This window comes from Eschrichtius robustus, chromosome 19 (genome assembly GCF_028021215.1).
Source record: "Eschrichtius robustus isolate mEscRob2 chromosome 19, mEscRob2.pri, whole genome shotgun sequence".
Classification (NCBI taxonomy): domain Eukaryota; kingdom Metazoa; phylum Chordata; class Mammalia; order Artiodactyla; family Eschrichtiidae; genus Eschrichtius; species Eschrichtius robustus.
The window spans coordinates 54,856,826-55,337,091 of NC_090842.1; the positions used below are offsets into that span (position 1 = coordinate 54,856,826).

General features: G+C 38.0%; 6 protein-coding genes, 2 long non-coding RNA genes, 2 other non-coding genes and 9 pseudogenes across 31 annotated transcripts; 12 read left to right on the forward strand and 7 right to left on the reverse strand.

Annotated features, from left to right (window-relative positions):
* Positions 1-15,003: 15,003 nt before the first annotated feature.
* On the forward strand, positions 15,004-28,558 carry ZNF527 (zinc finger protein 527). 6 transcript variants are annotated; one of them, XM_068528536.1, is made up of 7 exons: positions 15,105-15,134; positions 16,603-16,727; positions 16,805-16,926; positions 17,946-18,020; positions 19,364-19,490; positions 20,123-20,218; positions 26,359-28,558. In XM_068528536.1, the coding sequence occupies exons 4-7, from the start codon at positions 17,988-17,990 to the stop codon at positions 27,930-27,932; spliced, it is 1,830 nt and encodes a 609-aa protein (XP_068384637.1). In that variant the 5' UTR covers positions 15,105-15,134; positions 16,603-16,727; positions 16,805-16,926; positions 17,946-17,987; the 3' UTR covers positions 27,933-28,558. The 6 variants fall into 6 exon arrangements, with proteins under 6 accessions (XP_068384638.1, XP_068384641.1, XP_068384637.1 ...); XM_068528535.1 differs by lacking the exon at positions 15,105-15,134 and adding an exon at positions 15,983-16,042; XM_068528537.1 differs by lacking the exon at positions 16,603-16,727 and having other exon boundaries at positions 15,004-15,134.
* Positions 28,559-38,698: 10,140 nt separating this feature from the next.
* Positions 38,699-62,101, forward strand: LOC137753447 (uncharacterized). The gene is made up of 3 exons (XR_011071481.1): positions 38,699-38,765; positions 58,570-58,680; positions 59,810-62,101. It is a non-coding gene; the product is annotated as an uncharacterized lncRNA (long non-coding RNA).
* A 10,661-nt stretch (positions 62,102-72,762) lies between these two features.
* ZNF569 (zinc finger protein 569) lies at positions 72,763-134,704 on the reverse strand. The gene is made up of 7 exons (XM_068528483.1): positions 134,024-134,704; positions 132,620-132,782; positions 104,182-104,239; positions 102,353-102,373; positions 83,369-83,495; positions 82,962-83,057; positions 72,763-75,849 (listed from the first exon to the last, which is right to left on the reverse strand). Exons 2-7 carry the CDS (start codon positions 132,622-132,624, stop codon positions 74,027-74,029), a joined length of 2,130 nt encoding a protein of 709 aa, XP_068384584.1. The 5' UTR covers positions 132,625-132,782; positions 134,024-134,704; the 3' UTR covers positions 72,763-74,026.
* LOC137753534 (NADH-ubiquinone oxidoreductase chain 5-like) lies at positions 108,455-111,916 on the forward strand (annotated as a pseudogene).
* TRNAE-CUC (transfer RNA glutamic acid (anticodon CUC)) lies at positions 113,624-113,696 on the reverse strand. The gene has a single exon. It is a non-coding gene; the product is annotated as a tRNA-Glu (tRNA).
* LOC137754018 (U6 spliceosomal RNA) lies at positions 127,216-127,322 on the forward strand. Its single transcript, XR_011071698.1, has one exon. It is a non-coding gene; the product is annotated as a U6 spliceosomal RNA (small nuclear RNA).
* A 3,289-nt stretch (positions 134,705-137,993) lies between the features above and the next one.
* Positions 137,994-138,304, forward strand: LOC137753432 (small ubiquitin-related modifier 2 pseudogene; annotated as a pseudogene).
* Positions 138,305-146,148: 7,844 nt separating this feature from the next.
* LOC137753392 (zinc finger protein 570) lies at positions 146,149-167,799 on the forward strand. The gene is made up of 5 exons (XM_068528605.1): positions 146,149-146,267; positions 147,465-147,539; positions 151,286-151,412; positions 151,742-151,837; positions 164,117-167,799. The coding sequence occupies exons 2-5, from the start codon at positions 147,507-147,509 to the stop codon at positions 165,469-165,471; spliced, it is 1,611 nt and encodes a 536-aa protein (XP_068384706.1). The 5' UTR covers positions 146,149-146,267; positions 147,465-147,506; the 3' UTR covers positions 165,472-167,799.
* Positions 167,800-179,848: 12,049 nt separating this feature from the next.
* LOC137753349 (zinc finger protein 420) lies at positions 179,849-249,237 on the reverse strand. Of its 11 annotated transcripts, none has more exons than XM_068528488.1 (8): positions 249,084-249,237; positions 248,841-248,955; positions 248,198-248,252; positions 243,554-244,211; positions 241,750-241,819; positions 240,231-240,357; positions 239,852-239,950; positions 233,352-236,563 (listed from the first exon to the last, which is right to left on the reverse strand). In XM_068528488.1, the coding sequence occupies exons 5-8, from the start codon at positions 241,756-241,758 to the stop codon at positions 234,816-234,818; spliced, it is 1,983 nt and encodes a 660-aa protein (XP_068384589.1). In that variant the 5' UTR covers positions 241,759-241,819; positions 243,554-244,211; positions 248,198-248,252; positions 248,841-248,955; positions 249,084-249,237; the 3' UTR covers positions 233,352-234,815. The 11 variants fall into 11 exon arrangements, with proteins under 11 accessions (XP_068384594.1, XP_068384585.1, XP_068384586.1 ...); XM_068528487.1 differs by having other exon boundaries at positions 242,915-244,211; XM_068528489.1 differs by lacking the exon at positions 243,554-244,211.
* Positions 249,238-249,265: 28 nt separating this feature from the next.
* On the forward strand, positions 249,266-326,943 carry LOC137753363 (zinc finger protein 790). 5 transcript variants are annotated; one of them, XM_068528530.1, is made up of 7 exons: positions 249,266-249,520; positions 272,692-272,846; positions 294,441-294,784; positions 312,463-312,542; positions 313,859-313,982; positions 314,240-314,335; positions 324,799-326,940. In XM_068528530.1, exons 4-7 carry the CDS (start codon positions 312,534-312,536, stop codon positions 326,475-326,477), a joined length of 1,908 nt encoding a protein of 635 aa, XP_068384631.1. In that variant the 5' UTR covers positions 249,266-249,520; positions 272,692-272,846; positions 294,441-294,784; positions 312,463-312,533; the 3' UTR covers positions 326,478-326,940. The 5 variants fall into 5 exon arrangements, with proteins under 5 accessions (XP_068384631.1, XP_068384628.1, XP_068384629.1 ...); XM_068528527.1 differs by having other exon boundaries at positions 249,267-249,520; positions 313,856-313,982; XM_068528528.1 differs by lacking the exons at positions 249,266-249,520; positions 272,692-272,846; positions 294,441-294,784 and adding an exon at positions 304,198-304,525 and having other exon boundaries at positions 313,856-313,982; positions 324,799-326,943.
* Positions 261,637-263,277, reverse strand: LOC137752409 (zinc finger protein 345-like; annotated as a pseudogene).
* On the reverse strand, positions 282,720-469,622 carry LOC137753340 (zinc finger protein 345). Of its 3 annotated transcripts, XM_068528463.1 has the most exons (10): positions 469,477-469,622; positions 468,970-469,040; positions 467,209-467,369; positions 465,177-465,264; positions 462,020-462,146; positions 460,920-461,018; positions 453,626-454,983; positions 348,294-349,053; positions 347,822-348,128; positions 282,720-284,192 (listed from the first exon to the last, which is right to left on the reverse strand). In XM_068528463.1, exons 4-10 carry the CDS (start codon positions 465,183-465,185, stop codon positions 282,968-282,970), a joined length of 3,885 nt encoding a protein of 1,294 aa, XP_068384564.1. In that variant the 5' UTR covers positions 465,186-465,264; positions 467,209-467,369; positions 468,970-469,040; positions 469,477-469,622; the 3' UTR covers positions 282,720-282,967. The 3 variants fall into 3 exon arrangements, with proteins under 3 accessions (XP_068384564.1, XP_068384566.1, XP_068384565.1); XM_068528464.1 differs by lacking the exons at positions 282,720-284,192; positions 465,177-465,264; positions 467,209-467,369; positions 468,970-469,040; positions 469,477-469,622 and having other exon boundaries at positions 347,697-347,971; positions 348,045-349,053; positions 453,626-454,230; ... (2 more) ...; positions 460,920-461,015; positions 462,020-462,164; XM_068528465.1 differs by lacking the exons at positions 347,822-348,128; positions 348,294-349,053; positions 453,626-454,983; ... (4 more) ...; positions 468,970-469,040; positions 469,477-469,622 and adding exons at positions 296,705-296,777; positions 297,622-297,730 and having other exon boundaries at positions 282,720-284,497.
* On the forward strand, positions 337,253-338,030 carry LOC137753410 (small ribosomal subunit protein eS4, X isoform-like; annotated as a pseudogene).
* LOC137753428 (large ribosomal subunit protein eL33 pseudogene) lies at positions 374,569-374,910 on the reverse strand (annotated as a pseudogene).
* On the forward strand, positions 380,434-411,375 carry LOC137753448 (uncharacterized). Its single transcript, XR_011071482.1, has 4 exons — positions 380,434-380,631; positions 382,169-382,222; positions 410,105-410,183; positions 411,268-411,375. It is a non-coding gene; the product is annotated as an uncharacterized lncRNA (long non-coding RNA).
* On the forward strand, positions 384,697-385,211 carry LOC137753423 (glycine cleavage system H protein, mitochondrial pseudogene; annotated as a pseudogene).
* On the forward strand, positions 411,886-415,053 carry LOC137753537 (zinc finger protein 540-like; annotated as a pseudogene).
* Positions 440,230-440,576, reverse strand: LOC137753442 (large ribosomal subunit protein P1 pseudogene; annotated as a pseudogene).
* On the forward strand, positions 444,435-448,219 carry LOC137753538 (eukaryotic translation initiation factor 1 pseudogene; annotated as a pseudogene).
* Positions 469,623-480,266: the final 10,644 nt, after the last annotated feature.

Sequence of the window (480,266 nt, forward strand, 5' to 3'; positions counted from 1 at the left end):
AAATAACTAAGAATAAATTTAATGAAAGATGTGGAAAGACTTCTACACTGAAAACTATAAAATTTAAAAGAAAAATACCTATAAAACTATATAATTTGAGAAGACCTCAATAAATGTAAACATATGCCATGTCCATGGATTGGAAGACTTACAATTGGTAAGATGTCAGTACTACCCAAAGAGATCTACATATTCACTTCAATTCCTATCAAAATTCTGATGGCCTTTTTGACTAAAATAGAAAAGCTAGTCCCCATATTTATGGAATTGAAAGGGGCCTTAAGTAGCCAAAACAGTACTGGAAAAGAAAAGCAAAGTTGTAGGACTCCCGCTTCCTGATATCAAAACTAATTACAAAGGTACAGTAATCAAGAGTGTGGTACTGGCATAAACATAAACATATAGGCAAACAGAATAGGATTGAGAGCCCCATTAATAAACCTAAACTTCCATGGCCAATAGAATTTTGATAAATGTGCCAAGACCATTTAATGGGGAAGGAACAGTCTGTTACACACATGATGGGACAAATGGATAACCTAATGCAAAAAAAATGAAGTTGAACCCCTACCTTAGTCTACATACAAAAATTAATTCAAAATGGATCAACAACTTAAATATAAGAGCTAAGTTGTAAAATTATTAGAAGACAACATGAATAAATCTTCTTGATCTTCTATTTGGCAGTAGATTCTTGGATTTGACACCAAAACATATGAGCAAAAAAAAAAAAAAAAAAAGATAAATTGGACTTCATAAAAATTAAAAACTTTGTGCATCAGAGGATATTAAGAAAGTGAAAGGACAACCTACAGAATGGTAGAAAATATCTGCAAGTATATACCTGATAAGGATTTAGTATCCAGAGTATACAAAGAATTCTTACAGCTCAGAACAACAACAACAACAAAAAAACCCACAATTTTAAAATGGGCAAAGGTCTTGGGAAGACACTTCTCCAAAGAATATATACCAATGGCCAAAAAGCATTTAAAAAACATTCATAATCATTGGTCATTAAGGAAAGGCAAATCAAAACCACAGTAAGATACAGCTTCACACTTATTAGGATAGCTGTAATAAACAAATAAAAGATGAGAATAACAAGTGTTGGCAAGGATGTGGAAAATTGGGAACCTTCATACATTGTTGGTGGCACAATGTAAAATGATGTGGCTACTATGGAAAACAGTTTGGCAATTCCTCAAAAATGAAACGTATAACCATATTAGCCAGCAAATCCACTCCTAGGTACATACCCAAAAGAATGAAAACAAGTACTCAAAAAATACTTGTTCATGAATATTCATAGGAGCACTATACACAGTAGCCAAAAGGTGGAAAGAGCCCAGATGTCCATCAACAGATGAATGGATAAACAAGTTATAGTAGATACATACAATGGAATATTATTCAGCCACAAAATGGAGTGAAGTACTGATACGTGCTACAACTTAAATGAATTTCAAAAACATTTTGCTAAGTGAAAGAAACCAAAAGAAAAGGTCACATATTGTATGATTCCTTTTATATGAAATATCCAAAATAAGCAAATCCATAGAAAGCAGATTCGTGTCTACCTGGGAATGGGAGAGGGGGAATGGATAGTGATTACTTAGTGGGTATGGGGTACTCTTCTGAGGTGATGAAAAATTGAAACTAAGATGGTTTAATAACATTGTGAATGCATTAAATGCCACCAAATTGTACTTTTTAAAATGGCTAATTTTATGATAATTGTGAATTTCACCTCAAAACAAAAAGTAAATGGATGGAAAAAGATATACCAGAATAAAGTAGACTTCAGAGCAAAGAGATTTACCAGAGACAGAGAGATACACTACATACTGATAAAAGAAAAACCAGAAAGACGATACCAAACCTAAATATGTATGCACCAAATAATAGAGCTTCAAAATACATGAAGTAAAACCTAACAACTGAAATGAGAAGTAGACAAATCCAAATTTATAGTTGGGGGCTTTAATCCCCCTCTTTGAGTACTTGAAATAATGACTAGACAGAAAATTATCAAAGATTTAGAATAAATAGCAGTCAACAGGATCCAATTGACATAGAACACTCCACTCAACCACAGCAGAATACATGTACTTTTCAAGTACCAACAGAATCTATAACAAAATCAACCATATCCTCGGCTATATGATAAACCTCAAAATTTTTTTAAATACTTGAAATCATACAGAGCTTCTTCTCCAACCACAGTGGAATCAAACTAGAAATTAGTAACAAATATAAGAAAATTCTTAAACCACTTGGAAATGAGAAAGGGGACCTTGCAAACATTAAAAGGATATGTAAATACTATGAACCACTCTCCACCCATAAATTCAATAACTTACATAAAATGGGCCAATTCTTCAAAAAAAACAAAAACAAAAACCCTCTTACCAAAACTCATGAGATGAAGCATAATATGAATATTCCTATAAGTATTAAAGAAATTGAATCTAGGCAGTGACACCAACAAGGGCCAAATAAGATGTCCCTCACTTATATGCCCCCTTCAGCAATAATTTGGCATCCACCCATGAACAAAAGTGACTTTGTGGGGTCTTTGTGATCCAGTGAAACCCCAGTGGAGTCCAAGACTGAGGAGCCATTTTGATAAGGTTTGTTCATACACTGGCAACTGACCCACCAATGATGGTCCTGGCTACAGACCAAGAAACGGCTCTGTACCCCAAGAACTCAGCTACAGTCCCATTTGACTTTGGTTCTGTCACCAGTACTACACACTAAGGAACCTGGAAGGATGAACGTGCACCTATGCATTGGGTAATAGACCTCAGTCCCAGCTGTAGACCCTGAATTGGTGTGTGAACAAGTTCTATTCCTTTTCAGCTAGGGTTCAGGAGTCCCTGGAGGTAAGCCCGCCAAAGCAATCTGAGCTCAGTCAGATTGTAGATTCTGAAAGACTCTTATAACTGGGCTCCAGCCCATCACAGCCACAGTCCATGAAGTCTTGTTGGCACAGGGACTTTGCAGGAGACATTCCCATCTCTGACCCTGTAGATCCTGAAAGGGCCCTCAGCAGCTACAGTCTGCCAACAGTCCTGAGGGTCCAGGTTCCCAGTAGGAGACACTTCATTTCCATCCCCAGAGATCCTGAAAAGGCCCTATACTTGGCTCCAGCTCCTTCCAGCCACAGTCCATGAGCAGCCCTGCTGGCACAGGGACCCAATGGGAGACACATTTGCATCTCAGGAGATCCTGAAATGGCTCTATACTTGGCTCCAGCCTCTCTAGCCACAGTCAGGGAGCAGTCCAGCTAATCCAGGGACCTGGCAGGAGAAACACCCATCTGTACCTCCACAGCCAGGTTTGTAGACCTCAATTTTAGCTGTGGAAACTGAAACAGCCCCTCTCAGCCACAGTTCAGAGCCCGTCCTTACCACCCAGGGGCCCATCCAGTGGCTAAGTAACAGCACTTCCAGGGACCTGATGGGAGCCACACCCATCCAAATGGTATAGCCACTTTGAAAGACAGTTTGGCAGTTTCTTATAAAATTAATACTCTTACCATATGATCTAGCAATCATGCTTCTTCATATTTACCCAAAGGAGTTGAAAACTTAGGTCCACACAAAAACCTGCATAAGTATGTTTATAGTAACTTTATTCAAAATTGCCAAAATTTGGAAGCAACCAAGATGTCCTTCAGTAGATGAATGGATAGATAAACTCTAGTACATCCAGACAGTGGAGTATTTTACAACATTAAAAATAAATGAGTTACCAAGTCACAAAAAGGCATGAAGAAATTTAAATGCATATTACTAAATGAAAATCTGAAAAGGCCATGTACTTCCAACCACATGACATTTCAGAAAAGGCAAAACTATGGAGACAGCAAAAAGATGAGTGGTTGCTAGGGGTTAGAGAGGAGGGCTGAATAGACAGGACGCAGAGGATTTTTAGGGTAGTCAAACCATTGTGCATGATACTACAATGGTGGATACATGCCATTATATATTTGTCAAAACCCATAGACTGTACAACACTAAAAGTGAATTGGAATGTAAATTACGGACTTTGGGTGATAATGATGTGTCAATGTAGGTTCACCAATTGTAACAAACGTACCACTGAGATTTGGAATGTGGTAGTGGGGGAGGTTGTACACGTTTGGGAACAGGGAGTATATGGGAACTGCCTTGTACTTGGCGCTCAGTTTTGCTGTGAACCTAAAACTGTTCCAAAAATTAGTCTTTTTTTTTTTTTTTTTACAGCCTTTGGCAAATGCACTAATGGGTTCGCCAGGCTACAGAAATACGGCCCTTGCTTGTGAGTGGGTATGTTTTTTTTTTTTTTAAACAATGGTTTCATGAGCAGTGATGGGGGGGGCCTCTGTGTTTTGTTTTGTTTTTTTAATTTATTTATTTTTATTTATTTATGGCTGTGTTGGGTCTTCGTTTCTGTGCGAGGGCTTTCTCTAGTTGTGGCAAGCGGGGGCCACTCTTCATTGCGGTGCGCGGGCCTCTCACTATCGTGGCCTCTCTTGTTGCGGAGCACAGGCTCCAGACGCGCAGGCTCAGTAGTTGTGGCTCACGGGCCCAGTTGCTCCGCGGCATGTGGGATCTTCCCAGACCAGGGCTCGAACCCGTGTCCCCTGCACTGGCAGGCAGATTCTCAACCACTGCACCACCAGGGAAGCCCTAGTCTGTTGTTTTAAATCATGAAAATTTCTGTCTTTAAAGCATTAGAAATTTAAAATTATACTGGTAATTTTTTTCCTTGAAAATTTGAAACGAGTTCACCGGTGAACTCTCTGAACCTGGTAGCTTCTGGGAGTTAAGCATTTTGATACTTCTTTGATTTCTTCCATAGTTATTAGCCTTTTAGTTTGTTCATACATTTAGAGTCAACTTTTATAATACAAGCATAACATCTATTTCTAGCAGATATTCATATTTATTTTTATACACTTATACAGATTTTTATATGAGTAATAACTCTTGTAACACCTTTTGTATTTCTGGTTATTTCCCCTTCTTTTTTTTAAAATTTTTGTGTTTGTGCTTCTTCTGTTCTTTTTGATAATATTAGTAGGTGATTTATCTATTTTATTTTATTTTCTAACTCCAGATTTTGGATTGATATATTTATGCTACAGTTTTAAATTTCATTTATTTCTCTTCTTTTATACTTTTTCAGTAGTTTCATTATGATGTTCTCCTTCTTATATGATCTGAACGCAAATCAAAACAGTAGCGTAATATTTTTCCCTTCAGATTTTTACAAATGTAAAATATTGAGTATCAGTAAGATGTCAGGAAAAAGAAGGGTTGCCAGATTTAGCAAATAAAAATGCAGGATGCTCAGTTTAATTTGAATTTGTGATAAACAGTGACTAATTTGTCAGTATATCCCAAGTATTGAAACTCAGAGTATATGGCAATCCTAAGCAAGGGGCATTGTCAAGCTTTGTTGGTGCAATTAAGTTAGTATAGTCTTTTTTTTTTTAAATTAATTAATTTATTTATTTATTTATGGCTGTGTTAGGTCTTCGTTTCTGTGTGAGGGCTTTCTCTAGTTGTGGCAAGCGGGGGCCACTCTTCATTGCGGTGCGCGGGCCTCTCACTATCGTGGCCTCTCTTGTTGCGGAGCACAGGCTCCAGACGCGCAGGCTCAGTAACTGTGGCTCACGGGCCTAGTTCTCCGTGGCATGTGGGATCTTCCCAGACCAGGGCTCGAACTCGTGTCCCCTGCATTGGCGGGCAGATTCTCAACCACTGCTCCACCAGGGAAGCCCAGTACAGTCTTTTTGAAGGGCAATTTGGCAAGATCTAAAGTATTTTAAATGTATTCAGAGAATCTCTTTCCTTATCTCTCATAAGGAAACTCTTGCTCATATGTACAAGTATAATATGTGTGACTGTTGTTTGGAGCATTGTCTATAATAGAGAATTCCTGGAAATATCCTCATACTCAAGTATCAGGGAATTGTTTTAAAAGATATGATACTCCCAAATAAAGTATACCCACACTTATAGTTCAGCTCTGTGTGTGGAATATTACCGAGAGTAAATTAAGAAAGTGAACCTTAGAGCATTGCTCATGTTTCCCACTTATGGAAATAAACTATCTTTGCAAATATGTGTGCGTGTGTGTGTGTACAAATGCACAGAATTGAAGATGCTCACAAAATAGTTAATAGAGGTTACCCTTGGGGAAGAGATTGACTTGGTAAAGAGTACTGAGTGAAATCTGACTTTTGACTTTATACTCTTTTGCATCCTCTGGATTCTGCCCAGCCATAAAATATTAATTATAGTAAATAAAATTAGACAGCCTGCCCATACCAAGAGTTAGCAAGGATCTGGAGGATTTGGAACTCACACACTGCTGGTGAGAATGTAAAATGGTACAACTACTTTGGGGAATTGTTTGGCAGTTTCTTTTTTTTTTTTTTTTTAACATCTTTATTGGAGTATAATTGCTTTACAATGGTGTGTTAGTTTCTGCTTTATAACCAAGTGAATCAGTTATACATATATATATGTTCCCATATCTCTTCCCTCTTGCGTCTCCCTCCCTCCCACCCTCCCTATCCCAGCCCTCTAGGTGGTCACAAACCACTGAGCTGATCTCCCTGTGCTATGCGGCTGCTTCCCACTAGCTATCTATTTTACGTTTGGTAGTGTATATATGTCCATGCCACTCTCTCACTTTGTCACAGCTTACCCTTCCCCCTCCCCTTATCCTCAAGTCCATTCTCTAGTAAGTCTGTGTCTTTATTCCCGTCTTACCCCTAGGTTCTTCATGACCTTTTTTTTCCCCTTAGATTCCATATATATGTGTTAGCATACTGTATTTGTTTTTCTCTTTCTGACTTACTTCACTCTCTGTGACAGACTCTAGGTCCATCCACCTCACTACAAATAACTCAATTTTGTTTCTTTTTATGGCTGAGTAATATTCCATTGTATGTATGTGCCACATCTTCTTTATCCATTCATCTGTCGATGGACACTTAGGTTGCTTCCATGTCCTGGCTATTGTAAATAGAGCTGCAATGAACACTTTGGTACATGACTCTTTTTGAATTCTAGTTTTCTCAGGGTATATGCCCAGTAGTGGGATTGCTGGGTCATATGGTAGTTCTATTTTTAGTTTTTTAAGGAACTTCCATACTGTTCTCCATAGTGGCTGTATCAATTTACATTCCCACCAACAGTACAGGAGGGTTCCCATTTCTCCACACCCTCTCCAGCATTTATTGTTTGTAGATGTTTTGATGATGGCCATTCTGACTGGTGTGAGATGATACCTCATTGTACTTTTGATTTGCATTTCTCTAATGATTAATGATGTTGAGCATCCTTTCATGTGTTTGTTGGCAATCTGTATATCTTCTTTGGAGAAATGTCTATTTAGGTCTTCTGCTCATTTTTGGATTGGGTTGTTTGTTTTTTTGATATTGAGCTGCATGAGCTTCATTGCTGGCTTTGAAGAAACAAACTGCCATGAATTCTATAGCCACAACAAGTGATTTCTGCTAACTACCTGAAAGAGCTTGGAATCTAATCCTTTTCTAATGAAGCCTCCAGATGAGAATGCAGACCAGCTGACACCTTGATTTTAGCCTTGTAAGACCCTGAGCAGAGGACCCAGGCAAACTATAGCCAGATTCCTGACCCACGGAAACTATGAGATAGATAAATGGATTTGTGGTAATTTGTGACATAACAATAGAAAAATAATACACTGTTAATTTTATCTATCTGTTTTTTCACTATATGTGAAACACTAACATATTTCTAAAAGTCAAAACTACACAAAACAGTTCACCAAGAGAGTAGAATTCCCTCAATCACTTCTATTCCCTTCCTTCCCCATATGCTCTTCCTCTTCTGGATTTGAACTCAAGGCATAAGAATGATGTTTAGCTGTGGGCTGATGTGCCAAAGCCAGCAGTAAATAGATACTGCAACAATTAGATTTTTTCAACTAACATGGAGAAGCAGCAATGAAAATTAGATCAAACAAAAGCTGGATGGCTCTCAGAAGAAATTCACATAAGTTCCTTGTAATATATAAAAATATAGGTAAATGGATATGCATTTAGATATTTTAGGATAAAATTTAAATGTTTTAGTGTGTATCATTTTACATGATTTCCCACTAAAACCAAGCTTCTGTAATTAATCAACTGATTGCACTTGATAAAAGGTATCCACTATGAAAATAAATGATATAAAATGCATTTGATATAACTGTTCAGCTGATAAGCCACATGAACTTCTTGCTAAGTGGAGAAACAAATGCCTTCATTGTAAAAGCCACTTCCTGTTGGGCATTATATAACTTCCATCTTAATTGAAATTCCTAAATTATTATTCTTGTACCATCCTTTCCACTGAGCTGTACACACATATATCTAAATGCCTACTTGATATCACCTCTTTGATACCCAACAAGCATCTCAAAGTTAACATGACCCCCACCCCCATCCTAGACACCTGCTACATACTTGTTGTTTTCTGTCTTGGCAAATGATACTACCATTCATCCAGATGTTCAGGACAAAACTTTAGGCATTATATCTAACTTATTCTTTCCTTCATATTCACATCCAAGCATCAGCCATTCCTGTTAGTTCTACACTTAAATTGCATCCCAATTTGACCATTTTTCATTGACTTTACCATTTACTACCCTAATTCAAACCACCATCATATCTTAAGACCAGTGGTCTCCAAAATAAATCATATAGAAGCAAAACTGCCCACTGACAATTAGAGACCTGAGTCAACAGGACAAGTGGAAGTCCCCAGCCAGGCCCTTCTCTTCTCACCCCCCATCCTTGTTCCATGCCATAAGGGGCCTTAGGTTTAGACACTCCATCTTGCATGTCTAAGCTCTGTCTAATCTCACCAAATAGCTTCCACTTGGCCACCATGTACACATAGGCAACACATTCACCTTTCGGAGGACAGATCAAGGGATGGAGCTTTGGACACAGAAGAGGTGTACAGGCTCTGGAAGCAAGCTTGAGGCTACTTGAGTGAGGAATTCTCAGATACCCAAAGCATGGTCTGAAGGGGGTTGTGAGCTCTGGACATGCATGTCTCTTTGCATATGGACTTCTTCTCATCAGGAAGGAAAGGTCTTGGCCAAAGGAAGGCCAAATTGTGGCTCTTTGTTTTTTTTGTTTGTTTGTTTTTGTTTTTAAAGTAAGCTGCTTTTTTTTTTAAATTTATTGATTGATTGATTGACTGATTGATTGCTATGTTGGGTCTTTGTTTCTGTGCTAGGGCTTTCTCTAGTTGCGGCAAGCGGGGGCCACTCTTCATTGCGGTGCGCGGGCCTCTCACTATCGTGGCCTCTCTTGTTGCAGAGCACAGGCTCCAGACGCGCAGGCTCAGTAGTTGTGGCTCACGGGCCTAGCTGTTCCGCGGCACGTGGGATCTTCCCAGACCAGGGCTCGAACCTGTGTCTCCTGCATTAGCAGGCAGATTCTCAACCACTGCGCCACCAGGGAAGCCCTCTTTGTTTTTTTTGTAAGATATTTATTTATTTATTTATTTGGCTGTGCCGAGTCTTAGTTGCAGCACGCAGGACTTTCGTTGCTGAGTGCGAGATTTTTGTTGCCATGTGGGATCTTTTTTTTTTTAAATTAATTAATTAATTAATTTTTGGCTGCGTTAGGTCTCCGTTGCTGCGTGTGGGCTTTCTCTAGTTGCGGCAAGTGGGGGCTACTCTCCATTGCGGTGCGCGGGCCTCCCATTGCAGTGGCTTCTCTTGTTGTGGAGCAAGGGCTCTAGGTGCCCGGACTTCAGTAGTTATGGCACGCGGACTCAGTAGTTGTGGTGCACGGGCTTAGCTGCTCCGCGGCATGTGGGACCTTCCCAGACCAGGGATCAAACCCATGTCCCCGGCATTGGCAGGCGGATTCTTAACCACTGCACCACCAGGGAAGTCCCATGTGGGATCTTTTTAGTTGCGGCATGCAGGATTTTTTTTTTTTTTTTAGTTGTGGCATGCGGGCTCTTAGCTGCGGCGTGTGGGATCTAATTCCCTGACCAGGGATCGAACCTGGGCCCCCTGCTTTGGGAGCATGGGGTCTTAACCACTGGACCACTAGGGAAGTCCCGGTGTGGCTCTTTGTATGTTAATAATTATTAAAATGTTAGAGGTATTTGTTATTTTAATCAACTGGGTACTAATAATTATAATAACTAAATCTTTAAGAAAATTTTGACACAGAGCATTTTGGTCACAGGATAAGAATTAAAATTTCATTTTTGTTGCAGAGAAGTAAAACAAGATTTAATAAAAGATTTTTGAGGATAAGCAATTGTTACATTAAGATAAAATTCAGTGATGAAAGTGGAGTGGAAATGATTTCAAGTAAAAGGTACCATGCAAAATTTCTAAATGTTAAAAAAGAGCTTGCTTATGTGTGTTTAATGAATGATGAAGATATCTAGCATATTGAAAACATGCTAGAAATTATATCTTTGCATTATTTAAACTTATGAAAACATTGTAGGTGTCAACTTAAAAATGTAAAAGGGAGTACATTATTTTTAAAAATTGTTTCAAGGGGAATGTAGCAAAACATATGAAAGACCACTGCTCTGATAAAGGAAGATCAAGCTTAGCAAATGATGTGTCAAGGTATAGCATCACAGACATGTATGCTATTGAGAAGTAAATAAGGTTGACCCCTGTACCACACCAGCTATCTGAACTTTCATAAGTTGTCACACCTCTGAGTCCAAATTCTCCCAACTGTAAAATTGGATAAGAATATGTATTTGTAGTATTGTGAGGAACAAATCAGATAACATTTACAAAGGAGATTACACAGTTCTTGGCTCTTATAAGTTACCCATTAAATTTAAATTCTCTTCCCTAGAAATTAGCAGTGGGTTTTATATGTATCTGGATTTGACAATCACAAATTGTGGTGTGGGAGGTTCTTCACTAGCGTTAATGTTAGGGTATGAATGCTTTCCAAACATCTCAATAAGCCGTGTCAAGTAAGCCCTGGTAAAATCGTGCTTTATTCTTCCCTCCACAGGGTTATACAAAAACATTCTAGGGCAAAGAATACGGATGGTCAATTAAAATAACTAAGACAAGAAGTCGTTCTTGGTTTCTTCATTCTCAATTTTACTTCATTCTCAATTCAAAGAAGAACTACTGCCTTCAAATAAGAAATAACTGAAAAAACAGAGCTTATAAATACAGAGTACAGTTTGGTGGTTGCCAGGGGCAGGGTGCGGGGGTTGGGCAAAATGGGTGAAGGGGATCCGTTATAAAATAAATCATGGGGATGTAATGTACAGCATGGTAACTATAGTTAATAATACTGTATTGCATATTTGAAAATTGCTAACAGAGTAGATCTTAAAATTTCTTACCATAAGAAAAAAAAATTTTTTGTGACTATGGTGATGGATGTTAACTAGACTTACTGAAGTGATCACTTTGCAATACATACAAATATCAAATCATTACATTGTGTACCTGAAACAAATGTAAAAGTCAATTATACATCAATAACTAATATACATAATAGTCTACAAAACAAATCACATACCATGATTCTCACACTTGTTAGGATATTGAGGACTGTGACATCATGAGGGCAATTAGTGGTTCACCATGAAATATTTATATTCGATAATAAATAAAGTTGGGAAAAGGTATATTCATTATAAAAATTACAACAAAATAGGTAAAAACATGAGTGCATCGAAATAACTACATATTAAACTAGACGTAAGCTATTTCAGAATTCGTATTGCTTTGTTATTAAGACACCATTACTAAATATGAGCCAGTTTTTGTCACCTACTAGGATTCCTTTATAAGGAAGTAGAAACATTGTTAAGAAAAGTTCCTGGGAAGAAAAATAACTTGGAAAGCTATATTAATTTATTTTCCAGCAAATTTTAAAATGCTCATGTGCTGATTACTTCCCTGTTGTTGTTTCAGCTCCAAGCATGTCTTTCTCTTATTCTGTGATGCTAGGGCTGGGACTCTGACAAAGACATTTCCCATTCTCCCTTGCTAGCTGGCTTCCTGTTATAGCTTGCCAATGGAGGCATTAAAGGGATTTTGGGAGACAGAAAGGGAGAAGGAACCCGCTTCGTATTTTCCAGTTCTTTTAGTATATCTCTAGCAGAATCTCTCTAGCTTGCCTGTAGAATCTTTCTGCTTTCCCAGCACCAGTACCAAACCTAGTTAACAGCCAGGCTGACACCCCTCTTCAGAGCTTTTAGGTTCTAGTAAATCCATCTCTTCCCCTTTGTTCCCCAAGCTCTAGGGTTTAGCTGCTTCCTGAAGTTACAAATCTCTCCCCTTTTTGCTCTTTGAGGCCTTCCTTCAAAATTGTATAATCAATTTCCTGTAATTAAATCTTCCGTTTGAAATTCCCAGTATAGTTCTGCTTTCTTGATTAGACCCTGATAAACAGAGTCCTACGACAATTTCTTTGAGCAGTACAAACACTTAGTTGACATACTTTGAGGACCACTGCCGTACTCTACTGGAGATGACTGGGCTCAAACCAGTGTTGGACTTGGTGGTATGAGACAAGAAAAATAAAGGACAAAAAGTCTTCTTATGATCAATTACTGACATATGAAGAGATAGTCATATATACAGTTTCTCTGAAGGTACACCTTACCAGTCAGGAAGTATCTTAAATTTCTAGCACTTTAGAATGAAACATCCAAGAAGATCTCTAACCTGCGTGATAGTTAAGTCCAGGGAAGAGCTGTGTGATGTATTTGTCAAGCACCAAACCACAATTATCATCCAAAGAATTATTATTATTATTATTATTTTTTTTTTTGGCTGCGTCGGGTCTTCGTTGTGGCATGTGGGATCTTCGTTGAGGCATGTGGGATCTTTCATTGCAGTGCGGGCTCTTGTGATGCGAGGGCTTCTCTCTAGTTGTGGCATGCAGATTTTCTCTCTCTAGTTGTGGCGCATGGGTTCTAGGGCACATGGGCTCTGTAGTTGTGGTGCTCGGGCTCCAGAGCATGTGGACTCTGTAGTTTGAGGCACGTGGGATCTCTCGTTGAGGCACCCCAGCTCAGTAGTTGTGGTGGGCAGGCTTAGTTGCCCCGCAGCATGTGGGGTCTTAGTTCCCCGACCAGGGTTCAAACCTGCATCCCCTGAATTGGAAGGCGGATTCTTTACCACTGGACCGCCAGGGAAGTCCTATCATCCAAAGAATTCCTAACTGGTAAATTTCCCATTAAAGCAACCCAACTATTAAATGTTTGTAGAGCCTTAAAAAATAATTGCTTGCTTTCTTCTGAATGTAACAATGCAATGTAACAACAGTTTCACAGAGTAAACTGCAAATCACTTTAGTCCTAGTAGCCAGACTCCCTTTGTCCAAGACTCTGGGGCTTTAGCTATTAGAGGGCTCTTTCTGGGGAGGGGATTAGAGGGAATCTCCAAGGATGTGTTCTTATTTCAAGAACCTCCCTTTGCTTCCACACACCCCTGCTTACCGAGATCTTGACTTGGGTGCACCTTCCCGATCTTCCAAGGTCTGGGGAAGAATGTTGATTTGTTTGGAACCTTCACTGACAAAAGACTCTCTCCTTGACCAAACTTTTAGTCAGACTCCTCTGAACCCTCTTCTTAACTAGGCTTCAACCTTTGGGCTTCAGTGTTTGTCTTTGCAACACCCACTTTTAGCAAGAATTCTGTCATGTCAGTTTAGCTTGAGTTCTTGATATCTGATCACTCTCAATATCTAATTAAATTCCTCATCCACCCAGGTGGTATCTGATCACTCTGGCCAGCCCTCAGCAAGAATCCTGTTGGTCAGTATAGTGAGAATTCCCCCCTACCCTTTATGTCTCCTCTTTGTAATTTTCCATGAACTGACCACCCCCCAACCCCAACTTGCTCCTTGCCTATAAATCCCCACTTGTTCTTGCTATATTTGGAATTGAGCCCAGTTCTATACTGAAGTCTCTTTCCCCCTATTGCAATAGTTCCTGAATTTAAAAAACAAAAAACAAAAAACAACCCCCTCAACTACTGTTCAGCTCTGGTTTTCTTTAACATCACTCAGGGGTTCACATTCTTGTCCTCCTGACTGTGGACAGTTTTTCTTAAAGCTGGGCCCTAATTAAAGTTGTAAAGTGAAAAGGAGAAACAGCAATAAACCCCAGAGCTGTTGGCTACAACATTATAAATGGCTTTGGTGCAAATGAGCATCTTCCTACAACTGGAATATAATTACCCTCTGTGCCTGGCATCACATATGGGGCAATCAGAGAAGGGATAATAAAAGTGAGGATAACACTGACCCCGCCCATGGCCGGAGGTGAAGGGTTGGGTGGGGGTGGGAGAACAGTTAGACCTGGAGACAGGCTCACACACAGACACACAAACACTCTTCTCCCACGTACTCAACCCTAAAGACAAGCCCAGAAACACCGCCCATTATGGGTAAACTCCTGCGATCTCTGGGATAAGAACACAGTTACAGAAACGTCATGCCCAAAGTCAGCCACAGTTCCTCACACACCCACAATCACTCTCCCATTCTTGGAGTGACAGACCCACAATCTGTCACACAACGACCCACACTCACGGGGCGTGACTGAAAATACAGAAGCTCATTACACCGACAGAACCCGTCGCCCCGTGGTGAGCAAGTACAAAAGTGTGCAGCGACAGTCACACACACAAACCGCCCCACCTGAGCATTCAATAACAGTCACGGACGTGCGCAGCTTCACCATTCCCTCACACACAGTAGCCCAGAGTCATTTGAGCGCCCAAGATCGCCCAGAGTCGCACACAGCGCTCCGGGTACCCGCACCTGCAGCTGCGGTCACCTGTAGCGCAGGCGCGATGTCTAGGCGTGCCTCGGGGCCCTCTGGGAAATGTTGTTCTTTCCGCAAAGAGGCCGAGGCGCAAAGCGTTCTGGGGCTCGTGGTCCGCGGGGTCGGAAGGAAAAGCTGAGTCGCTAGTCCAGGTTCCTGCAGCTGGAGTTTACCCAGCCGAGCTCGGGGTCCCGCGCGCCTCATTCCCGGCCTGCTCCGCCCCGCAGGGGATTCTGGGAGGCGACGTCACTGGTCTCGGGTCGTTGGGCGTGTTTCCAGAGCCAGCGGCGCCGGGAGGTGAGTAGGGCCTGGCTACGCGCGAGAGCCAGAGGGCAGGGCCGGGCTTGGGGTGGACCGGCAGGGAGCGGGATGGAGACCAGGAGGGCGCCGCCGAGGAGACTGTGTGACAGGCTGCGGGTGTGACAGGGTGTGATCTTCTGTGTTACCGTGTATGTGATTGTGCGCGACTGTGACCGTCTGCCTCCGGTATAAAACTCCGAGTCTGTGTGTGTTTGTGCGTGACTGTCTCCGCAGGTGTAACTGTGTTATTGTATATGGGTTTGTGAGAGATTGCGGGTGTGACATTGTGTGTGTGTGTGTCGCTGTGTGGGTGTGTGTGTGACTGTGTTTGACCCCTTGTCCCTGTGGATGTAACTGAGTTTGAATGTGTGTGACAGAAGGTGTGATTACGTGCCCATGACCATCTATCTCTGCAGGTATAATTTTGTGTGAGTAATTGTGGCAGGATGTGTGACTTTGTGTGGTATGTCACTATGCATGAGATTGTGTGTGACTGTCTCTCTGTTGGAGTAACTGTGTATCATCATCTCTATCTTTGTGTTAATACCACTGTGTATGTATGTGACATTACAGTCGCAATTATGTGACCACATATATGTGTGTGATTGGGTGAGAATTTGTATGTGTATGTCAGACCTAGTGTGTGATTGTGAGACACAGAAAGATTAAAATTACTCACCCACATTCACACAGTTACTAAGTGACAGAATCAGGACTTAAGCCCAGGCTATTTGGCTCCAGAATCCTTGCTGTTAATTGCTAAACTCTCTTGATCTTTCCCACGCTGTGAGGGTGAAAAATGGGGGCCCTGAGTTCTGAGGGTGTTGGAGAGGATTGTCTGTGGTCTTGGACTGGGACCCTTCTGGACATGGAACTTAACCTGGGTCTCTTCGTTTGGTCCCATTGTGAGTAACAGAACCCAATCTAAAGGCACTGTAGTGAAACCATCCTCATATTGGCTGCCTTTGGGGGAGGAAAGCCCAACCTGAAAACCCAGTCTTCCTCTCCTTAGGCCATGGAGTTTGAGATTTTAGGTTTGTCCTTGTCAAAACTCTTCCATGTTTGGTGCTGAGAGAGGCTGATCCATGGCTCTTTTTCTCACATACCAAGTGAACTAACTGTTTGGTTCTGACTTTACGTAACAAAGAAAAATGCTCTCATTTCCTTTTCAACTGTGTGTGTAAAATCTAAGTGGCAATAAGGGTGGCACTCCTCTATGCCAGGAGTTGGCTCAAGCAATCTTGACAGTGAGGAAAGGTTCTGACAGTTGGGTTGATTTGCCCAAGGTCACGTAGCCAATGAGGAAAGGAGTGGAGAGTCAGTGTGTGTCTGGGGGTCTATATAAAGCGAAAGTCTTTCCCAACACCTTTCAGAGACTGATGGTTCATCTCAAACTTGAAAAATATTATTCAGATGATACACAGCGATTTGAAACAGCAATTTAAAAGCTATTTCTTTTCTGCAGGTGCTACTTAGAGCTCCCAGGTGCTGAGAAGACTTCACTGATTCTCCTCTTGGGTTGCAAAGGCTTTTATGGACAAATTCAAGCTGCATTGCACTAAGGAAATAATTTTCTTACAGATTGAGTTGGTTAGTGCAGAGTAGCCCAGAATTAGGGGGTTGTATATCTTAAATTCTAAGTCAAACACAACTGTCTTTGTTTTCAGAGTGAAGAAATGTTGGCTCTGAGAAGACAAGGAACTTGTTTCAGGCTGTGCAGTTTCTTGTTGGTTTGGTATTGAAATTTGTCAGTGTTTGCCTCAGGCTGAATTTCTGTGGAGTAATAAAGGTAACACCTGCTGCCTCTGAATATGCTTCTCTAAAAAACATATAGCATTGATTTCTCAGGTTATGTTGAATATTTCCCATACAAACATTGTGGTCTCTTGAAAGAGGACCAGTCTTTGAGCCACACTGCAGTTTGACTCTTATGACTTTGAGTTAGCTGTTTAAGCTTTTTGAACCTCAATTTCACTTGGTGGTAAAATGGGGATAATAATACCTACCTTTGCAGTTTTGTGAAGATTAAATAAGATAATGACATACACAACATGTGTAACATTGCTATTTATATTACAGGAGCCACAGTAAGATTTATTTATTTGTTTATCAAATATGTTTTTAGCACTTACAGTGGTTCTGGCATTATTCTAGCGCTAGAGATATACCAGTGAACCCAACAAATCCTGGCTGTCTTAAATCTTATACTATTGTTTGGGAAGACAACAGTTAACAGAAAAAAAAAAAGTAACATGTCCAATGATGTTAAATGCTAAGAAGCAAAATAAATCAAGATAAGGAAAAATAATAACTGGGACGGAGATTCTCTTTAGGTAGAATAGGGAGGTCCCTCCAATGTTGTAACAATTGAGCACAGATAAGAATGAAGAGAGGGAATGTGCCGTGTCCAGGCAGAAGGAAAACCCAAGGCCACAGCCTTGAAAAAGGAATGTGGACAGTGTTTGAGGAACTATAAGGAAATCTGTATGCCTGGAGTGGGGCGAATAAGGGGGAGAAGAGTGGGAAATGAGGTCTAAGGGGCAGCCAGGGCTAGATCATAAATTGTCTTATTGGCGATAGGATGGACTTTAGATTTTGTTGAGTTCAGGCTGTGTGTCCTTAATATTAGTCAGGACTTCAGGGGTTAAGTTCAACTTTGGCCTTTTTTCTCAGATCTTGGAACGGGGTAGGGCTGGTCCATGTAAAGAAACTAGGGACCATAAAGGGGCAAAAAACTCTGTGAGTCTCAGATCAGCAACATAGGGCTGCTCTGCCATTTTTTTTTCTTGTTTAACTCTCCCTTCTCAGGACTTTGTTCTCCAAAAGAGAAAACTGAAGAAGGAAGGAAGAATGGCTGTTGGACTGTGTAAAGCCATGTCCCAGGTAAGTTGATGTTTTCACTTTGTTTCCAGAAATTCCACATCATTTTTTAGGACTTTGGGACCTCAGAGAGAGTCACAAGTAGCCCAGTGAGCACTCTCTTCACTTCTCTCTCTCCACTATTTGTTCATATAATCCTTCTACAAAACATTTAGTTGCTTTTTTTACTCAGTGTTGTGCTTAAATGTATGATGGAACAGAATTTTTCCTCTTTAGATGGATCACGATTTGTTGTGTTGGAGATGAATGCAAGTGAAATAAAGGATGGAGTGTGATTATCAAATAGGGAGGTCAAGGACGGCTTTTCTGAGAAAGTGACAGTTGAGCAAAGGAAAACCTGAGTGAAAGTAGGGAGTAAGTTTTGTGGAGATCTGGGGAAGAGCTTTAAAAATGTAGAAGGAATAGTAAGTACAAAGTTACTGTGGTGGGAACATGTTTGATATGTTCCAGGGATAGCAATAAGCCAGTATCCTCAGAGGGAAATGTGCACTGTGAGATCAGACCAGTAGCTGGGGACCAAATTATGCAGGCCCTTAAAAGTCATGACCAGAACTTTGATTTTTGTTCTAAAGGTGAAGGAGAACCATTGGGGTGTTTGTGATGTGATTTGATTTATGTTTTAAAAGGAAAATAAATAGCAGAGAAGTAAGAGTGGAAGCAGGGAGGCCAGTCAGGAGACTGCTGCAGTAATCCAGGTGGGAGGTGATAGCTGCCTGGACCATGGTGGTGGCATTGGAGCTGGTGAGATTCTGGGTGTATATTGGAGATAGAAAATATGGGATTTGATCAGGGATTGGTTGTGGAGTATGAGAGGAAGAAAGAAATCATGAATGACTACAAAGATTTTTGACCTGGGCAATTGTGTAAATGGTCATGCCATTTACTGAGATAGGAAGACAGGGTGGGATGAGATAAGAATCAAGAATTGAGTTCTAGATATATTAAATTTGAGAGACCTGTTGGATATCCAAGTAAAGTATTGATTATATATCTAGAGTTCAAGACTGGAGATGTGAATTTGAGAGTCATTAGTGTATTTAAAGCCATGGGACAGGATGAGATTATCTTGAGGGTAGGGTTGTGGCGAATGTAGATAGGAAAGAGGTCCAAGGACTGAGATTAAGGCATTCAATATAAGAGGCTGACAAGAAGAGGAGGAACCAGCAAAAGAGACTAAGAAGGACTGATGTAGAAGGAAAACCAGGAGAGTGTGGGTCCCGGGAGTCAATAGTAGAAAGCATTTCAAGGAGATGATCAACTGAGTTAAATTCTTCTGAGAGAGACTGAGGAAGATGCTAGGACCATATGGGAGTACTTGGCAAACAACATTTTAAAAAAAATTTCAGGGTTTGGTGACCTTCAGGGACGTGGCTCTAAATTTTTCCCAAGAGGAGTGGGAATGGCTGGACTCATCTCAGAAGGATTTGTACAGAGATGTCATGTTGGAGAACTACAGGAACTTGGTATGGCTTGGTAAGGATATGTATCCCCCATAATTCAAATCTTCCCTATGAGGTGTTTTTGCTTCCTCCATTGGGAATATCTAGGGCATCTTAAATGCTCAGCTGGATTTCTACCTCGTGTTCCCAGGAAATTATTCAAAGTAGTTTCATAGAGTTATAAATGAGTATAGTTCCCTTTGCTCTAGAATGATGGTTTGGGATAGCAGCATTAGTATGGCGTGGGAATTTTTTTAATTGCAAATTATGGGGTCCCACTATAGACCTACAGAATCTGGGAATAGGCCTAATAGTCTGGGTTTTAATGAGCCCTCCAAGTGGTTCTGATGCCCATTAAATTTTGAGAACCACTGTGGCTTCTGATTCAGTAGGTTTGGGTTGGGGCAGCCTGAGAATTTGCGTTTCTAATAAGTTCCTAGGTGATGGTTCTTCTGCTCTAGTACTTTGAGCACTGCTGCTATGAAAGAAGCTTTGTCTTTCTCATTCTCCATTCAAGCATCTTTCCATTCTCTGGCCCTTCCTCTAATGTCCTTTCTTGCCTGATGACCAAGAGATTGAGTCTGGGTCTGGAACAGCAATAGCAAGTTGATTTGTTTATCTATCTGTCTGTCTTGCTGGCTCTCATTTTTCTTCTCCTGTAAACAGGACTTTCCATTTCTAAGCCCAACATGATCTCCTTATTGGAGCAAGGGAAGGATCCTTGCATGGTGGAGAGAGAGATGTCAGATGGTCAATATGCAGGTGAGTGACGGGGAACAGGGAGGGCTGTTGTAAGGTGACAGCCCAAGTGGTCATAAGAAGACTGCCCTGCATTTGAGGAAGCTGTCCTGGGCTTCAGGAGGTCATTTCCTCTCTATTTCTATCAAGTTATATTCTCAATAATATTTCTACCTATACCCTGAATCTTGTTCCTTTTAAGTTCTTCTTTCCCCTTTATGGACAGAGTTATATACATTTCTAGATTTCTTTTTAGAGTTTTTATTTTTATCAAAGTTATGCATGCACATTGGTTGAAGAGACAAGTCTTTTATAAGGCTTATTCCTTTAAAAAAGGAGGTCTCTTGCCCTGCTTCCCAGTTTCCCTGTCCCTAGAGGGATCCACTTTCTTTACTTTTGCAGCTTCTTTTGGTGTTTCCTTCATGTCTCTAATAAATATGTTTATGTTGCTATTTCTTGATTGTTTTTTTCAGATTTAGTCCTTATCCAATATCTTCACTAAGAAAATAAGAATTTAGTACTTTCTTATCCTGAATCCAACATGTGTGTGAGCATGCACACGCACACACACAATTTCTGTCTTCCTATCTCACCGATATCATAATTTTTAAAGTTTTATTTATTTTTTTAATTGGGGTGTAGTTGATTTACCACGTTGTGCCAATCTCTGCTGTACAGCAAAGTGACTCAGATATACACATATGGACATTCTTTTTTTTTATATTCTTTTCCATTATGGTTTATCACAGGATATTGAATATAATTCCCTGTGCTATAAGTAGGACCTTGTTGTTTATCCATTCTTTATAATAGTTTACATCTGCTAATCCCACACTCCCAGTTCTTCCCTCCCCCACCCCCTCCCTCTTGGCAACCACAAGTCTATTCTCTATGTCTATGAGTCTGTTTCTGTTTTGTAGATAGGTTCATTTGTGCCTTATTTTAGATTCCACATTTAAGTGATATCATATGGTATTTGTCTTTCTCTTTATGACTTATTATGGTAATCTCTTAGTTGCATCCATGTTGCTGCAAATAGCATTATTTCGTTCTCTTTTATGGTTGTGTAGTATTCCATTGTGTGTGTGTGTGTGTGTGTGTGTGTGTGTGTGTCTACCACATCTTCTTTATCCTTTCATCTGTAGATGGACATTTAGGTTGTTTCCATGCCTTGGCTATTGTGAATAGTGCTGCTATGAACATATGGGTGCATGTATCTTTTTGAATTATAGTTTTGTCCAGGTATATGCCCAGGAATGGGATTGCTGGATCATATGGTAATTCTATTTTTAGTTTTCTGAGGAACCTCCATACTGTTTTCCATAGTGGCTGCACCAACTTACATTCCCACCAACAGTGTAGGAGGGTTCCCTTTTCTCCACACCTTCTCCAGCATTTGTTATTTGTAGACTTTTTAATGATGGCCATTATGACCGTTGTGAGGTGGTACCTCATTGTAGTTTTGATTTGCATTTCTCTAATAATTAGTGATGTTGAGCATCTTTTCATGGGCCTGCTTGCCATCTGTATGTCTTCTTTGGAGAAATGTCTATTAAGGTTTTCTGCCCATTTTTCGATTGAGTTGTTTGTTTTTTTGTTGTTGAGTTGCATGAGCTGTTTGTATATTTTGGAGATTAAGCCCTTGTCGCATCATTTGCAAACATTTTCTCCCATTCCATAGGTTGCCTTTTTGGGTTTCTTTATGGTTTCCTTTGCTGTGCAAAAGCTTGTAAGTTTGATTAGGTCCCATACCAATATCTTAATTTTTATTGAATCACTGTTCAGTGTTTACATTATTATGGCTATTAAGTGCTAGTCGTAGCTGTGCTGTGCATATACCAAGATTACTTTTTCTGTACTTTTTATTTTTCTTGGCATTAATAATTATCTGGGGTTTTGTCTATTTTTTTCCTTAGTTTTCTATATACATATTCCTAACTCAATTCTTAACTCCCGATCAATTGTTTAAATCTCTTAAGACACTCAGACACATTAGGTTATCTATTGATTTTATCTTCTTGGAGAAATCTCTCCAGAGTCTTCAGATATACTTCACTCTAGACAAATGGCTCATTACATTTGCTTGCATTCTGTTTGGGTTTATCTAACGTTTTCTCATGATTAGATTGAGGTAGTGCATTTTTGAAAAGAGTGCCACAGAAATAATGTTGTATCCTTCTCAGTGAGTGCATCATACCAAAGGATTGATAATATTGATATATCTTATTATCAATGATGTTAATTTTCATCACTTGGTGAAGGTGGTATCTGCCTGGTTTCTCCATTGTAAAGTTACTATTTTTCTATTTATAATTAATAAATATTTGGGGAAGATACTTGATACTATGCAGTTTCTTCTGAAACTTTTGCCCACTAATTTTAGCATCCACGGCCCTGTTGGATCTTGTTTGCAACAATTACCACTGTTGTGGTATTGACCTAATGTTGACATTTTTATTTCCTTCTTTTCTTTACACATATTAACTAGGATTATTCTGTCTGGAAGAGCTGTTTCATCTCTCCCATTTGATTATATATTAAAATATTTCTTCATATTTATGGAATGATGTTTTTTTTTTTTCCTGTGAGTTAAAACTACTGTATCATTATTTTGTTGCTCAAAGTGTTCCAGCTTTGACCATTGGGATCTTCTTCAAGTTGGTTCCTATGACCTTTTAACATGCCCCACTTCGTGGTTCCAGGTATTCCAGGTTCATCTTGTTTTCCTTTCCCCAGCCTTGAATCAACCACTTCTCCAAGGAGCCCTGGTTCCTTTTATTGGGAAATGATGTTTAGAAACCAAGGTCTGGGTACTAGGTGTACTTATTGCTACTGGAAGTGATCTCTTCTAGGCCCTCACAGCAGATTGAGCTGGAAAATATATGTATGTATACCAACACACACTTCTAGACAGACACACACTTCTATATTTATTTCTGCCTCTATTTTTTTTTTAATATATTAAATTATTCGTTTATATTGATACCTTGATTTTAGTCCTACCCTCCACAGGGTTTATCATAGCCTTTCTCCTTTACTTACTTGTAATTTCTTCTTCTGACAATGAGAAGCAATGTATTTAATTATTTGCTCAATTTAAGTATACACACAAAGTAGTTTCAGAATTTCTAACCTATTCCTCTGTGAGAAATAAATTTACTAAGTAGATTACATTATTTGTATTTAGGTACATATGTACTTTTTTAGTCTTAAGTATTCAGTCAAAAACTATTTTCCAGAGTTACTTAGGTTAGTTCTTCTAGGTTCATTTGTTTCTGTTGATTCCTATTACATCCTGATTGATTTCAATTTTTTTTTTTGTATCTGAAACATTACTATGCTCCTAAGAATCAGACCTTTACAAGAATGTATCCTCAGTAAAATGTTGCTCCCTCCTCATCCTTACTGTCTTGTTTCTGTTCCCTACTTCTTCCTGCCCCTTTCTTACCCACCCCTTGTAGATCACCAGTCTGTATTTTCAGGTTTGTCCTTTTTATGTTTCTTTTGCACAAGTGAGCAGATATACCTGTAGATTTGCATTTGTTCTTTTCACTTAGCTATAATGACATGGTTTGAACTGCAAGGGTCCACTTATATGTGAATTTTTTCAATAAATACTTACTACATGATCCGAGGTAGGTTGAATCCATGGATGCTGAACTGCAGATTCGGAGGGCTGACTGTAAAGTTATACCCATAGCCCCTGCATTGTTCGGGGGTCAGCTGTACAGGAAATCACTCCATATGAGTTCATGGAGAGCTTCCTCATTTTTCTAACAGCTGCAGAATACTCCATTCTGTGGATGTTATGGTAATTTATTCAATACTCTATAATGTGTGAACTTTTAGGATGTTTGCAGTAGTTTACAATTACAGACAATGCTGCAATAAATAACCTTGTAAATATGTATGTTCCTGTTGTTGAGGCTTTATTTTCAGGGTTGTTTCGTAGATGTAGGATTGCTAAGTAAGTGCATATGTAGTTTAGGAATTGCCAAATTTCTCCCCAAAATGTTGTACCTGTCTGCTTTTTGTATTAGTTTCTTATGGCTGCTGTAACAAATTACCACAAATTTAGTGGCTGAAAACAACACAAATTTATTATCATATAGCTCTGGATCCAGGTCAGAAGTTGAAAATGGGTCTTACAGGGCTAAAATCAAGATGTTAGCAGCCTGCCTTCCCTCTGAAGGCCCTTAGGGAGAATCTGTTTCTTGCCTTTTTATGCTTTCTTTAGGGCCTTTATCATCTTTTTATTTTCAACTTTGTAAAATCACCTTGTTTTAAACGTGAGCTTTATATGCAGTATAGAATTGAGTTTTGCTTTGTGAACCAATCTGGATATCATTTCAATTTAATAGGTGAAAGTCCAACCACGTTTTTGATATGTTTGGGCTTAATTCTGTACATTGTTTTGTGTTATATTTTCTGATTTTTACAGTTTTTAAAAAAGACTTTAACTTGTCTGTTTTCCTAGGCTTTTTTTTGGTCGTGTAATACTACAGTTTTTATAATAATTAGGAAGATTCTTCTTTTGTTCTAGTGCCTTCACGGTTATAGTGCTCTGTTTCTTTAGACAGTATTTATTCCTTCTATTACTTGATTGGTCAGCTTTAAAAACTAGCCTTTGATTTTTTTACCTGTTACAGATGAGTCACTAAATAGCCTTGTTATACTCCCCACCTTCTCTTCCCAAATTTTGTTACTTGTATGCTTTTTACATTGTCCAGGCATATTATATTTACATGCCCTTGTGTCACATTTATCCCAACCTTTCCTTTTGTCTTAATTCTGTAGTTAAATATATTTAGTGTTTTCCACTAGGTCATTTTGCTGAAATTTCTCTGGACATCTCTGGATTGGCTGAAATCTGCTCTCTAGCAGTTTCCTCAAAAAGAGTTCATGCAAACAATGTCCCTCTAAGCTCTACCTTGTTCATAATTGGCCATTCTTTCCTTAAGTTGCTTATAATATAGTATTGGTGTTGAATGTTGTTACAAAGAAGTCTGATGCCAGCTTGATATTTTCCCTTTATGTATAAGTGCCTTTATATTTTGTTCTGACCTCCTAGATGGTTCTTTCTTTCATTTTAAAGTCATTTTATCAGGACATGTTTTAGTCTTGACCATTTTGGGTCACTTTTTCCTGGTAGATAAGTTCTCTCTCAGGATGGAAAGTCAAGTTTTTATTTCTGGAAATATTTTTTTCTTTTTTTACTGATGAAGTTAAAAATATAGGAACGTATAGAGAATAACATAATAATATAGTAAAGGATTTCCTATTGATGAACAATTTTTGTATTTCTGAATTGCATACTTCATCATGTGTATTATTTATTTAATATACTGCTTGATTCAATTTTTAATATTTAAGAATTTTGCCTGTTATCCATGAGATTGGTCTTATACAAGAACGGTGAAATAGATCAGTGGAACAGTGAAGAATGTACAAAAATACACCCATGTATATATGAAAACTTAGTATTAGATAAAGGTAGTTTTTCAAATTAGTGATGCAAAAAGATTTTCTTAAAAGTTATGGATAATATTTGTATAATATTGGGTTTTGGAAAGTCTTTCTTAAAATGACATAAAGGCCAGGCTCTATAATGGAAAAATTGGAAGATTTGAGTTCATACAAATTTTTTAAAAATTTTATCAGAAGCATTATAAATGAAGATATGTGACAATAAAATTATAAATGAAGATGACATGTGATTTGAGGGAGAAAAATGCTCATAAAACCTTAATGTCTTAAATTTATAGTGACTTCTATAAACTACTTAAAAGAAATGCCAGTGTAATTAAAATATATGCAAAGTACGTGAATAAGGAATTCACCAAAGAAGAAACCACAAAATATATAAAAGGTACATAAATGTATATGCAAATGCTCAATTTTATAATCAGAGAATTGCAAATTAAAAGAATAATGAGGTACTCTTTACTTGTAAGGGCAAAGATTTTTAGAATGATGTTAGCCAGTGTGAATGAGTTCGAAGACATATTTCATGTGGCTGACAGGAATGTAAATTGATAAAAAAAGTCAGAACCATGACTTTCTCCCCTCTTTCCCCCAAGTAAATTCTTTAATTTCTTCTATAACAGTTTTCTTTCTCCTTGCAAAGGTAAAAAGGAGACATTTGCTTTCTTGATATTTTTCAGAAGGGGACTCTTTGTATGAAATCAAGGCATTATCTCCAAAACGGTACATTGATGAAGAGGAAATATCCCAGGGGATGATAATGGAAAGACTTACAAGTTATGGCCTTGAATCCTCCAGTTTCAGAGAAGCCTGGAAATATGAGGGTGAATTTGAGCAGCATCAGGGAAATCAGGAGAGGCATTTCAGGCAAGTGACAACTCTTAAGGAAATCTCTGCCATGAAAAGAGACAATGAATATAATAATTCTGAGAGAAATGTTCTCTTGAACTCAGTACTTTTAACACAACGGAGAGTTCCCACAGTAGAGCAAGTACATAAATTTGATATTTATGATAAAATGTTCCCCCCAAATTCAGTTCTAACTGAACATAAAAGACTACATGCTGAGAAGGAATCTTTGATAGGTAATGAATGTGAAGAATTCAACCAGAGTACATACCTTAGTAAAGATGCAGAAATTCCTCCTGGGGAGAAACGTTACGAAAGTAATGATTTTTCAGATCTCTTAAGTTTCCACTCATTACTTACTCAACATCACACAACTCATCTTGGAAAATTATCCCATGGATACGTTGAATGTGGTGCTGCCTTTAGCTGTTACTCGTTCTTTACTCAACCTCAGAGAATTCACAGTAGAGAGAAACCATACGCATGCAATGACTGTGGAAAAGCCTTTAGCCATGACTTCTTTCTCAGTGAGCATCAGAGAGCTCATACTGGGGAGAAACCATATGAATGTAAGGAATGTAACAAAGCTTTCAGACAGAGTGCACACCTTGCTCAACATCAGAGAATCCACACTGGAGAGAAACCCTTTGCATGCAATGAATGTGGGAAGGCCTTTAGCCGTTATGCCTTCCTTGTGGAACATCAGAGAATTCACACAGGAGAGAAACCATATGAATGTAAGGAATGTAACAAAGCCTTCAGACAGAGTGCACACCTTAATCAACATCAGAGAATTCACACTGGAGAGAAACCCTATGAATGTAATCAATGTGGAAAAGCCTTCAGCAGACGCATAGCCCTTACTCTGCATCAAAGAATTCACACAGGAGAGAAACCCTTTAAATGTAATGAATGTGGAAAGACCTTTGGCTATCGCTCACACCTTAATCAACATCAGAGAATTCACACCGGTGAAAAGCCCTATGAGTGCATCAAATGTGGGAAGTTTTTTAGGACTGACTCACAACTTAATCGACATCATAGAATTCATACTGGAGAGAGACCTTTTGAATGCAGTAAATGTGGGAAAGCCTTCAGTGATGCTTTAGTTCTAATTCATCATAAAAGAAGTCATGCAGGAGAGAAACCCTATGAATGTAACAAATGTGGGAAGGCCTTCAGTTGTGGCTCATACCTTAATCAACATCAGAGAATTCATACTGGAGAGAAACCTTATGAATGTAATGAATGTGGGAAGGCTTTCCATCAGATCTTGTCCCTTAGGCTACACCAGAGAATTCATGCTGGAGAAAAACCCTGTAACTGTAATGAATGTGGGAACAATTTTAGCTGTGCTTCAGCTCTTAGACGACATCAGAAAATTCATAATAGAGAAACTCTCTGATTATGTATAACAAGTATAAGAAAGAAAACATTTAGTCACCATTCAGTCCTTATTAAATAAATATCAGTGAGTTCTTCAGTTAGTAATTCTATGAATGTAGTACCTATGGAGAAGCCTTCAGTTCATGAGCATCCCTTATTTGAAATAGCCTGAGTAGTAGACATCTATTACTTCTGGATCTGTTCTGTACCCCATTTGAGACTTACCTCACCCTCAATGCATATCATTCTGATGAAATTGTTTAATCAGGGAGAGCAGTAGATTGCTCATAGGCAGGCCAGTTATTTTCTTCAACCTTATGATAGATAAGGGATTTACAAATGTCCCTGTCTAGACCAGTAGAGTCCTAGGGGGTTATTGTTATGGGTAGTAAGAAAAGATTTTTTTTTCCCCACCCCAGAATTGCAAGTTTCAAGGATTTAGTAAGGTTAAAAACTCACCAGTAGCCTTTTTGCCACCACATGAAGAAAGCCTTCCCAGGATAAATCCAACACAAAGGAAAACTGAGGTCAGAGACAGAAATCTGAGGGTGCTGTTTGATCTTCTGGATCCAGTCATGTCTGAAGTCTACACCATTTTTTACTTTTTCATTTTTGTGATCCAATAAATTTTCTTATTTCTGCTTATGTTAATTTGATTTGGGTTTTTGCCTCTTGGAATCAGAGTCCTGACTCATACACGCCATGTTTGCTACACATGTGAGAAAGCCTTAATCTTTTATATGGCATAATTGTTTATCCTGAGTATAAACCTCATAAGTATATGAAAGTTAAATACACAGCCTTCATAAAGCTGAGAGAATTGTTACATTTTATTTGTTGATAAAAACTAATTTAGTATTCATTAGTCTGTTTCACAATAAGGAAGAATTTTTTAAAATTCACTAGTAAAACTTATTACCAGGCTTTCTCATAGGGAATTAAAATCATTTGTGGCAGTGACTCACTATAGACCTTTAAAGAAAGACTGGCCAGCTAAGAGAATAATGGATCCATCAGTTTAATGAATGGCTCTTCATCTTAAAGGAATTATTTGATTTTCTACTTTCAGTGTAGGTTTAAACATATCGTGTGATAGAATAAGATAGAATTGTAAATGAGGTCTTCTTTTGTGGGTGGGTTGTAAACTTGGTTTAAGAAGTTTATGGATAACTTCTTTGGAACTGGACATATTAGACATTTCTGGCAGACAAAAAGAATGAGCCATTTTCAACTAATGGTTAAAGTAAAGCAGTTGGAGCCTAAAATTTTTAGAGTATAAATCATTACTATTCAGAGTAATGAGGAACAGGAGGGTGTGGGGCAGTATATTCCTCTTTTATCTGAGTGGATTTAATATGGAGACGTTGCCACTTTGAACAGTTAGAACCAGTTATAATCTTGGGCATTGTCTGGAGAGCATCGATAAAAACAGATCAGGACAAATGAATTATGAAAAAGTGAAGGATTTACATGTGTATATATGTGCGTGGAGCAAAACAATGACTACGAATATAATAATGTCTTTAATAGTCAATTTATACTTATATCTAAAAACAATCTGAAAATTATTTTTCTTAAATATTAAGACAAATTCCCTTTGAACAACTTAAATTACAGATCTAGTATAATTGAATACTTCAAACCTTGAACAGAAACAAATATAATGGTTTTAAAACACTGCCAAACTTGCATTATATCTAAAATATATTAATAATCGTAAGCTTAAATTCATGTAATCATTCCTTTATTCTCTCATATTTCCTGGGGGTATAGGAACACTTATTTTAATATGTTCTAAGAGTTTAGTTTTAACTTACATCAGAAAGCTCCTCAGGGTTACTCTAAACTTACTAAGCTTAAAGGAAAAAAAATAATAACTCAGACCAGTGATGAGTCTGAGTTGTTCACTAATTGATTCTTGATCTAAGTATGGCACCTGATTTCTTCCTCCAAGGTGATATAAACCCAAGCCACTGATTCTGTTTTTACAGTTAAACTTCACTTGTAATGTTGATAAAATCTGTTACACCCATGCCTTTAGCACAGGTGTTTGTATTTTACAATCTGATGTTTCTCCTCACAATGAGGTACCTAAATTTTGTTTATCTGCAACTATACAATCCATTGTCTTATTGTGATATATTGACTTGATCTTTTAGCATCATTAAAAACTCATGCTTTATTAGTACCTTATAGATATTAGGACCAGCTAGAGATTTCCTATCCTAAGAGATAAGAGTTTGAGTCTGTTTAGTTAATTATCTTTAGGACATGAACTAATCCATTTAGAACACACTGGTTAAACCTCCACTTGGTTGAGTGTGATCAATGACAATGACTTTTTGGATTTCTTTTTTAATCTGGTTATTGTGCTGAACATATCTTTCTGCCTCGTTACAGTTTATGCAGTTTTTGCTTGTCATATAGAAGAGTTTTCTTTATTTACTCTTGCTTAAGTAGAAGGTTTGTATTTGTGTGTTTATAGGATGTGTTTTATTTAAAATTTTTGTATTGAGCACCTACTCTGTGCCAGGCTTTGTTCTAATCCAGGCTTTGGAGGTAACAGTTGTGAGTTAAATAGACAAAAATCCTTGCCTTCATAGAGCTAATTTCTAGTGAAGAAGATAGACAATAAAAAATATATATAAGTAAAACATATACTATGTAAGAGAGTAACTTCTAAGGAGAAAAAGATGAAGGAAGAGCTGGGTGACCAGGTTGATATTTTAGATTGTGTGGCCAGTGTAGGCCTCTTTTGAAGTTAACTTTTGATTGAAGACCTGGGAGAGATGAGAGATCTGTCTATTCATGCTACATATACACATACACACATATACACATGTATAGGCCTTATCTACCTAATGGAAAGGAAATGCATATATGTATATGTATGTGTGTGTATATATATGTTTTATACTTTGTTCTTACTAAATTCGCATTTTATTATGCCTCTGTATTTGTGTATTGCATTTTAACATTTTTCTTTTTAGTCTCATGAACTCATGGCCTTCTACAGTCTTAACACATTTTAATTATAATGTATATATATTTTTTGATGCTCAAATTATCAGAATTTAGCCATTGGGGCCACTTTAAGCTAACTCCTTGCTCCCTTCAGCACTGCCCTGACATTTCTGCAAGCAACTTTACTTTCTGGCAATAATAGGATATTCCAGACCCATCCTAAATGTTTTCTGTCCAAAGTTAGCTACCTTCCAAGGAATTTAGGGAGGGAGAAAACAAGCATATACTTTTGAAATGAGACAAGCTGGGACCTGGAATCTGGCACCCTTTGCTACAGTGCATGCACCTGGACAAATGTCTCTTGGAGCAACAGAATACAAAAAAAAACTATATAGGACTAAAAATAACTGCATGCATATGCAGTTGGGGCAAATTATGAACAACAAGATACAAAAAGACCAAAAACCCAACTGCCACTTCTGAGGTGTCGAGGGCAAAATCAGGGTACTGCACATAATCCCTGCACACAGCACCACCAAGGAGGTGGGCCGACCACCTAAGCCACCCTTCCAGGCTGACCCTCACCCCATTTAGGGATCAGCTCACACCCCCATGCACACACCAAGAGCGAGCAAGGGCATCTGTTACTTGTTTTCGTTCCCTTGTGCTGCAGCATGAGTCCCAATAAAGCCTTGCCTGAATTTCTCATCTGGCCTCTTAGCAATTTCTATTGATTAAGGAGTCCAAGAACCTTGGTCAGGAACAGAGAGAGGTTATGAAATCAGAAATAGAAATTTTCCAATAATTTTTCTCAGCAAAAGGTCTTGCTAGATGGATTTGGGGGCCTGAGAAAGAGTCTAAAGTAAGATTGCATTTTCCTTATATACTATATTTTCTATTTTCTATCGTTCCTCTTGCCCAAGAAGAAAAAGATGGCCCACAGTAGAGCTCATTTTAATAAGAAATATATATTAATTACTCTATAAAACTTGAAGTTGTTTTAGGATTTGTGAACATTGTTTCAATAACATTGTTAAAAAACAACCATTTGAAAATTGATAATTTAAAATTGCCTCAATTGATGTAAATGAGTCAAAAGGAAATGTGGCTAAGCTTCTTCAGGTGTGTTAAAATTCCACTTGCTCTCTTCCTCCTAATAGAAGGTTTTCTTTCTTTTTAAAAGTATTTCAGACATCTCTTCCTGAGCAAGTGCAAAGGTTTATGTGATGTATTGATAGAAGTAAATTTTCCATGGAGTCCTGTACCCTTTTAGCAGTTACTGTATTTGGATGCTAGGACTGCACATGAATTGGGGGCAAAATTGCTGCTCTTATGATTGGGTCCCTTTTAGAGACAGCTGGAAAAAATGTTTCCTTTTTAGAGCATCATTTCACATTGATTCTAGTTCTTAAAATATTTGCTGTACCCTACTTTATTCACAGAGCTCGGGACAGGGAGACAAATTGTATGACAGAGAAAAGCAGATTGCTTGAAGCCATGAGTTGAGGCTACTTTAGTGACAGAAGAATGAGTCACTTTCCTGGTCAGCTTTCTTAAGGCATTTGAGTGGGGGAATTTCTCACATGTTCTTCCAGAAAGAGTAGTGGAAGTATCCACTCTTTTGATTATTGGCACATGTATAGATGTTGGCGTTAGACCTTCACATGGATGTCAGGTCTTTGAGTTGGGAGAACCTGAAAAGGTGATTATACTTCTTTCAGACTCAGTTTGGTTATCTGTAAAACTAAAATAATTACAGCCTTCCACGTTTTTGTGAGGATTACTTGACTGTAATATATGTAAAAAGTTAACATGGCAATTATTAATGATGAAATTAAGTAGGAAGTTGAATTGCATGCCTGAGAGCCAGCTGCTTATATGAGACAGAATTGCAAATTCAGCCCCTGTGTCCTGTTTCCCAGTGTATGGAGTCTCAAACAGCAGTGCTCCTAGCCCTTCTCTCTGATCCTGGAGAGGGAACTGCAGTTCCAGATTCTCTTCAGAGCTCCCTGCTGGGATATATGGGGCTGTTAGGACTCTGCCTTCTATTAAAATAGAGGCCAGGAAGGGTATGGCTCTCGGTTTTTAAATTTTGCATTTATATTTTTGGACCTCAATTCCTAGTATATTACCAAAATTGTTTAGTCTAACACTCATTTCTTGGTTCTTCCCCCCCCCCCCCACCCCGTCGCTCCCAATTCCTAATCTCCCCCATGGGCACATACACAGCTATGTTTGGTATGCATCCTTAAATGTGTATATATCCCCTATCAAATAAGTCATGTTGTGTGTTTGAAATTTATATTATTGGTATTATGCTATAAAAGTGTCACTTTTTTCTACTCAGTACCATATTTTGGATTGATCATGTTCTTCTGTGCACAGTGCTGTTATGCTATTCAGTGCTTCTAACATTTGCATAGTAATTCATAGTAAATGTTTGCTACTTTTAATTTATTCATTTCTGCATACAACTCGTGGCTGGCACAAAGAACATCCTGGTATGTGTCCCCTTGTGGACCTGAACTAGATTAGACTACTTGCTGTAGAATATTGTGCAAAGGATTTATTTTGCACAATGTTATGAGGTACAACCAGATTACTTTCTAAAATGGCTGCAACTATTTACATTCTCCCCAAGAGCACCTCTGTGTCCTTGTAAACACTTGATAAGATTTATCTTCCTTGAATGTTTTAGTTTGCATTATTGTTATTGACTACTGGTGAGTTGAGGTTATATCTCTATACTTCCTCATCATTTGGACCTTCTATCAAGTGGGTCTTTATTTTTTTAACCATGTTTAACTCTTATCAAATAGGTCATCAAATCTATTTACAAAAGTTTAGTTAAAATGTACTTGTAAGTCCATCTGGGCTTTAGGCTTTTTCTTCTTTTGAGGGGATGTTTCTATACTATCTCAGTGTATCAGATTTATTCAAATTTTGTTTCTTGTGCCAACTTTGGTATTTTATATTTTCTAGAAATGTATTCATTTTGTTTAGGTTGTCAAATTCGTTTGCAAATAGTCATTCATAAGATTCTTTTATAATTATTCTAACTTCATTTGGATTCTTACTCATTTTCTCATTTACATCTTTGCTCTTTTATTTTTATCAGCTTTGACAGAGGTTTACATAACTTACTGATCATTGATCTTCAAAAAAACCTATCTCTTGGTTTTGTTATCCTTTTCTCTTATTTTTCCTAATTCTTTATTGATTTCTTCTGCCCTTTATGTTTGTCATTTAATTCTTTTTTGAGTGTGCTCTGTCCTCTTAACTTACATTTTTTTTAACATCTTTATTGGAGTATAATTGCTTTACAATGGTGTGTTAGTTTCTGCTTTATAACAAAGTGAATCAGCTATACATATACATATATCCCCATATCTCCTCCCTCTTGCGTCTCCCTCCCACCCTCCCTATCCCAACCCTCTAGGTGGTCACAAAGCACCAAGCTGATCTCCCTGTGCTATGCGGCTGCTTCCCACTATCGTTTATACATTTGGTAGTGTATATATGTCCATGCCACTCTCTCACTTCGTCCCAGCTTACCCTTCCCACTCCCCGTGTCCTCAAGTCCATTCTCTATGTCTATGTCTTTATTCCTGTCCTGCCCCTAGCTTCTTCAGAAGCTTTTTTTTTTTTTTTTTTTTTTAGATTCCATATATATGTGTTAGCATACGATATTTGTTTTTCTCTTTCTGACTTACTTCACTCTGTATGACAGACTCTGGGTCCACCCACCTCACTACAAATAACTCAATTTCGTTTCTTTTTATGGCTGAGTAATACTCCATTGTATGTTCCAAATCTGCATTTTTGAATTGAGAATTTAGTTTTTTGTTTTCCCTGAAAATGTACTTAAGTTGTATGTTTCCCTCTACTACATAAGTTGTGTCCTACAGTTTTGGCATTTAGCGTTTTCATTGTTGTATTCTGTCCTATGCTGTTGCATTATGCATTTCCACATGTTTTGTAATTTATTTTAGGGGTTCCTCTTTAACTCACAATTCTTGGCTATCTTTTTGTTATTTGTTTCTAATGCTATTACATTAGAGGTTTATATTAATTCTTTGGAATTGAATGAGTCTTCCTTTATAGCCTCATATGTAATCAATTTTTATAACTGTTACGTGTATATTCAAAAAGTATATGTATTTTGAGCTTTTGAGTGTAAATTTCTCATCTGTTAGGGTATACCATTAAACTACTGGATATTTATCAATCTGATAAGTGGGAAATTATATCCCAGTGTAGTTTTTATTTTCTTTTTTCTTTTTTTTTTTTTTTTTTTTAAATTTTATTTATTTATTTATTTATGGCTGTGTTGGGTCTTCGTTTCTGTGCGAGGGCTTTCTCCAGTTGCGGCAAGCGGGGGCCACCCCTCATCGCAGTGCACGGGCCTCTCACCATCGCAGCCTCTCCCGTTGCAGAGCACAGGCTCCAGACGCGCAGGCTCAGCAATTGTGGCTCACGGGCCCAGCTGCTCCGCGGCACGCGGGACCCTCCGGGACCAGGGCTCGAACCCGTGTCCCCCGCATCGGCAGGCGGACTCCCAACCACTGCGCCACCAGGGAAGCCCCTGCTTTTTTCTTATTATGAATGGGTTTGAGCTTCTTTTCTGTGAATTGTCTATATTTCTTGCCCAATATTCAATTGGAAAGTGACCTTTTACTTATATAGTAGGGAAGTTAGCTCCTTATGATGTGATTTGCAAATTTTTTTCCAGTGTATTATTTGTTTTTTGAATTTGCTTACAGTCCTCTTTTGCCATGCAAAATTGATTTTTATGTTATCTAATTTACCAATATTTTCTTTTAAGGCTCTTAAGTTTTGATTCATATTTAAAAGGCCTACATCTTGAGACAATTTAATATGTTTCACATGATTTCTCCTTCTGTGCTTTCATTTTTTTTACATTTTAAGTTTTTTTGTAAGAATCTCATTCTACCCCCCTATGACTACCCCATTTCTCAGCATCATTTACAAATAATCCACCTTTCCCACTTATTGTAAATGTCAACTCAAGCATATACTAAATAAACAGATGTAGTTTGGTACATTTATGTATTTCCTATTCTTTTAATACCTATTATATTAAGTCTACTATCTCTTGTCAATTGTTTTCAGAGAGGGGGTTTTGCCATCTCTGGCTATAATTGTGAATTTGTCTGTTTTTCTTTTTTGGTTCTATAAGCTTTTGCTTTATGTGTTTTGAAGTTCTTGTATTAAATGCCTAAACCTTTGGGATTATTATGTACTCTTAACTAATATATCCCTGTATCATTACAAAATGACCTTCTTAGTCCCTGGCAATATTCTTTGCTCCTAAACCTACTTTATCTGATATTAATATACACACTCTAGCTTTCTTTTAATTAGTCTTAGCATAGCATATCTTTTCCTATCCTTTTACTTTTAACCTATTTGTGTCTTTATATTTAAAATGCGTTTCTCATGAAGAGCATACAATTGGGTATTGTTTTTAAAACTCAGTCTGCAAATGTCTGCTGTTTAATTGCAGTGTTTACACCATTCACATTTAAAAAATTGTTGAAGTAAAATTTACATAATATGAAAATAGCCATTTTTAAGTGAACAATTTAGTAGTATTTAGTACATTCACAATGTTGTTCAACCACCACCTGTCTAGTTCCAAAACATTTTCATCATTCCAAAGTAAAACCCCTTACCCATTAAGCAGTTTCTCCTCATTCTCCCCTCAGCCCCACTAAGGCAACCAGTAATCTGCATTCTGTCTCTATGGATTTATTTGTTTTGGATATTTCATATAAATGGAATCATACAATATGTGACATTTTGTATATGGCTTCCTTAGCATAATGTTTTGCAGGTTCATCCATGTAAGCATTATTTGTACTTCAGTTTTTTTATGGTTGACTAGTATTCCACTGTATGTATGTACCACATTTTGTTTATCTGTTCATTGTTGGATGTTTGGGATATTTACACCTTTTGGCTATTGTGAATAGTGCTGCTGTGAACATGTGTGTACTTGTACTTGTTTTCAGTTCTTTGGGTATATACCTAGGGGTGGAATTGTTGAATCATATGGTAATTCTGTGCTTAACTTTTTGAGGAACTGCCAAATTGCTGTCTACAGTAGCTGAAGCATTTTACATTCCCACCAGCAGTATACAAGGTTTCCAGTTTTTCCACATCCTAACACTTATTTTCCTTTTTTAAGAATTATAGCCATCCTAGTGGATGTGAAGTGGCACTTCGTGTGGTTTTGATTTGCATTTCCCTAATGACTAATGATGTTAAGCATCGTTTTGTGTGCTTGTTGGCCATTTGTGTATCTTCTTTGGAGAAATGTCTATTCAAGTCCTTTGCCCAAATTTTAATTGGGTTGTCTTTTTGTTGTTGAGTCATAAAAAGTTATTTATATATATTGGATACTAGACCCTCATCCTATACATAATTTGCAAATATTCTCCCTTTCTGTCGGTTATCTTTTCACTTTCTTGATAATGTCTTTTGATGCACAAAAGTTAATTTTTATTTTTACGAAGTCCATCTTACCCAACCAATGAGATGTGAGCAAAAGGGATGATTATCATTTCTGTGCCTGCTTTATCTGCCCTTCCTCTACCCTATTTGCTGGGAGATATTGAGAATTTTAATACTCACCTTTGCCCCAAAGATGGAAACTACTTGTTCAGGAAGGCAGAGCTATCCCACCAGTCCTGGACTGCTCACCCTTAGACTCTTACATGAGGGAGAAATGTATGATATTTAGGTCACAGTATTTTGGGGTCTTTATTATATCAGCATAATCTACACCCTAACTTATACAACTCCAGTGTGCCATACAAATATTACCATTTTCTCTTCGTGCCATGATAAAGGTTGGGAAGCACCATGATCTGCACCATTTCTTCTTGGTCCCTTTTGCTAGCCCCTCCTCCTCAGTGTCATAAAGGGGGAAATCCTTTCTCTCCTATCCATCCAGGTATTTAGCTTATTCTGGCCCCAAGATATACATTGAATACCCCTAATTCTTGTTGAAAAGTTGAGCATATAATGGGTGTTGGCCAAAGGAAGCTATTGCCTTGCCTTGGGGGGCACCTGGGGTAAATAAAGGTTGGTGGGCCCTGGTGCTGGAAGCCCCCAGGATGCCCCCCTCCACCAACCCCCCAGGAGCCCAGCACCCATGAAAGACTACCTGCATTATGGGTTGCCCTGGCATAGTGTTTCCTCAAGGGTTTCCTTCCTATTTGGGAGACAAGTCTTTTTCTCCTGCTCTGCTTGGCCTGAGACAAACAACGATACCAGGAAAAACGAGCCTCTCAAAGTTTATCTTTCAACTCTGAGCTCGGTTATAATTCAATGAGCTACCAAAATTAACGTGAGCTGCTAGCTCCTTGGCTTGTTGGTCCCCCTGGACAAGCATCACCTGAGCGCTCCTCTCCTAGGAAGATCCTCCCACCTCTGGGGCTTGACCCTTTCCTTCCGGCCTCACCCCTACTCCCCCTCCCCGCACCTCCTCCACTCCGCCGAACGGAGCTTATTCCTTTCCACTTCTGACTTCGGTGCCTTCCTTCCCACCCCTCCCTGCAATGCCCCGTGTCTGTGCAAGGGCACCACTTGGGACCCCAGCCCTAGTTCTTCCAGCGGATCAGTGGACGGGTCGGGGCTTTCTTTGGCTCTGGGGCGTATCCGGGGCCGCCCCTCGCGCGCGTTACAGCTCTCCGAGCACCGGCGTCTCCCTCCTAAACTACAAGCCCCAGAGCCCTTCGCACCTGAGCGTTTCCAGCCGTCTCCCTCCCCCCCGCCCCAACTACATTTCCCAGGGGCCACTGCCCGATTCAGTCTGGTGACGTAGCGGCGTCGGTGGCTAGTGTTTCTCAGCGTGAGGCAGGTAAGTGCGTTTCCGTCCGGTTCTGGGGCGCTAAGCGGTGCGACCTGAAGCTCCAGAGGGGTCAGACTGTGCGGGCCGAGGAGGTGCTGTCTCTCGGTCTTTGTCCGGGCGAGAACGTGTACGTCCGGTTTGTCGGCGTGCGTTCGTCGGTGTGTCTACCAGGCTGCTCCTTCGAGTGTGTGTGTCAGTGTGTGTCTTTTTGTCTTGTGTTGCTACGAGGGTTGCATGTGTGAGGCCACAATAGCGTGTTTGTGGGGCCTACGCATGATCTGGTGTAGTGCGTTACCATGGGTCTGTGAGTAAGGGGAGATTGTTGCAGCCTGCGTGACTCTGACGCTGTGTCACCACGTTGGTGAGACTGTGTGACCCTGTGTGGCTGTGCCAGTGTGAGCGTGCGACAGCTTTTGTGTGGCTGCCGCCGGGGGTAATCCTTAGTGACCCAGTGATTCCTTGGTGTTCGTGAAGTTCGTGAAGCGTTTCCTTTCTCTCTGCCTCAGATATGGCTGCCTCTACCAAAGTAGATAGGGTGAGTGCCTGAGAATCTGGCTTCCTTGGAGGAAAGGCCTGAGCCTTGCCTTTCTGCATTCCTCTTCCCTGTAGTGCCTCGCCTAAAAGTGGGCTCAAGCGGAGATATCAGTACCAATTTGTGGAGCACGGTCATGGCTCTCCCGGGCCGTCATTGTCTAGGGTCTCTGATGCCTACAGCTGTGAATCCCTCTTGCTTCTTCCTCCTTTTCCCCAATAGCCTTAGAGAATCCCTGGGAAAATGACCTCTAGGAGGGAAGACGGGAATTTGAGTTTCAGTTTGAAGCCTCCAAGCACAGAGATTCTCCTGAGTTGCAGACTCGGTCTTGTAATGTGAATTCACAGATGTGGCCCCATATAGCCAAGAGAAGACGGCTGGAGTTAATGCTCCTCAAGGCCGCACTGTCTCTTACCTAAAGAGGGCTAGTTTTGGAGTCAGAGAAACCTATATTCTACTCTGGGCTCCATCACGTCCAAACCATGTCATTTTGGATGAGTTATGTTAACCTGGTTTCCATCATCTGTAAAATGGGGGGAAATACTTAACATTGCACTTTTGTTTTATGTTTTTTATTTTTTCCTTTTTTGAGAATCAAATGAGATAATATATACAAGTTCTTACCTAGTTGCTAGTATTATTGATATCATTATTGCTATTAGAATTATTAAGGTAATTTAAACACATCGTTTGAACATCTCAGGTGTGTACTTGCCCTGTTCAGGAGAGAAAGTTGTGAATTCCATCCCATTGAAACTAAGGCAAGTTCTGTGGCAGAATGCAGCCATTTTGTCAAGGATGCAGGCTGTACCTTGGTGTCTAAGGGACTCAACTCCAGCTTTGGAGGGTTTTTATGGGTTGAAGAATCTTCATGTGTTATCAAGGGCCAGAGAAGGAAGTGCGGTGAGTTTCAAGTTGTGTGTTTGGAAGCTGCAAGACAGGCCTGCAGCCTTCTATCTCCTTTTTCCTCCTCCAGACCTACAGGACTCTGTACTCCCCACCAGAAGAGCCTGAACGGAGAAGTTTGTACCAATTAAGCCTTAAAGCCATGGCCCAGATGAGTTGGTATCTTCCCTCTTTCTTCTAACACCATCTTGTTTATCATGACTTATGCACGACATTTTGTCTAAAGTTTGCTATCCTAACAGGTTTCTCTGAGCAATTGGTCCTCAGTTCCTTGCATCCCTAGAGATGAGAGGGCTGAAGATATGTTCTCAATTTACCCAATTCTTACTCTTATCATCCCTGCTCCCCCGACCCTCTCTTCATGTATTTATTCAGGAAACTAATTCCACCCATCCAGGGAACTTTGTGCTCCCCACAACCCTGATGATGCAGAAATACACATCTTGGAGAGAATTGAAAACCTTTGTAACTTATGTTGTCATGTGGAATATTTACCGGCCCATGAGGCACAGGCACTGCCAGAAAGACATAGGCCAGGGATGGAGCAAGACGTTAGAAGGACCCTTTTCAATCTGAAATGAACCCTTTCATTTCAAGATTGGGGGAAACTGGGGAAGGGCGGGTGTCCCAGGTTTTGAATAGGTCATTTTGGAAGGTGGTTGGTGCAGCAGCTGTTTACCAACAGATGAATCTGTAAAACTCTAAGACTGATACATTCTCTTTGCATTTTAACATTTCTGAATTGGGGATGCCTTTTTTACAACCAATGGCGTCTTCAGTTCGGTGAAATACAGTAACATTACCCACCTCATAAATAGTAGTTTTTAAGGCCAAAGAGGAGATAGTCCTGAGAGACCTGACAGGGACCACCTTCTTTAGGAGGACTTGAAAAGAAGGTTTGTGATTGAGGCCTTTAACACAGAGATGTGGGTCAACGGGGTAGGGGTTTGGGCAGGGAAATGATAAGAGATGAAGCACAGGGTTCATTGTTGTTCCTGAAGGGTCCAGTTTAAAGTTGATGCAGTTTGAGTAATGACCATGTATGTGGAACTCTGAGTCAGCTTTACCAGCTCTCTGTCATCAGGGTGTAGTGTGGCCCAATGGACTGTTACAAGTCACAAGTAAGGAGCTGATCTCCTTGACCTGAAATTTGGGGATTCCTTGGACGGGTTCCCAGAGGTCCTTGAACTCTAAGAAGTTGTATGTATGGAGTTGCATATTGGGGCCTAGGTGTATTTTTCTAGGGATCAGATTTTAAAAATTTGACTTAATTCCCAGAGGAATAACCCGTGTCCTAGCTCAGGCTGGTATAATAAAATACCATAAACTGGGTGGCTTACAAAAACATTTCTCAGTTCTGGAGGTTGGAAGTAACATCAGGGTGCTAGCTAGCATGGTTGAGTTCTGGTGAGAACCATCTTCCAGGTTACAGACTGGCAGCTTCTCCTTGTATTCTCATGTGGCCCAAAGAGGGCGCTCTGTTCCCTTCATCGCCTTCATCCCATTTATGAGGTCTCTATCCTGATGACCTAATAATCTCCCAAAGGTCCCACCTCCAAATACCATCATATTGAGGGTTAGATTTCAACATAAGAATTTTGGGAAGACATAAACATTCAGTCCATAACAACTCCCAAAGTGTCAAGAACCCCTGGACTAGAAGCCCAAGACTATAAGAACTGGCAAGGGTGTTTGCAATAATCTTGCCCTAAATCAGTGCCCTACAATGAATGCATTGCTGAGTAATTTATGGTTTGTGCATATCACAGAACTTTGTATAACCATAAATCATATTTAATTATTCAACAGTTAGTTACACTTGAATATAGACTGGGTATTAGACGATGTTAAGGACTTACTGTTAATTTTTTTAGGTGTGGTGCCATTATATTAGGTGTCATTCTTTAGAGATGTAACCTGAACTATTTAGAGCTGAAATGTCATCATATCTAATTTAAAGTAGTTAGCAAAATATACATAAATCAAGTATGGCACTCTGTAAACAATCATTAAGCATAGGTGATGAGTATATGCTTGTTTATTGCTCTCCTTTGTATATTTGAAAAATTTCATAATAAAAATGTTTTTAAAAAGCATAGGTAGATTTTTTTTTAAAAAGACTATTTTAGAGAAATTTGAGGTTCATAGGAAAATTAAGAGGAAGGTACAGAGGTTTGCCATATATGTCTTGCCCCGACACATGCATTGCCTCCCCCATTATAAACATCACCCACCAGGGTGGTACATTTGTTAGTTGATAAACCTACACTGACAATTATAATCACCCAAAGTCTATAGTTGACCTTAGGGTTCACTCTGTGTTGTACAGTACATTTATCCATCATTATAGTATCATACAGAGTATTTTCGCTACCCTAAAAATCCTCTATGATCCACCTATTCATCCCTTCCTCAACCCTTATCCCTGGAAACCACTGATCTTTTTACTGTCTCCATAGTTTTGCCTTTTCCAGAATATCATATAGTTGGAAGCATACAGATGTGGCTTTTTTTAGATTGGCTTCCTTCACTTCTGTGCATTTAAATTTTCCTCCATGTCTTTTCATGGCATGATAGCTCATTTCTTTTTAGCACTGAATAGTATTCCATTGTCTGAATGTACCACAGTTTATCTATTCACCTACTGAAGGACATCTTGGTTGCTTCCAAATTTTGGCAATTGTGAATAAAGTTGCTGTAAACATCCACTGAATGTACCACATTGTCTGGTACATTGTCTGAATGTACCACAGTTTATCTATTCACCTACTGAAGGACATTGTCTGAATGTACCACAGTTTATCTATTCACCTACGGAAGGACATCTTGGTTGCTTCCAGATTTTGGCAATTGTGAATAAAGTTGCTGTAAACATCCACGTGCACATTTTTTGTGTGGACATACATTTTCAACTCATTTGGGTAAATATCAAGGAGTGATTGCTGGGTCAGCGGTAAGAGCATGTGTAGTTTTGTAAGAGACTGCCAAACTGTCTTCCAAAGTGGCTGTTCCATTTTGCATTCCCACCAGCAATGTATGAGAGCTCCTGTTGTTCTTCATCCTTGCCAGCGTTTGGTATTGTCAGTGTTCTAGATTTTTAGCTATCCTCATAGGTGTGTAGTGGTTTCTCGTTGTTTTAATTTGCATTTCCCTGATGACATATGATATAGAGCATCTTTTCATATGCTTATTTACTATCTGTATATTTTTTGGTGAAGTGTCTGTTCAGATCTTTTGCCTATTTTTAAAATCAGGTTGTTTTCTTATTGTTGAGTTTGAAGAGTTCTTTGTATATTTTGGATAACTCCTTTATCAGATACATTTTTTGCAAATATTTTCTCCTAGTGTGCAGCTTGTCTTCTCATTCTTTTGACATAAATATTTTTCCTGTTTTTTGAAATAATCACTTATAGAAAATAAATAAATAGTATCATTAGGGAGAATATTAGATAATAGACACAGTGATGAACCAGAATACTCCAGAAATTAAATTTTATTTAAATAGTATTTATGGAGAAAAATATAAATATTTTTAAAGATCTTATAAAATAAATATATGTACTGTATTTATTTATTTTAATTTTTGTCTGTGTGGTCTTTCTCTAGTTGCAGCAGGCGGGGGCTACTCTTTGTTGCAGCGCGCGGGCTTCTCATTGTGGTGGCTTCTCTTGTTGCGGAGCACGGGCTCTAGGCACGCGGGCTTCAGTAGTTGCATTGCATGGGCTCAGTAGCTGTGGCTCACGGGCTCCAGAGCACAGGCTCAGTAGTTGTGGCACATGGGCTTAGTTGCCCCATGGCATGTGATATCTTCCCAGACCAGGGTTTGAACCCGTGTCCCCTGCACTGGCAGGCGGATTCCCAACCACTGCGCCACCAGGGAAGTCCCCTATAGGTCCTGTAAAACAGTGTTGCCCACCATCCAGTTCTACCAGGATTAAGTCATTGGCTAATGACTGGAAGGAATTCAGGACAAAAGACAGGATAAGGTTCCAGCCCTGCAGTCTTTGGGGAATCTTCTCTGGTCCCCAGACAGGCCATCAAAATGTTGACCTAAAACAGACTGCCAGATGTTTCTCCAGATGGGTTTATTTGGGATCAGCAGAGAATTGCAGTTTGGGTCTGCAACCATGTTGAGCCTTGTGCAAGACTGCCCCCCATGGCTAGGGAAGGAGAACACTTTTATAGAGGGGAAAAGGAAGTTGGGAGGGCTACAGTAGACAAAGCTAGGCAAGAAGAGTCTTTCTTCCTGTTGGGCTCTATCATTGCAGGGTGTGAGCGCTCCCCCTTCTGGTCTCCTGACTCGATTTAATTGAGGTTTCTGTCATTAATTTTTGACATGTTGAACCCATGAACACAAGCCCCACTGGCCACCAGAGCCAGGCTATCAAGGGATGTATTCTCTGGGCGACAGCCACAAAAGCTGGGGCACCTGATGTGTGCACCAGTTTTTTGTCGGAGATACCTGCGATCTGGGGTGGGGCAGGGGAAGAGCATGAAGATGGCAGCCACCAGCCTTGATATTAGCTGCAAGCCTCCCTGGTCTCTGGAAAGGATTGTATTTGGCCCCAGATGTGTGTTTAATTAGAAGCCTAGCCCTGAGGCCACAGCTATGAAGATAAGCTAATAGGCCTCTTTCACAGAAAGACTGGGCATTTCAGTCAGCTACCTCTCCATTGTGCCCCAGGTTGGGAGGAGCAGGGTGTAGCTTGTTATGAACATTTTCTCTGTTTGCTACAGTCCTATACAACCTGTGAATATAAGCCCTGCTGGCCACCAGAGCCAGGTAATCAAGGGGCATCCCCTGGGCAGCAGCCACAAAATCTGGGACTCCAGATGTGTGCACAAGCTCCTTTCTGGGAGATACCAGCAACATGGAGTGAGGCAGAGGGATAGTGCAAAGTTGGTACCTGCCAGCCTTTCTGATCTTTGGAGAGTATTTCAGTAGACCTCTAGTTGTGTGTTAAGTTAGAAGCCTGCCCCTCAGGCTGAAGCTTTAAGATAAGCAAATAGGCCTCTTTCACAGAAAGCCTGGGGGTGTGTTTCATGCTGCTACCTCTGTGCTGTTTCTTGTAAGAGCAGCCAGGTAAGAACTGTTTCTGTTACCGAACCAATCTTGGGTCTGCTTGCCTGCGTTCAGTGAAGCCAATCTGCTGACACTGGGTTGTGCTGAAGGAAAGTGCAGCATTTATTGCAGGGCGCCAAGCAAGGAGTCCAGGGCAGCTAGTGCTTAAAAGACCTGAACTCCCTGAGGGCTTTCAGGGAAAGGTTTATAAAGACAGGGTGAGGTTTCTTTAATATTGAGCTGAATGAGCTGTTTATATATTTTGGAGATTAATCCTTTGTCCGTTGATTCGTTTGCAAATATTTTCTCCCATTCTGAGGGTTGTCTTTTCGTCTTGTTTATGGTTTCCTTTGCTGTGCAAAAGCTTTGAAGTTTCATTAGGTCCCATTTGTTTATTTTTGTTTTTATTTCCATTACTCTAGGAGGTGGATCAAAAAAGATCTTGCTGTGATTTATGTCAAAGTGTGTTCTTCCTATGTTTTCCTCTAAGAGTTTTATAGTGTCCAGTCTTATATTTAGGTCTCTAATCCATTTTGAGTTTATTTTTGTGTATGGTGTTAGGGAGTATTCTAATTTCGTGCTTTTACATGTAGCTGTCCAGTTTTCCCAGCACCACTTATTGAAGAGACTGTCTTTTCTCCATTGTATATCTTTGCCTCCTTTGTCATAGATTAGTTGACCATAGGTGCGTGGGTTTATCTCTGGGCTTTCTATCTTGTTCCATTGATCTATGTTTCTGTTTTTGTGCCAGTACCATATTGTCTTGATTACTGTAGCTTTGTAGTATAGTCTGAAGTCAGGGAGTCTGATTCCTCCAGCTCCGTTTTTTTCCCTCAAGACTGCTTTGGCTATTCGGGGTCTTTTGTGTCTCCATACAAATTTTAAGATGATTTGTTCTAGTTCCGTAAAAAATGCCATTGGTAATTTGATAGGGATTGCACTGAATCTGTAGATTGCTTTGGGTAGTATAGTCATTTTCACAATGTTGATTCTTCCAATCCAAGAACATGGTATATCTCTCCATCTGTTGGTATCATCTTTAATGTCTTTCATCAGGGAGAAAGGGAGAAGCTCAGAGTTGTGAGTTTCCTCCCAATTGTAGGTTGCTGTGCCAAGGGTGGGGTTTATGGTGAGATTGCCTCTCAGCCTCTCCCTACCTGTTTGGTTTTTTAAATTTTATTTATTTATTTATGTATTTAACATCTTTAGTGGAGTATAATTGCTTTACAATGGTGTGTTAGTTTCTGCTTTATAACAAAGTGAATCAGCTATACATATACACATATCCCCATATCTCTTCCCTCTTGTGTCTCCCTCCCTCCCACCCTCCCTATCCCACCCCTCTATCTCCTACCTGTTTTGATGGGGGTTTTTTCCTTGTTTACCCAATACATGGGAGTTCCTCAACTAATTTTTGGATTTCTTTCAGAGGGAATTGTTCTGTATGTTGCTGTAGATTCATTGTGTCTGTGGGAGGAGGTGATGAGTTCAGGATTCTTCTATGTTGCCATCTCAAACTAGATCCTCATTCCGCCCTTTTCTTGAGGAATAATTTATGTCCAAATTCAGATAGCTCTATTGACCCATCTGTCCTGTGAAATCTTAGAAGTAAAACAGACTTCATTCTATCCTATTTTCTCTGTTCCCCTTTAGTCCCAGCTGGCACTTTTTCTGCTGCTATAATCCCATCTCTCTTCCTGGCTCCAGCTGAGATGGCTGATTAAACGCATTGGTAATCTCTTTATGGAGTGACTGTCCAGCCACACTCTTGGTGTTCTCTCCAGAGCACATTTTCTCATTTTTTGCAACGTGGATAGGCTGAGAATTTTCCAAATCTTCAAGATCTGGTTCGTTTTTGCTTAAAAGTTCCTTCAATTTATCTTCCTCTCCTCCCTCATTTTATAATAAACATTAAGAAGAAACCAGGCTGCACCTTCAACACTTTGCTTAGAAATCTCCTTAGCTAAATCCAAAGTTGTCACTAATTTCCACAAAACACTAGAACACAGTTCTGCCAAGTTCTTTGTCACTTTCTAACAAGGATCACTTTTCTTCCAGTTTCCAAGAGCATGTTCATAATTTCCATCTGTGAGCTCACCAGAATCACCTTTAACATCTGTATTTCTACGAACAGTCTCATTAATGCAATCTAGGCTTTTTTCTTTTCTAAATTTATTTATTTATTTATTTATTTTTGGCTGCTTTGGGTCTTCATTGCTGTGCGTGGGCTTTCTCTAGTTGTGGCGAGCAAGGGCTACCCTTCGTTGCCGTGCGCGGGCTTCTCATTGTCGTGGCTTCTCTTTGTTGCGGAGCATGGGCCCTAGGTGCGCGGGCTTCAGTAGTTGTGGCACATGGGCTCAGTTGTGGCTTGCGGGCTATAGAGCGCAGGCTCAGTAGTTGTGGTGCACGGGCTTAGTTGCTCCTCAGCATGTGGGATCTTCACACACCAGGGCTCAAACCCATGTCGCCTGCATTGGCAGGCGGATTCTTAACCTCTGCGCCATCAGGGAAGTCTGTAGGCTTTTTCATACATACACCTCAGAACTCTTTCAGCCTCTACCCATCACCTAGTTCCAAAGCCATAACCACTTTTTTTTTTTTTGGCATTTGTTACAGCAGCATTCCTACCTCATGGTGCCAAAATCTATCCACAACAGTCACTTTCCAGCTTAAATCTATTATTGTTTCCCTTTATCCAGTGGAAAATACCTGATTTCTGCATGAAATGCTTCATCATCTGGCCTCTGATTACCTAAAGTAATCTCTCTGGACTCCATATGATTTTCTTGCAGTCTGCATAATCCCCACTCATTCTGCCACTTCTGTGATACTACACATGAGGTTTCCTTTACCTAAAATTAAAATATCTGTTACTGTATTCCCAGTTTTTATGGGGTTTATTTAATCTGTCTATATTTATTCAGGGAAGGCTTCATGCCCTCCCCAGGGCTATGTCATGTACTTTCTTCTGCTCTCCCAAAGCCTTCTGTTGTCTTTAAAACATTTACCAGAGTGACTTTTTCCATTTAAAATAACTTCTTTGAAATTATACATGCTGTTTGTAACATATTAAAAAAAATACACAGATGTAACTTTTATTACAATTATTTTAATGTAATTTTTACATAACTCTCTTTTATCCCTATCTGTAATCTGTTCAAACTCACCGTGTCCTTAAGTTTGTCTCCTTGTGAAAAAATGAAAGACAAATGTTATTGGTTTTTGTTGCTTTTTTAAAATTTTTAATATTTTATTTATTTTTGGCTGTGTTGGGTCTAGTTGCAGTGAGCGGGGGCTACTCTTCGTTGTGGTGCACGGGCTTCTCATTGTGGTGGCTTCTCTTGTTGCACAGCATGGGCCGTAGGGTGCATGGGCTTCAGTAGTTGTGGCTCACGGGCTCTAGAGCGCAGGCTCAGTAGTTGTGGTGCAGGGGCTTAGTTGCTCCACGGCATGTGGGATCTTCCCGGACCAGGGATCAAACATGTGTCCCCTGCATCTGCAGGCGGATTCTTAACCACTGTGCCACCAGGGAAGTCCCATTTTTTGTTGCTTTTATTTTTAATTTACATAAGCAATATGGTGCAATAAACTTTTTAAAACTTTTTTCACTCAGCAAAACCATGTCTAGTTCTTTTGTTTGTACTGCTCCATAATATTCCACCTGATTTTATTTGGCCATTCCCTGAGTGAGCGATACTAGATTGCCTCTAATTCCTCCAACAAACTCCACCCTTCCAACATCATAACAAACAAGACTATGATTAAAATTCTTATACATATCTTACAGAAATGTGAAATTTTCTCTGGGATATATACCCCAGAGAATGAGATTGGTGTATCATAGGGTTCACTTATACTTAATTTGACCAAGAACTGCCAGGTCACTCTCCACTATGACTATATATTCCTGGTAGTATTGTATAAGAGTTCCTCTTTCACCACACCACTACCAACACTTGGCATTATCCAGCTTTCTAATTTTCACAGTCAGCTATGTATAAATTGGTATCTTGTCTAAATTTTGTTTACCTGACTATTGAAAAGTTTGAACATTGTTTCTTTGACTTGTTAAATATTTGGTTTTCCCAGTCTGTAAAATGACTTCATATCTTTTTCTTGGAGGTATCTACTTTTTTCTTTTTGATTTGTATAGTTTAGTAGCATATTCTAGTTGATAGTCTAGATGATAGTTACATGTTAGTGCTAGGTGTTGCAAATATCTTCTTTCAGCCTATCATTTTTTTTGTGGTAACTTTGGGGTCCTTTGCTTAATAAACATTAATTTTGGTATAGTGTAAGGCATCTTTGAAATTCTTTTTTACCTATAATTTGTGCTTCCTTGGATTTTGTTTTAAGGTCTCCCCAACTGAAGTCACAAATATATTCTACAGGATTTTTCTCCCATTTATCTTTCACAATTAGGTTTTTATTCCACCTAGAATCCTTATTTGTATAGGACTTACGGTCAGAACCCACTTATATTTTTCTCATGTAATAAGCTACTTTCCTAATATAATTTTCTAATAGTTTATCATTTCTTTACTACTAAAGAGTGTATATATATGTGTGTATTTCTCTATTTACTTCCATTGGTCTATGGGAAAGTTAACAACTAGAGGGAAGCGTCCACACAAAATTGCTCTCACTTCTGACACCAATTCCAAGTCTGAGGGGTTCCCAAAACTACCTTAAGTTGTCTTTTTTTTTTAATTCATTTTATTTTTAATTTCTTTAGTTTTGGCTGCATTGGGTCTTTGTTGCTGCATGCGGGCTTCCTCTGGTTGCAGTGAGTGGGGGCTACTCTTCATTGCGGTGCACATGCTTCTCATTGTGGTGGCTTCTCTTGTTGCGGAGCATGGGCTCTAGGTGCATGGGCTCAGTAGTTGTGACTCGCGGGCTCTAGAGCACAGGCTCAGTAGTTGTGGCGCACGGGCTCTGTGGCATGTGTGATCTTCCCACACCAGTGTTTGAAAACGTGTCCCCTGCATTGGCAGGCAGATTCTTAACCACTGCACCACCAGGGAAGTCCTTAAGTAGATTTTAGAATAAGATTATAAGGTAGCTCAAAAAATCCCACTGGGATTTTATTTGGAATCTCATTGAATTTATATATAAATTTGGAGAAATTTGATATTTTTGATATTTTTATTTTGCTAAGTCATCTGATCCAAGAACATGGAATATCTTTACATTTATTCAAAACTTCCCCTTTAAGAGTTTAAAGGTTTTTCCATAGTGGTCTTGTGTGTTCTGTGTTAATTCTTAAATATTCATTGCTAGTGTGGAGAAATTTTATTGTTTCTAATAAAATGATCTTGAATCTAGCAGACTAGCCAAACTCTCATAGTTGTCCAATAGTTTATATGTTCACTTGGTTGGATTTTCTAAGTAAATGAATCTTAACGTCCTCAAATATTGAGTTTTATTCCTTCCTTTTCAGTCCTCACACATCTTATTTTTGTCATCTTAGATCATTGTTTAGGAATTCCAGTAATATGTTAAACAATGCAAGTGGTACCAGTCATTCTTTTCCTGTAACCTATGTTTAAAAGGATTGACTAGTTTCTTCATTATGAACTACATTTTGCCATGGGATTTTGCTGTGTATGTTACATATAATTAAGAAAGGTCCCATTTAGTCCTACTTTATTGGAGGTTTTTTTCACCCCAATGACTAGTCCTTGAATTCAATCAAATTACGTTTCTGTACCATTCGCATTCCAAGGAACATCACTGAGGGAGCACCTTTTTCTCTTATCCTGAGGAGGCAGGGTCTTTATTCCTTTTCACTTCTGAGTTCCTTGTATCTCTGTCTTTAATGCAGGGCTTTTCCTCCTACTGATACAAGTGGGATACTCCCAAATCCCTGCCCTTCCCTTGCAGGAGATGGGAGACCTATCCTTGACAGCTCTTCTCTGTCATTTGCTTGTTCTGGAAACTTGACTCTTTTGTAATCAATGGGATATTTATGGTGGATTAAAAATGGGCCACAAATCGTTCAACGTTTTCGCATTGTGGGGAGATACCTGATTCCTCACTTCTTGAATCTAGGATGATCTTAGTGGTTAGCTTGACCAATTGAATATGGCAGAAGTAATGCCTGTGGCTTCTAAGGCTAGGTCATAAGAAGCTGGTGCTTCTGCCTAGTTATCTTGGAATACTCACTCTTGGGATGCTCCATATTGGAACCCAGCCACCATACTGTGAGAAGTTGAAGCCACACAGAGGCCGTATATAGATGTTCCTGGCAACTGCCTCAGGTGAGCTCCTAGTCAACAGCCAGTGAGCCAAAGTGGATGTCCCAAATTAGATGAAAGACATGAAACTACACCTCCAAGAAGCTTAATGGACTCCAAGCAAGGTAAACTCAGATCCCCACTGAGATGCAGTATACTAAAATTCTCAAAAAACAAAGAGAAAAGTCTTGAAAGCAGCCAAGATAGAGACTTGTCACAAACAAGGGATCCTTAGTAAGATTAGCAGCTGATTTCTCATCAGAAACCATGGGGGTCAGAAGGCAGTGGGATGAAACATTTAAAATGCTGGGGTGGGTGGAACAAAAAACAACCAACACTGTCAACCAGGGATTCTATATTGGCAAACCACTCCTTCAAAAATGAAGGAAAAATTAACATATTTCCAGATAAACAAATGCTAAGAGAGCTCATGTCTACTAGACCTGCACTGCAAGAAATGCTAAAGGGAGTTCTTAAGGCTGAAACAAAATGACATGAGACAGTAACTCAAAGCAATACAAAGAAATAATGATCATTGACAAAGGTAATATATAGATGTATACATTAAAGCTATCACCATTGTTTTTCAGGTTTGTAACTCTCTTTTTGTTTCCTATATGACTAAAAAGACAAATGCATACAACAATAATTATAAGTCTATGTCAGTGGGCACATGATGTATAAAGATGTAATTTGTGAAATTACAACATAAAAGTTTGGGATGGAGCTGGATAGCAGCAGAGTTAATGTGTCGTTAAACTAAGTTGGTATTAATTCACACTAGATTGGTATAAATTTAGGGCATTAACTATTAATTCCCAAATTGCAACCAATAAATTACCTTAAAAACATACTGAAAAAGAAAGGGGGAATAAGAATTACATTGGAAAAGGCATTATTAGAAGAACTGAACAAAAATCATATAAGACATGTAGAAAACACATAGCAAAACAGAAGAACTATGTTATCAGTAATCACTTTAAATATAGATAAACTTACAAATTAAAAAACAAAGGAAGCAGTATGGATTTTTTGATAACTTGATGCAACTGTATGCTGCTCACAAGTGATTCATTTTATACCCAAGTCACAAATAGGCTCAAAGATAAATGATGGGAAAAGATATTCTAAGCAAATGAATAGCAACCAAAAGAGATCTGGAAGGAGGGTCAAGATGGCAAAGTAGTAGGATGTGGAGCTCACTTCCTCCCACAAACACATCAAGAATACATCTACGTGTGGAACAGTTGTCACAGAAAACTAACTGGAAACAGGCAAAAGATATCCTATACAACCAAAGCGGCAAGAAAGATCAACATGTAACTGGGTAGGATGGGGAAAAAAAGGCATCAGGTCAGGACTGGCACCCTGGGAGGGATTTGTAAGGAAGAGAAGAAGGTCCACACGGGTAGACCCTTGCCCTGGAAAGGGAGCATATTATATTGACTTGCAATCTGGGCATCCCAGTCCTAGGGTCCTGAACAGAGGAGACAAGTCACCTTGCCTACTGGGAAATCTACTGAGACAGACAGGAGGATTGAAGAAGGAGTGTGTGTGTTCTGGCTCACTAACAATCCATGCAGAGAGAGACTTGCAGTAGTGGGTGCTGCCTTGCCACGCTTCCCAATCTGAAGGGGCGAATACCTTGGACCTGCTCACTCCTCACCACGGCCTGGCATGAGGTCAGGGCAAAGATTCAGTCTAACTATGCAGAGATAGATCAGGGTGCCTAGGACGTGATCCAGGCAGAACTATGGAGACCATTGTCATTGCATGCACAGGGGAGCAGCAGGGCTAGCTGGGCAGACATTGCAATGTGCAGACCAGGTGGTGCCACAGGAGTGGCTAAGCACTGAATCCTGGGCAGAAAGGCCCTGGGTGAGGACTCAATCTAGCTATAAAGAAGCAGCCAGAAGGGCCTGGGGCGTGATCCAGGGGGAGCTACGGAACCCATTATCGGTGTGTAGAAGGAAGTGGCAGCTCTAGTGGCAGAGCCTATTGTAAGCATGCACATGGCGGCAGCAGGTCCAACTGCATCAGACACTGTCAGCACACTCACTGGGCATTGCCACAAGAATGCACAGCAGCTAAGTGCTGAAACTGAGGCAGACTGGCCCTGGGCGAGAGTACCCAGCAATTCATTTCCCAGTGAGGGTGCCCCGGCTCTGCTGACTACACACTGCACCTAGTGCCAGATCTGGGGCAGACAGATCCTGGGAGAAGTCTGCTGCAGAGTCAGACCAGATCCCAGGCAGCAACACAGCCACCTCAATTCCTGCAGCCACAACACCCTGACACCCAGCCCCAGTTTACTGCACGCCACAGCCTTGCACTACATCTGGGATGAACAAAACAGGAAGAGACACGACCATGGGCTGCTTGTGAGCAGATGCCTACTCAGGCAGTGCATGCATAGGTTCTCTGTGACCACACAGGCCTCACCTGGTTTAGCAATCACTTCCTTTGGGGCAGGACATGAGCTCAAGGGCAATGGAACCTGATTGAACTTGACCTCGGGGCTTCTACCGTAACAACTGGAGAGCAGACCCAGCCCTGGAGAGGGTGATGACAGCCACAGGGTAAAGAGGAAGCCCCTCCTCACATCCAGAACAGGCTCTAGGCACCACAATGCAAATCACACCCCCTATCAAGGGGATAATGGCCACCACACTCTGAGGAAACACATGGCTGGCATCCATGCCAAAAACAGCCCTCACACCAAAAATATTGGACACACAGCCTACACAGGGATGCTCTCACATAAAAACAGCTCTTCAAGAGCACAGTGGATAACTGTTTCTTCTAAATTCATAGAACAGAGAAAGTTAAGTGAAGTGAAAGAGCAGAGGGATTAATCCTAGTTAAAAGAATAAGAGAAATCCCCTGAAAAAACAAATAATGGAACAGACCTTAACAGTCTGCTAGACCCTGAGTTCAAAATGGAGGTAATAAAAATGCTAAAGGAATTAAGAAAGATTACCAATAAAAATTCAAATCACTGTAATAAGGAACTAAAAACTATAAAGATGAATCAATCAAAAATAGACATTCAATTGCTGAGATAAAAAACAATCTAGAAGCAATGAATAGCAGACTAAATGACACAGAAGAACGAATAAGTGATCTGGAAGATAGAATAATGGAAATCACCCAATCCAGAACAGCAGACAGAAAAATACATTTTAAAAAATTAAAGTAACATACAGGATTTATGGGATAATATAAAACCTGCCAACCTATGCATAATAGGGGTTCCAGAAAGAGAAGGGAGAGAAAAGGGAATTGAAAATGTATTTGAAGAAATTATGGCTAAAAACTTCCCAAACCTAAAGAAGGAAACAGATATCCAGGTACAGGAAGCACAGAGGGTCCCAAACAAGATAACCCAAACAGACCAACACCAAGACATACAATTAAAATTCCAAAAGTTAAAGAGAGGATTCTAAAGGCAGCAAGAGAAAAACAGTTACAAGGGAACCCCCATAGGCAATCAGCTGATTTCTCTGTAGAAATTTTGCAGGTCAGAAAGGCCTTCCATGATATATTCAAAGTTCTGAAAGAAAAAACCCCACAATCTAGGATACTCTACCCAGCAAGATTATCATTTAGAATAGAAGGAGAGAGAAAGAATTTCTTAGACAAGCAAAAACTAAAAGAATTCAGCAATACTAAACCTACCCTGTAAGACATATTGAAGGGTCTTCTCTAAATAGACTAAAAGCAAGAATATATAGGAAAGGGAAAATCACAATAAGAAAGGCAAATATATAAAAGGATTGAAGACCACTTAAATGAGCCAGTAGATTTTAAAAGTCAGAAAATTTTGTAAAAGCAATTATAACTACAAGTAACAGCAAAAGGATAAACATAAATATGTAAAATAGGACATTAAAATCACAAAATGTGGGGGAGGGGAGTTTAAAATGTAGATATTTTAGAACGTGAACTTGTATGACTATCAATTTAACACAAGTAGATATAGCTATGGGCCAACATACTTGAGCGCCACAGTTACCACAAATCAAAAACATACAGTAGGGACTTCCCTGGTGGCACAGTGGTTAAGAATCTGCCTGCCAGTGAAGGGGACACAGGTCGATCCCTGATCCGGGAGTATCCCACATGCCATGGAGCAACTAAGCCCATACGCCACAACTACTGAGCCTGCACTCTAGAGCCCACAAACCACAACTACTGAGCCCACGTGCCTAGAGCCTGTACGCCACAAAAAGATAAGCCACCGCAATGAGAAGCCTGTGCACCACAATGAAGAGTAGCCCCTGCTCACCACAACTAGAGAAAGCCCGTGTGCAGCAATGAAGACCCAACGCAGCCATATATTAATTAATTAATTAATTTTAAAAGTTCATTATTATTGTCTATCATCCATCCATCTATTCACTCACTCACCATCCCTCTATCCATCCATGTATCCATCCATCCTCCCTCCCTCCCTTAAAAAAAAATCAATAAGGCAACAGAGGTCCTAAATGATATAATAGACCAGTTGGACTTAACAGATATCTGTAGGACATTCCATCCAAAAACAGCAGAATACATGTTCTTTTCAAGTGCACTTGGAACATTCTCTAGGATAGACCACATACTAGGTCACAAAATAAGCCTCAACAAATTTAAGAGGATAGAAATTATTTCAAGCACCTTTTCTGACCACAACAGTATGAAACTAGAAATCAACCACAGAAAGAAAAACAGGAAAATAATGAACTGATGGAGACTAAACAACATGCTACTAAAAAAACTAATGGGTCAACAACGAAATCAAAATACCTTCAGAGAAATGAAAATGAAAATACAACCTTACACAATTTATGGGATATAGCAAAAGCAGTTATAAGAAGGAAGTTCATAGAGATACAGGCCTTCCTCAAGAAACAAAAAAGTCTCAAACAACCTACCTACCACTAAAAGAATTAGAAGAGTCAACAAAACCCAAAGTCAGTAGAAGGAAGGAAATAATAAAAATTAGAGAGGAAATAAATAAAATGGAGATCAACAAAAATAGAAAAGATCAATAAAACCAGGAGCTGTTTTTTTTTTTAAAGATAAAATTAACAAACCTCTAGGCAGGCTCACCAAGAACAAAATAGAGAGGACATCAATAAACAAAATAGGAAATGAAAGAGGAGAAATAAATGATATCATAGGAATACAAAAAACCATAAGAGAATACTATGAACAGTCATATGCCAACAAATTGGGCATGATAGAAGAAATGGACAAGTTTCTAGAAACATAGAGCCTGCCAAAACCGAGTCAAGAAGAAACAGATAATTTGAATAGACTGATGACTAGAAGTGAAATAATATCTAGAATTTAAAAAAAAAAACCCAAAAACAAAACAAAACCAACCTCCCTCTAAACAAAGGTCCAGGGCCAGATGGCTTCACTGAGGAATTCTACCAAACATACAAAGAAGAACTTATACCTATCCTTCTCAAACTCTTCCAAAAGACTGAAGAGGAGGGAACACTCCCAAATTCATTTTATGAAGCCACCATCACCCTGATACTAAAACCAGACAAAGACACTACAAAAAAGAAAATTACAGGCCAATATCTTTAATACAGATGCAGAAATACTCAACAAAACATTAGCAAACCAAATCTAACAATACATAAGAAGGATCATACACCATGATCAAGTTGGATCATTCTAGGATGGTTCAACATACGCAAATCAATCAATGTTATACACCACATTAACAAAAGGAAAGACATAAACCACATGATCATCTTAATAGATGCAGAAAATGCATTTGACAAAATTCAATGTACATTCATGATAAAAATAATATCTCTCACCAACGTGGGTATAGAGTGAAAATACTTCAACATGATGAAAAACCATTTATGACAAACCCACAAGCAACATAATACTCAACAGTAAAAAGTGAAAGCCTTCCTGCTAAATTCAGGAACAAGACAAAGATGCCCACTCTCCCCACTTCTATTCAACATAGTATTCGAACTCATAGCCACAGCAATCAGACAAGAAAAAGAAATAAAAGATATGCAAATTGGAAGAGAAGAGGTAAAATTGTCACTATTTGCAGATGACATGATACTCTGTATACAGAACCCTAAAGACTCCACACCAAAACTATTATAACTAATAAATGAATTTAGCAAGGTAGCAGGATACAAGATTAATATACAGAAATTTGTTGCATTTCTTTACACTAACAGTGAAATATCAGAGTATGTAAAAAAAAAAATCCCGTTTAAAATGGCATCAAAAAGAAATACCTAGGAATAAACAACCAAGCAGGTTAGAGACCTATATGCTGAAAACTATAAAACTAAAGGAAAACTGAAAATGATTCAAAGAAATGGAAAGATACCCCATGCTCTTGGATTGGAAGCATTAATATTGTTAAAATGGTCATACTGGGCCTTCCCTGGTGGCACAGTGGTTAAGAATCCACCTGCCAATGCAGGGGACACGGGTTCGAGCCCTGGTTCGGGAAGATCCCACATGCCACGGAGCAACTAAGCCTGTGTGCCACAACTACTGAGCCTGCACACCTAGAGCCCGTGCTCCGCAACAAGAGAAGCCACCGCGTTGAGAAGCCCGTGCACCGCAATGAAGAGTAGCCCTCACTCTCCGCAACTAGAGAAAGCCCGTGCCCAGTAACAAAGACCCAACTCAGCCAAAAATTGTTGGGAACCAGCTGCAAGCTGACACAGTTCTTGCAGCTTAAAGCATGGCAAAGTCCTGCTTAATCCTTGACAGGACCTGAAAGAGTTATTAGAGAAGATATGAGTCTTGGCCCGTGAGGTTGCTTGCAGTTTCTATAAGTATAGTTTGTCCTTGGCATGCTTCGATAGTCACAGTCTGTTCTCACGCATGTTTATATCCTGGTTCACAGAATGTTTTGTACTATAACTTCAACACTAAGGAAATACTGTCTGATGATTCAGTTTGGTGATTTTAACAAAAACATGTATTGTCTACTGCAATATATAAAAAGAGGTTTGACGAGAAATGAAGTGTGTGTGTTTATACACCACCCTCCTGACCCTGTCTCTTCTTAATCCCCTCACCTGCTCTCAGGACTTGTTCCTCAGTCTTACAGCGACTGACAAGTGGCACCCGAACAGGGACCTGAGTACGTGGGCTGTTGAGAGGGACCCCGGAAATATTTCACGCACAGACATATACAGGGTAAGTTGGATTGTACTGGGGGATATTTTAGATGTAGCCTTTCTTTCTGTTTTGTTCTCATCAGGAGTAAAAATGGGGCAAACTGGATCTAAGGAAGGACAACTTTTCGTTCAGCTACTATATGTTATCCACTCGGGGCGTTAAGGTTACGCATAAACAGCTTGATCATTTTCTTCATTTGGTGCAGGAAATTTGTCCATGGTTCCCAGAGGGAGGAACTGTTAATATTCAAACATGGGAAAAAATAGGTCAACAATTGAAAACTTTCTATTCCCTTCATGGACCTTCTAAGGTTCCTGTGGATACTTTTTCATTTTGGAATTTGATAAGAGATTGTCTTGATCCAACTCATGAGATTCAGAAATTATTCAAAGCAGCGTCTTTACGCCGCTTCCCTTCTGCTCCTCAGTTACAAAATTTGCCTGAGGAACCTGTTTCTCCTACTGCGCCTCCCTTGTTGGCGACCATGCCATCTTCAGAGTTCCTGGAGGATGATGATGAACTATCCCCAGAGGATGAGACTGAATTGGAGGAAGAGGCTGCACGATATCACAATCCTGATTTTGATGATGGCATTTTTGCAGCTCTTAAGAATGTGCCTGCTGAATCTGAAAACTTTCCTGTATTAGATAAAACTTCATTTACTGCTTTAGCCCAAGCTTTAACTTGGGTAAAATATTTTCATGATGTTACTCAAGATGCTTCCCTAGCCCCTATTGCGCATTCTTCTGGCTCTTCCTTGCCAGCGAAAGCTCCTGATGAGTCCCCTTCAGTAAATCAGGGGTCTATTTCTGTTTCTTCTACTTCCTCTCTGCCTGTGAGTCTTTCTTCTCCACTCCAAACTGCTTTATTTCAAGCTTCTAAGCAGGGGGAAGATATATCTTCTTTGGGGTTTGAAAACAAAGAAGGGGGAATATACCACAACCCTGCACAATTTATTGCGACGTTCTTTATATACTTTAAATTTTTTGAACGTAGATAAGCAAGGACAGACAGCTGCAGAAAGATTTTGGCATCCTCGTGCCTTGCCTTTTGCTGAAGTCCGTTGGCGGGATCCTCTGACTAATCAATGGAATGGTCCAGATCCTGTACTAATATGGGGACGAGGGCATGTTTGTGTGTTTCCTAGGGACCCTAAGGATCCTCGTTGGATACCTGAGCGCCTCGTGAGAGTCTATGGATCCGGACCAGATGGTGAATTCCCTCCCCTGCAATATGGATCCGGACCGGATGGTGAACTGTCTCCCCCACCATATGAAGAGAACGCGGCTCAACGACACTCCCAATCCTCCCGAGAAACCAGCTCTCCAAGCCCGTCAGTGTCGTCTCTCCTGCGCCACGTGGATGGCCAACCCTCCAACATGGGGCCAATTGAAATGACTGACCCAGAAGGTGGAGGAGATGTTGATGCAGCAGCAAGTGACTAAGTCCCCACAAACGTTGTTTGTGGCTATGTTGGCTATTATCTCTTGTTAGGTAGTTTTGGGTAATACTGATGCTTATTGGGCATATGTCCCTGATCCTCCATTACTTCGCCCTGTAGAATGAAATGATCCCTCAATTCCTGTTTATGTTAACGATACTTCCCTTTTTGGCTATCCAAGCAGTGATTTTATTACCCCTCTCACTGTAACTCGTTTTTCATATACTGCCTTTTCTTTGCGTGCCCCTATCTGTTTTTCCATTCCTGCGTTTTGGTATAACCAACACGAACGATACCGGCATGGATGTCTTTCGGTAGGACCCAGGCCTTCTTATACATATCAGTTCCAGTATCGGGATGAAACGTGGTCTCGCAGGAATGGATTTTGAATATTATGAGGCTCTCCACTCCTTATTTTAAGGCTACAGAGAATCCTCCTAAGGACTTGCCTCCCTGCACTCAACAATATTGTCCCCTTTTTCTAACCCCTCAGAACCTTTATGGTCATATCCTCCGTGGCATCGATGCCAATATTCTACACCAGTGTGGCATTGAATTAATTCCTCATACTACTGAAGCTGTTTTGGACTGGTCTTTTCCTCAACCTTTTGCTGAACTTCTTATTAATAAGATTGAATCTCCAGGGGGATGGGTGGAGGGTGTCCTCTCCACCAATTTAGGAAATGTACAAAATAATATTTGGAAGTTGATGGCTGCTGTGGGGCCTGTTGTCCTTTCACATCAACAACATCCTGTTAGGAACTTAACCGCTTTTGTTATGGCTTGTGTTCCATCACCCTATGCTATTCTTACTGGTTCTGTCTACGTTTTTCAAAAAGAAGGGTTTTATGGCATACGTTGTGATAATTGTAATTTGACAAATTGTATAACCACGGGGGAATCAAATCGGGGATTTCTTCTTGTTCATCAGCCTCCCTTTGTTATGCTCCCTGTAAATGTTACAGGTCCTTGGTATTCTAATTCAGGTTTGCAGGTCATGCATGAACTTTCCCTTCTTTTACAACAGCCTAAGCGATTTTTGGGGCTACTTATAGTTGGAATTACAGTGATCGTTGCAGTCATTGCTTCTGTAGCTGCTTCCGCTACTGTGCTGACTCAAAGTATTCACACTGCCACATTTGTGAATAATTTAGCTGCTAATGTCTCTAATGCTTTGGGAACTCAAGAAACTATTGATAGAAAATTAGAAAGTCATGTTAATGCATTGGAAGTTGTTCTTATTCTTGGAGACCAATTAGCTGCTCTAAAAACTGCCTTTTCTATGCATTGTCATGCAGAATTTTCTGCAGTCTGTGTAACCTCTAAGCCATGTAACGATTCGCAGTGGCCTTGGCCTCAGATTAAGAATCATTTATTGGGAATTTGATCTCATTCCAATCTATCCCTTGATATTACTCGCTTACATGAGGATATCACAAATATCCAGCATGCAGCTCCCCTAGATGTAAATCCAGTGGAAATTGCTCGAGACATATTTACCCAGATTACACGTACTTTTGCCCTGAGTTCTCTTATTAACCTCCTTTATCCTATAATTAATTGTTATTAGTATTTTAATATTATTGTGTATTTGTTGTTTTCCAGTCCTCCTGCGAACTGGCTTACGAGCAATTGCAGAACTCCGAGCTGGACTCTACCACCTCACATTAAAAAATAAGGAAAGGGGACATGTCGGACACCAGCTGCAAGCTGACACAGCTCTTGCAGCTTAAAGCATGGCAAAGTCCTGCTTAATCCTTGACAGGACCTGAAAGAGTTATTAGAGAAGATGAGTCTTGGCCCATGAGGTTGCTTGCGGTTTCTATAAGTATAGTTTGTCCTTGGCATGCTTCGGTAGTCACAGTCTGTTCTCAAGCATGTTTATATCCTGGTTCGCAGAATGTTTTGTGCTATAATTTCAACACTAAGGAAATACTGTCTGATGATTCAGTTTGGCGATTTTAACAATAACATGTATTGTCTACTGCAATATATAAAAAGAGGTTTGACGAGAAATGAAGTGTGTGTGTTTATACACCACCCTCCTGACCCTGTCTCTTCTTAATCCCCTCACCTGCTCTCAGGACTTGTTCCTCAGTCTTACAGCGACTGGCAAAAAATAAATGAAGGGAGGGAGGGAGGGAGGGAGGAAGGAATTTATAAAAAAAAAAAAAAAATGGCCATACTACCCAAAGCAATCTACAGATTTAGTGTGATTCCTATCAAAACACCCATGATGTTTTTCACAGAACTAGAACAAATAATCCTAAAATTTATATGGAGTCACAAAAGACCCAGAATTGCCAAAGCCATCCTGAGGAAAAAGATCAAAGGTGGTGGCATAACCTGTCCAGACCTCAGACAGAACTACAAAGCTACAGTAATCAAAACAGCATGTTATTGACATAAAAACACATATAGATCAATGTAAAAGAACAGAGAACCCGGAGTAAACCCAGACACCTACAGTCAATGAATCTACAAGAAAGGAGGCAAGAATACACAATGAAAAGACAATCTCTTCAATAAGTGGTGTTGGGATAGTTGGACAGCTACATGCAAATCAATGAAATTAAAACACCATATATAAAAGTTAACTAAAAATTGTTTAAAGACCTAAATTTAAGACATGACACCATAAAACTCCCAGAAGAGAACACAGTCAAAGAGCATTCTTGGACATAAACCACAGCAATTTTTTCTTAGATCAGTTTCCCAAGGCAAAACAAATAAAAGCAAAAATAAACAAATGGGACCTAATCAAACTTTAAAACTCTTGCACAGCAGAGGAAACTATCAACAAAACATAAAGACAACCTACTGAATGGGAGAAAGTATTTGCAAACAATGCAACCAACAAGGGATTAATACTCAAAATATACAAACAGCTGATACAACTCAATATTAAAAAACAACATAATTTAAAAATGAGCAGAAGACCTAAATAGACATTACTCTAAAGCAGACATACAGATGGCCAACAGGCACATGAAAACATGCTTACCATTGCTAATTATTAGAGAAATGCAAATCAAAACCACAATGAGGTATCACCTCACATCATTCAGAATGGCCATCACCAAAACTATAAATAATAAATGCCAGAGAGTGTGTGGAGAAAAGGGAACCCTCCTACACTGTTGGTGGGAATGTAAATTGGTGCAGCCACTATGCAAAACAGTATGGAGTTTCCTTAAAAAACAAAAAATAGAGCTACCATGTAATCTGGCAACCCCACTTCTTGGTAAATATTTGGAGAAGATGAAAACTCTAATTCCAAAAGATACATGTGTCTCAGTGTTCATGTAGCAGCACTATTTACAACAGTCAAGACAGGGAAACAACCCAAATGCCTGACTGGCTTAAGAAGACATGATATGTGTGTGTGTGTGTGTGTAATGGAATATTAGTCATAAAAAAGAATGAAATATTGCCATTTGCAGCAACATGGATGGACCTAAGGAATATTATACTTAGTGAAGCAAGTCAGACAAATATTATATGATATCACTTATATGTGAAATCTAAAAAATAATACAAATGAATATACAAAAGAGAAATGGATTCACAGGCACAGAAAACAAATTTATGGTTACCAAAGGAAAAAGGGAGGGGGGGAAGGGATAAATTAGGAGTATGGGAGTAACAGATACAAACTACTATACATAAAATAGATAAGCAATAAGGATTTACTGTATAGCACAGGAGATTGTATTCAATATCTTATAATAACATATAATTGAAAATAATCTGAAAAAATACATATATATGTAACAATCACTTTTCTGTACACCTGAAACAAACACAATATTGTAAATCAACTATATTTCAATTTTTAAAGGTTTAAAAGTTAGTTGTAATCTTTAAAGATATAAAAGTATCCACTAGAGGAACTAAAAAAGTGATCTTGTGTAGATAGATTAAAACACAAAATGGGTTTTAGGTCTAAATTGTTATAAGACAAAGGAAATTATCTATTGATAAAGGTGTCAATGCATTTAGAAGATAAACATACTTGCACTAAACAGCAGAGCCTCAAAATATATGTAGTAAACATGGACAGAATTGTTGGGAGAAATAGTTCTACAATAGTTGGGGACTTAAGTACCTTATTTTCAATAATGAAAAGTATATCTAGATAGAAGATCAATAAGTAAGTGGAATTGGACAACACAAAAACCAACTAGCCCTAACAGACATATTTGGAACATTCCACCCAACAACAGCAGATACACATTTTTCTGAAGTGCACATGGAACATTCTCCAGGATCATAAAGTAATTCTCATTTTAAACAACTGAAAGCATACCAAGTATCTAACTAATATGAAACAAGGTTAGAAGTCAATATTAGAAGGAAAATTGAAAATTTTGCAAATATGTGGGAATTAAACAACATACTCTTTAAATGACCAATTGGTCAAAGAAGAAATCACTGGTTAAATTAGAAAATACTTTGAGATGAAGGAAAATAAAAACACAACATACCAAAACTTATGAGATTCAATGAAAGCAGTTCCCAGAGGGAAATGTACAGCTATAAATACCTATATTAAAAAGGAAGAAAATTTTAACCTAACTTTACATCTTAAGGAACTAGAAAAGAGGAGCAAACTAAACCCAAAACCAGCAGAAGGAAGAAAATACAGACAAAAGCAGATACAAAGAATAAATGAAATTTAAAAATAGAATCAGTGAAACCAGAAGCTGGTTATTTGAAAAGATTGAAATTGACAAAACTTTAGATAAAGTGTTTAAGAAAAAAAAGAAGATGCAAATAACTAAAGTTAGAAATAAAAGTGGGGACATTACAAACTTTACAGAAATTTAAAGAATTATAAAAGAATACTACAAATAATTGTACACCAACAAATTAAATAATGTAGATTAAATGCACAAATCTCTAGGCAAAAATTACTGAAATTGACTCAATAAGAAATAGAGAATTGCAACAGACCTGTAACAAGTAAAGAGGTTGAATCAGTAGTTCAAGACCTTCAAGAAAGAAAAGTCCAGGTCCAGATGGCTTCACCAGTGAATTTAAACTTTTAAAGAAGGATTAACACCAATCCTATTCAAACTCTTCTGAAAAATAGGAGAGAATTATCCCTAACACATTCTATGAAGCCAGCATTATCCTGATATAAAGCCAGACAAAAGTACCACTAGAAATGAAAACTACATATAAATACCTCTCATAGATATAGGTACAAAAATCTTCAACAAAATATTAGCAAACCAAATCCAACAGTACATTAAAAGGATTGCACAGCTTGACTAAGTGGGATTTATTCCAGGAATACAAAGGTGCTTCAACATAAGAAAATAAATGAAGTTAATACACTTCATTAATAAAGCAAAGGCGAAAAAAACCCAACATGATCATCTCAATTGATGCAGAAAGGCACTTGAAAAAATTAAACAGCCTTTCAGGTTAAAAATGCTCAGCAAACTAGGAATAGAAGGGAATTTCCTTAACATGATAAAGGGCATTTATGAAAAACCCACAGCTAACATCATCCCCAACGGTGAACATCTGAAATCTTTTTCCTTAACACCAGGAACAAGACAAGAATATCTGATTTCACCATTGGTATTCAACATTGTACTGGAAGTCCTAGCCAGAGAAATTAGTCAAGAAAAATAAAAGGCATCCAAATTCTAAAGGAAGAACTAAAACTATCTCTGTTTGCAGATGACATGACTCTATACATAGAAAATCCCAAAATGTCCACAGGAAAAAACTGGAGCTAATAAATTTTAGTAAAATTATAGGGTACAGGATCAGCACAAAAAAATTGTTTTTCTATACACTAGCAATCAACAATACAAAAAGGAACTAAGAAAATTCTATTTATAATAGCATCAAAAAGAATAAAATATGTAGGAATAAATTTAACCACAGGAGTGAAAGACTTGTACACTGAAAACTATAAAACACTGCTGAACAAAATTAAAGACATTATTAAATGGAAGGACATTCCATTTTCATCAATTGGAAAATGTAATAGTGTTGTATTACTCTACTAGGTCTGCCATAACAATGTACCACAGACTGGATGGCTTAAACAACAGAAATTTATTTCTCACAGTTCTGGAGGCTGGATATTCAAGATCAAGCTGTTTGCAGATTTGACGTCTCCTGAGGCCTCTCTCCTTGACCTGCAGATGGCCTTTTCTCTGTACATGCACATTTCTGGTATTTTTTCCTCTTCTTAAAGAACAAAATTCGTATTGGATTAGGGTCCCACTCTTATGGCATCATTTAACCTTAATTGGCTCCTTAAAGGCCCTATCTCCAAATATAGTCCCATTGTGGGTTAGGGCTTCAACTTAGGAATTGGGGGACACAATTCAGTCCATAACAACTAGTAAGATGGCAGTAATCCTCAAAGCAATTTACAGATTCAGTGCAATCCCTATCAAAATTCTAATACTTTTTTTTTCAGATTGGAAAAGCTGATCCTCCAATTTATATGAAATTTCAAGGGTCCCCAAATAGTCAAAACAACACTGAAAAAGAAAAACAAAATTGGAAGACTCACACTTTCCCATTTCAAAAACTACTTCAAAGCTAGAGTAATCAAAACAATGCGGTACTTACATAAGGGCAGACATATGGATCAATGGGATAGAGCTGAGTCTAGAAATAAACCCAAATATCCATACCCGATTGATTTTTGGCAAGGGTGCCAAGAAAATTCAATGGGGTACAAATAGTTTAAGAAATCTGCTGGGACTACTGGTTAACTACATGCACAAGAATCAAGGTGAACTCCTGCCTCACTCCATTTACAAAAGTTAACTTGAAATTGAACAATGACCTAAATTTAAGAGTTCAATTATCAGATTCTTAGAAGAAATATAGGGGTAGATCTTCCTGATCTTGAATTTGTCAACTGATTTTTAGATTTGACATAAAAAACACAAGAAGCAAAAGAAAAGATAAATTGAAATTCACAAAAACGATAAACTTTTTCTACAAAAAGACCTTATCAAGAAAGTGAAAAGACAACATATAGAAGAAAATGTTTGTAAATCATGTACCTGTTGGCCATTTGTATCTTCTCTTGAAGAGACAGAAATCCTAACACAACTCTGCTTGCTTGTGGTCTATTTTAATTAAATGTGTGTGTGTGCACGCACACACACTACCACTCTATTATACTGTCAGATTTTTCTTGGAATTCCATATGTTCTTTTCATACTGTAGATTAGACCTAAAACTGATTCCTACCTTATCCCCGACTGCCTCGATTCCTGTTTCTCTGCATACTCAATGGGTTAGACCAGCAAAAATCACAAGGCTGACTTCAGTGGTCAGTTTGGATATGTGCCTTAGTATCCCTAATAATGGTGAGACCTTCATGAGCAAGGGACACCTTCGATGGTGTACATGGTTCATGAGAAAATAGCTAGAACTGATAGGGATCTTCATTACTTGGTCTCACCCTGCTCAATAGTTTTTCAACTGTGGTTCCAGGAAGGAAGCTCTAGTTAGATCCCACAGTATTTATCAAGATTCTTCCTGCTGGTAGGAGCAAAGCTCCATCTAAATTACCTTCTCAATTAGGTTATTTGAAACTCAAGTCACTTCAAGGAAAAGAATAGTGGAATTTTCTCTGTAAAGGTGACAATTACTCTAGTAATAGGCCAGTCTCTTGTCTCTTAAATATTAGCTCTGCATCTTTTTTTGTTGCCTTTTTTATTTTGGCCTTTGTTGGTCACTTAACTTTTTCCAGTATTCAGCTTTAAAATCCCATTCCAGAAGTTAACTGGCCATTTATCCCAGAGAAAAATGGAAAACATCCTATGATTAGGAAAAAGGCAAGGATGTCTTCTCTCACCAGCGTATCTGGAAGCCCCAGCCAGTGAAATAAGACCAGAAAAGTAAATAGAAGGCATACAGATTGGAAAGAACAGCAGCAACAACAACAAAATTGTCTCTATTTGCAGATGACATTGTTTTCTATATAAAGAATGAAAAGGAATCTACAAAACAAAAATATCCCTCTCTTGCCAATGAAACAGTTAAGTTTATATCTAACAATATATGTACAGGAGCTGAAAACCAGAAGACACTGATGAAAAAACTCAAAGATCTAAATAAGTGAAGAGACATATTGTGCTTATGGATTGGAAGTCTCAACACAGTAAAAATTTCAATTTTCTCCCATGTAATATAAAGGTGTACTGCAATTCTTATCAAAATCTAAGCAGCATTTTTGAAAAAAAAAAGGTGGATCTAAAGTTATAAGGAAAAGCAAAGGAATTAGGATAAAGCAGTTTTGAAAAAGAAGGATAAAGGGAGAAGAATCACTATTTAGCTACAGTAATCAAGACAGTGTGGTGTTGGTAGGGTGACAGATACATAAATCAATGGAACAGAAAAGAGTTCAGAAATAGACTCACATAAGTCAGCCACCTGATCTTTTACAAAAGTGCAAAACAATTGAATAGAAAAAGGATAATTTTTTTCAACAAATAGTGTTGGAACAATTAGACATCATAGGCAAAAAAAATGAACCTTGACCTAAATCCTATACCTTATACAAATTAACTTAAAATATATCATAGACTAGGTAATATCCACATTAAACTTTAAAATTTTTGTGCATCCAAAAAACCAGTATTTTAATAATGCAAGTATTTGACAAATGGTTTGTATACAGAATATAACACTAAAAATTAATTACCCATTAGGGCCACACCCAGTGGCAGTGAGGTAAGTTTGCCTCTGCTTCACCAACAGGGTAGTATCAAGCAGGATGAACTTCCATGGTGGCCCAAAAGCACTGAGGTTGAACTAGGTAGTTCCAAGCAGTGCTGCTCAATAATCAGCTTCTCACCCTCCTCAGTGTTATCAGGGCCCAATGGGGAGCTGAACTTTCATCCCCACTTAACAAACTCTACCAACAAAGGTGGTGCTAGCCAACACCCTTTCCCCACTTTCATCTTCCCCATCTGTTCTAGCTGGGCTGAATGGAGAGCTTAACTTCCACCCCCATCCACTGAAAATGAGGCGGGTGGCCGTGTTCGACTTTTGCTGGGGTGGAGTCTGTGGGGCCTAGCAGGGTGCTGAACATCCACCCCAACCTGGACTTCTAAGCTACACCTAAATAGAGTAACTGCCTGCATAAAGGAAGGATCTAGAATCTAACAACACAACCCCCAAAATGTCCAGAATAGAACTGAACATCATTAATTGTATCAAAAAACAGGAAAATCTCAAACTGAATGAAAAAAAAGACAATCAAGAGACATCAACACCAAGATAAATTAATCTGACAAGAAATTTAAAACAGCAATCATAGAAATGCTTCAATGAACAAATTATGTACACACTTGAAACAAATAAAAAAATGGAAAATCTTCGCAAAGGAAGGGAGAATATAAAGAACAAAATGGAATTTTTTTGGGGGGGGCTCTGTTGGGTCTTTGTTGCTGCGCGCGGGCTTTCTCCAGTTGCGGCGAGCAAGGGCTACTCTTCATTGTGGTGCATAAGCTTCTCATTGTGGTGGCTTGCTGTGGTGCATGGGCTCTAGGGCGCACGGGCTTCAGTAGTTGTGGTGCACATGGGCTCAGTAGTTGTGGCTTGTGGGCTCCAGAGCGCAGGCTCAGTAGTTGTGGTGCACAGGCTTAGTTGCTCTGTGGCATGTGGGATCTTTCCAGACCAGGGATCGAACCTGTGTCCCCTGCATTGGCAGGTGGATTCTTAACCACTGCGCCACCAGGGAAGTCCCCAAAATGGAATATTTTTAACAGAAAAATACCGTAGCCAAAGTAAAAGACTCAATGGATGTGCTCAAGAACAGAATGGAGGGGAGAGAGGAAAGCATCAGTGAACTTAAAGATAGAACAAGAGAAATTACCCAATATGAACAACAAAGAGGGAAAATATGCTGAATCCTGGAAGGAAAGGGGAAAGTCAGGCTGAAAAGGCATTCAAAGAAATAATGGCAGAAAATTCCTCAATTTTGGCAATAAACATAAGCCTACAGATTCAAGAAACTGAGCAAACCCCAAACAGGATAAACCCAAAGAAATCCATGCCAAGACACATCATAATCAAAATTCAGAAAACTAAAAACGAGAAAAAAAATGAAAGCAGCATGAGTAATGATACATTACCTGCAGAGGAACAATGATTTAAATGACAGATTTCTGATCAGAAAACATGACGGCCAGAAGGAAGTAGCACATTTTTCAAGTGCTGAAAGAACTGTCAATCCAGAACTCTATACCAGCAAAAAATATTCTTCATGAATGAAGGTGAAATGAAGACATGCTCAGATGAAGGAAAACTAAGAATCTGTCAGGAGATCTAGTCTAAGGAAGTTCTTCAAGCAGAAGAGAAATGAAGGAAATGTGGAATATCAGGAGTGAGGAAAGAACATAAAGTAAAAATATGGGTACATTTAATAGATTATCTTTCTCCCGTTGACTTTCCAAAATTATGTTAGATGGCTGAATCAAAAATGGCTACATTATCTCATGTAGTTCTTAAGGTATATAGAGGAAATATTTAAGATAACTATGCAATAAAGTGGGGTAAATTAAAGGAGCTCAGTTGAGATAAGGTTTTGAACTGGTTCAATGTTAACAAAGATAGACTGTGATGAGTTACATATGTATAATGTAATACCTAGGGCAACTACTAAAAAATTATACAAAGAAATGTACTTAAGAACTCTATAGATAAGTCAAAGTAGAATTCTAAAAAAATGCTCAAATAACCCACAGCAAGACATGAAAAGTGAAACAGAGGAACAAAAAAACAGAACAAAACAACAAATAAAGTGGCAGAGAATGTTCATAGCAGATTTGTAATAACCCCAAACTGGAAACAACTCAAATGTCTTTCAACAGCTGAATGTTTAGAGAAACCATGGTATACCGATACCATAAAAAACTACTCAGAAATTACCCAAAAAAGAACAAATTATTGTACCTGCAACAAGTGGAATTGATCTCAGGAGAATTATGTTGAGTGAAAAAAGCCAATCTTAAAAGGTTATATAGTGATTACATTTATAGAGCGCTCCTATATGAAGAAATTATGGAGAATAGATTAGTGGTTGGCAGGGATTAGAAGTGGGGAACAGGGGGAGGAAAGAAGGATGGTTGTGACTACAAAGGGATAGAACAAGGGATCTTTGTGGTGTTTCAAGTTCTATATCTTGATTGTGGTGGTAGTTACACAAATTTACACTAGATAAAACTGTATAGAACTAGAGATACACATACAGAAGTGCATGTAAAATCAGTGAAATCTGATACGGCCTGTGAATCACACTAGTGTCAAATGTGATACATAACTATAATTACATAAAATATTACCATTAGGGGAAAGCGGATATAGGGTACACAGAGTACTCTAGGTTATTATTTCTTCAATTTCTATAAATCTGTAATTATTTCTAAATAAAAACATTTTTTGAAAGTCCCAGTAGAAAAAAATAGACAAAATACATGAATGGGCTATTCACAGAAAAGGAAATTTGAGTTCTATAAATATTTGAAAGGCCTGAATATAAAACAGCTGTGGTATAGGAAGAAGTGAACTTTCACAGCCACTGAGCTCTTACCTGACACATAAAAATCACGAGCATTTGAATTCCCATTTAAGGATCTAGAAACCAAAGAAAGATTTGTTGAAATACACTGAAACTGCTTCTGCTCTGATACGGCTTGATATTTTACATTAACATTTTACAGTATGCATGAATGGTCTTTCTCCCTCAATTTGAACCAACCCAAATGCAGGTGATTTTGTTTTCCAAATGGAGAGTCAGTTACCCCAACAACTGAATATTTGTTTCTTCACTGCTTTCAAATAGGGAAGAACTTGTGTTTAAAATAGAAATGAAAAATTTAAAAATTGGTCTCAAAGGTTACGGTATGCTTCTGATGTGTGTATCCTAATTAACATTATGAGGAGAGGGTAAGCAAAACATTATCTTAATTCAGGTTTGGTTTGTGTATTATTAAAGATATTTTTCTATAAATGTTAGTATCTGATCAAAAATAAGAATCCATTTTAAAATTGTTTCTATAGGTCCAGGTTTTCTCTATCCATTTGATTTTTTAAAAAATAAATGTATTTATTTTTTTGCCTGTGTTGGGTCTTCGTTGCTGCATGCGGGCTTTCTCTAGTTGTGGTGAGCAGGGGCTACTTTTTGTTGCGGTGCGTGGGCTTCTCACTGAGGTGGCTTCTCTTGTTGCGGAGCACAGGCTCTAGGTACATGGGCTTCAGTAGTTGTGGTGCACAGGCTTAGTTGCTCCATGGCATGTGGGATCTTCCCAGATCAGGGATCGAACCCGTGTCCCCTGCATTGGCAGGCAGATTCTTAGCCACTGCACCACCAGGGAAGTCCCTATCCATTTGATTATTTTAGAGAAACAAGAAAATAAAGACAGGCAAGAGAGAATAAAAAAACAAAACCCACAATATAATTTTGACAACCAGATTTGTTACTACTGTCATATCTGCTTTCATTCTTTTATTAAAGAAATATTACAGATAAATATAACAAGTGCCTTCACTTCCTAAAAGGCAACCAATGTCATATATGTATCCATGATCAATACACAGTACTGTTCTTTGCATTGTTTTATTAAATTTATAGAAATGTTATATGTTTCATTGTACATTTTGCTTTTTTCTGTCAATATTATGTAATCTATCCATGTAATGATATATCAAATTTGTATCTTTAAATATTGTGTTCTATCATACAAATAATCACATTGTATCAATCTATTCCTCTACTAATGGAAATGTATGTTCTTTTCAATTTAGAGTAATACAAACCATGATGCAGTGAACATAAAGAGATGCATGAACACATGCATCTCTGTGCATATATGTGGGTGCCTCTGAAGCCAATACACCAAAGTAGAATTGAATGTTCCATATTTATGTGTTTTTAAAGAAATTCTGTTACTCTAAAGTAATAAATATAGTCTATTTTTTCATTATATAGAATTTTTCTTTTTATATTCTAGTCTTCAATCTGGGTTTTATTTTTGTATATGGTATAAAGTACTAACATTTTTTGTTCATATGAATCTTCCATTTATTGAATAGGCCATCCTTTTTCCAATGATTTCAATAGCACTATAACACACAAAATTCCCACGTCTTTACTCCAGTCTTCAATTTGTTTCCACTGATTTACTCATAAAGAACACACTGTTTAAATGCTACGAGCTTTGAATAAATATGCAATGATATCTAGTAGTCTATCTTCTCTTTTGTTTTTCACGTTTGTTTCAGCTATTTGTGGCCCTTTACATTCCTATATAAAATATTGAATCAGTCTGTGAAATTCTTAAAATATAAGTAACTGGTAAAAACTTTGAGTGGAAGTACTTTAAACTTAGTGATTTGTGAGAAAATTTATATTTTTTTACCATGTCAAGTCTTTTCAGAAAATGTTATTTTTCTCAAAATTTCAAGTGACCTTCAAAATGTTTTATAACTTTATATATATGTCTTGTAATTCATTATTGTTTATTCTCAGATATTTTATATCAAGATATTTTCTAATTAACTATTCTAGTATGAGAGGTTATTTTAAGAGTTTTTTTTTTCTCCAATCTTCTTTTTCTTGGTTAAGAGATTGGCTAGGAGCTCAAGTATCATGCTGACATGCTGATGCAAATATCTTACTTCAGGTTTTAAAGAGAATGCTGGATAAATATTATCATTAGATAAGATGTCTGCTGAAGATTTCTGACGATCAGCTTTCTCATTATACAATTTGTCTCCTTGGTGAGAACTGTGTCACAAATGTGACTTCTTCAAACGGCTTTCCCACATTCAGTTTTCTGCTCTAGATCCGATAATGTAATGTGCAAGGAGGTGCTAATTCCTTCGGAAGGCTTTTCCATATTCACAAGATTCATAGAGTTTCTATTTCTAATGAGTATGAATTCTCTGGTGTCTAACAAGGTGTGACTTTTGGCTGAAAGCCTTACCACACTCATTACAATGATAAGGCTTCTCACCTGTATGTTTTCTCATATGAAGTGTAAGAGATGAGATTTGAGAAAAGGCTTTTCCACATTTACTACAGTCGAAGGGTTTCTCACCTGTATGACCTCGTATATGTATAGTAAGGGAGGAACTTTGGGAGAAGGCTTTTCCACATTTATTACATTCATAAGGTTTCTCACCTGTATGACCTCTCATATGTACAATAAGGGAAGTTCTTTGAGAGAAAGCTTTTCCACATTCATTACATACATAGGGTTTCTCACCTGTATGACTTCTCATGTGTAAATTAAGCAATGAGCACTGAGAGAAAGCTTTCCCACATTTATCACATTCATAAGGTTTTTCCCCTGTGTGACTTCTCAGATGAAGAGTAAGGGAAGCAATTTGAGAGAAGGCTTTACCACATTCATTACAATCATAAGGTTTCTCTCCAGTGTGAACTTTCTGATGTGTAATAAAGTTTTGCTTTTGGCTGAAGGCTTTACCACATTCATTACATTCATAGGGTTTCTCTCCAGAATGAATTTTTTCATGAGCAATGAGATTTGATTTCTGGCTAAAGGCTTTGCCACATTCCTTACATATATAGGGTTTTTCTCCAGTGTGAATTCTCTGGTGCCTAACAAGATTTGACATCTGAATGAAAGCTTTCCCACATTCATTACATTCATAAGGTTTCTCTCTAGTATGAATCTTCTGGTGTGTAATGAAGTTCTTTTTGTGGCTGAAGGCTTTTCTACATTCCTTACATTCATAAGGTTTCTCACCAGTATGACTTCTCAAATGTACAGTAAGGGCTGAGCTTTGAGAGAAGGATTTTCCACATTCATTACATTCATAAGGTTTCTCACCTGTATGAATTCTCACATGTATAATAAGCATGGAAAACTGAGAGAAGGCTTTTCCACATTTATCACATTTATAAGGTTTCTCTCCTGTATGACTTCTCATATGAAGAGCAAGAGATGCTATTCGAGGGAAGGCTTTACCACATTCATTACATGCATAAGGTTTCTCCCCAGTATGAACTTTCTGATGTGCAATGAGGCTTTGCTTCTGGCTGAATGCTTTTCCACACTCATTACATTCATAAGGTTTCTCTCCAGTATGAATTTTTTCATGATCAATGAGATTTGATTTCTGGCTGAAGGATTTCCCACACTCCTTACATGCATAGGGTTTCTCTCCAGTATGGATTCTTTGATGTCTAATGAGATTTGACATTTTAATGAAAGCTTTCCCACATTCATTACATTCATAAGACTGCTCCCTACTGTGGATTTTATGATGTTTAATGAGTTTTTCCTTTTGGCTGAAGGCTTTTCTACATTTTTTACATTCATAGGGTTTCTCTCCAGTATGAATTCTCAGGTGTCTGATGAGGTCCAAAGTTTGATCAAAACCTTTTCCACAATGATTACACTTAAAGGGGGTTACTACAAGATGGGATAAGCTATTGCCAAATGATTTCATAGGTTCGTTATATTCACAATGTTCTTTTCTTATAAGGATTCTCTCATTATAACAGTTGAAATTATTATGTTCTAAACACTTTCCAAATAAGTCGTATTTATAGAGATTGTGACTGGAAGGAAAAAAGTCTGAGTTTGGAGAAAATGCATTTGCTAATTTCTTATGACAGTCATTCACTTTTTCTTCAGTCAGTGTTTTTGTGAATTTATCTTCAAGTTGTGTCAAAAGTCTGTCCTGGATTTTCTGATGCTCATCCATCCCCCATATTTCTCCTAAAACAAATTACAAATAAATATCACTTGTAAATTTTTCCAATATTATATCAAAAAAAATTTTTTTTAATATACTAGTATGGGATTAATTATTAGCTTATGGCCTAGTGTCCTATTAAGCAAATTCCAGGTACATATATCTCCTATTTCCTAAGCTTTAGGAAATTCCAGGAAAGGAAATATGAGTAGAGACAGATACTTATGAATACAAATAGCTTTGGCTGCTTTTAAATGGGATCTGAAAGAAAAAAGGTAAACTGTTGGATAAATAAGAGGGAGAATTCAGAATGTACAAATAAAGTAAGAAGAAATAGTGATAGAGAAAAAGACAAAAACAGGAAGCTAAAAAATCATAAAAGTATTTTACAGGACTCCATTTAAATAAACTTTTATAAACTGTTTGACATAATTTTCTGGAAAATATAAATTACCAAAACTGACTCTATAAGATGTAGAAAACAAATACCAATTTCCACAAAATAAACAGAAAAATATGAAAAGAAATACCCCAAAACAAAACAAATAGAAAAGGCCCAGAGATATTATCATGGGAATTTAAACAAACATCTAAGGGACAGCTGTCATGCTGTACAAAATATTATGAAAGAAAAAAGAATTCCCATTTTTTGTGTGTGTGAGACAAACATAATATTAACACCAACACCTGATAAAGATGACAACCAAAAAAGCAAACTATACACCAATTTCATTTTTGAATATCAATGCAAAAACTCTACATAACAAAATGACCCAGAAGAAAAAAAAAGTGACCCAAAAGCACATTAAATATAAGACATACATATGTTGTTTTTTTCCTGGAATATAAGTATGTTTCAATATTAGAAAATCTATTACTAAAAGTAAATACATTATAGGTCAAAAGTGAAAAATCAAGTAATCATTTCCAAAGATATTAAAAAGATGATAAAATTCAACACCTATTTTCCATAAAAATAACTTTATAAAATGGGAACAGACAGACACTTATTTAACTTGAGAAAAAGCACAGTACAACTTAAACCCTGGCACTGTTCTTAATGGGAAAAATCCCAAAGCATTCACATTAAAGTCAGGAATAAGAAAAAGATAAGTACTATCACAACTATTATTACAGTACAGGGTAGTGTATTAAATAAGAGAAAGAAATGAGGTATAAAAACTTGGAAAGGAAAGGTAAAGTTAACATTATTTGTCAATACTAAAACTGTTAACTTGTAAAATCGATTCACCTGAAAAATTATAAAAAGTAAAAAATTAAATTCACTATATATAGTAAATTAATATTCAGTTTCAGTAACCTTCATATAAATGAAGAACTATTTAGAAAATATAACAAAAGACTACACTTACAATGACAACAAAAATATGAAAAATCTGGGAATAAATTTAATAAGAAATGTCTAAAAATTATAAGAAAACTTTAATATGCACACACAGATTTGAACAAATGAAAGTGTTATAGGTTGAATTGTGTGTTCCCCCTTTAAACTATATGTTTAAGCCCTAACCCCCAGTACCTCAGAACGTGAAGTTATTTTGAAAATAAAGTCATTGCAGATGTAGTTAGTTAAGATGAGGTCATACTGGAGTAAGGTAAGACCCTAATCTAATATGACTGGTGTTCTTATAAAAAGAGTGCCACATGAAGAGACAGAACACAGGGAGAACACTATGTGAAGATAAAGACACAGATTGGAGTTATGCTGCCACAAGCCAAGGAATGTCTGGGGATACCAGAAGCTGAAAGACACAAGGAATCTTCTCCTGTAGGCTTCAGAAGGAACATTGCCCTACTTACACCTTGATTTTGTATTTCTAGCCTCTACTTCGTTATGGCAGCTCTAGGAAACTAAGACAAAAGGTGTATCACATTCCTGGAAAAGAATATTTGACAGCAAAAATGGTAATTATTTGCAAGTTAACCTATCAACTTAAAGTGGTTTCAATAAAAATGTTTGAAAATGCAAGTAAATAATAGCTCAAGGGAAAATGATACTAGGGGTTGCCATCAGAGAGGAAGACATGGGTAAGAGAAGAAAAATTACTCTTCAATATATATCCTATTGTACTTAAAAAAATTTGTACTACAAGTATGTATTATATATTTTTAAAAGTAAATAAATAAAATTGTTCTGAACAATACAGTAATTAATAAAATGAGAACAAACAATAGGAAGGTAAAAATTGGATAAAAGAATCAGAATAGGGACTTCCCTGGTGGTCCAATGGGTAAGACTCCGCTCTCCCAATGCTGGGGGCCTGGGTTCAATCCCTGGTTGGGGAACCAAATCCTGCATGCATGTCGCAACTAAGAGTCTGCATTTCACAACTAAGAAGTCCATATGCTGCAACTAAGAGTCCACGTGCTGCAACGAAGATCCTGCATGCCACAACTAAGACCCAGCGCAGCCAAAGTAAATAAATAAATAAATATTTAAAAAAAAGAAGAATCGGAATATAAAACTGGAAGAGCCTGCATAGCATGATTGAAAGGGAAAACAAAGAATGGGAAATTATGCTTAAATATGGCCTCATAAATACATGAATTTATCTCTGATCCTACACAAAACCACACTAAAATGAGATAAGGAAAGAAAAAGATATAAACTAATAACAAAGACAAAGACCACTCTTCCACCCTAGAGAAGATGGGAGATTACTCTCTTGAGAAATATAAGCAGAAAGGCTCTAGAGGCAAGGACACCAGGCAGAGAAATTCGGAGATAAGGAACTGGCTCAAACGTAGAATAAATGAAAGTCTACATACCCAAGGGTAAGACATTCAGTCCCCAGTGGCTGCTTAGCTCTAAAATAGGAAAATGGAGATTTTTCTCCCTCTCTGCCAGACTGAGAATAAAGTAAAGGAAAAATGCTTGTGAAGCTATAATGCAGGTGAAGTTAGAGACGTGGTTGCAGATTATAAATGTAGAAAAGAAGGCAGAATACTAAGCTTAAGCTATTGAGTCCCTGCAGTTCAGGGAAACAGAAAAGCTCAATTAAGCAAAAGGTGTTGAGGGAGAAGGTAAGATCAGGTCTTTAAGGTACTATCCAAGCAGAAGTGAAAAAGAGTTCCAAGGGCAAGATCAAAATATCAAATGTGACAGAAAAAACTCCATGTTTTAAGATGGTGGAATGAAAAACTATCTGATCTCTTTTCCTCTATACAAACAGGAATGAAAAGTCATTGATTCTTCAATGATCCTAGGTGGTGGCTGTAACCCCAATTATAATAAATGAGTTAGTGTTGACAAATACAGTGAAGGGTGGAATAGGGAAAAAAGGATTCTAAGAGAAGACAGCTGTTCATGCTGATCTTGGGCAGAGCAAGCAGCTGACATTGTCAAAATGGATATCACACCTTGAAGGGCAGAATTAATTAACACATGATTACAACATGGAAATTTGGGAGTGCAGACTGATTACAGGAGACTTGACATCCCAAGGTATGTCAAGGAAGCCAGGACTGAACAAGGAAACACTGTGAAATACTGTCTTTTTAGGAAGAAGTCTGTTGGGGTGAGAGTGTAATATTCAGAGTTATGAGAAGACTTGCAGCTGCAGTTCCTTTTTGGATGAGAAGAAATAAAACCTAAACATATATTCACACAACCATGTAGAATAAAAGGCTTTAGTATGAAGAACAGATGCATTCCTATACATCAAGAGTCAGCAAACTTTTTCTTAAAGGTCAGATAGTATTTTAGGCTTCATGGGTCATATAGTCTTTGACACAACTATTCAACTTTGCCTCTGCAATGTGAAAGTATTAATAGTCAAGATGTAAATGATTCAATGTGGCTATATTCCAGTAAAACTTTATTTACAAAAACAAGTGGCTGGCCTACAGGCCATAGTTTGCAGATTCCTGCTCTAGATCAGAGAACTTTCTTTCCTTCCCTAACAATACCCTTCTTTAAAAATCAGGTCAAGGAGGAACTATCCTCACTCATAAATGAGAAGGTACTGGAATCAGATCTCTAAAAAAGTATAAGAGAAAAAAGAAAAGAAACATGAGATAAAGAAAGCAGACAAAAAATTCAAGCTAAAACAATTGACACATAGTAAATGAAAATCTTGATTAAATGTATTGCCATGAATGAAAAAACTTAATGAAAATACCAACTATAAAAAGAGCTCAAAATAGAAATATAAATGCATGAGGAAGAAACAATGAGAAAACAAAAAGGGCTAAAAAAAAATTAACTAGCAGAACCAAGAAAGAAAGAAAAGAGAAAAATAAAACCATCCAAAATAATGAACACCATGCAAGTGGGGGGAAAAAAGAGAGAGACAGATAGGCTACATAAAGACTTTTAGGGACTCCCCTGGTGGTCTAGTGGTTAAGACTTTGCCTTCCAGTGCAGGGGGTGTGGGTTCGATCCCTGGTCAGGGAGCTAAGATCCCTCATGCCTCGGAGCCAAAAAACCAAAAAACATAAAACAGAAGCAATACTGTAACAAATTCAATAAAGACTTTAAAAATGGTCATCAAAAAAAAACTTAAAAAAATATTTAACAACTTTAAGTATTGAAATTACAGTAGGGTAACCTCATATTGCAAAACAAGATAGTGGATAAAGCAGAAATTCTGAAGCATCATTGGGCTTATAGGAAGTAGCATAAATCTCCAAGAACACTGCAGTCCTCTCCAACAACCATGCCTGAACACCATACACACAAAAAATGAACAAAATAAAAACAGGTATTAGCCAAAACCAGGTCTGAGAGAGAGCAGACCTGAAAGCAACCTGCAAGACGTATCTGTCTTGAGTACCTATGCAAAGCCTTGTTAACTAAAGTATAAGGCTCTTGGGCCATCAATTAAGAAGAGAAGCTCAACTAAGATTCCTACAAAAAGCCAGGACCTTCAAAGAATGTTCAACTGATCCTCACTTGGTAACGCCTCTTGGCACCCACCAGAAGCACATGCAAATCATCTTCAGAGGAAAGCAACCCCAATTTAGGACAATAGAATTAGCACAAATTAAGATTTTAAAAATTTAGATTTAGAATCAGCAATCATCAAGTATGTGAAGAACCAAAATACACTGAGTCCTCAAAAACAAGATATTTAAACCTGAGAACTTAAAATACTGGAACTGTCAGATACAGAATACAAAAGAGCTATGTACAGTATTTTTAAAGAAGCAAAAGATAAAAACACAAAGCTGAAGAAGCCACAGAAATTACTAGGAAGAATCAGAAAGATGAATAAACACGGTTGAAGAGAGAATTAGCAAACTGGAAGATATATCTGAAGTAATTACTGAGAAGGCAACACAGAGATACAGAGGAAGAAAATAGCAAAGGAAATTTAAAAATATGGAGGAAAAAAAAGGTCTAGCATCTATCTAATATGAGTCTCAGTAGTAGAGTGTTAAGGCAATGAATGAGAGCCAATATTTGATGATGCTAGCTGAGAATGTTGCAGTATTTACGGAAGACATAAATAAGAAGACAACACTATGAATAATTTTATAAAAACAGATTTGAAAATACAGATGAAACAAATTGTTAAATATAACAGATGGCCCGGGAACATCAATATATGGTAACCTTCTTAAAATACAGAGGAAATTTAAATATTTATGGCAATTACTTTGTTCAACTCTGTGAAAATTAATTTGAAAACCGGGATTAAAATGGATATCTTTCTGGAAAATTACAGCCTATTATCAAAAACTATTGCCAAGAGAGACAAAAACATCTATATAGAACAGTTATAAAAGGAACAATGGAGAAAAGCTGTCAAAGAAACTTCCCTCAAAAATCTGCAAGGTCCAAATAGTTCAACAGGTAAGATAAATAAAAATTTTACTGGAGTTTTATGCCAATGCCAATGCTATATAAATGTTCTAGAACGTGAAGAAAAGCTTCTAAATTTTATTTATGAAACCAGTGTAACATTGACTTCAAAGCTTGACAGAGTTAGGATATTTAAATTCATAGCGAAAATGTAAGTATGATTCATTATTATGTAAATAATATTCACCCATATACACAAAAGGAAAAAGAATCATATGATAAATCTCCTGTAAGAAAAGATTGTTATTTTAACTATGTGAACTTTAACGGCGGCAAAAAGTACTTTAAAGAACAATGAGTGACCAGAAAAAAATACTAGAAAAACAAGAGAAAGGGCTAATCACCATAATGTTAAGAATTCATATAAATTAAGAACTCAACAGAAAAAATGGGGCATAAAACACAAACTGTTCACAAAAAAGAAATATAGATTTTAAACATATGAAAAGACGCTTGCCTTCATTTATAATAAAGGAAATGCAAATTCAGACTATAGTAAGTTATTTTTCACTTATCAAACTGGCAAAGATTTAAGGAATGCTAATAGACTAAGTTGCAGAAATTGTTAGAAGTATAAATTGTTATCTCCTTGAAGAGCAAAAAAAGACATCACAATATCTTTCAAGTTAAAAATATATGTATGTATATGTATGCATGTATATGTATATATGTGTATGCATTATACATATGTATACACATGTATCACAAACACACAAGCACATGCATATATACGTGACAAATGTAGCAGAAAATGGGAGATAACAGAAAAGTAGCACTGACTTTAAAACTTTTATTGAAGTAAAAGGATTGTAGCCATTACTGAAGTATGAGAGCAAAAGCTAAATTACAGTGGGAAGTGTGACTATGGGTACAAAATATGATGCTAAAGCATTTACAATGGAAGGAAAAAGAGAAAATAGTAAAGGACTCTAAATGTCAACAAGTGTATTTAAACAACTTCAATTCTGTAAATATCTGAACGTAAAAGGAAAGGAGCCTATGTAAAAAGGTGGGCAGAAAGACTAGAATGATTATCAAAGCAAAGCTGGGAATGAATTAGGAAATGTTGATATCTAGCACACAGGTAAGAAAGCTAACTGGTCTTTTAGGTTCTGAGGAAAGAAGTTAAACATGTTATCTAGAAATGAGATCTTACATATATAAAAAATTCACACCAATTGTCACTACAAAGTTCTATGGCCTTAAAATAATTAACTTTGAAGAACATTTCAGAGTGATCAAAAACTTACAGATTAACAATTAAAGGGCCCTGGCCCCTCCTCACCTGTATGGTTCCTTCCCACTAACCTGGACAATGTCTCTTTGACACTTCTTCCTCCACCACCCATGGTTCTTCTTCTTGCTCCAACTTGAAAATCACATCAGGTTTGGTGAATGGACATCCTGTCAAAGGGAAGTGACATAAGATTTGGGCATAAATACTAGGAACAATCATTCAAGAACTGAGGCTGGCCCAGGGAAACCAGGCTTTCTGAAGGACAAGAAAACTATCTTTTCTAGGGATACTGCCCCTCGAAACATAACCAAGGATGACATTTTGCTTTGAAAGCTGCAGCATGCACATGAATGTGAGCAAAGGTACCTAAAGGCCAAACTCAGTCTAACATTCAAAGGTTCCACACATTTCAGAATCACTGGGGGAAAAAAAGGTAATTTACTCCCAGAGTTTGAGTTATATAGGAAACTACCCTTACCCACAGTGATTAAGTTGTTATAGTTTTCTAGCATCACATTCCGGTACAGGTTCCTTTGAGCAGGATCCAACTGCTGCCACTCTTCCTCAGTGAAGTCAATAGCCACATCTTTGAATGTCACTGTTTCCTGTAACAACATATTCCCACTCAATCTGGAGTCATCCATCTTAGATGTAGTGGACAAAACATATTGAAACTTGTTCTGATAGTACACAAAGGTAAGAGATTATAAAATAAATTTTACCTGTTTTTGTTATTGTCTGAAAGAAAAATATCATTTTAGCAACATCCTGTTAGTTTATGTTCATTTATTGATTTAGCAAGCACACATCTTTAATAACTACTGTGAGTTAAAGAGATCTTGGGTACTAATTTATACTGAGTGTAAAAACTGGGGGAATACAAAACTTTACTCAAGTTAATTGGTCTGGGAACTCACTAGATCCCTGTGATTCATTGGTACATGAAAAAATGAAAATAGGATTTGGATGGAAGCAGAAATGGGGAGAGAATGACGTTGAAGTATAGTAGGAACATCCAAACAGAGATATTCATTGATTTAGCAATTGCACATATTGTTCATTAGATCAGAAGAAATCTAAATTGAAAATGAGGATTTATTGTTCATAAGCCTATAACAGGTGTCTGCAGCCACTAAAACTGGATATATTTTTGTTCAGAGTTCACATATACTGAAAAAAGAGTGCCACAAATAGAATCCTACAAATACCAACAGATATAGAAAAAAGATTAGTTAATGAAGTTTTTTTTAAATGGTCTGAACTTGAATTACAACCAGAACTGTGAGAAAACAGCACCAAGAAAGATTAAAGTGTCAGAAATGAGAGACTGGTAACAAATTTCTTCAAAGAAGTGTGATTTGAACATAGAAATCAAATGCACTTTTCCTAGTTAAAAACCAAAATGCCCCAAAAATATAAACATAAGAAAAAATCTTCAACAGCACTGGAACAAAGGTAGCTGTCCATATTTCCTATACTTTGAGAAATTTCTATGAGAGATGGGGTAAGATAAAAGGAAATCACCAGGAGCTAACTCATAAAAAATGTTTCTGATAATTTATTTCTAGGTCCTAAAAGGACCCTATGACCATGAACATCCACTAAGGTTGAGAGTATGCTGTGGGAATAATGGAAACTCCTCTTTTGGAGCCCTTTTCTGCTAAAGATCAAGGACTTGTAAACAATCAGGCTTAAGAAACCAAAAGCAATCATGGCAAAATGAGACATCCCTCTGCAGTGGCCCCACTGCAAAAACAGTAACTTGGCATCCATCCATGGACAAAAGTGCCTTTGTGGGAACTGTGGGGTCCAGCACCATATGCTAAGGGACTCAGAAGGAGTCTTGCCTACCCACACATTGAGTTATAAGCATACAGACCTCAGTCCTGGCTATAGACCCTGAGAGGCATGTGAACTGACTCTAGCCTCTCTTGGTCATGGTCCAGGAGCCCCCAGAAAATGACTGTCTTAGACAAGCACCCAATAGAAGACAGAGCTTTTGTGAAAGTACACGTCTCCAGCCAAGAAGTTCCAGTACATCAGTGGAGCAAAAAATACAAGTTTGGACTCATCAGAGAGGGTAAGAGGAACAGTTTGACTTTACCTACTTCACTCCTCCACCAAGGCAACACAGTTTAGGGCCAAGAGAAATCTTGGCCCATGATTTCATTCATGAAGGAAAATAAGAATGTGTGAATACCCTGCTTTCCCAGCTATGTGGGATGGTGCCAAAGAGTGTCATTTTTCTCTCATCACATCCAAAGTACTGAATTGTGAGCTGCGTCACTGAAAAGTCTGAGAGAGCAGCAGATAACATTCTCAGAGGACATTACAGAGAAGCGGATCTTACTAACTGTGCTAAGGACACCATCAAGAAGAAAAAAAGAGAGGAGTCAAATAAATAAAATAAAAAATGAAAGAGGAGACATTATGACTGATATCACAGATACAATGACCATGAGAGACTGCTATGAACAATTATATGGTAACAAAGTGGATAACCTAGAAGAAACATAGAAACATTCAACCTACCAAGACTGAATCATGAAGAAATAAAAAATTAGAACAGACCAATATTGAATAAGGAGTTGAATCAGTAATCAAAATCTTTCAATAGAGAAAACCCTCCCCTCCCACCAAAAAAAGAAAAGCCGAGGACTAGATGGCTTCCCTGGTGAATTCTACCAATCATTTAAAGATGAACAGATGCCAGTCTTTCTCATACTTTCAAAAAAATGGAACTGGAGGGAACACTCCCAAACTCATTTTACAAGGCCAACATTACCCTGATACCAAAGGCAGATAAGGACACTACAAGAAAAACTATAGGCAAATATCTCTAATGAATATAGATGCAGAATTTTTCAACAAAATATAGGCATACTAAATTCAACAGCATGTTAAAAGGATCATACACCACAATCAAGAAGGATTCATTCCTGGGATGCAAGGACAGTTCAACATATGCAAATCAATACATGTGATACATCACTTCAATAGAATGAAAGACAAAAATTATATGATCATTTCAATAGATGCAGAAAAAGCACTTGACAAAATACAACATCCTTTTGTGATAAAAACTCTCAACAAACTGAGTATAGAAGGAACATACCTCAGCATAAACAAGGACATATATGATAAGCCAACAACAATATCATATCCAATTGTAAAAGGTTGAAAGCTTTTCCTTTAAGATCAGAACAAGACAAAGGTACCCACTCTCACCAGACCTATTCAATATAGTATGGGTAATCCTAACCAGAGCAATCAGGCAAGGAAAAAAAATACATTCAAATAGGAAAGAAAGAAGAAAACTGTCTTCCGTTTTTGTTTTTTGTTTTTTTTTTTTGCATATGATATGATCTTATATATAGAAAATCCTAAAATCACCACCAAAAATACTGTAAGAACTAATCAACGAACTCAGTAAAGCTGCAGGACACAAAACCAACAGACAGAAATCAGCTGTATTTGTATACACTAACAACAAAATATCTGAAAAAGAAATAAAACAATCCCATTCACAATAGCATCAAAAACAACAAAAATACTTAGCAATAAATTTAACCAAGGAGGAGAAAGATCTAGACACTGAAAAATATAAGATTTTGATGAAGGAAACTGAAGAGGACACAAATAAATGGAAAGATATCCCATGTTCATGGATCGCAAGAATTAATATTGTTAAAATGTCCATACTACCCAAAGCCATCAATAGACTCAATGCAATCACTATCAAAACTGCCAAAGACTTTTTTCGCAGAAACAGGAAAAAGTGATCTTTTTATGGAAAAACCCGAATGAACTTTTTGGCCAACCCAATACAATTTGTATGGAGCCACAAAAGACCCCAAATGGCCAAAGCAATCTTGTGAAAGAACAAAGCTGGAAGCATCACATTTCCTGATTTCAAACTATATGACAAAGCCATAGTAATCAAAACAGTGTGGTATCTGCATAAAAATAGACACATGGACCCATGTATAAGAAATGAGAGTCTAGAAATAACCCCCTTGTATCAGTCAACTAATATTTGACAAGGGAGTCAAGAATATTCAATATGGGGAAAGGATAGTCTCTTCAATAAATGGTGTTGGGAAAACTGGATAATCACATGCAGAATAATAAAACTGGACACATCTTACACCACTAAAATTAACTCAAAATGGTTAAAGATTTTAAATTAGACCTGAAACAGTAAAACTCCTAGAAGAAATCATAAGGATAAAGCTCTTGACATTGGTCTTGGCAATAATTTTTTACATATGACATGAAAAGCATGAGCAATAAAAGCAAAAATCAATAAGTGAGGCTACATCAAACTAAAAAGCTTCTGCACAGAAAAAGGAACAATCAACAAAATAAAAAGGTGATCTATGGAATAGAAGAAAATATTTGCAAATCATATATTTGATAAGGGGTTAACATCCAAAACAAAGAACTCATACAACTCAGTAGCAAAAAAACCCAACTTGAGTAAAATTGGGCAGAGGAACTGAATAGACATTTTTCCAAAGAAGACATACAATTGGCCAACAGGTACCTGAAAAAATGCTTGACATCACTAATCACCACGGAAATTCAAATCAACACCACAATGAGGTGTCACCTCACACCTGTTATAATGGCTATCATCAAAAAGACAAGAGATAAAATATGTTGGAAAGGATGTGGAGAAAAGGGAACCCTTGTTCACTGTTGATGGGAATGTAAATTGATACAGCCACTATGGAAAACAGCACAGTACAGAAGTTCCTTAAAAAACTTAAAAATAGAATTACCATATAATCCAATAATCCCATTTCCAGGTATATGTCCAAAGGAAATGAGAACAGGAGTTTGAAGACATATATGCACTCCCATGTTCACTGCAACATTATTAACAGTAACCAAAATATGGAAACAATCTAAGTGTCTGTCTACAGATGAATGTATACAGAGATGTGATATATACGTATACAATGGAATATTATTCTGCCATGAGAAAGATGGAATCCTGCAATTTGCAACTCCATGGATAGACCTTTAGGGCATTATGCTAAGTGAAGTAAGTCAGACGAAGAAAGACAATTACTCTATGATATCCCTTATATGTAGAATCTTGAAAAGTCAAAATTATAGAAGTAGAGAACAGAATGGTGCTTGCCCAGGGCTAGGAGGTGGGGGTGATGGGAAGATGCTGGTCAACAGGTATAAACTTCCATTTATAAGATGAATAATTTCTGGGGATCTAATGTACAGCATGGGGACTATGGTTAACAATACAGTATTATATACTGGAAACTTGCTAGAGAGTAGATCTTAAATGTTCTCGCCCTAAAAAAGAAATAATTATGTGAGGTGATGGAGTTTTTAACCAACTACTGTGATAATAATTTTGCAGTATATAAGTGTATCAATTCAACACGTTGTACACCTTAAACACAATGTTACATGTCAATTATATCTCAATAAAGGTAGAAAAGAAAATTTTTAAAGAAATGAAAAAAGAAAAAAAAAAAAGAAACCAAAGGCAAAGTGTCAGGGTAAAAAAACACTGAAAGGACTTCCCTGGTGGGACAGTGGTTAAGAATCTGCTTGCCAATGCAGGGGACATGGGTTTGAGCCCTGGTCCGGGAAGATTCCATATGCCACGGAGCAACTAAGCCTGTGTGCCACAACTACTGAGCCTGCACTCTAGAGCCCGCGAGCCACAACTACTGAGCCCATGTGCTGCAATTACTGAAGCCTGCGCACCTAGAGCCCGTGCTCCGCAACAAGAGAGGCCACAGCAATGAGAAGCCTGCACACCACAACGAAGAGTAGCCCCCACTCGCCATAACTAGAGAAAGCACAGCGACGAAGACCCAATGCAGCCAAAAATAAATATATAAATAAATTTATTTTTTAAAAAAACACTGAAATGCACGGGATAGTTGGGACTTCCCCTTAAGTGGGATAAAGACCAAAATAAGCTCAGAAAAAGTACCTGGTGAGGAATTACGGCTGAGGAGAAAGCATAATGCAGAAAGCTAGTCCTACTATAATGGTTTCATTAATCACATGAAAGGATAAGAGCACATAAGATGAATTCTTGCTGACAGTGCCTCAGCCTCAGATTTCTCCTCAGGGAGTTGTATTGTCCTCAGTAAGTTGGATCAATAAACTAATAAATAAATTACAAAACCAACACCACAGATTTTGCAAGAAAATTGTAATTGCACCCTGCTCAAGAGTGACAGAATCCAAAAAGAAATCATTAAAATAAACTTGATGAAAATACTTTTTTTTAAATTTAGTAAATATGAAGCATAATCTTAATATGAGAAATCTAGAACTTATATACATAAATCCCCATAATTAAAAATTGATATTTTAAGCATAAACACTGAATTAGGCAAATAAGTTTAATGAAGAAAAATAAATTTAAAAAATAAACATACAAAATTAGGAATAAATACTGAAACAAACTAAACTTCAATGAAATTAATAATTTAAAAAGAAATATGAAACCAAGACTGATCTCAAAATGAAAAACAAAAAGAAAAAAGAAAAGAAATCCAGAACAGTTGATACTGTAGCACAGACTTTTACTCTTCTATCCCAATATTTATTTCCCCCATTTCCAAATTTTTGGCTGGGCATATGGCCTCCTGTGCCATTATCATTCTTATTATCATTCTTCATCTCCTTTGAAGCTAGGTATTTTTATATAAGGTTCTGGACAATAAGATGAAAGGAGTATTATGTGCAACTACTGGTAAGTGAGCTTAAAGGGAAGAGGTATACATTTTCTCCCCAGCTTCCTCCTTCCTATAGACTGTTAAGTAACTATGATGACTAGGGCAAATATAGGCATTTGGGATAATGAGGTAGAAGCCAAGTATTAGAGGATAATGAGGTAGACAAATGAAATACAGGAATCCTGGGTCTCTCTGCCTTAGAGATACAGGACCAGCCCTGATTTGTTGGTACCTGAATTCCTACAGAGACTAATAAAATTCTGTCCTGTTTAAGCAACTGTTATGTAAGATTTCTGTCACAGTCAATAATACTAGGTAAATCTATTAAGACAGATAAATGCTTATGCTAGAAAGAGAACATTTCAAAATGCTATCTTTGTGGCAGCCATAGAAATATGCTCCCAGATCCCCTTCAAGAGAACAAGCTGTGAGACGCATAATTGGTGAACAGCCTCCAGCTGCTCTATCTTTAGTTCTACTACTGTGTTCATGCTGAGACCATGGTATGCTCAAGCCACCACTGGCTATTTTTCCAGCCAAAGGCTAAGCACAGTGAGGGTATTAGGGACTGGACCATTTTACCTGACATGGGACTCCTCTAATGGGAAAATTTTGGTCAGCAACTCCCCACTGACCTGGATGAGACTTTCTCACAGCTGCATGAAGGTCTGAGATGGCAGAATAAAGAATCAGCAAGCTTAAAGATCGAGAGATCAATAGAAACTACACAATCTGAAGATGAGGGGAAAAAAAAAAGAGTGAAGAAAAATGAACACAGACTAGGAGAAATGTGAGACAGAAATAAGTACATCCACATACACATAATGAGTACCAGAAGGAGAGGAAAGACAGAAGACTACTCAAAGAAATACTGGCTGAAAACTTCCTAAATTTGATTTTTAAAAAACACTAATATACATATCCAAGACACTCAATGAACCCTAAGCAGGATAAACACAAAGAGATACAAACCTAAACACATCATACTCAAAATGCTGAAAGTAACAGTACAGAGAAAACCTTAAAAGCTGCAAGAGGAAAACAATCCTTTATCTACAAGTCAGCCACAATAAAATTAACACCTGACTTCTCATTAGAAACAATGAAGGTCAAGGCAATGGGACAGCAATATTTCAAGTGCTGAAAGAAAAAACACTATCAACGAATAATCCTGTAACTAGCAAAGTTACCTTCAAAAATGATTATACTAAGTGAAAGAAGCCAGACACAAAAGTCACATATTTTAGCATTCTATTTATATAAAATATCTGGAATAGATAAATACAGAGACTGAAGGCAGATTGGTGGTTGCCAGGGGCTGGGGGAGAGGGGAAGGGGGGAGTAAATGCTTAATGGGTATGAGGTTTTATTTTGGGGTCATGAAAATGTTTTGTAACTAGATAGAGGGGTGGCTGCACCACATTGTGAAGGTACTAAATATCACCGGATTGTTTGCTTCAAAATTATTAATTTTATGCAAATTTCACCTAAAAAAAAAAGATGAAATATATTCCCAGAGAATTCATTGCTAGCAGACTGGCCTAACAAGAAATAATAAAGGAAAAAAAAAAAAAGAAATAATAAAGGAAGTTCCTGAGGCTGAAGGGAAGTGACACCAATCATTAATTCAAATCCTCATGAAAAAATGAAGAGTTCAAGTAAAGCACTAAGCAGAATACAGAACACACAGCAGCCTTGTCAATTTAATTTTATTGTCCTAGGCACTCTGTTCTATGTTTCTGGAGATGTGAACATTTGCAGATGAAACTTAATATGGCAACAAAGAACAAAATGATGTGATATTCTTGCGCTAGGGTTAATTTTTTGCTTCTGGATGGATGTGCTTTGTCATCAGTAATATCTTCAGACCTTCCATGGCCTTATTTATACTGCCTTGGGCCTCTCACTGGCACTCATAGATTCCAAACGTGTAACCAGTATACTAGTTTTGAAACGCTTTTTAATGTATGTTTCCTTATTCTTCATAACCTTTCTCCATTTTAGTTTTACTGTAAAAAGAAAGACAGAGGGGAAGATGACTGGGGGAAACCCTTTCTTCCCCCTTGGAGGCCTGGGATAGAGAAGAAAGGCCATGGAGGTAGGGACATAGGCAGTTAAATGTGTGCTCAGAACTTCCCACACTCCAGGGCATTAAGGTGAAGTAAGAAAGGTAGTGAATTAAGAGGGCAAAGTGTCATGGTCAAATTGGGGGAACTTTAAGTAGCCTTTGTGTCCCATGTAGCATATATCCTGAGTAGGGAGTGATAGGACCCTTGCAGAAGGCAAGATGACACCACAGACTATTGCACATGGAAGCCAGGGATTCTTTGGAGGTTATGACAGAGACTCAGAGTCTATGGAGACAACAAGATCCAAGGGAGGAAAGTTGAAAGGAGGGGGCCCTTGGATCATGACTGAGCTGAAAAACATACCACAAATTATCAGCTACAGAATGCCCAGAAAAAGAAGCCAGCTAAACTAGATTCAGTGGATACCAGTCAGCACACATCCATGGAGAATCACAGAGGACCCTCTTCCTCCCAAAGCTATGAAGATTTTCTTCTATATCTCAGATACCACCTTAAGAGAGGACAGGGGTTTAGAGGGGAATCTGAATAACTGAATAATTATTCAAAGAAACAGTTTACTGATAGGACTAAGTTTTGAATCAGACTGCATCAAAACTAGCTTTTCTTTTCATGCTACTGATCAGAACTCATAAGAGATAGGCGAACAAATTTTTAAAATAAAGAAACTATATTTTTAACATACATATCAGTGTAGTATGAGTAATTCTGTGACTCATACATATGAAGTCATTGAATAAAGTTAAGGGACAAAGAAATATGGACTATATGTATGATGTGAGGAGGTAAATGGCTTTCAGACAAGGTTCAAATTCTCTAAAGAATTTACAATCACAAAATTTACTTTAATAGAACAGTATTGGCCTTGGGCAAAATTCATCTTCATAGTTTAAGACATCTTGTCCAAAACAGCATTCACTGAGGATGTGTGATAGGTACAAAACTCCTGCTAAATAAAACAGGCTTGCAAGGAACTTATATCTTGGCTTCACCTTACCTTCTAACACCAGAATCAAGAAAATCTGCTTTCAGTAAAGTTCTGGTATCAGTTATGTATACCTTAGTATAAATTAAATTAATGTATTAAATATCCAGGAAAAAAATATTCAAGTGGTTCCCCCAACCAGGTTACAGGATTAGTTTAACATTCAAAAATTGATGACTTTAAAGGAGGAGGATCAAGATGGTGGAGTAGGAGGACATGGAGCTCACCTCCCGCCATAAACACATCAAAAATATATCTACACATGGAACAATTCTCACAGAAAACCAACAGGAAGCTGACAGAAGGACTCCTATACCTAACCAAAGCTGCAAGAAAGATCTCCACAAAACTGGGTAGGATGGGGGAAAAAAAGGCATCAGGTTGGGACCTGCACCCCTGGGAGGGATCTGTAAGGAAGAGAAGGTCCACACAGGCAGACCCTCGCCCTGGGGAATGATCAGGTTGACTCACAATCTGGGCATCCCAGTTCTGGGGTCTTACATGGAGGAGACAAGCCCCCTTGCCTAATGGGATCTGCTGAGACAGAAAGAAGGGCTAGAGAAACCTAGATCCTACTCATGAGGTATGCTAGAGAAGCCTAGACCCTACTCATGAGGTGTGTGCATATGCTGGCTTGCTAACAATCAGGATGGAGAAAAGCTTGCACCGGCAGCTGCCACCTCACCGCACTTCCTAATCCTAAACAGTAAATGCCCCAGCCCTGCTCCCTCCACACCACAGCCTGGTGCGAGATCAGGGGAAAGATTTGTTTAGCTCCACAGAGACAGACAGGGGGCTCCAGGGGTGTAATCTGGATGGAGCCATGGAGCCATTGTCAGCGTGCACACGGGAGGGTGGGTCTAGCCAGGGGAGACACTGTCAGCACGCACATCAGGCAGCAGGTCTAGCTGGGCAGACATTGTCAGAACATCGTGTAGTGCCACAAGAATGCATAGTGGCTAAGCGCTGAATCTCGGGCAGGTAGGTCCTGGGAGAGGGCTGATCTAGCTATGCAGAGACAGCCCAGATGGCCTGGGGTGTGATCTGGAGGGAGCCACAGAGCTTCACTGTCAGCTTGCGCACAGTGGTGGTGGCAACTCTAGCAGTGGAGACTTTTGTCAATGAGTGCACAGCAGCAGCAGAACCAGCTACAGCAGACAATGTCAGTGTGTGCACTGGGCAGTGCCACAAGAATGCATAATGGCTAAGTGCTGAATATTGGGCAGACAGGCCCTGGGCAGGAGTGCACAGCAGTTTCCCAGCGAGAGTGCTCCAGCCCCACCCACTCAACACAGGAGCTTAGCACCAGACCTGGGGCAGACAGATCCTGGGAGAAGTCTGCCACAGAGGCAGCCCAGATCTCAATTCCTGCCCACCTCAATTCCTGCAGCAACAACACCCCGACACCCAGCTCCAGTGTACTCCACACCACAGCCTTGCACTAGATCTGGGAGGAACAAAACAGAGAAAAGGATGCACCTTGGGCTGCTTCTGAGCAGAACCCTGGACACCTACACACGTGGCACATAGGTTTGCTATGAGCGCATGGGCCTCACTTGCTTCAGCATTCACCTTCTTTGGGGTAGGGCACGCACTGAAGGGCAATGGAGCCTGAGAAACCTGATCTCAGGACTTCTACCCCAACATTTGGGAAGCAGACCCTGCCCCTGACAGGGTGGTGACAGCCATGGAACAAAGAAGAGACCCCACCTCCCATCTAGCACAGGCTCTGGACACCACAAGACCAACTATCAAGGGAATAACAGCCAGCACACTCTGAAGAAAAACGTGGCTGGCATCCATACCAAAACCAGCCCTCGCACCAAAAATGTTGGACACACACAGTCTACAAAGGGACACTCCCACGTAAAAACACCCCTTCAAGAACACAGTAGATAACTGTTTCTCCTAAATTCACAGAAGCAGAGAAAGTTAAGTAAAATGAAAGAGCAGAGGGATTACTCCTAAAAAAAGAACAAGAGAAATCCTCTGAAAGAACAAATAATGAAACAGACCTCACCAGTCTACTGGACCCCAAATCCCCAAAAAAAGGGTAATAAAAATGCTAAAGGAATTAAGAAAGATTATCAATAAAAATGAAGATCACTGTAACAAGGAGCTAGAAACTATGAAGGTGAACCAATCAAAATTAGACAATTCAATTACCAGGATAAAAACCAATCTAGAGGCAATGAATAGCAGACTAAATGATACAGAAGAGCGAATAAGTGATCTGGAAGATAGAATAATGGAAATCACCCAATCAGAAAAGCAGACAGAAAGACAAATTAAAAAAAAAAAAAGAAAGAAACATTCAAGATCTATGGGATAATATAAAATGTGCCAAGCTATGCATAATAGGGGTTCCAGAGGAGAGGAGAGAGAAAAGGGGATCAAAAATGTATTTGAAGAAATCATGGCTGAAAAATTCTCAAACCGAAAGATAGAAACAGATATCCAGGTACAGGAAGCCCAGAGAGTCCCAAACAAGATGAACCCAATCAGACTCATGCCAAAATATATCACAACTAAAATCAGAAAAGTTAAAGAGAGGATTCTAAACGCAGCAAGACAGAAATAGTCAGTTAGAGGGAACCCCCATAGGCTATCAGCTGATTTCTCTATAGAAACTTTTCAGACCAGAAGGGAGTGACATGACATATTCAAAGTCCTGAAAGGAAAATACCTGCAACCTAGGATACTCTACAGCAAGATTATCATTTAGAATAGGAGGAGAGATAAAGAATTTCTCAGACAAGCAGGGCTTCCCTAGTGGCACAGTGGTTAAGAATCCATCTGCCAATGCAGGGAACACGGGTTCAAGTCCTAGTCCGGGAAGATCCCACATGCCACGGAGCAACTAAGGCTATGCGCCACAACTATTGAGCCTGCGCTCTAGAGCATGAGAGCCACAACTACCGAGCCCACGTGCTGCAACTACTGAAGCCTGTGCACCTAGAGCCTGTGCTCCGCAGCAAGAGAAGCCACTGCAATGAGAAGCCTGCACACCACACGAAGAGTAGCCCCCGCTCACTGCAACTAGAGAAAGCCCACGCACAGCAATGAAGGCCCAACACAGCCAAAAATAAAATAAATTAATTTTTTTTAAAATTTTATTTATTTATTTATTTATTTATGGCTGTGTTGGGTCTTTGTTTCTGTGCGAGGGCTTTCTCTAGTTGCGGCAAGTGGGGGCCACTCTTCATCACGGAGCGCGGGCCTCTCACCATCGCGGCCTCTCTTGTTGCGGAGCACAGGCTCCAGACGCGCAGGCTCAGTAATTGTGGCTCACGGGCCCAGTTGCTCCGCGGCATGTGGGATCTTCCCAGACCAGGGCTTGAACCCGTGTCCCCTGCATTGGCAGGCAGATTCTCAACCACTGTGCCACCAGGGAAGCCCAAATAAATTTTTTAAAAAAAGAATTTCTCAGACAAGCAAAAATTATAGAATTCAGCAATACTAAACCTACCCTAAAAGAAATATTGAAGGCTCTTCTCTAAATAAACAAGAATCTATAGGAAAGGGAAAATCACAATAAGAAAGGTAAATATATAACAAGATTGAAGACCACTTAAGCCAGTACATAGATTAAAAACAATCAAAAAAATTTTTAAAGCAACATAACTACAATTAATAACAAAAGGGTAAAACATAAATATGTAAAATAGGACATCAAAATCACAAAATGTGGGGGAGGTGTAAACTTGTATGACTATCAGTTTAACACAAGTAGAGATAGTTATGGGCCAACAAACTTGAACTCCACAGTCACCACAAATCAAAAACATATAACAGATTCACAAAAAACAAAGATAGGAACTCAAGCATAAAACAAAAGAAAACCATGAAACCACAACGGAAAAAAAACAGAAAGAAGAAATGAACAAAGAACTGGAAAAACAACTGGAAAACAAGGTTTAAAATGGCAATAAGTATATACCTATAAGTAATTACTTTTAATGTCAATAGACTAAATGCTCCAGTCAAAAGACACAGGGTGGCAGACTGGATAAAAAAGAAAGAGCTACCATATGATCCAGCAATCCCACTCTTGGTTATATATCCAGGAAAAATGAAAACTCTAATTTGAAAAGATACATGCACCCCAATGTTCATGGCAGCACTATTTACAATAGCCAAGACATGGAAATAACCCAAGTGCCCATCAAGAGACGAGTGGCTTAAGAAGATGTGGTATATATACACAATGGAATGTTAGTAGCCATAAAATGAATGAAATATTGCCATTTGCAGCAACATGGATGGACCTAGAGAATATTATACTTAGTGAAGTAAGTCAAAGACAAATATTATGATATCACTTATATATGGACTCTAAAAAATAATATAAATGAATCTATATACAAAATAGAAACAGACTCACAGACATAGAAAACAAACTTATGGTTACCAAAGGGGAGGGGGAGGGACAAATTGGGAGTATGAGATTAACTGATACAAAGTACTATACAAAAAACAGACAGGCAATGAAGACTTACTCTATGGCACAGGATATTATATTCAATATCTTGTATTTATATTTCAACACCTATAATTGAAAATAATCTGAATATATATATTTATAACTGAATCTCTTTGGCTGTACACCTGAAACTAACACAATACTGTAAATCAACTATACTTCGATTTTAAAAATTGATCACTTTAATTGACCAAATTAACAGAAAAAAAGGAGAAACATTATTTGATCAAGATCACATATATGGGCTTCCCTGGTGGCGCAGTGGTTAGGAATCTGCCTGCCAATGCAGGGGACACGGGTTCGAGCCCTGGTCCAGGAAGATCCCACATGCCGCGGGGCAACCAACCCCATGGGCCACAGCTGCTGTGCCTGTGCTCTAGAGCTCGCGAGCCACAACTACTGAAGCCCGCGCGCCTACAGCCCGTGCTCCGTAACGAGAAGCCACTGCAATGAGAAGCCAGTGCACCACAACAAAGAGCAAAAGCAGCCAAAATAAATAGATATAATAAATTTATTTTTTTAAAAAATCACATATACAAGAAAATTGTATGACAAAGGTCAATACCGATTCATGATAGAACCCCTTAGCAGGCTAGGAATAAAAGGAAATTTTGTAAGAGTATTTACAAAAAAACTTCCATGGAATATCATACTTACTGGGGAATCATTGAAAGTATACCCTTAAGACTGAGAAGGAAACGAAGATGACTGCCACCACATCTATTCAGCATTATACGGAACATTTAGCAATTGAAATAAGGCAAGAAAAAAGGGAGGGCATGAGAATTCAAAATGATGAAAAGTGTCTATTTGCAGATGATATATTTGTAAACATAATTCAGTTCAATTTGAAATAAAAACCTAAGCAGCTTTAATTGTGGAAATGGACTAATTCTAAAATTTCTAAGGAAATATAAATCACTACAAATAGCTACAGCAATGTTAAAGAAAAACAAAGATGGAGGATTTGTTTTCATTATCAGATACCAAGATTTATAATAAAAAAGACATGGTAATTAAGATAGAATGCTATTGACATAAGGAAAAATAAAACAATGGAAGAGGATGTAAAGTCAGAAATACATATATTAACATGAATATGTCTTGAAAACAATGTGGGGTGAAAAAAGTGAGTTGAAGAACTGTCAGTCCATTATGTCCCTTATTATTTAAAAATCTAAAACAGAGAGCAACATTATATAATATTCATATATACAAATCAGTGTGGTAAAAACATAAAACCATGGACTCTTGATATACATAAAATTCATGAAAGTGACTGACTCTGGGGACAGAGTATCTGTAATATTCTAATTATTTTACTGAAAAAAATCTCAAAGCAAAAATGACAAAATATTCAATGTGCTAATTCCAGGTATTGGGTATATGGCTGTTTATTCTATTTCTCCCTCTCTCTTCCTAGATTTTAAAATAATAATTTTTAAAAAAGATGAGAGAAGACGGAGAGAGATGGAAGCAAAAGCAGCTCTGTATTAGTTCAATTTTCTGTGTTCTCACTGACTTCAAGTTTATTCTCATCAATTCCTTCTTCTATTTTCTCACATTGTTTCTAATTTCTAGAACTATATTTTGTTCATTTTGTTTATATTTATTAACATATCATTATTATTCAGCCTGCAGGTTTTCTTCTGTACATTATTTTCTAGATGTTCTGTAACATAAATTTTTATGTCTTTCTTGATCTAAGTTGCTTATGCTAGTTTTAAAATTTCCATGTGGAAATGTTTTCTTTTTGAATTTTTATTATTAACTTCCTATGTAACTGCATTCTGGAACATGTACAGTTTGTACTTTTGAAATTTATTGAGTTTTATTTAGGCCAATATACGGTCAGTTTTTAGTTTTTCCATATCTAAAAAAAGGATATTAATTGATTCCAGGCTATAAGCTATGATAATCAATTAGCTCTATCAAATTATTATTGGTAGTTATGTTCATTTTGTTGTCTGCTTTATGTGTCTATCATGAGCTAAGACAGATCAATAAAAGTTTCCTATTGATATGTTTCTTCTTATTTTCACAGTATTCCTTATAGTAAATTTTCTGCAGTTTATTTGGTACAGAAGTAGTCCTAACCATTTATCTTTATTACCTAACGCACTTATCAGCATTTTAAAGCACCGTTCTTTTTGTTTTTTTAAAGCTTACAGTCTTGGATGAATGGATAAAGAAGATGTGGTACATATATACAATGGAATACTACTCAGCCATAAAAAAGAATGAAATAATGCCATTTGCAGCAACATGGATGCAACTAGAGATTATCATACTAAGTGAAGTCAGCAAGAGAAAGACAAATACCATATGATTTCACTTATATGTGGAATCTAAAATATGGCACAAATGAACTTATCTACAAAACAGAAACAGACTCACAGACACAGAGAACAGACTTGTGGTTGCCAAGGGGGAGGAGGGGAGGGAGAGGGATGGGCTGGGAGTTTGGGGTTAGTAGATGCAAACTATTATGCTTAGAATGGATAAACAACAAGGTCTACTATATAGCACAGGGAACTATATCCAATCTCCTGGGATAAACCATAATGAAAAAGAATATTAAAAAAAGAATGTATATATGTGTATAACTGAATCACTTTGCTATACAGCAGAGATCAGCACAACATTGTAAATCAACTAAACTTCGATAAAAAAATAAAGCTTACTGTCTTGAATTTTATAGTACCTAATATTAACAAATAGCCGTTTTTCTTTCTTTTAAACTGCATTGATATGGCTTTACTTAAACAATGTTTAAATTTTCTCTGGGTCAAAAGCTTCCCATCTATAAAATGAAAATGTTGGAATAAATATTCTCTTAAATTCTCTTTGAAGAGTTAATCATTCTCAATAGAAAAGGGGACAGCTAGGAAAATGATGAGATTCTTTCATGAATCCTGGATTTTTTGACAGAGTGTAAAAATATAGTCTTTTCTAACAGGAAATTTTGCTTTTCTAATTATCATATGTTTATTTACTACCTAGAATCCAGTTAGTAGTTTGCCATTGGTAGTTCACTATTTCAGGTAACATTACCTATTCCATATTAGGTTTGTGAGGAGATATAATATTCAGCAATTTTTGCTATTAACTTTCTTATCTTGATTAATGGCAACACTAACACCTTTTTTGAAAAATGGAACTGTAGCATAAGTTTTGATTCCTACCTCTTCTTCAACACCTAGGTACAATGTGTCAACAAGTTCATTTGACTCAGTCTCACCAATACCTCCTAAATCTCAACTCTTCTATTTCCCCTATATGTTAAAGTAGTGGAACAGAAGAATTAAACAATTGAAACTTTTTTTTCTGATAGCTCAGAGACTATTTGAGGGTCACATAGTAGTTGAGGTTTTCATTATGAATACTAACTGCCACTGAAGAGAATGAGAAAATAATTCTTATTTGAGCCCTGGAGTTACGGTTTTTTATTCAATAAGTTACCGACTTACTAGATGTGCCCAGCACTGGTTTAGAGCCTAAGGATATAGCTGTAAGACAGACATAAATTCTGGTCCTCCTGGAATGTGCATACTAGTTGAGGGAAACAAATTAAAACATAAACATGTAAATAGGTAAGATAGAATAAGATAGTGTAATGGTTGATCTTATGTGTCAACCTGACTGGGTTGTAGGTTGCCCAGACATTTGGCTGAACATTACTCTGGGTGTGTCTGTGAGGGTATTTCTACATGAGATTAACATTTGAGTCAGTAAAGTGAGTAAAGCAAATCGTCCTCCCTAATATGGGTAGGCCTCAGCCAATCAATCAAAGACCTGAATAGAACTGAGTAAGAGGGAGCTGTTTGAGTTGGGACTTTAGTCTTTTCTGGTAGCTTTACTAGCATGTTCAAAGTTCCCCAGGGATAAAGTTTGTCTGTTCCAAGTGTGGAAAAAGCTAGTATCACTGAAAGACAGTGAATAAGGGAGGGTATAGCAAAAGATAATGGTAAAGAAATAGGAAGAAGGCATATCATGAAGGGTTTTGTAAAGGACAATAAGAAATCTGGATTTTATTCCAAGTGTAAAGGGAAGCCATTAGTTGATTTTAAGCAGAGAAGTTAACACCTCAGGTTTTTAAATTATCACTTCGGTTGTTCTCTGGAGAATGGACTACAGATGGTTAAGAATGTATGCAGGGAGATGAACAGGCAGTTACTGAAGTACTTCCAGGTAAGAGATGATACGGCCTGGGTTACAAGAGCCATGGAAATGTTGACAAGTGATCAGATTTGAGATATGATGAAAAACTGGACTAACCTGATGATTATTTTAGAAAATCATTTTATTTGCATTTCATTAATCATGAGTGAGGCTGAGGTCATACAGGACTGTGGTTAAGTTTACAGGCTTCACAGTTACACCACCTGGGACTAAATCCTGATTCTACTACATCCTTTACCTATGACCTTGAGGAAATTTCTTAATCTTTCTATGCTTGTTTCTTAACTCCTGAAAAAAAAATGAAGATTCTTTATGAAGTCTATGTGAGGTAATTGATGTAAAACTTTAATTAACATAGAGATTAGTTTTTATTATTATTTACAATTTTTATCGGGCATTTGTTCTTACTTTTTCAATTTTGGATTTCTTTTTCATGTCCTATATGCAGTTTTCTATTGGATTTTAATTTGGTTTGTAAATAGTATTTAAATACCAGATTGGGTCTGCCATATGTATTATTAAGATTGTTGTCAAGTTTTGTCAATTTACTTTATGGTGATTGTATCAATAGGAGAATATAATTTTTACGTACTCAAATTTAGTTGACCTTCTTTTTTACTGCCTATGAGTTTGATATTATGCCAAAAAACCAGCTAGTGACTGTAGAAAATATACTCAAGATGGTTGTCTTGCAGTAGTCAGAACTCTCATACACTGTTAAGAGTACAATTTTGGACAATCACTTTGGAAAACTGTTTGGCAGTATCAATTAAAGGTAATCTTAAACATAACTTATGGCTCAGAAATTCTACTTTGGTAGAAAGAAATATGTACATATGTGCAACAAAAACCTACAAGAAAATTCATAGGAACAATATTTTAATTGTTCCCAAATAAAAACTACCTAAATGCCTATCAGTAATCGAATGGATACATAAAATTATGGTTTATTCACATTAATTAAATAATATACAGTAGTAAGGTTAAGTAAACTACTTACATGCAATGATTCAACATGAATCTGGCAAACAAAATATTAAGCAAAAGAAGTCAGACACAAAGTATATAGGTTACATAAAGTTTAAAAATAGGCATAAATAATCTATAGTGATATAATCTGAACAGTGGTTACCCCTGGGGTGAGGGTAATAACTGGGAAAGGTGCAGGAGTCTAATGGGTGTTAGTGTAATATTCCATTTCTTGATCCAGTGCTTATGCTGGTTAAACACATGTATTCACTTTGAAAATTAACTGAGGAAAAAAACTAGAGATACAGAGAAGCTGCTAGATAGGGGCACCTGGTCAAAGAAAGGTATATCTCAGTATGGCAAAGCTCTGCGCTAAGGGTGAAAAGGCAGTGAAGTGAGATTTGTTCAATAGCTAAGAGTGCAGGATAAATCTGAAAGAGAAAGATTCCAAAGGAAGTCTGAAGAAAAAGGATGAAGTTCTGAGGAAAAGGAAATGTCCTTGAAAAGGAGACAGACATTACTTATTCTAAGAGTAAAATGAAGAAGAAATAAGGAACCACGGATTCAATTCATTAAACCCACAAACATTCACAAAAACCACATATACCAGGCATTGTTCTAGGGGCTGGAGATACAGCAGTAAACCAAATAAAGCATACTCTTTGTTCACATTCTAGTGGACTAAAATTATAAGAATTTACCATAAATGATTACTTCAGACTGTGGCTGAATCTCAGCAAACACACATGGAAAAAGATAATTATACAGGGTCATTTGAAAGACACATCCCATCTATTTCTTCAGATAGTCTAGCTTTTTTTAAAAATAAGGTATGAAAGCATAGAATAATGTGGTAAAATGCATTAATCTTAAGTGTACAAACTGAGACATTTTTATACATTTATGTATTTGTGTACCTACCACTCAGGTCAAAATACAGAGCATTTTCAGCATACTAGAAGATTCCCTCATGTCCCTTCCCAGTAAATACCCCTTCAGGGGTAACCACTATTTTCTATCACTGAGATTAGTTTTCTAACTTCATATATATGGAATCACATAGAATGTACTCTTATTTCTGACTTCTCTTATGACACATGTTTGTGAGATTATCTATGTTGTTATAAGTAGCAGTAATCTGCTTTGGGGAGTGTGTGTGTGTGTGTGTGTGTGTGTGTGTGTGTGTGTGTGTTTATGTGTATAGTGTCCAACTGCATGAAATACTATAATTTATTCCATTTTCTGTTGATGTTGATTTGCGTTCTTTCCAATGCTGGGCTATTTTGACATATATTCTTTGCCTTATCCTCGATCAAAACAGACCATCAGTGGGGAGTTCCCTGGTAGTCTAGTGGTTAGGATTCGGCACTTTCACTGCCGTGGCGCGGATTTAACCCCTGGTTGGGGAACTGAGATTCTGCAAGCCGTGTGGCATGGCCAAGACTTTAAAAATTATTAAAAAAAAAAAAAAAAAGACCACTAGAAAAGCTGGGTTTACCAACTACGGGAAGTCTCACTACAATGTATTCATTGACCTAGGTGCCAATGAAAAACTTACTTCTGCTAATAAATGTTCAATTTTATCCTTATGGACAATGCAAATTATGTAATGAATTTCTGCCCTTGTTTACCTATTATAATGAAATTCAAAATTGAAGCCCAAGTTTAATCTCTCTGAATGAAAGCATTTCTGCATAATCATATTTTAACTCTTTCCTGGTCTTAACCTTCCAACTCTGTTTCCTCTGAAAATATGTTTTATCTGTACAGGATTTTCCAATTCAGTGTATGGATTACTGCAATTCCCTTAAACTGCACTGTAAAATAAGGCAGGGAACAAATATACTACTTAAAATTTACCTGCAACTCAGTCATTTCCTTTTCTTTCTGGGAGTGGACTGGGCCTGAGAAGGCAGAGCTGGAGAAGAGAATAAAAGCCATTAAACAAGGTTTGTTTTGCAGTTTAAGAAATCTGCACCCACAAGGTAGATTAAAGGTCACTCTATAGCAAAATGATACTTGGAGCCATCAGAAAGGCCAAGAATATACATTCCCCAGGTATAAAGATGACTACTACATCATGTGGAGCTTACGCATATGGTGAACAGGAATAGGAGTACATATGTAGGAGATGCGCCATGAATTTATCAATAGCTCTGTATCAGAGAATAAACAGTTCACGTGGAGCAGAAAGATATATAGCTTCATGAAAGCACATCACCAAGAAAATTATGAAACTGACAACATACCTAAGGTATTTTAATGTACTGAGACTTTTAAAAAGAAATATTTTAAGTATAAACTAAATGGGAATTTAACTAAAATGGTGATGATTTTATATTTTGAGAAAAGAGTCAGGAGAAGTTTATGTGTGTGAGTGATGTGTATCAGAGTTACTGGTGGTGGTAAGAATGTTTAATTCTTATTTTCCATAGTATAAAAAATCTAAATCTGAAAAGTGTCAAATAATAGCAGGATAAACATATGATTTGGAAAAACGGAGTAAACAAAAGAAGGCACAGTTAAGAGTTCAAAGTGATTCTTTCTGGGGACAGGAATTAGAGATGGGGAGAAAAAAGGAACAGGGTATAGTTTTTCTTATTCTTATTACAAGTCTAGTAGCACTATTTGATTTTTTTAAAAAACAATTAACATATTATTTCGCCCAAATACAAACTGAATCATAAAACAATGTACTATGTACAATTAATAATATTATGTATTATGTAATATTCATAATATAATGTACATGCTTATACGCATGGGGTAAATAATGCATGATTATACGTATAATGTAGTATGTACTATCAACAGGTTAATGCAGGGGTCCCCAGTCCCCCGGCGGTCCGCGGCCTGTCAGGAACCGGGCCGCACAGCAGGAGGTGAGTAGCGCGACAGCATGGCACTCCCCATCGCTGGCATTACCACCTGAACCATTGCTCGCTGGCATTACGGCCTGAATCATGCCCCCCGCCCCAGTGGAAAACCTGTCTTCCAGGAAACTGGTCCCTGGTGCCAAAAAGGTTGGGGACCTCTGGGTTAACATACACGCTTATAAGCATGGGGTAATTAATTTTAATGCACGGTTATACATATAATGTATTATGTGTGGCAGCGGTCCCCAACCTTTCTGGCACCAGGCACCGGTTCTGTGGAAGAAAATTTTTCCACGGATGGTGGCGGGGGGGATGGTTCAGGCGGTAATGCGAGCAATGGGGAGTGGCAGATGAAGCTTTGCTTGCTTGCCCGCCGCTCACCTCCTGCTGTGTGGCCCGGTTCCTAACAGGCCACAGACCAGTACCGGTCCGCAGCCCGGAGGTTGGGGACCCCTGATGTATGATATAATATATATGCAATTCCAGGACACCTAAATCAATCAACTCTCATATCAACACAACGAGGTCTATATTATGGACAATGCTCAGAAATTTGTGGATCAAATCATAGTTTTATACCCATTTTAGTACCACTAAAATACTTTGAAAAATGATCCACATCAATATTATAAATTCACTAAGAAGCTAAACAGCATTAACCTGTTAAGTTAAAGACTGGAAGTTAGGGGAACTTCCCTGGTGGCACAGTGGTTAAGAATCTACCTGCCAATGAAGGGGACATGGGTTCGATCCCTGGTCCGGGAAGATCCCACATGCTGCAGAGCAACTAAGCCCCTGCGCCACAACTACGGAAGCCCGTGCACCTAGAGCCCGTGCTCCTCAACAAGAGAAGCCACCGCAATGAGAAGCCCGTGCACCACAACAAGAAGTAGCCCCCGCTTGCCTCAACTAGAGAAAGCCTCGAGCAACAACAAAGATCCAATGCAGCCAATAAATAAATAAATAAATAAATAAAAATACCTTAAGAAAAAAAAAAAAAGACTGGGAGTTAAAACTCCCCTTAATGATATGCTACAACTGGATATATCAACATGATTTATTACTAGTCTATCAATAATTCTACTCCTATTTATTATATTCCAACTAAAAATTTCAAAATATATTATTCAAACCCAGAGTTGATGTCTACCAAAATACAAAAACAACCTACCCCTTGAGAAACAAAATGAACGAAAATCTATTTGCCTCTTTCATTATCCCAACAATAATAGGACTTCCTATCATTATCTTAATTATCATATTCCCAAGCATTTTACTCCCAACACCTAATCAACTAATCAATAACCATATAATTTCTATTCAACAATGACTAGTTCAGCTAACACTGAAACAAATAATAGTTATTCACAATCACAAAGGACAAACCTGAGCACTAATACTAATATCACTCATCTTATTTATTGGATCAACAAATCTATTAGGACTATTACCACATTCATTTACACCTACTACACAACTCAATAAATCTAGGAATAGCAATTCCCCTACGGGCAGGAACTGTAATTACAGGCTTTTGCCATAAAACAAGAGCATCCTTAGCTCATTTTCTACCACAAGGAGCACCGGTTCCTCTTATTCCTATACTAGTAATCATCGAAACTATTAGCTTATTCATTCTCAACCAATAGCTTTAGCCGTACAATTAACAGTTAACATCACAGCAGCACATCTATTATTCCTTTAATTGGAGGAGTGACTCTAGCATTGCTGAATATTAGCACCACCACAGCCCTCATTACATTTATTATCCTCGTATTACTTACTACCCTCGAAATCGCCATTGCCATAATTCAAGCTTATGCATTTACCTTACTAGTAAGTCTTTATCTACATGACAATACACAATGACCCACCAAACCTATGCATATCACATAGTAAATCCCAGTCCCTGACCCCTTATAGGAGCTCTCTCAGCCCTTCTAATAATAACATCAGGCCTAATTACATGATTTCACTTCACTTCAACATTATTACCACTAGGCCTTAACAACGTATTAATGATGATGAGACATCATCCGAGAAAGCATTTCCCAAGGCCATTATACATCAGTTGTTCAAAAAGGACTTCGATATGGAATAATCTTATTATTTCAGAAGTCCTCTTTTTTACTGGCTTTTTTTGAGCCTTCTATCACTCAAGCCTTACCCCTACACCTGAACTAGGTGGATGCTGACCACCAACAGGCAGCCGTCCCCTAAATCCATTAGAAGTAACACTTCTTAATACCTCTGTATTAAGGGTATCCATTACCTGAGCCCACCACAGCCTCATAGAAGGAAACTGCAAACACATACTCTAAGCTCTTATTACAATTGCCCTAGGCTTTCATTTTACAAGTCTACAGGCCTTAGAATACTACGAAACATCCTTTACAATTTCAGATGGGTCAACTTTCGTCATAGCTACAGGATTCCACAGACTACATGTAATTATGGCTCTACTTTCCTTATCATTTGCTTCTTACGTCAATTAAAATATCACTTCTCATCTAACCATCATTTTGGCTTCGAAGCTGCTGCCTGATATTGACATTTTGTAGATGTAGTATGACTATTCCTTTACATATCCATTTATTGATGAGGATCTTATTCTTTCAGTATTAAACAGTACAGTTGACTTCCAATCAATTAGTTTCAGTATAATCCAAAAAAGAATAATAAATCTAATACCGACATTAATTACAAACATAGCACTAGCCTCACTAATTGTATTAATTGCATTCTGACTTCCCCAATTAAATATTTACACAGAAAAAAATAAGTTCTTATGAATGTGGGTTTGACCCTATAGGATCAACACATGTACCATTTTCCATAAAATTTTTCCTAGTAGCCATTACATTCCTCCTTTTCGACTTAGAAATTGCTCTCCTTTTACCCTTACCCTGAGCATCTCAGACAAATAATCTAAAAACAACATTCATTATAGCTTTATTCCTAATTTTATTACAAGCAACAGCCTAGCCTAACCAAAAAGGACTAGAATGAACTGAATATGGTAGTTAGTTGAAACTAAAATAAATTATTTTGACTTGTTAGATTATGATTAAGTTCATTACCAAGTGCCTTTAGTATATATAAATATTATTATAGCATTCACAGTATCTCTTATAGGATTATTAATATATCGATCTCACCTAATATCTTCACTATTATGCCTAGAAGGCATAATACTATCACTATTCATTATAGCAACCCTGATCATTCTAAATACACATTCTACCCTAGCCAGCATAATGCCAATTGTTCTGCTAGTATTCACAGCTTTCAAAGCCGCACTCAGACTGTCCTTACTAGTAATAGTATCAAACATATACGGCACTGATTATGTACAAAATCTTAATCTCCTCCAATGTTAAAAATTATTATTCCTACAATTATACTAACACCACTAACATGACTATCAAAGAACAGCATAATCTGAATTGAATACCACAGTCCACAGCTTATTAATCAGTCTTATGAGCCTTTTCTTCTTAATCAATTTAATGACAATAGCCTCAACTTTTCACTAATTTTTTTTCTGACTCCTTATCAACACCATTATTAATTTTAACATGATTCTTCCCATTAATACTAATAGCCAGCCAACTTCACCTATTCAAACAATCATTAACTCAAAAAATTATACATTACCATGCTAATTATATTACAAATATTCCTAATTATAACACTCACTGCCATAGAATTAATCTTATTTTATATTTTATTTGAAGCAACACTAGTCCCGACACTTATTATCATTACCCTATGGGGTAATCAAACTGAACGACTTAATGCAGGAGTTTATTTCTTATTTTATACACTAGTAGGATCGCTTCCACTCTTAGTAGCACTAGTACATATTCAAAATATCACAGGCTCACTAAATTTTCTAATACTTTAATATTGAACACAAGCAATATCCATCTCCTTATCCAACATTTTCATATGACTAGCCTGTATAATAGGCTTTATAGTAAAATACCCCTTATAGCCTTCACCTTTGATTACCTAAAGCATATGTAGAAGCCCCCATTGCAGGATCCATAGTCCTTGCAGCCGTACTACTAAAACTCGGAGGCTATGGTATATTATGAATTACAACAATACTAAACCCATTAACAGATTTCATAGCATACCCTTTTCTCATACTCTCCTTATGAGGAATAATCATAACGAGTTCAATTTGTTTACGCCAAACAGACTTAAAGTCACTTATCACATATTATTCTGTCGGTCACATAGCACTTGTTTTCGTAGCCATTCTTATCCAAACACCTTGAAGTTATATAGGAGCCACCGCTCTAATAATTGCCCACGGCCTCACATCATTCATATCATTCTGCCTCACAAATTCAAATTACTAACAAATTCACAGCCGAATGATAATTTTAGCCAGAGGTCTACAAATATTCCTCCCATTAATAGCAACATGATGACTACTAGCAAGCCTAACAAACCTAGCTCTACCCCCAACTATTAAGCTAATTGGAGAACTATTTGTAGTAGTATCATCCTTCTCATGATCAAATGTCACCATTATCCTAACAGGAATTACTATAGTAATTACTGCCTTATACTCTCTATATAAGTTAATCATAGCACAACAAGGCAAATATACAAACCCTATCAATAATATTAAGCCATCATCCATACGAGAAAATGCTCTCATAACTCTTCACATTTTACCTCTCTTATTCCTATCGTTAAGTCCCAAAATCATTTTATGGCCCTTGTACTGTAAATATAGTTTTAAAAAACACTAGACTGTGAATCTAGTAACGGAAGACTAAACCTTCTTGTTTACCAAAAAAGTATGCAAGAACTGTTAATTCATGCCTCCATATCTAACAGTATGACTTTTTCAAGCTTTTAAAGGATAGTATTGATCCATTGGTCTTAGGAACCAAAAAATTGGTGCAACTCAAAACAGAAGTAATAAACTTATTTACCTCTTTCACACCAGTTACACTATTTATACTAACAATACAAATCATAATAACAAACACCAACATCTACAAAAGTAACATATATCGATCCTATGTAAAAACCATTATCTCATATGCTTTTATCACCAGCTTAATTCCAACAATAATATTCATTCACACAGGACAAGAAAGAATTATCTCAAGCTGACACTGAATTACTATCCAAACCCTTATATTATCACTTAGCTTCAAACAGACTCTTTCTCAATAATATCTGTGCCAGTGGCATTATCTGTCACATGATCTATTATAGAATTTTCAATCTGATATATGCACTCAGATCCTAACATCAATCGATTGTTTAAAAACTCCTTTTTCTTATCACAATACTAATTCTTGTCACTGCTAACAATCTTTTCCAGCTTTTCATTGGATCAGAAGGAGTTGGAATTATATCTTTTCTACTTATCGGGTGACAACATGGATGAGCAGATGCAAATACAGCTGCTCTCCAACCAGTTTTATATAATCACATTGGAGATATTGGATTTATTATTATCAGTAGCATGATTCCTATTTAAACGCATGAGACCTACAATAAATATTTATACTTAACCTAAATCACCCAAACCTGCCTCTAACAGGACTTGTATTGGCCACAACTGAAAAATCCGCCCAATTTGGCATCACAAATGACTTCCCCCAGCAATAGAAGGCCCTACCTCCATCTCAGCCCTACTCCACTCAAGAATAGTTGTAGCAGGTACTTTTCTACTTATCCGCTTTTACCCTTTAACAGAGAATAATAAATTTATCCAAACAACAATATTATGTATCGGAGCAAGTACCACATTATTTACAGCAGTATGCGCTCTTACCCAAAATGACATTTAAAAATTCTTGCCATCTCTACTTCAAGCCAATTAGGCCTTATAATAGTAACAATCGGTATTAACCAGCCTTACCTAGCATTTCTCCATATTTGCACACATGCCTTGTTCAAGGCCATACTATTTACATGCGCTAGATCCATTATTCATAGCCTAAATGATGAGCATTCAGAAGACAGGTTTATTTAAAGCAGTACCTTTTACCACAACAGCCCTCATTATCGAAGTCTCACACTGACAGGAATACACTTCCTCACAGGATTCTACTCTAAAGACCTAATCATCAAAATCGCTAACATGTCATATACCAACACCTGAGCCCTACTAATAACTCTCGTCGCCACATCCCTTACAATTGTCTATATCACTCACATTATTTTCTTTGCACTATTAGGACAAACTTTTCCACTTTAATTCTAATTAATGAAAACAACCCACTCCTAATCAATTCTATTAAATGTTTACTAACTGGAAGTATTTTCGCTGGATTTCTTATCTCCAACAATATTCCCCCAACAACAATTCCACAAATAACTATACCTTATTATTTGAAACTAACTGCCCTTGCTGTAACCATCTGGCACTGAAATCAACCTCACCACACAAAACTTAAAATTTAAGTACCCTTCAAATTTCTTCAAATTTTCCAACCTCCTAGGGTATTTCTCCATTATTATACACAACTTCCCACCATACTTAAATTTATCAGCAAGCCAAAAATCACACCAGCCTTCCTAGATTTAATCTGACTAGAAAGTATCTACCAAAAACCACTTCCCTTATTCAAATAAAAATTTCTATGCTAGTATCAGACCAAAAAGGCCTAATCAAACTATATTTTCTTTCATTCCTCATTACCCTCACCCTAAGCATAATTCTGTTTAATTACCACGAGTAACCTCTATAATAACCACAACACCAATAAGCAATGATCAACGGGTAACAATTACTAGTCAAGTACCAGAGCTATACAATGTCGCAATTCCTATAGCCTCTTCACTAAAAAAACCCAGAATCTCCCATATCATAAATTACCCAATCCCCCAGTCCATTAAACTTAAATACAATCTCCACTTCTTCATCCTTTAAAACAGGGGTCCCCAACCCCCGGGCCACAGACTGGTACCGGTCCACGGCCTGTTAGGGACCGGGCAGCACGGCAGGAGGTGAGTGGTAGGCAAGCGAGGGAAACTTCATCTGCTCCTCCCCATCGCTCACATTACCACCTGAACTATGCCCCCCATCGCTCGCATTGCCACCTGAACCATCCCCCACCCCGCTACCCGCCGACCGTAGAAAAATTGTCTTCTACGAAACTGGTACCTGGTGCCAAAAAGGTTGGGGACCACTGCTTTAAAACGTAGAATACTATTGAAAATTCTATCAACCCTGAAAGAAATATACCTAGAACGGTCTTATTAGAAACTCAAACTTCAGGATACTGCTCAGTAGCCACAGCTGTCGTATAACCAAATACTACCAACATTCCCCCTAAATAAATCAAAAATGCTATTAGACCCAAAAACGAACCACCAAAATTCAACACAATCCCACAACCAAAACCACCACCTATAATCAACCCAAGTCCACCATAAATAGTTTTTTTTTAAATTAATTTATTTTATTTTATTTATTTTTGGCTGTTTCGGGTCTTTGTTGCTGTGCACGGGCTTTCTCTAGCTGTGGCGAGCAGAGGCTACTCTCCGTTGTGGTGTGCAGGCTTCCCATTGTGGTGCCTTCTCTCATTGCGGAGCACGGGCTCTAGGCACGCAGGCTTCAGTAGTTGTGGCTCACAGGCTCTAGAGTGCAGGCTCAGTAGTTGTGGTGCACAGGCTTAGTTGATCCACGGCATGTGGGATCTTCCCAGACCAGGGCTCAAACCCACATCCCCTGAATTGGCAGGAGGATTCTTAACCACTGCGCCACCAAGGAAGCCCTAGGTGAAGGTTTTGAAGAAAAACCCACCAGACTAATTACAAAAATAGTACTTAAAATAAATACAATGTATGTTATCATTATTCTTACATGGAATCTAACCATGGCCAATGACATGAAAAATCATTGTATTTCAACCCTAAGAACACTTAATGACCAACATCTGAAAATCATCCATTAACAAAAATTAACAATGCATTTGTCGATCTCCCAGCTCCATCAAACATTTCATCATGACGAAATTTTGGTTCCCTACTGGGCATTTGTTTTTGCTTTTTTCTGGGGTTTTTTTGGCCCTGCCACAAAAAGATCCCCGCCCTGGGGCTTCCCTGGTGGCGCAGTGGTTGAGAATCTGCCTGCCAATGCAGGGGACACGGGTTCAAGCCCTGGTCTGGGAAGATCCCACATGCCGCGGAGCAACTGGGCCCGTGAGCCACAACTGCTGAGCCTGCGCGTCTGGAGCCTGTGCTCCGCAACAAGAGAGGCCACGATAGTGAGAGGCCCGCGCACAGCGATGAAGAGTGGCCCCCGCTTGCCACAACTAGAGAAAGCCCTCGCACAGAAATGAAGACCCAATGCAACCAAAAATAAATAATAAATAAATAAATAAGTATATATATTAAAAAAAAAAAAAAAAAAAGATCCCCGCCCTGGCTTGCAGGGATCTTAGTTCCCTAACCAGGGATTGAACCTGGGCCCTCAGCAATGAGAGCACAGAGTCCTAACCACTGGACCACCAGGGAATTCCCTAGTTCTACAAATCTTGACAGGCTTATTCTAGCAATACATTATACATCAGATACAATAACCACTTTTTAATCAGTAACACATATCCGAGACGTAAACTATGGATGAATTATCTGATATCTACATGCAAAGGGAGGCTCCATCTTTTTTATTTGCCTATTTATTCATGTAGGACAAGGATTATACTATGGATCCTACACCTTTTAAAAATATTTACTTATTTTATTTATTTTCTTCTTTTTAAATTTTTTTGGCTGCATTGGGTCTTAGTTGCGGCACGTGGGATCTTCGTTGAGGCATGCAGGATCTTTTGTTACGGCACATGGGCTCTTCGTTGTAGTGCTTAGGCTTCTCTCTAGTGGTGGTGTGTGGGTTTTCTCTCTCTAGTTGGGGCGTGTGGGCTCCAGGGCGCATGGGCTCGGTAGTTGTGGCCCTCGGGTGAGCACGTGGGCTCTGTAGTTTGTGGCACGTGGGCTCTCTCATTGAGGCACGTGAGCTCAGTAGTTGTGGCAAATGGGCTTAGTTGCCCCATGGCATGTGGGATCTTAGTTCCCTGACAAGGGATCGAACCCATGTCCCCTGCATTGGAAGGTGGATTCTTTACCACTGGACCACCAGGGGAGTCCCAGACCCTACACCTTTTCAGAAACATGCAACACTGGAATCATCTTATTATTTACAGTCATAGCTACAGCATTCATGGGCTATGTCTTACGTTGAGAACAAATATTCTGAGGAGCAACAGTTAATACTGTTCTCCTTTCAGCAATCCTATGTATCCGCACAAGCCTCGTCGAATGAATCTGAGGTGGCTTTTCAGTAGATAAAGCAACTCTTACATGATTCTTCGCCTTCCATTTTATTCTCCCATTTATAATTGCAGCACTAGCAGCTGTCTACTTACTATTCCTCCACAAGACAGGCTCCAATAATCCCACAGGAATCTCATCTGATATAGTCAAAATTACATTTCACCCCTACTGTACAATCAAAGACATCCTACGTGCCTTGTTACTAATTTTAATACTAATAATATTAGTGCTATTTTCACCCAAACTACTAGGAGACCCAGACAACTACACCCCAGCAAACCCTCTCAACACACCACCTCATATCAAGCCAGGGTGATATTTTCTATTTGCACATGTTAATTCTATGATAAATTCCTAATAAACTAGAAGAAGTATTAGCCCTAATCTTTTCAATCTTAATTCTAGCATTTATCCCAATTCTTCACACATCCAAACAACGAAGCATAACATTTCCACCTCTCAGCCAGTGCCTATTTTGAGTACTAGTAGCAGACCTATTAACACTAACATGAAGTGGAGGACAACCCGCAGAACACCCCTTCATTATGGTATTTGTCTGTTTCTGACTTAGTTCACTTCACATGCTAATCTCTAAGTCCACCCATGTTGCTGCATTTCCATTTATTTTTAATTTATTTTCTTTCATCATGTTTTTTTTTTCATTTTCAGCATACAGTGCCTGTACATACTTTGTGAGATTTATTAAGTGTTGTATTTTGGGGGTGCTAATAAAATGGCATTTAAAATTTTACTTCAGCAGCAACATGGATACAACTAGAGGTTATCATATTAAGTGAAGTCAGAAAGAGAAAGACAAATACCATATGATATCACTTATATGTGGAATCTAAAATATGATACAAGTGAACCTATCTATGAAACAGAAACAGCCTCACAGACATAGATAGCAGACTTGTGGTAGCCAAGCAGGAGGGGAAGGGGGAGAGAGGGAGTGGGAGGTTGGGGTTAGCAGATGTAATCTATTATATACAGAATGGATAAACAACAACGTCCTACTATATATATAACACAGGGAACTATATTCAATATCCTATGATAAACCATAGTGGAAAAGAATATTAAAAATGTACATATATGTATAAATGAATCACTTTACTGTACAGCAAAAATTAACACAACATTGTAAGTCAACTATACTTCCATAAAAAATAAGAAATAAAAAAATTCTATTTCAAATTCCAATTGTTCATTGCTGGTATATAAAAATAACAGACTTTGTATACTCATTACGTATCCTACAACCATGCTAAAGTCACTTGGTAGTTCTAGGAGTTTTTTTAAATATAAATTTATTTATTTTTTATTTATTTTTGGCTGCGTTGGGTCTTTGTTGCTGTGCGCGGGCTTTCTCTAGTTGTGGTGAGCGAGGGCTACTCTTCATTGCAGTGCATGGGTTTCTCATTGCGGTGTCTTCTCTTGTTGTGGAGCATGGGCTCTAGGTGTGCAGGCTTCAGTAGTTGTGGCACACGAGCTCAGTAGTTGTGGCTTGCAGGCTCTAGAGTGCAGGCTCAGTCAGTAGTTGTGGCACATGGGCTTAGTTGCTCCGTGGCATGTGGGATCTTCCCAGACCAGGCCTCGAACCCGTGTCCCCTGCATTGGCAGGCGGATTCTTAACCACTGTGCCACCAGGGAAGCCCTATTCCAGGAGTTTTTTATAGTTCTTTGGTATCTTCTATTTAGAGAATCATGTTGTCTACAAATAGGAAGTTGTATTTCTGTTTTCCAATTTGTATGCCTTTATGTCTTTATCTTGCTTTGTTCACTGGCTAGGATTTCCAGTAGGATGGTGAATAGTGGTGGTGACAGAGGATATCCTGGCCTTGTTCCCAATCTTAGGGGTAAAGCATTCAGTATCTCATCATTAACTATAATGTTAGCTCTAGTTGGTTTCTGTCTCTGTTGTTGGTTTTTTTCAGAATGTAAAGAATGTTCCCTTCTATTCCTAGTTTGCTGAGATTTTTTTCATGAGTAAATGCTGAATTTTCTCAAGTACTTTTTCTGCATCTATTGAGATAATCATATGATTCTTCTTCAGTCTCATATTATGGTGCACTACAATAACTGATTTTCAAATAATGAACTTGAAGTTCATCTTGCCTTCCTAAGATGAATCCATTTGGTCACGATACATTATCTTTTTATATACTGCTAAATTCAATTTTTCAATTCAATTTTGAGGATTTTTGTTTCTAAGTCTGTGAAAAATATTGGTTTGTAGTTTTCTTTTCCTGTAATGTCTGTCTGGTTTTGGTATCAGGGTAAACCTGTTTCATAAAATAAGTTGGAAAGTGTTCCTCCTCCTCTATTTTCTGGAAGAGTTTATATAGAATTGTTATAATTTCTTCCTTAGATGTTTGCTATTTCACCTGTGAAATTACCTGGGCATAGAGTTTCCTTTTTAGAAAGTGTTTTTTTTAAAAATTGAGGTATAATTGACATACAATATTATATTAGTTTCAGGTATACAGCACAATGATTTGATATTTGTATACATTGCAAAATGATTACAATAAGTCTAGCTAATACTCATCACCTTACATAGTTACAAAATTTTTTTCTTGTGATGAGAACTTTTAAGATCTACTCTCAGCAACTTTCAAATACACAATACAGATTATTTTTAACTATAGTTGTCATGCTGTGCATTATATGCCCATGATTTATTTTATTACTGGAAGTTTGTACATTTTGACCCTCTTCACTCATTTCACCCCCCTTCCCTCTCCACCTCCCCCCTCCCCTCCCCTCTGTCAACAACCAATCTGTTCCCTATAACTATAAGCTTGGATTTTTGTGTGTGGGGGGTGGGTTTGTTTGTGTTTTTAGATACCACATAAGTGAGATCACATGGTATTTGTCTTTCTCTGACTTATTCCACTCAGCATAATGCCCTCAAGGTACATCCATGTTGTCACAAATAGTAAGATTTCCTCTTTTTTATGGCTGGATAATATTCCATTGTGTTTACATACAACAATTTCTTTATCCATTCATCCATCGATGGACACATAGGTTGCTTCCGTGTACCAGCTATTGTAAATAATGTTGCAATGACTGTGGGAATGCATAAATCTTTTCACCTTAGTGTTTTCGCTTCCTTTGGATAAATAACCCAGAAGTGGAATTGCTGGGTCATATGGTAGTTCTAATTTTTATTTTCTGAGAAACCTCCATACTGTTTTCCATAGTGGCTATACCAGTTTCCATTCCCACCAACAGTGCACAACACAACACATCCAAACCAACACTTATTTCTTATCATTTTTTTTAAATTGGTTCCCCCACTCTTTTTTTTTAATTTATTTATTATTTTTTACTGCATCGGGTCTTAGTTGTGGCACACAGGCTCTTTCGTTGCGGTGTACGGGCTCTTCATTGTGGCACGGGCTTCTCTCTAGTTCTCTCTAGATCTCTCTAGATCTTTTACTTTGTTTAATGGCTAAACTATTATTGTTTCAAATTGCTTGACTGTTTTCCTTTGTTTCTGCATTTTCTCACTTCTCTGATTAAATTTGCTCTTTGGAACACACCCCCAAAAAGTCTGCATCTACCTTCAAATAATATGACACTGCTTCACTTGTAGTATAAAAACCACAACAACATATTCCAAATTCCTCCCATCCTTTGTGTTATATTCGTCATATATTTCACTTTTACCTATGCCATAAACATACAATATTTACTTTAGATGACCATGTATCTTTTAGAGCAATTACGTATAAGAAATGAAATGAATTTTATTTGAATTTCATTGATTCCAGTTCCAATGCTCTTCATTTCTTTGTGCAAATCCAAGTTTGATTGATATCATATTCCTTCTGCATCTCCTGTAGAGAAGGTCTACTGGCAATCAGTTTTTCTTTAATACATATATTTATTTATTTATTTATTTATTTTTGGCTGTGTTGGGTCTCGTTGCTGTGCGCGGGCTTTCTCTAGTTGCAGTGAGCAGGGGTTACTCTTCATTGCAGTGTTCGGACTTCTCATTGCAGTGTCTTCCCTTGTTGTGGAGCACAGGCTCTAGGCACACGGGCTTCAGTAGTTGTGGCACGTGGGCTCAGTAGTTGTGGCTCACGGGCTCTAGAGTGCAGGCTCAGTAGTTGTGGCGCACAGGTTTAGTTGCTCCGCAGCATGTGGGATCTTCCCGGACCAGGGCTTGAACCCGTGTCCGCTGCATTGGCAGGTGGATCTTAACCACTGCATCACCAGGGAAGCCTGCAATGAGTTTTTGATTGTCTGATAAAGTATTTCATTTATTTATTTTTTTATTTTTGGCTGCATTGGGTCTTCATTGCTGCATGTGGGCTTTCTCTCGTTGCGGTGCGCAGGCTTCTCATTGCGGTGGCTTCTCTTGTTGAGGAGCAGAGCCTCTAGGCGTGCGGGCTTCAGTAGTTGTGGCTCGCAGGCTCTAGAGCACAGGCTCAGTAGTTGTGGCGCATGGGCTTAGTTACCCTGCACAGGCTTCGTTGCTCTGCAGCATGTGGGATCTTCCCGGACCAGGGATTGAACCCATGGCCCTTGCATTGGCAGGTGGATTCTTAACCACTGCGCCACCAGGGAAGTCCCTGAAAAAGTATTTATTTTTCATTTTTGAAGCATATTTTTGCGTGGTATAGAATCCTGTATTGATAGCTTTTTTCTTTTAGTACTTTAAAAATTTGTCTCCATTATCTTCTTGCTTGCATGATATCTGATGAGAAGTCTGCTGTATGTGATTCTTATCCTTGTCCCTCAGTACGTAAAGTTTCTATTTTCTTGAAGTTGCCTTCAAGATTTTCTTCCTTATCTTTCTTTTTCAGCAGTTTAAATATGATAATGCCCAGGGACATTCTTGGTGGTCCAGTGGTTAAGACTCTGTGCTCCCAATGCAGGGGGCCCAGGTTCAATCCCTGGTCAGGGAACTAGACCCCACCTGCCACAACTAACAGCCTGCATGCCACAACTAAAAGATCCTGCATGCTGCAACTAATGATCCTGCATGCTGCAATGAAGATCCCGCATGTGGCAATGAAGATCCCACATACCACAACTAAGACCTGGAGCAGCCAAATAAATAAATAAATAAGTATATTTTTAAAAAATATGATATGCCCAAAAGTGTTTTTCGTTTTTGTTTTATTTGTATTTATCCTGCTTGGTGGTCTCTGAGTTTACCAGTTTGGTGTCATTAACTTTGAAAAAGTTTCAGCGATTATTTCTTCAAATATTTTTTCTTCATTCTCTCTCTTAACTGGGATACCAATTAAGCATATATTAGACTTTTTATACTGTCCCATACCTCTTCGATGCTCTATTCTGGCTTTTTTCACCCACTCTTTTCTCACTGTGTTTCAGTATAGGTAATTTCTATTACTCTAAATTGAAGTTCATAGATTCTTTCTCCAGCTGTGTCCAATCTACTAATGAGTCTATCATAAACATTATTCACCTCTGCTGTGATTCTGATTTCTAGCATTTCTATTCAACTTTTTCTTATAGTTTCCATCTCTCTGCTGAAATTACCCATGTGATCCATTACATATTAGTCATAGTTATTCTAAATTCCTATTGGGTTGTTCCAATATCTATGTCATATCTGAGTCTGGTTCTGATGATTGCTTTAGCTCTTTGAAGTGTGTTATTTCTTGCCTTTTCACATACCTTATAATTTTTTGGAAAGCTGGACATCTTGGGTAGTACAGCAAATATAAAGTTCTTATGCTTACAGATTAGCATGCCTTTCCTTCTGCTAGGTTTTTAACACGGGGGTTTGAGTCAGCAGATGGGTGGGGTTTAGGTTTTTCATTGCTGTGGTTACCTTCATTGTATCACAGGCTTCAAATTCTTCTAAAGATACCTGTGTTTAAGGTATGGGTTGGTTTACCAGGCATGTTTACTCAATATATGTTTCTCCCTTGGCGATGAGTATTCCATCTGTGCTGTTCCCCACAGAGAATCTCTCTTGCAGGTCTCCCAGCTATGTTCCACTATTATTTTTATTTGATGCTTGTTATCCTCATGGGCGGATTGGGCAGTAGGGGTTGGTAGAGGAAAGCAGTCTCTTATATTCTCACTAAGCCTAAGTCTCAGGCAGGCCCCATGTCCCTGGGTCTTGGTTATGTATGTGGCTTTCATGAATGCTCTTGCCTCTCCTCCAGCTGTGTGCTAGGTCTAGCACATATTCCTTCCCCACTCCCAGAGGTAGTGCTTTTTTTTCAGTTCACTTTCTTAAACTGCTATAAGTTTCCACCTGTGCCCTAAGGTAACAGTTTTTGTTGCTTTTTATTATACAAACTAAAGTTTTTTATTCTGCAGCAAAAATGGGTCTGTGCTGTTGTTCCCTTTCCCAAAGCAGCACCACAAGGAAAGATATCACAGGGTTCTCCTCCATCTTCACAATGAGCGTCTGATGGGATTCCTGGAAGAAAAGCCTAACAGAGATTGAAAACTCCCAAATTTGCAACTCCCTCAGTGGCTTTATACTCTTGCTGGCTCACATTCAACCTCTGACAAGTTGTTTAAAAAATTTAACTGTATCTTCTTACTGGCTTATATGGTGTCTGGCAGTATCCACCCCATGTGAGTGAAGGCTCAAGTCCTGTTTCTCCCAGAAGGCATCTGTTTTTCCTCAGATTTCAGGTTACTTGGTTGCCCTGTGACCTCAGTTCTCTGATGAGTTCAAAAAAAGTTGTTAATCTGCAGTTCATCCAGTTTTTTCCTTGTTTTAAGGGTGGAGGCAGAGCTCTTTCCATCTATGTCCCTGAGCAGAAACCCAAAGTCCCTCCATTACAATAAACTTTTAAGAACTGCTTCACTTGGAAGGCACACAGCAAAAGTCCCTCAGCTTATTTTGGCATGGGGCCCCAAAGTACCTCCCACATGAAGTTAGGATTAAGATGGTATCTTAATGTTAAGTAAATTAGCTATGTTGGAGTTGCTGCGGGGAAGTGTTACAGGCAAAGCGGTAGCGATTGGCAAGGTGTCAGGGAAAAAAGAATAAATTTGGAGGAATTCAAAGTGGACTGACTGGAGAAATACTTTAAAAACAAATTCTCATATTAGATGTTCTATTCATACCAAATGTTATTTTTCTTGTCTTTTTGTAAAGAACTTACCTGAGGTATATCCATTTTTTCAGTTTCTGAACTACTATGCATACTTCCCTCCTGAAATGAGCTCAGTTACAGTTAAAAAACAGTAACAGCTTGGGCATCTGTATCATCATCGTCGTCATTATCATCATCTCTGCCTGCTTGAATCCAAATTTTGCCAAAAACTCCAAAATCATTGAGAGCCCCACCCCGGCTGCATTTCCCAAAGCAATTCTCTAGATAGTTTGAGCTAACTTACATACTGGGGAAATGGCTCTATCGTGGATGAGTATCGTCTTTCCACCACCAAAAATCACATGGGAGGGGGGCACAAGTTATGGCTATGTGCTTTTTAAAAAAAACACAGTGCACTCACTCCCTTAAAAGCCACTGCATATCATTTACCCCTACATAGAAACCATTCCCTGATTGCTGATCAGCTGCATCTTTCACTTGACCAATGCTTTCTTGTCCTTAAGTCAAATTAAGAACTACTTTATCCAGGGAATTCCCTGGCGGTCCAGTGGTTAGGACTTGGCACCCTCACTGCTGTGGGCCCAGGTTCGATCCCTGGTTGAGGAACTAAGATCCTGCAAGCCACGCAGCATGGCAAAAAACAAAAAACAAACAAACAAACAAAAAAACTACTTTATCCCTTGATCAGGATACCCCTCTATTGGATCTATCTTACTCCTACATCCCATGAGCTTGCCCAACATGTGGCATTTATCATTCTGCCATAGCATTTGCTGATTCGTCTCTCTCCCTAGGACTGTGAATCACTTATGGCAGGGACTACTTATATGACTTCTTTATGGCCTAGCACAATAATTTACATTTCAAAGGGTACAGTAAAAGTTTGTCCAGTGCATTTAAAGTAACTATGACTAATATGTTCAGGGCTCTAATGAACAAATTAGGAAAATAGATAATGTAAGGAGAGAAATAGACACTATTTCTATAGACACTATAGAAATAGACACTATAAGAAAGAATCAAAAGGAATGCTAGCAATCAGAAATATATTAACAGAGGTGACCTAAACGGGAAGGAAATCCAAAAAAGAGGGATTATATGTATACATATAGCTGATTCACTCTGCTGTACAGCAGAAACTAACACAACATTGTAAAGCAACTATACTCCAATAAAAATTAATTTAAAAAAATACACTAACAGAAATGAAGGCATTCAGGAAGAGGTAGAATTGCCATTATATGTAGATGACATGATACTGTATATAGAAAACCCTAAAGACTCCACACAAAAAACTATTAGAACTTATAAATGAATTCAGCAAGGTAGCAAGATACAAGATTAATATACAGAAATGTGTTGCATTTCTTTACACTAACAAAGAAATATCAGAAAGAGAAAGTTAAAAAAAAAATCCCATTTAAAATCACACCCAAAAAAAACCCACCTAGGAATAAACCTAACCAAGGAGGTAAAAGATTTATATGCTGAGAACTATAAAACATTGATAAAGGAAACTGAAGACGATTCAAGGAAATGGAAAGATATCCCATGTTCTTGGATTGGAAGAATTAACATGGTTTAAATGGCCATAGTACCCACAGCAATCTACAGAGTTAATGTGATCCCTATCAAATTACCCATGACATTTTTCACAGAACTAGAACAAATAATCCTAAAATTTACATGGAACCACAAAAGACCCAGAATTGCCAAAGCAATCCTGAGGAAAAAGAACAAAGCAGGAGGTATAACCCTCTCAGACTTCAGACAATATTACAAAGCTACAGTAATCAAAACAGCATGGTACTGGCACAAAAACAGACATATAAATCAATGGAACAGAATAAAGAGCCCAGAAATAAACCCACACACCTACAGTCAATTAATCTTTGACAAAGGAGGCAAGAATATACAATGAAGACAAGACAGTCTCTTCAGCAAGTGGTGCTGGGAAAGGCGGACAGCCACATGTAAATCAATGAAGCTAGAACACTCCCTCACACCATGTACAAAAATAAACTCAAAATGGCTTAAAGACTTAAATGTGACATGACACCATAAAACTCCTAGAAGAGAACATAGGCAAAACATTCTCTGACATAAATCACAGCAATGTTTTCTTATGTCAGTCTCCCAAGGCAATAGAAATAAAAGCAAAAATAAACAAGTGGGACCTAATCAAACTTATAAGCTTTTGCATAGCAAAGGAAACTATCAACAAAATAAAAAGCCCACAGACTGGGAGAACATATTTGCAAATGAAGCAACTGACAAGGGGTTAATCTCCAAAATATACAAACATCTCATGCAGCTCTTTGTCAAAAAAACAAACAACCTAATCAAAAAATGGGCAGAAGATCTAAATAGACATTTCTCCAGAGAAGACATACAGATGGCCAAAAATCACATGAAAAGATGCTCAACATCACTAATTATTAGAGAAATGCAAATCAAAACTACAATGAGGCATCACCTCACATCAGTCAGAATGGCTATCATCAAAAAATCTACAAACAATAAATGCTGGAGAGGGTGTGGAGAAAAGGGAACCTTCTTGCACTGTCGGTGGGAATGTAAATTGATACAGCCACTATGGAGAACAGTATGGAGGTTCCTTAAAAAACTAAAAATAGAACTACCATACGACCCAGCAATCCCACTACTGGGCATATACCCTGAAAAACCATAATTCAAAAAGAGACACATACCACAATGTTCACTGCAGCACTATTTACAATTGCCAGGACATGGAAGCAACCTAAGTGTCCATCGACAGATGAATGGATAGAGAAGATGTGGCACATATACACAATGGAAAATTACTCAGCCATAAAAAGAAAGGAAATTGAGTTATTTGTAGTGAGGTGGATGGGCCTAGAGTCTGTCATACAGAGTGAAGTAAGTCAGAAAGAGAAAAACAAATACTGTATACTAACACATATATATGGAATCTAAAAAAAAAAAAAGGTTCTGGATAACCTAGGGGCAGTACAGGAATAAAGATGCAGACGTAGAGAATGGACTTGGGGATGTGGGGAGGGGGAAGGGTAAGCTGGGATGAAGTGAGAGAGTGGCATGGACATATATACACTACCAAATGTAAAATAGCTAGCTAGTGGGAAGCAGCCACATAGCACAGGGAGATCAGCTCGGTGCTTTGTGACCACCTAGAGGGGTGGGATAGGGAGGGTGGGAGGGAGACGCAAGAGGGAGGAGATATGGGGATATATGTATATGTATAGCTGATTCACTTTGTTACAAAGCAGAAACTAACACATCATTGTAAAGCAATTATACTCCAATAAAGATGTTAAAAAAAAGAACTCAACCATGTTAAAAAAAAAAAAAAACTAAAAGTAGAGTTACCATATTATCCAGCAATCCCACTTTTGGGCATATATCCTGAAAAGACAAAAACTCTAATTCAAAAAGATATATGCACCCCATTGTTCACAGTGGCACACTATTTACAATACCCAAGACATGGAAGCAACCTAAATGTCCATCAGCAGATGAATGGATAAAGAAGATGTGGTGGACATATATATAAAATATATATAATATATATATATATACAATGGAATATTATTCAGTCATAAAAAAAGAATGAAATAATTTGCAAATTTGCCATTTGCAAAAACATGGATGGACCTGGAGATTATCATACTAAGTGAAGTCAGACAAAGACAAATATTATATATCACTTACATGTGGAATCTAAAAAGTAGTACAAATGAATCTATATACAAAACAGAAAACAGACTCACAGACATAGAAAACAAACTTATGGTTACTAAAGGGGAGAGGAAGCAAGGGAGGAATAAATTGAGAGTATGGGATTAACAGATGCATATAAAATAAACAACAAGGATTTACTGCATAGCACAGGGGACTATATTCAATATCTTGTAATAAACTATAATGTAAAGTATCAAAAAAAGAATATATATATGTATAACCAAATCACTCTGCTGATAACCAAATCACTCTGCTGTACACTTGAAACTAACATAATATGGTAAATCAACTATACCTCAACAACAATAAATAAATAAAAGTCCAGAATTTTCCAAAAAATATTTATATGGGAAAAAAGAAGAGGAACCAAGACTGTCTGAAGAAATATCTGATTTTAGGGCTGGAGTGGGAAAACTATAAGATGAACCTAGAACATCCTGTGCCAGAAATTAAGGAAGTGCTCAAAAACTGATAGGGCCATGTTAAAAAGATAAAGCAACAGGCTCAGAGAGGCTCCCACTGGCCAAATTAGGGGCAATTTGAGCATGAAAATAAATATTTACAGTAATAAATTATAACCTACTGAATAAAATAAGAATCCATGAGCTCAACGGGATATAAACCAGTAGGGAGAAAGAAAAGCTCTTCCTTTGCACTATAACGCCAACCAATAAATGTAAAAGGAATAATATAAACATAAAACCACTTACCAACTGGATAGTGGTTCAGACTGAAGCTGTCAATGGAGGCTAAGAATGGGTAAAGTTTCAATGAGGAACAGGATTTTAGCACCATACTGGAACATTTTCCAACAGTTAAAAAGAAAAATAGAACTTTACAGTGAAGACATCAACATGACTAGATGATCAAGGTTAACATCACCAGTGATGGGACAGAATGACATAATGAGAAAATCAAAGTTTGTCAGGAATACATGCCTGAGTCTAGGCATGAAGAAACATCCAATGGAATCAAGTTGAGTGCCAGCCTACAGAATATAAGGCCTGTATTCTTTTAAACTCTCAAGGACATGATAGACAGAATGACTGAGGAACTGTTCCAGGTTGGAGGAGGCCAAAGAGACATGACAACCAAATGCAATGTATGAAGGAATCCTGTACCTGAAAACTAAAAAAGACATTTTGGGGGGACTTCCCTGGTGGTGCAGTGGTTAAGACCCCATGCTCCCAATGCAGGGGGCCCAGGTTCAATCCCTGGTGAGGGAACTAGATCCCACATGCATGCCACAACTAAGAGTTTGCATGCCACAACTAAGGAGCCCACGTGCCGCAACTAAGGAGACAGCGAGCCACAACTAAGGAGCCTGCCAGCTGCAACTAAAGAGCCCACCAGCCACAACAAGACCCGGCACAACCAAATAAAAATAAATAAATATATATATATTTTTAAAGTATGAAGAAGAAGACATTTTTGGGACAACTGGCAAAATTAAAATTTGAACAGTTTCTCTAAATGGCAATGTTGTATCAATGTTGATTTCCTGACTTATTGGGAGGTCCTTGTTTAGGGAAATACACACTGGAGTATTTAGGGGATGAAGGATCAGGTCTGAAGCTTGTGGTCAAATGGTTGAGAAAAAGACTCATTTTGTGTGTGTGTGTGTGTGTGTGTGTGTGAAAGAAAGACAGAGAGAGATATCACAAGTTGGTGAATCTGGGTGAAGGCAATAAGAGAGTTTTTCTGTACTGTACTTGCAAATTTTCTGTGAGTTTGAAATTAGTCTGAGATCATTTTTTTTTTAATTAAAATTGCTTAGTGCTGATGGAACTCTAAAAAGAAAAAGAAAAGAATGTCTTCAATGGACTCATCAGTAGACTCAACATGACTGAGGAAAAAATCAGTGAACTTGAAGACAGGTCAACAGAAACTCCCCAGTGCTCACTTCAGCAGCATATATACAAAAATTGGAATGATATAGAGATGAATAGCATGGCCTCTGCACAAGGATGACACGCAAATTTGTGAAGCATTTGATATTTTTTAAAATGATGGGGGGGCAGGGATAGAAATGTGGAGCTTTAGAATGCATTCAAACTTTGATTATTATCAACTTAAATTAGACCCTTATAAATATAAGTGGGTTTATGTCAGTCTCATGGTAACCATTAACCAAAAATTTGCAGTAGATAACAAAAGATAGTGAGAAATGAATCTAAGCATACCAATAAAGAAAGCCATCAAACCACAAAGAAAGAGAGCAAAAGGAGAAGAAAGGAACAGAGGAACTACAAAACAGCCAAAAACCAATTAACAAAATGGCAATAAATACAAACCTATCAATAATTACTTTAAATGTAAATGGATTAAATTCTCTGATCAAAAGACACAGAATGGATGAATGGATAAAAAAAACAAGACCCATCAATATGCTACCTATAAGAGATTCACGTCAGTTGTAAGAACACACACAGACTGAAGGGTCCATCTTTTTCCATGATGATATTCCATGCAAATGGAAACCAAAAGAAAGTTGGGATAGCTATACTTATATCAGACAAAACAGACTTTAAAACAAAGACTGCCATAAGAGACAAAGAAGGGCATTACATAATGATAAAGGGGTCAATCCAACAAGAGGATAAACATTTGTAAATATATATGCACACAACATAAGAGCACCTAAATATATGAAGCAAATATTAACAGATCTAAAGGGAGAAATAGGCAGCAATACAATAAGACAATGGATAAATCGTTCTGACAGAAAATCAGTAAGGAAACCTTGGCCTTAAGCAACACATTAGACCAGATAGACTTAACACATATATACAGAAATTCCATCCAAAAGCACCTGAATACACCTTCTTCTCAGGTGCACATGGGACATTCTCTAGGATATGACAGGCCACAAAACAAGTCTTAACAAATTTAAGAAGACTGAAATAATATCCAGCATCTTTCCCAACCACATGGTATGAAACGAAGTCAATTACCAGAAGAAAACTGGAAAATTCAGAAATATGTAGAGACTAAACAACATGCTACTGAATAACCAATGGGAACAGAGAAATCAAAAGCAAAATCAAAAATGTCTTGAGACAAATAAAAATGGAAGTACAATACACCAGAACTTAAGGAATGCAACAAAAACAGTTCTAAGAAGGAAGTCATAGCAACAAATGCCTATTTCAAAAACCAAGAAAAATGTCAAATAAACAATCTAACTTTAAACCTCGAGGAACTAGAAAAGAAGAATAAAAGAAGCCCAAACTTAGTTGAAGGAAGGAAATAACAAGAATTAGGGCAGAAAAAAATGAAATAGAGACTAAAAAGACAAGAGAAAAGATCAATGAAACCAAGAACTGATTCTGTGACAAGATAAACAAAATGGACAAACCTTTAGCTAGACTCACCAAGTAAAAAGAGAGAGGACTCAAACAAAATCAGAAACAAAAGAGGAGATGTTACAACTGATACCACAGAAATACAATACAAAAGATAAGTGACTATTACAAACAATCATACGCCAAAAAATTGGACAACCTAGAAGAAATGGATAAATTCCTAGAAACATACAACCATCCAAGACTGAATTATGAAGAAACAAAAAATCTGAACAGACCAATTACTAATAAGGAGGTTGAATCAGTAATTTAAAACCTCCCAGCAAACAAAAATCCAGAACCAGATGGCTGTACTGGTGAATTCTACCAAACATGCAAAGAAAAATTAATACCAATCCTTCTAAAACTCTCCCAAAAATTAGAAGAGGAGAAAACACTTCCAAACTCATTTCACAAGTCCAGCATTACCCTGATACCAAAACCAGACAAGTATACCACAAGAAAAGACAATCACAGGCCAGTATTCCTGATGAACACAGATGAAAAATCCTCAACAAAATATTAGCAAACATGAACTCAACATACATTAAGAATCAAACACCTCAGGGCTTCCCTGGTGGCGCAGTGGTTAAGAATCCGCCTGCCAGTGCAGGGGACACGGGTTCAATCCCTGGTCCAGGAAGATCCCACATGCCGCGGAGCAACTAAACCCATGCACCACAACTACTGAGCCTGCGCTCTAGAGCCCACAAGCCACAACTACTGAAGCCCGCGCGCCTAGAGCCCGCACTCCGCAACAGGAGAAGCCACTGCAATGAGAAGCCTGCGCACCACAATGAAGAGTAGCTTCCACTCGCCACAACTAGAGAAAGCCCATGTGCAACCACGAAGACCCAACGCAGCCAAAAATAAAACGAATTTATTTTTTAAAAATTTTTAAAAAAAGAATCAAACACCTCAATAAAGTGGGATATATTCTAGGGATGCAAGTATGGTTCAATAACCACAAATCAACAAATGTGATACACCACATTAGCAAAATGAATGATAAAAATCCATATGATCATCTCAATAGATGAAGGAGAAGTATTTGACAAGATTCAACATCCATTTTTGACAAAAACTCTCAACAAAGTGGGTATAGGGGAAACGTACCTCACATAATAAATGATATATATGACAAGCTCAGAGCTAACACCATAGTTAATGGTGTGAAGCTAAGAGCTTTTCCTCTAAGACCAGGAACAAGACAGGATGCCCATTCTCGCTATTTTTGTTCAACATAGTACTGGAAGTCCTAGCCAGAGCAATTAGGCAAGAAAAAGAAATAAAAGGCATCCAAATGGAAAGGAAGAAGTGAAACTTTCATTATTTGCAGATGACATGATATTATACATAGAAAACCCTAAAGACTGCCAAATAACTGTTAGAACTTATAAATGAATTCAGTAATGTTGCAGGATACAAAATTAATATACAGAAATTGCTGCATTTCTATGCACTAATAATGAACTATCAGAAAGAAAAATTAAGAAAACAATTCCATTCACAATTGCATCAAAAAGAATAAAATACCTAGGAATAAGCTCAACCAAGCAGGTGAAAGACTACACAATGAAAACGATAAGACACTGATGAAAGAAATTGAAAAAGACACAAATAAATGGAAAGAAATTCCGTGTTCATGGATTGGAAGAATTGATACTGCTAAAATGTTCATACTACCCAAAGCAATGTATAGATTCAATGCAATTTCTATCAAAATTCCAATGGAATTTTTCACAGAAATAGAACAAACAATCCTAAAATTTGTATGGACCCACAAATGACCCCAAATTGCCACAGCAATCTTGAGAAGGAATAACAAAGCTGGAGGCATCATGCTCCCTGTTTGCAAACAATACAAGACTTCTCTTTGTTTTGTGTGTTTGTTTTGTATATACTTTAAAATACTTTGTTTTGTATATTTGACTTTCCAACCATGTAAATGTCTTACATGATTATAAAACAAAATTAAAACAAATGTTAAAACAAAAGCTAAAATAATTAATTAAATTAAATTAAATTAAAACAACAACAACCAAAAAAACCCATAAGCTATACCTAAAAATCAAAAGCAGAATGAAACAAATGAACCTACTCATATGTTACATTTGTGGCTTAACCACACACAGAGAAATTAGTTCTAGTTACTTTAAAGCACAATAATTGGGTTATACGTCCCTAGAGAGACAACCCCAAAGCAAATAGATCTATAAAGAAACATTAAATTATTTGCAGTAGGAATATTTTAAGTACTAATAATATTGCTCTGAACTATCTTATTTATATATACATATACACATCTACAGATGGATGGATTAATAAATAAAAGACACAAAAATGAAACCAAAGTAGAAACTCTATAATTCTAAATTTTTTTGATTGCAAATAGCAGTACGAACTCATGGGGTCTACTCTGTTAAGAGTATATTTCCAGCTACAACATTAATAAACATTGAAAACATATCACGTGAAAGAAGCCAGTCACAAAAGACCACATACTGTACAATTTCATTTATATGAAATGTCTGAATAGACAAATTCATCGAGGCACAAATCAGATTAGTGGTTCATTAGACTGGGAGGAAGGAGGAGAATATGAGATTGACTGCTAATGGGTACGATAATTCTTTCAGGGAGGACAAAAATGATGTAAAATTACACGATGGTGATGGGTGCACAACCCTGTGGATTTTTTTCAAAAACATTCCGTTGTACACTTTAAAGGGTAAAATGTATGGTATGTGAATCAAGCTACTAAAAAAAAACTACAAGAATATATTTCCTAGCTCTGCCCACCAAAACAAAAAGCCTAGAAACAATGACCATGTCAGTAGCAATAAGCACCATAACTGGGGTTTTCTCCCAACCATTCTAGCTAGTCCCTTTCAGTCTTTTTTGCTGGTTCCTCCTCATTTTCCAGACTTTCTCATGTTGAAGTGACCCAGAGGTAAGTCCTTTACCTCTATCATTTTCCATCTACCCTACCCTCTAAGTGATCTCTTTAAATATCACCTATATGCTGATAATCCCCAAATGTATGTCTCCAACCTAGGTCTCAGATCTTTCTTTTGAACTTCAGACTTGTATATCCCACTGCCAACGTAATATTTCCACCTGAATGTCCAATGGGCATCTCATACTTCAGATACAATATTCCAAACTGAAATCTCACTATCTCTCTATGCCCCAGGTTCTTCCTACCTTCTTTCCCTTCTCAGTTAATGATAACTCCATTCTTCAAGTTGCTCAGATTAAAAACTATTGTGTCATCTTGTCACACTTACACTCCACATCAGTTCTATCAGCAAATTATGTCAGCTTTACCTTTAAATTATATCCAGTACACGACTACTTCTCACCAGTTTTACTACTCTGGTCCAGGTCACCAACATCTTTTCCCTAGATTAATGCACTAGTTTCCTAATTGGTCTCTCTGCTTCTGCCCTTGTCCCTGCCCTCTTCCCCTATTCTTCTTCTCATAATTCTCTCATCAGAGTAACCAAGGCAATCCTCTTAAATCGTAAGGAGATAATATCACTTGCATGTTCAAAACTCTCCAATAGCTTCCCATCTCATTCACAGTAAAAAGCCAAGATCCTTAACATGGCCCATAAGGCCCAATCTGATCTGCCCTCCTTCCCTCCAATTACCTTTCTTCTCTCATCTCTCACTACTCTCCCTCTCATTTGCTCTATTTCAGCCACACCAGCCTCTTTGTAACAGGCATATTCCCACCTCAGGGCTTTTCTAACTGTTGTTCCCTCTTCCCTTAATTATGTGCATAACTAGCACCTTTATTTCCTTCATATCTTTATTATTACATTTTCAGGATGCATTCTTAACTACCCCATCTAAAACTCCAAGTCTCATCCCTGATTCTATATATCCTCCTGCTTTACTTCTTCTCTTAGAATGTTTCACTATTTAATGTATGTTATATTTAACTTACCTCATTTATTATCTGGCCCACAACAATGTAAGTACCATGATAGCAGAGAGTTTGTCTCCTTTGTTCAATGCTATATCCCAAGTATCTATAATTACTCCTGTCACATGCAGCATTCAATAAATGGTGAGTGGATGAATGAATGAATCCTCAGTACCTGAAGAACCTGGAAAAGAAATTTGAAAATAGAACACTGCTTTAGAAAAACACCTTGGAAAACACATAATTCACACAAAAAAAGATTTTTAAATGGTTGACTTCAGTAGTAATCAAATAACTGCAAATTAAAGAAATTATTTTACATCATGAGGTTAACAAAGATTACTAATACTAACGATAACCATTGTTATCAAGGGTGTATGAATATAGGCAATCTTATACTATGCCAATAATACTGTAGATTATTGGAACCTTACAAGAGAATAACTGGATAGAATTAGGGAGTCTTTAATAAGCACATATATCTCAACCTATCAGTTCCACTTCTAAGAGCCTGCCCCCCACCAAAAAAAAATTAGGAAAGTGCATCATAACATGCCAAATAGTTGCTGATAAACCCATTCTTTATAATGGCAAGAAGTTGAAAAGAACCAAATTACCCATCAACAGGAGTAAATGCATTAAAATGTATACCATAAAGAAACTTTTAAATGATGACATAGATGTGTAATTGTTTAAATGGAAAAATATTAACTGCACATTGTTAAATGGCATACGTAGATTACAGAACTGTATGTATAGCGTGATTCCAATTTTATAATATACGAATGCTTATGTATGTATTCACAGAGGGAGGGGTGAAAAGATGGGAAATAAATTTTGATAGTGGCTGGTAGAAGTATGAATGCTTTTTGCTTTCTTGGAGCTTTTCTTTATTTTGTGATTTGGGGGAGGGAGCGAGGGGCAAGGCGCATTGTTACTAAGCACACAAAACAACGTGGCCAATACACAGAAATAAAATTTTAAATAAATACTGAAACAACGTGTTGGGGCTATTGATATCTCGTAAGAAAACATATTTACGATTACCATCTCCAAAGAAATGAAGCACTGGTACAAACAGTCTCACAAATCTACACACACAACCGAACTCTGCCTTTTATCGTGGTTTGCAGGCACGTTCATAGTGAAACAGAAAAGGAAAAGCACATCCACAAACTCCGCCTGCACACACGACTCCACGGCCACATCAGTCACAGACAAATGTCTGGCAAATAAAGTCCTATCAAGCCACACGCTCACAGTCCTTCACACGTCACTCCCACGGCCTCAGGGAACCACCCGCACGGGCAAAGCCCTGTCCGGCGTCCTCCTCCAACAACACAGGCACCGGGTGGTCCGCAGGCCCCTACTCCACCCAGCACAAAGAGTCCCGGACTCTGAGCTCGCGGCTTCCCGAGCACTCACCACCGAGCCCGCAGACACAGGCCCCAATTCCGCACCTCAGCGCCGCCCAAGTGGCACAGCCAGTGCAGCCCGAGTTAGGTAATCCATTAAGGTCAGTGCCGGCTGTGGCCGAAGGCAGCACAAGCCTCGGTCCGTTAGACGCAGGATAACTCTTCCCAGAGCCCCTCGCGGCTCGCCGGGGCGGGACTGGCCCTCCAGTTGACGAGTAGCGGGAATAACCAACCGCTGCGTTGAGGGGCTCTCAGATCTGCCGAGGGGCCTCAGCTGAGAGTTTTGCGGCAGCTGCCTCCAGTGAGTCCGGCCCTCGGAGCCTGGGAGTGCCACTTGGTGCTGAGAAGAATCTGAAAAGGTCCGCAGTTTTCCTGCCCCGGACTACATTTCCCAGAGGCCTTCTCGGCCCAAATCTATTTTCTGCGAAAAGTCGCCTCCTCCTTACAGTTGTCTGGATCTTCGGGTTCTAGGCGTTACGGTACCTGGCCCGTGAAGGAAGCACCGCTGAGTCGGTTTCGTTCCGTCTGGTCCCGGCTCCACCTGGGACTGGACTTCAGTGGGGTGAAAGTGGGGCAAGGTCTGGGCACCGTGAAGAGACGAGATGGGCCAGCCTGAGCCTCAAGCTCCTGGAGGCAGTCAGAAAAGGGAGGAGTACCGTTGCGTGATCGGGTGTGGGAGATTTCAGCGGTGGAATTTGTGGTAGGGAGTCTATGGGCTCGAGAGACTCTGAGGTCCAGTGACTTTAGGGTCGTGCGAGTTTGCGACCATTCGTGTGACCATGGTCGCGTCGTCTGTTCTAGTGACCTCTTGATTCTGACTCTGCAGTTTTTCAGAGACAATGTGCTGTGTTCGTTCTTTGTGTTTCTGCTTTTCTGACGGGCACCTGTTACAATATTGAAATTTACATGGTTAAGTCAATACACGAGTCACCAAAATATTAAATGGAAAAAAACTATAGAGATTCGTGATTGTGTATTACTGGAAACACCCACGCTTTTTTTTTTTTTATTTACACTGTGTTACTCCACATTCCGTGTGTGTTATATGGACAGAAGTGATACAGGTAATCTAGAAAGATGTTGTTGAAGAAGGCAAAGACACTGAGCCATCAAATGAAAGGGCATGTCAATAATTCAAAGTAGCCTCGACATCAGGAGTGAAAAGTGTAAGTTGAAAAGTAGGCAAGTAACCAAGTGCAAAAACCTAAGAATCCAGCAACCCGGGCTATATGTCACTCTTGCCCTAAAGACCTGATTTCTTTTTTCAACATTTCATATGAGTTCCGCTCTGATTTAAGAATTTAAAAACAATTTACAATGAAAGTTGAAGACCCACTGCAATAATTTTGCAGTAGAGACCAAAATGGAGAAAATATCCAAGAAAACACTACTGTATGCTTTTGTGCAATAGTATGTTGGCAAAGAGAACAGAATACAGTAGACTACAGCATGCTAAATATCAGGAACTTGTAGTCGTTGAAGGTATCAAAGAGGCTTCTGGCTCATAAACTTACAGTGAAGCTACACAAAGCCTAAAGAACTATGTTATCTCTAGGAAGCAGAATAAGATAGTCTTCCTTTCACAGCCTTCCTTTCACTAGATGATAATAGGCACTGTTTCCGAAAAGTGTGAATTTCTTTCTGGGAAGGGAAAAGAGGCTCCCAAACACTGCATAGAGAGAACATGTCCTCTAAATAAGTTTTGCTTATTTGTCTCATGTGTCTTTACCAACAGTATACTTTTTCTGTCAACTGTAAGAATTATTTTTTGCTAATTATTTTGTTAAAAGATGAGAAGAGAACAGAGTTGGTTCTATGTCCATTCAGCTTCCTGATTTCATTTTTTATACTTGTAGATTTGTCTATTTCTCCTTTTATTTCTGTTAAGCTTTGCTTTATATATTTTAAAGCTCTCCTGTTGGATTGATCCAATAGGAAATTATGGAATCTACCCTTTATAATATCACTTTTTGTCTTAGTCAGTTTTGATATTACTGTAGCTTCACCATCCTTCTTTTGGCTAGTGCATTATCTTTTTCTACCCTTTTGCTTTTAACCGTTCCGTTTTATTTTTAAAGTATGTCTCATTAAACAATATTATTTTAAAAATAAATAATGACAATCTTACTCTTTGACATATTTAGTGAATTTACATTTAATGTAGTTGGGTTTTGGTCTACTACCTTAGAATTTGTTTTCTTTTCGGCCTAGCTTTTTAAAAAATTTTAACTTTTTATTTTGAAGTAATTCTTGATTCTCATGCAGTTGTAAGAAATAATTCAGGGAAATCCCATATACCCATTATCCAGTTTCCCCCAGTGGTAACATCTTGCAATACTATACACCATATCACAACCTTGACATTGATACTCTCAAGATATTTCCATCATCACAAGAATACTTCATGTTGTCCTTTTACAGCCATACCCACTTCCCTCCTTCTCTTAACCCCCTCCTTAAGACCTGGCAACCCTAATCTGTTCTCCATTTCTATAATTTTACCCCTTCAAGAATGTTATGTAAATGGAATTATAAAGTATGTAATTGGACTATTGACTTTTTCACTCAGCATAATTTCCTGGAGATTCATACGTGCTTTTACATATGTAAGTAATTCATTCCTTTTTAATGCTGAGTAGAAGTCCATGTGGATATGCCACAGTTTGTTTAGCCATTCATTCATTGAAGGACATATGGGTTGTTTCCAACTTTTGGCTGTTATAACTAAAGCTGCTATATACATTCATATACAATTTTTTCGTGTGTATGAAAACAAATTTTCATTTCAAACACCAAGGAGAGTTTTAGAAGGAATTTGTCCATTTATTTATTTTTTTAATCTATCTGGAATTTTCACTGAGATTGTATTGAATATATAGATCAATTGGGGAGAATTGACATCTTTAAAATGGTGACTCTCATAACCATAAGACACAATATGAGCACAATATATATCTTCTTTAATTCTGCTAAGCAATATTTTATATTTTTTAATGTACAGATAATGAAATATTTTGTCAGATTTACCCCTAGGTATTACAGCGTTTTTTTTTTTTTAATTTATTTATCTATTTATTTATTTATTTATGGCTGTGTTGGGTCTTCGTTTCTGTGCGAGGGCCTTCTCCAGTTGCGGCAAGTTGGGGCCATTCTTCATCGCGGTGCGCGGGCCTCTCACTATCGCGGCCTCTCTTGTTGCAGAGCTCAGGCTCCAGACGCGCAGGCTCAGTAATTGTGGCTCACGGGCCTAGTTGCTCCGCAGCATGTGGGATCTTCCCAGACCAGGGCTCGAACCCGTGTCTCCTGCATTGGCAGGCAGATTCTCAACCACTGCACCACCAGGGAAGCCCCTACAGCGTTTTTTGATGCATTGTAAATGGTGTTTTTTAAAAATTCAATTTCCAGTTGTTCATTGCTGGTATATAAGAAATACAATTGATTTTTGTATCTTGTAGCCTGATACCTTGCTTAAGTCACTTAGTATTTCTACTAGAGTTTGGAGGTTCCACTGGATTTTCTACATAGATGATCGTGTCATCTGTGAAAAAAGACAGTGATATCTATTCCTATTGCAATCGGCAGATATAGTATGGACCCACCCACCCACCCAAAATATGGTTGGGATGTTGAGACTGATGACGCCACACACACACCAAGAGGGTATGAAAAGTTTTATTACTCACACAATGAAGCTTTCTAGGAAAAGCAAGGCAGGTGTCCCAAGAAAGTCTGCAAATTGTTTGCAAAAGCAAGGAAAGGAAATTGGCGTGGAGCGTTTATGGCAGAGGCTTGTGTGGTTTAAATCTCCCGCTAGTGTCAAAAAAGAGAGCTCCTGAGCTTGCCCAGGTTGGGGGCACAAGAGAAATAAGGAGTGAAGCTCAAAGCTGTAAGCAGCTTCTTCTGCTGCTCCTGGTGCTGCTTGTGTGCGTGTTTGGTGTGGACCTGGCAAAACAGCAGCTGAGGAGACTCCGGAGATCACCATGGCTGACAAAAAGACCAAGGAAGGACTGAGAACAATGATCATATTAATTTGAAGGTGGCAGGGCAGGATGGTTCTGTGGTGCACTTTAAGATTAAGAGGCATACACCACTTAGTAAACTAATGAAAGTCTATTGTGAATGACACGGTTTGTCAATGAGGCAGATCAGATTCCGATTTGACGGGCAGCCAATCAATGAAACAGACTCACCTACACAGTTGGAAATGGAGGATGAAGATACAATTGATGTGTTCCAGCAACAGACAGGAGGTGTCTACTAAAAAAGGAACCTGCTACTTTACTCCAGAACTCTGTTCTACAGACCAAAAGGACACTCTCGATTAGAAAAATGCAATTTGGTTCCACCACATCCTAACTACTACAGTACAGTTTTCTCTAGTCTTTCATTTTCCTCTTCCCCATTCCTTTATTGTACGTAAAGTAACTGGTGTATGCAGAAGCATATTGCTTTATTTTTTATTTATTTATTTTTAAATTTATTTTTGGCTGCGTTGGGTCTTCGCTTCTGTGCGAGGGCTTTTCTCCAGTTGCGGCGAGCGGGGGCCACTTTTCATTGCGGTGCGCGGGCCTCTCACTGTCGCGGCCTCTTCCAGTTGCGGAGCACGGGCTCCAGACGCGCAGGCTCAGTAGCTGTGGCTCACGGGTTTAGTGCTCCGCAGCATGCGGGATCCTCTCAGACCAGGGCTCGAACCCGTGTCCCCTGCATTGGCAGGCAGACTCTCAACCACTGCGCCACCAGGGAAGCCCCCATATTGCTTTCTTAAAAACTAAATTATGGCCAATGGTATGTTTTGATTGACATCAAATGAAAATGGGATGGGGGGAAACACTAGTGCTGTGAAAATGTCCCCTTTCCATTAGTGGTATGCTTGGTCACCTCTTATATTTATATGCCAGTAAGTTATTTTGCTCTCGCTGTTTAACAAAATAAAGGAATATAAAAAATCCTTGCATACCTTGTTCAGCTGGAGAATTTTAATGTTTTTCATTTATCATTGTTAAACCAAGGACAATTTTATGACTTTTTTCTATGTAGATGTCACAAGTAAGGTAGTCTCTTTAAGTAGGGATAAATTACTCTAAAAGAACTAAATCCTAAAATAGTACAAATAAACTTATTTCCAAAACAGAAATAGAGTCACAGATGTAGAAAACAAACTTATGATCACCAAGGGGGAAGGGGGAGGTAGGATAAATTGGGGGATTGGGATTGGCACGTATGCACTACTATATATAAAATAGATAACTAATGAGGAGCTACTGTATAGCATAAGGAACTCTACTCAATACTCTGTAATGACCTATATGGGGAAAGAGTCTAAAAAAGAGTGGATATATGTATAACTGATTCACTTTGCTGTACAGCAGAAACTAATACAACATCGTAACTCAACTATACTCCAATTAAAAATTAATTTTAAAAAAAGAAAGAAATCCTAGATAGTTTTCCCTTCAAGACAAGCACTTGTTGTTTAAATAAACTTCTTGGTTCGGTTTTCTTTTTTAAAGGTATGAGCAGGTAGGGCTTCCCTGGTGGCGCAGTGGTTGAGAGTCTGCCTGCCAATGCAGAGGACATGGGTTTGAGCCCTGGTCTGGGAGGATCCCACATGCCACGGAGCAACTAGGCCCGTGAGCCACAATTGCTGAGCCTGCGCGTCTGGAGCCTGTGCTCCGCGGCAGGAGAGGCCGTGATAGTGAGAGGCCCGTGCACCGCGATGAAGAGGTGGCCCCCGCTTGCCGCAACTCGAGAAAGCCCTAGCACAGAAACGAAGACCCAACACAGCCATAAATAAATAAATAAAAATTTTTAAAAAAAGCTATGAGCAGGCAAACATCAAAAAATGAAATTAGGCTCTTCATCACACTATCAAATCTGTATGCTGTTTATTTCTTTTTCTTTCCTGGTTTCTCTGGCTAAAACCTTCTATACAAGATTGAACAGAAGTGGAGACAGTGAATATCTTTGCCAAGATCTTACTTGGAGGGAAAGTATTGGTTTTTTTGGTTTTTGTTTTTTCTTAATTTTATTTATTTATTTATTTATTTATGGCTGTGTTGGGTCTTCGTTTCTGTGCAGGCTTTCTCTAGTTGCGGCAAGCGGGGGCGACTCCTCATCGCGATGTGCGGGCCTCTCACTATCGCGGCCTCTCCTGTTGCGGAGCACAGGCTCCAGACGCGCAGGCTCAGTAACTGTGGCTCACGGGCCCAGCTGCTCTGCAGCATGTGGGATCTTCCCAGACCAGGGCTCGAACCCGTGTTCCCTGCATTGGCAGGCAGACTCTCAACCACTGCGCCACCAGGGAAGCCCCAAGTATTCAGTTTTGTACTATTAAGTGAAATGGTAGCTGGAGATTTTTCATAGATGGCCTTCACTGAGTTGAAGATTTTTTCTTTTTCTGATAAGTGTATTTATCAAGAATGGATGTTGAATTTTGTCAAATGCTCTTTCTGCATCTGAGATGGCAATACGTATTTTCTTTCTCTTTTAGTTTGTTAATATGTTGAATTACACTGGACTTCAAATCTTAAACCAATATTATATTCTTAGGATAAACACCACTTGGCCATTGTTGCATTATCACTTTTTTATATTGTTGGATTCAATTTGCTAAACTTTTATTAAGAACTTTTTGCAAATAGGTTCATGAGGGATATTAATCTGTAGGTTTTGTGGGGGCGGGGCAGGTGGGGTAATTTTGTCTAGTTAACTCATAGAATGAATTGGGAAGAATTTCCTTCTATTCAATATTCTGGAAGAGTTTGTATAAAATTGTTATTATTTATTCTTTAAATGCTTAAGAGAATTTTAAATGTTTAATAAAAATTAAAATTAAATAGAAATGTTTCATAGAATTTACCAGTGAAGCCATCTGGACTTGGCTTTTTTTGTAGGAAGGGTTTTTTTGGTTTATTTTTTAAGATTTATTTATTATTTATTTGTTTATTTTATTTATTTATGGCTGGACTGGGTCTCAGTTGCAGCACGCGGGCTCTTCGTTGTGATGCACGGGCTTCTCTCTAGTTGTGGCGTGGGGGTTTTCTCTTTAGTTGTGGCGTGCAGGTTCCAGGGTGCGTGGGCTCTGTAGTTTGCGGCCTGTGGGCTCCAGTTGAGGCGCGCAAGCTCGGTAGTTGTGGCACACGGGCTTAGTTGCCCTGCGGCATGTGGGATCTTAGTTCCCTGACCAGGGATCGAACCCACATCCCCTGCATTGTAAGGCAGCTTCTTTACCACCGGACCACCAGGGAAGTCCCTGTAGGAAGGTTTTTAATTCCAAATTCAATTTATTTTATAAATATAGGGCTATTCAGGTTAATTATTTATTCTTTAGTAAGGTTTGATAGTTTGTGTCTGTCAAGAAATCTTTCTATTTCACCTAAGTTGTTTAATATATTGGATTAAAGTTTCTATGCTGTACTTTGTCATCCTTTTAACGTTTGTAGAATCTGTAGTGATGTCACTTCTCTCATTCCTGATATATCTCCATTTCTTCCCTGACCAGTCTTGCTACAGTTTTATCATTTTTATTAATCTCAAGTAACTAACTTTTGGTTCCATTGATTTTTCTTTATTTTTCTGTTTTCTATTTCATTGATTTCTGCTCTATTTATTATTTCCTTTGTTTTGCTTACATTGTGTTTAATTTGCTCTTCTTTTTCTGGTTTCTTAAAGTGGAAGATGAAGTCATTGATTTGAGACCTTTGTTTTTTGTTAATATAGACATCTAGTTTCTAGAAATTTCCCCTTGAACACAGTTTCAGTGGCATCTCATAATTGCTATGTAATATGTTTTCATTTTCTTTCAGTTCAACATACTTTCTAACTTCCTTTTTGATTTCTTTTTTAATCCATGTGTTATTTAGACATGTGTACGTTTCCAAGTACAATATTCAATAATTATCCAGATATCTTTCAGTTACTGATTTCTAATTTAATTCCATTGTGGAAAGAGGCTTGTTTTGTGGCCCAGAATATGTTTTATTTTTGGAAATGTTCCATGTGCCTTGAAAAAAATTAGTATTTTTTGCTGTTGTTGGTTGTAGTGCTCTGCAAATATCAATTAGTTCAAATGACAGTGTTTTTCAAATCTTCTGTTGTAACTGATTTTCTGTCTACTTGTTCTAGCGATTACTGAGAGTATTACTGGAATCTCTGACTTGTAATAGTGGATTTATCTCTTTCTCCTTCCAGTTTTATCAGTTTTTGTTTCATGTATTTTGATGCTATTATTAGGTGCATGAACATTTACAATTGTTATTTTCTATTGATGAACTGACCACTTTATTATTATGAAATGATCTTCTTTATCTCTGTAATATTTTTTGCTCTGAAACCTACTTTGTAGATATTTATATCCACTCCAGCTTTCTTTTTTTTAACAGTTTTATTGAGATGTAATTTACATACCATATAATTCACCCATTTAAAGTGTATTTAATTCAATGATTTTTGGTATACTACATTATTACATTTTTGTATTATTGTAAAATACATAACATAAAATTTGCCATTTTAACAATTTTTAAGTGTACAATTCAGTGGCATTAAGTACGTTCAAAATGTTGTGCAATCATCGCCACTATCTATTTCCAAAACTTTTCATCAACCCAAACAGAAACTTTGTAACCACTAAGCAATAATTCCCAATTCCTCCCTCCCCGCAGTAACCCCTAATCTATTTTCTTTCTCTATGAATTTGCCTAATCCAAATATTTCATATAAGCAGAATTATACAATATTTGTCCTTTTGCATATGAGTTATTTCACTTTGCATAAATTTTTCAAGCTTCATTCATGTTGTATGTGTCAGAACTTTATTCCTTTTTATGGCTGAATAATATTCCGTTGTATGTGTATAGTACACTTTGTTTATCCATTCATGTTTTTTCCACCTTTTGGCTATTTTGAATAATACTTCAATAAACATTGGAATACAAGTATCTGTTCAAGTCCCTGCTTTCAGTTCCTTTGGATATATACCTAGGAGCATAATTGCTGGGTCACATGGTAATTCTATGCTAAACTTTTTGAGGAATTGCCAAGCTATACCATTTTATATTTTCACCATAACTGTACAAGGGTTACAAGTTCTGCACATCCTCACTAACGCGTGTTATTTTCAGTTATTTTGAAAATACCCATCCTAGTAGGTATAAAGTGGTATCTCATAGCTTTATTTGCATTTCCCTAATTACTAATGATGTTTAGTCTTTTTATGTGTTTATTGGCCATTTATATATCTTCTTTGCAGAAATATATATTCAAGTCTTTGCTCACTTTTTGAATTGGGTTGTCCTTTTGTTGTTGAGCTTTAGGAGTTCTTTATATATTCTGGGTATTAAACCCTTATCGGATATATGATTTACAAGTATTTTCACCATTCTGTGGGATGTCTTTTCACCTTCTTGATGATGTCATTTGATGCGCGAAAGTTTTTAATTTTGATGAAGTCCAATTTATCTATTTTTTCTTCGGCTGCTTGTGCTCTAGGTGTCATATCTAAGAACCCACTGCCAAATCCAAGGTCATTCCAGCTTTCTTTACACAGCATTAGCATGGTATATCTTTTTCCATCCTTGTACTTTTAACCTATTGGTATAGTTATATTTAAAGTGAATTTCTCATAGGCAGCATATAGTTGAGTTGTGCTTTTTTATCCGATCTGATACTCAGTCCCTCTTAATTGGGATGTTCAGATCATTTATATTTAATCTGATTATTGATATAAACCTTCTATCTTTCAATTTGTTTCCCACCTGTAATTTGTTCCCTTCTCCTCTTTCTGACTTCTTTTGGATTAACTGAGTAATTTTTATGACTCCATTTTATCTCCCTTGTTGGATAATAGCAATAACTCTTTGTTTTGTTAGTTAAGTGGTTGCTTTAGGGCTTAGCGTGTACATCTTTCACTTAACACAGTGTCCATTCAAGTGATATTATATTACTTCCCATAGAATATTGGAACCTTTACATTAGTTTATTTCCACGCACTTCTCTTCTCCTGGCATTTGTACTATTGTCGTCATACAATTTGCTTCTATATTTGTTAACATATATATTAATAATATAGATACCCTTAACTACATTGTTTTCATTCTTGCTTAAACAGTAATTTGTATTTTGGCAATAATTATATAATAAGAAAATAGTATTATGTGTTAACCCTGTAATTACCATCTCTGGTGCTCTTCACTCATTTGTGTAGATCCAGATATCTATTTGTTATCCAAATACACATGTAATAGGTCTCTTGAATTTCCCCTTCCACTCACTAATATTTTATTCACCATTTTTTAAAATGATTTATTTATTTATTTTTGGCTGTGTTGGGTCTTCATTTCTGTGTGAGGGCTTTCTCCAGTTGTGGCAAGCGGGGGCCACTCTTCATCGTGGTGCACGGGCCTCTCACTATCGTGGCCTCTCCTGTTGCGGAGCACAGGCTCCAGACGCGCAGGCTCAGTAGTTGTGGCTCACGGGCCTAGTTGCTCGGCGGCATGTGGGATCCTCCCAGACCAGGGCTCGAACCCGTGTCCCCTGCATCGGCAGGCAGACTCTCAACCACTGTGCCACCAGGGAAGCCCTATTCACCATTTTTTTTTAACAACTTTTTTTAAAATTAATTAATTAATTTATTTATTTTTGGCTGTGTTGGGTCTTCGTTTCTGTGCGAGGGCCTTCCCTAGTTGTGGCGAGCGGGGGCCACTCTTCATCGCGGTGCGCGGGCCTCTCACTGTCGCGGCCTCTCCTGTTGCGGAGCACAGGCTCCAGACGCGTAGGCTCAGCAGTTGTGGCTCACGGGCCCAGTCGCTCTGCGGCATGTGGGATCTTCCCAGCCCAGGGCTCGAACCCGTGTCCCCTGCATTGGCAGGCAGACTCCCAACCACTGCGCCACCAGGGAAGCCCCACCATTTTTTAAAGCTTATTTTCTCTGTGTCTATCCCAGCACCTCAAATAGCATCTGGCACACAGTAGGTGCTTTCTAATCGGATACCACAGGGCAGAATTCTTCACACCTACATCCATTAGTATAATCCTCACGGTCTGCCATACACACTATCATACCACAGTCCTACTCCACTCTCCACCAGTCAGTCACTTTCTATCATAGCACATTCTCACAGTTAACATCACAAATGTCACACACAATAACACAATAACACACATGGTCACAGAAATGCACCATGCTCACTCCAACACACAGAGTTTTGCATAGTTACTCTCACAGAAATACACACACAATGACAGAATCAAAGGGTGGTGCACTAACTCACAAAATCAGTCAGGTGACAGAAACTTAAACAAATAAAAACTTAAAATATAATCACTGTTGTTCTAAGGGGGTATAGAGTCAGGTTAAGGAGCCGTGGAGTGTCGGGGGAGAAGTGTAATCAGGGAAGTCCTCTTGGAGATGAGCCATTTGTATCTGAACTTAGGGAACTTTGAAGATACCCGACATAGGAGCCATTTTAGGAAGAGGGGACACAGTCACATCCACCATCACTAAATCACAAACACAGGAACCATATGTAAAGGATGACACTCTCTACCCTGACCCCTCCCCTCCTGCCTTCAAGGTAAACCATTCCCTAGGAACGCCCTAGGGAAGGCGGGACTGGGTGGAAGCATAATGCACCTGCGCACTCCGCTCCCAACTGCCCACCACACACCACACACTTTTTTCAGGTTCCCCAGCTCAAAGAGAGGAACTCACTCTTCACGCACTTTGTGTAGACGCGAGCGCACTAGCGCGCGCCCACACACCACCCGGCCCCCTGCGACTAGCCCAAGGCTTGTAATTCTCTGCTGCGTTGCTTAGAGAGGTGAACCGAAACCCTGTGCCTGCGCACTTCAATCCCAGACCGTCTAGTGTGACGCTCGGCCAGTCTCTGTGGCAGACCCAGGCTCGGAGCTGAGAGGAATCATCGGGTCTTCCAGGCTCCTTCTGCAAGGCCAGGGAGAGGTCGGCGTGGCAAGAGCCGGGGCAGAGGGGGCGGTGTTACGAACCCCCAGAGGAGCTAAGCTGTGGCAGTTTAACTCCCGGGTGCCGAGCCTTTTTCTGGTCAGGACTACATTTCCCAGTGGCCCCCGCGAGCACTGGGCCCGCTGCTCCTTTGTGTCCTCCGGAGGCCAGGTCGCTTCTTTCCGGGCCCGCGAAGGCTGGGTTCCCTCAGATTCAGGGCAGGAGGTGGGCCCGAGAGGAGGTTACCCGAGTTTTCCGGGCTTGGACCTGGTCTTCCGGTACTTCAGTTCTGCAGGTAGGAAGTGGGTTGAGGAGCGGCCTGTGGGTCACCCTGACGTCGGTCCCCGGGCCTTCTGTGTGACTCTTCGTGTGAGACGGGGTTGAGACCTTACGGTGCGTGAGCCTGTCACCCGATGTGCCTGTACACATCGTATCTGTGTGACTGTGGGTGCGAGTGAGTCGATGGTTGGTGCCACAGAGGGCGAGACTGTGAGCGGGGGCGGGAGGGTACTCTCTGTCTCCCGTTGTTCCTGTATCCTCGGCCTCTTTGTGACTGGAGTGTGAGATCACCGGTTGTGATACCCTAGTATTTGAGGCTGGGGGCTATGGGAGAGGGTGACGGTGTGAAACTGCCCGTACCCGTGGCCGCTGTGATCTGTGTAAGATGGTGGTTGGCGCTGTAGTTTTTAAGAATCTGTGGGTGTGTGTATGTTGTGTTTTTGTTTTTTTTTTGCCGGGGGGGGGGCGCTGAGTGAGACTCTGTGCCACCAGTATCTATTAAAGCTAACCAGGTGATGCCAGTGTGCCACCAAGTTTCAGAACCACTGATCTACTGGAGAGGAGAAGGAAAGTGGAGTCAGGAAGACCTTTATTTGATCTCGGTGCTGTTATTTATTAGCTGTGTGTCTTTATGCAAATGATTACATTACTTGGAGTTTTTATTTGTAAAATCTAGAAAATCTCTTGTTAAAATAATAAATTAGGGGGCTTCCCTGGTGGCGCAGTGGTTGAGAATCTGCCTGCTAATGCAGGGGACACGGGTTCGCGCCCTGGGCTGGGAAGATCCTACATGCCGCGGAGCAACTAGACCCGTGAGCCACAACTACTGAGCCTGCGCGTCTGGAGCCTGTGCTCCGCAACAAGAAAGGCCACGATAGTGAGAGGCCCGCGCACCGCGATGAAGAGTGGCCCCCGCTTGCCCCAACTAGAGAAAGCCCTAGCACAGAAACGAAGACCCGACATAGCAATCAAGCAATCAATCAATCAATCAATTAAAACTTTAAAAATAAATAAATAAATAAATTAGGAAGTGATTTAGGCACAGGTTAAATTGTATGCAAGCAAATTTCTAGGTCTCCATTCTGCCTTCTCTCTATTGGAGGGAAGGGTGCAACAGAGGAAAGAGAAGCAAAAAAATTCTAGGCTAGTGATTCTGGATGCTGCAAGGAAAGCCTAGCTTCTCATGTTCTCTTCCCCATCTCACTCATCTAAGGACACTGCCATTTCCCAAGAGAAGAGTCAAGGGGAGGAAAGAATGGCTGTTGGACTTCTTAAAGCCATGTACCAGGTGAGCTGGTGTTTTCTCTTTCCTGAAATATTTTCCTGCTTTTCAAAACAAGCAGACATTAATTTTCCTTCTGCTGAAACTTTTCTGGGTGACCAATCATGTCACTTCTTAAAACCCTCCAATGGATTCCCACCTGCTTCTGGATAAATGTTGAAGTCCTTGCCTTGGCTTGCAAGGCCCTACATAAACTGGTCCCTGGCTAACCCTCTGACCTCATCTAATTTTTCCCACTCTGTATTTCACTCACTCGGTTCCAGCCACACTAGCTTCCTCGTAGTGATTTGAGTACATTCTTAACTCATGGCCTTGCACTTACTGTTCCCTCTGCCTAGAATGCTGTTCCCCCAGATACAGACCAACTTCTTCATTCTGGTCTCTGTCCAAATGTTCATTCATTCAACAAATTTTTGCTAAGCACCTATTAACTAAGGAGGCTTAATCCTAGTCTTCTTTTCTGCTCTATCTACATTCACTCCTTTGTTGATCTCACCCTGTTTCACAGCTTTATATACCATCTATATGCCAACAACTACCAAATTGTATACAGCCCAGAAATCCAGACTCATATATCCAACTACCTACTCAGCATCTTCATTTGGTTGTGGAATGGATACCTCAAATTTAGATGTCTCAAACTGAGTGAAATGAGCCATTGGAAGTTTGGGAGCATAGGAGTGGCATGATCTGATTCCCATTTAATAGGATCACTCTGGCTGCTATTGAAAATAAACTGAATGGGACAAGGATAGAAACAGGAAAATCAATTAGAAAACTCTTACATACTTCCCCATCTAAGATGTTCAAGCTAAAAGTCTTCCATTAGGAAATTCTGTTTGTCCTGCCTTCAAAATACATCCAAAATCTGACCACTTATTACTACCACCAGTTTCCATTCTGGTATAAACCAACATCTCTCACCTGGATTATTGCTATGCCCTTCTAACTTGTCCCTCTACTTACACCCTTACTGTCTTTAGTCTGTCCCCAACAGAGCAGCCAAAGTGATCCTGTTACGTATGTCATATTATGTCATTCCTCTTCACATCAGGGAGAGAAACAATGGAAAGTATAGACAACTCTTTAAAATAGTTTAGCTGTAGGGGAAGAAGAGAAATGAGTGGTAACTGAAGGAGAAACTGTAGTCAACAAGGTTTTTTAAAGATGGGTATATGTCTGTGGGCTGATGTTAAAGATTCAATAGAAAGGGAAATTGAAGATGAAGAGGAGAGAGGAGGGAATTGCTGGAACACTGTGCTTGCGTAGCTGAGAGCAGCTGAGGTCTGGGATACAAGTGGAGGGGTTTGGCCTTTGCTAGGAAAGTGGGCTGTTCATTTATAGTAATAGGATCAAGTTAGAGTTTATGGGCCAGATGCAAGTAGATGTGTAGATGTTGTGGGAATTTGTGGAAATTCTCTTAAAATGGCTTTTGTTTTTTCACTGAGACAAAGCAAGATCCTTAGCTGAGAGTAAGGATGGGGGAGGAGGTGTTGAAGATTGAAGAGAGAGAAGAAAGTATCAAATGGTCATTTAGGAGGGTGGGGGAAATGAATGGACTAGAGAAATGTATCATGTAGGTAGGTAGAAATATATCATTTTGGCCCCCTGGAAGTTAGTGATCATGAATTTAAAGTGAGACCAATTAGCATGGTTTCTCTAGCAAAGTTCAGCTGTGCAGGGTACAGAAACAGAGTATGCTGAGTGATGGCTGTGGTTTAACCAGGTGAGTATAGTTAAGTGAGAGGGGGCCGGGCAGTTGAGGGTATATGCATGGGGGTGATTATAACAAATGGTTGTTCTAGGAAGTGAGGGTATGTGGGGGTGAAGAACAGTGAAAACGTGGTGAGATCAATGATTTGTAGGTTCTAATGGGGTCGAAGAATTATCCTAATTGGGGTACCAGAGGGAAAAAACTGGAATATAGGAGGTGGAAGTGAGAGTGGGAGAGTTGAGCTTATGGAGGGTTTTGTACTTATTGGTAACGACAAGGTCTAGGGCATGATCATGAAGTGAGCGACTGACGAAGTGTGGAAGACAGGCTTATTGGAGAAGATGGGGTCAGAGAACTGAGAGGCCAGGCTGTTGGGAGGGTTATTTATATGGATATTGAAATGACCAAAGCTTATGTTTGATGGGAGTAGCATTGGAGAGAGTAACAGTGAGCCAGATGCTAAAGTGCTCAAGTAATGCCAGAGAATTTGTATCTACCAGGAATTGGTAGATAATGGAAACAAGAAGTGATAGTGACATAGCCTGATTTCATGAGGTTGAAAACTAGGTATATTTTAGGGAAGAGGGTGGGGCAATGGTATGGAAACAAGTGTAAGGAGCAAAGAGGTCACCTACCTCACCTCCACGTGCTGTAGTACAAGGGATGTGAGAAATGAGACAGTCACCACATGACAGGGCTTCAGGGAAAGTTGTCTTCTCCGCTGGGAATCATGTTTCTGTAAGGCAAAAAGGTTAAGGGAACTGTTGACTTTCTTTAGACTGGTTTGATTATAATTATGAATGGATTTTGAAACCAAGTATTTGGTTAGAGTTCAAATATTTTAAGAGGTTCTTTGTTAGAGGTCAAATATTTTAAGGTTAGAGTTTAAGCTCCTTATGTTGACATTGTAATTATTTTCATTGACTGTATAAATTAACTTAAAGAATCAGTGAAAAAATGTGTATGTTGTATATAAAAAATTTATACATTTATTATACATATTTATGTAAGCTAAGGAAAACATTTTTGGAAGCATGTATACCACATGAACCAAACTTTTAACAGGAGCGTTTCTGCAGTATATGAAGGATGTTATTGCTAGGGCAGAGAGGGAGAAATTCACAAACTACTTAATATAATTAAATAAGAAAAAAAGTTACTGTGTGTTGAAAAAACACTTTAAGAATTTTTATTTTGTAGAGACAGTTTTTTTAACTATGACAAAATTGTATCAAATGCCCAATTAAAAATCTTGCTTTGACAGATTCACCTCTTCTAATTTTGTAAAAAAAGAAAAAAATTTATGAGTGTGTATGTGTGTGTGTGTATCCATCCCCACAACACATAATGTATGTTAGTTTTCATCAGGTGGTCACATTATAGAAACCTGGAATCCAGCTGAATCATAGCATAGCTCCAAGTTTTTAAGAACTTTGCTCAGCCCCTATAAGCAAAAACAGTATTATGAGTGGAACACTCATTTCTTTACACAAATTTTAAGTACTCTCTATAAAAGTATTTGAATTTTAATGGAATTGATCATTTGTTTTGCTTGTTCTAGAACAATTTTCAGAGATACAGCAAGCACTTTATGGTCTCATTTTTGATCCTCTTATAGCTTCTTGAACTTTGCAAACCATTCATTCATTAATTCAGTTTATTCAGCAAATGTCTGAATGCCTCATGTGTGCCAGATACTGTTCTATAACTGGGATATAGCAGTGACCAAAACAAAAACATACTCTGCCCTCATGGACTTTACATTTTAATGGAGGTGAGGAGCAGACAATAAATAACAAAATAATTAAGTATCATGGAGAAAAATAAGGAGGGTTAGGGGAATAGGGAACTGGGGTAAGAGCATTGCTTTTTTTATATACAGAACGATCTGAGAAGTACAAAAGCCCTGAGGGGGAACATTCTTGACATATTTGAGGATGTAATGTATGGGAGAGCCCTGTGCGCCTGGGGCAGAATGAATGAGGCGAGTATGGGAAGAGATGAGGTTGTTTCACTTCATTTATTTATTTCATTTCAGGAGTTGGTGACCTTCAGAGATGTGGCTGTAGACTTCTCCCGAGAGGAGTGGGATTGTCTGAATTCTTCTCAGAGGCATCTGTACAGTAATGTGATGTTGGAGAACTACAGGATCTTGGTATCACTGGGTAAGAATATCTTCTTGTAAAATTGAGCTTATACTCATAAGGGGCACTTTGCTACCACCATTGTTGTGAATTTTTAGATAGCATCTGTAGTGCTTGGCTGAAAGTCTGCTGCCTGTGCCAAAGTAACGGGTTAATATTTGTGGAGTTGGCAGTGAACAGGTCTATTATTAATCTGTGTTGGAAGCTTCAGCTTCCCTGTCCTTTGAATACATGTCCTTATCACAGTTTTCTCTGGCTTACTGCAAGCTCCCTCTTCCCTGATGATCAAAGAATTGGATGTGAGTTCTGGGATATCTACAGCATGACCAAATTCTGTTTCTTATATGCAGGTCTTTGCTTTTCTAAACCAAGTGTGATATTATTGTTGGAACAAGGGAAGGAGCCCTGGATGGTAAAGAGAGAGCTGACAAAAGACTTGTGCTCAGGTGAGTGAAGAGGAATAGGCAGGCAAAAACCTTTGCAGGTGACAGCCCAGCTTGACTCAAAGGTATCACACCTCTTCACTCTTCTTTGTTGTTGGCATGTTCCTCTCAAATGTCCTAGGTCTTAGTAGAAACTTGAGTCCTTTTAGTGTGTTCTCCCAAAGTTGATATTCTAAACTGTCTCTCCTTCCACATTTTGCCCCCTCTTATTTATTCTCTGAGTCCCCTTCCTTCCCAGTCTCATAAACCTCTTCCAGTCTTTAAAAAAATCTTTTCCTAATCTGATGAACTTTTGAACTTTTGATGAACTACAAACAGCTGTAACTGAAGTAACAAGTTCAAATCCTGACACTTACATGCATTGGAACTTTGGGCAAGTTACTTAACCTCTCTGTGCCTTTGTTTTGTCATCTGTAAAATGGGATAATATTTTTAAGGTGCTTTCAACAGTTCCTATCTCATATTATGAGCTCAAAAGCTGTTAGCTGCTAGTATTATAATAGTAGTAGTTTATCTCTAAATGCCTCATTTTTCTCTTAATGGTCAGTTCATTCATTCCTTTAATCAACATTTATTGAATTTGTACTTTAAACAGAGTACTTGCAAGATGCTAGGGTATTATACATTTATGTAAATAATCAAATAGTTGATAGGCTTGTAGCAGAGATAAAATATGACTGAAAATGGCACACATGAAAAGAAAGCTGACATGAAGGAAGCTCAGAGAGAGGTGAGAGAGGAGTCTGCTTAGTTGGGAAGATGGTCTTTAACAAAAACACAGGTCAGGGACTTCCCTGATGGTCCAGTGGTTAAGACTCCTCGCTTCCACTGCAGGGGGCGTGGGTTCGATCCCTGGTCAGGGAACTAAGATCCTGCATGCGGTGTGGTGAGGCCAAAAAAAAAAGGTCAGAAGCTAGAAAACATTTGAGGGGTTAGCTTTGTGGTGTAGGAAGGATTTTCAGATAGGCATAGGAAGCATTAAGGTAAAATGAAGGACTTAAAGTTCAGAAGAAAATTAGGGTCATTGTAAACATCTCTGTCAACACTACTCCCCAACTCATTCCCACCCCTTCCACTACCTCTCCCCAATCTTTTATGTTCATGTTCAGTTTTCTAAGGAAAAATTTTGATATGGAACTGTAGTATCAAAGAATACGTGGCTAAATTTTATTTATTAATTATTATTATTAAATAAATCATACACACATAAATATATTAGACTAAATATGTACTTTAGGTAATAATATGACAAAAAATGTACCTGCTTCTTAACTTAGGATATAAAAGATTGTCAATGCCATTTTAGGTCCTCAAGGGCCCCTGCCTAGTGATATATCACTCTCTACTCTTGGACCATCTCTACCACTCACTAGGGTAACCATTATCCTACAATTTTGCTTATCATTTCTTGACTTTTCTTTATTGTTGGTGCCATATAGCCCTAAACAAAATACTTATATTTGCATATTTTCAATTTTTTATACATGGAAATATATTGGAAATATAGTGTACTGATAATTCTGACTTTTTTCAACTCAAAATTATATATTATATATATTATATATATTATATATTATATTCCATGTTGATTTTAGTAACTATTTTTCATTGAATTTTTTTTTTTTCGTGTTGAAATGTAATGTATTCCACTGTGAAAAATCACAATTTATCCATTGAAGGGCATTTGAGTTGTTTCAGTTTTATGTTATTATAAATGTTACTGCTATGAACCTTATTATATATGACTGATGGTGTACATATGCTGGAGTTCATGTAGAGAATATAGCCAGGAATTTACTGCATAATGCTATTTTACTTTCCAGATTACTTGTACTAATTTACATTTCTAACAGCTGTGTGTAAGAGTATTCATTGCTCTACATTCAGAATTGACAAATTTTTAAATTTTTTGCAAATTTGACGGGTATGAAATATTATCTCCTTATACTTGTCATCTGAATTTCCTTGATTACTAAAAAAATTTGGCATCTTTTTATATATATAAATGGCCATTTTGATTTCCTCTTCTGTGAAGTGCCTGCTCAAGTCCTTTGTTCAGTTTTGGGAATATATATATTTTTTATGAAGTATAGTTGATTTACAATATCATATTAGTTTCAGGTGTACAACATAGTGATTTGATATTTTTATAGACTATACTCTATTTAAAGTTATTATAAAATATTGGCTATATTCCCTGTGCTATACAATATATCCTTGTTGCTTATTTATTTATTTATTTTTTGCTGTGCCATGCGGCTTGTGGGATCTTAGTTCCCTGACCAGGGATTGAACCCAGGCCCACTGCAGTGAAAGCACCAAGTCTTAGCCACTGGGCCACCAGGGAATTCCCACTTATTTATTTTATACATAGTAGTTTGTACCTCTTAACCCCCTACCATTATCCTGCCCCTCCCCCATACCTTCTTTGTACTGGTAACCACTAGTTCATTCTCTGTATCTGTGAGTCTGTTTCTGTTTTGTTATGTTCATTTGTTTGTTTTATTTTTTAGATTCCACATATACGTGATAACATACAGTATTTGTCTTTCTCTGTCTAACTTATCACTATGCCTAATACCCTCCAGGTCCATCCATGTTGTTGCAAATGGCAAAATTTCATTCTTTTTTTGTGACTGAGTAGTATTCCATTATATATATTCACATACATACATATATATATAGGTATATATGTCACATCTTTATCCATTCGTCTGTTAATGGACACTTAGATTGCTTCCATATTTTTGCTATTGTAAATAATGCTGCTATGAACATTGGGGTGCATGTATCTTTTTGAATTAGTGTCTTTGTTTTCTTCAGATATGTACCCAGGAGTGGAATTGCTGGATCATATGGTAGTTCTAGTTTTAGTTTTCTGAGGAACCTCTGTACTGTTTTCCATAGTGGCTGCACCAATTTACATTCCCACCAACAGTGCAAGAGGGTTCCCTTTTCTTCACATTTGTTATTTGTGGTCTTTTTAATGATAGCCATTGTGAAATGTATGAGATGATATCTCGTGGTTTTGATTTGTGTAGCTTATGTTTTTGATTTTGATATTTTGTTTTAAGAAACCTTTCTATATTCTGAAGTCATATGGGTGTTCTCAAATTGTCTTCTAAAGATTTTCCTTTTACATTTAGGGCCATAATCCAATTGAAATTGATTTTTGAGATTGAAGTAAGTATTTAATTTCTAAAACCAAACGTCCCAGACATTTACTGAAGAAATGAGCTCTCTTTGCTTATTGTTCTGAATGTTACCTCTTAATATATCAGGTTATAGTATATTTATGGGTCTGATTTTGAGCTCTGTTCCATTCCATTGATCTCTGTTTTCTTACAAATTTTCTTAAAATTTCTTCAAATTTTATTCTATATATCAATTTTGGAATTTTTTAAAATTTGTGAACATAGTTTATCTCTCCATTTACTTAGGTCTTTAAATTTCCTTCAAATGTGTTTTATAATTTTCTCCATAAAGGCCATGCACATCTTCTATTAGATTAATTCCTAGACATTTTAATTTTGTTCCTGTGTTAAATGTTGTCTGTGTTTTCAATTTGTTGCTCATACATAGAAATAAAGTTAACTTTTGTACTTTGACCTTATATCCAGCAACATTGCCAAGCTCTCCCATTAATACTAGTAATTTTTAGATTTCCTTGGCTTCTTCTGTGGGCGGGCATGTCTGTGAATAATGGCAGTTCCTTCATTTTAAATTCTTATACCCTTAATTTCTTTTTTCTGTTACCCTGTCTTAGATCACCAATATGGTATGAACCAAAGTAGTGATAGCAGGCATTTTTATCAACTTCTGGTCTCAATGAAAGTGCTTTCATATTTTGTAATTAATAACTCTGATGTTTAAATGTTTCTGGTAGATACCCTTTCATTACTGTTTGCTAGAGTTTTGATTGTATAAAGCTTTTGAGTTTTAATGTCTTTCTGTAACTGTAGATGATTAGATGATTTTTACTTTTTCATCTGTTTATGTAGTGAATTACATATGACATTTTTAATGTTGAACCAATCTTGTATTCCTGAGACAAACCCATCTTGATCTTTTCCATTCATTGCTAGCTGCTATTTGCCAATATTTTATTTAGTTTTTTTGCATCTACGTTTGTCAGTGAGGTTGGCCTTCAGTTTTTCCCTTCATGTACTCTTCTTGTCAGATTTTGGAATCAGGGTTGTCCAAGTTTCCTAAACTCTGTTGGTGAGTATTCCTCTTTTTCTTCCTTAGAAGAATTTGGGTAAAATTTTAAAAATTTGTCTTTTGAATGTTTGGTAGAACTTTGTTCATCTTGGCCTGGGATTTTTTGTGTGAAAAGAACTTAAACTAATAATTCAATTTCTATTATAAGATTTTGTGTTTTTTATTCCTCCTATAGTCATGGAGTTATGGTATTTTTTCTAAAAATTTATAATTCTCATGTAAGTTTTCGAATTTATTAGATAAAGTTATTCATTATTTTCTCTTATCTGAAGTTGGTAGTATATGTAATTATGACCTCTTTTTCCTTCTAAAAAGGGAGAAACAAATCTTTCAACTTATTAATGTTTTCAGACATTTTTTACTTCACTGATCCTCTCTAATTTATCTTTAAAATGTTTTCATGTATTTCTCCTCTACTATTTTATTTCTCCTAAATTTTTTATGCTATTTTCTCTCTCTCTCTTTTTTGCTGGCTTTTAAACTTAGATAATTCAGTGTTTTTGAGGCTTTCTCTTTTCTATTATAAGCATTTAAGACTATATTAGGAATATAGTTCACATGTTTTGATATGTAGTATTTTTGTTATCATTGTATATCTTAGCATTTTCTAATTCCCATTGATTTTTTTCTTGACTGTGAATTATTTGGAAACTTTAAGTTGCAAACTGAAGTTTTTTGTTTGGTTTAACTACATTGTGATTGGAGGATATGGTCTAGTTAACATGCATTCTTTGAAATACTTTGAAACCTCTTTTACATCTTAGGGGTTAATTTTGGTAAATATACTGTGTGTTCTAGAGAATGTCTGTTTGCTGCTTGTGGAGTACAACATTTGATATATGTTCATTGGATTAAGCTCATTAATTGTGCTGGTCAATTCTTCTGTGTATTGATTTTTTTTAAAAATCTCTTTGAGCATTATTTTGAAAGTATTTTATAAGGTGATATGTTTGGGGGATTATCTTTCTGGTAATCCCAGAATGATTATCTTTCTGGTGAATTCTTATATTATTGTTACTCTTTAAATCTAGTGATGATTCTTCCCTTAACTATTTAGCTTAATATTAATATAACTATATTAGCCTTCTTTTGTTAATATTTCCTTAGTTTAGTTTGTCCCACCCCTTTACTCTCTTACTTTCTATGTGTTTTTTTTTGTGAACAGTATATAGCTAAACATTTTTTTGTCCAGTCTGATAATCTAATTGTGTTCTCGTTGAGTTTTAGGAGTTCTTTATGTACTCTGGATATTAACCCCTTTTCAGATACATGATTTGTAAATATTTTCTCCCATTCCTACCGTGGGTTGCCTTTTCACTCTGTTGATTATGTCCTTTGATGCACAGAAGTCTTTAATTTTCATGAACTCCAATTTGTCTACTTTTTTCTTGCCTGTGCTTTTGGTATCATAACCAAGAAATCATGGCCGAATATAATGTCATGACGATTTTTCCCTATGTTTCCTTCTAAGATTATTTTAGTTTTAAGTTTTAGGTTTAAGTCTTTGATCCATTTGGGGTTAATTTTTGTATATGGTATAACAACTTCTTTGTTTTGCATGTGGATATTTAATTTTTCCAGCACCATTTATTGAAAAGCCTGTCCTTTCTCCATGGAATGGTCTTGGCATGCTTGTGAAAAATCATTTGACCATGTATGTGAGGGTTTATTTCTGAGCTCTCTGTTTTCTATTCCATAGGTATATATATCTATCTTTATGTCACACCACACTGTTTTGAGTACTGTATCTTTGTAATAAGTTTTTTTATAAATTTATTTATTTATTTTTGGCTGTGTTGGGTCTTTGTTTCTGTGTGAGGGCTTTCTCCAATTGCAGCGAGCGGGGGCCACTCTTCATCGCGGTGCACGGGCCTCTCACTGTCGCGGCCTCTCCCGTTGCGGAGCACAGGCTCCAGACGCGCAGGCTCAGTAGTTGTGGCTCACGGGCCTAGTTGCTCGGCGGCATGTGGGATCTTCCCAGACCAGGGCTCGAACCCGTGTCCCCTGCATTGGCAGGCAGATTCTCAACCACTGCACCACCAGGGAAGCCCTGTAATAAGTTTTGAAACCAGGAAGTGTGAGACCTCCAACTTTCTTCTTCCTTTTCAAGATTCTTTTGACTATTCAGGGTCCATTGAGATTACATATGAATTTTTGGATCAATTTTTCTATTTCTGGAAAAAGCATTGGGATTTTGATAGGTATTGCATTGAATCTCTAGATAGTTTTGCGTAGTTTGGACATCTTAACAGTATTAACTTCTAATCCATGAACACAGGATGTCTCCATTTATTTATATCTTTAATTTCTTTCAGTAATGTTTTGTAATTTTCATTGTAGAAGTCTTTCACATTCTTGATTAATTCCTAAATATTTTATTCTTTTTTGATGCTATTGTAAATGGAGTTGTTTTCTTAATTTTCTTTTCAGATGTTCATTGTTAGTGTATAGAAATGCAACTGATTTGTGTGTGTTGACTTTGTATTCTGCTACTGTGTGGAATTTGTTTATTAGTTATAACAGATGTTTGTTTTTCTTTTGTGGAGTGTTTAGGATTTCTACATGTAAGATCATGTTGTCTACAAACAAACAATTTTATTTCTTCCTTTCTAATTTGGAGGTTTTTTTATTTGTTTTTCTTGCCTAATTGCTCTGGCTAGAGTCATTTCTGACTTTAGTTGAATTGCTCTTTTTTCTTAGTCAGTCTTATTAAAGGTTCATCAGTTTTGTTGATCTTATTGAAAAAACAACTCTTGGTTTAGTTGATTCTTTCTATTGCTTTCTTAATTCTCTATCTGGTTTATCTCTGCTTGAATCTTTATTGTCTTCTTCTTTCTTCTAGATTTGGCTTAGTTTGCTCTTTTTCTAGTTTGTTAATATTGTTGATTTGAGATCTTTCTTCTTTTGTGATGTAAACTTTCACAGCTATAAATTTCCCTCTTAGCACTGCTTCTGATGCACCCCATAAATTTTGGTATGTCATATTTTTATTTTCATTTGTCTTAAGATATTTTTAAACTCTTCTGTGATTTCTTCTTTGACCCATTGGTTGTTTAAGTGTGTGTTGTTTAATTTCCACATATGTGTGGATTTTCCAATTTTTATTTTGCTATTGATTTCTAGTTTCATTCCATTATGATTAAAAAAGATAGTTAATTTGATTTCAGTCTTTTGAAATTTATTAAGACTTGTTTTACGGCTAACATATAGTCTATCCTGGATTCATGTTTATTTTCTTGATGAATGTTAGGATTTAAAAAAAAGTTTTTTTTTTATTCATGGTGTTTTTGTTTTTGTTTTTTTGGCCATGCCACACAGCTTGTGGGACCTTAGTTCCCCAACCAGGGATTGAACCCGGTCCCAATGCAGTGAAAGTGCCGAGTCCTAACCACTGGACTGCCAGGGAATTCTCTAAAAAAAAAAAAAAAAAAATTCTTGCAGTGAGTTTGCCAAACTGCAAAATCCGAGAGGACAGCATTCCACAAGATTGTACTTATTTCAAACACCAGCTGCAAGTTAGGGGATCCTCAGGGCCACCCTCATTTCTGACCCACTGGCTACATGTTTGGGAGTGCCTACAGTCACCCTCAGGTTTAATGATTCACTAGAATGACTCACAGAACTCAGGGCAAGAGCTATATTATGATTACAGCTTTACTGTAACAAAGACTACAAATCAGAACTAGCCAAAATGAGAGACACCAAAGGTGAGGGCGGGGAGAGTTGCAAATGTGAAGTTTCTGTTGTCCTAAGGGCCCACCAGGCATCTCAATATTCAAAAGAATATTACCAACCAGGGAAGCTCTCACAAGCTTCAGTGTCCAGAGTTTGTTTTGTTTTGTTTCATTATGTAGGCATGATTGAGTGAATCATTACCCAGCATGACTCAATCTCCAGCCTTCCTTCCTTTCCCAAAAGTCAGACTGATATCATGGTGGCTCAGAGCTCCAACCCTTTAATCATATGGTTCATCTTTCCAGCATGGTTAGCCTCCAACCTGAGTCATCTATCTCGTTAGCAAAAACTATCTAGGGGCTCATCATGAGTCACCTTATTAGTATTAACTATCAGGTGTAGTCCAAGGGGCTCACCATGAATAACAAAGACACTCCTTCCAGGAGTTTAGATGGCTTAGAGGTTACCTCCTGGGAAATAGGGACAAAGGCCTGCCGAATTCTTTATTGCACAGTTCTTTCAAGAAATCACAATAGGCTCTGACTGTAATTGAATGGACATAATAGGTAAATTTAGTCAGACTTTGTGGCTTTACATTGTTGGTTCCTCATATACAAAAGCAAAGTGTGCATCTTCTCCCTTTATTCAAATTTTTTGGGGTGGTCCATCATTAGAATTGTAAAGCTTTTGTTCTTTTCTTATAAAGTTTATTTCTAGGGTTTTTTCCCTCTTCATTGTTGTTGTTGTTATCAATGTTAAAGATATCTTCTGAGATTAATTATTTTCTTTATGCTTTCTTCTATTGCTTTTTAAAATTGATTCTAAAATTGCAAAATAATATTCTTATTTGAAAAAAAGAAGTATAAATAGTACAGTAATTTCCCACATAGCTTTTATATTCTATTCTATATTCTATTCTTTTATTTATCTAATTATTCATATGTGGTGTTTTGCAAGCCCCAATGTATACTTTGTATATAAAGAAAGATAATTTTTATTAATGGTTACTATTACTAGCTGTCTTTTTTTGGGGGGGGCCACACCACACGGCTTGGGGGATCTTAGTTCCCTGACCAGGGATTGAACCTGTGCCCTTGGCAGTTAAAGCATGGAGTCTTTAACCACTGGACTGCCAGGGAATCCCCTTTGTGACATTTCTTAATAATATATTCCAAACTGTGTATATTATTGTGAAAGTATATTTTATACTTTTTCAGTATAAAGCATTGAACAAGTTGATTTTTATTATAACCTTTAATATCATGTGGTATTAATGTTCTCAGCCCTGATTTTTTCTTGCTTACATTTGTCCTTCTTAATCTCTTTGGGTTTCTTCTCTTTTCCTGAATATCTTAACGTTGGAGTGCTCCAGGGTTCACTCCTCGCTCCTTTCTCTTCTATCTACACTCATTCTCTTAGTAATTTAGTCTCTTTAAATACCATCTATATGCTGGCAACTCCCAATTTAAAAATCTCTAGTCCAGACTTCTTTTTTTTTTTTTCTGAATTATAGTTGATTTACAGTATTATATTAGTTTCAGGTGTACAGCATAGTGATTAAAAAATTTTATAGAGGAGGTTCCCTGGTGGCGCAGTGGTTAATAATCCTCCTGCCAATGCAGGGAACATGGGTTTGAGCCCTGGTCCGGGAAGGTCCCACATGCTACAGAGCAACTAAACCCGTGCACCACTACTACTGAGCCTGCGCTCTAGAGCCCGTAAGCCACAACTCCTGAGCCCGCGTGCCACAACTACTGAAGCCCACGCGCCTAGAGCCCGTGTTCCGCAACAAGAGAAGCCACCACAACGAGAAGCCCACATGCTGCAACGAAGAGTAGCCCCCACTCACCACAACTAGAGAAAGCCCGCGTGCAGCAACAAAGACCCAATGCAGCCAAAACTAAATAAATAAATACATAAAAATTTTTTTATAATTTTATAGATTATACTCCATTTATATAATTATAAAATATTGGCTCTATTCCCTGTGCTGTACAATATATCCTTGTAGCTTATTTATTTTATACATAGTAGTTTGTACCTCTAAATCCTCTACACCTATCTTGCCTCTCCCTGCTTCCCTCTCCTCACTGGTAACTACTAGTTTGTTCTCTGTATCTGTGAGTCTGTTTCTGTTTTGTTATATTCATTTGTTTGTTTTATTTTTTAGATTCCTCATATAAGTGATAACATACAGTATTTGTCTTTCTCTGTCTGACTTATCACTAAGCATAATACCCTCCAGGTCCATCCATGTTGTTGCAAATGGCAAAATTTCATTCTTTTTTATGACTGAGTAGTATTCTGTTGTATCAGTATATATATACCACATCTTTATCCGTTCATCTGTTGATGGATACTTGGGTTGCTTCCATATCTTGGCTACTGTAAATAATGCTGCTCTGAATATTGGGGTGCATATATCTTTTTTATTAGTGTTTTCATTTTCTTTGGATACATACCCAGGAGTGGTATTGCTGGATCATATGGTAGTTCTGGTTTTAGTTTTCTGAGGAACCTCTGTACTGTTTTCCACAGTGGCTGCACCAATTTACATTCCCACCAGCGGTGTAGGAGGGTTCACTTTTTTCCACATCCTCACCAACGTTTTTTATTTGTGGTCTTTTTGATGACAGCCATTCTGACAGGTGTGAGGTGATATCTCACTGTGGTTTTGATTTGCATTTCTCTGATGGTTAGTGATGTTGAACATCTTTTCATGTGCCTGTTGGCCATCTGTATGTCTTCTTTGGAAAAGAAGTTCTTCTGCACATTTTTTAATCGAGTTGTTTTTTTGACATTGAGTTGTATGAGCTATTTATATATTTTGGATATCAACCCCTTATCATAGACCTCTACCTTAAACTTAGTCTCATGTGTCCATCTGCCTTCTCAACATTTCCATTTCAAAGTCTAAAAGACATATTAAGTTTATGATGTTTAAATCTGAACTCTGGATCTTCTATACCTCACTACCTAAGCTTGCTGTACCCATAGCCTTTCCCATCAATGTTGATGGCTATTCCATCCTTCCATTGTTCAGACCATGAACTTTGAAGACATGCTTGTCTCATCTCTTTCTGTTACATTCTTTATCCAATCTGTCAGTATATCCTCCTGGCTTTTCCTATAAAATATACCTAGAATCTGACCACCTCTATATACCTCCACTGATATCTCTCTGGTCTGAATCATTATCATTTCTCACACTGATTGCTACAATAGTAGGTCCCCTTCCTTCTCCCCTTGCTCTCCACCTTCCAGTATTTTCATTAAATCATAACTAGATATCACTTCTGTACTCATACCACTTCAGTGGCTCTCTATCTCACTCAGAGTAAAACCAAATTTCTTAGGTGGCCTATAAAGCTTTAATAATCTGATTATCCTTTACCCCCTGACTTCATCTCCTACTACTCAGTCCTCTCCAGCCACACTGGCCTTCTTGCTATTCCTCAAACAAACCAAACATGCTTCTACTTTTAGGCTGTTTCTTCTGCCCAGAATGTTCTTTCTTTAAATATCTAAGTAACTAACTTTTTCACTTCCTTCAAATCTTTGCTTTAATTTTTTGTTTGTTTGTTTGTTTTGGGCTGAGTTGGGTCTTCATTGCTGCATGCAGGCTTTCTCTAGTTGTGACCAGTTGGGGCTACTCTTTGTTGCAGTGCATGGGATACTCATTGTGGTGGCTTCTCTTGTTGTGGAGCACGGGCTCTAGGCACACAGGCTTCAGTAGTTGTGGAATGTGGGCTCAGTAGTTGTGACGCACGGGCTTAGTTGCTCCATGGCATGTGGGATCTTCCTGGACCAGGGATCAAACCCGTGTCCCCTGCATTGGCAGGCGGATTCTTAACCACTGTGCCACCAGGGAAGTCCTGCTTTAATGTTAACTTATTAATGATTCCTACCTTTGACTTCACCAACACTCCTGAGCTCTCTTACCCTGCTTTTCTTTTTCTATAGCACTTAGTACCTTCTAACATACAATAAAATTTACTTATTTAGCATTTATTTTCTGTCTCCCCCAAGAACATAAGATCCATGAAGGTAAGGATCTTCGTTTACTCCAATATGAAAGCATATAGAACAGGACCTGGTACAAGGTTCAATGAATGTTCTTGAAAGAAGTAACTATAAAAATGGAGATTATTTCAGTTCCTGTATTATTCATACATGCATAAAATTATAACTGAGTCCAATCACCTACATAAATCCTTCTTGACCTGAGATTTACCTTATTGATTTTCTTATAATTCTAATCATTCCTCCTAAAGTTTCTCTATGACCTATTTTCAGTTTCTGTTCTTACACACTTCAGAACTACTTTCATAAATGTACCTTCTGGTACATAATAGAGTAGACATTTTTTTTCTTATTATTTTTCAGACTGGGAATCTGTGTGTGAGACTGAAGAGTTAACCCCAAAGCAGGACATTTATGAAATGCGATCATCTCAGAAAGTAATAGAAACACTTACAAGCTGTGGCCTTGAGTACTCCAGTTTGAAAGAAGAATGGAAATGTGAGGGCCACTTTGAGAGGCAACCAGTGAATCAGAAGGCATGTTTCAAGGAAAAGACAATCACTCATGAAGAAGCCCCTGTTGATGAAAGAGGACAAGAATATAACAAAACTTGGGGAAGTTTCCATCCCAGCACACTACTTCATACACAACAGATAATCCCCAAAGAGGAGAAAGTACATAAACATAATACACATAAAAGCTTTAAAAAAAAATTAATGGCTATTAAGCCCAAGAGTATCTATACAGAGAAGAAACTTTTGAAATGTAATGACTGTGGGAAAGTCTTCAGTCAGAGCTCATCCCTTACTCTTCATCAAAGAATTCATACCGGAGAGAAACCCTATAAATGTATAGAATGTGGGAAAGCCTTCAGCCAGAGATCAAATCTTGTTCAACATCAGAGGATTCATACTGGAGAGAAACCCTATGAATGTAAGGAATGTAGGAAAGCCTTCAGTCAGAATGCACACCTAGTTCAACATCTGAGAGTTCATACTGGAGAAAAACCTTATGAATGCAAAGTGTGTAGGAAAGCCTTCAGCCAGTTTGCTTATCTTGCTCAACATCAGAGAGTTCATACTGGAGAGAAACCCTATGAATGTATTGAATGTGGGAAAGCATTTAGCAATAGATCATCTATTGCTCAACACCAGAGAGTTCATACTGGTGAGAAACCTTATGAATGTAATGTCTGTGGGAAAGCATTTAGCCTTCGTGCATACCTTACTGTACATCAGCGAATACATACTGGAGAGAGACCCTATGAATGTAAGGAATGTGGGAAGGCTTTCAGCCAGAATTCACACCTTGCTCAACATCAGAGAATTCATACTGGAGAAAAACCTTATAAGTGTCAGCAATGTAGGAAAGCATTTAGCCAGATTGCCTACCTTGCTCAACATCAGAGAGTTCATACTGGAGAGAAACCCTATGAATGTATTAAATGTGGGAAGGCTTTTAGCAATGATTCATCCCTTACTCAACATCAGAGAGTTCATACTGGAGAGAAGCCTTACGAATGTAATGTTTGTGGAAAGGCTTTTAGTTACTGTGGATCCCTTGCCCAACATCAGAGAATCCATACTGGAGAGAGACCCTATGAATGTAAGGAATGCAAGAAAACCTTCAGGCAGCATGCACACCTTGCTCATCATCAGAGAATCCATCTTGGGGAGTCACTGTCACCACCCAATCCAGTCAATCACCAAGTCCTGTAGACTATCTCAAAAATACTTCTGGAATTTATACTCTTTTCTCCATCTCTAATGTTGTCATCCTAGTCTAAGATTCATCTCACCTGGATCACTCTATAGCTTTCTAACAGGTTATCCTGTATCAACTTTTGGTCCCCTTAAATTCATTTCCCACCATGCACCCAAACTGATCTTTTTCAAGTGTAAGAATACACACATCACTGCCTCCAGTTAAGTTTTTTTGGCTTGCTGTTGTTCTTAAGCTAGCATTCACAGTCTTTAAAACTGTCTATGAGGAGCTTCATTATCTGGTTCTTAGATACCTTTCAGCCTTATTTTATTCCAGTCTCTCTGGGCAGTAAGCACTTCCCAGGACTAAGAGCTTAGATTCTGGAAAATCATAGCTCTACCACTACTGTAGCATTGTGTGATTTTGAGTAACTTGCTTGACTTATCTAAGCCTCAGGGTTTTCTTTAATTCTTAAAATAGGGATAATAAAGGATACTGTATTGTAGAAATGTGAGTATTAAATGAAATAGTGTCTATTGTAGATTGGTGCATATTAAGTAAGAAATTTGCATGCAAAGTACTTAACATAGTGCATCAAATATAGCAGATATTCAATTTAATAATAATAGCTAACATGCATTGAGTGCCTACTATGCACCAGGCACTGTTCTACATACTCAACATATATTAACTCATTTAATCCTTACAGCTAAAACAAGATTCCTTAGTGGACAAAGCAGAACATCCATGGGAAGCAGCAGGTCAGAACTGGGGAAACCTAAAAACTTTAGAATATATGTGGGAGTGTTTGTACTCTAGGTGAGTAATTGATACAGACAAAAGTAGTAGAACTATAACACAACCAGTTTTAGGAGGTTTCTAAAGAAACAATTGGATAAACTAATTAAAGAAAATGAAGATTCACTGAGAAAAATACAGAACTTATATTTAGATCAAGAAAAGAACAGAGAGTATTGCAATTAACTCCAAAAACCCAATAAACAGAAATTTATACTGTAGAATAAAAAGACATCAGTCCCAGGTAATTGTATGGGTGAATCTAGGTGATTTCAAAAGCATTTAAACTGTTTCATACCATAGAAAAAGTATAAAGTTTATAAATTTTTATCAAGTGATTATAAAATTGAAACCAAAAGGGGACTGAGGGAAGAAAACTACAGTCAAATGTAGTTTGACGACATTTATATATATACACACATGCATATATATACTTTCATTCATTCAGTGAATTTTGAGTAACTACTGTTTGCCACACACTGATTTAGACATGAGGAGATAAGATGATCAATACAAAGACCATGTCCTCATGGAATTAAAACAATAGATTTTCTAGGCCCAGAAAACTGAAGAACAGTAAAATAAATTGAAGGGTATTATATAGCCTAGGCTGAAGAGACTCAAAATAACAAAGTTATCAGTTACTCCTAATTTACAACTTCACTGCAGTTCCAACCAAAATTCCTCAATGGGCCTTTTTGCCCTTTCATGTCACAGCTTTGTTTTGAAATTCATCTATGAAGTGTGAATTCTAAAGAAACAAAATTATCGAATCTAATCTATTTGTAGAAATTTTGCATATGATAAAGATGGTTTATACCAGTAGAGGAAGGATGGATTTGGGAGTAGTAAAATAATTGACAATGTACATCACAGCAGTAAGGGAAAAAAATAAAACCACAATGAACTATTTCAAAATCATCACATTAACAAAAGCATCACAGTACCTATTACTGGGAAGACGTGGAGCAATAGGCATATTCATACAGTGCAGTTGAAAATAGTTTTTTAAAAATAATTTATCAATATCTAGTAAAGTTGAAGATGTGGATACTCTTTGACCCAACAATTCCACACTTAAACCTCTACAGAGCCTCTCCTTATGTGTTCAGGGAGATGTACATGAAGACCCACTTCAATGTTGTTTGTGAAAATGAAAAGTTTAGGGTAAGCAAAACAATCATTAGCGTTTAAGTAAGTTAGAATTGAAATTAATGAACTAGAGGTACTTTTATCAATATGGATACATCTCAGAAACAATATTGAAATCGAACTAGAGGGTATTTTGTATGATATGGTTCCACTTATTTATATAAAGTTGGAAAACATGCAAATCAACACTATATTTTTCATGGCTAAATACCATATGGAAATAGTGTAATAACATTTATGGAAATAATCATCAAATTGTGATGACCTCTGGGGAGGGAGAAAAATGAGATTGAGGAAAGGATGCAAAGGGAGGTATCTTTTAATCATTAATTTCTTTAAAAAAATAACTGGCCAGTTATTCTAAATTGATAAAGCTGGTTGTGGGTTTTTATTCTCTGTATCTTTCTATATGTTTAAACTATTTCATAATTAAAAAAACATTTAAGTAATGTTTGCTTTTGTCAGTTATTCCTTCACTATACCTCAGGCATGCCATATTCACCATTCATATCCAATCCATAGTCACCATTTTCTTCAGAAAGAAGCTCGTATACAATTGCCTTCCAGATGCAATCACTGTTAACAATTTGGTGACTATCCTTCCAGGCATCAGAGTTTTGAGAATGACTATATTTTTACGCTGAGAGTTTTATAGCCTACTTACTGCATTTTTCTTTCCCCATCATTCCTTTTTTCCCCCAGCTTTATTGAGGTAGGATTGACAAAATTATATATATTTAAGGTGTACAACATATTGTTTTCGTATATTTATACACTGTGAAATGATTACCACAATCAAGCTAATTAACATATCCATCACCTCACAGAGTTACCATTCATGTGTACTACATTTTATCATCAATATGATTAACAATCACTCGCTATTTCCCCCCAACCACTCCAGGCCCTGGCAACCGCTAATCTACTTTCTGCTTCTATGAATTTGACTATCCTGGACATAAGTGGAATTATACAATATGTTGTGTTTTATGACTGACTTCTTTCCATTAGCATAATGTTTTCAAAATCCATGTTGTATCATGTATCAGTACTTCATTCTCCTTTTAAAAAAATAGACTTTATGTTTTAGAGAAGTTTTAGGTTCACATCAAAATTGAGTGAAAGGTACAGAGATTTTTTCATATGACCCCCAACCCCACACATGCTTAGCTTCCCCCATTATTAACATTCCCCACTAGAGTGGTACATTTGTTACAGGTGATGAACCTACACTGGCATATTATCACCCAAAGTCCAGAGTTTACATTAGAGTTTACTCTTGGTATTGTTTATTGTATGTGTTTGGATAACGTTATGATGACACAAATCCACCATTATAATATACAGAGTAGTTTCACTGCCCCGAAATTCCCTGTGTTCCATTTACTTATCCCTGCCCACTAACCACTGGCAACAATAAATTTTTTGTTGTGTCCTTCATTTTGCCTTTTCCAGAATGTTATGTAGTTGATATCATACTGTATGTAGCCTTTTCAGACTGACTGCTTTCACTTAGTAATATGAATTTAAATTTCTTTCATGTCTTTGCATAACTTGATAACTAATTTCTTCTTAGCACTGAATAATATTCCATTGGCAGGATGTACCACAGTTTGTTTATTCATTCACCCGCCAAAAGACATCTTTGTTGCTTCCAAGTTTTGGCAGTTATGAATAAAGCTGCTCTAAACATCTATGTGCAGGTTTTTGTGTGTACATAAGTTTTCAAATCCTTTGGGTAAATACCAAGGAACCCAATTACTGAATCATATGGTAAGAACTTCATTCCCTTTTATTGCCCCAAATATTCCACTTTATGGTTATGCCACATTTTATTTATCCATTCATCAGTGTGTGGACGTTTGGATTGTTTCCACATTTTGACTATTATGAATATTGCTGCTCTGAACATTGTGTACAAGTTTTGTGTGGACATATATTTTTATTTCTTTTGGATATATAACTAGGAGTGGAATTCCTAGATCATATGGTAATTCTTTTTTTAAAATTAATTAATTTATTTATTTATTCATTTTTGGCCATGCCAAGTGGCATGCAGGATCTTAGTTCCTCGACCAGGGATCAAACCAGTGCCCCCTGCAGTGGAAGCATGGAGTCTTAACCACTGGACCGCCAGGGAAGTCCCATAGATCATATGGTAATTCTACATCTGACTTTTTGAGGAACTACCAAAATGTTTTCCAGTTACCACATCATTCTCAATGCCAATGTATGAGGGTTCCAATTTCCCCACATCTAAACCAACACTTATTATTGTTCATCATTTAGATTATAATCATCCTGGTGGGTGTGAAGTGGTACTTATTACCTATGGTTTTGATTTGCCTTTCCTTAATGATGTTGAGCATCCTTTCATGTTTATTTGCCATTTGTATATCTTTGGAGAAATGTCTATTCAAATCCTTTTCAAATTTTTAAATTGGTGTCTTAGTTCAGGATGCTGTAACAGAATACCATAAATTGGGTGACTTAAACAACAAACATTTATTTCTCATAGCTCTGGAAGCTAGAAGTCAAAGATTAAGGCACTGGCAGATCTGATGTCTGGTATGGACAGTCTTCCTGGTTTGCAGATGGCCACCTTCTCATTATATCTTCACATAGCCAAGAGAAAACTCATCTCTTTGTTTCTTTTTTTTGACAGCACTAATGCCATTCATGAGAACTACACCCTCATGACCTAATTACCTCCCAAAGGCTGCACCTTCCAGTTGTGGGTTAGGATTTCAACATATGCATCTGGTGGGGTGGGGAACACACTCAGTCCATAACAGTGGGGTTCTTTTTATTGTTGAACTGTAAGAGTGCTTCATATATTCTAAATACAAATTCTGCTATGGTCTGAATGTTGGTGTGTCCCCCACCCAACCAAAATTCACATGTCAAACCCTAATGACAAATGTAATGGTATTTGGAGGTGGGGCCTTTGGAAGATGATTATGTCATGAGGGCAGAGCCCTCACAAATGGGATTAGTGCCCTTATAAAAGAGCCCAGAGAGCTCACTTGCCCCTTCTGCTATGTGAGGACACAGTGAAAAGACATCCATCTAAGAACCAGAAAGTGGACCCTCATCAGGCATGGAATCTGCCAGCACCTTGATATTGTACTTTCCAGCCTCAAGAACTGTGAGAAATACATTTCTGTTGTGTAAAAGCCACTCAGCTATGGAATTCCTTATAGCAAAAGGACTCAGACAAGTTACTTATCAGATATGTTATTTATAAACATATTCTCCCATTTTGTAGGTGTCTTTTTACTTTTTTGGTGGCACCCTTTGAAGCAAAACAGTTTTTAATTTTGAAGAATTCCTATTTGTCTATTTTTTCTACTATTGCTATACTTTTGGTATCATATCAAAGAAACCATTAATCTAAGGTCACAAAGATTTACACCTATGTTTTGTTCTAAGAGAGTTATAGTTTTAACTCAGACATATTTCTGCATCAATTGATATGATCATTCAGATTTTCCTCTTCATTCTATTAATGTAGCACGTTACATTGGTTTTCATATATTGAAACACCCTCACAGGACTGGGATAAATTCCACTTGGCCACGGTGTATAACTAGCATATTATTGCTAGTATTGTGTTGAGGATATTTGCATCTATAGTCATAAGGGATACTGGCTTTTAGGAGTTTTTTTCGGTTTTATTTTTTGTTTTTGGCTTTGATATCAAGCTATTGCTGGCCTCATAGGATGAGTTTGGAAGTTTTCCCTTAAATTCAATTTTCAATTTTTGGGAAGACTTTAAGAAGTGTTGGTGTTCATTATTCTAGAATTCGCTAGTGAATCCACCTGGTCCTGAGCTTATCTTTGTTGGGAGGTTTGTGATTATTGATTTAATTTCCTTTTTTGTGATAAGTCTGTTAAGATCTTCTATTTCTTCTTGAGTTGCTTTTTGTATTTGTGTATTTCTAGGAGTTTGCCCATTTCATCAAGGTTATTTTATCACTTTGGTTGGCCAACAACTGTTTGTATTATTCTCTTATAATCCATTTTATTTATGTAAAATAGATAGTAACATCCCTACTTTCACTTCTGAAAGTGATTTAGTGATCTAATTCTTCTGTCTCTCTCTTTATAATCATAGACAAAGGTTTATCAATTTTGCTGTTATTTTCAAAGAACCAACTTCTGGGTTTGTTGATTATTTTTACATAGAATTCTCTATTTAGTTTATCTCTGCTCTAATACTTAGTATTTGTATTCTTCTGATAGCTTTGGGTTTAGCTTGTTCTTTTTCTAGTTTCATATGGTGTAAAGTTAGGTTATTATTTTATTTATTTATTTATTTTTGGCTGCAGTTGGGTCTTTGTTGCTGCACACAGGCTCTCTGCAGCGAGCGGGGGCTACTCTGTTGCAGTGCACGGGCTTCTTATTGTGGTGGCCTCTCATTGCAGTGGCTTCTCTTGTTGTGGAGCACAGGCTCTCAGCACGTGGGTTTCAGTGGTTGTGGCACATGGACTCAGTAGTTGTGGCTTGCGGGCTCTAGAGCACAGGCTCAGTAGTTGTGGCGCATGGGCTTAGTTGCTCCGCAGCATGTGGGACTTCCCAGACCAGGGCTCGAACCCGTGTCCCCTGCATTGGCAAGCAGATTCCTAACTACTGTGTCACCATAGAAGTCCCTAAAGTTAGGTTATTGATTTGAGTTTTTCTTCTTTTTTTAATGTAAATATTTATAGCTATAACTTCCCCTCTGATTTGGATGTATCCCATAAGTTTTTGTATCTTGTGTTTTTATTTCAATTCGTCTCAATATATTTTCTGATTTCCCTTGTGATTTCTTCTCTGATACGTTGGTTAAGAGTGTGTTTAATTTCCACATTTTTTGTGGATTTCCCACTTGCCTACTGCTACTGTTATTTCTAGTTTCATTCCATTGTGATTGGTAAATATACCTGGTACATTTTCAGTCTTTTAAATTTTACTAAGACTTGTTTTGTGGCTTACTATATATCTATCCTGGAGAATGTTCCATATGCACTTGAGAAAAAATGAGTTTTCTGCTGTTATTGGGTATGTACTGTATATGTCTGTTGGTATAAAGTGTTGTTCAAGTTCTCTATTTCCTTACTGATCTTCTGTCTCATTGTTTTGTTCATTACTGAAAATGGAGTATTGAAGTCTCCAACTACTATTGTGTAAAAATTTCTACCTTCAATCATGTCATTTTTTGCTTCATATAATTTGCAGCTCTGTTTGTAGGAGCATATTATGAACAGAATGTTTGTGTAACCCCTAAATTCATATGTTGAAGTCCTAACCTCTAATGTGGTAGTATTTGGAGATGGGGCCTTTGGGAGGTAATTAGGGTCACATGAGGTCATGATGCTGGATACCTCATGATGGAATTAGTGCTTTTATAAGAAGAGACACCAGAGAGGTTGGTCACTCTATTTCTCTGTGCTTGGACAAAGAAGTGACCATACTGACACCCTGATCTCCGAATTTCTGCCCCCAGAACTATAAGAAAATTAATTTCTATTTCTTAAGTCACCCAACTTATGGAATTTTGTTATGGCACCCCAGGCTGACTAAGACAGTGCATATATGTTTATAATTGTTATATTTACTTGATAGATTGAATCTTTAATCAATATCTCTGTCTGACCTCAGAGATAATGGGACAGAAACTTTAGCGACCATACACAACATGGAATACACACTTTCCAAAAAGGGTTTGGAGAAGTCACTAAACAAATGGATGGCTGCAGTCCTCAACAAAAAATTCAGCAATCCCTGCAGAGGAGAAGAATCTGATTTCCACAGTTACAACGTTATTTTATTCAAAATGTCCACATCTCAACAAAAAATTACAAGGCATACAAAGACAATGGAAAAGTATGTCCCATTCATATGTTAAAAAAGAATTTAACAGGAACTATCACTGAGGAAACCCAGACATTGGATTTACTAGTCAAATACATTAAGCCAACTATCTCAAATATACTCAATGAGCTAAAGAAAACCATGGACAAAAAAAACTAAAGGAAATTTTTAAAATATATGAACAAAAATGAATGTCAGTCAAAAGATAGAAATTATAAAAAGGAACTAAAAAGAAATTCTGGAACTGAAAAGTACAATAACTGAAATGAAAAATTCACTAGAGGAGTTCAATGGCAGATCTGAGGGAGGCAGGAAACTTAGTGAACTTGAAGGTAAGGCAATTAAAATGATCTAGTCTGAAGAGCACAAAGAAAAAAGAGTGAAGAAAAATGAAGAAAGCCTGCAAGACCTGTGTGACGACATCAAGCATACCAATATGTGTGTAATAGGAGCCCAGAAGGAGAGAGAAAAGAACAGGAAAAATATTTGAAGAAATGACTGCCAAAATCTCCCCAAACATGATGAAGAAATGAAATATATACATCCAAGACTCAATAAGCTGCAAGCAGGATAAGCTCAAAGGGGTCCACACTGAGACATGTAATATTTAAATTATTGAAAAGCAAAGAAAAGACAGAACATTGAAAGCAGCAAGAAGTAATCAATTTGTCACATACCAGGGAGCTTCAATAAGATTAACGGCTCATTTCTTATCAGAAACCGTGAAAGACAGTGAGATGGTATAGTTAACATCCTGAAAGAGAAAAACAAAAACAAAATGTTGACAGTTGTTCTATAGCTAGCAAAATTATCTTTCAAGAATGAAGAAGAGGGGACTTCCCTGGTAGTCCAGTGGCTAAGACTCTGTGCTCCCAATGCAGGGGGCCCGGGTTTGATCTCTGGTCAAGGAACTACATACCGCATGCTGCAACTAAGAGCCACATGCTGCAACGATGACGCTGTGTGCCGCAGCTAAGACCCAGAGCAGCGAAATAAATAAATATTTTTTAAAAGAATGAAGAAGAAATTAAGATATTCCCAGATAAAAACTGAAGGAGTTTACTAGTAGACCTTCTGTTGTGACTTCGTTAATTTAACATTTGGGCTACTTAAGAGCCCCAGGGTGTTGGATGGTGAACTGCAGTTGAAAAAAAGGTCACAAAGGAATTGAAATAGAGAAGTTTATTACTCACAGGTCCTGGAGGAGGTACACAGCACGCCTCAAGGGGCCATGCAGGGAGGTCAAGGGTGCAGGCAGAGAGCACAGCAAGATGTAGGGCACATGCCTTTATTAGGGTCTGTGGGTAGAGTGTTTTGGGGTTCCCATGCTAAGGCAAGATTGGTTGATTCAAACCAAAAAGAATGGGGTTTCAGTAAGCTTTGTGGAGGTCTTATCAAAGGGGAAGGCCCTAGGAGGCAGGGGAGTCTGTTTATTACAAAGGCCGTTGGGGGGGTCCTATCAGGAACTTACATTTACTTGTGACTCTGTGGGTAGTTACTTATGGCATGTGCTTGGTGGGGGAGCTAGTGTTAATTCAAGGCCCTTGCAGGTCACTTGACTACACAAAATGGATGCCAAGGCAGCAATGTTATGAAATAGTTTAGCTAAACTCTCAAGACCTTCCTTATAAGAAATGCTTTAGTCTAAAATGAAAGGACAGTAGATAGTAACTTGAAGCCATAAATACATAGGAAAATATAAAAACCAGTATTATTGTACTTGGTTGGAACTCCTCTTTTTTCTCTATGACTTAAAAGCAAAGCATAAAAAAGAATAAATTTATGTTAATGGATACACAATGTATAAATGTATGACCTGTGACAATAATATGAAGAGGGGGAAAAGAGATGTACAGGAGCAGACTGTATACTAGTGAGGCTAAGTTGGTATTATTCAAACTATGTTATAAAATTTAAGATGTTAATTGTAATCCCCAAGGCCAACAATAAGAAAGTAACTAAAAATATACAGAAAAGGAAAAAAGAGAATCAGTCATATACTACTAAAAATTTAACTAAATACAAAAAAATCAACTGTGTACAAAAGAAATGGAGGAATTCAGGAACAAAAAAATACATAAGATACAGAAAACAAATAGGTAAATAGCAGAAGTCCTTCCTTATTATTAATTACTTTAAATGCAAATGAATTAAACTCTCCAATTAAATGGCAGAGATTCATGGAATGGATCCACCAATTTATATGCTGTCTATAATGGACTCACTTTAGATACAAAGACATAAAGAGACAGAAAGTAAAAGGATGGATAAAGATTCTCCATGAAAATAGTAACCAAAAGAGAGCTGGGATGGCTACATTATTGTCAGACAAAATAGACTTTAAATAAAAAATGATTACAAAACACAAAGAGGACAGTATATTGATTAAATGATTCAATATGTCATTGAAAATTCAATTAACAATCAAGTTAAGAAAAAGAAAGAGAATTTTATTTGAGCCAAACTGAGGATTATAACCTGGGAGACAGACTCTCAGAAAGCTCTGAGAACTGTTCTGCCTGTTAGAATTCAAAGGCACACTCATATACGTTTCCGAGACAAAAGATCATACATCAAAACGACATAGTGATATTTTACATAAAGTTCACCAAGGATACATAGTCCAGGTAAGCACATACAGAGTGAGCAGCAAGTCACTATGACCCCCTACAGAGTTGGGAAAGAATGCTATTCCTTTAAGAAGTTACATTGCTAGCATCAGAAGTAAGGGGGAAAAAATTATCTTTACAGTTGAGCAAGGATTCCCATTTTTGAGGAGGTCTGGTTAAAGTGTAAAGCAGATGCACACCGCACATTACAGAGGGGGGAAGGCAGCCCAAATGGACAGAGAGAGAGAGAATTTTTTGTTTAAAATTTCTTCTCCTGCCTTAACATAGAAATTTTATTTCATCAAATACATTCTTTTTTTTTCTTTTTCTTTTGGCTGTGCCGCGTGGCTGGTGGGATCTTAGTTCCCCGACCAGGGATCGAACCCAGACCCACGTCAGTGAAAGCACTGAGTCCTAACCACTGGACTGCCAGGGAGTTCCCATCAAATACATTCTTAAATACGTTTTTACTATAAATTCTTATTTACCAATGGAAATTGCATTTTTATTTCTTTAATTCTAGAGATACATATATTTTAAAATTTCAAAGAATTAGCAAAGTTTTAAGAAATATCTCTCCACACACCATTAACATGTCATTTTTTTTTTTAATGGGAGATCTTTTTTTTAAAAATATTTATTTATTTATTTTGGCTGTGCCGGGTCTTAGTTGCAGCACGCAGGGTTGCAGATTTATTAGTTGTAGCTGGCATGTGGAATCTAGTTCCCTGACCAGGGATCAAACCCAGGTCCCCTGAACTGGGAGTGCAGAGTCTTGCCCACTGGACCACCAGGGAAGTCCCAACTTGTATTTTTTTAAAAACGTATTTACTTGGATTGAGTAAAACAATATTGGCTACATTTTTTTTTTCTTGGTACCAGATATTATGACCAGCAGTATGGAAAGAGAGATAAAAGATATGAATTAGTTCTAAAGCATATCATAGTTTAATTGGTGAGGCCAGAAGAGTGTAAAATGTAAAAATATAAAATAGTGAAACTAGGCAATTCCCTGGCTGTCCAGTGGTTAGGACTCCATGCTTCCACTGCAGGAGGCCTGGGTTCAATCCCTGGTCGGGGAACTAAGATCCTGCATGCCTCGCAGTGAGACCAAAAATAAATAGATACATAAAATAAAATAGTGAAACTAGTTAGAAATGTAGGGCAAATATTCTCAAAATTCTAGCATAATCATAGGTTTTTATTAGTTTCTCCATTTGGGAGGAGAGGGTAGTGACATTACACTTCTTGAAAACTAAAAAGAAATGCAAAGATGGGACAGCATTTTTAAAAAACTCAAGAGGTAGTGTGGACCAAGGATTTTGTATCCAGCCAAGTTTTCCTTCCAGTACAAGGCCATAGAAAAATAGTTTTCAATATGTATGCATTCCCATAGTCCTTCTGGAGGAATCTATTAGACGGCAAGCTTCATCCAATCAGGAGTTTACTGGGAGGGCTTCCCTGGTGGCGCAGTGGTTAAGCATCCGCCTGCCAATGCAGAGGACATGGGTTGGAGCCCTCGTTGGGGAAGATACCACATGCCGTGGAGCAACTAAGCCAGTGCACCACAACTACTGAGCCTGCGCTCTAGAGCACACGAGCCACAACTACTGAAGCCCCTGCGCCTAGAGCCCAAGCTCCACAACAAGAGAAGCCACTGCAATGAGATGCCTGTGCACCGCAACAAAGAGCTCCCGCTCACCACAACTAGAGAAAGCCCGCGCAGCAACAAAGACCCAATGCAGCCAAAAATAAATAATAAATAAATAAATTTATATAAAAAAAGTTTACTGGGAAAACTTCAGTAAAATGACTGAAAGTCAGCATTTAATATACTTATTATATATTATTACATATTATACATATCCAATGGTTTACCCAATTTTCCTCAAAATAACATCTTGCAAAATTATAAGGCAATATCACAACCAGGATATTGACATTGATATAATCTGATGATCTTATTTAGATTTTCCCAGTTTTACTTGTACTCATTTGTGTGTGTATCTACATGTCTCTGTGTGTTTAGTTCTATACAATTTTATCACATGTAGGTTTGTGTATCCACCAACTTTGTCAAAATATAGAACAGTTCATCACAAGAATCCATTGCATTGTCCTTTTATAACCACCCACATCCCTCCTGTTCTTTCATTCCCCTATCCTTAATCCCTGGCACCCACTAATCTTTTCTACATCATATAATTTCAGCATTTCAAGTATGTTATATAAATGGAATCATATATTATGTTACCTATTGAGATTTTTTCTTTCCAATCAGCATAATTCCCTGGAGGTTCATCCAAGTTGCTGTGTGTGTCAATAGTTCATTCTTTGTTTTAAAGTTTTAATTGCTGATTATTATTCCATGGTGCGGATGTACCATGTTTTTTTTAACCAGTCACTTGCTAAAGGACATCTGAATTGTTTTCAGTTTTTGGCTATTTCAAACAAAGCTGATATGAATATTTGTGGACTTTCAATTTTACGGTTCAATACATTTTTTATTTCCCTTGAAACTTCTTCTTTGACCCATGAATTATTTAAGTGTGTGGATTAATTTCCAAGTGTTTGATGTTTTCTTATTGTTTTCTGTTTTTATTGATTCTAGTTTGATTCCATTATGGTCAGAGAATATATCTATATGATTTCAATTCTTTTAAATCTGCTGATGTTTGTTTTATGACCCAGCATACAATCTATCTTGGTGAATGCTCTATGAGTCCTTAAAAGAATGTATATTCTGCTGTTAGTGGGTGGAATGTTCTATAAACATTTAATTATATAGTTCTAAGACTGAAATAAAAGTAAAATGAACAATGTCACTAGGACCATATTTGTATTTACATTCTGGTATATCTGTGTTAAGTTTTCTATAGGGGATATATCTATTCTATATCTCTATGCTTAATATGTCTATATATTAAGTCATTGGGCATATGCATCTTTAAAGCTAATAGGTATTGCCTATGTTTCCAAAGTAGTTATGATTTTCACTTTCACCAGGAGATGAAATTACCATTTCTCCAAATCCTCACCAACTCTTGATACTTGCCAACTTTATTTTTGCCAATAGACATTTGTGAGCAGGTGTCTGTGTAGTTCTGGTTCACATCCCTGATTACTAATGAGGAGGAACAATTTTTCTTATGTTTATTGATAATTTAGGTTTTCTTTTCTGTAAAATGCATATGGATTTCTACACTTTTCAACTCACTTATTTGAGTTTTTCTGACTGAAAGGAGTTTGCATTTTGAAGATATTCATCCACCCTTGTGCCAGTTATCAATTTATTGCCTCACAGCTCCAAATTTAACTTTCAGTACCTGCTGTACTATAATGGACTGGCTTCTAAGCATTTTCTCCTTTAGAGTGAGCATGACGTTGAGCTTTTCAATAGGCTTCTCTTACTGGACCTGGTGTGCAGTGTTTTGCTTTTTCTTGCTCCTTTATGATTGTTTAGTAGTGCGGGTATGTGAGAACATTCAGTGCTGTTCTGCCCCAGCCATGTACCTAGAGAGTATATAGTCTCTTGGAACTCTGCAGCCCAGCCAAGGCCAGCAGACTAACTTCCTGATGCAGATAATGTGAACTGTAGTCCTTGGGCCACAGCAGCTTCTGACTCTCCCTAGGTGCCCACACACAAGTTGTGGGTCACTTATGCCCTGGCAGTTTCCCATGGCCCTTTCAATGCAGACACCGTGTTCTCCAAACCTTGTACCAGCACCTCAACTATACCAGTTGCAATTCAGTTGTGTCCCAAAGGTTTGCTTCCTGTTTGTTCGATGACTATAGATCAGCTCTGGCCCTGGAAACCCACCAAAATTCTCCACCATCCAGTGGGCTGAAACCACACCTTCTGTGAAACTTGAACTGAACCCCAGAGTTAGAGATGGGGCCCACCTTCAAAATTTATCTTTTCTTTGATATTCTCGCTCAGCCTTTGGGTACTCTTCAGAGTTCTTTTACATCTTGCAGTTACTCTTCTACCACAGTCTGATATTTCTTTATACTCCATCTTGATCTAGAACTGGAAGTAAAATATATCCTTTAATAGCCACATTAAATATTTACCTTAACTGGAATTAATGATGCATTAGGATTTATTTCTACGCTCTTATAGAAATTAATCTTTGAGCAAATGAGACGGAAATTGCATATCACTTCTGATAATGTTTCACTGAGTCACAGGACCATAACTGGTAGGGAGAATGGGAAATTTGTTATCGAGCTTGGTAGCCAGGTGCCCAGGAGGAAAATGAGAATTTTGGAATTCTGTCAGAATTATGGTACATCAACAAAAGAATAATATATAGCTATAAGAATAATATGCCACCATAAGAACAAAGGAACTCTTCATATCTGAGAAGCTCTCAGGGACAAAATATATTTTCCGAGAATGCCTAATGAAATATATCCCATCTTATATGCTTTCTTAAAACGTGACACTCTCCCATCAAGATAGACCTGCCTAGTATGATCCTTGACATTGATCTTAGTAATATTTTTTCTGATCTGTCTCTCCATGCAAGGGAACAAAAGCCAAAATAAAACAAATGGGACCACATCAAATTAAAAAGCTTTTGCACAGTGAAGGAAACTATCAACAAAACAAAAGGGCAGCCTACTGAATGTGAGAAAATATTTGCAAATAATATATCCAATAAGGGGTAAATACCCAAAATATACAAAGAACACATACAACTCAACATCAAAAAAACAAACGACCTAATTAAAAAATGGGCAGAGGACCTGAATAGACATTTTTCCAAAGAAGACATACAGATGGCCAATAGACATATGACAAGATGCTCAACATCACTAATCATCAGGGAAATGCAAATCAAAACTGCAATGAGATACCACCCCACACCTGTCAGAATAGCTATCATCAAAAAGACAACAAATAGCAAATGTTGGCAAGAATGTGGAGAAAAGGGGACCCTTGTGCATTGTTGGTGGGACTGTAAATTGATGCAGCTACTATGGAAAACAGTATGGAAGGTCCTCCAAAAGTTAAAAATAGAACTGCCATATGATCCAGCAATTTCACTTCTGGGTATTTACCCAAAGAAAACAAAACCACTAATTCAAAAAGATATATGCTCCCAATTGTTCATTGCAACATTATTTACAAGCTAAGATATGGAAGCAACCTAAGTGTCCATCGATAGATGAATGGATAAAGAATATGTGGTATATATATTCTATGGAATATTAGTCATAAAAAATGAAATCTTGCCATTTTTGATAACATGAATGGATCTAAAGGGTATTATGCTCAGTGAAATAAGTCGAAGACAAATACCATATGATCTTACCTATATGTAGAGTCTAAAAAACAAACAAAATGAAAACACTCGTAGATACAGAGAACAAATGGGTGGTTGCCAGAGGGGAGAATGGGTGTTTGGGGCAGGGGGATAGGTGAAGGGGATAAAGAGGTACAAATCTCCAGTTATAAAATAAATAAGCCATGGAGATGCAATACACAACATAAAGAATATGGTCAATAATATTGTAATAACTTTGTATGGGGATGGATGTTACTAGATTTATCATGGTGATCATTTCATAATGTATGCAAATGCCAAATCACTATGTAGTACACCTGAAACAACATATTTATTGTATGTCAACTATATTTCAATAATAAAAAATAAGTGCTTCAGAAATTTTTAAAAAGGTGTAGCTGCTTAAAGCAATAGAGAATGGCAGAAGTGAAATTATGTGACTTCCAAGGCTAGGTATGGAAGCATCTTTTTATTTATTTATTTGGCTGCGCTGGGTCTTAGTTGGCAGGTGGGCTCCTTAGTTGTGGCTTGTGGGCTCCTTAGCTGTGGCTCGCCTGCTCCTTAGCTGCAGCTGGTGGGCTCCTTAGTTGTGGCAGGTGGGCTCCTTAGTTGCGGCTTGCCAGCTCCTTAGTTGTGGCATGAGAACTCTTGGTTGCGGCATGCATGTTGCATCTAGTTCCCTGACCAGGGATCGAATCCAGGCCCCCTGCATTGGGAGCTTGGAGTCTTAACCACTGCGCCACCAGGAAGTCCCCTGGAAACATCTTTATGGCATGTTGTATTTTCCAAATAATGGCCACAACATATCCTATTCTACTAGCTCTTCTTATTTTGTGACACTTCTTTCATTGAGTTGTAACTGCCTCATCCAAAGGAGTATGACACAATGATGTTATGTGATTTCTGAGGCTAGATCATAAAAATTTCATGCACTTCTATCTTCTTCTTTGGGACACACTCTTGGAGCCCGTCATCATGTTAAGCAGCCACATAGAGATATCACGTGTAGGTATTGTGGCTGACCATCCTGCAGTCCAGTTGACAGTCAGAATCAACTGCCAGGCATGTGAGCAAGTGAGTCTTTTGATGATTCTAGCCTTCAGCCATCAAGTGACTCGCAGCTTTCAAGCCACCCCATTTGAGATGAACTGTTGCTGCCAAGCCCTGTGTAAATTTTTGTAGATGTGTGAGCTAAATAAATGATTGTTGTATTTTAAGCCAAGTTTGGGGCAGTCATTACACAACAATAGAAACTTGAACGATTGCCAAAACGTGTTAAATGAAAAAGCAAGGCACATTAAAAATAAACATAGTTTATATATTTTTAAAAAACAAATGGAAAAAGACTACGAGTTATATATATATATATATATATATTTTTTTTTTTTCCATAACATACGTAGTTTCATATGGACAATTTACATAAATGGGTCATTTCCTGATGGATTTGTACCATAGCCTGGGGACTGTTTGGGGGATTTGAGTCATAGGCTTTTGCAGGCTAGGATAGGGTTTCATTAACAGAACATTTCCCTCAAAGCTTTCCCTCAGGAAGCGTTCAAACTACTTGCTATTGTTTAATTACAATGCCAAAGATCGTTGGGTAAATACAGTTTTAAGCCTGATGATTTCTTTTGCTTACTGGCCCCCTTGCTCTTTCAGTTTTCTAGCCTTTTAAAGTTCCCAGGCAATTAATTATACTGTACATTAAATATCTCATTTTAGTGACTATTTCCTCTCTCTTTTCTTTTAAACCCCAAACTTCTCATCTCCCATACTTCCAGCTAACCTTGCTTACCACTTCATGAAAGCACTGAAGGAATCAGAACACTTCCCAAGACTTCTTCTATGTCATTTACTCACTTCCCAGCATCTGCACCCCATATCCGGCCATTTTATTGCTGGGAATAAGCCTCCCATGGTATCACCTAAAAACCTAATCCTTCCATCCACTAATCTTATCCCCTCTACCTATATAAGGTCATTGCTCCAGTAATTCTCACTTCTTTGTCCTGAATCATCCACTCGCTGCCGCGCCCCCCCCCCCTTACTGGATTATTCCAATCAGCATACAGAGTTGCTATTACTTCTCCCATCCTGAAAACAAACAAAAACACTCCTATTCCTACTGCTACACTAATTATTAACATATTTCTTTGCTTTCTTTTGCAGCAAAACATCTCCAAACAGTGTATCCAATTTCTATTCTCTTAACAGGCTTTCACTTCAATCACTCTAAAACAAAGACACCAAAAATAACTCTGCTCTTTTCAAGGTCAACAGTAACATCAATATTGCTACATCCAGTAGCCAATTCTCAAGCCTTGCACAATTATGTAACCTGACAACGGTATCTGATACCATTGATCATCCTTCCTTTGACTCACTTTCATTTGGCTTCTGTAATGTCACCCTCTCGGTTTTCCTTCCATCTCATGGTCTTCCTTAGCGTCTCTTGCTGGTCTGTCCTTTTATCCTTGAACTCTTAATGTTGGAACACACTGTGGATCAGTCTTTGCTATTCTTCTTCTCTCATTTACATGTAGGTCCTTAAAAATCTTAGTCTGCCTCCTTATTTTAAATAAGTATAGGCAATAACAACCAAATTAATATAATCTCTACCATAGTACAAGCTAGACCAACCAAGTGCCCACTCAACATTGTCATTTTGTGTCTAAAAGACATTTCAAACACGTTCAAAACTGAACTCCCAGTCTTCTCCCACAAAACTGATGGAACTGTAGCTTTCCATATCTCAGCTGATGGGAACACATCTTTCCAGTTGCTTGGAACCAAAACCTTTGAGTTAATGTCACCCTGGACTTCAGATGCTTGGAACCAAAACCTTTGAGTTAATGTCACCCTGGACTTTTATCTTCCTCTCAACAACTGACATCTAGTCCCAAAACAAATCTTGCCTGCTCCATCACATTTACCATATATCTGTAATCTAACCACTTCTCACCACTGTTACCATCCTGTTCTGAGCCACCATCATCTTTCATCTGAATTAATGCCATAGCCTCCTACCCACTTAGTTTTTTTGTTTAACACAATAGCAGCATGTCAGACCATGTCCTCTGCTCAAAACTCTCCAAGGGCTGCCCATTTCCCTCTGAATAAAATCCAAAATGCTCACAATGACTTACAAGGCCTTACAAGATATGGCCCTGTTATCTGACCTCCTCTATCAATCGTCTCCTTGCACAGACCTCTACAATAGCTTCCCTGATATTCCTCAAATACACCAGCATAGTCCCATTGTGAAGCCTTTGCTCTAGCTTTTTCCTCTGTCTGGTACGCTCTTCCCTTAGATAACCGCAGACTTACCCCTTCATACCTTCAAATCTTGACTCAAATCTTTCCTTCTCCATGGTCTACTCTGATCATTTTATTTCATACAGCAACAAAAATTATCATATTCCTCTCAACTCCTTTTGAATGACCTTTCCCCCCCATACCATTTATGTTCTAACATATTCTACAATTTATTATTATTCCATCTCCTCCTGCTAGAATTGCTCATTAATACAGTATATACTAAACACCTATGATAGTGGCTGGAATATAGTAAATACTTAATAAATATAACTAATTTTAAATGACAGGCTTGGGTGGGGAAAGCATTTTAAAGTCATCTTTGCTAGGAGGCTCACTGCCTTTGCATGGTTGGGGCAATGGTCTCATTTTTTGTTCAGACTGCTACTTTAAATCACTATAAGTGGCTTCAGGTGGGGGCAGAGAATCAGTTTGGTGTTTTGTATCCCACAAGTTTCAAAATTGTGAATTTACCATCAACCTGGATTGAGCACCTGCAGGCCTTACATAACATCTCTTAACACAGCAATGTCACTTTCAATCTCTGCTAGCAGCCTCTCTGTATCTAACTCTACACTAAATTCATCTCTTTCACAGGACATTACTGAAAGCAGCAAGAAACATCCAACACACACATTCTGAATCACTCCTTCCATTTCCCCTAACATTACAGCCTTAATTGGTACAAGATCTTCCTTGTAAGATGGTAAGGAGTCTGCTCATTTCAGTTTCCTAGCCTGAAACGAGCAGATCCTCATTCTCCATCGCCCTAAGTTAATGCCGTATTTGAGATTTCTTTTACCCACAGCACTCCACTTCTAGGTGCAAAATTTTATATCCATAATAATTATTAATGTCAATAACAAAATGACAACAGCATCAACAAATAAGAAGTTTAATTTTATATAAAGAAATACAGAAGGCAGGCAGACCCGAATTTGTATGGCTGTTTCATAAAATCAGCATAGGTGTAGACATGTTCTGTATTTCTGCTCCAACATCCTTAATACCCAGATACCATTCTCAAAGTCCCCATAAAATTGCCAGAGGTGCAGATTAAATATCCACATTGTAGGCAGGGAAACAAAAAAGTGCAGAGAGGAAATAAGGATTTCTTAAATGTCCTATTCATACAAACACCACTTACATCTTGTGGATCTGCAAGGGAGGCTGAGATAGCTTTTCAGCCAAGAATTCTATTACTGAAGAAGGGAAAATGAATATTGGGTAGGGAAATAGCAGTCTCTGACACAGATTCTTATCAGTTTTCATTGCAAAATAGTCTATAATGTCAGTTTTTTAGTTTAATTCAAAAGCTGTGCATTCAAGTTTTTAAAAATTTCCTAGTATAAAGATTTATTTTGGCTATCCAATTTTTTTCATTTCTAAGTAACATTCTTGAACTGTGGTCAGAGACGGTAGAAAATATGAGCTTTTGGACTTTGTTACAATTCACTTCACACCTCTTCAACAATCCACTGATTAAATGTACAGGGTTCTTTTTTTTACACTATGAATTTCCTCGTACACCATGTGGGATGAGATGTGAATGAAAGTTTTCTCATATTCATTACAGCATACAGTGCCCCCCACTCAGAAAATCAGGGTTAAATGTTAATGAAAGATTCTCAACATTCATTATACTAATAAATGTCCTCCTCTCATGCAAATTCTCTAAAATAACATGAGTCATAATGATAGCTTATATCTGTGATATGCTATGTTGAAGGCACTGTCCTAAAAACTTTATTATGTAATAACTTACATAATACTTCCAAGAATCTTATAAGGAATTAGTCTTAGGTCTATCTGATAATTGATTAAACCAAAGCAGTGGTTAGTTATCATGTTAAATGTCACAAAGGAAATCAACTGAGTCAAGATAATGTTGAAAAAGACATATGCTATGGCTAAAAGTCTTCCTATATTTATATTAACAGAATTATTCTCTATTATAATTTGCTAAAGTTTAGTAGGTTTTTCTATATGGATTACATTATCATTATCTTTCCCCCATACAAATTCACTGATGCTGAACTTTATGAAGCAAATGTGTTTGAATATTCACATTTTAAGAATTCTTTGATGATAATGAATTAATGACCAGAGAAGGCTCTCTATATTAGTCACAAGCATCAGATAATTCATATATAAACTTGTGAGCCATGACTGAAGTCTATTTCACATTCCTTATATTCAAAAGATTTCTCACTGATATGAACCCTTTGATGTTGAGTTAGTTGTGAACCACGAGTAAAGGCCTTCCCACATTCCTTACACTGATATGGTTTCTCACCAGTATGAACTCTCTGATGTCGAGAAAGATGTGAGCTCTGAGTAAAGGCTTTTCTACACTCTTTGCATTCATAGGGTTTCTCACCAGTATGGATTCTCTGATGTAGAGTAAGTTGAGAACCGTGACTAAAGGCCTTCCCACATTCCTTGCATTCATAGGGTTTTTCTCCAGTGTGAATTCGCTGATGTTGAGTAAGTTGTGAACCACGAATAAAGGCCTTCCCACATTCCTTACACTGATATGGTTTCTCACCTGTATGAATTCTCTGATGCTGTATAAGTAGTAAGCCACGAGCAAAGGCCTTCCCACATTCATTACATATGTAGGGTTTCTCACCAGTATGAAGTCTCTGATGTTGAGAAAGATGTGAACTCTGCGTAAAGGCCATTCTGCATTCTTTACATTCATAGGGTTTCTCACCAGTATGAATTCTCTGATGTTGAGTAAGCTGTGAGCCACGAATAAAAGACTTCCCACATTCCTTACACTCATAGGGTTTCTCACCAGTGTGAATTCTCTCATGTTGAGTAAGTTCTGAGCCACGACTAAAGGTCTTTCCACATTCTTTACACTCATAGGGTTTTTCACCAGTATGAATCCTTTGATGTCGAGTAAGGAGGGAGCCACGATTAAAGGCCTTTCCACATTCCTTACACTGATAGGGTTTCTCACCAGTATGAATTCTCTGATGTTGAGTAAGTTGTGAGCCATGACTAAAGGTCTTTCCACATTCCTTACATTCATAGGGCTTCTCATTGGTATGAATTCTCTGGTGTTGAGTAAGTTGTGAGCCACGGATAAAGGCCTTCCCACATTCTTCACATTTATAGGGTTTTTCACCAGTATGAATCCTCTGATGTTGCATAAGTAATGAGCCGCGAATAAAAGCCTTTCCACATTCCTGACATTCGTATGGCTTTTCCCCATTATGAATTTTCTGATGTTGAGAAAGCTGTGAGCCACAAATAAAAGCTTTGCCACATTCCTTACATTCATAGGGTTTTTCACCGGTATGAATTCTCTTATGAAGAATAAGTTGTGAGAGCTGCGTAAAGACCTTTCTACATTCTTTACATTCATAGAGTTTCTCACCAGTATGAAGTCTCTGGTGCAGAGTAAGTTGTGAGTTCTGAGTAAAGGCCTTCCCACATTCTTTACATTCATAAGGTTTCTCCCCAGTATGGACTTTTTGATGTCGGGTGAGTTGTGAGCTTCGAATAAAGGCTTTCCCACATTCTTCACATTTATATGGTTTTTCACCAGTATGAATCCTATGATGTAAAATAAGTTGTGAGCTCTGAGTAAAGGCTTTCCCACATTCCTTGCATGCATAGGGTTTCTCACCAGTATGAAGTCTCTGATGAAGACTGAGTTGTGAATCACGACTAAAGGCCTTCCCACATTGCTTACATTCATAGGGTTTTTCACCAGTATGAATACTCTGATGTTGAGTTAGGTGTGAGGCTCGTCTAAAAGCCTTCCCACATTCCTTACATTTATAGGGTTTCTCAGTAGAATGACACCTGGGAAGTTGAGATAAATAAGTATGCTGATTGAAAATAGACATTTTTTCATATATGATCATCCCTTGACTGAAATATTCCTCCTGATTTTCTTGTTGCTTTTCCAATGTGCCTTTGACTTCCAAATAATCTCTGGAATTGGACTCCTCAAGATCACAGTTTTCAAGCCTGGCACTCATTTCCCATTGGGATAATTCTGTTTCATAAGTGTCCTCTTTTGGAGTTAAGTCCTTGTTTGCACCCCTTGAAGGCAAGTCTGAAAAATAAGAGATCAAAAATTTCTTTTGTCATTTCAAAAGACCTTCCACAGTAGAAAAGACTATATGTGAAAAAATATATATGGAAATAATATCCATAGGAAATAACTGGCTTACCTCAGAGTTTTTCAAATATTGTGTACTACTTACCTTTCACATCAGAACCTGATACATGCAAAGTTTCATAAAACAATACCTATTCTGTTTTCTATTCTATTCTACACTACACTATTCTAGTCATCTTTTTCTCTTCACCCCACCTTCTCTCTCTCACACAAAAAGTCAAAAACCACTAAACTGATTTCATGCTGCAGTAATGTGTTGCTACCCAGAGTTTGAAAAAACATTAGCTTAGAATGATTTCATATATTAATATGTATAAAGGGCACACGAGTGATCAGAGAATAATGAAAACTATACTTAGAAGATAAGGGAAGGGACTTCCCTGGTGGCGCAGTGGTTAAGAATCCACCTGCCAATGCAGGGGACACAGGTTCGATCCCTGGTCTGGGAAGATCCCACATGCTGCGGAGCAACTAAGCCCATGCACAACTACCCAGCCTGCGCTCTAGAGCCTGCAAGCCAAAACTACTGAAGCCCGCGTGCCTAGAGCCCATGCTCCACAACAAGAGAAGCCACTGTAATGAGAAGCCTACACACCGCAACGAAGAGTAGCCCCCACTCACTGCAACTAGAGAAAGCCCTCGCGCAGCAACAAAGACCCAACACAGCCAAAAACAAATAAACAAATAAATTAATTAATTTTTAAAAAAGAAGATAAGGGAAGAGATTAAGAAAACCTTTTAGGTCAGTAGTTCTCAAATTTTGGTGGGGATCAAAATCACCTAGGGACCTTAAAGATTCCCAGATAACCACACAAGACTAACTGAATCTGCATCTAGTGAATCAGAAAAGAGAGCTTGGAAATCTCTAGTTTTAATGCTTCCCCCTAACAGATTCTGATTCAAATTCAGATTATGATTTGCTATCTTTGCCTAAAATTTCTAAATAGCTTCCAAATTAAACTTCTAAAATAAAATCCAAATGCCTTCCATGACTTTGAGGAAGCTCTCCATGGTTCCTACCTAAATATCTGATTCCCCATGAGCCTTCTCAGCTTTGCTCACTATTTGCCAAACATATTAGATTCCTTTTAGCTCTGAAAATCACAAAGCCTATTTCAACTTACAACTACCTAGAGCCTGTCCTATGTCTCTGGACTGCTCTGAATGAGATACTCTATATAAGCCAATTCTCATCCTAAGGTCTCAATTTAAATACCAGTTCCTGAATCTTAAACATTTATTTCTGGTAACAGAAGACTAGATAATTTAAATGAACCTTTCTAATGACGAGAGCAATTATACAAATTGGACAAAATATAAATGGCACCTGAATAAAGGCATTAGAGAATTCATGTAAGAATAAAGAGTTGGTGGGCTAAAAGTTGAAAGATATGAAAACTCAGAGAAATAAGCCCAACATTTGGGGCTACTTTTCCATTTGGGGAGGTCTTACAATTCTAGAAAAGGCAAGTGAGATGTGGAGAAACTAAACAGTGTTTTGGACCATTTCATGGGTCTTGGGTGACAATAATTGGAGAACAAGGCTCAACATAAATTCTCCATACTTTGGGTTGGGAGCCCAGAGGGCTACAATGAGGAATAGGGAGAAACAGTAGACCAGTCTGGGCAGCGTCTGAAGTCTGAATCATATCTGAATCATCTCAAACTCAGATATCTGGACTGAGGTAATTCAAGATCGCTTGCCATAAGCAAACCTAAATCTTCACTGAAGATGAAGGCTTAAAATTGCTTTTATAATTTCTCTTTACAGTGTCTAGCACTCAATAAAAATTGACCAGGTGAATGAGGATACAAGACAATTTAACTAAAAATCAGGAAAAAAAGACAAAAGAAACAGACCTATGAGGGCTCTAGTTATGTATCCACCACCACAGTAATGATAAACAACAACAGTTCTATTATTCCTAGATACTCTTGTGCCATCCCTTTGCAGTAGATCTCTCTTCACCCTAGGGGCAGATGCCTGGAAACCACTGATCTGCGTCTTCCTCAATACCTCCCTACAGATGCAAACAAAAGTACATCCATACTAAATCTACGATAAAAATGCAAAAAGTGATCATATGCCTCTTCAATTGCCTAGTCTCTTGCATACTACTTCCTAGGTACTAACCATGGTTATCTTCTTTAGTTCTCCCTATCTTTACCAATTAAAATACCAAGTTGCTTTTGTTTACTTATTTTTACTTCACCCTGTTTTGTTTCTTTATGCCCTCTCATGTCTTTTCTTATTTACTCTTCTATCCAAGGCAATTCTATCTGTTCATCCCAGAAGAATATCTTTTATCATTTCTCAGGCACTGCTACAGGTCAAAGACATAACGAAAGGCCTCTGTAATCTTACAGAATGTTGGGGATGTTGGAGAGAAAAAAAAGCAATTATTCAATATAAGGGAAAGAGTCTGGAGTGATAAAGTTCCTGGTATTCTATTTTAAAAAGAGTAGGTTGGATGGACATATAGATCAAGAAAAAGAACACACACAAAATTCTAATACACTACATAATGGAAATGCAAAACAGTACACCATGATGAAAAAGAGTTTGGTTGTTTCTTATAAACATATATGCAGCATATGATCCAGCAGTCATAGGTATTTACACTTACATCCAGATAAACATCTGTACACCAAAAATTATAGTAGCTTTATTCATAATCGCCAAAAAAATGGAAACCCAGATGTCCCTCAAAAGGTGAGTGAATCAACAAACTTTGGTATTTCCATACAATGGAACAATACTCAGCAATAAACAGAAACAAACTATTGATTTATGCAATAATATAGATAAATCTTAAATATATTTTACTAAGTGAAAAAAGCCAGACCCCAAAGGCTATAAATTTCAATTCTCATTTGTATAATATTCTGGAAAAGGTAAAACTGTAGGACTGAAAATAGGTCAGTTTTCATAGGTTGGAGGGAGGAAGGATTTGACAACAAAGAGATAGCATGAGGGATTTTAAGGGTGTAATGCAACTGTTGTATATTATGACTGTGACAGTGGATACACTTGATATGTAATGGTGCATCAGATTTCCTGAAGAACACACAAAAAAATGTTGGATAAAACATGACAAACCACTTTCTAAAAGTAAGCCAAGTAAAAAAGAAAGTAAAGAGGATCCACAGGGGACACAATGAAATAAAAAACAGAAACTAGAGAGGTAAACATGTTTTGAAGCCACACCTATCTTCAGGACATTTGCTGTCTTCAATGGCCTACATTTGAATCATAATGATTAAAAAAGAAAATCCAAGAGACAAGGCCTTGGACCAATAATAGGTCAGGGATTAGAAATAAACCTCTTCACAAAATTCGAACCATCCAAAGCCTACAGTTCAGAGGGAGGAAAAAAATCCTCTGGAGTCAAAGGAAAAAGACAAGAAAATCTTAGTCTTAGCAATTTTAAGAAATCTGACTTACTCTGAGATGCGGAGTCATTGGAAGGTTGTGAGAAGCAGCATGACAAAATCTGACTTTGCTTAAAAATGATCCTTCTGGTTGTTTTGTTTAAATTTTACAAAAAAACAAAAAAAACCCCAGATAGTCAGTGGGAAAATACAGAAGCTAGGTGGATAGAAGTTAGGAGGCTATAGCAATAACCCACATGGCTCAGCCTAGAGTGTGGAGGAAGGGGTGGAGAAAGTGAGATGTCACTGGATTCTGGATATATTTTGAAGGTATAATGAAGAGGATTTCATGATGGATTGGACATGCAATATAAAAGAGAAAAGTCAAAGAAAACTCTAAGTATTTTGCCTGAGCATCCAGAACAATAAATGTGCTGTTTACTGAGAACTTCTCATTATAGTAGAAGGTTTGGGAGAGAATATCAAGAGCTTGGTTTTGGACTTTACATGGTAAAGATGTTGAGTAGACAGGCATATATGGGGTTCTGGGGACATACATGGATTAGATTTATAAATTTGGGAATCGTCAACAAATAGATGACACTTAAAACTATGGGATTTGATGAAATCATCCAGGGAGCCTTTGGATACAGAAGAGATGGGAAGAGAAGGGAAGAAAAGATAAGGGAAGTCTGAGGATTGAGCCCTCGGGCACTTCAACATTTAGAGGTCAGGTGGATGAGAAGAAACTAGCAAAGGAGATTAAGAAGGAGCAGCCAAAAAAAAAAAAAAAAATGAAGGAGCAGCCAATGACAAGGAAGATGGAGAAAAATTAGGAGAGTGTGGAGTCCCAGAAGCCAAGTGAAGAAAGTGTTTTAAGGAAGAATGATCAATTTTTTCACATGCTGAAAGATGAGGTAAATGGTGACTTCTAATTTAACAAAGTCTTTAGTGATATGGAGGATACTAGTGATCTTCACAAGATAGTTTTGGTGGAGAAATGGGGATAAATTTTGATTGAAGCAGATTTAAGACAGCATGGGAAAAGAGCTGGAGGTAGGGAGCGTGGAAAATTCTTTTGAGAAGTTTTGTTGTAGAAAGTAGCAGAGAAATGGGGCTGTAGCAAGAGGAAAATGTGTTTAGAGATTTGTGTCTGTTCTGTTTTTCCTTTTAAGATGAGCGAAGTTACATGTTTGTGTGCTTGTAAGTAGCTCTCTGCAGGAAACAACTCTTTGCAGGAACCAGCACTTTGCAGAAGGCCTTTTGCCTTGTCACTTCAGCAAAGCTATATTTTAACTAACTTTTACACCAGATGCCCCCATGCTTAACTAACCTCCAGTCCAATCACACCTTTGAAATCTACTGATCACACAATGCCCTGCCTAATCTGTTGATTCTTTCCTTAAAGAAGGAGAAATGAAGAATAAGTAATTACCGGATGACTGGATCCTTTCCCCAGCCTTCCCTTCAGTAATCCCACGAGCAAACTACATGAACAAGATAGCATCTAAAGGAAGATCACAACAGTCAGTAAGTCTGCATGTAATGGAAAATGACGAGGAATCTGACCCCCTACCTTAATGATTAACTGAGATCGTTTCCCCTTTTGTCCCTTTAAAAACTTTCATGGCCAAGCAGAATCTTCGGAGTTGGTTCTGGGACACAAGTCCTCCTTCTCTCCAGGTTGCAAGCCTCCTGAATAAAGCAACCTTTTCTTTGCCAACCAACACTTGTCTTTCAAGTATTAGCTTTCGAGTGGTGAATAGCCGAACCTGAGTTTGGTAACATGCTGATAAAAACGATTATAACAGATATAGACAAGCTGATGTTTCAGGAGACTAAGAGAGCAATCACTTCAACAATGTCCTCAAACAGATGAGTAGGACTGGCATTTAGTATATAAGTGGAGGTACTGGCCTTAGATAAAAGCACAGAAAGTCATCTATGATAATAGGAAAAGAGGCAGAATGAGTACGGGTGCAGGGAGGTAGATTGATGAAGCTTAAGTTTGTAGAAGTTCTTTATCAGTTTCCAGTGAAATCAGCTCAGGGCAATCATCTTATAGTCAGGCAAGAGGAATCAGAACAGTCATGGCCTTAGGCAACTAACAACTTAGCTCTGAAGTAAATAAGCAAAAATTGATAGCCGTACAAAGAGAAACTGGTAAATCCACAGTCAAAGTAGAGGACTATAATATTGTGATATAAGAAGAAGCAGTATATTTGGACTTTGTCCCTGTTTTCTGGGAGAAAGCTCCTTAAACTCTCAGAATTTCCTGAGTGATAAAGGTAAAAAGAATGTTTTTAGTTATTCGTAACATGTCCCTTTCAACCACATGAGTTTATGTTAATGAGGTGAGTTTTGGAAAGCCCCCAAGGACAGGAGCTGGTTGCCAGGGGAACCAACCATGTAATTAAAGCATTGGAACTTTCAGCCACTCCCCCACCTCTGGAAAAGGGAGAGAGGTTGGAATTTGAATTAATTGCTAATGGCCACTGAGTTAATCAATCATGCCTACATAATGAAGCCTCCATGAAAAACCCTAACAGAAGGGGTTCAGAGAGCTTCTGGGTCAGTGAACACAATGAAGTGCTAGAAGGGTGGTGCACCTGGAGAGGGCACAGAAGTTCTGCAACTCTTCTCCATGCCTTCCTATAGTGTAAGCCTTACATTTGGTTTTTTTTTTTCTTTTTTGTAATGCAAGAGTATGACTTAAGCTTTGACTGTCAAGGCATTCACTTCAACCATGTTTGTCTGGATCCAATAAACACATTGCCAGGCACATGATTAGATAAAGAGGCAGGCTGAATCAGGCTGTCTCCCCACACTGAGGCTCCTTTGTTTTAGAGATCTTGATTGATTTCAATAACTGACCATTTGGGCCACTTGTTTTTTATCTTCCCATGCTTTAAATTCCCACTCCTACATTTTAAATTTGCTAATAAGGAGTGGGCTCATGAAATTCTAGGCCCCCACCCTCAATCCCAATAAAAACAGAACCCGAGGCCCACATGTGCACGTGGGCACTGGCTCTCTCCCTTCCTCTCTCCCTCATTCTCTCTCCCCTGACAACCTCGCTGTGTGGACTCAGATGTGCTGTGTAACTTCCAAGTCCTGTAAGTAATAAACCTTTATTTTTTCAAAGTTTCCTGAAGGGTATTGCTGAAGGGTGTCTTGCGGTCATAATAAGAACCACAAGGGCTGGTCTGGCCATAATACTGATTATCAGTAGGCTGATTCCAGCACAAAACACTTATCCTGTACATTTCTTCCATTTAGTTGCTCCTGAGTTGTATCCTTTATAATAAACTGGTAAGTGTAAATGTTTCTCTAAGTTCTGTGAACCACTGTAGCAAATTATTGAACCTGAGATTTATAGCCCGTGAGAAACCCTGATTTATATAGCCAGTCAGTCAGAAGTACAGGTGACAACTGGGGACTTGCAATTGGCATCTGAAGTGGGGGGGGGGCAGTCTTGCTGCACTGAGCCCTTAACCTGTGGGGTCTGCACTAACTCTGGGCAGTTAGTGTCAGAACTGAGTTAAATTGTAGAATACCCAGGTGGTGTCCACCAAGAACTGGAGAACTGCTTGGTGTGGGAAAATCCACACATCTAGCGTCAGAAGTGGTGTGTGAGTTGAAGGAAACAGTAATTTTTTTCCCCTTTTAGGACATAATATAAACAGACAAGAAATAAAAACAGAGAAGACTGGAACATAATAAGATAGGTAGATGGATAAAACATAACATGTTAACACGTTATAATAAAATTAGAAATTACAAAAACATACAAAAATAATATGTAATCCTAGAATTAAGTAACTCAGATACTTCTATATAATGTTTGGCATAAAAGGAAAATGAAAGAAAAATAAAACCTACAAACAATTTAGAACTAAATACCAAGAGCAACCTTGTGTGAAATCTCATGAGATTCAGCTAATGTGACACAGAAAACTTACAGCCTTAAATGTACTTATTAGAAAACAAGAAATAATTCAAAACAAGAGAATTAAGGTTCAACTGAACAAGGAGAGGGAGAAATAAACAAAACAAAACAATTAGCTAGCTAAAAATCAGAAAACTAGTAAAGTAGAATGTAGAAAGAATAGAAATGGCTACCAAAAATAAAAGTCAATTTTTTGAAAATACCAATAAATGATATAAAAATTTGACATGCAGGAAAAAAATCAGATTGAGCACAAATCCAAAACACTGGAAAGGAAAAGACCTTAAACTCAAAAAATCCAAAGGAGTTAAAAAGTGTTTATGACAAAACCCTATGTATAACTCAAGAGTAAATTACAAAACTAGATGAAATGGATGAGAATAATTTTTAAAATGACCCATGAAGATAGAAAATCTGAATATACATCAATAACCACATAAGAATTTAAAATTTGAGTTCAATGTCTGTTCTCCTAAAGGGCAACAGATACTGATGACTGATGGTATTATTGGCAAGATCATATATAACTGTTGTTGAACATAAAAAAATATGGATATCCACCCAAGTCATTTTACAAAGTTAAATGAACTCAGGTAACAAAACTGGACAAAGAAAGCTCACAAACAATCCAATCTGTGGAAAACTAATCCAATCTCACAAACAAACATAGGTAAACTTTTAAAAGAAAATATTAGCAACATAGAATCCAGCTGTGTATTTAAGGACTAATACATCATTATCAAATAAGGTTTACCCCACAAATGCAGAAATAGTTCAACATCAGAAAATGTATTTTAAGACCGTCTATTAAAAATTCTAATGGCTCTTCCTTAACCTAATTAAGGGTATTTACCAGAAACCGATAGAAACATACTTAATAAAAAAATTTTAAATTAAACATTAGAAGCATTCCCAATAAAGTTTGAAAAAAGACAGTAATTGTTTTCAAATTGTGATAGTCAAGTACTCAGCTCCTACTGATTAGTTTTTACAAAATGGTACAAATAGAAAAGAAAGGGATCATACATTGTATGTAGAGAACAAAATTATCTACCTAGATATCCAACATGATCCATCACAAAACTATTAGATATTTCTATAAGGTTATTATCAACTTACAGAAAGCAATATTTTGCTCTACCTATATATGTATGTATATATATGATTTTTGTCTGAGAACAAAATATTCCTATTTATAATATCAACAAAATTTATAAAGTACTGAGGAAATTACTTAACAAGAAATGTGCAAGACCTTTTAAAAAGGCAATGAAACTTTACAGAAGGACATAAAAAGAAAAGTAGATATAGCATGTTCAAAGATAGAAGGATTCAATATTGCAAGTATGTGAATGGTGCATCAGATTTCCCCAAAACACCATGAAATGCTAGATAATATATATCAAATATCCTTTTACAAGTATGCCATGCTTAAAGGAAAATAAAGCAGATCCAAAGGGGGCAAAATGAAGAGATCATCAGATACTAGAGGTCAGCATGCTCTGAAGTCACAGCTACCCTCAGGACATTTGTTGACTTCAATTGCCTAAAAGTTTATACCTTACTGGTATGAAAAAAAACCAAGAGACAAAAAGCCTTGGGCCCACTAAAGGTCAAGGACTAGCACTGAACCTCTTCACAAAATCAGAACTGTCCAAGGCCTACAGTTCAGAGAAAGGAAAAAAAATCCATCTGATCTCAAAGGAAAATGACAAAGTACATTTTTGTCTTGCCCTAGACTCTCAGTGAAAAGAAGAAAAAATGCTATGGATAATTCATCATTACACAAGAGCCCCTATGCTTGCAAGAAACTGCAGAATTAGACCGGTTCCCCAGAAATTGTAATTGTTGAATGATACATGTAATATAAATGCTTAAAATATATGAAAATATAAAATATAAAATCAAAACCATGAGGAAGAGAATATATAGAAGAAAAGTACGATCTAGGGGAGAGGGAAAATAACAAGTTCTAGAAATAAAATAATATAATCAATTATATTAAAATCTTAAAAAAAAAAATCTTACAACAGCCAGAGAGAAAATACAGATTACTTACAAAAGGAACAACAATGAGACAGATGGTAGACTTCTCAAGAGCAACAACAGAAGCCAGAAGACAGTGGAATAATATCTTCAGAGTGCTGAGAAAAAAATAATTGTCAGTACAGAATTCCATACCCAGTTAAATCATCAGGCAAGAATGAAGATGAAACAAGCTTATATTGCAACAACAACAGAAATATAAATGAAGAGTATTTACTAACAATAGGTCTTGCTTAATGTATTTCATGATAAACAAAATGATCGCAGTATGAAGGTATGATGGAAGAGGAATAGTGTGCAAATAAAAGGATATTCATGTGAATAAATCTACAACCAAATATTGCCATTTTGTAAAACAAAAATAATGCCCATTTTGAAAGAAAACAGAACTAAAATATTAGCCAACAATAACATTAAATAGGAAAGATTAACCAAAGTTAAAACATTCTAAGATTCTTTATATTGTCCTGGGAGAAGGGAGACATTAACTATAGCCTTTCTTAAGTATGTACTTGTTAAGTGACACAAACAATAATGATAATGATTAAATGACCAAAACAGGCAGAAATACTCTCAAAATATTTAAACTCACCAGTAATCACGGCAATATGTTATTCAATTTTTTATCTACAAATTGACAGATATTTTTAAGTGATGATATCTAATGTTGGTCAAAGTGTAGAAAAAGAGTAAGTCATACACTGCTGGTACACGCCTGACAAGAATTTTGTGAAAATAAAATATGTATTTGACATAGAGATGAAAATATCACATCTCTCTATAAACCTCAACTCACTGCCACAGCAGCCACCAATTTATTTCAAGGTAGATACAGTCCTTGATATCTGTGTTTTTTAACTTGTTGGCCTTGAAATCCTAGGGATGAGAGTGAGGCATATAGTTTATTACAAGACCTCTACAAAGTAGTATGCAGACCAAATATTATATGTGGCTTGAATAACTATGTTTTATTATTAATAAAAACAATTAATATCTAGTAAAATATTTAATTTCCATTAAAAATGTATATTTTTTCAAACATTATAATTAAAAAACTACAAAACTGCATTTGCATTAAGATGAATAAAATGCATGTGATAAAAAATTAAAGGTAACCAGTAAAAGCATATAAATAGTGTATATCTTCCAAACTAAACAAGGGAGGAAGTGGAGTTTAAGAAAAAAAACAAAAAACAAAAAAACTGTACCCATCCTGATTAAGGAAAGATTTTAAAAGGAAGCAAAGAAGATCAAGAGAGTAATCCAAAAGCATAAAATAGGAGAGAAATAAATCCAAGCATACTGGCAATAACAATTAAATTTTAAAAATAAATTCTCAGATAATATCATATTACAGTAGTTATCAAACATGTCTGAACATTTATTTGAACAACCTAAGGAACTTCAAAAAATAATATCTCTGTCCTGTGCCCATAGATTGTGATTTAATTGGTCTGGGATGTGGCCTGGGATCTGGAATTTTTAAAAGGACTCCTGCTATTTCCAAAGTGCATATAAACTTACAAATAGGGACTTCTCTGGTGGTCCTGTGGTTAAGACTCCGTGCTCCCAATGCAAGGGGCCTGGGTTCCATCCCTGGTCAGGGAACTAGATCCCGCATGCTGCAACTAAGAGCCTGCATGCCGCAACTACAAGATCCCACATGCTGCAACTAAAGATCCTGCATGCCACAATGAAGATCCCGTGTGCCGCAACTAAGACCCGGTGCAACCAAATAAATAAAAATACTTTTCTAAAAGTTTAGAAATAATTTCTATATATTTTTCCAAAGTGATTATGCCAATTGATACTGACATTAGTAAGGTGCAGAACACTTAAAAAAACAGATCTACTCACATATAATTCATATACCTACAGTTCATTCAGAGTACATACAATTCAACAGTTTCTAGTATATTCATAGAGTTGTACAATAATCACCACAATCAAATTTTATAACATTTTTGTCACCTCAAAAAGAAACCTCATACCTATTGGCAGTCATTTTCAATTTCCCCATTTTCATTTTCCAATCCACCCTCACCTGCCAGCTCCCACCCCAGTGCTGGGCAACCACTAATCTACTTCCTGTCTCTATGGATTTGTCTACTGTGGACATCTCATATAAATGGAATCATACAATATGTAGTCTTTGTGTCTGGCTTCATTCATTTAGCATGTTTTCAAGGTTCATCTGTATTGTAGTATGTAACAGAACTTCATTCTTTTTTATTGCTGACTAATATTCCATTGTAAGGATATACCAATTTTACTCATCTATTCATCAGCTGATAGACATTTGGGTCATTCCACTTTTTGGCTTTTATGAATAATGAGGTATATAGCACTTCTGCATTGAAAAGTTGTAAACACTTGGTACTGTAATACTTCTCAATTTTTGCCAGTCTAGGGCATGTGAAATAATTATCTCACTGTGGTTTTAATTTGCATTTCCTGATTGCTAGTGAGGTTGAACAGTTTTTCATGATTATTGGCTATTTGCATTTCCTTTTCCTTGAACTGCCTATAAATGTCTTTTACCCAATTTTTCAAAAAGGTTATTTACCTTTTTCTTAACCATCTATAGGAGCGTTTTATATTCTAGATACTAAATGAATTCCTGTCAATATGCATTGCAAATATCTTCACCAAATTCACGGCTTGTTGTTTACTTTTTTATGATGTCTTTTTATAAAGAGAATAATTTTCATGTAGTCAAATTTATCACCCTTAGAATGATTATTTTTAAAAAGAACTAAATAGAACCTTTAGAAATGCTCAATATAGTTCTCTGTCACATCTGTTCCTTTATAAAAATCTTTTATTGCTTTTCATTTTTGTAATTTAGTTTCTTTAAGTATTTCACCAATAGTTTATATTTACATTTAAAAATTCCAATATGTTAAATCTTTTACCATGCGATCTGTTGTTTCCTTAAATTACTTATCAACTCACCTGTGACCTGTTTCCTCGTGGGTTTGATGATCTTTGTGAGCTCATCTTTTGTTGATTAATCTGTGAGAATTCTAAAAGCCCTCTTACTTTCCTCCAGAGAGAATATGCATTTGCTTCGGCCAGGATTCAGAGGGCACCACCTTAGAGAATAAAATTTCAACTCCTTTTTTTCTATTCTTTAACTATCCTTATTTCTTATTACTCTATCATTCACTTTTCTTTAGATATAATGTTTTTCTATTCCTCCTACAAAGTTAATGCCCAGCCCAAGCCCTTTACACCTACTACTCCAATGGCCTGGAATACTGTTCCTCCAGATACTGGCCTGACTCATGCCCTTACTTTGGTAAAGTCTTTGTTCAAATATTACTTTCTTAGAGAGGTTTCTCCAAAATCTACCTATCTAAAATAACCTACCCCCCCATTCCCCATTTAGTTCTTTCTCTGCCTATTCTACTTCACCTTTATTCATACTGTTTATTGCTACCTGCAATTTTTATATTTATTAAATAAATATATGCACATAAACATGCACACACATACACATATATTTTTGTTTCCCTATTTATTTTGTATTTCTCCCACAAGAATGTAAGTTTCAGCAGAATAGGAACCTTGTTTAGATCATTATTTCTCCAATGCCTACTACAGTCGTTGGCATAGAATAGGCCCCTCAATAAATAAATATATTTTGAATAAATGAGTACATTTTAAAGAATGGAGACAAATGATATAAGTCTAAATACAAAAAAAAAATCTGGAAAGGAACTGACTCCCAAGTTTACATAAAAGCATTGTTACAGGGGGAAAAGAGGAGTGAAGGGGCAAGAGACAATTATATTCCAGTGATTTGAAGAGTCCAAAGACTAAAGTCATCATTTAGATGGGAAAATCACTTACTAAAGTTTTAACTGATATATGCTCTGTCCCTTATGTTGCTACAGGAAAAAAACAATGAACTTTCTTCAACAATCAGAGTTTCTTCCTGAGCTATTTTCCAGTAAAAGGTGGTTCTAGCATATTCATTCAGTGTAAAATACAAAGTTCTTAAAATGTGATATTCAACTGCAAAACACAAATAAGAGAATTTCTTTTTGTAATGGATTGTGTTCACTTGAATTGTTAGTGAAATGCACTGATCCACACTGTCACTATATAAATAATGTAAGCTCTTCTGTTGTCAGAAAAACCATACATTTCTCTACCTATTAAAAAAATATTTAGAGTTGCTTTGGCAGATCTAAATTGTAACAATGAATCATAGCCTGTTTTTTCTGGCAATATTGCAAGTGTCCCAGAATTCAATTCTCTCCCTTTGTTCATCAAGGAACACAGGAAGGAAGACAGGCAATTATATTTGAAGGATGGAGAAGATAAATGTGCCCAATGAAACCATCCATGTCTACTTCCAGTAATTTGAAACTGTTCCTTGGAGAATAATAAGAAATTCAGTTAATCACTTAAAAACAACCTTGAAATAACAGAAAAGAAAGCAGCCATTCCAAAGGTAGATACTGAAATACTAGGGGTAGATATCCTTACCTAGTGACACCAAGTTACTATAGTTCTCCAACATCACATCTCTATACAAATCCCTTTGTGCAGAGTCCAGGCATTCCCACTCTTCCTGAGAGAAGTCAATGGCAACATCCCTGAACATCACTGATCTCTGAAACACAAACATAATACTAGTTGTGGAAATAAAGAAAATATTTTTTCAATGGAAGGGGAGATGATAGAGAGCTCTCCACGAAGAAGGCAACAGAGCAAATAGGCTGGGAAGCCTCTTACATGGATAAGACACTAAAGAAATCGGTGCTTCTGAAGTTCCTTTTTATGCCTGTTGCTGTAGATATTTCCTGCATATAGAATATCTCATTTTACACATAAATCTGAGAATAAAGTCAATGCAATGTCCCAATTGAAAGAAATAGCATACACAAGCACCCTGTACAATAGGTATCTTACATATCATGCATTCTCAACAAATGCAAGTTTCTCTTTCTTCTTCTCTATTTAAGAAGGAAATAACTTGGTATAATTTTCTGTAAAACCTTATAAAATCTCTATCTTATAAGATTTGCATAAAATTAAAGAATTTATTGAAACATCAGGTTCATCATTATATCAGAATATTACATCATAAGCATTTTCCTTGTTACCAATAATTTAGTAAATATTTTAAATAGACTGTAGAATAGCTCCATATAATGACTATATCTGACTTAATAAGTGTGCATCATTGAACACTTTAGGTTACATAAAAATCTTGTAAGCATTTTTTACTTTTGGGAGTTTATAATTCTCAACAGCATCATCACGTAAATAATGATCTTTCTTGTTACTATTAATCACTTAAAAACGTACCTTTTCTTTATTCTAAGCAACAGAAAGGTAGAAAAGATAATCTAAACGTACACATTCAAGATTAGCACAAAATGTTGAATCTCAAAATGATCCATGTTACTGGTATTCGTCAATCACGGATTCCCAGGGAAGATCCCTGATCTCTCTGTATTCAATCCCTAATATGTTCCTTATCTTAACAGCTCACAAAGCACGAGCTTTGCCATGTATGGACACTAAGCCCAGTCAAGACCAAATCCTATCTTGTCTAACCAGGAAATGTAGGTCTAAAGAGAAGTTCAAAGTTTTCTCATGCGTGGTATGTACAAATCTTAAAAAATCAGGGACTCTGCTTTTGTTATATCAGTGTTCCCAGTCAAAGATGCTCACTGGACTTTTGCATAAGTATGTGAATAAAGGTTAGATTAGAAAGACATACATAGGGAAGACACTATCACTTATAAGAATGGAAAAAACTGGAAAGCACACTCATGAATGGGGTGAGTCAGGAAGGAACTTTTAGGAATAAGGAATGCAAACATGCACATATTCTGTAAAAAAGTGATTATTTAAAGAGGGCACAAGGAAGCACTGATTTACCTGAGCCATGGTTTTTACAGCTGCAAGAAATGATCGATCATCTTCTGGATTCCTATCTTAGAAAAGCACAGAGTCTGGAAAAGGCAGTACTGGGGAGGAGAAACAGAACCATGAGACCATGCTTTTTGCAAAGCTCCAAATGGGTAAGTTAGAATTATCTTTGTTGTTCTCCTCTTCCTGTCTCTTTCTCCCATCCCTAAAATATACACTAAGCAGGGGAGATACAGGTGGTGATTCTTACCCTGGTCAAACTCAATGCTCTCTCTATATACAAAGAGAAAACATTTACAACTTCTTTACTGTTTCTGAAATGAAACTTATAGGTAATAAAACACATTTATATACATTATACCGAAAACAGAGATAATGACCAACTGTTAAATTTTAATATGTTAATGACCATACACAACTACATAGAAGGCTCAAATAGTTAAATACTTAGGCTTACAACTACTTAAAATGAACACTTTTAGATTTATAAGATTACAATATTCAACTTAATATGGTTGACATCTTTTATTTATAGTTGACATTTTAAAATAAAGGCCATATATGTATGTATGTGTGTGTGTATGTGTGTGTAGAATCAATGAAATTCATTACCTACAAATGAAGACTTCTACAAGTATGTGATACTGGCAAGTCATATCACAAGCAGTGTTGCCGTCAGTGCCGTAACTTTTTAAAATGGTTTAAAAAAACTCAGTAAATTTCTGAATAAAACAAAGTACAATCTTTTCTCAATCAAACTATGGTAGCATTCCTGGAAGATTTAGCTGACAGTAAAACCATGCAATAATAGTAAAATAGATAAGTGCAGCAATTCAAAAAAATCAGGCAAAAAATGCTTTACGTGAGAGGTGCCAGACCCAGATAATTATAAACACATTTTTCCCCCAGCTATGGTCCTCATTTTGCAGGTCACAGAGAATTTCTTTGTTGTGCACTTCAGGACATCTAGAAGTTGGCAAACTACTGCCCACCGATTATTTTTAAAAATAAAGCTTTACTGGAACACATCTATATTCATTCACTTATATACTGTCTTTGGCTACTTTCACACTATAATGGCAGAGTTGAACAGCTGCAAGAGAGACCATATGGCCCATAAAGCCTAAAATATGTACTGTCTAGCCCTTTACAGAAAAGCTTTCTAAGCTGTGATCTAGATCCATGGTTTGCTTCAGTCCTTCAAAAGCCAGAAGCCTTCATCCTCAACCCAGTTATTTAAACATTCAAAAGAACCCAGCTATATTTCGAAAACATCCCTAGGGAAAGTCACTGCCCCTACAGAGAATCATTGATATAGATGATCAATAAATATTTAATTAGAAATTCCACTTCTTCCAGCTACAATAGATAACTGTGCCCATCGTAACAATAAAAAAAGAATTCAGATAAGATGCAAATTCAGAATTAAAAAAAAAATTCATCACAGAGCTGAAGACACAAATAAATTTAAATGAACTAAACTCCAAAAAGTGCCAAGTTCTTCATAAAAGACATGTATATGGATACTTCCATCCCTGGCAGGGCTTAAACTAAATTTTACTTACCGTAAAGGTAAACAGTCCAACTATTCCAATAAAAAGACAATGTCAAGGCAAGATAAAAAAGCAAATTCCAATTGTATGCTCTTTACGAGAAATGCACTTTAAATATAAACAGATGGGTTAAAAGTTAAATGGAGAAAGCAAGAAACTAATACAACATTGTAAAGCAACTATACTCCAATAAAGATTAAAAAAAAAGTTAAACGCAGAAATATATACCATACAAACACTAAGCATAAGAAAGCTTGTGTACCTGTATTACTATAAGGCAAAACAGACAAAGAGTAACACTGGCAATAAATGATAAATTCATCAAGAAAACACAGCAATCCTAAATGTGTAAAGACTTAACAAAAGAGCATCAAAATATATAAAGTAAAACTTGAAAGAACTAAAGGAAGAAATAGACAAATCCACAATCAGATTTGGAAATTTTAACATCTTTCTCTCAGTAATTGACACAACAAGTAGATTCTTAAAAATCAGTAACAATATAGAGGATTTATACAACACTATCAAGTACCATGATAATAACTGATACCATACCCAACTGTCAAGAATACCACACTCAACTGTCATGAGCTGAGCTGTGCTAGAGAGAGCTGAGCTGCTGGTTGTCAGAAAAGCTGACGAAGACAAGACAACAGCCAAAATGACAGTACCAGTCAAGCCTTTAATCTTTAATCACTTACTAATCAGCTAGTATAAGCAAGAGGCTAACCGAGAGAAAGTACTGACTCCCCCACTGTTCCATTCTCCCCCATGGAACAGCACCTACAGAAGGTCTAATGGATAAACACAGATTTATGGAATCATCTCACTGCCAACGAAGTACCAAACAAAAGACCCCTCCCACTTCATGGAGAGGGAGATGGGGGAAGGGTTAGGAGTAGAAAAGTCACAGTGGAGAAAAAGTATCTTCAAGGTTTGCCTCCCTATACATGATAAGGAAGTCGGTGCCTGATAAAGAGGTATCGTAATGGAGGCACTTGGGGTAGGAAGGCAGATGTGCATAAGAGCATGGCTGGCTGGGAGACCTGAGTCCTAGGACTGCAACTCCTTAGGATACTGCGGTGCATGGCTAGGCACTAAGTCAGGTGTGGGAAAGAAACAAAGTATCAAAAATATTTTAAATTTGAATCATTCAGAGTATATTTTCTGGTCTTTGTCCACACACTATTAAATTAGAAATAACAATAAGAGGTCTAGTAGTACCTTCAAGTATTTGCAAATTAAACACACTTCTAAATAACTCTTAAGAAGAAATCACAAAAGACATTAAAAAATATGCTGAACTGAATGACAATGAAAACACAACTTACCAAATTTTGTGGGCTGCAGCAAAAACAGTATTTAAAGGAAAATTTATAGCTTTAAATGCTAGGAAAAAAGGAATGTGTACTATCAGTTCCCACCTTAAGGAGCTGGCAAAAGAAGAACAAACGAAGCCCAAAGTAAGAGGAAAAGAAATAATAGAAATAAACACAAAATCCACAATGGATCCAAAATGGATTTTAACAGAGAATCAACAAAGCAAAAAACTTGTTCTTTCAAAAGATTAATAGAGTTGATAAGCTCCTAGCAAGTCTATGAAGAAAAAAAATTACCAATATGGAGAAGAGAATACTGATCTTACAGGCATTAAAAGGATAATGCAACCCTATGCCAATAAATTTGACAATATGAATGATATGGACAAATTCCTTAAAACACAAATTATCAAAAGTCACACAAGAAGAAACAGAAAATATAAACTGCCCCATAGATATTACAGAAATCGAATTTTTAGTAAAACAAAATAAAACACCCTATCTACAGAGAAGACCCAGATGGCTTCACCAGGAAGTTCTACATTTAACATTTAAGGCAGATATAATACTATTCCTTCACAAACTTTTTCAGAAAATAAGAAAAGGAGTAGACATTCTCTTTTATATTTTGAGGCAAAAAACCCATAATATCAAAACCTGACAAAAATATTGCAAGAAAAAAATTTTAGCTCAATATCTCTCGTGAACACACACACAAAATTATAAGGTGGTATCAAATAGAATCCATTTGACTTTGGAACTGTGAGTATGTTTTGTATAACTATAAGACGAAATTAAATCAAACTGGAAAAAAACCCCTAAGAACCAAAAGCAAAGTGAAACAAACTTACCTGTTCATAATACTAGCAGGGTAAACACAGAAAGGAAGTGGTTATTTCAAGGAATTTTAAAATACGTACATTTGACATTAGATTCCTAGTGCAATATAACCTACAGACCAAATAACTAATAACAAATAACCAAATAGCTATTTTTCAGTAACTATACTATTATTAATATTAATAAATAATAAATGTATTAAATATTATTAACAAAAGTTTTATTAAATAAAATAATAAATTATCATTAATAATATTGGCATTGTTATTCTAAAACAGACAATTCTGAAATGATTACACACACATACATCAATGAGAATAAATCAAGTATGTAATTATCTTAATGTTATTAAGAATAAAGATTTTCAGAGTACTAAAAGAAATACAAATGTAAAAATCAAGAAAAACTCTATAACCTTTAAATTCAATTGGAAATATCATTATAAACTCAGGATGTATTTTTCTCCTTCTAAAAAATACATATTTAACCAACTCTGTAAAGACCTACAAGCAATAACAACCAGAAGCAATGAGAACTCCTACTATCCTAATTGTGGCTTCTTAAAACCACTTCTCACTAAAAGGAACCAGCGCTCCACAGAGAAGTGGCTGATTTCATGTTTAACACAGGAAAATGGACAAGATGGGCCTAGAACATCTTGTCACACCAGAAAGTTGGGAATCTACCACAAACTCCAACAGTAATCAAAAGGAATTCAAAAGGAGCCAAATCAGAGGTAGTAAAGAGGATCCCACTGGCAACAGATGGACAGTTTGAGTATTAATAAGAATAACTGCTATAGACTGAAACATACCAAATATATTTGAATCTACAAGTTCATAATGATAATTTAAAAGGAAAACACACGATAAACTTTGGAAGATGCTGAAAAATGAGAGTAAAATCAAGCTTTTATCCTACTTTTTTTGCATAAGCTATACTTCAGAGTAACCAAGACATTGGTGAGAGGATGGCTCCCTTTACAGAAGTATCCCAGCTAATAAATGCAAAAGAAGTGATAGAATTAAATAATATTTTGTGACTTCTGATAAAATAATGGATTCCAAATAAAGATTATCAATGGCTGCTAACATCACATAAAGGAAAACAACCAAATATTCACTACTTCATAGATGTATATATCATTATGTATGAAGGATTAGCATAAAACAAACAAGCAAAAACACAAAAAACCTGAACCTGATCAAGCCTCTAGAAATGCCAGTTTACAAGAAATACAGGGTTAAAGGAACATGTTAAATAACACCACGTATATGCAATCAACAAAATCCAGAATACAGTTAACTCTGTAAGAAACTCTGTTTCTGGAACAAATAAAACTGAAAGAAAAGAGAAAAAGAAAGATTTAAGAAATATATCTTCTTATTACATTAAACGGACATTCTTTGGATCTTTTTTTTTGGACAGGTTTTTTTTTTTATTGAAGTATAATTGCTTTACAGTATTGTGCTAGTTTCTGCTGTACAATGAAGTGAATCAGCTGTATGTATACCTACATTCCCTCCCTCTTGGACCTCCCTCCCCCCACCCCATTCCACCCATCTAGGTCATCACAAGCACCAAGCTCATTGTTTGTATCTTGATTCTAACAAACCATAAAAAAATATTTATGGGCAATGGGGAAAACATGAACACTAACTGGCTATTTTATGACATTAAGAGAGTACTGAGTTCTTTTTTTCTTTTTAATAGTAATGACATTGTCGTTATGTTTTTAAAATAAAAAGTCCTTATATTTTAGAAACACCCACTAAAATACTTGTGAATGAAATTATATATCTGGAATTTACTTCAAAATAATCCATGCTTTTTTGGGTCAGGGGAGAGAGTAGTAGAACCATAGATGAAACATGTTTAGCCTTAAACTGATATTTGTTGAAGCTGAGTGATGGGTAGAGTACACAGGGATGCCTTACACTATACTTTTAGTTTTGCATATGTTTGAATTTTTCCATAATAAGAAGTAAAAAAGAAAGACTTGAAGGATAGATTCCAAATATGAACTATGATTCATTCCTAAGGAGGGTTTCTGAGTAATTTTTATTTTCTTCCTTGTTTGTTTCTTTTTGTATTTTCTAAATCATTCCAACAAACATGTACTACTTTGATGTCGTAAAACTAAATAATAGCTTCCTGAAATTTAAAACAAGGGTATGCTATGGTTAAAAAGAGAAAGTCTCAATAAATTCAGAGAAAAAAGAATATTTAACAGTATAAAGACAGACTCTAAGACTTTTTTTTTGAAAATTTGGGTAATGGAGAAAAAAGTAAGAAAGGGGAAAAATGAGGAAATGGGCCAATTTTATTATTACTCAAGGTTGTGATTTGGGTAGAATTTATGTCAAAAGCATTAAAATAAACTAAAAGTAGGCCACTTCTAGAAATTTGCTCCAAAGATAAACCATAGAAACAATATACACAGTTATCAACAAAACACTGGGGAAAAAACCACCAATGCCCACCTGTAGGAGACTGGCTGAATAAAGCAGTATATCCACACAACATAAAATGAAGCTATTAAAAAGAATGAGGAGGATCTCTATAGGCTGCTTATGCAGTGATCTCTGGGATACATTAAATATGTGAGAAAAAAAAAGGAAAGTGCAGAACAGTATACAAGGAATGCTCCTTTTTGATTAAGAATGAAGATGATAAAAAATACATACATATACATACAAACACATACACATAAACATATATATATCATTTGAAAGAAAAATAGAAGAATAAACCAAAGAGAAGCACAGGTAGTTATCTACAGAGGGAAGAAAAACAAGGTGGAAGAGACAGGAATGGATGCTAGACTTCTCTAAATTCATCTTGTTCTACAGTTTTGATTTTAGAGATATGTAAATATCTTATTTAATTTTAAAACAAAATTAAATCAAAGTGGTGGGAAAACAATCTCTAAAAGTAGAAAGCAAGGTGAAACAAATGAGCCTGTGTCTCTCAAGTTGATGACTTAACTATATGAAAGGTGTTATTATAGGTGACTTTAAAAACACAGTAATTTGATTATAGATCCTTAGTGAGTTATATCCCATTGAACTCCAAGAAGTCTTGGTTGTTTTCCATATTCATAAGATTAGTAAAAATGTTGGTATTGTTATTTTGAAACTCTTTCTCTCAATCCAAAAGTAAGCAGAAAATATGGAAAAAGAAATAAAGAAGAGATGGAACAAATATAAATGGAAAGATGACGGATTTGACCCAAACTATACCAATAATCACACTAAATATAAATGGTAAAAACACTCCAATTAAAAGACAGATATTGTTAAACTGGATAAAAACACAAGATCCAACCAAATGCTGCCTACAAGAAATGTACTTTATCAGAACACAAATAGGTTAAAAGTAAAAGTATAGAGATATACCATGCTAACACTAATGAAAAGAAAGCTGAAGTGGCTATGTTAAATATCAGATAAAGTAAATGTTCAGAGCAAAGAATATTACAAGACCATTTCATAATGACAAAGGAGTCAATTCAACATTAGGACATATAATCTGAAACATTTATGTACCTAATAACAGAGCTTCAAAATAAATGAAGCAGAAACTGATAGAAACTACTGTACAAAGAGAAAGAGGTAAATCCAACAAATTCAATACGGGTACAGAAGATTTAAACAGTACCAATCCATCTGACCTAGCACATATGTATAGAATATTCCACACAACAGTGGCAGAATACAGTCTTTTCAAGTGCACATCAAACATGTACTAGGATAGACCACACATTCTGGGTCATAAAATAAATCTTAATAAATTTAAAAGAATTCAAGTCATACAAAGTATATTCTCTGAACAAAATGGAATGAAAATAGAAAATCAGTAGCAGAAAGACCTCTGGAAGATCCTTAAAATGTTTGAAAACTAAACAACATGTTACTAAATAACCCATAAGACAAAGAATAAAAAGGCAAACTAGGAGGGATTTTGAACTGAAGGCAGAATAACTGAAATAAGATTGGCAAGTGATAACTTTTAAGCTGGGCATACGATAGTATAGAGGTACACTTCTGTGTACCTCTGAAAATTAACAAACTTTTAAAAAAGTTAAAAAAACAGAATGCTGCTATGTCAGAAATAACACAAAAGAACTCTTCCTTTTTAAATTTATGGATCTCAAATCCATTCTTCCTCAGTTTAACCGCTATTGGGAAGCGTCTATCACAATTAACTGCACATATTCCTTGCTCTCAATCTACAGAAAATTGCCTTGCCCCTCCATCATTTGAGAAGGCTTACCTAGGAAATTTCAAAAAGAAGCAAAAATTCGGGACTTCCCTGGTGGCACAGTGGTTAAGAATCCGCCTGCCAATGCAGGGGACATGGGTTCCAGCCCTGGTCCAGAAAGATCCCACGTGCCACAGAGCAACTAAGCCCACGCACCACAACTACTGAGCCCACATGCCACAACTACTGAAGCCTGTGCGCCTAGAGCCCGTGCTCCGCAACAAGAGAAGCCACCGCAATGAGAAGCCCGTACACTGCAATGAAGAGTAGCCCCCACTCGCCGCAACTAGAGAAAGCCCACGCATAGCAACGAAGACCCAACGCAGCCAAAAATAAACAAAAAAACCCCCCAAAAAACCCCAAAGATTCTTATGTCCTGAAAAAACAAAGGCAATTCACGAAACAAAGAGAAAACATCTACGCACCTTGGAGCTTGCTTCTGATTGTATAACAGCCATTCTTTCTTCCTCTGGGCGCTATTCTGAGGGAAAGAAAAAAGAATCATGAGATACTGGGCCTTTCTTAGGGTATACTCTAAATTAGAACGCCACCAATCTACCCCTCATTTAACATAGAGGAAAGTCAAAAGGAGACTAGAACAGTTCTGCACTTTCTGTATTAGAAAGAAGGGCCAAGTTCACAGCCATCTTGGGCTAGAATTTGTTTCTGAATTCAAAGGTGTCTGCTGGAGACGGAGTCGTGAAGGGGAGTGCTACAGGTTCTCAAGTGTATGGCTGACTCCTCTAGCACACTCTCTGGAAGTATTCCCACTCCTGGAATCCCATTACATTTCCAAGTGACCTGTCTTGAAGGTGCTATCAGCTCTAAAATTCTCATCTCAAGTCCAGATCTGTGCCTTAGAAATAACTAATACTCTTCATTCAGGGGTTCAAATTTCTGACTTCTTCCTTCCTGTCACTTCTCTGCATCCAAAACCCTTAAGGATATAAGGTGAAAGAGCACCAGCAAGCAGCAGGGAAGCTAGCTACATCTACAATCCCAGGGCAAACTAAGGATGGATATGAAAAATGAAGCACTACAGGCAATGTGTGAAATGGAGGGTGGGGGGTAGGGTGTGGTAATCACTGTGGTCAAAAGAGAAATAAGTCAAGTCCTCAGAGGAGGACAAAGCCACAAGGGATTCTTAATCCATAGGCTGACTCAGCCACAGAATGAACCCCAGAAATTACCAAAATGCAATTTTACCTCTGTACCCCACTAAACTCCCATAAGATCACAGACTATAAAATATACAAATGACTCACAAAGTCACACACAATCACATTTCCACAGTCACACAGCCGGAGTCACAATCACCAAGTTAATGCTACACTGTCTGACCACCTAGTCTTAAAACCCAATCATACACAGAGCATACACACAATCACTCAAGCATATACAAGCACCCTGTTGGGGACACACACAGCCCAAAATAACCTTTCACAACAGCACTTTTACTCTCTTCATACAGTCATGAAAACGGCACACAGTCATCCAATCAGATAGTCAGAAAAACACAACCAAGTACCAGGTCAAGGAAACAAGCAATCACAAACATCGTGTCACAGAAACAGTGTCGTAACACTTCGAAGTCACAGGCAAACCCTAGTAACACACATAAAAAACTTCAAAGTAACACAAGCACTTCCAAACACCCTGTCACAACAACACTGTCGCACACCTCAGAGTCATAAGCACGCAGTCCACACGCAATTACACTGTCACATAAGCACATTTCCAGTCAAGTAAGCACGCGGTCACAAACAAAGTCACAGCAGTACTATCACAGCCTCAGAGTCAAAACAACTCACACTCACACAAACGCTTACACACAAAACCACAGTAGCACACGACCATTCGCCCATACAGTCACCAATACCAGGCTGGCTGTCGCGCGCGCGCGTACACACACACACACACACACACACACACAAAACACCAGGAGACACGGCCACCCACGTAATTGCAGTGACTCTTCCTCCGAGCGTTTCCACCCTGGCATTCCGGACATACTCACCTCGACAGAGGGTGCAGTTCAGGGTCCAGGACCTGGTGCCCGGGATCCCAGCCCAGTTTCGGGTTCGCCCGCCCTGCGGGAGCCAGGCCAAACTCCTCCACAGACGCAGCCCTCTCCCCACGCGAGGTCCCCAAGTCGCGCGAACAAACGGAAATGAAGCCGCGTTCGGGACGCGGTGGCTCTGGGAAATGTAGTCCAACTCCGGGCAGGCTGTGGCTGGCCAGCGAGAACGTTAGGAGACCCAGTCCACAAACTCTCCGCTGGGTTCGAGGACCCGGCTGCTAGAACTAACTCGCCCCAGCTGCCGCGCCCCGGAGATTTCTGGGAGACCCCGCCTGCGCTCAGTGCGCAGGCGTGGGGCGAGCTCGCCTCGGGCAGTTGCCCCTGAGACCGCGGCGAGTGTTGAGTGGGTTCGGGGTCTTATACACATCAGGAGAAAGTGGGACCCGCCGGTGGGGCAGGTGCAGGGGACCAGCCTGAGCGTCAGACTGGCATGGGACCCTCTGTGTGCCTTGTCAGGCCCTTTGGTGCTTGTGAATATTTGCGAGACAACGCGAGATATTTTCGGGTGGACTGGGAGTCCCTCAGTGGCCGAGTGTATGGTTATATTTCTGCCTGTGTGTGATTCTACGTGCTGTTGGGCGTGAGGTTATTCGTACTTGAAGCTGCACGGTAATAGCATTTTATAACTGTGTGGGCTTGTCTGACGTATTAAGGGACCTCTACTTTTGTAGTTTGTTTTGTGCCATAATTGAGTGTGGTTGTGTGACTGGTGATGACTTGCGTCAATATAAAGGTACTTTTCTTGTGCCTATATCTTCAGAATGTCTGTTAGGAGTTTGACTAGCAAAAGAGCATATATGTGACTGTGAAAAAACGATGGATGGTCAAATTATTTCTTCCTTGAACACTAATTTGATGATCTGGAAAAGGTTATTCATTTGGCAGATGATTTAGACATGATTTTTCTATTGGATCAAATAAATGTATTCTGGGGAAGAATGTAAAATCAACATAGTTGGGTTTTGTTTGTTTTATTTTTTAAGAAAGATAATTTCAAAGGTAGCCCTAGGGTAACCGCTTTTTCCTCTGCCACAGCCCTTCAAAGTAGGCATTCTTTCTTTTCTACTATTAAGGGGACATTATTGGGTAAGTTTGAGAGGCCATCCAACTAATAAAACAATAAAATAACTTTATGCATAAGAAGAGTGAATTTCATTAGAGTCCAGTATTAGTCAGATTTCCTGAATTCTAGGTCAAACCCTTGTCCCCATTTTCTTTTGAGCATACCTTGGCTCACAGAGAGAAAAGAACTTAGGGCTGTAGGTCTGTTGGCAAGCCTGGACTTGTCTTCGCTTGCTTCAAGACCTCATGGCCTTTTTAAAAAAAATAATCACAAACTTGTGAATTTCCAGCACAAAGGAGATGTAGCTGTCATTTCACCACTTCTTCGGAGGGGAAAGCTCATAAAGCTTTTCTGATTTTCAGGACCATTTACCAAATACTTTGATCTCTTCCAAATAATGTGAATGGAGTAGCAAGTTTGGTGACCAAGATTGTTGAATGAATGAACCTGTGTGCTTGATCCAGTATAGCTATGTGAAATAAAGATGGTCAAATTGCACTGACTTAGAGGGAGTCGAGTGTTAAAGTGGAGCAAAAATTTTGTCAGAGTATACATGGGAGACGTAGATTGGTTTTTTGTTTTTTGTTTTTTTTTAAGAGATGACACATTCTGGTTTCAAATTGGACAGCATGCATTGATCTCAAGCTACCTCTGTTTGATTCTGGGTTATCTCTTTTGGCTTTTGAGTAGTTGTGATGATTGCTTGCAAGAGAAAGGAGGCTATTGTTTAAAGTAAAAAACAGGAATTATTAACCTGAGATGAATAGGTTCCGTGTGGATGGGCTTCTTATTGTATATTAAACTTGTGACATTTTGTATGTATAGATAAATGTGATTTTTCTTTTTCAGAGAAAGTATAGGCAGCTTTATCAGATTGACAGAGGTACCTTGACCCAAAAAAGTGAAGACCTTTAGAAATACAGACTGCAGGAGCTGAGGAGGACTATTTTTTAGCATACCATGTAATATACTTAATATAAAAAATAGTATATATTTTTTGGAAGGATTTGGCTCCTGTCAATGGTAACCTTTGAGGCTAGAAGAGAGGACTTACAGTAAAGGGGAAGAAGTGACAAAGAGGACTTTAAGCATTATTGATAATCTATTTTTTCCTTATAAGGAAAACATATTACTCATGTATTTAATTTTAAAATTCAAAAGAAAATGGAGATGTTGAAGATTTTGGAGCAAGAAAGTGAGTCAAGAAACCTAAACTCTGTGGAAGCAGACAAAATCCAGAAAAACATGCAGAAGACTGCAGAGAGGAAGGAAACTCAGGCAATAATTTTTCATAGGCCCCAGGTGCCTTGTTGTTTATCAGCTGGCAGTTTCAGATTTATGTTATGGCCTATTTTGACCTTGTAGACTCTTAAGGATTAGTTACTGCTTCAGCCCAGCAACTAGAGCCCTGTGGTAGTGGTTACCCGTGAATAGCACTGGTGAGTATATTCTTTTTCCTGGCATTGGATCATTTTCTTTGAGACTCTTTATCAATGCTGGCCAATGATTTTGACCTTCTGCCAATAGACTGGGTTTATACGAGTACATATGGGTCAGACATTTAATCAGTGATCTCAGGAAAGTATTTGAGGTACTCTAGTATTTTTATAATTATTTTTCACTAAGTTTTTATTTAAAAAAAATTTAAGGTATAGGAAAAGCAAAAGAATATTATAATGATGTACATTCTATATCCTTTACATACATTCACCAGTTTTTAACATTTTCTTAATCTCTGTCTATACCTATTTACATATTTTTGTTTGTTTTTTGCTCTATTTATGAGTAAGTGCAATATTATGAGTATTCAATATCAAGAAAACACATAAGAAATTTAACATTGATTCAGAATATCTAATATATAATCTGTATTTAAATTGCCCCAGTTGTTTCCCTGATATCCTATATGTGCATTTAAAAAATTGATACAGGGACTTCCCTGGTGGCACAGTGGTTAAGAATCTGCCTGCCAATGCAGCGGATGCGGGTTCGAGCCCTGGTCCAGGAAGATCCCACATGCCACAGAGCAACTAAGCCCCTGTGCCACAACTACTGAGCCTGCGCTCTAGAGCCCGTGAGCCACAACTACTGAGCCCACACGCTGCAACTACTGAAGCCCATGCGCCTAGAGCCGGTGCTCTGCAACTAAAGAAGCGACCACAGTGAGAAGCCCGCACACCGCAACAAAGAGTAGCCCTCACTCGCCACGACTAGAGAAAGCCTGCACGCGGCATCAAAGACCCAACACAGTCAAAAATAAAATAAATAAATTTATTTAAAAAATTGATACACAATCCAAATCAAGGTCACATATTGCATTGGATGGGCCCTTTTTTTTTAAGCCATAAATATTTATATCTCACAGTTCTGGAGGCTGAGAACTCCAAGATCAAGGTACAGGCAGATTTGGTTCCTGGTGAGAGCCCTTCCTGGGTCTGCATCTCGCTATTTTCTCACATGGTGGAGAGAGGTCATATCTTTTTAATATAGAGCAGTATTCCCCTTACCTGTTTTGTGTTTCACAATGACATTTTAAAGAGTCGAAGAGTCTAGAACGTTTGTCTTGTACAGTGCCTAACATTCTGGATTTGTTTGTTTTGTCATGATTAGGTTAAGTTTAAATATATTTGACAAGAATACTAGGGGTGGTGCTGTATACTTCCTATTGTATCACATCAAGAAGCACATAATTTAAGTTTGATCCATTATTGGTAATTCTAAAGTTGATCACTTTGATTCGAGTAGTGTGTGTACCTGATTTCTCCATAATAAAAGTTACTTTTTTTCTTTGTAAGTCAAGAAGTAATCTGACGAATATTTTGAGACCATTTCACATATAACATTTTGCCTAATGTTTTTAGCATCCATTGATGATCCTTGCCTAAGTAAGTTATAAAATTAGGGCTTGCAGTGGTGATTTTTAATTTTATCATTCTCTTATATAAAAGCTTTGCCTTTCCCCCCTTTTCTTCTCTATCTCTGGTTTTTCTCTTTTGAGTATCTCTGACTGATGGATTATTTTGTCATTTGAAGTATTTTAGTACAAGGAACGAAGTATTTTAGTCCATTTATTACCATCATTCTTTGTGTTGCTCAGATTGTCCAAATTTGGCCTCTCAAGCTGGCTCCTGTAATCCCCATTTGTCTTTGAGCAATTCCTTACTTTTTGACACAGGTATTGAAGACTTACATTGTACATTCTCTGTCCCAGGCCTGGAGTTAGCCACTTTCTGAGGAGATTTTTTGAGATGATCTTTTCAAATATATATCCTTAACAAAGATATAGTTATTTGTGGTGCACATGCAATGGAATGTTATGCATCCAATAAACTTGGATTTATAAAGATAATAAATTTTAAATTAACAAGAATGAATCTTAAACATTTAATTCAGTATTATATTGGTGATATCTACCCATGTTCATTATTAATGTGCTATATAATATATGTGAATGGCTAGATAGATAGTCCTATTCTATTGTTTAGATTTACCACAATTTATTTAAATAATTCCCTACTGATGAACATTATGTTGCCATTTTTTTCAACATAATAAATGATACTCCCATCAGCACTCTTTTGCATTCACTTATGGGCACCTGTCAGATTGTTACTTCTGAGAAATCAATAAAAATGAAGAGTTAGGTTAAAGATGAGGATATTTATCAAGCATTATAATATAAAAGGTATTAGGTACTTAAGAAAGATACAAAGATAAAAAGTTGTTTTTAGCCTAGCAAAGAAGATAAAAGCTGTACTGAAGTAACTCTAAGAGTATATAAAAGTCATTTCCAAGTTACAAATACATGTTCTGGAAGTTCAGAGGAGGGATATATTCTTCCCACAGGGACTACTGTTATCTCATGTACAAAATATAAAGGACTCAAAGAATCTCTTGATATTAATGGATTTTGTGAGGTCAGCTTTACTTGCAGTTTTTCTCTTGATGTCCTTATTAAATCAAAATTGAAGATAGTTGAATAAGGTAACTTGATAGCTGTTTGGGATAGTTTGGTCCAACTGGGCTGGTTTAGAAGTAAAGTTAAACAGACTAACACTATTTTAGGTACCTAAAGGTTTAAATAACTTCCAGTAATTATGTTTTAGGCAGGAATTGAACACACAACTGTATATTTCACAAACAAAAAACTCATTCAAATTTCAAGAACTCACAATAAACTCCAATTAGGAAAAATATAGCAATAGTTTAAAAATTATCCAGAGTCTCTATTTCTTTTTTTATTATTTGAAAACAGCTTCTATTTAACCAAGTATAAAAATGTTAGAAAAATATACATGTTCTTGAGCATAATAAATGGTCATTATTGAAAAATTTAGAAATAAACTTAAGAAAAAGAAAAATATCACTGATAATCTCACAGCCAAGAGATAACCACATTTTAGGTTTATCTTTCCAAATGCCATTTAAATATTTATATAGTCACAGAAAATGATGTCATATACTATATACTGTTTAATAATCTGCCTTTTCCATGTTTTGAAACATAAAATATTGCATTGAAATTCATATAACTTTAAAATGTTCATAATATTTAAAAACAGACCATTAGTGTTTTGAAGTAATGATGGAATACATTTTGAGTATTTATGACTGAGTTGTTAAAAGTTGTTAATATGGTATATATTTTATTGCAACATGTATATTAAAGATTACATGGAATCTGTTGAGCATCATAATTTCTTTTAATCATTCTACACTTGTCAGAATGCTGGAACATATCTGAATAGTTCCTCATTCATGATGGCCATCTCCTGGATCTTGATCCTGGCTTTGGGTAATTAGGAATTTGTCATTGCAGGGGCTAGTGACCTTCAAGGCTTCTCCTAAGAGGAGTAGAGATCATTGAACTCTATACTGGAAAACTAGATGGATCTCATCTGGCTAGAGAAGGACATCTTCTTACCAAAATCTTAAATCTACCATCTGGAGCTTGTTTGTCCCTTTGTGTTTTTCCCAAGTGCTTGCCTGAAATTTTGGTCCATGTTCTCAGAAAATAGAGCTTTGCAGAGTTGTGCAAAGACAACTCTGCCCATAGCTATATTTTCCCATCGTTCACACTTTTCTCTAGGTCTTCCTAGGATGGCCTTGCTTTCCTGATAACCATGGAAATGGGGCTCAGTTATTGAACAGCCAGAGCCTGGCCTGTTCCTTACCTTTTGCTATATGTAAGATGGTTAGATTCTAATCTCATTATAATGTCCTTATTGAATCATGAGATAAACGTAGTTGAAGGACAAGCAACAAGAGTCTAGGTGAGTGAGGAGAAATCACACAAGGTGAAACCATTGCCTAATAAAGTTCAGTTTTTCAGTTAACAGGAATTATTACAATGTTATTTGAAAAGTTGCCTTAGAAGCTACAGTACAATGGGGGAAATTAAAATTAAGTCCACTTCAGTATGACCTAGCAAAAGAATTTAATTTTCTTTCCCTCTGTTAACTGGTAGCTTTCAAAGATAGTTTCTATTAAATTTGGGTATATATAAAAGAATATTTATTAAATATATTTAAGGTGTAATGACTCACAATACAGCAAAACCTGTGTACCAACTACTTATTTTAAGAAAGAGAATATTACTACTAACTTTGAAGACCCCTGCATATCTACTTCCTTTCCTCTCCCCTCAACCATAATAGTTATCCTGAATTTTGTGTTCATAATTCTGTTGTTTTTCTTTATAGTTTGAACCACGTACCCCAAAACTATGTTGTTTATCTATGCATATATTTTAGTTTTATGTAAATATTTTATACATTTATGGTTTGCTTTTTTAAATTATTTATTTATTTATTTTGGCTGCTAAGTGTCTTAGTTGCGGCACACTGGATCTTCATTGAGGCACGCAGGATCTTTAGTTGGCGCACACAGGCTCTTAGTTGCAGCATGCGGGCTTCTTAGTTGCAGCAGGGGGACTTCTTAGTTGTGGCATGCAGGCTCTTAGTTGCAGCATGTGAACTCTTAGTTGTGGCATGTGGGATCTAGTTCCCCGACGAGGGATCGAACCTGGGCCCCCTGCATTGGGAGCATGGAGTCTTACCCACTGGACCACCAGGGAAGTCCCTATGACTTGCTTTTTTTGTCAACATATTAGTGTGAGATTTAGCCATATAGCTATAATTCATTTTCACTGCTGTATGGTATTCTATTACATGAGTATATCATGTTTTAAAATCCAGTTTCTATAAATAGCAATGTAGATTGTTTCAAAATTTGATATTAACAGTGCTGCTATAAACATTCTTGTACATGTTTACTGATGGATATGCAGAGGTTGCTCTAGGGCAGAGGTTTGCAAACTTTTTCCATATAAAGACATATATGAAATACTTTAGACTTTGCAGGCCCAATGGCCTCTATTACAACTCATCAGTTCTGCCATTGTAGCATGACAGCAGCCATGGACAATATGTAAAAGAATGAGTGTGGCTGTGTTCCGATAAAACTTTATTTACAAAAACAGGCAGTGGCAGGATTTAGCCAGTGGGCCATAGTTTGCCAGCCTCTATTCTAGTATATATATTATGAATGTGCTATCACTAAACACAGGGTATTTGGAGCATGCAAATATCTTCAGCTTTACTAGACAATGTGCAATATTTTCCAAAGGAGATTTTTCAATTTTTATTCTTTACTAACATTTGAAATTCTGAAAATTTTAAGTTTAGGCCGATCTGGTATATGGATATGAAATGAAATCTCATTTTGGTTTTAATTTGTATTTCCCTGATTAAGGTTAAGTTTTTTTGTTTTTGTTTTGAAACATATGTTTATTGGCCATTTGTCTAACATGAAATGCCTATTAAAGTTCTGTGCTCATTTTTTTCTTGGGTTGTCATTATTAATTATAGAACTTTATAAAAAATATTTTGGGTGTTTTTGTGTTAGTCATATGTGTTGAAAATATCTTCTCCCAGTTTATAGCTTGTCTTTTCATTCTCTAGGGAATCTTTTAATAAATAGAAGTTCTCTGTTCAATGTCAGATTTATTAAATTTTTTTTAAAGACTTGTTCTTTTTTTGTGTTTTAAGAAATCATTATCTTACACTAAGGTCATAAATTTAGTCTCCTACATTATCTTCTTAAGGGTTTATAGTTTTGCCTTCCACATTTTTGGTTGTTATAAAATCTTTTGGGGGATTTCCCTCATGGCACAGTGGTTAAGAATCCGCCTGCCAATGCAGGGGACACGGGTTCAAGCCCTGGTCCAGGAAGATCCCACATGCCACGGAGCAACTAAGCCCTGTGCTCTAGAGCTCGTGAGCCACAATGACTAAGCCCCGCGTGCCACAACTATTGAAGCCCACATGCCTAGAGCCTGTGCTCCACAACAAAGACAAGCCACTGCTATGAGAAGACCACGCACCGCAATGAAGAGTAGCCCCCGCTGGCTGCAACTAGAGAAAGCCCACATGCAGCGATGAAGACCAATGCAGCCAAAAATAAATAAATAAATAATACTTAAAAAAAAAATCTTTTGGAATCAATCTCTTTCTGTAAGATAAAGGAGTGTAATTTACGTGTGCATGCACAGCAGTTGTCCCAGAATATGAAAACGCTATCTTTTCCCCTATTATTGACGGTCATAAATTAGGTTATATGTATGTATGTCTTTATTCAATCTGTTGATCAAGTTATTTTTCCCTGCAATGTGTACATGCTCTTGATTAACATAGTTTTATAATAATTTTTGGTATATGATAACACAAAGACCTATTTGGGACCTTATTAATCTTCTCCAGTATATTGCTTTTTCTATTTCCTTTATTTTTTATTCTTATCTTTATTATTTCCTTGCTTTTACTTTCTTTTGGTTTATTCTGCCATTTTTTCTCAAATTTTCAGTCGGATAATTACAGAATTAACTTTTATGCTTCTTTCTTTTTTAAAAAAAGTTATTTTAGTTGATTTACTGTTGTGTTAATTTCTGCTGTACAGCAGTGATTCAGTTATATGTATATATACTTTTTCATATTCTTTTCCATTATGGTTTATTAAAGGATATTTTTGTTTGTTTGCTATGCTGTATGGCTTGCAGGATGTTAGTTCCCTGACCAGGGATTGAACCTGTGCCTCCTGCAGTGGAAGCACAGAGTCCTAACCACTGGACCACCAGGAAAGTCCCTATTACAGGATATTGAATATAGTTCCCTTTGCTATACAGTAGGACCATGTTGTTTATCCATTTTATATATAATAGTTTGCATCTGCTAATCCCAAACTCCCACTCCATCGCTCCTCCACCCCACCTCCCCCCGTTGGCAACCACAAGTCTGTTCTCTGTATCTGTGAGTCTGTTTCTGTCTCATGTATCATTTGTGTCATATTTTAGATTCCACATATAAGTGATATCATATGGCATTTGTCTTTCTCTTTCTGACTTACTTCACTTAGTATGATAATCTCTAGGTCCATCCATGTTGCTGAAAATGGCATTATGTCATCATTTTTTATGGCTGAGTAGTATTCCATTGTATATATGTACCACATCTTCTTTATCCATTTGGCTGCTGATGGACATTTAGGTTGCTTCCATGTCTTGGCTATTGTAAATAGTGCTGCTATGAACATTGGGGTGCATGAATTAGAGTTTTCTTGGGATATACGCCAAGGAGTGGGATTGCTGTGTCATATGGTAACTCTACTTTTAGTTTTTTAAGGAACCTCCACACTGTTCTCCCTAGTGGCTGCACCAATTTACATTCCCACCAACAGTTTAGGAGAGTTCCCTTTTTTCCACACCCTCTCCATCTGGTGGCAGATGTTAACTAGACTTACTGTGGTGATCATTTTGCAATATATACAAATATGGAAAAATCATGTACACCTGAAGCTAAAGTAATGTTTATGTCACTTATACCTAAAAAGAAAAAAAAAAGATTTCCTACCTCAAGGAAAATACCCTCGAAATTTCATGATGGAAAAAAACCTTGAAATCATTTAACACAATCTATCAAACAAGAAAAAAAATTTCAGATTATTTTTTGTATACCAGAATTGTTTTTATTTTGGTACATTTATCTTAAGCCAAATATTAATTTTAAAACTTAGCTATTAAGCATTCAGTCAAAATGTGGTTTCAATTTTCAAATTTTGTACATACTGGAAATACATTTTAAATGTATTTCTTCATTTGGGTCACCCTCAAAGAAGCTTGAAAAACACATCATATTCCAAAACCATATACTAAGGGAATGAAAATGACTTGAGGCTGTGTCAAGTCATTTTTCCATCATAAACAAGTCTTAGAAATATAATTTCTAAGCTCTGGAATTATAATTAACTTAGAAAAGGTAAATCAGACATTCTGGATAAATGGTATTCTTTTGCATTCTTTTAATTGTATGTTAGATGTTATTTATATTTTACTTAGAGTATTTATATCTATTATCATTTACAGCAATTATCGATTATTATCTGCTCTTGTTTGATTTTGAAACTAGGGCTATGCTACTAGCCTCACAGAATGAGCTTCAAAAATTTTATTAGGGGAGGGGGTTTGAACAATTTCAAGTGTAGAACTAATTGTTCTAGATTTCTCAAAAAACACAAACTACTAGGGAGGTGGTCTAGTGGTTAGGATTCGGCGCTTTCACTGCCGTGGCCTGGGTTCAATTCCTGGTTGGGGAAGTGAGATCCTGCAAGCCACGCAGCATGGCTAAAAATAAAAATAAAAATAAAAACAAAACCCTACAAACTACTAAATCTCAACTAAGATAAAGCAGATATCCTAAATAACCAGATAACCATAAAGAAATTGAATTTATACTGTAAAGCTCCCCAAAAAGAAATCCTGGGGCCCAGGTGTCTCCACTGGCAATTTATTACAAACATTTGAAGAATGAACACAGATTTTACACAACTTCTTCCAGAAAATAGAAGAAACACTTCCCAACTCATTTTATGAGACCAGTATTACACTGATCCCCAAGTGAGACAAAGACTTGGGGGGAAAAAAACTCTCATAATTTTAGACACAAAAGTCCTCAACAAAATGTTAGCAAATCAAATCCAACAAGGAAATTATACAACATACTGAGTGGGATTTGTTACAGGTATACAAGACACATTTGACATTTTAAAAAATCAATGTAATCCACCATATCAACACGTTGAAGAAGAAAAATCCTATGATCAACTGCTTCAGAAAAATTTCAATTGCTGCAGAAAGAGCATTCGATAATATCCAACATCCATTCATGATTAAAAAAAAAAAACCTCAAGAAGTTAGGAACAGAGGGGAACAACTTCAATTTAAAAAAGAGCACTGGGAGGGTGGAGTCAAAATGGCTACTAGGACACGGAATTCACGCCTCCTCACAACTAGGGCATCTACCAGGCACAGGTGGGGGACCATGGACACCTAAGGGGATGGGAGAAACCCCCAGTGACCGGGTAGGACGTGGGGCATGAGGGGAGAGAAGCGGGAGGAGAAGTGGAGGCAGGATGGGACTGGTGCCCCTGAGGGACGGCTGGGGGAGGGGAAGGGATCCCACGCCCAAAGGGGGAAATTGGGGAACCACTGGGAGGGCAGAGGATCAAAAGAGAGCATGGCCAGCTTTCCCTTGCCCACTTGGGCCCCCAGGAACCTGCTGAGATCCCGGGCCTGATCCTCTGCCCACCTAGGCCCCCACCAGCCACGTGGGTTCTGAGGGAGTGGGAGGGAGTGAAGGGGGAGCAAAAGTAAAGGCCGGACCTCTGGGATTGGCACCCCTGACGGGTGGCTAGGGGAGGCAAGGAGTTCCTACACCCAGTGGGACCCACTCATGGTTAGGGGTCCAATGGCGACAGGGGAGACCCTGTGGGAGACAGTGGGGGAGGGGCACAAAGGAACAGAAGGGAACGGGGCCAGTGCTTTCCGTCCACTTAGGCACCAGGGAGACTGTTGGGCTCCCAGGCCTAATCCTCTGCCCTCGGAGCCTCTCCTACCATGCAGAACCAAAGCCCTGCCCTTACACCCCCACCCAGCACCCTACCTCTACACTCAGAGACCCCCTCCAACGAGCTGGGCCTAAACCCCACCCACACTCCATCACTCAGGGATCTAACTACAAACTCCAAAACCCCACACTGCAGAGACTCTCCTTTAGACGTGCTGCCTCTCCTCTTCCGTGCAGGTCTTAAGCAGAGGCCCCGCCCCACACTTGAACTTTGCCCCGCCACTCCCTGCCCCACACTCAAACGTCAACCCCTCCCACCCGCCTAGGTCCCCCCGCACCCTAAACCCTACCCTTGCCTAAGTTCCACCCCTGCCTAAACTCTGCCCCCATGGCCAGGGCTTTTTTTTTTTTTTTCTTTTTTCCTCTTTTAGATTGGGGTTTTGTTTTACCTTGTTGATTCATTGTTGTTGATTCTTTTACATTTTTATTTTTCCTAATAAATCTTCTATTTTTCTACTTTTTATTCTTTATACTTCGTTATTGTTCTCTCCTCTTGGCTTGTTCCCTCCCCCCCTTTTTTTTTTCTGTTGTGGCTTTATTTTACCTTGTTGCACTTGTTTCAATTATAGTTTTATTTTTCCTAATATATTTTGTATCTTTCTAATTTTATTTTGTTTTTTATTCTTCAATATTGTACTGCTCCTTTTTTTCTTTTTTCCCGCACCATGTACCTTGTGGGAGAATCTTGTTCCCAGGTCGAGGGTCAGGCCCAAGCTCCTGTGGTGGGAGCTACAAGTCCAAACTGCTGGACTAACAGACAGCCTCAGACCCCAGGGAATGTCAATTGGAGTGAGGCCTCCTGGAGGTCCTCACCTCAGCACCAAGACCCAGCTCTATCCAACTGCCTGCAAACTCCAGTGCTGGATGTCTCAGGCCAAACAGCCAGTAAGACAGGAATACAGCATCACCTATCAAAAAAAAAAAAAAAAAAAAAAAGAAATGACAAAAAAATGTGTTACAGAGGAAGGAGCAAGGTAAAAACCTACAAGACCAAATAAATGAAGATGAAATACACAACCTACCTGAAAAAGAATTCAGAGTAATGATAGTAAAGAGGATCCAAAATCTCGGAAACAGAATGGAGAAAATACAAGAAACATGTAACAAGGATCTAGAAGAACTACAGAGCAAACAAACAGTGATGAACAACACAATTACTAAAATTAAAAATACTCTAGAAGGAATCAATAGCAGAATAACTGAGGCAGAAGAACGGATAAGTGAGCTGGAAGATAAAATGGGGGAAGTAACTGCCAGGGAGCAGAATAAACAAAAAAGAATAAAAAGAATTGAGGACAGTCTCAGAGACCTCTGGGACAACATTAAACGCACCAACATTCAAAGTATAGGGGTCCCAGAAGAAGAAGAGAAAAAGAAAGGGTTTGAGAAAATATGTGAAGAGATTATAGTAGAAAACTTCCCTAACATGGGAAAGGAAATAGTCAATGAAGTCCTGGAAGCACAGAGAGTACCATACAGGATAAACCCAAAGAGAAACATGTCGAGACACATATTAATCAAACTACCAAACACTAAATACAAAGAAAAAGGTTAGCAGCTGATTTTTCTGCAAAAACTCTGCAAGCCAGAAGGGAGTGGCAGGACATATTTAAAGTGATGAAAGGGAAAAACCTACAACCAAGATTACTCTACCCAGCAAGGATCTCATTCAGAATCGAAGGAGAAATTAAAACCTTTACAGATAAGCAAAAGTTAAGAGAATTCAGCACCACCAAACCAGCTTTACAACAAATGCTAAAGGAACTTCTCTAGGCAGGAAACACAAGAGAAGGAAAAGACCTACAATAACAAACCCAAAACAATTAAGAAAATGGTAATAGAAACATACATATCGATAACTACCTTAAATGTAAATGGATTAAATGCTCCAACCAAAAGACATAGACTGGCTGAATGGGTACAAAAACAAGACCCGTATATATGCTGTCTACAAGAGACACACTTCAGACATAGGGACACATACAGACTGAAAGTGAGGGGATGGGAAAAGATATTCCATGCAAATGGAAATCAAAAGAAAGCTGGAGTAGCAATTCTCATATCAGACAAAATAGACTTTAAAACAAAGACTATTACAAGAGACAAAGAAGGACACTATATGATGATCAAGGGTTCAATCCAAGAAGAAGATATAACAATTGTAAATATTTATGCACCCAACATAGGAGCACCTCAATACATCAGGCAAATGCTAACAGCCATAAAACGGGAAATCGACAGTAACACAACCATAGTAGGGGACTCTAACACCCCACTTTCACCAATGGACAGATCATCCAAAATGAAAATAAATAAGGAAACATAAGCTTTAAATGATACATTAAACAAGATGGACTTAATTGATATTTATAGGACATTCCATCCAAAAACAACAGAACACACTTTCTTCTCAAATGCTCATGGAACATTCTCCAGGATAGACCATATCTTGGGTCACAAATCAAGCCTTGGTAAATTTAAGAAAATTGAAATTGTATCAAGTATCTTTTCCGACCACATGCTATGAGACTAGATATCAGTTACAGGAAAAAAGCTGTAAGAAATACAAACACATGGAGGCTAAACAATACACTACTAAATAACCCAGAGATCACTGAAGAAATCAAAGAGGAAATCAAAAAATACCTAGAAACAAATGACAATGAAAACACGATGACCCAAAACCTATGGGATGCAGCAAAAGCAGTTCTAAGAGGGAAGTTTATAGCAATTACAATCCTACGTCAAGAAACAAGAAAAATCTCAAATAAACAACCTAACCTTACACCTAAAGCAATAAGAGAAAGAAGAACAAAAAACCCCCAAAGTTAGCAGAAGGAAAGAAATCATACAGATCAGATCAGAAATAAATGAAAAAGAAATGAAGGAAACAAGGGCAAAGATCAATAAAACTAAAAGCTGGTTCTGTGAGAAGATAAACAACATTGATAAACCATTAGCCAGATTCATCAAGTAAAAAGGGAGAAGACTCAAATCCACAGAATTAGAAACGGAAAAGGAGAAGTAACAACTGACACTGCAGAAATACAAAGGATCATGAGAGATTACTACAAGCAACTATATGCCAATAAAATGGATAACCTGGAAGAAATGGACAAATGCTTAGAAAAGCACAACCTTCTGAGACTGAACCTGAAAGGAAGAGAAAATACAAACAGACCAATCACAAGCACTGAAATTGAAACTGTGATTAAAAATATTCCAACAAACAAAAGTCCAGGACCAGATGGCTTCACAGGCAAATTCTATCAAACGTTTAAAGAAGAGCTAACACCTATCCTTCTCAAACTCTTCCAAAATATAGCAGAGGGAGGAACACTCCCAAACTCATTCTACGAGGCCACCATCACCCTGATACCAAAATGAGACAAAGATGTCACAAAAAAAGAAAACTACAGGCCAATATCTCTGATGAACATAGATGCAAATATCCTCAACAAAATACTAGCAAACAGAATCCAACAACACATTAAAAGGATCATACACCATGATCAAGTAGGGTTTATCCCAGGAATACAAGGATTCTTCAATATACGCAAATCAATCAATGTGATAAAACATATTAACAAACTGAAGGAGAAAAACCATATGATCATCTCAATAGATGCAGAAAAAGCTTTTGACAAAATTCAACACCCATTTATGATAAAAACTCTCCAGAAAGTAGGCATAGAGGGAACCTACCTCAACATAATAAAGGCCATAGATGACAAACCCACAGCCAACATCGTCCTCAATGGTGAAAAACTGAAACCATTTCCTTTAAGATCAGAAACAAGACAAGGTTGCCCACTCTCACCACTATCATTCAACATAGTTTTGGAAGTTTTAGCCACAGCAATCAGAGAAGAAAAAGAAATAAAAGGAATGCAAATAGGAAAAGAAGTAAAACTGTCACTGTTTGCAGATGACATGATACTACACATAGAGAATCCTAAAGATGCTACCAGAAAACTACTAGAGCTAATCAATGAATTTGGTAGAGTAGCAGGATACAAAATTAATGCACAGAAATCTCTTGCATTCCTATACACTAATGATGAAATATCTGAAAGAGAAATTAAGGAAACAGTCCCATTTACCACTGCAACAAAAAGAATAAAATACCTAGGAATAAACCTGCCTAAGGAGACAAAAGACCTCTATGCAGAAAACTATAAGACACTGATGAAAGAAATTAAAGAGGATACAAACATATGGAGAGATATACTATGTTCTTGGATTGGAAGAATCAACACTGTGAAAGTGACTATACTACCCAAAGCAATCTACAGATTCAATGCAATCCGTATCAAACTGCCAATGGCATTTTTCACAGAACTAGAACAAAAAATTGCACAATTTGTATGGAAACACAAAAGACCCCGAATAGCCAAAACAATCTTGAGAAAAATAATGGAGCTGGAGGAATCAGTCTCCCGGACTTCAGACTATACAGCAAAGCTACAGTAGTCAAGTCAGTATGTTACTGGCACAAAAACAGAAATATAGATCAATGGAACAGAAGAGAAAGCCCAGAGATAAACCCACACATCTATGGTCACCTAATCTATGACAAAGGAGGCCAGAATATACAATGGAGCAAAGACATGCTCTTCAATAAGTGGTGCTGGTAAAACTGGACATGTAAAAGAATGAAATTAGAACACTCCCTAACACCATACAGAAAAATAAACTCAAAATGGATTAAAAGCCTAAATGTAAGGCCAGACACTATTAAACTCTTAGAGGGAAACATAGGCAGAACACTCTGACATAAATCGCAGCAAGATCTTTTTTGACCCACCTCCTAGAGTAATGAAAATAAAAACAAAAATAAACAAATGTGACCTAATTAAATTCAAAAGCTTTTGCACAGCAAAGGAAACCATAAACAAGACGAAAAGACAACCCTCAGAATGGGAAAAATTATTTGCAAACGAAGCAACTGACAATGGATTAATCTCCAAAATATACAAGAAGGTCATGCAGCTCAGTATGAAAAAGACAAACAACGCAATCCAAAAATGGGCAGAAGACCTAAATAGACATTTCTCCAAAGAAGATATACAGATGGCCAAGAAGCACATGAAAAGATGCTCAATGTCATTAATTATTAGAGAAGAGCAAGTCAAAACTGCAACGAGATGTCACCTCACACTGGTCAGAATGGCCATCATCAAAAAATCTACAAATAATAAATGCTGGAGAGGGTGTGGAGAAAAGGGAACCCTCTTGCACTGTTGGTAGGAATGTAAATTGATACAGCCACTATGGAGAACAGTATGGAGGTTCCTTAAAAAACTAAAAATAGAATGACAATATGACCCAGCAATCCCACTACTGGGCATATACCCTGAGAAAACCATAATTCAAAAAGAGACATGTACCACTATGTTGATTGCAGCGCTATTTACAATAGCCAGGACATGGAAGCAACCTAAGCGTCCATTGACAGATGAATGGATAAAGAAGATGTGGCACATATATACAATGGAATATTAGTCAGCCATAAAAAGAAATGAAACTGAGTTACTTGTATTGATGTGGATGGACCTAGAGTCTGTCATACAGAGTGAAGTAAGTCAGAAAGAGAAAAACAAACACTGTATGCTGACACATATATGTGGAATCTAAAAAAAAAAAAAAAAAAAGGTTCTCATGAACTTAGGGGCAGGACAGGAATAAAGGCACAGATGTAGAGAACGGACTTGAGGACACGGGGAGGGGGAAGTGTAAGCTGGGACGAAGTGAGAGAGTAGCATTGACATATATACACTACCAAATATAAAATAGCTAGTGGGAAGCTGCATGGCACAGGGAGGTCAGCCCGGTGCTTTGTGACCACCTAGAGGGGTGGGATAAGGAGGTTGGGAGGGAGACGCAAGTGGGAGGGGATATGGGGATATACATATGCATATAGCTGATTCACTCTGTTATACAGCAGAAACTAACACAACATTGTAAAGCAATTACACTCCAATAAAGATGTTAGAAAAAATAAAGATAAAAAAATAAAAATAAAAAAGAGCACCTGCACAAAACCTACAGCTAACATAATACTTAACAGTGAAAGACTGAGAGTTTCCCCCTAAGATCAGAAACAAGGCAAGGATATATGCTTGTACCACTCTTACTCAACATAACACTGGAAGTAATAGTCACCATAATAAGGGAAGAAAAGAAACAAAAGACATATAGACTAGAAGAAAAAAACTGTCCTTGTTTATAGCTGACATGATTATCTATGTAGAAAATCCCAAGGAATGTACAAAACAAAAACTTCCAGAACTAATTAGTGAGTTCTGCAGCAAGATAATAGATTACAAGATCAATATACAAGTTACTTGTAACTCATATACAAATTATATTGATATTACAGTCTATGACTTTGCTGTAGAACTCACAAATTATATAATTTGTATATTGATTTGTATATACGTATATGTACATATATAATTTGTGTATACTAGTGATTAATAGGTAAAAGGAAAAACACACCATTTATAACTTTTCCAAAGAAAATGAAACACTTAGATATACACTTATAAATCATGTATGCGATCTGTATGTCAAAAATTACAAATCCTAATAAATCAAAGACTATATTAGTTTTCTAGGGCTGCCATAACAAATTACCAACAAACTTAGTTTAAAACAACTTAATTTTCTCACAGTTCTGGGGGCTAGAAGTCCAAAATCAAGGTATTGGCAGGGCCATGCTTTCTCTAAAGGCACTAGGGGATGATTCTTTCTTGCCCTTTCCAGTTTCTGGTAGTTATTAGTAAGCCTTGGTGTTCCTTGGCTTGTAGATGCATCATTCCAACCTTGCCTCTGATTTCACATGGCTTTCCCTATGTGTCTGTGTCCATATTTCCCTCTTCTTATAAGGATACTAGTCATTAGAGTAGTGCTTACTCTAATCCAATATGACCTCACCTTAATTTGATTACATCTGCGAAGCCTCTATTTCCAAATAAGGTCACATTCACAGGTACTGAGAGTTAGGACTTGAATATTTTGGGGAACACAATTAAACCCACAATAAAGACCTAAAAATGGAGAGACATATCATGTTCATGGACTGGAAGACTCAGAGAGTAAAGATGTCAATTATCCCCAAATTGAAATTCTATTACAACTCAGCAAACTCTTTTTTTGTACATATAGGATAGTTTATTCTAGAATTTATATGAAATGGCAGAAGACCTAGAATAGTTAAGTCAATTTTAAAAGGGTAAAGTGGGAGGAATCACTCTACCCAATATTAAGACATCCTACAGAGGGACAGTAACCAAGACAGGGTGGTATTGGCAGAGGGATAGGTACATAGATCAACAGAAGAGAACAGAAAATCCAGAAATAGACATACACAAATATAAAGGCACAAAATCAATTTATTGAAGGTAGCCTTTTCAACAAATGGTACTAGAACAACTGGACACCCATAAGGCAACACAAACAAAGAAACAACATGAAGCTAAAGTTTATAATGTATGCAAATATTAACTCAAAATGGATCACAGACTTAAATGCAAAACATAAAACCATGAAAACTTCAGGCAAAAATGTAGGAGAATATCTTTGGGATCTGGAGCTAGAAAAGGAGTCCTTAGATTTGACACCAAAAGCTAGATCCATAAAAGGAAAAAGTAATAAGCTAGACCTTATCAAAATTAAAAAGTTTTGCTTTTCAAAAGACCCTGCCTAGAAGGATGAAAAGCTACGCACTGGGGAAAATTTTTGCAAACTACATACCAAACAAAGGACTAGTACTGACTAGAATAAAGAAAGCACTCTCTCACAATCCAACAGTTAAAAAAAAGATACAATTCAAAATTAAGGAGTAAAAGACACAGTCATTTCACCACAATGGATACAGGGATGGCAAATAAGCACACCATCATTAGCCACTAGGGAAATGGAAATTATAACCACAAAGAGATATCATTACACACCTATCAGAATGGCTAAGATAAAAAGTGGTGAAAAAACCAAATGCTGGTAGAGATACAGAGAAACTGGGTCACTCATGTTCCTGGTATGAATGTAAAACGGAAAAGCCACTTTGGAAAATGATTTGTCCATTTCTTATAAGAGAAACATTCATTCACTATATAACCCAGAAACTACTCTCTTAAACATTTAGACCAGAGAAATGGAAGTTTATGTTCACACAAAAATTTATACAAAAATGTTCACAAGCAGCTTTATTTGTAAGGGCAAAACATTTTTTTCCCCTTAGGGTTTCGTTTTAGTAAGAATTTTGATTCAGAACAAGGTATAACCTCACATTAATATTAGAATGTTTTGTTCCAAAAGGATTTACCTGATGCTTAGTAAGAGTGATGAAAGATTTACTGTACGTATTGTATTTGTAAAGTTTCCTTCTCATTTGAATTCTGTAATAGTATATGATTAAAACACTAAATAAAAGTAATGTTTACAATAATAGCTAACATTTATTAAGCATTAACTATGTAGTACACATTGCTTTAAGGCTTTACGGTATATGTATTTACTTCTTTAAATTGCAGAACACTATGATGAAATGTATGATATTAATGGAAAGTAAAACAAACGGGTTAAGTAACTTTTGCAAAGGAACACCCACATAGTAAACGGTGGAGCTCAGATGATACTGTACAAGAGAACCCTACATTTTAGGGTTGAGCTCTCATATGAATTCACTAATGTCTAACTAGGATTGAAATATGATGGAAAGTAATTCTGCACTTATATTAATCTAGCCTTTCTTAAATGTGAATTCTCTGAAGGTGAGTTACTTATGAGTTTAAGTAAAAAAGGATTCTCACATTCATAATCTGAATTTTCTGATATCCCAAAGCTGAATGTCATGGGCAAACAGGTAAAGGATTTACTAAATTAATTTTTTCATACAGTTTTTCTCCATTATGAAGTTTCTGATGTTGAGTAAGGTGTGAATGACGTCTAAAGTTCTTACCACATGCATTACATTTATAAGGCTTCTCGCCAGAATGAATTCTCTGATGTTGAGTAAGTTGTGATCCACGATTAAAGGCCTTTCCACATTCGTTACATTTGTATGGTTTCTCACCAGTATGAATTCTCTGATGCTGAGTCAGATGTGAACCACGAATAAAGGCCTTCCCACATTCATTACATTCATAGGGCTTCTCACCAGTATGAACTCTCTGATGGTAAGTTAGCTGTGAGCTACGAATAAAAGTCTTACCACATTCCTTACATTCATATGGTTTCCTACCAGTATGAAAAATCTGATGTAGATTAAGTTGTGAAGCACAAATGAAGATCTTCCCACACTGCTTACATTCATAGGGATTCTCACCTGTATGAATTTTCTGATGTTGAGACAGTTGTGAGCCATAAATAAAGGCCTTTCCACACTCTTTACATTCATAGGGTTTTTCACCAGTATGAATTCTCTGATGCTGAGTAAGATGTGAGCCACGAATAAAGGCTTTCCCACATTCCTTACATTCAAAGGGTTTTTCACCAGTGTGAATTTTTTGATGTTCAGTAAGTTGTGAGCCACGAATAAATGATTTCCCACATTCTTGACATTCATATGGTTTCTCGCCAGTATGAATTTTCTGATGTCGAATAAGCTGTGAGCCATAGTTAAAGGCCTTTCCACACTGCTTACATTCGTGTGGTTTCTTACCTTTATGGATCCTCTGATGTTCAGTAAGTTGTGAGCCACGAATAAAGGACATCTCACAATCTTTACATTTATAAGGCTTTTCACCAGTATGGAGTCTATAATGTAGAGTAAGCTGTGAACCATAACTAAAGGCTTTCCCACATTTCTTACATTCATAGGGTTTCTCACCAGTATGAATTCTCTGATGTTCAGTAAGTTGAGAGCCACGAATAAAGGCCTTTCCACATTCCTTACATTGATAGGGTTTCTCTGCAGTATGAACTCTCTGATGGTAAGTAAGTTGTGAGCCATGAAAAAAGGCCTTCCCACATGCATTACATTCATAGGGTCTTTCACCAGTATGAATTCTTTGATGCTGAGTAAGATGAGAGCTACGAATAAAGGCCTTCCCACACTCTTTACATTCATAAGGTTTCTCTCCAGTATGAATTCTTTGATGATAAATAAGTTTCGAGGCACAGATAAAAGCTTTTCTACATTCCTTACATTCATAGGGTTTCTTAGCAACATGAACTCTCTGATGGTAAGTAAGTTGTGAGTCCCGAATAAAGGCCTTTCCACATTCTTTACATTCATAGAATTTTTCATCAGAATGATTTTTCTGATGTTCAGTCTGTTGAAAGCCAAGGATAAAATATTTTCTGCATGCTTTACATTCACAGAATTTCTCAGTAGAATGAATTCTCTGTTGTAACGTAACGGATGTGGTTTGACTAAAATTAGGCATTTCTTCATAAACTACTAGTTGCCTAAAAAGTCCCTCTTTATTTCCTAAATGGCTTTCAAACTGGTCTCTGCAATCCTTATCATCTTGAAAACTTTTGCACTCACACTTACGGCTTGTAAGTTGTTCTATTATCTCCCACTGAGATGCTTCTAGTTCATAAATTTCTCTTTTTGATGATAGCTTCTTGTTTTCACACCTGGATTCCCAGTCTGTAAGATAACAAGTAAACAAATGCTATTTTCATATTCCTGGAAAAATGAAACTTCTAAGGTAGAAATGGTGGACTCAAACTGAATATCATACTCATAAGATGTCAGTGCAACCAATGGAACAGAAAAGAAAAATCCATAAATAGACACAATTATAAGTGTAAATTTAGCATAGAATAAAGGTAGCAGCTAAAACCAGTAGGGAAAAGATGAACTCTTTTTTAATAAATGAAAGTGATAAACATAAGGATAAACATAGGAGACACTGCTTTGGGAAAGATCCCCAGTGCTCTCCTTACTTGCTGCAAATAATGAAACCTTCCTTCTCCCTTAACAAAACAAAAACAAAAAAACAATACGACATAAGGATAAACATACAGAAAAAAGATGAAATTGCATTAGTACCTTAGACCTTACAGTAGGATAAATTCCAAATGGATCAGATACCCTTACTTAGAGAAATGAAAACACAGAAATAACTAGAATAAAACTTGGGTGACTTCTTCTATAACTTAGGAATGGGGAAATTTTTCCAAATCACAACTTGATAAAAATGACCACACTGGGACTTCCCACGTCCACGCTTCCACTGCAGGGGGCATGGGTTCAACCTCTGGTCGGGGAACTAAGATCCCACATGCCGTGCGGTGGGGCCAAAAAAAAAAATGATGTTGGATTAATTATCTATGTAGAAAAAGTAAAATTAAAAAAAATGATGTTACAGTAGAAAACAAAAACAAAAGAAAAGGTTAGCATGTCAAAAACATATTAAGGAAAGTAAAAGGACAAGCTGGGAAAAAATAGATATGTATAGGTATCTATACTTATGTGAACTCTATCTCAAAATTGCACTAGCGGGACTTCCCTGGTGGTCCAGTGGTTAAGACTCCGTGCTTCCACTGCAGGGGGCACAGGTTCGACCCCTGGTCAGGGAACCAAGATCCCACATGCTGCGTGGCACAGCCAAAAAACAAACAGAAAAATAAAGCAAAAAAAAAATTTTTTTTTAATTGCACCAGCAAATTTCAAAAATTCTGATGCAGAAAGTTTTCACTGAAGCATAATTTGTTACAGAAAAAGATTAACAATAACCCAATTGTCCATCAGTAGGTGGCTGGTTGAAATAATTCATGGTATATCCACATCGTGGAGTACTACGAAGCAGTTAAAAAGGAATATCTCTTTATATTAATGTGAAGTGCTGATTGAAATACACTTAATTATAAAAGAAATGTCGAGCTTCCCTGGCGGCGCAGTGGTTAAGAATCCGCCTGCCAATGCAGGGGACATGGGTTCAAGCCCTGGTCCGGGAGGATCCCACATGCCATGGAGCAACTAAGGCCGGGTGCCACAAGTACTGAAGCCCGTGTGCCTAAAGCCCATGCTCTGCAGTAAGAGAGGCCACCGCAATAAGAGGCCCACGCACCGCAACGAAGAGTAGCTCCCGCTCACCGCAACTAGAGAAAGCCCACACGCAGCAATGAAGATCCAATGCAGCCAAAAATAAATAAATTAAGAAAAAAAAAAGAAATGTCAATAAAAGTATGTATAGTTATGCTCTTTTTATCTTAGGAAGGAGAGGAGGTGGAAGAAGTATAAATGTATAATACACATTTGCTTTTATTTTCAAAAGGGGGAGGAATAAACCCCATAGTTACAGGGTAGGGAAGGAACAGGTGGAGGAGCCAGCAATAGAAGTCAGATTTCTTTGAATATAACTTGTTTTGTAGATTTGACTTTGGAGGTATATAAATATATTAAATAATTATAAAACAAAATTAAATTACAAGAAAGCACAGCTTAAAAATTGAAAAAAAAAAAGAACCAGTATTTACAATTGGTGGCATAACCATACAAGGAAACTACTTCAAATAACTTTCAAACATAGTAATTTGACTGTGAGATATACCCTATGAAGGGAACAAAAAACTGCCAAAACAATTATCTCAAACTGTTTTGAGTAATCATATAGTTAGTGGTAGTGTTGATCTTCTTATTTTAGAGGCTTCTTGTATAATGTGGGATAAAATATGTAATTATGTGATATTCTAATTGCATCATTCTTAGTGTCCTTGATAACTGGGACTCCTGGCATGGGAGAAAATAGATGCAGCTGTAAGATCTTAAAAAGGGTTAAATAAAAAGCCTATAATTCAGAATCTGAATTGAATTGGTATGAACTCAAGCTATAGTTTATCTTATGTTTTTTAATTAAGACTTTATTTCTTAGAGTAGTTTTAGGTTTACAGAAAAACTGAACTAAGTCCAGAGAGTTCCCACATGCTCCCTTTTCCTTCCCCTCCAGGTTCCCTTATCAGTAATAACTTAATATATTGCATTGGTGCAGTATATTTATTAAAATTGATGAATCTATATTGATACATTACTTTCTTCTATTTCTGTTCTCCCTCACTCACCCTAGCCACACTTATCTGTTGATCCTCAAAAGGATCAAACTCACTGCTACCTCAGTTCCTCTGCAACTGCTAGTCTCTCTGCCTTAAACTGCTCTTCTTGGGAATTCCTTGGCAGTCCAGCGGTTAGGACTCTGAGCTTTCACTGCCAAGGGCCTGGGTTTGATCCCTGGTTGGGTAATTAAGATCCCACAAGCCACACAGGGCAGCCAAAAAACAAACAAACAAAAAACCCCAAAAAACAAAAACCTGCTCTTCTCCCAGAATTTGCATGGCTTACTCTATTCATGTCTCCTCTCAAATGCGAGCACTTTAGAGAGCCATCCTTAACCACTCTTTCTATAAGAACACCTCCCCCCATTACTTTGTGATTCTCTATGCTTTTTGTTTTGCTTCCTAACACTCATCACTCTTTGTATATTTTTATTTGTTACTGACTATTTTTTCTGCTAGGAAAGATCAATGGGGATAGGGAATTTTTCTTGTTTACTGTTATATTCTCAATACTTAGAATATAGAGGGTATTTAAAAATATTTGTTGGCTAAAGACTCATACAGGTTTCACTGGATCAAAAATATAAAATGTTAAAATGGTTATCATTGAAAAAGGAGGGCTATTCCCTGCTTGAAAATACAGGGGAACATGAAAGAAAACAAGGGAAGTGGTAAATGGAGCAAAGAAGGGGATTCTTTAGGTAACTGATGCTAAAACACTTTTGTCCTCCAGGGCTCAGGATTTTACTCCACAGGCCTAGGAGTAAAAGGCCTTGGTTGGGTCTGTGAGGAGAACTTTGGAGCTAATAACTCAAAGGTGTGGCCAACTTATTAAGGAATTTAACAACGGCCTCCCTTTGCCTGATCATCTCTTACTCACCTGGGCTCAGACCTCTTGTCACATCCCGTACAACCTTCCAAGGGTCCTTCCCTTGCTCCAATAAGGAGAGCACATCTGGCTTAGAAATGGAAAATCCTGCTTATAAGAATGGAAATGGATATGGTTACATTCTGCTTGTCCAGAATTAAAATTGAGTCCACTGTTCATCAAGTAAGAAGGTCAATTACAGAAAGATTCAGAGAAAGGATATCTGAAGAAAAGAGTAGATAAAAGTGCCCAATGGAGCTGTCCATTTCAAAGTCTATAAGGCACAAAAAATTTATTTGGGACTAGGGGTCTGAAATTCAGCTAGGCACTTGGAAACTTTTCTAAATTTCACAAAGACTGAAGTTGAATTATTGGGAACAGACAAAATTACCCAGTGAGACCAGGTTGCTGTAGTTCTCCAACATCACGTCTCTGTACAAATCCCTCTGTTCCAACTCCAGGCACTCCCACTCTTCCTGTGAGAAGTCTATGGCCACATCTTTGAACAACACCAACCTCTGAAATGACAACCCAGGGTTAATGGTAAAATAAAGAAATATTTTTTAGAAGTAATGAGAGGAGAAGAAAAGTATTGCATACAGTGGCCAAAACAGAAATACGTTGAAGCTGGAAGCTTGCAATATGGCTAAATAATGGAAAGGGAGTGTGATAAATGCAGAGCACCTAAATAGTTTCTAAACATTCCTATTACTCTGTCATAGCTTCTTGTGAACAGTTACAAGAATGAACAAAAGCCAGGTAAGTGGAGTTCTCTGATTAAATGAAATACTGTGTGCAAGCACATAACACATGCAAATTCTCAAGTAAGTTGCAAATTCCTTCCTCCCCTCTTCCCTTTAAAGAACTGAAAATAAGAAAAAGGAAGGAAGGAAGGGAGGGAAGAAAGAGAGGATGGAAGGAGGAAGGGAGGGAGAAAAAAGAGAAAAAAACAAAACTGATGGGCCCATTCCAAATGTCTTTTAAAATGTTTATCTTAGAAAATAAGATTTCTATATAATTTAAGAATTTATTTCCAACTCAAGTCTCAGAATAACTTAGCAATAATATTCTTCCTTGTCCTAGCAAATCCTTTCATAGACATCATTTTTATAAGGTATATAATATTCCATATTATAATTATAATCATTTTCTTTTTTTCTTTTTGCTGCACAGCGCAGCTTGTGGGATCTTAGTGCCCCCACCAGGGATTGAACCCCGGCCCTCGGCAGTAAAAAGCGCAGAGTCCTAAACACTGGACAGCCAGGGAATTCCCTGTAATCATTTTCTTATTTTCCAGTATTTAGTTTGTTTTCCTTCTCTAACATCAGCTCTGTTTCTAAAATTCGCAAATATCTAACCCTCTGGCTGATCATTTTACCACTCATCATTGCTCACTGTACACTTTGCTTATTCTGAGCAACGGAAAACCAATGAAAGATGAGCTAAACTCACACATATGTGGCCCCTGACTTACACATTCTATTCAAATTTGAAATGGACCTTGTCACTGGTATTCACCTCTGAGGTATTCACTGACATGACATGCTCCTCTCTGTTCTCAATCCTACATTTGATCACATTTCCAATCTTAAAAGCCTCACAGACCAAAGATTTCACCACATTCTGAGATAAACAGCAATTTTCTATCCTAATCAACCAGAAAATGGAGGTCAATGAGAAAGACTGAATTTTGCATGTGTAGTCCCATCTCATCAAACCACATTCTGACACAAGAGGTTCTACTCTTTCCTTAATACATTTCCTGATTTGCAGAATGGATCCCTAAATATGGCTAGAGAAGAGAGGGGTGGGGCTTAGTGAGGCAGAAAATCTGGAGATAAGAATATTGAGCATTCATATCTTAGAAAACAATGACTATTTGATGAGGGGAAGAAAAAACACCAACTCACGTGGGGCATGGCTTAGAAGGGCAAATTATTAGTCCTCCTCTGGCTTCTTCTCATGGAGAAGTGCTGAGTCCTGAGAATACAGAGTCAGGAAAGAAAAAGGAAACCGTGAGAATAGGCTTCCTTCTAAATGACTAAGTTAAGATAAATATTTCCTTCCCTTTTCATGGCACCTGGTCCCTTCCATGCCCCAATATATATACTGAGATTTGCAGAAATATAAACAATCAAATCCCTTCCCCAATCCCAAAAAACATAGATAGAGAAGAATTAATTTATGCTAAAGCAGTACCCAATTCCTATGATGTTCTTAGGGTTCTCTGACCCGTCCTGAGTGGTTAACACTTTCAGACTAGGGGCCTCTGATCCAAAATGTATCCAAGTCATACTTGCTTCAAGGACACTGATGGGGCCCTCAGGCCTAGAAGTGCTCTGTATCCATGTAGGCCAAATCCTGGAACAAACACTTCCCACAACTAAGATCTGCCTTTTTCCCCCAGGCCCAACACACTGAATAGCTCCGGGTGCCTCACTGGCTCGTTCTCACATTCCAAGGTGCAAGAAGCATTTTGAGTTCAAATTGTAGGCTTCATCCAGGCCACGTGAAGTCACACTAGACTCATCAAGTAACCAAGGAACAAATCCAAAGCATTCTTTTTGTTTTTAATTAATTTTTTAAAATTTTATTTAATAAATTTATTTTTTGGCTGCATGGCTTGTGGTATCTTAGTTCCCCAACCAGGGACTGAACCCGGGCCCTCGGCAGTGAAAGCATGGAGTCCTAACCACTGGACCGCCAGGGAATTCCCCAAAGCATCCTTTAACAGAAAACTGCCTGGGGACTTCCCTGGTGGTCCAGTGGTTAAGACTCCTCGCTTCCACTGCAGGGGGCACAGGTTCAATCCCTGGTTGGGGAACTAAGATCCCGCATGCCACGTGGTGCTGCCAAAAAATTAAAAACAAAAAAAGAAGAAGGCTGCCTGTTGCATCCAATCATAGCCTCAGCTGAATTCAGGAATTCTGGAGGCAGCACTCCCTTGTTATCCTGCTGAACATCATTCTGCCTCTAAATGTAAGGCTGGGGATGACTTGAGAAAGTGGCTGTACAACAAATAATTTCCACAGAGCACATACTACGCACTAGATTCTTTATACAATTAACACTTACGTGATCAGCAAACAGGTCTGTGAATTTAACCACTCTGCCCCCACTGGCTATAGAATCTTCCTTATACTTGTTTCTTTTCGTAACAGCTTCATTGACATATAACTCACATTCCATAAATTCATCCTTTTAAAAATACAACTAAGCGGTTTTTAGTATACTCACAGAGATGCACAACCATCTAATTTTAGAATATTCTTATTATCCAAAACCCCATGCCCCTTAGCAGTCACTTCCCACTCTTGTTCCCTCAGACCCTGGCAACTATTAATCCACTCTTTATATCTACACATATGCTTATTCTAGTCATTTCATATAAATGGAATCATACAATATGTGGTCTTTGTGATGGGCTTCTCTCACATAGCATAATGTTTCAAGGTTAGCATATGTTGCAGCATAGATTAGTACTTTTGCCTTTATACATATTGCTAAATAATGTTCCATTGTATGGATACACCACATTTTTCCCATTCATCAGTTGATGGACATTTGCATTGTTTTCACTTATTTATTGTTACTAAGAATAATGCTACTAAGAACATTCACGTACATGTTTTTGTGTGGACATATGTTTCATTTCTCTTAGATATATACACCTAAGAACAGAATTGCTGGATCATATGGTAACTCCACGCTTACCTTTTTTTTTTTTTTTTCCTAAATTTTATTTATTTATTTATTTATTTATGTCTGCGTTGGGTCTTCGTTTCTGTGCGACGGCTTTCTCTAGTTGCGGCGAGCGGGGGCCACTCTTCATCGCGGTGCGCGGGCCTCTCACTATCGCGGCCTCTCTTGTGGCGGAGCACGGGCTCCAGATGCGCAGGCTCAGTAGTTGTGGCTCATGGGCCTAGTTGCTCCGCGGCATGTGGGATCTTCCCAGACCAGGGCTCGAACCTGTGTCCCCTGCATTGGCAGGCAGACTCTCAGCCACTGCGCCACCAGGGGAGGCCCATGCTTACCTTTCTGAGGAACTGCCAACTCTTTTTCAAAGCAGCTGCATCATCTTACAGTTCCACCAATATATCAAAGTTCCATTTTTTCCACATCTTTGCCATCTTTTGGATTAAATTCATTCTAGTGGGTTTGAAGTGGTATGTCGTGATTTTGATTTGCATTTCCCCAATGATGTTGAACATCTTTATGTGCTTATTTGTCATCTGTATATTTTCTTTGGAGAAATGTGTATTCCAATTCTTTGCTCATTTAAAAAATTTGGTGGTACTTCCCTGGAGGTCCAAGTGGTTCAGACTCTGCTTCCACTGCAGGGGACACGGGTTCGATCCCTGGTTGGGAATGCCTCATGGCGTGGCCACAAGAAAAAAGGAAGATAAAAGAAAAAAATTTTGGTTATTTGTCTTTTCATTGTTCAGTTGTAATAATTCCTTATGTATTCCAAAATACAATTCCCTTCCCGAACTTGTGATTTTCAAATTTCAGGTCCCACTTTGTGGGCTGCATCTTCACTTTCTTGGTGGTGTCCCTTGAAACTTGAAAGTTTTTAATTTTGAGGAAATCCAATTTATGTATTTTTTCCCCTTTGGCTGCTTGTACTCTTACATTTAGGTCGATGGTGCATTTTGAGTAAATTTTTGTGTGTGGCATGAGGTACAAGCCTGTGATAAAATATTTCACAAGTGCTGTCTTGACCCAACGTTGATGTCATGGCTAAAAACTCTCAATTCCTCTTCATAGGAAGTTTGCTAAACCCACACCCTAAGGTCTAACACAATGGACCTTTGCCAGGCTACCCACAGATACCTCAGTAGCCTTGCCATTGTACACAATCTTAACTGCATACACCTTTTTCCAGGAGCACAGGTATGACATTATATGGACGACATCCTCCTCTGAGGAGATTCATTTAACATGCTCATTAAGAACATAAAAATACTCACAAAAGAGCTCACAAAAAAAGGCATAGGCCACTGCCTCACACATAATGCAAAGCCCTGACACCTTGGTTAAATTCCTGAAAAGTATTGGTAAAAACAGGGCAACTCTATGCCTGACACTGTCAAGAAACTACAGTAAAATCTCTCAGCACCCATAATGTCTTTCAGTCTTATTTGGGTCTGGAAGCAACATATTCCTGACTTACAAATTTTAGTTAATCTCACTGAGCTGTTACTTACAAGTCATCCCACCTTGGAAAGGAACCCTTCCAACAAAAGGCTCCAGAATCTGTTCAAATTAAAATCAGCAGTCACTCCTGTTAGTGCCCTCAGAGACTCCTTCTCTGCAGAGGCTGCAGCAACCTCCTCTCATGCCTCTGGACCCCCTCTGACGGCCACCAGGTGCCTAAAGGCTTATGATGCAAGAAACTGACCCTTTTGGTCCTATGCTATACACCATTAGAGTGACAACGGCTGGCTATATACTAAGATCTCTTGGGGATAAAGGCTTTCCAAGACCCTAAGCCTGGGACTCTCTGAACCCAGATGCCTACTATGCCTTGGATCATGGAGGCAGCACCCCCACAAACTCAGCACAGGTACATCCTATAGGCTCAGCCAAACCTGAGCCCTCTGGAATGTTCCATCTACAGGAGGGAGTGGTCTTCCCTGTCCTTAGTCTCTTGCCAGATGCCATGGTGCTAGAGGAGGTCTCCCCTCCCTCAGAGCCCTTGACTAGGAATCCCCCTGGGGTTAACTAAGTAAACAGCAATGTGAGCTCACAGACTTTATGGATAGCACTGCCACCATCATAGGTGATGGAGCTCAGTGGAATGTTGCTGCTTTCCATTCCTTAACTAGGATGTTCCCCATAAAGGACAGGATCCAAGGATCAGAACAAGTGGTCAGACTTTAGGAAGTCATCTTTGCACAAATGTCCTGACAAACAAATGGTCCCATCTGCATATTTTTACAAACTCTTGGGCCACTGCCTAAGAGTTGTTCCTTTAAGGGTAAAGCAATCTGGGAATCTCTTGCCTTACAGATACTCAAATATAAATCAAAGTCACTCGTCTCTACATACACAAGGACTCACCAGGACAATCCTTATTCCCTTCAGAGTTCCAGACATTACTAGTAGTGACCAAGGCATACATTTCACTTCTCAAAACACACAATGCTGGGCTCTTGGGAAAGGCATTCAATGGAACTTTCATCTCCCAATAGGTCCCAGGCAGCTGGCTTCATTAAGAGACACAATGGTCTCTTTAAACAGCTCCCTTTTAAATGGCAGTGTGTATGGGGATATATGTATACATATAGCTGATTCACTTTGTTGTACAGCAGAAACTAACACAGCATTATAAAGCATTTATACTCCAATAAAGATGTGAAAAATAAATAAATAAATGGCAGAGTGGCAAAAGGACACCTACATGTGTCTCTCTCTTGCCTCAAGCCTTAATCTCTTTTTTTTTTTTAAACATCTTTATTGAAGTATAATTGCCTTACAATGGTGTGTTAGCTTCTGCTTTATAACAAAGTGAATCAGTTATACATCTTAATCTCTCTTAATTTAAGGCCCCCTGTCTGACTCACATCTCAAAGAAACTTTAGGAAACCTCCTTATCACTATTTCCTATATTTAGAGGGAGTATGTCTCACCCTCCATGCACATGAAGACTCATCACATATGAGGTCTTTTAATAATAATGTCTCCCTCTATCTTTATGGATTTTCAATCCTGCTGCCATTTCATAAGGGCTGTAGGTCAGATCGAGGGCACATACTCTCCTCAGACCCATTAACCATACATTGTCCCATGGGAGAAGCAACTGTCCACCTGGTATGTGATCAATTTGAGCCTGAACTTTCCCTACCCAGGAAACCTTCTCCAATATTTGGATTATAAGGTGTTGAAAATTAATCTGGGATCTCCTTCTGATCCCATCCGGGAAATTCAAATTGGTGCATGTAGGCTAAGCCTCTTAATCTATAGGAAATACAGAAAAACATGTTAATGATACCAGACTGTGGGAAACTATACAGAACAAATCGCCCAGTTTCTTCAACAAATACATTATAAACCAATCGCAACACATAGGTCTTATTTGGACCCAGATTCAAAGAAATTTTAAAATCTAAAAAAGATATGCCCTGAGAGGAAGTCTAAACTCTAACTGGATATCTAATATTTAAGAAATATTGTTTGAGAGAAAATAATGGTATTGTGATTAAGTTTTTTAAAAGACCCATCATTCACATACACACTGAAATGTTTATGGATGAAGTAATACAACATCTGGCATTTGCTTCAAAATAATTCTGGGGTGGGCAGAGGTATAGACCAAACAAGACTAGCTATGAGTCAGTCATCACTGAAGCTGAATAAAGGATGGTACATAGAGGTTCATTACTATTTTGTCTATTTTTGTACAGTTTGAATTTTTCATAATAAAAAGTTAAAAAAAAATGCTGATCATGGCTCGGTGAATTGATTTTACCTCACACACAAAAAATAAGGTAACAACCCCATAGTTTGAAAAACTCTACAATAGCATATTAATAATTTTCTTAAGCTTTCCAACAACTAGTAAAGTACCTTGAATAAAACATAAAATCAAAAAGTAGTGATTAGTAAAGTAATGATACAGCCTCTCTGAGGGAAAATATAAAGTATTAAAATTTAAAGTCCACACATAAGTTGGCCCAGAAAGTAGCATTCATCCTACTAATAAACTCATCAAATGAGCATCTATATTTATCCCACCACCGTTTATAATAGTAAAAGACTGATAGTCATCTGAAAGTTGGTAAGGGTCAGTTTTTAAACATGGAAGTATGGAATATAGTTCAGCTATAAAAAACGAATAAGTCCGTCATGTACTAATATATGCATAGAATCCCCCTGGAAGTACTCAAGAAACTAGTCACACTGGTTGCCCTCTGAAGTGGGAAAACTATGTGACTAAGGGCAGAGCTGGGAAGGAGAATTCGCTGAATGCTCTTTTGAACCTTTTAAATACTTACAATATCATCTCTTAAACAATAAAATTGAGAAGAAAATACTAAAAGAAAGGCTTCAAATTTCACTCTGTGGGATTTATTCTATTCCTTCAAAAATCTTAGCAAAGGACTAAGTATACAGGCGGCATTAAAATATTTGGCACATGAATATGTGTACCTCAGGTAAAAAGGAGAGAAATGGAGTGTAACATCGTCTTTGGGTCCATTCCTCTAACCTCCCCCCATCCCCATTATTCTTTGGAATAGCAACGCCCAAGAACCAGATCACTAAAAGGATCCTTGCTATAGATTTTCGAGAGGCAGAAAGATATATCCTGAAAATCCAGAAAGCAATTCAGAGACAAAAAAGAGAAAAACAACTTACCTTGGATAAAACTCTTAGTTGTCCAACAGCTACTCTTCCCTTGTTCTCCGGTCACCTGTGTCAGAGAAGTTGGTAAGAGTTAATCTTGAGACACCAAGCCTTTCTTTGAACCCAGACTGATTTGTTAGAAACAAACATCTTCTACTCTCCCTGCCCCACCCCACGCCCCCCACCCCACGAGTTAAAGTAGACACTCAGCTGAAGCTCAGCGAGTGACCTGAGCAATGATGCCCTCCCTCTTTGGGAACCAGAGTGGAAGTTGAGAATCCGCATAGGGCTCCCCAGGTGGATTCCTGAGGGGAGACTGGAATCTTACTACCTCGATTTTTGCCTCCTCTCTTCTCAGCCCCCCGAACTTGAGGCTGTTTCTGGCTCTAAAATTCTCATTCTGAGATCAGGTCTGTGACTTGGAGACAAGCTTCTTTATCTGGTCATTCTCGCAGCTTAACACAACCGCTCTCACGTCTGAAGACACAATTACCACTCTCTCAAGTGGTCACACACAAAATCATGCAGTCCCACAGGCACATCACGTTACACACACACACACACACACACACACACACACACACACACTGGAGAGCTAAGGCCTGAGGCTCTAGACACGGCCGGCCTTTGTCCCGGGGCTCAGACAACGCCTCACCTTCTGCTTCTCCGGCGTCCTGCCGGGTCCCAGCGGTCCGGGTCCAGATCAACAGTCCGCGCTCCCTCAGCCGCTGCGCGGCTCAACTCGTTCCAGCATTAACAGCACCGACACCCTAGTAGGAAGTGACGTGCAACCTAGTAGGAAGTGACGTTACACCCGCAGGCTTCTGAAAAATGTAGTCCAGTACCCAAAAGATCCGAGAGAGCCAGCAACCCAACCCTTCCGAGCCCCTCTCAGTACCGTACTCCTCCCAAGAGTACAATCCGCGACCGGCGGGTCCTCCGCCGACTCCGCGAATCACTCCGCGCGTCTGCCGTCCCAGCTGTGATGTGGCGCCTCCGGTCGCGCTCTGGCATCTCCGGTCGCGCTCTGGCATCTCCGGTCGCGCTCTGGCATCTCCGGTCGCGCTCTGGCGGGAAGCTTATTTCCGGCCGCGGGGACTTTTGGGATGTGTAGTGTGGACTAAGAGCCCTAGCGGGCCAAAAGGGGTCGTCCTGTTCTCTCAGCCTCAGCTTACCACGGGCTGGCGGTGGGTGCCGCCACAGAGTCCTAAGGCTCTGGCAGGTGGAGGGTAAGATAGAGCGGATTCCGAGGAGGCTAAAGGAGATGAATCTCCAGGCCGTTACCGCAGCCTGGCCTGTGGAGGAGGACGTAAGGAGAGTGACCCTTTACTGCTGGTGAGTGCATTTGCTTCAGTTTGTGACCTTGGGGGTGTGGTTGTACAGCTGTTCCTGATACAGTTTTTATGATTTAAAAAAAATTAAGTGTTTAAAGTCCACTTTCTGAATGTAACATGCCAAAGAGTGCCCAAATCGTTAAAGATGGGTGAATTTTCATAAATTGCTCGAACTTAGAGTAACTGTTACTGAATACAAGTTCGTGTGCCTGAAGCACAGTGAGGCCAAACTGAGGTGTTGGAGTTTGGAGCAGAGAAAGGTTTATTGCAGGGCCAAGTAAGGAGAACGGGTGGCTTGTGCTCAAAAACCCCAAACTCCCTGCTGGTTTTAACAGGCAAAATTTGGGGTGAGGGCTGCAGGGTGTGTGACTTTCTTCTGATTGGTGGTGAGGTAATAGGGCAGTGTTCCAGGACTCTTGTGCTCAGCCTGAAGTTACCAGCCTCCACCTAGGTGGGAGCCTTAGTTCCTGCAGAAGAATGCAAAGATATGATTATGTATATCCCTTGAGGAGGAACCAGGATCCTGCTTTAATGGTTGCATTATGGTTTCTTTTTTTTTTGGCCACGCCACTCAGCATGTGGGATCTTAGTTCCCGGACCAGGGAATGAACCCATGCCCCCTGCATTGGGAGCATGGAGCCTTAACCACTGGACTGCCAGGGAAGTCCCATGCACTATAGTTTCTTGACTGGTCATTCTTGGTTTCTGCATTCCCTTACTTCCTTGATTAGTAAGTGTTTGAATCTGCTATTTGGTATTCAGGAAGGTCTAGGAGGCTGAAGCCTTTATCCTGCAAATAAGAAACTGGGGACACAGAAAGGTTTTTGTGCCCAGGAGGCCCCCACAGGGTTCTGATCAGTTTCATAACTAGCACCCCAGAAGTCCCCTACTGGTCTCCTGTAAAGATATCCATCACATGACTTACAACAATACAGATTAGTTTTGCCTGATTTTGAACTTAACATAAATGCAATCATATTGTATGCACACTTTCTAACCCCTTTGGTCTGACTTCTTTTGCCAAATATTCAGTTTGTGAGATTAATTGATAAAGTTCACTTACTCTCATTGTTGATGGTATTTGGCTTGTTTTTAGCTTGGGGCTACTAGGAATAGTGCTTTTGAACAGTCTCGTTTGTGTATTTTGCTGTGTATATGTGTGCATCTTGGAGGGGAATTTCTGGGTCATAGGTTATGCATATGTTTAACTATAGTAATACATTGCCAAAAGGTTTTCCAAAGTGGTTTTCTGATTGCAGCTATGTATTATAGTTCCAGTTGCTCTGTATCCTAACACACACTTTATGTGTTTCCTTTTTAACCTTTCTGGTGGGTGCATGGTGGTTTTCATTTGAATTTACCTGATGTGTCCATTTGTATATCTTCTGTAACAGGGGACGATAACTGCCAGCTTTAGTATTAATTTGGGCAGACAGGAAGAGGACCAAGAGAATCTGGATCCTCTTGTAGAAGTCTGTGCTGTTTAGATTGTGTTGATCCAGTGCCTTCAATAGTGCCTCTCTTTCCTTACCACCTTTAAGAACAAATAGGACTGGAGTAAAGGCAAAGGTCCATCCTTCCCTAAGAGGGACCCAAGGCCACCTGCACTGGTCAAGGTATGTTGGGGACTTGACAGTGACCAAGGTTGCCAAACATTCTAAGGCCTTTTGGACATTGGGACATAAGTTACTGCGGTGCTAGGAAGCACCCTTGGGTGTGGTCAAAAAAATTACTTGAAGTGGTTAATAATAACTTCCAGAAATAATTTGGAAAGTAATTTCCAGATTGATCAATAGACTGGTATAACTTTATAGGTGGACTCTTTTGGAGCAATACCCACTCAAGTGGTTGTAACTGATACTGCTGAATGTGTTGTGGTAACAGATGTATTAATTATAGGTAATAATTCTCTTGACCATTAGGGGTGTTCCCAATGGCGAAATGCCACAATTAGAACAGTGGTAGTGACGCCAGTACCCAACCTGGAGCTTACTAGACTTCTTCAGTATAGTCATGCAGTTACTGTGAAGCAGTATAGGATACTGGGGAAGGAGGACAGAGGGAGTAGAAGAGGTCAGAGGTCACTATACTGATCAAGGAGCTAGTGGAGGAGGAGGTGCTTAAAGAAACTATGTCACATAATGGCCCTCAGTGGCCAGTGAAAAAGACAATGTTATCTGGCTCTGGACTGTGAACTACCAGAAGCTCAGTGTGGCAGTAGTCTCTCTCACACGTGCAGTTCCAGTATTAACAATCACGGAGTCTGTATTGCAGACTGACGGAGTCTGTCTTGCAGTGGTTGGTGGACATTGCTAATACCTTCTCAGCATCCCGTTGCATTGTGCAAATCAGTGCCAATTTGCCTTCACAAGGTTCTAATTACCTTTATTTTATCATGTTGTCATAGGCTACCTAAACTCTTCACAATTCATCGTTAGTGAATAGGCCGGGATCTAAAAAGGCTGAAATGTTACCGGAGATGTCCTGATACCATTACATTGACGGCATTATTCCGATTGGAAGGGCTAAGCGCAGCATATAGACTGCCTTTCATAAGATGAGTCAATTATCTGAACCAGGGCTGGAAGATTAAGATCCCAATAAGATACAGGGGCTAAACACTGAAGGAAGATTCTTGGGAACCATGTGGGCTGCCCAGAGAAAAAGCCCTGAGCTTTTTAAAGAAAAATTGTTGGCCTTAAAAGCTCCAGCAAACAAAATGAGGCACAACATGTGATATAGGCACGTTTGGGTGTTGGAGGCACTTCATACTTCACATGAGGATCCTCCTAACTCACTATATAAGATCACTCAAAAGGGGCACTGTCCAATAACAGGCCTTAGAAACTATCCAACAAGCTGTACAGGCTGCCCTTCCATTCTGGCCAGTCAGCCCTAACAAGCCTTTTGAGCCGCAAGTGTCAGCAACTGACATTTATGCAGACTGGAGCCTGTAGCAAAAAGATGTGGTCACTAGGCAATGGCATTCCCTTGGGTTTTGGACATGCACGTGTCTGACACCGTCAACGAGTATTATTAGTTTCCTAGGACTGCCACAACAACGTACCACAAACTAGGTGGTTTAAAACAGCAGAAATTTATTGTCTCACAGTTCTGAAGGCCAGAAGTCCGAAATCAAGGTGTTGGCCTCTCTCTGAAGGCTCTAGGGGAGAATCTTTCCTTGTTTTTTCCTTATTTCTGGTGGTTTCTGGCAATTCTTGGCATTCCTTAGCCTGTAGACACATCACTCCAATCTCTGGCTCTGTTATCACATGGCGTTCTCTTCCTATGGCCGTGTCACTGTGTCCAAATTTGCCTTTTTAAAAAATAAGGACAACAGTCATATTGCATTTAGGGCCCACCCTAATCCAGTGTAACCTCATCTTAACTTGATTATATCGGCAAAGACTGTATTCCCAAATAAGTAAGTCACATTTATGGGTTCCAGGTAGCCATGAATTTGTAGGGGACACTATTCAAGCCAGTACAAAAAAATACCCCGTTTCAGAGACAATTACTGGCTCATTATTAGTCACTGGATACTGAAGACTAACAAACCAATAGCAGGTTGTGTTACACAAACGTCCCTATCCTGGTTTAGAAATGTGAATACCAACAAAGTGAATATTGCATAACAGCATTCATTTTTAAGTGGAAGTGGAATATCCAGAAAAGAAGTAAACTGGTCATTCGTGGCATCTCACATCTACATGAATAAGTGACTAGTCATTCTCCAGATGCAGTTATGTCAGATGCAGTGTTTGTTCCAGCACCTTGAGCTTCTAGGGAGCTTCAATACAGTAAGATTCCTGAGTATTCCTGGGCCTGGTTCATGGACATATCAGCTAAGTTAAAAACAGGTGGGATGTACTAGACCACTGCTGCTGTGCAGCCTCAAAGAAAAATGCTTAAAGTTGTGCATGGAAAAGAGAACTCTGCTTAATGGGAGGAACTGCAGGCTGCGATGCTTCCCCTGGAAAATATCCCTCGAAATGTACCTTGTTACATTTTCACTGACTCATGGGCAGGAGCCAGTGCACTGGCGATGTGGTGTTGTACCTGGCAGTGGGACAACTGTATAATTAAGTTTCAGCCTCTGTGAGGATGAAGCATTATGGCAAGAGATTGCACAAGACCCACATCCCTTGGTTGTAACCATGTGGATGCCCATGGAAAAGGGTTTTAGGAGGACCAAGTGTCAGCAACTGACAATATGCAGACTGGAGCCTATGGCAAAAAATCCACTAGGCAATGACATCCCCTTGGGTTTTGGACACAGCACATTCCTGACACTCTCAACCAGTATATTAGTTTCCTAGGGCTACTACAACAAAGTGCCACAAACTAGGTGGATTAAAACAACAGAAATTTATTGGAATGGAATCTATGAGATCATCAGATAAGGACCCAGGTAAGGGCCATGGCCACCTGGATTCACAATCACGCGTGTATAGATGATCCATCTATAATTCAGGACTGAGCCCTAAAATGAGACATAGTGATTCCAACACAAGAGGTCAGGAAAGCCCAGCAAATATGCCTAGGCTGTCAGCTATGCAGTTGAGTAGCAAAGAGAACTCTTGGATACATAGCCAGGGGTACCAGACCTGGCCAGTCCTGGAAAATAGACCATATAGGCTCTCTCTGTTCCACCCAAAGGTACTGGTGGGAATTGACTGCAATAAACACCCTTTCAGTGTATAGCACTGCCATCCTGTCCACACAGCAGATGGGGGCCATACTTTTCAAAGACTCTTAGATGGAATAGTATGGTCATCTAAGCCATAGATGTGTTACATTGTTATCCACTTGGATTCCCTGAACATATCCAATCAGACAGTAGTGCCACCTTATAACAAAAAAATATGCTGCAACAGGCAGCTACATGGGATATTCACTGGACCTTTTATGCCCTGTATCATATGCAGGCAGCAAGTGCCATTTAAGGATGGAAAATGGAAAGATGGAGAAACTGAAAAGATAATTGGACAACTGAGACAGCTCCCAGTGGAGCACATACTTAAGACAGGCAGTTTGGGCACTAAATGTGGCAATTCTCCCAAAATGATAACCTTCCATTTAAATAGAGTGTTTAATTATGAGGTTGGAGAGGATGGAAGAGGCCCAGACTGCTGTCAGAAACCCAATCTACATAATTAACTTCTCACTCTACCTTTTTGCCTTCCACACATACCCTTGGAGAAAAGGGGGCTGGGAAACTCTAACCTAGTACTTCTTTTGTCTCCTGGCTGTACTTGCTGAATTTAGCAATTATGGATATTGATGATAATGATCATGAATATGAGGTGATGTTTTAAATTTTTGTTTTATTTTTAAGGGGAAAAATAATGTTTATCACCTTTTATCACCTATATGCTTGCCCAAATTCTATGTTTTGTAACCCCCCAAAATCCTCAAAGTGGAGGAATTTTAAATTTTATTCATGTCAGCTAAGGCAAGGACTGAGATTCAAAACCAGTTCTCTCTTGAGTTCAGAGCCTGTGCTCTGCCTACTACATTAATATCTTTAAAACAAACAAACAAACACTTCATTGGGACTTCCCTGGTGGTCCAGTGGTTAAGACTCCACACTCCCAATGCAGGGGACCCAGGTTCAATCCCTGGTCAGGGAACTAGATCCCGCATGCCACAACTAAGATCCTGCATGCCGCAGCTAAGACCCAGTGCAGCCAAATAAATATAAATATTTAACCCCCCAAAAAAACCCACTTTGTTAAGTATGATTGCTATAACACAAAAAACTGATAATACATTAATTTGATGAGTTTGGAGATAAGTACACATCATGATCATGATCATGATCACCAGAATCAATGCCATAAACATATCCATTACCTCCAAAAGTCTCCTCCCACCCTCTTTATTTATTATTATTTTTTGTGTGATAACACAGACTGTAAGATCTCCCCTCCTGGCAAATGCTGAAGTATACAATACAATATTATTAACTATAGGCCCTAGGCTGTACAGTAAACTCTAGGACTTACTCATCTTGTGTATCTGAAACTTGAACCATTTGACTATTACCTCCCCATTTCTCCTTCCCTAAGTTTTTATTTTTAAATAGACTAATAGCACCTTTCTCTAAGAGTGCTTGTGAGGATAACGTGAAATCTGACATGAAGTAAAGGTCCAGCAGTCAGTACTAGCTGTCTCCCACAGCTTCTCAGCCCTTCCTGTTTTTTGGACTTGGGCCCTTGGCTGGGGCAAAATTGTGTGCTGAAACCAGTTGTAACTCTGCTCCTCACATCGGGGCAGGGGCAAGCTAGACTCCTTCAGGGTTCTCCTTGTCCCATCCCTTCCCTCATCTAACTTTTTTTTTCTTCCAGTTTTATTGAGCTATAATTGACATACAGTACCGTATAAGTTTAAGGTATACAGCATAATATTTGACTTACATACATCATGAAATGATGACCACAATAAGTTTAGTGAACATCCATCATCTCAAATAGATACAAAAGAAAAAGAAAAAATTAATTTTTCCTTGTGATGAAAACTCTTAGTATTTATTCCCTTAACAACTTTTGTATGTAACATACAGCAGTATTAATTATATTAATCATGTTATATATTACATCTCTAGTACTTACTTATCTTATAACTGGAAGATTGTACCTCTTGACGACCTTCATCCAATTCCCCCTCCTCCTACCCACCGCCTGGGGTGACCACAAATCTGATCTCTTTTTCTATGAGTTTGTTTGTTTTTTTGTTGTTGTCATGGAAGTATAGTAGATCTACAACACTATATTAGTTACTGGTGCACAACATAGTGATGCAATATTACTATACATTACAAAATGATCACCACGAGGTGATGACTCTTAAGGTGGTGCTGGCATGGTCCACACAACAGGAGTGGAGGAGGTTCTAGGATAGTACAGGTGTAGTAAGAAACTGCTGAGGCATCTAGGGATGAGTTATGCCATATGGTATCAATAAGACATGGGGGATATTGGAAAAAGAATGAAGTGATTGCTGCAGGGACTGGTTGGAGACCAATCATATGGCTGTAGAAGAGGAACAACCCTGATCATTGGGTATAGAACACTTAGACCTTTTGAGGTGAGGGTAGAGGGAGGGACCATTAATCTCTCTCAACTCTTATCTCTGTCCAGCACCTGGCCAGTTTATCCCAAACTGTCACCATCACGTCAACATAACTGTTGACCAACAAATAGTCCTAATCAGAAACCTTCCAAGAGCTGCTGACTTCAGAAAGGAACAGCCTCCACTTGAAATGATAGAACAAGATTATTTTTTGACACTGATAAGATTTTCTTTAGCCTATTCTCTTGTTTTTCAAACTGTTAATTATTCTAAACTCTCTAGGATGAGTGGTAATAGACAATTGTATTGCCCTGGACTTCCCACTGGCCAGTACAGGTGATGTATATGTGCATACATTGCAAACATTTCTTGCCACACTTGGATCATTGAAACAGGGAAAGCAGAGCAACCCATTTTTCACCTTGGAAAAAAAGTGTGTTGCTCTCTCAGGTTGATCCCAATGGCAGCTGGGACATATTTAGCTGACTTGGCTCCAGACTGGGCCTACTAGAAGTCATAGTTGTGGTCAGTGGTCACTATGTTTCTAAAGGCAATGGAACATATTTGGTCCAAGCCTCTATCTATACAACTAATTAGAGTATCAGATGGGGTAGCCTATGATCCTGAGAATTCTTAGCTGGATACTGAACGGTTGGGGCGTGGAATTGTGGGGAACAGCTCCACTGTTCGCTACAGTTGCATGGACCCATGCAGGTGAAGGCTTGAAATACAGCTTACCTGCATCTTGGCAGAATGCCTTGTGATTCTCCTAGAACATGAAAGGTGGGAGGCCAGTAAGCAGCTGCTACCAGGCCATCTCCCATTTGCCTCCTTGTGTTAGAACTTGGGAGGCTGTTTTGAGATAGTTTCTAATCACCTTCAGGTTCTGGTGAAGTATGGGGCTTTCTGCCCAACACCGCCTGCCCCGCCCCGCCCCCCCACCCCGAACAGAGCTGCAAAAACAAAACAAAACAACACACCACCAACAAAAGAATAGAACTGCTGAATATTAAACTGCTTAGCTGCAGTCTGGGACTGACTTCTCAGCAATGAAGTTAGTATCCCACAACTCACAATGCACTCATCCAGCCCCTTTGTTTCAGTGCCATCCTTTCCGGCATCTAGAACAAGGATCATAGGGAGCTTGGTGTCTTTTCATTGTATACATAAGTAATAAACTGTCCAAGTCTAAGAGTGGTTCATAGTATTTTACTGGTTGAAACAGTCAGGCCTTGTCTTGTGTACGTGAGCTTGACAAAGATCTTTAAGAACTGCTAACAGCATGTTCAAAGCAATCTATACTTTTTCTATCATGCTGTTTACAATTCTTCCAGTCTCCTATTTCCACTCCCACATTTTAGTTATTTGTTACAGCCGCACTTCACTTCTGGTATCCAAATCTATTTTAGTTTTCTATTATGGCATAATAAATTAACAAAAACTTAGCATCTTAAAACAGCATCCACTTAAATTTGGTTCAGTTCAACCCACTCACAGTTATTAAGCATCTATAGAGACCTTGGGGGATATAGCAATGCGCGTGAAAAGTCCCCTATCTTCTTTAAGTTTTTGTGTTTTGTTGTTTGGCTGCGTTGGGTCTTCATTGCTGCACGCAGGCTTTTGCTAGTTGAGGTGAGCGGGGGCTACTCTTCACTGCAGTGCACGGGCTTCTCATTGCGGTGGCTTCTCTTATTGCAGAGCACAGGCTCTAGGTGTGCAGGCTTCAGTAGTTGCAGCATGTGGGCTCAGTAGTTGCTGCACACAGGCCCTAGAGCACACAGGCTTCAGTAGTTGCAGCACACAGGCTCTAGGGCGCGTGGGCTTCAGTAGTTGTGGTGCGTGGGCTCATTAGTTGTGGCTCATGGGCTCTAGAGTGAAGGCTCAGTAGTTGTGGCACACGTGCTTTGTTGCTCCACGGCATGTGGGATCTTCCCGGACCAGGGATCAAACCCATGTCCCCTGCACTGGCAGGTGGATTCTTAACCACTGTGCCACCAGGGAAGTCCCCTTCTCTAAGTTTTAATAGCTGGTGTTTTTTGATCATTTGCATTTGAGTATTTTTGGCCTTTTTTTCTCTTGATGTAAATCATGATTAAATTAGACATCACACCACTGTTTTCTGTACATGGCATTTGGTAATAAATTCAATATTTTTGCTATAAAAGAAAACACCCATTTATTAGCTCACAGTTCTGTAGGTCAGAAGTCCTGTATGACATGACTGGTTTTCTGCTCAGGGTTTCATAAGGCTTAAACAACGTGTTAACTGGCCTGAGTTCTCATTTGGTGAGAAAAAGTGACAGACAACCCAATAAAAATAGGCAATAGGCTTGAACAGACACTTCACAAAAGAGTACATTTAAATGGCTAACAAATGACATAGGAAAAGATGCCAAAAGTCAGTACTTCTCAGAGAAATGCAAATTAAAACCACAATGTAATTCTACTACATGCTCAGTAAAATAGTTAAAATTGAAAAGACTCACCATATCAGTTGTTGATGAGGATGTGGACCGAATAGAAATCTCATACATTGCTACTGTGAATGCAAAATGGCATAGCCACTTTTGCAAAACTGGCAGCAGGTAGTTGGCAGGATAAGGTCCCCCAATGATGTTCATAGCCTGGATATATTAGGGTTCTCCAGAAAAACAGAACATATATATATTCTGTCAACCTGGAATTCTAAATATATCTAGAAAAATTAAAATAAAATACATATTCTGACAAACAAAAGCTGAGATATTTAATGGCAGTGTACCTGCACTAAAATAACTGCTAAAGGAAATTTTTGATGTAGAAGGAAAATTATGCCAGATGGATCAACATTTTTTCAAAGAAATTTTTGGACTTTGTGTAAACTATAGAAATATTGCTCAGCTTTTTTGGAGTGAACAATCATCTAGATTTAACTGAATACACTTGGGAATTTAAATTACTGATTTATTTAGGATGTTACACAAATATTCATAATTGGTACCGTAAGTTTTGTTTTCCCCTTCTAGTTTAAAATTAAGGTTATGCAAGAGTCATAGAATTAAATATCAAACTTTCATGTTTAAGTATTCTATGAGGAGATCCTTAAAGTTTTGGTAATCTTGCCTATAAAAAGTATCAGGCAATTTCTTTAGAAATGGCTAGATGTTTATTCAGTTTTTATTGGACTGAGTGTTCCTATCTCTCTTGACTCAATTCTGGAGATTTCTATTTTTGAAAAATAAGCATTTTACTTTTTCAAAATTACTGGCAAAAAGGGTACATATGCTACCCATAAAATCTCTAATTTGTAGTAATGTCAGTTTCTTAGTCATAATGCTTATCTCCCTTTTTTTCACCAGAACTTCTAAAATTGTTTTCTTCAAGAAACACCATTTGTGCTTTTCATCCATTTAGACTTTTCATTTTTCTATTTCAGTTATTTTTACCTTCATTTTTACAAATGCATTCCATTGTCTTTAGACACTTCTGGGATTTTTCTTAGTTTCTCAAAACTATATACTTATTTTAAAATTTTCTAGTATTCTAATACATCCATGAATGTAGAGCTGTAAATTTTCTTCCATGTAGTTTTGTCAGGCACCATTTTCTATGTAGAATACCCACTATTATTTATTCCTAGTGAAATTGTAATTTGTGTTGATTTCACCCTTAATCAAAGGGCAATTTAGATGAGAATTGAATTAGTATTTGGATATTTTGGCTACCCAATGTGTTCTAAGTTAGATAATGTGTTCTAAAATATTACTGTTTTTTGTACACTTCTCATTATTCTGATAGTTGTGGTCTCAACCACCCCATATACATTTATGGACATTTTTACTCTGGTATGTCATGATTCAGCATAAAGACTGAGTTCTACAGGAAGGCTTTACTACATTTTAACATCTTTATTTAATTTTGGTTTTAAGTTTATTTCCGATATGAAGTGTCTTGTTATTGCATAAGGTATATATTGTGGTTAAACACCATTCCATAAATGAAAGAGATGAAGATTATAATTGCTAACATTTACTGAACAAGTCACCAGTTACATACATGGGTTCATTAACTCATGTAATCCTCATTACACTCTTTGACAGTTACTATAGTCACCTCCATTTTGCCATACTTGAAGTATAATACATAAGATTGAAAACAATATTACATTTCTACAGATTATAAACGGTATGTGTGTATATATATATATATACACACACACACACACACACATATATACTTATATATGTGTGTGTGTGCCGTTGCGTAAAAAGGCTCTTGAAAATAAAATAAAGTAAAATAAAAAGGATCTTGAATGAAACTGCCAACAGTGGTAAATTTAGGGAAGAAACTAGGGTAAGGGAACTAGACAAAAGGGAGTTTAGCTTATCTGTAATGTTTAAAATTTTTTTAAGTATAAGGCACCCATGGATAATTTCAGAAATAAAAAATAAAGCAGACAAGTATACAAAATGTGCAAACAGGATATTGAAAGAATTGTTTATAAAGGCAAAATTTAGAAGGTAAATATATTTTATCAACAGATTAGTAAAATAATAGTAGAGCCACACAGATAAACACTAACTCCATTCAAGTAAGGATAATGATATGATATTTACTGACTTGGAAAACTGTTCATGATGTATTCTGTCATAGAAAATGTAGTTTATGAAATATGATATTTTCTTTAAAAATTTTCTGAGAAGACTTGTTTTGACAATTTGAGAGTGGTTATTATAATGGTTGATAGGATTAAAGATTTCTTTTGTGCCTTCTGAATTCCTCTGAAAAAATTAATAAAATTAATAAAATATTAATATTAAAAGGAACTCTCTTAAAAAAAAGTGGTATAGCTCTGTTTATATTAAGATATATAAAAAGTAAAAATAATTAAGACAAAAAAGTACAGGTACAGCTACAGATATATATATGTATATACATATACATACACACACATATATATATGAATACTTAAATTGTTGCCCTGAAACTTAAGTTTATATAAATAAGAATAAATCACCAAACCAGTAGGAAAAGCAACTAGAGAGAATAAGTAGTGATGGGTTCAGAATCTTGGAGAAAAAGAAGTCAACTCAGAACTGTAATGCACAACTAAAAATTAAATTAATATTGACCGGTAAATAATTAATTTTAATGATCAGTAAATATACATAGGACAAAAATACCTTAGAATTAAATTAGGAAAAATAAAATGAAATATTAAGTAAGGAATGAACTGTGGTCTTCTGACATTTACTGTATTCTTACGCATTTAGGTTGTGAAAAGCAAATAAAAGCCTCTTTGTATTAATTATGGGATACCTCATCAGCATGAAGTCCTATCTCAAATTAGGTAACTATACATACTTGAATGCCTTTCCCCACAGATACCTTTCAGTTTCTTACCAGCATGACCTTTTTGATGTTGATTAAGATTTGAACTACTTACAAAAACCTTCCCACATTCATTGCATTCATAGAGTTTCTCACCATATGAATTCTCTGATGTTGAGAAAGATCTGAGGAACGATGAAAGGCCTTTCTACATTCCTTACATTCAAAGGGTTTCTCACCGGTATGAATTCTCTGATGCCGGATAAAGGCTGAGCTACTGCTAATGGTTTTCCCACATTCCATACATTCATAGGGTTTCTCACCTATATGAATTCCCCAATGTTGGCTAAGGCCTGAAGGGTGATAAAAAGCCTTTCCACATTCTTTACACACATATGGTTTCTCACCAGTGTGAATTCTCTGATGTTCTGTAAGTATAGAAATGTTATGAAAGGTTTTTCCGCATGCCATACAAACATAGGGCTTCTCACCTTTGTGAATTCTCTGATGTTCTATAAATTTTGAACTGCTACAAAAGGCCTTTCCACAATCCTTACATACACAGGGTTTTTCACCAGTATGAACTTTCTGATGTCAATTAAGGGCTGAACTACTTCTAAATGCCTTAGGACAATTTTTACATTCATAGGGCTTCTCATCAGTTTGAATTCTATGATGTATTAAAAAATATGATGCACTCTTAAAGGCCTTGCCACATTCCTTACATTCAGTGTTTTTCACCAGTATGGATTCTTTGATGTCTTTTAAGATCTGAGGAATAATGAAAAGCTTTACCACATTCTTTACATAGATAAGGTTTCTCACCAGTGTGAATTCTCTGATGCAGAATAATGGCTGATGTACTACTAAAGGCTTTTCCACATAATTTACATTGATAAGGTTTCTCACTGCTGTGAAGTCTCTGGTGAATATAAGGTCTGAGGAATGATGAAAAACCTTCCCACCTTCTTTAGCTAGACAGGGTTTCTCACATGTGTGAATTCTCTGATGTGATTTAAATATTGAACCAGTACTAAAGGCTTTTCCACATTCTTTACACTCATAGATTTTCTCCTCAGTATGGATGCTCTGATGTTGTATACTGTCTAAGGCCCCACCACATTCCTTATGTTCATAGGTTTCACCAGGAAGCATGATCTGAGGCTGAGTATGTTCTGAACCTCTACTAATGGCCTTCCCATATTCCTTATAGTTACTGAATTTCTTGCCAGTATCAATTCTCTGATGTGCAGTTAGTTGAAAGTCATGCACCAAACCTTTCTCATAGTCCCTGCATTCACAGGCTTTCTCTTCAATATAGTTTTTGATATAGAGTAAAAGATGTGTGCTGACTGAAAGTGTGTATATTTTCATAGTTGAAAATAACTTGATTAATTTTTTTTCATGAGATCTTTGTTTTTTCCCAGTTTTTCTTTCACATTCCCAATCATCTCTGTAACAGGAACACTCAAGTCCATGTTTTGTAAGATGTCCCAATATAAACCATTGGGGTGATTCTATTTCATAAATTTCCTTCTTCAGAGATAATTTCTTGGTTTCAGGCCTAGATCCACAGTCTGAAAGAAAGCACAATAGAAAACAGTCACTTTTGTTTTTCATTCACTGTTTTTTTTCCTGGAAGAAATGAAACTTTTATGGTATAAACGGGAATTAAACTGCAATTAGGAGTCAAGATGGTGTACTAGGAGGACGCAGAATTCACGTCTCCTCACAACTAGGGCACCTACCAGGCACCGGTGGGGGACCATGGACACCTAAGGGGATGGGAGGAACCCCCAGCGACTGGGTAGGATGTGGGGCATGAGGGGAGAGAAGGGGAAGGAGAAGTGGAGGCAGGAGGGGACTAGTGCCCCTGAGGGGTGGCTGGGGGAGGGGAAGGGATCCCACGCCCAAAGGGGGAAATTGGGGAACCACTGGGAGGGCAGAGGATAAAAAGGGAGCATGGCCAGGTTTTCCCTGCCAACTTGGGCCCCCAGGAACCTGTTGAGACCCTGGGCCCGATCCTCTGCCCACCTAGGCCCCTTCCAGCTGTGTGGGTCCTGAGGGAGTGGGAGGGAGGGAAGAGGGACCAAAAGTAAAGGCCGGACCTCTGGGACCAGCACCCCTGAGGGGTGGCTGGGGGAGGGAAGGAGTTCCTACACCCAGCAGGACCCACCCACGGTTAGGGGTCCAGCAGGGATGGGGGAGACCCTGGGGGAGACGGTGGGGGAGGGGTGTGAAGGAACTGAAGGGAATGAGGCCAGTGCTTTCCCTGTCCACATAGGCACCAAGGAGCCTGTTGGGCTCCCAGGCCTAATCCTCTGCCCTTGGAGCCTCCCTCGTGCCACGCAGAGCCCAAGCCCCGCCCCTACACCCCCACCCAGGGCCCCACCTCTACACTCGGAGACACCCTCCAACGCGCTGGGCCTAAACACCACCCACACACCCTCACTCAGGGACCCACCTCCAAACTCTGGAACACCACACTCCAGAGGCCCCCCTTTCCACGTGCTGCCTGTCCCCCTCTGTACAGGTCCTAAGCATAGGCCCCACCCCACGCTTGAACATCACCCTGCCTAGGCCCAGCCCCACGCTCAAACATCACCCCCCCACCTGCTTAGGTCCCACCCCACCCTAAACCCCACCTCTGCCTAAGTTCCACCCCGGCTTAAACTCCCCCCCATAGCCAAGGCTTTTTTCTTTTCTTTTTTCCTCTTTTAGATTGGGGTTCTGTTTTACCTTGTTGATTAATTGTTGTTGATTCTTTTATATTTTTATTTTTCCTAATCTTTTATTTTTCTACTTTTATTTTATTCTTTTTTTTTTAAACATCTTTATTGAAGTATAATTGCCTTACAATGGTGTGTTAGCTTCTGCTTTATAACAAAGTGAATCAGTTATACATATACAATATGTTCCCATTTCTCTTCCCTCTTGCATCTCCCTCCCTCCCACCCTCCCCATCCCACCCCTCTAGGTGGTCACAAAGCACCGAGCTGATCTCCCTGTGCTATGCGGCTGCTTCCCACTAGTTATCTATTTTACATTTGGTAGTGTATATATGTCCATGACACTCTCTTACCCTGTCACATCTCACCCCACCCCCTCCCCATATCCTCAAGTCCATTCTCTAGTAGGTCTGTGTCTTTATTCCCGTCTTGCCACTAGGTTCTTCATGGCCTTTTTTTTTTTTTTTTCCCTTAGATTCCGTATATATGTGTTAGCATACTGTATTTGTTTTTCTCTTTCTGACTTACTTCACTCTGTATGACAGACTCTAACTCCATCCACCTCATTACAAATACCTCCATTTCATTTCTTTTTATGGCTGAGTAATATTCCATTGTATATATGTGCCACATCTTCTTTATCCATTCATCTGTCGATGGACATTTAGGTTGCTTCCATGTCCTGGCTATTGTAAATAGAGCTGCAATGAACATTTTGGTACATGACTCTTTTTGACCTATGGTTTTCTCAGGGTATATGCCCAGTATTGGGATTGCTGGGTCGTATGGTAGTTCTATTTGTAGTTTTTTAAGGAACCTCCATACTGTTCTCCATAGTGGCTGTATCAATTTACATTCCCGCCAACAGTGCAAGAGCGTTCCCTTTTCTCCACACCCTCTCCAGCATTTATTATTTGTAGATTTTGTGATGATGGCCATTCTGACCAGTGTGAGGTGATATCTCATTGCAGTTTTGATTTGCTCTTCTCTAATAATTGATGCTGTTGAGCATGTTTTCATTTGTTTGTTGGCCATCTGTATATCTTCTTTGGAGAAATGTCTATTTAGGTCTTCCACCCATTTTTTGATTGGGTTGTTTGGGGTTTTTTTGATATTGAGCTGCATGAGCTGCTTGTATATTTTGGAGATTAATCCTTTGTCAGTTGCTTCGTTTGCAAATATTTTCTCCCATTCTGAGGGTTGTCTTTTCGTCTTGTTTATGGTTTCCCTTGCTGTGCAAAAGCTTTTGAGTTTAATTATGTCCCATTTGTTTATTTTTGTTTTGATTTTCATTACTCTAGGAGGTGGGTCAAAAAAGATCTTGCTGCGATTTACGTCATAGAGTGTTCTGCCTATGTTTTCCTCTAAGGGTTTAATAGCGTGTGGCCTTACATTTAGGCCTTTAATCCATTTTGAGTTTATTTTTGTGTATGGTGTTCTAATTTCATTCTTTTACATGTAGCTGTCCAGTTTTACCAGCACCACTTATTGAAGAGGATGTCTGCTCCATTGTATATTCTGGCCTCCTTTGTCATAGATTAGGTGACCATAGATGCGTGGGTTTATCTCTGGGCTTTCTATCCTGTTCCATTGATCTATATTTGTTTTTGTGCCGGTACCATTCTGCTTTGATTACTGTAGCCCTATAGTATAGTCTGAAGTCAGGGAGCCTGATTCCTCCAGCTCCGTTGTTTTTTGTTTTTTGTTTCCTCAAGATTGCTTTTGCTATTCGAGGTCTTTTGTGTTTCCATACGAATTGTAAAATTTATCTCGTTCTGTGAAAAATGCCATTGGTAATTTGATAGGGATTGCATTGAATCTGTAGATTGCTTTGGGTATATAGTCATTTTCACAATATTGATTATTCCAATCCAAGAACATGGTATATCTCTCCATCTGTTTGTGTTGTCTTTGATTTCTTTCATCAGTATCTTATAGTTTTCTGCATACAGGTCTTTTGCCTCCTTAGATAGGCTTATTCCTAGGTATTTTATTCTTTTTGTTGCAGTGGTAAATGGGACTGTTTCCTTAATTTCTCTTTCTGATCTTTGGTGGTTAGTGTATAGGAATGCAAGATATTTCTGAGTAACACTACTTCTGTTGAACATTTCCTGGAAGGTGTTACCACTGCAGTAGTAAGACTAGAAAGAAGCATCCAAGTTAGAAGCATAGGAAAACAAGAAAAAAACTGAAAATATTTGCAAATTTCACGATTAGTGAAAACTCTACTATTTATTATTCTACTAATTAATGAGTTGTGACAAAAATCAACACATATAATGCCTAGAAAGAAAAGTCAATTTTATATCTTTTTAAAATTTGCCACTGAATATATATGGAATGATTTCTACACATCTTATTAATAATAATAATAATAAAAAGAAAACCAGGACAGTAAAAAAGGATGCAGAAAGAATAATATCCCATGTAAAAGAGGAAAGAAGAATTGAGAATATAAATGTGAGTGTGCTTTGACAAAACAAAACAAAAACGATAAATCTGACTAGACATACAACAAAAGGTTAACTAGAGTGGGGATGGCAATGGATGAAGCAGTTAAGTATTCAAGCATGACTCCTCTAAGTATAATTTTTATATAGTTTTGAGTTTTTTTTTTTTTATGGCCATAACAGCAGCATTTTCCTGTCAGGCCTGATGTGTTTTTTTTTTTTGGCTGCATTGGGTCTTCGTTGTGGTGCATGGGCTTCTCATTGCAGTGGCTTCTCTTGTTGTGGAGCACGGGCTCTAGAGTACAGGCTCAGTAGTTGTGGCACACAGGCTTAGTTGCTCCGTGGCATGTGGGATCTTCCCAGACCAGGGTTCAAACCTGTGTCCCATGCATTGGCAGGCGGATTCTTAACTACTGTGCCACCAGGGAAGCCCTAGTTTTCACTTTTGAACCATATATATGTTTTATATATTCCAAATATAAACTAAAAAAATCTAAACTCAGCAATTAAACTGTATATTAAATTGAAAATGCAGAGAAAAGTATTAATGTAATAAGTTTTCAAACTGTACTCTGGAAATCCTTAGTGTAACATATTCTAAGCAAGAAACAAAAGAAAAAGAAAAAAGAAAAAAAACAAAAGAGCAAGAAATCTTGAACGTGACTTAAATTTTTTGGTCAGTAGTTGTGTTGGTATTCTAATTCTGAAAGTATTCTGTGGCACTTAGGAGAGAAGATTTGAGCAAATATACTCATGTTGTGGGAAATAGGGTTTTTTCCCTGTTCAAGGGAAAGTTATAAAATTGAAATGCAGGAAAGTGAGACAGAACCTTGTCTTTTGGATCTGAATTAGAGTTATTAGAATGATTCAATGACAAAAACATCTTTCCTGACTCTTTCCACTGAATGGGTATAGAAGCAATGACAGCTCAGTAGTAGTGATAGTCAGATATTGGTTGATGAACACCATTCCCTATTAAAAGAAACTAAAGCTTCTTAATGAGCTGGCTAATTCCAAGCACAGAGATTATTCAGTAGTGATAAGGGGGGAAATGTATCTTCCAATGCAAAGATCTGACAGTCATTTCCATAACTACTTGATCAAAATTACCATCAGTGCGATGAGAACACTTCACTTTGCCTCCTAATAAGATGAATTAAGAAGTACACAACCCTACCTGAGTATCAGATCAGACCCAAAATTTTTTAATGGGAATGTAATCATTGGTGGCAATTAGATAAATCCTGAATGCAAAACACTCTAAGACAGTTTGGCCTTCACTTTAAAAGGTTCTTCTTTTGGGGACTTCACTGGTGGTCCAGTGATTAAGACTCCATGCTCCCAATGCAGGGGGCCTGGGTTCAATCCCTGGTCAGGGAACTAGATCCCACATGCCACAACGAAGATCCCACACGCAGCAGACAAAGATCCTGCATGATGCAACTAAGAACCAGTACAGCCAAATAAATAAATAAATAAATATTAAAATAAAATGTTCTTATTTTGAAAAACATAGAATTTATTTATTTTTTTAAAAGGTACACATTCCAGAAGATGATGTAATAAAATTGAACACAGACATTAAATGCATTGCTGGGAAAAAGCTTTAGAATTTTCCTGCAAAAGGGAATTCCCTGGCAAGTCCAGTGGTTAGGACTCAGTGCTTTCACTGCCGGGGCCTGGGTTCGATCCCTAGTCCGGGAACTGAAATCCCACAAGCCGTACTGTGTGGCCAAAGGAAAAAAAAAAAAAAAAAGAATCAAGAAATTATGGGGGGAAATCCATTTACAACAAAAAGTATAGAAAAATGGCAATTTTAATTAGAAATTGAAATTGGAAGATTTGGAAGGCAACCTAATTATTCATAAACTGATATATTATAATGTATCTATATTATAATACTGATATAATATATAAAAGTTTATTGGGATAGGAAGGCATATGATATAGTATTTTAGAGGAAATTCATGATGCATTTATATACATCTAATGTGTATATATATATATAGAGAGAGAGACACACACACACACATACATAAATGCATGTAATATGTGTTCTATAGCTAGCTATTTCTTTATGGACTGTAAAAACTCATTTTCAAATTAATTTTTTAAACTTAACTTCTATCTGTTCACCTGTAATTCAGATAAAAACATGTCCATTATGTCTACACCCTTTTGATTTGATTTGGAGAGGCAACATAGCTTAGGAGCTTGGAACACGTACAGCTTGGGTTCAGACCTTATCTCCAAAACTTACTAGCTGTTGACCTTGGACAAGTTACTTCAAGTCCTTGTGCCTCAGTTTCCTCTTCTGTAAGTGGGGGGAAAAAGTATTAAAAAAAATAAAAATCATGTCATAGCTCTGCTTAAAATCTTCTATTTATGTCCCATTTTACTCAGAAAAAGTTCAACCACAATTTACAAGGTCACCATAAACTGACTCTTTCCAACATACACCTCTCTGATCACATCTCATACTCCTTTCCTTGTTTGCTCTGTCTTAGACAGATTGGCCCTTGGTGCTTCTCATACACAATGAGCCTGCCTGCCTCAGGACTTTTGTAGTTACTGTGCCCTCTGCCTTAAATCATCCTTCACTCCCACTCTATTACATTGACTGCATGTATTAATGCGATTGCTTGATCATCAACCTTTACCTCAATCTTTTCTCATCTGCAATCTTTGCCTTCCCATTACAAGCACATAACCTTTACACCCCAAACTCTCTACCAAGGTGACTGCAATCACTCCCAAGGCTCCAACTATTATAGCTCTGTGAGGCTTTTCCACCTTTCAATCTTAGCCATTTCTTCTGGTTGCAATATGTGAACTCCTCTTACAATTAATTGTACTTTTTGAATGATTTGAAAAGATATTTTCCCAATCCTCAGGCTATACATTTCTTAATAGCTCATATTATTTTATAACCTCTATGTCTCCTAGAAAAATATCCTCCACAACATAGAATATAAGGGAGTGTCGGTTGAAAGAATGAATACATAATAAAGTAATGAATCCAAAAACTAAATATACTAAATACCAAAACGTTCAAGGGAGTGACACATATATAAACCAAAAGACAAAAGAGAGTGAACCAATAAGAAGGAATAAGATCCCAAATAAAGGTAGAAGCTTGTCATCAGAATCACTTGCTATGAATAGGAGGGAAAAATGAGAGAAAAGAAGCAGAGATAGGGTTATCTTGGAAGTGGAGGTGTGGGCATTTGGAAGCTCATAGTGAGGTTTACTTTTCTATATAGTTGTGGACCTCTGAGGGGAGATTTCCCAAAATATCTCAAAGACATGGTCTCCTCATTGAACAGCTAAGTTATGTCCTGCACTCCTCTCCCCTTGCATGACCATCAGTCGCTTACCTAGTACAGGCCCCTTGTCAGCTCACTGTCAAAAACACCCCAAGGCTCCTTCCCTTGCTCCAATAAAGAAATCACTTCTGGCTTGGCAATGGAAAGTCCTACTCATGAGAGAAGAAAGATTTTTATGTTGTAGATGTTCCAGCACTCAAATCCTGTCCTGTGATCAGCAAATAAAGGAGGATGTCACTATTGCAAGGGCCACAAAAAGCAGAGAAGATGGAACCTTGGCCTTAGGCCCAACGATGCTGCCCAGACTCTGCAAAGCTCAAGCCATTTCTTTAGGAATAGGGAGAAGAAATGCATAGGATATATGAAAGGCGTTGAAAAATTCTTCTTGGGGGAAGCACATAATCCAGAGGGCAAACTAAGACTTTTTGTAGATAGTTGTGCTTACCGACTGAGACCAGGTTGCTATAATTCTCCAACATTACATATCTGTACAAATTCCTTTGAGTTGAGTCCAGGCATTCTCACTCCTCCTGAGAGAAGTCTATGGACACATCCTTGAATATCACAAATTCCTGAAATGAAAATTGTGTAATGAAAATAAATGATTTCAAGATAGAATGAAAGACAAAAAAAAAAAGATAAAAGTAGAGGAAGTACAGGAGAATTTTACAGGAAAGAAGAGAAATGGAAAGCAAACAGTTTGGGGTCAATGCCTGTGATGTGAGTGAAGAATAGAGAGTTAGTGTTAATCAGTGAGCAGGTCTCACACAACCCAGTTCTTTCAGACAAAAACTCCTGTGCACAGTGAGGATTCTGAGACCCTTTCTGATTTAAAAGTATACTAAATTCATTTAAGACGAATATCCCAATTAAAAAGCCAACAGGCATATAGTATATTCTCAATAAAGAGAAGTACCCTCCTGCTTCCTCCTCTCTCCTGAAAACTCAAGTTATAAATAATTGGTAGCCCCTTGGCAGGGTATCAAAGGATAGAATTTTACAATAATAGGAATATAAAGAAGACCCGAACATTTTCAACAATCAGAAAACAGGTCACATGAAGGCACCAGGAAACAGAAACACAATGGCCTGCTTAATAGTACCCTGAAATGAAAAAACAAGTGAACAAAAGAAGAAAAACCAAAAAAATGTGATGAATTTTTCAATAATAAGAGAGAAATGAGTTCTTGACTAGAGTTACTTATCCAGCCAAAATTCACACTAATGTGAGGGTTGTATAGGACATTTCTAGATAAGCAAAGGCTCAAATATGTATCTCCTATGAACGCTTTTTCTTTCTTTTTCCTCTTTTATTGTTTTTCCTTTTATTTAAAACAGATTTTTCAGCTTTAATGAGATATAATTGACAAATAAATTGTACATATTTAAAATATACAAAGTGATGATTTGACATACATATACTTTGTGAAATGATTACCACAAGAAGGTTATTTAACATATCCATTGCCTCAAATACTTACCTTTCTTTTTTGTGGGGTGGGGGGGTGAGAATACTTAAGGTCTACTCTCTTAGAAAATTGCAAGTACAGTATAGTCACCACAATGTACATTAGATTCCCAGAGCATCTTATAAATGAAGGCTTGTACCCTTTGACCAGCATATCCCTATCTCCTCCACCCTCCAGCCCCTAATAACCACACCATTCTATTCTGCTTCTATGAGTTGGACCTTTTCTTTTTTTTTTTTTTTAGATATACACATAAATTAAACCATATAGTATTTGTCTTTGGCCAATTTCACTTAGCATAATGTACTCTAGATACAGCCATGTTGTTGCAAATGGCAGAATTTCCTTCCTTCTCATAGCTGAATAATATTCCATTATATGTATATATATCTAGCTATCTATCAATAGAAAAAGAAAAAGAAAAAGATTCAACATAGCAGAGTGGCAAGAGAAGGTCCCAGTGAGTGATGAATATCTCATATCCATTTTATCTGTTCATCCATCAATGGACACTTAGGTTGTTTCCATATCTTACTGTGAATAATGCTGCAATAAAAATGAACATGGGAGTGCAGATAACTTTTCAAGATACTGATTTTGTTTCCTTTGGATATATACCCAGAAATGGGACTGTTGGATTATATAAGGGTTCTATTTTTAATTTTTTGACGAATCTCCATACTGTATTCCATAATGGCTTTACCAATTTTCATTCCAAATAACAGTGCACAAAGATTTCCTTTTCTCCACATTCTCGCCAACACTTATCTGTTGTCTTCTTTAAAAATATTTATTTATTTATTATTTTTTTTAGGCTGCCCTAGGTCTTAGTTGCGACACATGGGCTTCTTAATTTGCGGCATGTGGACTCTTAGTTGTGATACGAATGTGGGATCTAGCTCCCCAACCAAGGATCGAACCCTGGCCCCCTGCATTGGAAGTGCGGTGTCTTACCCACTGGACCACAAGGTAAGTCCCTGTTACATTTTTTTAAATTAATTTTTATTGGAGTAGAGTTGATTTACAATGTTGTGTTAGTTCTTGCTGTACAGCTAAGTGAATCAGTTATACATATATCCACTTTTTTTTAGATTCTTTTCCCATATAGGTCATTACAGAGTATTGAGTAGAGTTCCCTGTGATATGTTGTCTTTTTGATAGAAGCCATCCTAACAGGTATGAGGTGATATCTCAATGTGGTTTTGATTTGCTTTTCCCTAATGATTAGTGATGTTGAGCCCTTTTATGTACCAGATGGCCATTAATATATCTTCTTTGGAAAAATGTCTAATCAGGTCCTTTCCCCATTTTTTAATGAGGTTATTCACTTTTTGTTTGTTTTTGCTATTGAGTTGTATAAGTCTTTATATATCATGGATATTAATAGCTTTATCAGACATGTGGTTTGCAAATATTTTCTCTCATTCTGTATGTTGCCTTTTCATTTTGATGACTGTTTCCATTGCTGTGCAAAAGCTTTTTAGTTCGGTGTAGTCCCACTTGTTTATTTTTGCTTTTGTTGTCTGTGCTTTTGGTGTGATATCCAAAAAATCATTGCCCAGACCAGTGTCAAGAAGCTGTTCCCTATGGTTTTTTCTAATAGTTTCTTCTAATAGTTTTATGGTTTCAGACCTTACATTTTCTTCACTTTTTATCATTCTTTTTTCTTTGTTCCCCTCTGAGTTATTTCAAATGACCTATCTATGACCTCACAGATTCATTCTTCTGCTGTATTAAGTCTGCTGTTGATGCTCCCTATTGCATTTTTCATTTCATGCATTGCTTTCTTCAGCTCGAAAATTTGTTTGGTTCTTTTTTATGATTTCTATCTCTTTGTTAAACTTTTTGTACATTTTTAAAATTTCATTGAATTGTCTTTCTGTGTTTTCTTTTTTCTCACCAAACTTCCTAAGAACAAATATTTTGAATTCTTTATCAGGCAAATTGCAGATCTCCATTTCTTTGGGGATGGTTACTGGAAGATTATTGTATTCCTTTGGTGGTATCATGTTTCCTTGATTTTTTGTGTGTGTTCCTTGAAGTCTTATGTCATGTTCACATTTGAAGGAGTCTCTTCCTCCAGTCTTTACTGAATGGCTTTGGGAGGGAAATACTTTCTTTCAGCCTTTTCTGTGGACTTCTTTTTTCTAAGAGAGTAGTAGAGGTTGTGTTATATTAAGATCAAGTACTAAAAGAGCAAAGAGTTACACAAGGAATCAGGGGGAAAAAAGCAACATGGCAGAGGGGCAAGAGAAGGTCTCAGTGTAAATATAAACCAGGAAAACTAGGACATCAGCTAGGAAACAGAGATAAAGAAAAATCTGTCCAGATGGAAGCAGTGGGCACATGGAAGACCATGAGAGACTCTCCAGGAAATAATGTTTGACTATGTGAAAATTGCTATTAATATATATTACATATTAATAATATATAACATAGGGACTTCCCTAGTGGTGCAGTGGTTAAGAATCTGCCTGCCCATGCAGGGGACACGGGTTCAAGCCCTGGTCCAGGAAGATCTCACATGCTGTGGAGCAACTGAGCCTGTGCGCCGCAACTACTGAGCCTGCACTCTAGAGCCTGCAAGCCACAACTACTGACCCACGTGCCACAACTACTGAAGTCCATGTGCCTAGAGCCCATGCTGTGCAACAAGAGAAGCCACCGCAATGAGAAGCCCACACACTGCAACAAAGAGTAGCCCCTGCTCACTGCAACTAGAGAAAGCCCGCGCACAGCAACAAAGACCCAATGCAGCCCCCCCCAAAAAAAGCAAAAGAAACTAACACAACATTGTAAATCAACTATACTTCAATAAAAAAATTTAAAAAAATAATAATATATAACATATAATATGTAATTAACATAAATATAAATATTAAAATGCTATTAATATATATAAATATTAATAATATATTAGGAACATTGTTACATTTTGAACAATACTTACTAGAAAGCTAGGCAAAAAATTAAAATTAAAAAATCCACCCAGAAAATTAACTTCAGAAAAAAATGAAAATTTATACAAACATCTCACAAGATGACTATTTAGTAATGACTTTTTGCTTCAAAAGCTTTCAAAAGTTAAAGCACTTTTTCTACAATGATGCTTTTCTTCTTTCAAAATAGTGACTTTTACTCCAAAACACACTAAATAAATACATTATAAGAACTGATATGAGAGCATTATATGGTTTTAGGCAAAGTCAAACATCAATTTATTCTATACAACCATTTTCAGTTAGAGAACATCATATGGAACACATTTACAATGTTGTGACATTTGGATGAACTTCAACTATTCTGTTGCATACTTTGGCAGGTGAGAAGAGTGAAGAGAGAGTGTTGTCCAGCACTCTTTGGAATGTTATGCATATGTACTGTTTCAACACACTGTCATGCTTACCCTGTATTTTGCCTTAAGGCAGTTTGTATGTGTGCTATTTATTTTAAAGCTTATAAGATAACAAGGAGCCCGAATAAGGTTGAAAATTGGTGATGAAAATGGTGCAGAAAGAAAAATATATATTCAAATATATATTCAATTGCTTCATAAGTTACAATGTGAAAATAATTGGAAATATGGGAGCAAATGCCATTAGTTGATGGTAAGTGCCTTTTGGGAGTAGGGCTGAAACTACATGACAATACTTGAAGTTTAAAGTTTGGTGGAGACTTTAGAGGTTTCTACATACCCAAAGTATGTCATCTGCAAATAGTGACAGTTTTACCTCTTCCCTTCCAATGTGAATGCCTTTTATTTCTTTTTCTTGTCTGACTGCTATGACTAGAACATCCAATACTATGTTAAATAGAAGTGATGAGAATATGCATCCTTGTCTTGTTCCTGAATTTAGAGGGAAGTCTTCCAGCCTTTCACTGTTGAGTATGATGTTAGCTGTGGGCTTGTGCTAAATGGCCTTTATTGAGATAGGTTCCCTCTATACCAACTTTGATGAGTGTTTTTATCATGAGTGAATGTGAATTTTATCTAACAGTTTCTCTGCATCTACTGACACAATCCTTTTGTTAATGTGGTGTATCATATTGATTGATTTGTGAATATTGAACCAGCCTTGCATTTCTGGAATACATCCCACTTGATCATGGTGTTATGATCCTTTTTATATACTGTTGGATTCAGTTTGCTAATATTTTATTGAGGATTTTTGCATCTACATTCATCAAAGATATTGGCCTGTAATTTTTTCTGTAGTGTCTTTGGTTTCAGTGTCAGGGTAATGATGGCCTCATAGAATGAATTTGAGAGTGTTCCATCCTCTTCAATTGTTTTGAATAGTTTGAGGAGGATAGGTATTAGCTGCTCTTTACATGTTCTGTAGAATTCCCCTGTGAAATTGTCTGGTCCTAGACTTCTGTTTGCTGGGAGTTTTATTATCACAAATTCAATTTCACTACAAGTGATCAACTTGATCAAATTGTCTGTTTCTTCTTGATTCAGCCTTGGCAGGTTTGTGTTTTTAGAAATTTGTTGCTTCTATGTTGTCCAATTTGTTGGCATATAATTCTTCGTAGTATTCTCTTATGATTTTTTGTATCTTTGTGAGGTATCAGTTGCTATTTCTCCTCTTTCATGTCTTATTTATTTAGGTCCTCTCTCTTCTTGGTGAGCCTTGCTAAAGGTTTATCAATTTTGTTTAACTTTTTAAAAAACCATCTCTTGGTTTCATTGACCTTCTCTATTATTTTGTTGTTGTTGTGTTGTTTCTATTTTATCTATTTCCCCTCTGGTCTTTATTATTTCCTTCTTTCTGCTCACTTTGGGGTTTGTTTGTTCCTTTTCTAATTCCTTTAGATAGTTGGTTAGGTTGATTATTTGAGATTTTTCTTGTTTCTTGAGGAAGACCTGTAGCACTATAAACATCCCTCTTAGAACTGCTTTTGCTGCATCCCATAGATTTTGGAGACTTGTGTTTCCATTTTCATTTGTCTTGAGGTATTATCTGATTTCCTCTTTGATTTCTTCATTGATCCATTGGTTTTATGGTAGCATGTTGTTTAGTCTCTACATATTTGTTCTTTTCCCATTTTTCTGTTGATTTCTAGTTTCATACTGTTGTGGTCAAAGAAAATGCTTGATATAATTTCTGTCCTCTTAAATTTATTGAGACTTGTTTTGTGGCTCATCATGAGATTTATCTTGGAGAATGTTACATGTGCACTTGAAAAGAATGTGTATTCTGCAGATTTTGGATGTAATGTCCTGTAGATATCTATTAAGTCCAACTGGTCTATTGTGTCATTTAAGACCACTGTTTCCCTATTGATTTTCTGTCTGGATGATCTGCCCATTGATGTAAGTGGGGTGTTAAAGTCCGCTACTATTATTATATTATTACCAGTTTCTCCCTTTCTGTCTGTTAGTGTTCGCTTTATATGTTTAGGTGCTCCTGTATTGGGGACATATATGTTAACGAGTGTAATATCCTCTTCTGATTGATCCCTTTATCATTATATAATGCCCTTATTTGTCTTTTGGTATAGACTTTGTTTTAAAGTGTTTTCTGTGATATGAGAATTGCTGCTCCCCCTTTCTTGACGTTTCCGTTTGCATGAAATATCTTTTCCCAACCCCTCACTTTCGGTCTGTGTGTGTGTCTTTAGCTCTGAAATGAGTCTCTTGTAGGCAGCATATAGATGGGTCTTGTTTTTTATCCAATCAGCCACCCTGTCTTTTGATTGGAACATTTAGTTCATTGACATTTAAAGTAATTATTGATAGGTATGTACTTATTGCCATTTTATTACTTGTTTTCTGGTTGTTTTTGTCGTTCTCTGTTCATTTCTTCATTTTGTTTCTTTTCTTGTGATTTGATGATTTTCTTTAGTAGTATGCTTGTGTTTCTTTCTTTTTAGTTTTTGTGTATCTGTTGTAGGTTTTTGATTTGTGCTTACCATGGGGTTCATATATGTTGACCTATAACTATATCTGCTTGTTTTAAACTGATAGTCATTTAAATTCAAACACATTCTAAAAGATCTACACTTTTTACTCCCCTAACCACATTTTGTATTTTTAAAAAAATATTTATTTATTTATTTGGTTGCACTGGGTCTTAGTTGTGGCTTGCGGGTTCCTTAGTTGTGGCTTGCCAGCTCCTCAGTTGCAGCAGGTGGGCTCCTTAGTTGGGGAGCTCCTTAGGTGGGGGTCCTTACTGGCGGCTTGCCAGCTCCTTAGCTGTGGCACATGAGTTCCTTAGTTGTGGCATGAAAGCTCTTAGTTGCAGCATGCATGTGGGATCTTGTTCCCTGACCAGGGATCGAACCCAGGCCCCCTGCATTGGGAGTGCAGAGCCTTATCCACTGAGCCACCAGAGAAGTCCCCATTTTGTATTTTTAATGTCATATTTAACATCTCCAGGTTTATCTCTTAACTGTTTATTGTAGTTATATTTGCTTTTACAATTTTCAGTCTTTTAATCTTCATTTTGGCTTAGTTAAGTAGTTGATCCTCAGTCCTTACTATATATTTGCTTTTCCTAGTGGGATTTCCCCGTTCCTATAGATTCTTACTCCTTTTCCACTTAGAGAAGACCTTCTAACATTTCTCTTATGGTAGATTTAGTATTGATGAACTCTTACTTTTTGCTTTTCTGAGAAGTTCTTTATCTCTCCTTCGATTCTAAATGATAATCTTGCTGGGTAGAGTATACTAGGTTGCAGGTTTTTCCCTTTCAGCACTTTTAATATGTTATGCCACTCCCTTTAGATCTGCAAAGCTTCTGCAGAAAAATTGGCTGCTAGCCTTATGTGGATTCCCTTATATAAGACCCTTGTTTTTCTCTTGCTCCCTTCAGAATCCTGTCTTTATCTTTTTTGTTTGTTTGTTTGTTTTGGACATGACCCGAGGCATGTGGGATCTTAGTTCCCTGATCAGTGATCGAACCCATGCCCCCTGCAGTGGAAGCACAGGGTCTTAACCACTGTATTGCCAGGGAAGTCCCTCTGTCTTTAACTTTTACCATTTTAATTTTATGTCTTTATGTGGGTCTGTTTGGGTTCATCTTGAGACCCTCTGTGTTTCCTTTACTTGGATATGTTTCTTCAGGTTTGGGAAATTTTCAGCCATAATTTCCTCAAATATATTTTCTTTCTTTTTTTAAAATTTTTATTTATTTATTTAAAAAATTTATTTATTTTATTTATTTATTTTCGGCTGTGTTGGGTCTTTGTTGCCACATGTGGGCTTTCTCTAATTGCGGCGAGCAGGGGCTACTCTTCCTTGTGGTGCACGGGCTTCTCATTGTGGTGGCTTCTCTTGCTGCAGAGCACAGGCTCTAGACATGCGGGCTTCAGTACTTGTGGCACGTGGGCTCAGTAGTTGTGGCTCATGGGCTCTAGAGCGCAGGCTCAGTAGTTGTGGCGCACGGGCTTAGTTGCTCTGCAGCATGTGGGATCTTCCTGGAAAAGGGCTCGAACCCATGTCCCCTGCATTGGCAGGCGGATTCTTAACAACTGTGCCACCAGGGAAGCCCCTCAAATACATGTTCAATCCCCATCTCTCTCCCTTCTTCTGGGACCTGTATAATTCAAATGTTGGTATGCTTAATGTTATCCCAAAGATCACATAAATGGGGACTTCCCTGGTGGCGCAGTGGTTAAGAATCCGCCTGCCATTGCAGGGGACACGGGTTCGAGCCCTGGTCCGGGAAGATCCCACATGCCACAGAGCAACTAAGCCCATGCACCACAACTACTGAGCCTGCACTCTAGAGCCTGCGTGCCACAACTACTGAAGCCTGCATGCCACAACTACTGAAGCCTGCGTGCCTAGAGCCTGTGCTCCACAAGAGAAGCCACCGCGATGAGAAGCCTGCGCACCATAATGAAGAGTAGCCCCCTCTTGCTGCAACTAGAGAAAGCCTGTGCGCAGCAACAAAGACACGACGCAGCCATAAATAAATAAATAAATAAATATTTTTAAAAAACGATCACATAAAGGGTTATCATTTTAAAATTTTTCTTTTTCTTTTGCTGTGTGTGCTTTTTTTTAGGCCTACAGCACCCAGTATTTCCAGGCAGTCTCTCATCCAAGTACTAACCAGGCCTGACCCTGCTTAGCTTTCTGAGATCAGGCACATTCAGGGTGGTATGGCTGTAGACACTTTTGCTGTTCTGATTGGGTGGTTTTCATTAGTCTATCTTCCAGATCCCTTATGAATTCTTCTTTGTCATTTAGTCGCTATTTCTTCCTTCTAGTGTGTTTATTTCAGCTACTTAATTCTTCAATTCTGTTTTTTTTTAATATTTTCAGTTCCTTGTTAAAATTCTCACTGTGTTCATCTATTCTTTTCCCTAATTCAGTTAACATTCTTATTTCCAGTGCTTTGAATTCTTTATCTGGTTAATTATTTCTGTTTCATTATTTTTTCAGGAGCTTTCTTTTGCTCTTTCAGTTGAGACCAATCCCTCTGAATTTTTCTTTCTTTCTTTCTTTTTTTTTTTTTTGGCTGTGCCACATGGCATGTGGGATCTTAGTTCCCTGACCAGGGATCTAACCCATGACCCCTGCAGTGGAAGCATGGAGTCTTAACCACTGGACTGCCAGGGAAGTCCCTCTGACTTTTCATTTTGCTTAACTTTCTCTGCCTCTATAAACTTAGATGAAAGTTACCTATTGCAGTCCTGAAGGGATGTTCTTATGTGGGAGTGTCCCTATACAGACTGCAGGTGCCCAATGCCTTTGGTGGGAGAGCTGGATTTGTTGTGGACACAATCACATCTTTCCTCAGGGTGTGCTGGCAGCTATCACTTTGGTAGGAGGTGGGGCTGGAGATGGAGGGGCTAGAGCTGGAGCTAGGAGTGAGGTGGGACTTCTCTGCTCAGTAGCTGTCACTGCTCTATTGGGGGCGGGGTCTGATTCCAAGTTGTTGGAGCAGAAGTCCTGAGGATCAGGCCCAAGCTGGCTCTGTTTTCTTTAGGTGTGTGCTTTCCCCTCTCCCAGCACCAGGCCCCTTGCCCCAGGTCGGGGGCGCTGAAGCAAGAGGGGGGGGGCCTGCATGGGCGCTCAGCCCATGTCAGCTATAGACAGAGGTCTGAGCTGTCTCCAATGTGCTGCCCAGGCAGACACCAGCAGTTGCTTCCCTTGCTCTGTTCAGATGCGGCCCTGAGTGCTGGCAAAGTTCATCTTACTCTTTCTAATGCATTCAAACTTTTTTTTTTCTACTGCTTCAACAGAGTGCTGGAATCTCTCCTCAGGAAACCTGGACTTCTAAAAGGCTCTCTCATCTGTGGGTGTCTGCTCAAATCAGCAGTCTCCAGGTTTACCTTAATTGCAGCCAAGAGGGACTAGGGCTGATTCATAGACTCCTGCTGGTTCAACAGCCCATACCAAGGACTGTCCACCTATTACTTGATACACAGGTGGTTGAGACTCCTCCCAGGTCCCTTGGTATATAGTGTTGGATCCCACAACACCCACCGAGGCAATTTGTGGATGTATGCCAAGTTTTAGTTGTTAAAAGGGGACGTGTGTGCAAAATTGATGGGCATCTTATGCCACCATGAGGCTGATGTTATTCTTCAGTGTTCAGATTTTTATGAAGGATCTATCCTATTTTTTAAGTTTTAGAAGCATAAGTTTCATGAGGTATTTTGCCTTCTTACACTTACAGTCTTTATTTTTCTTTAAGATGAATTATTCCTTGTTCAATAAGGAATAAATGTTAATCAAACTTTTCCTGTATTCACTTACATAGATGTCTTTTTTCCGTGATAATGTCTTTGATGTTGAGTAAGGTATAGATCACATTTAAAAGTTTTTCCATAAATAACAAAGACTGAGAAGATAACAGTGATGATGGCTAAACTAACCAAGTATTTATTATGTGATGGGCACAACTGTAGAATCCCCATAACCAGCCTCTGAAGTACACTAATTAGGCCCACATTACCATAAACACATCATATATGCATACAAAAGGATCTGGAAGAATAAGTAAGTTGGTTATGTTGGGGAAGTAACTAAGGTCGGGATGTTAGTCAAAGGGAAGTACAATTTTACCTATAATGTATAAATCAGTAAAAGCAGAAGAGAGCCACATATTATCTCTAAAATGAACAACAAATAAATAAAGCAGACACATTCAAAAGGGGCCAACAAGGTAACTCTTTATAATGGCAAAATTTTCAGTATTTGACAAAATGGGGGTTTGATAAAAACAGGTAAATACTTTTAAGCCAATGGAATAGTAACAATATATTCACAGACAAAGAATATTAAAGGCTGGTTATAGCATAATCACACTTTCTCTCAAAAGCAATGCCAGATGTAATCTTACAGGATTTGCTCCAAAAATTTGACAGTGACTGTCTATGACTGGTAAGATTACAGATAACTGTAGCTGTTTTTTTTTTACTCATATCTACATTTTTATGGAGGAAAATTGTTCTGCAAAAAGAATATAAGTTTCTAAAAGGAAAATAAAACAATCTTCCCAAAGGTACATATCCATAAGATACTAAAGGATATGTAAAAGTAACAGTAACTTAACACAAACAGGGTGACACACAGATACACAGACAGATATACAAATTTTAAAAACAAAGACTGACCTGATATCGAAGCTTTATATGTATAAAAATAAACTTACCATCAAACATGCAATAAAAATATATAAAAGTAGATATGGTTATTAAATAAATGGTGTTAGTATGAGAAATGGGGGAGGGAGAAAAAGGGTAAATTAGACCCTCAATAATTTAAAATAATTTTAAAATGCATCAGTAATTCTGTATACTTCACAAAAAATTAAGAACATTAAAAAGAAAGTAGCAGGGTTAGCCCCCAAATAAATTTCGATGCTTAAAATAAATGCAATATACAATAAAAAGGTTTTTCAACTTATAATATTGACAAGTATGAATTTCCTGAAAGTAATGAAGGAATGAATTTAGATAAAAATATTCAAATATTTTATTCAGAGTGTTTCTGTATGAATTTTCTCAGACTGACTAACTGGTAAAGTATAAGTATATGTACCTTAGTTACATTTGTAGGGACTCTCACTAGTATGAATTCTCTTTATTGTATGGTTCCTTAACTACGTAATTCCAATTTATAGAGTTTCTCATTCACAGAGCTTCTTACCAGCATGACTTTTCTTATGTTGCTGAATTTCTGAACCCCTCTCCAAAGCCTTCCCACAGCCCTTACGTTCATAACGTTTCTCACCAGTATGTATTCTCTGATGTTGAGTACGGCTGGAGCCCGTACCAAAAGTCATCCCACATTCCTTACATTCATAGGGTTTCTGACCAGTGTGTATCCTCTGGTGCCGATTAAGGGCTGAACCACTACTAAAGGACTTTCTACATTCTTTACATTCATAGGGTTTTTCACCTGTGTGAATTAGCTGGTGTTGAATAAGTTTTGAGCCACTACCAAAAGCCTTCCCACATTCCTTACATTCATAGGGTTTCTCACCAGTATGAATTCTCTGATGTTGAGTGAGGTCTGAACCACTACTAAAGGCCTTCCCACATTCCTTACACTCATAGGGTTTCTCACCAGTGTGCATTCTTTGATGCTGAATAAGTTTTGAACCACTTCTAAAGGCTTTCTCACATTCCTTACACTCATAGGGTTTCTCACCAGTGTGAATTCTCTGATGTTGAGTGAGATCCGAGCCACTATTGAAAGCCTTCCCACATTCCTTACATACATAAGGTTTCTCATCGGTGTGAATTCTTTGATGTCGAGTAAGGGCTGATCCAAAACTAAAAGCCTTCCCACATTTGTTACATATATATGGTTTCTCACCAGTATGAATTCTTTGATGCCGCGTAAGAGCTGAACCACTACTAAAGGCCATTCCACATGCTTTACATTCATAAGGTTTCTCACCAGTATGAATTCTTCGATGCTGAGTAAGGTTTGAACCACTGCCAAAGGCTTTCCCACAATCCTTACATTCATAAGGTTTCTCACCTGTGTGAATTCTGTGATGCCGAGTAAGGGCTGATTCAAAACTAAAGGACTTCCCACATTCCTTACACTCATAAGGCTTTTCACCACTGTGAATTATCTGATGTCGAATAAGGCCTGATCCAAAACTAAAGGCTTTCCCGCATTCCTTACATTCATATGGTTTCTCACCAGTGTGAATTCGCTGATGGTGAGTAAGGTTTGAGCCACTACCAAAGGCCTTCCCACATTCATTACATTCATAAGGTTTTTCACCAGTATGAATTCTTTGATGGTAAGCAAGGTTTGCACCACTACCAAAGGCCTTGCCACATTCTTTACATTCATAAGGTTTCTCACCAGTATGAATTCGCTGATGTCGAATAAGGACTGATACAAAACTAAAATCCTTCCCACATTCCTTACATTCAAGGAGTTTCTCATCAGTATGAATTCTCTGATGCTGGGTATTGAAAGTGGGTATGTCTTCAGGAGTAAATATCATTTGACTGAAATGTCCTTCCTGAGATTTCTGTTTTCTCTCAAACTGGCTTTTACATTCCCAATCACCTCTGAAACTTGAACACTCAATGCTGTTTTTTATAAGTCTTTCCATTATCTCCCATCAGGATGATTCTATTCCATAAATATCCTTTTTCAGAAATAATTCTTGGTCTCAACCTTGATTCACAGTCTGAAAGAAAATATAAAAACATTCACTTTTTTTGTGTTCTGGGAGAAATGAAACTTTTTTATAATAGATAGGAAAAGACTTAACTGAAACTCATTTTCATATAGAGTGGCTTATACAGTTCTCATATATGATTGGGCATTTTGACAAACAGATAAGGAAATAGAATGAGAAGAAACACTAGAAGGTGAAGGAGTTATTTAGGAAAAGAGATTTAAGTCAATTGTTCCTAAATAGTGATTTAGATAAAAATACCCTAAAGACATGGGGAGCTCAATAAATATAAAGATGTCCAGGCCCCAACTCAATTTTGTTAACTAGTGTCATATACATTTAAAAATGAGTATAATTATCATTTAACCCATTTCTTAGGGTTGTTTGGAGCTCTAAGTAACTACACCAGGAAGGAAAAATCTAGGCTAGATGGTCATAAATTGCATATAATCTGATGGAGATAGAAGAGAAAGTTACTTCAGATGTAGCAGTATCTTGATGAAAGATTAATGAACTGAGTAAGTCTGGAATGAGCAATAGAGAGTGAAGATTCTGTTGTGGTTAGAATATAGTTTGTTTATGCCATTTGGTAAAATCCGAAGTCTTGAGGCTAACCTTGGGAGAACCTTGGGAGAACAAAAAAGGGGACTTAGCAAAGGCCAAAAGCAGAGTAATTGAGAATGTAGTTTTAAAATCAGAGAAAAGGGGCAAGAAGATAGGAGGTAATGTGATACTTCTGGAAAATTACAAGGAGGATGCAGATAGATGAGTACTCTGAACCCTAGCTCTGATGATTATTGAAATAATTCTGAAATCACATTAATGTATTGATATTTACACAGTCGTGTAAAGTAACGCCACAGTGTTTGGTAGCTATTATTTTGGAAGACTTATATGCCATAAAAGTGACCAGGAAAATAAAAGGATTCAGAGACATCAATTAAGACCCTGAACAAATAAATAACTCAAGCCACAAAAGGTGAAAACATTTCAGCTCCATTCTCTTCCTACAATACTCAAACAGCAAGCTTGTTTAGACTCGGCCTAAATATGTCTTGAAATTGTTCTTTCCATCCCCACTGTCAGTAGATAATTCTAGCCAAAATTATCTTTTACTTGGATATGAAAGCAGTATTTTATCTAGCTGCTTGCATTTCCAGTTTTGCACCCTTAACAGCCAGAGTGATATTCAGTCTGGCACTGTTCTGCTCAGAATGCTTCAATGGTTTCCCACTGTCCCTCGGATAAGACCCACACTCCTTAACTTGGTCTTTAAAATTCCTCAGAGACCTGCCTACTGCCTGCCTCTTCAAGATGATACCTCTCTCCTATCAGCAATAAGCCCTAGTTACACTGGCCTTACTTTGTTCTTCAAATGCACTAAACTGTAACATGCCCCTCCCCAACAATTTAATCTGCTTGAAATAGTCTTCCATACCTCCCTTCCCACTGCCCCCACTCTTCACCTGCAAGTTCCTGGTCATTGTTCAAATCTCTGCTAACTGGCATACCCTAATAAAGATCTTTTCTGAATACTCAGTCTTAATTTTGCACATCTCGCCATTATTTCTCAAAGCACTTTTTAACTTTTCTTTTTTTCTTCCTTTCTTTGTGTTTACTGTTTGGTAATGAATGATTACACATTTATCCCCTACAATTGCAAATTTCCTATATTTTTTAAAGCCTTTATTGAATTTGTTACAATATTGCTTCTGTTTTAGTATTGGTTTTTTGGCCCCAAGGCACGTGGGATCTTAACTCCCCGACCAGGGATCAAACCCACACCCCCTGCATGGGAAGGCGAAGTCTTAACCACTGGACCGCCTGGAAGTCCCCAGCAAATTTCATATTTTTTTGAGTGTTTGCTTAATGTCTGTCTGCTACCATAGAGCCAAGATTGAGGAAGGCAAGGGTAATGTCTGTTACTTTAGTCAGATTGAACCCTGGCACACACAAAAAGATCAAAATACATTTACTGAATGGCTAATATAATAAGTTAGTCTCAAAATTCATTATTCTTAAAAATAAACTTCTAAAAACAATATTTCTCTAGAAAAGGATATACTTTCTCTCAAACAGTGAAAGTGAATCACATGTGGTTATTCCTGTCCTTTAAAAAAAATCTCATTAAAAGGAATGAACTGGCTTTTTAACAAAAGGAACCCACAAAGTCAAAGAAAATTGAAGAGGAAATAGCAGCAACAAAACTTTTGAAGCTGGAAAGCGTGAAGAGAAATGACGAACAACTTAACAAAGAAAGACGAAACCTAACCCAAAAGTAAGGAAAACCCGGAAGGGGATGATTTATGCTGCAAACCCCAGAAAGGCTTAAGAAATGGGAGCATTACATACTTAAGAAGGTCTACTAACTGGCATACAAAAGTTAAATCAGCTTCTCAGTGTCCACTCTATAATACTGATACAAATATCATCATTTGAGGAAATCCTGTAACATAAAATAGATTAAACAAAGCCCAAAGGAACTTAGAAGAGAAACCACATAGGAAAACAAAATTCCAGAAGCCACCACTAATATCTTCAAAGGGATATGAGAAGCCATTTCACATGATAGAAGAATAGGATAACATAAAAGGAATAAGAGGCAAAAAAGAATACTTAGAAAATGAAAATATAAAGTGGGAATTAAAACATATCATGAGAAGAGTTAAAAGATAAATGAAAAATCTCTTTAAAAAGTACAAAAATATGGAAGTAGAAAACAGGAAATGTATAACACAGGGAACTATATTCAATATCCTGTAATAACCTATAATGGAAAATAATCTGAAATATATACATATGTGTATATATATATATATATAACTGAATCACTTTTCTGTACACCTGAAACTATCACAATATTGTAAATCAACTATACTTCAGTTAAGAAAAAAACAGAAAATAGGAAAGACATTGGAAGGTCATGCAAGCCAGGTCAACATCTAATGGGAGGAGATCATTCTTGAAAGTGTGCTAAGCATCTGCCAAGTATCAGGCAGGATGTTAGAAGGAATGAAGGAATCTGAAAATTGCCATTTTGAAATCACCAATCTAATAATTGATTCAGGCAAGGATCCTCAATGGATTCTAAAATCAGAAAGTGAATGGTCAAGATAAGGGATATTCACTTACTCTCTTAGCATCAATCCACATATGATTTACTAACTAAAAAGGGAAACATGTACCTTTATACTGGAAAGGTTTGGTACTCAGTACCTTTAACCTTAAACGATGAAACTTGGTATCATCAACAGTGGAACAACCTGACACTCTGCCTTCTGATGTAATGCAATAGAATACACCGTACCACCTTTGTCAAAATAGGTAAGCTGAATCTAAGCCTCCTATTTCCATAAGAAAACCATCAGACAAATGAAGGTTGTGAGACATTCTATAAGGCAACTGTCTTGAATTCAGTGTCATATAAAACAAACAAAAATGAGAGGCTGTTCTAGATTAAAAGAGACCAATGAAGCCCAACAACCAAAATAATACATGAATCCTGATTGGATCTGAGATCAAGCAAAGACCCAAGTAAATAAACAAAAACATAACATCAGCTAAAAAAAGACATTTGGGGGAACCACTGGAGAGATTTGAACATGAAATGTTTGAGGTGGTACTAGCGAGTTTATATTAATTTTCATAGATTTGATATGTCATTGTTATTGTTTGGAAAATGTCCTTATACTTAGGAGATGCATGCTAAAAGTATTAAGGGTAAAATGTCAGGATGTCCCCAACTTATTTTCAAATGATTCAGGGGAAAAAAATTGCACACGCACGCACACACACGTGTGTGTGTGTATTTAGAAAAATAAAGCAAATGTGGTAAGATGTTAACAATTGGTGATTTTAGCTGATGGCTATATGGGGCAAATAACTGAATATTCTTTCAAATTTTCTGTATGTTGGAAAATTTTCAAAGAAAACAGAAATCAGAAACAGATTGTTTTTAAAAGTAGCATTTAAGAAGATTTTCCAGAACTGAAGGACACAAATCTCCACAATAAATGGGCTCGCTTGATACCTAGTATAAAGAATAAAAATTATTCACACTAAGATATAATTTCATTAGGTTCCAGGACAGTAGGAACAAAGAAAATACCCTAAAAGAATCCAAACAGTAAAAAAACAGTGCATATATAAAAGACTAGGAATGAAAATAGCTTTGGAGTTCCCAAAAATATTCTAAGCCAGAAGTCCTAAGTTAAAATTTCTGAGAGAAAATAATAATTAGAATCCCATGCCCTGCCAAAGAACCAATGCACTGGTTCAAACAGCCCTTTCAGATATGCTAGAACTCACAACAAATTTAACACATTTATCTCTTCTTACATGCCATCTACATCAAAAACCCATTTTGATATCTGGAGTTTTCTTGGAGTAAACCAAGAAACAGGAAGGAAATAAATAGGAATTCATAGTCTTGCCATGATTTCCATGTGAAAGGTAGAGACTTGATTGGGAAAGAATGAGATCCTTAAATATGGAACTGGGACATCTGGTTGGGACCCAGATGAAACTGACAATCTTGAACCTCCAACTTGCTTTGGGCCTCTCTTACCAGTGGAAGAAGCTTGCAATCCAGTGTCTGGGAGACTAGCTTTCCTCTGACTGAAAACCCTATAATAACATCACCTGGAGCAGTACCTGAAAAGGCATGCTAATTCTCCTCATGACCCACCAGAACCATTCTGTTGCCACTAGACCTGTAACAAGGGTGCAACCTCAGCATGTTCCAGAGGAACAAGTAGATATTATGAGCCAGGAGGAAATAACTTACTATTAGTTTGCAAGGACTGCCAAACCAAAATACCACAGACTGGGTGATATAAACAACAGAAACTTATTTGCTCACAGTTCTGGAGATTAGAAGTCCAAGATCAAGGTGTCAGCAGGTTTGGTTTCTTTTGAGGCCTCTCTCCTTGGCTTGCAGATGGTTACTTTCTCACTGTGTTCTCACATGGTCTTTCCTCTGTGTGAGCATCCCTGGTGTCTCTTTGTGTGTCTAAATTTCCTCTCATATAAGGATACCAGTCAGATTGGTTTAGGATCCACCCTAACAGCCTCGTTTTAATCATCTCTTTTAAAACCCTGTCTCCAAATATAGTCACATTGTAAAGTACTGGGGGGTTAGAGCCTCAATATATGAATTTGGTGGGGGACACAATTCAGTGCACAATATTCACTAAAACAAAGGTTATGGGAGCACAGTGACACTACTCTATCTTTTTGTATAGTTTTAACGTTTGGAACCATGTTCATAAAGTCAAATAAACAAGAATATTGGCACAATATTCACTAAAACAAAGGTTATGGGAGCACAGTGACACTACTCTATCTTTTTGTATAGTTTTAACGTTTGGAACCATGTTCATAAAATCAAATGAACAAGAATGGATTAATATTAATTAAAAAATCAAACAGAATACAAAGGGAATAAATGAACCTAAAAGTATTTGAAATGAATAACATAACCACAATGAAGGAGCAGATTAAAAACTGAATCCAAGGGGCTTCCCTGGTGGTGCAGTGGTTAAGAATCCACCTGCCAATGCAGGGACACGGGTTCGAGCCCTGGCCCGGGAAGATCCCACATGCCGCGGAGCAACTAAGCCCATGCACTACAACTACTGAAGCCCGCACGCCTAGAGCCTGTACTCTGCAACAAGAGAAGCCACAGCAAGGAGAAGCCCGTGCACCGCAACGAAGAGTAGCCCCCACTCACCACAGCTAGAGAAAGCCCGTGCGCAGCAACGAAGACCCAAGGTAGCCAAAAATAAATAAAATTAAATCTTTAAAAAAAAAAAAAGACTAAAAAGAGACATGATAACTAAATTCAATGTGTGATCCTAGACTGTATCCTGGATAGCAAGTCAGGGAGAGAGGGTGTGATGTAAGTAGGATGAATTGGTACAAAGAATATTATTGAGACTAGCAAAAAATTTTGTATATGGACTGTTACATAACAGTATTGCACTGTTGTTTAAATTTCTTATTTTAGTGACTGTACTGTGGCTATGTAAGAGAATACTCTTGTTCTTAGGAAATAACACACTGAAGTGTTTAAGGGTAAAGAGGCAAATGTCTGCAACTTATTCTTAAATGGTTCAGATAAAATGTATGTATTGTGTATGTGTGTGTGTCCTCACATGCATATATAGAGACACAGAACAATTGCAAGTGCACACAGGAATGATAATACAAATGGGACAAAATGTAAACAATTGGTGAATCTGAGCAAAGAGTACCCAAGAATACTTGGTACTATTCTTGTAACTTTCCTGCAAGTTTGAAACTTAATCAAAATTTAAAAGTTACCCAAAACAAGACATATTCCTAAATAATTCTCATGTTAAATATGAAACTAAATAGAAATATAAAATACCTAGAAATGAAGTGAAAAGGAGATCAATACATGTAAAAAACCTGGACACAGGAAAGAAAATTACCCCCCAAAAAGAAAATTTAATAACATTAAACTCCTTTTAAAAAATAAAACTGATTTGAATTCAATACTGAAACAAAAGAATCTCAAAAAAAGCAGAAAAAAAATTAATGAAGATTTAAAATATGTAAGATTCACAAAAGTCAAACCTTGCTTTTGAAAAAAAATGAAGACTGCTGATTAAACACATATGTATACCATCTCCTTTAGGTTTTATCCCAAAACACCACTAAAATGACCAAACGGTGATATTTTCCTATTGTTGATTGCTGGTAAGGGCACAGGTATGACAGATACTACTGACTGCCCCCCTCAAAATCATCCCTCCCCTACTTCCTTGCTACAAGAATTTTTTTTCCATAGTTTTTTTTTCATCAGCTCCAGAAAATGAATCGTGATTTGCCTAGGCCAGTGGTTCTGAATTGATTGCTATTAGAATCAATTAGGTAGCTTTTTAAAAAATTCTAAAGCTTGAACCCCACTCCAGACCAATTAACTCTTAATGTTTTTCTTGTCATCTTGTAAGACTTTAAGTCATTAATTCTCAACTGTGGCAGCACACTAGAATTACCTGGTGATCTTTTAAAAATGATGACGTCCAGGTTATATCCCAGACCAATTAAATCAGAATCGCTGGGAGTGGGACCCAGACATCAGTAACATCAGTAAGGTTAAGAATAACCAGCTTAAATTAAATGAAATAATTAACTCTCTGTTCTGTTTGTTGCAGTTGTGTTTTTCTGCCTTATGCAGCCAAAAGTAACCTAACGGCAGTGGAAACACAGGTTCTAGCAGAGTGAGCTGGGTGTACTGGAAGTGTTTACTGAAGTTTAGAATATGTGTACTCTATTATCTCCATGATTTCATATTATAAAATATGGCCTTACATGAAGCAATTAAAATGAGCTCTATACTTAAGTGAACAATTCTCCACACAGAATAAAAAGCACAAACAGTAACAATAACTACAGAGTGACTACTAACTGACACTAAGTAAATGGGCAGGTCCTCTTTTAAGTGTTTTATGTAAACCAACTCAATCCTTGGACCCACTCTGTAATTCAGTTACTTTCCACATTTTGCAGGATACACTTATAATCCTTTTTATATAGAAATATTTTTAAGTGACAAAACAGTACCACATACACATTTACATGTGTATGCATGTAAAAGGATATTTAAAAAGGATAAATAATTAACTGAAAACAGTGGCTACCTTTGGGTACTTTGGGTAGATACCTTGGACTGGGGATTGTAGTTACATCAAACCTGAACCCCTTCATAACATACAAATTATTTTTATAACAAAATTATAATTATTAACTAAGTATAATTTAACTAAAAAAAAAAATTTAAAAAGGAAAGCACTAGCATTCGGCCTAAGGAGATGCTCATTGTTTATAATGGCAATAATTTGTAAGCAAACCATGTTCAAAAAAGGGGGCTTGGTAAAATGGCAACATGATAAGGCCATTGCAACTCATGGTAAAGATAAATGTGTAAAGACATGGACAGTTGTTCACAATGTATTGATATTCTGGCATGATAAAGACGGGTTACAGGTCAGTAGCCATAGTATGATCACATTTAGAAATGAATTATCAGTATTGACAGCAGTTGTCTTTAACTGACAGGATTACAGATAACTTTTGTTACTTATTTGTGCTTCTCTGTGTTTTACAAATTTGTTGTAATAAATAATTTTTTTGTAATGAAAGAAATAGAGAATACAGCTATCTTCAGAAAAGTGACATATTTGACCAAGTATTCAAAGATTTTAAAAAAGAAATGATCTAAACATGGCACAGATACAAGCACAGAGACATAAAATTTAAAAATTCAAATACATAATACAAACTATTTAAATAACATAACAACAGGTAGGCAATGCACAATGGAATACTAGTCAGCCATGAAAAATAATGAAATCTTGCCATTTGCAACCATGTGGATGGACCATGAGGGTATTACGTTAAGTGAAGTAAGACAGACAGAGAAAGAAAAATACCCTATGATCTCACTTATATGTGGAATTTAAACAAATAAGCAAACAAAAACCAAGCTCATAGATACAGAGAACAGATTGTTAGTTGCCAGAGACAGGGGGTGAGGGGGTGGGGTTGGGTGAAATGGGTAAAAGGGGTCAAAAGGTACAAACTTCCAGTTATAAAATAAATAAAGCTTGGGGACATAATGTACGGCATGGTGTAGAGTTAATAATACTGAATTGCATTTGAAAGTTGCTAAGAGAGTAAATCTTAAAATTCATAAGAAAAAAAATTGTAACTATGTATGGTGATGGATGTTAACTAGACTTACTGTGGTGATCATTTTGCAATACAGTTGACCCTTGAACAACATGGGTTTGAACTGAGTAGTTTTACTTATAAGCAGATTTATTTCAGTAGTAAATACTATAGTACTACAGGATCTGTGGTTGGTTAAATCCGAGAATGCAGATACAGAGGAACTATGGATGTGGAGGACCGACTATAAGTGATATGAAGATTTTTGATTGTGCAGAGTCAGTGCTCCTAACCTCCACATTAAGGGTCAACTGTATGTACAAATACTGAATCATTACATTGTACACCTGAAACAAATATAATGTTATATGTCGATTATACCTCAGCAATTAAAAAAAAAAAAAGATCTTTTGGGACCCACCAAAAGACTTTGGGACCCACCAAAAGACTTTTTAGGCAACCACTTTATACCATAATTGATTTAGAGGTCCCAAGAATGGGAAATAAAGGAGAGGGGAGCTAACATTTATTGAATTTCTGATGTGTACCAAATGTTCTACATATCTTATTTCACTCTCAACAACATTGAGAATGAGAACCTCTTGTTTACAGGTTAAACAGCTCGTAGGTGGTATAGCTGAGATCAGATGTCACATTTGATACTAGAATCCCTAATTTTTATACCATGTTACAGAGACTAGTAGTGTAGGTAAAATAACCTGAGGGATGATTTGTTTCTTTTTTTTCTGAGGGAGCCAATATTTAAACTAAAGTGTTAGTGAGAATAGATGGCAAAGAGGCAGAGGCAGAAACTGCCTGATGGAGGATAGTGCGGGGGAGGGGGTTGAGGGGGCTGGGGAAGAGAAGTGGAAAGAGTAGTTAAAAAAGAAATATAATATAGGGAGAACAGCAAAAGGTACCATACAAAACTGACTTGATTAGACAAGAATGTTATTAAAATAAAAATATTAGACAATAAATATCTACATCTGTATCTAAGTCTATATCTCGTTTTTATATCCCCTGCTTCCAAAAATGTATTTGAGGAGGCTAAGAATAAAGAAAAAATTTTAAATCATACACAAAGGTCATACATCATAGGTATTCAATGTCAAAAACCCAGGCTAAGATTATTACTACAATTGATCATTTCTGAAGTGCTCAAATTCCTGGCAGTCAATGCAAAAGGGAAATACTATATACGATGGATTAAATTATTCCTATTTGACAAGGACTATTTTTTTTTTTCTGGCAGCGCCTTGCGGTATGTGGGATCTTACTTCCCTGACCAGGGATTGAACCTGTGCCCCCTGCATCGGGAGCTCGGAGTCTTAACCACTGGACCACCAGGGAAGTCCCTGCCAAAGACTATTTACAGGAGATAATGAAGACCTTGATGAGAAACATGCAGAAAATGTAATATCAATTGAGAGATTCATGTTATTAGAAGATTCCCCAAATTTCTACTCACATAATTATAGACACAATGCAATTCAATCAAAATCCCAAAAGATGTTTGAGTGGAACCAAACTATTTCAAAAATGTATATGGAATGCAAAGAAACACAAACAGCCAAGACATTCTTGAGGAACAAGAAGGTAAGAGGACTTGCTCCAAATATTATAAAGTCACAGTGAATAAGATAGCAGAGTATTGCTGCAAGGGGAGACAAACAGAGCAATGGAACAAAACATAAAGTCCAGAAACAGATGTAGCCATAATGGTCACTTGATTTTTGACTACAATGGCACTGCAGCTCAGTGTAGAAAAGATGAACTTTTCAGTAAATGATACTGGAGCAACTGGATACTCACATGGGGGATAAAATGAAATTGAATCCCTACCCTACACAAATCAATTCCAGGTAGTGTAAAAACATACATGTTAAAGCTAAAAACTAGGAAGCTTTTAGAAGAGAACACAAGAAAATGTTCATTACCTTGAGTAGCAGAAAATTTCTTAAACAAGCACTAACTATTGAAAAAGATTTCATCACATTGAAATCCAAAACCTCTATTCACCCGAAGACACCAGAGTGAAAAACCAAGTCAGAGTAGAAGAAAATATTTGTCACATGTGCAACTGACAGTAAACTAAAATATAGAAGATACATATTATGTATATATATTTTATATATATATTCAACTGCTATAAATCAGTTAGAGAAAAACAACCCAGTTAAAAATTGGCAAAATATTTGAACAAGCATTTCACAAAAGAGGATATCCAGGCGGGCAAGAATTAGTGTTCAATTTCATTGATAATACAGGCATATCAATTAAATGTGATAACACTAGATATCTACCAAATTGGCAAAAATTTTAAAGTGTGACGATGCCAAGAGCTGGCATGACTGTGAAACAAAAGGAGCCTTTTTAAACTGCTGATTCAAGTAAAAAACTTGCATAGTATATTTAGAGAACAGTCCAGCACTGTCTAGTAAAATTGAAGATGCGCAAACCCTATCCCTCAACAATTTAATTACAATTTTAGTATATATATTAAAGAAATACAAGCACATGTGTACCAAAATATGTGCACAAAACATTTGTAGTCACATTGCTTATAGCAGCCAAAAACTAGAAGCAAGTCAAATGTCCATGAAGAGTAGAATAGATAAGTAGTAAATTGATACTATTATACAAGATAGTATATAGAGGGCAATGGAAAAAAATGAACTGTAATTATAGGAAATATGAATGAAGCTCACAAACGTTTTTCATGAAAAAAGACACAAAAGAATGTCTATTCATACAAAGATAGAAAACAGACAAAAACTAAATCTATGTGGTTTTGGAATTCATATCAAAGCTCTAATGAAAGACAAAGAAATGATCACAGTGGTTATCATCAGAAGAGCATAATTGTTTGTGATTGTGGAGGGGTACATCAGAGGCTGCTTTAGAGATGGCTGTATTCTTTTTCTTGACCTGGGTATTCCTTACATCGGTCTTTATAATTATTTGCACAAATGGGTGTTAAATGCCATTTCTGTATCTAATTTGAAAGAAAAAAAAAGACATAGGCATTCAAATAAATATGCACCTCTAAAAATGTTTCCAATATTATGTGTGGAAATACTTAAATATAATTTTATGTGAAAATGTAGGCTATAAAACGGTAAATGCTGAATAAAATCAATTTTTAAATATCACACTTTATATATGTACATAAAACATACTGGGAAGAAATTATCAAAAAGTTAGCATTGGTTTTAACTGGGAATTTAAATTTTCTTCATTAGGAATTGCTGTACTTTTGAAATTATTTATGATAATTTCACTTTTATAATAAAAAATATATTTTTAAGAGAGCATAAAGAAAAATTAAAACATTTGTCAAATTAGGAAGAGAAAGTCACGTGTGTGGGTTGGGGTTTGGAGCAAATCACATTTCTCAAGGGAAAAATTCCATAGATCAGGTCACCTGACAGGCAAGAATTTTCAAGAGAAGGAAAGCAAGTCATATCCTGACATAGAAAAGAGGATTTCAGGAAACAAGGGGAAACGACAAGCTACCTTGCAGGTGCCTTGTGGATGTTCAACAGCCATTCTTTACTCCACTCTGGAAGACTCTGCAAGCAGAGAAGAGCTGGAGAAAGAGAAAGGAGTCAGGAAAAACCAGGCTCTTCTGGGAGCCCAAGTCAACCTACCACCCACCACCTACAGATATTAGGTCAGACAAGTCTTGGGCGTCCTGCTCAATACCAGCATTACAGACAAGCACGGTCATTTGCAGTTCTGGGCAGAATGTGTTCCTGAGCTCACAGAGGTCTCCTGGTAACAGAGCGCTGGAGTCACAAAGGCACAGACAAAGGCGCCCCACACCTACAGTGCTATATGGATACATAATCATAGGAACTCACACCACGGGCACACAGGCACCACAGACCTCAACAAAATGGGCTGCAGACGGCCACGCAATCATACACACCCCGGGGACAGTCAGTCACAATCGCAGTCATAGGCACCCCCACGTACTCACATTCCCAGTGACATACATTATGGGGGCACAATGACAAATTCACACGCACCCTACCACCAACAATATCACACACACACACACACCAAGGGGAAACAGTCACAAATCTCACAGTTAAGCCATCCCACACCCACGGCTCAGCAAATGATCATAAATACACACACACACACACACCAAGTGTATACACAGTTTTACAACCGCGGTCAAGGAACCTCACACTCGCAAACAGTGCCACACCCGGTCACACAATTAAACCCCCATCACACTTGCACAATCAAAACCACAATCAAGCCCGTCTCCCGCCCTCACAGTTTGGTACAAGGTCACACAGACACAGAGACACAACCACAATCAGACACACACTCCTCACGATCTCCCCTTCCCAGCTGGCTCCCGTAGAGGCCGAAGGTTCCAGACACTCCCGGCTCCAACCCCGGGCTCCAGGCCATCTCACCTACGACTCCTCCGGTCTGGTCAGCACCGCTTCACTCTACTTGAAACAAATAGAGCCCAACACCTCACACAGTACCCTGAGGCCGTTTGCCTCAGCCCGTCAGAAAATCCCGTCCACTCCTCAGGAGAAGATCTAGTTCTCGCGGGAGGGAGCACTAGGCCTAGAAGCCTCTGGGAGATGTAGTCCAGAAAGCGACAGGCTGCTAAAAGCTATCTCCTCTTCATCTTGATTCCCCCTGGCCGCGGAAGCCTGGATCCGGCAGCGCACCTGAGGCTTCCGCGAGTCTCAGCTGACAAGAACTCCCTCGACCAAACTTTAGTCAAGTCGACTGCGCTGACTCCATCACCCTGCCCACTGGCTATAAATCTCCAGCTACTGTTACATACCCAGTTGAGTTCAATCTCTCTTCCCTATTGCGATAGTCTTTATAATAAAGTCTTCCTTATCTGTTTACCTTGTCTGGTGCAACTTCTTTGACACATCCCAGCCTCAGGTTGCGGTTCTTTCAGGTTTTGGCGCTCACCCTGCAACATCCTGGGCCTCACGGCCTCCTGGGAAATGTAGTCCAGGACTTTGCCAGCGGCGGAGTGGACCCGGCCAAGATAGACTGCGTTCCCTAGGCGCTGAGGCGGTACGTGGCCTCAGTTAAATGCCCAGGAGGCTGCTAAGAATTGCGCTTTGCCCTGGGAGCGTGCAGATGCCTAGAGGCAAGCTGCTGCGGAAAGTGTCGGGGAGCCAGAAGGGCGAACCCGAATGCGGGACGTGAGTGTCTGGGACCAAAGCAGCCTAAAGAGTTTGAAGGGGAGAAATCCACAAGCCCAATCACGTATGCGAGAGTGGGTGAAGGAGAGCCCGAATGTGAGACCGTGATGAGATTGCGTGTGTGACTACATTTAGGGGTTAGTTGAACGGAAGAGAGACTGCATGCAGGTAAAATTGATGAGTGTGAGAGAGAGGTGGGATCAAGATTATAAGTGGCTTTGTAAGGATGGAGGGTCATATTGTGGGCTTGTGTGGTTGGGAGTAATTGTGTGTGTGTGTGTCTGTGTGTGCGTGGTAGGGCAAGATTGTGTGTGTATGAAAGTATGTGTGTCATCACGTAATTGTGGGCCACTGCATGGGTGGCTGAGATAGTGGAGGAATCTGAATCCTCTCAGCCTCATTTCCTCTTCAAACTGAGATAATAGGATATGTCTTCCCGCAGATTCAATTTTAAGGAGAAAAAGCTCCCTGTTGATATAATAAATAACTTATACCATTTTAATATAAACACTTAAGATTCCAAACATTTTGTTCTGGAATAGAATACTGAATCAGTATGGCTTTTTTTTTTTTTTTTTTTTTTTTATTTTTGCTGTGTTGGGTCTTCGTTTCTGTGCGAGGGCTTTCTCTAGTTGCGGCGAGCGGGGGCCACTCTTCATCGCGGTGCGCGGGCCTCTCACTATCGCGGCCTCTGTTGTTGCGGAGCACAGGCTCCAGATGCGCAGGCTCAGTGGTTGTGGCTCACGGGCCCAGTTGCTCCGCAGCATGTGAGATCTTCCCAGACCAGAGCTCGAACCCGTGTTCCCTGCATTGGCAGGCAGATTCTCAACCACTGAGCCACCAGGGAAGCCCCAGTATGGCTTTTTAAACAGGGTGTTTTTTATTATGGGGGTGCCTGTTTTGGGTTATGTCCACAAACTTATCCCCAGACGTTTTTCTCTTCTCTGTTCCTTGGGAGACATTGATGAGGTAAATATTCAGAGATGTGATTGTTCAGTTCAACCAGGAGGCTCAGCCACAATTAAAAGATGTTTAGAGGAAGTTGTGTAGGTATATGATGCTGGAGAACTAGAGCAACATAGCCACATTAGGTATGGATAGCTTCTCCATATAATCCAACTTTTGAAAGTAAAGTGACATCTCTGATATATTTAGAATCTTTACATGGCATAATGGTTTCAGCTTTGAGATGTAGGCTTCAGATATTCTCGAGCCCTCTGTGACATGATTGTATATGCTCAACTTTTAAGGCAAAAGGTTATTTACTTTGTTCCTCTTTATATGGTAACTTCCTTAAAGGCCCAAGGTCAGTCTGAGTTTGGAGATGGTGCTTGAATTCAAGCCTTTTGTGATTTTCCTATATACAGGCTCTCACGTCACCAAACTGCATGAAATCTTCAAGTTGGGACAAGAAGATAGGCCATGGGTGGTGAGTAGAAGAAATGAAAAGGAGTGGGAGACTTTTCTGTACAAATGAGTGAGTGGGAGCCAGGCAGATGTGCCTGGGACAAGGGAGAGCACAGATAGATGTTCAGTGAGGGAATTTACACCATAAAATGTTTTCCAGGTTTTGCTAAGACCCTACTCTTCTTGAGTTTTAGTTGATGTGAATCCTTCACTCATCATTCTTCCTCTATCAGTGCCCTCTTTATTTAAGCAGATCCTAGAGGACCATATTCTCTTCATTCTCATAGCCTACATATGCAGTCAGTCCTTCATACATCTGCAGTCTTTGAAGACTCATTGTTTCACGCTGCTGTTTCTTCTTATTACATTCCATTTTCTATCTTTCCATTGCTAAAAGCTTCAGGGTTATAGTTTACCATAGTTTACCATTGACTTCCCACAGTCATATTTCAGGAATCTCCATTACCATGAGAAGCTGCTAGCTTAGAAATCATTACTACTTTCCTCTTAGCTCCCCTCTCTGCCAAGTCTTTTATTTCATAATTGTTTTTAAAGGAATCATCTCATCGATTTTAAAAATTTAAATAAGGTTATAGTGAAAAAAGAAGTCTCCCTTTCAGTATTTCTCTTCTCCACATGCATCTATGGTGACTAGTTTCTTATGTTAACTACTTTGAGTTATTCTATGATTATACCAACATATCTGTATATATAACATCTTTATTTTTCACAAAGGTTAGTATAGTATAAAGCACCTTGTTTTTTACTCACTAGTATTTCTTAGAAGACATTCCATATTAATATATATTTCTTATTCTTTCTTATGATGGTATAATGCTTTATGGTTGGGGAAATGTCATACTTTAATACTATGTTAGTGAATTTTTAGGATGTTTTCAGGTTTATGCAATTTTGGAATGAAATCCTTATATATTCAGCTTTGCACAGATGTGCATGTGCATCTTTCGATTTCTTCTAAGAAGTGCTGGGTCAGAGGTTATGTATAAGTATTTGCAGTCCACAAAAGATGAATCACTTTCCATTTCCACCAAAAAATTTATGAAAGTGCCTATTTCCTGTTGCTGTCAAAATGTATTTCTTCATTCAGCAGGTATTTATGGAGCCCTTTATCTGTGCCAGGTGCTGTTCTAAGCCCTAGGAAAGCATCAGTGAACAAAATGGTCCAAATTTCCTGTCCTCAAGGAGTTTACATTCTAGTCTGGGAAAGTGACCAGTGAACGTGTAAATGAAGTATATAGTGTTCCAGATAAAGGTAAGATCTGTAGAGAAAAATGAAGCTTGGAAATAGGATAGTGAGTGACAAGGGGGTTGTGATTTTAAGTAGAATGGTTAGGAAAAGCCTTCCTAAGAAGAAAATATTTGAGCAAAAACAAAAGGAAGAAGCAGTGACATTTGAAGATATTTGGATAAAGAGCATTATAAGCAGAGAAAACAGCTAAACATAAATGCCATAAGTTAGATACAAGCCTGGTGTATCCAAGGAGCAGCAAGTAGGCCAGCATGACAAAGTAGAGAGTAGTAGATGAGGTGAAAGAGCTAATGAGAGGACAGATTATGTAAGGCCTTGGAGAATATTTTAAGAAGTTTGGTTAGTCTTAGCAAGATGTAAAAGCAATAGTGGGTTTTGAACAGAAGAGTGACATGATCTTATATTTAAAAGACATCATTTGGGGTGCTGAGTAGAGAGTAGGGTGTAGGGGGACAAAAAAGGAAGCAGGGAAACTAGCCAGTGGGCTGTTGGAATAATCCAGGTAAGAGATGATAATGATGACTCGGTGTAGGGTGATAGCAGTGGTAGTTAGGAGAAATAGTTGGATTCTAGATATATTTTGAAGATAGAGCTAAATGGATCCGGTAATAGATTTGATGTGTGATATGAGAGAAAGAGAGGAACCTAGGCCAACCCAAATATTGCAGCCCAAGAAACTAGAAGAACAGAATTGTCATTTACTAAGATAAAACTATAGAATGAGCAAGTTTTAGGGGGTAGATCAGGAGTTTGGTCTTTGCTCTGCTAAACCACTGAGATCAGTGAGATAAGAGGAGAATTCTAAGGAAATCTATTAGGATAAAACTAAATATAGTAACAGGTTGTTCTGGGTTGAATGGTGACACCCCAGAGATATGTCCACATCCTAACCCCCATAGACCTGTGAATGTGACCTTATTTGGAAAAAAGGGTCTTTACAGATGTAATTAAGTTAAGGATCGCTAGCTGAGATTATCCCGAATTATCTGGATGTGACCTAAATCCACTTACAATAGACAGAAGATGAGAAGATATAGAAGAAGGCTGTGTGAGGGCAGAGGCAGAGATTGAAGTTATGCAGCAAAAAGCTAAGAACACCTGAGTCTAGTTCTGATTGTTGCTTTGTGTTTTGGGAGCGTCTTGATTTTTCTTGCCTTTTCATATGCCTTGAAAGTTTTTGTTGTTGTTGAAAGCCAGACATTTTGTTTAGGACAGTAGTGTGCAGAAAAGGATTAACATAGCAGACCTGAGACTTCTTATCCTTAGAAAGGCCTGCTTGAAGTTTGGCCCTTGGCTTGCAACTAGAACTTGGATTTTGAGAAGATTCCCATTATCCTCACTGAAAAGGATGGCTTACTATGCCTAAAGTGTTTGTGCAAACAATATAATTTATGCTGAATACCTGCTTTCCTTCTGAGAGTCTGAAATTCTGGTATGTGCCAGGCAGAGACTGCCTATGTGACTAGGCCCCAATAAAAACCCTAGGTACTGAATTTCTAATGAGCTTCCCTGGTTGGTACCATTTCACATGTATTGTCACAACTCGTTGCTGGGGGAATTAATGGGCTGTGTAACTCTACTGGGAAAGGATCCTTGGAAACATGTGGCTGGTTTTTCCTGGACTTTGCCCAATGCACCTTTTCTTTTTTGCTGATTTTGCTTTGTATTGTTTTGCTGTGAGTTCTCCCAGTGAATCATTGAACCTTGGAGGAAGGGTTGATCTTGGGGTCCTGCAACACCATAGTAACTGAGGAAAATAGTTTTTATGCCTGAATAGGGGCATACATTTACTTCTGCAAAGCCTTTAGTGTGGAGTTTTGAGTTAATCCAGTTAGGAGTTTTAACAACTAAGCAAGGTAAGAGAGTCATACAATTTGATTGCATTTATGTAAATTTCAAAGATAGATAAGTGACAAACCAAGATATTATTACATTAACAATCAGGATAGTGGTCAGCTGGGGTCTGAGGGGTCAGAAATGATCATATGGGGTGGGCGTTTCTTCTTGAGGTACCCACAATTGTCATGGTACGAACGCGGGTTGGAAAAGAATTTCCAGACACAAGGCAGAATGAAAAGAAGATAGAATTTTTTAGAGGGAAGGGGCGCTGCCAGAACAGCGGGGCGACTTCCTGATAGCCAGGGAGAGTCGACCCCGAGCAAGGGTTACTGGTCTGTTTTTATAGCCAGGGAACAAAGGAACCTGCGAGTCATCTGCTGATTGGGCAGGGTATGTATACTTTCAGTGTGCAGAGCGTGAGAAGAACAGGACAAATATCTTTCCTTATATGGGATGGGAAAGGGACAGGGCATGCTGCTTGGGAGGGCTCTGGGACATTGTAATGGTCGCAGTGGGACAGAGTGATAAGAGTCTTGTAACTCTTTGTTCCGGCAATGTTGGCCCTTTGAGTTTATCTTGTTCTTTGTCCTTGGAGCACAACAATGTACTGTTTCTTCCCTTGTATGGCGTTACACTGAACTTACACATTCTATGCAGTTTTCTTCAGGTGTTTTCTATTTCACAATAAAAAAAATTTAAAAAATATTTAAAGGTTACCTGATGATTTTGAAAATATTGAAAAAATTACTCCTCCATCAGAAAGTTTAGATATACATCTAAATGACAAGCACATAGGAAAGGACACAAATGAGAAAAGCTGGCAAGTATTAACTTCAGCAAAAAGAATGGCTCAGACATGAATAACATTTACACAATACTAATGTAACCATGAACATTAATTTAAACCACTTAAGGGTAATTGGAATAAGGTATTTGTCTGCTGATGCGAAGGATATTACACCTGGGTTCAAGGAGGAGCTCCAATTGCTTCACAGACAGGGGACACCCCTCCCCCTCTCCCGAGTGGTGCCCCATAGATCCTCCCCTTTATCCTATCCTCAAGCCGGGGCTTGTGGGATAAGAGGTATCCACCCGGCCAGGCCGAGACTCAAGATCTTTCTGCCACATCATATGTGTCACATGCCCAGGCGGCGAGCTTGCAAAGAAAAGAATTACACTCTCCTTCCAGAGGTATTTTCCACGGATCTGGACTACATTTCCCAGGGGCCATCGCGTTCACGGCTACTTCCCGTCGAAAGACCGAGTTGGCTTATGGTCCAAGTTCCCAGAGAGGGCCATCTGCGGAGGAAGAGTAGCGTGGAGTCGTCAGTTGAGACTTGCGTTCTAAACGCGGCCTGGAATTCGTTGACGCTTTGCCAAAGATAGAGCGGTGTGAGGACAATGGTCTTTGCCGAGCGAAGTGATAGGGTCCAAGACCGAGGCCTGTGAATTGAGACCACTGGGCTCTGGGCTCTTAAAGGTTGTCCCGGCTCCAGACTACATTTCCCAGTGTCCGCCGTATCCGAGGCAAAGTTCTGTCCGCACACCGGCCCTTTCAGGACCATAGCAGGGGTCGTGCGCGAGTCCCTGAGGAACATCCACAGCTTGAGGGAACCGCAAAGTCGAGTGAGTCTAAGACCCGGAAGCGAAATGACCCCTGAGAGGCCGAGGCCGCGGGGGAGGGCAGTGAGGGGCTAACATTTTCGGAGTCTGAGGCTTTACCAGCCAGCAGGTGTGGGAAGGAAGACGGTGGGGAGTTGAGTATGCGTGTCCGCGCGCGCTAGCCATCGCGACAGGGAACCTTGGGTGCTTGTGTGAAATTGATACAGAAGCAAGGTGTGGGAGTGATCGCACGGGAACCGTAGAGGTGTGTGTGTGTGGACGGTGCGATGGTGACGGGAGCAGTATGTGATTGTAATTTAGGTGTGACTGCATGTATATGATTGTGACTGCGTCACCATGTGCGTGACCGTGTGTGTAAATATGGTAGCAGCAACTGTGGGGCCAGAGACAAAGAATTGAGCATTGCATTTAGTAACATTCACAGTCTTTCGTGAATGTGTGGAGAGCAGTTTCTGTGGGGCTATTAGTTGGATTGGGGTAGGGTAACGTAGAATGAGGGGAGAGGAATGGGAGACAGAGTAGACCACATATTCGAAGAGTTTTTCTGTAAATATGAAAATGGAACAGCCGCTGGTGTGGGAGAAGTGACCTATCAGTATGCTGGTGGGAATGAGCCATGAGAGAAGGAAAAGAAGTACAGGTAAGTGTGAGTAAGCCAGGCTCATCTGTGTGGTGTGTACTGAAATTGCAAGAATAAAAGATGGGTAGTAGCGTTGCAGCGAGTGAGCCAGGAGCTCAAGTTTTGAAAAAACAAGGGGAAAGAAATATACAGTGTTTGGTAGATGTCAGCAACAGTGAGGTGTGGTGAGTTATGTATGATCTCTTGGCATGAAATTCAAAGGTAGAGCTTTTGTGGAGGACGAAGGGAGAAAGGTCTGAGAGTAATAAGAACAAGGAGGACACCTGCCCCACTTCCAGACCCAGTGGCAAGAGGCTGTAGGGGGATTAAAAAAAACGTAGAGAGGGCTGCAAGAGTCCTCTGGAGAGAGCCAGGTTTCTGTTAGATCCAAAGGTGAACGGAGTGTTCGGGGAGGTGGTTGAGGATAAAAGAGGGGTTTATGACTATGAATTCCAGAGGGCATACAGGAAAGTGTCAGGAGTTGAGGAGGGGTGAGAAAATGGGACATCCAAAATGGGACTGATGGGGAGTAGAGTGTCTGAAAAGAGAGATGATCAAGGAGCCTAGGGCTTTTTATGATGCACATAAACATGGATGCAGGGAATACAGATGCTTATTCTGGTTGGATTCACGGCAGTGTTGGAGAGGTAGTGTTGGGCTAGAAAGGTGGACTTTTGAGAATTCCCTCCGAAAGAGGGAAGCTGAGGATGGAACATTTAAGAGTGGTTGGGGTAGGCAGAATAATGCCCCTCCAAGGATGTCTGGACACCTGTGAATGTGTTACCTTACAAGGCAAATGGGATTAAGTTAAGAACCTCGAAGTGAGGAGATTATCCTAGATTATCCAGTTGGGCCCAAACTAATCACCTGGGTCCTTAAAGTAAGTAAATCTTTTCCAGCTGAGTTTAGAGTCAGAGGGAGATGTGATCACAGAACAGTGGTCAGAGAGATGCAAAGTTGCTGGTTAGATAAAGGAAGGTAGCCTTGAGCCAAGGAGTGTTGATGGCCTCTAGGAACTGGATAATGTAAGGAAATTAATTCTCCCCTGGAGCCTGCAGAAAGGAACACAGCCCTGCCGACACCTTGCTCTTAGCCCAGTGAGAACCGTGTCAGACTTTTACCTAACAGTAAGATAATAAAGTTGTATTGTTTTAAGCCACTGCATTTATAATTTGTTACTCAGTAGTGGAAAACTAATATAGTGGTATAGTTTCTTAGCCTCAGCTCTGTGGAAGGGTTTTGAACTGTGTGACATGAGAGGAACTCAATCCCTATTGATAAAATTTAGGGCTTTAGGTAAAGCACATAGGCCCACTCTTGTAATTTACAGTTTTGCTGCATTGTGATATTTTTTAACATTGGAATTTAATGAATTTTTCTTTGTGATCTAACATATGGTCAGTCTATAGTTATTTGTTTTGCACTTGGTTTATCTTGGATTGAGAGAAATGTGTTAAAATTCTCTATTATTAATGAAATTTTATCTTGTACAACCTGTAACTTCTCCTTCATGAAGCTTCCTGCTGTTAGTTGATATATAGATATTCATAATTGTTATATGTTTATTGTGAATGGTAGACTTTAGTATTTTAGCATCCTCAAGATCATGGCCCTTGCTTATTTGTTTGTTTGCATTTTGCCTTGTATATATTTTCCATAATTTGTAAAATAAACCTTTTTTGAAGTTTATCATATATAGAGACAAGTGTATACATGATGATACAAACAACCAATACAATCAAAATTGTACACCTTGAGTTACCACAAAGGGAACACCCATGTAATAAGCACCCAGATCAAGAAATAAACCATTGCCTGCATTCCAGAATTCCCTCTTGTGCTCCTGTTCAGTCAGTAGCTTCCCCAAAGTAACCACCATACATCAGTTTCATCTGTTTTTGAACTTATGTGTAAGTGGAGTCATATACTATATAACCTTTTGGCTTCTTTTGTGCAACATTATGTTTGTGAGATTCATCCATATTGTATGTAAATATAGCTTACTGTTTGCATTGCTAAATGCACTAGTATTCCAGTGCATGAATATACCGACTATATTTGTCCATTCAACAGTTGTCATACAGTTGATAGACATTTAGAACTCTTTATGTCCCTTGTACCTGAAGGACAGCTTGGCTGCATGTCAATTCTTTGACTCCCTCATTTGTTTTTCCACAAGTATATTGTAGGAGCTACCTCACTATTTGGGGCACTGAATTTAGCAGTCTAATGACAACTGAATTTCCTTTTTCTTATAGGTGACTTGATATTTTTATCTTGCTTCCCCATGGATTTTAGTCTAATAAGTTTATTAGGAAATGTTTTGTTACAGACAATTTGAGTCATCTTCTCCAGCAATATAGTGTGTATTTTCATTATGCATATTCATGCATTATTTCAGAAAATTATTCTTAAATATTAAAAATGTAGTTTTTAATATTCTCTTCTTGATTTGGATTTCATCTCTAGAGGCTCTGCTTAGTTGCAAGTTGGATCACTTCTTCTTTTTAAAATTAATTTTATTGAAGTATAGTTGATTTACAATGTTGTGTTAATTTCTGCTGTACAGCAAAGTGACTCAGTTATACATACATATATATATATATATATATATATATATATACTTTTTCGTATTCTTTTCATTATGGTTTATCACAGGATATTTGTTTAACATCTTTATTGGAGTATAATTGCTTTACAATGTTGTGTTCGTTTCTGCTGTATAACAAAGTGAATCAGCTGTAAGTATACATATATCCCCATATCCCCTCCTTCTTGCATCTCCCGCCCACTCTCCCTATCCCACCCCTCTAGGTGGTCACAGAGCACTGAGCTGATCTCCCTGTGTGATGCAGCTGCTTCCCACTAGCTATCTATTTTACCTTTGGTAGTATCATGGGATATTGAATGTAGTTCCCTGTGCAATGCAGTAGGTCCTTGTTTATCCATCCGATATATAATAGTTTGCATCTGCTAATCTCAAACTCCCAATTCTATCCTCTCTCACCACCACCCCCCATTGGCAACCACAAGTCTGTTCTCTATGTCTGTGAGTCTGTTTCTGTTTTGTAGATATGTTCATTTGTGTCGTATTTTAGATCCCACATATAAGTGATATCATGTGGTATTTGTCTTTCTCTTTCTGACTTCACTTGGTGTGATAATCTCTAGGTCCATCCATGTTGCAGCAAATGGCATTATTTCATTCTTTTTAATGGCTGAGTAGTATTCCATTGTATATATTTACCACATCTTCTTTTTCCATTCATCTGTTGATGGACATTTAGGTTGTCTCCATGTCTTGGCTATTGTAAATAGTGTTGCTGTGAACATAGGGGTGCATGTATCTTTTCAAATTATAGTTTTGTCTGGGCATATGCCCAGGAGTGGGGGTTCCAGGATCATATGGCAACTCTATTTTTAGTTTTTTGAGGAACCTCCATTCTATTTTCCATAGTGGCTGCACCAACTTACATTCCCACCAACAGTGTAAGAGGGTTCCCTTTTCTCCACACCCTCTCCAGCATTTATGATTTGTGGATTTTAATGATGGCCATTCTGACTGGTGTTAGGTGATACCTCATTGTAGTTTTGATTTGCATTTCTCTAATAATTAGCGATGATGAGCATCTTTTCATGTGCCTATTGGCTATCTGTATGTCTTCTCTGGAGAAATGTCTATTTAGGTCTTCTGCCCATTTTTTGATTGGGTTGGTTTGTTGTTGTTATTGAATTGTATGAGAAGTTTGTATATTTTGGAAATTAAGCCCTTGTTGGTCGCATCATTTGCAAATATTTTCTCCCAATCTGTAGGTTGTCTTTTCGTTTTGTGTATGGTTTCCTTTGCTGTGCAAAAGCTTGTAAGTTTGATTGGGTCCCGTTTGTTTATTTTTGCTTTTATTTCTACTGACTTGGGAGACCTAAGAAAACATTGGTATGATTTATGTCAGAGAATGTTTTGCCTATGTTCTCTTCTAGGAGTTTTATGATGTCTTGTCTTATATTTAAGTCTTTAAGCCATTTTGGATTTACTTTTGTGTATGATGTGAAGGTGTGTTCTAACTTCATTGATTTACATGCGGCTGTCCAGCAAGTTGGACCACTTCTGACTTTCATTTTTTTCTTATAATAATTGTCATCTCTTTGTTTCATTTTGTTCCATTTGCTAACCTTCTTTTAAAAATTTATTTTATTTATTTATTTTTGGCTGCATTGGGTCTTCGTTGCTGTGCATGGGCTTTCCCTAGTTGCGGAGAGCGGGGCTACTCTTTGTTGCGGTGCGTGGGCTTCTCATTGCAGTGGCTTCTCTTGTTGCAGAGCACGGACTCTAGAGTGCAGGCTCAGTAGTTGTGGCACACGGACTCAGTAGTTGTGGTTTACAGGCTCTAGAGCGCAGGCTCAGTAGTTGTGGCACATGGGCTTAGTTGCTCCGCGGCATGTAGGATCTTCCCGGACCAGGGCTCAAATCCGTGTCCCCTGCATTAGAAGGTGGATTTTTAACCACTGCGCCACCAGGGAAGCCCCATTTGCTAACTTTTATATTTTTTGTTCCATGCTGTACTTTCTGTAGTATTTGTCATATGTTGTGCTCTTTGTAATTATTCTTCATTTCTAAAGTGGTTTTGCCTATGAAGTGGTTCTCTTTCATTCTTGAATTGTACTAGCTTTCATATGTGGTCTGCCTATCACTTCCTCCCCTTTCCTGAGATCATTGTACCATTTGTGCATGTAGTCTTGCTTCTGAGCTGTGATTGTATCATAACTTTAAAAAATTCATATTGGAATGTTAGCTAATAATTTTAATCTTCTCTGAAATTTTTAGTGAGTTTTCTTTATACATGGGGAATTTGGACACTCTTTTCAAACTTTTATCTGACAATATCTTTGGACACGGTGTTTCTAATTTTGTTTTTGGAGTGTGTTTTTTTTTTTTTTTTTTTTTTTTTTTTTTGGTATACCTGTCACTGGCACTTTCCTATGAAAAGGTGAACGGGGCGAAGGTAGTTTTTTAGGTTCTTCTGCTCAAGAGTTTGTTCCTCTGTTACTACAATAGAACACAGTTTCTTTAAAAGATAACCCCTCTGAATATCCAGGCCTTCTTTGTTGTTCAGAACCTAACCTGGTTCAGGAAGACCCCTACTATCAGCTCTGAGAGCCACAGTGTCTTCTTTTCTGCAATTAAAGAATACAGTCAAGCTCCCAATTCATTCAATGAGGCTAGTATTACCCTGATACCAAAACCAAACAAAGCTTATCTCATAAAAATATGATACAAAAATCCTCAACAAAATGCTAACAAACCAAATCCAGCAACGTATGAAATGAATTATGCAACATGTCCAAGTGGAATGTGTCACAGGAATACAAGGTTATCTGAACATCCAAAAATCAATTAATGTAATGCATCATATCAATAGCATAAAAAACAAAAATTACATGATCATTTTAATAGACACCAAAAAAGCATTTGACAAAAGCCAATACCCTTTCATTATAAAAACACTATAAACTAGGAATAAAAGGGAATTTCCTCAATCTCATATAGGTTATCTATAAAAATCCTACAACTATTAATGGTGAATGTCTGAATGCTTTTCCCCTAAGATGAGTAATAAGACAAGAATGTCTGCCTTTGCCACTTTTATTCAATATTGTACTGGAAGTTTTAGCCAGGGCAATTAGACAAAAAAAAAAAAAAAAGCATCTGGGTTGGAAAAGAAGTAAAACCATCTCTATCTGCAGATAACATGATCTTTTCTATAGAAAATTCTAAGGAATACGTACCCCAAAACACTGTTAGAACTAATAAATAAGTTTAACAGAGTTTCAGGATACAAGATCAATAAATAAAATCAATTGTATATTATACACTTGGAATGAACAATCCAAAAATGAAATTAAGAAAGCAGTTCCATTCACAGTAGCACCAAAACAAATAAAATATTTAGGAATAAATTTAACAACTGAAGGTGAAACTCATACTCTGAAAATGACAAAACAGGTATTAAGCAAACACTTGTACATAAATGATCATAGCAGCATTATTTATAATAGCCAGAAGGTGGAAACAATCCAGATGTCCATTAACAGATGAATGGGTAAACAAAATGTTGTCTGTCCATACAGTGGAATATTATTCAGCCAGTATTTCAAGAGTGAAATACTGATACATGCTACAATTTGGATGAACCTTGAAAACTTTATACTAAATGTTTTCACAAATTTGACAACCAGTCACAATAAGTTCACATACTATATTATTCCATTCCTATGAAAATCCAGAACAGGAAATCTGTAGAGACAGAAAGTAGATTAGTGGTTACTTAGGGTTGAGGGAGAGGTGGAGGGAGAGTGTAGGGGGTTGAGGGGACAGGGAGTAATAGCTAAAGGATACAGGATTTCTTTTTGAGGTGATGAAAATATTCTAAAATTGACTTGTGGTGGTTGCACATGTTAATTTGCTAAAAAAAAAATTGCTCACTTTAAATGCATTAATTGTAGAGTACATGAATTATATATCAGTAAAACTGCTTAAAAAATAAAAGAATGCAGCCTATGTGTTTTGCCACCTTAAATCCCCCTGACATCTCTATGCCTCCTTTTACCATCTCCACCATCAATTACCTTTTCATAGCATTCCTGCTCACATGCAGTCATTCAGGGTGTAGTCTACTCCTCATAGGAATGAATGTTTCTTATGTCTTCTTTGGAGAAGTGTCTATGTAGAGCTTCTGCCCATTTTTTGATTGGGTTGTTTGTTTTTTTGATATTGAGCTGTATGAATTGTTCGTGTATTTTGGAGATTAATCTCTTGTCGGTTGCATTGTTTGCAAATATTTTTTCCCATTCTGTAGGTTATCTTTTCATTTTGTTTATGGTTGCCCTTAGTTTTGTGGTATGAGTGCTTTAGATGAAAATGAGTCAGTAAGTATTATACACTTTGTGGGCCATAGAGGAGATAGATGAAAGGCCACTGTTGTACAGGGAAGTACACAGGAGGGCCTTGGGCAAATGCACTGGGCTCCCAGATTGGAGAGTTTCCCTGGGGATGTCTAACTTTGGGTCCTTATTGTTAAAGGGGTTATTCAGAGCAAGTCAGAATGGCCTTATCTCATATCCCGAATATCCTGATCCACGTCATGATTTAGCATTACTGATTGGACTGAAACTTCATCCTGCTGTATTTGAGTCTCTTGGGTTTTGGATAGGGCCAGGATTTCTGCAGATTCCCTCTGACCTTCCTTCAAGAAATAAGATGGTATTCTTACTCCATTTGAAAGCTCTGAGGAAAGCCTGATCTCTCATTATTCCTTCCCTCTAGCTCTGCTTTCTCAAGACTGCTTCACCGTGAGAGGAATCTAGAAGACTGAGTGACTCTTGGAATTTTAAGTTATGGCCCATGTGAGTTGGAATTTCTTTTCCAAAAATATAACCATTTATTAATTATTTATTTTTATTTATTTATTTATATATGGCTGTGCTGGGTCTTCGTTTCTGTGCGAGGGCTTTCTCTAGTTGTGGCGAGCGGGGGCCACTCCTCGTCGCGGTGCGCGGGCCTCTCACTGTCGCGGCCTCTCGTTGCGGAGCACAGGCTCCAGACGCGCAGGCTCAGTAATTGTGGCTCACGGGCCTAGCTGCTCTGCGGCATGTGGGATCTTCCCAGACCAGGGCTCGAACCCGTGTCCCCTGCATTGGCAGGCAGATTCTCAACCACTGCGCCACCAGGGAAGCCCAATATAACCATTTATATCACACCATGTCAATATTTTTATTCCTTATCCTTAAACTGCTTACCTGAGTCACTATTCAACGCAGTAAGTGATAGTTGTGAAACAGTTCGGTGCCTTCCCTAGATGTCCCTCTTCTCTCCAACATGGCATTCAATACCTCCTGTGACCTAATACTTTGGCAGAGCACTGAAGGAAAAGATATTGTTTAAAGGAAATAGAGACTTTTAAAAATCAAAACTGTGGCTCAACAAGGTGGAATTGTGTGACTAAAAGGGACCCACTGCATGAAAGCTTTTATTTACTCTATATAATGGGGTGTTTCAATTAAGAAAGATGGGAGTTGGTGTTAGTTGGTATTCATTTTGGTAGTGGCACTTTGTCATGCTTTTAGATAGAGAATATAAGAGGAGGTTGAGTTCAGAGAGATCTGGGATTTTGCCAGGATATCAATGAGAGAGTAATATCATTAACAAGACATGCGCTGATAGTCAGCTGACAGCCTAGAGATTTTATACATTCTCCACAGAAAATGGTATTCAGTTAGAGAGTGTATCTCTTAAGAATCCTTTCAACTTCAACTAATAGAAAATTCAAGTAAAAGAAGCTGAAAGAAAAAAAAGAAAACTATTCTCATATAGTAAATCTAAAGTTGATTATTCCAGGCTGTTATAGCCTCTTGGTGGTATCAACAAAGAACTCATATGATATCTGTTATTCTGGGCTGCCATCCTGTTATCTTGATGTTTGTTACAAGAAGGCCATAACAATGTTGTGACTGAGCAATAGGAGATTTTAAGAGCATATAGGCACTTGGCTTCAGGGACACTAATTTCCATATCATTTCCCCCCACACTACAGGCAGCCAACTCCAGTTTTTTGCTGAATGTATGGACCTCTTCCTGCAGTGCCCTTTTCCATCTTTTCCCCATCCATCTAAAAGATTTCTTTTAACTTCACTGTTGATGTTTGGGTTTGTCATTTCAGCAGTTGATGATGTTCAGGGATGTAGCTGTAGACTTCTCTCAAGAGGAGTGGGAGTGCCTGGACTTGGAACAGAGAGCTCTGTACAGAGACGTGATGTTGGAGAACTACAGCAACATGGTCTCACTGGGTAAGATTCAGAATTTGACCCCAGAAATTCCTGATACCTATATTGTGAACTTTTGGATTGCCTTTCAAGTGTCTAGGGGGATTTCTGACCTGTTTCTGGGAAAATGGTTTGTGCTTTATAAATTTGGCAATAGTCATCATCATTGGGAAACTCCATCTTCCCCATCCTTTATGCATTTTTCTTGCCTTTTCTAATAACTAAGGGACTTACGGAACCCTTACCACGTGGTAATTTCCTATTTCTTATTTTCTGATCAGGACTTTGCCTTTATCAGCCAGATGTGTTCTCTTTACTGGAGAAGGGGAAAGAGCCCTGGATGGTTTTGAAGGATGAGACAAGAGGACCTTGCCCAGGTGAGTGAGGGCTGAGCAGGCACAAGGAGGCCATCATTGCAGATAACACCCAGCTGTTTAGTGAGTCAGTAACATCTCTGTAATATTGGTCTAGAATTTCCTCCTCAGAGGCCAAAAGCCTGTGGATAAAGGCCTGAGACCTAGAAATAAAAGTAACCTTTTCAACATGAATTTCCAACTGAACCTCCTCTTCAACTCCAAATGCCACTCCATTTCAGTGCTCTCATTTTTCCTTCATGTTACGAAAATGTAAATGCCATTCTTTTTCTCCAATGGTCAGTTTATCTATGGTTTGGATTAAGTTTCTTCCCATTTCTTTTTTTCCATTTCGATATTTGTAAATTTCATCACTCTCTAAAAAAAAATTTTTGACCCTGTTTTTCATTTTACCTGCTATCTCTTGAATTTTTCTTATTTTGCCTAGTTTCTCCTTGCTTCTGCATATTCTTCATTAATTAACTATTTCTTTTAAGCAACATTTATTGATTTTATAATTTCATTTTAGGTTAAGAAGGGTTAACAAAGAGTCTGTAATCAATTAAGAAACTTGGTATTCTCTCCTATGACTGGAGCGTTTTCATAAATTTCTGCAGAGTAGGCTTTACGTTAAGAGAAGGCCTAATAGGCTGCTTTTTTATGGTTTCTTGCTACAGTGAAGAGGAAATAGCAGGAGAGAGGTTAGGGCTATTGGAAGACAATGAGGAGAGAGTACAGTGTCATAGAAGATAAGTCCTGGCTGTCAAAAGGAAGCAAGGGGTATATTTGGCAACTAGATGGTAATTGATGAATTTTCTGTTATGGGCAGGAGTCAGGTTGAAATAACTTACTCTTGGAGCTGCTTTTTTATTGGAAATATCAAGGAAAGAAAATAAATTTTATTCCCTTATTGGAATCACATTTCTAAATTCCACAACCTATATTGATGTTTTAAAATTGTTCTTTTTCCGAGCTATTGATATATGGAAAAACTTGAATGAATCTCAGGGATGTTATGCTGAATGAAAAATGCCAGTCTCAAAAGTGTAATTGACATATAACATTCACATACTATATGAATTCATTTATACAAAATTCTGGAAATCACAAAGTTAGAGATTGAGAACATATTAGTGGTTGCCAGGGGTTAGGAATGGGCAGGGAGCAGTAGTGGTGGTGGTTATGACTATAAAGAGATAGCATGAGAGAGAACATCTTTGTGGTGATGGACTATTTCTGTATCTTGATTATTGTGGTGATTACAGGAATCCACATATGTGATGAAATGACATAAAACTATACACATATATTGTGCCAATGTTTATTTCATGATTTTTATATTGTAGTATAATTATGTAAGATGTATTCATTGGGCAAAACTGGGCAGAGGGTACACAAGACTCTCTGGAGTATCTTTGCAAATTCCTGTGAATCTATAATTATTTCAAAATAAATGCTTTTAAAACTTACTTTGTTCTGTAAGGTATATACAATTTTCTCTCGTATTTTTATTCCCTAAATACTACCACGTATGTTTTTAATTTTAGTTTATTTTCACGTATTATGATTATACTATTATATATTAAGGTTGTTCTACATTTCTTGTTACTGAAGTTACCACTCTTGGTACACATCAGTCATTCCTGGGATTTTTCTGCATTAGATGATACTTATATTTCAGATATGAGATTCCTTAGCCAAAGGGTTCAAAGTTAGAAAATCATGTGCCCAACTAATTTAAGATACTTCATTGAAAAAAGTTATTTTAAATCATACAGAATTATATGAATACTTTAAATAACCTGTGCTATTTATTTATAACCCATAACTGTTTCATCCATGTTTCAGTAGAGGGCCATGACATGTTCTCCCTAATTGCAGTTCTGCCTATTCTTTCTTCTATCAACCATTCCAATAATTCATTCTCCTAATTTCTTGGTTCTGTTTTGTTAAAGGGAGTGGGAATTTAGGCAGTCTAACTGTAGATGCTTTATTTTTCCCAACCTTTAAAAAATTTTTTTTATTGAGCTGTAATTGACATACAACATTATATTGGTTTCAGGTATACAACATAATGATTCGATATTTGTATACTCTCTGAAATGACCACTGCAATAAGTCTAGATATCCTCTATCCCCATACACAAAATATGCCATATAATATTATTGACTATAACCACCATGCTTTGCATTATATCCTCATGACTACCTTATGTTATGACTACTGGCTTGTACTTCTTGACCTTCTTCACCCATTTCGCCGAACCCCCCACCCCTTTGGCAACCACAGTTCTGTTCTCTGTGTCTATGAGATTTGTTTTGCTGGTAAGTTTTTGATTACTGATTCAATTTCCTTACTACTAGTAATCAGTCTATTCTGATTTGTATTTCTTCATGATTCAGTCTTGGAAGATTGTATGTTTCTAGGAATTTATCCATTTCTTCTAGGTTGTCTAATTTGTTGGTGAATAATTGTTCATAATAGTCCCTTATGGTCGTCTGTATTTCTTTGTCATCAGTTGTAACTTCTGTTTCACTTCTGATTTATTTGAGCCCTGTCTCCTTTTTTCTTAGTGAATCTAACTAAAGGTTTGTCAATTTTATTTTTTTAAAGAACCAGCTCTCAGTTTCATTGATCTTTTCTAGTATCTTTTTTTTTTTTTTTTTGGCTGCACTACATGGCTTGTAGGATCTCAGTTCCCCAGCCAGGGTTTGAACCTGGACCACAGCAGTGAAAGCCCAGAATCCTAACCACTAGACCACCAAGGAACTCCCTCTAATATCTCTTTAGTCTCCATTAGTGAGACTAGTCTCACTATTAGTCTCTTAGTCTCTGTTAGTAATTAGTCTCTATTAGTCTCTTTAGTGATCTTTTATTTCCTTCCTTCTACTAACTTTGGGCTTAGTTTGTTGTTCTTCTTTTTCTAGTTCCTTTAGGTGTAAGGTCAGATCGTTCATTGGAGATATTTTTGTTTCTTGAGGTAGGCCTGTATCACTATGAACTTCCCTCTTAGAACTGCTTTTGCTGCAAGACATCGCTTTTGGTATGTTGTATTTCCATTTTCATTTGTCTCAAGGTATTTTTTGTTTTCTCCTTTGATTTCTTTTTTTAATTTTTATTTATTTATTTATTTATTTATGGCTGTGTTGGGTCTTCGTTTCTGTGCAAGGGCTTTCTCTAGTTGCGGCAAGTGGGGGCTGCTCTTCATCGCGGTGCACGGGCCTCTCATTATCGCAGTCTTTCTTGTTGCGGAGCACAGGCTCCAGACACGCAGGCTCAGTAATTGTGGCTCACGGGCCCAGTTGCTCCACGGCATGTGGGATCTTCCCAGACCAGGGCTCAAACCCATGTCCCCTGCATTGGCAGGCAGATTCTCAACCACTGCGCCACCAGGGAAGCCCTCTCCTTTGATTTCTTCGTTGACCTATTGGTTGTTCAGGAGCATGTTATTTAATCTCCAAATATTTGTGATTTTTCCAGTTTTCTTTTTGTGATTTGTTTCCCATTTTATACTGTTGTGGTCAGAAAAGATGGCTGATACGATTTCAGTCTTCTTAAATTTATTGAGACTTGTAGCATACTATATGATCTATCCTGGAGAATGTTCCATGTGCACTTGAAAAAAATGGATACTCTGCTGCTTTTGGAAGGAATGTTCTGTATATATTCAGTTAATATGGTCTAATGTGTCATTTAAGGTGCATGTTTCCATATTGATTTTCTGTCTGGATGATTTATCCATTGATGTAAGTGGGATATTACAGTCCCCTACTATTATTGTATTGCTGTCAATTTCTCCCTTTAGGTCTGATAATATTTGCTTTATATGTTTCGGTGCTCCAGTGTTGGTTGCATAGATATCTACAAGTGTTATATCTTCTTGTTGTATTGACCTGTTTATCATTATGCAATGCCCATCTTTGTGTTATAGTCTTTTTTAAAAAATCTATTATGTCTGAAATAAGTATAGCTCCTCCAGCTTTTTTGTTGTTGTTGTTTCCTTTTGCATGAACACTCTTTCCATCTCCTCACTTTTAGTGTGTGTGTATTCTTACACCTGAAGTGAGACTCTCGTAGGATGCATATAGATGGGTCTTCTTTTTTATCCATTCAGCCACTATACGTCTTTTGAATGATGAATTTAATTCATTTACATTTAAAATAATTATAGATAGGATATACTTACTGCCATTTTGTTAATTGTTTTCTGGCTGTTTTGTGGTTCCTCTTTCTTCTCTTGCTCTCTTCCCTTGTGATTTGATGAATTTCTTTAGTTTTTTTTTTTTCAGATTCCATTCTCATCATCTTTTCTGTATTTATTATAGATTTTTGCTTTGTGGTTACCATGTGTGTGCATGTGTGTGTGTGTGTATGTATATGTACAGTCTACTTTAAGTTGATAGCAAGGTAAATTGAATGCATTCTAAGACTCTACATTTTTACTCCTCTCCTCCCACATTTTGTTTCTGATTTCATATTTTACATCTTTTCATTTTGTGTATCCCTTTACTAATTATTGTAGTTATAGTTATTTTTATTACTTTTGTCTTTTAACTTTTATGTTAGCTTTATAAGTGATTAGTCCACTACCTTTACTAGATATTACCTTCACCTGTGAGGTTTTTTTTCATATGTTATAGTGTCCTAATTAGTGCCCTTTTCCCAGCTTAAAAAAGTCCCTTTAATATTTCTCGTAAGGCTGGTGTAGTTGTAGTGATCTCCTTTAGCCTTTGCTTGTCTGGTAAACTCTTTATCTCTCCTTCAATTCTGAATGATAACATTGCCAGGTAGAGTATTCTTGACTGTAAGTTTTTTGCTTTTAGCACTTTGAATATATCATGCCACTCCCTTCTGGCCTGCAAAGTTTCTGCTGTAAAATCTGCTGATTGTCTTATGGGGTTCCCTTGTGTGTAACAAGTTGTTTTCTCTTGCTGCTTTTAAAGTTCTCTCGTTATCTTTAATTTTTGACATTTCAATTATATTGCATCTTGGTGTGGATGTCTTTCAGTTTATCTTGTTTGGAACTCTCTGGGGTTCCTGGATCTGGATGTCTGTTTCCTTCCCCAGGTTATGGAAGTTTTCAACCTTATTTTTCAAAATAAGTTTTCTTTCTCTCTCTCTCTTCTCCTGGGACTCCTATAATGTGAATGTTGTTCTGCTTGATGTTGTCCCATAGGTCTGTCAAGCTATCTTCAGTTTTAAAAACTTTTTTTTTTTTTGCTCTCTGTTTGGGTGAGTTTCACTACCCTGTCTTCTATTCACCAGTCCTTTCTTCTGTTTTATCTAGTCTGCTGTTGAACACCTCTAGTGTATTTTTCAGTTCAGTATTCTTCAACTCTGTTACTTCTGTTTGGTACTTTTTTATATTTCCATCTTTGTTGAAGTTCTCTCAGTGTTCATTCTTCTCCCAAGGTCAGATGCTCCTCAGCATTTTTATGACCATTACTTTGAACTCTTTATCAGATAAATTACTTATCTTCATTTCATTAAGATATTTTTCCTTGGATTTTATTTTGCTTTTTCATTTGGAACATATTTCTTTTTCCCTCATTTTGCTTGACTCTTTTTTTTTGTTTCTATGTATTAGGTGAAACAGCTACCTCTCCCAGTCTTGAAGGAGTGGTTATAGGAAGACTGGGGCTGTGTTTCAGTCTGCTGTCTGTGCAGTACCCTGGGGGTAATAGCCTGCCAAGAACTCTCTGATTGTTTCAGTCCCATGGAACCCAGAAACACAAGCCCCGCCTGGCCCTCAGAGCCAGGTATTCAAGGGATGTCCCCTTGGATGTGGGCTTGGGTATGTGGACGTCCCCCATGTTGACTCGACTTGTGTTGGGTGGGGCTGCAGAGGGCACCAGGCTGGGGCAAGACTGCCCAATGGGTTGGGTGTGGCTGTGGGGACACACCAGGCTGGGGCAAGCCCAGTCACCAGCTTGGGTGGGACTGTGGGGAGCACATCCCACTGGTGCTAGCAAAGTAGAGGGAGAGTGTAAAGTGGCACCTGCCAGCACCTCCATCCCTGGAGACAGTTACAACAGATCCCAGCAGATACTTTAATATTAGCAAAAAGATCTCCATGTATGGTTTAGGCACTTTGCAAACTTCTGCTTTTTCCCTGGGTCTTGGGGTGAATAAGTCTGTGCACAAGCCCTTTAAGAGCAGAATCCCCATTTCCTATAGCCCTTTGGTTTTCCTGGACATAAGCCCCATTGGTTTTCAAAGCCAAGCATTTTGAGGGCTCATCTCTCTAGTGTAGGTCCTAAGGTTTGGGGTGTCTAATGTGGGGCTTGAACCCTTTGCTCCTCATAGGGAACTCTGTATTTGTGAGATCCCTCCCAATTGTGAATTGCCACACCAGGGGTGGGGTTTTTGGAAAGACTACTTGTCTACCTCTCCTGCCTGTCTCAGTGTGGCCCTTTGATCCTTTGCTGTGGAAGAGCTTTTCAGTTAAGTGTCAGGTCTTTTTCAGAGGGTATCTGTATTTAACTAGATTTGATGTGTCTGTGGGAGGAGGTGAGTTCAGGATCTTCCTATGTTTTCATTTTGAGCTGCCCTCCTATTTTTTTCCAGTCTTTATGATTGAGTCTCTAAACTACTAACATAAAATTTGTAGCCTTCTTGAATGAGTTTTTGTAGAGCATTCAGCTTAGTTTTCATGAAAACAGACAACCTTTCTCTCATATTTCTTTACATAATGTTATTAAAAAATATAAATAAAATATCAGGAACAGTTGGTATAAACAGGTTTGGAAGCAAACAGCTGATTCATGGTAAGGACATGGGCATCCTAGAGGTAGCTACTACTTGAATGCTTTTGTATATTGTGGACATTAATCCTTGTGTTTTCTTAAGGATTGGAGGGCATTGGTTCATATGGAGGTCAGGAACAAAATAAGTTTCAGTGTAGCCTCACTAAAAATGGGTCATTTTTAATTAAAACCTTCTAATAATTTAATAGGATAAAGGCTATTGATTTCTAGTGAGGGCAAATATTTCCCCTGAGTTGTTTACTGATTTGCTACTCATATTTATTCGATAACTGTCTGCTCTGTGCTTGATTTATCCGTATCACTTGTTGGCTTAATACTTTTTATTTTTAGTGTGAATGGGCATTCACATAAAGAAAACACTAATACACTAGTGCCTAGTTAGAATGACTAAAATGATATTTGTTTTCTTTAGGATTTTAGTTTTCTTTTATTTTGGTCCTAAAATTTTTATTTTACAACTTAATCGAAGTATAATTGGAGATAATAAACTCCACATATTTGAAGTTACAATTTGATCTGTTTTGACATGTGTATGTATCCATTAAATTATCACTATAATCAAGACAACAAACACTTCAGTCATTGCCAAATTTCCTTGTGTCCCTTTGTTATCCATCCCTTCTTCCACCTCCATCCGAAAGAAATCACTAACTTGCTCTCTGCAACTCTAGTTAGTTTATATGTTCTAGAATTGTATATAAATTGACTTATACAGTGTATACTTTTTGGCCTTGTTTCTTTTGCTAGCATAATTTTCAGATTCATCTGTTGTTGTGTGTATCAATAGTTTATTTTTTATTTCTCTGTAGTATTCCATTCATGGGTATGCTGTAATTTATTTATTCATACACCTGTTCATGGACATTGTTTTTAAGATTCTCAGCCATTATCTTTTCAAATATTGCTGCTTCTTCCATTCTTCTCTGTGTAAGTTTCCACTTACACTTGTGTTTAATCTCCTAACTGAATCTTCTATGTCATAATGCTTCTCATGACTTTTCCAATCTTTTTCTCATAGAATTTTTCTTTTGGCCTATATTGGTTTCTTGTTCTCTGATGAAATGACCAATTTTATGTTTTAGCTTCTTGAGCATAGTTATTTTTAAACTCTGTCTCATAACTCCAATATCTAGAATCTTTATAGGTGTATTTCTGCTATCTATTTTTTCTATAGTTTCTATATTCATGTTGTCTGGTTATTTCTTTAATTTCGTGCCAGACACTGTTTGCAAAATGTGAAACTAATCACTAGGATATCTTCCTTTATAGAGAATTTCTGTTCACTTTTACCAAGTTCTGAAGCATTTTTGTTGTTATCTCAATCCGTTGCCCTCCTTGGTCACTGGGATAAATTGAAACTGAGCTGTAGTTCCTGTGTAGGTCTACCTCTGTTTCACCCACATTCCTGGGTTATGGTCCTTCAGTTATAACTCATCATGAGAGATGTTTAGGATGCCCCCTGTAGACAGACCCTAGATACCAATCTCTGTTACTTTAGCCTTGAGAACATGTCATATGTTCTGTCAGTCTCTAAGCCAAATGCTAATACCAGTACAAATTCTTTTTTTCTTTTATTAGAGTATAATTGCTTTACAATGTTGTGTTAGTTTCTGCTGTAGAACAAAGTGAATCAGCTATGTGTATACATATATCCCCTCCCTATTGAGCCTCCCTCTTAACCCCCCCAGTACAATTTCAATAGTAGAAATTGGATAAGCCCTTCAGCATATTCAAATAGTAGCAGTTGTAGTATTTTCTTGCTTTGTTCTTCTAAAATATTTTACCAATAAATTTGATATCCCATGGAGATTTGGTAAAGGTCACTTGAGAAAGGGCTTGAAAGCATAAAATCGAATGGATGAGCAATACTATAAACTCAAGAAATAAAAACACCTTGGTTGGGATCATCTGACAAAATATGACTTGACTAATAAGCACAGTGGAGAAAGTGAGCAGGGCAAAGTATTTAAATGTGCATAGGCAAATGGAAGAATGAGTAAGTAGGTATGATTCCATTTCTCTGAGCTAGCATGGATATGCTTTTGTTTCCTCTTATCTGTACAGAAAGTAATGTGGAATTATGTGTACTTGTTTCAGTAGATATGGAAGGGATTAGACAATGAGGTGTATTACATTGCTATCACATGATGCCAATTGTGCTTCCTGATCCCTGATTTTTGTAATATTATCCTTTACTCCCTCCTATAACCGCCCCCCTTTGCTTTATTTTTTGACGTGTAGTGTATTTTTTTTAATAGTAATCTTTTATTTATTTATTTATTTTTATATTTATTTTTGGCTGTGTTGGGTCTTCGTTTCTGTGTGAGGGCTTCCTCTAGTTGCGGCAAGCGGGGGCCACTCTCCATCGCGGTGTACGGGCCTCTTCGCTATCGCGGCCTCTCTTGTTGCGGAGCACAGGCTCCAAACGCGCAGGCTCAGTAGTTGTGGCTCACGGGCCTAGTTGCTCCGCGGCATGTGGGATCTTCTCAGACCAGGGCTCAAACCTGTGTCCCCTGTATTAGCAGGCAGATTCTCAACCACTGCGCCACCAGGGAAGCCCCTGTATTTTTTTTTTACAGAATTTTTTTTAATACCTAACATGTGCTAAGTGTTGATTTACCATACTGGGTAAAACATTCTTAAGTCTTTAAATTGATATCCCATGATTGGGGTAGTACCTGCACTTATTTTTTTGTTGTTGTTGAACTCCTCAGGTGAAATTGACCTGAACAAAACTTTATATATATATATTTTAAATTTATTTATTATTTATTTTTGGCTGTGTTGGGTCTTTGTTGCTGCACGTGGGCTTTCTTTAGTTGTGGCGAGCGGGGGCTACCCTTTGTTGCAGTGCGTGGGCTTCTCATTGCAATGGCTTCTCTTGTTGCGGAGCACGGGCTCTAGCCTCGTGAGCTGCAGTAGTTGTGGCATGTGAGCTCAGTAGTTGTGGTGCATGGGCTTAATTGCACGGCAGCATGTGGGATCTTCCTGGGACAGGGCTCAAACCCATGTCCCCTGCATTGGCAGGTGGATTCTTAACCACTGCACCACCAGGGAAGTCCCTGAGCAAAACTTCATATATTTAATCACCTGCCTCAGCTTTTTTACTTCCTTTAAATTTCTATTTATTTCTTGCCCTTTTTTCATATTGCCCAGAATTTGAGAATTTGTTAAGCCATTTACATTTCATATGCTCTATTTATTTTATTTTATTTTATTTTATCTTATTTATGTTTTGTGGCTGCGTTGGGGCTTTGTTGCTGCGCGTGGGCTTTCTGTAGTTGTGGTGAGTTGGGGCTACTCTTCATTGCGGTGCACAGCTTCTTATTGTGCTGGCTTCTCTTGTTGCGGAGCACGGGCTTTAGGCTCATGGGCTTCAGTAGTTGCAGCACATGGGCTCAGTAGTTGCGGCACACGGGCCCTAGATCACGTGGGCTTCAGTAGTTATGGCACATGGGCTCAGTAGCTGTGGTCGTGGGCTCTAGAGCGCAGGCTGAGTAGTTGTGGTGCATGGGCTTGGTTGCTCCTCGGCATGTGGGATCTTCCCTGACCAGATATCAAACCCGTGTCCCCTGCATTGGCAGGTGGACTCTTAACCACTGCGCCACCAGGGAAGTCCCTGCTCTATTTATTTTAGGATTTACTTCTTATATCTACATTGGAAATTTTAGTTCTTTTTGAACAGTAAAACAGTATGAATTTGTTTTCTTATTTTTCAGACATGCAATCCAGGTGTAAGACCAAGACATCACCAAAAAATGGCATTTTTGACAGAGGATTACCTCAATGGGAAATAATGGAAATTTGTAAAAAACATAGCCTTGAATGTATATGTTTTAAAGGTGATTGGGAAAGCAAAGGTCAGTTTGAAACACGACAGGAAAACCAGGAAGAATGTTTTAAGCAGATGATACTCACCTGTGAAAAAATTCCCACATTTAACCAGCACACAACTTTTAGTCTACTTCAGAGACTTAATACAGTAAAGAAACTGAATGAATTTAAAGGGTGTAGGAAAGCATTTTGTTCTGACACAGACTGTATTCAACATCAATTAATTCACACTGGTGGAAAATTTTGTGCTGGTAAGGAATGTGAGAAGACCTTTTTTCCTGATTCAGAACTTACTCAATATCAGACAGTTTGCACTGCTAAGAAAACGTATGAATGTAAAGAATGTGGGAAGGCTTTTAGTTTGCGCTCAAGTCTTACTGGTCATAGGAGAATTCATACTGGTGAAAAACCTTTTAAATGTAAGGAATGTGGGAAGGCCTTTAGATTTCATTCACAACTTAGTGTCCATAAGCGTATTCATACTGGTGAGAAATCTTATGAATGTAAAGAATGTGGCAAGGCCTTTAGTTGTGGCTCAGACCTTACTCGACATCAGAGAATTCATACTGGTGAAAAACCCTATGAATGTAATGACTGTAGGAAAGCCTTTAGTCAGCGATCACATCTTACTAAACATCAGAGAATTCACACTGGTGAAAAACCTTATGAATGTAAGGAGTGTGGGAAAGCTTTTACTCGTGGCTCACACCTAACTCAACATCAGAGAATTCATACTGGTGAGAAATCTCATGAATGTAAAGAATGTGGAAAAGCCTTTATTCGTGGTTCAAATCTTGCTCAACATCAGAATGTTCATGTTGGTAGGAAACCCTATGAATGTGAGAAATGTGGGAAAGCCTATATCTGGAGTTCACACCTTGCTCGACATCAGCGAATTCATACTGGTAAGAAACCTTTTGAATGTAAGCAATGTGGGAAGACTTTTATATGGGCCTCATACCTTGCTCAACATGAGAAAATTCATAATGAGAGAAAACCGTATGAATGTAAGGAATGTGGAAAGACCTTTATTCATGGTTCAGAGTTTAATCGACATCAGAAAATTCATACTGGTGAGAGAAACTATGAATGTAAGGAATGTGGAAAAACCTTTTTTCGTGGTTCAGAACTTAATCGACATCAGAAAATCCATACTGGAAAGAGATCATATGAATGTGAAGAGTGTGGAAAAGCCTTTCTCTGGGGTTCACAACTTACACGACATCAGAGAATACATACTGGTGAGGAGCCTTACGTATGTAAAGAATGTGGGAAGTCTTTTATCTGGGGTTCACAACTAACACGACATAGGAAAATTCATACTGATGCAGAACCCTATAAATGTAAGGAAAGTGGCCAGATCTTTAGTCACCATTCTTATTTTGCTGAACAGAAAATTCACAGTGGTGAGAATCTTTATCAATGGAAAGATTATGGGAACACCATTAGTCATGACTCATACTTTGCTCAACACCAGAGTGTTTACACTTTTGAGAAATCCTATGAACGTAAAGATTTTGAGAGGGCATTTTCTCCAGACTCTCACTTTATTTCACTCTTGTGAAATCTTGTGATATAAAAATGTAGGAAAAATCTTTATTCATGACTTGTTAATTGATGTCAGTTAATTCCTTCTTTTGAGAAAGCCTGTAGTGTAAATAACATTGGAAGACCTTTTGACAGAGCACACAACACACTCAACAGCAAAGAATTCCTAATGCAATCTATATTAATAGAGGAAAGCTTTACTGATTGGTTATCAATTATAGAATATCAGGGTAAAGTCCTACAAGTAAGATGATAGTGTGAATCCCTTCTGAATGATTCTCAAAAGATTCTCCACATCATTGATATTATGCTGCATAGAACTGAAGTCTAACTCATGTAGGGAAACTTTCCATCACTACTTAAATCTTGTTGCAGTTCCACAAAATCACACCAAAGGTGAATTTGTGTTTTGTAATTAATCTGGAAAAGCCTTAAACTGTGTCATACAACTTATTTGGTATGTCTTAGTTTCAGTACCTCTTACCTCCTAATTTTTTGGAAAGTAACTTAATACTATGTTTGCTTACTTATTAGATTGTAAGGGTTAAATGAGTTTGAGGATTTAAATGACTTAATGAGAATCATTAATAATAGTATTAGACCATTTCTATGAGAGGAAGACCTTAAGAGATTATAGACAAATATGCCATCTGTATGTATGTCTTATTGAACAGCAGAATGTTAATTCTGAAGAAAAACTGGTAAAATCGAATGAAGCAAAGAAAGCTTTGATTCAGTATTAATTTCATTTTCTACATAAAAAAACTCATACTATAAAGAAAGCCTTATGGTTTTCATAAAAGTGGGATTGTTGAGTGCTCAGCATTTTTTAAGGCATTTGGAAGGGATTTGTTTCTAACAAATTTCTAAAGCCAAATGGCATAATCCATTTTATCTCCACAATTAAATTTTGGAAATTAGAAAATAGCCAAATGAATTCTGACCTCTTGGAAGTTTAGTGCTACATATATAAACAATTCTCAGATTAATGAGTAGATCAAAAGTGAAATTACAGGCAATTTGGATGTGAATGATAATGAGACTCCTGTAAATCAAATCCTATGAATGTGGCCATAGCACTTCTCAATGGAAATTGCTCTGGGTATAAAACCAAGAAGATTGAAGGCAGTTTATTTCTTGTCACCACTGTATCTCCAGCTCTTAGAACAGTGCCTGTCATATTGTGGGTCCAAATATTTATCAAGTTAAATAATGATTACTCAAACAAGCTAGAATAAGAGCAAATGCCTCCAAGTGAATTGATGGAAAGATTTAATGAAAATAATGCAAAAATCATGGAATAAAGAACAATACTAAAGGATTTTTATTTTAAATCAAAATGTTTCTTTGAAGAAAATTATTATTTACTAGACTTTGGCAATGCCTCCACATTTTAAGAAAGGAGAAATGTGATATAACCATATGTTTAGAGGAATTTTTAAAGGTCATGTAAATATATATAAACTATTAGACACAAATTTTTAAATGTAGAAAATAAAGTTTATTTTCTAGGAAAACATTATCTTAAGTGATTAAAATTTGAGAGTAAATAAAAAGGGCTAATTGGAAGAAAACTTTAAAAAAAAAAAATGGAGGACCAGATAATTGTATAGGCTACCCCCTGAAGGAACAGAAAATCCTATGGAAAAATTGTTCACTCATGCTAAAAGACAAAATAACATAATTCTGATAATAAAATTAGATGTAGCCCTTGAACAACATAGTCCAGAATAATTTCATTCATGAGCATACATGAAAAAAAAAAACAATATGATAGTCAAATGATATTTACTCAGAATGTTTAACCTCTGATCTGGATGGGTGGTAATTCTACAGTATAAACAACAGCAAAATATGATGAAAATGTAACCTTCTCAGTTTAGTACTTAATAAGTTTATTCTATGTGCATTTTCTTGGTACCTTTTAGTATTACATGAATTAAGGAATAGTGACTATATGGACATATATTTAGCATGTTTATAATTCAGTTATTTAACAGTAGTTAAACAGTATTAGGGGGGCTTCCCTGGTGGCGCAGTGGTTAAGAATCCGCCTGCCAATGCAGGGGACACAGATTCGAGCCCTGGTCCAGGAAGATCGCACATGCCGCGAAGCAACTAAGCCTATGTGCCACAACTACTGAGCCTGTGCTCTAGAGCCCGCGAGCCACAACTACTGAAGCCTGCAAGCCTCGAGCCCGTGCTCTGCAACAAGGGAAGCCACCGCAGTGAGAAGTCCACACACCGGAACAAAGAACAGCCCCCGCTCGACACAACTAGAGAAAGCCTGCGCACAGCAACGAAGACCCAACACAGCCAAAAATAAATAAATAAATATATTTATTTAAAAAAAGAAACAGTATTAGGGAACAGTACTTCCCTCCAAATTATTGTCTTCTATGGAATTTCACAACTCATGGGAAAAACGAAAAATTATTTTGTTATATTGCTTTATTATTAATAAACAAGCTATTTCATTCATGCTGACTAAACTTTTTTTAAGGTGACAAGTACACTGAGAAAAATAACATTTAGAACTTTCTGGACATCCATATAAAGATAAGTATGAGACATTCCATTTTCCTTTGGACTGCCTTGTTGAGTGTATTATCTACTACTCCTGTCTCCTTCATGGTGGATTTCTGGATCTCCTTGAATGCCTGAGGTACATGCTTCTTGAGCTCCACTCCATTGATATGTTTGTGAATATTGATAATGTCTTCTCTAGCCTATCCTATAGATGACAGAAAGCCCTTAGTTTTTCCCTAACCACCTTTCTTCTCAGGAGCCATTTTACTACAACCATGTTGGAAAAGAACTTGTTATAATTAGTCTTAGTGCATCTGGATAAAATGTAGGGGATAAAAGTAGATTCATTCCTGGCAGTGTAAAGCAGGGTAAATTCCCAGCTAATCAAGAGATCTAAATATCCAAAAGGGGGGAAAAAAGAGAAACTTAACAAGTACTGTGAGAAAACATGAGTGAATTCCTTTATAACCTTGGAATTGCGATATGAATAACTATGAATCAAAAATCCAGTAGAAATAAGGAGGAAGAAGTCAATTTTCTGTAGGACTAAAGCAATATTAACAAAGATACAGGAAAATTACAAATTGGAGATATTTGCAACTATATCACAAACTAATAACCATAAAGAGTCTAAAAGTTGAGATGAGAATATAAGTAACACTACGTTGAGATACCACTTCATACCAATCAGATGGACAGAAATCCAACAAGGTATTAAAATGTTCTATTGGCAAGACTGGAAAAACAAGGACTCTCACATTGCTGCTGAAAATGTAAAACAGTACAACTCTTATAGGAGGGAATTGAGCAATGTCCATGTGTAATCTCTATGCATATCCCATAAGACCCAGACCCTTGCTTCTATCCTAAAGATACATTGGTAAAATTATAAAATGTGGTATGCACAAAAATTTTTAAAATACTATATATAAGTGCAGCAGACTGGAAACAATCCAGATGTCCAGCATAAACTGGTTTAACATATTTATGTAACAGTGGAATATCGTGCAGCTGTATACTTCTATGGAGTGATCTTCATGATAGGTTAAATGAAAAAATAGGTAAGTGGAAAATAATATGTGTATGTGCTAACATTTGTGAAAGGAAGAGAGGAGTACTATATATACCTATACTTTCAAAAAGAAAGTGAAACAACAGTTGGGCGGGAGCAAGGATGGAAGGTAGTTATCTTTGGTTGAATCTTGTTTTATATTTTTACTTTGGATCCATGGAGATACTTTACATACTGACTTTTATTTTAAAAAGGAAGTCAAAGGGGAAATAGCAATCCTAATATCAAAACCAGTGAATTTGATTCACCATCAGCTTATTACATAACAATGTAAAGAAGAATAATGTCAAATGATGTTAAAATACTTTGATGTAGCAGGAGAGCTATATCTCAAGGACAAAGAGAAATACAAAGAAATCTATGCTTGCTTTACTAGCCTTTTGTTAATGGTAATATATTATTTTAGGTGAGTCCAAAATTAAGTACATAACAATTACATGAGGATTCAATTTTTGCAAAATAAAAATTAAGTAAAATGCCTGTAGTCTTTCTTGTGAATTGAAAGTGTGCATTTCCTACCTCTGTCCAGTGAAGGAGTCTAAAAACATTAGTGACATGGAAGCAGTGAGCACCATGTTTTCATGTGTACAATCTGTGGTTCCTAAATTCTGTTTTCTATAAAAAGAAGCAAGGGCTCCTTGGAGAAATGGCATGTGAACAGGTCAAGGGTAGGAGATGTATATATGATTATCCTGACATATCTTTTATGCCTAAAAGCAAGAAAGCTGTCAAAGACTGTAGAATCGTGTCAACCTGAAGGAACTGACCAAAGGTAGGATAATCTGAGCATGTAAAAGCTATTGCAGTGGACTGAAACAGTGATTGTAGGTAAACCTTCCAAATTCAAAATGAAAAATTTTTTGATAGAACCTTTTATGGAGCTTGCCAGAGTACCAGCTTATTCTGAAAATTTGATAAGTAAAGGAACAAAAGTAAGCATTTATCATTTTTACACACACACACACTACAAATCAGGGAAGAAAGAATATAGAGCTACTATAATTCTCCTTTTTGCAAGTCTTGAGACTATAATCGATATTTAATATTTCCTTCAGACACTTATTTCATGTTCCCTTTGCTAACAGCATCACAGATTATATTCCCTCCATCCCTTTTTTTGTCCAAGATTTTATTATAAAATTTTCAAACATACATAAAAGCTGAAAGAATATTACAGTAGACCTCATATGCCCACTGCCTAGACTCTACCATTAACATTTGATTGTACTTTCAGCTGGGAGTTATTGTTGGGTTGACACCTTTGTTCCTGAAGGGTCTGAGCTATTCATCCTGTCTCTTTGGAGTTGCTATTGTAATCCATTAATTTTTACCAGTGAACATGGAAGTACTAGAAACACCACAGAGGATTTCTCTGGGTTCCAAATATACTCTTTTCTGCCTCCTTTTTGATAATCAGGATGATTTTCTGTGGATGTCATTCTTTGACATCTTTCCCTTGCCTTTTTGTCACTGTTATAAAAGCCCCAAATGGCAAAATGGCAGATTCAGTTATAAGGTCATTGGAGTCATTCTGTCCCCTAGCAGAAGGTTCCTCTGGAACTAAGAATTGAGAAATAGCAAAGCCCAAAATAGGAATGGAAAGCAAAAATATTAGTGGTTGGGTATGAACACTAGTTACTGGGCCTGGTGAGATGTAATAATGAAAGGACCTGCTCTGTTGTTTGTTTCCTAGACCTATCCTGGTTTTTTGAGAAAGAGCAACATCCTGAACAGTACTCCAACCTAAACAAGGGTGTTTTCCTGCCAGATGGCACCATAATTAAGTTTACAATTACTTATTCTACCATTCTATTAAGACAGACTACTTTGGGTTGATGGGATCCATGGTAAGACAGGTAAATTTCATTGTCATGTCACCACTACCTTATTTATTTTGCTTTAAAATTATGTATTCGTTTAGAACCACTGTTACATGGGATTATAATGATGGTGAATAATACATTCAGTAAGTCCCTCAATGGTGGATAGTAATAGAAAATCCTTAATTAATCACCTGTTTCTCCTCCACCCCATATGGCCATCATGTCCCCCTCCATTATGAAAGTGTAGTCAGTACATCACCAAAAGGGTGACTGGCCTTTTCTAGAGAAAAGTGACATCAGGCTTATGTTTAAACTTTTGCAGGTTGGGCACTCAGCAGTGGCAGTATCCAGATTAGCCTTGTTGAAAGGAAGTCAATGTTCCTATGTATAACCTCCATCCCTGCCATTCATTACAACTGAGTGAAAAGTAGTGGAGCTGGGTAAAGAGGTTGACTGACATTCTATCTACTTCTCTGGAGTCTTCTCTAAAATGGATGCACTTTGGTGAGCATTCACATAGCACACAAATATCTTCATACTCTGTGCTTATGAAGAACTATAATGCTGCAGAAGTCTATGGCTCGGCCAACATAACATGCTCAAGTTTTCTTCCTTAGTCAACTGATCATGTTGCCCATGGGGCTATAGATGTTATCTGTGGGAGAAGTAGCAATGAGAATAGATGCCACATGGGAGTCTGAGCCAATTACTTGTGAAACTGTATCTTCAAAAATTAATGATGGACTTCTGCACGCATCCCAGATGTCTTGAAAGAACAAATAATACCAACTTCATGGTGAATAATTCGACATGTATGGTCATGTATTATCCTCTGGTTAGCCATGCAATATCTCTTAGGGTAAAATTAGGCATCTGGAAGAGGTCTTGTGTTTGCTTCAAAATTCTAGGGTTCTTCTCTTGGTTCTATTAAGGAAAGAAAGAAAATTAAAATTTAGAAATACACATTTACAATAGCATTAAAAATAACTGATAGGAATAAGTATAACAAAAGACCTCTACAGAAAACAATGAAAGCATATTAAGAGAACATTTCAAAGACTTGGATAAAATGAGCTCTTTACCCCAGTAATATGTTAAAGAATCAATGTTGTAAAGTTGCTTGTTCTCAAAATTGACCTAGAGATTTAAGCAAACCCAATAAAAAAAATGACAACAGGAATTTTTCAAAACTTAACCAGCTAATTTTAAAATTTATATGGGAATGCAAAGGGTCATGAATAAGAAAGACACTTAAAGAATAAGAACAACAGGGAAGAACATCCTATCATATATTAATAAATGTATAGATAGTAATACAGGATGGTATCATGCATATGGATAAATAGACCAATGGAACCAAACAAGGATGTCAGAAATAGGACCAATGGAACCAAACAAGGATGTCAGAAATGTCTTATAGGACCACTTAATTAGTTATAAAGGTGGCAATACAGAGCTCTGGGGAATGAACACCTCTTCAGTAACTTGTTCTAGAACAATTGAGTATCCATATAAGAATGCAATCAAGCAGTCATGGAATAATACATGGAAATGAATTCCAGATGGATTGATGATTTAAAAGCAAAAGACAAAATAAAACTTTTACAACATAACATCTGAGAATGTTTCATAACCACAGAGTACAGTATAGTTCCTAAACAAAACATTTTAAATTTAAACAGAAAGGAAAAGTGTGATATGTTTGCATTAATTTGATTAATCCTGTTAATCGATTAACAGTCACCATTAAAAGACTGAACAGTTGACTGCTTCTGACCAAGATGGAAAAATTGGCCAGATTTACTTGTACAGCTGAAATAACTAAAAAGGTGAACAAGATAGGTGAAACAATGGTTTTCAAGACATTGAACATTTTTAAATGTTCAATTCCAATGAAGGATGATGATCCCTGAGAGAAGAAATGAGATGACCCCTATCATTGCACAGTTTATAGCTGGGAGGGGTAACCAAGGTGGAGCCCAGTGATCTCTTAGTGTTGAAATGGGATGAGGAGCCCAATGAAGCCAATGTCATTGGAATTTACAGGGCAGAACATCAAAAAGGTGAGAATTACACAAAGATTTCCAGAGATCTGCAGAGAATTTCCCTTAAGTACTCATCAATACATTTATGTGAAAAAACTACCTTAAGCCAGGGAAAAATTACCACCTGAAAGAATTGGAGGGAACTTACACAGAGCTCATAGAGGTCTAGGAATAATTCCTGCTCTCAGCAGCCAAAGTGGAAAACCTGAGACTTCACATAGGATCAAGTAGAGTACTCAAAGGATTTTACTTCAGTCGTGGGGAAATTTTGCCATAGACTAAGCCTTACTCTGAGGCCACCTGACAAAGCTTAAAAGTGTACCTCAAAAGAATCAAACTTTCCAAATAACGGCATCACAAACAAAGATAAAAAATATAGGTATACAAAAATATGCAGCACCTAACAGGACAAAATTTATGTCTGGTATCCAATAAAAAAGTATTAGGCATCCAACATCCATTAATGAGAAGAACTCAGCTAAGAGGAAAGGAAGGAATTTCCTCGAGCAATAAAGGGTATCTGAAAAGCCAACAGCTAATATCATACTTAATGGTGAAAGACCTACTACCAGGAACAACAGAAAGATGTCTGGTCTCAACACTTATACTAAGCATTGTATTAGAGGCTCTGGCCAGTGCAGGGGGAGGGGGGAAGTATCCAGATTGAAAGGGAAGAAATAAAACTACATTAACAAATGTGAATGTCTATATGAAAAAACTCTGATGGCATCTACAAAAAAAGCTACTAGAACTAATAAGTGAGTTTAGTGAGGTTGCAGGATAAGGATTAGTATATGTAAATTATTTTCTATGTACTAGCAATGAACAATCTGAAACTTGAATTTTAAAAATGACACTTAGAACACCTTCAAGAGCCTTAGATACTTAGTGACAAATCTAGAAAAAGTGCAAGGTATATACCATGAAAATTAAAGAACACTGCTGAGAGAACTTAAAGAAGACCTAAATAAGCGGGGGGAGAGAGAGACTATGTTCAGAGATTGGAAGACTTCATATTATTAAGGTGTCAGTTCTTTCCAAATTGACTTGTAGATGAAATGAAATTCCAACCAGAATATCAGGAAGCTTTTAGCTTTTTTTTTGTGGAAACTGATTCTAAAATACACGTGGACATGCAAAGGACATGAAACAGGCAAAACAACTTTGAAAAATAATAACAAAGTTGAAGGACATGGACTACCTGACTTTGAGACTTATTATAAAGCTAAACTAATCAAGATTGTGTGTTATTGTAATCAAGATAGACAAATAGGTCAATGGAACAGAAAAGAGTTCAGAAATAGACTCAAACATGTATATGGACAACTGATTTGTGGCAAAGGTGCAAAGGTGGCTTAATGGATAAAGGTCTTTTCAACAAATAGTGCTAGAAAAAATGAATATGCATATTCAAAAAAAAGCTTTGGTTTATACCTCACACCATATTAAAAATAACTAAAATTTATCATAGATATAAAATGTAAAACCTAAAACCATACAACTTATAGAACTTTGGGTTAGGCCAAACTTTCTTGGGCATTATACTGAAATTTAAAGAACAATTTGATAATAATTCATGAAAATTGAAAATTTCTGTTCTTCAACAGACACTTAAGAAAATGAAAAGGTTAGCCACCAACTGGGAAAAATATTTTCCAGTCATACCTGATAAAGGATTTTAATATGAAAAGAATTTTCAGGGCTTCCCTGGTGCCGCAGTGGTTGAGAATCTGCCTGCTAATGCAGGGGACACGGGTTCGAGCCCTGGTCTGGGAAGATCCCACATGCCGCAGAGCAGCTGGGCCTGTGCGCCACAGCTACTGAGCCTGCGTGACTGGAGCCTGTGCTCCGCAACAAGAGAGGCCGCGACAGTGATAGGCCTGCACACGGCGATGAAGAGTGGCCCCCGCTCGCCGCAACTAGAGAAAGCCCTCGCACAGAAACGAAGACCCAACGCAGCCAAAAATAAATAAATAAATTTATAAAACAAAAGAATTTTCAAAACCCAATAATATACTCCAATTTAAAAATGAGCAAAAGATTTGAACAAATATATAACCAAAGAACATATACAGATGTCAAATAAATGCATCTAAAGATATTCAACATCATTAGTCATTAGAGAAATGCAAATTAAAACAGATAAGTAAATATTATGCCACCTATTAGAATAGTTAGCATTTTAAAAGCTGAATATACCACATGTTGCAAAAGATGAGGAAAAACTGAATCTCATACATTGCTAATGGGAATTTAAATAATACAAACACTTTGGAAAACATTTTGACAGTTTTAATTAAAAAGTTAAACACACATAAATAGGAACCAGAGTCTCATAACCTAATACTTCAAATGTCAAGGAAACAAAAAATTCTTCTTATACCGAGAACCAGAAAAATCTAAATGTGAGTAGGAACAAACAGATGTAATTATCTGATAATGAGTTAAAGCTGCTGTCGTAAAAATGCAACAAGCATTTGAAAACACTCTTGAATCAAATGAGAGAAAGATTGAGAGGGAATACCAGGAAAGAAAGAAAAGATACAAGAAAGAACCAAATATAAATATTAGAACTGAAAAATACAATAACTAAATTTTAAAAATCACTGGGATGGGCACTGTAGCAGAATGGAGATGACAAAGAAAGTAATCAATTAACTTGAAGATACATCGAAAGAAATTATCCATTCTGAACAATAGAGAGAAAATAGATTGGAAAAAAAAAAGTGGAAGCTCTTAGACCTTAGGGACAACAATGAAATATCTAACATTCGTATCAGAATCCCAGAAGGAGAGGAGAAAAAGCAGAGCTGAAAATATATTTGAAGAAAGATGGTTTAAAAACTTCTCAAGTATGGGACTTCCCTGGTGGTGCAGTGGTTAAGAATCTGCCTGCCAATGCAGGGGACATGGGTTCGAGCCCTGGTCCAGGAAGATCCCACATGCTGCGGAGCTACTAAGCCCGTGCACCACAACTACTGAGCCTGTGCTTTAGAGCCCACGAGCCACAACTACTGAAGCCTGTGCACCTAGAGCCTGTGCTCTGCAACAAGAGAAGCCACCACAATGAGAAGCCCACACACCACAACAAAGAGTAGGCCCCAATCGCCGCAACTAGAGGAAGCCTGCGCACAGCAACGAAGACGCAATGCAGCCAAAAATAATAATAATAAAATAAATTTTAAAAAAGTGTTCTTTGTTAAATACATTTCCTAAATAAATAAATAAATACATACATACATACATAAATAAATGGCCTAACCATCACTTATAATTTCACTCAGAAGCGAAATTGCTGGCTCTTTTCATGCCTAGTGTAGCCATGGCTCATGGTCCCAAGAAGCACCTGAAGCGCATATCAGCTCCAAAGCATTGGATGCTGGATAAACTGACTGGTGTGTTTGCTCCTCATCCATCTACCAGTCCCCACAAGCTGAGGGAATGTCTCCCCCTAATCATTTTCCTAAGGAACAGATGCCCTAACGGGAGATGAAGTAAAGAAGTTCTGCATGCAGCGTTTTATTAAGATTAATGGCAAGGTCCGCACTGATATAACCTACCCCGCTGATTTTATGGATGTCATCAGCATTGACAAGACTGGAGAGAATTTTCGTCTGATCTATGACACCAAGGGTCGTTTTGCTGTTCATCGTATTACACCTAAGGAGGCCAAGTATAAGTTGTGCAAAGTGAGAAAGATCTTTGTGGGGACAAAAGGAATCCCTCATCTGGTGACCCATGATACACCATCTGCAACACTGATCCCCTCATCAAGGTGAATGACATCATTCAAATTGATTTGGAGACTGGCAAGATTACTGACTTCATCAAATTTGACACTGGTAACCTGTGCATAGTGACTGGAGGTGCTAACCTGGGAAGAATTGGTGTGATCACTAACCAAGAGAGACATCCTGGTTCTTTTGATGTAATTCATGTGAAAGACGCCAATGGCAACAGCTTTGCCACCCATCTCTGCAACGTTTTCGTTATTGGCCATGGCAACAAACCATGGATCTCTCTTCCCCGTGGAAAGGGTATCCGCCTTATCACTGCTGAGGAGAGAGATGAGACTGGCGGCCAAACAGAGCAGTGGATAAAATGATCTCTAGGTGACATGATTGGAAAAGTCTTTGTACTTAATTAAAGATAATACCACATTTTTTTTAAAAAGTGAAATTGCTGGATCATATGTTTTTTATTCTTTTTTTACATGAGCATTTACCAGCTGTAAGTTTCCTTCTTTATGGTGCTTTAGCTGCTTCCCAGTTTTGTTATGTTGGGTTTACATTTTCATTTATTTCAAAGTATTTTCTCATTTTTCTTGTGATTTCTTCTTTGACCCATTGGTTGTTTAAGACTATTGTTTAATTTCCACATATTTGTCAATTCCCCACATTTCCTTCTGTTATTCATTTCTAACTTAAATTCCATTATGACTGGAGAACATTCTTTGTATGATTTAAATCCTTTTAAATTAATTAGACTTGTTTTCTAGCCTAAAATATGGTTTATCCTAGCAAAAATTGCATATATACTTGAGGAAAATGTGTATTTTGCTCTTATTGGTTGGAGTTTTCTATATATGTCTGTTAAGTCTAGTTGGTTATGTTGTTTAAATCTTCTGTTTCCTTGATGGTCTTCTGCCCAGTTGTTTTATCCATTATTGAAAGTGAACTGTTGATATCCCCAAGTATTATTGTTGAATTGTCTATTTCTCCCTTTAATTGTCAGTTTTTGCTTCATATATTTTGACATTTTGTCTTTAAGTTTATCCATATTGTTGCAGGTGTCAGAATTTCCTTCTTTTTAAAGTCGGAATAATATTACATTCTATGTATCTGCCACATTTTGTTTATTCATTGATCTAGTGCTGGACACTTGGGTTGCTGGGTTATGTGCATATATGGTTTTTTTGTTTTGTTTTGTTTTGTTTTTGGCTGTGTCAGGTCTTAGTTGCAGCACGCAGGATCTTTGTTGAGGCATGGGGGCTCTTCGTTGTGGCACGTGGGCTTCTTTCTAGTTGTGGAGCACAGGCTCCAGGGTATGTGGGCTCTGTAGCTATGGCACGTGGGTTCCAGAGCCCATGGGTTCTGTAGTTTGTGGCACGCAGCCTCTCTAGTTGAGGTGCACGAGCTTAGTAGTTGTGGCGTGTGGGCTTAGTTGCCCCGTTGCCCCGTGGCATGTGGGATCTTAGCTCCCTGACCAAGGATCGAGCCCACGTCCCCTGCATTGGAAGGTGGATTCTTTACCACTGGACCACCAGGGAAGTCCCTGCATATATGCTTCTAATTGTATGTTTTCTTGATTGGATTGACGCTTTTTGATTATAGAATGTACCTCTTTGTCTCTGATAATTTTGTCTTAATGTCTGTTTTATCTGGTAGTAGTATAGCCACTCCAGTTTTTTCTGCTGTTTGCATGGTATATCTTTTTTTCTGTCCTTCAGTTCTGAAATTTTATCTTTGAATCTTAAGTGTCTCTTGTATTCAGCATATAGTTGAATCATATTTTTAAATTCTCTGCTAACCTCTACCTTTAATTGGAGTGCTTAATCTATTTACTTTTACTATACTCATGAGAAAGAACTTCCATTTTGTTATTTGTTTTCTATGTCTTACCTCTTTTTTTTCCCTCTGTTCCTCCATTACAGCCTTCCTTTGTGTTAGACATTTTTCTATCGTGTCATTATAATTCCATTGTCATTTTTAGTACTTTTTATTCAGCTATTTTTTGTGGGGATTGCAATAAATATCTTTATTTATAATGGTCTGTTTCAAATTAATTGCAATTTAATTACAATTGTATCTAAAAACTTGCTTCTCTTAAGTTCCATTTTCTTCTTTCTCTCTTGTGCTGTTATTGTCATACAAATTACATCTTTATACATAGCATGCTGATCAAAAATGTATTTGTAACTCTTGCTTTATGCAGTTGTCTTCTACATGAAATAGGAGAAAAAAAGAGTTACAAACAAAATGTACATTTATATTGTCTTTTATGTTTGCCTGTGTAGTTACCTTTCACTGGATAAAGAATTCTTGGTTGGCAGTATTTTTCCTTCAGCACTTTTAATATATCATCACACTGCCTTCTGGCAGTTATTGTTTGTGATCAGAAAACAGCTGTTAGTCTTGCTGAGGATCCCTTGTACATGTTGAATTTCTTCTTCCTTGCTGCTTTCATGATTCTCTCTTTATGTCTTAGCTTTTGACAGTTTATGGTGTCTCTGAATGTGGATCTCTTTAATGAATGTGTAGATTTGTTTTTCACTGAATTTGGGAATTTTCAAACATTATTTCTTGAAATAGTCTTTCTGCCCTGTTCTCTCTCTTAATCTTCTTTTTTAAAATTATTATATAAGTTTCAGGTATACATTATAATTCAACATCTCCATACACTAAAAAGTGGTCACTTCCAAAAACGTAGTCGCAATCCATCACGGTACAATTGACTGCCTTCACCCGTTGGCCCACCCTCCAGCCCACTTCTCCTCTGGTAATCACCAATCTATTCTCTGTATCTGTGACTTTGTTTTTATTTTGTTTTGTTCATTTTTTGTTTTGCTTTTTGTTTTTGAGTTTCCACATATGAGTAACAATTATATGGCATTTGTCTTTTTCCTTCAGACTTATTTCACTTAGCACAATAGCCACCGAGGTCTATCCATGTTGTCAGAAATGGCAAAATTTCATTCTTTTTTATGACTGAGTAGTATTCCTATAAATATATGTACCCCATATCTTCTTTATTCATTCATCCATCAGCGGAGATAGGTAATTTCTGTATCTTGACTTGTATATAGTGCTGCAGTAAACATAGCGTGCACATATATTTTCAAGTTAATGCTTTTGTATCCTTCAGATAAATACCCAGCAGTGGAATAGCTGTATCATATGACAGTTCTATTCTTAAAATTTTGAGGAACCTGTATACTGTTTCCCATAGCAGCTGCACCAATTTACAATCCCACCAGCAGTGTGCAAGAGTTCCGTTTTCTTCACATCCTTTCCAACACTTGTTAATTTTTGTGTTTTTGATAAAAACCATTATAACAGGTGCAAGATAAACTTTCATTATGGTTTTGATTTGCATTTCCCTAATAATTAATGATGTTGAACATCTTTCATGTGCCTGTGGCCATTTTTATGTCTTCTTTGGAAAAGAAGACCCCTATCAATCAGCCTGTCCAGATATTCTGGGGGAGGCTCTCCATACTCTTTCCCTCCCAAGGAAGAAGTAGACAACTGTGATTTTTGCCCACTCACTCTTCTTGAGCTGAGGATGAGGAGTTATGGTATCTACCAAAACAAACCAGTGTCTGTTTTCCCCCAGTTGGATAATTGTGTCATACCTGTCAGACCTCTAAGACTGTTATGTAAGATGCCAGTTCTTTGGGTAGCCCCAGCAAAGTTGGAGTATTGAACACATGTATCAACTCTTTCCTTCCCCACAGTGAAGTTGAGGGCTGGTATTTCTCATCTGCTCACTTTGCTGAACAAAGGCAAGGATCTATGGTGTCTACCAGCCAAAGCCACCATCTCCATTCTCCACTGGGTGACTAGACTTTGTTGGACCTGTCGGAGCTCCATGACTGGCAAGACAGTAGCCAGTATTTTGGGGAGCTCCCTAGAGTGCAGGATGTATGAACTATCTGCTTTCCTTCCCTGTGTGAGGCTGGTAGCTAGGGGGTTTCTCACTGATCATTTGGTATTGCACCAGGGACTGAGACTTTGGCGGGATGGTGTCCCATACCTCCCTACAAGTTTTGGTCAGTCGGGTTTTGCATTTTCTTGGTGTGCAGAAGCCTGTCAATTAGTTTCTAGATTTCTCACAAAGAGAATTTTTCCATGAATTGCAGAATCAGTGGGTTTGTTGGGGAAAAGAGGGTCCAGGACATCCTGTTCCACCATATTGCTGACATTCCATTTATATGTATCTTAAACTTCTTTATATTTTCCCAAAGGTCACTGCGGATCTCTTCTTTCAGTCTTTTTCTCTCTGTGCTTCATTTTTCCTTGCATGTTTTTGAGTTCACTGATTTTTTTCTTCTCTTGTGTTTAATCTCCAATAAAATTTTCTTCTTGGATAGTTTTCTTTTCTAGAAGTTCCATCTTGTTCTCTTATATATCTTCCATTTCTGTTTTCATTATATTTATGGTTTAAAAAGTCTTCAGTATATCGAGTATAACAGCTTCTTTAATAATGTTATACTAATACCATTTTCCCTGCCATTTCAGTCTGGGCCAACTGGTTGATTTTTCCCGGTCTTTTGTCACATTTTTCTACTTCATCATATAGATACTGGACATTGTGAAATTTACATTGTTAAATGGTGGTTATTGTTATTCTTTTAAAGTGTTGAGCTTTGCTCTGCAGGCAGTTACATTACTTGCAAGTTGGCTTGATTCTTTTGAAGCTTTTAAAAAGCAGTTTAGGATAGGTCTGAAGTGTTTGCTTTACAGATAGTTTAGCTCTACTCCTAATACATAACTCTTCTGGGCTACCTAATAAATAGTATGGGTGACCATCCCATCAGGGTCAGAATTAGAACATATCTTTGCTCTGTATCAGCTCTGGGCATTTTACAACTGGCAGCTCCTTAATTACTCTTTGCCCGGTCTTGTAGGATCACACCCTACTTCTTTTAGGAAAGATTAAAAAGTACTTTTTTGTACATTTCTGAAACTCTTCTCTGCATAGCTCCCTCCTCAACCTAACTGCCCTGCAACTTGCAGGCATGTCAGTCTCATGGTCCTCATCTTCTCAACACAGTAACAGCAGGATGCTCTCTCTATTTGGGGCTGCCTTTCTCATTATCCAGAATGTGTCTCTAGGTGGAAAGTTGGTGTGATCATGTTGCTCACTTCATTTGTTTCTCTCTTTCAGGGATCAGGTCCTGTCCAAACCTGTTATTCCATCATGACTCCAAAGGAATTCCATATTTTTTGCCCCTGCTGATGTTATGGGGAATGAATACTCTCATACATTAATGATGAGAATGTAAATTTACTTTTTTAAAATTTGGCATAATCTGTTAATATAAAAAAAGTACACATAATTTGATTTAGCAGTCTAATCTGTAGGAATATATTCTATGGAAATAAAAAACCAACATGCAAAAATAAGCATATAAGGATATTTATTGCACTGGTTTGCAGCTACAAAGAAATAACTTGAAAGGAATGCATAAAGAAGATGTGGTACATATATACAATGGAATATTACTCAGCCATGAAAAAGAACAAAATTGTGTCATTTGCAGAGATGGGAACGGACCTAGAGACTGTCATACTGAGTGAAGTTAAGTCACAAAAACAAATATGGTATATTAATGCATATATGTGGAATCTAGAAAAATGTTAAAGATGATCTTATTTGCAAAGCAGAAATAGAGACACAGACGTAGAGAACAAATGTATGGATACCAAGGGGGAAGGGCGGGTGGGATGAATTGGGAGATTGGGATTGATATATATACACTACTATGTATAAAATAGATAACTAATGAGAACCTACTGTATAGCACAGGGAATACTACTTGGTGCTCTGTGGTGACCTAGAAATGGGAAGGAAATCCAAAAAAGAGGGGATATATGTATATGCATGGCTGATTCACTTTGCTGTATAGCAGAAACTGACACAGCAGTGTAAAGCAACTATACTCCAATAAAAAAAAAACCACACACACACCATAAAACAAAAAACAAACAAAAAAACCCCACAAATGACCATGAATTTAAAAATCTCCTGGTTGTACACTGAAAACAAACAAACAAAAAAAGAAAGAAAGAACCTGAATACCCAGCTTGGGGGGAATGGGTAGGATATATCATGGCATTGCTGTTACAATGTTCCTGTTTTATTGTAGGCATTTTAAATAAGAAAAGCACAGTGCACAAGAGACATACCAACCAAATGCAATGTGCAGACCTCATTTAAATCCTACCCAAATAAACCAACTATAATTAATAAAATTTGTAAAATGAGTCAGCTGTTCAAGATACACACTGAAATATGTAGAGGGCAAATGACATAATATACTGGCTTGGCTTTAAAATATCCTAGCCAAAAATATTTGGAAGATGAAACAAGAAAGGCAAAAAATGGGTGATTATTAAAAATATGTGGTAAGTTCATGGCTGTTCATTTTACTATTCTATTTTGGTATACATTTGAAATTTTCTACAATAAAAAGTTGAAAGAGGGACTTCCCTGGTGGTGCAGTGGATAAGACTCTGCACTCCTAATGCAGGGGGCCCGGTTTCAATCCCTGGTCAGGGAACTAGATCCCACATGCATGCTTCAACTAAGAGTTTGCATGCCGCAACTAAGGAACCCACATGCCGCAACTAAGGAGCCAGTGAGCCGCAACTAGGGAGCCCACCTGCTGCAACTAAGACCTGGTGCAACCAAATAAATAAATAAATAAATAAATAAATTTTTTTAAGTTTAAACAAAATAAAGCAAGTTACAGATAAATGGGTGCTTATCCCATTAAAACATACTCTTATTACATTCAGCTGTGGACCATATTTGAAAACAGAAGGAAACAACAAAAAAACCAAAGTTTTAACAGTAGATGGTTGGGAGATAGTGAAGGTGATTTATTTTTTAATTTTTATTTATTTATTTATTTATTTTAACATCTTTATTGGAGTATAATTGCTTTACAATGGTGTGTTAGTTTCTGCTTTATAACAAAGTGAATCAGTTATACACATACATATGTTCCCATATCTCTTCCCTCTTGCATCTCCCTCCCTCCCACCCTCCCTATCCCACCCCTCTAGGTGATCACAAAGCACCGAGCTGATCTCCCTGTGCTATGCGGCTGCTTCCCACTAGCTATCTATTTTACGTTTGGTAGTGTATATATGTCCATGCCACTCTCTCACTTTGTCACAGCTTACCCTTCCCCCTCCCCATATCCTCAAGTCCATTCTCTAGTAGGTCTGTGTCTTTATTCCCGTCTTACCAATAGGTTCTTCATGACCTTTTTTTTTTTCCCTTAGATTCCGTATATATGTGTTAGCATACTGTATTTGTTTTTCTCTTTCTGACTTACTTCACTCTGTATGACAGACTCTAACTCCATCCACCTCACTACAAATAACTCAATTTCGTTTCTTTTTATAGCTGAGTAATAAAGAAGATGTGGCACATATATACAATGGAATATTACTCAGCTATTTTTTAATTTTTTGCACTATTTCTTTGGTATGGCGTAAACTTTAACATGGAATGTTGTAAGAGGAATGTAATGACTTTTGAAAAGAATTATATGCATGTAAGGGAAATAAAGCTTAATTTTGAACAGTTATGATGGTATCAATATATCTTAAAGTAGCAACTAAACCAGTATTGCAGCCACGACTTCCATTTGTCTTTAATAATCCTTTGATTAGTGTACATTCCTATCCCCTCCCACTACCTTAAAAGGTAAACCCTAAGTTTTAAAATTTGATTTATGAAATAAACATAACAGTGCTGAGATAATTAGCATTCATTCAAGTTTCTCCTGTTAAACAATCTTGTAACAACAGCATCAAGAATAAAAACCTTACTAAATTGATCTAAGATGACAGAGTAGGGAAACGATTGTGAAAATTTAAGCTAGAAGGATTGTCCCTGTATAGGTTAGTGACTTGATTGTAGAACAGAAAAGCATTATGCCACCCACTAAATTTAAATAACTGCAATTATGCCTTAAATTTCCTCTTATAATTATTCCTTTTGGTCAAGAATAGATTTCTCGAAGTGTGTTCACAACACAAAATATTAAGTATTATGGAATAGAAGGGATTCATGGTCAGGACTGGGAAACAATGGGTTAAACAAGGTAATATTTTCTTTATTGCGGGACTTCTTACAATTTTTTAATTTGGCTTGTTCAAAGTGGAATTCATTAAGCCAATAAGAAAATTTGGTTATGCATGGCCTTATATGTAATGAGGCAGAACACTTCTTCTCCAAAGGTATTTTGGAGATTATTATTTCTTGAATGTATCTTAGGAAAATCTGGTTCTGGGTATTTTCTACAAAAGGCTGCTAACATGCATATATATTACTTGTCAGAGGTATTATCAATAACTTATTATCATTGTAGCACATAACATTCTACTTACATTCCATTATTTACATTTTCTTTAAATTTAGTTGGGCAATAATGGTAGTCCCTGAATTGTAAACAACTGACCAATGATGGCACAGTTTGTCTAATCTGAGCAGAGAATGCATGACTGCATTGGCATCACCGTGGTTACACTAATGATTCAGAGTGTTCTAATGGTTCTCAATCACACTTATCTTTTTGTTGTTGTTTAAAAAATGGTGGATTAACATTTAGATTATAATTTTGTAATATATATGTAAAACCAGTGTTTTTTAGAGTGGGGATAATGAACAATATTAAGTTGTGAAGACAACTAAGTGGGCTGCAGTGTTCATTACAGACTATGTAATAGAAAACAGCAGAGTGCCTCGCATATGGAAAAGTATTGTCTTGGGAAATTTTGTATCAATTCTTCTATCAATGTCTTTTATTTTACTTTTATTATTATTTTCTTTTATTTTACTAATTGTTATTTATTTCCATTATGTACTAATACATTTCATTATATATCGTCATAGTATCTGTTCCTTGAATTGTAGAAGAAAAACACAATTCATACTTTATAATGTTCAAAATAATTGCATGCACAAACATGTCTGCTAATTAATTACTTGTTAACTGGGTTTTAAATGTTTTATATTATTCAGAAATCCCTGAGAGAAGTCATGTAAGTGGTTTAACTTGAATTTAAATTATGTTTGGGAAAATTGGTTAGGGTATTTGAATGGGTTGGAAACATTATTTTTCCCATTTGAAGTAATGGGATGTAGGTAGGCTCTGAAGTTTGGGCATCAGAAAATTTACTGTTCAACATGTTATCAGGAATAGATTAGGCTCAGATAATGAGGAGAAACTGTAGTTGGTAAATTTTGCTTTGATTTCTCATTTAAGACAATATTTTATAGGTTTTTTTAAATGGCATTAACTTGGCTATCATTTTGTTGGTAAATTCTTTTATCCTTATAGTAATTAGAAAATGTGGAAAATGACTTCTGCTTTTGTAATTTGTTGTAGAAAAATCACCTCTCCTTGATTTTATAAAAAAGCTCTACAACCGTAAAGAAATTTCTTCCATAGAGTTTCTTTCCAGTATGAATTTTCTGGTGCAGCAAAATTTATGAGCTCTAAAATAGAGGCCTTCATACTCTTATTATGTTCTAAAGCTCTTGTCATAGAATAAATTATTTGGGTTCAAAAGGGGATAGATGGTAATAGAATGTTTACATCTTTCTATGGCACTTATAAAATATTCCACCATTTGACTTCTCTAATAGCATTAATAATGATGATAATAATAATGATAATGATAATAATAATAACGATAATAACACTGAGTATCAGATACTGTCCAAAGGGAGTTACATGTGTTTAATCACTTACAATTTGATCATTATTATACCATTATAGTATTTTACACATAAATAAATGGAGGCACAGAGAAGTTAAGTAACCTATCCAATTTCACAGTTAGGAAATATTAAAATAGAGATGGTGCTCAATAAAGGATATAATTCAGCATTACATTCCAGGGTTATAGAGATTTTAAAAAATGTTTAATGGGTTCCAGAAGTCATTTATTTCTGCATTCATGAAGTTAATATAAGCTTTCTAAAAATGAGTTGATTTTGAACACAATCAAAAGGATGTCCTATATTCATTACAAACATAATATGAGTTCTCTAATATTCCAGAGCTGCTGAAGATGGGTGAAGGCTTTCTTATATTAAATCATATATAAAGCTTTCTCAATTATGAAGCCTCATATGTTGAATAAGTTGTGAATGACGTCTAAAGTCTTTACCACACTGGATGCATGCATAGGATTGCTCACCAGTATGGATCCTTTGATGTAGAGTAAGTTCTGAGCCACGACTAAAGGCCTTCCCACATTCCTTACATTCATAGGGTTTCTCACCATTATGAGTTCTTAGATGTTCAGTAAGGTGTGAACCACGAATAAAGGCCTTCCCACATTGCTTACATTCATAGGGTTTTTCACCTCTATGAATTCTCTGGTGTTCACTAAGTTGTGAGCCATAAATAAAAGCTTTGTCACATTCCTTACATTTGTAGGGTTTTTCACCTGTATGAATTCTCTGATGATATGTAAGTTGTGTGGTACGAAAAAAGGTCTTCCCACATTCCTTACATTCATAATGCTTCTCACCATGAATTTTCTCATGTTGAGTAAGATATGCACCACGAATAAAGGTCTTTCCACATTCCTTACATTCAAAGGGTTTCTCACCTGTATGAATTCTCTGATGTTCACTAAGTTGTTTGCCACAAATAAAGGCCTTTCCACATTCCTTACATTTGTAAGGTTTCTCACCTGTATGAATTCTCTGATGTTGAGTAAGATTAGAATTAGAAATAAAGGCTTTCCCACATTCTTTGCATTTATAGGGTCTCTCACCTGTATGAACTCTCAGATGATAAGTAAGTTGTGAGCCACGAGAAAAGGCCTTTCCACATTCTTTACATTCATAGGGTTTCTCACCTGTGTGAATTTTCTGATGTTCATTAAGTTGGGAGGCACATAAAAAGGCCTTCCCACATTCTTTACATCTGTAAGGCTTTTCACCAGTATGAACTCTTTGATGATAAGTAAGGTGTGAACCAAGAATAAAAGCCTTTCCACATTCCTTACACTCATAGGGTTTCTCACCACTATGAATTCTCTGATGGTAAGTAAGCTGAGAGCCAAGAATAAAGGCCTTCCCACATTCCTTACATTCATAAGGTTTTTCACCACTATGAATTCTCTGATGGAGTGTATATTGTGAACAATAACTAAAGGCTTTTCCACATTTCTTACATTCATATGGTTTCTCTCCTGTATGAACTCTCTGATGTTCAGTGAGTTGTGAACCACGAATAAAGGCCTTCCCACATGCTTTACATTGATAAGGTTTTTCATTAGTATGAATTTTCTGATGTTGAATCAGATCAGAACTACGACCAAAGGCCTTTCCACATTCCATACACTCATAAGGTTTCTCACCATTCTGAATCCTCTGATGTTGAATATAGGTTGGCTTTTTGCTGAAGATCTTCCTACATTTCTTAACGTCAGAGTGTTTTTCTTTATTATGACTTTTCTCATGTTGAATAAGGCATGACAAGTAGCTGAAAGCTTGTTTACATTCTTTACATTTGTACAATTTTTCCTTGGTAGGATTTATCTGATGAAGAATAGGGGACATGGAATGGCTTTGAGTGGCCTCTTCTTTACAGGTAATTTTCATGTGCATGTATGGTCTTTCCTGACTTCTCTGTTGATCCTCAAACTTGCCTTTGCACTCTGTATTTTCTCCAAGATCATTGCACTCAAGGTTATGGCTGATAGGTTTCCTCATATTCTCCCATTGCAGTGATTCCATTTCATAAGTTCCCTTTTCTGGACATGACTTTTTGGTCTCACAGCTGTATTCCAAGTCTGTAAAATAACAAGAAAGCAAATTCCTGCTGTTTTTGTTTGTAAGAAAAAATAAACCTTCTAAGGTAAAAATGGTAGATAAAATGATAATTCTCATAAGAACAGAATGGCTTAAACATTGCTAAAAATTTTGTGCAATTTAAAAAAAGGCACAAGGAGAGAACATAAAATGAGGGGAATTTATAGGGGGAAAATTAATTAAGAAAACAGATTAAGTCAGTGGTTCTCAAACTTTGGAGTGGATTAGAATCACCAAGGAAGCTTATAAAATTACCACAAAAACACCCCTGGAAATAAACAAACAAATGCCTGGGTGGATAGCCAATCTATCAACAAATCCTATTAGCTCTCCTGTCAAAATTTATCAAATATCTGACCACATCCACTACAACCACATTAGGCCAAGCCACCCACCTCTCACTGTATAGCCTCTTATCAAATTCTTATGCATTTTAGACTCCCTCACATGCTGTTCCATCTGCCACGAATGCTCTCTGCAAGGCCAGTTCCTTTTCGTCTAAAACGTACTAACTTAAATGCCAGCTGCTCAGAAAGACTATCACTGAAAACTCTAATTGGGTCCATGCCATGTCCTTATTCTCTATATCTGCACCTTCTTCTTCATTCTTGTTTCAATCTTTGCAATTCTAGAATTACATTTTCTTTATTTATGTTGATCCTCCTATTCCTCAAGCTTCAAGTGTAGGAAAAATACGCCTCTTTATAGCTATTCCCCAGAACATAGAAAGCAAACACAGTGTTTTCTTTTTCCCTTCATGTATTTTTTCAGGTCTTTCTTTCCAGTATCTTCTACTCAAGGCCAAATGTTCTCATATTTCCCAGAAAAGCATAATGTTCTATAATGTTCTAGAAATAGTGACAACTTCATACACTAAAGAAAATTTTATGTTATTCTGAACAAAGTTGAGAGATGGGTGTAAATTTTCAAATGTAGAAGAACAGTATCCACTGTGACTGGAGCCCCAGGCGCACTCTGGCAACACTGCATATAGGCTGTAGAGTGTAATAGAGGATGGTAGTGGGAAAGAAAATAAACATATATCAGTAAAATCAAGTTCAAACGGTCTTTTAGAAATAAGAGTCAGAAATCTGAGGAAAACGTGCTTTTGCTAAAAAGTACAATGAAACTGTAAACTGTAAAGTACAACGAAACTGCAAACTGTAAAGTACAATGAAACTGTAAACTGTAAAGTACAATGAAACTGTAAACAGTAAAGTACAATGAAACTGCAAACTGTAAACAAAAACCCCCACACGGCTCAATTTAACACCAACTCGTCAGCAAAATGTACTGGGATGAGAGTATCTGGCTTCTGCTTTCTGTCAGAGAAGCACAATATGGTTTACAAGACAGTAGGAAAGAAACCAACTGGAATATGGTGATTAATGGAACAGTGTAAGGGACCAGATAAATCCAGTTTAGATTCCAAACTGCTCTCCATGTTATAGTAACATGATAATAAAAATGGGAAGAAATATAAATCTAATGATTCTGGGGTGGGAAGCACTGTGAGACCACACAGGGTAAGGTGCTAAATGGCAACCTAGTAGGATAAAGAAAGTGAAGATAAGAATACCCAAATCTTAAAACCTTTCTGAGGGTGAGGAGTATGTATGAAAAGGTACTCAAGTAAGTAGTTCTTTTTATTGTCATTAAATCAATGCAAGAATAACTGGGAAAACTGAAAGAGGGGTGATGACTGAAGACAACAAAATGGAGTCTGAAAAGCAGAAGGCATATTGAAAGGCCCCTTTGACTCTTACCCCCTCGAGTCCTACTGAGTCTATCTCCTAAATAGTTCTTGAATCTGTTTCCTTATCCCCAACACCACTGCCAACACTCCGAGGACGCCCAAAGCAACTCTCATTTGAACCACGACAATAACCTACTCAGTAACGTCATGAGACCCATCCTTCTAATCTCCATCTGGCAGTCAGAGTAATATATTAAAGTGTAAATCACATTATGTCACTGTCCTATATAAGATTCTTCATAAGCTTGCAAATGCTTTTGGGATAAAATTCAAACTTGTTAGTAGCATTTTTCAAACTGCTTTTGACTGCAACCTCACAATAAGAAATGCATGTTATATTATTATGCATGTTATATTGTGAGTACAATGCACAAACATAAACAAGACAAATAGGTCATGAAATTATCTTTTTTACATGTGATGCATTCTGATATTTTATTTTATTTTCTCTTCTGTTTTATTTTATGTATGAAACAAAACTAAACCAAAAAATAAAAACAAATGCTGCTCACATTCAATAAAGATGTTAAAAAACAAACAAACAAAAAACAAATGCTGCTCACAGCCTATCAGGTCATTTCATAACCCCTAGAAGGTGCTGCCTGGCCTGGCTTCTGCCAGCTTCTCCAAACTCACACCTGGTACCTCTCCCTTACTAGGCTCCAACTACAAGGGTCTTCTTTGAATATCTCATATACACCAGGCTCTATCCTCTTATAGCCTTCAGTACTTGTTCCCTCTGCTAGGAATGCTCTTCCCTCTACCCTCAGCCTCCCTACTGGCTTTCCATCCTTTCAGGGCCTGAAATTTCACAGACCTTTGCAATTCCTGAAAAGCCTTCCCCAAATCCAGACTTCTAGCAACACTGCACCTGCAATTCTTTCTTCTATTAAGACAACCACTCCACTCACTGCAGCCTAAAAGAAAGGCCCTCATAGCTTTTGTTGCTGGTAAGACCTCCACATCCTGCTATTAAGGCTGGTTTCTCCTGGGAGGTCTTGATTTCTATAAACTCTTAGCGTGACAGTCCCATCACTCTTCGTTTGTAACAGAAATAAGCACCCACCTTCCCCAAAGAGACCACTCAGGACCAATCCTGTAATGCTTGACATCTCTGGGTATCCAATTACCTCTGAAAAGCCCTGGCTTCCTGGGTCCTTGGTCATCACTAAGACTCTCATCCCAATCCAGGTCTGGACATCCTCTGTTATGACCCAATGTTCTACTGCATGCTAACCAACAGACCTTCTGGAACTCACAGTATACTTTCCAGAAGTACTCTAACCTCAGCCTCCCTTCTGATTATCCTCTTCACCTTCTTGCTCTGATTGAAACCTTGAGCACACTGCTTCCCCTGAAACACTGTTTTCCTTCACTTCATTCCACCTACCCTCTCCCATAGCAGATATAATAGACCTTGTTGTTTCCAATAATCACAACACCTCTAAAAGTTCAGTTTCGAGCAATCATCCTTTTGACCACTACCACCCATATTTCATTTACCCTTATACCATCTCTCTATTATTTATCTCCATGTTAAAGACTCTCCTTTGAAATCAAAACAAAACAACCTCTCCTTTGATTCTTTGGTTCACTTTGCAGCTCCTATCCATTTACCGTACTCCTTCCTGGCAAAACTTCTCAAAAGAGTTGTCGTACTTCCTGTCTATACTTTGTATTCCCCTTTACTCCCCTCATAACTAACATTTTGCTGTATCTACTTCCAGGTTTTTTCCCTGCACTTTTATGTAGTTACATATACAAACTTGAATCAAACTTCTTTTTCCTCATTATTATATCATACTTCTTTTTCCTCACTATTATAATACTGTTATTTAAAACTTCTAAAGCATTTAAAAACTCTGTTTGTACCTTTGAGAGCTCCTCAAATGGGCCTTCCACACTGCCTGGTGAGTTAATTCACTATCCCACTGTAGTTTTTACTGTTGACTTATTTCTTCTTCATTCTCTTTTTAATCCTCTACAATCAGGTTTTTGTTCCTCTCATTTCCAAACCTACTTTGTCAGGGTCACCAATATCCTTCATCTTGCCAAATCCAATAGTCAGTTCTTAGCCTTCATCTTACTTGAGCTCTTAGCAGTATCTTTCACAGTTAACCACTCTCTCCTTGTGTTTGTCGTGGCTTCCAGTACACTGAATTCCCAATTACTTCCTAGATCACATGTTATTCAGGAAGCTCCTCAATTTCCTTTGCTGGATCATTTTCCTCTTCCCAACTAAATGTTGGAATGCCCCATGGTTTAGCCCTTGGACTTTATTTACCTTGCTTTCCATCTAAACCAATCCCTCCATAATCTCATCTCGTCCCATCATACAGAGATTAATCCTATATTTATCTCTTCAGTCCTGACTACCCTCCTGCAGGCTTTCAAATGTGTGTCTAACTTCTCTATGGAGATATCTAATGGGCATCTCAAATGCGTAACTCTTGACTTCCATCTGCAGGCTTCCAAATTCTGATGCCTCTTTCTATTTCCAATCCTTCAGCAAATCCTATTAACCCTACCATCAAAATATAACCAGAATATAACCCATTCTCATCACCTCCACATATTAAACCCCATTCCAAGCCACTATTATCTCTAATATAGACTCTTGAACCAGTCCTCTAACTGGTCTTCTGCTTCCATTCTTACCGTCTTCCTACACATAACACCCAGAGTGATCTTTAAACAATAATCCCCTACTCATCTGCACAAAAGTCTCCAAGGGCTCCCTATCATACCTAGGATAAAACCTCACTCCTTGAAATGGCCTACAAGGCCTCATATGATCTGATCTCTGTCTATTTCTCTGACCTCATCTCTAATTTCCACTTTCACTCACTCTGTTCTAGCCACACTGACCTTCTTGCTGATCCTCAAATAAAGGAAGCTCAGCCTCTCCTCAGGGCCTTTGCACTTCTGTTCTCTCTGCCTGAACACACACTTGCCTTATTTTTACACAGCTAATTTCTTTCCGGTCTCAGTTCAAACGTTACCTCCTCTGAGAGATCATCCCTGCCCATCCTAATCTAAGAACACAATAAGCTCTCAACAAACGTTTGCTGGTTGGAGATACCTAGCTAAATAAAAAAGAACAACTGGGAAAAAACTCAATCAAGAAATAGAAAAAAGGACTGTCTTGGAAGAAACCAAAGGTAGTTTCCTCATTAAAGCAAAAGGGGGGGACATCCCTGGTGGCACAGTGGTTAAGAATCCGCCTGCTAATGCAGGGGACACAGGTTCGAGCCCTGGTCCGGGAAGATCCCACATGCCGCAGAGCAACTAAGCCAGGGCGCCACAACTACGGAAGCCTGGGCGCCTAGAGTATGTGCTCTGCAACAAGAGAAGCCACTGCAATGAGAAGCCTGCACACCGCAATGAAGAGTAGCCCCCACTCACCGCAACTAGAGAAAGCCCGCGTGCAGCAACGAACACCCAACGCAGCCAAAAGTGATAAATAAATAAATAAATAAATAAATAAATAAATTTTAAAAAAAGGGTGGGGTGAATGTAGGAGGAAGAGCGGTAAATGGGAGTTGGAAAGGAAGTTCCTTTGGGAACTCATGTCGATATCACCTTCCTGCTCTCCCTAGGTCTCAGGTCTTCTTTCCATAGGCCTTTGAAGGGAGCTTCACACAAACATCGCAAAGTGTTGTCACTTCATAAAGCAGCTGTATTATTATCAGCAATAGCTGATCCTGTGTGGCCAGCTCTTATTCACCTGAGCTCCATCTTGTCATGGCTCTCACCACCATCCAGGGCTCCTTCTCTCGCTCCAGTAAGGAAAACACGTCTGGCTTAGGGATCGAACATCCAGCTTAAAAGAAAAGAAATGGGACATGGTCATGGGATGAAGAGTCCCAGATTCAAATCCAGTCCATTGGTCATCAAAGAAGAGAAACTGACAAGAAGTGATGGAGGAAGATGTGAAGGTCCGAAGGGTGAGAAATAAAAAGGTACACAGTGGGGCTGTCTACTTCTACTTTTAAAAAATTCAAACCCTTCCTTAGGGAATAGAAATCAGAAATTCACAATGAAGGAGGCAGAAAGTATGGGAGGCAAATTCTGAAAACTGTGTAAAATGATCTTACCCAGTGAGATCAGGTGGCTGTAGTTCTCCACCATGACCTCCCTGTACAAATCCCGCTGAATGGGGTCAAGGCATTCCCATTCCTCCTGAGAGAAGTTGATGGCCACATCCCTGAAAGTTACCAACCACTGAAACAACAAATCCATTTATTATTTGTGAAAATATGATGATGATTTTGAGGTGAAATGAGATAAGAAGGAGGAGGGCATTGAAGGAAGGGGGTGATATAATAAACAATATGCCATGGCCGAACACCTGTAACATTGAAGGAAATTGGGTGCCTGAACTGTAGTGTCAACATGATCCTTGATCACTGCTATTGCCACAGACAAAACTTCCTATGTATACTAGGACAATTCCATTATCCAGAAAGGTCTGGGAATACAAAAGGCCAGATGATTGCAGTTTCCCAATTAAATGAAATATTGTATGCAATCACACAGCACTTTAAGCTTTCTAATTCTCAATAAATAATAAATAAATTCTCAACTAATGGGTTCTTTCCGAAATTATCTTCTCTCTTTAAAGAAAAGGATAAACAAAATTGATGAAATCTTTCCAAACAATTTTTTAACAAACCTCTGGACTGGAACATAGAATTTGGATATAACTTAGAATCTTTTTGAAGATTCAAGTTCATTAAGTCACTATATTATGTCACCAAATATAATGGACATACAGTATTTTCATTTTATGGATGTAATGATCTGCTTATTTGGGAGTATTTAAAACAAATTCTTTAATGTCTTTAATGTTCTTTAATGTCTTTACCTCTAGGAATCTAAAATTCTCAAAAGAGTATACATCTGGCAGATTTTATTTGCTCCTACTTTCTGTGTTCCTAGGCTACAGCAGGCTGATGGATGCCAGTCTAGGTGCACACAGGCATCACTCTGACACATTCTGGCCAACTCCAAGGTAAGCCTTGCCTCTCATTGGTTTCTTGGCAAGAGGGATGTGGTAGGTAGACTAATGACCCCGCAAAGATGTCCATATCTTAATCCCTGGAACCTGTGAGTATGTTACCTTACATGGCAAATGGGACTTTGTAGATGTGATTAAATTAAGAATCTTGGGGAGATTATCCTGGATTTTCTGGTTGGGCCCAATGGGATCACAAGGGTATTTTAAGTGATAGAGGGAGGCAGAAGAGTCAAAGAAGGAGATGTGATAATGAAAGCAAAGATCAGAATGATGTGATTGCTGGCTCTGAAAATGGAGGGGACCCTTGAGCCAAGGAATGTGAGCAGCCTCTAGCAGCTGGAAATGCAAGAAAATAGATTTTCCTCTGGAACCTCCAGAAGGAACACAGATCTACCAACACCTTGATTTTAGCCCTATAAGACTGATTTCAGATTCCAACCTCCAGAAGTATGACAGTAAGTTTGTGTTTAAGTCACTAAGTTTGTAGTAATTTGTTACAGCAGCATCATGAAACTGTACAAGAGGCAAGATCTCTTTCTTCTCAGGACTCAGTTCCCCAACCAATTTCAAAAGCCTCACAAAAAAACCTCACCACACACTGAGATTGGGAACAACCAGCAGAAATGTTGTCACTTCCAAGTGGAAAACTGAGGTTTGTAGAGATGAAAGTCTGTCATGTGTCTCATTTAACTACCTCACTAAACCACTGTGCTAATACTACTCTTAAGGGGAGATATTTCTGCTTCCTCATGGCTCCTGGCAGAATACCATCTGGTGCAGGGAAAAACATTTAGGGAAGAATGAAGCTCTTTGCTACGATCACTCACTGGAATGGGAGAAATTTGGGAGCAGTTCCTTTACAGGACTAAGCAACGCAGAAAATATGGGAATAAACATATCTGGTGTTCATATAACCCAACAAAATGATTGCACTTCAGGGAGGAAAGAAGAAACAGCAACTCACGTGAGGCATGGTTTTGAGAACTGTCAGAACTGATCAACTTTCTGGGTTCCTCTCCTGGAGATGTGCAGAGTCCTAAGAGGAGAGCAGGGCTGGAGAAGGAAAACAAATCCATGAGAACAAGCTTGCCTCAGAGCCCACAAAATGAGCAGCTTGGAACTACCTTTATTTCCCCTCTTTGAGGGAAGTTTGGGAAAATCTCAGCCCTCTTACAAATCCAGTGGAATCCAGATAGAGCAGAAGAAATTCAGGCCAGACTTTTCCTTAATCCCCATGATGCTGAACAGGACCCCAGAGAGTGCCAGTTTCCATGGGCATCTTACATCTCTAGGATAGGGGAGTACCCAGGGAGCCCTGGGGAGCAGCACTTCCCCAGGGCCCACATTCTAAGTGAGATGCTTCGCCCCCATGCTTAAAGGCTCAGGCCCACAAGACTGCTCCTGACTTCAGAAGCCAATCGCAAATCCCAGGCCACTGTACTTCTGACCAACCAGCTATAAATTGGGGGCTCCTACAATCCCCTCCTAAGGTTCTATACTTTGCTAGGATGGCTCACAGAACTCAGGAAAGCACTTCACTTATGTTTACCAATTTATTATAATGGATACAATTTAGGAGCAGCCATATGGAAAAGATGCATAGGGCAAGGTATGGCGGAGGGGGAGCTTGGAGTTTCCAGTGCTCTCTTTGGGATTGCCACCTTCAAAGCACCTCAAGGTGTTCACTAACCCAGAAGCTCATCAAATCTAGTTCGAGAGTTTTTATAGGGCTTAACCAGTCCCACCCTCCCCTTTCCTGGAGGTCAGGTCAGTGGGTGGGTTGGAAAGTTCCAACCCTCTAATCATTTGGTCTTTCTGGTGATCAGCTCCATCCTGAAGCTATCTAGGGGCCACATTCCAAGCCACCTCATTAGCATAAATTCAGGTGTGATCAAAAGGGGTTCATTACGAATAACAAAAGACACTCCTATTACTCAGAAATTTGCTAAGTTAGGAAAACCAAATAGTTGATGAAGAAAAGTTCTTATTTATAGAACTCCAGCTAAGAAATGCAGAAGGAATTGAGAGAATTTTTTTAAAAAATCACTATATGTAACCCTTAATAAAATAATAGATCTCAGCATCAATCATAAATGGATGTTATAACCTCTACGTCAGTGTTTCTTACCCTTTTTTTTCATTATTAGTTCCCCCAAAGCCTTTTAAGACAACTTTTCTCCTGATACCACTTACCTATGAAATTTTAATACCACAGATATACTGTATATGTGTTTATGTACTGTGTCCACAAATCATTATAATATTTAGTAAGAGTTTTGTCCCCCTCCCTGCCAAGAACCAAGTTTCACCCCCGTGGGGGCAATACCCTTCCTTCTGCCATTGAGAATGCATGCTTTAGGTGAAAGAAGAAGAGGGCATTTTATAAAGGAAGAATTAAGTGGACAGCACTTGAACACCAATCAACATGGCATCACCAGAAGTGGGACACCAGACTTTAAAAAACCTCAGGATGTGACGTCACAGGAAGTACACAACATGACCTATGAATTATTTTTGCCTGAAAATGTGATTTAGGCAAAATATGATCTGAATCTGATCAAGGCTCTAGATCTAACTACCCCTTAACAGAAATATGTAGCATAGGGGAACTAATTATATGACACCACAAGGAAGAAATTAGCCAAAAGGAGAATGCACAATGTTCTATAAACAAATAACCTAGTTTTTCTACAAATCAATGGCAACAATTAAAATAAAATAAAAACAAAAAATAGAGAAAAGAGTTATGGATTAAAGAAACTTAAGAGATTTGACAGGGACTTCCCTGGCGGTCCAGTGATTAACACTCCACGCTTCCAGTGCAGGGGGCCAGGGTTCAATCCCTGGTTGGGGAACTAAGATCCCACATGCCAGTCCTCCAAAATATTTAAAAAAAATTTTTTTATAAAAAGAGAGATTTGACAACCAAATGTAATGTGTGGACCTATCTGAATCATGATTTGAACAAACCAATTGTAAAAAAAATCTATCTTCCAAAGAATTAGGGAAATTTGAATATATACTGGGTATATGATATTATGGAATGACTTAGTTTTTAAAGTTGAGATAGCATCATGGTTGTTATTTTAAAATATGTCCTTTTGGTTACATAAGCATACATGTGATTAAAATACACTGAAATACTAAAGGAAAAAGGGGGATGGATAGGTATAAGGATATTTGCAAATGTGTTAAATTACGGCTGAGCGTTGGACACATTGGGGTCGTATTATTTTCTACCCTGCTTGAAAATTTCCATACAAAGTTAAAACAAAAGTCCACATTTCCTCCAGAAAGTATAGTTATCTTTCATCAAAAATCTTAGACCAGAAAGGGCTGATTTGTCATCAGGTGGAAAAGGAGAGGTGCAGGTGTGGTTGGTGAGTAGAGTAGACTGGTGAGGCCATCCCTGGAGCGCCATGATTCACAGGGATAGCAATGCCTAAGGACAGTCACTGGTTTCTCCTAAGGTTTCTCCTTAGGAAGATGTTGCAGGAGGTAGCAGCATCTTGAAAAGAAGAAACTTGAGAGAAGAAAGAAAATGGCAACATATTTTAGAAAAGACTTTTAGCTGTGCAATATTTTTTTCCTTTCCTCTGTACGCTTCTGTTGGAAAAAGTAGAACAGAGAAAAAAGAATCAAAGGATATCAAGCTTTTCCCAGAGCCGACCAAACAGTTTAGGACCAATTCCCACAACAACTTCAGGCTGAGAGAGGGATCAGTTTTTCCCTATAGGGCTCTCAAAGTAGAATGGGGCATCCTGTTAGGGTGGTCTTCTGCCTTCCTGGGACATAAACTCTTATTGTAGGGGCATCTTCAGAATAGCCTCGTTCTCTGGAACTGCGGCACCTGGAACCGCGCGATTCTCAACTGGAGAGACTCTGTCCCTGTCTCACGGCGGGAGAGTACACAGTCACTAAAGGGGCACAGCAGCCAAGTGCGTTAGAAGGCGGCAGGTGAGCCCGTCACGCGGCCACAAAAGCGCGCGCACACTCACACACCCAGCACTGTTGTGGAACGTTCATGATAACATCTCCCTGCTCCCGTTGGCCGGGAACCAAAGTCACAGCGCCGCTTTTGCCGGCGGAGAGCGACGCCAAGTGCACACTCATACCTGCGGCGCAGAGGAACACAGCTGATAGCACCACGCCTCCGCCGCTAGGAACCGAAGTGAAGCGGCCGACGACCAGCGGAGAAGGGCACAGCCACTCCGCACTGGCAAGGCCGACTTCCGTAAGGAATTAACCTGAGTGCTACGAAGTTGGAGATACGTAGTCCAGAGCCAGGATCGTCTCGATTCCTGTCAGCACCGAGCCCCGGCCGGCACACCGGTATTCCCAACACCTTATAAGAACTTCCTTCTGGATGCTCCAACCCAAAGGCAGCGTGCGGGTCCCAGCGAGGTAGTGCACTCACCTACCGCTACAGACTGGATCCTTAAGCCAAGGAGTAACGGAGTAAGTGTACGAAATGGCGCAGGGACGCGGTGGCCTCCGGGAAATGTAGTCTTAAACATGAACCCGGCCCGATCCAACAGAATCCAGAGGCAGTGGCCACGTCCTGTGGTCCGGAATCGGGCGCGCCTCGGGGTTCCCTTGCTTGAATCCGAGATCTCACGCTGCTGCGGTGTGAGCCGACCTATTTCATTTTACTCAAGTGACTTCCCAGAGGTTCTAGAAAATCCCAGAGGTTACCAGAGCTTGAGTCTTGCCGTGATGCCTTCAGAGAAATGTAGTCCAGGGCTGAAAAACCTGCAGAAGTCTAGGAAGCAGGGTCTCTGTCCCGGACGAGGTGACGGTGACTACCGGGTTGCTGCTCAAAGGGGTTCAGGGGTGTGATGCTTACTTCATGGTCATGTGTGTGTGTGTGTGTGTGTGTGTGTGTGTGTGCACGCCCGCGCAAGTGCAAGTGTTCTCTACAGGGGAAGGGAAGACTGTGGGGAGTGTGATGTGTGTCAGATTGTGCTTGAGACTGTGAGGAATGTTAGTGGATAAGCATGTGATCCATTTGGGATTGTGTTAAATGTCTGGGGATGGTGTGACTATAGCTTTAAGGATGATGTATGGGATTAATCAGACAGTCTATGATTAAGTATTTTATAACTTGTAAGAAAATGCTTTTTCTTTGCATGGTTGTGAATTTAGAATAGATTCCATGGAATTATAGAAATGTTAAGTGAAAGATACATTGAGAGTTCACCTGTAGTAGTGAATGTGGGAAAAGAAATGTGTGAGCATAGTATTGTGAGAGTGGGTATGATTGTCTCATGATGCAGCTCTGTGTAATAGTGGTATCTTTAAGCTTCAGTTTCCTCACCTGTAAAATGAGGTTAACATTCGTGTAACATTTGGAGCAGTGCTGTCCAATAGATATTTCTGCAGAACTGGATTCCATGTGCGATGTCTGTGCTGTCCAATACCATAGCCCTGGCCACATTTGGCTATTGAGCACCTGAAATGAGACTAGTTTGACTGAAGAACTAAATTTTTTATTTTGTTTAATTTTAATAAATTTATATTTAAATAGCTATATGTGGCTAGCTAAATTTGACAGCGCAGTCTGAAGTATCAATTTGCCTTCAAGATTTGGAGGGGGAGAAACTTAAGTAATTTCATCTAGCAAATAATTTGAAAAATGAGTTTTACATTGAAATGAAGAGAGATGAAAAATGCAAATTCAGCTTTAGTCTTTATTTTGGGGGGAATAATTTGCATAGAGTCCACAAATATTACTATATACCGCAATGATTTTTTTTTACATACCACACACAGATCAAGATAAAGAACATTTCGGGAATTCCCTGGTGGCGCAGCGGTTAAGAATCCGCCTGCCAATGCAGGGAACACGGGGAAGATCCCACATGCCACGGAGCAACTAAGCCCATGTGCCACAACTACTGAGCCCACAGTGCTGCAACAACTAAAGCCCTGGCGCCTAGAGCCTGTGCTCCGCAACAAAGAGAAGCCACCGCAATGAGAAGCCCGCACACTGCAACGAAGAGTAGCCCCGGCTCTCCGCAACTAGAGAAAGCCCGCGCGCAGCAACAAAGACCCAACTCAGCCAAAAATAAATTAATTAATTAATTGATTAAAATAAATAAATAAAATAAAAGGTAAAGAACATTTCAAGGACGCCAGAATGTTCCCTTGTGCCCCATCCTGGTCATCTCTGACTCCACCTAGAAGTGACCATTATTTGGACTTCTAGCACTGTAGATTAGTTTTGTGAATTCTTGAACTTCATTTAAATGCAATCAGTGTAATGATATGTGTCTGACATGTTTTTTTAAAAAAATATTTATTTATGCATGCTGCGCCGGGTCTTAGTTGTGGCATGCGGGATCTTGTTGCAGCATGCAGGATCTTTAGCTGCAGCATGCAAATCTTAGTTGCAGCATGCATGCAGGCTCTAGTTCCCTGACCAGGGGATGAACCCGGGCCCCCTGCATTGGGAGCTCAGAGTCTTACCCACTGGACCACCAGGGAAGTCCTGTGTCTGGCATGTTTTTAATCAACATTATGGCTCTGAGATGAGTCCTTGTTATGGAGTATAGGAATAATTCCTGTAGCCAGCTAGTAAATATTTTAGGTTTTGTGTGCCAGATGTTCTCTGTCACAACTGCTCAACTCTGCCAGTGTAGAATGAAAGCAACCATAGACAACATGTAAATAAATGAATGTGGCTATATTCTGGTAAAGCTTTATAGACACTGAAATTTGAATTTCATATAATTCTTACATGTTGCAAAATGCTATTCTTATTTTTATTTTTTTTACATCATTTAAAAATGCAAAACCTTTCTTAGGTCATTGGCCATACAAAAATAGGTTACAGGCCATATTTTGTCCGTAGGCTGCAGTTTTTCAATTCTTACTATGATTTATTCATTCTATATTGACACACATTTGTGTGATTTCCAGTTTTTTCTTACTATGAATAAATCTGCCATGATCAATCTTAAAATATTTTTTGGTAGACATAGCATTCATTTCTATTAGGAATCCAAGAGTGGAAGAGCTGGATCATAAAGTAGGTTTACATTTATATGTGTAGGTACTGTCAAACCATTTCCCAAGGTCTTTGTGTCAGTTTACACATATGTCAGCAATGTAAAGGATTCCAGTTGCTCCATATCCTCTTGAACACTTGGTATTGTTAGTCTTTTTAAATTTTTACAATACTAGTAGGTGGGTAATAGTATCTCAGTGTGATTTTAATCTGCATTTCCCTGATTAATACTCACTTTAGCATCCTTTCATATATCAACCATTTGGATAACCTCTCTGAACTGCCTGTTTAACTCTTGACCATTTCATTAAAGTCAGTTTGTGGGGGTTTTTTTCTATTTATTTATAGCTATTTGCATATGCTGGGATGTGCGGCCTTTTGTAGGATATATTTATTGTAGATATCTTTCCCAGGATATGGCTTGCCTTTCACTCTGATAATGAAGTCTTTTTTTTTTTTTAACATCTTTATTGGAGTATAATTGCTTTACAAGGGTGTGTTAGTTTCTGCTTTATAACAAAGTAAATCAGCTATACATATACATATATCCCCATATCTCCTCCCTCTTGCATCTGCCTCTCACCCTACCTATCCCACCCCTCTAGGTGGTCACAAAGCACCGAGCTGATCTTTCTGTGCTATGCGGCTGCTTCCCACTACCTATCTATTTTACATTTGGTAGTATTTATAAGTCCATGCCACTCTCTCACTTCGTCCCAGCTTACCCTTCCCCCTCCCTGTGTCCTCAAGTCCATTCTCTACGTCTGCATCTTTATTCCTGTCCTGCCCCTAGGTTCTTCAGAACTTTTTTTTTTAGATTCCACATATATGTGTTAGCATACGGTATTTGTTTTTCTCATTCTGACTTACTTCACTCTGTATGACAGACTCTAGGTCCATCTACCTCACTACAAATAACTCAATTTCATTTCTTTTTATGGATGACTAATATTCCATTGTATATATGTGCCACATCTTCTTTATCCATTCATCTGTCAATGGACACTTAAGTTGCTTCCATGTCCTGGCTATTTTAAATAGTGCTGCAATGAACATTGTGGTAAATGACTCTTTTTGAATTATGGTTCTCTCAGGGTATATGCCCAGTAGTGGGATTGCTGGGTCATATGGTAGTTCTAGTTTTAGTTTTTTAAGGAACCTCCATACTGTTCTCCATAGTGGCTGTATCAATTTACATTCCCACCAACAGTGCAAGAGGGTTCCCTTTTCTCCACACCCTGTCCAACATTTATTGTTTGTAGATTTTTTGATGATAGCCATTCTGACTGGTGTGAGGTGATGCCTCACTGTAGTTTTGATTTGCATTTCTCTAATGATTAGTGATGTTGAGCATCACTAATAAAGGATGAGCATAAAGGATGAGCATCCTTTCATGTGTTTGTTGGTAATCTGTATACCTTCTTTGGAGAAATGTCTATTTAGGTCTTCTGCACATTTTTGGATTAGGTTGTTTCTTTTTTTGATATTGAGTTGCATGAGCTGCTTGTAAATTTTGGAGGTTAATCCTTTGTCAGTTGCTTCATTTGCAAATATTTTCTCCCATTCTGAGTGTTGTCTTTTCATCTTGTTTATGGTTTCCTTTGTTGTGCAAAAGCTTTGAAGTTTCATTAGGTCCCATTTGTTTATTTTTGTTTTTATTTCCATTTCTCTAGGAGGTGGGCCAAAAAGGATCTTGCTGTGATTTATGTCGTAGAGTGTTCTGCCTATGTTTTCCTCTAAGAAATTTATAGTGTCTGGCCTTACATTTAGGTCTTTAATCCATTTTGAGTTTATTTTTGTGTATGGTGTTAGGGAGTGTTCTAATTTCATTCTTTTACATGTAGCTGTCCAGTTTTCCCAGCACCACTTATTGAAGAGGCTGTCTTTTTTCCATTGTTATATTATTGCCTCCTTTATCAAAAATAAGATGACCATATGTGCGCGCATTTATCTCTGGGCTTTCTATCCTGTTCCATTGATTTATATTTCTGTTCTGTGCCAGTATCATACTGTCTTGATTACTGTAGCTTTGTAGTATAGTCTGAAGTCCAGGACCCTGATTCCTCCAGCTCCGTTTTTCTTTCTCAAGATTGCTTTGGCTATTCAGGGTCTTTTGCGTTTCCATACAAATTGTGAAATATTTTGTTCTAGTTCTGTGAAAAATGCCATTGGTAGTTTGATAGGGATTGTATTGAATCTGTAGATTGCTTTGAGTAGTATAGTCATTTTCACAATGTTGACTCTTCCAGTCCAAGAACATGGTATATCTCTGCATCTATTTGTATCATCTTTAATTTCTTTCATCAGTGTCTTATAGTTTTCTTCGTACAGGTCTTTTGTCTCCTTAGGTAGGTTTATTCCTAGGTATTTTATTCTTTTTGTTGCAATGGTAAACGGGAGTGTTTCCTTAATTTCTCTTTCAGATTTTTCATCATTAGTGTATAAGAATGCAAGTGATTTCTGTGCATTAATTTTGTATCCTGCAACTTTACCAAATTCGTTGATTAGCTCTAGTAGTTTTCTGGTAGCATCTTTAGGATTCTCTATGTGTAGTATCATGTCATCGGCAAACAATGACAGCTTTACTTCTTCTTTTCCAATTTGGATTCCTTTTATTTCTTTTTCTTCTCTGATTGCTGTGGCTAAAACTTCCAAAACTATGTTGACTAATAGTGGTGAGAGTGGACAACCTTGTCTTGTTCCTGATCTTAGTGGAAATGGTTTCAGTTTTTCACCATTGAGGACGATGTTGGCTGTGGGTTTGTCATATATGGCCTTTATTATGTTGAGGTAACTTCCCTCTATGCCTACTTTCTGGAGGGCTTTTATCATAAATGGTGTTGAATTTTGTCAAAAGCTTTCTCTGCATCTATTGAGATGATCATATGGTTTTTCTCCTTCAATTTGTTAATATGGTTTATCACACTGATTGATTTGTGTATATTGAAGAATCCTTGCATTCCTGGGATAAACCCCACTTGATCATGGTGTATGATCCTTTTAATGTGCTGTTGGATTCTGTATGCTAGTATTTTGTTGAGGATTTTTGCGTCTATGTTCATCCGTGATATTGGCCTGTATTTTTCTTTCTTTCTAACATCTTTGTCTGGTTTTGGTATCAGGGTGATGGTGGCCTCGTAGAATGAGTTTGGGAGTGTTCCTCCCTCTGCTATATTTTGGAAGAGTTTGAGGAGGATAGGTGTTAGCTCTTCTCTAAATGTTTGATAGAATTCACCTGTGAAGCAATCTGGTCCTGGACTTTTGTTTGTTGGAAGATTTGTAATCACAGTTTCAATTTCAGTGCTTGTGATTGGTCTGTTTATATTTTCTGTTTCTTCCTGGTTCAGTCTGGGAAGGTTGTGCTTTTGTAAGAATTTGTCCATTTCTTCCAGGTTGTCCATTTTATTGGCATATAATTGCTTGTAGTAATCTCTCATGATCCTTTGTACTTCTGCAGCGTGAGTTGTTACTTCTCGTTTTTCATTTCTAAGTCTATTGATTTGAGTCTTCCCCCTTTTTTTCTTGATGAGTCTGGCTAATGGTTTATCAATTTAGTTTATCTTCTCACAGAACCAGCTTTTAGTTTTATTGATCTTTGCCATTGCTTCCTTCATTCCTTTTTCATTTATTTCTGATCTGATCTTTATGATTTCTTTCCTTCTGCTAAGTTTGGAGGGTTTTTTGTTCTTCTTTCTCTAATTGCTTTAGGTGTACGGCTAGGTTTTTTATTTGAGATGTTTCTTGTTTCTTGAGGTAGGATTGTATTATAAACTTCCCTCTTAGAACTGCTTTTGCTGCATCCCATAGGTTTTGGGTCATCGTGTTTTCATTGTCATTTGTTTCTAGGTATTTTTTGATTTCCTCTTTGATTTCTTCAGTGATCTCTTGGTTATTAAGTAGTGTATTGTTTAGTCTCCATGTGTTTGTATTTTTTTACTGATTTTTTCCTGTAATTGATATCTAGTCTCATAGCGTTGTGGTCAGAAAAGATACTTGATATGATTTCAATTTTCTTAAATTTACCAAGGCTTGATTTGTGACCCAAGATATGATCTATCCTGGAGAATGTTCCATGAGCACTTGAGAAGATAGTGTATTCTGTTGTTTTTGGATGGAATGTCCTATAAATATCAATTAAGTCCATCCTGTTTAATGTATCATTTAAAGCTTGTGTTTCCTTATTTATTTTCATTTTGGATGATCTGTCCATTGGTAAAAGTCGGGTGTTAGAGTCCCCTACTATGATTGTGTTACTGTCAATTTCCCCGTTTATGGCTGTTATCATTTGCCTTATGTATTGAGGTGCTCCTATGTTGGATGCATAAATATTTACAATTGTTATATCTTCTTCTTGGATTGAACCCTTGATCATTGTGTAGTGTCCTTCTTTGTCTCTTGTAATAGTCTTTGTTTTTAAGTCTATTTTGTCTGATATGAGAATTGCTACTCCAGCTTTCTTTTGATTTCCATTTGCATGGAATATCTTTTTCCATCCCCTCACTTTCAGTCTGTATGTGTCCCTAGCTCTGAAGTGGGTCTCTTGTAGACAGCATATATATGGGTCTTGTTTTTGTATCCATTCAGCCAGTCTATGTCTTTTGGTTGGAACATTTAATCCATTTACATTTAAGGTAATTATCGATATGTATGTTCCTATTACCATTTTCTTAATTGTTTTGGGTTTGTTATTGTAGGTCTTTTCCTCCTCTTGTGTTTCCTGCCTAGAGAAGTTCCTTTAGCATTTGTTGTAAAGCTGGCTTGGTGGTGCTGAATTCTCTTAACTTTTGCTTGTTTGTAAAGGTTTTAATTTCTCCATCAAATCTGAATGAGATCCTTGCTGGGTAGAGTAATCTTGGTTGTAGGTTTTTCCCTTTCATCACTTTAAATATGTCCTGCCACTCCCTTCTGGCTTGCAGAGTTTCTGCTGAAAGATCAGCTGTTAACCTTATGGGGATTCCCTTGTGTGTTATTTGTTGTTTTTCCCTTGCTGCTTTTAACATTTTTTCTTTGTATTTAATTTGTGATAGTTTGATTAATACGTGTCTTTGCGTGTTTCTCCTTGGATTTATCCTGTATGGGACGCTCTGCGCTTCCTGGACCTGATTATTTCCTTTAGGTAAGTTTTCAACTATAATCTCTTCAAATATCTTCTCAGTCCCTTTCTTTTTCTCTTCTTCTTCTGGGACCCCTATAATTCGAATGTTGGTGCGTTTAAAGTTGTCCCATAGGTCTCTAAGACTGTCCTCAATTCTTTTCATTTTTTTTTCTTTATTCTGCTCTGCAGTAGTTATTTCCACTATTTTATCTTCCAGGTTACTTATCCGTTCTTCTGCCTCGGTTATTCTTTTTATATATATATAAATTCATTTATTTAATTTATTTATTTTTGGCTGTGTTGGGTCTTCGTTGCTGTGTGCGGGCTTTCTCTAGTTGTGGTGAGAGGGGGCTACTCTTCGTTGTGGAGGGCGGGCTTCTTATTGTGGTGGCCTCTCTTGCTCTGGAGCATGGGCTATAGGCATCTGGGCTTCAGTAGTTGCAGCACGCGGGCTCTAGACACAGGCTCAGTAGTTGTGGTGCGTGGGCTTAGTTGCTCTGCGGCATGTGGGATCTTCCTGGACCAGGGCTCAAACCCGTGTCCCCTGCATTGGCAGGTGGATTCTCAACCAATGCCACAGGGAAGCCCTGCCTCAGCTATTATGCTATTGATTCCTTCTAGAGAATTTTTAATTTCATTTATTGTGTTGTTCATCATTGTTTGTTTGCCCTTTAGTTCTTCTAGGTCCTTGTTAAACGTTTCTTGTATTTTCTCCATTCTATTTCCAAGATTTTGGATCATCTTTACTATCATTATTCTGAATTCTTTTTCAGGTAGACTGCCTATTTCCTCTTCATTTGTTTGGTCTGGTGGGTTTTTACCTTGCTCCTTCATCTGCTGTGTGTTTCTCTGTCTTCTCATTTTGCTTCACTTTGTCTCCTTCTCGCAGGCTGCATGTTCGTAGTTCCCATTGTTTTTGTTGTCTGCCCCTAGTGGCTAAGGTTGGTTCAGTGGGTTGTGTAGGCTTCCTGGTGGAGGGGACTAGTGCCTGTGTTCTGGATCTTGTCTTTCTGGTGGGCAGGACCGTGTCCGGTGGTATGTTTTGGGGTGTCTGTGACCTTATTATGATTTTAGGCAGCCTCTCTGCTAATGGGTAGAGTTGTGTTCCTGTCTTTCTAGTTGTTTGGCATAGGGTGTCCAGCACTGTAGCTTGCTGGTCGTTGAGTGGAGCTGGGTCTTAGCATTGAGATGGAGATCTCTGGGAGAGCTTTCGCCGTTTGATATTACATGGAGCCAGGAGGTCTCTGATGGACCAATGTCCTGAACTTGGCTCTCCCACCTCAAAGGCACAGGCTTGACACCCGGCTGGAAGAAAGAATAAAAAAATTAAAAAGTAATAAAAAAAAAGAAAGAAAGAAAGAAGAGAGCAACCAAATCAAAAAACAAATCTACCAATGATAACAAGTGCTAAAAACTATATAATAACAAACAAACAAACAAAACGGAAAGACAGAACCCTAGGACAAATGGTAAAAGCAAAGCTGTACAGACAAAATCACACAAAGAAGCATACACATACACACTCACAAAAGGAGAAAAAGGAAAAAAATATATATATATCTATATATTTTAAAAAAAAGGAGGCAGAGAGCAACCAAATCAATAAACAAATCTACCAATTATAATAAACTCTAAATACTAAACTAAGAGAAACATAAAGCCAGGAACAAATTAGATGCAGAAAGCAAACCCTAAGACTACAGTTGCTCCCAAAGTCCACTGCCTCAATTTTAGGATGATTCATTGTCTATTCAGGTATTCCACAGATGCAGGGTACATCACGTTGACTGTGGGGATTTAATCCACTGCTCCTGAGACTGCTGGGAAAAATTTCCCTTTCTCTTCTTTGTTCGCACAGCTCCTGGGGTTCACCTTTGGATTTGGCCCCGCCTCTGCATGTAGGTCGCCTGAGGGCATCTCTTCCCCGCCCAGACAGGATGGGGTTAAAGTAGCAGTTGATTAGGGGGCTCTGGCTCACTCAGGCTGGAGGGAGGGAGGGGTACGCAATGCAGGGCAAGCCTGTGGTGGCAGAGGCCGGCGTGGCATTGCAACAGCCTGAAGCATGCTGTGTGTTCTCCCAGGGAAGTTGTCCCTGATCACGGGACCCTGGCAGTGGCAGGCTGCACAGGCTCCCAGGAGGGGAGGTGTGGATAGTGACCTGTGTTTGCATACCGGCTTCTTGGTGGCTGCAGCAGCAGCCTTAGCGTTTCATGCCCGTCTCTGGTGTCTACGCTGATAGCCGTGGCTCGCGCCCATCTCTGGAGCTTGTTTAGGCGGTGCTCTGAATCTTCTCTCCTCGTGCACCCCGAAACAATGGTCTCTTGCCTCTTAGGCAGGTCCAGACTTTTTCCGGACTCCTTCCTGGCTAGCTGTGGCACACTAGCCCCCTTCAGGCTGTGTTCACGCAGTCAACCGCAGTCCGCTCCCTGGGATCTGACCTCCGAAGCCCAAGCCTCAGCTCCCAGCCCCCGCCCGCCCAGGTGGGTGAGCAGACAAGCCTTCCGGGCTGGTGAGTGCTTTTCGGCACCAATCCTTTGTGCGGGAATCTCTCCGCTTTGCCCTCTGCACCACTGTTGCTGCGCTCTCCTCCGTGGCTCTGAAGCTTCTCCCCCACCCCCCCTCCCAGCCCCCGTCTCCGCCAGTGAAGGGGCTTCCTAGTGTGTGGAAACTTTTCCTCCTTCACAGCTCCCTCCCAGAGGTGCAGGTCCCGTCCCTATTCTTTTGTCTGTTTTTTCTTTTTTCTTTTGCCCTACCCAGGTACGTGGGGAGTTTCTTGCCTTTTGCGAAGTCTGAGGTCTTCTGTAGCATTCAGTTGGTGTTCTGTAGGAGCTGTTCCACACGTAGATGTATTTCTGATATATCTGTGAGGAGGAAGGTGATCTCCACGTCTTACAACTCCACCATCTTGAAGGTCTCCCCTGAAGTCTTTTGAAGAATAGTTGCTCTTAATTTGAATGAAGTTCAATTTATTAATCTTTTGTTTATGGTTGATGTCTTTGTCTACCATAAAGACACGAAGGTAGAATTCTATTTTTCTTCTAGAGGCATTATTGTTTCAGCTTTCTCATTTAGGGCTATAATCCATCTCAAATTAATTCTTTTTATTTCTTTTGACGTGAAGGTCAAGAGATTTTTTTCCCCATATGCATAACAAGTTCTTCCAGCACTATTTATTGAATTTTGGTGATAAGACAAGTGACCTTGTATGTGTGCATCTTTTCTGTACTCTATTTTGTCTCATTGGTATATTTAGTTATTCTTGTACTAATAACAAACTGTTTTTTGAATAATATTGAAATATCATGGTATAAGTTTTAAATTTATTCTTTTTCATTATATTGGCTATTCTAGGTCCTATTCAGTTCCCATATATATTTTGAGAACCAGCTGGTTGATTTAAAACCTGGAGGGGGCTTCCCTTGTGGCACAGAGGTTAAGAATCCACCTGCCAATGCAGGGAACCCTGGTTGGGGAAGATCCCACATGACGTGGAGCAACTAAGCCGGTGCGCCACAACTACTGAGCCTGCAGTCTAGAGCCAGCGAGCCACAACTACTGAAGCCGGCACACCTAAAGCCCGTGCTCCGCAACAAGGGAAGCCACCACAATGAGAAACCCACACACCACAACGAAGAGTAGGCCACGCTCACTGCAACTAGAGAAAGCCCACACACAGCAACGAAGACCCAACTCAGCCAAAAATAAATTAAAAAAAATAATAAATACATTAAAAAAAAAGAACCTGGAGGGATTTAACTGGCTTTCTTTGACTCTAAAAAAAAAAAAAAGGTGACTTGATCTTAATACTGTGTCTTCCAATTCGCAAATATGGTATATCTCTCCATTTCTTTAGGTCTTCTTTAATTTCTCTCAGCAATGTTTTATAATTTTCATTGGAGAGGTTTTATGCCTTTTAAAAAGCAGCTTTATTGAGATATAATTAACATACCATAAATTTCTCCCATTTAAAGTGTTTAGTTCAAGTGGTTTTTAGTATATTCACAGTCATGCTACCATCCCCACAATTTCTGATTTTAGAACATTATCATCACCTGAAAAAGAAACCCTATACCCATTAGCAGTCATTACCAATTCCTGTCCCCTACCCCCCAGTTCCAGGCAACCATTAATCTTCTATCTGTGTCTATATAATTGTTTATTCTGGACATTTCATATAAATAGATTCATACAATATTTATTTTTTGTGACTGGATTCTTTCACTTAATGTTTTCAAGGTTTATCCTTGTTGTTGCATGTATCAGTATTTTATTACTCTTTATTGCTGAATACTATTCTATTGTACAGATATGCCACATATCTTGGGGGAAAACATTCAGTCTTTCTCCATTAATTATGATGTTAGCTGTGATTTTTCATAGATGCCCTTTATTAGGATGAGGAAGTTTTCCTCTATTCTTTATTAGGTTGAGGAAGTTTTCCTCTATGATATCATGAATGGATATTAGATATTGTTAAATGTTTTTCCTATGTCTATGAGATGATCATGTGCTTTCTGTCCTTTATTAATATGATGTATTATATTGATTGATTTTTGCATTTTTTTTTGTTTTCTTGGGGTTTTTTTGGCTGCATTGGGTCTTCATTGCTGCGTGTGGGCTTTCTCTAGTTGCAGCGAGCGGGGGCTACTCTTTGTTGTGGTGCACGGGCTTCTCATTGCAGTGGCTTATCTTGTTGTGGAGCATGGGCTCTAGGTGCGCGGGCTTCAGTAGTTGCAGCACGCGCACTCAGTAGTTGCAGTGCACAGGCTTCAGTAGCTGTGGCGCAGGCTCTAGGGCATGTGGGCTTCAGTAGTTGTGGCTGTGGGCTCTAGAGCACAGGCTCAGTAGTTGTGGCGCACGGGCTTAGTTGCTCCAAGGCATATGGGATCTTCCTGGAACAGGGATCGAACCTGTGTCCCCTGTGTTGGCAGGCAGATTCTTAACCACTGTGCCACCAGGGAAGTCCCTGATTTTTGCATGTTAAACCAACCTTACATTCCTGGCATAAATCCCATTTGGTCATGGTGTATAATTTTTTTAAAAAAATTTGCTACTGGATTCAGTTTGTTAGTGTTTTGTTGAAGATTTTTGTGCCTTTTTGTTTCTTTTGTGTTTTTGTTTGCTATGGTAAATACTTTTGTTTTAAAATTTTACTGTTTAATTACTTGAAGCTAGTATACATGGACACAATTTATGTTTTTATAGTCACATATCCAGTGATCATGCTACATTTATTTATTCAAATACTTTTATAATTCTTTTGAATTTTCTACATACAAATTATGTCATCTGCAAATATTGTTATATTTCTTCTTTTCCAATCTTTATACCTTTTCCTTCTTTCCTGTTTATTGCACTAGCTTGGGCCTCCAGTATGACGTTGAATGTGAGTATTGGTAATAGATTTCCTTGTTTTGCTCTCTTGAAGAATCCAGCAAGTATGTTATCTGTAGCTTATTTAAAGATGCTCTTTATCAGATTGATAAAAGGCAATTTTCTTCTATACCACTTTTGTTGAGAGTTTTTATGAATTTGTACATGATTCATATTTTGTATTCCATCAACTATTTGGAAGAATTCACCAGTGAAAATGTCCAGGAGTAGAGTTTTCCTTGTGGGGAAATTTATAATTAAACATTTATTTCTCTTAACAGAATTACTCAAATTTTATATTTTTTCTCATGTCATTTTGGTAAGTAATATTTTTAAAGGAATTTTCCATTATTTGAAGTTGTCAAATTTATTGGTATAAAGTTGTCCCTAATGCCTTCTTATTTATCCTTCAAAACCTATAAAATCTTTTTCCATACCTGATATTTGTAGGGTTATTTTCCTTTTTCTTGGTCAGTCTTGCTAAGGCTTATCAATTTTGTTAAACTTTCAAAGAACTGGTTTTTGGCTTAGTTTATTTTCTCAATTACTACTTTGCTTTCTATTTTAGTGATGTCAAACTTATCTTTATTACTTCTTTTTAAATACTTTCTTTGGGTTTAAATTGATGTTTTTTCTTTTAGTTTCTTACAGTGGAGGCTTATACCATTCATATTCAATATTTTTTACTTTGTGATATATGCATTTAGAGCTAGAAACATGCCTCAAATTACTGCTTTTACTACAACCCAAGTGTTTTATTTTTTTACAAGAGAACAAATCCTACACTTTTATTTATTTACTTTTCAATAAGTTTAAATCCTTGAAAGGTACAGCATCACATGGATTCTGCGTCCAATGGCCTTAGCAAGAAGATTGCTTTGGAATTTGTCACGAACCATGCCACTGTTTCCATGAACACCCGTTATCTTTCCCCAGATTACTCTGGTTTTGTTAGGTTTTCCATCAGGAGTTACTGTGTTGTTCTTTGCTTTGTACACATAAGTATATCTCTTGCCTAGATAGAATTCAGTTTCATCTTGAGCATATATACCTTCAACTTTCAGGAGAGCTGTGTGCTCCCTCTGGTTCCATAGACCCCACTGATAGCCAGCAAAAATGGCCTTGGACCACAGCCTTCCAGAAATATTTGTCATTTTAGAAGTCCTGTTCCCAGCAGGCCCCACTTATTTGCCCCCGAAGTTCAGCTGTGGGAACTCCACACACCTCCAAGGGTCCAAGATGGTTGAAAAAGCCCAAGTGTTTTTTATTTTCATTATTATTAACGTCAAAATATTTCAAAATTTCTATTCTGCCTTATTATTTGACCCATTGATTTTATAGAATTATATTGCTTAAGTTCAGATAACTTGGGAATTTTTCAATATTTTGTTTTGTTATTATTGTTGATTTTTAGTTTAATTCCATTGTGACCACACAACATACTGTACATGATTTCAATCCTATGAAATGTATTAAATCTGCTTTATGGCCCAGCGTATAGACTATTTTGCTAAATGATCCATGTTCACTTGAAAAGAATAGATATTCTGTCATTGCTAGGTGTTGTATTCTGTATTTGTTAAGTTGGCTAATTGTGTCATTCTCATATTGTTACTGATTGTTTTGGGACTACTTATATATGAGTTAATAGGACTTGTGTGTTAAAATCATTTATTTATTAAAGTGGCTTTATCTTTTTCTCCTTTTTAGTTCTGTGAATCTTTGCTTTCAGAGTAGAATTCTAAAAATTCTCCCACAATGAGATATTATCTCAGTAGCTGATTGGCAAAAAAAGTTTCAAAGTGTTACAAGTGTTGTCAAGGATGTGGAACAACTCTCAACTATGTGGCAGTTAGTGTCAATTGAAATGATTCTGGAAACACTTTGACATCACCTGGAGAAGCTGGGAAGCACATGCCCTAGAACAAAGCAAGTCCACCTGTAAGTATTATACTTTAGAGTTATTCTTACACAAACTTTTAAAGGCCTACAGAAATGTTCAAAACAGCACCACTTGAAATAGCAGGGCAAAATCTGGAAACAACTCAAATATCCATCAAGAGGCTATATAGATAAAATTTGGCAGATGTACACAGTAGAGTGCTGCCCAACATTGAGAAAATGAACAAATTCCCAGAACATAATGTTGATTTTTTTTAAGTGACAATACATAGAATGCCATTTCACTAAAGTTCAAAACACATGCAAATCTAGACAATATATTTGGGGATACGTATATATATGGCAAATCTATAAAGAAAATCAGGGGAATGACTAAATTCAGGTGATGGTTAACTTTATGGGAGAAAGGGGAGGAATGTGATGGGGGAGGAGCATCTAGGACACTTCAGGGACTTCCCTGGTGCTCCAGTGGGTAAGACTTTGAGCTCCCAATGCAGGGGGCCCAGGTTCGATCAATCGTTGGGGAAATAGATCCTGCATGCATGCCACAACTAAGAGACTGCATGCTGCAACTGAGAGTCTGCATGACACAACTAAGAAGTCCACATGCCACAACTAAAAGATCCCGCATGCCACTACTAAAGATCGTGCATGTGGCAACGAAGATCCCGCATGCCGCAACTAAGACCCAGAGCAGCCTAAATAAATAAATAAATAAATATTTAGGACACTTCAAAGGAATTGATAATAATTTTTTCTTAAGCTGAGTGGTAGGTCTACAGAATTTATTTTCATTGATTCAACTGTACTTATGTTCATATATATATATGCTTGTATGTGGAATTCTAAGTTAATAAATAGGCTCAAAATGAAACAGGATGAAAATATGAAATAGCTGAACAATTGTATTACTGAATTCAAGCCAAGGAATTCTCTGACACAACCCAAAGAATTAAAGGAATACAAGAAGCAAGAATATAAACCCAGAGAATGTATTCAGGAGAACTTGATGAAGATAAAACTAGAAAATAATGACATAGAAAATTTAAAAAAAATACAGTTGACCCTTGAACAACACAGATTTGAACTGTGCAGGTCCACTTATACATGGATTTTTTTCAATAAGTACGTGCTATAGTACTACATGATTTGCAGTTGGTTGAATCCTCAGATGTGGGACCTAGGATGTGAATATGGAAGACCAACTGTAAAGTTATACACAGATTTTCAATTGCACAGAGGGTCAGGGCCCCGTGTATTTCAAGGGTCAAATGTACAACCAAAACTAGTTTTTAAAAAAATGACCAAAATCTTGTCATTTGAAAAGAGCAAGGGTAGACTTTTGCTTACATACAGTGAGTAGGTCACATGCATTTATTTCCCATCACTATCCAAAAAGGGATGAAAACAACAATGACAACAAAAACAAATGTGAAGACAAAACTACAACAAATAAGAAAATTCAAGGAACTCTGGTATGAAAGAGCTATGAGTGAGATAAATGAAGCAGTTTACAAATCCCCTGAAAGGCCCAGGTTCCACAGAAAAGGACCTTGGTGAGGTATGGATCTGGAAGTAGAGGACTGGTTGAAAATTTATACACAAACTCATTGCCCTGCTCTTCCCCCTCTCCAGTTAACTTTGCTCCCTTGTCTAATAAAATACATTTGATCTCTGGATAAATTGATTTTGAGAAGATGTAGAGGATGCACAAAGAAGGGCAGACAGACACAGAATGAGTAATAACCATAGTCTGAAATCTTCTTAAGCTTCTTTCCCTATCCTGGTCCCAGTCACCAGCAACTCAACACATAACCTTCACAGGCAGGAAACTGGAGGAGTCCTCTAAGGAGAAACTAAAGAGCAAAGAGAATAGAATTCTGGGGGTGTCCCAGAGAAAAGATTGCTTCTGAAATCCATCAGTCGGCAGGCTCTAACTCATGACTGAAAGTAAGGATTACCACATGGTTGAGAAAAGTACCTAAAATGAAAGACAGAGAACAATTCAAACAGGAAAAGGGAATTTGGTCATAACAAAGACAATACATGTAGCTAAGAAAACTTTAAATGAATAATATTTAAATAATTGAATATCATACCTATCACATGCATAATATAATTATATATTATTCATATAATTATGAATCAAATATAATGAAAATAATATATATGCTATATATAACATTAATATATAATTTCATAAATGTCAGAGAAGATATTGCATTCCTAAAGAACAGTATACTATATAGAAAAGATAAAAACCATGAGAGAGCTCTAGGAAATTAAAAATATGTATTATTAAAAATTAAATAGAAGTAGAAGATAAAGTTCCTAGACTTGAGTAAAAAGATAGAGAAAATAGGAGGAAAACATTTAGAAGCTTAAGCCATGTAAGTTCCATCAAGTAATTCCAGTGAGAGAGAGGAAAGAAGGAAAGAAAGAAAGAAAATACACAAAAATTTTCCAGCCCAGAAGTACATGAGTCTCTAGAATGAAAATATGCACCTGACACCCAGCATTAAAAAATTTTAAAGAGGGATTTCCCTGGTGGTCCAGTGGTAAAGAATCTGCCTTCCAATGCAGCAGGACGCTGGTTCGATCGCTGGTCAGCGAACTAAGATCCCACATGCTGCGGGGCAACAAAGCCTGCATGCCACAACTACTGAGCCCATGCGCCTCAGCTAGAGAGCCCGCATGCTCTGGAGCCCACGTGCCACAACTAGAGAGAAGCCCATACGCCGCATGGAAAGATCCTGCATGTTGCAACTAAGACCCGACACAGCCAAAAATAAATTTAAAAAAAATTTTAAAGATCCACACCAAGGAACAAAATTACAAAATTTTAGTACATTGTGTGATATATATCACCCTAAACATTCCAGGAGGGTTGGGAACACAGATTACGCACAAAGAAATAGAAAACAGATGACAAGTCCTTACAAAAGCAACGTTAGCTACTGTAAGATTTTATCTGAATTTATGCCTTCAAATTCTGATTTATAGTAGAATTCTCACCACAGGCAATAAGTGAGATTGCAATAAAGGTATTTTCAGACAGTAAGAACTTAAACATTTACCTCAAAGGCATGCATTTGAACGAAGTTGTTGGAGAGAGGCAATCAGCAAAAATGAGAAACATACAAAATTAACAAGACTTGGAACATAGGAATTCAATTCGGGAAAAGGGAGAAACCCTTCAGTCCAGACTGGAGCTGCAAGACGATGGCTGTGAAAGAGATTCGGCAAGGGGGAGAAAAAGTATCAGATAAGTTTGAACATTTGGAAAAATCATTGCTTAGAGTTTGACACTTTGGAGGGGTGGGGGGAACATTTAGAAAAGGGTAGCAATAGGAGCAAGAAGTACATATACATATAAACCAAGTCAGCTAAATCCACAATAAAAAAAATTGTGTAAACAATATATTTGGCTCTGAAGCACAAAAATATATTATATAATCAGTATATAAATACCAAATACTGCTTTAACCAATAACTGTGATATAGTCATATTTGGAAGTGGTAAAGGGAGAGGACTGAGGGTGGGAGGGTCTTGTTTTAAATGAGGTCTGAAGTTTTGATCATTAAACAGGACACTTAAATTATTTTAACCACTAAAATGAGACTGATTTTTAAAAAATAAATTTATTTATTTTTGGCTGCATTGGGTCTTCGTTGCTGTGCGCGTCTTTCTCTAGTTGCGGCAAGCGGAGGCTACTGTTCGTTGTGGTGCATGGGCTTCTCATTGCGGTGGCTTCTCTTCTTGCGGAGCTCAGGCTCTAGCCTCGTGAGCTTCAGTAGTTGTGGCACATGGGCTCAGTAGCTGTGGCACACGGGCTTAGTTGTTACGCAGCATGTGGAATCTTCCCGGACCAGGGCTCGAACCCAGGTCACCTGCATTGGCAGGTTGATTCTTAACCACTGCGCCACCAGGGAAGCCCGAGACTCATCTTTTAACGAACAGTGGTAAAAGGAATTTTTTATTACCTAAGAGTGACTAAGGACGTTATTGGGCTCCTATACAAATATATAATTTTTACTCCTCTTCATGTTACTATGTAGTCCTCATTTCTACATTTTGGTATGGGTCCAGGAATACATTATTATGATCCCATCATAATAAAGGAGATAATTTTGTCTCCTTTCCCCCCCAATATTTATGCCTGAAATTATTTTACTTAATTAATTGCCAGTCATAATTCTGAAGGCACACCTAACCACCATGTAATTAATCAAAATGCCACACATCCAGCCTCATACACAGAAACAGTGATGCACAAGCGCAGACCCTGTGGAAAACCATAACCAGAGGCGTTGGCCTATCAAACCCATTCCAGAAATAATGCACGGTGGAGCACAGCCACATTCACGGATACACACAATCTCACGCACTTCACTAACGAAACGCGCAGACTTCCGGCTTCAGAGCTGGGCATAATCGTCCATTCTCTGCGGAGTCATCGCAGTACCCCATGCAAATAATTACACGCAAGAACAGCCCCATGCACAGAAACAATCCTGACCAGATTACACACTCAGGCACACTGGCATCCAGCCGGCTCCGGAATCCTGGCGCCCGGCAGGTTTTACCGCCCCGTTCCAAACCCAGCTGCTCCCTGTAGAAGAAGCGAGGGAGCACACGCACTCCTCTTTGCGCCTGCGCACTAGTGACTGTGCGGAGAATTCCCGGCACTCTCCGGGAGGGGCGGGTCGAGGAGCCGATAACCAATGAAAAAAAAGCCAGAGGCCAAGACACTTCCCGCAGGGTAGCAGGCCGGAATCAGTCTCAACCTGTTATTCGAGGGTTCATGTTTACGGGTCTGAGGTTTCCTGGAACCTCCTCGGCCTTTCACCGCCTCCTACACGCTTGGAGGAGGCGTGGGACTTGCGTCTGACAGAGACAGGCACTTCCCAGAACCCCAGCGTCACAGCCCTGGGAAAGAGCTGTTCTCCTATGCCTGTTCCATTGGAGTGTGGTGAGATGGGAACCCGTGCAGCCGCAGCTTTTCTCGGACATCTATGTTTGGGAGGGGACAGGCGGCACTCTGGAGACCCGACTGCGCATGGGAAGCAGAGGGTTTAGGGCATTTGGGGCCTAGAGTCTTCTGCCGCTCTATGTTTACCCCCAGGGTTCCACCAGGTTGGTGCGGGTTGACCTCGTGTTAGGCTGCACCCTGCAGGCCTGCAAGCCTTGTAGTTGCCCAGCAGCAGGTTGCAAGAAGGAGCATGGAGACAGCGGTAGAGACATCAAGTGTTTATTGGATAGTGAATCTTTCAGCTCTGAAGCAAAGGCCCTGGGGTGATACCCCACTGTGTATGGCAGACATCAGGCAGGACACAGGCAGTAGTCTTCCTCTGGGGGGAGGAGGAGGAGGAGGTTACCAATTATAGGGAAATTGATGTCAGGTGGGCTCATTAGTTTCCACGGAAACCAGTAGAAGAGTGTGTCCCTCACTGCCCCTTTGGTTAACAACCATCACTGGGGCAAGTGTTGCCCCTTGATAAACTAGCATGGTGTAGCCGTTCTGGTCTTGATCTCAGAAAGGCAGCAGTGAGCAGTGGCTTGAAGTGAGATTTTAGTTCCCTGCCCAGGAATTGGACCTGGGTAGCCCAGATGAAAACCAGGAATCCTAGCTGCTACACCACCAAAGGCTAGGGGCTAGAAGCAAAGTTCCCTTGGTTCTTGCCTCATTTGAAAAATGAATTTCTCAAGGAGGCAAAAACTGTAAAAACAGGTACAGAGTTTACTGTTAGAGACACAACACAACAAGTGGGAGAGCACACGGAGAAACAGTTTGTTTATTTAAGACAGAAGCAAGACAGGGATACGCACCCGGAGAGAAAGGGTGTGGCTGTCCTCCCTAATGAGGAGGAGCGCAGTAAAGAGGAGGTCAAATCATTGGGGCTCGTGCTGCAGCACAAGGGAGCAAAGACAAGGAACAGGCACCCTTGCTCACTCCCTGACAGGAGCTGCTTGGGTCCTTAAATGGGGTAACAATGGGAGCAGATCCATGGGTTGGGCAGGTGGCGTAGCCTAGGTGGTCAGCCCACCCCCTTGGTGGTGCTGTGTACCATGCTTTTGCTCCCAGCCTCTCAGAAACGGCAGTTGGTTTGTGGCTTTTTGTATCCTATTGTTCATAATTGCCTCAACTGCGTGTGTGTGCAGTTATTTTTAGTCCCTTATAGTTTCATTGTATTCCGTTGCTCAAGGAGATGTCTGTCCAGGTACAAGCACTCTGGTAGAGGGTCCCAGGTCCCAGCCTATCTCAGAAGGACCCATAGGACACTTCTGGAGAAACGAAGGCAATGAACGGCCTCAGGGGTGACCAGCTGCAGTGTCAGAACTGCAGCGTATCCAGAGCTGTGAACCCAGACATTCTAGTCTTCTACTTTCTTTGCGTGCATGTGAAAGTGAGGGGCAGAGATGGTAGTGGAGACTGGGTTTTGACCAATCTTCAAAAAAGATCAGATATCTCAGGCACCCCTTTCCCTGGCTACTGCCATTCTCCACAGAAGTCATGTGAGAAGGAGAGAATTGCTGCTGCACATCAAAAAATCAAATTCAAGGTGAGTTTGTGCTTCCTCTTTGTTCCATGAAATGCATTTCGTTTTTCAGTATGTGGAAACATCTGGTGTCCTCCTGAAACATTTTCACTGACTTACCCTTAAGTCTTCCTTCCACAAGGAAAGTCACAGGTCCTGGGGATAGATCCCATTCCCCAGTGCACCCAAATGTCCTTCTGGTTAATTATTTACATTTTGCAAATAATTTAATTCTTCCTGTTGACTCTTTTATTAAGCATTCTTAGGCTGTAGAAATGCAACTCTCGAGGATAATAGACTACTATTTTAGACAGTGATTTATTAATGAAGAGAATATACCTGCTTGGAATCACACAGTGGATATTCATAACCTTCTACAAAGGCTTGAGATCAAAAGCAAATAGGGCAGGAGATGGTTTGACTCATTTCAATCAGTGACAAGGACTTTGCTTTGTGAAACTTTAAGAGTAGGAATGTAATTGGTGGTTTGAGAGGCCTGTTTCAACTAGGGTGGAGATCCCACCACCACTCTACTCCAGAATACCTAATGGTATTTTTTGTACTGGCCAGGTCTACTTCCTGGTTTGTCAGCATAACTTTGTTTCAGGCCACATTTTTGTGTGATGTGTGAGCAGTATGGTGTAATGACTAAGAGTGTGGGTCTAATACCTGGGTTAAAATCCTAGCTCTAACACTTGCTAGGTGTGTGAGCTGCTTGGGTAGTTTATTCAACTTCTCCTTGCCATAGTTTCTTTCTTTCTTTTTTTTTTCCAAAATATTTTGTAAAGACTATTTTTTTTTAAGAGCGGTTTTAGGTTTACAACAAAATTGAGAGGAAAGTACCGACATTTCCTATATATCCCCCATCCCAATACATACATAGCTTACCCCATTATTAACAACCCCCACCAGAGTGGTACTTTTTTTTTTTTACCAAGGATGAACCTACCTCAACACATCATAGTCACCCAAAGTCCATAATTTACCTTACTGTTGTACCTTAGTGTTGTACATTCTATGGTTTGGGACAAATGTATAATGACATATATCCATCATTCCAACCTCATAGAGTATTTTCATTACCTGAAGAATCCTCTGTTCTCTGCTGATTCATCTCCACCCACCCCCCATAAACACTGATCTTTTTATTGTCTCCATGGATTTCCTTTTTCCAGAATGTCATATAGTTGGAAGCAGACAGTATGTAACCTCTTCAGATCAGCTTCTTTCACTTAGTACTATGCATTTAAGTCTCCTTCATGTGTTTTCATGGCTTGATGGCTTATTTCTTTTTTAGCACTGAATAATAGTCCATTGTCTGGAGGGACCACAGTTTATCCATTCACCTACTGAAAGTCATCTTGGTTGCTTCTGAGTTTTGGCAATTATAATAAAGCTGCTGTAAACATCTGTGTGCAGGTTTTTGTGTGAATATGTTTTCATCTACTTAAGGTAAATACCAAAGATCTTTATTGCTGGGTTGTACGGTAAGAAAGAGTATGTTTAGTTTTGTAAAAAAACACCAAACTGTCTTCCAAGGTGGCTGTGCCATTGTTTCTTAACTGGAAAATACCTACCGTGTAGCATTATTATGAGGGTTAGATGAGTTAATAGTGTAAAGTCCTTAGAATAGCCCCTGGCACATACTAAAAGCTCAGAAAACATTGCCTGTTATGATGTGGTAATTCTGGGTCATTCCCACTCAGCTTTCTGCAGATCAGGAACAATGACAGTGTGAACTTAAATTTCTTGGCACTTGTAGGTAAGAAAATGAAGCAAATGCTAAAGTCATGTAGAGTGGCATTTAACTCTATGCCATTTACCTTTATGGGATTCCAGGAAACAACTGAATCCTTGATTCCCCCCCCCTCATTTATTGAGATATACTTGACATATAGCATTGTGTAAGTTTATGGTGTACAGTGCGAAGATTTGGTAAATGTATACATGGTGAAATGATTACTACATAGTTAGCTCTGTGCGTGTGTGTGTGGTGAGAACGTTTAAGATCTACTCTCTTAGCAACTTTCAAGTGTACAATACAGAATTGTTAACTATAGTCACCAAACTGGACATTAGATCCCCAGTTAGATCTTCTAACTGGAAGTCTGTACCCTTTAACCAACATCTTCCGGTTTCCCCAGTGCCCTAGCACCTGATAAACTCCATCCACTTTTTGTTTCAACGAGTTTGGTTTTCTTAGACTCCACATATAAGTGAGATCATACAGTATTTGTCTTTTTCTGACTTATGTCACTTACTGTAATGCTTTCAAGGTTCATTCATGTTGTCCCAAATGACAGGATTTCCTTCTTTTTTTTTTTGGCTAATATTCCATTGTGTGTGTTTATCTATATCTATATATAAAGAAAACGTGTTGTATGCACATATCACATGTACATTTAACCCATTTTCTTTATCCATTTATTGGTGGACAGACAGGCTGGTTGCATGTTTTGGTTGTTGTAAATAATGCTGCAGTGAGCACCCCTGCGAACATGGCACTGCGAGCGGCACGGAGCGTGCGGGCCGCGGTCTACAGCCTGCGCGCCATCTCTGCGCCCAACGCGCCCTGCCCGCCGCGGCCCTGGGGACTGCGGGCGGGCGCCGTCAGGGCGCTGTGCACCGGATCAGTTCTGCTGTCGGGTCGTAAATTCACAGACAGACATGAATGGGTAATAATAGAAAAAGGTGTTGGAACAGTGGGAATCAGCAATTTTGCACAAGAAGCTTTGGGAGATGTTGTTTACTGTAGTCTGCCGGAAGTTGGGACAAAATTGAACAAACGAGGAATTTGGTGCTTTGGAAAGTGTGAAAGCTGCTAGTGAACTATTCTCCTCTATCAGGAGAAGTAACTGAAATTAATGAAGCTGTAGCAGAAAATCCAGGACTTGTCAACAAATCTTGTTATGAAGATGGTTGGCTGATCAAGATGACACTCAGTAACCCTTCAGAACTAGATGAACTAATGAGTGAAGAAACATATGAGAAATACATAAAATCAATTGAGTGAAAATGGAAACCCTAAATAAACTAGTTTGAAACAACTTAATCTAGCATAGTTGTCTTAAATTAATGGTGGATAGATTTTTAAAAAGAACCTTTTAGCAAAAGAAACTACTTGCAACAATGTTGCCTGAAGAAAATACCCCTTAACTGCCTAATGACTTCAGATAAACACCGCATCTTTTTCACAACACCCTATAATTTTTAGGCTAGTCTCCAGTTATGATATTCAGAATTCCTGAAATTATCTGTGGTAAAACTAGTTATAAAAATTATGTAATTTAAGGATAACATTGTTATCTTAACCTTGTATAATATTGTAACTTGCTTACAGCCATCCCTGGATTTGGGTCAAAATACTCAATGAACTTCCCACTGGAAATAAATGGCAGTGGAGAAAAGTTTTTTAGTTGTATAGTGTCCAGTGAAGAACATTACTATCTTAATTTTGCAGTATACTGTGTTTGCTGGTGCTATTTCTATACAGTGAAGCAACAGCCTTGCAGGAAAATAAACAGTTTAATAATAAACTATTCAACTTCTTAATTAAAAAAAAATAATGCTGCAGTGAACGTGGGGGTACAAATAAATCTCTTTGAGACAGTGATTTCATTTCCTTTCTGTATATACCCAGAAGTGGGATTGCTGGATCATATGATTGTTCTATTTTTAAGTTTTTGAGGAAGTGCCATACAGTTTTCTATAATGGCTGCACCAATTTACATTTCTACCAACAGTGTACAAGGGCATCCTTTTCTCCACATCCTTGACAACACTTGTTATCTTGTCTTCCTAGGGATAGACATTCTAACAGGTGTGAGGTGATATCTCACTGTGGTTTTGATTTGCATTTCCCTGATTAGTGATGTCAAGCATCTTTTCATATACCTGTTGACCGTTTGTATGTCTTTGGGAAAATGTCTATTCGGGTCTTCTGCCTTTTATTTATTTATCTTTTGGTTGGAAGGGAAGTCCCTTCTGCCCATTTTTTAATCAGATTTTTTTCTCTTGAGTTGTATGTGTTTCTTATATGTTTGAGTTATTAATCCCTTATCACATGTATGGTTTGCAAATATTTTCTTCCATTCTGAAGACTGCCTTTTTATTTTGTTAATTGTTTCTTTTGCTGTGCAGAAGTTTTTTAGTCTGATGGAGTCCTACTTGTTTATTTTTTCTGCTGTGGCCTGTGCTTTTGGTGTCATGTCCAAAATATCATTGCCAAGGGAATTCCCTGGTGGTCCAGTGGTTAGGACTGCCTGCTTCCACTGCCGGGGGCCCGGGTTCGATTCCTGGTTGGGGAACTAAGATCCTGCAAGCCGTGCAGTGCAGCCTATATGTATGTGCGCATGTGTGTGTATATGTATGTGTGTGTGTGTGTGTGTGTGTGTGTGTGTATCGTTGCCAAGACCAGTTTTCCCAATGTTTTCTCCTAGTAGTTTTATGTTTTCAGGTCTTACATTTAAGTCTCTAATTCAATGAATTAGAGACTTAATTTTTGTTAGTGGTGTAGGATAAGGGTCCAATTTCATCCTCTTGCATGTGAATATATCCAGTTTTCCCAGCACCATTTATTGAGGAGGCTCTCCTTTCCCTATTGTGTATTTTTGGCTCCTTTGTCAACTATCAGTTGACTGAATATTTGTGAATTTATTTCAGAGCTCTTAATTCTGTTCTATTGGTCTATGTGTCTGTTTTTATGTCAGTATTAAACTGTTTTGACTAGCTATGTAGTATAGTTTGAAATCAGGACATGTGATGTCTCCAGCTTTGTTCTTCTTTTTCAAGATTGTTTCGGCTATTCAAGGTCTTTTGTGGTTCCATACCTATTTTAGAATTGTTTTTTCTATTTCTGTGAAAATGCCATTGGAATTTTGATAGGGATTGCATTGAATCTATAGATAGCTTTGGGTAGTATGGACATTTTAACAATATTAATTCTTCTGATCCATGAACGCAGAATATCTTTCATTAATTTGCGTCTTCTTCAGTTTCTTTCATCAGTGTCATAGTTTTCACTGTACAGATCTCTCATTTCCTTGGTAAAATTTATTCCCAAGTATTTTCTTGTTTTTGATGCTATTTTAAATGGAATAGTTTTCTTTATTTCTTTTTCAGATACTTCAGTGTTAGTGTATAGAAATACAACTGATTTTTGTATGTTGGTTTTATATTCTGCAGTTTTACTCAATTTGTATATTCTATCAGTTTTTTGGTGGAGTCTTTAGGATTTTCTACATATAAGTTCATGTCATCAACAGACAAATTTTACTTCTTCCTTTTTGATTAGGATGCTTTTTATTTATTTTTCTTGCCTGATTGCTCTAGCACTTCCAGTACTATGTTGAATAGGATTGGTGAGAGAGGGCACCCTTACATTTTTCCTGATCTTAGAGGAAAAACTTTCAAACGTTCACTACCGAGTATGCTATTGGCTGTGAGTTTGTTGTATATGGCCTTTATTATTTTGAGATACATTCCTTCTATACCCGTTTTTTTGAGAGTTCTTATCATGAAAGGAATTTTAATTTTGTCAGTGCTTTTTCTGCATCTAATAAGGTGATCTTATGATTTTTATCCTTCAGTCTATTAATGTGGTATACCACATTTATTGATTTGCATCCCAGGGGTTTATTCTTGCATTCCAGGGATAAATCCCACTTGATCAATCCACTGTGATCCTCTTAACGTACTGTTGAATTGGGCTTATTAGTATTTTGTTTAGAATATTTGCATTTATATTCATCAAGGATATTGGCCTGTCATTTTCTTTTCTTGTAGTGTCCTTATCTGGCTTTGGTCTCAGAGTAATGCTGGCCTTGTAAAATGAGTTCGGAAGTGTCCCTTCCTTTTCCATTTCTGGAAGAGTTTGAGAAGGCATGACATTAACTCTTCTATAAATGTTTGGTGGAATTTACTACTGAAACCATCTGATCCTGAGCTTTTCAGTATTGGGAAGTTTTTTGTTTTTTGTGTTTTTAAAAATATTTATTTATTTATTTGGTTGCATTGGGTCTTAGTTGTGGCAGGTGGGCTCCTTAGTTGTGGCTTGCTGGCTCCTTAGTTGCGGCACCCAGGCTCTTTAGTTGTGGCATGTGAACTCTTAGTTGCAGCATGCATGTGGGATCTCATTCCCAGACCAGGGATTGAACCCGGACCCCCTGCATTGGGAGTGCAGAGTCTTAACCAGGGAAGTCCCAGTATTGGGAAGTTTTTGATAACTGATTCAATCTCCTTACTTGTTAGTGGTCTATTCACATTTTCTATTTCTTCATGATTTAGTATGGGTAGGTGTATGTTTCTAGGATTTATTTCTTCTAGGTTATACAGTTGTTTCTGTGTAATTGTTCATAATAGTCTCTTATCTTTGATATCAGTTGTAATGTCTCTTTCATTTATAATTTTGTTTGAGTCCTCTCTTGTTGAGTGTAGCTACAGGTTTCTCAATTTGGTTTATCTTTTCTAACAACCAATTCTTAGTCTCATTGATTTTTTTTCTGTTTGCCTTTCTAGTGCCTATTTCATTTCTGCTCTTTTGATAAGATTTTGCTCTTCTGTCTGCTACTTTAGTCCTACTTTGTTCTTTTTCTAGTTCCTTGAGATGTAAAGTTAGGTTAATTATTTTGGATCTTTCTTTTTTCTTAATGTAGGCATTTATCACTATAAACTTCCCTCTTAGAATTGCTTTTGCTGCATCCCACTTGCTCAGTTCTCTTAATGAATAATATGCAGAAAGGAGCATACTTATTAATTTAAAGGAGACCAGGACTTCCAACTAGTCAATTAAACCTCTGTGTGTGTAAGAAGGAAATACTAGTAATCCTCATCTGATTTGACAAGCCTTATACATATTTACACCTTAAAGATTATTGAGATGTCACTAGAATAGCAAATCACCAAAATAGTCATTCAGAATTTCTTACTTTTTTAGAAATTTGAGGTTATTCTCATAGATTTTAGCAATAATCTCTGAAGTCCAGGTATCTTACAAGATTCCATGATAGAAACAACAATTCCAAGGACATATTTTTAATAATATTAGAAAACATAGTAAGGTGCTTATAGTTATAAATATTCACGTGCTCTGTATTGGACAGGGTAACAAAGCTAAGCCTTTGTTAATATTCTCTATTTGTCATTTTATCACATCAGAATTTTTATGTTGTTTTATAAGGTAAGAATGATATCTCTTTCATTGTAAATTCTAAGGTTGGGGAGGGGACATCACCTTTTTCTTCTGAGAAACTTTTTTGCTAATATTGTTAATTAAATAGATTTGCATTCTCCAGACAAATCTCTGAAATTTATTAATTAGTATTATTAGACATGGCTGTCAAATCGCACAGAACCTACAAAAAGAATTCTTGGAACTAATAGTAATTTTAGCAGGATCACAGATTACAAAATCAGTATACAAAAGTCAGTCATGGACTTCCCTGGTGGTACAGTGGTTAAGAATATGCCTGCCAATACAGGGGACACGGGTTCAATACCTGGTCCAGGAAGATCCCACATGCTGTGGAGCAACTAAGCCCATGCACCACAACTACTGAGCCTGCACTCTAGAGCCCACAGCCACAACTATTGAGCCCATGCGCCACAACCACCAAAGCCCGCGCGCCCTAGAGCCTGTTTGCCACAACTACTGAGCCCATGTGCAGCAACTACTGAAGCCCGTGCACTCTAGGGCCCGCATGCCGCAACTACTGAGCCCGTGGTCTGCAACAAGAGAATCCACCGCAATGAGAAGCCCGTGCACTGCAGCAAAGAGTATCCCCCACTTGCTGCAACTAGACAAAGCCCGCGCACAGTAATGCAGACCCAATGCAGCCAAAAAAAAAATAAAAAAATTTTTTTTTAATTTAAGAAAAAGTCAATCATCTTTGGGACTTCCCCGGTGGTCCAGTGGTTAAGAGTCCGCCTTCCAATGCAGGGAGCAGGGGTTCAATCCCTGGTTGGGGAACTAAGATCCCACATGCCGTGCAGTGTGGCCAAAATTTTTTTAAAATAATAAAAAATAAAAAAAAGTCAGTCATTTTTTCTATACTAGCAATGGACACCTAGAAGTTGAATTTTAAAAAACAGTACCTATATGTGTATGTATAACTGATTTACTTTGCTGTACACCTGAAACTAACACAACATTGTAAATCAACTATACTCCAATAAAAATTTTTAAAATATAAGCATTTTTAAAAAGACATACTTAGGAAATTTCAAGTATTCGATACAGTATGGTTAACTATAGTCGACATGCTGCACATTATCTGTCTAGAATTTCTTCATTTTGCACAACTAAAACCTCGTACTCCAGTTATTTGTGTTAAATGTAGATTCTGTTCATGTCTTGAAAATATTAAATATTTATATTCAATAAAGTTTAAAAAAATAAAAAACAATACCATTTTCAATAGCAACCCAAAAAGTGAAATGCTTAGGTATAAATCTAACAAAATATTTACAGAATCTATGTGGAGAACTACAAAAGAATGATGAAAGAATTGAAATACCTAAATATATTTATTTATGTTTTCACATATGGATTTTTTTGTTCATGAATATTCAAAGAAGTTTTATTATCACTGGACAAAAACTATAAATAACTCAAATGTCCATCAAAAAGTAAATGGATAAAGACATTTTTATACATTCACAAAATGGAATACAAAACAGCAACAAAAAAGGGATGAATGTCAAAATAATCACGCTAAATGTAACAAACAAAATACCACTTATATAAAATTGTCGAAAATTTATACTTGTATGTAGTCACAAAGAAAGATCAGTTCTTGCTTGGGGATAAGGAATAAAAGGGAGGCTATATACAAAAAGGCACCAAGAAACTTTTGCAGGTGATGAATACGTCCATTATCTTGATGTTTTTTCAGGTATGTACACATGTAAAAACACAACAGACTACACTTAATTTTTTTTTTTTTGGCTGTGTTGGGTCTTCATTGCTGCGCACAGGCTTTTCTCTAGTTGTGGTGAGTGGGGGCTACTGTTCGTTGCAGCGCACGGGCTTCTTATTGCAGCGGCTTCTCATTGCAGAGCATGGGCTCTAGGCGCGTGGGCTTCAGTAGTTGTGGCACGTGGGCTCTGGAGTGCAGGCTCAGTAGTTGTGGCACACAGGCTTAGTGGCTCCACAGTATGTGGGATCTTCCCAGACCAGGGCTCGAACCCATGTCCCCTGCATTGGCAGGTGGATTCTCAACCACTGCGCCACCAGGGAAGCCCTATTTTTTTAAAATTTTTATTTTATACTGGAGTATAGTTGATTAACAATGTTGTGTTAGTTTCAGGTGTACAGCAAAGTGATTCAGTTATACATATACATGTATCTCTTCTTTTTCAAATTCTTTTCACATATAGGTTATTACAGAATATTGAGCAGAGTTCCCTGTGCTATACAGTAGATCCTTGTTGGTTATCTATTTTAAATATAGTAGTGTGTGTAAGTCAATCCCAAACTCCCAGTTTATCCCTCCCCCGCCACATGTAGATTTTTATTCATATATTGGATCACTCAATGTTGTTAAGGTGTCAGTTCTTTCCAATTTGAGCTATAGATTTAAGTCAATTCAAATCAAAATACCAGAAGTCTTTTTTGTAGATATCAACAAGTTGATGGTAAAATTTTATGGAAAGGCAAAGGAACAGAAATAGCCAATACAATTCTGGAAAAAAGTTGTAGGATTCACATTATCTGATTTCAAGACTTAATGCAAAGCTACAATAATCAAAGCAGCATGTTATTAGTGAAAGAATTGACATATAGATCAAAGGAATAGAATAGAGACTCTAAGACTCATATGTATATGGTCAATTGATTTTTTTTCAGTATAGCACAAGGCAGTTCAATGGAGAAAGGATAAATCATTTCAAAAAATGATGCTGGAATAATTGAATGTCCATATGCAAAAGGATAAAAAAAAACCCTGACACAGACCTTACCCCTTAATAAAAAATTAACTCAAAATGAGTTATAGACCCACATATAAAATGCTATAAAACTTAGAAAATAGGAAAAATTCTGCATGGCTTTGGGTTTAGCAGTAAGTCAGGTATTTTGTAGGATATTCATCAGTTTGGATTTATCTAATGTTTTCTCATGATTAGATTGAATTGATAGATTTTGGAGGGAAGAATACCTCAGTGGTGATGTACCCTCTTCAGCACATGACATCAAGGGATACAATATGTGCTATTACTGGTGATGTTAGCCTTGATCACTTGGTTAAGGTAATGTCTGTCAGATTTCTCCATTGTAAATTTACTGTTTTTCTCTTTGGAGTTAATAAATTTGGGGAGATACTTTGAAGCTACATGACTATCTTGTTTCTCATTAAACTTTCATTCACTGATTTTAACATTCATTAGTGAATCTTGCCTGCAACAATTAAAATTGTGATTAGCTAATGATGATTTTTTTTACCTTCCTTATTTCTTCTATATTTACTAATAAGAATCCTTCTATAAGGAACTGTTGTCCCTACCTCATTTATATGTGTGTATGTCATTTATATGTGTATGGGTCCATAAATATTCATTTATTATAATACACATACAGACAGATACACAATCCAACATTCAAATTCTTTTCGCATTTAGGTTATTACAGAATATTGAGTAGAGTTCCCTGTGCTTTACAGTAGGTCCTTTTTGGTTATCTATTTTTTTTAAAAAACTGATATAGGGAAGTTTATAGCAGCTTTATTCATGATTGCCAAAACTTGGAAGTAACCAAGATGTCCTTCAGTAAGTGAATGGATAAATGAACTGTGGAAAAACAAGACAGTGGACCACATGGCATGAGGGGTCTAGTTCCCCAACCAGGGATCAAATTTGTGCCTCCTGCAGTGGAAGTGCAGAATCCTAACCACTGGACTGCCAGGGAATTCCCTGGTTATCTATTTTAAATATAGTAGTGTGTATATGTCAATCCCAAACTCCCAATTTATCCCTCTCCCCACCCTTTCCCCTTTGGTAACTGTAAGTTTGTTTTCTAAATCTGTGAGTCTGTTTCTGTTTTGTAAATAAGTTCATTTGTATCTTTTTTTTAAAATTCCACATATAAGTGGCATCATATGGTATTTGTCTTTCTCTGTCTTACTTCACTTAGTATGATAATCTCCAGGTCCATCCATGTTGCTGCAGATAGCATTATTTCATTCTTGTTAATGCCTGAGATAGTATTCCATTGTATATATGTGCCACATCTTCTTTGTCCATTCATCTGTCGATGGACATTTAGGTTGCTTCCATGTCTTAGCTATTGTAAACAGTGTTGCAATGAACATTGGGGTGCATGTATCTTTTCGAATTATGGTTTTCTCCAGATATATGCCCAGGAGTGGGATTTCAGGATCATATGGTAGCTCTATTTTTAGTTTTTTAAGGAACCTCCATACTGTTCTGTACAGTGGCTGTACCAATTTACATTCCCACCAACAGTGTAGGAGGGTTCACTTCTCTCCACACCCTCTCCAGCATTTATTGTTTGTGGATTTTGTTTATTTATTTTTGGCCATGCCACACGGCATGTGGGATCTTAGTTCCCTGACCAGGGATCAAACCCGTGCCCCCTGCATTGGGAGTGCAGAGTCTTAACCACTGGACCACCAGGGAAGTCCTGTTTGTGGATTTTTTTGATGATAACCATTCTTACTGGTGTGAGTTGATATCTCGTTGTAGTTTTCATTTGCATTTCTCTAATAATTAGCGACGTGGAACATCTTTTCATGTGCTTCTTGGCCATCTGTATGTCTTCTTTGGAGAAATGTGTATTTAGGTCTTCTGCCCATTTTTCAATTGGGTTGTTTGTTTTTATGATATTAAGCCACATGAACTGTTTGTAAATCTTGGAGACTAATCCCTTGTTGGTCACGTTGTTTGCAAATATTTTCTCCCATTCTGTGGGTTGTCTTTTGAAAAAGATACTGCTGCAATTTATGTCAGAGAGTGTTCTGCCTTAGTTTTCCTCTAAGAGTTTTATAGAAACTCACATTTAGATCTTTAATCCATTTTGAGTTTATTTTTGTATATGGTGTTAAGGAGTGTTCTAATTTCATTTTTTTACATGTAGCTGTCCAGTTTTCCCAGCACCATTTATTGAAGAGAATGCCTTTCCTCCATTGTATGGTCTTGCCTCCTTTGCCATAGATTAATTGACCATAGGTGCGTGGGTTTATTTCTGGGTTTTCTATCCTGTTCCATTGATCTATATGTCTATTTTTGTGCCAGAACCATACTGTTTTGATGACTATAGCTTTGTAGTATAGTCTGAAGCCAGGGAGCCTGATTGCTCCAGCTCTGTTTTTCTTTCTCAAGATTGCTGTGGCTATTCAGGGTCTTTTGTGTCTCCATACATATTTTAAGGTTTGTTTTCTTTTTGTTCTAGTTCTGTGAAAAATGCCATTGGTAAGTTGATAGGGACTGCATTGAATCTGTAGATTGCCTTGGGTAGTATAGTCATTTTGACAGTATTGATTCTTCCAATCCAAGAACATGGTATATCTTTCCATCTGTTTGTGTTGTCTTCCACTTCTTTCATCAGCGTTTTATAGTTTTTAGAGTATAGGTCTTTTGTCTCCTTGGGTAGGTTTATTCCTAGGTATTTTATTCTTTTTTTGATGCGACGGTAAATGGGATTGTTTCTTTAATTCCTCTTTCTGATCTTTCGTTGTTAGAAATGCAACAGATTTCTGTATTTTAATTTTGTAACCTGCAACTTTACTGAATTCATTGATGAGCTCTAGTAGTTTTCTGGTAGTGTGTTTAGGATTTTCTATGTATAGTATCATGTCATCTGCAAAGAGTGACAGTTTTCCTTCTTCTTTCCCAATTTGGATCCCTTTTATTTCTTTTTCTTCTCTGACTGCCATAGCTAGGACTTCCAAAACTATGTTGAATGAAAGTGGTGAGCATGGACATCCTTGTCTTGTTCCTGATCTTAGAAGAAATGCTTTCAGCTTTTCACCACTGAGTATGATGTTAGCTGTAGATTTGTTGTATATGACCTTTATTGTGTTGAGATATGTTCCCTCTATGCCCACTTTCTGGAGAGTTTTTATCATAAATTGGTATTGAATTTTGTCAAAAGATTTTTCTGCATCTATTGAGATGATCATATGGTTTTACTCTTCTATTTGTTAATGTGGTGTATCACACCGATTGATTTGTGGATATTGAAAAATCCTTGCATCCCTAGGATGAATCCCACTTGATTGTGGTGTATGATCATTTTAATATATTGTTGGATTCGGTTTGCTAGTATTTTGTTGAAGATTTTTGCCTATGTTCATCAGTGATATTAGCCTGTAATTTTCTTTTTTTGTGGTATCTTTGTCTGGTTTTGGTATCAGGGTGAAAGTGGCCTCATAGAATGAGTTTGGAAGTGTTCCTTTCTCTGCAGGTTTTTGGAATAGTTTCAGAAAGATAGGTGTTAATTCTTCTCTAAATGTGTGATAGAATTCGCCTGTGAAGCCATCTGGTCCTGGACTTCTGTTTGTTGGGAGTTTTAATTTAATTTAATTTAATTTAATTTATTTATTTTTGGCTGCATTGGGTCTTCGTTGCTGCTCCCAGGCTTTCTCTAGTTGCAGCAAGCAGGGGCTCTTCTTTGTTGCGGTGTGCAGGCCTCTCATTGTGGTGGCTTCTCTTGTTGTGGAGCACAGGCTCTAGGCATGCAGGCTTCAGTAGTTGTGGCACTTGGGGTCAGTAGTTGTGGCACATGGACTTAGTTGCTCCATGGCATGTGGGGTCTTCCTGGACCAGGGCTCAAACCCGTGTCCCCTGCATTGGCAGGCGGGTTCTTAACCACTGTGCCACCAGGGAAGTCCCTGTTGGGAGTTTTAAAATCACAGTTTCAATTTCAGTATTTGTGAGTTGTTCATATTTTCTATTTCTTCTTGGTTCAGTCTTGAGAGATTGTATCTTTCTAAGAATTTGTCCATTTCTTCTGTGTTGTCCACTTTATTGGCACATAGTTGCTTGTATTAGTCTCTTATGATCCTTTGTATTTTTGTGGTGTCCATTATGACTTCTCCTTTTTCATTTCTAATTTTATGGATTTGAGCCCTCTCCCTTTTTTTCTTCATGAGTCTGGCTGAAAGTTTATCAATTTTACTTATCTTTTCAGAGAACTGGCTTTTAGTCTCATTGATCTTTGCTATTAGTTTCTTCGTCTCTGTTTCATTTATTTCTGCTCTGATCTTTATGATTTCTTTCCTTCTACTAACTTCGGGGTTTGTTTGTTCTTTCTCTGGTTGCTTTAGTTGTAAGTTTAGGTTGTTTATTTGAGATTTTTCTTGTTCCTGAGGTAAGTTTGTATTGCTATAAACTTCCTTCTTAGAACTGCTTTTGCTGCATTCCATAGGTTTTGGATCATTGTGCTTTTGTTTTCATTTGTCTCTAGGTATTTTTTTGATTTTGTCTTTGATTTCTTCAGTGATTGGTTGTTTAGTAGCATGTTGTTTAGCCTCCACATGTTTGTGTTTTTTACAGTTTTTTTCTTGTAGTTGATTTCTAATCTCACAGCATTGTGATTGGAAAAGATGCTTGATATGATTTCAATTTTCTTAAATTTACCGAGGCTTGCTTTGTGGCCCAGCGTATGGTCAATCCTGGAGAAAGTTTGATGTGCACTTGAAAAAAATGTGTATTCTGCTGCTTTTGGATGGAATGCTCTATAAATATCAGTTAAGTCCATCTGGTTTAATGTCAATCTGGTCATTTAAGGCCTGTGTTTCCTTACTGATTTTCTGTCTGGATAATCTGTCCATTGATGAAAGTGGGGTGTCAAAATCCCCCACTATTATTGTGTTACTGTAGATTTCTCCTTTTATGGCTATTAGTATTTGCCTTATATATTGAAATGCTCCTGTGTTGGGTACATATTTATTTAAAATTATTATATCTTCTTCTTGGATTGATCCCTTGATTGTTTCATAGTGTTCTTCTTTGTCTCTTGTAACAGTCTTTATTTTAAAGTCTATTACGTCTGATAAGAGTATTGCTACTCCAGCTTTCTTTTGATTTCCATTTGCATGGAATACCTCTTTCCATCCCCTTACTTTCAGTCTGTATGTGTCCCTAGATCTGAAGTGGGTCTCTTTTACCCATATATATGGATATTGTTTTTGTATCCATTCAGTGAGTTTATGCCTTTTGGTTGCAGCATTTAATCCATTTACATTTAAGGTAATTATCGATGTGTATGTTCTTATTGCCATTTTGTTAATTGTTTTGGATTTATTTTTGTACGTCTTTTTTCTCCCCTTCCTCTTTTGTTCTCTTGTGATTTGATGACCATCTTTAATGCTGCGTTTGGATTGCTTTTTCTTTTTTGTGTGTGTAGCTATTATAGTTTTGGGGTTTGCTGTTCCCATGAGGTTTTGATATAGCAGTCTATAAATGTATTGATACAAGATTGTTTTAAGTTGCTGGTCTCTTTCCTGCCTAGAGAAGTTCCTTTAGCATTTGTTGCAAAGCTGGTCTGGTGGTGCTAAATTCTCGTAGTTTTTGCTTGTTTGTAAAGCTTTTGATTTCTCTGTTGAATCTGAATGAGAGCTTTGCTGGGTAGAGTGTTCTTGGCTGTAAGTTCTTCCCTTTCATCACTTTTAAATATATTGTGCAACTGCCTTCCGGCCTGCAGAGTTTCTGCTGAAAAATCAGCTGATAATTTTATGGGAATTTCCTTGCATGTTATTTGTTGCTTTTCCCTTGTTGCTTTTTATATTTTCTCTTTGTCTTTAATTTTTAAAATAAATTTACTTATTTTATTTATTTATTTTTGGCTGTGTTGGGTCTTCATTGCTGTGCATGGGCTTTCTCTAGTTACAGCAAGCGGGGGCTACTCTTCGTTACGGTGCACGGGCTTCTCATTGCGGTGGCTTCTCTTGTTGTGGAGCACAGGTTCTAGGCACGCAGGCTTCGGTAGTTGTGGCACGCGGGCTCAGTAGTTGTGGTTTGCGGGCTCTAGAGCACAGGCTCAGTAGCTGTGGTACATGGGCTTAGTTGCCCCGCGGCATGTGGGATCTTCCTGGACCAGGGCTCGAACCAAGGAAGCCCTTGTCTTTAATTTTTGTCAGTTTGATTAATATGTGTCTCAGCATGTTCCTCCTTGGGTTTATCCTGCCTGGGACTCTCTGTGCTTCCTGGACTTGGGTGATTGTTTCCCATGTTAGGGACATTTTCAGCTATTATCTCTTCAGATATTTTCTCAGGTACTTTCTCTCTCTCTTCTCCTTCTGGACCCCTATAATGAGAATGTTGGGGCGTTTAATGTTTTCCCAGAAGTCTCTTAGACTGTCCTCATTTCTTTTCATTCTTTTTTCTTCATTCTGTTCCACAGCAGTGATTTCCACCGTTCTGTCTTCCAGATCATTTATCCATACTTCTGCCTCTTTATTCTGCTATTGATTCCTTATAGTGTAGTTTTCATTTCAGTTATTGTATTGTTCATCTCTGTTTGTTCTTTAGATCTTTTAGCTCTTTATTAAACATTTCTTGTATCTTCTCAGTCTGTGTATCGTAACTCTTACATGGCCAGGGTGGAACTTTTTGACATTCCAAAACTGGTTCTTGCATGACTAATTAGAGAAAGTGGGCTTAATAAAACATCTTTTCAAAATTCTGACCCTGAGAGAACAAAAGTATTCTTGGGAGAAAGTTTGAAGTTATAACTCTTATCATGTCCTTGAAATGTAAACACATCCTACATTTCCTGAGACTACAGTCTTGGCTCAACTAGTAGAAACTAAAACTGAAAAAAGAAAAAAAAAAAAGGGAAAAGAGGCCTTTTAAAACTCAAGCAGGAAAACTATGAGATCTCTGTGTCTATTTGGATATATGTATGTCTGTGTGTACATTATAAATATGATATGTTCCTACCTCCGGATGATATTACCAAAAATAGTTTGTAAAAGAGCTGTATTTAATTGACTTAAAAGTAAGTACTTAGAAATCAAATACTTCTGAATGTAACTTAAGCTAGCCCAAATTTTTAAGGGTTCATATGATCTAGGGTTAATCTTTAATAAGTGAAAACAAGTTTTAGTTGATGGTTTAATTAATATAGACATATCTTTAAAGTCATCAACATTAAATATAATACTTTTATTGTTCCTAGGTTTACTAAATGCCAATAAGCTCATGTTATCTCTGTTATAAAATTTGTCAACAAGATAATTAACTTGGTATGATGATATTTTCATAAGTAATGAAATAGAGATAAATGGGATCAAAGTATTTGGGTGAACTCTTTAAGAATGATTACGTTTTATGATGTGTCTACCTGAAAACAGTTTCTCCAGATTTTTGTTAACTTTAAACTTCAGAGTTCTGCTACATTAAGTTAAATGATGGCAATTCATTGACTGTCTAGATCACTTTTAATAAGATAAAATACTAAAACATTTATTGCTAAAGAAATCTATGTTGACCTATTTTAGACTTCTTATTACAGAGAGACTAAATATATTTGAGATTATTAATAAATGTATCTTATGCATTATTATTGAAAGATTGTACTATGAAGTGGCATATATTTCTAGAAATTAATTTAAAAAAGGGAACTGTGAGGGACTTCCCTGGTGATCCAGTGGTTAAGACTCCATGCTCTCAATGCAGGAGGCCTGGGTTCGATCCCTTGTCAGGAAACTAGATCCCGCATGCCACAACTAAAGGATCCTGCGTGCCGCAACTAAGATCCGGCACAGCCAAATAAATAAATATTAAAATAAAAATACAAATACTTCAGGACTTCCCTGGTGACACAGTGGTTAAGAATCCGCCTGCCAATGCAGGGGACGTGGGTTCGATCCCTGGTCCGGGAAGATCCCACATGCCATGGAGCAACTAAGCCCGTGCACCACAACTACTGAGCCTGTACTCTAGAGCCCACGAGCCACAACTGCTGAGCCTGTGCACTGCAACTACTGAAGCCCATGTGCCTAGAGCCTGTGCTCTGCAACAAGAGAAGCCACTGCAATGAGAAGCCTATGCACCACAACAAGGAGTAGCCCCCACTCGCCACAGCTAGAGAAAGCCCGTGCGCAGCAATAAAGATCCAATGCAGCCAAAAATAAATTAAAAATTTTTTTAAATAATAAAAAGGGAACTGTGAGAAAAGAGTTTTAGGCATGGTCAGGACTAAGATTAGATTGAATTTAATTAAAGGAATGAATTTTAATATTGAAAATGAAATGGTACAAAACCAGAATTTGGTTTTTTCTCTGTAAAGAGGATAAAATTTTCTTGTACTATTGATCTGATTTTGATAACATATTGTACAGTTTCTTTACCTCTTAGGCAGTCTGTTGTATCTTTCTGAATTTGCCCTTGAAATCTTTTATTGTCATTTTGGTTAAATGAATAAGTATTGTTTCACAGTGACTTATGATCTTACTTGGCCACATGTTTAAAACCTTTTGATATCTTTGAAAGACTTCCTCAAATCAAATTCTAAATGAAGTTCTTCTGATCTCTAGCTAACTTTGGGATGCTTCAGAGGGCCCCTGAACATCTCAAAGGGAAATATTAAACTAATTAGATTTATCTGGTATGTTAAATTACATGGGAAACATGGTCAAATGAGTAATGATAAACCTTCTTAGATTATGTTGTATGGGTTAAATGTCCTGGTGTGTTGTCAGTCATAACTCTAGTTATTAGCTTAAAATGTTGTATGTCACAGAAATAGTCAAATTTCCACAATATTGGCATTGTAATCAGGTCTCCAACCATGTTTTGTGTTTTTTTAATATTTATTAGGCTGCGCCGGGTCTTAGTTGCAGCATGTGGGATCTTCGTTGCCATGTGCAGGATCTTCACTGCGGCATGCAAGATCCTTCTGTTGCTTCATGCAGGATCTTTTAGTTGCGGCATGTGGACTCTTAGTTGTGGCATTCATGTGGGATCTAGTTCCCTGACCAGGGATTGAACCCGGGCCCCCTGCATTGGGAGCCTGGCATCCTAACCACTGGACCACCAGGGAAGTCACTAACCATGCTTTTAATTTTAAGTCTTTTGTCATTTATAGGCAGTTGCTGTCTTACTCTTATGCTTTTGCAAAAATGCTTGTAGATGAATTGCCTTTATGCTCCAAAGCAAAATTAGACCCAGAAGTGAAAGGACTTCCACTTTTTATGAGGGCTGTTTCAACAATGGCTTGCTTGTGTAAGGTTACTGAAGAAATAGGAATGGGGTCTCCTTTAACTATTTATTATATGTCCCACACTCAGTTGAGTGTCTTCTAAACTCTTACCACACTCAGCACTATTCTGTAAGCTGACTAACTTCTTATGACATATTGTTGCTTTCTGCACCTAATATTACTTTGGTTCAATGTAATAACCTTCACCTTGCAGCTTTGCTTCCAGAACCCCAGGAAGAAAACAAACATGACTGCATTTTGTTAACTGATTATCATCTTGCTCCCAGGAATGACTCACAAAAAGCTCCTACTGGTAATGCTGATCTAATTTGAATTACAGATGGGTCCTACTTAAAGAATGAGCAGGTACGTTACCAAGTTGGATATGTAGTAATGCCCACAGTTGACATAAATGAAAGCTCTTATTTACCAAAAACAAAGTAAGCACAATAACCTCTATTAATTGCCTTAACCAGAGCTTGCCAACTAAAGACCAGATAGCAAATATTTATACTGACAGTCATGATGCTTTTGGAGTAGCACATGACTCTTGAATCCTATGGAAACAATGAGATTTTTTTAACCTCTTCAGGACAAACTTTTTTTTTTAATTTTTGAATTTTATTTAATTTATTTTTTTATACAGCAGGTTCTTATTAGTCATCAATTTTATACACATCAGTGTATACATGTCAATCCCAATCGCCCAATTCATCACACCACCACTCGCACCACCCCACCGCTTTCCCCACTTGGTGTACATACGTTTGTTCTCTACATCTGTGTCTCAATTTCTGCCCTGCAAACCGGTTCATCTGTACCATTTTTCTAGGTTCCACATATATGCATTAATATACGATATTTGTTTTTCTCTTTCTGACTTACTTCACTCTGTATGACAGTCTCTAGATCCATCCACGTCTCAACAAATGACCCAATTTCGTTCCTTTGTATGGCTGAGTAATATTCCATTGTATATATGTACCACATCTTCTTTATCCATTCATCTGTCAGTGGGCATTTAGGTTGCTTCCATGTCCTGGCTATTGTAAATAGTGCTGCAGTGAACATTGGGGTGCATGTGTCTTTTTGAATTATGGTTTTCTCTGGGTATATGCCCAGTCGTGGGATTGCTGGATCATTATGATAATTCTATTTTTAGTTTTTTAAGGAACCTTCATACTGTTCTCCATAGTGGCTGTATCAATTTACATTCCCACCAACAGTGCAAGAGGGTTCCCTTTTCTCCACACCCTCTCCAGCATTTGTTGTTTGTAGATTTTCTGATGATGCCCCTTCTAACTGGTGTGAGGTGATACCTCATTGTAGTTTTGATTTGCATTTCTCTAATAATTAGTGATATTGAGCAGCTTTTCATGTGCTTCTTGGCCATCTGTATGTCTTCTTTGGAGAAATGTCTATTTAGGTCTTCTGCCTTTATTTGGATTGGGTTGTTTGTTTTTTTAATATTGAGCTGCATGAGCTGTTTATATATTTTGGAGATTAATTCTTTGTCCGTTGATTCATTTGCAAATATTTTCTCCCATTCTGAGGGTTGTCTTTTCGTCTTGTTTATGGTTTCCTTTGCTGTGCAAAAGCTTTGAAGTTTCATTAGGTCCCATTTGTTTATTTTTGTTTTTATTTCCATTACTCTAGGAGGTGGATCAAAAAAGATATTGCTATGATTTATGTCAGAGTGTTCTTCCGATGTTTTCCTCTAAGAGTTTTATAGTGTCTGGTCTTACATTTAGGTCTCTACTCCATTTTGAGTTTATTTTTGTGTATGGTGTTAGGGAGTGTTCTAATTTCATTCTTTGACATGTAGCTGTCCAGTTTTCCCAGCACCACTTATTGAAGAAGCTGTCTTTTCTCCACTGTATATTCTTGCCTCCTTTATCAAAGATAAGGTGACTGTATGTGTGTGGGTTTATCTCTGGGCTTTCTATCCTGTTCCATTGATCTATATTTCTGTTTTTGTGCCAGTACCATGCTGTCTTGATTACTGTAGCTTTGTAATATAGTCTGAAGGCAGGGAGCCTGATTCCTCCAGCTCCGTATTTCTTTCTCAAGATTGCTTTGGCTATTCGGGGTCTTTTGCGTTTCCATACAAATTGTGAAATATTTTGTTCTAGTTCTGTGAAAAATGCCAGTGGTAGTTTGATAGGGATTGCATTGAATCTGTAGATTGCTTTGGGTAGTATAGTCATTTTCACAATGTTGATTCTTCCAATCCAAGAACATGGTATATCTCTGCATCTATTTGTATCATCTTTAATTTCTTTCATCAGTGTCTTATAATTTTCTGCATACAGGTATTTTGTCTCCTTAGGTAGGTTTATTCCTAGATATTTTATTCTTTTTGTTGCAATGGTAAATGGCAGTGTTATTTCTTTTTCTTCTCTGATTGCTGTGGCTAAAACTTCCAAAACTATGTTGACTAATAGTGGTGAGAGTGGGCAACCTTGTCTTGTTCCTGATCTTAGTGGAAATGGTTTCAGTTTTTCACCATTGAGGACAATGTTGGCTGTGGGTTTGTCATATATGGCCTTTATTATGTTGAGGAAGGTTCCCTCTATGCCTACTTTCTGGAGGGTTTTTATCATAAATGGTGTTGAATTTGTCGAAATCTTTTTCTGCATCTATTGAGATGATCATATGGTTTTTCTCCTTCCATCTGTTAATATGGTTTATCACACTGATTGATTTGTGTATATTGAAGAATCCTTGCATTCCTGGGATAAACCCCACTTGATCATGGTGTATGATCCTTTTAATGTGCTGTTGGATTCTGTTTGCTAGTATTTTGTTCAGGATTTTTGCATCTATGTTCATCAGTGATATTGGCCTATAGTTTTCTTTCTTTGTGACATCTTTGGTTTTGGTATCAGGGTGATGGTGGCCTCGTAGAATGAGTTTGGGAGTGTTCCTCCCTCTGCTATATTTTGGAAGAGTTTGAGAAGGATAGGTGTTAGCTCTTCTCTAAATGTTTGATAGAATTCACCTGTGGAACCATCTGGGCCTGGGCTTTTGTTTTTTGGAAGATTTGTAATCACAGTTTCAATTTCAGTGCTTGTGATTGGTCTGTTCATATTTTCTATTTCTTCCTGGTTCATTCTCGGAAGGTTGTGTGTTTCTAAGAATATGTCCATTTCTTCCAGGTTGTCCATTTTTTTTGGCATATAGGTGCTTGTAGTAATCTCTCATGATCCTTTGTATTTCTGCAGTGTCAGTGGTTACTTCTCCTTTTTCATTTCTAATTCTATTGATTTGAGTCTTCTCCCTTTTTTTCTTGATGAGTCTGGCTAATGGTTTATCAATTTTGTTTATCTTCTCAAAGAACCAGCTTTTAGTTTTATTGATCTTTGCTATCATTTCCTTCATTTCTTTTTCATTTATTTCTGATCTGATCTTTATGATTTCTTTCCTTCTGCTAACTTTGGGGTTTTTTTGTTCTTCTCTCTCTAATTGCTTTAGGTGTAAGGTTAGGTTGTTTATTTGAGATGTTTCTTCTTTCTTGAGGTAGGATTGTATTGTAATAAACTTCCCTCTTAGAACTGCTTTTGCTGCATCCCATAGGTTTTGGGTCATCATGTTTTCATTGTCATTTGTTTCTAGGTATTTTTTGACTTCCTCTTTGATTTCTTCAGTGATCTCTTGGTTATTAAGTAGTGTATTGTTTAGACTCCATGTGTTTGCTTTTTTACAGATTTTTTTCCGTAATTGATATCTAGTCTCATAGCGTTGTGGTCGGAAAAGATACTTGGTACGATTTCAATTTTCTTAAATTTACCGAGGCTTGATTTGTGACCGAAGATATGATCTATCCTGGAGAATGTTCCGTGAGCACTTGAGAAGAAAGTGTATTCTGTTGTTTTTGGATGGAATGTCCTATAAATGTCAATTAAGTCCATCTTGTTTAATGTATCATTTAAAGCTTGCGTTTCCTTATTTTTATTTTGGATGATCTGTCCATTGGTGAAAGTGGGCTGTTAAAGTCCCGTACTATGATTGTGTTCCTGTCGATTTCCCCTTTTATGGCTCTTAATATTTGCCTTATGTATTGAGGTGCTCCTATGTTGGGTGCATAAATATTTACAATTGTTATATCTTCTTCTTGGATTGAACCCTTGATCATTGTGTAGTGTCCTTCTTTGTCTCTTGTAATAGTCTTTGTTTTTAAGTCTATTTTGTCTGATATGAGAATTGCTACTCCAGCTTTCTTTTGATTTCCATTTGCATGGAATATCTTTTTCCATCCCCTCACTTTCAGTCTGTATGTGTCCCTAGGTCTGAAGTGGGCCTCTTGTAGACAGCATATATATGGGTCTTGTTTTTGTATCCATTCAGCCAGTCTATGTCTTTTGGTTGGAGCATTTAATCCATTTACATTTAAGGTTATTATCGATATATATGTTCCTATTACCATTTTCTTAATTGTTTTGGGTTTGTTACTGTAGGTCTTTTCCTTCTCTTGTGTTTCCTGCCTAGAGAAGTTCCTTTAGCATTTGTTGTAAAGCTGGTTTGGTGGTGCTGAATTCTCTTAGCTTCTGCTTGTATGTAAAGGTTTTAATTTCTCCATCAAATCTGAATGAGATCCTTGCTGGGTAGAGTAATCTTGGTTGTAGGTTTTTCTCCTTCATCACTTTAAATATGTCCTGCCACTCCCTTCTGGCTTTCAGAGTTTCTGCTGAAAGAGCAGCTGTTAATCTTATGGGGATTTCCTTGTGTGTTATTTGTTGTTTTTCCCTTGCTGCTTTTAATATTTTTTCTTTGTGTTTAATTTTTGATAGTTTGATTAATATGTGTCTTGGTGTGTTTCTCCTTGGATTTATCTTGTATGGGACTCTGTCTTCTTCCTGGACTTGATTAACTGTTTCCTTTCCCATATTAGGGAAGTTTTCAACTATAATCTCTTCAAATATTTGCTCAGTCCCTTTCTTTTTCTCTTCTTCTTCTGGGACCCCTATAATTCGAATGTTGGTGTGTTTAAATCTCCACAATCCTCGTCTGGTCCCAGAGGTCTCTGAGACTGTCCTCAATTCTTTTCATTCTTTTTTCTTTATTCTGCTCTGCAGTATTTATTTCCACTATTTCATCTTCCAGGTCACTTATCCGTTCTTCTGCCTCAGTTATTCTGCTATTGATCCCTTCTAGAGAATTTTTAATTTCATTTATTGTGTTGTTCATCACTGTTTGTTTGCTCTTCAGTTCTTCTAGGTGCTTGTTAAACGTTTCCTGTATTTTCTCCAGTCTAGTTCCAAGATTTTGGATCATCTTTACTATCATTATTCTGAATTCTTTTTCAGGTAGACTGCCTATTTCCTCTTCATTTGTTAGGTCTGGTGGGCTTTTGCCTTGCTCCTTCATCTGCTGTGTATTTCTCTGTCTTCTCATTTTGCTTAACTTACTGTGTTTGGGGTCTCCTTTTCCCAGGCTGCAGGTTCATAGTTCCCGTTGTTTTTGGTGTCTGTCCCCAGTGGCTAAGGTTGGTTCAGTGGGTTGTGTAGGCTTCCTGGTGGAGGGGACTGGTGCCTGTGTTCTGGTGGATGAGGCTGGATCTTGTCTTTCTGGTGGGCAGGTCCACGTCTGTTGGTGTATTTTGGGGTGTCTGTGTCCTTATTATGATTTTAGGCAGCCTCTCTGCTAATGGATGGGGTTGTGTTCCTGTCTTGCTAGTTGTTTGGCATATGGTGTTCAGCACTGTAGCTTGCTGGTCATTGAGTGGAGCTGGGACTTGGCGTTGAGATGGAGATCTCTGGGAGATTTTCACCGTTTGATATTACGTGGAGCTGGGAGGTCTCTTGTGGACCAGTGTCCTGAACTTGGCTCTCCCACCTCAGAGGCACAGCCCTGACGCCTGGCTGGAGCACCAAGAGCCTGTCATCCACATGGCTCAGAATAAAAGGGAGGAAAAAAAAAGAAAGAAAGAAGAAGATAAAATAAAAGTTATTAAAATAAAAAACAAAAAATAATTATTAAAAAAAAATTTTAAAGTAATTAAAAAAAAAGAAAGCAAGAAAGAAGAGAGCAACCAAACCAAAAAACAAATCCACCAATGATAACAAGTGCTAAAAATTATACCAAGAACAAAAACAAACAAAAAAACGGACAGACAGAACCCTAGGACAAATGGTGAAAGCAAAGCTATACGGACAAAATCACACACAGAAGTGTACACATACACACTCACAAAAAGAGAAAAAGGGGAAAAAATATATATATCGTTGCTCCCAAAGTCCACCTCCTCAATTTGGGATGATTCATTGTCTATTCAGGTATTCCACAGATGCAGGGTACATCAAGTTGATTGTGGAGATTTAATCCGCTGCTCCTGAGGCTGCTGGGAGAAATTTCCCTTTCTCTTCTTTGTTCCCACAGCTCCCAGGGTTCAGCTTTGGATTTGGATCTGCCTCTGCGTGTAGGTCGCCTGAGGGCATCTGTTCTTCGCTCAGACAGGACGGGGTTAAAGGAGCAGCTGATTCGGGGGCTGTGGCTCACTCAGGCCGGGGGGAGGGAGGGGTACGGAGACTGGGGAGAGCCTGTGGCAGCAGAGGCAGGCATGACGTTGCACTAGCCTGAGGCATGCTGTGTGTTCTTCTGGGGAAGTTGTCCCTGGATCACGGGACCCTGGCAGTGGTGGGCTGCATGGGCTCCCGGGAGGGGAGGTGTGGATAGTGACCTGTGCTTGCACACGGGCTTCTTGGTGGCTGCAGCAGCAGCCTTAGCGTCTCATGCCATCTCTGGGGTCCGCACTGATAGCCGTGGCTCGTGCCCATCTCTGGAGCTCCTTTAAGTAGGACTCTGAATCCCCTCTCCTCGCGCACCAGGAAACAAAGAGGCAAGAAAAAGTCTCTTGCCACTCCGGCAGCTCCAGACTCTTTCCCAGACTCCCTCCCGGCTAGCTGTGGCGCACTAGCCCCTTCAGGCTGTGTTCATGCCGCCAACCCCAGTCCTCTCCCTGGGATCCCACCGAAGCCAGAGCCTCAGCTCCCAGCCCCCACCCATTCCGGCGGGTGAGCAGACAAACCTCTCGGGCTGGTAAGTGCTGGTCGGCATGGGTCCTCTGTGCAGGAATCTCTACCCTTTGCCCTCCGCACCCCTGTGGCTGCGCTCTCCTCCGCGGCCCCGAAGCTCCCCCCTCCGCCACCCGCAGTCTCCGCCCGCGAAGGGGCTTCCTAGTGTGTGGAGACCTTTCCTCCTTCACAGCTCTCTCCCACTGGTGCAGGTCCTGTCCCTATTCTTTTGTCTCTGTTTTCTTTTTTCTTCTTTTGCCCTACCCAGGTACATGGGGAGTTTCTTGCCTTTTGGGCGGTCTGAGGTCTTCTGCCAGCGTTCAGTAGGTGTTCTGTAAGAGTTGTTCCACATGTAGATGTATTTCTGATGTATTTGTGGGGAGGAAGGTGATCTCCACGTCTTACTCTTCTGCCATCTTGAAGCTCCTCCTCGTTATATTCTAATTGGCCTTACATTACATTTATTAATGAACTAACATCTTTATGATGTTTAGTTTTCCAATTGTTTACCTAAAACAATATATCAGCCAGTTATTTTATCAGCAAAATGGGTTTATCTGGGAACAGCAAAGAAATTGCAATTCAGGACGTGCAATCTATGGCAAACCACAGGCAAGTCCAAAGGAGAGAGTTTTTTTGTTTTGTTTTATAGAGGAGAAGAGGGAGTGGGAGTGGCTATTACAAAGAGTTCATTGGAGGAAACTAAGAGTTTGAAGTGAGTGGCATTTTACTGGCTGAGTTGTGACAGTCGCTCACTGGCTGGGCTGTTGCCAGGAAAGGAAAAATTCTTCCTCCTACTTGATAATAATGTAGTATCCTTCTTCCTGTTGGAGATGCAAAGTACCTCTCTTCCTATTGGGTATGCAACTGACATGAGTGGTTGGTTTTAAGAACTCCGCCTTCTGGCCTCCCAAGTCCTTTTTAAATTAGTTTGTTTGTTAATTTTCACATTTTCCCCTTTTGATCATGATCTTTCTCTGACACCTGAAACTAACACAGCATTGTAAATCAACTGTACTTCAGTTAAAAAAATAAAAGATTTTTCTCTTGAAAGCATCGCTGACCAAGAGTCAGGTTTTTCCTGGTTCAGCAGCCTTTTCTCCCTCAGTGCTAGGAAGGACCTTTCCTGGGTGTCCTGTCTCACACTGGATGGAAAGTGCACAGATTGGAAATCTGTTGAGATCACATTTGAATAACAAGGAGTATATTTACAAATTTTTGTTAAGTGTCTACTTAGGAGTGGAATTTGGTGACACTGGATATACATGTTGAACTGTGATACTTTCAATTTTCCTAAGCAGTTGTGCTAACGTGCATTCCCACTATTAGTGTATAAGAGAATTCTTGTTATGCAACCTTAAAGGCATTTGATATTGTTTCTCTCCCATCTTTTCATTTTAGCCATTCTGTTGAGTAGTTGGTAGCATTGTGTTTTAATTCACATTTCCCTGAAAATTGCAGTACTGCTTTATTTTTGTTGAATATTTGGATACCCTCTTTTAAGAAATGCCCATTGAAGTCTTCCACACAGTGTTCTATTTAGTTGGCTGGGTTTTTTCTTCCTGGTTTTTAGGAGTTGATTTTTATTCTGGATACAACTTGAGATATATCTATGTCTATATAGCTAAATATCTATGTATAGCTGTCCCTATCTATCTGTCTATATCTATATCTCCACACATTAATCTACCCATCACCCATTAATCTTTAATCTTCCTTGCTTTTTTGGTACAGGAAATCCTGGACTCAACTCCTACCTTCTCTGCTTCAGATCAGAAATCCACAAGTACTCCAAAGAAACCAGGGTTCGGGTGTATGTGTGTATTTCATATATAATATCTTGCATATGATGGCTTACCTTTTACTCTCTTATTGATGACTTTGATGAACAGTAGTTCTTAATTTAGAAAAGCAGAAAATGTGCTTGTTTTTTCCTTTTTGAACTATCAGTTTTCCAAGTACAGAGTTATTTAAATAGCCACCTTGCTGACATTGGAAATGTTCTTTCACATATATATATATTCATTGATTTTCATTGATTAAATGCATTTCAATAAATGATCATCCATCTCCCTCCCTCGCTCTTGCTCTTGCTCTCTCCTGTTGTCTCAATGTTAGCCTGGCTCGCTTCTTAAGCTGTTCCCTATGTTATTTTGACATCACTCACTAATCTGTGCAATCTTCCTTACTTTTTGGCACAAGAAATCATGGACACACATACCTTCCTTGCTTTAGATTAGGAATCTGCAAATTCTCCAAAGAGCTCAGGTTGATATTAGTAGGGAATAATACTTAAAGACCACAGTTTGGATGATAGGAATGTGCATTACTGTTACCTTTCCTAGGGAATAATTCGTTGACAGGCTTCTCTGTTTTTTCAAGGGAAGTTGGTCTACTTACACTTTATCTTTTTTAGAGTTGGTTTTGATCAGTTCTTTTCCTAAAAAAAACTATTTCACATATAGATTAAAATTTATTTACAAAATAATCTTGCATAATTAAAAAAATATATTCTTTTAGACATTTCCCCTTTGTCATTTAAAAGTTTTCTCTTCCTCTTTTTTTCTTTATTAGGTAGGCCAAGGATTTATTTCTCTTACTGATTTGTTTTTAAGAATGAGCTATTTTATGTTTACCCCATCTTTTTCTATTTTTTGACTGATTGCATTTTGTCTTTATTCCTTTCTTTTGCTTTATTTCAGCTTACATTCCTTTTCTATCTTTTTGTAGGGTGCTTACTTCAGTCTTATATTTAGGTTAATATAACCATTTAAGTCTTTGACTTTTTTTCTGAGCACTAAATTGGTATGCCATCCATTCTGATGTTATTTTTGTCATCAAAATTTTCTAGTAAGTCTGATATTTTAATTGTTTTTAATATTTATTTATTTATTTAGGCTGTGCCGGTTCTTAGTTGTGGCACAAAGGATCTTCGTTGCAGCATGCAAACTCTTAGTTGTGGCATGCATGCAGGATCTAGTTCCCCGACCAGGGATCAAACCCAGGCCCCCTGCATTGGGAGCACAGAGTCTTACCCACTGGACCACCAGGGAAGTCCCTGATAATTTGTATTTCCTCACTGAAACAACAGTTGCTTAGTTAAGTACATTGTTTACAAATAGAAGAGCTTTTAATTTTTTGCTGTTATTATTTAAATTTTTATTGTGTTATGTTCAGAGATTGTTTTGTTTCAAACTCCCTCCATTTTTATACTTACATTGTAATCACGGAAAATTTCTTCTCCATTCATTTCAAATTGAACCTTACATCCACTATTTAGATTTTTCATAGGCTGTTCTTTTATCTAGATTGGCACCCTCCAGGTTTTATCCCAAATATCCTTTTTAATAGATTCCTTGACACTCCTAGTTCCCCAGTTTCCTCATGCCATTCACTTACTCTGCTTTCTCCAAAATTATAGTCTCCTTGTTCAGTTTTTAAATAACTGTTCAATATGATACATGACTGCTATAATATCTAAAAATCATTCAGATACTTTTCCATAAAGAATAAGAATGGTTGGTTCTAGATGTAAGGGTATAGAAGGGAAACCTGTGAAATGTTATGAAGTAAGCAGACTGAGCATCCAGGAGGGTTGAATAATAGTAAAACTCAACTGAATGTATGTTAATTATACACATCTCTATGCACAGCAGGGAAGGAACAATATTGGTGGAGACATCTCTGTTTGATTGGATAACTGCTTAAAGAATTATTAGGTAAAACAAGGACCTTTTTCCTTTTACACATTTGGCTGAGCTACCTTGAATTTCCTTTAGTTCTCATATATATAGGAAGTAAAGTAGGAAAAAGTGCATTTAATCACTGCAGTAAGGTATGAGAGATTAGAGGCAGGGAGAAATGTCTTTTGAGTGTTGTGAAATTATTTAAGTGATTATTATGATATTCAACTGCATTACAGTGACTTTGTAATGTTTTCTTCTAGTATCATAATTTGACAGTTATTTTATTCTACAGTTAATCATTTAACACCTGCTATGTACTGGTGAATTTATTTATTTTGAATGAAATAGGAATTATATCTTCCATTGGGACGGTTTGGGAATCAGAAACAGCAAAGCAAAGTGAAAATTAATGTATATGTGTTGAAATCTGTGACATGAAGAAAAGAATCATGATGTTGTGATTGAGAATAAACAACATGGATCTACTTATAGTCAGCAGGGCAAGCATTTCTGTGCAAGAAATGTTTAACCTAAGATGAAAGGATGAATAGTCAGCCTTTCATTGAGCCCAGGAGAGGTGATTCTTAGGAGATGAAATAGCCTGTAAAAAGATGTATGAAATGGAAAGGTTGTGGGCATAATCTAGGAGCTGAACGGTAGCAAGTGTCCTAAGAGAGTAAAGAGGACAGTTTCTTCCAAAGAAGTCTTTAGGTAAGCAAAGGCCATATTATATTCTATGGTAACATGTTTGGATTTTATTTTAAGAGTAAAGGAAATGATTAATATTATTAAATGGGAACTCCTAAACTTTGATTTATATTGGAATCATCTTGTGAAGTTATTAAACATGTAGATGCCCAATGACTCCTCTAGATTTCATTCACCTTGGTCTGGGGTGGTACCCAAATAGCTGTACTTGTAAGAAGCTCTCCAGATTATTCTGATTGACATCTAAATTTCAAATCACCACAATCTTACATAATCTCTCATTATTCTCTCAGCTCATATTGTTTTGACTTCAAACTACCTAATTATATTGAAAGTTCTTTAAGCCATTTATTTCTTTTCAAGAATTGTTTTCATTTTGTATCCTATTTTTAAGATAGAAACTGTATGTTTTGCTGGCTGCTAGAAAATAATCTTTGTTTGCTTTTTTGTTTTCTTTTAGGTTTACTCTCCAGGTATAAGACCAAGAAGTTATCTCCAGAGAAGGACATTTATGAAATCAGTTTATCCCGATGGAAGATAATAGGAGGAAGTAAAACTCCTTGTCTTAAAGGATCTATTTTGAGAAATGAGTGGCAGAGCAAAAGTGAGTTGGAGGGTCAACAGGGACCTCGAGATAGATATTTCAGTCAAATGAAAATCATCTATAACATGCCAACATATAGAAAACATTCATCTTTTACTCTGAATCAGAGAATTCATAGTAGTCAGAAACTTTATGAATATAGGGAATGTGGAAAACCCTTTAGTTGTGGCTCAAATTTTGTTCAACATGAGAAAATTTATTCTAGTGATAAACTTTTGATTTTAAAGAATGTGGGAATACGTTTAATAGTGTCTATCGGGAATTCCCTAGCTGTCCAGTGGTTAGGACTCGGTGCTTTCACTGCCGTGGGCCCGGGTTCGATCCCTGGTCGGGGAACTAGGATCCCGCAAGCCATGCAGTGTGGCCAAAAAAAAAAAAGTGTCTATCATCTAAGTGTACATCAGAAAATTCATACTGGTGAGAAACTCTATGAATGTAATGAATATGGGAAGGTCTTTAGTTGTAGCTATCAGCTTACTCTGCATCAGAGATTTCATACTGGTGAGAAACCCTATGAATGTCAAGATTGTGGAAAAGCTTTTCTACTTGTTTTTTTCCTTACACAGCATTAGAAAATTCATACAGGCAATAAACCCTGTGAATGTAAGGAATGTGGGAAAACTTTTAGTGCATGTGGTCAACTTACCTGTCAGCAGAAAATTCATACAGGCAAAAGAAGCCCTGTGAATGTTAAGGAATGTGGGAAGGCCTTTAGACTTGATTTTTACCTCACTGAACACAGAAGAATACATACAGGTAAGAAACCTTATGAATGTAAGAAATATGAAAAAACCTTTAGTGTGCGTGAACAGTTTAATTGACATAAAACAGTTCATACCGGTATAAAACCTTTCGACTGTAAGGTATGTGGGAAGGCTTTTGTAGAACCTTAGAGTACATCATAGAATGCATACTGGTAAGAAATCATATGAATGTAAGGAATGTGGGAAGACTTGTGGGAGTATATTCTCAAGCTAGTGTACATAAGAAAAAATTCATACTGATGTGAAACCCTACAAATGTATAGAATGTGGGAAAGCCTTTAAATTTAGTTTCTACTTTACTGAGCATCAGATAATTCACACTGGTGAAAAGCCCTATGAATGTAAAGAATGTGGAAAGGCCTTTATTCATAGAACAGATCTAAAAGAACATCTGAGAATTCATTCTGGTTTAAAACTCTATGTATGTAAAGAATGTGATAAGGCCTTTAGTTGATGTGGACAGTTGACTCAACAGCAGAAAATTCATATGGGTGTAAAACGCTATGAATGTAAGGAATGTGGGAAGGCCTTTAGTCGTAGTGGAGACCTTAGACCATATCAAAGAATTCATACTGGTGAGAAATCCTGTGAGTGTAAAGAATGTGGGAAGGCCTTTAGACTTAATTCATACTTTACTGAACATCAGAGTTTTCATACTGCTGAGAAACCCTATAAGTTATGTAGGAAGGTCTTTAGACAACATTCGCATCTTTATCGGCATCAGAGAATTCATAATGTAATGGAATATGAGAAAGCATTTCCATGTCATTTTCTGTTTATAGAATAGCAAAATATTCATGCCAGAAAGAAATTCTGTTAATGTGACTCTTTTTCCAGACATGTTAATTTAGTAAGTGTGTAACAGCCTTCTAATACCTCTCAATCCTTCTTAAATTTTAGGAAGTTCGTATTAGGAAATAAACCTGTTAATGTAACTGTTAACCAAGAATTCCAAGAACAGAGACCTGGTTGAAGAAAAAAAAAAGAAAGAAAGGAAAAAAGCGCTTTTATTTGGGGTTTGTTAGAACTGCAGCCCAAGAAACACAAACCCAAGAAAGTACTCGAATTGTGTTCTGCTGGACTATAAAATGGGGTAGGCTTAAAAAGGTAAAAAAACTGCAAAGTTACATAAGTTGTCAAGAATTAGTATGTGAGCTGGCAAGAGGTAAGGTGCTTGTTAAACAAGGATGCTTTGGGGTTCACAATGATTACATAATTGTGTCGGGGTGGGAGACTTTTAAACTACAGGGTTGCAACTAGCAGCTGCTAGCAGATACTGTTTTGAAAACAGCTGGTGCTGTCCTTGAGTTTAATACAATTCAGAGAAAATTCAGGTTCTCAGTGATGCATGAATGTGTCTCAGACCAGATCCTCAGTGTCCGCCAGATTCCATTTTTGTATGCCTGAACTATGAATACTGCATTATAATTTCAATTTGTCATCAAAATAATTGTGGGGAAGTTTTTAATCAATGACATATACTTATCATCATTGCCTTTACTATCTATGTGATAGTGGGCAACACATTTACCCTTCTGTGTGTCATTTGTAAAATGGTACCCACCTAAAAGTGTGGTTGATAGTTTATAACATGTACAATATTTTGCAAAAAGTACCTGGCCAAAAAACTCCTTTGAATGAATAATGGATATGATTATTATTTTTATTATTATCAACATTATAATTAGTGAGTTTCTTAATATAAAGACATAATGAAGGTAACAAATTTAGAAAGCCATTCATCACTTACTGTATTTCAGGAAATTCATCTTTGATAAAATCCATAAGAATATAAAGAACATGTAAAGATCAAATGCAGACCTCATTGCTTAAGTTCTACCAGAAAATTAGAGCTGAAAATTAACCCTAAGGATTTAGTGAGTGTGAAAATATTAAGAATATAGCTGCTGAAACATCAGGGAACGGTGTGAAGGATTTTACCAATAATATAGAAGTTAAAAGGATAACAGCAAACTGCCTAGAAAATATTTACCAACTTTATTATGAAAAATTTCTGACAAAAACATAGAACGCATTCTATAATGAACATCCATTTACCATTCACCTAGATTTGAGGATTTACTTTGTATATTTGCTTCATTTTTCTATAAAATATAATTTTTGCTGTACCATTTAAGAGTAAATTGTAAACATTGTATCACTTTACCCTCAATAAATCAGTTTGTATCCTAGAAGTTAGAATAATACATATTACCCAAATATTATAATCACACCTTAAAAATTAATTCTATACAACATTCTAATATGCAGTCCATATTTAATTTTCCCTAATATTCTCAAGAATATCTTTTAACAAGGATTCACTCTCCAGGCTCATACATGTTAGTGGTTATGTCACTTTTAAACTGAACAGCACTCCCCCATCTTTGTTTCATGGTTATGTTTTTTTGAAGAGTCCATCACAGTTGTCTTAGAATGTCTTGAGTTCTTGGTTTGTCAAATTTATTTCCTCATAATGTTGTTCATCTTGTTACACTGTTTCTAAATTGGAACTTAAGTAGAAGCTTGATTTGCCTCTTGTTAAACATTTTTAGCAAGAACACTTCACAGGTATTTGTGACTGCCAGATCTCTCATTATAAAACTATCTATCTTATTTTTTTGCAATTAGTAAGTAATTGGGTAATAATTTGCACCTCCTCTTGGAAATGTATAATAATCTATATGTATAAAACAAGTAATAGATTAAACTAAAAGTCAAATTTTAAATTATAAGCCATTCAGAAAGGACTGGTACTGAAATGTCTGTATTTCAAAAGTTGTGAGATGTAGCCAAACCTCTTTTGATGCATACAGGAAACTAAAATTAAGGGATGGGACTTTTTGTTATCTCCCACCTCAGCACCTATTCCAATGTCTTTCTCATATATTAGGCACTTGATAAAACTTGAAAAAAATAAGCATTCAAGTGAAAAAGTTAAAAAATTACAAAATAAAACGAATGCTAACAGAAGGAAGTAGTTAATGCAATTTAAATTAGAAATTAATTTTAAAAAACACTCGTTGACTTACCCAATTTTTCCAAATTTGATAAAAGGAAAGAAAAGAAAAATGACACAATTATAGCATCATGAATAACAATAGGGATATTATTAACACAGATACTGATGTTCTTTGTGAGGAAATATTATGTAAATTTATTTCAATATATACAAAATTCCAGTTAATGAATTATTTTCTAGAAAGTGAACTTTATTGAAATTGATAAAACATAATCAAGCCTGAAGAGACTATTAATGACTGGGAAAGTTAAATTTAGCCAAAAAGCTCCTTTTTATAAGCCAGCAGATAATCCTTAACAGAATTTTCCCAGTTCATGCTGCATGACTGATGTAATCCAAATGACAAAACTAGAGAATAGTTATTAAAAGGCAAAATCTAGATGAGTTCTAATTAAATAGAAAAGGCCAAAAGCTAAGTAGAATATTTGTCAGCAAAATGATATAAAAGCATTATGCAGTAAATTCTCATTTATTTGAAATAAACCAGCATTGGAAATTTCTAATTATGTACATATCTAGCTTAAATGATTGAAAAAAGAATTGATAAAGTTCTGTTATCTTCTAGATTCATTCTTTTAGCCTTACTATCACTGATATTGTGCTGATTTCTCAAAATGAAAAAGTGCTCTCTCATTTTAACATTTTGAAGATGATACAATTTAACAATCAGTGGCGTCCTATAATTACTTTCAAGTAAATACCAACCAAGATTTTTATGTGTATGAAAAGCTTTCATTGGTATTTTCTGCTAAGATCAACAGTGTTCCAGTATCAAAACATTTTATATTTGATGGAATATATTGTATGTATATACACATGCCTATACACACTCTAGGCATAAGGATAAATTTAATTCTTCATAAGAATTTCTTGAAAACAACTGTCAAAACAAAGGTACTTCAATGTTTTTGTTTAGATTTTAATAAATGGTGCTGGGACTATTATACATACAATACATACCACATATAGGCAGCTCCTGAAAATCTAAATGACTTCTGGTGAATATCAGAGAATACCTGAAGTACTTGGCATTAGATCATCTAAGGAGACCAGATGATCTAAGACCAGAGCACGAGAGAATATACACCACAATTTAAAAAGTAAGTGTGGCGTAATGTGATCTATGTCTAGGGTTTGTCACAAGGAACACGAGTGGAGACAGTGTCAACAGTGAGATTGTTTGCTGGGAGAAGTAATTTCACCTAGCATATCACCCTTCCTTAAACTAGTTAGCAAGTACTATTGTTTGCTTCTGGGAGAATGTGAGAGGCTACTGATTGATATTATTCTGGAAAAAATAGGAGCATCCCTACACCTAGGACTAGCTGGCAAGAAATTTTGTACCACAACAGACCTCCTGCTAGCCTGTCTCTCTCTAAAAACAAATCAGAGTACAAATCAAGGCAGCACATCCTAGTCCTGCCCTGAAGCAGATTACATCAAAAGGATCCTCAAGTGTAAAACTGAGTATATGTCAGGATTACCAAACATTTGATAAAAGTTGATTCTCATATAATTAATAGAGAAACAAAGCTAACCAACTGGAAATACTACCAGTAGAATAAACAGAATAGGACTTTAAAGTATGAATTGAATCCTCAAAATGATGTGAACATATATACTATATACCCAAAACAGAATCTACTAGAGATCACACAAGTTATTTAAATGTTTTTGCAAAAATAACTCAGTAGAGGGACTTCTGTTTCTAAAAAGATGGAATACATGTCCTTTTCCCTGTTCTTCCTGCTAAATACAACTCAAAACTCTGGACATTATATATAAAACATACAAGATGACTCTCAAAGATGAAGAGAAGCTAGGGACCACAGGACCTAAGGAGCAACATGGGGTGAGTTCCGCATGTTTCACTTATATCCCAAACTTGGAGCTAAAGAAGCTGGTAATTGAAATGCTAATGTGCAGAGACTGAAAAAAAAGTCTCAAGAAAAGCCTATTCTCTCCAACCAGAGAAACAAACAGGAAAGGACAGCCTAACAAGACATGAAACTTTTAAACAACTGCTCTACTTCAGGCAAACACCACCAAAAAAATCTGTGGCCCTATCCCCACCACTGACACCAGGGGCCAAATGGAGACTCTAGCCCTCTGACCTTTATCAGGTTGTAAAATAGTATCCCCAATGTCCCCACCAGATTGTGTCAGAAAAAGTCGAGTATGAAGTCCAGCCTTTAATGGGCCCCTCCACTACCAGTACAATGTCAATGGTGCCTAAATGGGGAGCCTGATCTTCCATAACCAATGAAAATATTGTTCAGGAAATAATGAGAAATCAAGAACAGCCTCAGATGAAAATGATTTTTAACAACAGGCATACCCTCAAAGAATGACTTCCAGGATTTGTTGCCAACAAAACTACCCCCAAAGAATGCCTAAAGAAATACCTGTAAACAAAAATGAAACATTAAAGAATCGTGAAAAACAAGGAAGGTAGAAAGAACACCATAAGAGCAAAACTGTGGGTACAGTAGACTTTCCTTTTCTTTCCTTAATTATGTTTGACAGTTGAAACAAAAATCATAACACTGTCTAATGTGGTCTTCAAGAAATATTCAAGTCAATTAGAAATGAGAGAGAAGAAAGGAAAAGTAAGGTTTCTACACTTACAGTGGATACATGTTGAACCATTGTACTTCAGTATGTACAGTTGGCCCTCCATGTCTGTGGGTTCCACATCCACAGGTTGAAAATATTTGAAAAAAAATTCCAGAAAGTTCCAAAAAGCTAAACTTAAATTTGCCACATGCTGGCAACTATTTACATAGCACTTACATTGTATTCCCAACTATTTACATAACATTTATATTTTATTAAGTATTATAAGTAGTCTAGAGATAATTTATAGTATACAAGCATGTGTGTAGGTTACATGCAAGTACTACACCATTTTATGTAAGTAGGGAATAGAGCATCTGTGGATTTTGGTATATGCAGTGGGTCCAGGCATTAATACACTGTACCAGGGGACAACCGTATATATTATGTCATGCCTAGATCAACTCTTAAAAATATATATGAGACCCACAAATACTCTGAACAGAAAAATAGCAGAGTAGGAAACTACAGCAGTCCATCCAACCACAAAAGTAATTAATAGACTGGCAAAAACAGAATCAACTTTTTCAAAAATCTGGAAAATAATCAAAAGCGTACAGCATTCAGAGAACTGCTGAATCAAGAAAAAAAACAAGTGTTATCATACTAAGTGAAGTAAGAAAGACAAATACCATATGATATCACTTATATGTGGAGTCTAAAATATAACACAAATGAACTTATCTATGAAACAAACAGACTCAAAGATATAGAGAAAAGACTTATGGTTGCCAAGGGGGTGGGGTGGGGGAGGGATGATTGAGAGTTTGGGATTAGCACATGCAAACTATTATATATAGAATGCATAAACAACAAGTTCCTACTGTATAGCACAGAGAACTATATTCAATATCCTGTAATAAACCATAATGGAAAAGAAAAAATAACCAAGTGAATCTCAGAGTTTTGTGGTATTTTAATTTACCTTGATCCCATGCCTCATTCCCCAGTTCAGCAGCAGTCTTGACTTCAACAGCCCACACTCCCAATACTGCTACATAGAATCTATAGGAAACGGGAAATCACAATAGGAAAGGCAAATATATATTAAGAATTGAAGATTACTTAAATAACCCAGTATGTAGATTAAAAATAAATTTTTAGAATTATAAAAGTGATAACTATAATAAACAGTAAAAGGATAAACATGAAGATATAAAAGAGGACATCAAAATAAAAGTCTGGGAGGAGGGAAATATAAAAATATACATCTTTTAGGGGCTTCCCTGGTGGCACAGTGGTTGAGAGTCTGCCTGCCAGTGCAGGGGACACGGGTTCGAGCCCTGGTCTGGGAAGATCCCACATGCCGTGGAGCAACTAGGCCTGTGAGCCACAACTACTGAGCCTGTGCGACTGGAGCCTGTGCTCCGCAACAAGAGAGGTTGCAATAGTGAGAGGCCCGCGAACCGCGATGAAGAGTGGCCCCCGCTTGCCACAACTAGAGAAAGCCCTCGCACAGAAATGAAGAGCCAACACAGCCAAAAAAAAAAATTAAAAAAAAAATACATCTTTTAGAACGTGATTTAACTTGAATGATTATCAGTTTAAAGCAAGTAGATATAGTTATAGGTCAGCATACTTGAACTCCACGGTAACTACAAAGCAAAAACATACAATAGATTCACAAAATATAAAATAAAATAAAAAGAAAGGAACTCAAGCATATCACAAAAGAAAATCATCAGAAAAAAAAAGGACTGCAAAACAAGGATTAAATGGCAATAAATATACACCTATCAATAATTACTTTAAACATCATTGGACTAAATGCTCCAATCAAAAGACACAGAGTGGCAGATTGGGGGAAAAGAAAAAGAACCTGCAATATGCTGCCTACAAGACACTCACTTCAGGGCGAAAGACACACAGACTGAAAGTAAGGGGATGGATAAAGATATGTCATGCAAATAGAAAAGAAAAAGGGGGTAGCAATACCCATATCAAACAAAACAAAGGCCATAAAGTAAGACAAAGGCATTACATAATGATATAGGGATAAATACAAGAGGAGGATATTACATTTGTTAACATGTACACACCCAAAACAGGAGCACCTAAATATATACAGCAAATACTAACAGACATAGAGGGAGAAATTGACAATGCAATAATATTAGGAGACTTTAACACCCCACTAACATCAATGGACGGATCATACAGACAAAATAAATAAGGCAAGAGAGATCCTAAATGACACAATAAACCAGTTGTACGTCATTGATATCTACAGGACACTACATCCAAAACAAACAAAAACAAACAATACACATTCTTTTCAAGCACCCATGGAATGTTTTCTAGGATAGACCACATACTAGGTCACAAAAGCCTTAGCAAAGAAGAGGATAGAAATTATTTCAAGCATCTTTTCTGACCACAACGTTTGAAACTAGAAATCAACGACAGAAAGAAAACAGGAAAAGAAGGAAAACAGAGACTAAACAACATGCTACTTTAAAACCAATGGATCAATGATGAAATCAAAGAAATCAGAAAACTCCTTGTGGCAAAAGAAAATGAAAACACATTACCAAATCTATGATGCACCAAAAACAGTTCTAGGAGGGAAGTTCATAATGATACAGGCCTTCCTCAAGAAGTAAGAAAAAAATCTAAAAAAAAAAAAACAAAACAAGCTAGGGACTTCCCTAGTGGTCCAGTGGTAATGAATCCGCCATACAGTGCAGGGGACACAGGTTCGATCCCTGGTCAGGGAACTAAGATCCCACATGCCGCGGGGCAACTAAGCTTGCATGCTTCAACTACAGAGGCTGCGTGCTGCAAACTACAGAGCCCACACACCCTGGAGCCTGTGCACCACAACTAGAGAGAGAAAACCCACATGCCACAACTAGAGAGAAGCCCACACACTGCAACAAAAGATCCCACATGCCTCGACAAAGATCCCACGTGCCTCAACTAAGACCCGACACAGCCAAAAATAAATAAATAAATAATAAATAAATCTTAAAAAAAAAACCCAACCTAAACTACCACCTAAAACAATTAGAAAAAGAACAAACAATGCCCAAAGTCAGCAGAAGAAAGGAAGTAATAAAGATCAGAGAGGAAATAAATGAAATAGAGATTTTTAAAAAACAAGAGGGCTTCCCTGGTGGCACAGTGGTTAAAAATCCGCCTGCCAGGGCTTCCCTGGTGGCGCAGTGGTTGAGAGTCCGCCTGCCAATGCAGGGGACACGGGTTCAGGCCCTGGTCTGGGAAGATCCCACATGCCGCGGAGCAACTGGGCCCGTGAGCCACAACTACTGAGCTTGCGCGTCTGGAGCCTGTGCTCTGCAACAAGAGAGGCCGCGACGGTGATAGGCCCGTGCACCGCGATGAGGAGTGGCCCCCGCTCTCCGCAACTGGAGAAAGCCCTCACACAGAGACAAAGACCCCACACAGCCAAAAATAAATAAATAAATAAATTTTAAAAATCCGCCTGCCAATGCAGGGGACACGGGTTCGAGCCCTGGTCTGGGAAGATCCCACATGCCGTGGAGCAACTAAGCCCATGTGCCACAACTACTGAGCCTGTACTCTAGAGCCCGTAAGCCACAATTACTGAGCCTGCGTGCTATAACTACTGAAGCCTGCGTGCCTAGAGCCTGTGCTCTGCAACAGGAGAAGCCACTGCATTGAGAAGCCCATGCACCACAACGAAGAGTAGCCCTCACTCGCTGCAACTAGAGAAAGCCTGCGCACAGCAACTAGACCCAATGCAGCCAAAAATAAATAAATAAATTTTTTTAAAAAATAGAAAAGATCAATAAAACCAATAACGGGTTCTGTGAAAAGTTTTAAAAAACGGACAAACCTTTAGCCACACTCACCAAAAAGAAGAGAGACAGGATCCAAATAAAATAAGAAATGAAAGAGGAGAAATAACCAATACCACAGAAATACAAGAAATCATGAAAGAACACTATGAACAGTTATATGCCAACAAATTGGACAAGCTAGAAGAAAGGGACAAGTTTCTAGAAACAGAGAGCCTGCCAAGACTGAGTCAATTAGATAATTTGAACAAACTGATCACTAGAAGTGAAATAGAATCTGTAATTTTAAAAACTCCCTACAAACAGAAGTCCAGGATTGGACGGCTTCACTGGGGAATTCTACAAAACATATAGAGAAAATTTAATAACTATCCTCAAACTATTCCAAAAAATTTAAGAGGAAGGAACACTCCCAAATTCATTTTTACAAGGCCACCATTACCCTGATACCAAAACCAGACAAAGACACTACAAAAAAAGAAATTACAGGTCAATATATTTGATGAATATAGATGCAAAAATCCTAAACGTATTAGCAAACCAAATCCAGCAATACATAAAAAGGATCATACACTATGATCAAGTTGGATTTATTCCAGGTTCACAGGGATGGTTTAACATTAGCAAATCAATCAATATGATACACCACATTAACAAAAGGAAGAATAAAAATCACATGATCATCTCAATAGACACAGAAAATCCATTTGACAGCATTCAACATCCATTCATGATAAAAATTCCTATCAAAGTATGAGAGCGTACATGGAACATATCTCAGTAAAATGAAGGCCATTTATGACAAACCTACAATTAACATAATACTCAATGTGAAAAGCTGAAAGCCTTTCCTCTAATATTTAGAAACAAGTAAAGGATACCTGCTCTTGCCACTTCTATTTAATACAGTGTTGGAAATCTTAGCCACAATCAGATAAGAAAAAGAACTAAAATGTATCCAAATTGGAAAGGAACAGGTAAAACTCACTATTTGCAAATGACATGTTAACCTATATAGAAAACGCCAAAGTGCCCACCCCAAAAATATAAGAAGTAATAAATGAATTCAGCAAAGCTTCAGGATACAAGATTAATATACAGAAATCTATGGTGTTTATTTACACTAATAATGAAATATAAGAAAAAGTGGGGGAAAATCCCATTTAAAAGTGTCAAAAACAATAAAATAACTAGTAATAACCTTAACCAACGAGGTGAAAGACCTATACACTGAAAACTATAAAACACTGATGAAGGAATTTGAAGATGATACAAAGAAATGGAAAGATACCACACACTCTTGGAAGAATTAATATTGTTAAAATGGCCATACTTCCCAAAGCAATCTACAGATTCAATGCAGTCCCTATCAAAATACCCATGACATTTTTCACAGAACTAGGACAAATAATCCTAAAATTCAAATGGAACCACAAAAGACCCAGAATTGCCTAAGCAATCCTGAGAAAAAAGAACAAAGCTGGACGTGTCACCTTCCTTGACTTCAGACTGTACTACAAAACTCCAGTAATCAAAACAGCATGATAAACTTCACTGCAGCACTATTTACAATAGCCAAGACATGGAAGCAACCTAAATGTCCATCAAGAGATGAATGGAGGGGGCAGCCCTGGTGGCGCAGTGGTTAGGAATCCACCTGCCAATGCAGGGGACACGGGTCCAAGCCCTGGTCTGGGAAGATCCCACATGCTGCGGAGCAACTAAGCCTGTGTGCCACAGCTAATGAGCCTGTGCTCTAGAGCCCATGAGCCACAACTACTGAGCCCGCATGCCACAACTACTGAAACCTGCGCACCGCACCTACAGCCTGTGCTCCACAATAAGAGAAGCCACCGCAATGAGAAGCCTGCATACTGCAACGAAGAGTGGCCCCCGCTTGCCACAGCTAGAGAAAGCCTGTGTGCAGCAACGAAGACCCAATGCAGCCAAAAATAAATAAATTTAAAAAAGAGAGATGAATGGATAAAGAAGATATGGTATATATATACGATGGAATATTAGCCATAAAGAATGAAATAATGCTGTTTGCTGCAACATGGATGGACCTTGAGATTATCATACTAAATAAAAGTAAGCCAGACAGGGGGCTTCCCTGGTGGCGCAGTGGTTGAGAGTCTGCCTGCCAATGCAGGGGACACGGGTTCAAGCCCTGGTCTGGGAAGATCCCACATGCCACGGAGCAACTGGGCCTGTGAGCCACAACTACTGAGCCTGTGCGTCTGGAGCCTGTGCTCCACAACAAGAGAGGCCGCAATAGTGAGAGGCCCGTGCACCGCGATGAAGAGTGGCCCCCGCTTGCCACAACTAGAGAAAGCCCTCGCACAGAAACGAAGACCCAACAGAGCAATAAAATAAATAAATTAAAAAAAAAAAAGTAAGCCAGACAGAAAAAGTCCAGACAAAAAGGCAAGTATCATACGATATCACTTATATGTGGAATATTAAAAAAATGATGCAGGGACTTCCCTGGTGGTCCAGTGGTTAAGACTCCACGCTCCCAGTGCAGGGGTTACAGGTTCAATTCTTGCTCAGGGAACTAGACCCCGCATGCTGCAACTAAAAGATCCCACATGCTGCAATGAAGACCCTGCATGCGGCAACGAATATGCTGCACACTGCAACTAAGACCCAGGGCAGCCAATGAATAAATAGATAAATATTGTTTTAAAAAGATACAAATGAACTTATTTACAAAACAGAAGTAGACCCACAGATACAGAAAACAAACTTATGGTTACCAAAGGGGAAGTGCGGGAGAGATAAATTAGGAGTTTCGGATTAACGTACACATTACTATATATAAAACAGATAACCAACACGGATCTACTGTATAGCACTGGGAACTATACCTAATACTTTGTAATAACCTATAAGGGAAAATAATCTGAAAGATGTTATATGTATAACTGAATCACTTTGCTCTACACCTGGAACTAACAACATTGTAAATCAACTATTCATCAGTAAAAACAACAACAACAACAAAAAACCCAGCATGGTATTGGCACAAAAATATTCATGCAGGTCAATGGAGCAGAAGAGAGTCCAGAAATAAACCTACGCACCTATGGTCAATTAATCTATGACAAAGGAGGCAAGAATATACAATGGAGAAAAGACATTCTCTTCAACCAGTGGTGCTGGGAAAACTGGACAGCTAAATGTAAGACAATGAGATTAAAACATTTACCTCACAACATATACAAAATAAACTCAAAATGGATCAAGAACCTAAATGTAAGACCAGAAACCATAAACTCCTAGAAGATAACCTAGGTGAAACCTGTTTTGACATAAATCGTCACAATATTTTCTTAGATCAGTCTCCCAAGGCAAAAGAAATAAAAGCAAAAATAAAAAAATGGGACCTAGTTAAACTTAAAAGCTTTTGTACAGCAAAGGAAACTTTCAAAAAGACAAAAGGACAACCTACAGAGTGGGTGAAAATATTTGCAAGCAATTCAACCAACAAGGGGTTAATATTCCAAAATATACAAACAGCTCATATAAATCAATATGAAAAAACAAACAACCCAATCAAAACATGGGCAGAAGACCTAAATAGACATTTCTCCCAAGAAGACATACAGATGGCCAACAGGCACATGAAAAGATGCTCAACATCACTAATTCTTAGAGAAATGCCAATAAAAACAACAGTGAGATATCACCTCACAATGGTCAGAATAGTTATCATCCAAAAGTCTACAAATAAATGCTGGAGAGAGTGTGGAGAAAAGGGAACCCTCTTACAGTGCTGGTTGGAATGTAAATTGGTACAGCCACTATGGAGAACAGTATGGAGGTTCCTCAAAAAACTAAAAATAGACTACCATCTGATCCAGCAGTTCTATCCCTGGTATATATTTGGAAAAAACTAAAAACACTAATCAGAAAAGATACATGCACCCCAATGTTCATAGCAGCACTATTTACAACAGCCAAGCTATAGAAACAACCCAATTGCCCATCAACAGATGAATGGATAAAGAAGTTATGGTAGAAAACAAATGCTGGAGAGGGTGTGGAGAAAAGGGAACCCTCTTGCACTGTTGGTGGGAATGTAAATTGGTACAGCCACTATGGAGAACAGTATGGAGGTTCTTTAAAAAACTAAAAATAGAACTACCATATGACCCAGCAATCCCACTACTGGGCATATACCCTGAGAAAACCATAATTCAAAAACAGACATGTACCACAATGTTCATTGCAGCTCTATTTACAATAGCCAGGACGTGGAAGCAACCTAAGTGTCCATCGACAGATGAATGGATAAAGAAGTTGCGGCACATATATACAATGGAATATTAGTCATCCATAAAAAGTAAAAAACGAAACTGAGTTATTTGTAGTGAGGTGGATGGACCTAGAGCCTGTCATACAGAGTGAAGTAAGTCAGAAAGAGAAAAACAAATACCGTCTGCTAACACATATATAAGGAATCTAAAAAACAAAAATGGTTCTGATGAACCAAGGGGCACGACAGGAATAAAGACACAGACTTAGAAAATTGACTTGAGGACATGGGGAGGGGGAAGGGTAAGCTGGGACGAAGTAAGAAAGTAGCATTGACATATATACACTACCAAATGTACAATAGCTAGCTAGTGGGAAGCAGCTGCATGGCACAGGGAGATCAGCTCGGTGCTTTGCCACCACCTAGAGGGGTGGGATAAGGAGGGTGGGAGGGAGACGCAAGAGGGAGGGGATATGGGGATATACATATGCATATAGCGGATTCACTTTGTTATACAGCAGAAACTAACACAACATTGTAAAGCAATTATACTCCAATAAAGATGTTTTAAAAAAAAAAAGTTATGGTAGAGATTGGTTCAAGATGGTGGAGTAGAAGGACGTGCACTCACTCCCTCTTGCAAGAGAAATGGAATCACAACTGCTGAACAGTTATCGACAGAAAAACACTGGAACTCACCAAAAAAGATACCCCACATCCAAAGACAAAGGAGAAGCTGCAATGAGATGGCACGAGGGGTGCAATCACAATAAAATCAAATCCTGTAACTGCTGGGTGGGTGACTCACAAACTGGAGAACAATTATACCACAGAAGTCCACCCACTGGAGTGAAGGTTCTAAGTCCTACGGAGGGTTTCCCAACCTGGGGGTCTGGAAATGGGAGGAGGAATACCCGGAAATCAGACTCTGAAGGCCAGCGGAATTTGATGGCAGGACTTCGACAGGAATGGGGGAAACAGAGACTCCACTCTTGGAGGGCACACACAAAGAAGGACCCAGGGGGAAGGAGCAGTGACCCGATAGGAGACTGAACCAGACCTACGTGCTAGTGTTGGAAGGTCTCCTGCAGAGGCAGGGCATGGCTGTGGCTCACCGCAGGGACAAGGACACTGGCAGCAGAACTTCTGGGAAGTACTCATTGGCGGGAGCCCTCCCGGAGTGGAGTCCACACACCATTAGCCCCACCAAACAGCCTGTAGGTTCCAGTGCTGGGTTGCCTCAGGCCAAACAACCAAAAAGGAGGGAACTCAGCCCCACCCATCAGCAGAGAAGTGGCTTAAAGTTTTACTGAGCTCTGCCCCCCAGAGCAACACCCAGGTCTACACACCAACAGTCCCTCCCATCAGGAAGCTTGCACAAGCCTCTTAGCTTCATCCACCAGAAGGCAGACAGGAGAAACAAGAAGAACTACAGTCCTGCAGCCTGCAGAACGAAAACCATAATCACAGAAAGAAAGACAAAATGAAAAGGCAGAGGACTATGTCCCAGATGAAGGAACAAGATAAAACCCCAGAAAACAACTAAATGAAGTGGAGATAGGCAACCTTCCAGAAAAAAAATTCAGAATAATGATAGTGAAGATGATCCAGGACCTCAGAAAAAGAATGCAGGCAAAGATCGAAAAGATGCAAGAAATGTTTCACAAAGACCTAGAAGAATTAAAGAACAAACAAACAGAGATGAACAATACAATAAGTAAAATGAAAAATACACTAGAAGGAATCAATAGCAGAATAACTGAGGCAGAAGAAAGGATAAGTGACCTGGAAGATAAAATAGTGGAAATAACTACAGCAGAGCAGAATAAAGAAAAAAGAATGAAAAGAATTGAGGACAGTCTTAGAGACCTCTGGGACAACATTAAATGCACCAACATTCAAATTATAAGGGTCCCAGAAGAAGAAGAGAAAAAGAAAGGGACTGAGAAAATATTTGAAGAGATTATAGTTGAAAACTTACCTAATATGGGAAAGGAAATAGTTAATAGGTCCAGGAAGCAGACAGAGAGTCCCATACAGGATAATTCCAAGGAGAAACACACCAAGACACATATTAATCAAACTATCAAAAATTAAATACAAAGAAAAAATATTAAAAGCAGCAAGGCAAAAACAACAAATAACACACAAGGGAATCCCCATAAGGTTTACAGCTGACCTTTCAGCAGAAACTCTGCAAGCCAGAAGGGAGTGGCAGGACATATTTAAAGTGATGAAGGAGAAAAACCTACAACCAAGATTACCCAGCAAGGATCTCATTCAGATTTGATGGAGAAATTAAACCTTTACAGACAAGCAAAAGCTAAGGGAATTCAGCACCACCAAACCAGCTTTACAACAAATGCTAAAGGAACTTCTCTAGGCAGGAAACACAAGAGAAGGAAAAGACCTGCAATAACAAACCCAAAACAATTTAGAGAATGGTAATAGGAACATATATATCGATAATTACCTTAAATGTAAATGGATTAAACGCTCCAACCAAAAGACACAGACTTGCTGAATGGATACAAAAACAAGACCCATATATATGCTGTCTACAAGAGACCCACTTCAGACCTAGAGACACATACAGACTGAAAGTGAGGGGATGGAAAAAGATATTCCATGCAAATGGAAATCAAAAGAAAGCTGGAGTAGCAATACTCATATCAGATATAATAGACTTTAAAATAAAGAATGTTACAGAAGACAAGAAAGGACACTACATAATGATCCAGGGATCAATCCAAGAAGAAGATCTAACAATTATAAATATATATGCACCCAACATAGGAGCACCTCAATACATAAGGCAAATGCTAACAGCTATAAAAGATGAAATCGACAGTAATACAATAATAGTGGGGGACTTTAACCCTCACTTACATCAATGGGCAGACCATCCAGACAGAAAATTAATAAGGAAACACAAACTTTAAATGACACAACAGACCAGATAGATTTAATTGATATTTATGGGACATTCTATCTGAAAACAGCAGATTACACTTTCTTCTCTCAAGTGCACACGGAACATTCTCCAGGATAAATCACATCTTGGGTCACAAATCAGGCCTCAGTAAATTTAAGAAAATTGAAATTGTATCAAGCATCTTTTCTGACCACAATGCTATGAGATTAGAAATAAATTACAGGGAAAAAAAGTAAAAACACAAACACATGCAGGCTAAACAATACGCTACTAAATATCCAAGAGATCACTGAAGAAATCAAAGAGGAAATAAAAAAATACCTAGAGACAAATGACAATGAAAACACGACGATCCAAAACCTATGGGATGCAGCAAAAGCAGTTCTAAGAGGAAAGTTTATAGCAATACAATCCTACCTCAAGAAACAAGAAACATCTCAAATAAACAATCTAACCTTACACCTAAAGGAACTAGAGAAAGAAGAACAAACAAAACCCGAAGTTAGTCGAAGGAAAGAAATCATAAAGATCAGAGCAGAAATAAATGAAATAGAAACAAAACAATAGCAATATCAATAAAACTAAAAGCTGGTTCTTTGAGAAGATAAACAAAATTGGTAAACCTTTAGCCAGACTCATCAAGAAAAACAGGGAGAGGAGTCAAACCAACAAAATTAGAAATGAATAAGGGGAAGTTACAACAGACACCGCAGAAATACAAAGCATCCTGAGAGACTACTACAAGCAACTCTATGCCAATAAAATGGACAACCTGGAAGAAATGGACAAATACTTAGAAAGGTATAACCTTCCAAGACCAGGAAGAAATAGAAAATATGAACAGACCAATCACAAGTAACAAAATTGAAACTGTGATTAAAAATCTTCCAACAAAAGTCCAGGACCAGATGCTTCATAGGTGAATTCTATAACACATTTAGAGAAGAGCTAACACCCACCCTTCTCAAACTCTTCCAAAAAAGTGCAGAGGAAGGAACACTCCCAAACTCATTCTACAAGGCTACCATCACCCTTATACCAAAACCAGACAAAGATACTACAAAAAAAGAAAATTACACACCAATATCACTGATGAATATAGATGCAAAAATCCTCAACAAAATACTAGCAAACAGAATTCAACAACACATTAAAAGGATCATACACCATGATCAAGTGGGATTTATCCCAGGGATGCAAGGATTCTTCAATATACACAAATCAATCAATGTGATACACCATATTAACAAACTGAAGAATAAAAACCATATGATCATCTCAATAGATGCAGAAAAAGCTTTTCACAAAATTCAACACACATTTATGATAAAACTCTCCAGAGGGACTTCACTGGTGGCGCAGTGGTTAAGAATCTGCCTGCCAATGAAGGGGACATGGGTTCGAGCCCCAGTCCAGGAGGATCCCACATGCCATGGAGCAACTAAGCCCATGCGCCACAACTACTGAGCCTGCGCTCTACAGCCCACAAGCCACAACTACTGAGCCTGAGTGCCAAAACTACTGAAGCCTATGTGCTTAGAGCCTGTGCTCTGCAACAAGAGAAGCCACTGCAATGAGAAGCCCGTGAACCACAGCGAAGAATAGCCCCTGCTTGCTGCAGCTAGAGAAAGCCCACGCACAGCAATGAAGACCCAATGCAGCCATAAATAAAAAAATAAATAAGCAAATACTTTTATTTATTTATTTATTTAAAAAAAAACTCTCCAGATATTGGGCATAGAGGGAACCCACCTCAACATGATAAAGGCCCTATACGACAAACCCACAGTAAACATCATTCTCTATGGTAAAAAACTGAAACCATTTCCTCTAAGATCAGGAACAAGACAAGGATATCCACTCTCACCACTATTATTCAGCATAATTTTGGAAGTCCTAGCCATAGCAATCAGAAAAGAAAATGAAATAAAAGGAATCCAAATCAGAAAAGAAGAAGTAAAACTGTCACTGTTTGCAGACGACATGATACTATACATACAGAATCCTAAAGATGCCACCAGAAAACTCCTAGAGGTAATCAATGAATTTGGCAAAGTTTCAGGATACAAAATTAATGCACAGAAATCTCCTGCATTCCTATACACTAACAATGAAAGATCAGAAAGAGAAATTAAGGAAACAATCCCATTCACCATTGCAAGAAAAAGAATAAAATACCTAGGAATAAACCTACCTAAGGAGGTAAAAGACCTGTACTCAGAAAACTATAAGACACTGATGAAAGAAATCAGAGATGATACAAACAGATGGAGAGATATACCATGTTCTTGGATTGGAAGAATCAATATTGTGAAAATGACTATACTACCCAAAGCAATCTACAGATTCAATGCAATCCCTATCAAATTACCAATGGTATTTTTCACAGAACTACAACAAAAACATCTTAAAATTTGTATGGCGACACAAAAGACCCCAAACAGCCAAAGCAATCTTGAGAAAAAAAAATCTGAGCTGGAGGAATCAGGCTCCCCCACTTCAGACTATACTACAAAGCTACAATAATCAAGACAGTATGGTACTGGCACAAAAACAGAAATACAGATCAATGGAACAGGATAGAAAGCCCAGAGATAAACCCACGTACCTATGGTCAACTAATCTATGACAAACGAGGCAATGATATACAATGGAGAAAAGACAGTCTCTTCAATAAGTGGTACTGGGAAAACTGGACAGCTACGTGTAAAAGAATGAAATTAGAACACTCCCTACACCATACACACAAAGAAAACCTCAAAATGAATTAAAGACCTAAATGTAAGACCGGACACTATAAAACTCTTAGAGGAAAACATAGGAAGAACACTCTTTGATATAAATCACAGCAAGATCTTTTTAGACCCACCTCCTAGAATAATGGAAATAAAAACAAAAATAAACAAATGGGACCTAATGAAACTTAAAAGCTTTTGCACAGCAAAGGAAACTATAAACAAGATGAAAAGACAACCCTCAGAAAGGGAGAAAATATTTGCAAATGAATCAACGGATAAAGGATTAACCTCCAAAATATATAAACAGCTTATGCAGCTCAATATCAAAAAAAAAAAACCCAGTCAAAAAATGGGCAGAAGACCTAAATAGACATTTCTCCAAAGAAGACATACAGATGGCCAACAAACACATGAAAAAATGCTCAACATCACCAATTATTAGAGAAGAGCAAATCAAAACTACAATGAGATATCACCTCACACCTGTTTAGAATGGGCATCATCAGAAAATCTACAAACAATAAATGCTGGAGACGGTGTGGAGAAAAGTCAACCCTCTTGCACTGTTGGTGGAAATGTAAATTGATACAGCCACTATGGAGAACAGTATGGAGGTTCCTTACAAAACTAAAAATAGAATTACCATACGACCTAGCAATTGCACAACTGGGGATATACCCAGAGAAAACCATAATTCAAAAACACACATGCACCCCAATATTTATTGCAGCACTATTTACGATACCCAGGACATGGAAACAACCAAGATGTCCATCAACAGAGGAATGGATAAAGAAGATGTGGTACATATATACAGTGGAATATTACTCAGCCATACAAAGGAATGAAATTGAGTCATTTGTAGAGATGTGGATGGACCTGGAGACTGTCATACAGAGTGAAGTAAGTCAGAAAGAGAAAAACAAATATTGTATATTAACACATATATGTGAAATCCGGAAAAATGGTACAGATGAACCGGTTTGCAAGGCAAAAATAGAGACACAGATGTAGAGAACAAATGTATGGACACCAAGGGGGAAGGGTTGGGGGGAGATGAATTGGGAGATAGGGATTGACATATATACATTAATATGTATAAAATAGGTAACTCATAAGAACCTGCTCTATAGAAAAGTGAATAAAATAAATTTCAAAAATTCAAAAAAAAAAAAAAAAAAGAACCTGCTGTATAGCACAGGGAACTCCACTTCACTGTAGAAACTAACACAACATTGTAAAACAACTATACCCTAATAAAAAAAAAAGTTATGCTATATATACACAATAGAATATTATTCAGCCATAAAAATGAATGAAATTCTGCCATTTGCAGCAACATGGATGGACCTAGGGAATATTATGCTTAGTGAAATAAGTCAGAGAGTGAAAGACAATTACTATATGATATCACTTATATGTGGAATCTAAAAAAAAAAAGACACACTAATGTATATGTAAAACAGAGACTGACTCAGATAAAGCAAAAAAAACTAGAGGGTACTAAAGGGGAGAGGAAAGAGGGAGGGGCAAATTAGGAGTATGGGATTAAGAGATACAAACTACTATGTATAAAATAGATAAGCAATAAGGATATATTGTATAGCACAGGGGATTATAGCCATTATCTTGTAATAAACTTTAATGGAGTATAATCTGTAAAAATACTGAAGCACTATGCTGTACACCTGAAACGAGTATGATATTGTGAATGAATTATACAAATAAATAAATAAGAAGGCATAATAAATAAAACAATAAATGAATCATATTACATGGATCAATTTAATGAAAAACAAACTATTACTAATCATTATGAAATAGATAATTTGAAAAGCCCCATACAACTATTAAGGAAACTGAATTCATAATTTAAAATCTCCCCCTGGGCTTCCCTGGTGGCACAGTGGTTGAGAATCTGCCTACCAGTGCAGGGGACACGGGTTTGAGCCCTGGTCTGGGAAGATCCCACATGCCGCGGAGCAGCTGGGCCCGTGAGCCACAATTACTGAGCCTGTGCGTCTGGAGCCTGTGCTCCGCAACAGGAGAGGCCGCGATAGTGAGAGGCCCGCGCACCACGATGAAGAGTGGCCCCCACTTGCCACAACTAGAGAAAGCCCTCACACAGAAACGAAGACCCAACACAGCCATAAATAAATAAATAAATAGATAGATAGATAGATAAATACACAAATTAAGCAATGTGAATACCATTAAAAAAAAAATCTCCCCCAAAATACAATCTCTAGGCTCAGATAAGACCCAACACAGCCATAAATAAATAAATAAATAAATAAATAAATAAATAAATAAATAAATAAAGTAAGCAAGCATGACACAAATTAAGCAATGTGAATACCATTAAAAAAAAAAATCTCCCCCAAAATACAATTTCTAGGCTCAGATAATTTTGGTAGAGAATTCTTCCAAACTTTTTTTTTCCTTTCTTTTTAGCTTTCCACAGGATCAGTTGAACTGCCAAACATTTAAAGAACCAACTCCAATTCTAGGCAATCTCTTCGAGAAGCATAGGATCACTTATGGAGCCAGAACGAACTTTATACCAAATGCCAGTATTCATTCTATGAAGCCAGTATTGACTAGACACCAAAACCAGACAGTCCAAAAAAGAAAACTACCAACAAATATTTCTCATGAATATAGCTGCAAACTCCTTAGCAAAATACTAATAGAATTTAGCAGCATATAAAGAATTACTATTAATCATGCCAAGTAGGGTTCATTCAATACATGCAAGGCTGGTTCAATATTTGAAAATCAATGTAATCTGCCATATTAACAGACTAGAAAATTACTTGATCATATCAATTGATGTAGAAAATGTATTTGACAAAATTCATAACCCATTCATGATTTAAAAAAAAAAAACTTTCAGAAACTAGGAATGATTGGGTAGCTTCTTCAACTTGATAAAGAGTATCTACAACAAATCTACAGTTATCATCATATGTAATGGTGAATGACTGAATGCTTTACCTGTAAGACTGGGAACAAGGCAAAGACGTTCACTCTCACCACTGCTACTCAACATAACTCTATAAGTTCTACGCAGTGAAATAAGGCACAATAGGGATTTAAACATTTACAGCTCAGAAAGGAGTGCCTAAAACTGTCCCTTTTTGCAGATGATGTGATGGTTTATGTAGAAAATCCCACGGAATCTACTACAGACGAACTTCTAGAAATAAGTGATTTTGGCAATGTCATAAGATACTAGATCAACTTGCAAAATCAGTTGTATTTCTATTACTAGCAATGAACATGTGGAAACAAAAATACAATACCATTTACAACTGTGTCAAGAATTAAATACTTAGGTGCAAATCAAACAAAACAAGTACAGCACTTATAAGCAGATAAGTACAAAACACTGATAAGAAATTTAAGATCTAAATAAATAGGTATTCCTTGTTAGGAGATTGGAAATTCAACATAGTAAAATGTCAGTTCTCCCTTAACTGATATACAGGTTTAATGCAATTCCTATCAAAATCTCAGCAAGATTTGTAATACAATATTCTAAAATTTATGTGGAGAGACAAACTGCAGTAGCTAATACAATTCTGAAAAAGAAGAATAAAGTGGTAAGATTCCCTCTACCTAGTTTTAAGGCTAATTACATAGCTATAGTACTCTACTGTATGATATTGGCAGGGGTTGGGTATAAAGTCAATGGAACAGAACAGAGGATAAAGAAATAGCCCTACACAAGTATGGAAAATGGATTTTTGACAAAGATGTAACTCAGTACAATGGAAGATGGATAGTCTTTTCAACAAATGGTGCTGGAGCAATTGAATATCCATAGGCAAAATAATCTACCTAAAAATTACACCACATACAAAATTTAGCTTACAATAGATAATAAATTGTAAAAGTATAAACCTGTTAGAAGATAAAACACAAAATATTTCTGACCGAATTATTGGTGGTGACACATTACACATGACACCAAAAGCATGATCATAAAAGAAATAAGGGATAAATTAGACTTTATCAAAATATAAAACTTTTGCTCTGCTAAAACCTTGTTAAGCAGATGAAAAGACAGGCTACAGACTGCAAGAAAATATTTGCATACCCAACCAGAAATCCAACAAATCCCAATAATCTAACAGAGAACTCATAAATAGAATATATAAAGCACCCAAAACTCAGCAGTTAAAAACAACAACAACAACATTATATTCAGAAAATGGCCAAAAGGCATGAAGAGATATTTCACCGAAGAGAATTTATGGATGGCAAATGAGTACATGAAATGATATTTGGCGTCACCAGCCATTAGCTAAAAGCAAAATTAAAACCACTACGACAAACCACCACATGCCTATTAGAAAATCTAAAATTGAAAATAGCAACAGTACTGTAAATTCTGGCAAGGATGTTGAGAAATGGATCTCTTACATATTCCTGGTGGGAATGTAATATGGTATAGCCACTCTGGAAAAATAGTTTGGCAATTCTTTAAAAAATAAATGGCGGGGGTGGGGAGTAAATTAGGAGTTTGGGATTAACAAATACACACTATATGAAATAGATAAACAAGGACCTACTGTATAGCACAGGGAACTATATTCAGTATCTTGTACTAACCCATAGTGGAGAGGAATCTGAAAGAGAATATATATATATACACACACAAACTGAATCACTTTGGTGTACACCTGAAACTAACACAACATTGTAAATCAACTATACTTCATTTTAAAATACATATATATATATATATATAAACTTACCATATAACTCAGCAGTTGTACTCCTGGACATTTATCCCAGAGAAATGAAACAATTTGCCCACATAGCATTGTGTGCCTGATTGTTCATAGCAGCTTTATCTGTAGTAGCCTAAAATGGAAACAACAAAAATGGTTCTCCATACCATGTAATACTACTTAGCATTAAAAAGGAATAAACTATTGATACATGTAACAATTTAGATAGATCTCAAGAACATTACGTTTAGTTCTGGAAGCCAATCTCAAAGGGTCATGTACTACACAATTCCATTTATATAACATCCTTGAAATGATGAAATTATAGAGATGTGAAACAGATTAATGGTTTCTAGGGGTTAGGGATGGTGGGGTGGGGTGCAGGTGTGATTTATAAAGGGGTAGAGTGAGAAACATCCTTGTGGGGGTGGAATAGTTCTGTATGTTGATTGCAGTGGTGATTACATGAATCTATGCACATGATAAAATGACATAACTATATAAACACATTGTACCAATGTCTAATTCTGGGCTTTGATATTGTACTCTAATTATGTAAGCTGTAACCATTGGTAAAAACTGTGTGAAGTATAATCAGGACTATCTTTGCACTATCTTTGCAACTCCCTGTGTATCTATAATTATTTCAAAGTTTAAAAGTTAAAAAAAAACTTTCAATAAATGGGCTGAAAAGCAGAATGCACACAGCTGAATTGTGAATAAGGAAGCCAGGGATTAAATTGCCATACAGCCCAGAAGAAACCAAATGTAACAAAGAGATGCAATGTATGGAACAAAACAACATAAAAGATAGAAACTGATTTCCCACCAACCATTTAATGTAAGTCCCAGAAGACAATAGAGCTAATTGAGGAGAGACAGTAGTAATCAATGAAAATTACCTCAAAATAAAGAAGGATGTAAGTCCTTAATTTGAGAGAGGCCTACCAAGTTAATAAAATTCTATTTAATAACTAATTCTGACATATTTTTCATTTTAACATCTATGAAACTGAAATGCATCTTTATATCAGAGACATGTCATAGTTTAATTCAATGTTTTCTTTCCTTTTCAATGGTACATAAAATAACTGCGGTCCTGAACGTGACATCTTTGAAAAAATTAAGTAAAAAATAAGTACCTACATCTAGGTACATTTTAGCAAAATTTCCAAAGAGAAATAAAAAGATAAAATACTGAAAGCTTCAAGAAAGATTTTTAAAGTTTACTTTCCTAGGAATAAGAAATCAGTTTGGGACAGAAATCTGTATGCAGCTGAACTTGGTCCTCTCCCTCTCAGACTGCAGTCAAGGTGTCAGCTGGGGCAGCAGTCATCTCAAGGCTCAAACTGGGAAGGATCTGCTTCAAAACGCACTCATATAGTTGCTGATAGAATTTGGAGTGTGCTTGGTTCCTCACTGGCTGTTGGCCAGAGATCATCCTTAGATCACAGCATGGAAACTTGCTTCATCAGAGAAAGCAAGAAAAACCAGAGTGTTGTGAGCAAGACAAAGTTACAGACTTTTATAACCTAATCTCAACAGTGAGATCCCATCACTTTTGCCATATTTTATTCATTAGAAACAAGTCACTAAATCTAACCCACACTAAAGCAAAGGAGATTACAGAAGGATGTGAATACCAGGAAGCAGGGATCATTGGGAGCCATTTTAGAAGCATCCTATCTATTGTATCTTATTACGTGCTACTCCATCTCCCATCCCTCCCTAGACAATTTTCTCATTTCTGAGCCAGAGAATACTGTTACAGGTTAATCCAGAGTCACACATATATCACCTGAAATCAGTACATGCTCTTCAGATACAAAATGGACCCTACTATAGGTTTTCACCTCTCAGGAATTCCCAGCATGGATCTGTAAGGGGGCTCTAATCATTTCCTTGCCCACCCCTAAAGGCTTCACAAAGCCTGGGATTCCACCACAGTCTTTGTTTTGTTTTGTTTTAGAGAGTTCAGCTTTTTATTGAACATGTAACAAAAGAGGTTTAGTCAAAAATATCAAAGCCCATGTCAACATCAGACTCCTCAAATTCTTCTTTCTCTGCTTCCACTTTCTTCTCCTCAGCTGGGGCAGAAGTGGTGGAGGGGGGAGGACCTCCTGCTGGTGCAGGATCAGCTGTTGGGGCAGGTCCCTGAGCCCTTATATTGCAGATGAGGATCCCAATGCCAGAGCCTTTGCAAACAAGCTTGGCCAGAAAGGTTCAACATTTACACTGGCTGCTATAATTAGGGCATTGATCTTATCCTCCATGACCGTAACCTCATCGTCGTGCAGGATGAAGGCCCAGTAGATGCAGGTGAGCTCTGAGATGGAGGCCATGGTGTGGGCGAGTGCTAGCCTCAGGATGAAGTGAGGACCTAAGCCTAAAGCAGCCTGCAGCTTCCTCAGAAGGACTGAGCACCTTAGCAGCAGCTGAGGCCCATCATCACTAAATCCTATTTTATCTGCAGACATGGGTCTATGGAAAAGTTCAGAACTTTCCCATGTGCAAATGAAATCATCCTTTATCATCAAATTGCAGAACTGACAAGAGATGGTCAAGTATCTCTCTGAAGGGACTTTGTTTTTGCTTCACCTCTGGTCTAGACAGAAGACTGAGTAACTAGGAGATGCTGATTTCTCCAGTACACATATGAACAGTGGTTTGAGAAGACTGGGGCACAGAGGAGGGACCTGGAGTGCATTCCTCCAAAAATGGGAGGAACTGGGGAAGTTTCAGAATAAAAAATTAAAGTCTTCACATAACCTAAAAAATGACAGAATTTAACACTGAAAACCAACTTACATGACCCATGGGTTTAGAATTGCAAGAATTAGACAGTCTTCCTTGGAATTCATCTATTCAAGAATCCTAGAATCCAGGGAAGTCTTATCTGGGAGGAGGAAAAAAATGAGGCAATGAGACCAGATTTGCCATGGAGTTCACAAAATGTCAAGTTTTTTCTCCTCCAGTTTTTTCTTCCAAACCACCCTCCCCCCATATATACATTGGGAAGATAAGGTGGAGTCTAGGGACCTCTATGCTTTCTGCAAACCCCAGGGAACCCTGATGTAAACAGACAGACTCCTAGCAGATGTTCTCCTGCATTAAAGCAGAAGTGTGGGCACTTTAACAGGATTTCTACCAGTACTGCATTCTGGGATGCTGAGCTACACTTGTGACTAGACTGTTCAAACTTGCTTTTCCAGGCCAGAGGAGGGGCCATATCATCCATATAGAACCTCCTTTAAGGTTTCTGCAACCTGGTTGATCTTCCACATCTGAAGTGAGAAAACTGCACAGACCATGCATCCTTCTAAGCCTACATTACAACTCTCAGATTCTCACGGCTCATCACTCTCATTTAGTATCCAGACTGGGAAGGATGAAATCATGCCCACTGTATCCAGCCAAAAATGAATAAATTTCGGTCTTTTTTTCTCTTTTAGTCCTAATCATCAGACGCTGCTATGAGATTAAGAACCATCAATTAGCTGGCTTTGTTGAAGGGCCAGGTGTCCACGAGCCACACACATTAATCTACACTAGGGAGACATCAAGAGTCTATTATTAAATGGTGCCATCCTTCTTCCCCTTGATTATTTAAATTGAAGTATAATACACATAAAGTATGTAAAAGACACTGATCTTAAGTATACAGCTTGATTATTTTATGTGTACAAGAGGGTGACTACCACCCAGACTGAGATAGAGTTTTTCTAACATACAAGTTTCAGTCATGCCCCTTCCCGGTCTATACCCCCTGGGTGACCAATAGTCTGACTTCTATCATAATTGATTAGTTTTACCTACTTTTGAACTTCACATAAATGAAACCATACAGTACATACTCTTTTGTGACTGACTTCTTTTACTCAGCATAATACCTTTAAGACTCATCTATGTAAATGTACCAGTACTTTCTTTTTTCATATTGTTATGTAGTACAATTTTCTTATGCATCCTGCTAGGGCATTTTGGTTGGTAACATTTTGGGGTTAAAATAAACAAAGCTGCTATTAACATCCTTACCCATATAATTTTGTGGATAAATGTAATCATTTCTCTTGAATATATACTTAGAAGTGGCATTGGGACTCCCCTGGTGGCGCAGTGGTTAAGAATCCGCCTGCCAATGCAGTGGACACAGGTTCAATCCCCGGTCTGGAAAGATCCCACGTGCTGCGGAGCAACTAAGCCCATGCGACACAACTACTGAGCCTGTGTGCCACAACTACTGAAGCCCGCGTGCCTAGAGCCTACGCTCTGCAACAAGAGAAGCCACCGCAATGAGAAGCACACGCACCACAACGAAGAATAGCCTCCGCTCGCCACAACTAGAGAAAGCCGGCGCACAGCAATGAAGACCCAATGCAGCCAAAAATAAATAAATAAATTAAATATATAAAAAAAGAAGTGGCACTGAGGGTCATAGGATAGTATATCTTGCCCTTGATTTCACAGAAAAGTTAAAGATACCCTTATAAGAGCTAGTGTATTTATGCTGAATGACTTTTCTTTACCCCTTCGTGTTCCAAATACATATTTGAACAAATCTATGTTTTCTAAGTATAACTATGTTGGATTACTGGGTAGAAAAGTATGGCTAGACGTTCCTGAGTAATGAATGTATTGATTAAGTCTCATTGCTGTTTTTCTTCATATCTTCCTGACCTTCTAGCCATAATGTTCTTCAAAAGCTGCTGAAACATCTTATACTAATAATCTCACTTTGCATCTAACATCAGTGTAATAAAAAATGTAAAAGACATAACATCAGTGTAATAAAAAATGTAAAAGACATGTTGCTTGCTGCATGAATCCATTCATTTCCAGAGATTCCATGAATTCAAAATAATTTTCAGCTTGCTAGAATGTCTTCCATCTATATCTTCAGAGGTATATCATCTTAATTTAGTCTAGAGGCCTTTATCACCCCCTACTTTAGATTTATTCCCGTAAGAATTACATTTTTCTTGCTCAATTATAAAGAGCTGAAGGATAGCAACTACACTTTTAATGCTAATCTTCAAACAGTAGCCCAGGGCCTGCCATATTGTTAGCAATTACTAAATATCCGATAATCATTCAGAAATATAACTTCTAGGAAATTGTCATTGGGAAAGAGTTATAAAATGCACAGTGATACATGCACAAGGATGTATATCAAAGAATGATGTACAATAAGCGTAAGTTAGAAATGTAAATACCTAATAAAAGATTAAATAAATTATTATCACCAATAAGGTGATATATTATGCCATCAATAGTGATGGCATATTCCACAGATCTGTTAATTCATCATATTCCTGATGAAGTACTGAGATGGAAGACATTAAAAAATGCATGACATTGAAAGGTGATATTCAATCATAATTTTTTTTAATGGGCTTTGTCAAACTTCTCAGATGTGAATCTCAGCTATCACAATAACTAACCACGTGCTCTTGGACAATTTAGTTTTGGGGGCCAATTTCATCATCTTACTTTAAAATGGAGATAATAATTTAGGGCTAAGTAAAATACAATGAACAGGTTTTAAACACACACAATTGAAGACCCAGAGGGAGAAAAGGGGCAGAAGAATATTTGAAAAAATATTAGCTGGAAAATGTCCCAAACTAAATCCATCAGGCCATAGTTCAAAGAAGCTCTCAAAAGGCCAAGAAGAATAAATACAAAGAAAACTCTGTTGAAAAACCAAAGAAAAAGGAAATTATAAAAAGTAGTGAATGGGGCTTCCCTGGTGGTGCAGTGGCTAAGAATCCACCTGCCAATGCAGGGGACACGGGTTCAAGCCCTGATCCGGGAAGATCCCACATGCCATGGAGCAACTAAGCCCGTGCGCCACAACTACTGGGCCTGTGCTCTAGAGCCGGTCAGCCACAACTACTGAAGCCCGCGCGCCTAGAGCCCGTGCTCCACAACAAGAGAAGCCACCGCAATAAGAAGCCCGCGCACCCCAACGAAGAGTAGCCCCCACTCACCGCAACTACAGAAAGCCCACGTGCAGCAACGAAGACCCAACGCAGCCAAAAATAAAATAAATTAAAAAAAAAAAGTAGTAAGGAATCACTAAGCCGCTGCCATGGACTCAGCAGCCTCCCCCTCGAGCCCCCTCTCTTCCCAATGCTCGGTCCTCCGCGTCCGCCCTCTCCAGCCGCGGCCTTCCGCAGGCCGTTTCCACAGAGGAAAAGGAATTGTATCATATGTCAGCTATCCAGAACCTCCACTCTTTCGACCCCTTTGCTGATGCAAGTAAGGGAGATGATCTGCTTCTTGCCGGCACTGAGGATTATATTGACAAAAGAATTCAACGGAGAAACGGCTGGAAGACTCTTACTACAGTCCAAGGGATCGCTGATGATTACGGTAAAAAGAAACTAGTGAAGGCATTTAAGAAGATATTTGCCTGAAATGGTACTGTAATTGAGCATCCAGAATATAGAGAAGTAATTCAGCTACAGGGTGAACAGCGCAAGAACATATGCCAGTTCCTCGTAGAGACTGGACTGGCTAAGGACGACCAGTTCATGGGTTTTAAGTGCGTTTGGCTCACTGAAGCTTAAGTGAGGATTTCCTTGCAATGAGTAGAATTTCCCTTCTGGCCCTTGTCACAAGCTTAAAAACCTCACAGCTTGTATAATGTAACCATCTGGGGTCTGCTTTTAACTTGGACTAGTGTAACTCCTTCAACTGAAAAGAGCCAAAAAAAAGTAGTGAGAAGTAACAGTAAGACTGAGAACTGACTTCTCCAAAACAACAAAACTAAAGCCATAACAATTAAGTAATCTGGGACTTCCCTGGCAGTCCAGTGGTTAAGACTGCGTTTCCACTGCAGGGGGCACAGGTTCGATCCCTGGTAGGAGAAATAAGATTCCACATGCCACTGGTGTGGACCAAAACAAAAGACAAAAAAAAAAAAAAAAAAAAATCCAAAAAAACAATTAAGTGATCTCTTCAATATGCTGATATAAATGTCAAACCAGAATCCTATACTACATAAAAACAGCCTTCAAAGAAGTAGACTGGGCACTTATTCTTGAAATAGGTTTGCCTTATCTCACTTATAATTCCACAAAACTGAATGTATTGTTCATCATATTATCCCACTCAACACTGATTTTGATGATGGAACTTACTGTACAGCAAAAGAAGTGAATCAATGAGCTAAAATCCATGGATCCACTAGGTTTAGGTATACATCTCCTGAATTAACTGATATTATACAATAGTGGAAAGAACTACTAAAGAGTCAATTATGTTGTCAGCTAAGAGGAATACCATGTGATGTTGGGGCACTATCCTGTAAAATGTATTTACTTGAACCAGAGATCAGTACATGGTACTATTTCTCCAATAAACTTTTTTACATGGATAGGTTCAGGAACCAAGGGTAGAAGGAAGTCAGACTAGATATTCTGTGGCTCACCACAAATTCTGGTTCCCATCAATATTGGGTTATGCTAATTTAGAAATTTTAGTGGTATTTTGATAAAACTGAAATTCTCACTTTCCATTCCTAGCCAGAAAGAATCACAATATACAAGATAAAGAACTTTTGTACTTTTTGATATAAGCAGATGCTACCATTCATGGAAGACGTGCCAGATAGCTAAAACTGTCACCATCCTGTGCCAGCAATAATGAGGCAGCTCCATGACACAGTCTATGGAAATCTGCTAAAGCTGTGAGTTTTGAGCAGAATCCTGACTGCCAATCTGTCCCAGGAATAACCTGCCTATGTCTTCCTCCCAGCTGGTGGACAACTTCAAATGCTGTGTGTACAAGGACCCTGTCTACTACCCTGACCTTGCAGTAACTAGGAACTTGATTTAAGTGTGAAATAGAGACATAAAATAAAACCCCAAATATCCAGGATACAATTACACACACACACACACACGGCGTATCAAGAACTAGGGAAAATCTCAAAGTGGATGACAAAACATAATCAACAGATATCAACAGGAAGTTAACACAGATATGGAATTATCTGACATGGATTTTAAACTATGAAAACTCATCCAAGATGAATAGTCTGATAACTATTAATTAAATCCATAATTTACAATCTTCAGAAGAAGAAACCTCCAGGCCTGTATTAGGGTTCTTCAGAGAAACAGTACCAATATGATATCAAAGGAGATTCGTTTTAAGGAATTTGCTTATATGATTATGGAGGCCGAGAAATCCCATGATCTGCCATCTGCAAAATGGAGACCCAGTAAAGCCAGTGGTATAATTCAGTCAACAGTCCAAAGGCCTGAGAATGAGAGGAGTCAATGATGTAAATAAATCCCAGTCTGAGGGCAGAAGATGAGGTGAGATGTCTCAGCTCAGAAAATAGGGGAGGGGAGAATTCTCCTTTCCTCTGCATTTTTGTTCTATTCAGGCCCTCAATGGATTGAATAATGCCCACCCACATAGAAGAGGGCAAACTCACTTTACCAAACTCACTGATTCAGATGCTGATCTCATTCAGAAACATCCTCACAGACACACCTAGAAATAATGTTTAGCTAGGTATCTGGGCATCCTCTGATCCAGTCAAGCTGACACATAAATTTAACTATTACAAATTCACACTGTCAAATTGGCACTCATACTGCTCTCCTTAAACCATACTTAATCTCCAAATAAAAACAATAACAAGGTCATAATTTCACCTAACATGATACAGCTATTCTGGGTCCAACTGAAAACTCAGTAAATTTTTCTCAGAAGAGGATGCAAAGACCTTGGGTGATCTTCACCCTTCTTCTAGGTACCCTGTAATTTAAATATGATGATGTAAAATTAACAATATTAAATACTATGATATAAAGTAAATACTTGAATACTATGATGTAAAGTTATAAGGTACAGGATCAAGAAAGAAAGGAATATAAGCATAAACACACAGGTTCATAACAAAACAAGGAGGAATACTCATGACAATTACAGTCCTCATTTCTGTAACTAGTCACATGATCATGCTTCTTTACCTGGTGGAGTGACAAAAATTTTCATTCCTGAAGGGTCTGGATCATTAGTAGTCCTGCCTGGATTGGGTTGTTGTTTTCCACTGACCTTAGTCACAGGGCCATGGTGATAAGAGATGCCCTAAGTGATCTCTTGTATTCCAGATGTACTCTTCCTTACCTCCATCGTGGGATAGTAGTCCAATTTCCCCTCGGTAGTCAGGATTGATCATCCTAGCCAACACTGTAACTCTCCTTTGCCTGTTGATTCAGAGGTATGAGACCAAGGTGGCCAGGTAGCAGTCTGAACTTCCAATTCACTGGAATCATTATTGTGCCACCTGGTGGAAGCAGTCTTCCCTCTGGAACTAAAACCTCTAACCCAGAAGGGCATAAAGTCATGGGAATGGGAAGCAAAAATTTTGATAATGGGTCACTAGGGGTAATAGTTTTACCACTCCCATTTCCACCTGTAAAGGAAAACCTACAGTTCTTCCCTGTGTTTCTTCCTTGTGCGTCTTTACTATTCACACAGAACACTTCACTTCTGACACTTCTGGTCACCAAATGTTGAGGGTGGGGCCACGGTGCATGGCGGGGTGGGGGGGGTTCAGCTGGGTGTCCTACAATTTAGTGTCACACAGGTTAAGGGCTCAGTCCCACAAGGCTGCTCACCACTTCAGATGCCAATTGCAATAGTAGGTCCCCATGTTACAACTTCTGTCTGATTTGGCTACAAATTCAAGGTTCCCACAACCCCCTCCTCAGGTTCAAGTAATTTGCTAGAGCAGCTCATGAACTCAAGAAAACTTACATTTACCAGTTTACTGAAGGATGTGATAAAAGGATACAGATGAATGGCCAGATGAAGAGAAACACAGGGTAAGGTATGGGAGGTCCCAAGCACAGGAGCTTCTGTCCTTGTGGAATTTCGGTGTCACCCTCCCAGTGTGGATGTGGTCACCAACCTGGAAGTTCTTCGAACCCTGTATTTTGGGGATTTTTATGGACGTCTCATCATGGAGGCATGATGGATCACTAACCCCATTTCCAGCTCTTCTCCCTTCTCAAGAGAAAGGTGAGCAGGGTTGAAAATTCCAACGTTCTAATCATGCCTTAGTCTTTCTGGAGACCAGCCCTCATCCAAGAACCATCAAGGAGCCCACCCAGAGTTGCCTCATTAGAACAGAAGATACTCCTATCACCTAGGAGATTACAAGGGTTTCAACAGCCCTTTGTCAGGAGCCAGGTCAAAGACCAAATATGAGTAAGAGATGCTCCTAGTGTTCTTATCACTTAGGAAATTACAAGAGTTTTAGGAGCTCTGGGCCAGGAACTAGAGGCAGAGACCAACATGTATACAGTTGACCCTTGAATGGGTTTGAACTGTGAGGGTCCACTTATACATGGATTTTTTTCAATAAATACCACAGTACTACACAATCCAAGGTTGGCAGAATCCACGGATGCAGAAACACAGAGGGCCGACTATAAAGCAGTATGCAGATTTTTGATGGCATGGGGTATTGGCACCCCTAAACCCTGGGTTGTTCAAAGGTCAACTGAATTTTGTTATCTCACTCTATTCCTCGACTCCTGTATCCATGAATCCTGGCTACCAGAGAAACTACCACATACTGGATGCTGATTCAGAGCATATACAGCCTTCTGGAGAACCCAGACTCAGCCTGCAAGGTACTGCCACCAGCTGGATCTATAACAGTCTTCAAAAGGTCATGCCACCATTCTATCAAGCCAGCTGCTTCAGGACGGTGGAGAACATGATAAGACCAGTGAATTGCATGAGCATGGACCCACTGCTGCAGTTATTTTACTGTGAAAGGAGTTCCTTGATCAGAGGCGATGCTGTGTGGAATATCATGACAGTGGATAAGGCATTGTATGTATACAAGTCCACGGATGGCAGTTTTGGCAGAAGCACTGCATGCAGGGATGGCAAATCTGTATCCAGAGTAAGTCTCTATTCTAGTAAGGACAAAGCGCTGCCCCTTCCACAATGTAAGTGATACAGTGTACTCAACCTGCCACCAGGTAGCTGGTTGAACACCTCTCAGGGAATGCTGCTATATTAGGGATTCAGTGCTTGTCTCTGCTGGCAGAATGTGCACCCAGCAGTGGCCACAGTCAGGTGGACCCTGGTGGGTGGAAGTCCATGTTTCTGAGCCCATGCATAATGTCCATCCCTGCCACCACTATGTTCCTAAGCCCACTGGATGATAATGGGGGTAGCTGAGAAAAGAAACTGTTATCCACAGAACAGGCCATCCTATCCACTTGATTATTAAAGTCCTCTGCTGAGGTCACCCTTTAGTGGGTATTTATACAGGACACAAATATCTTCAAATGTTTTGTCCAGAGAGGCCTATCCACACATCTCTTTCCCAGATTTCACTGTCACCAAATTTCCAATCATGTTCCTTCCACCATTATTCCACATCCTTAGTATCCATTCCCATATTTGTTCCCTGGATTTGTCTGTAAAAATTAGGAAACTCAAGTAATTCTTTTGGAGTGGAGCACACCTCCTCCTGGGTCACACTTTGTACTTCACCTTTAGGAGTCTGCTGGGACTTTAGTCCAGTGAGAGGCCCAGAAACAAAGAGGGGTGGTGGGGATGGTTTCTGAGGATAATCAGCCTCATCTTGCATGGCCACTGCCTCAGGGGAGGTCATGGTTTCTTCAGGCAATGCAGGGTTAATCCCCTCAAATGGAGGTGGAAATGCCATCGCCACTGTGGGTGGGGGTGCCACTTCCATTAGTAAAGCAGACTCTAAACTCAGGAGCTCAACGTCCCCAGCTCCATCCCACATGTCTCCCAACCAACTTATAGGATGCTATTCTTTCCCAATCTATGCCCTCACTTTAACACTATTTATTCAGCTAAGAATTTTCCAAATCTTTACATTCTGCTTCAAAAACTCCATCTTTAAGTCATTTCTCTCTTCTTGCACTTCATTATAATCAGCCAGGAGGAGCAAAGCCACACATTAAATTTCATTGCTCAGAAGATCTACTTTCCACAAAATACTAGAACACAAACACAATTTAGCCGTGTTCTTTGCCACTATAAAAAGAATGACCTTTCCTCCAGTTTCCAATAAGTTCCTCATTTCCATCTAAGACTGCAGCAGAATGGTCTTTTCTGTCCATATTTCTACCAACATTTTGTTCATGATTATTATTTCCTAAGACTGAGGTTTTCTCTTCAGCTCTCCTCTTTTCTGAGATTTCACCAGAATCACCCTTAACATCCGTTATTTTTTGCACGCACGTCAAAACTCTTTTCAGCCTTTATCCATTCACTATTCAGTTCCAAAGCCACTTCCATGTCTTTTACATTAGTACCCACTTCTGGTACAAATTTGTCTTATTCAGCTTGGGCTGCTATAACATGGTACCACAGACTGGGTAGCTTGTAAACAAATTTATTTCTCACAAGTTTGGAGGCTGGAAGTCTGACATTACGGTGCTAGCACAGTTAGTTTTGGTGAGAAACATCTTCCAGATTGAAAACTGTCATCTTCTTGTTGTATCCTCCTCACATGGCAGGAGAGGGTGAGAGAACTCTCTGGGGTCACTTTTATAAGGCTACTAATCTCATTCAGAAAGGCTCCACCCTCATGACCTAATTATCTCTTGAGAGGCCCCACCTCCTAATACCATCACGTTGGGGGTTAGGATGTCATCACATTTTAAGGAGACACATTCAGTCCATTGCAAGGCCCAAATGGTTTCACTGGAATATTCTACCATTCAAAGAATAATTAACACCAATTCTACACTACCTCTTCCAGAAATTAAAAGGAGGCAACTTTTCCAAACTCACGTTATGAGGACACCATCAACCTGATACCAAATGAGACAAAAATAGAACAAAACTATAGACCAGTACCCTTCATGAATATAGATGCAAAAATCCTCAACAAAACATTAGTAAATTATAGCAATCACAGCAAGTACAGCAATATATATATATATTTAAAGTACACACTACAGACAAACAGAGTTTACTCCAGTGATATAAGGCTTAATCAATATTTGAAAATCCATGAAGGTAATCCATCATATTAACAGAGTAAAAAAAAAATCATTCTATTCATTATATCAATTGGTGCATATTTCAAGTAGAATTTCAAGGAAATAGAGGGTTCATGACAGTGTTTACAGGTAGCAAAGGGTTCTCAAAGTTATAATGGGCCTGAGAGGGGAGGAAAACTCAAATATGTGGTGCTGTCCTGAAAATGTCACCCCAGGGTAAAGATAAAGCCAACTTTCATCCTTTCTGTGAAACAGCGTGGCTTCTAAGAATTTCAAAGTCGTTTTTCCACAGTAGCCTCACAGGGAACCCAATACAGAGAAGAGCCTGTTGATCTTTTGTCTAATTGAATGAACCCTAATAAAAATCATAGAAAACACAGTCTTAAAGAGAATTGTACTACTTGAAGCACTGCAAGCTTGAACTTAGTGGGAAACAGTATAAAGTAAAAAAGGGCCTTTGGATGCCGAAACATCTACAGGCTAAAAACAGTCTGAGAAAACTACTCAGCTGTAAACACAGGCAACGTTTTATGAAGAGAAGAAAAAAAAATTCAGCATGACTCAGGGTAGAACCAGAGACCTCAGTGTGTAAACATGCTGCTACTTGGGAGCAGAGACATAACTTAAATTGGGTTCTGTATTATGCAGTAATGCAATCCACTGACTATCACAGCTTCCCAACAACAGCAGAGAAATGCTGTGAGAAACTGACCTGTTACATATTTTTTTAGAACCAAGTATTCAAAACCTTGTGTGTTTTTTACATTTAACACCATCTTAATTTGTACTAACCACAATTCAGTCTCTCAATAGCTCAATTTTAAGTGCTCAACATGTTGCTAGCAGCTACCTTATCAGATAATACAGTTCTATTCCATTAATTTCCACAAGTAGTTGTAATTGCTCTTTTTACTCACTCTTGAAATATACGAAGTACTATGGGACAGGCACTACAACAGATGTAGCATTCGGTGAACTAGATAAAATCTGGATACTCAATCTTAATTTCCCAAATACATTATAGCACATTTAATATCCCTGTGTGTAAAACTTTAGCAATATCTGTAAGTTCTGGTATGTAGCCATTTACAAACATCATTCACTTTAAGTGGGTTATAATTTCACAGATATTTTATCTTTAAAAAAAATAACGGAAAATTTAAAATACATGAAAATAGAGAAAAGAGCAAAAACAAAATAAGCAAAAACCACGCACCTGACTCATCTTACCATGATTTTGACAAACAAGTTATCCATCTTCACTTTTCTTTTGCATGAGCATTTTAAAGGTAATTCTAGACATATCATTTTATGTGTATAAACTTGCTAATTTATCTCTAAGACACTTTTACATAAACACAATGCTATTTGCACATCTAACAAGAACATAATTCTTAATATTATCTAATACTGTCAATAGTCCCATTTCCCCAACTGTCATAAAAATGTCTTTTTTACACTTGTTCAACTTGTGATCTAAATGAGAACCACTCATTCATTGCATTTGATTGATACATCTCTTAAGACTCTTTTAATATCTAAGAGTTCCACCTCCCTTTTTTCAATCCATTTTATTGGTTGAGAAGCTGTCATTACTCTTGTAGAATAACCCACATTTTAGATTTGTCTGCTTCTTGTTGTATCATGTAATTTGTTCTTGTTTCCTGAATTTTCTCTAAACTGGGAGTTAGATCTTGATGCTTTAATTAGATTCAGGTTCAATATTTTTTTGGCAATGGTATGTCTTATTGTATCATATCAGGAGGCACAAAATGTTTTGTCCTATTTTTGATGAGATTAAAATTGATCATGGGTTCAGATGTTGTCAACCTCATCTATTCACTATGAAGTTGACATCAACCATTCACATAATGGTCTTAACACCTCTACTGAGAATTGTGCCTACATCCATTATTTCATTATGTCCTGTAAAAATCTCTAACAAAGAACTTTACCTCATCAACTTCTAGTTGCCTTGAAATATAGTTTATACAGGAAATGCAGGCTAAATCACAGTTCCTTCCTTTTATTTATCAATTTCCAGAATGAGTTGGTGCCCTGGCAACTTCCACAGGTATACTGTACAGATGAAAGAATAGAGGTGATAACAGGTAAGATCAAAAGCTTTTCCACATTCACTCCTTTAAGAGAGTTTCTTTCTAGAAAGAATTTCCTAAAGTTTAACATGGTTTGAATGGTGATGAAATATTTCTATGTATTCATTAAATTAACCTATTCTTTTAAAACCTCTTATTTTAATTTTGAGCATGAAGCAAAAGGGATTCCTACATTCAAACACTTTTCCTCCAGAATTTATTTTATACTGCTCCTTAACACAAAATCCACAATGGATGGCTTTCTAATAATTATTTAGTGACCTTATGAACTCGCTGATGGTAAGTAAGATGTGAATGTTGTCTAAATGCCTTCTTACATTCCTTACATTTGTACGGTTTCTCACCAGAATGAATTCTCTGATGTTGAATAAGTGATGAATGGAGTCTAAAGGCCTTTCCACATTCCTTACAGTCATAGGGTTTCTCACCAGTATGAATACTCTGATGTTGAGTAAGTTGGGAGAGCAGTCTAAAAGTCTTCTCACATTCCTTACACTTATAAGGTTTCTCACCAAAATGAATACTCTGATGTTGAGTAAGTTGTGAGAACAGTCTGAAGGCCTTCCCACATTCCTTACAATCATAGGGTTTCTCTCCAATATGAATACCCTGATGTGAAATAAGTTCTGAGTAACGACGAAAGAACTTCTGACATTCCTTACATTCATAAGGTTTCTCACCAGTATGAATTCTCTGATGGAGAGTTAGATGATAGGCACGACTAAAGGTCTTCCCACATTCCTTACAATCATAGGGTTTCTCGCCAGTATGAATTCTCTGATGGAGAGTAAGTTGTTGCCGCACTCTAAAGGCCTTCCCACACTCCTTACAGTCATAGGGTTTCTCACCAGTATGAAGTTTGTGATGTACTCTAAGGCCTGTACTACACAGAAAAGCCTGCCCACAATCCCTACATTCATAGCATTTCTCAGCAATATTAAGTCTTTGATGTCGAGTAAGGTGTGCATATTGTCTAAAAGTTTTCCCACATTCCTTACATTCATAGGGTTTCTCACCAGTATGAATCCTTTGATGGAGATTAAGTTGTCCTCGCACTCTAAAGGCCTTCCCACATTCCTTACAGTCATAGGGCTTCTCACCAACATGAATTCTCTGATGTACACGAAGATCTGCACCACATGTAAAGATTTTTCCACATCTTTTACATTCAAGGAGTTTGTCAGAAGCATGAATTCTCTGATGTCGACTAAGGTGGGCACACTGTCTAAAGGCTTTTCCACATTCTTTACATTCATAGGGTTTCTCACCAGTATGAATTCTCTGATGGAAAGTGAGTTGCTGGCGTACTCTAAAAGCCTTCCCACAATCCCCACATTCATAGGGTTTCTCTCTATTGTGAATTCTCTGATACAGAGTAAGAGATGTGCGTTTTTTGTTCTTGGGCATTTTTTCAGAGGTGGTTTTTTTCACTTGCCTGAAATACGCCTCCTGAGGACCCTCCTGTCCCTCAAACTTTTTATATTCACAATCTTTCCTGAAAAAGGAATCTTCAAGGCCACAACTTCTAATTCTTTCCATTATCTCCCACTGAGATACATTCATTTCACAAACATCCTTTACTTCAAATAACTTTTTAGTGTCATATCTGGATTCCAAATCTGAAAGAAAATAAGATAAACACATGCTATTTTATTATTCTAGAAAAAGTAAACAAATAAGCAAATAAAAATTTTATAATAGGAAAGAAAAGACAGTCCAGTTGAAGAAAATGTGCTTAAAAACTCTTTAAAAATCATGTAGCTTGAATAAAGCTAAGAGGAATAAAGAAAATGAGTTAAGACCAGATAATTCAGAAGCAAATCAAAGTCTGAGATCTCTACCTAAACTTTTTAATGATTTCTCTTTTAAATAAGAATACAGTAGAAACACTTTATTATGAATAACATGCCCTTTGTTTACCAAAAGATGTCATCTCAAGCTACTGCCCCCTTTGCACCCTACATCTGTCACACTTACCTCCTTTCAGTTGCTAAAATATGTTACAATCTTTCCATTTCTTAGAGCTTTTTACTGGCTATTAAATCTCCCAGGAATGCTGGCGGGCTCTCCACATGGTTGGGTTCCTTTCACCCTTTAGGTATCATGATAAAAGTCAGAAAAACTACTTGTGCTGACTTCATCTAATTTATATCCTTTATTTTCTATCCCAATAACTTGTTCCTTGCTTCTTAACACTTTTTTCAATTCTGCTGTGATATATTCATTAACTTTCTCAGTTTTTACTCTATTTTCTTACCTTATGATTCCCCAAGGGCAGAAACAATCTTTCACTTATCACTGAATAACAAACCCATAGCACACAGTAACTATTATTAAATTTCCATAATTAGTTAATAGTAAAAATGTATATTTTGCCTTGCCTCCAATCTTACACCTTCTTTTTTATCACTTCCTATAGAGATGGGAAACAAAAGCACATCTAAGCTATCTCAATCAAATACATACATGGAAAAATTTCTTTACACCTGATCATCCTTCCAATGGCCTCTCCACTTTCACTTGCATATATCTCCACTTCAGTTCATTTTCTACTTTGCATAGTTGTGAGTGAACCTCACTTTCACGATCAAGGTAATGAAAGGTTCTACTTATTTATCTTCATTTGAGTTTATTAACTATACACACTATATGTTACAAATACTCAACCTGTTTTGTTCCTTCATACCCTTTCCTATATTCTCCCTGAAGTCTTCATAGCCAATGCCATTTAGGTACTGCCTAAAAATATATTCGTGATTTTTCAGTCACAGCAACAGGTTTATAAAAGTGTAACATGTTCTGAGCAGAGAGGTATTTTTCTCAATATTTTTGAAATAAGATTTCAATACTTTCCAAAAAGAAAAAGATATTTTTAAAAAGTCTACAATACAGGAATATTATTTTTAATATGCCCAAACTGGAAAGAATCCAAGTGTTCATCAACAGAAGAATGACAAAGAAAATTAAGATATGTGGATACAACGCAATAAGAGCAACGAGATGAACTGTAACAGCAATGAGAATGAATAATCTACAAGTACACACAACAACATGGATCATTCTCACAAACATAATGGTGAGTAAACAAAGCCAGGCATAAAAGAATTTATACTATTCCATTTTTATAAAACTTGAAAACAGTAAAACTAATCTATGGACTTGTTAAAAGTCAGGCTAGTAGTTAACTTTGGTAGGGAGGAATGACTGGAGAAAGTTAGGAGGGAGCTTCTGATATACTAGTAAAGCTCTATTTCTGAATCAATGTGTAATTACTTTGTGAAAACTCAGTGAGCCACATATTATAATTCTGTATTTTTTATATCTATTTATATTTCAATAAGTTTACTTTACAAAGGATATACTAAAAAGACGTTAAAAGGCAACAATGATTTAAATAGTGTAGATAATTTGTGAGCAGAGACAAAAAAATGAATGGCACAGAAAATACTCCTATGAAATCTGAGTGTCTTTCTCCGTGCTTCCCTCTCCCTTCCCTCTCTCCTGTTCTCCTTCCTTTACTCCTCTCTTTCTCTTTCTCCCCCTCCCTCTCTCTCTTCCTGTCTGTCTGTCTCTATCTCCCCATTCAAGAAAGCAATATAAAACTATGACAATTTTGTAGAAATTTTTGAAAAAAAAAATTTAAGTTCTCATTAAGACAAATAAGATATAAATGATATATAAAATGAACAGTAATTAGCTAGTCATAACAGTAGTAAATAAGCAGGCAGGTACAAAAGTATGACAGTTGTTATTAAGATGGTGATTTCAAAGGATTTACTTGCAAATTAAAAATTAAAAACCAGTGATCTAAAGGAAAGTCACAGTCAAAATCAAAAGTGAAGGCCCAAACATTTGTAAGAAAAATTAGAAAGTGTATACAGCAGAAAAGCCCATATAAACTGTATAAGAAACCTTAAACAATGGAAAAAGTAATGGAATAAAGGAAGTGAGTAGAAAATGCACAAAATAAAAGTATAAACAAACTTAGGGCAAAATGTCCATATTCACTCATAAAAAACAAAGTAGAAGTTATAAAACTTATCCTATAGAATTTGAACGTTTTAATTTAAAGAACAAACAAAACATTCCCAGTGTGGATATAGTGAACCTGAGACTCTTATATGGCTTCCCCACCTAAATGACGTGTCAGATTAAGACCTTGGCACGCTGAACATTCTCATCTAGGAGACTATACTACAGTTGACCCTTGAACATAGGGGTTAGAGGGGACAATACCACCCTCTCCTCCACCCCCCACTGAAAATCTGTGTGTAACTTTACAGTTGGACCTCCATATCCGCAGTTCTGCATCCACAGATTCAACCAACCTCAGGTCATGCAGTACTGTAGTACACATTTATTTTTTAAAACCCATGTATAAATGGACCCATGCAGTTTAAACCCATGTTGTTCAAGGGTCAACTGTATAAACAGCTGAAGTGTAATCTTAAGATTTCTGTAAAAAGTCAGCCATAATTGTTCCCAAATTTGTTTATGCCAGTTCTTTCCCCTTCAAGAAACTGAAAGACAACCACTTCTATCTATGAAAACTAGGTTCAGTGCTTTGCAAGTTCTGGCTAGGGATGCACATTGCATTGTTCTCAAACTAGGCATGAGTGAGAAAATAGTAAAGATTGATGGGAAATGTAAAAAGTCATGAAAGATTCTGCACACAGTTTGCTTTACAAGTATCTTTAGATTCTTGTTCTACTTTAAATAAATTGAAACTGGAAATAGCCTATGCATTATATGTGTGATTTAATCAAGAAAAAATTGACTGGACCAACTCTAAAAGGCCAAACTAAACATCAAAAGACATATATAAAATATTTAACTACTCAAAATTAGTAAACCATATATTAGTTTGTATTCTACTGAATCAAAGGACTTTATTCTAGTAAATAATGCTAATGTGAAAGCAAAATATTAACCCATCTTAAAGCAATGTAAAAGGAGAAATATTATTTCCATTTGCAGGATACTAGCTTTAATTAAAAAGAAAATATGAAGTAAATTACCTGTTCATAGTTAGTTTCCTGAGATATGATGTCTTCAATAACTTTTGCTGATACAAGATGATATGGATACAGAATATTTATGACAGAGGCAGTTTTAGGCACATTAACACCAGGGTAAATGTATCCAGAGATCTGTAAATGTTAAAACCCTATAACCACAGAACTGTACTTCTGAAAATCAAAACTGATCAAATATGGGGTTGGCCTAAAGGTTCATTCCGGTTTTTCCATAAGATGTTATGGAAAAACCCAAACGAACTTTTTGGCCAACTCAATATTAAATAATCCATACTGAATTCCAAATAACCTTCACATTCTGCTGATAATTTTACTGCTAATTTCATCAAGGAATCAGAAGCAATTTAAAGAAAAATGTTATTCTCCCCTTCACCACGTTATCCAACCAACCTGTGTCCATATTCTTATCATATGCATTGGTTTTCCTTCATAAATTGACTCCTACTCCTACCCATTTACTGAAAGTCATTGCTTACAGAATTCCCTCTTTCTCTACTCCATCAATTTTCCTCTTTGAAATCATTCCCTTCAGCCTATATACATGCTCTAATACCTCATCACATCTTAAGATACTTTCTCTGTACCCCACGTGTCTGCTTTTATGGCAAAATTCCTCCAAGAGTTATATATATTTATTTTCATCACTGCCTCACTTCTCACTTTCTTTTCCTTTTATCTCCCAATAACGTTAAAAGAAACAAAATTTTATTACAGAGCATATCTGACATACACAAAAGGAGAACAGTAAATATAAATGTCCATGTATCTATGGACCAGCCTCAGCAACCACCAACCAAGCCCAGTACTGGCCTATGCAGACCCTAATCCACTCTCCTCACATTTTCTGAAGCAAATCCCATAATCTAATGTTTTTTGTAATCACTTCAGGATGTATCTCTAAAAGGATTAAAAAAAATAATCATAATACCATTATCCAAACCTGAAAAAATGAACAGTAATTCTTTAAGAACATCAAAAATCAGTGTTCACACTTCTAATTATCTCATACATAAAATTTTAAACAATTTAAAAATAATAATAACTGATCCAAAGTCCATAATGCACAATGGTTGACATGTCTTCTACATGTCTAAAACCTACAGACTGTCCTACTATCTTTTAAAAATATTTATTTATTTATTTATTTATGGCTGCGTTGGGTCTTCGTTGCTGCACGCAGGCTTTCTCTAGTTGCAGCAAGCAGGTGCTACTCTTCGTTGTGGTGCACGGGCTTCTCATTTCGGTGGCTTCTCTTGCCGCGGAGCATGGGCTGTAAACGTGCAGGCTCAGTAATTGTGGCAAACGGGCTTAGTTGCTCCGCGGCATGTGGGATCTTCCCGGACCAGGGATTGAACCCGTGTCCCCCGCATTGGCAGGCAGATTCTTAACAACTGCACTGCCAGGGAAGTCCCTGTCCTACTATCTTTTGATTTCCCTTACAATTTATTTGTTGAAGAACTGTTTTTGACCCTATAGCATTTCTCATATTCTGAATTTTGCTGACTATATTCCCAAGGTGTAAAAGAACATGCTCCTCTATCGTCCTCCAGTAAATTGGTGGTTGGCTTTAGAAGCTCCATTAGACTTAGGCACACTTCATAGGTCATACTGTATCCTTTCATTCACCCCTTCATTCATTGTCTCTATTTCTGTGATGCTATCAGCACTGATGTTCAGTGCCTAGATCCAATAGCTCACTATGGGTTCCAAAATGACAATATTCTATCATTCTTCATTTATTCACTGAATACTTTTATTAAGAAAAACATCCCTCCATCTATTACCTATTGGTACAGTTCTTATAAGGAAGACAGGATAAATGCTTCTTTTTTCCTTTAAATTTATGCTTTCCAAATAAGTTAGTTCTCTAGTAGTTTCCAGTGGTGAACAATCTGCTGTTAGTATCATTAAGAATTTATGGAATTAAGCACGCGGCATTTTATGTGGTTGCAATACATTGCAGTTATGTATACAGATGCTCAAATGATTCCATCTTTGACAAGTTGAAGAGCCTCTGCCAACTGGTTCCTCTTCCCTGACCACCCTATCTAAAATTACCCCATTAACCCATCATAATTCTCCATATTCTTATCCTACTCCCTTTTCTTTATAATACTTAATCACTTCATGATATTTAGTAATCCATTTGTTTATTGTATGATTACCCTACTACAACGTAAACTCCATGAAAAGAAGGCAATGAAGAAATACATGCATAAAAGCCAAATACAAAAGATGAGCTAGAAAGAAATTAGATGCAAAATACAGGTAAAATGGTGGTCATTGGTGAAGAAAGGTTTCCCCCATTGAAATGAGAAAGAAACATGACAGTGAAGAAAGAAGAGGTAAATGGAAGTAAAGATGAAATTTCTTTGGTGATTCAGGCTGAAATCTAAGTTTTCTTCCCAGGTTTCAGGTCTCTCCTTCATAATCAACATCTAAGTGGTGTGTTTCCTTCTCAACCAGCAGGAATATGCCATGCCACAATAGCTTACCTTTCCTTATTAGCACTTACTCACCTAGGCTCCATCTTCTTTTCTCATCCTTCACAACCATCCAGGGTTCTTTCCCTTGCTCTAACAGAGTAATTACATCTGGTTTAGAAATGGAACATCCTCCTTGAAAAAACATAATACAGAAAGGATATACTTGACTAAGCCTTCAGAACAACGAAGAGTAAATGAACAGAAAAACATTGATATTAGAGTTACTTCAGAATCACAAGAACAGAGATATAGGAATAGTGCTTTATTTTAATTGCCAATTCATACAGCCTCTGTCTCTTGAGGAAGTAATCATTGAGAGCACTGGTTTCAGATCCTGCCTCTGTCACCTGAACAACTTACAGCCTCAGTTTTCTCAGTTGGAAAAATAATATATACCCATACGTAAATAATATATAATAATATATAAAATAATACATAAAAATATATAAAATAATAATGTATACCCATTATTATAATAATGTATAGGATTGTGTGAGGTTTGACTTAATAAACAAAGTGCTTGGATGAGTGCCTAGTACATAGTAAGCATTATACATGTTTATTAGGTACTATTTTTGCTTTTCTTTAAATACTTTGCTAAGAGGAAAATAGTTTCTTGCCAGTATATTCATCCAATGTTAAATGCAAAGTTCATATATTTTAAACTTTTAATCATAAATCAATTAAAAGATAATGTTTGTTGTGATAAATTGAGTGTGTCCACTTGAGTTTTAACAAACTACTAATTTAACCCAGTATCATATACATTGTATAAGCTTTTTCAATAGGTATGTTGAGCCAGACACCTCTGTCTTCCTACTCACATTGCAGGTAAGTTAACAGATAATAGACCATCTACAGCAGTATGAAACCAGATTTCTTTGAAAATGGTTTTGCTCTGAGTGTCTAAGAATTTATATCAAACTGTCATTCAAGAGAAGCAATTATGGAAAAGGCAAAGGAAAATGTAAACGTCACTGATTTATGGGGAAGCTAAAGGTGCTATTTAATAGTTTAACAGCTGAAGGTGCCTATTCCCAAACTACAAAGCAGATGTTTGGCTAGTTTTTAGAAGGATAGCCCTGAAATTCAGTCATGTGAATTTCTACATTACTCGACACAGATAAACTTACCCAGTGACACCAGGTTGCTATAGTTCTCTAATATCACATCTCTGTACAAATTCCTCTGATTTGAGTTCAGACATTCCCACTCTTCCTGAGAAAAGTCTACAGTTACATCTCTGAACATCACCAAATCCTGAAATGACAAACCCATGTTTTATTTGTAAAATTATTTATTTCTGTATAGGGCCACATGCCACATATTATCACTATTTGTATATCCTTCCCCTTTCCCTACTTTTTTAAAACAATTCTTTCAAAAAGTAATTAACTCATAGATTGTACAAAAACAGGCCATGAGTTGAATCTGGCTCACAAGCTGCAGTTTGCCTACTACTGCTACAGATGAAGCTTCCTATATAACTGTAGGATACCTAATTTTACTTATTTCCAGATACATTCAGGTAATTAATCAGAGTTTCACTAAATTGTAGCAATATTTTCTTAGATCAGTCTCCAACAGCAAAAGAAATAAAAGCAAAAACAAACAAATGGGACCTAATCAAACTTAAAAGCTTTTGCACAGTAAAGGAAACCATCAATCTTCTGCTGATGGGCACAAAAGGAAACAAAATAAAAAGACAGCCTACCAAATGGGAGAAAATATTTGAAAACGAAGTGATCAACAAGGGGTTGATATACAAAAAATACAAACAGCTCATACAACTCAGTACCAAAAAAACAAACAACCCAATCAAAAATGAGCCGAAGACCTAAATAGACGTTTCTCCAAAGAAGACATCCAGATGGCCAATAGGCACATGAAAAGATGCTCAACATCACCAATTATTAGAGAAATGCAAATCAAAACCACAATGAGGTATCGCCTCACACCAGTCAGAATGATTATCATCCAAAAGTCTACAAATAATAAATGCTAGAGAGAGTGTGGAGAAAAGGGAACCCTCCTACACTGTTGGTGGGAATGTAAATTGGTGCAGCCTCTATGGAGAACAGAATGGAGGTTCCTTAAAAAACTAAAAATAGAGCTACCATATGATCCAGCAATCCCACTCCTGGGTATATATCTGGAGAAAACAAAAACTCGAAAATACAAAAATTTTAAAAGATACATGAACCCCATTGTTCATAGCAACACTATTTACAATAGACAAAACATGGAAACAACTCAAGTGCCGATCAACAGAAGACTGGCTTAAGATGTACAACTGAATGCTAGCCATAAAAAAGACTGAAATTTTGTCATTTGCAGCAACATGGATGAACCTACATAATATCATACTAAGTGAAGTAAGTCAGACAGAGAAAGACAAATACTATATGATATCACTAATATGTGTAATCTAAAAAAATAATACAAATGAATTACATATAAAACAGAAACAAACTTATGGTTACCAAAGGGGAGGGAGAGGGAGGGAGGGACAAATTAGGAGTACTAACAGGTACAAACTACTATATATACATAAAATAGATAAGCAACAGGATTTACTGTATAGCACAGGGAATTATATTCATTATCTTGTAATAACCTATAATAGAATATAACCTGAAAAAAAAAAATTGAATCACTTTGTTGTACACCTGAAACTAACACAATATTGTAAATAAAAAAGAAAAGAATTTCACAATTAATTGAAATAGTGTCCATAAAAATACTGCTAGCAACGGGCCTAAAAAAAATAAATGTGATTTGCTCTAGACACTTCCCTGGCAGTCCAGTGGTTAAGACTCCACACTCCCACTGCAGGGGGCACGGGTTCGAAACCTGGTTGGGGAGGTAAGATCCCACATGCTGCAAGGTGCGGCCAAAAACAGAAATGTGATTTACTCTAACCTCTTTCCCTTTAAGGGTTAGAAAAAAATAATCGATGGAATTATTCCCCCCAGATGAACCATAAAATCTCTATTTTTAAAAAGTAGAGTTTGCACAAAATTAAAGAATTTCTTCCAGACCCAATTTCATCACTATATGTATCATTAGCACTTTCCCTTATTATAACAAATCTTTTATTGAATATTTTAAACTTATTATAAAATACTCCATTTAATAGATATGTTGGACTTAATAATGATTCTATTTAGATTATTTCTATACTCTTAAACATATTAAATTATATTTACAATTTAGGTTACACAAAATTTCTAAAGCTACAATGTCCAATATGCTACCTTAGACACGTGGTTACTGAGCACTTGAACTGTAGCTAGTACAAATTTAGATGTGCTGTGACTATAAAATATACACCAGATATTGAAGACTTTAGAGAAAAAAAAAGAATGTAAAATATCTCAATAATTTTTATATTGATTACATTTTGAAATGATAATATTTTGCTATATTGGGTTAAATAAAGCATTAAAATTAACTGCACATTTCTTTTTAAAATGTGACGCTAGAGACTTCCCTGGTGGCACACTGGTTAAGAATCCGCCTGCCAATGCAGGGGACACCGGTTGCAGCCGTGGTCCGGGAAGATCCCACATGCCGCAGAGCAACTAAGCCCATGTGCCACAACTACTGAGCCTGCGCTCTAGAACCCTCGAGCCACAACTACTGAGCCCATGTGCAGCAACTACTGAAGCCCACGCGCCTAGAGCCCGTGCTCCGCAACAAGAGAAACCACCTCAATGAGAAGCCTACGCACCACAATGAAGAGTAGCCCCCGCTCGCCAAAAACCTAGAGGAAGGCCCGCACGCAGCAACAAAGACCCAAGGCAGCAAAATAAAATAAAATAATTTAAAAAAAAATTTTTAATAATAAATAAATAAAACGTGACACAAAAGATTACATATGTGCCTTGCATATTGTTCTCTACTTATTATGAGACTGACATGACGCTTACTGTGCTAATAAGGCACTAATTTTGTATTTTTAATATTGGACAGTGCTGCTCTAAAGTGTTCTCCAGTCCTGAGAGTCTCCTATCAGTTGTCTCCCTCTAGGGACTTCATTTCTGCTTTATCTCTGCTCTAGACAAAGACTGAACACACAGGAGACCTTCAGTAATTTGGTCAATTCACACAGAGAGGGGCACACAGGAGGGGCCAGGCTGTCTGGCTCCATCCTTCACTAGAGTGGGAGCAACTATGGAAAAGCTGTTGGATGGGGCTCTGTTAGGAAGTTTTGGGATAACTAATGAAAATGTTTACATAACCTGAAAAAAATTACAGCATTTCAAATAGAGAGAAATATCAACTTACATGAGCCATGATTTCAGATTTGCAAGAAACTGGTTAGTTTTTCTCAAGGGTCATTTGCTGGAGAAGCAGAGTCCACAGAAGCTAAGAGCTGGGGGAAGAATATGAAGCCATAAGAACAAAATTGCCTCACAGCTCCCAAATTTTAAAAACTCACACCACTTTCCCATTCCTACATGCAACACCCCTCTACCCGCCCCTCCCAACACACAAACAAGTGATGAAAGGTAAGAGGTAATTTAGACAAATACATGCCCTCCCCAAAATGACAGGAAAATAGTATTGTGTGTGATTCTATTTTTGGCAAGAAAACTACATACATATGCATACATGTATTATGCGTGTGCATGAAAGTCTATGGATGGACTTGGAATAAAATTTTATCATGTTACCTCTACTGGATGGTATCCCAGGTGATCTTTATTTTGTTCTCCTCTGGAGTTTCTTAATTTTTTAATCAAAAAATTTTAAATTTGTATCGCTTGTACCTGGACATAAATTTAAAACAGCCCTACAAGGAATATCACAAAAAGCCCCAACAGTTCCATCCCTGCTACTCTTTCCCCCATCTTCCAAATCTAGAGGCAACAATTTTCACCTCTTTTAGCTTTTTCTTTTGTTACTTAAACACCATATATTCAAATAACATGCTAATATTGCTACTTCCGAATTTTCAGTTTTAACCAATATCTACTGACTTCCTACTATGGAAAGCATAGTTCCCGCTGTCTTTTATCCGCCCATCTCCCACTGCACGTATGCGTAGCTCCATCTCCCTATCCTTCCAATATGGTTTTGTTCTATTACAGGGTAAATGGATATTCAGTTTCCATTATTATGACTATGTAAATACCATTTCCAACTGAGCTATACAGTATAATTAGATTATTTCGCTTTCCTTTCCCAAGTCTTCTTCTCTGAGGTTAAAATAATTTTGTTTTTTGTAAGATTATCATTAATTCATTTCTCAAACTCTCACTCAAATGAAGGATCAGGAGGATGAAGCTTCTGGCATTAAAATAGCAGAACTGTCCATTTCATATTCTAAGACTCTTTCAGAAATTCAGCCAAATACTTCAGAGTTATCACCTGTACCCCAACTTGGCAAAAGTCAATGCCAAATTCCTAAATGTTCCTACCTCTGAAATCCCACGTGACCTTGAAGTGAAAAACTGATTAAGTAATAGGACCTAAGAAAGGCTGTTTAAGGAATTGCTTAGGCCGTTTTGAACATCACTTCCCAACAACTGATTTCTTAAATAATTTATAAAACATCCACAAAATAGAATAATAAAGTAATCATTAAATGCTAAGTTTTAGAAAACTGTTAAGGAATGGAAAATATCCAAGAAACACATAAAAGAAATCAGTTTAAAAAAATATATAAAATATGATTAGATTTTTTAACCTATTAAAGTGAAACAGATATCAATAGATGGAGAAAATCTCAGTATTTCAATTCTGAGATTTTAAAATTAATTTTAAATTTTAATTAAGTCTCTCAATTTAATTGCCATCTCTATCTTAAGAGTTATAAATACTTATAAGGTTTCTCAAATCAAAAGGGGATCACTGGGATTTCACCTTTCTCCATAGATCCATGAAGGTATTACAAAATCAATGAGAGTACTGAATTCCTCTCTTAAATGAAGAACTAGAGGTCTTGGTTTCTTTCAAATTTTCAATTAATGTTATGCTATTCAGAAATAAAACCATATACAAAACCACAATGCTTGTAGAAATATTTTTGGGAAAATATGCTCTAAATATTAATAGTGATTATTTCTAGATGTTGGGACTATAGATAATTTTAATTTTCTTCTCTTTTAGGTTTCTTAGTTACTAAATATTTCACAAGCCTGCATTAAGTACATTATCAGAAATTTTTTTTAAAAAAAGCTATTCCCATTAAAAATAATTTTTTAATGATTTGGGAAGGTGGGTACCTTATAGTCATTAAAAAAAAACTGATTAAATAGGCCTGCACAAGTGGTAACAACAGGGAAATCAATGTCACTGAAAAAATAATTCTTACCAGTTCTTCAATGTTGTATTTCATTAACACCCAGAGATCCTTCTGTGAAGGATCACAAAGCTGGTTCGTGACATTTCCAAAGATTAAGAGACAGTATGCACAGCAGACAGAGAAAAATGCTTATTTCACAGCAGCTCCTCAATCATTTGAGTTAACCCCTCCTGCGTGCCAACGAATAACCAATTATTAAATCCTTGCAAAAGATCTTGTTAATCCTTACCTTAGCGTTCAGGACACATATGTAACTTAACAATTTCTTAAAAATTTTTTATTCAGAACAATAAGTACTTCCCAATATTACATTATATGGTTTTTTCTTATGACTTTATAAACTTAATCTTTATTATCGCATAACATTCCATCACATGTATGGACTGTGAGTTACTTAACCATATTGCTAGATATTAATTTTTTAAGATTATCTCAAAAGTCATTCCTAGTTATCCCAGACTTTGATTCTAGACCAGTGAGAATCAATCTTATACAACTCTGATAATATGAAATGATAGACTTCCTCTCCCAAATTACCCATTGACAAATATATACAATATTTCTGTATATATCTTAGATTTTTCTTGCCCTGAAAACTCATAAACAGAGTCCAAAGACTTCATATTAAGAATCCCTGTTCTGGTCCACTTGAGCGGGATTCATTTTCCTGCTTGCAAGTATTCATCCTAATTAACTTCACGTTTCCATTATTCTTGGGAATACAGAAAGTTGATAGGGAAAGACAGAATCATCACTAACAGCAACAAGCTAATATTAATTAAGCACTCTTCTAATGTGCCAGGTAATCTTCTAAGAGCTTTAGCAGATATTAATTCAGGTAATCTTCAAAACAACCCTGTGAGGTATATAATAATTCTGATTTTACATATTAAGAAACTGCAACACAGAAAAACTGCCCAAACTCACTCAGATTTAAGTGGTTGTCAGGATTAAAACCCTCTAGGTTCAAAATTTTCAACCACTGCACACACCTCTCTTCCTCTATCCAAAGACATACCCAAAACAAACTACAAACTTTCAGTTATAAGATAAATAAGTTCTGAAGACCTAATGCACAGCATGGTTACTATAGATAATAATAATAATGTATTATATACTAGACATTTGTCAAGAGATTACATCTTAAGTATTCTTGTCACACACACACAAAAAAGGTAACTATGAGAGGTAATGGATATGTTAATTAGTCGGTGTGGTTAGCATTCCATTCCACAATGTGTACATATATCAAAACATCATGTTGTACACCTTAAATATATACAATTTTTCATTTGTCAAAAATAAATAAACTCATGCTACCAAACCTCTAACTACATCAGGCTGGTACCAAAAATTTCCACTCATGGATTCCCTTGGGGGAAAAAAAAAAATCCCCACTCCTACTCCGTAATAATTACAGATGTCTAAAGCCCTAAACTACTCCTTAACAAATCACAGTCAAAAAGAAAACATAAACGTTAACTTCCAATAGGGCTATTTCCATCATTAGAATCCTTGGAAAAGCTGTGCTCACAGAGCAACTGAATTTATAGCACATGGTTAACTAACCACAGAACTGAATTAAGTGGGCACTAGAATGTGGAATCTATAAATTAGGTCCCTGCCCTTAAAGAGGTAGGGAAATCCTCAGGCCCAAATCAATAAGTAGATCATTCTTAAGCAGGACATTCCAAGGGAAGGAAATTAAAAAATCCCGTGTCCTGAAAACCAAATGCATTTCACGGAAACAAAGAAGCAGCACAAACTCACAAAGAACCTGGCTTTTAGAGCTGCAGCAGCGATTCGGTTCACTTCACAGGCCTCCTCTGGAGACTGACGGGCTGCGGAAGCAAACAGGGTTCATTACACCGCAGGCGTTTCTTGTCTCGGTAAACAAACGTCCACGCCCCCTTGACCCTCGCTACCCACCACCTGCATACACAATGGAAACAGGGAGACAGAAGAAGGTCCTTGGTCACCCGTGTCCGGGTTCGCGGCTCTGTCCGCTGTAGTTCCGGCACCACAACCGCCCACGCCCAGGGCGGCCCACCGCGTCTTTGCAGGGCACTTTCACCCAGAGGCTCCACCTCCCACTTCCCTCCCAGACCTTTCCTCTACGCCCGGGCCTGGGTAGGTGAGGCGAGGAAAGTGAAGCGCAGGACCTCCGGGTGGCGCATTACAGAATAGGCCGGGGAGGCGCCCGATTACCGCCGCCAGAGCTTAACCCCGCGGCGCCCGGTCTCAGAACTACAAGCCCTCACTCCGGAGGAAACGCACAGTGGCCTGAGGCCCTCGATCTGGTCCGCAGAACCTGGCCTGTCCCGCGCTCGTTTCCTTCAGAAGAGAAGCGGCCGCCTCCGAGCCTACCTCACCGCCCTCAGGCCTCGCCTGCCTCGGAGGACAGCCCAGCGCTCAAGTCTGCGGCGCCGGAACTCCGGGGAGTTCCTCCTCAGTCCCGGGTGCGCAGGCGCGCAGGGGGAGGGGGCAAGTCCCCAGGCTCCTCACTTAGAGCTTGGAGAGACAGATGGGGCCAGATCCCCGTGGGGCGGGGGTCGCAGAGAAGCAGGGTTTCCTAATAGGCCGGCTCCCCGCCTGTAAAGGTGACCTTGTGAGTGACCCATGCTATCGACCTGACCTGTTCCCCTATTGGAACTGTAGTCCGAAATCAGAGCAACTGTATATTCCGCCTTTTCTCACTTGGTTCTTGGCTCTGCAACGGGCGCAGGCCCGGAGCTCCGCCCCCACCCACGAGAGTCCTGTGCTCAGGCTCCTGGGAGGTGCTGTTTCTGTCCCGCGTGCGCAAGCGCGCGGGTGGACCCGTTCGAACCTGGGGTTCTCCATGAGGCTGAGGATGCCCTTGCGGCGATGCACGTTGAGGGCTGGAGGGTGGGATGAGTAAGGGGGGCCGGTATGAAGAGGTTGGGGCCAGGATTCCAAGTTGGTCTAGGGTGTCCAGATCTTTAGGCTTTTAAGAGTGATTGTGATATCCCAATCCCCCAAGCATGGTCCCTGTGATATTTGCCAAGGGACTGGCGTTGGCGTGGTGCCCCGTGCGCTGAGTGTGTGATCATGGATGGGGTGGTGTTTTCATGCATGGAGTTGTTTACTGAGTGTGTGCCACTCATTGGATGCTGGACTGAAATGGTGCCACAGAGAAATGAAACTAAGCAGGACCCTTTGGGGCCCTTCTGGCTGCAAAACCCTTTCAGTTTCAGCCTCCTACAACTTTCCAGAGTACCAAAGGGCAGATTGAAACAGTTGCTAATCAGAAAAGTGAGGCAATGCAGAAACAAAGGAAAAGCAATCAAGAAATGACAGGGCAGGGACTTCCCTGGTGGCGCAGTGGTTAAAAATCCGCTTGCTAATGCAGGGCACACAGGTTTGAGCCCTGGTCTGGGAAGATCCCACATGCTGCAGAGCAGCTAAGCCCGTGTGCCACAACTACTGAAGCCGGCATGCCTAGAGCCCGTGCTCCACAATAAGAGAAGCCGCCGCAATGAGAAACCCGCACACCACAACAAAGAGTAGCCCCCGCTCTCTGCAACTAGAGAAAGCTGCATGCAGCAACTAAGACCCAATGCGATGAAAACTAAATAAATTAAATTATAAAATTAAAAAAACAATGACAGTGCAGCAGTAAAACAGAGCGCTAGTCCTTCCTAGAGGAATATACATAATAATATATCTTTGAGTTCTTCTGCAGGAACTAAGACCCCCCCCCCCCACCCAGTTGGAGGATGGCAACTTCAGGCTGAGCACAAATGTCCTGGAACACTGTCCTGTTCTCTCACCACCAACCGATCAGAAGAAAGTCACAGACCATGCAGCCCTCACCCCAAATTTTGCCTATAAAAAATTCTCCCAGAAAACCATTAGGGAGTTTGGGGTTTCTGAGCACGAGCCACCTGTTCTACTTGCTTGTCCCTGCAATAAACCTTTCTCTGTTCCAACGTTTCAGTTTGGCCTCACTGTGCTTTGGGCGCACAAACTTGTGTTGGACGACAGAAGGTTGCATGCTATTATGCTGGACTGTGACGCCAGGTTTAGGGGTGTCTGGTGGTGTCGAGGAGGAGGAAATTTTCCTCCAAGCTTCCAAGTTCTGTCTGGTCTTGTTACCTGAAAACTGGGTTCGCCTCTTGGTGGGTGTCGAGCCAAAAGACACAACCAAGCCAAAGATCGGGAGAAGGAAGGAATTATTACTTGCAGCATGTAAGGAGAACACTGGGATCTTTCCCAAAGTAGTGTCTCCCTAAACAGCAAAATTGGGGAAGTTTTAAGTTAAGGGTACATGCATATTCATGAAGGGGCTTGAGCAGAGGAGAATTCAACATAAAATTGGGGCAAAGGTCAACGGAGTCCAAGCTTTAGTTGACTGGTCAACATCATCATTCTGTCCTCCACCTCAGGTGGTGGGGCCTTAATTCCTGCAGAACTCAAAGATATGTTATTATGTATATCTGAGGCAGGAGATAGATGGGCTTCAGGCTAGGCATTTACAACTGACCTCCTGTTTACATTTCTTGGGGCAGAAAAAGATGACTTCAGGCTAGACACTTACAACTAGCTTCCTGTTTGCATTTCCTGAGACAGGAGATAGGTGGGCTCCAGGTTAGATATTTACACCCAGCCTCCTGTTTGTACTTCGAAATAGAAACAACAACAGAAACAGGGTAAATAGCCAGGCTTTGTCTTCTGAGGACACTTGGAAGATAACAGTCATGGCAGGAACAGAGAGGGGCTAAACCCTGTTTGAGTAAAGGATCAAGAGGTCATAGATTTCCAATCCTTGGGGCAACAGAGACATTGCACATGCACAGAAAGGCTCCTCAGGGTCAAAAAGGAGCAGTCACCACCCCAGAATAGGTGATGCCCATAGGCCTCTGGGCTGGAATCCATCTTGGAAAAAAGTTGCACACATATGTTGGGGAGGGTCCTAGGGCAGGTCAGGTGCGGAAAAAGAAACCAGATAATTGGCCAAAGGTAAACAAGGACCCAGAAGAAGTGCCATATATAAATGATTTAACCGCCTCTTTACTGCACTCCTCATTAGAGAGGATGACCACATCCTTTCTCTCTGGGTATGTATCTCTGCCCTGCTTCTGTCTTAACTAAACAAACTGTTTCTCTGTGTGCTCTCCCACTTGTTGTGCTGTGTCTCTAATAATAAACTTTGTACCTGTTTTTACAGTTTTTGCCTCCTTCAGAAATGCATTTTTCAATGGAGGCAAGAGCCAGGGAAAATTTGCTTCTAGCCTCTAGCCCTTGCTGGTCTCGTGGCTAGGATTCCTGGTTTTCATCCAGGCTACCCAGGTTCAACTCCTGGGCAGGGAATTAAGATCTCGCTTCACGCCACCGTTCACTGCTGCTGCGTCTCCAATATCATATCCCTTGAGGAGGAACTAGGACTCTGCTTTATCACTACACTATTGTTTGACTGCCTTTTCTCTGTTCCTACATTCCTTTGTTCCCTTAAGATCATTTATTACTTAGCCTGTTCAAGAGCAAGTATTGTGGCCAGGCTCAGATCACAAAATGGCTTAGGCCAAAACTGCATCTCTTATGTCAAGAAAGCCATTCCTGGTTCTCTTTCTCCAGGGACCCCCTACCCTATCTGCTTACAGTCTAAGAGTTAAGTTGACATGAGACAGGTTAACAGAATAAAATCAAACCAAATTTTAATAACAGAGATCCAGGAAAACTAAGTAACTTGCCAAAATAGCTGAAGCCCTTCAGCTAAAGAAAAAAGAGGATGTGGGGGTAGTGGTTTGGGACTTCAAAGGGAAAGAAGGCAATTCACACGGAGATGGAAAAGCAAACACTTGGTAAGCAAATGTTTGCTGAGCTACTCAGAAACAATGGGACTTGTAGTGGACTCATCTCCAGCCCCTGCCAAGAGTTTCCCCACCACACTTAGCCCCTGTTCTTTGCAGATATCTCTGGTGAGATATCGGCTCTATTCTGGGAACAGCCCTTTATCTAAACTCTTTAGGCAGCTCAGGGGGAGGTAAAAAGAAAAACTTCCTGAGTCTTCTGTTTCTTAAAAATAATCTGCCTAAATTAATCCTCATGCCAAAGAGACACATTTTGGGGTTGCAAAATTTGCTCCCCTACAGTTGCTTCCTTGTGAAGTGCCTGAGATTATGTGTATCTGTGAAGACTGTGCCCTGAAGGAAACCACAGTATGTCACCCCAACATATGCCTCTTTGACATAAAAACAGTTTTGAGGGCTTCCCTGGTGGCGCAGTGTTAAGGATCCGCCTGCCAATGCAGGAGACAAGGGTTCGAGCCCTGGTCCAGGAAGATCCCACATGCCGCGGAGCAACTAAGCCCATGCGCCACAACTACTGAGCCTGCGCTCTAGAGCCCGCGAGCCACAACTACTGAAGCCCGTGTGCCTAGAGCCCGTGCTCCGCAACAAGAGAAGCCACCACAATGAGAAGCCCACGCACCGCAACGAAGAGTAGCCCCCGCTCACCTCAACTAGAGAAAGCCCACATGCAGCAATGAAGACCAAACGCAGCCAAAAATATAAATAAATAAATAAATAAATAAATAAATAAATAAAAAAAGTTTTGAGCCGAGGGCAATTTAGAAGCATCAAATGCAGGAAAAGCTCTCTCTACCCTCCCCCATTTCTGCCTAAAGGCAGGATATACATTCTCCTTTACTGGAGACAACTCTAGATTCTTAGCCCATAGATGGCACCAAAGGAATCTGCAAATAAACTTTACTCCATTAGTTTCCTCCCACAGTTTGCCACCCTTGGAAGTCGAAAACTGCTTTTCTTTATCCTGTCATTTCTCTATAAATCTATGTTCTTTGTTGAAGATGCTATAAAAGATGGAGTTCTAAGCCATACTTTGAATTGCTCTTGTTAAGGTTTTCCCATATGACATCTGCAGACAAATTAATAAATTGTTTTTCTTCTGTTAATCTTTTTTAAAGAGCCCCCGCTGAGAACCTAAGATGGCTAGAGGTAAGATTTTTCTTCTCTTATAGCCCTATTTTGTGTTATTTCTGGGATGGTTTTGATAGGCCAGCACTTCTGGTTCTTGCTTTCCATGGGCACTGTGTTGGAGGGTCACTGTGTTACCGGGTGTTAGGTTTTTGATGATCATTGTCTTAAGTGTACCCTCAGGAATGTGGTGCTATGGCAGTTGGATGAGTAATTACAAGCACAGGCAACATTGGAAAAGAAGAGGCAAGGTTATCATTATTGCTGAGACCTAGAATTGTAGGAGTATACTGATGAAAGAGATTTTCACATATTGAGGTATGGGGAAATCATTCTGGCTTATACATGATTTAACTCAAATTTTATGCTAACTAAAACAGGCTGTTTGTGGCCTATCAAACATACATTGTACATCTGCTTCAGTTATTAAAGAAAAAGGTGCAATGATCAGAAGTAAAGAATGTCTGTTTTAAAGATAAAGATTAAATGCCTCCCTTCCTGAGACGCCAATGTTGGTACTCCTTCGATGATAGGACTTGCTTCCTTGGTGCCAAGGCCATACTGACTCACTGTGTACATGCTGATCTGTTTTTGTTTTGTTTTGTTTTTTTGAAACCTTGAAGGAATGTATCCCTGACTTGTTTGGTGTTCTTTGTTCTGACAAGATATAAAACTGCTGAAAACCATGCTTCTCCAGAGCAGTTCCTCCAAGTTATTTGAGAGGCTGTCTTCCAGAATATAGTCCTCAGTTTGGCTCAAATAAAATTCTTTTCTGTTCCTATTATAGTTTATTCATCGTTTTTGTGGACAATTAATCAGAAAGTAAAGTTGAAATTAATAGGACTTCATAAAACAAAAGAGAGGGGCACTTTATTTTCTCTCATAATTGCACTTGCAATATTCCTCTGTGGTTGAGGGGTATTTTTCCCCCTGCTCCTAGATGAAACCTTGGATGAATTCAATGTCTTCATTGGATAATAAAAGTTTCTTTGAACAGTTTTAATTTAAAAGATCAGTCTCATTTTAGTAGTTAAAAATATCCTTAGTGTCAACTGAAAAAAGTATGTACAACCTAAATGTTGAGAATTTTATTCAGGACATTACTGAGGAAGATAGCCTTGGATATAGCCTCTCAGGTAGCTCTGAGGAATTGTCCCAAAGAGGTGAAGGAGGAGCCAGGAGGTATAAGAGTTTTTTGCTGAAAAAACAAAAAACAACAACAATAAAAGGAGTCAAACATCAAAATATTACTGCTAATCACAAAAACCATATATCTCAAGTTAATGATTTTAGTGCTTTTCTGTGTATGGGAAGATGCAAGAGTCTGGGTTCATTGAGATTATTCCTTTGATATGCATCTTAACTATCTAGGACCAGTATCCTGTTTTTTTCCATCCTGAATTCTCCACAGGTCTCAGCTTCGGGGGTGGCTGCAATGGCAGATGGCTTGATGGTGGGCAATATTTTCTGTTTACTGAAATGGCAGGCAACATTTTTTTGTCCACCTTAGCAATAAAAATGTACAGTGTAACAATCAGTACTTCATTTAAAGCAAAACAACTTCTACCTTCTTGTTTCTCCTTGACCACCTTCAAATATGGTTATATCTCAATTATTGATTATGTCAATATACTAATTATGTAAATTATTTTTAATTCAAAACCAAGTATATTTTTTCATAGATACATTTTTGTTTATTAAGGATTTAGCTAGCTTTCTTTGTACCTGTTGCTAGTTTTTAGAGATGTTCCATTGGATGTGTTAAGTGTCCACTGATTTTTTTTTTTCAGTTGTTCAAATATCCAATTAGAATCTCTCAGGCTTCCATTCTGTGGCTCTCATTTCAAGACTGTACACTTATCATGAAACTTACTTCCACTCTCTTCCTGAATTGGATTCCTGTTTCCTGGAATTAAGTTAATTTTTGCTAATTTTTCATTTCTGCTCAAGTTCTTTTTCCAACAGCTTCCTTAAGATGCATGTGTTAGAGGGAATTCTCTGGCGGTCCAGTGGTTAATACTCTGCGCTTCCGAGGGCCCGAGTTTCAATCCATGGTCGGGACACTAAGATCCCACAAGCCGTGCTGCCAAAAAAAAAAAAACGATGCATGTGTTAGAGATAAATTTTTGAGTCTTTCGTGTTTGAAAATATCTTTATTCTACCTCACACTTTGCCAGTATTCAGAATTTGGAAACATTACTTCAAAGTTTTCTGGTAGCTCATGTTGTCAAGTCTAATGCCAATTGTTTTCTCTTCCTTTGTATGTAATCTTATGACTCCTTCTTGTTCACCTCCCAATACTTACTGCTATTTATATCCCCAATGTACTGAAATTTCATAATTTATGTTGTGGATTTTTTTTTAATTGTTTTTAAAAAATTAATTAATTAATTAATTTATGGCTGTGTTGTGTCTTCGTTTCTGTGCGAGGGCTTTCTCTAGTTGTGGCAAGCGGGGGCCACTCTTCATCGCGGTGCGCGGGCCTCTCACTATCGCGGCCTCTCTTGTTGCGGAGCACAGGCTCCAGACGCGCAGGCTTAGTAATTGTGGCTCACGGGCCCAGTTGCTCCGTGGCATGTGGGATCTTCCCAGACCAGGGCTCGAACCCGTGTGCCCTGCATTGGCAGGCGGATTCTTAACCACTGCGCCACCAGGGAAGTCCCCTATGTTGTGGATTTTTAAACATTTTTTATGCTAGGTATAAGTGAGCACTTTCAGTCTATAGGATCTAGTTCTGTGGATGTTTCTTGTATTTTTGTTTTTTGACAGTCTTCTCTATTTCAGGTTTTTTGTTCTCTTCCTAGAATTAGTATTTGATAGAAGAATTTTTCATGAGTTGTGTCTAATTCTTCCTTCTTCATAGCTTTCTATTCTTATTTACAGAAGCAACGTAATCTCTGATCTCTCAGAGAGTAATTATACTTGTTTAAAGTTTCCTTGTCCATTTTTGCCTTTTATGTCCAAATCAAAAAAACTTTAATTTTTTGAATTGTTCTCTCGCTTTTACATTGAATACTTTCCTGAAATGTGTAGCAATTCTTGCCTCCAGTAAGGAGGTAAAACTTCTCAACTGGTAGACTTCAGAGCCAGCCTTTTCATTGGGATACTGCCAGAGCTCTGTTCTGTTTTTTAGTTTACAGCAGAGAACAGTTCCACTCTCCTAAGTTACTGGTGTTTGGGGCCAGGATGGGGAAGGTCCTGAGAGGCCCAAAGTCCCACATATGGTTTTTCACTCTGTCTATCCCTCAGTACTATCTTTCTTTGTGCAGGTATACGTCATCTCCAGGTCAATACATCCAGAGATCAAACCTCCCGTTTAGTGTATTTGTTTACATAACACAAGAAAGTAAAGCAGGAGAGCAATCAGTTGTGTACAAATTGTCAACCACTCTCCTGTTTTCAGATCCAATATCTCTACAGGGTCATCAACTTCCGTACCTGAGCCTTCAGAGGTGTTATACAGTTAACTGCCTCACAAATAGATGTCTAACTGTGTAGGGCCTTTGATACCAGAGTTCTTGAACAGTTCCCATTTGCTGTCATCCTCATTTTCTTTGGGTCTCACATGTTAATACACTTTGTATTTATCAACTAAATGAACTCACTTTAATCTTTTTTTTTTTTTTTTTGGCCAAGGAAAAATGGGAAATAAATGCATCCACTTGTTCTGTTTATGGAGAAGCCTCTCTTACTCTTCTTAAATAATAAGATTTTGCTTTTTTACTAGAAATTTTTTCTCTTATGCCACATTTGTTCTTTTAGCTACTGCTTTTCTTATACATTTCATTAATTTCCACTTACATCTGTATTAATTTCATCTGACCACTCTCTCAGGGTATATTTTGTCGATGAAAAATCAATTAATACTCAGTCTAAGAAAGAAACAGAGGGACGTCCCTGGTGGCGCAGTGGTTAAGAATCCGCCTGCCAATGAAGGGGAAACGGCTACGAACCCTAGTCTGGGAACATCTCACATGCAGTGGAACAACAAAACCCATATGACACAACTACTGAGACTGCGCTCTAGAGCCCTGGAAGCCACAAATACTAAACCAGCGAACCTAGAGCCCATGCTCCGCAACAAGAAAAGTCACCGCAATGAGAAACCCCTGCACCACAAAGAAGAGTACCTCAGCTTGATGAAACCAGAGAGACACCCTCGCAGTAAGAAGAACAAACGGAGCCATAAATAAATAAGTAAATGAATGAATGAATAAATAAATAAATGAAGCATTCATTATAAGCCCTGTTGACAGAGGAAGGTACCAGGTAAATAGTGTGCTCCACCTTTGTCTCCAACCAAATGAGTTTAGCTCCAACAACTCTGTTCTTTTCCTATTGCGGATTCTTTGTTGATGACTATCCTCATCAGATGGATGTATGGTTCAAAAAGCAATAAGTACTGACGGATGAGTAGATGGACGGATTGTTGGGGCTCCCAAGAGTGGAGGAAAGGCCGGCCAGGGCCAGTCCAGGCTAACCAAGCTGGATGGGGTGGGAGGGGGGCGGAGGGGGGGGAGAAGCTGGGGGCTAGTTGTGAAGAACTGTGCGGAGTAGGGCCTTGCATCACATCCCTGCGAGGCACCGGGAGAGGCAGAGGCAGGGACCCCCGTCTCACCCGCCACCCGAAACCAGTGTGGCACCAGGGCATGGGCCTCCTCTGCCCACGTCTAGGGGAGCTACCACTTTCGGGGTCAGTGGATTTTCTGGTGACACGACCACAGTTCACAGTTCGAGCCGGGACTCTGGGATGTTCCTCGCCCCCGCCTCACCAGATGACATCCCACACCCTCCTCCCATTTGACACCATTCCCACCCATGCCATGCCGATCCAGATTTGGATCCACAGAGGTACCCGGCGTGCCTTGGTATGGCCACCAGCTTCGGCAGCCACTGGCGGACACGGTGGCACAGACCCAGAGATCTAGGATGTCCAGAACCTGAGCACCGGAGGGCTGGCGCACCCTCCCTACATCCCTCGCTGCCCTCCGTCCTCCTCTCTCCCCTCCCTGGGCTCTGACAGCCAGCCTTCTACTGGTGGAAGCCTGCCGTCCAACCAGGCAAGCGCGGACAATCGCCTTGGTTGCCCCGGGTTTCCCCTTTGTTGCCCTGCCGGGTTACTCAGCAAACGGGGGCGGGGCTCTCCGTGATGCGGGCGCGCCCTCTGGCGGCTGGCCGGGCTAGGGGCAGGCGCCGCCGGCGGCCCCCGTGCCTTTGGAAGCCCGGGCCCCCATCCTCCAGTGCGTCCAGCACATGGATGGAAGCAAGGATAAATGAGCGGATGGAAGGACGCAAGGAAGGAAGGAAGGAAGGGAGGGAGGAAGGGAGGAAGGGAGGATGGGAGGGAGGGAGGAAGAAAAGGAGGGAGGAAGGAAGAAGGAAGGCTACATAAATGGATAGTTGCGGAGTGCAGAGTGGAATAAGGCCAGGCCGGGCCAGGCTGACCAAGCAGGATCAGGAGCCTAGTGGTGGTATCCCTTGCTCAGGTCAATCTTCCGTGTGTGCCTGGGACTGTCCCGGAAGGGGGACTGCCCTGTGAGCTGGACAGGGGACTGACTGTGGGCTTCTGGGGGGCTTTGCTCCCTCGTGGGCTTCAGCGCCTGCAGCCAGAGCAAGAGCCAGAGCCCGAGCCCGAGCCCGAGCCCAGGCCCAAGCAACTGCCGTGCCCGTGGAGGGATGGGGCTTGTCTGAGGAGCCCGGGACTCCCTGCAGTCCCCATTTCCCCCCCACTCACCACCACCCCCTCCGTGACAAGGTGGCTCCGCGGCTCTGTCTGGCTGTGTGGCTCAGTGGGATTCTTTTTTCCTTCCTTATCGCTTTTCCTGGCTTTTCTTCAAATGTGCCTGACTTGCCATGCCCTGGGAACAGCACGTGGAAGGAAGCCCCTCTGCATCCTGAGAGGCACCCTTCCACACACAAAAAACACAAGGAATCTCTATGAGGAACTCATGATACACTTGTAGGAAAGATGCCAGAAGTCGTGCTCATGATGCGAATGCCCCAAATCCCGCCCCCACCCGAGCCCCTTTCCCCCAGCGCTCAACTCACCTAACCCGACCACAGCGCCATGATCTGGAAGAGGAAAGTCCCTTGGGCAAGGCATGATCCACT

Excerpts from the sequence above, each read along its gene's own strand:
- ZNF527 (XM_068528537.1), top strand. The coding sequence starts at position 17,988 with ATGGCTGTTGGACTGTGTAAAGCCATGTCCCAG. Across the intron at positions 19,491-20,122 it reads CAGGAACTTGGTATGGCTTG|GACTTTCCATTTCTAAGCCC; the intron begins GTAAGGATATGT and ends TCCTGTAAACAG. Across the intron at positions 20,219-26,358 it reads GTCAGATGGTCAATATGCAG|AAGGGGACTCTTTGTATGAA; the intron begins GTGAGTGACGGG and ends GATATTTTTCAG.
- ZNF569 (XM_068528483.1), bottom strand. Across the intron at positions 83,058-83,368 it reads TAACAACTTAATCACTGTGG|GATGTCCATTCACCAAACCT; the intron begins GTAAGGGTAGTT and ends TCCCTTTGACAG. Across the intron at positions 75,850-82,961 it reads GTCAAAGAGACATTGTCCAG|GAGAAATATGGGGGATGGAT; the intron begins GTTAGTGGGAAG and ends AATTTGTTTTAG.
- LOC137753392 (XM_068528605.1), top strand. The coding sequence starts at position 147,507 with ATGGCTGTTGGACTTCTTAAAGCCATGTACCAG. Across the intron at positions 147,540-151,285 it reads TTCTTAAAGCCATGTACCAG|GAGTTGGTGACCTTCAGAGA; the intron begins GTGAGCTGGTGT and ends ATTTCATTTCAG. Across the intron at positions 151,838-164,116 it reads GACAAAAGACTTGTGCTCAG|ACTGGGAATCTGTGTGTGAG; the intron begins GTGAGTGAAGAG and ends ATTATTTTTCAG.
- LOC137753349 (XM_068528494.1), bottom strand. Across the intron at positions 236,564-239,851 it reads GACAAGAGGTCTGAGCCCAG|ACTGGGAATCCAGGTGTGAA; the intron begins GTGAGTAAGAGA and ends GTTATCTTACAG. Across the intron at positions 188,270-234,932 it reads AGAAGCCTTATAAATGTAAT|GAATGTGGGAAGGCTTTTAG; the intron begins GCATGTGGTAAG and ends TATAAATGTAAG.
- LOC137753363 (XM_068528527.1), top strand. Across the intron at positions 313,983-314,239 it reads CAGCAACATGGTCTCACTGG|GACTTTGCCTTTATCAGCCA; the intron begins GTAAGATTCAGA and ends TTTTCTGATCAG. Across the intron at positions 314,336-324,798 it reads GACAAGAGGACCTTGCCCAG|ACATGCAATCCAGGTGTAAG; the intron begins GTGAGTGAGGGC and ends CTTATTTTTCAG.
- LOC137753340 (XM_068528463.1), bottom strand. Across the intron at positions 461,019-462,019 it reads TAGCAACCTGGTGTCACTGG|GAGGATGTTCCATTTCTAAA; the intron begins GTAAGTTTATCT and ends TGTTTTTTCAAG. Across the intron at positions 454,984-460,919 it reads GAAAAGAAGATGGAGCCTAG|ATTTGGAATCCAGATATGAC; the intron begins GTGAGTAAGTGC and ends ATTTTCTTTCAG.